Source organism: Sminthopsis crassicaudata, chromosome 2 (assembly GCF_048593235.1).
Source record: "Sminthopsis crassicaudata isolate SCR6 chromosome 2, ASM4859323v1, whole genome shotgun sequence".
Lineage (NCBI taxonomy): Eukaryota > Metazoa > Chordata > Mammalia > Dasyuromorphia > Dasyuridae > Sminthopsis > Sminthopsis crassicaudata.
In genome coordinates, this window is record NC_133618.1 from 347,927,635 (window position 1) to 348,394,552 (window position 466,918).

General features: G+C 34.7%; 3 protein-coding genes, 2 long non-coding RNA genes and 1 other non-coding gene across 6 annotated transcripts; 4 read left to right on the forward strand and 2 right to left on the reverse strand.

Moving 5' to 3' along the window:
- The first annotated feature begins 6,610 nt into the window (after positions 1 to 6,610).
- On the forward strand, positions 6,611 to 9,789 carry LOC141553495 (uncharacterized). Its single transcript, XR_012485478.1, has 2 exons — positions 6,611 to 7,004; positions 8,747 to 9,789. It is a non-coding gene; the product is annotated as an uncharacterized LOC141553495 (long non-coding RNA).
- A 976-nt stretch (positions 9,790 to 10,765) lies between these two features.
- On the forward strand, positions 10,766 to 14,539 carry LOC141556509 (uncharacterized). The gene is made up of 2 exons (XR_012486545.1): positions 10,766 to 10,996; positions 14,449 to 14,539. It is a non-coding gene; the product is annotated as an uncharacterized LOC141556509 (long non-coding RNA).
- FOXA1 (forkhead box A1) lies at positions 13,339 to 18,939 on the reverse strand. The gene is made up of 2 exons (XM_074290705.1): positions 18,432 to 18,939; positions 13,339 to 16,060 (listed from the first exon to the last, which is right to left on the reverse strand). Exons 1-2 carry the CDS (start codon positions 18,504 to 18,506, stop codon positions 14,735 to 14,737), a joined length of 1,401 nt encoding a protein of 466 aa, XP_074146806.1. The 5' UTR covers positions 18,507 to 18,939; the 3' UTR covers positions 13,339 to 14,734.
- On the forward strand, positions 18,910 to 353,392 carry TTC6 (tetratricopeptide repeat domain 6). The gene is made up of 32 exons (XM_074290707.1): positions 18,910 to 19,723; positions 82,138 to 83,145; positions 103,067 to 103,165; positions 104,629 to 104,835; positions 111,512 to 111,636; positions 116,161 to 116,355; positions 131,145 to 131,274; positions 134,436 to 134,540; positions 138,237 to 138,329; positions 141,399 to 141,467; positions 160,349 to 160,734; positions 163,288 to 163,768; positions 164,791 to 164,920; positions 171,368 to 171,540; positions 182,362 to 182,498; positions 189,624 to 189,793; positions 197,428 to 197,548; positions 199,901 to 200,051; positions 234,482 to 234,564; positions 256,308 to 256,384; positions 266,696 to 266,856; positions 268,678 to 268,812; positions 271,012 to 271,161; positions 275,189 to 275,329; positions 317,690 to 317,803; positions 323,315 to 323,434; positions 336,440 to 336,513; positions 342,865 to 343,075; positions 344,432 to 344,584; positions 346,336 to 346,506; positions 350,389 to 350,614; positions 353,175 to 353,392. Exons 2-32 carry the CDS (start codon positions 82,141 to 82,143, stop codon positions 353,306 to 353,308), a joined length of 5,727 nt encoding a protein of 1,908 aa, XP_074146808.1. The 5' UTR covers positions 18,910 to 19,723; positions 82,138 to 82,140; the 3' UTR covers positions 353,309 to 353,392.
- Positions 63,116 to 63,218, forward strand: LOC141559330 (U6 spliceosomal RNA). Its single transcript, XR_012487378.1, has one exon. It is a non-coding gene; the product is annotated as a U6 spliceosomal RNA (small nuclear RNA).
- Positions 70,246 to 72,339, reverse strand: LOC141556505 (nucleophosmin-like). The gene is given in 2 exon segments (XM_074290704.1): positions 70,246 to 71,167; positions 72,044 to 72,339. Coding segments are annotated over 2 exon segments (852 nt in total). The 5' UTR covers positions 72,295 to 72,339; the 3' UTR covers positions 70,246 to 70,566.
- Positions 353,393 to 466,918: the final 113,526 nt, after the last annotated feature.

Below are 466,918 nucleotides of genomic sequence, written 5' to 3' on the forward strand. Positions count from 1 at the left end.
CCACTCTCTGTGACCTCAGAAATAATATACTTTCTACTGCTTCTGCCTCTGAGATTCTGGCTCTTTATGTTGTTCATCTGAAGTGGGAATCATAATAGTATCTACCTCAAGATTGTTGTTAATAAATTCTTGTTCCCTTCTTTGTTCTTTTTCTTCTGGATTCCCTTCCTTCAAGGTCTTCCCAAACCCCAAATGAGTTCTTTCTTAATCCATTCTAATCTTAATCTCTACTCCCTCCCTCAGGAGTGTTCCACCTATTAATGGTTTCTTTCTGAAGTCTCCTTCCTCCCACTCCCTCCCTGTATTCTTAGTTCTAAAAAGAAAAGCAGATTGCTGTAGACTTGAGTGTAGAGATACACTCAAGTAGCTGACAAATAATGGTCTGAATTCTCCAGGTAGAACAGAGATTAAATTTGTTTTTCCAAACTGAGAGGGAAGATTCAGAGACAATGGGAAAAAATTCAGTATGTTTCTTGTCAGAAATATGTATGGAATTAATAAAAGATGATCTTTCCCTTTCCTTTTCCTCCATTCATTTCACTTGAGACAAAATTCTGGTGATAGGTGTGATTATATGTGTGTGTGTGCGTGTGTGTGTGTGCGTGTGCGCGCACATAGAAAAATGAATATACATATGATAAAATTGTGGAGGATTTGGAGGCGAAAATCCTTTCATCTTCCCAAGCAAAATTATGTTATATGTTAAATTATTGGTTAGTCTCTAAAATAATAATAGCACAGCAAATCTTTTCTTACAAAAGGCATACTTATCAAAATATTGGGGCCTTAGTTCTTAAGTTAGGTGTAATATTTTCCAAGGAAAATTCCTGATGTTTCTGAAGTCAAATTTAAAAGTTAATTTTGTGAGCCAGTTATAAGAGATGCTCCTAACAGGATGAGTTCAGGCATGAGTTCTGCCAAAGCCAGGGAAATCTATAAAATCTACTTTCCAATCCTCATCTTAGTTCTAACTCTAGTGTTTATGTATAACTAACTAGTAACTAGATGTATTCCCTCTCCTGGTATAAGGTATGATTGAGAGATAACTCTCACAGCCATAGCAGCAGTTTCTGTACATGCTGTATCCCATGCTCTTCTGAGCATCAAAAGAGATGAAGCCCGATTAACCATTTTGAAACCAATCGGATGAGAAGTCCTTACAAAACAACTTTTTATACGCTTTAATTAAAAACGTGTTCCGGCAGCTCTAAGATGAATGAGCTTCAGGGGAGCAAGGCTGAGTCCGTTGCTATGACGACACCAAATCTTTTCACTCCTTGTCTTTCTTCGTACATTCTGACTAGATCTCTCCAGCCATTAATTTGACTGTGCCCATCTCTCAATCCTTCAATCCCTCTGTCCATGTGTCTACACATTATCCAACACCTGCTGCTGCTGCTGCTGCTGCTGCTGCTGCTGCTGCTGCTGCTGCTGCTGCTGCTGCTGCTGCTGCTGCTCTGCTGTTGTACTTTTCCTCTTTCCATTTCTTTCTTCATTCTCCTATTCAATGATTCTAAGTTATTTTCCCCAGTTTCTCTCTGACAAAACCTTTCTTCTTGTGAATAGGTTTGTTCTTCTGAATTCTGGGGGAGGGGGGAATGTCATTTTGTCTTAATATGGCTTCCATTTTGTCTTGTCCTTCCTTAATCTTAAACATTTTTATCCGTAGATGTTCCTATAGTCCTAAGCACTTCCCTGTATTCTCCTTCTTTTTAGGTTTCCAAACCGAGCATTCTGTCCTCCCTTCTAGTTCCATGTCTGCAAAGGAAGCTCCAAATTGCTGTCAGGAATAAAGAATCCTTATGTTTAATATGTTCCCTCAAAATTTCAGTTCCTTTCATGAGCAGAAATAATTTTGCAGTAAGAAGTTTAAATGAATTAAGCTTAATTAAAATATATCTAGTTAGGGCTACTTGAGAAATAAATATCTTTTTTGGTTAGGGAAATTTTGAGATACTACATTTATAAAGTTTTTTTTTTGTTTTGTTTTGTTTTGTGTGTGTATGTGTTTGTAGATAGAAATATCAATGGGTTTAGTATCAGATCATCTGATACTAAACCCATTGATATTTCTATCTGCAAATACACACATATAGTTCTGTTATTCAAAACTTATGTGGCCTTGTCCAAGTCACTTGGCCAGTGTCATATTGATTTTTCTTCTGTATTATGTAGAAAGTAAACTAAATGACTTCTAAAGTTCCTAAATTTTAAATCCTGTTTTCCTAATATATGTACACAAATAGAATCTACTGTCACCTCACATGTCATCTGATTGATCTTTTCATTTAAAAGGGACTCAGATATGGCACATATGAAAAACAAGTACCCATAAAATGACATTATATGAAATTATATGACATCACATAAAAAATTTAATTAATTTTATTACTTGTGCTACTATTTCAAAGAAACAATAATACCTTTGAGAAACTCATTTTGATAATAATTTCAGTTTTATTGTCCTTCAATTCTTATTTTCTTCATATTTCATAAGATAAAGATACTTTAAATAATAGAAAACTCCCCCATAATTGCATATCATCTGTTCCTGCTATTTCTCATGAAGATATAATCTGGTACCCCTGACATATCAAATCTGTTGATCTTTTCTATGATATACATAGCCAAAGTATGGATTGTTGATTAGATTAAATAAGTATTTGTTTCCCATTTGTTTGCTTCCAGATAGAGATATGTTAATAGATATCAATTGTCTGACTAGCTTAACCTGTAGAATGGCACAATCCTATAGATATAGAATTCACTAAAATTCATGAATCATGATTTAGCAGTTAAGATGAAAACTGAAATCCTGAGGACTCAATTTTAGTTCCAACCTTGATTTTAAACCTTAGTGTAATTTTCTTGCATCAACTTTATAATAAATAAGGTCGTTTGAGGGATTTAAATAAAGATTTGCTTAATAATTATAATGCAAGTCTATAACTAAAATACAATATGGATAACTCCTTAAATATGTTTGTACAATAGTCCATGAACCTGGCATCTTTATCATCTATTATGTGTGTAATAAATACACTGAAATATGCCAAATAGAAGGGCAATGTATCTTCTTTTTTCTAAGTTATGTAAGGAGTTATAAAGATAAATTCTTATGATTAGATAAGATTTCTTTAAAATCACTTTAAGTATCAAACAGGTTCACGCTTCTGGCATAACTCTTGTGTCTGATAATTATGACCTTAGAGAAAATCTATTGTTGATGTTAAAGAAAAATAACAAACTTTACTCAACTTTAAAACCCTCTCACTTTTTCCCTATACTCTGTTTCCCCTTTTCTTTTTTCCTTCCTCTGCTCCCATGTTAGTATTCAATTAATTGAATATCTGTGCCTAAAATTTCTGAAATTGTTCATTTTGTCATACCAAACTTTAATCAAATTAATCAATTAAATAAAAATATATTTTGATGACCATAGATGAAAAGTAAAAGAAACATGAATTTAGGTGTTCAAAATCACAAAATTAAAGAAAATGTTAGGCTTAATATTTAGGAAAATAGTCATTTGACAAATTCTACTTTATTGTAATTAAAACTTCTCCTTAGCATGTAGATAGATGATAGAGAAATAGGTAGGGTTATATAACATAGGTCCATTAGTCTCTCTGAAGTGATAGACATTTAAATCTAGACTGGACAAGGCTAGAAAATATTCTGCAGAGAATAATCCTGCACTAATCCTGCAGGTGGATGGACTAGAAGATATAATAGGTCTTTTACATTTCTATTTTCTATGGTTCTATTATTCAGGGGGCCTTAATGCTATTTAAATTTGCTTTACTTTGGGGTAGCAATTTTAAGACACTGATTCCTCAGTTTGGCTCAGGTTTAACATTTTCTCTTTTTAAAAATATTTTTGGCCATTTTACATATATAAACACCTATAGGAAAACATGATCCTTATTGATTGGGAATTTATCCATTCTGTGTAAAATCCTTATATTAAGTCAAAATTTTATATTTTTACTATCACACAATGCAAATTATTTTATGTGATAAAAGAGAATATTGCCAAAATAGCCTATTCGTCTAGTGGATAAATGTCAATTTAATGCATTTTTAAAACTTACATATTGAAACTAAAACTTATGGTACTGGGTTTTTTTCCCCTAAGTATTCATGACATGGCAAAAAAGAATTGTGTTTATTAGAGAATTAACATCATGTAAAAAACTAAGTCATTAGATAAATGTATTAGGATGACATTTTCATCATAGTTGTGATGCTGAAATTTAATTACACTTGTGTAGATAATCTACGCAGGTAAGTCATATAGAGAACTTTTGTCTTATGTCATTGAATATTATTGTTATCCTTCCAAAGCATTTCTGTATGAAATAACATGCAATGGATGTAATAACATGCAACCTATCAAAGGTAGAAAACTTGTGAACTAGTACCATAATTTGGTCAGGAATTTAAAATCCATTTGGTGCTGTCAATTGATTTAATTAAAGCAGAATTGTCTACAAAAGGGACCTGATCTGGGACATCAGGATCTATCTACTTCTACTACTTAACAAAAAAAAAAAGAAAATGGAGGAGTGAGGAAGAAAAGAAAGAAAAAAAGAGGGAGTAGGAAAGTAATGTGTTTTCCAAATGGATATAGGGTTTGTGACCGAGTCTAAAGAACTTTTTCCACCCTAACAAGATGTTTATAAAAGACTCAGGGCATTTCTAGTAAAATAGTTCTTAAAATATATTTCAAAGGAAAATGTTAAAAATGAGGATCATTCAATACATCTTGATAAGGAATTTCAAGTCATAAATTATATTCACTGTAATTCACTATATATAAAAAGAAAAGGTTTGCTCATTTTCTTTGCTCTTACCTACTACAGTGAAATTTTTTTTTCTTTTCACAAATGCTTAAGCCTAAAAATTGAAGGATATCGTTACATTTCCATGGACAGAATTTGCAAAAGTAATTCCCTTTAATACTGAAGAGAATAAAGCACCCCACAAGGCCTGATGAACATAGTTTAAAACTCCTAAATTTGAAAAGCTCCTCTTGGCTTAAACAATATCAGATCAGTGATTTTTTTATTTGTTTGTTTTTGCTTTGGTGAAATCTATACAATATACCCCTTCACATTTTTGGTAAGCTGTTAAACCTCTTTAAACCTCTTTCTCTAAAGAAAATGAATAGTAAGTCTATTTAAGATTAGAAAGACTATTACCAATCTATAAAAATGGGTAGTTCATTAGGTTATATATCATATAGCAATTCATAAGTATTATAATTTGTATAAGTAATCATCCTTTTTGTTTCTAACTTTATTTCTCCTAACTTTGCTTCTCTGATAATATTTGCTTTTTGACACAAGTATTGGATAAGAAGAAAATGGAGTTGTAGGAGTGAAACATAAAATGCTCTGGAGAAGCATAGTGAAGATTCTTTGATCATAACTGAAAGAGGTAGAATACAAGACCTAAATACAGCCTCTAATTTTTTCATTTCTATTCCGGAGTCCAAAGGTGCTGAGTTCGGGGTAAGGGGAAGAAGTTGAGAACCAAGCAGAGTTTCTGAGATAATATTTGGCGTCAAATTCGACTTAGTCAACTTTTCTTTCACCTTACCCATAATTTGAAAGATCAAAAGTAGAAAGTACAACTTGCGAAGGGGCTAATAGTGCTCAGGAGCTCGATCTTAGGTATTGGATATGATTAGATCAATAGGAGACAATTCCTAGAGAGTGGTGATTAACTGAAGTTGGGGGTGGTTTTTGAGTGAGGGGAGAGAGAAGAAGGCTAGAATAGTTAGAGGGCATATTAATAGGTGTTAATAATGCCAGGTCAAGTGGCGAAGAAGATAATTCAGCTGTAGCACAAGGGGTAGGGCCCCAGGATTCACTTGCAAGCTTCTACAGAGGACAGGATTTGTCACTAGAGCCCTCTTGGAGGCTAGTACAAGAGACGTGGGAACTATTCAGTAGTTGGAGACAAGGAGGTAGAGTAAACACTCTGGTTGCCTTGCTTGGTTACACAGTTTGCAAAAGGAGAGGAACTGGGACTGGGTGTGGGACAAAATATAAAATTAAAATAATGCATTAATTAAACCTTTTTTCCTTAGTCTTCTCTTCTATCTGGCTAATAGCAAAAGCCCAACAAGCTAAACAGCTCTAGGGAAGAGAATAAGAAGGGTCACCTCCTCGTACTGGCCAGAGACACACCCCTGTTCCTGAGTATTTCATCCTCTTCTAGCCTTCCTTAAGAAATCCCCATCATCACTCCTGTATTCAGGCCTCCTGGTCTCTTCCTCTCCCTCTCAGGCCCGGACTAGGGAGCATTACTTTGCTCTTTTCGTTGGCCAAGCACAATTGTGTTGTTGGAGATAATGAATTCAATCCCCATCAAAAGGCATTAGGCTTGCCCGAGCTCTATAGTGGCTGCTACTTTTTTTTTTTCTTTTTCCTTCTCTTCACCCCCCCCCCCAACAGGACAAGGAGTGGGGGGGGGCGGGGGGGAGGAGGAGGAGGGAGTGTAAATCGGGAATGAAAAGCTAAGGAGAAAAAAATTCTAGGGAGTAGCCTATCCCCGATGGATCGCCTCTTTTGAAGTGAGAGGGATAGGGCATTGTTGTTCACATCGCGGCCCATAAGACTGAAGAAAGCACGGCAGCTTTTGATGAGGCGATGCAATTGAGCAACAAGTCGAGCTGGCTGAGCCTCTCCAACCGCCCTGATGCCTGTGGATAACATATGTCCCGCATTAATTGGGAGGGTGGGAGAACAATTGGACAGGAAAGGAGAAGGTGGGGGCTAGGTACGGAAGCCGAAGGGATGGTAGAAGCCGGCAAGAAATTATGTAGAGGAAGGAGGCTTGAGGATACCGGCCCGTGACGAAAAAGCCTTAAAGGGTTCCTTAGTGTCCAGTAGGAGCTTATCTTAGCTTTAAAGATGAGCCTGGGCGTCCTGGAAAGGGTTACCTGAACTCACAAAGACTTCTTCCACAATGCTTACCGGAACATTTATCTCGAGGTGTGTACTGGGGTTTCCGGTTTCTGATTGATGCTTAGAACCTGTTGGGACCTCAGATACAGTTTTGTGAGTTTTTTCTGGTTTTGTTTTTTGGATGGATTTAGGGTAATTTCTTGGAAGTCGATTAGGAATGAAAAATTCATTTTTAATAATTTAACCATTAATGTGTTCCATATATCTTAAATGACTTAGCCTAGTTATAGATGGATAAGGTACCCATAACAGTGTATGTAAAGAAGAGAGTGGTCATTCAAACATAAAAGGAAATATACATTTATTCAAATCTTCAAAATTGTTTATTTCAGAAACAACAAAATTGCTGCAGAAACTGAGAACTATGCATTCCGACATTAATCATAATAACATCATATTTTTACCACTTTAAGGTATATGAAATATGTAATATGAAAATCACTATTGCTTTTGGATTTCCGTGGAATATAAAATAAAAAGTCATAATTATTCATTTGAATTCAAGGATGCAGCAAAGAGAGGTCGGAAATTATGCACCAGGCTGGAGCCTGCTTAAAAAAAAAAAAAAAGTTAGATACTTAACAATGAGGTCATTATCTTCATCAATATCAATTTATTGAGAGCTTCCTAAAATGTATGCCACAGGACTAAATTGGGAATTTCTCCTTAACATCAAGTCCTATTATCTGGAAAATTGTTAAATATGTTCAAATTTACCTTCTGCTCTCCCAACATGAAATTAGTCTATCTCCTTCCATTTCCCAGCCCTTAATTTCTAAGTTCTTTAACAAAAGGCCTAACAGAGATGCTGCTTTTTGAGGGTAAGGTTTCCTCTGAAGGTCACTCACCTACTAACCCACTTTCCCTTTCACATACTTTTAAAGATGCTATTAACTGATTTTTGTAAGTCATGATAAGATGAAGACACTTTTTATTTCCAGGAGAAAAGAAAAAATCAGAAAGAAGTATTTGAAATTCAGCACAATTCACTTCAATTTTTGCTAATAAATCGGAGGCCTCCAAGGGGAATATACCAGCAGGGGGAAGCGGAGAGGACTGGTATTCCGGCCCGAGTCTGAGCCGCTTGGGTTGCTCTGTTGTTACTGGGTTGTACTATTTTTTTTTCCCCTCGGCTTAGGCTGAAGTAATGAAATACGCAGGCTCAAAAGCAAAAAAGAGCAGTGGGAACTTTCTAAAACCATTCCCAGCAACCTGAATCACCTTCAAGAGCAGCAAATCTCCAGTGTCAATAGATTTAAACAGATAGACTCCCATTTGGGCTACATGTTAATATGTACGATGGTTTAAAGCAAAACCAAAAAAAAAAAAAAAAGTCCTGTACACTTTTCTTATTAAAGTTTGCATTTTAAAATAACTAATTATACATTATCTACTTGCTGTGAAATAGCTGATCCAGAACATGATCTTGCAAGCAGATATGTAGCTAAAAACCCAAGGGGGGAAAGCTCAACCAACATTGGTGAGATTTATACTTGAATGTGCAGTCTGTTTCCAAGCAAGGTATTCTAAGAGGTTTTCCATTTAATACTTCCTAATTTCAGAAATTCGAAACTTTCCACAATTATTTTTAAATGGAAAGGAGTGAAAGAAAGGGAAAAAATGAATTAGGCAACAACCCGAGTAACCTTAAATCAACGTAACATGTGCATAATAGTTAAATATGGCTAAAATTCTAGCATTCGAATTCATTAGTTTGCCTTCCGAGTTTATCTTGGTGACATAATTAACATTTCATCTGTATTTTCCAGGTTTGGAATGCCTCTTCCACTCCAGAACAATCCATTTTCCAGATTCCACAGCAGAAAATACATGTCTAGTCATATCTAAGAAACTTACACAAAGAGCCTCAAAACTGTTTTGGAGAAATAGAGGGGATGGGCGGAGGAGATATTCGCTTGATTGAAAAGTTTATGAAAAGTTACTTTTTAGTAAACTCAGAGCTTCTTTCCTCATAGAAAAAAAGTCAGTACCTTAAAACTTGAAATTGAGGCAACAAGAGTTTTAAGAGACCTCCCAGACCCCCTTCTTGCCTGGCTTAAAAGAACGATCTTTTAGTAGAAGAAATAAATACATTTGATGTCTTAAAATGAGGCTACACGGACTTTTGGGGGGTCCAAAACTGTTTGCTCGGGTGGTAGCTGGAAACAAAGGTGAGGGACGCAGTTGAGCTGTCCAAAGTTCAGAGATCTAAAATCCCAGCGAGTCTCTGTTGGAGACTAAGAAGAGAAATACAAACAACTCCTTTAGTCTCGAAGGGCATTTATTTGGAACGAAACGGAGGACGATCTCCACTAATCTATTGTTAAATGTTGGTATAACATTAAATGCTTTCTTCAATCGATTGGAAAAAAAACAAAAACAAAAACATAAAAACACTCAGTGAACTGTTTTTTATCTCATATTCTTAAACCTGTTTTTTAATAGCAAATTTCAATTCTGTGTCATTTTTCTTACATTTACTTGCATGGTTATATAACCTGAATTCTTCTCATTAAGGGAAAACTGAATTTTAAATTATTCCATCATTTCCAGTATTGAGTTAGATAGTATTGGCTTTTTTCCATAATATAAATGTTAATAAAAATCTAGGCAAGCCCTAACCACATAGAGATGTGCACGAACCAATATTTTTGTAATTCAATATATTACGATGCCTTTATACCTTCACTGTTTTAGTCAAAAATAAGTATTATTCAGCATGAATTAATATTTAAATGGTTTTCAATTAAAATTTATGACAGCAAATAAAAATACAATTTTATTAAATGCTAAATACATAATTTCTAAGCAATTTTATGTCTTTTTCTTGGTTTCACATTCTGTGAATCACTAGTGAATCACTAATTCACTATCATAAACAATATCACTGATGAAAATGCTATGTAACTATATGTACATACCATTGCAATATGGTGTTAATCTATATTATTACAAAATCAAAAGAAGACTGATTTTTAGAAAACGTTAGTTATATTTGAGCATAGTTCATTTCAGGCTGCATTTAAAGGTATTTGTTTTGCTCACTTAAGTTATTTTAATTACACAGATATGGGAGCCAATGTACAGAATGTTCAAGTGTGATTTTCTTTTTTATTATTATAGCTTTTATTTACAAAACATATGCATGGATAATTTTTCAACATATGATTTTCTAAAAATATAATCTCTTCAGAAATTGTTCTTGTACTTGGTTCTAATAGAAAATAATATAATAAGGCATATAATATTTTAATCATGTAATTTCTAATTTTCTTCTCAAATAAATTTGTCTTGATTACGAATCAATCAGAAAAAAATTGAAACTGGAAATTAAGTTTTGGAATGGGGGGAGTGGGTTGCTTTATATCTCTTGGTTTCTTTCGATGATTATTACAAGTTCGATCTCTATAAAGTAAAACAAAGAACTCGAGGAATGAATTAAGATTTCTATTTGGTTTACAATCTTATAGTAAATATTATGTTGCAACTAAGCTCGCTTCTGCCTAAGAGTACTTCTGAGTTAGCTCCAAGTTTCTTCTTGTTTCCCCTCCCCCCCTCCCCCTCCATTCCAAGGTGTCCAGTTTTCTTTCAGTTAAATTCAACAAACGTTTTTTTAAGAGGCTCTTATGCGCTAGACACTAGGGATACAGAAGTGAAAAAGAAAATCCCTTACCTCAGGGAGTTAAAAGGTTTCAAGTGCCCAAATCTCCACCACATCATTTACTGATTTACTAGATGAAAATTTGGGAAATTTCCCTAATGCTTCGAATTCCCTGTCTCATAGATTCCTAGCAGCTTTATGGTTAGGTTAATTTTTTTTTTTTTTTAACGTTATTATAACCTGGGAAGTACGCGTTCCTTCCCTTTCCCACAAAAAAAGGGAGGAAGAATTTCCAGAAAGAAAACGTTAAAAACCCAGAAAACTGTGTACAGGAACGAAACTGAGCCTTCACGATCACGATTAAAAGGAACCTGAATCTTATCCCGCAACTTCAAGTTCTATTAAGTCTTGGGTGACAGTAAGTAGATGTTTTCGCACCAGAAAATAGGGTGTCAGGAAAGCGATATTCTTTGAAACTGACCCATCAAATCCACATTCTCCCTGCTTTTCTGAACACAACTGCTTCATCTGGAGCTTGGTGCTTTGCACCAGATTCCTTAAGGCAGAAGACCAGGGTTGCGTTTTACGGTTTTTATGGTTTTGTTTTTTTGCTTTTTCTGTTATTTCAGGCTTCCAAGGGGAGGATTAATCGCCAAAGTCTCCGCAGCAAATAGGCACAATTGACAGGAACAGTAAATAGGACTCTCTCTCTCTCTCTCTCTCTCTCTCTCTCTCTCTCTCTCTCTCTCTCTCTCTCTCTCTCTCTCTCTCTCTCTCTCTCGTTGTTGACTTTTAGGTCTTGGGTCAAACAAAAGCGTTATTCGTTTGGGGTGGGCCAGCGAACAATGAATAACTGCACTTCTTCCTCCGAGGTACAGCCTTACAGCTACTCAACTATCCTGCTATCCCAAAGATCCCCTCCCCCACTGCACAGTAGTTTCTAGAGTCCAAAAAAGTGTAAAACGCTGAAATTTTAAGCTGGGCCTCTAGTGCCCTGCTCTGCGTGAATGCTTCTCAGGTTCCACTTTGTTTTTTGGCTGTTCATAATCTTTTAGTAGAGAATACGGGAAGACAAGGCTCTTCACTCAGCTTCTCATAGACCAACTTTCCATTTCCAAACTCCGGAGTCCTAGAGAAGTTAACACAATACTCTAAAATTATCTGCCTCCACATAGCACACCACGAAGGGAGTTCTCCCCATCTTCAAATTAAATCGCTTACAAAATAGAATGATAAGACTTATGAAAGACAGGTTCAATTGCTTCAGATCAGAAATAAAAATTAATTTAATTAATTTAATGATATGTTGAGAGGAAGGAGACAGACAGCAAAGCAAAAAAAAAAAAAAAAAAAAAAAAAAAAAAAAAAGCAACAAAACCAAAAACCAAAAACAAAAAACAACAACAACAACAACAAAAAAAAAAAAAAAAAAAAAAAAACAAAAAACCCAGAGACCTGCTGCAAAGTGAAATGTCTTGCCTTGTAAGAGCCTGCTGACTTCCTTGCAGCGGTTTATATAGTACTTGGAATTAGGATTTCACAGCTACAGATGTGGAGAATTGTTGGGATTTACAAATTTCTCCCCATTTCCTTTAAGTAGATATTTAAGCATTCCTTCTATACCTCAGTTATCATTATATACGGTGTTTAGTTATTCATGTAACAGTCTTTTTCGTCCCATATGATAGGCAGTAGTTTGAAGAAGGATGATTGGGAGCGCTAGATATTTAAATAGGAAAGTAATTTTCCCTTCTTTCACCTAGAAAATCAATTATACTATAATTAAGAGAATTACACAATTTTTCTTATCTTGTTCTCCTGTGTAGAATGAGAATAAAGTTAAGAGTTCTTCAAGTTCAAACCTTCTAAAAGACTGAGTTCACAAACACAGGCTCCTCTCCGGAGATCAGCTTTTTCTTGGACTGATGTTGTTATTGTTGATGTCAATCTGCACAAGATTGACAAAGAAATAATAGATGGACTGGAAAGTGAGCCTTCTATCAAAGGAGATGAATGAGTTTTTTGATCACTGGTAACTATTGCTGTGAAATTGCATTTGAGCTTCTTAGAGTTCAATAGAAATCATCAGTTTGGAGTCTTGGCTACTATAATTATTTTAGAAATTATGTCATTAAATCACTATAATTATACCATACTATATGCAGAATCACAAAATACCCTAGAAAACCAAGGCATCTGATGCTTAAATTTGTTTCCTCAACTTGGAGTCCACTGTAGCTAGAACTCTTGTCTGTTTAAGGTTTGTTTGTTTTTAAATAACAGTATTAACAACACCTGTTAATTTTGTCATTCTAATTTTAATTTCAACTAAGTCCAATTGAACTTGATTATGATACATGTCAAATAAAGGGGAAAAATCGGAGTTGAGGGCCAGAAGAGGGCATGGTTTAAATATATAGTATTAGTTTTTGCTGTATAAAGTATACCTCATGGTATAACTCTTTCTTAAAATGGAAATCAACACTTCTCAGAATAAAATAATCTTTATAATCTTGCTTCCTAGAATTCCTCCACTAAATTTCTTATTGGCTTTCATATGCCAATTCTGCCTACAGTCATTTTTCTTTGGAAAAATCAAGTTTACTTATGTTAGAGAAATTCTTATTGAATAAATACACCAGTTTTCATTGCTGATAAGTTTTCTTCTTTTCCTTTCATATTTATATTTTATATTTAGCTCCTTGTTTTGAAAATATTTGTCTTATATTTTATAATCATGAAATAGTAAGAAAGCAGAAATCCTTATTTAACATTCCTTTTATTTAAAGTCCTTAACTGCAAGTGATCAAAACATACTCCACAGTTTTAAATCTTAATTATTTTCTTTGCTAAAATTAAATGAAAACATTTCCCATTACAATCACACTTATAAAAATTAACCTTTTAATTTGTTATTTTAACCATCACATAAAGCAATATCATCTGTAAAAGAAAGAAATATAAACCATGCAATAAATTAAGAACACTGAGAAAGCAAACAGGAATAATAATAAAAATTCATCTGGCTATGCTAACACCACATCGGACTGTGGAAGGTGCATTAACACTGGATGAAATAAGTGATCAATGGTAATAAGTGGCACAATAAAAATAATTTTGGGACCTTGGACAGATTTCAAAATGAAGCAACTTACATATTGTCTCTCTCCTAATGTTTTAAGAACTCTTTTTTTTTTTCCCCCTGGAAAAATAACCTTTGTATAATGGCATAATACACAGATTTGTTTTTTAAGTGTCCCTATAGTTAGATGACCACATTTCTTTCATTTTTGTCTTTTTACTGAACTGTTCCAACACATAGTTAATGATCCTTGAATGATTAATAGTCAGTAAATCAAAGAGTAGAGAGCTACATGTGGGCAAAATTTTTTTAAATTAATTTTTATCAGATCTATACAGTAATGAGAAAGAAAGAGTTTGGAATATCAAATGAGCAGTAGTCCCTGTAACATCACTTTCCCAGGCAACTTTTGAAGATGAAATATGTTTATTACATAGGTATATGTAGGATTACATATACCTAGGCAAGTAGAGAGAATATACATATATGTGTACATGTGTTGAAAAATTATACATAATATACATATATCCTTCTAAATCAAGTTATCTGAAAGACGATCTAAAAAACAGTACTTTTCATTCTTGGATTTTGCTTGTGTTTTGCTACATTAAGATCTTTCAATAGTTTTTAAAGGGGCCCCAAATCTACTTGTTTATTTTTTTGGGTTCTTAACATTAAGAACATTGCCACATACCTGTAAACTTTTGGGAAGTTGGACAGTAAAGAGAGTGGAAAAAAATACAAATATTTTACAAGTTTGACCACCTCTTTTTTTTTTTAATATACAGGAAAAGAGAGAGGACTAGAAGGAGGAAAGAAAGAAGAAGAAATATCTTTATATATACAATTTTGGATCACCAAACTTTGCAGATAGGATTTTAGTTCGGTTATTTGAAATGCTTTATAATAACATACACAATGCCTTTTGAAAATAATAATAAAGTAACAGTCCTTTGCACTGAAGGGGGAAATGATTGTGCAAAAACGTAAAATAAAAAGTTTATTAGGGTTTCATGAATGGTAATTTCTTCTGTTATCAGAATAGTCATCCAGAAAAAGAACGAGTCACAGGAGCTAAGAAGTATTTAGGACGGGTCTGGAATACACACCTTGATAGTAAGAAGGCTCCAGAGCTGAAGGCTCAATTGTGCTCCTTCCGGCCATGGAGGCACTGCTCAGGGGTAGGCTCCCTGGCAGCCCTGCACCATAGGGTGAGTACTGCAGAGCCTGCTCATAGGCCTTGAAGTCCAACTTGTGCTGCTGCTCAGAGGAGGACATAAGATTGTTGATAGAAAAGGGATGGTTGAAGGAGTAGTGGGGGTCCCCTTTCAGGTGCAACTGGGACTCGTGGGGTGTCAAGACGTGTGTTGGGTGGGAAGGGGGCACCGAGGCTAAAGCCACGGGCCCAGAGGTGATTGGCGCAGCGGAAGAGGAGGCCGGAGTCTTTAGCTCCTGGGCGCCCCCTGTCGCTCCTGCTCCATTGTGGTCCAGAGGCTGGGGGCTGGCCGCAGGACCCGACGCCTGGGCGCCTTCTAGCTGGGAGGATTTGCTGTGCATCCCGCGATGTAAGGGGGAGTTGGAGCTTGTGCTGGAGCCTCCCGGGGTCTCCTTCCTGCTGTCTGGACCTCCTTTGCCTACGCCGCTACCGCCCCCGCCGCCTCCCGCTCCGGCTTGCTTCTCGCACTTGAAGCGCTTCTGACGACGCAGGTAGCAGCCGTTCTCAAACATGTTGCCGGAGTCTGGGTGCAGGGTCCAATAAGAGCCCTTGCCAGGTTTGTCGGGAGAGCGAGCCACTTTGACAAAGCAGTCATTGAACGACAGTGAATGGCGAATGGAATTCTGCCAGCGTTGTTGATTCTGCCTATAGTAGGGAAATAAGTCCATAATCCATTGGTAGATTTCACTCAGGGTCAGCATCTTGCTGGGAGCTTGCTGGATGGCCATGGTAATGAGCGAGATATAGGAGTAGGGGGGTTTGGCATGAGGATAGCTCCGCTTGAAGGTTTTGGCGTCCCCTCTGCTGCGGCTCAGGTTGGAAGGAGCATATGCCATAGGGCTCATGCAGGGGTTCATTGAACCAGTGTAAGGACCCAAGCCATTCATGGAGGCTGCCTGTTGAGCTCCCATGGCATTCATGCCCCCAGGACTCAGGGCCGCTCCCATGGCAGTCACTCCTGCTGCGGTCATGCTATTCATGGCACTGGATGAACCTCCGGGCATTCCAGCCACAGTCCCGGGACTTAGTCCGGCCCCTAGGCCTGGGTTGGCATAGGACATGTTGAAAGAAGCTGGCGTCATGTTGCCACTAGTGGTCATGGTGTTCATAGTCATGTAGGTATTCATGGTGTTCATTGAGCCTAGACCCGAATTCATGTTGCTAACCGGCGCTGAGGAGTAGGCCTGCAATAGGGAGAGTAAAAGAAGATAAAGAGAAGTGGGTTAATGCAGAAGGAGATGAGAGATGGGTGTGGGTAATGGGTAGACCTAAGGCCAGCTGCATAGAAGAAATACTTACATAAACATGGCCCAGAAAAGATCTTAATACCAGAAGTTAATCAAAGCCCACTTTCTATCTATTCTTGTATCTTCCTTTATTTTGTAACCCTAGATTCTGTTTTCTTTTAATAAATGTACACAACCTCCCCTCCAAAAAAAACCAAAACAAAACAAAACACTTTTGGAAACCAAAGACCTTTCTTATCCTCTGTTGCCTACCAAAAAAACCAAAAACAAAAACAAACAAACAAACAAAAAGCAAACCATTATATTATATTCACTAAATCCAACTTTCAGAAAGATCTGAAAGAAAAAAAGACATAAGAGAACACATTCCTTTTGTTAGTTAAATGGAATTTGTAAGGCCTGAAGCTGGTTGCAATAGACTTTTAACCAACACTTTCTCTTTCAGTGTATTATACTACTCCTTACCAGAAATTATCTACAATCATGAAGGAAAGAGTCATTTTCCTAATGCAGAGCATAACTGACTTTTAGAAATCTTAAGCAAATAGTAGTTTTTTGTGTTCTTTTTTTTTTTTTATTTCCACATAGCTTTGTAAGGTCACCATAAAATGTAAATTAAGGTTGTGCAAGTTATCATTTAAAGTAATTTTGGAGGGGTTTAGAGGAGATCCCCCTCCAAAACATTTAAGTTTACTGTAAGCATACAGAGCACTTTTGAAAATGTTCAGATATTTGTAATAATTTCTCTTTATTCTCTAATAGCCTCACTATATTCCAGACTATGGTAATATAGTACATCTCAACTATAATATTTATTGATACACTAAAATGGAAACTTTGATCTTTGTAAAGCATGACCTCAAAGCAGAGAGCTTTATCAATTAGCTACAACCTTGATGCTATATCAAAGAAGATGGGAAATGAACAATTTCAGCCATTTAAAATTTCTTAAATATTAATTCTATTCATTAAAAGTTCTACTTAATACATGCATTACTTTATTGATTTATATTCACAGCCTAAACCTACATAGGAGCTCTGTGACCAGAAATAAACATTTCAATAAACAAACAACTGAAAAAATTTACATTCTTTTAAAAATTATCCTAAAAATTAAAGCACTTCACGGCAGAATTTTGAAAGTGTGTTCTGAATGAAAATAATATAATTTTTCAAAAGATTAAGCAAGGAATTGATGATTTTTACTTAGGAAAATATTTGATTCTTATAAACAATTGTCACAAAGTTATGTTTTGTCTTTTTCCTACATTAGAAAATAAAAGAACATTAAAGAACATTAAAAGATTACTTGAACTAGTTTACTCATGTTTAAATACTATGCACATGTTAATACTGAATACAAATAAAAATCTATTTGTTAAGTGAATGCAACTATGTTATCTGTGAAAATAATTACTGTTGCTATACTAAGCTGTCTATGGAATTTATATACTACTTTTTACACTAGGACACACAATTCTCAGCAAACACAGATTGAAAGGATGTGATCAGGAAGTGACAATGTGTAATAAATCATCTGAGTAATCACAAGGTAATTTCATGAGAAAATGGATTTTAGTAGGTGGTAGGTCAATCTACTCTGTCTCAATATTCTTTTGTACTTATTGTAAAATAAAAGACACCCAAACACGCAAAGGGAATAAGGGGGAGGTGGATAGGGAGACTACAATGAAGAAAACAGGTTCTCTCCTTTTGCAATGGGCCGATTCATCTCTCACCATCGCCACCCAGTGGTTCTATCTAGGAACGTTCTTCTTTTCCTCAAAGATTTTTCTAAAAAATTAAGTTTTTGTTTTGTTTTTGAATGAACGACTGATTCTTTTAGGTCCATTAAGTTACTCAGCTACTCTGGTCAGAGAGATATTTGGAAATGAGAAAAATGTAAGAAGGGGGCCGGAGAATTTAAGCATCAACCTTTTAATGAAGCTTTTTTTTTTTTTTTTCCTTCAAGAGCTTCATTTCAACTTGCCCATGTCCCTTCCTGCCTACATTATGGCAGAGCTTGTGCTCCAGTTTTCCGCTTCAAGTGCTTCACCAAAGGAGAAAACCTACATAATCTGCTTCTTCAAATGTCTAGGCCCTCCTTGTAAAATTCATCTGACTCCAAATCTCAGTCCTTAGATTATGGTTTATTTTCTTTCGTTTAGTACTAGGTATGGTTGGCAGTTGTTGTAGAATCTAAAACCTCTCCAGTCCCACGAATTAGTTTGTCCTCCCCTGATTTCCTGTACCCCCCCCCCCCCATTCTATTTTCCTCTCTTCGTGAGAATCTCCCAACTTCTCTTACCTCCTGAGATTCCGCGTAGTAGCTGTTCCAGTCGCTAGTTTCGTGCCCTTCCATTTTCACCGTACCTAACATCATGGAGCCAACGTGCCCGGTATAATCATCCAGCCCTTTGCAAAACCGCGGGCAGCAAAGAAGGGAGAAAGGGGAGAAACAACCAGCAACAATAACAACACTACAAAAAAACCCAATCACCAACCAAACTAGCACCCCACGTAGTAGGAAGCCAATTCCCGGTGTACTCTTTATTGCAGCTGGTGGGAGGAGGGTTGGGGAGAGGGAAAGGAGGGCGTAGAGCGGCGTGGGTGAGAGACACTTGAGAAAGTGAGGAAGTGCCGGCTGGGATGCGAGTGGAGTTGAGCTGATGTGGATCTTACGTCGCCCAAGTGCCCACCTCCTTCTCTTCTCCCCATTTGTCCGCTGCACAAAGACGCTTGCACCTACAAAGCCAAAGATGCACCTGCTAACAAACGGGCACCAGCCACTCGCAATACCTCCCACCAGTCTCCCTCTCGGTCACCCCAATTCCCTTCTTTCCTACTCGTACCGCCCCTCCCCCAAACTAAGGCGTCACTTTATTTGCAGAGCAAAGTAATTGGTTTAAGGTTGGAGGGAGAGGCAAGAGGCAAGTGGGAAGAAAACAAAAAGAGAAATATTGTCCTTTGGCAAGAAAAAAAAAAAAGTGGTGCGGGCCTCGCGATCGCAGATCTCTGTAAATGAATGCTGTGGCTGAGGCGCTAGTGGCGGAAAAGGCTCTGTTTGAATTGAAAGTTAAAGGACAGCCGGCGGCAAAGCCTGGAGATTAGAAGACTGTGTTCACTAAACTATAATCGAGGTCCCCCTTATTTGGGCACCCTACTGTTTTCCAGATGGCTGCTTGGGAACCGCTGCCATCACAGAGCCTAGTAATGTCAGCTTAGAGTCTTTTTTTAATGCCCATTATTTTCACTCCCTCCTCCCCGCCCCCCACCCTCGTCCCAATTCCACTTCGTCTTCTTTCAGATCCCTTTTCCTTCCTTTTCCTTGTTCAACTTCTCAAAGTTCAAATCCTGGGATTTTCTAGAGTCAGGAATGTCTAGGCTGCTGACTTGCTCCAAATCCAAGCCTTTTTTTTTTTTTTTTTTTCCCGCCCCAGCTTCCGCCTCATTACAAAAATAATAATAGTTTTTGCTTTGTCACTGGAAATTCAGTCATCTGAGTCACTCCAAAGTGACGTTAAAGCCAACCCCAGAACACCAAGACTAGCAGCAGACCGGGATGCACTGAAATGTAACCCGTACCTGCGGCTACAGCAGGTGAGTCATTGTAATAATTTTATATCTTTATGACTTTTGTCTTGGTTGCATTGTTCACTTCCCTTGTCATTTGAAGCAATGATTATAAAAGGAAAAAAGAAAATAAGGACAGATAACTATGTCTACAGGTAGGCAGTAGGAAGCAACTATTTTTTGCTTCTTCGCCTTCTCCCTCTCTTCCTTCTCCTATGCCCCTTGGAAAGGGGAATGAGGCATGCATATAGTTTCCCTAAGAGAAAAAAGTCAGAGTTAGGAATTTTGGGGGGGAGGGCAAGGGGAGTCGACTGAAGTTTCTAAAACATTTGAAGAAAAAAGATGCTCTCAGAGAATTTCTGAATTGAAAAAAAAGCACTGTTCCCTTAACTTTTCTCCCCACCATAGCCTCATTTTCATCTATGATTTATTTGAACTATAAATGATAAGACTCAATCACAGCCTCCTGCCTTAGCATGATTACTATAGATTAGAAGTGAGAAAACTTACATTTAAAAAAAATCTCTTGGCCTTCATAAAGTATTGGTCCTGATGGGACTTATATAATAAGAAAACTTTTTTTTTCGTTTTGTTTGTTTAAGGTAGTACCAACTCTATAGATGATAATAGAAGAGGGTGTATGTGTTATGTGTATGTGTGTGTTCTAAAAGTGTCTGAAAAATGGTTAGAATCCAAGGCTTTTTGACATGGAATGTAGCTCTTCACTCATAATGGAAATCACTGGTCCTGTAATCAAAAAACCCTAAGTTCAAATGGTAGCTTTGCTACTTTCTAGCTAGTGTGATCTCAGGCAAAGTAACATCTTTCTTTATTCCTCAAGTTTCATCACCTATAAAATAAGAGGATTGGATAAGGTGATCTTTTAGGTCTCTGAGGTTTTTCTTTGTTGTTCTAGTATTCTATGCTTGAGTATCTGGCAAAAATGATTCTTAATAAACAAAATAATCTTGAGTTTTTAATAGGTTTTTTGTCTTGTTAATATTAATTTAAGAAATTTTTAAAAATTTCTAAACAAGTATTATGGATAGCCAATAATAATGATTATTCCTGCTCTTTATTCTTTAAATTCTTTTTTCATTAAAGTATGGCAAAATTCCTACCTTAAGCTTTGAAACAAGCAAATTTATTAAATCAATATTGTTTTGTGTAACTTTCTGTCAGCATTTGATTTTAATTAAATTTGAAAAGTATTTGGGATACTGTTATTAAAGAGCATTTTCCTTATTCTTTTCAAGTACTCTAAGTGACTTTGTTGCTCTCTTTGACTATCAAATTTATTTTTAATGATTTGAGTATTTTTCAAAGATATTTTATTGAAAATTAATAATACCTTTGAGAGTGGAAGATTTGAGATAAGATGTTTGTAAAGAAAACCAATTTCAAGATAAAATGCCAAACAGAATTTTTTTTGTTTGTTTCCAGTTTACTTTCTAAAACTCTAGACTTGAATTGTCCAAGAAAATTATTTTGAGAGAACTGTAGCATTATCTAGTCAAACTCATAAGTTAAAAATAAATATCCTACAAAACACCTAACATGTGATTAATTAACTTAAACACCTCCAGTGAGAGAGAACTCACTACTTCCTGAAGTACTAATTGTTTAAAAAGAAGGAAGGAAAGGGAAAGAGGGAGGGAAGGAAGGAGGGAGGGAAAGAGGGAAGAAGGGAAGGAGGGAGAAAGGAAGGAAGGAGGGAGAGAGGGAGGGGGGAAGGAAGGAGAGAAGGAGGGAAGGAAGGAAGGAAGGAGGGAGGGAGGGAGAGAAAGAAGGAGGGAACAAAGAAAGGAAGGAAGGAGTAAAGGAAGGAGAAAAGGAGGGAAGGAAAAAAGTTAGTAAGGGAGGGAAGGAAGGAAAAAAGATGGAGAAAGGAAGATAGGAAGAAAGAAGGAAGGAAGGAAAGAACAGAGGGATGGCAAGAGGGAGGGGGGGAAAGGAAGGGAGGGAGGAAAGAAAGAAGGGAAGGAAGAGAAGAAAGGAAGGGAGAGTGGGAGGAAGAGAGGGAGAGAAAACAGGGAGAGAGGGAGAAGCAGTCCTTAATTTCCTTCAAACATAAATAGCAATTCAAAGAAATTTCCTTAAAGTATTTTTAGGAACTAAAACAAATTATTTTGGCTGCTAAGTTATATACCCTGTCTTTTGTTTTCAAAACTTCAGATTACAATAAAGTCATAGTGTCTCCTATTGTTTCTCTATTGTGCAACATAGATTTTCATCAGTGTGCCAGTTATATAGTGGTGGTATAGGGATCTTTCATTTAAACAGTAACGTATTTCCTGTTTGGGAGGACTTTCTCATTAATTGAGGTTTCTAAATATAGCTATCTAAGGCCCCAAATTAATCTCATAGTTATGAAATAACTAGAAGTACAATTAGTTTCATATCAAGTTATTCTTGAAGAATTTTCCCGATCATTGAGCATAATATAGCCTAAGGTATATTCTATCCTAATTATCAATCAAATAAAATTTCCAGGGTCATGCAAATGAGGTATCACAATTTATATTCCTTTATTGTCTTTTTTCCTTAAAATTTTCCCCCCAGATTTTAATAGTCAGCAAGCATTACTACACTAAGCACAGTAATACTAAGAAAGTTATTTTCCTATATTATGGAAAGTACCTCCTCTGTATTCATAATCTTCAGTTTGCTTCTGTATATCAGAACATGTTCTGGAAAAGTTTCCTAAATCCTCCTATCAAATCAACCCTTTTGAATACCTTCAATGTTCCCTTTCACATCTTATTCTTCCTATTTCTTTTTATTTTTTAATGAATTAGAATTTCTAGAAATTTTACTGAAAAGAAAAATTATTTCTTAGTCCTAATGCTTAAGCTATATGATTCTGGACACATATATTTAAGTCTCAAAATGTTGTTTCTTAAATGTAAGATCAGGACCTGGAGATCTGGAAAAAAGCTTAAACCTAGGCTAGTTGAGTTAAAATAGTCAACACAATGGTTTAAGTGGGAACAAGTATGAAGTCAAGAACAGTATGAGAGTGTATACTATTTTTCTGGGAATAAGCAGTGTGGTAGGATTGAACAGTAATTAAAAAGGAAAAGGAAACAAGGGTTTTAGTGAATTTAAAGATCAACAGGAGTCATCACAGTGAAGTAGCAGCTAAAAAACAACAACAACAACAACCTTATCTTGGGATACATTGAAGAAGGCATAGTCTCCAGAAATAAAGAGATGATGGTTTCACTAGGATCCACCATTATCAGATCTCAACTAAAGATAAGCTTTAAGGGGTCCAGAGGAAGGGAAGCAGTGAATGGTCTTGAGTCTTTGACATGAGCTTCAGTTGAAAGAACTGGACATAACTTGGAAAAGACTAGAGGAATTTACTCAACCTTCAAATATTTGAAGGGGTATTGTAAAGAGAAGAAAGATTAGACTAGTTGCAAATTTAAGCTGGTTATCTGGAAAACCTTCCTAACAATTAGAACTGTGGAAAAATGGAATAGATTGCTTCCTTAGATAGTGAGTTATTCCTTCCTGGAAGTCTTCATGTAGAGTCTGGGTGATCACAATTATGGTGAGTTTTCCTTTCGTGTGGAGATTAAACTAGATGGTAACTGAGGTTCTTCCAACTATGAAATTCTCTGAGTCTGTGATTCCATCTTTTTGAAATCTGATAAACCAATGAGTGGAAGAACAAAGAAGAAAGGTCTTACTTTACTACTTAATTAGCTACTCAATACCAAAGTTGGAAGGAGAAGATTAATCTTCGTGTACATCAAACTTAGGATAGAAGAGGATAAGAGAAACACCTCCCCTATTTTAGAGAGCTTCCTAAGATGAAATTGCTGCCTCTTTCCTTCAGCCCCAACATTCTTTCATTCTGTAGGCTACTTTACTTTAAGGCAATTTAAGTACTACAAACTTCCTTCAATATTTATTTTCTTTGCTTAATGTTATTCCATTCAGAACTACTCTGAGAACTTTCACAGTCAAGGAAAAGCAAGAGATAGAAAACAATAATTTATGGTTTACTAAGGGTAGGCAGTTACAAATATCATTAACACCCAGCTCTGCTTTACAAATCAAGAAACTGAGACTCAGAGAGGTTAAATATTTCATCCATGGCCATCTAATAAATGTCAACTTCAGGTTTAACATATACACATTATCCTTCTGCTATCTTTTTAGATGAGGATTTTTGTTGTGTTCCTTTGATTATCCTTGCTTCTACTTACCAGAGATTTAGTAAATATTGTCAGTACAGAAACCTAGAAATTTGGGATATCAAGCTGGGACTGTTCACCACAGAAGGTGAGGGAGCTTCTAGATTGACTCCAATGATATGAAACCTGACTGCTCCAGGGAATTCTTTCCTCCCTCTTACTCCATTTATTTGCTAATATGTTCTGTTCATTAGATTTACTTGTTTATCAGATAGGATTTCCCAGCCAACTACATAAAATGTTTACTCGGGGGATCCCCAGAGGGATTTGCCAGATAGTTTTTGTCTTTGGAAACCCAAGTTGTATGGTCTAGTGCCTATCTCCATTCCTTAGATAAGAAGCTTAAGTCTCCCTAGTAGCAAGGTAAGAACTCAGTTTTCTTAATGAAATCTGAGGTTTACCTCTTGATGTGGTAAAATGCTTTCCTCCTAGTGTCTTCAGTGTTAATAGGATCTAGAAACAACTGCAATTCTTACATCTAAAGGGTATGGTGCTTGATCTTCACTATTCTCACATCTCCAACATGTTACTGAAAGTGAAGGCCAGAAACTTTTAAGTACACAGTCGTTTCTTCTACCTCTTTAGGCTAGTCAAAGGCTAGATTTGGTTGGCTTGTGGGATGTGGGACCACTACATCTGGCCCTTTTTATGTCAGTAGAGTTCCCTATCAGCCAGTTGCTGAGAAGACTTGACTAACAAATATATTCACAAAGGCAATTGTATCACAGGCACTGGAGAAAAGTTCTGGGACTGGGCATTAGGCACTCTTCGCAAAATGCCTTTGGGGGATAGGGTTAGAGTCAGTTATTTTTCTGCGGTGTCTCTGGGGCTTTCCTTTCTTCTTCTATTTCACCTACTTTGCTAGAAAAACATTATAATCTCAGCTGTATCCATTTGTACAAAGTTGATAAAAAAAAAAAATACAGGTAGAACCTGCTGGAGATCTCCTCTCTTCTGCTCCCTCCCTCCCCCGTTATTTCCCACCCCCGCATCTAGACCCGATTCCTCCCCCAGTTCTAAGTTCTTCCCGTCCCTCCTCCCTTCCTCTCTATCTTTCTCCCTTTCACTCACCTGGCAAGTTCCTTTCTTCCACCCCGCCTTTTTCGTTCTTTCCTTTCTCACTGGCCCTTCCCCTCTACATTCTTACACCACCCCCAGCCCCTCATTCATCAATCTTGCCAACCTTCCTCCAAATCATTAAAAAAAAAACAAAAAAAAAAAAAAACCCATAAGCATTTTATACCCAGGGAATTTATTCAGTACCAGGAGCAGGAAGTCATACCCGGACCTGCTACTCCTCCTCCCTTTAGCCGTAAGCTACAAAACCCTTTTTGCAGCTAACTGCCGTGGTTCGTTAGTCAGCCCATATTTTGACCTCTTCAAACAAACTAGGATTTAAACGGTGACTTTCTATCTTGGTAACTGCCAAACAAATATTATGAGAAACTTCTCTAAGAGAGTCTGGATCAGAGTGGAAATCTTTGCCATCAAAAGTCGAATTCTGGTGAACTTCTTGAGCTGCGAGCACGTGCTGGAACCTAAAAAAGTTCAGGAGTTAAATTTCCTTAAGTTTACGGCTGTTCGTTTCCCTGCAGCTTTACTTGTGTACCTATCAGCTCTGTTAGGAGGCAGTTATCAAGTATATAGAAATTATAGGAAAACACACACCCTCCTTCAAACAAACACACAAAATACAAAAGAACTCTCCTCATTCTGAACCAAATTTCCTTTCTGACAATTTAAAAGTTCCTTGTAAAGAATCAAGACTGACCCTCACTGTTATGACACTCTCCCCTCTCTCCTTGCAGACACAACTTATTTTTCTTTGTGTTTCTTCCCATTGTCCACAAAGTAGGAAAAAGTAGGATTCTATGGCTATTTTTGGAATTGAGTAAAAATATTAAATTCTTCAATTTTGTAGTTAGTTAGAACTCATGATTTTACAGAGAGGCCAGAGTTGCTTTGTGTCAAGGTCTCCGGAAAGTAAACTGTTTTGCATTTGGGCTTCTTCATATGTGAAATGCTTATGTTCTTGAAGGCAATATTGCTTGTTATTTGGGGAAAGCTGTTTGTAAACTTTTTTTTTTTTTTTTTTTTTTTTTAAGTAGGAGGTATTGTGGTGCAGTGGAAAGATTATTGTATAAAAGTCAATAGTCTTGGGTTCAAGTCTTCAGTTCTGCCCTTATTATGGATAAATCATAAGTTTTCTAGGTTCTTATTTCCTCTTTTGATATAAATTAAACTAGTTAAATTCCAAGATCTAAACCTGGGAATTATGTCCCCTTTCCTGAAAGTATTAACTTAATCTTGAACAGGTAAGTTTTGATGAGAGATCTCCAGCTGAAAATGACCTTAAATAACATCTAGTCCACCCTCCTCACTCCTAATTTACAAGTGAAGAAAAGATAACTATTCAACTTATACTATGATTAAACAAATAATAAGGATCAGAGACAGAATTTTAACCCAGGTTCTTTGAGTACATCTTCATGTCTCTTTCCATACACTATTTTCCTATCAAGTTCTATAAGATGTTCACTTCTTTGATACCCACCTATAATTGGAGAGGTCTTTTATAAAAATACTTGAATAAAATTCAGGAAAAGTCTACCAGAAGTCATTCAACCCTTTTTCAAGTCAGAAGGGATCTTAAATATCCCAGAAAGATAAGGGTATGTGTTTATTGTTTTCTTAAACTGATCCAGACCATAGGAAAGGAATTCAAAAGTTTTCTTTACTAACACTATTATCTTTAATAATCCTACTACCTTTTAGATTATTGGGATAAGAATAGAATATTAGGTAATAAAACAGTTATAGAAAGATGGATATTTTAGCAGCTATGAATTATATACTATTCTTGAAAAAATTTAATTTAGAAACTTTTAAAGTTACAGCACAACCAGAAACAATTCATTAACTTTCTGTCAGTAATCATAATTTTCAAAGAATAATTTTTAAAAGCAATATAGTGGATAGAGAGCAACCTTGGAATCAGGAAGACCTTTCATAAATCCTGGATATGTGACCTTGAATAAGTCACATAATTTCTCAGTGTCTAAGTTGCAGAGAAAGTATTAACCTGCCTTTGCAGAGGAACTTTCCTCATGCTGGAGCTTTCTAAATTAATGAAATTGAGTTTCTACCTTTATGTTAATTTTTTTCCATATAAGAACCATTAATTCATTAATAGATCACTAAAAAGTTGAGGCATTCCTTTTTCAATAACAAAGTTCTTTTTAATCACTTTTTTCTTTTTTGCTAAATTTGTGCAGCCATTTTGAAGGCAATTGGGGAGGAGGGCAAGTTTTACAAATAAAAGTGCAAGTGGTTTGTTACATATTTAGTAGAGTATATATACATACATATATATATATATATATATATATATATATATATATATATATATATATATCAAAACATGGACATATCAAATCTTAGATTGCAACTAAATTTACATCTGAAACAATGATATTAAGCAGCCTATTTGGCCACACAGTGACTTTCATGAATGATGATTGTGATTACAACAAATCCCATCATATTGGTTACTTAAATACACTGGGAACATCTGTGGTTTCATGAGGAATTCACTGCAATCTCAACCAATCAAAGAATTATAGTCGTCTTAGAAACTTGGAGGTTAAGTGGCTTGCTTAGTTCATTCACATAGCTAGTGAGAGAGAAAGGTTGCTAATTTAATTCATTTTGCAAACTCTATTTACTTCTTACTGTCCAGACATAAAACAGGGAATCAAGGGCATTCAATTTCATGTAGTCTAATTTGGGAGAGGATATTTGAAAAGAAAGCAAAAGGGAAGACCAAGATAGTTGTACCTATAAAACTATGTACACACATACAAATATAACATTCTATTTACATCTCTAGATTTTCCTTTTTAATACTTATTGCTTTGATGATTTTCTTGTATGAACTTTAGCTCCAGAAAGTGAGAGTTATATAACTTTATCGCATCAGATATAACTACTGTTGTTGTGACATAAAATTCCAAAAGAAATTGTGAGATTGTTTTTCTTTTCCTTAACTTCCTGGGGGTAATCACATTCTTCACATTGCCCATTTGTTCATTTTATTCCACAAATAAAAAGATGATCCCTTGGCTTTTCAATAGATATTCATTAAAACTTAAATAAGCCCATCAACTTTCCATCAACCAAAGTGCTAAACATTAGTAGTAAAGGAAATCCCTGTGTTTAAATTATGTGTTTAAATTGGCAAACAAATAAAGCAGAGCGTATAAATTTAAAAGGAAAAGAGTTGTAACTACAAAATTATTTCTGTTGGTATAATATTGGCAAGCACAGACATCTTGCAAACAGCCATGCAGAGTTCATACACATGGAGCTTAAGGGAGCCAATGTGTGTATATTTGCTAAGGGTCACAGATATGATGCACTGGTTGCTGAGCAGTTGAGCTCTATGAGAATAACTAGCAGGGCTCTTTAATATTAGATCATTTAAATTAAATATTACTCAAACTTTTAGGATGCAAACACTTATTTTACAGCCTACTTCTGTGTAATTTAATCATTTCAGGGCACTATCAAATCCCTGCCAAAATCTACTGTGTTGTTTCAAGGTATTAATCAGAGTCCCAAAGTGTCAACCTTTCTTCCTGAAGGGTTTATTTGCCATGAAAATAGTTTTAAAAGATTCAATAAATTTGCAAGAATATTGAAAACAATCTATGCATATGTTTTGAAAATAAAAAGCTTTACAAATTAAAAAAATTTTTAAAGAAAAATAATATGAAGAAAAAAAAAGTTTCACTAGAAGACAAAAGCAAATATGTCAAATAGAGCTATTTATTTTCTAGCTTTGGTTGCTTGCATTCTAAATATCATAAACTAAAACCATCTGTGGAAAAAGTATCACAGATAGAAAAGCTGTAAAAACTAAAATATATTATCAATTAGGGACAGGAATAGGGACTATAACCTTGATTTAATTGAGTTAGCAGACTTTCTTGGTGAGATAAACTCCATCTATTAATATCAGTCATCACCTTCTCTGTAATATAGAGTCTTAGAGAGTTGCCTAGAGTACCAAGAGTTTGAGTGACTAAACCAGAATCACAATCCTTCAATTAAGACTTTGTATCTTCCTGCATAGTTATTGTTACCAAGACTGGAGCAAACAGGGTTTCTAGATCACGTTTTCTAACAATTCAACAGGAGATTTGGATCTAGAATCATCACCATTGTAACTTTCCAGCTTTCAGGTCAAAATGCTATATCCAGAATACCCTTAAGCAGGTGCTTACTGTGAGACTGGAAAAATATTTCATATTCCCAAGACATTCCAGACCCTTGTGTCAGAACCAAAGGGAGCAGGAATGGAAGGCATACTCTTGGTCATATAAATATCATGGGTGTAGATTAGTATTTTTAAAAGGCTTTTTGTTTTTGTTTGCTCATTTATTTGTTTTACAAAAGACCTTTTGGACCTATAGAGTAACACTGGCAGAATCCTTACAACAATCAATGTGATTTTGATCTTCAAGAAAGAGGGAGAGATTCACTAGAGAGGGGAAATGAAGTAAGAAAAAGCATTAGAACGTCCGTTTTTAACAAAGAAGTATGTGAAAATAAGAGTGATATATATAATGGGGAAGAAAATAGAAATAACACACTTCTTCAGTGAGAAAGCCTTTCCAGAATCTGTAGAACAAATCACAGGAATGGATTTTTAGTTTTAACTGAACTATTAGTTTTCTTCTTCTAAACTACTTTTAGTATAGTGTTTATCGGAGATTTAAGGATTTAAAATATTTTAGATAAGTTTTCAACTGAGCTTTCACAGTACTCTAGTTAGTGATATAGATAGAATTCCCATTTTACAGATAAGAAAATTTAAATTCAAAGAATTTAAATTCCGGACATGGAAAGGATTGACAGATTGATAGCTCTTTTTCGATTCTGTCTCTATTCTGCCAATGAATGCCAGGCAGTAATGAGAAGTACTATTGAAATCAAGATCTTCCTTACACACCACCTCCAGCTATATGTCAAAATCTGTACTGAGAGAATAATAACATCTTTTCAAATATTTCTCCCTTCTGTACTTCAACTGGGAAAAGGAAGCAAGATCAAAATATTAATACTTTTTCTAGCAAAAAACCTGAAACTTGTACTCTTAGTTTTCTTGAACTTTTTAAAACTCTTTGATAATGAAAGTCAGCACATTCTCTGCAACTTGGAGTCTCAGAGAGTTTTGCCCGCTGTACTGAGAAGTTAATAGACTTTCTTAGTCACATGATCTACCGTTTGATGGTGGCTCTTTCCACTCCCTCTATGATACTGTATCTGTTGTATTGCTTTTAGTAAGGGCATTTTCTCACCGATGACCCTTTCTTCCCCAGCCCCTCAGTCCTTTTGCCTTAAATTGTGTCAGTTGTGACATAATCTTTTATGGAATTCCTTGATCTCATTTTCTGACAAGGCTCCATTTTTGTCAGAGGTAAAAACATTCATCTACTTTTAGTATAAGTAAATTTTATTATTTTTAAAAAGAAAAACTTGCTACAACCATTGTAAATAAATGTTTAGATGTTGCTTTAAGGTCTTTAAAATGTTTTCCTCACAACTTTGTGAGGTGATAGTGAAAGCATTATTATCTTCATTTTTCCTGTGAGGAAACCAGAGAGAGGCCAAAAGAGTTTAAATAACTTTGCTCATAGTGACAGCAGGAGCAAACATGGGAACCCAGATTTGACAATGAGTCTACAACACTTTCCACTAAACTACACTGTCTTAAAAAGTAAGCTGATCTTGTTATCCAATTATAGAATACTGGAGTTTTATCTAACACATTTTTTTCTTGATAGGGGAAAAGGGCACCTTAAGGGCATCTATAAAAGGTATCTATAAAGGGCTCTGATGCACCCACATATTCAACAAATTAGAGCTATTTTGACTTATAAAAGCTGAAGAGAGCCAAAAAGGGAAGTTCATTTCCTGTTAGAGCTCTCTTTCTCTCACGTTGCAGTATTTGTCAATCCGATTGTAACTTTAGCAACAGCTTTTATTTAGCAGCTTGTAGGATTTTGAGCCTTGAGTTTCTAAATGGCAAGATAAAGATCTGGAGTAGTGGGTCTTAACGTTTCTTTGTGTCATAGATCCCCTCTGCCTGTATATTGAAGTCCACGGACTTCTTTTGCAAAAATAGGAATTTTAAATGAATAAAATGTATAAGATTATAAAGAGATTGTAATAAATTTCAAAGTATTCGTAATCCTAGGTTCAGAATTCCCTGATCTAGACTCAGCCAGCCCTCTAAATTGGATCCTAAAACGCGACCATACTGTTTGAACTGCTCTGCGCTGGCCTCTAGTGGTTGCGACTTCTGGAGTGTTCTGAAGGGTACAAGGTAGAGATGAAATCCACTTCATTCCTTTTTTTTTTAATTCTCTGCCGTTCTGAGCTTTGGCTTACTTTGTAGAACAATGTATATAACACTGCTCCATTATAGCTTACCCCAGTGTCTCACAATCACTGCTCGAAAGTTGTGGAAAAAGGGAGAAAGGAAATAGTCAGAAGGCAAGAAAAAAAATGCCCGTGCCATACCAGTACTTGCAGGTCCCTCCAACGTTTCTACTTTAAAATAAAACACCAAAAATGATTCAATGCAAGAAGTAAACAGAATCATATGCTATTAATATCCGGTCTAAGGAATACTAGGGGGAAAAAAAACCGGGGAAGGGAAAATAGGAATGTGAAGATTTGTAAACCAAAGGAATACTGAGAAAAAATTTAGAAGCGATAATTTGTAACTTACTAAGGATCTGTTTCACCTCAGTGGAAGGCAATATGGTGTAGAGGAAAACATCAAATTGATTGTGATGTCGAGTTCCGAGTTTGAATCATAACTCTAGCTACTGTCTTTTCTAGTGAGACAAGGTCTCTTCTTTTCTGTAAAATGAAAGGAATCATCAGATGATTTTCAAAGTCCTCTTTAGCTCAATAAACTATAATTCATTCCCTTCCCCGTTTGTTCAAAAAGCTAAAAGTAAAAATGAGTCCCCTTATCCCCTAGCTCTTTCTGAGAGAACTATGAGCAGCCACTCAAAAATTAAAAAAAAAAAAATATATATATATATATATATAAAAAATATTAAAGCCAAAGGAAAAAGTGAGATGATACCTTTTGAAATGGAAATATTAGATTTTCTAAGAATATTTCTTTTTGGGGGCCCAAGTTTATCTGGACTTAACACAAGCAGGACATTTCTTTAATTCTTGAGGGTTTTTTTACATTTCAAAGTATTAAAAAAAAAAAAAAAAGTTAAATGTTACCATAGGTATACAAGAAAACTCAGCTGATCTTGAAACCTAAAATAATAATAAAGAGTAGTAAGTGATTAAATCATGTAAGGCTTTTTGTTAGATATAGATGTAACTGCTGAAAATGACATTGCATCAATTAATTGAAATTTGTTTACTTAAATAAACATGCTGACATTAGAAGGCAATGCAACTAAGTAGCTTATTAAAAAAAATCCTGATTAATGAAAGCTCCAAAATGATGTGCTAATTTTGGAAATTCTTTTTTAAATAGTAATCAAAATTTAAATAGCTAGAATATAATTATTTTTATTTCCCAGGAGGGAAGGAGTTTGGGGAGCTTATTAATTTTTTTGCATGTGTAAGGATTTATATTAGTGGGGTCAGATCTAAAAAGTCTATATATGCAGGCAGTTATCATCACTTAATGTAAACTCAGACTTTATAGTATACTTAAGGATAACCTTTAGTTTGGGGAAGAGTAAACAGGGCCTTGGTACTCTAAGCCCAAGGTTTGGGCTACAAAGTCCAGGCAACTTTCATACATAATTATCTTTAGAAAAGAAATTGTTCTGCCCTCAGAATAACTAAAACTTTCAGTGCATTACCCATAGTTTAAAAAAAAAAAAAAAAAAACTTAAATAAAATCCTTTTCAATTGCTAAGTGTAATTGGAATGCTAAATACTAGTTACTAACTCCAGGCAAAATTTTAATTCTAGGCCTTATGGCTGATATAATTTGTTTCCTTACTTTTCTTGGGGGTGGAGGGATTTTGCTTCCTTTATCCTTTTCTCATTCCTTTCTGTAAGTCTTATGAATGGATTCAGAGTTCTTTCTTTCTTTCTTTCTTCCTTTCTTTCTTTCTTTCTTTAAAGCTTTTTGTTTTCAAAACATATGTATAGATAATTTTCAACATTCACCCTTGCAAAACCTTGTGTACCAAATTTTTTCCCTCCCTTTACTCCACCTCCTCCCCTAGATAGCAAGTAATCCAATATATGGTAAACATGTGCAATTCTTCTATACATATTTATACAATTATTGTGCTGCACAAGAAAAGTCAGGTCAAAAACGAAAAAAAATGAGAAAGAAAACAAAATATAAACAACAAAGAGTGAAAATACTATGTTGTGATTTACACTCAGTCCCCACAGTCCTTTCTAGGGTGGCAGATGACTCTCTTTATAACAAGACCATTGGAACTGGCCTGAATCATCTTATTGTGGGAAAAAGCTATGTCCATCAGAATTGATCATGGTATAATTCTTGCTATTGCCATGTACAATGATTTCCTGATTCTGCTCATTTCACCTCACATCAGTTCATGTAATTCCCTCCAGGCCTGATCGTTTCTTATAGAACAATAATGTTCTACAACATTAATATACCATAACTTTATTCAACCATTTTCCAACTGATGGTCATCCACTCAGTTTCCAGTTTCTGGCCACTACATATGGGTCCCTTTTCCTCCTTTATGATCTCTTTGGGATATAGGACCCGTAGAGACACTGCTGAATCAAAAAGTACACACAGTTTGATTTTCCTTTGGACAGAGTTCCAAATTGCTCTTCAGAATGGTTTGATCAGTTCATAACTTCACCAACAATGTATTGTTATCCCAGTTTTCCCATTCTCTCCAACATTCCTCATTATCTTTTCCTGTCACCTTAAACAATCTGAGAGGTATATAGTAGTACCTTAGAGTTGTCTCAATTTGTATTTCTCTTATCAATAATGATTTAGAGCACCTTTTCATATGATTAGAAATGGAGACTTTGTTTCTTTATGAAAAGGGGTTAGAGACTTTTCCGGAACTTGGGAAAGATTGGCCGACTTCACCCACCCCCACTCTAGCATTACTAAATGCCTCTTCATGATACCAAAACTTAAAGACAATTTGCCTGGCTTGGGAACGAGATGCCTAGGAATGACAGAAAGGGTAAATAAAAAGCAGGACATGTGTTTAAACATTCTGGACTGGATTGGAGGAGGGGCAGGGACACATAGCTTAGGCTTTGGTATAAGGAAAAAGTAAATGGAATATGCTTATTGTGATCCAGCTAGAAATAAGATTTTGTTTTTTGTTTTTGTTTTTTTTTAGTGAGGAAGAAAATATTTATAGTTTCCTCAGCAGTAATTTTATATATAATACAGATGAAATACAGGAATGAGATTGGATTGGGGTGTTTGGCGTTTAATGTCAAATGTTAAGACTGACATAGGTATCAAATGTTGGGATATAATCATGTGAAGAATTCACAATGACGATTCTCTTTGGCAAAAGGTAAGTTCCTCATTTATTTATTTATTCATTCATTCATTTATTTTACTTACTTAATATTATTTTATTATTTATAAATTTTATTTATTTAATAAACTTACCTTTTATTTAAGAAAAGAGGTTATAGATAAAATGAAGAGATACAATAGACATCAGGAATGATAAGTATAAAATAGAGCTGGGAGAGAATATAGTTAGCAAGGAAAGGGGTTTTAAAGAATTTAGCACCCTAAAAGAGTTAGTTATCTATGAAAAGGAGAATAGAAGTATGGTGGGGATGAGAGGAGAGACACCACATGACATGGGGAAGGGGGAAGGAGAAAGACACCATGAGACAGAGTGCCATGGCAGACTGATCCAAAAGGTGTTCAGCAAAGTTGGAGTGAACCATGGACAGTTTATAGAGGAAATTTAACCTCTAAAATTAGGCGACATAATTTGGATTTCTAATGGGACATAGCTAGGCAGGGCTGTCCACAACCTCCAGAGAGGTGATCCCTTAAAGTGCCCTTCTCTGCTTGCCCCACGGAGCAATTCCATAAATACTGGAGTCCTTCTCTGTCAACCGTTCTCAGTTTATAATTAATATTGGACCTGGAGTTAGGAAGACGTGTAATCCTTCTCATATTAGAATTCTTTGTTTCTTTCAAAAAATTGCTCAAGTTCAACTGTCTTTCTTGTTTTTTCCCAGCTGTTAAATAAATAAATAAATAAATTTTGCCTTGTACTCATCTTGTATGTGCGACATTTATTTGAAAAGCCCCTTTTTTTTTTTAAACAAAAGTTATAGGAACTGTTACTGTATCTTTAAAAGCAAGTGCTAAAAATTACAATTTTAACTGTTTTGATGTGCTTTTCCTTAAGGAGTTAGGAAGACTGTGAATTCAATTTTATTCTTTGAGGATCTATGGAAATCTTGTGAGAAAACTTTTTTCTGGTTCAAACTATCAAATATTATTTTGTGAAGAAAAACATGAGAGCTAAATTTGGAGAGAGGTTATTAAGAATAAGGACTTGAGAAAATCTGATTATTTGTCAAATCTTTCATGCCTAGATAAAGACTGAGAGAGAAGACAGAAAGAATTTCAGGATATTGCCTGTCTTTTTGAATCTATCATAATCTCTATTTGGAAAAGAGGAAGAGAAATATTTAGAAGAAACTGGGTTTAGTATCTTGAGTGAACTGAGTGATCTTTGCTTTCAGAAGTAAGGAGAAGTCACTTGTAATTACAGAGATATTTAGAAGTGTGTTCTGGGCTGTATCTGACTCAGGCCAATCCCCTGGTAATTTAGATTCAATGTTGGAACAAAATTAAGTCCTTGAAAAATTAAGAAAAAAAAAAGATGTTTACTTAGCCATAGCTGAAGAAGGCTATTCAATATAGGATAGACATTAAAAACACTCTTGAGTTTATTCAGCTGAGCATCATCATTATGTATTAGCCAAGCATCAGAAAGCCTTCATCAATAAGTGACCTGAAGAGACAAGGAATATTCTTTTAAAAAAAATTAGCCTCAGGGGAGGGGAGAGAGGAGAAGGATAATGGTTCTACCACAAGGTGATTCTGGCAAGTATTGCTCTTAAAACTAAGATGTTGTAAATGTAAAATCTGGGAACCTTCATCCCAATTCCCATGGTCACTGAAGGATAAAGTCCCAGTTTAGAATGTTCTCTAATGCTATCAGTTTGAGACTCATTCCTGGGTGTTCCTTTCAATATCAAACACTAATTTACAGTTAATATTTGCCTATATTATTGATTAATCCAATAATTAATGCCTGGATATGATTTTTATTGGTATTAACTTTTACAAAGAGATATTTACTAGGAAGATATAGTAAGAAAAGCAGTATATTTCCCCCTAATATTAAGGGTAAACTTCCTCCTTTACTATATGTTCCCTGGGTAAAATGGGATCAAACTTAAAAGTAGTTGTTATAGAACATTTGCCTCACCATATTGTTTTCAAATGCAGCATGGTCACTGGTTATGGGATCTTAACTATTATCAATCCATGACTAGATCAAGTTGGTCATTCTTCATTTTGTGATGATACTTTGTTAGTTTCCTCCAGGAAACTCCTGTGTGGGTTTCTAATATTTTGAGATCTCTAAAAGATCTATAAAAAATGAAAATGGATACTAAACAAGGTGGCTCCGGGCTTGACACAGGCTTGCCTGGGAGGCTATGTATAAACTGGCTTTTTTAGGACTCTGGGTGAAAGAGGGGTCTCAGGTCTTCTCTTACTTTTAGGCCCATAGCAGTTTATTCTCCTCAGTCTTAACATAGCCAAGGAAAGAAGAGCTTGAGATGATCAAGCAGTTCTTGACAATGCTTCCTGTGTAAGTTAAGTGAAATGAATCAAAGACTATAGAACTGTTCCTATCACAGAATTCTAGGCTTGTTTCTCATAATGTCTCTCAAGTAACAAGGCACATAATTTGAAACAATCACCTATGAACTAACTTGTTCCCACAGGACTGGAGAACACCTTTATTGTCTTGCATTTGTGTGCAAATGGGAAACCACTTAAGCCCTGAAAATGATTGTACTGTATAAAACACCTTTCCCCATCCCTTCCCATTTGTGTATAAAATTCCCATCATTTTTGTAACAGAAGGAAAGTTTCCTACCCAGGAGAACTTTCAGTTTACAAACTGTATTCCTTACCCTGAAAGTGAATAATTAAACTGCTACTTGATCTCTAAAACCAGTGTGGCTCCAGATATTCATAATTTAGAGATCAAAGCAGTAAAATTATTTTAAGTTAATGACTAAATGAGATATACAGTGAAATTGAGGAATGATAAGGAATGGATCAAATAGCATATTGAAGGGTAACCTATAAATAAGATACCTACCTATGCCCCCTATGCATATACATATACATATACATATACATATACATATACATATACATATACATATACATATACATATATATGTATATATATGTATATATATATAAAATCTCTCTGATAGAATGTAAATATCTATTTGGGTTCCCAATACCTGGCATATAGTAGCAGCAGCTGTGGTGGAAGCAGCTTCAACAGCAGTTATCATTTATATAGTGAGTGCTTATACTGTACTTCAAGGTTTGTGAATCACTTTACATATGTTATCTCAATATGTAGAGTAAAGTAAATTTTTGTTGGTTAATTAATCATAGGAAAGTCATTTAATTTCCTTTAGCCTCAATTTCCTTATCTGTAAAATGTAAAATGTTATAAGCTTCAAGTGTCATAAAAATGTGAGCTATTTATAGAGATGTGGTATAGGCCTTTAAAACAAGAGATAATATTTTGATTAGCAGCCAACACTTATTGGCCCATGATGGACTGAGCTCTTGGATAGGTCAAGAAAATATAATAAAGATGACAATACTACCTAAATAATCTATTTAGTGCTATACAATCAGACTCCCAAAAAGCTATTTTAATTACCTAGAAAAAATAACAACAAAATTCATCTGGAAGAACAAAAAGTCAAGATTTTCAATGGAATTATTGGGAAAAACATCAAATGAAGGTGGCCTCGCTATACCACATCTAAAACTATATTATAAAACAAAGGTCTCAAAACCATTTGGTATTAGCTAAGAAATAGACTAGTTGATCAATGGAATAGGTTAGGTTCGCAGGACAAAATAGTCAATAATTTTAACAATCTAGTGTTTGACAAATCCAAAGACCCCAGCTTTTAGGATAAGAATTCACTGTTTGATAAAAACTGCTGGGAAAACTGGAAATTAGTATGGCAGAAACTAAGCATTGACCCACACTTAACACCGTACACCAAGATAAGGTCAAAATGGGTTCATGATCTAGGCATAAAAAATGAGATTATAAATAAATTAGAACATAGGATAGTTTACCTCTCAGACTTGTGGAGGAGGAAAGAATTTGTGACCAAAGAAGAACTAGAAATCATTATTATTTTTTTAATTTAATTTAATTTAATTTTTAAAAATTTTATTTATTTATAATTTTTTCATAGTATATATGCATGAATAATTTTTTTTATAATATTATCCCTTGTATTCATTTTTCCAAATTATCCCCTCCCTCCCTCTACTCCCTCCCCTTGATGACAGGCAATCCCATATATTTTACATATGCTACAATATAACTTAGATACAATATATGTGTGTTCCGAAGGTATAAGTAACCTGGGTAGATAGACAGTAGTGCTAACAATTTACATTCACTTCCCAGTGTTCCTTCTCTTGGTGTAGTTATTTCTGTCCATCATTGATCAACTGGAAGTGAGTTGGATCTTCTTTATGTTGAAGATATCCACTTCCATCAGAATACATCTTCATACAGCATTGCTGATGAAGTGTACAGCGATCTTCTGGTTCTGTCATTTCACTCAGCATCAGTTGATGTAAGTCTCTCCAAGCCTCTCTGTATTCCTCCTGCTGGTCATTTCTTACAGAACAATAATCCATAACCTTCATATACCATAATTTACCCAACCATTCTCCAATTGATGGACATCCATTCAACTTCCAGTTTCTAGCTACAACAAAAAGAGCTGCCACAAACATTTTGGCACATACAGGTCCCTTTCCCCTCCTTAGTATTTCTTTGGGATATAAGCCCAATAGCAGCAATGCTGGATCAAAGGGTATGCACAGTTTGATAACTTTTTGGGCATAGTTCCAAATTGCTCTCCAGAATGGCTGGATTCTTTCACAACTCCACCAACAATGTATTAGTGTCCCAACATTCATCCCCTCCAACATTCATCATTATTTGTTCCTGTCATCTTAGCCAATCTGACAGGTAGTAGTATCTCAGAGTTGTCTTAATTTGCATTTCTCTGATCAGTAGTGATTTGGAACACACTTTCAAATGAGTGGATATAATTTCAATTTCATCATCTGAGAATTGTCTGTTCATATCCTTTGACCATTTATCAATTGGAGAATGGTTTGATTTCTTATAAATTAGGATCAATTCTCTATATATTTTGGAAATGAGACCTTTATCAGAACCTTTAACTGTAAAAATATTTTCCCAATTTGTTACTTCCCTTTTAATCTTGTTTGCATTAGTATTGTTTGTACAGAAACTTTTTAGTTTGATGTAATCAAAATCTTGTATTTTGTGATCAATAATGATCTCTAGTTCTCCTCTGGTCATAAATTCCTTCCTCCTCCATAGGTCTGAGAGGTAGACTATTCTCTGTTCCTCTAATCTATTTATGATTTCATTCTTTATGCCTAAATCATGGACCCATTTTGATCTTGGTATATGGTGTTAAGTGTGGATCCATATCTAATTTCTGCCATACTAATTTCCAGTTTTCCCAACAGTTTTTTCCAAATAATGAATTTTTATCCCTAATGTTGGTATCTTTGGGTTTGTCAAAGATTAAATTGCTATAGATGTACCCTTTTTTGTCCTTTGTATCTAATCTGTTCCACTGAACGATTGGTCTATTTCTTAGCCAATACCAAATGGTTTTGGTGACTGCTGCTATATAATATAGCTTTAGATCAGGTACACTTAGACCACCTTCATCTGACTTTTTTTTCATTAGTTCCCTTGCAATTCTCGATCTTTTATTCTTCCATATGAATTTTGTTGTTATTTTTTCCAGGTCATTAAAATAGTTTCTTGGGAGTCTGATTGGTATAGCACTAAGTAAATAGATTAGTTTGGGGAGTATTGTCATCTTTATTATATTCGCTCGGCCTATCCAAGAGCTAGAAATCATTATTGATCACAAAATAGAAAATTTTGATTATATCAAATTGAAAAGCTTGTGTACAAAGAAAACTAATGCAGACAAGATTAGAAGGGAAACAATAAACTAGGAAAACATTTTTACAGTCAAAAGTTCTGATAAAGGCCTCATTTCTAAAATATATAGAGAATTGACTCTAATTTATAAGAAATCAAGCATTCTCCAATTAATAAATGGCCAAAGGATATGAACAATTTTCAGATGAAGAAATTGAAACTATTTCTAGCCATATGAAAAGATGCTCCAAGTCATTATTAATCAGAGAAATGCAAATTAAGACAACTCTGAGATACCACTACATACCTTTCAGATTGGCTAGGATGACAGGAAAAGATAATGCTTAATGTTGGAGGGGATGTGGGAAAACTGGGACACTGATACATTGTTGGTGGAATTGTGAATACATCCAGACATTCTGGACAGCAATTTGGAACTATGCTCAAAAAGTTATCAAACTGTGCATACCCTTTGATTCAGCAGTGTTACTACTGTGCTTATATCCCATAGTGATCTTAAAGAAGGGAAAGTGACTTGTATGTGCAAAAATGTTTATGACAGCCCTTTGGCTAGAAACTGGAAACTGAGTCCATCAATTGGAGAATTGCTGAATAAACTGTGGTATATGAATGTTATGGAATATTATTGTTCTATAAGAAATGACCAGCAGAAGGATTTTAGAAAGGCCTGGAGAGGCTTACATAAATTGATGCTGAGTGAAATAAGCAGGACCAGGAGATCATTATATACTTCAACAACAATGCTATATGATAATCAATTCTGATGGACATGGCTCTCTTTAATAATGAGATGAACCAAATCAGTTCCATTTGTTCAATAATGAATAGAACCAGCTATACCCAGCGAAAGAACTCTGGGAAATGAGCGTGAACCACTACATAGCATTTCCAATCCCTCTGTTTTTGTCTGCTTTCATTTTTTATTTCCTTCTTAGGTTAATTTTATATTATTTCAAAGTCCGATTCTTCTTGTGCAGCAAAATAGCTGCATGGATATGTATACATATATTTTATTTAACATATTTAACATGTATTGGTCTACCTGTCATCTGAGGGAGGTGGTGGGGGAAGGAGGGGAAAAATTGGAACAGAAAGTTTTGCAAGGGTCAATGCTGAAAAATTACCTATGCATATAGTAAATAAAAAGCTATAAAAAAAAATCACAAATTAAAATTAGCTAAAAAAATTTAGGGCAGTATCCAAAATGCAAATTCATATAATCCAGAAGTAAAAAAACAAAAAACAAACAAAAAAACCCTAGTTTTAAAATACCCTGAAATATTACTGTCAAGATCTAGAGCCCTTAAGCCAAAAGAAAATGTTGTAAGGGACTAGAAAGAGAGAGCTAACAACTATAAACTTCTCATAGGAAAACAATTGTCATGTTAAATAAACAAGGAGAGATAACTTAAGAATTATTGGATAATCTGAAAGCTATGATAAAAAAAAAGAGCCTAGATATCATATTTCAAGAAGCTATAAGAAAGTTGTTTAGCTATCTTAGAATTAGTGAGCCTCTATTCAATTCCTAAAAGAGCTTCTAGAATGAAATCTCCAAGGAATATTATAACCAAATTTTAGCACTCCCAGTTCAAGAAGAAAATATTACAAGAAGCCAGAAAGAAACAATTCAGATATCATGAAGTCATAGTTAGCATCACAATAGATTTAGTAGCTACTACTATAAAAGAGTGAAGGACTTGGAATACAATATTCTAGAAATGAAAGGAGCTAGGATTACAATAAAGAATAGCCTATCTAGTAAAACTTAGTATAATTCTTTGGAGGGTAAAAAATTTAATGAAGTAGAAGACTTTCAAATATTCCTGATGAAAAAAACAAAGCTAAGCAGAAAATATGACATTCAAATACAGGATTGCAGAGAAGCACTAAAAAAATAGAAGGAAAGAAGGAAGAAAGGAAGGAAGGAAGGAAGGAAGGAAAGGAAGGAAGGAGGGAAGGAAGGAAGGAAGGAAGGAAGGAAGGAAGGAAGGAAGGAAGGAAGGAAGGAAGGAAGGAAGGAAGGAAGGAAGGAAGGAAGGAAGGGAGGGAGGGAGGGAGGAAGGAAGGAGGGAGGGAGGGAGGAAGGAAGGAAGGAAAGGAACAAAAAGGAATGAAAGAAGAGAAAAAGAAGAAAAGAGAAAGATAGGAAGAATGAAAGATACTAAGAAAGAAAAAAAGCCATCAAAGGCTTAATAAGATTACATTGTTTACATTCCTTTGTGGAAAGATAATAGTGCATTATTTAGAATTTTATCTTTTTTAAATTTAAATTTAAATTTTAAATTTAGAAATTTATCATCATTAGGGCAATTAGAAAGAATCCACTTAGAGGGCATGGGTGTGAATCTATTATTTTTGGGCAGTCTCAAAAGAAAAAGAGAAAAGTGAGAAAGAGATATGCACTAGTAGAAGGGAGAAGAGAGGGGAAGATTGGGTAAAATATTCTCACAAAAAAAGAGGTGTAAAAGTAACTATTTTTACAATGGAGAGGAAAATGAGGATGAGGAATACTTGAACTTCTCATCTGAGTACAAATACACAGAAAAAAACAGTAAAAAGAATTTGAGTCTTGGGGAGTCTCCATGCTTCTGGACTAGAACCTGGCTACTCTAATACCTGCTAAAAACAAAATAAATGAAAAAAAAAAAAATGAGCAAGCAAAGGACAAAGAACTCAACCATTGACAGCTATTATGGGAAATAGGGATGATCTGGGTTCATATTCAGGACAAAATAAAGGAATTTTAATTGGCCACTCCCTAAGAATCATTAAATGGACTCAAGCACAAAAAGAATTCTTAGAAGTATTTTAAAAGAACTTTAAAATTCAAATAAGAAATTAGAGAAAAGAAAAGAGCAATCCAAGAAAAAAATTATGAAAAAAAAAGTCAGCCAACTTAAAATAGAAAATCAAAAATTTAAGAAAATTGGAAACTAGATTTGGGCAAAAGAAATCTAATAATATTCTAAAACATCAAGAAATAATAAAACAAAATCAACAAAATGTAAAATTGGAAAAAAGGACAAAACATCTTATCAGAAAAAGATCTTAAGAACAGACCAAAGAGAAATAATATTAAAAACTCAATCTACCTGAAAAATTTGATTAAAAACAAAAAAGAATCTTGAAAAAATATTGCAAGAAAATATTTTAAAGCTTTTTATTTTCAAAACATATACATGGATAAACTTCATCATTCACCCTTGCAAAACCTTGTGTTCCAAATATTTTCCCTCCCTTCCTCCCACCCCCACTCCTAGACTGCAAGTAATCTAATATATGTTGAGCATGTGCAATTCTTCTGCACATATTTCCACAATTATCATCAAAAAGCAGATCAAAAAGGAAAAAAAAAAAAAAAACAAGAAAGAAAACAAAATGCAAGCAAAAAAAAAAAAAAGAGAGAAAATACTATGTTGTGATCCTCTCTCTGGGTGCAGATGACTCTCTTCATCACAAGACTATTGAAACTGGCCTGAATCATCCTATTATTGAAAAGAGCCACATACATCAGAATTGATCATGGTATAATCTTATTGTTGCTATGTATCTCCTGGTTCTGCTCATTTCACTTTGCATTAGTTCATGTAAGTCTCTCTAGGACTTGCCAAAATCATTGTCTGATCATTTCTTTTAGAACAATAATATTCCATTGCATTCATATACCATAAAAATATTCAGCCATTCTCCAACTGATGAGCATTTACTCAGTTTCCAGTTTCTTGCCACTGTGAAAAGGACTGCTAAAACTATTTTTCTAAAAAAACTTTTTCATTATAACCATAAGGTTTTGTTTTGGTTTGGTTGGGTTTTTATTAAAGCTTCTTATTTACAAAACATATGCATGGGTAATTTTACAACATTGACCTTTGCAAAACCTTCTGCTCCTTTCCTCTACCCTGTCCCCTGGATGGCAGGTAGTCCAATACACATTAAATATGTTACAATATATGATAAATCCAATATATTTATACATATTTATACAGTTATCTTGTTGCACAAGAAAAATCGAATCAAGAAAGAAGAAAAAAAAAACTTTAGAAAAAAAATGCAAGCAAACAACAACAAAAAGAGTGAAAATTCTATGTTGTGGTCCACACAGTTCCCACAGTCCTCTCTCTGAATGTAGATGGTTCTCTTTATCACTGAACAATTGAAACTGGTTTGAATCATTTCATTGTTGAAGGAGAGCCACATCCATCAAAATTCACCATCATATAGTCTTGTTGCCATGTATAATAATCTCCTGGTTCTGCTCATTCCACTTAGCATCAGTTCATGTAAGTCTCTCCAGGCCTCTCTGAAATCATCATGTTGGTCATTTCTTGCAGAACAATAATATATCTATATACCATAATTTATTCTGCCATTCTCGAATTGATGGGGATCCATTCAATTTCCAGTTTCTAGCCACTACAAAAAGGGCTGCCACAAACATTTTTGCATATATAGGTTTTTTTCCCCTTCTTTAAGATCTCTTTGGGATCTAAGCCCGGTAGAAACACTGCTAGGGTATGCACAGTTTGATAACTTTTTAAGCATATTTCCAAATTGCTCTCCAGATTGGTTGGATCCATTCACTGTTCCACCAACAATATATCAATGTCCCAGTTTTCCCACATCCCCTCCAACATTCAGCATTATCTTTTCCTGTCATCTTAGCCAATCTGGCATGTGTGTAGTGCTATCTCAGAGTTGTCTTAATTTGCATTTCTCTGATTAATAATGACTTGGAGCATCTTTTCATGATAGAAATAGTTTCAATTTCTTCATCTGAAAATTGTCTGTTCATATACTTTGGCCATTTATCAATTGGAGAATGGTTTGAATTCTTATAAATTAGAGTCAATTCTCTATACATTTTGGAAATGAGGCCTTCATCAGAATCTTCGATTGGAAAAATGTTTTCCCAGTTTATTGCTTCCCTTCTAATCTTGTCTGCATTAATTTTGTTTGTACAAAAATTTTTTAACTTAATATAAGCAAAGTTATCTATTTTGTGATCAATAATGATCTCTAGTTCTTCTTTGGTCACAAATTCCTTCATCTTCCACAAGTCTGAAAGGTAAACTATTCTATGTTCTTTTAATTTGTTTATAATAACATTCTTTATGTCTACATCATGAACCTATTTTGACCTTATCTTGGTATATGGTGCTATGTGTGGGTCAATGCCTAATTTCTGCCATACTAGTTTCCAATTTTCCCAGCAGTTTTTGTCAATATAGTGAATTATTATGTCAAAAGCTGAGGTCTTTGGGTTTGTCAAACACTAGATTACTATAGTTACTGACTATCATGTCCTGTGAACTTAACCTATTCCATTGATCAACTAGTCTATTTCTTAGCCAATACCAAATGGCTTTATAATATAGTTTTAGATCTGGTACAGCTAGGCCACCTTCACTTGCTTTTTTCCATTAATTCCCTTGAAGTCTTGACCTTTTGTTTTTCCAGATGAATTTTGTTGTTATTTTTTCTAGGTAATTAAAATAGTTTCTTGGGAGTTTGATTGGTATGGCACTGAATAAGCAGATTAATTTAGGTAGTATTGTCATCTTTTATTATATTTGCTCAGCCTATCCAAGAGCACTTGATATTTTTCCAGTTGTTTAGATCTGACTTTATTCATGTAGAAAGTGCTTTTAGTTTTTACTCATATAGTTCCTTACTTTCCCTTGGCAGATAGATTCCCAAATATTTTATACTATTGACAATGATTTTACATGGAATTTTTCTTTTTATTTTTTGTTGTTGGATTTTGTTACTGATGTATAATAATGCTGATGATTTATATAGGTTTATTTTGTATCCTGCAACTTTGCTAAAGTTGTGGATTATTTCTAATAGCTTTTTAGTAAAATCTCTTGAGTTCTCTAAGTATATACCATTGTATCATCTGCAAAGAGTGATAATTTGGTTTCCTTATTACCTACTCTAATTCTTTTAATCTCTTTTTCTTCTTTTATTGCCAACTCTAGCATTTCTAATACAATATTGAATAGTAATGGTAACAGTGGGCAACCTTGCTTCATCCCTGATCTTATTGGGAATGGTAGCAGTTTATCACCATTACATATGGTGCTTATTGATAGTTTTAAATAGATGCTACTATCTATTTTAAGGAAAAGTCCATTTATTCCCTATACTCTCTAGTGTTTTTAATAGGAATGAATGTTAGATTTTATCAAATGCCTTTTCTGCATCTATTGAGATAATATAATTTTTGTTAGTTTTTGTTATTTTCCCTAATATTGAACCAGCCCTGAATTCCTGGTATAAATCTTATTTGGTCATGGTGTGTTATCCTTGGGATGACTTTCTGTAATCTCTTTGCTATTATTTTATTTAAGTTCCCCCCCCCCCCAGGCACTTAGGGTTAAGTGACTTGCCCAGAGTCACGTGCTAGGAAGTGTTAAGTGTCTGAGGCCAGAATTGAACTCAGGTCCTCCTGACTTCAGGACTGGCACTCTTATCTATAATTTTCTTTCTCTGTTTTCATTCTACCTGGTTTAGGTATCAGTACCATGTCCCTATTTTTTCAAATAGTTTATAGAGTATTGGAGTTAATTGTTCTTTAAATGTTTGGTAGAATTCACACATAAATCCATCTGCCCTGCAGATTTTTTTTTTTATTAGGGAGTTAATTAATAGCTTGTTCTACTTCTTTTTCTAAAATGGGACTATTTAAGTAATCTATTTCCTCTTCTGTTAATCTGGATAATCTATATTTTGTAGGTATTCCTCCATTTCACTTAAGTCATCAAATTTATTGGCATAAAGTTGGGCAAAATAACTCCTAATTATTGCTCTAATTTCCTCTTCATTGGTGGAAGGTTCTCCCTTTTCACTTTTGAGACTAACAATTTGATTTTCCTCTTTCCTTTTTCTAATCAAATTTACCAATTGCTCATCTATTTTGTTGTTTTTTTCATAAAACTAACTTAGTTTTATTTATTAATTCAGTAGTTTTCTTTTTACTTTCAATTTTAGTAATCTCTCCTTTTATTTTTAACATTTCAAATTTGGTATTTGTTTTTAATTTTTTTTCTTTTTAGTTGCAAGCCCATTCATTGATCTTCTTTTTCTCTATTTTGTGCAAGTAAGCTTCCAGCGATATAAACTTTCCCCTTATTACCACTTTCACTTCATCCCATAAATTTTGGTATGTTGTCTCATTATTGTCATTCGCTTGGATGAAATTATTAAATGTATCTATGATTTGCTGTTTTACCCATTCATTCTTTAGGATGAGATTATTTAGTTTCCAATTACTTTTTGGTCTATTTCCCTCTGGCCTTTTACTGAATGTAATTTTTATTGTATCATACTCTGAAAAAAGTGCATTTACTATTTCTCCAGCCTTTCTGCATTTGATTTCAAGGTCTTTATGTCCTAATATATGGTCAATTTTTGTATAGGTTCCATGAACTGCCAAGAAGTGTACTCCTTTCTGTCTCCATTCAATTTTCTTCAAAGATCAAACCTAACTTTTCTAGTTGTCTATCAACCTCTCTAACTTTTTTATTTATTTTGTGGTTTGATTTATCTAGTTCTAGAGTGCAAGGTTGAGATCTCCCATTATTATAGTTTTGCTGTCTATTTCTTCTTGCAACTCTTTTAACTTATTTAGGAATTTAGATGCTATACCATTTGGTGTATACATGTTTAGTATTGATATTGCTTCATTATCTTTGGTGCTCTTTAGAAAGATATAGTTTCCTTCCTTATCTCTTTTAATTATTATTTTTTTATTTTTATTTTTATTTTTTTTGCTTTTGCTTGATCTGAAATCAGGATGGCTACTCCTGCTTTTTTTTTTTACTTCACCTAAAGCTTAATAGATTCTGCTCCAGCCTTTTACCTTTACTCTGTATACTATGCTTTAAATGTGTTTCTTGTAAACAACATATAATAGGATTTTGGCTTTTAATCCATTCTGCTATCCTCTTCCACTTTATGGGAGAGTTTACTCCATGTACATTTATGGTTAAAACTACTATTTCTGTATTTCCTGCCATCTTGTGAACCCTAAATTATACTTTTCTCTTTCTTTTTCCCCTTTCCTTTCTCTCAATATTTTACTTATGAGCTTCACTTGCCTCAAGCAGCCCTCCCCCTTTCTTATGCCTTTCCCCTACTATTTCTGTTTTGTCTTCTGTTTAACCTATCCCTTCTCTTTTCTTCTTTCACCTCCCACTTTTCTATAAGGTGAAAGAAGTTTCTCTGTGAAACCAAATAGGTCTAATATTTTCTCTTTGAGCCAAATCTAATGAGAGTAAGAGTTACACAATATTCTTCACCCTTCCTTCTTTCCCTCAATTATGTTTTCTTTGTCTCTTCCTGAGATGTAATTTCCCTCATTTTACTTTCCCCTTTTTCCAGTGCAATCCCATTTACACTTTTATTTTTTTTTTAATATTATAACAGTAAAATCAAATTATACAAGCAGTTTCTATGTTAAGGACCATGCCTAAATTGAGGGACAGGTCAGTTCTCCAAGAGTCTCCACAGCTATGAATCACAACACTTGAAGGAGTTGCAAAGCAGCCTTTACTAATTCAGATGTTCAGGGCAGCTAGATGGCACAGTGGATAGAGCACCAGCCTTGAATTCAGGAGGACCCAAGTTCAAATCTGGTCTCAGACACTTAACACTTCTTAGCTGTGTGACCCTGGGCAAGTCACTTAACCCCAGCCTCAGGGGAAAAAAACCCCAACTAATGCAGATGTTCCTTGTGGATTGGGAATGAAATAAATTGGAGGCAAGAGGAAGTGGAGAGAGGTCTGACAATGCAACTTCCTCTCAGTAGAGAGGCCAGGGAACAGCAACTGCTTCTCAGTCTCCTTGTATCATCATCATCCTCTCACATGAAGAGATCCATTCTACAGTTCTGAGTTAGACCTCCAGCAGCCACTGACAGGAGGCTCCCATATTACAACACTCTATGTATATTCATAACAGAGATACAGTTTTCAAGAGTTCTTTTCTTTTTATCTTTTGATATATGCTTCTCTTGACTTCTATATTTGGAGGTCAATTTTTTTTTGCTTAACTCTGGTCTTTTCATCAGAAATGAATGGAATTCACCTCTTTCATTGAATGTCCATCTCCTTCCCTGAAAGAAAATGCTCATTTTAGCAGGGTAGTTTATACTTGGCTGCATTCCAAGTTCCTCTGTCTTTCAGAATATCAGATTCCAGACTCTTCTGTCCTTTTTGGTAAAAGCTTCTAGGTCCTGGGTAATCCTTATTGTGGCTCCTTGGTATTTGAATTGTTTTTTTCTGGCTGCAATATTTTTCCTTGGTCTTATAGTTCTGAAATTTAGTCACAATATTCCTTGGAATTTTAATTTTGGGGTTTCTTTCAATAGGTGTTTGATGAATTTTTTCAATGGCTATTTTATCCTCTAATTCTATGTCATACGGGTAGTTCTCTTTGATGATTTCCTGGAAAATAGTGTCTAGGCTCTTTTTTTCATCATGGTTTTCTAGAAATCCAATAATCCTTAGATTGTTCTAGATCTATTTTCCAGGTCAGTGTTTTCCCAAATAGATATATTTTACATTTTTTCTATTTTTTTTTTTTGTTTGTTTTGCTTGACTGATTTTTTTTTTGTCCTTGCATTTTTTGACCTTTTCATTTTTTTTAAAAGCTTTTGTATTCACAAAACATATGCATGGGCAATTTTTCCAACATTGACTCCTGCATAACTCCTTGCTGCAAATTTTCCCCTTCTTACTTCATCCCCTCACTCACCTGGCAGGCAGTCCAATACATGCCAAATATGCCTAAATATATGCCAGATCTAATATGTGTATACATATTCACACAGCCATCTGATTGTGCAAGAAAAATCAGATAAAGAAGAAAGAAAAAGAAAAACTGAGAAAAAAGAAAAAAATGCAAGCAAATAATAACAGAGAGAGTGAAGGTGATATCTGCTGTGTTCCACCCTCTGTTCCCATGGTTCTCTCTCTGGGTGTAGATGGTTTTCTTCATCACTGTACAACTGGAACTGATCCAAATCATCTCAATGTTGAAGGGAGCCATGGTTTGACTGATTCTTGATGTCTCATTGAGTCATTCGTTTCTATTTGTTTAGTTCTGATTTTTAGTGAATTATTTTCTTTATTTACTTTTTAAAAATTTCTTTTTGTATTTGTCTATTTGCCCAATTGAAATTTTAAATGAGTTGTTTTGTTCTATGGATTATTTTCCATTTCACAAATTCTGTTTTTTAAGGAGTTTTCTTTTTCCATTTCATAGATTCTGTTTTTCAGGGAGTTGTTTTCTTTTTATATTTCACAAATTCTTTTTTTCAGGGAGTTGTTTTCTTTTTCCATTTTGTCAAATCTATTTTTTTAAGGAGTCATATGCTATTTTGTAGTGAATTTTCTTCAGATAATTTCTGTGTTGCCTTTTCCAAACCCTCTTGTAAAGTTCTCATTTCCTTTCCCCATTTTTCTTCTAGCTCTCTTTTAAGATCTTTAATAATTTCTTCTAATAATTCCCCCTGTATGATGGGGACTGATTTATATCACCCTTTGGGGCTTCATCTGGAGACCATCTGCTTTTAAAGTCTCCTCCATGTTTGAAATCTGTTCTTTCACCATAAATACTGTCTATGGCCAGAGTTCTTTTTGCTTTTTTATTCATTTTTTTTTAAGTTGAGATGTGTTTTTAGGGCAATGGAGGTTGTCCAAGCTTCTTCTACAAGTGATAGTGGCTACACTGAGTCCATGCTGACTCACTCCTGGTGCTAGGTAAGCATGGCAGGTTCCTTGAGTTTCTGGTGTTTTTGGATTCACTCTTTACCTTTTGTGTTTGTGTTGGATGTTTTATAACTTTCTGCTGATCTGCTGGCTAGCAGCTGGGGCAGAGTAATCAATACTATTGTAGATTCCTCCCATAGATTCTCACTGCACAGAACTCTCACCACCCCGAGACTCTGCACTGTGTTGGTGTCTTGCTCAACTTGCTTGAACTTGACCCATCTCCCTCTGTGCCCAATTGAAATAGACCTTTTCTGGTGATCTTTGAAATTCTTTTGCTTTTAATTTGTTACACTCCCAATATTCATGGATTCTTTCAGTCCAGAGCTAATTTAGAGGCTGAATTTCATAATTAGTGTGAGGGTTGTGGGAGAAGGTCAGAAAGAAATATGTCCTCTCATACATCTTGGCTTTGCCCTTTCCAAGAAATTATTAAAGAAAATTGCTCTTTAATTCTAGAACAAGAAAGCAAAGCAAAAATATTTTTTAAAAAGCTACTATCAACCACCAACAAGATATCACAAAAGGAAAATTTAGAGGAATATCATAATCAAGTTTCAAAGCTCCCAGGTTAAGGAGAAAATATTGGAAGCAACAACAAGAAAAAAAATAAAAATTATGAATCTGTTACAATAAGGATTACAAAAGACCTAACAACTACTATATTGAAGGTCTGTAGATCTTAGAAAACTATATCCTGTAGAGCAAAAGAACTGGTGTTATGACCCAAAGTAACTTACCCAGCAAAGGTAAGTATAATCTTGAATGAAATAAAAAAAAAAAAAAAAAAAAAAAAAAAAAAAAGGAATTTAATGAACTGAAAGACTTTCAGATTTTTGTGATAAACCCCTCAAAAATTAAGGGAAAAATTGACATATGACATCTAGGAGAAATATAAAGTAAATGTTAAAGACAAATTATAAGGGATTCAGTAAGATCAAATTGTTTACTATATGTGAAAATATTAGGAGAACTCTTATGATTCTCATCATTATCTGCGTAATTGAAAGAAAAGGCTGGGATGAGCTGGGTATGATGGAGTGATTATTTAAGAAAAAAACCAGAATTGTGGGGAGATAAAAAGGAGTAATTATCTCATACAAAATGAGTCATAAAAGGAAAAAGTGATATAAAAGAAGCTAGTAGGAGGGAGGGCAGGTAGTGCTGAAATCTTACTCTTATCCTGAATGGATTAAAGAGAGAACAACAAATATCTAGAAGAGAATAAAGAGAAAAAAATATTTTCAATTCAGAAAGAAAAAAGAGGGCAAGGGATAGGGTGAGGAGAGAGGATAAGGAAGAGACTATTGGTGGGATGGCTAAGTTAAGGGATAGGAGGGAGAGGTACTGAGTAGAAAAAAATCAGAGAGTGAGAAGAGATAGGATAAATAGGGTGAAAAGGATAGTGAGAAAAATAAGAGGAAAATACACAACCAACAATTGTAGCTTAGAAGGTGAATGCATGAATTTGCTCATAAAATATAAGTAGATAGCAGATTTAAAATTGAATTAGACTTCCCGCCAAGATGGTGGCATGGAGGCAGACAGCTGCTTGAGCTCCGTGTTTTCTCTCAGAACTTACTTCATGACAAGCCTCAGAATTAATGCTTGACCGGAAAAGAAACCCACAAAAAAACCAACAGAAGACATCCTTGAAATTTGCCAGGAAAGGTCTGTGTTTGCTTGGGAAAGGGGATGAATGAACTAGGCGCAGACTGAAGGCAAGCAGCAAGACCAAGGCAGGCAGCTCACACAACTCAGACCAGAGGGGGGAGGGGTGTGATCTCTTCTGTTTCTGTGGAAAGATTTTTAGCCCAGTGTGAATATTCCGTCTTGGCAGCAAGCCAGGAGCAGCAGAGAAGGTGTAAACACCAAAGGTAAAGAATAAAAGCCCAGAAAACTAGGTCTCTCGGGACCCGGGCACCCCCACCCCCACCCAGAGTGACTCAGCGCGTTCTTAGAGCCTCAGAGAGCAGACACAGCCATCACTGTCCTGTTAGTGCCTCGCTGCTATCTCCACAATCTGTAGAGGAAACCCAGTAACACCTTCCAGACCGCCCCCCCCTGAAACAGACCAATTGTTTCTCTTGTCAATTTGTTTTCTTCCATTACTACTCTGAAAAAATGAACAAAATATTTAAACGGGCTCTAACCATTGACAGCTTCTGTATAGAGAGAGAACAGGCTTCAAATACTGAGGAGACTAAAAGCAGACTGTCCCCAGAGGAATCCCCTAAGGGGGATATGATCTGCTCCTCAATACATAAGACTCTCATAGAGGAAATCAAAAAGGCTTTCACAAGAGAGCTAGAAGAGAAATGGAAAAAGGAAAGGGAAGCTTGGCAAGAGAGTCTAAAGAATTCATCCCATGCATTTAAAGAAAGAGTGGATAAAGAAATCAAATTATTGAAAAACAAAATTAACGAATTAGAAAAGGTAAACAACTCCAAGGAAAACAGGATTAGTGAGCTGGAAAAAGAAAACAGCTCTCTAAAAAATAAAATTGATGAAATCGAAAAAAATTCCATAGAAGATAAAAACTCAATTGGACAATTACAAAAAGATATAAAAAAAGTGAGTGAAGAAAATATCATTGAAAATTAGAATGGAACAAGTAGAAATGAATGACTCAAGAAGAAACCAAGAAGTAGTCAAGCAAAACCATAAAAACGAAACAATTGAAAAGAATGTCAAGTACCTTATTGGAAAGACAACAGACCTGGAAAACAGATGCAGGAGAGACAATTTGAGAATAATCAGACTCCCTGAAAAATGTGAGGAAAAAAAGAGCCTGGAAACTATTTTCCAGGAAATTATCAAAGAGAACTGCCCAGATGTTTTGGAAACAGAGGGTAAAATAGACATTGAAAAAATTCATTGATCACCTACTGAAAGAGACCCTAAAATCAAAACGCCAAGAAATATAGTGGCCAAGTTCAAGAAGCATCAGTCGAAAAAAAAAATATTGGAAGCTGCTAGAAAAAAGCAGTTCAGATATTGAGGCACAATAAGGATAACCCAGGATCTAGCAGTGTCCACATTAAAAGAACAAAGAGCCTGGAATATGATACTCTGAAAGGCTAAGGAACTTGGTATGCAGCCAAGTATAACTTGCCCAGCAAAAATGAGCATCGTTTTCCAGGGAAGAAGATAGACATTTAACCCAATAAATGAATTCCATCTATTCTTGATGTAAAAAACCAGATCAACACAAAATGTTTGATCTTCAAATACAGAACTCAAGAGATTTCTAAAAAGGTAAAAAGAAATCTTGAGAACTATATTTCTGCCAAAAAGATATGTAAAGAACACATGTATAATTTGTCCTAGAAATTAGAGGTGGAAAGGAAATTATATCATACTACATCTCATGAAGAAGCAAAGATAATCTATTATATCTGAGAGAAAGAAAGGAGGGGGATGAATATAGTGTGTATCAATAAACATATTCGATTTATGGTGAAACTTTTTCCACTTCATTGAACAATGATAAGGAAGGAGTAAGCTAAGGGGAAGGGAATACAGAAATTGTGAGAAAAAGGGGTAAAATAGGGAGAGGAACTTTAAGGTGGGGGAGGGATCCTAAAAAGGGAGGGCTGTGAAAAGCAAGTGGTGTTCACAAGTTTAATACTGGGTAGGGGGCTAAGAGGAAAGGAAAGGAGGAAAGAATAAGCAGGGGTTAATAGGATGGCAAGCAATACAGAATTAGTCATTCTAACCATAAATGTGAATGGGGTAAACTCCCTCATAAAGAGGAAGCAGTTAGCAGACTGGATTAAAAGCCAGAATCCTACTATATGTTGTTTACAGGAAACACCTGAAACAGGGTGATACATTAAGAATAAAAGTAAAAGGGTGGAGCAGAATATACTATGCTTCAGGTGAAGCCAAAAAAGTAGGGGTAGCCATCCTCATCTCAGATCAAGCAAAAACAAAAATTGATCTAATTAAAAGAGACAAGGAAGGGCATTATATCCTGCTAAAGGGTAGCATAATGAAGCAATATCAGTATTAAACATATATGCACCAACTGGTGCAGCATCTAAATTCTTAAAAGAGAAATTAAGAGAGCTACAAAAAGAAATAGACAGCAAAACTAAAATAGTGGGAGATCTCAACCTTGCATTCTCAGAATTGGATAAATCAAACCACAAAATAAATAAGAAAGAAGTCAAAGAGGTAGAAAAGTTTGATGTGATAGATCTTTGGTGAAAGCTAAATGGAGACAGAAAGGAGTACACTTTCTTCTCAGCAGTTCATGGAACCTATACAAAAATTGATCATATACTAGGACATAAAAACCTCAAAATCAAATGCAGTAAGGCAGAAATAGTAAATGCATCCCTCTCAGACCACATTTACATTTAATAAAAAGCCAGGGGAAAATAGACCAAAAAATAATCGGAAACTAAATAATCTCATATTAAAGAATGATTGGGTAAAACAGCAAATTATATTATTATTATATTATTAATTAATAACTAAATCCAAGAAAATGACAATAATGAGACATCATACCAAAATGTGTGGGATACAGCCAAAGCAGTAATAAGGAGAAGTTTTATATCTCTACAGGCCTACTTGCATAAAATAGTGAAAGAGAGGGCCAATGAATTGGGCTTACAACTAAAATTGCTAGAAAAGGAACAAATTAAAACCCCACAGACAAACACAAAACTTGAAATTCTAAAAAGAAAAGGTGAGATTAATAAAATTGAAAGTAAAAAAACTATTGAATTAATTAATAAAACTGAGTTGATTCTATGAAAAAACCAATAAAATAGACAAACCCTTAGTAAACCTGATTAAAAAAAGGAAAGAGAAAAAGCAAATTGTTAGTCTTGAAAATGAAAAGGGAGAACTCACCACTAATGAAGAGGAAATTAGAACAATAGTTAGGAGTTACTTTGCTCAACTTTATGCCAATAAATTTGATAAGTTAAATGAAATGGAAGAATACCTTCAAAAAAATAGCTTGCCCATATTAACAGAGGAAAAAGTAAGTAGTCTAAATAGTTCCATCTCAGAAAAAGAAATGCTATTAACCAACTCTCTAAGAAAAAATCCCCAGGACCAGATGGATTATATGTGAATTCTACCAAACATTTAAAGAACAACTAACTCCAAAGCTCTATAAACTATTTGAAAAAATAGGGATTGAAGGAGTCCTACCAAATTCCTTTTATGACACAGACATGGTACTGATACCTAAACCAGGTAGATTGAAAACTGAGAAAGAAAACTATAGACCAATCTCCTTAATGAATATTGATGCTAAAATCTTAAATAAGATATTAACAAAAAGACTTCAGAAAATCATCCCCAGGATAATACACTTTGATCAAGTAGGATTTATACCAGGAATGCAGGACTGGTTCAATATTAGGAAAACTATTAGCATAATCGACTATATCAATAACCAAATTAACAAAAACCATATGATCATCTCAATAGATGCAGAAAAAGCATTTGATAAAATCCAACATCCATTCCTACTAAAAATGCTCGAGAATATAGGAATAAATGAACTATTCCTTAGAATAATCAGGAGCATATATTTGCGACCGTCAGTAAGCATCATATGCAATAGAAATAAACTGGAACTTTTCCCAGTAAGATCAGGAGTGAAACAAGGTTACCCACTATCACCATTACTATTCAATAGGAATAAGAGCTGAGAAAGAGATTCAAGGAATTAGAGTAGATAATGAGGAAATCAAACTATCACTCTTTGCAGATGACATGATGGTATACTTAGAGAACCCCAAAGACTCTGCTAAAAAGCTATTAGAAATAATTCATAACTTTAACAAAGTTGCAGGATACAAAATAAATCCACATAAATCCTCAGCATTTTTATACATCAGCAACACAATCCAACAGCAAGAGATACAAAGAGAAATTCCATTGAAAATAACGGTCGATAGTATAAAATGTTTGGGAATATATCTACCAAAGGAAAATCAGGAATTATATGAGCAACATTATAAAACACTTGCCACAAAAATAAAGTCAGATTTAAATAATTGGAAAGACATTCAGTGCTCTTGGATAGGCCAAGCGAATATAATTAAGATGACAATACTCCCTAAACTAATCTATTTATTTACTGCTATACCAATCAGACTCCCAAGAAATTATTTTAATGACCTAGAAAAAATAACAACAGAATTCATATGGAAGAACAAAAGGTGGAGAATTTCAAAGGAAGTAATGAAAAAAATCAAATGAAGGTGGCCTAGCTGTAGCAGTCACCAAAATCATTTGGTATTGGCTAAGAAATAGATTAGTTGATCAGTGGAATAGGTTAGGTTCACAGGGCAAGATAGTGAATAAAAATAGCAATCTAGCAAACCCAAAGATCCCAACTTTTCGGATAAGAATTCATTATTTGACAAAGCTGCTGGGAAAACTGGAAATTAGTATGGCAGAAACTAGGCACGGACCCCCATTTAACACCACAGACTAAGATAAGTTCAAAATGGGTCCAAGATTTAGGCATAAAGAACAAAATCAAATAAAGTGGAGGAACATGGGATGGTTTACCTCTTGGACTTGTGGAGAAGGAAGGAGTTTGTGTCCAAGGGGAAACTAGAGACCATTATTGATCACAAAATAGAAAATTTTGATTACACCAAATTACGTTTCTGCACAAACAAAACTAATGCAAACAAGATTAGAAGGGAAGTAACAAATTGGGAAAACATTTTTCCAGTTAAAGGTTCTGATAAAGGCCTCATCTCCAAAATACAGAGAATTGACTCTAATTTATAAGAAATCAAGCCATTCTCCATGAACAGACAATTTTCAGATGATGAAATTAAAACTATTTCCACTCATATGAAAGAGTGTTCCAAATCACTTTTGATCAGAGAAATGCAAATTAAGACAACTCTGAGGTATCATTACACACCTGTCAGATTGGCTAAGATGACAGGAACAAATAACGATGAATGTTGGAGGGGCTGTGGGAAAACTGGGACACTGATGCATTGTTGGTGGAGTTGTGAAAGAATCCAACCATTCTGGAGAGCAATCTGGAATTATGCCCAAAAAGTTATCAAAATGTGCATACCCTTTGACCCAGCAGTGCTTATATCCCAAAGAAATACTAAAGAAGGGAAAGGGACCTGTATGTGCCAAAATGTTTGTGGCAGCCCTTTTCATAATGGCTAGAAACTGGAAAATGAATGGATGTCCATCAATTAGAGAATAGTTGGGTAAATTATGGTATAGGAATGTTATGGAATATTATTTATCTGTAAGAAATGACCAACAGGAGGAATACAGAGAGGTTTGGAGAGACTTACATCAACTGATGCTGAGTGAAACGAGCAGAACTAGGGGATCATTATACACTTCAACAGCAATGCTGTATGAAGATGTATTCTGATGGAAGTGGATATCTTCAACATAGAGAAGAGCAATTCCAATTGATCAATGATGGACAGAATCAGCTACATCCAGAAAAGGAACACTGGGAAATGAGTGTAAACTGTGAGCATTGTTTTTTGTTTTGTGTTTTGTTTTGTTTTTCTTCCCAGATTATTTTTTACCTTCCGAATACAATCCTTCCTTTGTAACAACAACAACAACAAAATTCATTTCTGCACATATATATTGTACCTAGGATATACTATAAGATATTTAATCTGTATGGGAATGCTTGCCATCTAGGAGAGGAGCTGGAGGGAAGGAGGGGAAAAATTCGGAACAGAAGGGAGTACAAGGGATAATGTTGTTAAAAAAAATTACCTATTCTGTGAAAGAAAATGTTATAATTATAAATTTACCTATGTACTGTGAAAGAAAATGTTATAATTATAAAAATTAATTTTAAAATGGAAAATAAAAGGATGCCCATCAATTGGAGAATGGTTGGGTAAATTATGGTATATGAATGTTATGGAGTATTATTGTTCTGTAAGAAATGACCAACAGGATGAATAAAGAGAGGCTTGGAGAGACTTACATCAACTGATGCTGAGTGAAACGAGAAGAACTAGGAGATCATTATACATTTCTACAATGATACTGTATGAGAATGTATTCTGATGGAAGTGGATATCTTCAACATAGAGAAGAGCTAATCCAATTCCAATTGATCAATGGTGGACAGAATCAGCTACACCCAGAAAAGGAACACTGGGAAATGAGTGTAAACTTAGCATTTTTTGTTTTTCTCCCCAGATTATTTTCACCTTCCGAATCCAATTCTTCCTTTGCAACAACAACAAAATTCGGTTCTGCACATATATATTGTACCTAGGATATACTATATGTATGGGAATGCCTGCCATCTAGGGGAGGGGGTGGAGGGAAGGAGGGGAAAAATTCAGAACAGAAGGGAGTACAAGGGATAATGTAAAGAATTACCTATGAATATGTACTGTCAAAATATGTTATAATTATAAAATTAATAAAAATAAAATAAAACATCTTAACACAAAAAATTGAATTAAAATATGTTGCTTTCAGGAAACTATCAAAATGAGAGATATATAACAAGATAATATAAAGAGCAGGAGTAAAATTTATTATGTAAAAAGAATGGTAATCATGATCTCAAACAAAGTTAAAATAGATTTAATCAAAAGAGAAAAATAGAAAAAGTATACTAATCATTCAGCAATATCATACAGTATTGGTTTAGGCTTTTAAAATACTTACACAGTATAAAATGCTTGGGTGTGTACCTGCAAAAGCACATAGAAACTATATGAATGTAAATATAAAACACTTTTTATACAAATAAAGTCATATCTAAATAATTAATATAATATTTATTGAAATAGGTTTTAACCCACTGAACTAATAAATAAAACTAGGAGGTGGCTTTGTGGAAAAAAAATAAAGTAAAACAGATAAACTCAATAGTTTAATTTATTGGCATTTTTTTTTAAAGAGAGAAATTAAAACAGTTATTAAGTACTATTTTGTCCAAATATAATGCCAATCTAAATTAATTGGATGAATATTTACAAAAATAAAAACAGCCCAGATTAACAAAATTAGAAAGACTGAAAGACTTTCAGATTTTTGTGATAAACCCCTCAAAAATTAAGGGAAAAGTTGACATATAACATATAAGGTAAATGTTAAATTCCAATTATAAGGTTTGATCAGTAAGATCAAATTGTTTAGTACTTGTATAAGAAAATATTAGGAAAACTCTTATGATTCTCATTATTATCTAGGTAATAGAAAGAAAGAGCTGGGATGAGCTGAGTAAGATGGAGTTATTAAAAAAAAACAATTGTAGGGAAGATAAAAAGGAGTAATTATCTCATACAAAAATAAATAAACTGAATAAACCATAAAAGAGCTCTCTAAAAACAACAACAACACACACACACACACACAGGACATAGTGGATTTATAAATGAATCTTACCAAATATTTAAAGAAGAATTAATTTGGGAGTCTTATTAAATTTTTTCTATGACAAATAATGATTTTAATACATAAACCAGGGAAGGAAAAAACAGGAAAAAACCTATAGATCAATTTTCCTACTAAATGTTGATGCAACAACAACAAAAAAAGTTTTAAATAAAATACTAAAAAGGACATTATAGTAATGTGTCACCAACAGTCAGGATAGATTATATGAGAAACACAGGACAAGTTCAATACTAGTAAGCCTAAGCAAAATTGAGCTATATTAACATAAAAACTTTATGATTATTTCAATAGACTAAGAAAAAACTTTTGACAAAATATAATACCTATTCCTAAGGAATAAAAGAAGCTTTTGTTAAAATGAGTGAAATCTCTGTAAAACAGAGAGCAATTTTTATTTGTAATGTGAATATACTACAAGCCTTTCCAATAAGTTCAGAGACAAAGAAAAAATGTATATTATTGCTATTATCATTCCATGTTGTTCTGGAAATGCTGACTATAGCAATAAAATAAGAAAATGAAATTGAAGGAATAATGATAGAAAGTGAGACAATAATATCACTTTGATGATATAAGAACCTTAGAGAGTAAATTTTTTAAAAACTAGTTGAAATAATTAACAACTTTAGTGAAAAAGGAGGATATAAAATAAACCCACACAAATATCAGCATTTCTATATAATACCAACAAAACCTAGCAGGAAAGATAAAAATTTGATGAAAAATCATTGCAGATGATATAAGATACTTGAGATTCCATTTTTCAAGTCACATAAAGGAATTATATGAATAATTTGAAAACTCCGAACAAAGACATCTAAATAATTGGATAAATATTAATTGTTCGTGGAAAGACAGAATCACTATAATAAAAATGGTAATATTACCTACATTAATTTATTTATTCAGTGTTATATCACTACCAAAGGATTATTTTATAAAGCTACATAACATAATAACAAAATGCATCTAGAGGAACAAAAAGTCAAGACTGGCAAAGGAATCAATGAAAAAATGTGAAGTAAGATAGCCAAGTATTAGAGATATCAAAATATATTACTAAGCGATAATCATCAAAACAATTTGGAATTAGATAAGAAAAAAAGTGGCTGGATAATGGAACAGATTAGATGAACAATATGTAGAAACAAATTAGCACAATAGTTTTGATAAAACCCCAAAAACTCAGATGTTGGATAAAGAACTTACTATTTTGAATCATTTAAAGAGAGCATCCTACTCATTCCCTGAAGAATCAACATTTGATGTGTGGTAAATAAATATAGTTCTAGACCAAATATCATTCTTGGAGAATAAGGAAGAACTTGTCCTTAGAGCTTGCTTTGCCTTCCTCCTCTTCCTTCTCTCTGTTACACAAAATTAGTTTCTCTGCAGAGGAAAGTGAGCCAAATTTCAGATCAGATATCTACCTAGATATATACCAATTGAGCTATATTACCACAAATGTACATAATACATATCATAAAATAAAATGGAAAAGAATGAAAGGAGGCAACTTTTAGATTTATGGCTAGTAAGGACAATTTCATTTACATAAAATTAAGTAGCTCTTACAGAAACAAAATTAGTTTTGATAGAATAGAAAGAGATATACATTAGGAAAAAAATTATTTGCATAAAATATATCTGATAAATATTTGCTATCCAAGATATATAGAAATCCATGGGAATATATATGAGAGCTATTTTCTAAATACATAATACATGATTAAAAGCTCTAAATAATCATTTCAAAAAAAGAGTTATGAACTCTCAGTATAACATAATCCCTAATATTAAGAAAAATGCAAATTAAAATAACTGAGGTTTTATTTATGTATTGAATTGCCAAAGATGATAAAGTAAAAAAAAAAAAAAAAAATTGAAGACAAACACAATTGTTTTAGTTGCAAAATGATCTTATCATTCTTGAAAACAATTTGGACTTATGAGAAAACTCATTCAACCATAAATATCTTTGACCTAGTGATCCCACTACTAAAACTAAATAATGACAACAAAAAAAGTATTTTTGTCAAAGTATGTATTATTAGTTTTGTGGTGACAAAATATAGGTAACAAAGTAGGTATCTGTATAGTTGGGAAAGTTCATGAATGTAACACAATATTATTGTCACATCAGAAATACTAAACCTGGAAAATTCAGGGAAATATGGGATATAAAATGCTTTGAAGCAAAACCACAACAGTGTTCACAATGATCATGATAATGTAAATGAAAGGAATAGCAATAAGTGGCTGAAGTTAGTTATTTCCTGTGAATAGAGAAGTAAGGTTACAAAAAGGACAGAAATTTGCAGACACTGTCAAGCATTATCATTTTGTCAATTAACCGTTAAACCAAACTGATTTCTTTATTATCAGGGGTAAGATTGGGAAGATATATATAAGGAAATTGTTGTGAGGTATATACAAAACCTTCCCTCAATCTCAAGAGAAGAAGCCACTAGAGTATATGATAACACACCAGATGGTTATAGCAGTTAAGAGAGTGGTAATGAATGGCAGCCCTGGAAACATAATAATGACATATGGTGGAAACTAAGTGGAATTTTCCCTGTAGAGGCAAAATGGAATAGAAATATCAAGAAGAGTTTTGAGGGATGGAGAGAACTGTGTTGGAATGAAGAAGCAGTTAGAGTACTGATTTAGCAGCAAACATATTAAAATTGGAAAGATATAGAGAAGATTAACATGGCTCCTGTACAAGGATGACAAACAAATTTATGAAGAGTTCGATATTGTTTACTTTTTTTTTTAAGAACCAGAGACACACAGGGGACTGTGTGGGCCTGAGCCCAAGTAGTTGTTCTAGAACCAATGCTATCCTTCTTTAATTAGGAACATGCATTTTTCTGGTACTGCTATCTTCCCCACTAGTGTGGGAATCTAATAGGAGAGGTACTCCTTTGTGCATGGGGCTAAGAATGATTGTTCTATATTTAATTTTCTCTTATTATTTACTTCCCTATTCTGTCCTAATTATAAGTGTGTTGTTATTTTAGTTATGGTTCAATAAATCAATAAAAATGTATTAATGCTTATTTATGCGCCAGGAATTGTGCTACATGCTGAACAGACAAATAGAAAAAAATAAAATGATCCCTTCCCTCAAGGCACTTACATTTTATCAGTTTTTCTGGTCTCACTTTCCTAAAGCAAGTCTACCTTTATGTCCCTACAAGGATTCTAAGGACATTCCAGGAGGGTTAAAGTACTTCTCTAATACGCTCAAGGGCATATTTCAGATGGGTTCCTCCTACTGTTAGTCAGAAACTTTCATTTAGTCATTTAGCATTTATTAGTTTTTACAAAGTGATATTTATGTCAAAGGTATAGCAAAAACTAAAGCATAAAGATTTTTCCTCCAATACCATAAAGGCACATTCCTCTTTATTACACCTCAGTTTCTGGAGAAGAGTGGATTTAGTGGAGATACTACATAGTATTGAGCTCACAAAATTCACATTGAAATAAAGAATGTCTGCTAAATGAGTACTCACCTCACTTACCCATGTCCCTAATCTCAGGTGACTTCTCACTTCTTGATACACCAATCTTGGCACACAAATGTAGAAGCAAAGATCAAAGGACTATTTTCATGGGGCCACTTGTTGACCTCAAATGAGAAAAAGGCCCAACGTATATCTCCTCTTCTACATTACTCTTAATTGATGCCATATAGCAGGAAGAACCTAGTCAAAGAGAGCTCAAACCAAGATTATACATTATAAAATAAAGGTCAAAGCCATCCTAGTTCAGCTCTAAGCCAATCAAAAAGATTGTTGTATACCAAATCGTTAGCTGACCAGAGCCAGTTACAGAATATTTTTACATATGCCAATGTCTCTCCAAAGAACTTTCATTATACATCATGTCAATTTCCTCAGAAGCTGCCTCTAAAGTTTCTTCTGCTAAGGGGAATTGTATCAGTATTACTCTGCATATAAGCCAGTCCCCCTATTACATAGGCATATACAGAATAAATACAAAATTCATACTGAGGATGATCATACTGATCATACTGATGATGCTTCAATTGAGTATTGAAGGAAGTAAGGGAATTCTGAAGTAGAGGTAATAAGGGAATGAATACATTTCAGGCAGGAAGAGACTTTCTGGCCTTTTGTATTGTAGCAGAGCCTAGATCTGCTATTGAGGAAAGAGACAATCCCAAAGTAATGAACTTAGGAAGACCATGAAAAATGGTGAAAGTCATGAGTCCCTGTGATCTCAATCTATAGGTGTCTGGCTAAAGAAAAATTTTAATAAAGTGAATTTCAAATAATAAAATAATAGTAATTAGCAGTTTTGGAAAATGAATGGGTGCCCATCAATTGGAGAATGGTTGGGTAAATTATGGTATATGAATATTATGGAATATTATTGTTCTATAAGAAATGACCAACAGGAGGAATACAGAGAGGCTTGGAGAGACTTATATGAACTGATGCTAAGTGAAATGAGTAGAACCAGGAGATCATTATACACTTCAACAACAATACTGTATGAGGATGTATTCTGATGGAAGTGGATATCTTCAACATAGAGAAGATCTAATTCAGATCCAATTGATCAATGATGAACAGAATCGGCAACACCCAGAGAAGGAACACTGGGAAATGAGTGTATACTATTTGCATTTTTGTTTTTCGTCCCAGGTTATCTTTACCTTCTGAATCAAATTCTTCCTTTGCAACAAAAAAATTGGTTCTGCACACATATATTGTATCTAGGATATACCATAACACATTTAACATGTATGGGACTGCCTGCCATTTAGGGGAGGGGGTAGAGGAAAGGAGGGGAAAATTTGGAACAGAAGTGAGTACAAGGGATAATGTTGTATAAAATCACCCATGCATATGTACTGTCAAAAAAAAAAGTTATAATTATAAAATTAATTTTAAAAATTAATTAAAAACAATTAGCAGTTTTATTTGTTGTTTGTGGTTTGTAATGCAGTTTATAAATATTACCTCATTTTATTGTCACAATAACCCTGGTAGGTGTTATAACTATTATTCCCAGATAAATAGATAAAAGTAAAATTACTTTCTCAAGGTCACATAGCTAGTAAGGTTTTGAAACTCAAGTCTTCCTGACTCCAGGTTCAGAGCATTTATTTATTCTTCCTCTAACCAGTTCACTACCATCACCACATGCTTCAGGAGCAACCACAACAGAGGTTCCTGCCTGGTCTATTGGCAGTCTAGTGTACTGAATGGGGCCTTGAGCTGCATTTGCATAAATATGATTATTCAAAACATTCTACATTGAGCCTGGGTAAACAGAGAATTCTAAAATATGAGTTAGAACCCTTTTTAAAGCTTAAAGGGGGGGATTTGGAACAGTTATTGCATATTGTAATTTTAAAGTTGTAAACTGAATGAAATATGTCCAAATTAAACTCAATATCTAAAACTTTTTGCATCCCATCCTCAAAGAAGCATATGTTAGACTAACATGGGAAAGTATTAGACAAGACAATTCTCTTTTTACTACAATCTGAGTTCTGGATTGCTATTCTTTTGGTCCCTCCCCATATACTTGACTCCAGTAAATCTGGGTCAAGGGGGAAACCTTCAGCATATTATTATTCTTTCATTTCACAACATTTTAGCCACCTTAGACTTTTATGAAGGTAAATTTTTTTCTTACTTGCTTATTTTTTCTGGAAGTCATTGTAAGAAAACCTATTATAGCTAGTATTTAAGTTGTTTTTTCTCTTGATGGATTCAACTGGAAGGAAAGAAAGAGAGAAAAAAAGGAAAAAAGGAGAGAAAGAAAGGAAGGAAGAGAGAAAGAAAGGAAGAGAGAAAGAAAGGAAGGAAGAGAGAAAGAAAGAAAAAAGAAAGGGAGAAAGAAAGGAAGAAGGGAGAAAGAAAGGAAGGAAGGGAGAAAGAAAGGAAGAAAGAAAGAAAAGAAGAAAGGAAGAAAGAAAGAGGAAGAAAAAGAGAAAGAAAGGAAGGAAGAGAGAGAGAAAGAAAGAAAGGAAAGAAAGAAAGGGAGAAAGAAAGAAGAAAGGGAGAAAAGGAAGAAAAAGAAAAGAAAAGAAGGAAGGAAGGAAGAAAGGAAGAAAGAGAGGGAATAAAGAAGGAAGGAAGAAGGCAGGAATAGTAGAGATGCTGGTTCTGGAGTCAGTAAAGTTAGAGATCCTGTGTGACTCTTGAATTTTACATTTTTCTGTTGTTTTCTTCTGGCAACTAATTTCCTAAAGCTGTGCCTTGAACTTAGCATCTCTTAGACATGTATATGTATACTATAAAGCTGTAGTTTCACAGCTGCTGCTATAACTTTAAAATAATCACTAGGTTCAGGGTTAAACCATATATTGGATGATTCAAAAGGGATAGAAGTAGAGTTCCAGTGACATTGGCCTCTTGGCTATTTCTCAAACATGACACTCTATCTCTCAACTCTAGGCATTTCTTTGGTTGTCCCCCATGCTTAGAATGTTCTCCCTATAACTGATGTCTGGTTAGTCTAGGGTTCCCTAGTTTTCTTCAAGTTTCTTTTAAAATCCTACCTTCTGGGGCAGCTAGGTGGCGCAGTGGATAGAGCACCAGCCTTGAATTCAGGAGGACCCAAGTTCAAATCTGGGTCTCACACTTAACACTTCATAGCTGTGTAACCCTGGGCAAGTCACTTAACCCCAGCCTCAGGGGGAAAAAAAAAATCCTATCTTCTACAGGAAGCCTTTTCCAGCCTCTAATTCCAGTGCCTTCTCTCTGATATTTCTTATTTATCTTGTGTATAATTTGTTTTCTCAAGGTCAGAGATTGTTTTTTATTTCTCTGTATCCCCAGTGCTTAGCACAATGATTGGCACTTAGGGAATTAATAAATGCTTATTGACTTATTAACTCAGGTCATGGTTTTTTACTTTTATTTAAAGAGATATTTCAGTATTCTATCTAGTTGCTAATTAAGAAGTATTTATTTACTCTTCCAGCCATTTCACCATCACCTGCCTTAGAAACAATGAATCAATCTTAAAGCTCTTAGTTAACCAACTGAGATGTTTTTAAAAACTTAAAAAAAAAAAAAGAAAGAAAATGAAATACTTAGAAATCAATAGTTTAGGTGTTTAGTTCAGTGCAAAGGATGCTAACCATTCTTTGATAATAATAAGCATTTAATGACTAAGATTCTCCTATTGTTCATTATTTTCTGGTTGTTAGATACAATTGAAGCACTATAGTGAGCACAGCTGGCCAACAATGTTTGTTGATAATGATTTTTTAAAAATACCTAATCAATATTCTTAATGCCATGAAGGAATAAAAATAGGTTCCCAAGAATCCAACCTATTCTCATAAAGTTAATCACTTTCTAATCCAATAAAACTTGTATCTCTGCTGCCCATTAGCATTTGTTAAATTAATTACTAATAATTTTGTCAAATTCTACAAAGCATCTCCTTTGTAATTTGGTTGTCATAGCATTAAAAGCACAAAACAATTTTGGGAGTATGTTGTAATTTTAGCCCAGCCAAGAATATTAAATATTGCTCCAGGTGATTAAGTTGTTCTTTATTTCTTTAAAAGGTACTTTGTCATTGAATATATACCAATCTTTTTTGTATGTATGATTTTATAGGCCTTTGGGCATAGTTTATGTCTTTTGATCATTTATCAATTGGGGAATGGATTATATATATATATTTATATACACACACACACACACACACATATATATAAATTTGATTCAATTCCCTTTAAGAATTTGAGCAATGGGGACTTCATCAGAGAAAATTGCTTCAAAACTCTTATTATAGTTACTATTACTAATTGTATTTCTCCCTGTTAATTCCTATTATTTCTTTCCTTTCACTGTGTCCCTCCTTAAAAGTGTTTTGCTTCTGATTATCCCCACCCCCAATGTGCCCTCCCTTCTTGAGGGTACTCCATTTTTCCTCCTCTCTTCTCAAATCCCCTTCTCCTCCTACTTTTCTGCAGGATAAGATAAAATTCTATACCTATATTGAGTATATATGTTATTTCATCTTTGAGCCATTTCTAATGGGATTAAGGTTTACTCACTCCCCTTCCCTCAACCCATCCACAGTAAAAGCTTTTTTTAATTTCATTTTATATGGCAGATAATTTACATCATTCTGCCTCTAACTTTCCCTTTCTCCCAGTATATTCCTCTCGTTTATTTTTTAGATATTATCCCTTCATATTCAACTCACACCTGTGTTCTCTGTCTATATATATATATATATATTCTTAGGGAGAAAGTTTTTATGATTTACTGTAAATAGATGTAAATAGATAATTTTTATTAAATTCTTTATGATTTCCTTTTCCTGAGTAACTCCTTTTGCTTCTCCTGAAACCTGTATTTGAAAATCAAAGTTTCTATTCAACTCAGATCTTTTCATCATGAATGCTTGAAATCTTCTATTTCATTGAATATCCACTTTTTCCTCTGAAGGATTATACTCAGTTTTGCTAGGTAAGTGATTCTTGGTTGTAAGGTTAACTTCATTAATCTCCAGAATATCATATTTCAAGCTCTCATGTCCTTTAATGTAAAAGCTGCTAAATCTTGTGTTATTCTGAGTATGGCTCTATTATAATTGAATTATTTCTTTCTGGATACAATGTTTTTTCCTTGATCTGGGAATTACAGAATTTGGCTTTAATATTCCTGGAAATTTTCATTTTAAGATCTCGTTCAGGAAGTAATTGGTGGATTTTAGAAAATACTTTTCATGGTATTTTTTAAAAAGGTCTTTCTGTAGGGTTTTTAAGCATAAAAGAATATTTCACTTTGTCAAAGGCTTTTTCTGCATCTACTAAAATAATCAAGTAGTTTTGTATATTTTTATTTTTAAGATGATTAGTCATGTTGATTTCCTGATGTTGAACTATCCTTGCATTCTTGCACTTGGTAATAATGAATTACTTCTTAGATAAATTGATATACTCTGTTTTGTTTTGTTTTTTTAATTTTGGGGATAATAATAGTATTGGCCTAGTTTTCCTTCTATGCTTTATTTTTCCCTGCTCTAAATTTTAGAACCATGGTGTTTTGTTAAGTGATTCAGTTGTGTCTGACTCTGTGCTTGTTCTGATGTTTTTTGGATGAGGTCTGACACCTTCAACAAGGAAGAAAAGAACATCAAGGTCAACTATCATCATATCATGATGTTAAAGTGTTAAATTTGAAAAAAGTACAAGACAAAACTTAAGTGGACAGAATTGGTGCTTGACTTTTTTGTTCACAGATAATCGTGCACTCAGTGCAGCCTCTAAAGCTGAGATTTAACAGAGTAAGGACTAAGCCTCTGTCATTTGTGTAGTTTAGGCCTGACAGAAAGAAAAACCAAGAAAACGAATGGTTCTCCACCAGCCAGTACTACACTATCCCAGTGTAAAAGCATTGGTTACAGCAAATGGAGAAATTTTAAATGTTGTGATTAAGTTAACTTTTACCTTGGCATTTTCCTTTTTAGTGATGTACACATAGATGATGAAGTTAATGCATGTATTGCCAGAGCTAACTCAACCTTTGGGAAGTTTTGAAAGTGTGGGGGAGAAGAGGTATTAGTTTGACTTTATTTGCTATTTCATTGATTTTCTGCCCTCTTCTTTTTAATCAAATTAGATAAGTGTATCAATTTTATTAACCTTTTCAGAGAACCGGCTTTTAGTTTCACTTAGCATTTCTATGTTTTTGTTTCTAACCTATATTTTTCCTCTGATTTTTAACATTTTTTCTTCTCTGCTTTTTAAAGATTTGTCTGTTGGCTTTTCAAAAAAATTTTTTTTTTACTTTATTAAAATACTGAATTTATTTCACATGTATACTTTGTCTCCCCACCCTTTCCATTTGTCTGACCACCACTACTACTATGCCCTATGATAACATTCCATACATACTTAAATGAAGCAAAGGGTGGAGTTCCATCTTTGAAAACTAAACAGGCATTTTGGACAACACATTCTTGGCAAAGTAATCTGGATGACATTTATCAGACACTGTAGGGAAAATTCTCACTCTGCATTATAAAAAGGACAGCCAGATATCAACTGTTACAGAAATAAGACGGAAAATTTTAACAAACTGTTCAAACTTATTTTCTTAAAGAGATTTCCTCCACTGCCAGAGATCTTGAATAGCCTCCTGATCAGACATCCGGAAGCAATTCTTTACATAGTTGATGAATTTGCCTTCCACTTTTGGGAGGGAACCACTCTTTTCAATGCTTGCCTGCATTTTAGCTTTAATATCCTCTAAAGAAGTGGGTCCTTTTGGAGTCTTGGGAGTCTTGTCTTGCTTTTTGAAGGATTCTTGACCTTTGGATTTTGGTGTGGACAGCTTTGAATCTTTTCCATTCTGGATTGACTTTTGTGCATTTTTTGCTGCACTATCACGAATAGATTTCTTCACTGGAGGGGTCTTTTCTTCACTTTCTTCATCTTCAAAGTCATCATCATCATCATCATCATCTTCTTCAGACAATTTGACCTTTTTCTGTGGAACCTTGCTAGCAACTCCAGGAGCAGATCTCTTGCCTGACATATTTAAGAGTTTCATGTCATCTTCCTCTTCATCATCTGATTCTGTGTCTTCCTCCAGTGCTACTAGGTGCTGGCCACTCACATGTACAGGCCCTGAACCACATTTCAACCGTAAAACTACTGGTGGTGTGATCTCAAAGCCGCCTTAGAGAAACTGTAGGCTGCACAGACATTTTCTTTTTTTTTTTTTCTGCCAACACTGTTTTATTAGCCATGAAATGATTTTTTTTTCATGAATTTTTTTTTTTTTATTCATTTTTCCAAATTATCCCCTCCCTCCCTCCACTCCCTCCCCCTGATGGCAGGTAATCCCATACATTTTTCATGTGTTACAATATAACCTAGATACAATATATGTGTGTAAATACCATTTTCTTGTTGCACATTATTAGCTTCCGAAGGTATAAGTAACCTGGGCAGACAGATATTAGTGCTAACAATTTACATTCACTTCCCAGTGTTCCTTCTCTGGGTGTAGCTATTTCTGTCCATCATTGATCAACTGGAAGTGAGTTGGATCTTCTTTATGTTGAAGATTTCCACTTCCATCAGAATACATCCTCATACAGTATTGTTGTTGAAGTGTATAGTGATCTTCTGGTTCTGCTCATTTCACTCAGCATCAGTTGATTTAAGTCTCTCCAAGCTTCTCTGTATTCCTCCTGCTGGTCATTTCTTACAGAGCAATAATATTCCATAACCTTCATATACCACAATTTACCCAACCATTCTCCAACTGATGGACATCCATTCAACTTCCAGTTTCTAGCTACAACAAAAAGGGCTGCCACAAACATTTTGGCACATACAGGTCCCTTTCCGCTCTTTAGTATTTCTTTGGGATATAATCCCAATAACAGCAATGCTGGGTCAAAGGGTATGCACAGTTTGACAACTTTTTGGGCATAATTCCTGATTGCTCTCCAGAATGGCTGGATTCTTTCACAACTCCACCAACAATGTATCAGTGTCCCAGTTTTCCCACATCCCCTCCAACATTCATCATTATTTGTTCCTGTCATTTTAGCCAATCTGACAGGTGCTGCACAGACATTTTCAAAGATGCCAGTGTTACTTTAATTGGATTGCCTTCATAGTTCAGTGCCTCTGCTTCAACAATATGCAATTCATCCTTTGCACCAGCCCCTAAACTCACAGTCCTCAACTGGTGCTCATTTTCATCATTATCTACCTTAAAATGATCATCTTTATCAGCTTTTAGTTCACAACCGAAGAGAAAATTCTGAGGCCGGAGGGGGCTCATATCCATTTCCATTGAGTCCTGCATTTGAGCAGCGATACTGAGGCGAGAAGAGCAGTGCGAAGAGTAAAGCGACGAAGCGGACAGAGAGATCTACTCTGGCTCCCGAGGGGCTCCGCTCTGGATGGAATCACACCCGAGGAAAGGACGCGGGCTCACTGCGCACACATATAGTCCCTCCAGCTTTTCAAATTTTTAAAATGCATATTCAGTTCATTAATCCTGTTTTCTATTTTCCCTCTATGTTTGTAAAGATGTGATTTTTCTTTGAAGACTACTTTAGCTGTATCTTAAAAAGTTTATATATTTTATCATTTTCATTTTTCACATTATTTCTATGATTTGTTCTTTGACTCACTCATTATTTAGGATTTCATTATTAAATCTTCACTTGACTCTGTTTTTTGTTTATGATCTTTAAGCCAAGGGCTGTTTCTTTGAAACATTGGTGCTCTTCCCTTTCTCGTTGAAACTTTCCTCCTTCCTGTTAGATATCACTTTTCCTATCACTTTTCCTTTGGGGTTATGATTATTAGTTCTTGCTTTTCTGTTTTTTTTTCCTGCTTATTTAATTCATCTTTTCATCTTTCACTTTCAGCCAAATAGAGTAAATCCCTTTCTTCATATCCTCTTCAATTATTATTTGTTCATTAATTTTTAAATTTTAATTTTTGCATCTATTTCCAGAATGGGTTTTCTCACTCTCTCCATTATCTATCTTCTCTTTCTAGAGATTCTCATTCTCATTCTCTGGCTTCTAACCCCTATAATTATGTAGTCTCTCTGTATTCTCCATGGAATAAAAGTTCTAACATTCCTTCTGTGCTCCCCCCGCCCTTGACTATTTCTGCCACTACAGAATTTGTCCTCATGGATTTCCCCTTTTCCTCTGTACCTCAGTTTCAGAACAAAGCCCATTCCTTCAGGTGACAGAAGACATTGGCCTATGGTAAGATATCCCATTCCATCCCTGATTTTGTAGCCCACCATTGACCTGTACCCTCTCCTTGGTAATCTTTTTCTCTATTTTTCTCAAAATCTTCCTGGGTCCATGCCCTCTTGCTCTCCTAGATGCCAAGAAATCCAACTCTCTTCTTCCTGAGATTGGACACATGTTCTAGTTACCAACTCTAGTTACCTAATTTAAGATCCCTCTCTCTCTCACAAAACATTTCTCTTCAGCCATAGGAACTTTCATCTGTGACACATCCCTCTCTAACCACCAAAGCAAGACTTTTCTTCCCCCTCCCCCTATTTTTAGTCCTTCTCTCTCACCTCTTTTTCCCCACTCCTCTGAAGGTTCTTCTTTTCTTAAAACCACCAGGGTCATCAACCCCTCATTGCTAATCCTTCTTTGGCTATGCACATCACACATTCCCCTCTGTTCCCTTGTTTCTTTCTTCCCCTTTCATTCACCCTTCCATTTGGCAATGTAGTTCCACAATAAAACACTAATTTACCTGTAGGCAGGGTTTCAACAGGTTCTGTCATAATGCTTCAGGCTCACCTCTTCACTGTTACCTCCACTTGACTTCCATCATTACACCTATTTTTTAAAGTTTATTACTGCTTTCACTCTATTGCTATTGTCCTTGTCTACTATATTTGTTTATTCCTCTTGTATTTCTGTTGCTTGAGTATTCAAGAAGCAAATAATCTCTTTAGTTATAATTTTTATAATATTGTTACTTTTTTGGTATTTTTTGGGGGGTGTATTGCAAGGGTTAAGTGGGGTTAAATGATTTGCCTAGGGTCACACAAGCTAGTAAGTGTTAAGTGTCTGAGTCGGGATTTGAACTCAGATCCTCCTGACTTCATCCATTACACATCTAACTACCTTCTAAGAATATTTCAAATGAGCATAAGGAAACAATCAGGAAAGGGAAATATAAAAGATTTAATAAGGTTAATCTGTTTACATTCCTACATGGGGAAGATGATACTTGTAATTCACAAGAACTTTCTCAATATTTGGGCACTTAGAACAGTTAGGAGTATATATACATAGACAACAAAGGTGTGAGTTGATTATGAAGGGATAATATCTTAAAAAATTAAATTAAATAATGAGAGAGGAATGTACTAGAAGAAAGGGAAAGGGAGAGAGGTAATGGTATAAATTATCTGCCATAAAAGAAGCAAGAAAAACATTACAGAAGTCAGTGAACCTTATTCTCATTAGAATTGGCTCAAAGAGAAATTAATATATACACTCAGTATGGGTTTGGAAATCTATCTTACCCTGCAGAAAGTAAGAGGGAAAGGAGTTCCAAGAAGGGGAGAGGGTGATAGATTAAAGGGAATATTGAGGAAGGGGGTAGCCAGAAGCAAAATACTTTTGAGGAGAGACAGTATGAAAGGAGAGAGAGAGAACAGAATAAATGGGGGGAGGGGAAAGAAGTTAGCAATAGTGATTGTGAAAAGGATTCTCTGATAACAGTCTCATTTCTCAAACATATAAGGAATTGAATCAAATTTATTAAAAAAAAAAAAAGAGCTATTTCCCAATTGATAAATGATCAAAAGATATGAATGGTTTTCAGATGAAATAACCAAGAAAATTACAGCCATAATTTTCAAATATTCTTAATTCACTATTGATTGGAAAAATACAAATTAAAATAATTCTGAGGTTCTATCTCATAATAATTAGGTTGTTTAATAGAACAGAAAAGGAAAATGACAAATGTTGGAGAGAATGTGGGGAAATTTTTTCAAATGCCTCAGCTGGATCCTGAGTTTCATTGTTCTTTAGAACATACTATTCCATTTATTATTTTAATATTGTTGAGCTACTATATTCTTCTTATTCTTTCTTCTCTGGGGTTTTCATGACACACTTTCTCTCCCCTCCTGACTATTCATTCTCATCCATGTCACATGTTTATCTGTGAATTTTCCTCAGTGTTCTAATCTATGTCTTCATCTTAGATGCAGATAGGTGGTTCATTAATTAGTGTCTGGGGTTTAAAATAAAGATAACCTTAGTTCAAATCTGGCCTAATATATTTGCTAGCTGTGTGACTCTAAATAAGTAATTTAACTTCTGTCTACCTCAGTTTCCTTAATTATAAAATGGAAATAATAGTACCTATCTTTTAAGGTTTTTGTGAGGATTAAATAAAATAATATTTATAAAACACATCACAATAGGTGTTTAATAAATGCTTTATCTTTCTTTTACACTCATAAGCTCCCCAAAGTTTAATTATCATCTCTATATAGATAACTCTCCTAGATCTATCTATCCCAGATCTTTTTTTCTGAGCTTCAGTCCCACATCAACAACTGCTTTTTGGATATTTTGTCTTCATAACCCTATATTACCTAAATTTCCAAATGTCTTTATTACATCTTTCCAGCCAACCAGATCTCAAATTTGCTATCAACTTCAATTCTTTACTCACACTCACCCCATATATGGAATCAGTCACCAAAGCTTGTTATTTCTACCTATAAAGTAACTTTCACATTCTTCCCATTCTCTTTACTCAAATGGTCACCACCCTAGTTTAGGTATCCATTCTATCTTATTTCAATAGCTTTCCCATTAATCTTTCAGTCTGGTTATGGCCCCAATGTAGCCATATTATACATACTTCATACCTTCTATGCTCCAGCCATTCAGGCTTAAAAAAAAATTTTTTTTCTTATATGTGTTCTATTTCTGTGCCTTTGGACTGGATTCTCTTCCCTCCATACTCCCCACATACCCTCACCTCAACCTCCTGAAATCTCTGGTTTTCTTAAAAAATCATCTCCATTAAAATGAATAGCTTCCCATCAATGGCTGAATAAGTTGTTTTATATGAAGGTAATGGAATATTATTATTCTATAAAAAATGATGAACAAGTTGATTTTAGAAAGACCTGGAAAGATTTACATGAACTGATACTGAGCAAAACAAGCAGAACCAGGAATACATTGTATAGAGTAACAGCAAGATTGTGTGATGATCAACTATGAAAGACTTGGTTCTTTTCTGTGGTTTAGTGACCCAAGGCAATCCCAATAATAAACTCTGGATAGAAAATGTCATCTGTATTCAGAAACAGAACTATGGAGTTTGAAGGTAAATCAACACATGTAGTGGGTCCTCTAGAAACACATGCTATGTTCACTTCTTTTTTCTGGTTTTTTTTTCTCTCTCATGGTTTTTCCCTTTTTTTTCCTTATTTTTCTCTCCCAACACAATTCATAGAGAAATGTACATTTAAAAAGTGAATATACATGTATAACTAGAAAAAAATAAAACAATACTTTTCTTTTTTAAAAGAATCAGTTCCATTGCCACCTCCTAGCTGCTGGTATCCTGACTAATCTTTCCCTTTTCTCTCGTGCCCCATATCACCTTGCATTTTCTATTAATTTATATTACTTGAAGAAGACTTTTCTTCTCAAATAAAATGTTAAGTTTCTTGTGGGCAGGGGTTGTTTCTCTTTTGTCTCTGTATCTCCAGTGTTTAGCACAGTGCACAATAGTGCAACACTTCCTGGCTCATTCTCATGAACTGGACCAGTAAATTGAAAGAAATGGAAAAGACTAACATGATTTGTCATTTACTGGAGGGAAAGAGAGATGAAGAGTGGCTGTAGTTTATTTTTTTATCACCAGGTGGCACTCCAACTCAATATCTTCTTTCTCCCATGAAATCCATACAAATTAGCCCCTGGACACTGCAATTCTTCAGGTAGGTTGTTAAGTTGGACTTCCAATCTGTTTCTCTTTAAAGTCAAATTCTCATGGCTAAAAGAGCTTGAGTCCATAGTTGACTTTTCTTTACTGTCAGATGTTCTTGCAGCTCCTTAAGGCCTTTGGTACATCTTTTCTTCTTTGTACCAGTATGTCTGAAGTGAGACTCTATGCTTCATTTAGGTCAGAATTCTCTGGAACTGACAGCTCCAGCATTTTCCATAGGAGGGCAAATAGATGTTGCATTGGATAGAGAACTGGGCCTGGAATTAGGCAAGTTCATTTTCTTGAATTCAAATCTGATCTCAGATACTTCCTTGCTCCTTGATGTGCGATCCTGGGCAAGTTACTTGATCTTGTTTGCTTCAGTTTCTTCCTCTGTAAAATGAGCTGGAGAAGGAAATGGAAAACTTTGCCAAGAAAAACTCAATTGAGTTGAAAATAACAACAGTTGGTGTTTATTGACTATTAAAGGAGTATTTCTTTCTGGTTGCAATACACTGTGACCGTTAAGGTCATGGAGGGAGGAAAGGAGAAATCACTTTCTCCATCAAGAAGTAAACAATTGGGTGGTTCTATGTCTTGTGGCTCCTGACTCAACTGCTCTGTCCTTTTGAGCTCTGGAACTGCTGGGGGTAGGCTCATTCAGCCCAACAATTGCTAGAGACTTTTGACTGAGAGAAAAATTCCTATTTTGTAAATGGATCCTTGGGTTTAAATACTTTGTTAGCACATCAATACTTGGTGATGACCAGTGGCCATACATTTCCCCTCCCCTACTCAAATACATATTACATTTAATTTCATTTTGCAATATTCTGCTCAATTTTCTAGTCTTTTAAGATTTTTTATCCTGATTTTATCTCATTTAATAAACATGCTTTCCATGCCTTCCATCTAACAAAAATATGAAATAGCACAAAGACAGATCATTTAAGCATTACAATGATACTTTCTACAAATTGACAAAATTTTAATTAGAACTTTGCTTTAGGTTGGTCTTTTAAAACAAAAGAGATGAGGAAAAAGAAGATCATAAAATCATAGATTACAGATGCTGACATCCTCCTTTAATGAGGAAAGTGAAGCTCACAGAAAGTTAAATAACTATACCCAAAGTCACATAGTTAAAAGGCACCAAAAGTAGGATTTGAACCAAAATCTCCTAATTTTTCATTAAAAGAAAAAAAAAAAAAAACAGAAGAAAACAATAGAAAACAATCAGTCTTTCTTGATTCTTACTGTTTTTTTCTCTGTACTCAGGAGATTGTGTTAGAATAATTTCTTTGATAAGGGTGAAGTGACTTAATTTCTGTGAGCCAGTTTCTGCCGACAAAAGGGAATTCCTAATTCTCAGGGTTTCATGAGGATCAGATGAGGTAATAATATATAGAAGACTGTAATATTATCTAAAAATATCTCAAAGTTTTTATTCTCCCCACATTTTAATAAGAAAAATATTTTATTGATATCTTTAGGTTTGTTTTTGGTTTCCCCTCCCGCCCCTGGCAGTTGGGGTTAAGTGACTTGCCCAGGACAGCTAGGAAGTCTTAAGTGTCTGAGACACATTTAAATTCAGCTCCTCCTGACTTCAGATAACTTTAGTTTTTATATTGTCTTCAATTCAGAATATAACCAGCTCCCATTCTATACAGCAAAGATTAAATCAAAGGATTAAAAAAGAAGGGGAAAATGCCATCCAGCAAATCCAACTAACACATCACTTGTGTTTGAAAGTGTAGGAAGGGGGCAGCTAGGTGGCGCAGTGGATAGAGCACCAGCCCTGAATTCAGGAGGACCCGAGTTCAATGTGAACTCAGACACTTAACACTTCCTAGCTGTGTGACCCTGGGCAAGTCACTTAATGCTAGCCTCAGGAAAAAAAAAGAAGAAAGTGTATGTAGTACTTCACACCTAACTTCACCAGCAGTGTTCTGTGTGTGCCTGAGTATGTGTACACACATATACATACATACACACACACACATATATATATATATGTATAAGTATATGTATATGTACATATACACACATATTCCATTTTTACAGCACATTTTCTTTAACGGGAGATGAGAATTGAGACTCTCCCTACTTCGTCATTGCAGGGAGTGCTTTCTTTGAGTGTGCCCACTTTGCATCTGGAGCACACGAGCTTAACTGCAGAAATCCTTCCCCGGACCCGAGGTGTTTACAGCCCACGAGTCAGAGAAAGAGGAAAAGGGGAAACGTAGTTTTCTAACTGGAGAGAAGAGGAAGAAGAGCAGCATATCTGGTTGCCAGGTGACAGTACCTGGTTGCTAGGTAACGGAGCGTGAGCTTTTCCAAACAAACTCATTTTTTAATTTGAAAGGCCCAGGAGGCCGAGAAGTCCCAATCGAGTTGTTAGTACGAGACTACAAGAAGAAAGAAGGTATCCGAGAGGGGTGAGGGATGAAAAGATTCCGGGAGGGGAACAGAGATATCAGGCAGTCTCTCCCATTCAGGCAGAGTGGAGCAGAAATGCATCTGAGAAAAGGAAGGGAACCAAGGTAGGGCGGGGTGGAGTGAACTGGGAAAAGGTCAGAGAATTTTAGTGGAAGAAATGAGGAAAACGGTATTGTGGGAACGGGCCAAAAATTGTGGGAAGAACGCATTGTGAGATTTTAAATTTTCTTTTCCCTCTACACTAACCCACAAATATATGGGTTTGTACAAACACTAAAACCTATTCTAGTAGCCCAGTATAAAGCACACACTTTAGGAATTGATAGCCAACCAGTGATTGTAGACAGTGGGGATGGGATGGATATCTTTTTTTTTTTTTGAGTCCCCATTTTGGCCTAAAAGGGAAAATAGACAACAGACACAGAAAGCAATTCAACTGAGTTTTTTTTTTTTCTTCACGAAAGAAATATGTAATGTGCAACTCATTTGAAATTAAAGATAGGGAACATATCAATATGTCTGCTAAATATGATGAAAATAGGCAGAACTATGATTTCATTGCTCTAAAGATTTCCCATTATGGAATCTTCACCCATCTAAAATGATGGAGAACTTGTCTTAGATGCATAATAATATAAGTAACTTGCCTCACCCATGATCAAATAACTGGTATGTGTCAGAAAAAAAGTCTTGCACCCAAATTTCCTTTCTCTGCGGCTTTCTTTAAAGGGCTTTTAAATCATGCTGCCACTCTCTTTTCAGTTAAAAAATAAAGATAAGTTGGGGTTGAGAGAAAGAAAAATGGAGAGTGATAGAGGACAGGGAAGATGAGGTCTCTGGCTGCTGCTTTTATTGCATCTTTAGATTTGGATGATGAATTAAGGAATCATTAATAATAATAAATAATTAATCTTTTTGACATGCTTCATAACTCCTCTTAAGAAATAACCTTATGGCTAGAGCCATAGATTTTGGAACAAACAAGAGATATTGGTTGTAGTTAATCATTTAGGTCAACCCTTTAATTTGCAGATGAAGAAACAAACCTAGAGAGGCAAGTTATTTTCCCAAAATTCATTGGTATTAAGTGGCAGAGTTGAGATTTGAATTAATTTCATCTGATTCAAAATCCAAGCTTGTTCTATTGAACCACACTATATCAAAGTTTGGCAGCTAGCCTCTCTGTTTTTATCTTAAGCTTATCGTGTTTTGTTTTTTAAATAAAGATTTATTTTCCCACAAAATACTAAATGTTTTGCTGGGTAATAAAGAAATGGCATAGTTTAAAAAACAAAAATTTGTTTGTAACCTTAGAGGCATGAGGCAATTTGGAAAATATTGTATAAAAACCCTTAAGATTTTAAAATTTGTCCCCCTTTTAAAAGCATAGGATAACATCTTCCATCATTGCTTGAAGGTTACATTTAGGATGACTATTTGCTCCACAGGAGGAGAAAGCGACTCAAGTCAGCCCTAGTGTCAGGAAAATGTTAGTAGTTCTCATTAATATATCTATGCAAACACAAGTTATATATCTACAGGATTGGGTGCAATATCTGTCCTGAGCTTCAGTCACGTCACTAAATACCTAATGAATATTTCAAACTGGGTGTCCCAGAAACATTTTAATCTCAAAATGTCCTAACCATTTTCTTTACTACCAAGCCACTCTTTCCTAAAATTTCATTATTTTATATCTAAAGATAGCATTATTCTTCTAATCTCCCAGGTTCATATATTTGGCATTGTCCCCACCTTGTTATTCTTCCTCACCCCTAGAGCTTGACCCAAGTATTTTTTTTTTAAGTGAAGATCTGATCACGTTGCTCTATTACTTAATAAATTCCAATGCCTCCCAATTGCTTCTATGATCAAATATAAACTACTCTGATTGGCTTTTAAAAGAATTTATAGCTTTGCTCCAAACTATTTTTCTAGCCTCATTATATGTGAATTCACTCATTCTATAGTCTTCCTATGCTACTTAACACTGAGGTACCACAGTGGATAGAGCACTAGGCCTGGAGTCAGAAAGATCTGAATTTAAATCCAGCCTTAGATTCTTGCTAGCTTGTGTGACTTTGGTCAGGTCATTTAATATGCCTCAGTTTCCACATCTGTAAAACAATAATAGCATCTATCTCCCAAGGTTGTTGTGAAGATGTAAAATGTTTAGGATAATGCTTGCCATAAATATATGCTATATTAATATGTTTTTGAAGAAGAAAAGGGAATATATAAAAGTGAAAAGTAACATGAACATGTTTAGAAGATAAATTTATTATTTTCTTTTCATTCTTAAATTGAATCTTATTAGTTTAGTGGAGAGAGATTTTAAGAAAACTTGCAGAAGTGCTTCAGCATTATCCTTCCTGAAAATTAATTCATTTTATTCCTTATTATAGATTTTTTTTATTCTAATAATCTTGGACAAATAAAGAATAGGTGGGGTAGATGCTCGCTGTTGGGAAGTCATTCAACTGCAAATTGAAATTTTGGGACCCTTGAATTTTAGGTGTATATCAAAAGAAACATAAGGGCAAGGAACACCCACTGAATTAATACTGCTTCTAGAGTCTGCCAAAGTCCTTGTGAAAGGTTCAATATTGAGGTACTTACATAATTATATGATGAAAACACTTTACATTTATCAGAATACAAATATGTGCTTCAAAGAAAATTAGAAATTCTACCTTAATATGCTTTACATACATAAAAATGTTTTTAAGAGCTATTTTTGCTTATTTTACAGGCCATGTATAACAAAATGTCTAGGGTGCCAAGGCATTTTGGACTAAGCTATGATGAAGAATTGAAGATGCTGAAGGAACTTGAGAAGGTTCGAAAACAAACTAGGGAAGATTTCCTTAAATTCAAGCTGGTGCAGAAATCTAAAGCAAAGCAGAGTCTGCTACCCTTTTCAGTTCTATCAAGAGGTTTTAATAATTACTCTTCCCAGAGTTCAGAAAGTTCATACCCCGCAATCGCTAAAGATAAGCTTGTTACACCTGAACAAAGTCATGATCTCAAAAAGAAGATTCAAGGAAATAAACTACCCTTCAAAGAGAGCAGAAAGATAACATCACTTGCTAATAGACCTGGACGCCAGACGTTTTGTCTCAAAGAATTTTATTTGAAAAATACTGTTAATATTTATCAGCGTTCGAAGGAAAAACCAGTGATTGCCTCATTAGCAGGCACTTCTAAACAAGCAATTTTATTTAAGCAGCCAGCTCCTCCTCACAAGTCTAGATACCGACGAGTTATTCTTCGGAGAAGGTCGCCAATCCTTGACTTCCCTTGTGCTTCGAGAAAAAGCACCAGAAAAAGTGAACCACCTTCTCTCCCAGAATCATATCGTACTGAAGAAATCATAAGTAAGGAACCTATGACAAGTGAGCAAGAGGCTGAAAAGATATCTCTGAGAAAAAAAAGATGGGTGGGACCTCGTAAAGAAGGTATTTCTTACAGTTTTCTGACTGAGAAGAAAAGGAAACAAAGTCTCATCTCTAGCGTTGTAGTAGACGTCCAAATGCAAGAGGAGCCGGAGATAGAAGTTTTGACAATAGAAAAGGAGGAACCCCAAGAAGAAGAGCCCGAAAAAAAAATACCCTCAACGCCTGTGTCAATGAAAGACGTCCCAAGGTCTATTGAGGAAATAATTGTTTCCCTTCAATCTGAACGCCAGTCGGCAGTGGACAAGATGATCAAAGATCTCATAGAGAGTGTCCTTGGCCAAAACTACGACATTAAAATGGAAGTAAGTGAATCAGAAGAATTATAGTTTCTATTGGATAAATATTACCACAGGGCAAACTGCATTTTTCTTTTCAGAGCCAACAGTGTAATATTACTGAAGTTAGGCTAGACACCAAAAAGTCACATGCAACTCTTACATCTCAGGGTGCATGCATAGTTTTTCCAAAGTGAAATAATTTTTAGAAGTTTGGTATCTGAACCCAAACAATATAATATCATTTATAGCCTTTTCACCCAACCGTTTCACTTTTTGAAAGGGTGTATGGTTTTATTGGGACTTCTGCAATTTAAGGTGAGGCAGCTTAAATTTGTCACTTATATTCCTCATGTGCCTCTTGCAAATCCCTAGAATGTAGCTAAAATTTAGTTTTAATCTTGGTGATTAAAGGGAATCCCACATACCTATACATAGTGGCAATCTTAAAAAGTCTTTGAATTTTAAAGTTCTTCAATTTTAAAGTCAAATTTAAAGTCTTAAATTTAAAGTCAATTTTAAAGTTAGTAATTTTGAGAACGTATTTTGAAATTAGGAGGAAATAAGCTTATTTCGTTGTTGTTCAGTCATTTCAGTCATGTCCTCTGTTACCTCATTTGAGATTTTCTTGATAAATACACAGGAATGCTTTGCCATTTCCTTTTCCAGGCCATTTTACAGATGAGGAAACTGAGGCAAAGAGCATTACCTAATGTCATATGGCTGGGAAGTGTCTGAGATCAGATTTGAATTTAGGAAAATGAGTCTTCTTGACTCCAAACTTGCACATACCTATCCACTGTACTGCCTAGCCCACAAATTAGCTGATTAACATTCTTTTTGATATGTAGAATTTATAAATTCTGTAGTGCACAGTGAGTTGGGATTGATGGATAGGACAACAGCTGGACAGGATTTGGAGGCGAGGCACAGGCTACCAAACTGTCCTCTTTTCAGAATTTCACTTTCTTTATTGCAGATCTCCATTAGAAACTAGCTGCAACAGAAATTCACAACTTCCTAGCCCCCTAAAAAGTACCAAAGGGCAGTTGCCATCATTTAAGAAATTTAAGAACTGAGTTCATTGTCCTATGTCCTTATTAACCATTGTTGATTGGATTTACTTTGAGATGGGGGGGTGGGGAAAGTAGAGTGGAAATTATAATGGTTAGGAGGAAGGATATGTGGATTGGGATCCCTGTTGTAGCTCTTACAAGCTATATGACCTTGGGCAAGGTATTTACTATCTTTGACAATTAATTTTTTCATTTGTAAAATGGAGAAAATACTTAACTTCCTCACAGGGTTGTTGCGAATAGAGGGCTTTGTCAACACAAAAGACCATATAAATTTAGTTAATTGTTATTGATATTATGGTGATTTTTAGAATCTAATTCTTAGGGCATAGCAATCATCAGTTTAGTAATTTGGATGAAGTATTAAATCTGATTAAAAATTTATTTCTTTCATAAGAAATAATTATGATAAAACAATTTTTAATATATTTTTAAATGAAAGGTTTTTTCTTTCAGATTGGAATAAAGTTATGTATTATCTAAAACTATATTCGTCTTTCTCAGTTGGGGAAGGGGGGGAGTTTCTCACGGGGCCCTCCCTATACCTAAGAAATCAGCCAGTAAGGAACTCACTTCATCAGTGGAAATAGATGGGTACTTTATAGTTTTTATCAAGTTTACTGGGGCCCTGATGTCAGAGAACAAGGGCTCATATTCACAACCATGAACTTCCACTACAATGTGTTTTGAAAAAACAATTGTTAAGTCAAAGGTTCTGCTATCCTGTACTAAATGTAATCATGAGTGGTTGGCTTTTAAGGAGAGAATGGCAGGGCAGAATTTCTTGATTTTCTAACATTGACTAGGGAAGTTATCCCCTCTCTATTTCCTCCTTGACATTTCACTGATGAGCTAATATTATTTACTGATTTAAATCTTATATACTTACTCTTTGTATTTTTAACATGAGTTTAATCTCCTGAAAAGAATAAACAGTTTTTCACTGTATTCTGAGCAATTGCTAAATAAAACTTTAATTTTAACAAAGATCTCTCCAAATTGTGTTGGAGAAATTTTGTGTCTTCACATGGATAAAGAGCTTGCCTCTAGGAGAGTTATGATAATATGGAATGGAAATGCTTTAGAAGAGACTATGAAATATGGATGGACATTGTTTCAATTGTCTAACCATATGCTAACTTAAAGAGGAGGCTGAAGCATTCAAAAAGGCCATATAACTCCAGTTCCTCATGGAAGTCATTTAGTGACTTTTTTATTTTTATTCATAACTTTTAACTTATAACTCATTACATAATGACTCCATGGGTTAGCCCTTTTTCCACTAAGCTTACATTGCTTCTCACTTTTTGTCATTATTAAACAGAATTAATGATCTACTTAGCACAAATTGACCAAATTATTGCCAATTAGTGTAGCCCCATATTATGGATAATCTTGGTTATGTCATCTAGCATTTGTTTGTAGGATTTTAGAAGTAAGAATTCATTTATGAATTTTAAAATAAATATTATGTAACTTGAATTTGAGGAGTATGATTATTTCCTTTTTGTGACATTCAATTCATTAGTCAAACATGATAATCAGATTAAATATTGATTTGTCATAAACAGATGTAGAATTAATTTTAATTGTGAAAAGGTTTTTTTTTTTAATTTTGGTTTTGTTTCTATGTATGGCACATAGCCATAAACAGCCTAAAGCTGTATAATGATTAGTCTTGGATGGTAACAATAAATATATCTAAGGATTGGCAAGGATAGCTAGATGGAACAGTAGACAGGGGCCTGGAGTCAAGCAGATTCATCTTCCTGAGTTCGAGTCAAATTCAAATCCAGCCTCAAAAACTTACTAATGATGTAACTCTTGATAAGCCATGTAACACTACTTTCCTCAGTTCCTCATCTATAAAATGACTTGGAGAAGGACATGGCAAAACACTCCAATGTTTTTGCCAAGAGAACCACAAATGTGGCCACAATGGAATCAACTCTGCCGTGACTCAACAACAACAAGGATTGGGGGATAACTGGTAAAGCCAGATTTTGAAAACCAGACAATTAAAATTCTCTCTATTAAGTTTCCTACCAAATAAAAATAACTGAATGAAATGAAATGTACGATATTTAGTTGAGTAAGATATATGACTTTGATTTTTGAATATTTCTTTGTACTTGGCCAAATTTTCTCATCCCAGTACTAAGTGAAATTTCTTATCTTCATTCTATCTTAGGTTTAGATGATTTGCAATGCCCTTGCTTTTCCCAGATTAGTGAATATTTAACATGAATTGTTATACTTGCTAATCTTGTTTTTAGTTAGGTGACCCTGAATTCTTTGTAGTGATGGTAATGATAAGGATGAATAAGTTATATATGGTTTCACATAAAATTTGTAATGTCTTTTATCTCATGAGCCTTAGTAAACTTTGGGTTTTTCCTATAATATTTGAAGAAATAATTATCTTATGAATGAATTCAATATTGTTAAAATGGTCATTTACCCAGTAGATGTTCCGAATATAATCTTTGATAGTTTTCTGACATGGAAAAATTTCTGGCTGGAATAAAATTCTTCTGGCAGTAATGGGATTTATTTTTCTATTATAATCAATGATCAGAAGAGGACTTGTAAGTTTTTTTTCCTATCACCTTGGAGGCCAAAACTCAGGCTATGAGAAGCGTGCAGATTGGACTAAAGTACCTTTATTTGGGGTAGAAAGGAGACCCTCTGATGTTCTGTGCTGTCCAGTGTAACTCAGAATTCCTAAGCATAAGTTGTCAATTAGCCATAATCTCCATAGCACTGGGGCTACAAGCATATGTCACCACTTTTGACTAGTTTACTTAGAAATTGATGGCTGTTTAGTAGACTAAAAGACTATATATACATGTTCAGTTTTGGTAAGGTAGAGTCATATATATATATATATATATATATATATATATATATGACTCTACCTTACCAAAACTGAACATGTCCAGAAGTATTGAGTTAATGCTCTCAAGTTATCCTGATGGTGGCAACATATAATATCCTAGACTTCTGGATTCTGACCAAGGTTGTACTTCTTTAAGTAATTTGTTCTCAAAATTTCTACCCTGGAAAAGAGGGATCTTGGTGGGAAAACTATATATAGATGAATAATTATTACAGAGTACTTTGACAATCATAGAAGCTCTATGGCTTCTGGTGTGGGTATATATGTGAATGCTGTATGAAGTGAGCTGACATCACTGGAATATTATTCATATTTTTCCTATCTGTCCAGATTAAAAAAAAAAAACAGAAAAATTTTATATAGCTGTGTCCAGATTAGTGAAAATATTAAATCCTGTGGTCATTTTATTCAAATTCCAATTACATATTTTCACTGGGCTGGAACCAATGATCATGTTTTACACAATCATAACTATTTGAACAGTACAAATTCAAATGCATAAGACTACTTTAGAGATTTATTTTTCATATCATTTGGGACCAACATAAGTTTGAAAAACTTGCTGTTTATACTTTCTGAGAATGTAATCTCAGTTGATAATATTGATCTTTGAATAAATTTTGGGGCACTAAATCTGTTTTGTGTCCATTCTAACATTTTCTCTGCTTTCAAATAATTCAAGTCTTCATGTTATGCCTTCAGGAAAACTATATGTTCAGAATTATATGTTTGGGCCAGAACCAAATGCTTCTTTGTATCATGCATTGGAACTGTTAAGAGTCTGGCACAACACTGTTTTGTATGACTCCAATTTCTACAATTCTAACAATACTATCTTGGGAATGAAGTTCTTTGAGAGTTAAAATGCTTGAGTTTTGTTATTTTGTATACTTTCATGTTGTTGTTCCTGTCAATAGTCACCTAAGGACAGCTAAAGAGAATTCATTCAATTTAATAAAGTCCATAGTCATTAATGGCCCATTCTCTGGTATAAGTCCTAGACTCTTAGCTGCATTTTTACGTAATAAAAGCCTGGGTTCTCTTAAGTGTCACAAATTATCTGCCCTGCTTCTGTACATGTTACCATAACTTTGAACTTCGGTCTATGTATGGGTCCTTTTCAAGTCTACTTGACCAAATCTAATAAGATGAAACTGAATGGGAATAGGGGTATATATAAAGTTTTATTTTGGGGCTTTAAAAAAAAAGCATGAGGGTGGGGAGGGGAAGGACAGAGCCAAGATGTAAGAGTAGAGATATCTTTATCTGAGCTCCTTCTGGTGTCCCTCAGATCAACACCAGATCATGCCTCTGAACTGCTTTTGGAGTGACAGAAACTGTAAATATTTGGAGTGTAGCAAATTTCCAGCAGAAATTTTGGAAGAACTTAATAAAATGTCTGTTTCAATCAGGTCCTGGGGAGGCGGCCAAGCACAGGCGCAGCACAGAGACCCAGAGCACTAGGGAATCTACCAGGGGGCTCTTAGCCAAAATACAGCAGTGTTAGTTACTCTGTCTTGGTTATGAGCCAGTTACAATTGGCAGATTAGTTGTAAGACATCCAATGCAAATACAAAAAGCAAATATTGAGCCTCTGGACCCCCAAATAATCTGGAATTTGGCCACATTCACCTAGCACAGGCCCAGAGCAGCCTAAAACCACTGTTGCCTATAGAGGAAGCTTAGGACAATCTCCTTTTTGCCCTAAGACTCAATCTCAACCTATTTAAAAAAAAAAAGAGCAAAAAATGACTATAGATAGCTTTTTTATTTTTAAACCTCAAAACATGAGAATCCTAAAGGCAAATCATCTTCAGATGAAGCCCCAAAGGGTGATATATAAGTTGGTCCCCTTCTTACAAGACTCTATTGGAAGAATTCAAAAAGGATTTTAAAAGAGAGTTAGACAAGAAAATTGGATTTACACACACATATTGTATCTAGGTTATACAAAACCAAAAAACTGAAAAAAAATAAATAAATTATTTCATTGGAAAAACTGATCTGGAAAATAGATGTAGGAAGACAATCTAAGAATTATTGTACATCCTGAAAACCATGCTGTAAAAAAGAGCCTAGACATCATCTTTCAGAAAATTATCAAAGAAAATTGATCTGATGTGTTGGAGTTTAGCTCCAGTGAAAACTAAATGTGTGGATACCTGAGGCCAGGTAGAGATTGTGCTTTTGCAGTCCTCATTTATTAATTTGAAATGCCCACCTTAAATATAAAGTTATTAGTTACCTTCAGTTAAAATTATCCCTCCAGGGTTAATGCACATTCCATATTTTGAAATTTCAGTATCCACTCCAACCATCAATATCAGGCTACTTAACACAGAATTGTAAATAGCCTAGTTGTGAGGCCCATCAACATCAACAGAATTGTAAATAACTGCAGTGTTTTATCAGTACCAAGCTACTTGTTGAAAAAGAGTAATAAATAGCAGAAATTATCATATAATGCATTTAATTCATTGTTGAGAGGTAAATAGTGTACTTAAAAAAACCTTGTTTCTTTGCATGCATTCTCCATCAAGATTATCCTGATTTTTACCCTACAATTATTAGGAAGATGGTGAGACAAAAATTTGAATAGTTTTGCTCTCTGGACCCATTCAATCCTGGCCCTCTACGCTGAAGTCCTAGAACCAAAGGATAAAGTAGCCATTGAAAGAATTCATCGATCACCTCCTAAAAGAGACCACAAAATGAAACCTCCAAGGAACATCAAAACTACATTTCAGAATTATCAGATCAAGGAGAAAATATTGCAAGCAGCCACAAACAATTCAAATATTGAGGAACCACAATCAGGATTATCCAGGACCTGGCAGCTTCCATTTTAAAGTACTGAAAGACCTGGAATCTCATATTCTAAAAGGCAAAAGAAATTTGGATTGAAACCAAGAATCAACTATCCAGCAAAATTAAGTGTTATCTTTCAGGGTAAAAATGTTATCTTTCAGGGACATTCAATGAAACAAGTGAATTTCATTCATTTCTTATGAAAAAACTAGAGCTGAACAGAAAATTTTATCTTCAAATATAGGACTCAAGGGAAGCATAAAAAGGTAAAAAGGGAAGAAAAAAACTTTCTTCTAAAACTTAAAAAATTTATATCCCTACAGAGAAAGATGATATTTTTAGTGATCTGTATCTCTGTTATCGGTATACTTATACTTAGGACTCAGGTATAATTTTATTTTATTGTGATGATATAAAGAAACTAAAAGAGGAAAGGGATTATCCTGGAAAAAAAGGAAAGTGGGGTAAATTACATCTCATGGAGAGGTAAAAAAAAAAAAAAAAAAAAAACAAACCTATTACAATTAAGGGAAAAAAGGAAGGGGGATGAGCATTGTTTGAATCTTAGTCTCATCAGATTTGGCTCAGAGAGAATATCAGACATTTTTAGCTTCATATAGAAAGTTTGTATCAAATTGCTATTCTCAAAAATGAAAAGTGAGAACTTAATACCAATGAAGAGGAAATTAGAACAATAATTAGAAGTTATTTTGTCCAAATATATGTCAATAAATCTGATAATCCAAGTGAAATAGAGGAATATTTACAAAAATATATAGATTTCCAGATTAACAGAAGAGGAGATTTACATGAACTGATGTTATATTAAATGAGCATAAGAATCAGATCATTTTGCCTGTCAGCAGCAGCAGCAGCAGCAGCAGCAATATACAATGATCAATTCTGATGGACATAGCTCTCTTCAACAATGAGATGATTCAGGCCAGTTCCAATGATCTTGTGATGAAAAGAACCATTTGTATCCAGACAAAGGAGTGTGGGAACTGTTTGCTTGCATTTTGTTTTCTTTCTCACTTTTTTCCTTTTTGATCTCATTTTTCTTGTGCAGTATTATATTTGTGGAAATATATATATATATATATATATATATATATATATATATATATATATATATATATGTTAAATATGTACAATTCATATACATATACATGAATTGTACATATTTAACATATATTGGATCCTTGCCATCTAGGGGAGGGGATGAGTAGAAGGGAGGAAAAATATTTGGAACACAAGGTTTTGCAAGGGTGAATATTGGGAATTATCCATGTATATATTTTGAAAATAAAAAGCTTTAATTTAAAAAATACTGAAATACTAGTTGTGAAAGACATGATTAAATAACAAATCATCAGAAAAAAAGATTTTTTTTTTAGTGATAAATTCAATCTAAGCTCATAACTTAAAAACATAGTAAGAATACTGATGCAATATTAGACTGCATTGATTCATAGTTTCTGGAACTAGGGAATTTATAGTCTTACTAAACCCTAGCCCTTGTATCTTGAATATTGTTTGCAGTTATGGTTTTGCCAAATTTTCAGAAGGATGTAATTAGATTGAGAGTTTCCCAAGGACAGTAGTAAAATGTTAAGTCTAAACTAGCTCCCTGGAGATCTCAGGATCAGCCAGAGTCAGGATAAGTAAAAGACCTTGGTCTTTAGGGAGGAAGAAGTTAAAGAAGCAAGCAAATTGCCAGGAGTTCTGCCAAAGTTTTCTTCTTGATTCTGGAGTCCAGAATCTCCACCTTTTTCCTCCTCATCCTGCCTCCAAGTGAGTTTCTGGCCTCTGTCATCCCACCTTCTAATCCTTGCCTACAATTATCTTAACCCCAAATGTTGAGCCAGCACCAGTGAGAAGGGCCATTTTCCCAAACATATGCTAATCGTCATTGTCAAATAAGTAATTAGCCTTAAGTGCTCAGTTGTCTGATTCAAGTGCACTTTTTCATAGTTTCAGCCCTTTACAGTAAGAGGTCTCAAGTCAAATGTCATATGAGGATTACTTGAGAGAATTAGGGATGTATAAGCTGGAGAAACTGAGACAAGATAGAGCTCAGAGATTTTTTAATATTTGAGAAGGAGAGATTGTCTGGGGCCAAACAGGATCCATGTTGTTCCCAGCAGACTAAACTGGATTCAAGTATCAAAGCATTCAGTAATAAGTGAAGAATTCCAAGAATTCTTTATAGGGCTCCAGCAATCAGGAGAGAGAAAGGCAGAGGAGGGAGGATAGAGTACTAGTGAGTGAACCATAATTTGGTTCTGACAGATTGGGAATGAGGACCATAAAATCTTGTTAATTTTAGGAGGACCTAGGAGCCAGGATGTCTGAAATAGATCTCCCTCTTATCTGAAATTAAACATTTACAGTTTATGATCTTAGAATAGCCAGCCCTAAGTTATATCAGTCCTAATAGTCAGAGGAGTTACAACCAGGGGGATTGAGGCAGAACAATTCAGGTAAACTGAAGTAGAACAATTTAGGTAAACTGAAGTAGAACAATTTAGGGAAACTGAGGCAGAATAATTTAGGGAAACTGAGGCAGAACAATTAAAGGAAACTGTGGCATAACAATGTTTAGCTTTAAAAGGATGGGAGAGGTGGAGAGGCATAATAGTTGTTTTCAAGTATTTTAAGGGAAGGATTATACTTAATCTGTTTGGACCCAGAAAACAGAACTAGAAATAATGGGTAGCAGTTACTAAAAAAGGTCAATTTAAATTGGTGTTAGGATAAATTTCTTAACAATGAAAACTATCTAAAAGTACCACAGTATGCTTTGAGAGGCAGTAGGTAGCTCTTTTCTATTTGTAGGCTATTTGTAGGATAGCTTGAAGATGCTTATTCACATATGGATTGAATTCGAATGAACTTTGAGATTCCTTAAAACTTTAAGATTCTGTGTAATTTAATAGTAAAAGTCACTGATGACACCTAATTAAGATACCTCTTGTTGAGTTGTGAGAAATCCCCTAACAGTAATGAGATCCCTGGCCAGTCCGCAAGCTTTGTGAAAAAATTCGCAAACCCAATGAATACAGGTGTAAGGTTTGTGGCAAGAATGGGTTTATTACACTAAGAAAACAACTTTCTTAGCAGGCAAACTCCTATTAGAACTTTTGCAAAGGTGTGTTTACACTGAAAAGCAAATTCAGCAGGCATTCCTGATTAGGAATTAGAAGAGATGGGCTGCCAGGCCTTTGGTTATATGGGATTTATTTTGGCCTGGAACTGGAACTGGAACTTTCAAAAGAGAGGTGATCATGTCCCTGGCATTATCTCCAATTGCATAGGAGATTACTATCTGGGAATTTTTCCTATGAATAGGAGGGTGGGACCCCTCCTAGAGGCTGGGAGGGTTTGAGACTCAGGACTACCCTCTCCCAAAGATTAAAGGGGACACACTTTACATCAGGGCCTTTTTGATCCTTTGCCCCCAAAGATCAGGGAGAGAGTTTCCATCACTCTGATTTATTATAGCAATAATACTGCTGCTTATAGTAAAAAAAATACTCCTGGAGCAGCAATTAAGATTTCATCAAAATGATCAATTTTCTTCTTTCCTATGCTTCTTTCCCTCAGTTTATTTTTGTCATTTCAATAGCTAGTATTTGGTTCTGGTCTGTTTGAGAGATGATAAAAATTTTGAAATACATGTTTTTTTAGTTTTGATATTGAAGAAAAAGTAACAGTTAAGACAAGTTTTCATTTTGAAATTGGATAGTAAGAGAATTCAGATTTGGCTATATAATCTGAGGAGTTTTCAGATTTAATGTTTATACATTTCATACATTTGTCTTCAGATGTGCCATTTCCAGATAGAGATTAAGAAAAACTACCTTTATCTAAGGCTTTTTATGTACCCTTAAATAACAGTTCTTTGGCAAATTTGGAGTGTTGTATTGTAATGCTGGAGAAACTGAGCAAGATAGAGATTAGAGAGTATTTAATAATTTATTAAATGGAGAGATATACTCGAATCAAATTGGATCCATGGTTTGGTCCCAGGGCTGAATGAAACTATCCTCTCCAAGAATCCAGCAAGAATCTCAATGACATATATACATGTGGCTCAGACCACATGGCAGAGGGTAGGCTGAGGTAAGGGTGGAGTCAGGTTACGAGAGCAGGACTAGGTGGGTGAACCTCCGGAGAGGGGATGACATAATCAGGGGGAAGCATCCCAGACTTGGGGAGAGGCATCTTGATAAGACAGTATCTGATATCCTAATAGCTTGGGATGGGGAGAGGCATTCCGATGTTCTATCAAGTATTCTGATAAAGAAGGAGGGGAGATTTTGCAGAACTGAGAAGTAGGGAAACCAAGACAGGACTGGATCAGGATAATTAGGGAAACTGAGTCAGGTCAATAAAAGAGAACTGTGGCATAACAGTATTTCTAAATGCATGTCTTCTGTCCCAAGTCTTTCCAGACTGAATCTCTTACTGTATTTATAGTCTATACCATATTATTTATCACTTCCTTACAATAATACATTGTATTGTTTGCTAATTGTTTGGTTGTTAATTTTGTTTTCCATAACTAGACTTGAACAATCTTGGGGGTAGAATCTTGTCTTAGCTTCTCTTAAAAGAACACTATAATAAAAGTCTAAAGAATGAACTAAAATACTTTTAGATTAATAAAGAATATTATATTTGGCACAGTAACTCTTATAACCTATGTATGAGATATCTGAAATGTATATGTCACTGAAAAAAGAAATTTGGGTTTGTATTATATTTTCTTTAGTAAAAATGCTTAACATTCTGAATTGATCACTGTATTATTATACAACCTGTGTGTGATTAGACAATGTTATAATAATAGATTCACTTTTAATTGCCCTTTACTAATGTTTCAGTAGTTTTACCTAAAAGCACAACATAGTGTTGTGAGCTCTCCAGGAGGTGTCTTCTAATGATTACAAAAATGTTAGTATTGACAGAACAACAATTATTATATAAATAGCTTATTAATAGTGAAATTATTTCCTGAAAAAGGACTGAGCAGCAGGACTTTTTTTATTTGTACAGCACTTGGAATTATATATTGTCAAGATGCCATTTACGTTGGATATACAAAGTCACAGTAACTTGTTTTAGTTTGAGTTGGTATGCCAGTCATTCAAAATATATTTCCATTCAAGTTATTTTATTTCATAAGTGACTTTTACCCCATTTTGTGTCCCAGGAAAGGCATAAAAACATTTAATTCTAATCAAGAATAAAAGATGTGTTGCTGCTATTATTTCTATTTTTAAAGAATGGGTCTCTTCATCTGATCTAGGTTAGAGGTATAGTGGCTAATTGCAGGTCAGAGCACTGAGGGCTTACTACATTGATGCTAATTTACTTAGTGGAGGCATCAGATTAGCATAGCCAACTGTGAGTTTAAAAGACCCACTAGCCTCAGTCTCTCAGGCATAAGGATATACCTGAGACTCAGAACCAACACTGTCAGTTCCTGCTTGTAAAGTTTAACTGGTTTCTGAGTAGGTTGTTTAGGCAACAAAGTGTTCTAAGTATAGAAAGTGGTGATAGTTCAAAAAAAAGTTGTATTTCTGTGTGAAGAGAAGGTAACATTTATGAGAGACAGAAAAGTAAAAATGATTTTACAACAAATTAGATATGACAGATGAATGAGAATGAGGAGTCAATGATGATATAGTGAATACATATACATGTGTGACAGTACTATTGTGTATTTTAAAGGGAAACAGAATATACATCTCTAGCCTCTTTTCCTGTAATCCTTCTGTAAGAGAGACTTAAATTGCTGCCAGGAAGAGGAGCATATTAGTCATTTGCCTGATATACATTGCATAGCTCCAACCTTTGCCATTGTCTCAACAAAGTCTCTTCAAGATACCAGAACTTGTCATATAATAAATTTTTTTTGCTTCTGTCATTCATCTGCCATCTGCTCTCACTATCAGTAATCTATAGATAAATAAAAGAATATTGATTCAAATGAAACAACATTCATATACAAAGTATTATAATGCTTCCCTAGTACTTGGCTATATTTCCATTTGATTACAATTTAGCTATCTGAGCATTACATAATAGCTTTCATATCTTCTTTGGTATTGTAATGCCGGAGAAACTGAGCAAGATAGAGATTAGAGAGTATTTAATAATTTATTTAAAAGGGAGAGATTTACTGGACCAAATGGATCCATGGTTTGGTCCCAGGGCTGAATGAGACTATCGTCTCCAAGAATCCATCAAACAATGAGAGTTCTCAAAGACATATATACACATGGCTCAGACTCAGGGTAGACTGAGGTGAGGGGGCAGAGTCAGGGTTCTGAAAGCAGGAATGGGACTCTGACAGTCTGGTTCTGACAGGGTGAGAGGAGGCATGGAGGGAGGAACCCCAGAAATGGGGGTGAGGCATCTTGATAAAGACGGTATCTGACATTCTGGTAGCTTGTGAGGGGGATAAGCATTCTGATATTCTAAAACATAAGATATTTTATCTTTATCAAATATTCTGATAAAGAGGGAGGGGAGGTTTTGCAGGACTGAGCTTTTGGGAAGCAGGGAAACTGAATCGGGACTGGATCAGGATAATTATGGAAAGTGAGAACTGTGGCATAATAGTTTTATTACAGCTTTGTTGTCTAGAGGGCTTTGGGACAAAAACATTTGCATATTCATTGATTTTCCCTATTTTATAGTATACTCTGATTTTGTTCACAGTTGGCTAGTGCTGCTCCCTATCTCTGGATTATAATATCTAATTTAGCCTTATTCAAAATATGTTTAAGTGATTGTTGTTGGTCTGCACCTGGAATTTTGCTTATATATATATAGTCTTTGAACTTTTCAATGGCAGTTTTGCTATTAGTTTGGCAAGTGCTAGAAAATATACTTGGTTTCTAGTGAGTATAACTTTCCTGGTACAAGCAACTTCTTACCCTTCAGGACAGCATCTCCTTGAAGGATGAAAGACTTTCTTAGAGTCAAGAGTTTGGAGGAAGGCCGTTTCTGGCAGCTCTGAAAGATAATAGGCAAATTTTATCTGTTCTCAGCTAAGGGAAAGATTCCTCTGCTTCTAACAACTCTTCCACACCCATATGGAATTCACTTCCATAACAGCATATAGCAGCACAGGTGCTATACAAGTATAGCAAGAAAGTATGTAAAATACATATGCATCTTTTTCTTGCAAACTGACTTCTACAGCTGATTGCCTTTAGCATTTGTCTGCCAGAACTTAAGGAAAAGAGATGCAAATCATGAGGTTTCTCAAGAAAGTCATTTGTAAAAACAATTACTTGTTTAAAACCTATAAAATAACTCATCTTTGCCTCCTTATTCAAGTATTAACTTCATTATCAATTAGACATTAAGGTAATATATACTGACATAAGTATTATTGATATTGAAGAAACACTAAATGTCTGAAGTGCTAAATTTTGCTACTATGACCACATGTGGTAACTAATACTCCCTTAAAACTAGAGGATCCTCCCTAGTTAACAAAATATTAACAAAAGTTCTGTACCCCAACCAGCAATGTTATTATTAAAATAAGACTTTAAAAAATTTTAAGTTTGAAAGCAGGGAATATATAGTACAGTTGACCATTCAAATTCTTGTCCTTAATTATCTCACTGGAAAAAATGAAGAGGTTGACCTAATTGACCTCTAATTTTCTTTCTGTACTAACTATGATATGATTTGGTATAGTGGAAATTTGGAATCAGAGAACCTAGATTTGAGTCCCAGCTATATCAATTGTGTTGCTTATTACCCATATCACCATAGCCAAGTCACTTCTACCTGGGCCTTAGTTTCTTCACCTGAAAATGAGAGAGTTGGCCTAGGTGAGTTTTTTCCTAATTAAATTCTGTGCTAGGTGCTACTATTGTGTACTGCTTTTTGGATGAAGATGAAAAAGAAAGGAAAAAAACAAAAACAAAAAACAAAACATTACCCCTAGATAAACCACTTTATCTGATTCCCTCAGGACAGGGTCCCTCACTGAGGCAGAGTTGAAGGAGGTTTTCTTCTTCAAGAATTTTTAGAGTTTTGGGGTCCCCTCTTCATTCCCCCCTCAAGCAGTCACCTCCAAATGCATTTGGGATAAAGAGGCACAGATCTCTGCTTCATGTAACTGCTTCAAGCTGGCAAGAGTCAGAAATTTTGGGGGGGGTTCATGCCAGGAGGTGAGGTGTGAGGTGTGGGGTCTGAAAATGTCAGCAGGGCATCCTAAGGGGTATTCGTCCCAGTCAGTTGTCTCCAGTCATTCGTCCCATGTTCTCTATGAGCAGTTGAAAATCCAAAGTCTGAAGCCTAGAGAAAACAGATATCAGGAGCAGATTAAAAGTGGGGTATTCTCCAGGGTTGAGATGGTGGCATTCAGGAATGGGGCCTTTTAAAGGAAATGCATCAGGTCCCTTCTGTGGGCTGCCTTTAAGAATGCTGATAGATCATCTAACACTACTGAATCTCTTAACTGTCTGTGCTTCTTTTTAAAAAAATAGAGTTGATTCCTCCACTAAGATGGTTTAAGCAAAGATCCTGAGCCTTCCCCGCTACTATCCTCACTTTTATGGGGAAGGGTGTGTAATGCCGGAGAAACTGAGGCAAGATAGATATTAGAGAGTTTTTTTAATTTTTTATTAATTGGAGAGTTTAATTGACTGGACAGGACTCTCGTCTCAAAGTATCCAGTAATGAATGGGGGATTTATAAACACTTTTATAGCTCTTCAGACAAAGGAAAGGAAAAAGAGCAGGAAAATTAGAAACTTGTCAGAATGGGGTGGGGGGAGTTGTAAATTTTTACCAAAAGCCAGAGTTAGAATGTTTGAATAACAGAAGTAAAGATGTCAGTGAAGTATCCGAGATAGTTTTATCTTTTGGAATATTTTAGAGTGGCAGTGTCATAAATTCTTGGGGGCAGAAGGAGCTAGGAGTCAGGAAGTCTGATCTGCTCCTCATCTCCCATTGACAATTTATAACCTTAGAGCAAATGGTCCTCAGTCTTAATGAACCAGGGGGGTTTTATGACTTAGGGGACTGAGGCAGAACAGTTAAGGAAACTGAGATAGAACAATTCAGGGAAACTCAGGACAGTAAGGGAAACTAGTGCAGGGAAACTGAGGTAGAACAGCTCAAGGAAACTGTGGCATAACAGGTGGAAGAGACCAGAGGGAGAGTGAAGTAGCAGTCCTATCTACCCAACTTACTGGCTAGTGTTCAGGTGTACTTGTGGAGCAAGGCAAGAGGGGGACAGGGCCAAACCCCAAATTCCTACCAGAAAGCGGGATGCTGGGAGGGAGGGCAGTTCAACCCCTGTAGTGTTCGCTGTCATAGTGGAGAGGCAGTTCCTCCAGTGCTTCTCCTACTCAAACTCAGGACAGGGACTGGGGTCTCTTGAACAGTTTCCAAGACACCTACAGCATGAACCTCTGGGAGGAATTTGCATTAAAAAGGCATCTCTGCTCAAAAAAAAAAAAAAAAAAAAAAAAAAAAAAAAAAAAAAAAAAAAGGCTGTGACAGGAGGCACTGCTCTAAGGCAGAATGACCAAATCAGGGAAACCAAGTCCGGTTTTACAGGGTATGGGACAAGCATGCTTCCTGAGAGGGCTGGAAGCTGCTGTGGCTTCTTTAAGAGCCTGGCCAAAGGTTCTGAGATGGGCGTGTCCAGATTGCAGGTAAACTTCTGTTAGTTGAAAAGTTGATGGAAAACTTTTCAGGAGATTTGAGAAGATAAGATTGAGTCCCCAATCTCCCCACTGTACAGTACTCCAATAAGGGGATAGGAGAGGAGCATTTAAATGGCAGGTTATCAAGCCATGTGGGAGAGGTCTGAAACAGGCCTTGAGGTCCTCTTGGATCCCCACTATGGGGGAGGAGGAGGAAAAGACCAGAAGTATGGAGAGGGAGTGGAGGAGAAAGAAATGTAATGTTCTTACCTGGCTGCTTCCTGAAATTCCTCTGTCAATTCCACAATGGAACTTGAGGGAGGGGGAGCCTACCAAACCTCAAAATCTTGCTGGGAGAGCAAGACCTGAAGGAGACGGTCCCATCCCTCCCCTGTCCCGGGAGCAGCAGCCAAAGGTAGATAGATGTCTCCAAGGCTAGCCCCAATTCAATGACCTTTTTCCTGGAGGCTACAGCCTGATAATTAAAGACCCCAGGAATTGTAAGTAACAGTGGAGTGGGAAAAGGACCTCAATCATGGCTTCTCTTAAGTTTCTCTGGTTATCTCCCTAGCACAGAATAAAAGAGAGTGCTGGCCTTGGACCCACAAGAGGGGTCCCCAGAATGGCCATGTTTCTCCTTGGTCTTGGGGGCGGGGAGGGTGTTCAGATTTCTTAAAGAGACACTTCCTCTTGAATCTCGGACTTCCTGCCTGAGGGCAGGGCTTTAAAAGCAGAATATTTAAAAAGCTAACAAGCCTAGGATTCAGGTCTGGTGAGGGAAAAAGGAGTTTAGAAGTGCCTTAAAATGCAAAGGAAGGTCCTTTGTCCCCTGAGGGGCTGGGCCGAATGAGTTTGATTCCCTTCCAGCAAAACTAAGCATCTTAAGCTTTTCAGTTAGGGGATTTTTCTCAAGCCAAATGTTTCCCAGTTCCATTATCTCTAGATATTCTCTCTGGGAGAATACTGCTGAAATAACTCAAAACCCTATGTGGTTTTGAATGTCCAGAGTTTGGGGTTCTGTTCAGTCACCAAATGATGTCTAGTTTTTCGGGGTTCCATTCTGTCAGGGAACCAAATGATAAGGTCTAGATTTAGGGAACCAAAATGAGATTAGGGTTTCTGGTTGTCAGGGAATTAAATGATAAGGTCTAGTGGCAAGTTTGAGGTTTGGCTTCCCTGTACCACTTTGGAATTTGGTGCAAGGATAGGGAGTTTTGGCGGAACTCCCTTCTGGCAGCACAGAGATTCTCTGTAAAGAAATTTACAGACCTGAAAACCTAGATTGATAAAGAAATTTATTATAGGAATTGGAAAGTAAGGTTAGAAATCCTGACAGAGAGGCATGATATCTGGTTAGGGAAATAAGAAAGTGGCACTGGAAAAGAATATTCCACTGGACAGAGGCTCCTTGGCATAGCAAGCATGGGATAGCTGGAATCTTTGGAACCTCTGCAAAGGGAGGTCTTTAGTTTGGCTCTTTTATAGGCCTTGACTGCAAGCTAGAGGTTGCTCTTGATGGGGCTGGGTACAGCTTGGGAGTTGAATTGAAGATCTTCATTTGGATAAGGTTGGAATTTTTTAGCTCAGGACTGAACCAGCCCCACCTAGATAAACCAATTTATCTGATTCCCTGGGGTGGTCTCTAACTGAGGCAGGGTTGAAGGAGATTTTTCTCCTTCAAGGATTTTTAGCGTTTTGGGGAAAGGAAGATGGCCAAGACACAAAAGGTGGAGCTGGAAAACAGTGTGTATAAGAAGAAAAGAGACAAGGTCAGTTTAGCTAAATTGACAAGTGGAAGGGAAATTAAAGCCCCATGAGCCTGGAAAGATAGGTTGGGGTCAAGTTGTATACAACTTTAAAAGAGAAACAGTGGGAAAAAATAATCAAATATATCGACAATCTTACTACTTTTTACATCTTAAAAAAACAACAACCTTTTAACATATAACATGTATATATTATTTTTTCCCAGCTGATTTGTTATGTAAAAGCAGAGAGGGAAATTATATGTCCTGTCTAGCCCCTGTGATGTATAAAAAGTTCAGAATTTGTGAGTTATTAATCATTTATTAATCATGCTAGCATATAAGTAATAAAAAAAAAATCAGTGACACTCATATGACAAAGACTCATCATGTAACCCACTCAAGGCTTATATGCCCTTGGAAGAGTAAGTATCCTGGTGGTAGAAATCCACTTTTGATTGGTTAATAGCTAATAAGAAAGAAAATGAATATTATATTTGTTGTTATTAAATTATTATTATTATTATGAGAAATGAAACTATTCTATTGAGGTCCTATGGGATCTCTTGACTTTGATCTAGTCATTGACTTCTAAATAACCCCAGCCTTGGGCAATCAAATCAAAGAATTTTTCTCCATTCAGACCTGAGTAGAACACAATGAACTTTTCAATCAGGATGGGGTCTGAACAAGATTGAGGAGAAAGTAAAATAGGAAGAGAGGGAAGGAGGGAAGAAAACAGATAAAGGCAGATGAAGGAGGGACAAGATGAAGGAGGGGGAGAGATAAAGATGAAGATTCTGTACTTCCTTTTATTGTCTGAATGGGCAAATCTTCCTAGTTAAGTCTCTTCTTTAGGAGACCTTTTCCTTTTCCTATCATAGCTACCAAGAAAACAACTAGAAGCTAATGGACACAAACACATACATGCACATGCTTTAGCAAGAAGTCAAAGGTTATCCCATGCATGTTCCATTAAATTGTCTTTTATATCCATTATTATTATAAATAATAAAGTTTTCTCCTTAATGACTTAAATAAGAGTACATATAGTGACATTGGGCATTATTAGTAACCTGAAAAACAATAGTGCCTGTTAATGTGAGTCATTGTTTCAAGTTTATTAAAATTCTTACTTGTATATAGCCTAAATTCATGCTGGTTTCTATTTAGTCTTCTTCATGCAATCATTTTATAAATATATGTTATGAATTAATATTTGCTTATTTTAACATACAATTTTCAGTATTTTAATTCAATAATTTAATTCAATTTATTAAGCACTTAATATGTGCCAAGTACTGTGCTAAGTGCTGGGGATACAAATAAGAACAAGTAAGAGTCTCTACTCTTACAGAGTTTATAATCCAATGAGGAAAGATGATACCCCAAAAGAAGGTGAAGAGCTAGCAGGAAATTTGTGAACTCCCTATAAAGAAAGGTTTTGGTAGGAGTTTAGTACTCTCCCCTTCAGCCCTCCAGAGAGCAGAGGCAGCTAAGGGTGAGTTGAGAAGGTGTAGAGTGTCCAAAACAGAGTTTTTCTATATGGTGATGAAATTTCTTTTAGGTAATCAGTTTATCCTTATAATTCATAAACAATCTTAAATACTACAAATTTGAAATCCATAAATAATATTTTACTTTATTTTCCATTATAATAAAAATTGATTGATTCTTTGTTCCACAGAATTCCCCTTAATGTTTTAAATATCTTTCATTTTGTTCCTTGAAGGAGGTATCTTTAATTACGAAGTATCAAGAAAAGAATGAAGAAGCAGCAGAAGCAACAGAAGAGTCAGAAGAGAAAGAAAGTACTGCAGAACTTCTAGTGGTAAAATTTGTGATCTTCATTTTTTTCCCTTTCTTTGCATTCTTGTACTAGATTCAAGCAATTGTAACATTTCATATTTATGAAATCAGCTTTAAATATTTTTGTGCCTTAGACAGTATTACTGAACAACACAATTACAAATCATGTTCAAAATTCATGATGTGAAAGGGATGTAAAAAATGATCAATCAACAAATATCGAGTTCCAACTATGTGTTAGGTTAGCCGGTAGGAATCCAAAAAATCAAATAATTCCTCAACTCAAGAAAATTTTATTCATCATGGGAAACAATTTATACTTATAAAAAATAAGATAGGAAAGAAGGCCACTAAGAGCTGGAGGATCTACCATGGTCATCTTGAAGGAAGTGAGGGATCTTATGAAGCAGAAATGAAGGGGGTGGGCATTTCAGGTACAAGGATGGCGAGTAGAATAGCCTATGTGAGGAGGGGAGAGTAGTTTGGCTGAATCTGGGAATGGAGAAAAAGGAGAACAATGAATAATGAGAAGCAATGTTTAATTGTCCTGTCTAGTATTATCGTCCTCTAATGTCTAAGACATTGAAAGTGCCATATAAACTACCATAATGCTTTTACCCCTATTAATCTCCAAAGACCAGCTTCTGCTCTATTTTCTCTGCCCCAGAGCTTTTGGTTCATCTCCCTATCTTTAGTTGGGAATTAATTGCTCAGGCAACAAATTAGGAATCAAATCAATTAATGTGTATGTTGACAATAGTGGTTATGTAGCCCAAAAGTCAAGCAGCTCAATCTCCTTGTTCTACAGATGAAGAAACTGTGGCTGAGGGATAGTTAGGTAGCACAGTGGATGGATCACCAGCCCTGAAGTCAGGAGGACCTGAGTTCAGATTTGGCCTCAGACATTTTAACACTTCCTAGCTGTGTAACCCCTGGGCAAGTCACTTAACTCCAATTACCTCAGGAAAAAAAAAAAGAAAAAGAAAAAGAAAAAAAGAAACTGTGGTTGAGAGATCAACATTGTGTGTGATTTGTCCAGAATCACATAGATAGCAAATAACAGGGCCTGGATCTGAACCCAAATCCAGCACTCTTTGAGATATAACACTTTTAAGACACCCAAAGATTGTCAAATGCTTGTTACGTGGGGGAAGTTGTATTAAGCTGAATTCATTAGACTCTAGATGTAATAACTTGAGCAAGAACAAATATTACAATTAAGATTGCAAAGTTCACTTGCATGCTCTTATTTTTCTTAAGCCACTTTCTTGACTTTTCCTAACTTTTTAGGAAGTTTAACTTTCTTTGTTCAGTTTCAAGACATGATAATTCAGTGGTGATTTTGTTATGAAGAATTAAGTTGCATGATTTACAATGTTGGGATGGCAAAGAAGCCAAGCGTGTGTGTGTGTGTGTGTGTGTGTGTGTGTGTGTGTGTGTGCCTGTGCCTGTGTCTGTATTTTATGTATATATTTCCCCCTGTAGCCTCCAGAGAAAATTGAAAGAATGGCTGAAGATGAGCTAAGTTCTCTACAAACTGACTATGATCTTGATGTGGAAGAGCCAAAAGCTGAGAGAGAACATGTGGAACTTCTTCAGACTGTTTTAGATACCAAGATTCTGAGTGAACTACCTACACTATTGGATACTACACAAAATAAATTACCAAAATGGATACCTGGTCCTTTCCAGGTAAAAATCAGTATTTTTTTTATTGAAACAAAAGATGGAAGCTAAAGATAAATTTCAAACAGCTAAATTGTTTTCTCTTGGGGGTGAAATTTACCTTGAGAGAGAACTGAAAAAATAAATTCTCCATTTATTCCCAATGTTCTTAATGACAATAAAAACAGGATATTAAAAATTTTTCCTCCTTTGAGACAAAAATGCATGATACACATACATTTAAAATGTATAGTGTAGTTACTCAAACTTAGTTTCCTACAATTACCTTCAAATCTCTTAAAAAAAAAAAAAATGGAACTTTTAAACCCAGATTTGCATATTGCTGACATTTTCTTCCCCTGGGCACATCTGAAAGGCAGATAATCTGAAGTTTTAGTTTCATTCCCTCTTATTTTCCAGTATTTATATTGAGTACACAGTGCTTCATCATCATAGAATTTTGTTTACTATGTCTAAATCACTACATTATAATTTTATTAAACTATGAGTTTTGTTCTTCTATTGCAAAGTAAATGGTACTGTTAAAATAATCTTCATTTCTGTTTGCTGAATTTTTAAGTTCTCATAACTGGACCAAGATCCAATTCCTAATGTCTAACTGCTTATTTTTCTCTTTTTCTAATTCTAACTTCTCCATGTATGCCATTACAATCTCAGATTTATCATACATAAAACTCAAACTTGTCATTTCCTCTTTCTTGCCTGACAATGGCTTCCGTTCTTAATTTCTCCATTCTTGTTAATGCACCACATTCTTTTTTTCCACTTTAGAAATCTTGTGGTTTCCCTCCCTGAAGTTCTTCCTGTCTAGGCTAGTTAGTAATCATTTGTTGGTCATTTTATAGTGAGGATTCTTGGTTAGATCCAAGTTGGACTAGAAGACGCTTCTGAGAATTCTTCCACTGATGGAGTTCTATCAACTTAGACTTATGCTTTTCTTTCTTATCAAAGAAGGTCAAAAACTTCTCTCCCAACAAATACTATTTGTCATCTGATGATTCTGCCTTCAAAAAGCTTCTCAGATTACTCCTTTTCCCACTTTAAAAAATTGATTATTTTTATTTTGACAAACTTAAAACAAAAATACAAATCAAGGGTAGGCCTTGAATAATCTCTGAAAATATTTAGGCAAAGCAGCATAAAGAAATGGCTGCAGATGCAACTTTGTTGTTACTGTTTTATTAGTTATTCTGCATCCATTTCTGTAGAAACACAAGAGGGAAGGTTGTTTCGTATTTTTTTTTTTTTTTTTAGATACTAGGGAGGAAGAATGCATTACTACTGTTGATGAACCTATCTATACTTAGTAAGATTGGTCCTTTAAAGACAGACACAGATAATTAACCCTACTACAGAGTGTGCTAAACACTGAACTAGTCTTTGACAACCTAAACCCAAGAGTGGAAATATCATGAATACTTTTTTCAAGAAGGAAGTCTGGATGTAATCATCCAATTTACAAAAATGAAATTCCCTATATTTTAATAAACAAGAAGTGATAGAATAGGCATTTTTTCAAAATCAGCTATATGAACATGATTAAGTCTTCAGTTGGTTAGAATAAAGATTAAAATCAATAGGATATTAGAGGAAAAAGTAAAAGACTTAAGCAATTAATTACAAATGATAACACAGATCTAATTTTTAAAGAATAGGGTTGGGGAGGAATTGACACATCTGCCAGGTAAAGGACCATTCAATTAATGGTTAAATGATATGAAAAATCAGAAGAAACAATCTATTAAATCCATTTGAAAATAGTTCAAAATCACTAATGATCAGAGAAATGAATACTAAAACAATTCTGAAATATCACTTTTCCTGTGTTGTTTGTTCATTGTGACATCTCTTGAAATAGATAACCCTTCCCATAGCCCTCTTTACTAAACTAAATCCATCCTCAATTCCTTAAATTAGTCCTCATATAGCACAAAGTCACGGATCTCTTGGGGAGGCAGCTAGGTGGCCCCAGGGGATAGAAAGCACTAAGCCTGAATCAGGAAGACTCATCTTGTCAAAATGTTTTATGAGCACTTTTCCAGTGCCTCAGGTCTGACTATATCAGATCTTTGACTCACTGAGCTCCTCTCTGGTATTTGAAAGTCTTCATAATCTGGTCCTTCCTACCTTTGCAGTTTTATGCTTTATTCTCCTCTTCACATACTCTTTTGGGTCCCACTACATTGGCTTACTTGCAGTTCTTCAAAAAAGACACTCAATCTCATAACTTTAGGTAGTTAGCCAGGGAACATTTATTAAGCCCCTAGTTTTTTCTTAGGTTTTTTTTTTTTTTTTTCTCCAGAAAGGAACAGAAATCTAAGTATTATTATTTTTCCCCCCTATGAAAAAACTGTACTCAGTTTTGTAGGAGAAGTGATTTAGTAGTTAAAACTGATTTTCTTATTTCTGTAGCAATTGTTTCATTCATTGTATTTGTATCTCCAGTACTAAGCCCTTAAAAAATGTTTGTGAATCAGTTGATTTCATTATGTCATAATCTTCTTCTATGACTTCACATTGTGATTTGAATTATCATGGGTTTTTGTTTTTCTTTTTTTTTGATAGGTAATTTGATTCTGGTACTGAAACTTTGACTTTTAATAATCCGGAAATTTTCTGCTCCTCTTTGATGGCATTCTGTAGTTTTTCTCTGAACTTTGCCCTTAATTTTTAATATTTCCAGATTGTTTTATTGTTACATTTCCTGTAATGTCATATTCATGAGCTTTGCTCCTTTATATTCTGCTCCTTCATATTTTTCTTTCATCAACAAATATTTATTAAGTACCTAATAAACAGCACTTGGAACACAAAGAAAGGTGGGAAAAATTAGTTCCATAACTGCCTACTAAATTTGTTCTTAAAAATGTTCTGTAAGCATCTCAAATTCAACATATATAAAATAAAACTCAGTATCTTCTCCCTAAATTTAGTCACTCAGATCTGTAACCTTGGAGTAATTATCAACTTTTCCCCTCCCTCATTCTCTCCTCCTACCAAATCTAATTAGTTGTCGTCTTGTCAGTTTTGCATCCATTACCCCTCTCAAATCTGTCCACTCATACAATCACTACCTTAATTCAGGCTTTTATAATGTCACCCCTCTGATTGCAACAGCCTCTTACCTATTATTTCTGCTTCTAGACTTCTCCCCTCTTCAATATGTCCTCTATACAGTTATCAAAAGATTCTTCCTAAAGCATTCTACTAGATTTGATCATAGAACCTTCTAAAGCAGGTTATTGCTACCACTTCAGCTGGGCATATAAAGCCTTTCACAATTTTGCATTAACCTACTTTTTCCTTCCTTGTTTCATATTACTCCTTTCCATGTGTTTTTACCAAATTGGCTTATTTGACATTCCTAGAACTTAGTTTTGCATCTTCCTCCTTCATGCCTATATTGCACAGGCTATATCTTCCATGATGAAATATATTTCCTCCCTCTTCACCTTCATTTCTTAGAATCCTTGGTTTTCCCCAAAACTCAGCTGAAGTTTCACTTATAGCATTTTCTTTTCACTTTCTAGTTTTTCTGGATCTTTTTAGTTGCTAATGCTTATCAAATTATCTCATATTTACCTTTACCTGGGACATATTGAATTCTCCCTTCCTTTTATTCACCAGTCTTTCTGAATTTTAGTGCCTTCTCTAAGATGATTGCCAATTTGCTCTGTATATATTTTGTTGTACAATGTCTTCCCCCTTTATTCCCTCTAAGCCTATGAGCTCTTTCAGAATAGGAACTGACTTTTGCCTTTCCTTGTATCCCCAGTGTTTAGCAGAGTTCTTGGTACATAATAGACATTTAATAAATGTCAACTGATTTGACTAGATGATTGACTCAATATAAACATTTGGCAAGAATCGTTTTCAGGTTATTTTTTTTCTTTTTAATAACCCTGGACTCTCAAATACTTGCTGAATTGAATCACTAATGAAAATGGAATTAGAACCCTAATCTACTAACTATACTCTATTATTCCACATTGTAATCTCTTAATTGTTAAATCTGATGGCCATTTCTCAATACTCTTCCTTGTGACTACTCTGCAGCCTTTGGCACCATTGATTTCCTGTATATTTTTGTCCCTCTAGGTTTTCATATTACCCTTTCCTTTTTTCTCCCTTTCCCTGTAAGACTGTTGTTCCTCTGTCTTCAATATTGGATTTTCATCCAGATCACACTTGTTAACTGGATATATTCCCCAAGACTCTGTCCTCTTCTCCCTCACTGTTATCTCACTTGGAAATCTCATCAGATCCCATGGATTCAGTTAGAATTTTTGTTCTCAGATCTATGTTCAGTCTTATATACCTTTTGGCCATCTTAAATTGGATGCCCCAGTAGCATATCAAATTCAACATGTCCAAAGCAGAACATCCTTTTTCCTCCCCAGTTTTTCTCTCTTCCCACTATTTCTACTAATACAGAGAGTACACCTGTTCTCTGTCTCTCAGATTCACAGCCTCTACATCATGCTTGATTCCTCACTCACTTGCCCTACATAGACAATCTATGATCAAATCTAGTCATATCCCTTTTACAACATTCAGCCAACACATTCCTCCAACCTCTTGTTACCTCTGATTCGTAGCAATAGTCTTCTAATTGTTCTCCCATCTCAAATCTCTCTTTACTCCAATTTAACCTGCAGCTCATCTGCCAGTGACTTGTCTAGTGCTCAGGTCTGACCAAATCAGATCTCTTGACTCACTGAGCTCTTCTGTGGCATTTGAAAGTCTTCATAATCTGACCCTCCCTACCTTTGCAGTTTTATGTTTTATTCTTCCCTTCACATACTTTTTTGGATCCCACTATATTGACTTACTTGCAGTTCTTCAAACAAGACACTCGATCTCACAACTTCATGTAATTAGCCAGGGAACATTGTACAGGTAGTTAGCCAGGGAACACCTTTGTACAACTGTCTTCATGTTAGGAATGTTCTCTTTCCTCAGTCCTAACTAGTAATTTTTCTGTTTCTCTCAAGACTCAGCTAAACTCTTAGCTTCTGTTAAGAGGCCTTTCCTCTCTCTTCCTGCTTTATATATCCATATATATATATGGTGATTTGGATGTTATCTCCCCTATTAGGATGTAAACTTGAGGATAAGGACCAGGTTTTTTTTTGCCTATCTTAGTTAATATACTTGGCACAAGCTAACTGCTTAATAAATGCTTGTTGACTGATTATCTATTTCACACAATTATTGTAAAGGGAAAGTACTTTGTAAATCTAAAAGGTACTATATAAGTGAGTTATTAATTATTTTTGCTACTTCTTCAAGGACACCATTCACTTATCCTTTTGCTGTTCTCTGGTCCCCAAAATGATGAGAAACAGAAAAATCTCTTCAAATTAAACTTCATTTGCATTAATCCATAACATAAACCTATGACTATGAAAAAAGACAATGTCATTACTAATGAAATCCTTGTCAGAGTATTTACTTTATCTCCTTATAAGTGATAATTCCTTAGGTCATATAAATTTGTAAATATTACTTGACTTTACATTAAGGTGCTAAAAATTGTGCTCTAAGATTAAATCAATAATTTTATCAGTTTTCAGAGATTCAGAACATATTTGAAATTTGAAAATTTAAAGCAACCTACTTTGCTATTTTTAAAAATTACATTTTTCCTCCTCAAAATATTTTTATTATACCTATGATTTGTGGATTTAGGTGAGGAAATTTCTCTATGCAAATTAGCAACTATTTGCAACTTACAGTTTTTGAGAGTTGCTAGGAGCATTGTCTTATTCAGGACCTTGGATTATGAAAGGGACAGGATTTTAACACTGGCTCCTGATATAAAGGCCAGTTCTAAACACTATGCTATGCTTCCTTTCCAGAGTAAAGTAAAAATAGTATTAATGCTTTTACTTTGTAAAAGTTGTAGTTATGATAGTCTACTATATTTCATGAGAAAGAAGCCTAGATTTAAAGGAGTCCTGAATTCTGGCACTGACTCCAACACCATATGCTTTGCATATCAACAGTGTGACTCTATATGACCATTGTTATTTTCCGAATTCATGATTTCATAACATTTAAAAGTCTAGGAGTGATAAAATCATGCATGCCCCTTGACCTAACAATACCACCACTAGGCATGTATCCCAAAAGAAATTTTTTTTAAAATAGAAAAAGGATCTATATGTACTTTTCTCAGGGTAAAGAATTGGAAATTGAGGGGATTCCCATTAATTGAGGAATGGCTGAATATTATTGTGATGGAATACTATTGTTCTGTGGGAAATGATGGGCAAGATGTTCTCAGAAAAACCTGGAAAGCCCTCCATGAGCTCATGTAAAGTGAAATGTACTATGTACAATGTAACAGTAACGTTGTAGGATGATCAGCTATGGATTATTTTTGCTATTCTCCGCAATAGAGTAATCCAAGACTACTCTGAAGGCCTTAAGATGAAAAATGCCATCCATATACAGAGAGAAAACTGATTGTTTTCTGAATACATAATTCCCCTACAACAGAAAAGCCCCCCCCCCACAAAAAAGAAAGGCTAAGAGTGGATTTGAAGCTAAATATTCACTAAAAAAAATTGTAGTCCCCTTAAAGGAAATGAAAATAAAATTAAAGGTTGTGCACTATTTTTTCCTTTTTAAAAAACTTAATTTTCATATAAGAACTTTTTTTTTTTTTTTTTTTTAGGTTTCTCATTTAGAATCTTTGAAAATAACAGGAAAGACAGCTATAGCATCTCCAAGAGCCAAACCAAAAAGTCAAATAAGAAGATTCCATGCAGAGGTCTCACAGATTTCCAAAGCAACTTCAAAGTAACTTAAATTTTAAACTTATTTTAGGAAAAGTTTTTTTTTTTTTTTTTAATAGAAGATGGAAGTACATAGGGAGCCATCTTAAAGAAAAATAAAGCAAATGATTTAGAAACTATGTACATATAAATTGGCAAGGATGCAAAGCTCATATCAGAGATTTCATATAGGGCAGCTAGGTGGCACAGTGTGTAGAGTACCAGCCCTGAATTCAGGAGGACCTGAGTTCAAATCTGATCTCCAAAGCTTAACACTTCCTAGCTGTGTGACCCAAGGCAAGCCACTTACCCTCAACTGCCTCAACAACAACAACAACAACAACAAAAAAAAAGATTCTTATAGAAAACGGTTGGTGGTGGTTTTGGTGACAAGTAGACACAGTTCCTCTCTCTAATCTTTGAATACTAAAGATTAATAATGTGAGAAGTATATATTTACAAATATAGGCTTTTTCGTATTCATTTTGTAGAAGCTCTGATTTACTTGGTTTTGCCAGTGTACTTTTCATGACAGTGTTTATTTTCAATTCTTCTTCATTTCATTCTTTATGAGGACTCTAAAAAAGCCTTAATTATTAGCTTTTGTTGTTCCTGAGGGCCCTGAAAGGTGTACTGAACCTGGGAGAGAGCCTTTTTATGGCATACCCTAAAGTTTGTAAACGGATATTGCTCACAATTAATTAGCTAAGAGTTCACTCATGGCAAAAGAATTCCAAAGTTTATGAAACAAATTGGCATCTAAGTGACCCTGTACATACCAATGTTTATCTGCATTGCTTTAAGTTCATTCAGTTAACAAGATTATGTATTAAAACAAATAGTGACAGTAGACAAAAGAGTATTTTGCCTTCAATAAATACTGTCAGATTATCAATGGTGCAGAAACTTAATGATAAAAAAATAAAACCATACACCTGCACTTAGTGAAATAAGTAGTATGACCACACACAGAACTGTTTTGTGTATGTGTGTGTGTGTGTGTGCGTGCGTGCATGTGTGCGTTTGTCTTAGTTTTTCAAGGAATGACAAATAGTCTATTTAAAGAGACTATGCTGTAAAAACATAGATCATTTCTTGGAGCATGCCAAAAATATTTGTAGAGTTTATTGATGTGCAGTTCTAGTTTCATTTTTCAAATGAATTAAATTCTATCTATGCAAGAACAAGAATAAGATCTGTAAAAATAAAGACTTAATTTCTTTCTTGTTTTTTTAGTATTCCAAACAACTATTTCCATTTTTTCTTTAACCAAATTTATGTTCAACTTCTTTTATCAGTGACTTTATTCCAGTAGACAAAATTGTTGTCTATAATTAACACTAATAATAAAATCATTGATTGAGGAAAAATCCTTTGCTGCCATAAAAATTATCATTATGATCAAAAAAGAAAGGAGGTTTTATTATAGAATAATATACAGAAAATACAGGAGATTTATGCCTATAATAGGTCCAGACTTTGGACAGTTTTAGACCACTTTCCCTTAGCCAATTCAACATCTTTATGATGTTGAATTGAAACATCTTTCTGCTTCCTTTTTTTAAAAAATTATATTATCAAAATATTCACAACTACAACTACTTTTCCTCTCAATTTCTAGAAAGTGATAGATTCCTCTGTGATCTCTTAGATTCAGATCCAGCTGAACAGATGAAAGTGATCATCTTTTTGTCTTTATCTGTCATTTTGTTTCTATCTTGACCCAACTCTTTATTCTGGAGCATCACTCCAACTCTTGAATTCACACACTGCAAGTACTTTCCACCCCTGTAGAACTTAAATTTATATGATTCTGCCCAGAACTCAGACTTCAAGGTATATCCTCAGTGTCAAATAATTAAGCATTTATTAAACTCCTACTGTGCTCCAGGTACAATGTTAAGTATTGGGGATATGAAGAAAGGCAAGAAAATGGAGGAGGTAACATGCAAACAACTCAGGGAAAACATGCTATTTTAAAAGTTCATAGAACTTTCTTTGAAGGACGTAGAAGTACTAGAATAATGGTTTAAAACAATAGGTATCTTCCTTTTGTAAGGGTGAAAAGTGAGTTAATCATTCACTTTACTCCATTTATTCCTGATACTTTTTTGGGCATGAACATTATCTTCACTGAATCAATCAGAAGTCTAATAAGTGTAGGCACTAATATTGGATCAATCAATTACATATATTTCAACTAAGTTAGGTAGGAAAATAGAATTTGGTTGAGGGACTTAGTTGGGCCCAAGAAGCTAGTGTGGCTTTTGAGAATCTGGCAGCTTAGTGGTAGAAGTCTTTAGCCACAACTTAGTGGTAGAAATCTTTAGCCAAATCTCAAGTGAAAGAATTTCTTGCATGTTGGGAGAGTGCATTATCCTATTTTCTCCATCCCTTGACAGAAAAAAGACCTAATAAACTTTAGAAAGACTAGATGATATCTATTTTAAAATTATTAACAACAGTGTCTTTGGCTTTGAAGCCAAGGACAAACTAAATGTATCAAGGAAAGACAACTTTCAAACTCTCCAAGGAGCTCATCAGAAAAGCTAAACCATGCCCAAGAAAAACTTCATAAGTATTTCATAAAGAAGAAAAAAAAAGATTTTCTAGAAACCAGGAGGTGTGAGTTACATCTTCACCACCTGTGATCTTTAAGCATAAGTCCACTTTACCCTGGACTCTATATTTCTTCATGGATAAATGTGTCACATAATTTTGAGATGGTTTATATCAACTGACTTATTTTAATATCAACTGAAATTCATGGTGTGAATAAGTTGGAATTTAGTGGGATATATTATTAGAAAGACACCCCCCAACTCCTTAGAACTACTCCTAGACTGTTAGATTCTGTGGGGATCTATAGCAAATATGCTCTGAGGATCCAGCCTGCCAGTATGAATGAGGATTGAAAGAGTTGTTCCAGAGTGTGTGCTTCTCTTCACTTCTAGTAGAGGTAGATTTCTGAATCATGTCATGGATATAAAAGTGCCATAAGTACTGTCTTATCACAGAATAGGTAATCATGGCAGTAGCCATGATTACCTGCAAAGAATTCTTGAGCAACTTTGTGCAAATTTTCAACCATAGCTGTAATCATACTGAAGTTCTTTAAATAAGATCCTGTAGAACTCATTTTCAGTTTCATCCTTTCTTACCTGAGCAGCCATAAATGAGCTCTCTAGGAAATAGAATAGGAATGTGATGAACAACTGGTGAATAAAATATGAAAGTGAAGATGGTGACATTCATGAAATAATGATATAATCTCATGTAATTAATGAGGGAAAGGAAAGGGGGAACCCCATTTCTTGGCGCATAAATAATCCCATGAGGTGCAGTGTCCCCTGTAAAATGAATTTACTGGCCCGAAAACCTAGATTGATAAATAAAAGGTTTATTGTAGAAATTTGGAAGTAAAGTTCAATTAGAAAGACCCCAGGGCCGAAGGTGGCCGCTAGCCGGGAAGGAACCCCTACACGGCTGGAAGGATACCATGTGTTGGCTGGGAGGGCCACTGCAATGACGGTGTTCCGGCTCGTTTTTTTTATACCCAAAGGATGATGGGCAGTACCCCTAAGTTCTGGGCGGGCTTTTCAGTTAGCTCAGATCAGGTGAGGTCTGGGGGAAGCTAAGCTAATGATGGTGGGGGCTAGGCCCAGATATTCAAAGGGTGCCTTTGACCAGGATTTGTGAATCAAGGTCAGCCATAGGTTGGGCAATTAGAAAGGAATCTTAAAGGGACCTCCACCCTCATCATAATGATGAGAAGAATGTTCATGACTTGGAACTCATGAACAGTGTGACTCTTGCTTGCTGCCCATATTTATTCCACAAGTGACTAACCATACTATTACACCAAAGACTAGGCCCAAAAAACAATAATGTGAGCTTTTTCCTCTGATTAACCAATATCACCCAACAACAATAATCACCCAACAGTGATTCTGCATATACCAGTTTGCCTACATCAATTGCTGTGCCAGACACTGTAAACATTATTCATCAGCAATCAAACAAAAGTGGTAATGATAGTGACATTTACATTCTAAATCTAGGTTCTAGAATTCATATCCAACTGAATTTTCCTTTTTCCTTTTTTATACTGGCAATTTAATTTTCTTCTTTAAAAAAAATTCTTTTAAAAACTCAGGTTAACTAATAGTTTTTCTATTTTATTAGCTATTCGGTTTTTTAAAATAGCTCCTAGTTTTATTTATCAATAAAATAACTTTTTAGGGTTTTATTTGATCTCTTCTTTGATTTTCAGAATTTCTATTGTTGTGTATTTTGACTTTCTAACTTTTTAAAATTGCATATCCAGTTCACATTTGTTGGTGAAGGTGTTTAATGATAAGAATTTCCCCTCAAGAACTGCTTTGGCCATATCCCAGAGGCTGTGGTATTTGATCTTATAATTTTCTTTGATTAAAAATATTTAAAATCTGATGATCTACATCAGACTACATTATTAATATAAATTAGTGTTGTGTATTTATAGGTAATAAAATGCCAAAATACAGTGACACATTTTTTTCATTTTTAGGATTCCACATAAGCAGTCTACTCATACTCTTCATAAACTATGTATTGCTGCCCCAGAATTTGTGTTACCTACTGATTTACAACTGGCTTCTAGGATATATCACACTAAAGACAAAGCAGGCCACGATACTTTTCTTAGAAGTGATAAAAGAGACTCTATAGATGATTCTATTAGGAATGAAAAAGAAAAAAACAGGTATGTATTTCTCATATTCTAATGCACTATGTTTAAAAATATTGTCAATATGAATCAAGTCTTCTTTGAAAGTTGGATTGAATGGGACTGGTTTGGTACTAGCTTCTCAGAGATACTCATTTTTGTGCTCCATATTTTGTCTTATCTATAAGATTCATGATGATTGCTTTGCCTATTCCCCACCACTGTGGATAATTGTGTAGAAATCTGGAGGGGAAACTATGGGCTGGTGTAAAGCACATCATCAAAATCTATGATACCATAGAAAAATCAGTATCAATTGATTTTTGAGCATGGGGGGGGGGAGCATTTGTTAATTAACTACTTTGTAGCAAGCAGTGTGCTAAGCACATTTTACTCTCATTTGATCTATGCTACAACCCAGAGAACAAATATTGTAGTCATATCTATTTTTGAATTTGAAGATATTGCAGAGATTAAGTAATTTGGCCATGATCACACAGTTAATAAGTGTCCCAAGGTGGAAATGAGCTCAGGACTTTCTGCCTCAAGGCTTACCTTCTGTCCATTGTGGCACCTAACTTCCTAGGAATCAGTTGGTATTTTGGGGAATATACCTATAGGAACAGGAATAATGGTAAATTACAGCTCTGAGAACAACCACAAAATGAATTCAAAGGAAAAGTAGTTTAATGGATTTTTAAAAGGAGATAAAGATCATCTACATCAAATGGATATTTCAGTTTCCTGATTCACAATTGTTTTAAAATTCAGAATTCACATCATTGATGAACTTTTTGGGGGGAAATATTTGTAATGGTCATTAGCTAATCATCATTTAAAGGAATTTGTCTTAGCTAAATATTGAAAAAATTCTTATGGAAAGGACTTTGAATATTTCAGAATTGCTGTATCATCCAATATATCCAATAACTTTCCTTTATGTTGAACTGTCCTTTCAAAGTGATACAGTGTTTTAGCATAATAGTACTGTATAAGTGACCATTCCTTTGTACCTATACAAGTTCTTTGACTTTGCATATTTCATTTCAGACCATTTAGACTAGATACTCCCAAAATAATTCTGATTTTTATTTTTTCTCAGCTTAATTAATTATGGAAAATTATTTCCAAACATTCTAATGCCCCTTTAAGTTTTTAATTCAAATACTAAAGAGTGGAAAGGGACCTGTATGTGCCAAAATGTTTGTGGCAGCTCTTTTTGTTGTAGCTAGAAACTGGAAGTTGAATGGATGTCCATCAATTGGAGAATGGTTGGGTAAATTGTGGTATGTGAAGGTTATGGAATATTATTGCTCTGTAAGAAATGACCAGCAGGAGGAATACAGAGAGGCTTGGAGAGACTTAAATCAACTGTTGCTGAGTGAAATGAGCAGAACCAGAAGATCACTATACACTTCAACAACAATGCTGTATGAGGATGTATTCTGATAGAAGTGGAAATCTTCAACATAAAGAAGATCCAACTCACTTCCAGTTGATCAATGATGGACAGAAATAACTATACCCAGAGAAGGAACACTGGGAAGCGAATGTAAATTGTTAGCACTACTGTCTATCTACCCAGGTTACTTATACCTTCGGAAGCTAATAATTAATGTGCAACAAGAAAATGGTATTTACACACATATATTGTATCTAGGTTATATTGTAACACATGTAAAATGTATAGGATTACCTGCCATCGGGGGGAGGGTGTGGAGGGAGGGAGGGGATAATTTGGAAAAATGAATAAAATTAAAAAAAAAAAAAGTTTTTAATTCAATAAACATTTTCATATTTATTTTTATTTTAAATATTTCATTGATACTTTTTTTTTTTTTTTCTGCTGAGGCTGGGGTTAAGTGACTTGCCCAAGATCATACCATTAGGAAGTGTTAAGTGTCTGAGACCAGATTTGACCTCGGGTCCTCCTGAATTCAGGGCTGGTGCTTTATCTACTGCGCCACCTAGCTGCCACTCAGCTACCCCCTATTTCATTGATACTTTAAAAAATACTGTTGCCATTTACCAATTCCGATTTCTCAGGAAAACCCATCATTGCAGCAAAAGTACTATTAAGAGAATAAACTGTTACATTGTTTACATCTGACAGCATATATCTTATTTTTTATCTGTAGTCTACCACCTCTCTTCAAAGGGAAGAGAAGTATATTTCATCATGATTGTCCATTAAATTGATCCAAATTCTAATGGTTTTAAAGTTGTTTTCCTTTACATTATTATAATCTCGATTCTGATCATTTCCATTATATTAATTTATACAAATCTAAAAACTTCTCTTAATTCTTCATACTTTTTCATTTCTTTTAGCATAATAATATTCCATTCAATTAATAACAATATGAAAAAAGCACAATAGTGATGAAACAACAGATCAAAATTTCCAAGGTGCTACTAAATAGTAGTTTTCAGAGGAAAAATAAGCCAATAACTTAAAAAAAATTAAAAGAAGCTAACATTGCAGCAAGGCTACACATTTATCAATTTAGTCTTTTCAGAAGACTAACTTTTTTTAAAATCAATTGTATAGTTTCTAGGATTTCCAATTTATCTATTTCTCCTTTCATATTTTAAGAGTTTTCTCCTTTCCCTTCCAAGACCCACCTAGCATTTAAGCAACTGAGCTAATACAGACATAACAAGAAAAGGAAGAAAGAAAGAGTAGGTCTTTACTTAAACATTTCTGTTAACTTTAATTTTTCTGCAATCATAAAGAGCTTGGGTATAGGTAGACATAAAAATAAATTTAAATTAAGGCAGAGAATCAAATTTCTGCCTAAGTGTTAGGAATTATTCTGAGTACATTTAATAAAAACTCTCTAAAGCAATAGAGTAAAGAACTATGAACCAGAGTAGGGGCCTATATTACCCATAAGCTAGAATTTGAGCTAATGTTGTCAGGGAATATGGCTGATTAAATGTCCAGAAACAAAGAACACAGAAAAGCCACTGTCATACCACTATAGTTAATAAATTGCAGTTAATTGTACTTAAATTTTGGCACACAGGTCCCTTTCCCCTCTTCAGTCATTTCTTTGGGATATAAGCCCAATAGCAGCAATGCTGGATCAAAGGGTATGCACAGTTTGATAACTTTTTGGGCATAGTTCCAAATTGCTCTCCAGAATGGTTGGATTCTTTCACCACTCCACCAACAATGTATTAGTGTCCCAGTTTTCCCACATCCCCTCCAACATTCATTATTATTTGTTCCTGTCATCTTAGCCAATCTGACAGATGTGTAGTGGTATCTCAGAGTTGTCTTAATTTGCAATTCTCTGATCAGTAGTGATTTGGAACACTCTTTCATATGAGTGGATATAAATTTCAATTTCATCATCTGAGAATTGTCTGTTCATATCCTTTGACCATTTATCAATTGGAGAATGGTTTGATTTCTTATAAATTAGGGTCAGTTCTCTATATATTTTGGAAATGAGACCTTTATCAGAACCCTTAACTGTAAAAATATTTTCCCAATTTGTTACTTCCCTTCTAATCCTGTTTGCATTAGTTTTGTTTGTACAAAAGCTTTTTAATTTGATGTAATCAAAATCTTCTATCAATAATGATCTCTAGTTCTCCTTAGGTCATAAATTCCTTCCTCCTCCACAAGTATGAGTGGTAAACTATCCTATGTTCCTCTAATCTATTTATGATCTCATTCTTTATGCCTAAATAATAGACCCATTTTGATCTTATCTTGATATATGGTGTTAAGAGTGGGGATCCATATCTACTTTCTGCCATACTAATTTCCAGTTTTCCTAACAGTTTTTTCCAAATGATGAATTCTTATCCCAAAAGTTGGTATCTGTGGGTTTGTCAAACATTAGATTGCTGTAGTTGTACACTATTTGTCCTGTGAACCTCACCTGTTCCACTGATCAACTAGTCTATTTCTTAGCCAATACCAAATGGTTTTGGTGACTGCTGCTTTATAATATAGTTTTAGATCAGGTACAGCTAGGCCACCTTCATTTGATTTTTTTTTTTCATTACTTCCCTTGAAATTCTCCACCTTTTGTTCTTCCACATGAATTTTGTTGTTATTTTTTCTAGGTCATTAAAATAGTTTCTTGGGAGTCTGATTGGTATAGCACTAAATAAATAGATTAGTTTAGGGAGTATTGTCATCTTGATTATATTCACTCACCCTATCCAAGAGCATTTAATGTCTTTCCAATTATTTAAATCTGACTTTATTTTTGTAGCAAGTGTTTTGTAATTTTGCTCATATAATTCCTAACTTTTCTTTGGTAGATAGATTCCCAAATATTTTATACTCCTGACAGTTGTTTTGAATGGAATTTCTCTTTGTACCTCTTACTGTTGGATTCTGTTGGTGATGTATAAAAATGCTGAGGATTTATGTGGATTTATTTTGTATCCAGCAACTTTACTAAAGTTGTGAATTATTTCTAATAACTTTTTATTAGAGTCTCTGGGATTCTCTAAGTATACCATCATATCATCTGTAAGGAGTGATAGTTTGATTTCCTCATTATCTATTCTTATTCCTTTAATCTCTTTCTTGACTCTTATTGCTGAGGCTTGCATTTCTAATACAATATTGAATAGTAATGGTGATAGTGGGCAACCTTGTTTCACTCCTGATCTTACTGGGAAAGGTTCTAGTTTTTCCCCATTACATTTGATGCTTACTGACAGTTTTAAATATATGCTCCTGACTATTTTAAGGAATAGTCCATTTATTCCTATACTCTCAAGTGTTTTTAGTAGGAATGGATGTTGGATTTTATCAAATGTTTTTTCTGCCTCTATTGAGATGATCATATAGTTTTTGTTAATTTGATTATTAATATGTTCAATTATTGTTAGGTTCTTACTAAGTGCTAATGAGATAATGAGATATTAGGTTTTTACTAAGTGCTAAGTCGGTATTTAACAATTTTCTAGTTCTGGCCTTTACTGGGAGTTTGACTTGTGAATTCCTGGGGAGGAGCTTGCATGCTTAGGAGGAGCAAGTTCATTGGTTGAAGTAATTTTTCCCAAAAGGCCTTGCATTATCCTACACCCATTCTCTGGGAGGATAAAAGAGGGCAGCTCTGGAGGAAAGAGAGAGTTTTTTCTGGACGAGACTTGAGGCAGCTCTCTGCAGGAAGGGAAGTTGGCTCTCTACAGGAAGAAGAATCTGTCCAAGAGATTTGAGTTGACACAGCAGATCTCCTCCCAGAGAGCGATCGGCAGCTTCTGGGGACAACAGCACATTATAAATCGGTGTCCACAACGTGGGGCAAGGACTCTTGCTTATCTTGACAAGGACTTATTCTGAGCCCTTCAGAGGAGCTAGACCGGACCATTGCAAATTATACTAATAGTTTTCCTAATATTAAACCCTTCATTCCTGGTATAAATCCCACTTGATCATAGTGTATTATCCTGGGGATGATTTTCTGAAGTCTTTTTGCTAATATCTTATTTAAGATTTTAGTATCAATATTCATTAAGGAGATTGGTCTATAGTTTTCTTTCTCAGTTTTCAACCTACCTGGTTTAGGTATCAGTACCATGTCTGTGTCATAAAAGGAGTTTGGTAGGACTCCTTCATTCCCTATTTTTTCAAATAGTTTATATAACATTGGGGTTAATTGTTCTTTAAAGGTTTGGTAGAATTCACATGTAAATCCATCTGGTCCTGGGGATTTTTTCTGAGGGAGTTGATTAATAGCTTGTTCTATTTCTTTTTCTGAAATGGGACTATTTAAGCAATTTACTTCCTCCTCTGTTAATCTGGGAAGCCTATATTTTGGAGGTAGTCATCCATTTCACTTAAGTTATCAAATTTATTGGCATAAAGTTGGGCAAAGTAACTCCTTATTATTGCTCTAATTTCCTCTTTATTGGTGGAAAGATACCCTTCTTCATTTTTAAGACTAACAATTTCATTTTCCTCTTTCCTTTTTCTGATCAGATTTACCAAAAGTTCATCTATTTTATTGGCTTTTTCATAAAACCAACTCTTAGTTTTATTTGTTAATTCAATAGTTTTTGTTACTTTCAATATTATTGATTTCTCCTTTTAATTTTAGAATTTCAAGTTTAGTTTTTAGTTGGGGATTTTTAATTTGGTCTTTTTCTAGCTTTTTAAGTTGTAGGCCCAATTCATTGATCTTCTCTTTCTCTATTTTATTCTTACTTGAATCTAAAGATATAAAACTTCCCCTTATTACTGCTTTAGCTGCATCCCACAAATTTTGGTATGATGTCTCATCATTGTCATTATCTTGGGTGAAATGATTAATTGTTTCTATAATTTGCTGTTTCACCCAATCATTAATTTAATTTCCAATTACTTTTTGGTCTATTTTCCCCTAACTTCTTGTTGAATGTAGTTTTTATTGCATTGTGATCTGAGAAGAAGGCATTTACTATTTCTGCCTTCCTGAATTTAATTTTGAGATCTTTATGTCCCAATATATGGTCAATTTTTGTATAGGTTCCATGAACTGCTGAGAAAAAAAGTATACTCCTTTCTATCACCATTCAGTTTTCTCCAAAGATCTATCATACCTAGTTTTTCTAATGTTCTATTTATCTCTTTAATTTCTTTCTTATTTTTTTTTTTTTTTTTTTTTGTGGTTTGATTTATTTAATTCTGAGAGTGCAAGGTTGAGATCTCCCACTATTATAGTTTTGCTGTCTATTTCTTCTTGCAACTCTCTTAACTTCTCCTTTAGGGAGTTAGCTGCTATACCACTTGGTGCATATATGTTTAGAATTGATATGGCTTCATTGTCTATGCTACCTTTTAGCAGGATATAGTTTCCTTCCTTATCTCTTTTAATTAGATCAATTTCTGCATTTGCTTGATCTGAGATAAGGATGGCCACCTCTGCTTTTTTGACTTCACTTGAAGCATAATAGATTCTGCTCCAGTCTTTTACCTCTATTCTGTAAGTATCTCCCTGCTTTAAATGTATTTCCTGTAAGCAACATATTGTAGGGTTCTGACTTTTGATTCAGTCTGCTATCCACCTTTGCTTAATGGGAGAGTTCATCCCATTCACATTTACAGTTAAAATTACTAATTCTCTATTTCCTGCCATCATATTAACCCCAGATTATGCTTTTTTTCCCTTGTCCCCCCTGAACCCCTTCCCCAGTATTAAACTTATGGGCCCCACTTGTGTCATGCAGCCCTCTCTTTTTAGTATCCCCCCTCCTTTTAAGTCCCTTCCCTTATTACTCTTTTCCTTTTCCCTTTTCCTCTTCCCCCCTTTTAATGAGGTGAGAGAGAATTCTCTGAAAAACAAATATGTCAATTATTAACTTTTTGAACCTACACTGATGAGAGTAAGATTCACACAATCTTCCTCCCCCTCTCTAAATTCCCTCAGATGTAGTAAATTTTCTATGCCTCTTCCTGGCAAGTAGTTTCCCTCTTTTTATCTCTCCTTTGCCATTTTCTGATACTTTTCCCTTTCCCTTTCTACTTCCCTTTTTTATGTTATATCAGTAAAATCAAATTATACATGTGGACTTTCTGTACATCCACAACAGAATACAGTTCTCAAGATTTCCTTTTACCTTTTTCTGCTTCTCTTGAGTCTTGTGGTTGGAGATCAATTTTTTTTGTTTAGATCTGGGTTTTTTCTTAGAAACAAATGAAATTCCTCTGTTTCATTAAATGTCCATCTTCTTCCATGGAAGAAAATACTAAACTTAGCTGGGTAGTTTATTCTTGGCTGCATTCCAACTTCTTTTGCCTTTCAGAATATCAGATTCCAGGCCCTTTGATTCTTTAATGTGGATGCAGTCAGATCTTGAGTGACCCTTATTGTGGCACCTCGATATTTGAATTGTTTTTTCCTGGCTGCTTGCAATATTTTTTCCTTAGTCTAATAGTTCTGCAGTTTGGCCACTATATTCTGCAGAGTTTTTTTTTTTTTGTTAAGGTCTTTTTCAGGAGGTGTTTGATGAATTCTTTCAATGCCAATTTTCCCTTCTGTTTCTATTATCTCTGGACAGTTCTCTTTGATGATTTCTTTTAAAATAGAATCTAGGCTCTTTTTTTCATCATAATTTTCAGGAAGTCTTCAGATCTTCAGGAAGATCTTCAGATTATCTCTCCTAGATCTATTTTCCAGGTCTGTCAATTTTCCCAGTAAATATTTGACATTATTCTCCAGCTTTTCATTTTTGTTTTGATTTTGCTTGACTGATTCTTGGTATCTTAATGAATCATTCATTTCTATTAAGTCCTGATTTTTAATGAGTTGTTTTCTTCATTCACATTTTTTAGTTCTTTTTGTATATGTCCAATTGAGTTTTAAAATGAATTATTTTGCTCTGTGGAATTTTTTTCTATTTCACTAATTGTTTTTTTTAAAGTGAGTTATTTTCTTTTTCCAATTCACAAATCCTACTTTCTTGGGAATTCTTTATCTTTTTCAATTCAGAAATCCTACTTTCCTGTGATTTTTTAACCTTTTCCAATTCACAAATTTTGTTTCCTTGCACTTCCTGTGAATTCTTTATCTTTTCCAATTCAAATTTCAGGACATTGTTACTCTCTAGCATAGCTTCTCTTTCCTTTGCCCATTTTTCTTCTAACTCCCTTTTCAAGTCTTTAATAGTCTCTTCTAGGAGAGAATTATGTGATGGGGGCCAGGTAACATTCCTCTTCAGGGTATTATCTGGAGACTGTCTACTGTTAGTCTCCTCAGAGTTGGAAACCCACTCTTTTTCTATATAGAAGCTGTCAATCCGTCTCTTCAATTTCTTACTCATTTTTTAAAATCTGTGGGGTCTGCTTTCTGGGTAAGGTGTTACCAGCTTCCTCTACAGAACAGAGATATTATGTAAGGCAGCTGTCTTGTAAACGGGCTGTTCCCCCCCCCCCCCCCCCGCACTGGAAGTGATTCAGAGCCGAGCTGTGGGTGTGCCCAGTGAAGAACCCCACAGCTGTGTAGCCTAGTGACTGCCCTGAGGCTAGAGGCTGGATAGTGAAAGTGTCACAACCCCAGGCTAAAGCCCCCCCATGGGGCAGTGGATATTAGCAGCTGACCAGCAAATAGCCCCAGTGCACAGACTGGAAGTGTCTCTGCCCTGGGAAGCACAGTCGCTGCTGCAGGAGTTTCGCTGCTGCAGGAGTTTCGCTGCTGTGGAATTTCCACTGCCTCAGGCCGAGCCCCGCACTGTGAGATTAGAGGCTGCCCCTGGCTGTGTCCCACTGCCTTGCATGTTCTTAATTGCCCCAAGGAAAAGCTCCAGACAGCAGAAGGGGTGCTGTGATCTGTGCTGACTCACTTCTGGTTTAGGGTAGCTATAGGTAGTTTGTGGCGGGTTTTTTTTTTTAAGTGGCTTGATTTCTCTGCTGGTCTGCTGTTGTAAGCAGAGTAGAGCTATCAGCCTATGCCAGAGTCCTCTGTCTCAGTAGCTTTTGTAAACCTAGAGGGCTACCCAGCTAGATCGGCACAGTAGGCTATCCTTTAGTCTATCAGTGTCTGCTGCTAGTCTTTTCCCCCAGCCCTTCAGTACAGATCTTTTCTGATGAAATTCCAGATTCTCTTCAGCTGGTAAGTTGTTGTGTTTCTAATCTTCATGGTTTTTACCAGTCCAATGCTATTTTTGAGGCTGAATTAAATAGTTGGTATTGAGGGTAAGAGAGAGCTTAGAAATTTGCGTGTATCTTCTCTGCCATCTTGGCTCCACACCCCCCCCCCAATCTAATCCATTTTGACCTCCAAATGCACAAAATGGAAGTCAATTTATCAAATCATTCTCAATAGATAGCTATATTTATTATATATTATATCTAATATATAGTTCTATATCTAACATAACTATAACAGGCACAATTAATAAAATGCTTCTTAACACAAATGCTCTGCTTAACCCAATTTATAGATGGATCATGCTAATATAAGAAAAATGAAAATACTTCTTAATTTACAGATTTGGTGCTACAACTACCAAAGGCCTATTCCTATAGGGCTCTTCATAATACAAATCATTTGAAATGATAGATTGTCTGAGAAGTACTTATGAGTAAGATACAAATGAAAGAGGTATAGCACTCCCAAAAAACAAACTATATTATAAAGCAATAATCATCCATCTACTTTATATTGGTGTAAAAATTTTAAAACATCTCTGGAACAGATTAAGTGAAAATCAGATATAATTGAACATAAAAACCCAATATCCAATAAATACACCACAAAAATCAATTACCTAGGAAAGAACTCCTTAACTGACAAAAAATTACTGCGTAAAAAGGAAAACAGTCTGACAGATAATTAAATTTAGACCAACATCTTATATTCCACAATAAATTCAAAATTGACACGGAGCTTGAATATTAAGGCCACAACATTCAAAGAAATTCAAAGAGAAGCTGATTATATACTTTTTGTAGCTACTGAGGAGAAAGAAGTGAATTCTTAACCAAAAAGCAATAGAGGTGATTATAAAAGATAAAATAGAAAATTCCAAAGATATAAAATTGAAACATGTTGACATTAACAAACCAACTAGAATTAGAAGAGAAATATTTTTTATTTTAAATATTTCTGAGAATCCATGATGACCATTGGCAAAAACTGACTGCTTCAGCCTCCACACATTTGTTATGTGGAGATGCCATGCATTGAGTAGAATTTAAACCTCAGGCAGAGCCATGCCTTTATATTTTTCTTTATATCCCCTGTCTATACTATGCTTTTTTCTAATGTAATAAATTTTATATGATCACAATTTTCATTATTTTTGTCTTATATTTTTTTACCCATTTTGGTTCACAATATATGTATACATGATCAGTTATTTTCCTGTATAAAAAGAATCAGACTTTGAAATAGTGTACAATTAGCCTGTGAAGAAAATAAAAAAATGCAGGCAGACAAAAATAGTGGGATTGGGAATTCTATGTAGTGGTTCAGTCATCTCCCAGAGTTCTTTTGCTGGGTGTAACTGGTTCAGTTCATTACTGCTTTATTGGAACTGATTTGGTTCATCTTATTGTTGAATCCATCAGAATTGATCATCATATAGTGTTGTTGTTGAAGTATATAATTATCTCCTGGTCCTGCTCATTTCACTTAGCATCAGTTCATGTAAGCCTCTCCAGGCCTTTCTGAAATCATTGTGTTGGTCATTTCTTACAGAACAATAATATTCCATAATATTCATATACCACAATTGATTCAGCCATTCTCCAACTGATGGGCATCCATTCACTTTCCAGTTTCTGCCACCACTACAAAGAAGACTGCCACAAACATAATTTTGCACATTTCCCTTCTGTAAAATTTCTTTGGGATATAAGCCCAGTAGTAACACTGTTGGATCAAAGGGTATACACAGTTAGATAACTTTTTATCATCTCTTATTTTTAAAGAAAACTTTAAATTAAATTAAAACACAATTAACATCGAATGTGAGTTAAAGGAAAAACAAATATTTGAGCTCTGCAAGAATTTTTTAAAAGTAAGACAATATAGGGCCACCAGATGTCACTGTGAGCATGTGGTAATGGTGTTAATGTTCTGGGTTTTTTAAAGTCCTTATCATCAATTTTGTTTAAAAATAAATTAAAAAAAAAACCACTCATTTTTACACTCTCATTGAATAGCTCTACCACATATATAGTCAAGTCTCTACTTTGAGAAATTAAAATAATTTCTGATACTGTAATTCCATGCTATATTTCTTTTAAGTTAAACATACAAAATATGTTTGAATAGGTAAGGACAGAAAAGTAGACAGGTTGACTAGAGAATAATGGAAAGGATATTTTCATCATTTGTCACACAGAAGATCTTTGGGGGTAAGCTCTCAGTCCATTCCAGGGAGAAGAAATGCCCTTGCATGCAGAAGGCTAAAGGCTTGTATGTTGAGACTAAAGAACTTGACTAATACTTCTCCCACAACTGATTGGGTCCTTATTTGGGATAAGTGAGTGGGTTTCTTTTTGTCAAAATTAAAATTTACTTACATTGGTGGTTGAGAAATTCCATCAGGTTCATTTGACATTGGCTTTCTTTCTTTTTTAAAATCTCTGGAAGAAGCAATACAGCTGGTTCTGGAAAAATGACATTGTAGATGATTTGTATTTGATGTCCTTAAACCCCCTGAAAACCCTTCCCTGTCCAGGTAGTTAATATTCTTTTGCTGTCTTCTAACTAAAGCCTCTATGGTGTAATAGTCTACCAATGGTTTTTCTTTCTCAGTAATGGCCTATGCTCCAAAGTTGTCACTCTTTTTCCCCTTCCTATCCCTAACTCAAAGTTCCTGACATATAGAAGACAGTACCCTAAATAAATGTTTGTTGTTTGATCAGCTGCTGATCTGCATAAGAAAGGGGAATTTCCATACCAGGAGTACTTTAGTCTAAAAAAGTTGATGTTCAACCGGAACAACAATAATAGCAAAAACAATACTCAATTTTTGATGTGTCCAACTGTTTTCTCTCTAATTCTCAATCACCATATTGGCTTTTCTGGTCATTTGTGTCTTTGTTGATGTTTTTATGTCATTTTTTTGTACATGCTATTTTTGGCAATGTGCTTTAACCTATTTTGAACCACAATACACCTTTTGGCTAAAATCACACAGTTTTGGTTCAATCATTTAATGATAACAGCCTTCTTGAAAATTTGGAGTGGAGATTCTAATAGCAGGAGGGGAGAATGACCTGTACCCATATAGTTTTCTGGACTTTTGAGTTGTTGCTTCTCTCCTAAGTGAAGGAAAATCATAGTTTTGAGGATAGAGATGGAGCGTAAAAGAGCCCATGGAAAATAGTAAGATACCTGAGAGGGAAACACAAGTAGGGGGTTCCCTTCTTCATAAGTTGGAGTAACAGGAATAGAATATACATAGCAAGAGTGAGGAGTAATTCTGTAACAGTATCAGTGGCTGAGAGGCAGTCTCTCCAAATGGAAGCCTAAAGAGGGCAAGTAGTAAAGTATAAGACTTATCTTGGCTACTCACCCTTTTGGCTGGAGTTCTGTTAAAGCATCCATGTTTTAGGGAATGTGGAAGGAATTGATGGTCTTTATTCATTAGGTCTTTGTCCTGATGAATCAGCTGGGAATTACTGGTTCCTGTTTGTTTATTCTATGTTGCCTTTTTTTTTTTTTTAATGCTTTTCATTTTCCTTCCTATAAATTATCTTTGATCTACACAGAAAGGCATTTCCTTGCAACCTCTGGGATTTGCAAAAACAACTGCTATCTACTAGTTGGGATGAAAAAAGAGTAAGAGTCTTCTTTATCTTTTTATTTCCTCCCCAGTCATTATCTTTGGATCCTGACTATGCACACGCATGTGTGTGTGCTCACACACACACACACACACACACACACACACACATGAAAAAAAGACATTCTGATATTTACATAATCAGTCAATAAGTAATTACTAAGTGCTTACTATGTATCAGGCATTATTCTAGACACAAAGAATGCAAAGAAAATGAAAAAATAAATTTTAATAATCCCCTGACTTCAAGGAACTATTGGGCAGACAGGCAAATTGATAAAACACAAATGCAAAATGAAGTAATTTCAAGAGGGCAAATGTACTAAAAACTGGGGTGATTCTTTTGAGATCATAAGTGTTCCATGGAATAACAGCAACTCTTCATTAAAATATGGGTTCCTCTATCTTCAACAGAGAAGAGCTAATCCAATTCCAATTGATCAATGAGGGACAGAATCAGCTATACCCAGGAAAGGAACACTGGGAAATTAATGTAAACTGTTAGCATTTTTTTGTTTTTCTCCCCAGATTATTTTTACCTTCCGAATCCAATTCTTCCTTTGCAACAACAACAACAAAATTTGGTTCTGCACATATATATTGTACCTAGGATATACTATAACATATTTCATATGTATGGGAATGCCTGCCATCTAGGGGAGGGGGTAGAGGGAAGGAGGGGAAAAATTCGGAACAGAAGGGAGTACAAGGGATAATGTTGTAAAAAATTACCTATGCATATGTACTGTCAAAAAATGTTATAATTGTAAAATTAATTAAAAAAAAAAAGAATATGGGTTCCTCTAGGGAAAGAGACTGTTTTCCTTTTTCTTTATATCTGCCAGTGTTTATCATAGTGTTTTTTTCCCAAAAAATAATTTATTTTTTCCAATTACATATAAAAAATTTAATATTCATTTTAAAAACTTTTGAGTTTTAAATTTTTTCCCTTCATGCTCTTTCCCCCCCATTGAGAAGGTAAGCAGTTTGATGTAAACTATATGTATGCAGTCATAAGATAATGTTTTGACAAGTACTTAATATTTTTTTCATTCATTTTATGAGTCACTGCCATAACTGGGAAAATATCTCATGTTAAGATGGGCTTTTTGTGTCTCTTAACACTTTGGAATCACCAAAAACACTTTAATTCTGACAAATACATTCTAATAATTTTTATTTAATTTATTATGAGCTTGGTTCCTTGTTTTATCTGTTTCTTTAAAGTGTGGACTAACTCAGTTGATTGCCTACTATCATAATAATCTGGGAAACATACATTTTCAATGTAATTTTTTTCCTTGAGTGAATAGTATTTTATTGCTTATTTTGCTTAATTGATTTGGCTAAACATTACTTTGCTAGCGGTATTTGATAGTGTTACCTCTAGGTTCTTTAGTTTGACATATTTTATAGTGATACTCAGATATAACTATTAAAATAATCTCTTCACTGCACTTAAAAGTTTGATTGCATCTAATTTTGTATAAATTTCAAGTAGTAATGAATTTGTTCATATTATCATATTAACAATTATTTTTAAAACTAGCTTAATTTTTGAAAATTCATTACAGAATACTCTATGGAATTTCTACTATAGAACCTGAGGACAAAAATGAAAATATTTGTTCAGAAACATCATCAAAGTTAGTTAAATGGAAAGAAACTAATGAAAAACCATCTCTTCATCTCTCAGGAGAAGAGGTGAGAACTGCTTTTGTTAACTTTATGTAATGCTGTATTTAATCTATCCATGCCTTCTTAGTCTACGTAATTTGTGCCTTCTCCCATACTTCTACTACTATGCTGGAGATTGGTTTGTTTTTAATTGTGTGGATCCCATTATTGGGATTAAAGAGCTGTACAAATATTCATTATTATTATTACTACTACAGCCAGCTCACCTCCTTTTTTAGTTATACATTTCCTGTTTAATAGGTCATCATCAGAAATGCATGTCAGCCTACTCACATCCATCATGTGTGTTTCCATTTCCCATTGGGCCACATGCAAATTAGATCCTTTACCTAATGTGATTTTACATGATTTGGAGCTGTACCGAAAATTAGAAGAACATAGATATTTTAAAAGATGGGATTTTATTTTTGAAAGCATCTTAGTATCTTTAAAAATTCTCTGCATTTTCTTAAACGCAAATTCTGAGCTCAACTAGAATCATCCTAATGGACTGACAATAAATTACATGTTGTAGTTTGGATCTTACATGCTTTCCATCCATTTGTTTTTTCTTTGTATGGATAATTAGGCTTCAGAATTATAGATTCACTATTTCAGAGATGGAAAAGACCTCAATTATCTATCTAGTACAACCATACTTGAAAAACAAATTTCTTCTGCATCATATTTAACAAGTATAAAATACTTTATATTAAACCCTGCCAAAGAAAGGGAACTCTTTACTTTCTGAAGCTGATTCCACTTTTGGATGATTTTAATTAGAAAACTTTTTAAACTTGCTCTTCCATCCACTAAAATACATTTGTATTCTGGAGTCAAATAGAATAAATCTAAACCCTTTTCAATGGGATATCTCTTTAATACAAACAGATAGGTAAAATATTTCCTTCAAGTTCTCCAATTTTGATAGTGTATAGGAATAATCTATAGCTGTATCTCATTTCTTTCAGTCAGCACCCAAAGAATAAGAATCCTGCAATCACTCTGCTTGCCCTCTTTTCTAAGCATCCTAGTTAACTGATATCTTTCTGGAAAAGTGATTGCCAGAAGTGAATGCACTATGTAAGGCAGAAGACACACAGCAGTACTCTTGTTCTCAAAAGCCACACCTCTTTTTGTAGCCTGTGAGTGCATTATTTTTCTATGTTGCCAAATTACACAGTGTTGATTGTAAATTCTCTAAAACTCCCAGATAGCGTTTAGACGTTCTAATCACAGAATGGGCATTGCTTGAATCAAATAAAGAGCTGGGAAAGACTTAAGCTTAAAAATAAGATCAAGTTCTCCCATTGCAACCAGAGTCATCTTCACTGGACCCAAATGGCTGTGAAGGAGAAAGTGAGGTTGGTAACTTTGAACTGTGCCCCCTCACTTAAATCCAAACCATTTTGCAAGTCATAGCATCATCTCCCTGTTGTTATGGTACTCTTCAAGACCAAAGGATAAATAACAATAGACTTTCTGTCTGTTTTATATATCTATCATATAATCTTAAATCATCACAGTCTTGAAGGTTTTCATCTATGGAAAAACTATAAATTGATTTAGAACATTTTTTCTTCCAAAAAATAATTCATTGACTAGATTGTATGGCACAAAGTAGGAAAGAAATTTGGTACTTACCTAATGAAATCAAAGTTGCTAATCAAGCAGTGTACCTCAAGTAAAACCTGTGCCTATTTCTTGATGTTATTAAGGTAGTTAGATAGTAGTAGATAGAAGATGTGATTGTCAAACAGATGGAACTGGCCTCTAACTTGTGGATGGCCAGAGCCAAACAAAGCAGGCTAGAGATAGGAGAGTTAAGAATCAAACAGAAGTTTAAATTCAAAATGAGGGAAATAGCTTGCAAACAAGGATACATTTGCCAGAGTCCCACCTGTATAGTAAGGGGAATACTCCTTAATATAGAAAGTCTTAATATTTATACTAATGGCTAGCAGAGAGCCCTCACAATGAGGGGTAACAGCAACAATGTTAACAAATTTGATCAGTGTAACAAATTGAGCTTCATGACCAAAACAATTCTGGGATTTTGCTGTGGTTGAGATCATTGAAAGGTTTGTTGTTATGCCATCCTCGTGTGCAGCTTGCTTGCAGGACCTTAGCTCTGAAAAACAGGGTGTCCCCTAATATCTTTTTTTTCTATTAAAAAAAATTTTTTTTTTGAAAAAACGGAGTAAGGAAAAAAGAAAAACAGAAAAGGAAGGCAAAACAAAATAAAGCAAAACAAAAGAGAACATTGTCATGTGCCCACCAGAACATAAGGAAGTTTCCTACTGTTTTGACATCTACGGTAAAATTGAGAGGGATGAGATAGGTAGTATCTGTATAGGATAATTTAGATATACTTTTACTCAGAAACACAGAGATAGTCTGAATAAAGTTTTTTAGATTATGTCCCAGTTTATAATTTGCATATTTTTTTGCTTTTACCTGGAGTTCTGTATTAGTAGCACACCAGGCAGTGCCACTATTAGTATTCATTTGTTAACGTAACAATAATATATGTAGAACTAAAATGCTGCTCTGCTATGAAAAAATTGCTAAATTTTTTAGCAGAGGAAACATTTCAGGGGAATGGGCTAGATTTGTTTAATATCAGAAATGTCTTTTGTTGTTACTTATAAAAAATAATATAACAGTGTGTGCACTGACAAAAATGATTAATTAATATTATTTTATCATGCTTAGTTCTAGGAAAGTAAGAAGAATTATTCTAGCTAAACTCAATGCTTTTGGGACAGCTTGATGGAAATTCTTGTAACTTTAAATGTTCTTGAGATTCTATTCTTCCTGGTACTTCTGAGTGAATTTTAGCTTCTTGGGATTTTTTCCCATGACATTTGAAGCACATGGCCATTTGGTTTGTTTACTTGTGGAAGCAAACTGGAGAATACTCTAGCTTTACATCAGAGAGGGTTTTGATATAAAACCACCTACATCTTGATACCTGGGTCCTTAGAATTGTTAAATTTAAGGCCTGTGCAGCCTGATCAGCAGAAATAAATGAACTGATACTTGTTCTCACAGAGATCATGAATTTGAGTCCTTATAAAGGCGTTTCACAAGTCATGGGATCAAATGAATCTAGCACCCTCTGTTTTGTGACTTGGAGAAATAGTGACAAAAATTTTTATTTTAACAAATTTTGTTTTATTTCAAAGGTATCCATGTATCCAGGATCTGTGAAAATGTTTTGGGTTCCAGCTCCCCCCAAATTTTCTGCTCCAGTCTCTCTCATAAGGCAAACCTTATACCCACAGTATGAGGTAATATACTAAATAAATTCTTTTACGCTTTGGAAAGCATATCCCATGTGAATGAATATAATGAAAAGCATTTGATCCCCATATATGTTAAAACACCAAAGTTTTGAATACTTTATATTGTTTCTGGGTAGTTTAAATCAACAAATAATAAATAACAATCTTATCACAAGAGATATAAGCTGTAGAACTCTGTGACAAATGATTTTTTAAAAAATTTATCTCTTGATACCACTCACCTGTCAGATTGGCTAAGATGACAGGAACACATAATGATGAATGTTGGAGGGGATGTGGGAAAACTGGAACACTGATGCATTGTTGGTGGAGTTATGAAAGAATCCAACCATTCTGGAGAGCAATCTGGAATTATGCCCAAAAAGTTATCAAACTGTGCATACCCTTGATCCAGCAGTGCTACTACTGGGCTTATATCAAAAGGAAATACTAAAAAAGGGAAAGGGACCTGTATGTGCCAAAATGTTTGTGGCAGCCCTTTTTGTAGTGGCTAGAAACTGGAAAATGAATAGATGCCCATCAATTGGAGAATGGTTGGGTAAATTATAGTATATGAATATTATGGAATATTATTGTTCTGTAAGAAATGACCAACATGATGAATACATAGAGGCTAGGAGAGACTTACATCAACTGATGCTGAGTGAAATGAGCAGAACCAGGAGATCACTATACACTTCAACAACTATACTGTATGAGGATGTATTCTGATGGAAGTGGATATCTTCAACATAGAGAAGATCTAATCCAGTTCCAATTGATCAATGATGGACAGAAATAGCTACACCCAGAGAAAGAACACTGGGAAATGAGTGTAAACTGTTAGCATTTTTTTGTTTTTCTCCCCAGGTTATTTTTACCTTCCAAATCCAATTCTTCCTTTGCAACAACAACAAAATTCGGTTCTGCACATATATATTGTACCTAGGATATACTATAACATATTTAATATGTATGGGAATGCCTGTCATCTAGGGGAGGGGGTGGAGGGAAGGAGGGGAAAAATTTGGAACAAAAGGGAGTACAAGGGATAATGTTGGGAAAAATGTTATAATTATAAAATTAATAAAAAAAAAAAAAAGAAAATGTATCTCTTGAGTGTTGATAATTTATCTATTTCTCCTTATCTAAAAAATAGGATCAAAATGTTAGCTTTTTATGAACAGAATACATTTTGTGGGGGGTGGTTCAAAAATATTCAACTATTTCCTAAGCTATCCTAAGATGGTCCTCATAAAATATTGTGCATTTTTAAACTTTACTTTTATATTTGTATGTACAGTAGAGACAACCCATGAATTGCATTCAAAAGGGTACTTATTAAAAGTTACCTTTTAGCTACCATTTAGTATTGTAATGAATTAAAAATGACTATTATAGAAAATTAAGTAAAATTTTGTTCTATAGCTAGCCAAATTGAAGTCCCTAATCAATTATGAGAAGATTCATTTTGCCTTTAAATGCTATTTAAAGATTATTTCAATTCCTGATAATCTATGTTTTCAAGGTTAAAAATTTAAAAGATTTGGGGAGGTCTCATGAGAAAACTCTATACTCATTCTTCTTATGTAGTAATATTTTGATCCTAAAACATGTCAGTATAAGAAAACAAGGGATACCAATGAAATTGACATGATATCTAATTTATGACTGATATGCAATTTCTTTGTGACCCAAGATAATTTATTTTGAGATATTTTATATTATTATATTGCATATAAATGAGAAGATATCACCTAGCCAGCCCATTCATACTTATATTTTATCGATAGATTACTGCAATATGATCACAGCATACAAATGATAATTATTTTTCAATATGAATTCAACTGACATATATGACATATGTAGCAGAAATTATAAGAATAGTTATTTTTGAATAATTGATTTAGTACTATGCACTTCCGACCTTACCACGATGTTTTCTTGCTTGGGCAATGGAAGAAAAGAGTCATATATTTGTAAAACAAGTTATCTTCAAGATTGATTATTTTCTCTTATTATGGCTGATTAAGGTATGCTGGATTGAGAAGACAATGGATAAGTTTTGAAGGTGGTACAGAATTGAAAGATAAATGGAGAATAGTTCAAAGGCTGGGAAATATAAATGCTGGGAGAATATAAAAGTGTAAACTATAGTTGGGTAAAGTATAAGTTGTAATTAGAACATTAGTGAGGAAAGTACTGAGAGTTGAGAAGGTATTTTTCATTGATCTACCTAGAGATGACATACTTTCCATGGAAACATATTTCCCTATAATTTCTTCAGGTTACTGATAGCTAGCCTGTCTTTGAATTAATGTCACGTTCTCTAAAAGAAAAAAAAAACAAAATAAATTAGGCCTAGATTCCTAATACCCCCACCGTATTGTGGTGTGGTTTGGAAAAGACAGAAATCCAACTCCCAGATACCCTTAATTTTTATCTTCACTGGATTTTTAAAATCAGTTTTAAATTTAGATTTCTTATGTTATATCCAACAATGTTTTAACTAATGGCTTCAAATCCATTAAGCAAGTACTTTATTAAAAATTAAAGATATAATCAACAAATATATCTGAAAATTTTTAAGTAGTGAATTGAAAAAGATGCTATTAAAAGTATCCTTGACTAAATAAATTACAATCTTCACAATTATCTCTGCTTAGTTTACTTTGTGGTAATTATATTATGGTTATCTAATAGATAAAATTATTAAAACAACTTGTAAGAAAGATTATAAAATACAATTTTAAAATTAAAATGTTTAGATTGGTTATACATATCTGGTCTTTATTAACTTACCTTAAAAAGGTATTTGATGTTTTATTTTAAAAAGTCATAAAGAAGATTATTAATATATGTGAGGTATTAATAGTAATATTTGTGAGGTATTAATATTAATATCTGTGAGGTATTAATCCTCACAAATTCATTAATTCAAATATTACTGGTGATTAAAAAGAAATATAGGCCACATCTTCTGGCTTATAGGCTATGACAGGGAGAGACTGGAGGAGTCTCAGATTTGGAGTTCTATTTGGTTCCCACAGGTAAGCTATTAAGAAATTACCAAAATATAAAAAGGGGAGAAAATCTAAAGATTGGAATTATAGCTTTTATCTCCTCTTAGTTAATTTTTTTTCATGTTTATATAGCTTGTCTTCTTTCTAACAGGAGAAGGGAAGCATGTAGAAATTTGAACTTTGAAAACAGGAAATTGAAGACTATGATGAAAATTCAAAGGAAATATTAATATTAAAGCTTATATATAGTTATTAAGGACCATTTAAAAACAAGTTTAGAATTTGAAAGACAACTGAATTCAAAATCATTCTAAATGGGAAGTTATAGGTAGGAAATTAAATATCATGGAAGAATAGGGCAAATAGAATACTAGGCAAATTCAAGACTTCTTTCCACTCAATAGCTGTTCCTATAATGTAAATAAAACTTTTTTCATAGAGAATTTTTCCCCTTTCTATGAAAAAAAATTTATTCTAAGATAGTTTTTCCATTTAGAAAAATTATTTACACAAATAACACATCATTTCTTACCCTATTCCATTTCTTCCTCCCAAGATCATAAAAATTTACCATTTCATCTCATTTATATTCTTTCTGTTTCTTGACTTTTGATCATGATTTCATCTCACTAAACTAGAAATCACATCTTATCAAACTTTTTCTCTTTTTTCACAGAGTAGTTGTACATTTAAATATGTGGTGGAAAAGCAGTTTTCTGAGAGTCAAGAGAGTCTTTTGTCAAAGAAAAGAGATAAAAAACTTGAATTGGTATGTATAATTTGTGGAAGAAAATTATGCAAATAATTTGTAGAAATATAAAATTTAATTTGCTATTCAAAATAGTCTACATTTTCTAGAAACTACTATTTGGTCATGTTAAGTCTTTAGTTGTTTGTGGTGTTAATTGTTATTATTATTGCTATTATTAATTAATATTGCTATTATTAGTATTCTCTCATTCTTTGCATCCTTTTTGCTGGAGTTCAGAAAGAAATGTGAGTTACTATCCTGTTATTATTCTTTTATATTTAATACTTTATGGATTATTATGTAAATGTATTAAAGAATTAGATGATTATTGGCATATAGGCTTATCAGTAAATTTACTCAAGTCATTCTCAGGACAATTTTAACGACAGAGAAGATTACAGGGATTACCTCATTCTGTTTCCACATAGTTTTAATTTCTTCTAGTAATTTTCTATATTTTGAAAGCATTTTATTCCTTGTAGTTTTTATTGTGGCTACATTTATCAAAAGCATGGTTCTTTGTCTTCCAGTTGATATGATAATGTTATGTATATAAAGTAGTGCAGATTCCTCTGCATATTTCCATGAAATATCTGTAAAAGACCTCTGAATTAAAAAACAAAAAAACAAAAAACTGAAAAGAAACAGAAGAAAATTCTTCTGTTCTTTCCAGAATTGTAAAAGAAGGTGGAAGGCACTGGAGGCAGAATACATTAGCGAAACTAGTGAGAATTTGGGTAAATAAAATAATTTGGGTAAATGCTAGGAAAGCCAGCATGATCTAGGGCAGGAGTATCAAATTTAAACAGGCCCACATTAACAAAACAACAAATTAACATGATCTATGTTATATTATTTCCATTATTTTATTAAATATTTCCCAGTTCTATTTTTTAATCTGGTCCAGACCACACTTGGAAGTTTGGGGACTTTTGCAAGCTACAAGATGTTTGTGACCATGGATAAAGTGACCAAAAGCCAGCAAAGATTGGATTCCATATCACACTCAAAGAATTGGCAAAAATGACCCCAAAATGAAGGGAGGATAAGTATAATAATACACTTGTAAAGTCTGTGTTGACTCTTCAGGTTATTCATATATATCCACATATGGTCACAGTTAAATGCATCTCATGGAAAACATTGTCTCTTACTTGAGGTGAATAGGGGAGGTGGGAAAGAACCTTTATGTGGGCCATTCTGTCCTCCAGTCTCTTGAGAGTGCCACCAAACTGGAATTATATTTATTTGCTCCTACTAGATACTTGTGAACCAGCGTAGTCCATAGCCAAAATCTTGATCACTCTAAAGGGGATAGGTGACCTTAATTTTATACTTGTACTTCTATGTTCCTTCCCACCAAATGTAATTATACAAAGAACCATCATAAATCATGAATAGTAAGTAAATTCATTTATCCAAGCAAATATCAAAAATAAGAGAAGTTTAAAAAATTAGAATATAAAAAGAGTGAATTATCTCTTTAACTCAGAAAGACATGAAATATAAGCTCAACCAAGAAAGAGGCCTTGAACTCACCAAATAAATTCCTTGAGTCTCTAGGAAGAGAGAAATCAAAAACATGTTAAAGAGCTATATGTCTATCACTTCCAGTCTGTGTTTTTTCCCCTTCACATGATTGGATGTAATCCCTAAGAGAGGCTGGCATCACAGATATGTTTCTCAAAGAATGAATGAAGAATATTTCTTCTTTCTAAAGTTCTAATACCAACTCAACCACTTACATATAATCTCTATCACTTAACATTCTCTTTACCAATCTGGACATGTAGCCTACAAAATTCTCATAGAATGGCTTGAAACCCAGTTTACACATTATTGGAGCTATGAAGTAGACAGAATCAGGAGGACAGTTTATATATATTGACTACAAAACTGTAAAGGAAAATAACTCTGACTGACTTAAGAACTTAGTGGCTTACTGGATAGCATACTGAACAAGGAATTAGGAAGACCTGAATTCCAATCTTGCCTCAGATAATTACTAGCTTGGGAAAATTACTAAACTTTTCAATCTCGTTTTTCTCATTTGTAAAACTGGGTTAATACCAGCATATATCTGAAACAATTCCTTTTATAATGATGCTCTACTTGTGCTACAATTTGTTGAATTTGTAAGGAAATTTAGTGGTTTGTATTGTTAGTATGGAAATTTACTAGAAATCAACTGATTAAATTAATTAAATTTATTCTGCAAATGAAACATTTTGTTCCTTTTAAGAAATTTTTTTTGAATAGGCTAAAACAATTTTTAAAGTTCAAATATTTTTATAATGCCATTTGAGATCATCCACAAAGGGGCAGCTAGGTGGCGCAGTGGATAAAGCACCAGCCTTGAATTCAGGAGGACCTGAGTTCAAATGTGGTCTCAGACACTTAATACTTCCTAGCTGTGTGACCCTGGGCAAGCCACTTAACCCCAGCCTCAGGGGGGGGAAAAAATCATCCACAAGAAGTATATTCTGGAAAATATTACATGAGATATTTGCCTGTTTCCTGGAACATAGTAGGTCCTATATAAATGGTTTTTTTTTTTCTTTTTTCTTTTCTTTCTTTTTTTTTTTTTCCTGAGGCTGGGGTTAAGTGACTTGCCCAGGGTCACACAGCTAGGAAGTGTTAAGTGTCTGAGAGCAGATTTGAACTCAGGTCCTCCTGAATTCAAGGCTGGTGCTCTATCCACTGTATCACCTAGCTGCCCCCTATATAAATGTTAATTATTATTATTATTAATATTCCATTTGTAATTAGAATTTATATATTAAGTAGATAAGAGGCATCTATGGTATAAAAAATACAGACCTGGCCTTGGATTCAAGAAAAACTGGATTCAAGTTTGTCTCAAACATATTTTGGCTATGTGATCACCCTAGGCAAGTCATTAAATCTCTCAGTATTCTAGTCAACTTTCCAAGACTTTAAGTTACAGAGAAGATATTAAGGGAATTTCCTCACCAGGATTTTCCTCCTATCAATACAATCACAGGTCCAGTTTTTGTTAAGTATCATTATATATGAGATTTTGCTTTTATCAGTCAGTTATATTTTTCATTTTATATTTTGATATAGCCAAAGATGAGAGTCAGAAAAAGTAAATCTTTCTCAAATTTCCAGAAGATTACTGAAAGAGAAGCTAAGGTACTGTACTTTTTAATTACATATTTCATAATTTTTCCATGTGTTTTTAAGTTTAATTTTTGTTTTGTACAATTGACAAAAACTGATTTTGTCTCATCTCTTCTTCTCCCCTCCAATACTCTCATCTCCAGTAAAAGAAAGAATGAAAGAAAAGGAAAAAAGAAAAGCAAAATCCTTGTAACTTTTGTCAAGAATAAAGCAAAACAATTTCTTGTCCTGACCCTATCCAAAAATTATATGCTTCAGTCTTTACCTTGAATTAACCACATCTCTCTTAAGAGAGTTTCTTTATCATCTTTCTTCTGAAATTTTATTTGGTCATTCTATTGATAAGAATTAAGTTTTTCTAAGTTGTTTGTCTTTACAATGATGTTTCTGTATAAATTCTTCTCCTAATTATGCTCACTTATCTCTTTAGCAATTTATTTAAATCCTCTTAGGTTTTTCTCAAATCTTCCCTTTTATCATTTCTTAAAGGACAGTAATATTTTAATACAATCATATACTGTAATTTTAAAAAACAATCCTTCAATTGATCAAAACTTTTAGTTTCCAATTCTTAACCATCTCAGAAACAGCTTTATAAGTATATATATAAATCCTTTTTTCTTTCTTGATCTATTTAGGGTCTAGTAATTGTATCCCAAGGTCAACTAGTCCATTCACAGTTAAAGAAATGATAGTTAAGCTTTTATTTTCTTCCATTTATTTCCTTAGTATTTTTTCCAATCTAAAAAATTCTCTTCCTCTTAAGTCAATGCTTTGGCCCCCTTCAAGAACAAAGTTTTACTTAGACTATTTTACTGTGACTCATCTCTACAGGCTCTCTTTCCGCCTACCCTAACTTCTATTTGTCGACCCTTGCTCTAGTTTTGAGATATACTTAAAATTACTGATTGTCCTTCCTCTTTCCCTCCTTTCCTTCCTTCCTTTCCTGCTATTTCTCAATTATTCTTCCTAAATTTTCTCTCATTCTTGTCCTTGAAATTTCTTACATTTCTTTATCTTTTTTTTTTTTTTTGCTATAGCTCTTTCTTAAAAGTTGTCCCTTGCTTTGATATTTTCTTTTTATTTATATAGTGTATTTTGAAATGTTATTCTCCGATCATTATTTCACAGAATAATATGAGTCTTTGATTCTATTGCAATCAGTCTTCTCAGGGATAAATTCTTTTTTCTCCATTAGAATTACAGGGTTTAAATTTTGGGCTTATCTTCCTGGCTAAAGAAATATTGCATATTTTGGTATTGTTCAAAATTGGCACACTAAATCCAAGAAAGGTGGGCTTGAGAGAGAGAAAGGGAATGAGCAAAAAAGAGAAGGAACCACTGCCATGATTTCCCTCACTAGTAGCAACAGCAGCATTTAGGGTGGATAGAGAGAAGCAATTCAGAAATAATTTCATATTCCCAGTGTGTGGTGAGCAGACAAGAAAACAGAACAAATGAATGAATGGAAAAAGAGATATTGGTCAAATGATCTCTCCCTGCAAATCTGGGAAAGAAATCAGCATTTTCCTTTTCTTTTTTTCTTTGCATCTTTTGAGAAGCTGAAGCTGAAAATACATTTCTAATTCCCCTATTAAGCTATTTCCTCCTATTGTTGATGACATTTTATACATCTAATTTGTTCCTGTCTGTCAATGAATCAACAAGCACTTATTATTTACTATGTGCCAGATACTATGCTAAATGCTAGAGATATGTGTTAGCCTTTCAGATTACATTCTAATGCAAACTATGTACAAACAAAATATATGCTGGATAAATTGGAAGATAATCTAAGAGTTTGACAGGAAAAGAATTAGGTGTGTGTGTGTGTGTGGTGGTATAGATGGGGGTTGTAGTGAAAGAACTTGTAAAGAAGTAAAGATGTGAGCTGAATCTTGAAGAAAACCAAGGAAGCCAAATAGCAGGAGTGAAGAGGGAGAGCATTCCAGGCATGGGATACAAATAGTGAAATGATGCAATTGATTGGAAATGAAAGATCACATGGGAGGAAAAACAAGAATATCATTGTTGCAGGAGTGTCTCAAATGTTTCTCTCTTGTTAAATGTCCTTTTTTTTTTTTTTTTTTTTTTTCATTATTAAGATCAAATTTGTAGTGATTTGGGATAATTAGTTGAACACCTTTGCTATGTCAGACTTTACTATTCCACTCCTTGTGATTTCTTCTTTCTGTGGAACTATTTTGTTTTTGTTTTTGTTTTTATTTTATAGTTAGTTAAATGTCTTTTTCCTAAACATGTTCAGAGTTTGTGATTATTTAAAATGTTAAATTTGACCACTAAGCATCTTAAGAGTTTGAAGAGCAGGTTTGGGTTTTGGTTTTTCATGGAGACAACTTATAAATTCTCTCAATTGATGCTATGTTTTCTACATTATGACATTCTAGTCTGTTTTTTAAAAATTTGCTACGTTATAGTTTTCATATTTTTTACTTGTCATGTACTTCATGTCTACAATTACTACAATTCTTTTTTTAAAATGCTTTATTGACTTTATTATTTTTCACTTTCTTCCTGTGACAACTCTATCCCTAATTTACATTTCTCTTGTACCTTTCTCTCCCTAAATTTTTTGAAGAAAAAAATAAAAATAAATAAATATATGCAACCAAGCAAAACAAATCCTTGAATTACCAATTTCTGAAAATAAGTATATTAAGTGGAAGGTGGGCACATGCTTTATCATCATACTTAAGTCTTTCAAAATTGTTTGTCTTTACAGTGCTATTATTTTTACAAATTGTTCTTATAACTTCATTCTGCATCAGTTTTTTATATGTTGAGTTTTCAAATTACTTAGCACTCAAGTGTTGACTAGCTATGTGACACAGGGCAGAGAGGCTTGACATGAAGACCTGAGTTCAAATGTGACCCTAGCTGTGTGACTCTATACAAATTTCTTAACTTTTATCTACCTTAGGTTCCTCATCTATGAAATGGATTATAATATGAATACTTACCTCTCAAGTTTGTCGTGAGGATCAAAAAAACACATTTCCTGTCATATAGTAAATATTTTGTAATTTTTGACTTATTTAAGTCATTCTTGTTTCTAATTTTTTTTGGACCCTTTTTCTTTGTTCCATGATCTTTTGGGAATTCATCAGAATCTGCATTCCATCAAACATCGTTTCATTTGCATTTGTAATATTTATTAGTTTTATGATCTTTTTGACTAGTTAGTACTTATCCTTGTTACTGATTTTTTTGTTTTACTCTATTGATTTACATGGGCAGTTAGATGGTGCAGTAGATAGAGTCTAAAGTTCATATCTGGCCTCAGATACTTACTAGCTATGTGACCTTGGGAAAGTCACTTAACTCTTTGTCTCAGTTTCCTCATCTGTAAAACTTATTGAAGAAGAAAATGATAAACTAAAATTCATTATCTTTGCCAAGAAAACCTCAAGTAAAAGTCATAAAGAATCATAGATGACTGGCAAAGGAATAAACAACAAATTGATGCTTGTGCACTCTAGATTTTTACTGAAGGTTTAGCCTTTTAGAAATCTTCAGACTTTTTATTTTTCCCTGTTATGTTTTAAGTATTCCCATCTTTTCTGGTTTGTGCAGCTTGGACACTGAACTGCAAAGCTGTCTCAGCCTCTCCAGATTGGGCTATTCTCTACCTACAACTCTAAGTTGTGAGAGGGAAGAATTGGCCCCATCTGGATTTCAGTTTTCCTTTCTTTAAGTCATCATGGCCATGTATCCCGACCCTTTACCCCATTTCTTCCTTTGCCTCTCCCACTTTCTTTCCTGTAGCTAAGTTAAATCAATGCCTGCCTATTTCTGAAAAGTGGCAGGAGATAGAGTAGAGGAGAGAGAAGGTGTTTTCTGACAATCTGGGAAGCTGTGGGTGGTCTATAACTCAGGACTAAGTCTTACTCAACTATCCACATTTTCAGCCCTGTGGTCTCCTATGCCTTATTTGGGGCTATAAGGTGAATATGTGTCATGGGAGTGTGTCATTCAAGTACAAGAATGAGTGTTCCAAAGCAAAATCCTATACACTTTGTGTCTCTCATGAGAGAGATGATGAGGGAACTTTTTAAGAATTAAAGCTTTCCAAAGACTGAACCAAGATGGCATTCACTCTTCCCCCAAACCACTCCAAATTCCTTTAAATAATGCCTCTAAACAAATAGAATGTCAGAACATACAAAAAGGCAGAATAGAACAATTTTCCAGCTTAAGACAACTTAGAAAGTCAACAAGAAAAGTCTGTGGCACTAGGGTGAGAGTCCAGCATGCAATTCCAGTGTAAGCAGCACCAGTGCAATCCTAGACAGATCCTAGCCTCAGCTGGGTTCCTGACCCCCGTGCCAGCCAAACAGGAACAGCTATAGGAACTTTTGAATCAGCAGCAGCACTGGAAGTTTCTAAACTTCTTAGCCCAGACACCAAAGATGATTTGGAAGATCACCAAGAAAAGTTAGTCAGTTGGATGAGAGAGCCTTGGGAAACCAGTTATCAGGAGTGAATGTGGGCAGTTGTGGATGTGGCAACTTCCAAAGGTCTCAGCTCCCAAGAGGTCTCTTTATTACCAGTGGGGAAGGACTCTGTTGCTTTTAGCACATTAGACCTTATAATTACAGAAAAGAGGGCACACACCTAAAATCTCCAGAGCAAAAAAGACTACTTGTGGTCAGATCCCTAGAAGAATCTCTGAAAATAGCTGCACAAAATCCCTGAAGCTTGGGACAGTGCACCCTCCACCCTGGAAACAAGAGCCCTATTTTAATAGGGTTTATTTTAATAAAGAGTTGAAAGCCGAGTAATAAGCTAGGAAAATGAATGAACAAGAAAAAGTTTCTTACCATAGAAAGTTAATATGGTGACAAGAAAGATCAAAATTCACACTTAAAAAAAGATGACAAAGTCAAAGCCTCCAAGAAAATAATAATTGACCTCAGGCCATGGAAAAGCTCAAAAGAGATTCTGAAAATCAAGAGAGAGAAAGGAAAAATTAGGAGAATTGGGAATGGTTCAAAAGGAAATTTAAAAAAACTAATGAAGAGAAGAATGCCTTAAAAAGCAAAATTGACCAAATGGGAAAGAAGGTACAAAAGCTCACTTAAGAAAAAAAAATCCTTAAAAATTAGAATTCAGCAAATGGAAACTAATGATTTTATGAGAAATCAAAATAAAAAAAAAAATCAAAAGAATGAAAAAATAGAAAACAATGTGAAATATCTCTTGGGAAAAATAGGTGAAAAGTAGATCCAGGAGAGATTATTTCAATTATTGATCTACCTGAAAGTCATGATCAAGAAAAGAGCCTAGACATCATCTTTCAAGAAATTATCAAGGTAAACTGTCCTGATATTCTACAACCAGAGGGTAAAATAGTAATTGAAAGAAGCCACTAATCACCTCCAGGAAGAAATCCCACATAAAAACTCCCAAAATCTGGAACGCCTAGATCAAGGAGAAAATATTGCAAGCATATCCAGAAAGAAACAATTCAAGGGTATTGGAGCCACAGTCAGAATGGAACTAGATTGAGCAACTTCTACATTAAAGGACTAAAGAGTTTGAAATATGATGTTCCACTGAGCAATATAGCTAGGATTGCAACCAAGAATCCTTACCCCACAAAAATAGGTAAAATCCTTCAGGGGAAAGATGAAAATTAAGTGAAATAAAGGATTTTCAAGAATTAATGATCAAAATGCCAAAGATGAATAGAAAATCTGATTTTTAAAAACAGAACTCAAGAGAAGCATAAAGAGGTAATCTGTATATTATCTTGATATCATAAGGGATTTAATAAAGTTTATCTGTTTACATTCCTACATGGGAGGATGATATTTCATTATAACTTAATTATAACACTATAACTTAATCATTATTATAGCACAAGGAGTATATATAGACAGAAGGCATAATTGTGAGTTGAATATAAATGATTAATAATTAAAAAATAAAATTAAGGAGTGAGAAAGGAATGTACTGGAAGAAAGGGAAAGGGAGAAGAGAAAAGATATAAATTATCTGTCATAAAAGAGTCGAGGGGCACCTAGGTAAGCACAATGAATAGAGCACCAGTCCTGAAATTAGGAGGACCTGAGTTCAAATCTGGTCTTATACACTTAACACTTCCTATCTGTGTTACCTTGGGCAAGTCACTTTACCCCAATTGCCTCAGCCCAAAAAAAAGAAAAAAAGGCAAGAAAAAGCTTTTACATTGAAAAAGAAGTTGGGGAGAGGAAGGAACCTTAATATCATCAGAATTGTCTTGAGATGTTAGAACAAATAGTAAAAACCTACCAATTGCCATCAGAAAGAGATCCTACAAGGAAAACCTCCAAGAATAATATAGTCAAATTCCAAAACCAAATTTCAAGTAGAAAATTTTATGAACAATAAGAAAAAAATAATTCAAAATATAGCAGAGCTACAATTAGAACCACATAAGACCTACAAGACTGTAGATTGTAGAACACTAATATCAAAAAGCAAAATAACTTGGGGTTGTGCTCAAAAATATTATACTGAGCAAAGTTAAGCTGAACAACAATAATAAAAAGCATATTCAATGAATTGCCAGACTTTTCAGTGTTTTATTGCAAAAAGACCTGAACTTAATAAAAATTTTGATATATAAGATCCAAGAGAAGTATAAAATAAATATAAAATGCCAATTATAAAGGACTCAATAAAGAAACTGTTTACTTTTTATACATGGAAATGTATACTGTATTTCTAAGATTGCCCTTAATAATTAGTTGTTCAGAAGACAGATTGGGGATAGAAATGAGTATGATGTGATTCTAAAAAGCAAAACTGTATAGGAAAATATAAAAATTATCTTATACAAATGAAGTGCAAGAGGAAGAAATGACAAAGAGGAATTTGATGAGAGATGATGAAAGAGGATGTAAAAGGCAGGAGCTTTGGAGAAAAATACTTAAGGCTCAGTATGATTAATTTAATCCTATAACAAGGTGTTAACTCTGTGGAATTGATAATATAATGGTTATCTAGTTTAGCAAATGAGTTCTCTAGTTCAGTATGATTGATTTAATCTTAAAACAAATAATGGTTCCTTGAGTATACTCAGTATATTAATTGTAATAAAGTACATAAGCTGGGAACAAACTTAGCCAGAGACAAGTGGCTCTCCTGCTTCCTCCACTGAAATCAAAACCGATTCCCGAGGACCTCAGGAAAGCTAGCCAAGCCCCGGGTGAAGGAGAAAGACTGTGAAGGAAACAATAAAGATTTTTGGACTTTATCCCTGGCTATTCTCATGGTGATTACTCCACTGAAAGGAAGGCTGGTCCCAAAACCTCCAGGAAGGTAGTCAGAACCTTACAGGAGGAGGCCTGGTAATTTTAAAACTTTGCTCACTGGGACTAGGTGAAAGGGGGAATAATACACATATGTATACATATATAGAGAGAGTATAAAAGTCTACTAAATTCAGAAAGAAATAAAAGGTTGGGGTATAGGGAAGGGGGAGAGAATAAAAAGGATATGTACAGTTTGATAGCCCTTTGGACATAGTTCTAAATAGCTCTCCAGACTGGTTGGATCATTTCATAACTCCAAGGCATTAGTGCCCCAGTTTTCTCACATCCCCTCCCAACATTTATCATGATCTTTTCTTGTCATCTTAACCAACCTGAGAGGAAGTGGTAACTCACCAGTTTTCTTAATTTGAATTTCTCTAATCAAATGATTTAGAGCATTTTTTCATATAACTACAATGACTTTAATTTCTTCATCTGAAAATTGTTCTTTTGACCATTTATCAATTAGGGAACAGCTTGAATTCTTTTTTTTTTTTTTTTTTTAATTTTTATTTTATTTTATAATTATAACATTTTTTTGACAGTACATATGCATGGGTAATTTTTTACAACATTATCCCTTGCACTTACTTCTATTCAGATTTTTTCCCTTCCTCCCCCAACCCCCTCCCCCAGATAGCAAGCAGTCTTATATATGTTAAATATATTACAGTATATTCTAGATACAATATATGTGTGTAGAACCGAATTTTTTGTTGCACAGGAAGAATTGGATTCAGAAGGTAAAAATAACAGTTTACATTCATTTCCCAGTGTTCCTTTTCTGGATGTAGCTGGTTCTGTCCATCATTAATCAATTGGAATTGGATTAGCTCTTCTCTATGTTGAAGAAATCCACTTCCATCAGCATACATCCTCGTACAGTATCATTGTTGAAGTGTATAATGATCTTCTGGTTCTGCTCGTTTCACTCAGCATCAGTTGATGTAAGTCTCTCCAAGCCTCTCTGTATTTCTCCTGTTGGTCATTTCTTATAGAACAATAATATTCCATAACATTCATATACCATAGTTTACCCAACCATTCTCCAATTGATGGACATCCATTCATCTTCCAACAGCTTGAATTCTTATAAATTTGAGTCAATTCTCTATATAATTTTAGAAATGAGACCTTTATCAGAAACATTGGCTGTAAAAGTTTTTTTCCCCCAGTTTTCTGCTTCCTTTCTAATCATGGATGTATTGGTTTTGTTTGTGCAAATCTTTTTAATTTAATATATGAAAATTTTCCATTTTATATTTTATAATGGATTTAAATGGATGGTATTACTGGGCTTTCTCTACATACTGTGGGGGACAGCAATGAGGCACTAGCAGGACAGCAATGGCTGTGCAGTGTGAGTTGCCCGCCAAGCTCTCACTGCCTGCCCTCAGCCTGCGTTCACTCTGGTCATCCCTGCCTCTGAGCAAAAACAGACCTTTTTTTGCGAATTTCAAGGATGTCTTCTGTTGGTAATTATTTTTTTCTGGTCATGCACTAATTCCGAGGCTTGTCATGAAATAAATTCTGAGAGAAAATGCAGAGCTTAAGCAGATGTGTGCCTCCTCTCTGCCATCTTTGCTGGAAGTCCAGATCTAATTTTATTTGTGTAAAAAGTGTGTTGTAATTGTGTTCGTATAATTCCTGTCTTTCTCCTGGTAGGTAGACTTCCAAATAATTTATATTATCTATATAGTAAATGGGATTTCTCTTTATGTCTCTTGCATTGGACTTTGTTGGTAACATGTGTTCATTGTTTCTTACAGTTTTTTGGTTGATTCTCTAGCATTCTCTACAAAGTGTGTTAGTTTTGTTTCCTCATCATCTATCTAATTCTTTCAATTTCATTTCTTATTTCTAAAGCTAAAATCTCTAGTACAATTTTGAATAATAATGGTGATAATGGGCAACTTTATTTCACCCTGATCTTATTTTGAATGTTTCTGGTTTATCTCCAATATAATTCTCGCTGGTGATTTTAGATAGATACTACTTATCATTTTAAGGAAAATTCCATTTATTCCTATGTTCTCTAGTGTTTTTAACAGGAATGGGCATTGTATTTTGTCAAATACTTTTTATGCATCTACTGAGATAATCATATAATTTCTGTTAGTCTGATTATTGATATGATCAATTATGCTGATGGTTTTCCTGATACTGAATGAGCCCTGCATTCCTGGAATAAATGTCACTTGGTCACAGTGCATGATACTGATGATAAGTTGCTGCAATCTCTTTGCTAATATTTTATTTAAGATTTTTGCATCAATATCCATTAAAGAAATTGGACTATAATTTTTTTTTCCTCTTTTTTGGCCATTACAGGTTTAGGTATCAGCAACATATCTAAAAAATCATATAGATTTATTATATCACAAAAAGAATGTGGAAGGACTCTTTCCCTTATTTTTCCAAATAGTTTTAATAGCATTGAAATTAACTGTTCCTTAAATGTTTGGTGGAATTCACTTGTAAATCCATCTGACCCTGGAAATCTTTTCTTAGGGAGATCATTAATGAAAGGCTTGTTCAATTTCTTTTTCTAAGATAGAATCATTCAAGTACTTTTATTTACTCATCTGTTAGTCTGGGCAATGTATATTTTTGTAAGTATTCATCCATTTCACTTAGCTTATCAGATTTATTGGTTTATAGGTGAGCAAAATAGCTCCTAATTATTGCTTCAATTTCCTCTTCATTGGTGGTAAATTCATTTTTTATTCTGGTAATTTTTCTTTTTTCCTCTTTCTAATCAAATTAACCAAAAGTTTTTCAATTTTGCTGTTTTTTCCATAAAATCAACTCTTAGTGTTTTTTAATTAGTTCAACAGTTTTCTTACTTTCAATTTGATTATTCTCTGCTTTTGATTTTTAAGATTTCCAATTTAGTGTTTAATTGGAGAGGAGTTAATTTGTTGTTTTTTCTAGCTTTTTTTTACTTGCATGCCCAATTCATTGATTTTCTCTTTATTTTATTCAAGTAAGCATCTAGAGATACAAAATTTCCCCTAAGAACTGTTTTGGCTGCATCCCATAAGCTTTGATATATTGTCTTATAATACCATCATTCTCTTGGATGAGACTATTGATTGTTCCTATGGTTTGTTGTTTCAACCGCTCTTTCTTTAGAATTAGATTAGTTAGTTTCCTATGAATTTTTGGTCTATTTCTTTTCCATGGGCATTTATTATATGTAATTTTTATTGCATCATGATCTGAAAAGGAAGCATTTACTATTTCTGCCTTTCTGCATTTGACTGTGAAGTTTTTGCCCTAATACATTGTCAGTTTTTGTGTAGGTACCATGTACCATCCAGAAAAAGGTGTATTCTTTTCTATCTACATTCAGTTTTCTCCAAAAGTCTATTATACCTAACTTTTCTAAAATTTTATTCACCTCCTTAACTTCTTTCTAGTTTATTTTGTGGTTTGATTTTTCTAGCTTTGATGGAGGGAGATTGGGATCCCCGAGTAGTATAATTTTCCTGTATTTTTTTTTTTTTTTGCACTTTTTTCTTTTTCATTAAATTTCTTCTCTTAAGAATTTGAATGCTATACTATTTGGTGGAGATATATATATATATATATATATATATATATATATATATATATATATATGTATGTTTAATATTGATATTACTTTATTAATAAATGTGGTTAATTAATAGATTAAAATATTAGATGTGGCAATTAATACATATGGTTTTCTTTGTTATCTCTTTTTTTTTTTTTTTTGAGGCAATTGGGGTTAAGTGACTTGTCTAGGGTCACACAACTAGGAAGTGTTAAGTATCTGAGGCCAGATTTGAACTCAGGTCCTCCTGACATCAGGGCTGATGCTCTAACCATTGTCCCACAGAGTTACCCCCTTTGTTATTTCTTTTAAATACAACTATTTTTGCTTTTATTTTGGAATGAAATCAGGATCATTATTACTGCTTTTTTTTTTTTTTTTTACTTCAGCTAAAGTACAATATTCTACCTAAGATTTTTATCTTATTCTCTGCTTCAACAGAATTTCTTGTAAACAACATATTATAGAATTCTGGCTTTTAATCCAGTTTGCCATCTGCTTCCATTTTATAGGAGATTTCATCCCATTTACACCCACAGTTAAAATTACTAACTGTATTTCCTGCCATCCTATTTTCCCCAGGTTACACTTTTCTTTCTCATTTCCTCCTCCTCATCAAGTTTTTGCTTCTGAGCACCACCTCCTTCAGTCTGCCCTCCATTTTTCCAGCCCTTCTTTCTCATCCCTTTTCCTACTTCTATCCTCCCATCTATTAGCCTCCCCTTTTCTTCTTTCTCTTCCTCCTTCACTATAGACTAAGACAAATTTATAAACTAAACCATGTATATTATTCCCTTCTTTGAGCCAAATTCAATGAGATTAAGGTTCAAACAATGGTCATCTCCATCACTTTTTCCCCCTCAATTGAAATAGGTTTTTGTGCTGCTTCATGTGATGTAATTTACTCCATTTTACCTTCCCTTTTCTTTTCTCTCAGAACAATCCTTTTTCCACTCCTAATTTCTTTTTTACTTCACTACATTAAAGTCAACTTACACCTATACCCTCTAAGTATACCCCTTCTGACTTCCTTGATAAAGATAAGAGTTCTCAAGAGTTACATCTATCATCTTTCCATATAGAGATATAAACATTTTAACCTTAAAAATATAATTTTTTTCCATTTACCTTTTTTATGCTTCTTTTTAGTCTTGTATTTGTAGAACACCTTATCTATCTATCTATCTATCTACCTATCTATTATCTATCTATTTATTTATTTATTTATTTGTTTGTTTGTTTATTTATTTATTTATTTGTTTGTTTGTTTGTTTGTTTATTTATTAGCTCTGGTCTTTTCACCAGAAATGATCAAAAGTCCTCTATTTCATTGAATATCCATCTTTTTCTCTGAAAGATAATGCTTAATTTTGCTGGATAGTTGATTCTCGATTGCAGTCCAAGCTTCTTTTCCTTCCAGAATATCATATTCCAGGACCTCCAATCTTTTAATATAGAAGCTCCTAGGTCCTGCCTAATCCTGATTGTGGTTTTTTTGTTATTTGATTTATTTTTTTCTGGCTACTTGCAGTTTTTTCTCCTTGATTTGATAATTCTGGAATTTTGTTACAATATTCCTTTGAGTTTATTTTTCTGGGTGTCTTTTAGAAGGTGATCAATAGATTTTTTTCAATGACTGTTTTACCCTGAGATTCCAAGATATCAGAGTAGTTTTGCTTAATAATTTCTTGAAAGATATTGATGCTCTTTTTTTTCCATCATGGCTTTATTTTCCAGGTCAGTTGTTTTTCCAATGAAGTATTTTGTATTTTCTTCCTTTTTTAATTTTTAAATTTTTTTGTTTTGTTTGACTGGTTCTTGATATCTCATTGAGACATTCACTTCCATTTGTCCAGTTCTAATTTTTAGTGAATTATTTTGTTCAATTAGCTTTTTTACCTCCTTTTGCATTTAGTCAAATGTACATTTTTTTTTCTTCCAAATGTACTTTTAAAGGAGTTATTTTGTTCAGTGTATTTTTCCCCCCATTTTACCAATTTTATTTTTAAGGAGTTGTTTTCTTTTTCTATTTCAACAAATAAGAAGTTGTTTTCTCCAGCTTTTTTTTTTCATTTTGTCAAATTTGTTTTTTAAGAAGTTGTTTCTTCAGATATTTCTGTGCAGATAGCAGAAAAACCAGATTCCAATAATTATGCTATTTATTAGAAATATACTTGAAACAAAGATATACAGAGACTAAAAATAAGAAGTTAGAACAGAATGTATGATGGTAGAAACTGAGATATAAATATGAATAAATAAATAAATGAAACAGGGGTAACAGCCAGGATCTCAGAGCAAAAGCAAAAATGTATTTAATTTAAAAAGATAAGCAAGGGCACTTTTTGTTTAAAGATACCATAGACAGTGAAAATCTGAGAGTTCACTGAATGTCCTTTTTTGCTTTTGTTATTCAATATTGAGGTATAAAATTAGGGTACCTAAATGAAATTAGGGTTTAATTGAGGTCTAGTGGCAGGTTTGCGGTATAAGGAGTCAAATAGAGCTCCCCTGCAGCCCTTTTGGATTCAGTGCTAGCAGAGAGAGTTAAATGAGGTCTAGTAATGGCACAAAAGTCCCCTGTAAAGGAATTTACAGACCCAAAAAACCTAGATTGGTAAAAAGAGGTTTATTATGGAGTTTGGAAGCAAGGTTAAAGTCTAGTTTGTAAAAGTTGAAGGTAGAGATAAAAGGGCACCAGAAAAAGTGTTCCAGGGGGCAGAGATCCTTGGCATGCCAGGCATAAGGCTGCCTCTCCAAAGAGAGGGCTCCAGCATGGCTCTTTTTATAATGAGAAATTTAGCTAAAGGGGCCTGCGGGTGGAGTCCCAAGTTGGGTGGGGGTTGTGAGAGCCTGGATCTCTTATTGGAATTCAAAAGGTTGCTTTTGACCAGGATTTGTGAACCAAAGGTCCTAGCTTCTTGAATTGATAATGCATCAGCTAGGAGGGGCTGGAAATCAGAAAGGAATAAATCCATTTGAAAGCATTAGTTTCTTAAAGGGAGCACAACCCACATCAAGTATGATACTGAACTTTGCTGGATATAATATTTTCAGGACCTGCAGCCTTTTATTGTAGCTGCTGATAAATCCTAAACAATTCCAATTGTAACACCAGCATATTTGAAATTTATTTTGTTTGTTTTTTGTTTGTTTCTTGTAAATTTTCTCTTTAATTGGGAGGTTTTAAAATTTAGCAATGATGTTCCTATTTGTTTTATTTGTAGGATCTCTTTGAGATGATGATCATTGGATTTTTTCTATTTTACTTTTCCTCTTCAGGACAATTTTCTTTGATCATTTCTTATATTATTATATAAGGTTCTTTTCTGATCACAGCTTTCAGGTGGTTCAATTATTCTTATTTTCTCTTTTTGATCTGTTTTCCAGATCTGGGCTTTTTTTTTTTTTTTTTTAGCCATATAATTACTTTAATAAAAATATTTCTAGCTGTTTCCAGCTTATATGACTTAATATGAACTGATACAAAGTGAAATGAAAAGAACCAGGAGAACATTGTGCATGGTAACAACAATATTGTAAAATGATCACCTGTAAAGGATTCATGATGAAAAATGCTATAAACATTCTCATAGAAAGAACTGATGGAGTCTGAATGTAGACTGTATAGGATATAGCTGTACAGCAGCTACAATAAAAGGCTTCAGGTCCTGAAAATATTATATCCAGCAAAGTTCAGTATCATATTTGATGTGGGTTGTGCTCCCTTTAAGAAACTAATGCTTTCAAATGGATTTATTCCTTTCTGATTCCCAGTCCCTCCTAGCTGATGCATTATCAATTCAAGAACTTTGATTCACAAATCCTGGTCAAATCATACTTTTTTTTGGTCCTTCATTTTTCTTTATTTTTTTTTTTATTGAACCAAATACAAAATGAGAAAAAACAGAAGAGAAAAAGACAGAAAAAGAAAATAAAAAATCAAAACAAAACATTGTCATATATTCAGCAGAACATTAGGGAGAATTCAAAATATATAACAATAAATTTCCATTTCAAGAAAGCATATATAACAACAAGCGATTATATTCTTGAATGTCCATTTTTCTATGCTTCCTAGTCGGGTGTTTTTTTCTCTACTTTGCACTTTTTTTTCCATTTCATCTTCTCCAACTCCTCCAAGCAGGCTACAGTTAAGCACAAAATATTTACATACACATATACATATATACTTATACACATATATCTATATTCACACATATATCTACATGCATACCTATACTCAGATACACATATACTAAATATACATATTTATTTACTTATTTGTCAACATGCATCTAACAGTATTAATATGCTGACATATAATATACATTTCTCTCTTGATTGAATCTTTAAGTTTGACTTAGTCTAAGATCATTGATTACTAACTAGCCTTGCTTTTAAAACTTTTTCTAATTCTACTCCCAATCCTTATTGTGATGTTTGCGTTTATTTCCTATCCCTGCTAATTCTTCTACTTAATTTGCCTTGTTGTTACTTAGCCTCTCCCCATCTTTTGATCCCTCCCTTATGTTCTCCTCCCACCCTTTCCTTCTCTCTTTATCCTATTCCCATTATCCCACTCTTTAATCTAAATATTCTTTTGTACCCCACCTTATCTTATGCCACCCTTTCTCTTCTCATTTATCCCTTTCCCATTAATCTATACAACTCATCCCAGTATACACACCCTTCTATAGCCCATTTTTAATCCCTTATCCCTTGCCCATTAATGTACATACCTTGTCCCACTACTATAAATCTACACATCTTTTTATATCTCACCTTAATCCTGTTTCCTCCTCCCTTATTTCTTTATAATTTATTTCCCCATGTGAGCTAGTTTTCATAATGATGAGCTCTTCTCCCTGTGTAATATTTCTGTGTCAGTTCTTCCTCTGCATCCTTATTTGCTTAACATAATTACCATTTTTGCCTTTTCCTAGACAGTTTTGCTTTTTAGAATCAGGTTATACTCAACTCTGCCCCAATCTTTCTTTTGAATTACCTAATTACATAGCAATCTTTAACATAAACATATGATATATATTTCCACATAAAAAACATAAATGATCTTTCCATGTTGAGTTCCTTGAAATTAATCTTTGATATTGTCTCTAATATGTTTTCTATTAAGTTTAAGGTTTGGTTAGGGAAAAGTCTTAAAAATCTACAAGTTTGTTGAATGTCTTTTTTTTTTTTTTTCATTTAGTATTATGGATAATTTTGCTGGATATGTTTTTGACCATAGGCCTATATTATATTATTCCAGGACCTGTGATCTTTTATTATGGCTACTGGTATACAATTCTATACAATTCTAATTGTAGCTCCAGCATATTTGAATTTTTTTTTTCTTATTTCTTGCAAGATTTTCTCTTTGATTTGAGGGTTTCAAATTTTGGCTATAATATTCCTATGTGTTTTCCACAAAGGATATCTTTGGGGTCGTAGATTTTTTTCTATTTTATCCTTGTGTTTTATCACTCCAAGACAATTTTCTTTGATAATTTCTTATATTAATTGTGTTAAAATTCTTTTTCTGATCACAACTTTCAGGTAGTTCAATTATTCTTATATTTTCTCTTGATCTGTTTTCCAGATCTGATGTTTTTCTTATTATTCTATTTTTTTTTTCATTTTTTTAGATTATTTTGTTATTTCTTGGTCTTTCATAGCTTCACTGGCTTTCCTTTGGCAATTCTAATTTCAAAGAATTATTTTCTTCTTCAAGAATCTGAACCTCCTTTCCTAGTTGGTCAACTTTTTTTTTCATAATCTTTTTTTTTTTTTTTCTTGCATGGTTCTTATTTTTTCTTTTATTTTTTCCTTAATCTTTCTAATTTGATTTTTAAAGTGTTTTTTGAGTTCTTCTATAAATTCTTTCTGGGCAGGTATAATGCGGAGAAACTGAGGCAAGATAGAGATTAGAGAGTTTTAATATTTTATTTGGATTTCTGAGGAGAAATTTTGCTGGGGGCATGTTGCCCCCAGGACTGATGTCTCAAAAGCATCCAGCAGTGAATGTGAATTCTCAATGACATATACATTAGAGTAGCTAAATGAAAGTGGGGAGGGAAGGAAGGAGGGCATGGAGTCCAAACTCTGGTGATCGGGAATCTCTAGCAGCAGGGACCATCAATCTGGTTCTGACAAGTTGGGGGATAGGACCATAAATTCTTACAAACTGGGAGTTAAGGAGATGTCCAGTTAGATATAGGAATTCTGAAATTTAGAGATACCAATTAGGTATCTGAAGTAGGACATCTGGAGTTTTATCTTCTAAAATGTCAGATCTCCACAGCCGTAATTATCTCAGTTGTAATGATCAGAAAAGGAGGGGAGGTTAAACCAGGGGATTGAGGCAGAACAATTCAAGGAAACTGAGGCAAAACAATTAGGGAAATTGAGGCAGGACAATAAAAGATAACTGTGGTACAACACAGGTAACCATTTTAGTGTTACTTTTTTAGAGTAGAAGAAGCATTTTATTTTTTTATTTTACTGTCCAAATCTGAAGATGAACCTCAGTCTTTCTATTCCCATCATAATTTTTCATAATTGGATTCTTTCTTTGCTAGTCCATTATTTTTTAATGAGAACTATTAGTGTAAGGCTCTCTAATTCTAGGTTTGGGGGATGGTGCCTCTATCTTCAATTCAGTTCTCTCTTCTGATCTGGAACCCCAAACCAAAAGTTCCATCCTCCTACAAATGTTCACAGCCAGCAGCATCCCTGCTTCATTGCTTCTGTACTCACTAGGGATACTGGTTCCTTCTCATCCAGGACAAAGTCTCTGCAGCACAACTGAGCTTGCATCCCTTATCAGCCAAGATTCCCTCAATCTTCCCAGACTCAGACCACCCACTCTCCTCAAATATCTGGAAAAGTTTCTGTGATTTGGACTGAGGTTACTTCAAAACCAAAAAGCCTCAGGGCCCCCATTGACTATTTCTATGGAGCTAGCCTAGAGGTGTTAACAATACACACTGACCAAACTTCAGTCCTGGGTTTAATCTTCCAATCTTCTTGGATTGTCCCAGAAGGACCCCTGATCTGCTCCAACTTTTAATTGTTTATTTTTGCTTTTGTTTTTGTTTTTTTTATCAGTCTATGTTCATTCAGAGGAGGATGGAAATTTGACCTTGGGATTTTCTGACCATCTTCTCAGAGTCCTTCCCCCTCCTTTCTGTAACTATTAGCTAGTAGCTAATTTTAATATAGCATTTTAAGGTTAGTTACAAGTTATGTACGTGTTATCTCAATTCATTCTTACAACAATCCTGTGAGGTAGGTTAGGGTTAGAATTGAGGCTGAAGAGGGTAAGTGATTTGTCCAGGATCACATAGCTAGTATCTGAAGTAAGATTAGCCACTTGCTACATAGCTATCTTAATTGGTTCCAGAGAATAGAGTTACAGCACCTCTACTCTCTTTTGCTCTTTCTGGCCTTGAATCCTAGGAGGAACAGACTCTGCATTCTTTTGGCTTTGCATTCCATAATACTAAGCAAGTTCTTGGTTAAAAGCAACTTTCTTCTTTTCCATTTTTCTACTCTTTCTTTATTTGCTTATCTTCTGGCTAATGACAACTTCTTTGCTCATCTGACCTTTATTCTCTGAGAAGTAATTTAAGCTACTGGGGGATTTTCATAACTATAGTAATAGATGATTCTTTCTTGAAATATTGGAAATTTTTAAAAGTATTGTTATGCTTTTGTGGTGATGACTGCAGCACATTTTTTCCAATATTAGTCTTCTCTAATAATAATAATAATAGGTCACAATTGCCTAAAACATATTCTTTCATCAACTAATTTTAGTAATGTAATTGCTGGGTAGTTAATACTGCTCACCATTTAAAAAAAATAATATCCTTATAATATAACTTTGCATATTTTAAATTAAATTAAGTGAATTTCTAGAAACTAATAAAACTCATAGTTCCTTGTATTGGACATGAAAAATTAAATCAAGTTTCTTTTTTATCTTTTAGAAAAGTCCTAAGAGATCAATATCTGCACTTAATTTTACTATGCAAAGAGATTCAATATTACCAATGATACCAGACGATCTGCAAAGTAACCTGAATGAAATAATGATTCTGCAAGAGCATGTTTTAAAGACTATGGCTTATGAAACAAAAGAAGATATAGCTGCTGATGAAAATTTGAATGTGACTGAACCTTCACATTTACAAAATGAGTTAATCCAGCCCAGTGAACAAAAGGATACTATTCATTTAGAACCAGCTCGAAAAATAAGAACTAGTTACATTCTTTTTCCTAAGAGAAAAAGGAGGAAATTGAGGAAAACGCTGAATATTGAAAAAATAAATTCAGTGCTTAAAGAATTATCAAAGCCTCCAAAGACTCTTGAAAGGTTTGTTTGTTTGTTTTTAATGATCATTATTTTTTTTAAAAGAATACACTTAAACTTATGTCTTTAAATCTTTGAATTTCACATTTTAAAAATGTCAGTGCTATATACTTATGTGTGTGTGTATACATGATCATAAAATAGTATATGACACTTTGCAAGCATCCTTTCTGACAAGTGTAGTGATAATTACGCATTATCCTTGTTTGAAAATATATATTTTGTTCTGTGAATCTCTAGTTCATTATTTCCTTTCCAAGAGATGGGAAACTGATTCATTATCAATCATCCAGTGATGTGATTCCATGATTCATAGTTCTTAAATCTTTCATAATAATATTCCTTTACAACATTATTGTATAAATTGTTCTTCTAGTTCTACTTGCTTCACTTTGCATCCATTCATACAATTTTTTTTTAGCTTTCTCTGAATCTGTCTATTTTTTAAGGTACAATAATATTTCATTAGATTCACATATATAATTTATTTAGCTGTTCTTTAGATGATAGACAACCACTTTGTTTCTAATTTTTTTGCTATAGCAAATAGTGCTTCTATATGAATCTTTTCCCTCTTTCTTTGATTTAGTTAGGGTATAATCTAAGTAGTGGTATCTATGGCTTGATGAGTTTGCTAAACTTAGTGACATTTTGAAGTATTTTGAACTCCAGATTGATTTCCAGAATGGTTCTGCACTTCTGGATTAGATGAAGAAAGTTTTTTTCTCCTTTATCATTTGTATTTATAATATTCTTTCCAGATTGTTTTTTAGGAGTTTGTGTGGAAGAGATGAGTGTCCTTATGACTTTTGGTCACTATATTAAATGGATGTCCCTATCATATTTTGTGTCCAAGTCTCTCCAAGATACTTTTAGTTTTCACTCATAGTCCTCTTCTTCTACCCCAGATCCATAGAACTATACATTTACCTCATGACAAATCCTGCAATTATTATGAACAAATGTTTGGCATATGTTCAAATAAAAGGTTGAGGTATGTACAATAACTTTGGACTTCTTTCTATATCCATTAACATACCTACTCCATTATACATTTTACTTAAGTTATTGTCATAAGAATCATTGTCAGGAATGAGTTGTCTATACTTATACCCTGAATGGTACTACGTTTTTACCATCATCTCTCAACAAATCTAGAAGGGACCCTGTCAACAAAGCTCTCACAAAGAAGATAACATTAAGACCATAGAGACTAGTAGGTGTAATAGGAAGAACAATATTGGTGGATATGCCCAGTAATTTGCTAAAATTATTAAATATAGGGAAAAATATAAAAATTATATTTTCAAGTCTCTATGTTCTAAAGTGTTTGAGTCCCTCTGCAAGTTCTCTATGTAATTTTTCATATGAAAAATTTTCTTTATATTTGATTTGTGACCTTGATTCATCATAAACTATTATTGCAGTAAAAAGACCACAGCTGAACCAAACCAGTAGAAACTTAATTTTGCAAGTTACAAACACATTCGAGAAAGCAGTCTCCTTCCAAATAGCTTTGTAAGATGGGCTATTTTGCATTGCAGCCAAAAGTAGGATTATCAACTGATATTATTATTACTTAGAAACAACCTCAGAAATGGGAAGATATTAAGAGAATTGATACAAAGATAAACATGTCTTGATACAAAGATAAACATGTCTTCTTACTTTGCATGGAATGGAGTTTCCACAGTTCTAAGATAGAATCACTCATTTGATAATGGTAATATAGAGGGCCTACAAAAAACTACATATTGCTTTCTTTAAAAAAAAAAACAAAAAAACTTTTAAAAACCCTTTCTAATTACAACTATAACCTTACCAAAATACTAATGAAAATATATTTAAATATACATAATATTTCACTGAAAAATATTTCTAACATAGGGTCTTATTTGGGGTGAAGATCAGATTGCTTAGAAAGTAACCAAAAATTCTTCCCACTGTTCCCAGGAAATGTTTGTTGTATGGAGAAGGATGAAAATTGGAGAAAAATAGTAAGATCTAAAATCTAAATCAATCTTACTGGCAATCTAATTTGATATAAGATATGAAAGTTGCTCTTCTCCTTTCTGTGAATAGAACCTCAAATTTTCGTTCTCATCCTTTTGCTTATTTTACTCTTTATTACTTTTTCTTCCCAATTCTTCAGAAGGCATGCACTTTTTCATAATTTTAACTGTGGCCTACAGTTAGTAGTCTTCTCAGGTCCAATTTTATTGCCAAAATGAAATGTCTTTTGGGAATACTGGAAATCAGACTTGAAAGAAATACTGATTTAACTACTTCAGTATTTAATATCCTTAATATACATTATATATATATATATATATATATATATTCATAGAATTTGTATCACATGTTTACATATATGTATAAATTTCCTTTTATTTAATATAAATGGTGAATTGTTATGAATTACATAAATTATAGTCATATAATTTGGCTTTGAAAACTAGTAACTAAGAAAAATTGGCATATAGTTTAATTAAATTAATTTACCACCTATGTAAAAATGAATTTTTTGAGTAAAATTATTATTTTTTTAAAATTTAGATCAAAATCTCTTGTCATTCTTCGGGAACAGAAGAAATTTTTTCTCCATGTGCCTATATATGCTCGTCGAAGTCGCTGCCCTAGTCTGCCTGCTGTGTTAAATTTTAATGAATTTGCCCAGAAGCATGGTGGAATTCCAAAAAATACAGACCCTCAGCAATGGGTTTTGGACTTCTGGGTTCAAGAATTACAAGACACACTTCCAACTAAAGTATTAGAACACGTTGAGAAGGAAATCATTCAAATTCCCATTGAGCCAGTCAAACCTCCAGAAGAAAAAAAAATTCTAAAAATAGAATTAGATGATTTCTCAAATCCAGAACTCTCTGAGGATGATAGAAATCATTTAGAGTCTGAAATAGAGAGCCTGACTAAAGAAATAAAAGAGAAAAAGAAAATAGCTGCTTTGCTATATTGCCGACGTGGAGCTATTTATAAGAAGTTAGGCAAATTAAAGAAGGCCATGAATGATCTACAAGAGGTAAATTTCATCCAAATGAAACACATCATGTATGCTTGATTTTTTATCATGTTGGCAGTTTGTCACTTTGGGAAATTAATATATTTGTAGCATAGAATATGTCGTTTATTGTTTAAAATTAAGATATATTTGAATGTCCTATTCTGCTGCAGGTTCTAACTTGTTCAAGGACTAACCTATTTAAATAGAGTAGACTGGTTATGAATTCAGTAATGAGTTCTATGGCTGTAGTAGCCTAAAAATTTTAGGACATGACCATTAGACAGACCATTTCACATCTACTGCTAAACAGTGATGGACAGACTAAAAAACAAAGGGAAGGAAAGTACATAAATACCCAAAGCACTATTAGTGTTACAACTATATGATTCTTATCCAACAACTGAATTGACATTCTACTGAAATGAATGAAGGGAATATAATTTTTCATATTTTCAAATGAAGACCAATATTTAAAAGACTCTATTTGAGAGACAGTTTACTATAGAAAGTATACCAGATTTTTAGTCAAAGATGGTAGCTTGAAATCCATAAATTGCTATAATTCTGAACTCGAGCCTAACTTTATTCATTAAAAAACAAAACAAAACAAAACAAAACAAAAAAACTCTCAATTCTTTACTAGGGTAAAGTGGTGTTCACAGCAGGATTCTTCCCATAATATGGAAAGTGATTATTTTATTCTAGTATGGGCAGATCACATCTAGAATATTGTGTTCCATTTGGGGCATAATGTTTTCACCCTCAAGGTCTGGGGAAGTAGTTTTTCCCTCACTGGAACATTTTGAATGGAAACTGGATGATCACTTGTCAGTGTTATTGTAGAGGGAATTCTTGGTCAGATATGTTCCTTCTCACTATATGTGGTTGATTCCCCTTCTAATTCTGGATCCTATAATTTTATCCTCAAAATTTATTAATATTACATTTAGAAGTTATTTCACAAGACAGTGCTTTGCAAGTTTTATTTGAACACTTACCAAGTAAACTTGAATTTAATATACTTTTTTTTTTTCTCTTAGGCTATATTCTTAGAACCTCTGTTACTTAATGCTTACTGGCACCGACACTTCATATATCTTTTCCAAGACAGAACTGCTGATGCTTTGGATGATTTAAATTATATAACTAAATATAATAAAAATAATGCAGGTAGGTTTTCTATAAAGATAGTAAATGTGTGTTTTTTCTTTGAAGTCTGCCTTTTCCCTTCTCTTATAGTCACTGTAAAAACCATGTTTTGGGAGGAAGCTAGGTGGGCACACAATTGCTAAGCCTGAAATCAGAAAGACATGGATCTAGATTCTGCTTCCCATACTACTTGTTTAATATTGGGCAAGTCACTTAACTTGTGTCTGCTTCAGTTTCCTCAACTATCAAATAAGGATAATAATAGCAGCTACCTTCTAATGTAATTGTGAGGATCAAATAAGATAACATTTGTAAAGTGCTTAGTGTGGGATCTCATACATAGTGGGTGCTATTTGTTATTATTTTTACTACTATTTTTAAATGTTAAAGTAAATGGCTATGAGTTATATATTTTTCTATCTAGCTACATTTTCAAGTTCAAAGTTGTTGTCTGCAAGTATAGACCTCAAAATGTGAAAGATTTTTCTCTTTAAATTTATTTAATTACTTATTTGCTAGCCATTTTTTCTTTTTTTTTTTTAATTTTGAATTCCATATTCTCTCTTTCCCAACAACTCTCTCCCCAATCCACTGAGATTCAAACAAATATATCAATTATACATATGAAATCATACAAAACATATTTATATTATCCTTTTTGAGAGAGACTTTTATATCTAACTAAATGTATATATGTCATTCCCTCTTTAATCTAGTTCTGATGAGAAATAAAATTCCTGTGTTACTGGCCCCCTACCCTATCCACCTGCAAGTTCTTCCATTCATATGTCCTTTGTATGAGAAAATTTGCTTCATTATACTTTTTCCTACCCAATTTTAATTTTGGGGGAATAATCCCATCATAATCAACTCAGCTCCAAGTCTCTTTTGTATAATATTTTTGGTCCCTCATAATGATAACATTCTTAAGAGTTACACATATCATTTTCCCATATAAGATATAAACAATTTAGCCTTATTAAATCCCTTATGATTAGTCTTTCATGATTACCTTTTTTTTTTTCCCCTGAGGCAATTGGGGTTAAGTGACTTGCTTAAGGTCACACAGCTAGGAAGTGTTAAGTGTCTGAGGCCATATTTGATCCTGACTTTAGGCCTGATGCTCTATGCACCACCTATATACTCCTCATGCTTGCTTTCTTATGGTTATACTTGATTGTAAACCCAACTTCTTTGCTCTTCAGAATATCATATTCCATACCCTTTGTTCTTTTAATGTAGAAGCTGCTAAATCTTGTGTTATCCTGACTATAGCTCCTTATCATTTGAATTGTTTCTTTCTAGTTGTTAGTAATATTTTTCTCTTTAACTTAGCTTTGAAATTTAGCTATAATGTTCCTGTGAGTTTTCATTTTGGGATCTCTTTCAGGTAGTGATTAGTAAATTTTTTTTCAATTTCTATTTTACCCTCTAATTCTAAAACTTCAGGATAACATTCCTTAATAATTTCATTATTACTATACTTTTTTATAAGTCATAACTTATAGATAGTTCAACAATGCTTAAATTATCTGTCTTTTTTACAAGTCATTTGTTTTTCTAATGAGATGTTTTATATTTTTCTCTTTTTTAATTTTTTGATTTTGTTTATTATTTCTTGATGTCTTATAAAGTCATCAACTTCCTTTTGTCTACTTCTCGCTTTTTCCACTTGGTTGCCTTTCTTTTCACAATTTTCTTGATTTTCTTGCATTGCTCTTATTTTCCCAATTTTTAATCTGCATCTCTTGTTTGATTTTTTAACTCCTTTTAAAGTTTTTCTAATAATTCTCTTTGGGCTTGTGATCATTTTATATTTTTCTTTTAAGTTTTACAAATAGCTGTTTTGACTTCATTGTCTTTTTCTAACCTTGAATCTTGATCTTTTCTATCACCATAGTGATTATCTTTAGTTAATTTTTTTTTTGTTGTTTAGTCATTTTAAAAAAATAATAAAACTGCCTATTTCTTTGCTCTTACATTTATTTTAGGGTCAGACTCTTTTTCCAAAGTTTGTCATTGTCTTGGTTTCAGGGGTTTTTGTATTGTTTTCAGAGATCTTTTGAGGATTGTGGGGGAGGTTTGACTTCTTGGTTTTTCCAGGTTTTTTGGGTTTTTTTTTTTTCAAGGCCCAGTTGTCGTCACTGCTCCTCTGGCTCACATTTTGGTATCTGAGTGACCTCAGGTACTTCTCTCCACCTCTGAGCTGCTCCTCTCCACCACTGTCAGTACAAATACTCTCACTCCTTGCGATCCAGAGTACACCACAGGCCTTCTCAGTCATAAGTATCAGTTTGCCCCTTTGCCATGGATCTAAAACTAGAGACCCTGCTTTTTTGTGAGTGACCACAATCATCAGAGTCCCCACCCCTTTGAAACTTAATCACCCCAAAGCAACAGCCTAGAACTATGTCTTTGTCCAGTGCTAGCAGAAGGTCTCACTGTCTTACCCTAAATAGCTACCTAATCCCAACACTATAAGCAGAACAAAAATTTCTGAAGCCGAGGCTGCTGCCTCAACATAGCTATCCCCAGAGCTTAGTGTTTGTTAATGCTATAATATCCGACCTTTACTCTGGCCAGGCTACCACTCTGTTGGTCAGATTTTTCCTAATATACTCCCAAACTTCCTTAGGCTGAACAGCTGTTTTACCTCAATTTTTAATTATTTCTGCTACTTTAAAATTTATTTTGAGGCATTATTAAGTTACTTGGAGAGGGGAATTTGGAAGAATCAGGTAATTTCCTGCCTTACTCTGCCATCTTCCCACAATTCCCAGTAGGAGTTCTTTTATTTAATGAATTTTCATTTTCCATTTGGTTTCTTCTGCTTTTTAAAAAGTTCTTTTCTTTAGTGAGTTTTTGTTTCTCTTTTACTATTAGGACAATTCTGTTCTCCTCTTTTACCAAGCTGTTAATTTTCTTTTCAAAATTTCCTTGTATCACTCTCATTTCTTTTTTCCAATTTTTTTCTCAATAGCTCATTTTTATTTAATTTCTTTTACTTAATAGTATTGAATTTTTCCAATTACATGCAAATGTAGTTTTCAACATTCATTTTTGAAAGATTTTCAGTTCCAAATTTTTCTCCCTCTCTCCCTTTACCCTTCTACAAGACATCAAGCAATTTGATGTACATGTACAATCATGTTAAAATATTTCCATATTAGTTATATTATGAGTGAAAAATCAGAACACAAAGGAAAAACTATAAAAAAGAAAAAGTCAAAATATTATGCTTCAACCCACATTCAGTCTTGATAGTTCTTTCTCTGGATGTGGATTTCTTTCTCTGGATATGGATAGCATTTTCTATCACAATTCTGTTAGAATTGTCTTGGATCACTGCATTGTTGAAGTGAGCTAAGTCTATCATACTTGATCATTACATAATATTTCTGTTACTGTGTACAGTGTTCTCCTGGTTCTGCTCACTTTACCCAACATCAGATCATGTAAGTATTTCCAGGTTTTTCTGAAATTTTCCTGCTCATCATTTCTTTTAAAACAATATTATTTCATCACATTAATATATCACAACTTGTTTAGTCTTTCTCTAATTCTTCCAGGAATTCTTGCTTGCCTTGGTTTCATTCAACTAACATTTTACTGTGAAAATTTGCTTATAACTGAAAAATATTGTCAAGACAATCTAAGATTGCTTTAGTCTTTCCTACTATCATAGTAGCTTTTTATGGTCAAATTCTCTTATGGTTGTGATATGTTCATTTTTTAGCTTACTTTTTGACTCTGAAATTTTATGTTAAATTCGTGCTCTGCTCACTAGAGGATGGGGAGACACTTTCCTAAGCTTTATGCATTTTTGTGCTACTGTTTTCAGGACTAGACTGGGGGTCTGCTTCCAAGATGGTGTTATCCTGAAGATGATATGGTCATTGCTCTCCTATTCTATGATCTGGGTCTTTACCCAGAAAGGACTTCTGTTCCTCTGCAACTGAATATACTAGTACTCCTCTTAGCCTTGGAACTGTGACCCTAAGTTCTAGCTGTCCTCTTGGCCCTGGAACCAATGTGAACAATCACAAGCATTCTTTTTTTTTTTTTTAATTAATAATTTTTATTATATATATATTTTTATAATATTATCCCTTGTATTCATTTTTCCAAATTATCCCCCCTCCCTCTATTCCCTCCCCCCAATGACAGGCAATCCCATACATTTTACATGTGTTACAATATAGTCTAGATACAATACATGTGTGTGAATATCATTTTCTTGTTGCACAATAAACATTAGATTCCGAAGGTACATGCAACCTGGGCAGACAGATATTAGTGCTAACAATTTACATTCACTTCCCAGTGTTTCTTCTCTGGGTGTAGCTACCTCTGTCCATCATTGATCAACTGGAAGTGAGTTGGCTTTTCTTTATGTTGAAGATTTCCACTTCCATCAGAATACATCCTCATACAGTATTGTTGTTGAAGTGTATAGTGATCTTCTGATTCTGCTCATTTCACTCAGCATCAGTTGATTTAAGTCTCTCCAGGCCTCTCTGTATTCCTCCTGCTGGTCATTTCTTACAGAGCAATACTATTCCATAACCTTCATATACCATAATTTACCCAACCATTCTCCAACTGATGGACATCCATTCATCTTCCAGTTTCTAGCTACAACAAAAAGAGCTGCCACAAACATTTTGGCACATACAGGTCCCTTTCCACTCTTTAGTATTTCTTTGGGATATAAGCCCAGTAGTAGCGCTGCTGGGTCAAAGGGTATGCACAGTTTGATAACTTTTTGGGCATAATTCCAGATTGCTCTCCAGAATGGTTGGATTCTTTCGCAACTCCACCAGCAATGTATTAGTGTCCCAGTTTCCCCACATCCCCTCCAACATTCATCATTATTTGTTCCTGTCATCTTAGCCAATCTGACAGGTGTGTAGTGGTATCTCAGAGTTGTCTTAATTTGCATTTCTCTGATCAGTAGAATCACAAGCATTCTTCCCCAATTAATTTGTTGATTACTACTACCCAATGACAGCAAAGGGTCCACTGTATTTTCTTTCTGACCAGTTATCCAATCATCTTGCTATCTCTGGGCTGAGAGCTCCAGAAGCTGTTGCTGCTGCTATTACTGCCACCTCCAAGATCTAGTATTCCTGCTACACTCTAGGCCTGCATGTACCTTAGATATCTCCTATATAGACTTACTTACTCTTTTTCTATTTTTTTTTTCCTGAGGCAATTGGGGTTAAGTGACTTGCCCAGGGTCATACAGCCAGAAAGTATTAAAGTGGTCTGAGGCCAGATTTGAACTAAGGTCCTCTATCCACTACTCTATCCACTATGCCACTTAGCTGCCCCTCTCCTGTATACTTTCTAAGTTGTCCTTGGATGGAAATATGTCTCCTTCTGAGATTTTGTTGGCTCTATAGCTCTAAAAGTTGATTTGAGGCATTATCTTAAAATTAAAATTATTTGGAATAGAATCCTAGAAGAGTTCAGCTGGGTTCCATTGGATTTTACCATTTTAGGTCCTGAAAATAGTTTTACAAAGAAGTTTATTAGGTCACTTGGTAAAGGAGAATGAAATGGAAAGGAAGTGTATTTCCCTCCAGGCGCTTGAAAGGTTCACATTATAAGGAAAATTTTCTGCAGAGGAGTCACACTTGAATCATGAGATAGATTTATTGATCATCTACCTGAAGGGAGCTCAAAACACAAGCTTGGAGAGACCTTAAACAAGTCCTGGGTATGAAAACCCTTAAATAAGACTTCTTTGGGTGAAACCCGGACCTGAGGGAACCCAAAATACTTTGTTGCCATCTTTAGCATTCCCAGAGAGTTACTGGGGTCAGGACACATTCTGATTGCAGATAACTTTTTATCCCATAAGGTTATGTTTAACAGTATAATAATTTTTTTTCAACTAATATAAATAATTTTTCCTGTAGGACTCTGAGACAATCTGAGCTTTTGCTTACATATTAGTTTTATTTTGAATTATACTCTGTCCTTCATATAAAATTAATTATTCCATTCCTCTACCTAACTCTTAGTATAAATGTTTTCTTGAGTAATTTTTCTAATGACGATGTCACATTTTTACTTGAAATTAATGGACCATCCCATCTTGTGATTAAGAAACTATAGATTAGAGATTGGTTTGAATACAATTTCTAAAACACACCATCTTAGGAATCAAACCTAATGGGGTTTATTTATTAACATCATGTCAAACCAACATGATAATTACATGTTGTCATAAGGCTAAATTCATGACTTCAAAATTGGATTCTTTGAAATATATAACAAACAAACTTTTAAATAGTATTAGTAGTTTATTAAAACACAGGGAAAATTGGGCATTTTTCAATGCTTTGAAAAAATTTATAAATTTAAGATCTTTTAAGGAAAAATAAAGATATTTGAGGAAATTTTTTCTTGATGAATAAAATATTGAAACACTAAATTTTAATCTTATTTTATTATCTTTAGATGTCTATTTATCAAAGGCTGAAATTTTCAAGAAAAGAGGTAATTTTACATTGACACTGCTAAATTATACCCAAGCAATTAAGTGCAGGCCTACCGATGATGACATCTATTTCAAGAGAGCTGAGATACTTAATATAGAAAACAAATTACTGGCCATGGGTGATTATTCCAAAGTGAGTTTTCCTTCATATCATGTTAGTATTTTTTAAATTTTATATCTTTACATAGATATAGCATTGTCATGATAAGAGCTTTCTGAAAGTCTTTGATTAAATAGATGTTTTGTAGGTTGGAAAGTCTGGGGTTTGGTCCTTTTTCTCATTAAACCAATTTCATGACTTGATAATCATTTTTTTTTGTTGTTGTTAGTTGCTTATCTTTTAGCATACTGATGTTGAATTATTATGTAGAGGTTGGTGCCTGAATAACTAAATGCTATTTTGAAGAATTTTAGCTCCTTTTTTCATTTCCCTTAGAATTATAGGACAATTGTAAAAGAAACTTAATTCTCATACTCTAATCCTCATTCTTTCCCATGTAGTCAGTAGTTTCACATGCTTGTGGGATCTAGTTGAGATCCATACATGGAGTTTGGTTTAACATATATTGTAGCTATATCATCTTCATCTCCCTACTTCTTCTGTGCACCCTCTCCAAGCCCACATCCTTTTGCCTTCTGCCACTATTGGGATGATGAAAAGAAAAAAAAATTCCACTCAAAAACTAGCAGGCACTATTCTTAGTCTTTGACAGATAAAGAGGTGGGAGAGGAGAACATGCTCATCAATTTCTTTCTAATTCTGAATTCTAAACTTCAGTGAAAAATGCTTGGTTCTTCCCTAGCATATAAATATTGCTATTCACAAACATTTAAGTATTTTAAGTTTACTTTGTTCAACAGCACATCAGTGTACCAAAAGTGACTAGATTCTCATTCAGAATAAGGCTTTCCTATATATATGTCCTTTGAGTTTTCTAACAAGACATACATTCTCCAAGTTTATGGAACTACATGGTATTACAAAGCATAAACATCTATAGGTAAAAATGTTACACAAATTGGCTTCACCATTGTGTTTTTATAGAGGGCCTAGTTTTTTAAAGTATCGTTTTTTTTACCTTTTATTTTAAGATCTATGTTTTGTATACCACAGTTATTGAAGGAGTCCATTTTCTTTTTTCCCCATAATTTTTATTTTTCTAAATATATGTAAATACAATTTTCAAATTCATTTCAGTAAAATTTTGTGTTCCAATTTTTTTCATCCTTTTAGCCTCTCCCCCCAAAACAGCAAAGCAATCCGATATAGGTTAAACATGTACAATCCTTCTAAACATATTTCCATTTTTGTCATGTTATTAAAAAAAAAATCAGACCAAAAGGGGGAAAAAAAACATAAAAAAGAAAAAGCAAACAAACAAACAAAAGGTGAAAATAGTATAGTTCGATCTGCATCAGTCTCTAAAATTTTCCATTTGGATGCAGATGGAATTTTCCATCCAAGTCTATTGGAATCATCTTGGATCACTGCATTGCTAAGAGCTAAGTCTATCATAACTGATCATCACATAATATTTCTGTTACTATGCACAATAGTTCTATTCATTTCACTCATCATCAGTTCATGTAAATCTTTTCAAGCTTTTCTGAAATCAATCTGTTCATCATTTCTTACAGAACAATATTACATTTCATTCATATACCATAACTTATTCAGCCATTCCTCAATTGATGAGCATCCACTCAATTTCCAATTCCTTCCTACTACAAAAAAGTGCTGCTGCAAGCTTTTTTGCACATGTGGGACATTTCCTCTCTTTTTATGATCTCTTTGGGATGCAGACCCAGTAGTGACATTGCCTTATCAAAGGGTATGCACAATTTTATAATTCTTTGGGCATAGAGGTCCTTTCTCTTAACAAATTATTTTCATCATCTTGCTCTAAAATCTATATATACTTTTGGTTCTTGGTGCATTATAATTAATGGAAAGGGTGTTTTAGCTTAATGGTGCCTTCATAAACTTCTCATATATAGCACAGAAAGGGAGGCTTGTTTAATGGCATTTCAGGTAGTTATCCATTAGGATGAGAGGCCTCTTGCAAGACTTGGGAGCAAATCATATATTTTGAATCAGATTCATGATTCTATTTCTATAGGAAACTCTTAGTAAGAAAACTATCTCTACTGTTGGGATAAACTTGCTTGAGCAATTTAGAGTTGTAAAGAGATGCCTGAAAACACTCAGAGGTTAACCAACTTGCCCATGGTTATTCAGACTGTATGTACCCAAATTGGGACTTGAATCCTAGTCTTCTTGTCTCAGAAGCCAGCTTTATATTTATTATGCTACTATACTTTATAAACTTATATGTATGCTTGCATAAGTAAGTGGTATGTGTGTGTGTGTATGTGTATGTATGTGTCAGAGAGAGACAGAGAGTCTGTGAGTGTATCTAAGAGCATTTTAGGTGTATTATTAATACATTATTAAATGTATTAGAGACATAGATAAGTTGACTTCTAGTTGAAAAACTCCAATGATAGGAAACTTGCTACATTCCTAGGCAATCAATATTATATATGAATAGCTTTGTTTTTTAGGAAGTTTTTCTTGTCATCAGAGTTAAATCAGATTATCCTCTGCTTTAGGTTTTATCCTCTAGGCCTAAAATGAAGTCCTCTTTAACAAATCTTGAATCCTTTTTCACATGACAGCTCTTAAATATTCCTTCTTCTGAGTTTTTACAGGCTAAATATACTAAATTCCTTTAATTTTCATATGGGTATGAGTAGAATGCTACCCGTAAAGGCATGAAGATCTAAGTTCAGATCTGGCATCAGACACATTAACTGTAGGGTCTAGAGCAAATCCTTTTAATCTCAATTTGTCTCAGTTTCCTTATCTGTAAAATGGGGTTAATAATAGTACTTACTTTCCAGGGTTGTTATTAGGGTTAAATGAGATATTAACTTTAAAATACTTAGAACAATGCTTGGCATATATTGTTATATAAATGCTGGGAAGCTGTATAGAGTATCAAGGCAAGAAAGTATCAAGTCAGAAAGATTTATATCCCTGAATTCAAATCTGGCCTCAGACACTTACTAGTTGTGTGAACCTGAGCATGTCACTTCACCTTGTTTGTCTCAGTGTCTTCATCTGTAAAATGAGCAGATAAAGGAAATATCAAGCCAAATATTTGCCAAAAAAAATTCCAAATGGGGTCACAAAGAGTTGGACATGTATGAAACAACTGAACAAATAAATATTTGATGATGATGCTGATTTTATGACAGGAATTCAAGATCCTTCATGATCCTTGCTTACCTTCCTTGGGATGCTCTCTAACTTATCAAAGTTCTTCCTAAACTATGATGCTCAGCACTGAGCATCACTGAGCAATGTGGTCTGACTAGGCCAGACTATGGAGTATATCACTTCCTTATTAATATGTTAAACATGTGCAGTTCTACTATACCTATTTCCACATTTATCATGCTGCACAAAAAAGTCAAATTAAAAAGGAAAAAATTAGAGAGAAAAAAAGCAAACAACAAAAAAGGAGAAAATACTATGCTGTGATGCGCATTTTGTCTGGATGTAGATGGCTCTCTCCATTAAGTCTATTGGAATTGGCCTGAATTATCTCATTGTTGAAAAGAGCCATCATCAGAGTTGATCAATTGACGCATGTTTTTAAGAGCACATTAGCTTTGATTAACTGTTACATCACAATGTAGATTCATAAACTTTTGATATTTTTTTCATACAAATGACTAACTGTACTGCTCCCATTTTGTACTTTTAAGGTTGATATTTTTGAATTCTCAGTAAAAGAAGTTAGGTTAGGTTCACTAACCTATAATTTGCAGAATATTCTTTCCCCTTTTTAGAAAACCATATCATTTGCCCTTCTTTATACAGTGTCTTTCACAAACTTTATTCTTTTTCAAATATGACAGTGACTCAATAATCTTGTCTGTTGGTTCTTCCATTAATATAGAAAATAGTTCATCTGAATCAGGTGACACGAATTCATGAAAGACCATTAGCCACTCATTTAATACCTCATTATTTCCATACCAATTTATTAGCCACATGTGTTCCTTCATCCATTACAAAAGACAGACAAAAAAACAGATGGTATAATGACTAGATCTGAGTTCATTAGTATAGGAAACTCCTGGATAAGTAAGGTCTTTCTACCAATATAGGGTGGCACTTTCATAATTTTAGAGAACTGCTTATATTGAAAGTTGAAATAACTTGCTCAAAATTATAATGGTCATTATGTGTCAGAGGTAGGACTTCAATGTAGATCTCCCTCCCTAGTTTTGAGATTAGACATTATTTCTACTCTAGCACCATCCCTCCTTAAGAAATGTGGAAATTGTTCTCTCTGTTGTCTTATATTCCCTACATGTAATCCTATCCTTTTTTTTTACTTCTTTTTGCCCCAATAAAACTTGCTTGTTTTTTGTTTTCATTTTTGTTGTTTTTGTTAATCTTTGCATTCTTTAACAGGCCCAGCTCATTCTCAGTTTCATAAAGCCCATCTGGCACAATTCTCATTGGGATATTACATTTTCATGTTCATCTCTGTTGCTTCCTTGCTTCCATCATCTTTATATATGCCTTTTGAAAATTTAAAGTGCTTAAACTTATTCCATCTGCACTCACATTGATATCTTTACACAGCTCTTGATTTTTGTTTCATTCATGATTGTTTCTCTTTGTGACTTAAAAATTTCATTCTTGAGAGCTTTCTAATTCTCTTGACTTCTTCTTGAGTAAGGATTAAAATTACCATGAAGCAAATCAAGAAGTTATTCTGCTTTTTTAGAGAGTGCAACCCAATCAGCTTGTTCATCTTTTTTTTTTTTTTTTTTTTTTGCTGAGGTAATTGGGGTTAAGTGACTTGCCCAGGGTCACACAGCTAGGAAGTGTTGGGTGTCTGAGACCAGATTTTGAACTCAGGTCCTCCTGACTTCAAGTCTGGTGCTCTATCCACTGCATCACCTAGCTGCCCTAGCTTGTTCATTTAATGTGACTCGGTAATATTCTCTCAAGTTTTTCACAAGGTTCCTTTGAGATGCCAGGGGTCTTCTTCAGTTTTTTGTTTTGTTTTCTCTGAAACTGTGAGAATAGCAGTGGATCCTCAAGGTATTGTCTATCTGTTGTTCTTCATTCTCACCAGATGACCAGTATATCTATTTTAATATAAAGTCATTCAAAACATACTTACTGTTAAGTATGTGCTAGGCACTATGGATATTAATACAAAAGTAAATTAGTCCCTAATCTTAAGAAATTTGAATTTTCTTGGGGGGGGAGTTTTTTTAATAAATCCATGAAAAAAAAATTTTTGGCTGAACTTGTACATCTCAGTATACCAAAAATATGAACAAAATATACATAATTAAAAGGTAGGGCATTCACAGCAGGGGGGAATCAGAAAAGGTTTCATATAAAAAGTGGCATTAATTTGAGTTTTTAAGGAATCATTGGATTCTAAGAACTGGGGGTGAGGAGGGAATGCATGCTATTTGTGGAAAATCAACTATACAATGTAATTGTGATGAGAGATAGAATTTTTTATATGAGAAACAGAAAAAAAGTCTGTATGACTAGAACACAAAATATGGGACAGAGAATAAATATGTAGGAAAGATGGTTTGGGTCAAGTTTTAAAGACTTGTAAAAGCCAAATAGAGGAGTTTATATTTGATCCTAAAGGAAAAAGGAGCCATTGGGATTTAATTTACTAAAAAGGGGACAGACATTTTTAGACTTGCACTTTAGGAAAATTATTTACCAAAATTATGGAAGATAGATTGGAACAGGGAGATGCTTAAGGAAGACCAATTTTATAGTAGTTTAGGAAAGAAATGATGTTGGCTTAAGCTCTCACTATGTGAGAAAGAGAAAGATGCTATAGATATTAGCTTCTGCTACTCCCATCCAAATAGGCAGGACCTATTGTGTTATAAACAAGAACTGGGGCTTGAATGGAACCTTCATATTACTGGATATTATGGGTAGGTGGGGACCACAGAATCTCTATATTACTATTCCACTTGTTTAAGGAAATCAGGTTATTGAAATTCTGGGCTAGAAAGAATTATTCATTGAAATAAAGTTCTTTCATTTATTGTTGTCAACCATTTTCTGAAATATTAGGCATATTGAAGTAATCATGCTGGAATGCTGATTTGGGTCTTATTGCCTTATTCTGTGTTCTTCCCCTTTAACACAAATATAAGTAAAAATGGGATTCTAATTCTTCATCCCCTTTTTCTTTAGGAAATCATGCTGTCTAGTTAGTCTTTAACACTTTTGATGGTTGCTCAGATACCAAATTTCTTTTCAGTCACAGAGTTATACAGAAAAGTTTTAATAAATTTCTAAGCTTCAATAATTTCAGAAATATAAATGATACAGATTTCCAAAAATATTGGAAAGGTTAATTATTTACACTTTTAAAATATTTATATGCTTTAACTAAATATCAACATAATCCCCTTTTCATGCTATATGTCACTCTAGTCAGTTTTTAAGCCTTGTACTTTCATCAGCTGCTACCAAATGACTGAAATTTGTAATACTCCTCTCATGATTATCAAAAGAATTAAGTTTTGATGCATACATGACAGTTTTAATATGCCCCCACAAGAAAAAAAAAATTAATGAAGTTAAACCAAATAACTGAAGTGAAAGAGCAAAAGGACCTCCTCTTCTGATCCACCAGTCTGCAAGTGTCATTCAGAAACTGTCCCACACAAAATGCATGATAAAGGAAGCTTTGTTTTAACAAAATTAGAATTTTTAATGTATTGTCCAAAATTCACAAAATTAAGTTAGTATAAAATAAATTTAAATATTTGGAGGGCTTAATGCCCATAAATCCTCTTCCCTCTCTCCTAAATGGTCCATTCCTCCACAGGATATTTGGAAGCAATGCCATTCCATGCTTTAGATTCTTCTTAGAAGGAAACTGAATTCAGGATTGTTAGATAGACAACTAGTGAGTCTCTCTCAACCAGCACAGATTTTCATTGATACAGACTTTGTACTTTATGCTATTCCTCTTAAGACCTTGGATTCCCCTGAAGGAAAATATACCTGTGGCTCATTACTATTGACTTGTGCCATCTCAATAATTCTTGTAAAAGTGGCATATAAAACCTCAATCTTTTTTCACTTTTAAACTATCTCAAAACCATACTCCATGAACCCTGGCCATCTTTTTCATTTTCTTAAAATCAGAACCTGGCCTCTGACCCTGAACTCTGAAAGGTAAGATAATGGTGTTTTTTTTTTTTTTTTTTTTTTTTTTTTTTAACTCATCTTATCCCAAAACAGGCCGTTAGCTTACTTCATGGCCATTTACAAAATTCCCAGTCATGAATACCCTTGATTCCTATCCTCTACTATCTGATAATTCCTCTTTATATGTTGTTATCCTCCACTAGAATGTAAGCTTTTGGAAGTTAGGGAAGTTAAGTTCAGACTTCTTTGTATTTTTCATTCCCAACACTTTTCACAGTGCCTAGTGATAGTGAACGCTGATTAAATGTTTTTTCATTAATTCACGCATCTCTTCATTTGTTCTTCCATCACTTACATTGGCTCCTCATTATAGATCTTTTCAGCATAAGGGGCCACGTATATGAGCTCTTACTGTGCCAAGAGTCATTCTGCATAGGAAATTCTCTTTCTCTTGATACAAGGTCACATCCCATAATTCTAGGGACTTAACATGAAGTAATTCCTGAAGCTGAGGGTTTCCAGAGAAATCCCTACTGTTTTGGGAGTCATTCCACCTGTCATTAAATGACATTAATCTTGGATTGTCTAAAAACTCCCCAGTTAGACCAAATGCCTATTTCTGCTACAAGATAGGCATTCGTGATCTTTCTTTTACCACCATCTCTGCTGTATTCTCAGTATTCCTCTGGATAAAAGAATAAAAAGGCAAAGGTGTAATGTTCGGGCTAGCTTTCTTGGAGGTCCTTCCGGAAAGGCCTTGGTCACAGCAAGATAGTCACCATGAGGATAGACAGGAATAAAGTTTAAAGCCTTTTTTCTTGAGTCTTGAGTCTGGAGACTGAGCTAGAGCACACTCACTCTCACACTTAGTCTCTCCTTCACAATCTGTCTGACTAACTGACTGACTCTTGATCTTAGTGGAGGAGTACAGGAGGTAAGAGAGCCATCAGCAGGATGGTCAAAGATAAAATGTCTCATTTCCAGTCCTCTCAGCCCTTATATACTTTAGTACAATTATACCATTACAGATACTGAGTATGTGTGAACTGGAGAACCATTACATCATCATACTAAGTACTAAGTATATATGTGAACTAGAAAACCATCAATTCCACTGAGTTAACACCTTATTGTAAGTGTAAGTTTCAACTATATGTATAACACTCTACAGTTCTGGCCCTCTAAACAAAGGCCCAAAAGTAGTCTGCTGACTTAATTCTATGGGCCAGATCAAAGGGGATAATTCACCTATGATTCATTTGTTCTAAACCAACTAATTTATCCTGGGCTCAACCCCATTCACTTAGAACTAACTAGGAGATGTCTTTTGGGAGTTCAACAATTGCCAATATGTATATCCACATTCTTTGTGAAAGCTCAAAAAGTTCAACCTTGATCAGCCTCACCCTCTGAACTAGAGTTTAACTAGGAAGTTAGTAATAGATCAGAGTAATTAGTATAAACATGTATATAATTCCCCTCACCCCACCCTGAGACTTCTCAGTGAAGTGAATCAATCAATCAGAAGTGTAAACTAGGACTGAGCAATTCTTGAATCAGTATGAAGGGAGCAAAGTACTTAGAGGAAATATTTTCTAATTGGTTAATGAAACCCCTGAGGGCCTATGTATAGTTAAAGCTATTTCAGAAGTTTACTTTCCAGCAAGTTTCCAGGCTCAGGAGCATCTTGAAAAACAAACCACTTCTTCCTGGGCCTATACAACAGAGGAAAAGGGGGTTATTCAGTGAGCCCAGCGGAGGATTAAATTCCACTATCACCACCCTCACTCCATTTACTAGGTCAGTACTTTGTGAACTTAGAAAGATTGGAAGATCTGGAGTTCCCATCAATTTTAGTGTTAATCACAGCAATGTCTGTAGAGCCTCAGTCAGTGACCAATGGAAATCTTGGCCTTAGGAAATGAGATGTATTGACAAACTAGGTTGAACTAAGGAAAAGGCAACTTCAGAATTCTACAAGATTCTTGAAACACAGTAGAGAACTATACCTAATGGGAACTTTAAATTATAAAAAAGAAGAAGAGGATTTGCTTTAACTTGGCTGGAGCAGAGTTTCCTCTTTGCTACATGTGTACACACATGTACCACTTCCAGACCTCTTTTAGTTTATGTTTACTCTTTTCTGAACAGATAATGATGAGGAGTATACTGAGGTCTAAACCGAGATGGGTCAGTTCCTTTTCTCTCTCTCCTTCCTTCCCCAAAGTAACCAAGGACCGTGTCAGCAGCAAATGAATTTGCTACTTAATGCTGTATGGAAACATAGTCTTTATTGATTAGAATGGAAACACCGGAGAGCCAGTGGGCAAAATGGCTGCAAGATACAAGGCCAATTTTGCAAAGCATAGATTTTTGAGGACTCTGTTTTATACAAGAGCACAATCATTCAGATGCAGTGATGTAAGGAGGTTCCAGAGAGTGATGTAAATAAGATAAGGATTCTCTTGTTATCTTTTGGGAAGAGACAGAAGTCTCTTCTGAAAAAGGAATTTCCTGCTGGCATTTGGTCTATCTGAGCAGATTAGAATAGGGGCTGTAAAATCCCAGCCATCTCAGATAGCCCAAACTAGTTTGACCAGATCTTGTATCAAAGGTCCAAGTCCCAAAGGAAGTTGGAGATCAAACAAGGAATATCAAGGGGCTACCACCCTCAACAGATAGTGCATGATGGGAGAAAAGGGAAGTAAGGGGAAAAGAAATGTGTGTTCAGGAGTTAGAGGAAATATTTTGTACCCACTACTTTAGACTTGAACCCATTATTCTTTCCTGTGTTCAGTCATTCTTGATGTTTGGATCAACTGACTTGCCTACAGTCACTCACATAGCTTCTAAATAAATATCTGAGCCCAGATATCTACTAAACTTAGGTCTTCCTGACTTCAGGCCTAGCTCTATCTACTGCACCACCTCGTTGAGACATTAAAGATCATGATGCTATGTGATTGATATGTCATTAAATACTTAAGGTTGTTTACTCAGATTTTTAGGTCAGCAGGTAAGAGAGTTATTCTAGAGAGATCAGTTTTAGTAGAGTGAAAGGGAGGAGAGAAATGGGATAATAGTTTGATGGGATGGTCAAGTGAAGAAACTAGGAAGATTTGAGCAAGTTTTGAGGCAGCAGAAAAGAATGTATATAAAGAAACATTAAATATTAGAGAAGGGAATAATTTGCCCCTTGAGACAGGGGCAAACTACTAGAGAAGATAGGATGAGATGAGATTAAAGGCACCCATTGAGAGGATGGCCAAAGGCGATGCCTTTTCCGAGACTGGAACAAAAGAAGACAGAATTGGGCAATGAGGTAAGAGGATGAGAAAGCCAAAAATTAATGGCTTCTGTTTTATAACTCAATAAGAGGTGAAGGGCTCTGCTATTATAATTACAAATCAATTTTCCCCTCTAAAAGTCCTTTCTTTTCTAGAATTCCTCCCCCCAAAGAATAGTGTTTTTACAGATTTGATCTTGAAATTTAAGCAGTTTGTTTGAGATTTCATAGCCTATATGCTTTAAATGCTGCCAAAATATTTATTTATTTAGATATAACTTAATAAGTCTGAGGAAAAATATTTTAAATGACTTTTGCTTAAAAAAATTTCTCAAAAAATTCTCAAAAAGAGAATTATTTTTAAATACCTTTTATTTAAAAAGGGGGATCATTCATGTGTATTTTATGTCCTTTTTTCTTCCTTTTCCATATAGTGTATTTATTTTAACCCTGAAAGAACAGATGCTTTATTAAAACGTGGCCTATATAATTTTGAAAGTTCCAATTGGGCTGCAGCTATTCAAGATTTTTCCACTTTGTTGAAATTTGACTACAAAAATGTTCATGCAAGGTAAAAGCTAATGTAATAGTTTTCTAGACTAAAAAACTAAACATAACACTCATAATTATATATATATGTATATATATATATATATATATAGATGTATATATATATATATATATATATATATATATATATATATATTTTTTTTTTTTAGTGATTGCCATAACAACACCAAAATGAATAGTTTTTAAAACAAGGGACATAACAAATATTCCATATAAATATGACTTCTTTCTTCCTCTTTGAAGAATTATAGTGAAAATTTGATGAATTTTTAAAAAGCATAAAAATAAAAAGTTGATTGTGACCAAATTGTTCAGATGGTTAAATCAGACAGCTAATGAAATTAAGATTACACTGTCAGTTGTCCCTAGATAGATCACTTGTCTCACTCAGTTAACCTTAGAATATTTTATTAATACTAAATCTAGCGCTCTTGAAAATTTGTTATGAGTGACAATGAGAATTAAGTCAAATGAAAAGCAGATAGAGCAATAAAATTCTGTCACCATTACTAAAAAAGCAAAACAAAAGATAAGATGAAAAATTATCATCCTAGTAATACCATCTTCCTGTACAAAGGACATTTATTTATGAATCAGTACAAACTTGCTTGTAACTTATTACAGGAGTTCATATGGGTTCATGACTGGCAAAATGGAAGTTTTTTCAAATCTCTCTCGACCCCAAACCTTTTTTTTTTTTAAAAAAGAGTATGTATATAGAATATTTAAACCTGAATAATCTATAAGATAAGACAGAAATATCACACAACATAATAATCTCTTGAAATAATTTAAATACATGACAATTCTCACTCAACATCCCAACACCCCCATCTATTCAAAGAACACTTGGTGGAGTAGGTTTAAGCAATATCTACAGTTTGTATTTCAACTTCTGATTATTGGACTCCTCACCCACCATGGCACAGACTTAATCTGACTACCACTCTACTCTGTCCCATAAGATACAGAAGATAATGGTGTTACCCAGACACAGAAAGAAAAGAGAGAAGAATTGAAATAAGGATAGAAAATCAAAGCAGTGAAGAGTGTAGCTCATAATCACAGACTAAAAAAGAAAGAACTTCTCATAGGAAAGAAGATTTAGAAACCCTTCTGGTGTCAGAAGGAGACAGAGAGACAAAGAGACAAACAGAAAAGAGACTGAGATAGAAATAACAAAGATAGGATAAAGAGAGAGAGTTCAGGAGATTTAGAACTGTGGGAACATTCCCAAGACAGGGACTCAGAATCAGACAAAAAGGAAATTCATATATTTAGCATTTCACAAAAGTAAAAAAAAATCAAGTGAATAAGAATTGAAGAAAACATAGACATAGCTGAGCCTGTATGTTGTGAAGTAAGGGATTGAAGTTAACTTTTCTGAGATCAGTCAAAACAGATTTCCATGATGGGTAAATGGCTAAAGAAATTATTTATGGTTATTGAGGAATATTACTGTGCTGTAAAAATACATGTGATAATTGCAGAAAAATATGGAAAGATCTATTTGAACTGATGGAAAATCACATAGGAAGAGCCAAGAAAATAAAACTACATATATGTTATGTATATAATTATATAACTATAATATATGTAACAATATAACTGGAAAGAATGTCCATACATACACATATATACACATATATAAAAATTTAGAAATCTGAATAGAATTTTAGGAATGTTTGAAGTGATAGCTCTCTAGTGAATAATGAATAAGAATAGAAAATTATTTGAATAGAGAGCATTGAAAATGAATTTCTTAGTTAAATAGATAAGCAATTTAATTCTAAAGAATTGTGCATCAGAGAAGAAATCATAGACATAATAATTTCATTTTAAAAAATGGCAATGAGATAACATAAAGCCTTCTGTTGCAGTGTAAGCAATTCTTAGAGAAAAGTAATATCTCTAAATACATTACTAAAAGAGCACAAATCAATTAAGCAAGCAACTAAACAATAGAAATGCCACAAAGTCTTATACCCCATAAAACAAAAAAAAATTGGCAATTTAAAAAATCAAATAAAATATAACCAAAATTACCGACTTACCACCTAGTAAGGAACCGAACAAAAAATAACAGAAAAAACTGAACTGAAAAAGGTAATCAAATAAACTGCTAGCTAATTGATAGAAAGGTTTGTCAGATTCTAAATATCAAAAATAAAAATAATTCACACTAAACTAAATTAAAAGTACTTTCTTATATCTATGAGACTGGCAAAGATACTAAAAAAGAAAAATGCAAATTGTTGGAGGAGCTGTCAGAGGATTAGCATACTAATATACTGTTGGTAGTCCTGGAAATTTGTCCAACCAGTTAGGACAATAATTTGGAACTACATTCAAAAAGTAAATAAACTGTTCATATCTTTTGACTCAGCAATGCTTCTACTAGGCTTTCTCCCAAGATTATTAGAGAAAGAGGAGAAAAAAGCATATTTATAAAGACATTTATAGCAGGACTTTTTGTTATGTCAAAGAACTGAAAACAAATTAGACATTCATTCACTGAGTAATGACTGAACAAGTTATGGTATATAAAGGTAATAAAATAAGTTTGTTCTATAAGAAATATTGAAAGTGATAAGTACAGAAAAACATGAAAAGATTTGCATGAATGGATACAAGGTAAAGTAAACATACACAGTAAAACAATTTCTATAACTTACAATGTAAAGAAAAAAAACTTTAAATGGCTTAAGAATTATGACCCACATAATGACCAATTATGATTCCAGAAGATTGATAGTGAATGATGCTTCCTTAATTTTATTATAGTCTAGATGTGCATAATGAGATTCATTTTCAGATATAGTTGATTTCTCTTTCAATTTATTTCACATGATTATCCTTATTTGTGAAAAGGATTTTTTTCTTTTTCTTTTTGAAGGATAAAGTCAGAGGTAATGATGGTATTAGTGATACTTTAAAAAGATGGAGAAAAGAAGAAAAAGGCACTAATGAATCATGAAAATATGTATGAGAGCAGAAAGAAATTTAGAAAAGGACATAGACAAGCAGAGTACTGTTGAAAACACTATAATAAATCTGAAATATTTTTTAAAAAACCTGTACATAGTGAAAAATATATAAAGCAAATAACAGAATATTCAGTTTCATATATATTTTAAGGTCAGGCATTAGTTCTACTCCTCATATTAATTCATGTAAGCACAAAAGATCCAAACAGCTCAAAAGATGTCATCACGGAGTAAATGAATGGATCAATTGGCATAATTAGATTTTAACACATAAATATAATTTCTTTATGCCCTGATTCTTTTATCCAATGAGAATTCTAATTACAAAGTAGTACATTTTTTAAAAAAAATTTCCCCACAACTTTATAATTTATAAATAAGCATTTAATTAGTCTAGAGGATTATAGGGCTATGGACATTTGAGGATAGATAGATTACACTATAGGATGTCAAGTGGGACAGTGGATAAAGTGTTAGGCCTGTCGATAGGAAGATTCATTGTCCTTAATTCAAATCTGGCCTTATACACTAGCTATTTAACCTGGGGCAAATCACTTCCCTCTATGTACATCAATTTCCTCATCTATAAAATGACGTGGAGAAAGAAATGACAAACCATTCCAGTATCTAAATCCCAAATAGGGTCCTGAGGAGTTGGCTATATCTGAAAGCAAAAAAAACCCAGCAAAAGTTGAGACTATAATTAAATAACATTTGGTTGTCTTAATAAAATCAGACATATCCCTGAACCTATATATAAAAATAGTACATCACTTAGGGAGTTGAGCTCATTTCTTAAATTGTGAAAGCAGATTCTTTTGCCTATACCAGAGGGTAGCAATGGAGAAGGAAATACAAGAAAGGAATGGAAGAAGGGAAGAGTGAATTTGAGAGGGTTACACTCCTCCATTGCCACTGATCATGACATTGAAGACACTACATCCAGTCATCAACAGTGTATCTAGTCATTAACAAGGAGATATAAATAGATGATTGCCCAAAGGAGGAAGAAGCTATTTAAAAGAGCACCACTGAGTGGTTCATTCAGAAGAGGGTAGAATGATTATAAAAGAAGGAAGTTCTAGTACTAAGCACAGTGAATTATCCCTTTGCCACAATGTTACCTACATATGTACCTCATTACATTGTACTTTTAAGTTTGATTCCACTTTTCCTATGCTGCATTTGGGGAGGATATATCCCAGGATTTTGGAGCAAATATTTTGTACCAGCATGATATAGCAGAGACAGAGCTAGCTTCAAATTCATGAAAACCTGGATTCACATTTCACCTCTGAAACATATTGGCTGTCTTAACCTAGACAACTCATTTAAGCTTTCAGTACTCTAGGTCCTTAATGTAGATTTTAAAAGTGTTTAACTAAAGAAATAAAAATACCATACAATATAAAGAATGTTAATTTGTCACTGACCAAACAAAACATTCCATTTTTTTGGTTCTAGTATTTTCTCCAGTTGTCTCCCATTTCTGAAATGCTTTTTGTCCTCTTCTCTATCTACTAGTTTAATAGCTTCCTTTGAATTTTAATTAAAATTCAATATTTTACAAGAACATTTTACGATAATTTACAAAAATTCAATATTTCCTTTTATGCTTATTAATTCTAATGCCATTCCCTCTTATTTACTTCCTACTTATCCTGTAAACAGCTTGTCTATACATATGTGTTTGGTTTTTTGTTTTCCCCTTTAAATTGTGAGCTCTTGAAGAGCAAGAGTCTTTTGACTCTTTTTTTTTTTAATCCCCATAACTTAGGCACAGTGCCTGACCTATAAAAAGTGCTTAATCAATATTTATTGACTGATTAGAATAAATAATATTAATCTGTGGTTTTATATTAAATTAATATGTGACCCATAAGGATCATTTTCTAATTGAGTATGACACCATTACTCTTGGCATCTCTTTAAGATTAGAGATTTCAGAGACCAGCCTGAATTGGTAGAGGGAGTTTTACCAATGAAATCACAAATCTATTCCTTATCTTATTCTTACTATGCCATTTTAGTTAAATTCTCAAAGAGAATGGTTAATGATTATTGGGAAGCACACTGGCAGGGATTCAGGAGCAAGAATATAAAGATTTAACTTTGAGGTTATCTTTAGAAGCTAAAGTAGCAGCAGCCCTCTGGAGATCCAATTCCAGTAGTATGAGTATAGATTGGGGAAAGTAATCTCAGAAAACTTATATTGATTTATAGAGCAACAGATCTATTGATCTAGCTATTAATCTGTAGAGGGCTGCAGACAGTGGGGAACTCTGGATAAGGTACAAGACCCTTCAGCTTAGAGAAAACCTTCTGACAATGTCTGTTTGACTCCCCCTACCTCCCTTTGGTGTTTTCACTGTGCTTTTTGAGAAGTCAAGGTAGACATGACCACCTGTGTTCTACTTGAAGCAAGGGATACTTACAGTAAAGAGATGCATTTACATATCAATAGCAGGGTGCTTATACTTGCACAGTGTGTTGTGGTGTAGTAATGCTATCATAGTTAGCAGTTGCTCAGTGTGATGTGATGATATAATGGTTCTCTAGTTGGCACATGCTTAGTGTGCTGTAATGATGTAATAATTTAAGGGCTGAGAAGACTTAAAATAAAGACACTCTATTTTTGACCATCTTAGTGAGTCTCCTGCCTCCTTCACTCCTTCACTAAGATCAAGGCTGGTCCTGAGATCCTCCAGAGAGCTAGTCCAGACAGTATATTTTGGCATCCCAATTTGGGGGCTCTAGAAAGCACACTACATTATAGTGCCCAAACACGGGACATAAGAAACACAAGAAAGAAAGAAGCAGCAGCACTCGAGAGCTGTTCGTAAGTAGGATCCTCCCAGAGTTCCTTCAGTAGCCCACGTAGAAGGAAAGGAAGAAGAGATCCAGTAAGACTTTTTTAGTCAGGGTAATTAAATAGGCCAACACATCAAAGGGCCAAGCCAGGAAACTGATAAGAGACTTATGAAAAATGCTTGTTCTGACTATAGTCCTCTTCTCCATTTGAAAGTTTGCCTCCATGATTTCTCACAAGTTTCAACACCTTCTGTAGTGCTGTTTGCACTCCCTAGCATGTGGACTCAGATACCTTAGCATGTGAACTTAGATAACAGCTAATGCATAAACTTACTGACCATGCTGTGGGGAAAAAATAAATGTTTCCATAAAACAAAAAACAAGGAATTTTTAAGGACCATGCCTAGGTGAAGGAGCAGGTCAATTCTCTAAGAGCCTCCACAGCTGTGAATCATAACACTTGAAGGAGTTGCAAAGCAGCCTTTACTAGTGCAGCTGTTCCTTGTGGATTGGGAATGAAATAAATTGGAGGCAAGAGGGAAGAGGAGAGAGGTCAGAGAATGCAACTGCCTCTCAGTCTCCTTATATCATCATCCTCTCACATGGAAGAGATCCATTCCACAGGTCTGAGTTAGACCTCCAGCAGCCACTGGCAGGTGGCTCCTATATCACATTATTACTATATAACATAGATAAATGCACATATACATGTATGTTATACCTAACACATATATGTTATGATTTGGAACATTATTTAGATTTTTTTCTTTTGAATATCAAATTTCTTTTGAACTCTCCTATTGAACTCTCTTAAATGTGCATATACACATATACATACAAAATGTAAATATATATATATATATATATATATATATATATATATATGTATATATATATATATATATATATATATATATGCATTTATATTCTAGGAAAAGACCTTCCTTTTACCCTTCCATTTCAATCCTCCATTCCCCACCCCCCTTCATAAATAGAGACAGATGTGTATATGTGTCTGTCTTTGTATAGGAAAAAGTGAGCAGTGTGGATTATCAGTGCAGAATATTGTTTACCTAATCACAAATAATCACTGTTTTTGGTTTTGCTTAACTGGTTTTATGGCTGGGAGGATGAGTTTGGGGAATAGTAAAACCAGAAATAATTGCAATGTGAAAACAAAAGATATTAAAATTTTTTAAAAGTCATGAGAAAAATTCAGGAACAACAACAAAATTCTACATACAAAAGTAATCATAATATTGTGAAAAGGAGCTTATGTTATAAATACATGTGTTTATTAAAATATAACTTTTATTTCACAACTCTAGGACATTTCGTGGCAGAGCTTTTTTTAAAAAAGGCCACTATAGAGAAGCAACTGAAGATCTTTCGGCTGCAATTCATTTAGATCCTAATAATTGGTTAGCATTCTATTGTAGAGCCTGCCTATTGAGAAAGAGTAACCAAAATCGATCTCTTCAGGATTTCAGCGTGTCAGGTACTATTTCATCACTTTTATTTGCATAGTAAATATGAAACATATCTGAGAAAAATAGAATACATTTTTCTTCTTGTTGTTTCACTATTTTCATTTAGGGAGACACTAACTTAAACTGGTCCAGATGATTCCATTGCAGGATAATTCCATTTAAAAAAAATTGCTGTTGTTCTAAAAGTTTAAGGCACAAACTTTAAGCTATGTGGTTTTATTGTGGTTTTTGTGAATTATTTTGCAATTTTCTATCTTAACTAAATCAGTTAGATGGTTATTCACAAAATAATTTTTTGTATTGCACAGCTATAATTTGCAGTTGCTATCTACAGCAACTACAACAAACAATAAAGAGAGCTTGGCTCAAGTGTATCAGAAATGTTTTATTTAATTTGGGATCTAGTCCACCACTTTCAAGGGGGTTTGTGATTTCTACTTTTATTGGAAGAAAGAGGATTCTTGTGGATAAGCCCTTGCTTCTACCTGAAGGTAAGTGAGCCTGGCTCAGAGAGAGATATTAGGCTAAAATGATCTATCCTACACACTTCAAATATTAGAGTTTAGGGGTATAATATTTTAGGTTAGGATCAATATCACTTTTCATAATCACTCTCAAAGAGCAGCTTAGTTCCCTTCTACCACATACTAATGATGGAGAGGGAGAACCATCTCATTGTAAGGTTCGGGCTAGCTCTCTGGAGGATCTTGGGACCAGCCTTAATTTTAGTGGAGCACTGCAGAAGGCAGGAGAACCACCAGGAGGATAGTCAAAGATGCAATGTCTCTATTTCCAGTCTTCTTAGCCCTTAAATACCTCAGTATGATTACATCATTACAGCACACTAAGTAGTGTAAACAAGAGAACCATAACATCACACTGAATTAACACCCTCTTGTAAAGTATCCTTGTTTCAAGTATACTTTTCCAGAGTTCTGGCCCTCTACAATCTTTATCAAAGTAATAATTTAAACAACAAACAAAGAAATATTGGGGAAGTTATACATATTAAAATACATAAGAATACGTAAGACCTCAGTTCAAACAAAGAGAAAATAGCCACATTGAATGAAATTTCATCTGTTCTTGTGTAGTCTTTAAAATTATAAGCTCTGAAATTCAAGGAAAGTGTTGGGGCTGGTTTCCCACATATCTGTCCTGGAAGCTCCCATTAGCCATCTTAAAATGTATTCCATTCTCCCTCATGTAGGTATATAGTGTCCTGAATGAATTTGCTCAGTCAATCAGAAGTCTAATCCCCTTACATCAGGGTAGGGAATCTTTTTTTCTGTTAGGGGCCATTTGGGAGCCAAACAAGATGATCAATTTATAGAACTCAAGCAGGTAGGAATTTGTATATAGCTAGAGTTAAAACTCATCACCATCTGCAGTTGATTATGCAAATGATTTAACAGGGCTTTTACAGCCAGCTACCTTGCACAAATCATGATTATACTTCATGGCCCTGCCCAGACTAAATTCAAATACATATTTACATTAGTAAGTTAAAAAACAATAACTTCTATTCCATGTAAACCAAAGAATGATTATGAAATGGGTCTTCCTTAATGGCACTTGGTACAGCTATGCAAATTTACTTCAATGCAACCCTTGTTCTAAAGCCTGGTGACATGGGACTTTCTGAAAGTATTAATGGAGATCTCAGATTTCATCCATAGGATCATTTTAGAACTGCATTTAGATCTAGAAAATACTTATAAGATTATCTTAGTCTAACTCCCTCACTTTTTACAGATAAGGATATTGAGGCTTGAAGTTGAAAGGACTGGCTGTAAGTCACACAATAAGCAAGTCAAAGCTAGAATTTGAATCCAGAGGCTTTGACTCTAAGTAGAACATTTTTCCCTTAAAAAAAAAAAAAAAAGTTTATTTGAAAAACAATTTTTCAAATTTTAGTGTAGTTTTAAAGATTTTTATTTTTGTCTTAAGTAACTTTAAGCACCTATTATGTTTATGTTTAGTCATTTTCCAGTAGCATCTGACTCTTTGTGACTCTATTTAGGGTTTTCTTGGCAAAGGTACTGGAATAGTTTGCCATTTTCTTCTCTAACTTCATAGATGAGTAAACTGGGGCAAACAGGAGTAAGTAACCTGTTAGTAAGTGTCTGAGGCCAGATTTGAACTCAGGATTTTCTGATTCCAGACAGAGTATTCAATTCACTATGCTATCTAGTTGCCTTATTAAGTATTTACCATGTACAAGTTACTATGCTTGGTCTGGGGATAGAAAGGTGAGACAATTCTTGTGATAGCATAAATCTAATCAAGAGATGCCCAAGGATAAATAAATATAACATATAAAGCTCATTTCACAAATGAGGAAGAATTCAACCAAAGTGGTTGCTAAGTCTTCGGAATAACAACACCACTAATAATCAGATTTATATAGCACTTCAAGATTTGGAAAGTGTACATTCCTTATTTTACTGTAGTGGACTTTTTATGCTGCCCACTTTTCTGCCACTGAGAGCTATGCTGAAATATTTTCTTCTGTGAGCTACTACTGGAACATACCCCACAATCCATTCCTGTGCCACTTGGGTTGCCCACTTTGCCAGAACCTACTAATGCCTTCTGTGTGTAGTTGGTTGTTTGTATCTCTCCTTTGTGACCTTCTTGAGAGTATTGGCTGTTTCCTTAAAAGATGTTTGCTGATTTGTCTATGTAGAGCTTACGTACAATAATCCTATCTCTTGAGGCCTATACACTGCCACAGGCACTGTTTTTGTCCCATCCATCCTCATCCCTTGATAAGTCCAGAAAGAATACAAACTTTGGCACTGCTGGAGTCTGAACACAGTCCCCAGTATGTGTGCTCTAGTCACCATGTACCTAACAAGCAGTCACAATTTTTTCCAAGGCTGAGCTAGGGCTTTTTGTCATATTGTTGTGTAGCAATAATTCTTTTGTTGTTATTACATTACTATTGTAATTTTTGCTCTGTTCATTTCTTATTTGAGTAAGTTTATTTTCTTCTCTGTATTTTGATCATGTGAGCTAAATGTCAATTTTATTTTACTAGTTTAAAGAACCAATTTTGGAGGGTTTTGTTTTCTTTATTAATTTAGTCTTTTGCTTATTGTCATATTCAGTTCTCTAATTCTTTTTTTATACTTATTTTGAGTTTATTGATTTTCTGATTTTTTGACCTTTTATATTATTAAGTAATCATCATTTTTCCTATTTTTATCTGACTTTAGAGACATGTTTTTTTCTCTTAAGAATTATTCTGTATCACAGAAATTTTGGTTTTCTCATTCTCTTTCATAGTTATATTTTTCCATATACATTATTCAAGATGCCAGTATGTCTCCATTTAGATCTATATATTTTGCTTGCATTTGTGGTAATTATTTTTGTTAAGTTAACATTTGTAAATTATATATTTAGCATTTCTCCTTTTTCAAAATTTGTTTCCATTTGGAAGTCCATCCCCCACGCACACACTTCTAAAATATACACACACACATATACATATTCTTTAAAGTTCCCATTCAGAACATATTTCTAAAAATTATTACATTATTATCTATGTCTTTTTTGCAATTCACTTAAATTTTCCTTTGTTAATTGGGATGTTATGCCATTTCATGTATATACTAAATAACTTTATTTGGTTCATTGTCTTCTGTTTGCTTCAAGCATAAATTATGTTGTATTAATGAGGCAATCTATGTCTCATGTTGTGAAGTCTGTTCCTATCATCTTCTTTGACTATGTTAATATCTATTCCTAAGGCCATGCTATTCTCTCTTGTTCTATGTCCCTTTGTCAAGATAAGTGCTGGAAGTCCTTAGGAATTCATACCTCCTCTTTTCTAAAATGATATATTGTTTATAGAGCTACAATAAAAGTGATCTCCTAATATTCAAAAATCTTTTACTTTTCTCCTATAAAACCCATTATATAATGTTGCTATCTCATAATGTAGATATATACCTCCTCTCCTATAAGAATGTTTTTTTTGTGTCTCCTTTTCCTTTATACTTCTTGAGTTACCATCTTATTCTTCCTAGATCATAGACCCTAGTTCTTCCTTTCCATTACTACTATCCTATCCTTTGTATTTTTGTATTATCCCATTATGTTGAAAAGTTAAAGGAATTAATGTCCCTTTATGGTTTGTATGTGGATTTAGTAGAAGTAGAATTTCTTTGTCCATTTTGTGAAACTTGCCACTCCTTTACTACTTCCCCCAAAAGATATGGATTCACTTCAGGAGAGAGGAATTCAGGAGGGAAATTTGCTTCATAGAATATGATTTCAAGTATTCTATGCACTTCGAATTCTCTTAATTCTTTCTGCTTCCCTTATTTTTTTTAACTCTTGGACTCTTTTAGTCATTTGATGCTCCTCATATACTTTCTTTTAATCTATAGAACAAGCTTTCTCACTTATTTGTATTTTTTTAAAAAGCTTTTTATTTTCAAAACATGTACACAGATAATTTTTTCAATATTGATCCCACTTGTTTTTAAAAGCAATCTATTAACAAGGGAAATTTTATTTTATTATTTAATATTTCCTTGATAATTATAATGGTGATTTGTGGCTTCTCTCAGTCAGTGCTTTATTGTTTCTGTTTCAGAATTCTGGATTGTTTTGTATCATTTTCTGCATTATATCATTCAGAGTTTGTTTTTTTTATTTTTTTTAATTTTTGCTGCTGAGGTAATTGGGGTTAAGTGATTTGCCCAGGGTCACACAGCTAGGAGGTGTTAAGTGTCTGAGGCCAGATTTGAACTCAGGTACTCCTGTTCACTGTGCCACCAAGCTGCCCCCATATATATATTTTTTAAATAGATTTTTACTGATATCTTGTGATTTTATATTTTCTAAATTTCTCTGTGTATTTGACCCCATGGTCTCTTTAGAGAGACATACTTTATAACCAAAAAGAAAAAAACCCTTAAGAAAAAAGTAACAGAAAATTAGCAAAACTTATACCTTGAAAAAATCTGATAATTATATGCAATGCTTCTCACTTCTGGATACCCCCTTTTTTGCAAAGGAATGGAGGGAATTATCTATATCTTTCTGATCAAGCTGTTTTTTTGTTTTTGTTTTTGTTTTTTTGTAGTTTTGCAGCATTCATTTCAATTGACTTGTGCTAGTTGTTCTTTCCATTGAAAATATAGTCTTTGTGTTTATTAGATTTCATGAAAATATTTTTTATGCCTGAACATTATATGTCAACAAATAACAAATGAAAACTGCTCAGATCTGTGTGGCTCAGGAGGGTCATCATTTAATAAAAAGCTTGGAGAGCATCCCTCCTGTGGAGCAAGCAATCGAAAGGAGGAGGCATCTTTTTAGGATGCAAATACCCCTCCCATAATTGACGGACCATCATCCTCATTGGCTGAGGGTTTTAGATTCTAAACACAGGAACTACCCAAGAAATTGAATTTGACCAATAAGTACATAATTGTTCATATTTGATCAAAATAGGGAGAAAATGATGTTATGGGAGTATAGCAGGAAGGGCACTTAAGTATGCCTTTGAATCAATGCTCAAAGACCTTCAGGCCTACTCAAACTACTTACTCGATTTCTAACCTCATCTCATTCAGATTTGTTAGAATCAGAGGGCAAAGTAAGGAAAGAATCCACAAATTATTTCCTAAAAAGAGAAGCAAAAGGAAGAGACCTAGGAATGTACTAGCTAAAATCCTGAAATCCCCATTAAAGAAAAAATGTTACAAATCATCTAGAAACAAGCAGTCAAGTGTCAAGGATCAACCACTGCAAGTCAATTGAAATAAATATGCTAGCACTGTTGCTGATTTGCATCAGTAGAAGGTATTTCAATGCTGGGAAATTCCTTATAATTGTGAAATCATAAGCTCAGATCTTTCTCACTATTTCTAATTGTTATTGTAATTGGCAGAGGCAAGATAGAGATTAGAGAGTTATAATATTTTACTTAAAAGGGAGAGACTTTCTGGGACCAAATGAATCCAGCCACGAATGTCAGATACAAAGATTCTTTTATAGGGTAACAGGAGAGATGACATAATGGGAGAAGCACTTGGGATGGGGATGACATAATGAAGGGAGGTACTGGAGATGGGGCAAGGCTCCTGATATTCTAATGATGTCTAAGATATAAGACCTTTATCCTATCAAACATTCTAATGAATAAGAGGGTAGGGTAGTAGCCTGAGGCAGAGTAACTGAGTTAGAACAGTTAGGGAAACTGGATCAGGACATTAAAAGGGAACTGTGGCACCACAGTTATCTTTATTTTCTTTCTTGCTAAAAAACATATTCTTTAAAGTTATTTTGGATAATATATAGAGAATTGACTCTATAAGAAATCAAGCCATTCTCCAATTGATAGATGGTCAGAGGATATGAACAGACAATTCTCAGATGAAGAAATTGAAACTATTTCTAGTCATATGAAAAGATGCTCCAAGTCACTATTAATTAGAGAAATGCAAATTAAGACAACTCTGAGATACCACTACACATTTGTCAGATTGGCTAGAATGACAGGGAAAGATAATGCAGAATGTTGGAGGGGATGTGGGAAAACTGGGACACTGATACATTGATGGTGGAATTGTGAATACATCCAGTCATTCTGGGGAATGATTTGGAACTATACTCAAAAAGTTATCAAACTGTGCATACCCTTTGATCCAGCAGTATTACTACTGGGCTTATATCCCAAAGAAATACTAAAGAAGGGAAAGGGACCTGTATGTGCCAAAATGTTTGTGGCAGCCCTTTTTGTAGTGGCTAGAAACTGGAAACTGAGTGGATGCCCATCAATTGGAGAATAACTGAATAAATTGTGGTATATGAATGTTATGGAATATTATTGTTCTGTAAGAAATGACCAGCAGGATGATTTCAGAAAGGCCTGGAGAGACTTACATAAACTGATGCTGAGTGAAATAAGCAGGACCAGGAGATCATTATATACTTCAATAACAATATTATATGATGATCAATTCTTATGGACTTGGCCATCTTCAACAATGAGATGAACCAAATCAGTTCCAATAGAGCAGTAATGAACTGAACCAGTTACACCCAGCGAAAGAACTCTGGGAGATGACTATGAACTATTACATAGAATTCCCAATACCCCTATTTTTGTCTGCCTGCATTTTTGATTTCCTTCACAGGCTAGTGGTACACTATTTCAAAAGCCAATTCTTTTTGTACAGGAAAATAACTGTTTGGACATGTGTACATATATTGCATGTATTGGTCAACCTGCCATCTGGGGGAGGAGAATAGAGGGAAGGAGGGGAAAAATTGGAACAAAAGGCTTGACAATTTTCAGTGCTATAAAATTACCCCTGCATATATCTTGTAAAAAAAAAAAAAAAAGGTATAATAATAATAAAAAAAAGTTATTTTGGATATTATAAATTGGGATGCATTAAAATATTATAAAAATGCTTAAAGCAAAATGTCATTCATATTCGATTATTTAGAATTTTTTTTTTTTTTGAGAGGCAATAGAGTGATTTGCCCAAGATGTCATAGCTAATACTAATGAACTCAGGCCCTTCTGACTTCAGGACTCTATAGTAACTGCACCATCTGGCTGACCCGATTACTTAGAATTTAAATAAGCAAAATACATGTTTTTCTTTTTCAGTACTCATCAATGATACTGTTGACAATCTTCCTGCTTTTCTACATCGTGGCATCTTATATGCAGAAATGAGTCGGTGGGGATTGGCAGTTGCTGATTTTGAAAGTGTACTTGATCTAGACAGGTCTTTCCCCCTTTTTTGTAAAATTAAGTGAAAATGGAATAAATATGACTGTTTTGTTTTATATTTATCAAAGATAATTAAACACTAGGAAAAGAAAAGAGGCAGTTATAAAATTACTAGATTGTGGTAATGTCTGTAAAAATAAGATATCCTTAATGTTCACATTTTAAATTTAATATATTTTGAAGGTTGCATTGGTTGTAAATGCTATTAAGAAAGATTTTCAGGTTATAATCTTTTTGAGTTTGACTACAGTTAAAAATAATTACCATGTCTTATCACAAAATACCCCTTGGTGTTAGTGTCAAAGAAAAAAATACTAGTTTGGATGAACCCCAATAGTTTGAATTATGTGAAGAAACTACTTTGTCATTGTGTTTTAAAGTATCTCTTCTGTTACAGTGAAAAAAAGATTCAGAAAAGAAAATGGGGGAAAGAGGAGGAGGAAGTCTCTATAAAAATTAAGGGATTAGAAGTTATAAAGTTGAGTTAAAATGAAATAGGGAATCAGATTGCAGAAATGCCTAATTTAGTAAAATAAATAATTTCAATTCTTATAAAATATTCATTAGAAAGAAGGATTGTAGAATATGCTTGTGCTATTAGTAATGGTATCAGAAGAGTGATTGTGAAGGATAATTAAGATAAATGTTAATTCTGATGAGTAGAATTTCATGGTTCATTGTCAAGTGTCATCACAATTTTTGTTAAGAGTGATTCTATAGAGGACAAAAGAAAAAAAAGCTACAATAATAATTTTGGGATTCTAGAGTTTTTATTAACAGAGCTAAAGAGTTCCTTTATTTTTAAAATACAAATTTTGAACTAGGTAATATGTAATACCTGAAATCTTGAGCCTGAAATGAAAGTAATAACTCATATTGATAAGAGTGAAAAAGCAAGTTAAAGTCTATTTTAAAAGTTATTTTTAATGCACAGTCTCCAATCCCATAAGTTCTTCTATTGCCATATGAAAGGAAAGACATTATGTTTGCATAGCAAGACTAAATTGAGTAGTGATGGATAATAATTGAAGCAGTCTTTTTTTTTTTTTAACTCTTAGTGTATGTTATATATCCATGTTCTTATATGGTATTTAATTTTTACTATTTTATATGGTACTTAATTTACTATTAGTTACAGTTAAAAGAAAATACATATTGATTTCCAAGAAAGCTTTGGAAGTTCATTGTAGGAATAAGATATCTCTACAGAAGCAAAGATTTCCTAATAATAAGACTGATTGGGAATCAATAACAGCAAAAGTCCAGAGCTGACTGTGAGAATTTAGAATACCCCCAATTCTTTGTCACTATTTTGATACATTTCTTTCCTCCTCCTCCACCACCAATTTTTAAATATTTTAATTTAAAATTTTTAGTTCAAAATTCTATTCCTCCTTTTTTCTCTCCCTCACTCAGACAATTAAAAAAAATATGCAATTATACAAAACATTTCCATATTAGTCATTTTGTACAAGACTCAAATAAAAAAAAAAAGAAAGTAAGAAATAGCATGATTGGGGACAGCTAGGTGGCGAAGTGGATAGAGCACTAGCTTTAAATTCAGGAGGACCCGAGTTCAAATCTGGTCTCAGACACTTAACACTTCCTAGCTGTGTGACCCTGGGCAAGTCACTTAACCCCAGCCTCAGGGGGGAAAAAAAATTATAAAAAGAAATAGCATGATTTAGTCTGTATTCAAACAATATCAGTTCGTTCTCTGGATAGTATGCTTCATCATTAATTCACTCTATCTATCTATATCTATATACATATATATTTGAAAAATGAGACACCATTATCAGGAATATTTGTTGCAAAAATTTCCTCCCACTTTTCTGTTTTCTTTATTTTAGTTGCATTGGTTTTGTTTGTGTGTATCTTTTTATTTTTATATAATCAAAATGATCTATTTCACATTTTATAATTTTCCCTATATCTTTTATGGTCCTAAATTTTTCCTTTATGTAGAAACCTTGACACATTAATTGTTTTTTCTGTTTCTGATTTCCCGTTGGTTTTCTCATAGGACAATAATTAAGGGAGGGAGGATTTTGAGCTCCTTCTAGAGTACATGAACTGATCTTGTGACTGTTTCTTAACCTTCACATTAAGAAAGCAATTATTAGAATAGAGTCTTAGTGATATAAGAAATGACTCTTTCATTCCTTTGCCTGAAATAGAATTTTGTCATGTTAATGTACTTTTCAAAACTTTAAAACATTTAAAACAATATTTTGTTATTAAATATGAAAAAAAATTGATTGCATATAGGATTATGTAGACAAGTTGGTATAACAGATACCATTAATAACCAAATTGATAAATTTTTGTATTCCTTTTTTTTTAGAAGCATAATTTTTGCTTATATAAATATTGGCATCATATACCTGTTGCATATGGACAAGTACTTTGAAGCGATTCAGAAGTTTACAGAGGCTATTCAAGTTGATCCTTTGTGTATTCAAAGCTATCTTTGTCGGGCAGAAACTTATCATAAGGTATTAGTTTTGGTACTTAAAACAGTTAAAATTTTGTTGAACCACTATGAATTTATTTTTAATATATCAAACTTTCCCCCCTGATATTATTAAAAAAAAACATCATATATTGATCACATTCCCTTTAACTAATCATTACAAATGTTAAAAACTTTTTAGACTATAATTTCTCTTTATGCAGTTATATCTTAATCTCTTCCTAAATCACTTGCTCCTCAAATCTCACCTTTTTGAAATGTTACTTCTTACTCCACTGACTGATTATTCTTTCCCATGTCATCTGTGATTTTATTGCTAAATCCAGTGACTTTTTTCTCTTTCTAATCTTTCTAGCTCTTTCTATAACACATGACATTACTAACTATTCCTTCTTAATACTATCTTCTTTGTCTAATGTGACATTGTTTTCTCTAGGCTTTCCTAGCAATCAGATAATTTCTCCTTGGTCTCTCTCACAAGTTCATGAAGAGAAAACAGCATAAGGAAAGGCCCATACCTTTGTAAAAGATTACAGGGAGTGTTAAGGGACTATAGAGCAGTCCAGTTTGGCTAAACTATAGTGTATATGAGAGGGAATAATAAATAATAAGGATAGAAAGGTAAGATGTTGCTACTATGATGGATAGTATGAGTAGAATATAGGGGAGGTATTGCCAATGCTTTATCCATTCACACCTGAATCATTCTCCATTTTTCTACTGGAAAAAAAAACACCCCCAAACAGCTGGCTACTTCTAGGAATAACTGAGGGTTTGGGGAGATAGTTTTGTAGTACTTTAGCTCATAAGTGTGACTGCTCCACTAGGATTATATCAGTTGACATCAATTAATGAGTCAGATTTTTTAAATTTTTGGTTTTCATTTTTAATTTAGCAAAGAAAACAAGCATTTCTATAATATAGTAAAATAAAAAAATATGATTGAACATCAAACTGCAAAAACTGCAAATCTAGTATGTACAACTTATTTAAATATATGATAGTTATCATGTATTTTTTCCTAATCTCCCTCTTCCCTCACCATTAAACACAAATATGTATATATGTGTAAAATCATTCTGTAGATACTTCTTTTATCAGTTCTTTCTGTGGATGTAAATAACTTCTTTCTTCATAGTTCTTTTATAGCTAATTTGGGTATTTCTAATAGTCAAAATGACTTAGTCACTCATTAAAACAATATTGCTGTTACTGTATATATCATTCTCTTGGTTCTACTTATTTTGCTCTTTATTATTTAATTCAAACCCATGTTTTTCTAAAATCAATCTGCTCATCATTTCTTATAGCCCCATTATTGAGGTATGAGAATTGAGGGTTGAGAGAGATCCCCTAACAGCAATGGGATCCCCCTTGGCCCATGGAAGGCTTTGTGAAAGAATTTTAAAACGTCAATGAATACAGGCACAGATTTGTTTCTTTACGCTAAGAAAATAACTTTCTTAGCAGGCAAATTCCTGTTAGGAATTAGCAAAAGTGGATTAACAGGACTTCGGTTTTATTTGGTTTGTCCTGATCTAGAGCTGGGGAGCAGTTTGGTGGAGATTTCCAATTGAATGAATTACTTATCATTTTACCCTCATGAGTGGATGTGGCCCTTCCCACAAGTCTGGAGAGTTTGAGAACCTGAATCATCCTTCTCCCAAAGGTTCCTCTCCCACCCTTCCCCCAGGGATTAAAGGGGACACAATTACATCACCATAGTATTCTAGTACAATCATATACCACAATTGTTCAGTCATTTGCTAATTGACAGATATTCCTGTAATTTCCAGTTCTTTTTCGCCATAAAGAAAGCTGTTCTAAATAGAATATAGAGACTCTTTCCTTTTTTTCTCAATTCATCTGCCAGATCTCTCTCCTATATTGTCACATTGCAGAAATGGAAATTTACTAAGTTAGTATTATGTAAATAGTTTGTACACACGTTTTCCCCATTCACTCACAAATATATTGAAAGGAAATTTTAAGTTTAGAGCATTGCTCAGGGAGAAGGAGTAACTTGGTTTCTGAAAATCTTTTTTTCCCCTTTATAAGGTATTTATGAAGATCCCCTGAATAGGGAGCAACTTTATGCTGAATTTCTAGTGTAATACCAGAGAAATTGAGGCAATATAGAGATTAGAGAGTTTTTAATATTTTATTTATTGGAGAGCTTAATTGATTTCCTGGATCAGACTCTCATCTGAGCAGTGAATATGAGACTCCAAGATTTTAAAAATAGAACTCTAGTGAAAAGAGAAACAACAAAGGCAGAAGGCAAAGAGCAGGAATTTTCAAGGATGGACCATGAATTCAGTTCTGACAGGTTGGGGGTAAGAATTATAAATTCTTACTAATTGGGAGGTAAGGAAGTATCTGGCTAACAGGATGACAGAATGTCTGAAAAAGTAGAAGTAAAGATGTCAGTTAGGAATCTGAAATAGTCCTTTGGAATGTTTAGAGAAGCTAGTACAGCCCTAATGGACAAAGAAAAAAGGGGGGGTTGCATACTAACTCAGGGAAATTGAGATACTATAATTCAGGGAAACTAATGTAGGGAAACTGAGGTAGAACAATTTAAGTGTTGTGCCACAGTTCCCTTTTTAATGTCCTGACCTAGTTTCCCTAATTGTCCTACCTCAGTTACTCTGCCTCAGCCTATAACTCTTCTCTCTTAATCATTAGAATGTTAGATAGGATAAAGGTCTTATATCTTAGACATCATTAGAATATTTGGTGCCTCTCCCCATCCCAATTAATTAGAATATCAGGTGCCTCTCTCCATCTCCAGTACCTCCCCTCCATTAAGTCATCGCCATCCCAGGTGCCTCCCCCATTATGTCTTGTTACCATATAAAAGAATATTTGTATCTGAAAATTCTGGATTCTTGGAGATGTTAGTCTCATTCAGCCTTGGGACCAAACCATGAATCCATTTGGTCCCAGTAAATCTCTCTCTTTCAAATAAAACATTAAAAACTCTCTAATCTCTATCTTGCCTCAGTTTCTCCATCATTACTCAAGGAGACTGTGGCATAACACTAGTAGTTAATTTGTTTTTGCTAACTAATGTAAATGCTATGGTTTTTGTTTTGTTTTGTTTTTCTGGGAACACTGCTAGGATATGAGAAGTCTAAAATTTTCTAATTTTTGGAGATTCTTAAGGTCAAGAAGGAGGAAGATTGTTTATAATCTTCCTTTTCAAAGGGAATTTGAACTTCATATTAAACTGTTTCCACTACTGGATTGAATTCAAATTAGAATTAATCAGACAACCAGAGATTTTATCCAAGTCCATTAGTACAAATGAATGTCATCAATTAATCCCAAACCACTTCTTTTGCCTGGCCATTTCATTTCAACCAACGGCTTTCATTCCTTTAAAATGAACTAGTTCAAATTAAGGACTAGTTCTTAATAAATTTTTTTTTTTTTTTTGGCTGGGGCAATTGGGGTTAATAAGAAATTTGCCCAAGATCACACAGCTAGGAAGCTGAGACCAAATTTGAACTCAGGTTCTCCTGACTTCAGGGCTGGTGGTCTATCCACTGTACCACCTAGCTGCCCCTTAGTCAACGTTCTTAATTGACGGATAATAGTAACCATTTTCAGGATTCCCCACCTTTATTTACAGAAAACAATGAGCTATTACGAATTTTATTAACCAAAGGAATGTTTTATATTATTTGGCCATAGAGTGGCACTCCAATCACACACTCAATCTATTACCTCCTTCATCTACCTGATCTTTTTCCTATTTCAGACCACAGCTAGCCTAGGCTCTTTATGATCTAGAATCTGCTATAAAAATTTCTCAAAATCATCTCTCTTATTTACTAACTGTAATCCATAGATTTAAATAGTTTATTGTTTTCTTAATGGCTTCATGCTTTATTTAAATAATCATCCAGTATTTAAAGAGAAAAAAAATCAAAGAGCTTACTGCAGAATTCTTTGTAGCTTGGATTGACTCCTCTCTCTCTCTCTCTCCCCCCCACCCCCCATCCTCCTCCTACATCTCCTTCCTGTAAGTAGAAGAGAAAAGGATTTGACAAGTTTTAGAATTCATCAAGGTTTCCTCAGCAATGGCTTGGGAGGGAAAGTGGAAGATCATGAGGGAAGGAAGGAAGGGAAAGAGAAAGGAAGTGCCCTTTAATTGCAGTAGTACTCAAAAGGAAGTCTCCTTAAGGATAAAAGAAACAGAAACCTAAGGATTCCGGGAAATGTATGTCTATCTGCATTTACCAGCTTCCCCTAAACCTCACCAATCCCTGTTACTTACTGCCTGGAGGTCTTAGAAAAGCCCCATTAGGCCAGATAGTGCAAGGCCTTAAATGCCAGGCACAGACATTGAAGGTTTTTGAAAAGAGGAGGATTTCAATCATATTTATGAGTAAAAAAGATTATTCTAGCAATGGCATAAAGACTGAATTACAAAATATCAGGAATGGAAGTGGAAAGATTTATTATTATTATTATTTTTAATAATACTTTGGGTTTATGGTAATAAAGGATGGAGGGAACAGACAAAATATGTTAGATTTTTCAGGGGTAGAATTAATAAAAATTGTCAGCTGTATATGAGAAGCTAAAAACAACTGACAAACAACTGAATAACAACAACAACAAAAAAGAGTTATGTAACACAGTGGTTATATAAAATGCTGATCTGAAGTTAGGAAGTATCATTTATTTCTTAAGTTCAAATCTAGCTTTAGCCATTTACTTACTAGTTGTATGATCCTGAGCAAGTTTCTTTTTTTTTTTTAATTAATAATTTTTATTATATATATATTTTTTATAATATTATCCCTTGTATTCATTTTTCCAAATTATCCCCCCCTCCCTCAATTCCCTCCCCCCGATGACAGGCAATCCCATACATTTTACATGTGTTACAATATAGTCTAGATACAATACATGTGTGTGTGAATATCATTTTCTTGTTGCACAATAAACTTTAGATTCCGAAGGTACATGTAACCTGGGCAGACAGATATTAGTGCTAACAATTTACATTCACTTCCCAGTGTTTCTTCTCTGGGTGTAGCTACCTCTGTCCATCATTGATCAACTGGAAGTGAGTTGGATCTTCTTTATGTTGAAGATTTCCACTTCCATCAGAATACATCCTCATACAGTATTGTTGTTGAAGTGTACAGTGATCTTCTGGTTCTGCTCATTTCACTCAGCATCAGTTGATGTAAGTCTCTCCAGGCCTCTCTGTATTCCTCCTGCTGGTCATTTCTTACAGAGCAATAATATTCCATAACCTTCATATACCATAATTTACCCAACCATTCTCCAACTGATGGACATCCATTCATCTTCCAGTTTCTAGCTACAACAAAAAGAGCTGCCACAAACATTTTGGCACATATATGTCTCTTTCCGCTCTTTAGTATTTCTTTGGGATATAATCCCAGTAATAGTGCTGCTGGGTCAAAGGGTATGCACAGTTTGATAACTTTTTGGGCATAATTCCAGATTGGTGAGCAAGTTTCTTAACCCTGTTTCTCAATTTCTTCATCTACAAAATGCGCTAGAGAAGGAAATGGCAAACTCTTCCTGTGTCTTTGCCAAGAAAAACTCCAAAATATGGTCATAAAAACTTAGATACTACTGAACAACAGTATGAAAGGTGAAGAATAGAGAATTCTCTTTTTTGTAACAAAAGAGACTAAATATAGGGGAAAAAAATAAAGAGCAGGAAGTTTGGGAGGGAAAGAGCTTAATTATGTACATGTTGACTTTGGGGAGTTCCTGGAATTATGTTCCATTAGAAAATAGAGAAGTCATAGGAATGACAAAAGTAATTGAAATGGTAAGAGACAAAGAAAGAAGACCAAGGAAAAATCAAATATTTGATTTGTCAGAGAATTGAGATTATGTCTTTTAAGATACCTAGTGATACCTAGTGATCACCTAGGAGCTTTCTTTTTGAGGATATTTTTCCTGAGCTTCAGATACATAATTCTGAATAATACTTTATTCTTCAATTTCCCTCATAATTTACCTCTATATCCAATCAGATTTCAAGTCTTTTGATTTTCATTTCCAAAACATCAGATGATATTTCTTAGGATCACATTTCTTTGATCCTACTCATACAGCTTTTATCATCTCTTCACTGGATTATTACCATAGCCCCCTAGCAATTTCCTTCTAGTTTCTCTTCTTTCCCTAAACCCCAACACAACAATCTATCTAAAACATAAGTCTGACCATGTGATCTTCTACCAAAAAAAAATTAAGGAGTTTCCTATTAGCTCTTTAATAATTTGCAAATTTCTCAATATGCCATCTAAAGCCCTTCACAGGCTATTTTCTTCAGACTTATTTCATCATCTCTCTCCTCTCTCTTTGATTCAAACTGGCCTTTTTATTGTTCCCAGAATTCAGCATTCCATTTCACACCTCCACCTATTTATAGCAGTTGCCTATACCTGGAAGGCATCCTCCCATAGAATTTTTAGCTTCTTTTCAAAGTACTATTTGGGTGCTGTCTCATAAAGGAATCCTTTCCTTATCTCCTTGGCTATTCATTCTGTGAGCCTCCTCAATTTATATGATGCTTATTTAAATATTGTACCTTTTATCCAGTAGAATATAAGCTGCTTGAGGGCAGGGCCTGTTTTTTGTGTGGGTTTTTTTTTTGTTGTTGTTGTTGTTGTTTTTATTCCCTAGTACCTAGCACAGTGCCTTGAATGTAGTAAGAGCCTAATCAATCCTTATTGAATTTTACTCAGATGATAAGTAGGTTTTCAGTTTCTGAAGAGGAGAGGTTAGTGTGCTTCCAGCAGACTCTTTTATAGGATTTTATAGTGTGAGCCTGTATAAGCATATGGAAGAAATTAGAGGTAACAGGAAAACAGGATTAGTGCGAAAAAGAGAAGAATCTGAATCTTCATGAGAGACACAAAGACTTGGAAGAGAAGAAGCCAAATAGATGAGGCCAGAAAGGACTTGCTTGCTTCCCAGATAAGCTTTGATAAAGTCAGAGCTCCTCACCAAAAGGTAACTTTGGCAAGGGAAGAATAATTATTTGTTCACTGCCTAGTGAACTTCTAGGTGCCCTTAGAAGTCATCCCCTTCTAGCATTCTGGATGGAAAAGAAATGAGCTGTTGTTGTGATAGTCACTGACAAATAGGAGCCAATAATGGCATTGGCTTGAGAATCAGGAGACATAGGTTCTACTTCTGGCTTCAGTTTCTTTTTTGATTGACCAAATTACTTAAACTCTCTGGGCTTCATTTTCCTAATAAAAAAAAAAAATTAAGGGATTAGCTGGCCTAGATGGGAGCCTCCTTTGCTTCTAACATTCTGTAACAATCTCTCCCTGGAGCTCAAATTCTGCATTTCCCCTTCTTAATGGACATTTCCACAAGGATACCCCAAAAGTACCTGAAACAACATGTCCAACCGAAACTAAGTCTATCATTTTTACTTTCAAACTTTCCTTTTTCCCCAGCTGCCCTATTTCTATTAATGACATCTCTGTCATCAATCCAGGTTCAAAACCTCACATATTCCATCTATAATATTTCTCACATCCACCCAGCCTCTCTGCTCACATTGTCATCACTCATTCCTCATTATCTTTTACCTAGACTATGGCATTGGTTTATTTATTAAGCTCTTTTCAAACAGTTGCCAAAGTAATCTTCTTAATTCATATCTCACACTTTTACTTCTTTATTAAAAACCATCAGTGTCTCCACATTGTTTACAGAATAAAAATAAAATCTCTTATCCTAGCCTTTAAAATCCTTTGTTGTCTGATTCCAACTTATCCTTTCAGCCAGATCTTTTCTTGATATTTCCAACTTCATCCATTCAAGCAAGTTCTATCTCTCCACTTCTCCCTTACCTCCAAACCCCATGTATGGGGTTTACAACATACTTCTACCTGTGAAAATCTTTCTCTTCCTCTTTAAGGTTCAGCTCAGTTATTACTTACTGAAGAATTCCTTGATTCAACTCTGCTAAAATTGATTTCCCCTTTCTCAAATTTTTATAGTATTTTTGTCCTTGAAGGTAGACATTGTCCTTTTCATTTTTGTATCGACAGTCCCTAGCACAGTGCTTAATATTTGTTGAATTAAATAGCTTAGCAAACAATTATGTGGTGGTGGTTCTCCTTTTTCTCATGTAAGAATGTTTAAATTTACAATTTTGTTCATTCTCCTTTATCCAGCGTGAACTTTGAGTTTATAGAAAGAAAACAAATCAGAAAGTCAGCAAAAAAAAAAAAAAAAGTGAAATATTAAAGCTTTTATAATTAAAGGTGGTGGGGGAGGAAACGGAGCCAAGATGGCAGAGAGGACATACACTTCATTCTAAGCTCTCTTCAACTCTCAATAATTACCTAATTCAGCCTCAGAAATAGTGCTTGACTGGTAAAATCCACAAATATTGGGAATATAACAAATTACCAGCTGAATATAACTATATAATATATATAATATAATAAGATCTCCAGAAAAGGTCTGTGTTGATTAGGCAGGAGGAGGCCAGCATAGGCAGGGAGACAGAACACAGAGGGGTACCACAATGTGGTACACATTGTGGTACAATGTGGGCTACCACATTGAGCAGACCAGAGGGGGTAGGGGGAGCAATTTCCACAAGTGGAGAATTTGCAGGGAGAACTCTACCATGTGTTGGCTGCTCTGTTTTGGTTGCAAGGCAATAGATCAGAAGAGAAGTTACACAAAAGCTAAAGGTAGTGTGTACTCCAAAATGCCAAAATTTAACAGGACTTGGCCACACTCACCCAACACCCAAAGTGAGTCAGCACAGATCCACAGCTCTGCTCAGGGCAGTTACACTTCCACATAGCAGGGGGCCTCTGCTGGGGCAATGACACTTCCTCTGCTCATCCACTGGTCTGCTATTCTGCACAGTGGAATTCTGCCCAGGGCAGTAAAACTTCCACAGCATCCAGCTGCTCTTTACAGCCAGTTGGCAGGACAGCTACCGTCCATCTATCTATCCCTGTTCGGTAGAAGAAGTTGAGAACCTCCTTGCTCTGAAGGTAGACCCTAAAGGCTTTTTAAAAAAATGAGTAAAAAAGCCAAGCGAATTCTAACTATAGATAGCTTCTATATAGAAAGAGAGCATATTTCCAACCCTGAGGAGACTAATAACAATCTCCAGACAAAACCCCAAAGGGGAATATAACCTGGTTCCTATCACACAAAGCTTTCCTAGAAGAAATTAGCAAAGATCTTAAAAGAGAGCTAGAAGAAAAATGGGTAAAGGAAAGAGAAGCTCTGCAAGAGAGTATGGAAAAGGCAAATAACTCATTAAAAGAAAGATTTGATAAAGTGGAAAAAGAAAACAACTTCCTGAAATATAAAATGGAAAAGGTAAAGGAAACAGGAATTTTTAGGGAAACAGAATTAGTGAATTGGAAAAGATAAAGAACTCCCAAGAAAGTAGGATTTGTGAATTGGAAAAGATAAACAACTCCCAGGAAAGTAGGATTTGTGAATGGGAAAAAGAAAATAACTCATTAATGAAATGGAAAAAATTCCATAGAGCAAAACAATTCATTTAAAAACTCAATTGGATATATACAAAAAGAAGTAAAACATGTTGAAGAAAATAACTCAATAAAAATCAGAATTGAGCAAACAGAAATGAACAATTCGTTGAGATATCAAGCATCAGTCAAGCAAAAACAAAAAAATGAAAAATAGAAAAAATGTTAAATATCTACTTGGAAAAACAACAGACTTGGAAAATAGATCTAGGAGAAATAATGTTATGGGCCAGAACTCTGAACTTGAAACAAGGATGCTTACAAGGTACTAAGTGGAATTGATGAGACAATGGTTATCTAGTTTAGCATGGTTCAGTATGATTGATTTAATCTTACAACAAATAATGGTTTCCTAGTGATATAATGATTGTTTATACTCAGTGTAGAGCATATAAACTGGGACTCAGAAAGCCCTCAGAGGCACAGGCAGAGAAGACAAAGGACTAGGGGTGGGAGCTCAAGCTCTCAAAACCAAGGAGAGAGACACAGAGCCAGAGAAGACAAGGAGACAGAAGGCTGGAGGCTGGAGCACAAGCCCTTGGACTCATCTCACACCATCCTGGTGGCAGGCTCTTCTCCTGCATTTCTCCACTGAGACCAAGGTAGGTCTGATAGGCTCTCCAGAAAGCTGCCCAGCCCCAGAAAGGAGATAATAAAGAATCTGGACCATAAGAAAGTTAACTGGGCTCCAGGAAAGGAGACAACACTTTGAAAGAGATAATAAAGGATTTGGACTTTAACCCTTGGCTAGCTACTATAATCACAAGATTATTGAACTAAAATGAAAGCTGCTCCCAAGACCCCCAGAGATCCCAAGAAAAGTGAACCAAAGTGAACATTGCAAGATAATATGAGGATTATTGGACTTCCTGAAAATTATGATGAAAAAAAAAAAGCCTAAACACTATTTTACAGGAAATCATCAAAGAGAAGTGCCCAGGTATAATAGAATTAAAAGGTACAATAGGCATTTAAAGAATTCATTGAACACCTTCTGAAAGAGACCCCAAAATAAAAACTCCTAGGAATATTGTGGCTAAATTTCAGACTATGGAAAAAATATTACAAGCATCCATAAAAAAAGAATTCAAATACTGAGGAGCCACAATAAGGATTACTCAGGATCTAGCAGCTTCCACATTAAAGGATCTGAGGGCCTGGAATATGATATTCCGAAAGGCAAAGGAACTTGGAATGCAGCCAAAAATAAACTGTCCAGCTAAAGTGAGGGTTTTTCTTCTAGGGAAGAAGATGGATATTCAATGAAATAGGTGAATTCCACTTATTTCTGATGGAAAATAAACAGCTAAACAAAAAATGTGACCTCCAAATATAGGACTCAAGAGAAGCATAAAAGATAAAAAGAACTCTTGAGAATTGTATTTCTGTTATGGCCATACATAGTGTGTGTATAATTTGATTTTACTGTTATAATATTAAAAAAAAAAAAGGGAAGTAGAAATTGAAAGGGGATTCTATCAGAAAAAGGGAAAAGGGGAGATAAGAATGAAACTACATTTCATGAAGAGGCAAAGGAAACCTATCATATCTGAGGGAATTAAGGGAGGAAAAGGAACATTACTCTCATCAGATTTAGTTCAAAGAAAAAATATTAGACATATTTGGTTTACAGAGAAACTTTTCTCACCTGATTAAAAAGTGAGAGAGGAAAAGGGAAAAGGAAAAGAGTAGGCTAAATAGAAGAGAACACACAAAAACAAGGGAAAGTATAAGAAAGAGGAAGGGACTTAAAGGGGATGGGAGGGATTGTAAAGAGGGAGAGCTCATGAGGCAAGTGGTGCCCCTAAGTCTAATACTAGGGATGGGGGGATAAGGAGAGAAAGGAAAAGAAATGTATAATCTGAGGATAAGATGGCAGAAAATACGGAATTAGTAGTTTTAACTGTAAATTTGAATGGGATGAATTCTCCCATAAAGCGGAGGTAGATAGCAGACTGGATCAAAAGTCAAAATCCTACAATATGTTGTTTGCAAGAAACACACTTAAAGCAAGGTGATACATACTGAGTAAAGGTAAAAGGCTGGAGTATAATCTATTATGCTTCAGGTGAAGTAAAAAAAGCATGGAGCAGCCATCCTTATCTCAGATCAAGCAAAAGCAAAAGTTGATCTAATTTAAAAAGATAAGGAAGGAAACTATATCTTGCTAACGGGTAGCATAGACAATGAAGCCATATCAATACTAAACATATATGTACCAAGTGGTATAGCATCTAACTTCCTAAAGGAGAAGTTAAGAGAGTTGCAAGAAGAAATAGACAGCAAAACTATAATAGTGGGAGATCTCAACCTTACACTCTCAGAATTAAATAAATCAAACCATAAAACAAATAAGAAGTTAAAGAGGTAAATAAAATATTAGAAAAATTAGGTATGATCTTTGGAGAAAACTGAATGGAGATAGAAAGTATACTTCTCAGCAGTTCATGGAACCTATACAAAAATTGATCATAAGGACAAAAGGACCTCAAAATTAAATGCAGAAAGGCAGAAATAATATATGCATTCTTTTCAGATCATAATGCAATAAAAATTACATTCAACAAAAAGCTAGGAGTAAATAGATCAAAAAAGTAATTGGAAATTAAATAATTTCATCCTAAAGAATGAATGGATGAAACAGCAAATCATAGACACAATAATTTCACCCAAGAGAGTGACAACAATGAGACAATATACCAAAATTTGTGGGATGCAGCCAAAGCAGTAATAAGGGGAAATTTTATATTTTTAGAGGCTTACTTGAAGAAAATATAGAAAGAAAAGAATAATGAATTGGGCTTACAACTTAAATAGCTAGAAAAAGAGCAAATTAAAACCCCCCAATCAAATACTAAACTTGAAATTCTAAAATTAAAAGGAGAAATTAATAAAATTGAAAGTAAAAAACTATTGAATTAATAAACATAAGAACAGGTTCTATGAAAAAACAACAAAATAGATAAACCTTTGGTAAATTTATTTAGACGAAAGAGGAAAATCAAATTGTTAGTCTTAAAAATGAAAAGGGAGAACTTTCCACCAATGAAGAGGAAATTAGAGTAATAATTAGAGTTACTTTGCCCAACTTTATGCCAATAAATTTGATAACCTAAGTGAAATGGATGATTCCCTTCAAAAATATAGGCTGCCCAGATTAACAGAGGAGGAAGTAAATTGCTTAAATAGTGCCATTTCAGAAAAAAGAAATAGAATAAGCTATTAATCATTTCCCTAAGAAAAATTCCCCAAGATCAGATTACATGTGAATTCTACCAAACATTTAAGGAGCAATTAAATCAAATATTATATAAACTATTTGAAAAAATAGGGAATGAAGGACTCCTACCAAATTCTTTTTATGACACAGACATGGTACTGATACCTAAACCAGGTAGGTTGAAAACAGAGAAAGGAAATTATAGACCAGTTTCCCTAATGAATATTGATGCAAAAATCTTATATAAAATATTAGCAAAAAGATTATAGAGAATCATCCACAGAATAATACATTATGACCAAGTAGGATTTATAGGGAATGAAGGGCTGGTTCAATATTAGGAAAACTATTAACATAATTGATTATATCAATAACCAATAGGTTATATAGGTTTTGTTAATACAAAATACCATATGTTAATACAAAAACCATATGAACATCTCACTAAATGCAGAAAAAGCATTTGATCCAACATCCATTCCTATTAAAAACACTTGAGAGTATAGGAATAAATGGACTTTTCCTTAAAATAATCAGTAGTATCTATTTAAAACCATCAGTAAGCATCATATGTAATGGGGATAATCTGGAACCATTCCCAATAAGATTAGGAGTGAAACTAGGTCACCCACTATCACCATTACTATTTAATATTGTATTAGAAATGCTAGCTTCAGGAATAAGAGTTGAGAAACAGATTAAAGGAATTAGAGTAGGTAATGAGGAAACCAAATTATCCCTCTTTGTAGAGAACCCCAGAGAATCAACTAAAAAGATAATAGAAATAATCCACAACTTTAGCAAAGTTGCAGGATACAAAATAAACCCACATAAATCATCAGCATTTTAATATAATCACTAAGAAAATCCAACAGCAAGAGATACAAAGAGAAATTACATTTAAAGTAATTACTGATAGTTTAAAATATTTGGGAATCTATCTGCCAATGGAAAGTCAGGAACTATATAAGCAAAACTACAAAACACTTTACACAAAAATAAAATCTGATCTAACCAATTGGAAAAATATTAAGTACTCTTGGATAGACTGAGTGAATATAATAAAGATGACAATGTTACCTAATCTATTTATTTAGTACTATACTAATCAGACTCCCCAAAAAACTATTTTAATGACCTAAGAAAATATAACATTCATCTGAAAGAACAAAAGGTCAAGAATTTCAAGGGAACTAATAAAAAATCAAATGGAGCTATACCAGCTGTACTAGCTGTACCAGATCTAATACTAATAAAGCAGCGGTCACCAAAACCAATTGATATTGGCTAAGAAATAGACTAGTTGATTAGATTAGGTTCACAGGACAAAATAGTCAATAACTATAGCAATCTAGTGTTTGACAAACCCAAAAACCCCAGCTTTTGGGATAAGAATTCACTGTTTGACAAAAACTGCTGGGAAAATTGGAAATTAATACGCAGAAACTAGGCATTGACCCACACTTAACACCATACACAAGATCAAAATGGGTTCATGATCTAGGTATAAAGAATGAGATTATAAATAAATTAGAACATAGGATTGTTTTCTTCTTAGACCTGTAGAGGAGGAAGGAATTTGTGATCAAAGAACTAGAGATCATTATTGATCGCAAAATAGAAAACTTTGATTATACCAAATTTAAAAGCTTTTGTACGAAAAAAAAAAAAAAAAAAAACTAATGCAGACAAGATTACAGTCAAAGATTCTGATAAAGGCCTCATTTCCAAAATATATAGAGAATTGACTCTATGAGAAATCAAGCCATTCTCCAATTGATATCAAAGGATATTAACAGAGAAATGCAAATTAAGACAACTCTGAGATACTACTACATACCTGTCAGATTGGCTAGCTAGATGACAGGAAAAGATAATACTGAATGTTGGAGGGGATGTGGGAAAATTGGGACACTGATGTATTGTTGGTGGAATTGTGAACAAATCCAAACATTCTGGAGGGCAATTTGGAACTATGCTCAAAAAGTTACCAAACTGTAAATACCCTTTGATCCAGCAGTGTTACCACTGGGCGTATATCCCAAAGAGAGATTAAAGAAGGGAAAGGGAGTTGTATGTGCAAAAATGTTTGTGGCAGCCCTTTTTGCTAGAAACTGGAATTTGAATGGATGCCCATCAATTGGAGAATGTCTGAATAAATTGTGGTATATGAATGTTATGGAATATTATTATTCTGTAAGAAATAACCAGAAGGATGATTTCAGAAAGGCTCAGACAGAATGACATGAACTGATACTGAGTGAAATGAGCAGGATCAAGAGGTCATTACATAGTTAAACAACAATATTATATGATAATCAATTCTGATGGATATAGCTCTCTTCAACAATGAGATGAACCAAATCAGTTCCATTTGTTCAATAATGAAGAGAACCATCTACACCCAGTGAACTATGGGAAATGAGTATGAGCCACAACATAGCATTTCCACTCCCTCTGCTTTTGTCCTGTTGCATTTTTTATTTCCTTCTCAGGTTATTTTTACCTTATGTCTAAGTCCAATTTTTCTTGTGCAGCAAAATAATTGTATGGATATGTATACATATATTTAACATATACTTTAATATAGTTAACATGTATGAGTCTACCTGTCATCTAGGGGAGGCGGATGGGAGGAAGGAGGGGAAAAGTTGGAACAGAATATTTTGCAAGGGTCTATATTGAAATATTACCCATGCATATATCTTGTAAATAAAAAGCTATAATAATAAAAAATAAAATATTGAGGAAGCTGAAAAAAAATATATAATTGAAACAATAAGTTCAATTCCCCTTTTGTTTGTATATGACCTAATTATTAATACTATCAGTGAACTCTGTTGCTTTTTAGGAGATTGTTTTCATTCCAAGAAAAGTCATGTTATCATATCAGGGAAAGCAATACTAAACACCTTGGATATAAATTCATAGGATCTTAAATTTGACACTTTATTATTGACAAATTTTACCATTATGAGTGCTATTAGAAAGCTATTAAGAAATCATTTTGCCAGATGGTAGGTGAAGTGATAAATAGAAACCTAATTTTAAAAAGAAATTATGAAATGGCATGCTATATGAAAAGTACTTTGCTATGTATTGGGGAATATGACAAAAAAATAATAATAATAATTCTTACCCTAAAGGAATTTACATTGGGTATACAACTCATACACAGATAAATAATTAGAAGGCAATTTGAGGCTGAAGAGAGCACAATTTGGAAAGTACTTGTTAGAATATAATGACTTTAATGTTGTTGTTCAGTCATTTCAATCATATCCAATTTTTTTTTGACACTATTTGGGGTTTTGGAGTAGTTTGCCATTTCCTTTTCCAGCTTGTTTTCCAGATAAGGAAATTGAGGTAAATGGGATTAAGTGATTTGCTTAGGCTCATGCATCCATCTAGTTAGTGTCTGAAGCCAAATTTGAACTTAAGAAGCTGAGTCTTCCTGACTCTGGCACTCTATCCCCTTCACCATTAAAGCCCAAACTTTAATAGTAGCTTTAATAGTAGGAATTAAAACATACTCTGTGGCTACACTCCCAACCCTAACTCCCATTGATAAATCAGGCTTTCAGAGTACAGAGAACTACACTCTCAAGACTTTAGGAATAGCTCTGAGAGGTTGTCTTTTTAGTGATAAATAGCTCATGAATCTTAACTGATGTATTTCCTTACCATTAATATTGACTGAGGATCATTTAGACAAAAAACCTTAATTTTTTAAAAGTAGTATTTACAAGAATAGCGCAAGGAGCAGCTAGGTAGTACAATGGATAGAGCACTGACCCTGGAGTCAGGAGGATCATAGAGGCAATAGGAATCCATTTTTGGATATCAAAGGATTACAGTTTTAAAACTAGAGATTTTAAAGAACATATAACACCCTAATTTTTATAAGTGAGGAATATTAGGCTTTGAAATAACTAATAAGTCCAATTGTCTGATTTAAAACAAGATAGTTTTTATGAAAAGGTACTTTTTGAACTCAGAACTGATCCTTAGAAAAATTATTTGGAGATAATTTGGAGATGAGGGAAGGGAGAAGTCACTGGCTTATTTATTTATCATAGCTTTTTATTTACAAGATATATGCATGGGTAATTTTACACTGACAATTGCCAAGCTTTTTGTTCCAATTTTTCCACTCCTTCCCCCCATCCCACTCCCCCAGATGGCAGGTTGACCAATACATGTTACATATGTTAAAAGTATAAATTAAATACAATATATGTATACATGTCCAAACAATTATTTTGCTGTACAAAAAGAATCAGACTTTGAAATAGTATACAATTAGCCTGTGAAGGAAATAAAAAATGCAGACAGACAAAAATAGGGGTATTGGGAATTCTATGTAGTGGTTCAGAATTCTTTCACTGGGCGTAACTGGTTCAGTTCATTACTGCTCTATTGGAATTGATTTGGTTCATCTCATTGTTGAAGATGGCCAAGTTCATCAGAATTAATCATCATATAGTGTTGTTGTTGAAGTATACAATGATCTCCTGGTCCTGCTCATTTCACTCAGCATCAGTTCATGTAAGTCTCTCCAGGCCTTTCTGAAATCATCATGTTGGTCATTTCTTACAGAACAATAATATTCCATAATATTCATATACCACAATTTATTCAGCCATTCTCCAATTGATGGTCATCCACTCAGTTTCAGTTCTGGCCATCAGTGGCTTTTTTAGAGAGAAGGGAATGGATGTGAGAAATGTGGAGGGAAGATTAGCAAGAATTGACAATCAATTGGATATGTATAGTAAGGGAGAGGAAAGGATCAAGGATGACTGAGAAACTAAAAGGGTTAATATTACCTTCATCAGACTCTGGGAAGTTTTTTTTTTTTATTTTTTTTTATTTTTATTTTTTTCATTTTTTTTATTATATATATATATATATATATATATATATATATATATATATATATATATATATTTTATAATATTATCCCTTGTATTCATTTTTCCAAATTACCCCCCCTCCCTCTATTCCCTCCCCCCGACGACAGGCAATACCATACATTTTACATGTGTTACAATATAGTCTAGGTACAATACATGTGTGCGAATATCATTTTCTTGTTGCACAATAAACATTAGAATCCGAAGGTACATGCAACCTGGGCAGACAGATATTAGTGCTAACAATTTTCATTCCCCTTCCAGTGTTTCTTCTCTGGGTGTAGCTACCTCTGTCCATCATTGATCAACTGGAAGTGAGTTGGATCTTCTTTATGTTGAAGATTTCCACTTCCATCAGAATGCATCCTCATACAGTATTGTTGTTGAAGTGTACAGTGATCTTCTGGTTCTGCTCATTTCACTCAGCATCAGTTGATTTAAGTCTCTCCAGGCCTCTCTATATTCCTCCTGCTGGTCATTTCTTACCGAGCAATAATATTCCATAACCTTCATATACCACAATTTACCCAACCATTCTCCAACTGATGGACATCCATTCATCTTCCAGTTTCTAGCTACAACAAAAAGAGCTGCCACAAACATTTTGGCACATATATGTCTCTTTCCGCTCTTTAGTATTTCTTTGGGATATAATCCCAGTAATAGCGCTGCTGGGTCAAAGGGTATGCACAGTTTGATAACTTTTTGGGCATAATTCCAGATTGCTCTCCAGAATGGCTGGATTCTTTCACAACTCCACCAGCAATGTATTAGTGTCCCAATTTCCCCACATCCCCTCCAACATTTGTCATTATTTGTTCCTGTCATCTTAGCCAATCTGACAGGTGTGTAGTGGTATCTCAGAGTGGTCTTAATTTGCATTTCTCTGATCAGTAGTGATTTGGAACACTCTTTCATGTGAGTGGATATAGTTTCAATTTCTTCCTCTGAGAATTGTCTGTTCATATCCCTTGACCATTTATCAATTGGAGAATGGTTCGGTTTCTTATAAATTAGGGTCAGTTCTCTATATATTTTGGAAATGAGACCTTTGTCAGAACCTTTGTTTTTAAAAATATTTTCCCAATTTGTTACTTCCCTTCTAATCTTGTTTGCATTAGTATTATTTGTACAGAAACTTTTTAGTTTGATGTAATCAAAATCTTCTATTTTGTGATCAATAATGATCTCTAGTTCTCCTCTGGTCATAAATTCCTTCCTCCTCCACAAGTCTGAGAGGTAGATTATCCTCTGTTCCTCTAATCTATTTATTATCTCCCTCTTTATGCCTAAATCATGGACCCATTTTGATCTTATCTTGGTATATGGTGTTAAGTGTGGATCCATATCTAATTTCTGCCATACTAATTTCCAGTTTTCCCAACAGTTTTTTCCGAATAATGAATTTTTATCCCTAATGTTGGAATCTTTGGGTTTGTCAAAGATTAGATTGCTATAGATGTACCCTTTTTTGTCCTTTGTATCTAATCTGTTCCACTGATCTACCGGTCTATTTCTTAGCCAATACCAAATGGTTTTGGTGACTGCTGCTATATAATATAGCTTTAGATCAGGTACACTTAGACCACCTTCCTCTGAGTTTTTTTTCATTAGTTCCCTTGCAATTCTTGACCTTTTATTCTTCCATATGAATTTTGTTGTTATTTTTTCTAGGTCATTAAAATAGTTTCTTGGGAGTCTGATTGGTATAGCACTAAATAAATAGATTAGTTTGGGGAGTATTGTCATCTTTATTATATTCGCTCGGCCTATCCAAGAGCACTGAATGTCTTTCCAATTATTTAAATCTGATTTTATTTTTGTGGCAAGTGTTTTGTAATTTTTCTCATATAATTCCTGACTTTTCTTTGGTAGATGGATTCCCAAATATTTTATACTCTCAACATTTGTTTGGAATGGAATTTCTCTTTGTATCTCTTGCTGTTGCATTTTGTTAGTGATATATAAAAATGCCGAGGATTTATGTGGATTTATTTTGTATCCTGCCACTTTGCTGAAATTTTGAATTATTTCTAGTAGCTTTTTAGCAGAGACTCTGGGAAGTTTAAAGTAAGCATGGATTTCAAGAGAAAGCCGCTACTTTTTTGTTCATGTTGAGTTTGAAATATCAATGGTGGATCCATGTTGAAATATTCAAAAGACAGTTTTAGATATTAAGGAAGAGAAAAGAAAGAAACAAGTTCCTACTATGTACCAGGTACTGTGCTAAGTGCTTAGATATGTGATTTGGAAATAAATTATTTGCAAAGAGATGATAATCAAATCCAATCTGGTGACATCACCAAAAAATAGTGTGAAGAGAGGACAAGAGGGCCTAAGAGCTTTTAGAAGCACACATACTAAGAAGTTAGAAAAAGGAATAATGCTTCAAGAAATGATAAACAATAGATAGCATGCATCATTAAAAAAAAAAAAAAAAGGCAGATAGTGATGTCATAGAAACCAGATGAAGAAAACTTTCCAGGAAGAAAGGATGGTTGAAAATGTTAGAAATTTCTGAGAGGTTAAGCAATATGAAAACTGAGAAAAGACAAGTAGATTTAACAGTTACAAAGTAATTTGTAACCTTGAAGAGAGAATGAAAAAATAGTAGAATGAGAAAACAGAGACAATAAGTATAATATCATATTTCTAATTTCCCTGTGAACAAGTGAAGAAATTTGGACAGTAGCTTGAGAGGCTGGCAGAATCAAGTGAATGCTTCTAAGGATACAAATGTTTTGGGCATATTTCAGCCTTCTTGGGGAGAAAAGCAGAAGGTAGAGATTGAAGGTAAAAGAAAGTCATGATTGAAAGGGACAAATTCCTAGAAGAAATGGGAGAGGATTTAGATCAATGGTGCAAATAGAGGGCTTGACCTTTGGCATCTCTGTGAGCCTGAAACAAAAAAGAACAGAATTAGGAGCAGAAGTTACAAAGGGATTTTATCGTATAAGTTAGGGGAGAGCATAGAGTCATAATGGATTGCTTTGATTTTTTCAGTTAAAGTAGAAAGTCTGGTGCTCTGAGAGATGGGGTCAGCTTGAACAGAGGAAGAGAAGGTTTAGAACAAGTTAAGGAAAACAATAGACTAGCATCACACTGGGATCATCACACAAGGAATTAGTTATATAACATATTCTAATAGCATCATAAGACTTCTGTTTCATTCAGTAGTATATGAGTATAAACAGATGAATGGTGGAGTTAAAAAAGGAAGTACAAGGTGATAGAATAGGAGAACATGAAGGAAAAGAGAAACTAGATATCAAAACAAAGACGAAAAAGTTTCAGGACAAATGAAGCAGAAAGATAAAGATAAAAGACAGGTAATATTAGTTACAGATATGGTTATGGATGGTGGTGAGATCTAAAGCACAGCAATCTTTGTTGGCGGATAACATGGAATGAAAATATAGATTATGGAAAGTTTCAGGATATTGATGAATTGGGAGGAAAGGTTCTTTGAACAGAATTCAATGTGGAATTGTAGAGCTACAAGGTATCAGGTTTGGAGTCAGGAAGACATCCTCTTGGGTTCAAATCTAGCTTCAGATATTTGCTAGTTATGTGATCCTGGGAAAGTCACTAAATCCTTTTTTGCCTCAGTTTCCTCATGTGGCAAATGAACTGGAAAAGATTCTATAATCTTTGCCAGGAGCTGGAGAAGGAAAAGACAAATCATTCCACTGTCTTTGCCAAGAAAACTTCAAATGGGGTCTCAAAAAGTGAGCAACAATGGGGATGTCTGTCCAGAAATTCTAAGGCAAAAATGATTTTCAGATGACTGTGGTGATGGTAAGAGAGCAAAGAAAAATCCAAAGGAGATGGTGGCTATAACATCATCTTATACATAGGACAGTATAGCTGAAGATGCCAAACATGGAAAGAGGGTATCTCATTCTCTGACCCCACCTCAACCCCAGTTTATTTTATGAGTCCAGGAATCTACTCCATTGCCTTCTGCCACGAGTGCCTTACTTTGCAACCTCTATTGTAATAGCATGGACTAGAAGTCCATAATCCTTAATAGGGGTTGCAATCTAACCTCTTCAAAGAAGTAACACCACCCTCTCCTCCAACCCCATTCAAATAGAATTCTGCATTGAAATAGATCACGAAATCCCTGAGAATAGGGGTAAGAACTCTGTGAGAAAGGAGGGAGAGTAACAGAGAAATTGATTAATCAAATAACAAAGTGTTTATTAAGTGTCTAAAATGTGCCCATAACTACTAGGTACTGAGGATAAAAGAAAAAACAAAACCAGTTCTTTCCATGAATAATTTTTTCAACGTTGACCCTTGCAAAGTCTTCTGTTCCAAATTTTCCCCTTCTTCCATCCTCTCCCCTATATAACAGGTAGTCCAATACATGTTAAATATGTTAAAAATATATGTTAAATTCATTATATGTATACATATTTATACAGTTATCTTGCTACACAAGAAAAATCTGATCAAGAAGTAAAAAAAACTGAGAAAACAAAATGCAACCAAATAACAATAGAAAGAGTGAGAATTCTGTTATGGACCACACTCAGTTTCCACAGTTCTCTTTCTGGGTGTAGATGGCTCTCTTTATCACTGAACAACTGGAATTGGTTTGAATCATCTCATTGTTGAAGAGAGCTACATCCATCAGAATTGATCATCAGATAATCTTATTGTTACTGTGTATAATGATCTCCTGGTTCTACTAATTTCACTTGGCATCAGTTCATGTAAGTCTCTCCCAGCCTCTCTGTATTCATCCTGCTGGTCTTTTCTTACAGAACAATAATATTCCATAACATTCATATACTACAATTTATTCAGCCATTCTCTAACTGATGGTTATCCACTCAGTTTCCAGTTTCTTGCCACTACAAAGAGGGCTGCCACAAACATTTTTGCATATGTGGGTCCCTTTCCCTCCTTTAAGATCTCTTTGGGATATAGGCCCAGTAGAAACATTGCTGCGTTAAAGGGTATGCACAGTTTGATAACTTTTTTAGTATAGTTCCAAATTACTCTCCAGAATGGTTGGATTCAATTACAGTTCCACCAACAATGTATTAGTCTCCCAATTTTCCTACATCCCCTTCAATATTCTTCAATATTCAATATTCAATATTCATCTTAGCCAATCTAACAGGTATATAGTGATATCTCAGAATTGTCTTGATTTACATTTCTTTAATCAATAGTGATTTGGAGCACTTTGTATTTGTGGCTTTGTATTGTGATTTGCATTGTAGTTTCAATTTCTTCATCTAAAAATTGTCTGTTCATATACTTTGACCATTTATCAATTGGAGAATGGCTTGAATTCTTTAAAATTTGAGTCAATTCTCTATATATTTTAGAACTGAGGCTTTTGTCAGAACCTTTGAATGTAAAAATGTTTTCCCAATTTATTGCTTCCCTTCTAATCTTATTTTGTTTGTACAAAAAAATTTTAACTTAATATAATCAAAATTATTTTGTGATCAATAATGATTTATAGTTTTTCTTTGGTCACAAATTCTTTCCTCCTCCACAGATCTGAGAAGGTAAACTATCCTATGTTTTTCTAATTTGTTTATAATATCATTCTTTTTGTCTAGATCATGAACCCATTTCGACCTTATCTCGGTATATGGAGCGAATTGTGGGTCAAGGCCTAGTTTCTGCCATACTGGTTTCCAATTTTCCCAGCAGTTTTTTGTCAAATAGTGAATTCTTATTCCAAAAAAGTCTTTGGGTTTATCAAATGCTATATTGCTATAGTCATTGACTATTTTGTTCTCTGAACCTATTTCACTGATCAACTACTCTATTTCTTAGCCAGTACCAAATGGTTTTGATGACCACTGCTTTTTAATATAGTTTAAAATCTGGTACAGCTAGAGCACCTTCATTTGCTTTTTTTTTTTTTTTTTTCATTACTTCTCTTGAAATTCTTGACCTTTTGTTCTTCTAGATGAATTTTGTTATTTTTTTCTAGGCAATAAAATAGTTTTTTGGGAGTTTGATTGGCATAGTGTTGTTTCCTGCTTTTTAGAGCCTCCAAGATGGGGTGACAAAACATACCATTGCTTTCTAGAGCCCCCACACAGGAGTGATTAAAATATCCTCTTTCTAGAGCTCCAAGAGGGGGTGATTAAAATATACCTTCCTAGTGGAGAAGTGATGAGGTGGGACTCCTAAGTTTGGTGGAAAAATAAGTGTCTGTTTATTTCAAGGGCTATCTCCTTTTTATAATGTAACAAAAACAATATTATGCACGTAGAACCACATAAACAACTTGCTATTGTACATAGTTTGCTACCTGGTATCATTCTTCCATCTGGTATCACTGGTTGTCACTGTCCCCTGCCTTCTCAGGAAGTCTGGGAGCCCTTAGGAGAGATGGGGAGCCGAAACAGACACTGTTAGCAGTTCCCTCTGGGCTGAAGGGTCTTATATCTTACCCAGAGTTTCCCCACTGACTGTGACCCTCTACAGTATGGCACTAAACAAATAAATTAGTTTACGTAATATTGTCATCTTCATTATATTTGCTTAACCTATCCAAGAGCATTTGATATTTTTCCAATTGTTTAGATCTGACTTTATTTGTGTGGAAAGTATTTTGTAGTTTTACTTATAGTTCCTGACTTTCCTTTGGCAGATAGATTCCCAAATATTTTATACTATTGAAGCTATTTTAGATGGAATTTCTCTTTGTATCTCTTGCTGTTGAATTTTGTTAATGTTATATAAAAATGCTGATGATTTATGTGGATTTATTTTGTATCCTACAACTTTGCTATAAACTATTATTTCTAATAGTTGATTTAGTATACCATCATATAATCTGCAAAGAGTGATAATTTGGTTTCCTCATTACCTACTCTAATTCCTTTAATCTCTTTTTCTTCTCTTATTGCCAAAGCTCAAATTTCTAATACAATATTGTTCTTCTATCTTTCTTACTTGATTTTTAAAATTGTTTTTTAGAGCTTTTTGAACTTGAGAATATTTAATATCTTCCTTTGACATGACACGCAAGTGAATTGGATTTAAAGTGAGGGAGAGCTGTGCAAGGTCACTTGCATTACTTTTCCCTCCAAATACAGATCAAGATGATTGGAGATGGCTCTGGATGAAATGGGAGACTTTGGCCTTTTTAACCAAAGTTGTCAACAGGTCTCAGTTTGACTGAGGCCACACCCATTCAGTGATTAAGGTTAGATAGCAATTGAGATAAAGAATCTCCTTTTTCACCTAGTCCAAAATAAAATTAAATAAATGAATCTGGGAGGGAAAGACCTTCAATATTTCTGGCCAAAGCAGAAATGATTGCTATTTACAGTCAATCTGAGTCAATCTAGACCCAAACAATGATCAAATGGGGCTTTTCATAGGACCTGTTGGTGTCCAATTAGAGCTAGATTGGTTTTGGTTTAAGGCCTGGTCCTTGAAAAAGAAGTCTAGCCAGCAAACGCCAAGATATCTTGGGAAGGTTCTGTAATGCTGGAGAAACTGAGGCAGGATAGAGATTAGAGAGTTTTTAATGGAAAGGGAGAAATTTACAGGGACCAAATGGATCCATGGTTTGGTCCCAGGACTGAATGAGACTATCATCTCCATGAATCCAGCAATAAATGTTGGATACAAAGATTCTTTTATAGGGTAGCAAGAATGATGACATAATGGGAGGAGACACCTGGGATGGGGATGACATAATGGAGGGTGGTAGTGGAGATGGGGAGAGGCACCTGATATTCTAATTAATTGGGATGGGGAGAGGCACCTGTTATTCTAATGATGTCTAAAATCTAAGATCTTTATCCTATCAAACATTCGGATGATTAAGAGGGAAGGGTGATGGTATAGGATTGAGCATTACAATTAGGAACTGAGGCAGAACAATTTAGGGAAACCAAGGCAGGACAATTAGGGAAACTGGGTCAGGACAATAAAAGAGAACTGTGGCACAATAGTTCAGAGGTACAAAAAAGGGAAAAAATGCTTTTACAAGCATCTACAAGTAAGGGTATGATACCCTCTGTGTATAGAAGGAAGAAAGGAGGGAAGGAGGTAATCATGGCATCACCTCCTTGATATTCTCCTGACTCCAGAACCACTGCTCTATCCCCTGTCCCAACAACAAAATAATCATATGCAATTATCCTCTATTCAGAAACATTAGATAAAGCTTAAAACAGTGAGATAAAGGTACACCAAAAGTGCTGCTATAGTACTAGAGGCTATCCTTGATCAGAATCAGTTAAAATTGGATTCCCTTTGCATGGTATACTCCAAAATGTTTTTGTTTTCAAATAACAATATACGTGGTTGTATGAAGCCCTGGATCATGGGAATGTCCTGGACAAAATACATAAGTATTCAAAAGATTTTGGCATAAACTTTTGCATAGGAAAAGCCAAGTGAATAAATAACATTTGTTACCTAGGTTTTGACATGGCATTAACCTTGTCCAACAGTACATATAATTGGGAAAGACAATACAAATGAACAGCAAGTTGGCTCAGAATTAAACTGGATAAAGAGAATAGGCTGGATTCCCTTCAGGAAGCTATAGAGTTCTTTTAATAACCCCAAGTTTCTTTTGGAAACAAAAGGCTCATATTTTTCAAAACTATTAATCTGCTAGCCTTGCTATTAAAAATGAATCTTACACAGAAATCAATGGAAGCGCAGGCTGTAGGTAAGCCAGGCTAGGAGGATCATGAAGATGTTAATAATAGTGTAACAGAAAAACTAGTGGAACTTAGTCATTGCATTTGAGTGGATTAAAGGGAAAAGAAGAATCAAAAATGTGTCTATGGTTTTGAAGCTTTATAATAATCATTAGGCATTAATTAAAGTGCCCATTATCTATGTTAAGCATTTTCCAAGGGACTGAAGCATTACAAAAGCAAAAATGAAAGTCATGGCCCTGAAGAAGTTTACATTGTATGGAGAAAAATAATGGGTTCATATATAAGTAAATCAAAATATATTGAAGTAAATACAAGATAATTTTTGAGGTGGTAGGTAGCAGAGAGGGGAGCAGAGAATGTCTTAATATAGGAGGGGAAATCTGAGCTGAAATTGAAGGAAACCTGAGAATCTAAAAGGCAGAAGGGAGGAGGGAGTACATTCCAGCTTAAGGCACAGATATGGTATAAGGACAAAGAGATGTAATGGTTTGTGTGTGTGAATGTGTGTGTGTGTGTGTGTAACGTGCTCTCCTGGCAGTTACAATTACTAGTCTGTCCTAGACCCACCAGAGTACCTTTGACCACTGTCCTTTGCAGTGTGAGCTCTACCCGGCTCGCCTCCTCTGAGGCCTTCTAAGGTCTCTGGCCACAATCTCTTGAATCTATAGCTTAGTAACCGGTAGCGCACTCAAGAACAACCACATGTAATCTTAAAAGCCTTTATTATACCTACTCACATAATGCCCTAACTGATGCCCTGACTTGTTGGTTCCCAAGTGAACACCTGGTCAGAAGACCCACGTGTTCACTACCAAAATCCTTACCTCTTTCGGCTACCCATCTTGGCTTGGCCACCCAGGCTAGGAGCCAGGGTGAACAGCACGAGGTTAAAGAGGGCGGTTGCTGCCTGCAGTGGGCTTATATAAGGCCTGTGAGGTCACACACACAGCCAATCAGCGAGAGAGTCACCCATTACGAAACTATCTCAATATGGCCAGGATCCCGCCCAAGGGCAGTCCTAATATCCACAGAAATTACTTCTGGGCCTCAATCTCCCGATGCACTGTGTCCGCCCATTTAAAGGGCCCTTACATGTGTGTGTGTGTGTGTGTGTGTGTGTGTGTGTGTATGTGTGTGTGTGTGTGTAAAACAATCTGAATCATAGAGTGTGTGAAGAGAAATAATATGTAATAAAGCTTAAAAAGGGTGGCTGGAAATCAACTGTGAAGGACTTTAAATGCTAAACACAGAAGTTCATATTTTTCTTAGACATAATAGGAAGTCATTGGAGCTTTTGAGGTGTGATAGGCTTCTGCTTTAGGATTTCTAGGCATGAGAGGCATTACCATTAAATATAATGTAGAAGTTAGCAGAAGGAATACACTTTGGGAGAAATATGTTAAATTTAATGCATTTTGGACAGGTGATAGGCCAGTTTAGTATTCAAGTGGAGGTATTTATCAAGTAATTAGAAATGCAAGGTGTTGAGCTATTGGAAGACATTTTTTGGGCTAGAGATATAGTTTGGGGAATCATCTCCAGGAAGTAATAAATTGAAGCCACAGAAGTAGATGAGATAGCCAACTAAGTTTGTGTAGGATAAAGCTAAGAGTCCAAAGACAAAGCCTTGAGGAATACGACATTTAAAGGATTGGAAGAGGAAGAGGACAGGGAAAGTAGAATGAATTAGGAGGAAGACTACACAGAAGCAGGAGTGGGGAAATGCCAAGGAAAAGGAGTGGTTAAAAGTATCAAATGTTTCACAGAAGTAATTGAGGAGGAGGATTATGAAAACTCTTGCAGTTTTGGTGATGAAAAGATTATTGATGAAGAAAACAGTTTTCCAAGAATCATTTCATTAGAAACAAGAGTGCAAGAGCAAAAAAGGAGTAAATAATGAGGCAATAGAACGAATGAATGTAAACTACCCTAAAATTATGACGAAGAAGAAAATGAGAATGAAAGGGTGATAAGAGTAGAGGAAATTCTCAGAGAAGAGTATTCATAAAGGAAAGATTAATGATACTCCAGAAAGAAAGAAAAAAATTGATGAAGTTAGGCAAAGGAAACAGATAAATGGGATGATTTTGACAAGGAAAAGGTCTACTTCTTAAAGCTGGGCAATGTAACTCCTAATTATTGTTCTAATTTCCTCTTTATTAGTGGAAAATTCTCCCTTTTCATTTTTAAGACTAACAATTTGATTTTCCTCTTTCCTTTTTCTAATCAGATTTACCAAAGGTTTATCTATTTCATTGTTTTTTTCATAGAACCAACTCTTAGTTTTATTTATTAATTCAATAGTTTTTTTTACATTCAATTTTATTAATCTCTCCATTTATTTTTAGAATTTCAAGTTTAGTAATTGATTATGGGGTTTAAATTTGCTCTTTTTCTAGCTTTTTAAGTTGCAAGCCCAATTCATTGATCTCTTTCTCTATTTTATACAAGTAAGCCTCTAGAGATATAAAATGTCCTCTTATTACTACTTTGGCTGCATCCCACAAATTTTGGTATGTTGTCTCATTCTCTTGGATGAAATTATTAATTGTGTCTATGATTTGCTCTTTTGCCCATTCATTCTTTAGGATAAGATTATTTAGTTTCCAATTACTTTTTGGTCTATTTTCCCCTGACTTTTTATTGAATGTAATTTTTATTGCCTTTCTGCATTTCATTTTGAGGTCCTTATGTCCTAATATATAGTCAAATTTTGTATAAGTTCCATGAACTGCTGAGAAGAAAGTGTACTCCTTTCTGTCTCCATTCAGTTTTCTTCCAAGATCTATTATATCTAATTTTTCTAGTATTCTACTTACCTCTTTAATTTCTTTCTTATTTATTTTGTGGTTTGATATATCTAAGATATATCTGAGAGTGCAAGGTTGAGATTTCCCACCATTGCAGTTTTGCTGTCTGTTTCTCCTTGCAGCTCTCTTAACATCTCCTTTAGGAATTTAGATGTTATATCACTTGGTACATATATGTTTAGTATTGATATTGCTTCATTATCTATGTCACCCTTTAGCAAGAGTTAGTTTCCTTCCTTATCTCTTTTAATTAAATCAGTTTTTGCTTTTGCTTGATCTGAAATCCGGATGGCTACCCCTGCTTTTTCTTTTTGTTTTTGTTTTTGATGAGGCAATTCAAGTGACTTGCCCAGGGTCACACAGCCAGGAAGTATTAAGTGTCTGAGCCCAATTTAAACTCAGGTCCTCCTGACTTCAGGGCCAGGGCTCTATCCACTTTGCCACCTAACTGCCCCCTACCCCTGTTTTTTTAAGTTCACCTGAAGCATAGTAGATTCTGCTCCAACCTTTTATCTTTACTCTGTATGTATCACCCTGCTTCAAATGTGCTTCAACATATTCTAGGATTCTGACTTTCGATCCAGTCTGCTATGTGCCTCTGACCCATTCACATTTACAGTTAAAACTACTAATTCTGTATTTCCTGCCATCTTGTTATCCCCAGATTATGCTTTTCTCTTTCCTTCCCTCCTTTCCCCCCTCCCCAGTATTAAATTTATGAGCACCACTTGCCTTACACAGTCCTCCTTCTTTAAAATCCCTTCCTCCCCCTTAGAGTCCCTCCCCCTTTCTTAAACCTTTCCCTTGCTATTTCTGTATCCCCTTCTATTTAGCGTACCCTTCCCTTTTCCCTTTTCTCCTCCCACTTTTCCCCTCCCACTTTTCAATGAGGTGGGAGAAGTTTCTTTGTAAACCAAATGTGTCTAATATTTTCTCTTTGAGCCAGTTCTGATGAGAATAAAAGTCACACTACATTCATCCCCCTCCTTTCTTTCCCTCAGATATGATAGGTTTCCTTTGTCTCTTTGTGAGATGTAATTTTCCTCTTTTTACCTCCACTTTTCCCTTTTTCTGGTACAATCCTCTTTCCACTTCTAATTCCTTTTTAAAAATTATAACAGTAAAATCAAATTATACATGCACTCTCCATGTATTCCCATAACAGAAATACAGTTCTCAAGAGTTCTTTTTATGCTTCTCTTTAGTCCTATATTTGCAGGTCAAATATTTTGTTTAGCTCTACATTTTTCATCAGAAATAAGTGGAATTCACCTATTTCATTGAATGTCCATATTCTTTCCTGAAAGAAAATGCTCACTTTAGCTGGGCAGTTTATTTTTGGCTGCATTCCAAGTTCCTTTGCCTTTTGGAATATCAGATTCCAGGCCCTTTGATCCTTTAATGTAGATCCTGAGTAATCCTTATTGTGGCTCCTCAGTATTTGAATTGTTTTTTTCTGGCTGCTTGTAGTATTTTTTACCTTGGTCTGATAGTTCTGGAATTTAGCTATAATATTTCTTGGAGTTTTAATTTTGGGATTTTTTTCAGTAGGTGATTGACGAATTCTTTCAATGGCTATTTTACCTTCTGATTCTATGACATCTGGGCAGGTCTCTTTGATGATTTCCTGAATCTAGGAAATCTAGGCTCTGTTTTTCATCATGATTTTCAGGGAATCTAATAATCCTTAGATTATCTCTCCTAGATCTGTTTTCCAGGTCTGTTGTTTTCCCAAGTAGGTATTTAACATTTTTCCATTTTTTTTGGTTTTGCTTGATGGATTCTTGATGTCAATTTATTGAGTCATTCATTTCCATTTGTTCAGTTCTTATTTTTAAAGATTTATTTTCTTCATTTACTTACTTCTTTTTGTATTTGTCCAATTGAGTTTTTAAATGAGTTGTTTTGTTCTATGGAATTTTCTTCCATTTCACAATTTTTTTAAGGAGTTACTTTCTTTTTCCAATTCACAAATTCTATTTTCCTGAGAGTTCTTTACCTTTTCCAATTCATAAATTCTGTTTCCCTGAGAGTTCTTTACCTTTTCCATTGAACATTTCAAGGAGTTGTTTTATTTTTCCACTTTATCAAATCTTTCTTTTAATTAGTTATATACTTTTCCCAAACTCTCTTTCAGAGTTTTCCTTTCCCCATTCTTCTTGTAGCTCTCTTTTAAGATCCTTTGTAATTTCTTCTAGGAGAGTCTTATGTGGTGGGGACCAGGTTATATCACCCTTTGGGGCTTCATCTGTAGACAATTTGCTATTAGGCTCTTCAGGTTTGGAAATCTTTTTTCTTTCAATATAGAAGCTGTCTATAGTTAGAACCCGTTTTGCTTTTCCACTGAGTTTTTTTTTTTTAATATTAAGATCTGCCTTTATGGCAAGGAGGTTCCAAGCTTCCTCTACAGACCAGGAAGGGACAGCACCTGAACTTGGGACAGTGGCTGCATTGGGGACAGCAGCTGCACTAGGATTGTTCTGACTCACTCCTGGTGTTGGGTGGAGTTGACCAGGTCCCATGAGACTCCAGCACTTTGGGGTCTTAACAATTAATTCTCTGTGTTTGTGTTGGAAGTTTTATAACTTCTCTGCTGTTCTATTGGCTTGCTGTGGTAGAGTTCTCTGTCTGTGGAGATCATGCCCCACCTGTGTTTGCTCTGTGTGCTGGCCTCTGTGCTCTGCCTCCCTGCCTGTGCTGGCTTCCTCCCATACCCGATCAAGACAGACTTTTTCTGGCAATATTTGAAATTATCTTCTGCTGTTAATTTGCTGTACTCCCAAGATTCATGGATTCTGCCAGTCAAGCACTATTTCAGATGCTGAATTTCATAATTAGAGCGATGGTAGTAGGAGACCTCAGAAAGAAGAGCCATCTTGGCTCCTCCCCCAAAGGTCTACTTCTTCATCTAAATCAGAAGACAAAAAGAAGCAAAGAAATATCTTTGACTTGATTTCTTTCTCTAGTCTAGAGTGATTTTAATAGATAGAAGAAGAGAAGAGAATGAAGAGGACTGATGCTGGATGATCTCAATCTCAAAAGATAAACATTTATTAAATACTTACTTGTTCAGATAATAAGCTAAGAGTGATCAGAATAGGAAAACTTTGGAACAGATTGTGTATGGAGTGCCATAATGGATTAGTTAGAGAGAAATAGGAAGATTGCTAAGCCACAGTGAGATGTCAGATAATATAAATTTGTATCAAGTTAGTACCACTTTGTGACTTGTCTTGTTAAAAAGGTAAGTGGTATAGGTTATCTAAGACTACAAATTAATATGATATTGTGATAAAAATGTTAAGAGAAAAAGATATTCAAAGAATATGGAAGCAAATATTTCTTGGAAATTGACAACTATTGTATGAAAATTGAATATAATGGCAGAACTAAGTATGATTGAATGGGAGAATAGATAAAGATTGAGAAACCAAAGGACATCATGATGTAAAGAATAGAATTAATAGATGAGAATATGATATAATTGAAGGGGAAAAATTATGATCATTAAGAGGCTATTTTAAGGTTTGGAAGTTAAGAAATAATGATAAGAACTAAAATATTTCTGCCTTGGTGAAGGTGGGGGTTATACAGGGAATTGAGTCAAGGTCTTAGTCATCAATCTGGATACTGAATTTAAGAAGATATAGAAGTAGGAAAGAATAATATAATTCAAGTGCCAAAATTGTTGAGGAAGTTGATATGACTGTAATTTGGAGATCCATAAATGACAGTAACAAGGATGGGAAGATGATAAGTGATGGTCCAGAACAAGCAATATAAGAAGCACTTAATATAACTTCTTTTTCTATTCTTGTGATTTTGGGAAAACAGGTATCCCTAGGTAATGCTGATAATGTTCATAATTAGATTTACCAGATGTGCGTCATCAAGAGAAAAGACAGATTTCAAATAAATAGAATATATGAAGAAAATTCAAGAGAAAAAATATCAAGAATCTATGAAGTTGAGAACTTATGTAATGGAAATGACTAGTAAAAGGATAAGCAGAGTCTGGAGAGAGGAATAATAGGGTGTATTTCTAGATAATTGAAATTATGGAAGCAAAATGTGGGCTAGAGAGGGACATATTTAGCTTGAGAGAAGAAAAGATACTGCAGTGACTAAACAAAATTAACAGAGGAAAAACTTTTAGAAATTACCTATCAAGTGAGCATATTTGAGGAAGAAGTAAGATTTTAGATGTAAAAGATGTGAAATGTGGAGAAAATGAGGGCACAAGAAAAGGCATTCTAGAAATCTGTGAAGAAATTGTATAAGCACATATAGGGAAAAGAATGTGCGAACAATTTTTGTGGGAAAATGAGTAGAATATTAGATAAAACAGAAGGATCATCTTGTGTACTAGTGAGACATTTATGTGATATTTATGTTAATTATATTCATTTGTGTTTGAGATATTTTTTTCCTAGCAAGCCAGTTAATTTGTGGTCAATAAGAACACAAACATTTTGACTATTTGTTATTTTTTCATAGAAATAAACTCTTATCCTCTTATCCCTTTTTGCTCCCCTAATTTATCATTTATTATCTTTGACAATGAATTTCTTCATTCTTCATGCTACCTAAAAGTCTAATGTCCTCTTTTTTCTCCATTTGACTAATGAATTTTCTATGTCTTCCATGGTCCCTTCTGCATGGTAACACAAAGAATTACATTTGATTTAGAAAAGATATGTCTTCCTTGCTCAACTCAATTGGCAGGAAGCTTGTGTTCCACACAAATCACCCCTTTAAGATTATTATTTTATATATATATATATAATTTCACTTTTCTCTCACCAACAAGGTATAATCAAGTTGAAACAGAAAAATGGTGAAGGTCCTTGACACTTTCAAAAGGAAACACAAATCTGTATGTCTTGGAACAGACTGGACTTCGAGTCAAATAATAGACCATTACAATCTTTTTTTTTTTTTTTAATTTAATTTAATTTTTTTTAGGCTATTACAATCTTGGAGAGATTGACTGAACTACTTTAGGGAATAGATGGACTTGGAAGAGCTGAACATTGTTTCAGGATATTAATGACAATATCTCTGAGATCCATCTGAATTTCAATCTTTTGACTGAAGAGAAAAGAAAAGTTTAAATTTTTAGAATTTATCTATTTTCTTATGTTTCTATATCTTAATATCTTATATAACCCATGAAGCAAAATTTCCTAAGATAGTCCCAAAATATTTATTTTTAAGAACTGCAAAAAAATGATATGAATGAAGTTATTAATATTGAACACTAAGCTCTCATTCATAATTCAACAGATACATAAATTACCACAAGCAGTGAAGGATATGTCTCGAGCTATCCACCTCCAGCCAGATGGAATCCAGTTGTATATAATGAGGTAAGCACAGAAAAATAACTTTGTTCTACCCTCATTGCATCAAGATAAGAACCAAAGCGGCACATATATATTGACATGCATATATGATTATATAATGGCAAATTCATATATATAATACACACATATGTTTATATGTATATATATGCATATATAGCATGTACATTATTATACATAATATGTATATATATGTAATACATATATATACATATTATTATGTGTATATGTATATATTATATATATACACACAAAGATAAGCACTTTAAATTATTTTAGGAAAATCACAAATTACATTACCTAACATGATGGTAAGATTTTCAGATTCATCCTGACCATTACTTCCATCAATCAGTAATCATTTATTAAGAAGTCATATGTGCCAAGTACTTTCCTAAATGTGAAAAATACAGAGGGGAGTTCCTGCTTTGAAGGAGCTCACAAAATCTAATGGGGAAACACACAAACTATATAAAAATAAGGTATATATGGGATAAATAAGAAATAATCACCAGAGAGAGAGCACTAGAATTAAAAAGGATTAGGAAAAGTTTCCTGTAGAGAGTAGAATTTTATTTGAGACCTAAAAGAAACCACAGAATTCAGAACTGGAGATGAGCAATGAAAGTATTTGAGGCATGGGAGCCAATTAGAGAAATTGACTAGAGCTGAAGGATGTAGTAACTTGTTTTAGAAACAAGGCCAATATCACTGGACTTAAGTGATATCTTAAGTGATCTTATGCACATGGGGTGCATAAGATGTAAGAAAACTCCAGAGGAAGGAATGAGTTAGCCTAAGAAGGACTTAAAGTGCTGAGTAGAGCATTTTGTATTTGAAACTAGAGGAAGCCAGTGGAGTTTACTGAGTAGGGAGATGACACAATTGGACCTGTGCTTTAGAAAAATCACTTTGCAGCTGAATAGAGACTAAACTGCAGTGAGAAAAGACTTGTAGCAGGCAGAGTCACCAGCAAGCTATTGTAATAGAGGAATGAAAAGCTGAGGGCCTGTATGAGGTTGGTGGCATTGTCACAGGAAAGAAGGGGACATACATGAGAGATGCTGCAAAGATGAAGTTGACAGCCCCTGGTAATAAATTGAGTATGGGTGGGGGGAAAGGTACGAGATTGTAATGAGTTAAAAATGATACTTAGATTGTGAGGCTAGTGGCACCTTAATAATAATAGAGAAGTTTTGAAGGTGCAAGGGTTTAGGATAGTGATGTATTTTGGATATGTTGAGTTTAAGATGTCTTAAGATGTCTTAGAAGTAGTGTCAAACATATAGAAACATCCCAGGAGGCCATATATTGATGTGGAAAGCCACAAATTAATGTTATCTTCGTTGCATTCTATTCTTACTTGTTTTGTTAATTATTATCCAATTATATTTTAATCTAGTACAACCAAGTACAACCAGAACTTGGGAGTTTTATTGGCCACTTGTGGCTCTAGCCATGAGACTGACATCTTAAATCTACATAACATCCAGTTCAAGATATTGGAAATATGAGACCAGAAGTCAATAGAAAGATTGGGGCTGGACAAGTAGAGTTGAGAATCATCAGAATAGAGAAAATTAAATCCATGGGAGTTAATGAAATCACCAAGTGAAACAATATAGGAGGAAGAAAAGAACACTGTGAGATAACCACAATTAGTGAGTCTGATCTGGATGAAGATTCAGAAAAGAAGAATGAGGAATGATCATATAAGTAGGAGAAAATTAAAAGAGTCTCAAAAACCTGGAGAGGAGATTAACAAGAGGGTTATCAACAATGTCAAAGGCCACAAAGAGGCTAAGATAGACTAGGATGATTGGGAAAAGGCTATTGGATTTGGAAATTATGAAATTTTTAGTATCTGGAAAGAGCGGTGTCAGTTGTATGATGAGGCTAGAAAGCAGACTACAAAGAATTAAAAAGAAAGTGAGAGGAAAGAAAATAGAGGCACTTCTTACAGATGGCCTTCTCAAGGTATTTAGCCACAAAAAGCAGATGAGATATGGATCAGTAGCTATTGGGGTGAATGGATCACAAGTGAGGGCTTTTTTGAGGAATTTGTGAACATATTTGTTGGTAATAGGGAAGCAACCACTAGAGAGAGAGAGATTGAAGATAAATGAGAAGCAATGAGTTTGATAGAGACAATCTGCTAAATATGAAATGAAAATAATATCACTTGGGCAGGAAGAGGAGTTTGCTTTGGCAAAGAGAAGAACCACTTCTTCTTGTGAAATGGGTGAAGGAGCAGATAGTGGCCGAAGGCAAGTGAATAATATGAGATGAGTAAGAGAGGAGACAGGAAGCTTTTGGTGAATGACCTCAATTTTTTCAGTAAAATTTGATGCAGGAATCTTAGTTGTGAGGGGGGAGGGAGGAGAGCCTTGAGTGGTTTAAAAAGGAATGTTTGAAAGAGCCTTTATAATAAGTGGAATAGTGAGTTTAATTAGGGAAGTTTTAAAAGAATTGCCTAGCAGCAGTAAGAATTCATTTGCAGTTATGTACCCTAAATTTGTGGTGGTTCTTTTTAGAATGGTTTCTACACCTTCATTCAGTAGCACATGTATAGAAATGGAAGCAATATATGATGGAAATGATCCTAGGCTGAGGATTGGCAGAACATAATAAACAATATGATAAAGGGGAAAGGAAAAGGGTAAAAAGTCAAATGACTCAGTAAGGGAATTTAAGTGTTCATGAATATGCAAGTAAAGCTTTGGTATGTGATACTCAGATGAAGGCTATGGCCATAGTTTTATGTGGCTGAGTAGAAGAATATTATGGAAAATGAGTAAATTGAGGGATTGAGAGGTTATTTGATTTATGACTAGAATAGTCGTATGATTAGCAGAGGTTGAGAAGGAGAGAAATATTGTAAGCTGGATACTGAATTCATTGAAAAACGAATGGGAAGATCTTTGAACTCTGTTGACAATAGTTACCAGAATTTTGATTAAGAGGTAGATATGCAGTATGTGAACTTCAAAGGAGGAATGATGGTGGTATAGAGGAAAAGCAAGAAGTAGTAATGAGGGAGCAAAGACTATTTCAATTCCCTTTCCTCAGTTTGTCACAGGAAATGAGTGAAAATGCAACCAGCACTAGAAAAATTGACCAGGAAGCTGTCTCAGGACAGAAGACAAAAGGAATTTCAGTGCAGTAATTAATTACCGTGTGGATGAATACTGTTTTATTGTTGTTAATAATGACACAAAAACTCAGTCCTAAGAAGCTCTCTTCTGTTTCTATAGTGGCAGAGTCCTAGAAAAGAAAACAAGAAGGTATTTAGAATCACACAGTTTAAAGTAGAAATATATTTACTAATTCACAGTATTTGTTACTGTCATGGAAGATATCCCTTGCACAGTCCAAAAGAAAGAGTAAGGCTTTGCGGGACAGTGAAGTCTTAGAGCAAGATGTCCCTATTTGTGGATAAGATAATATGTATTATATCAAGCCCAGAATACCTCTTCACTGAAATCACAATCACTCAAAAGAAATTGAGCCAATTAACAGCACATAGAGGAAAAATCAAATTGATGAAGAAAATCCTTTGTCTGGATTTCATTTGCCATATGGGCTGCCTCAACATGTACATATTTTAGATCTGTGGATGCAGAAGAACAATTATCTGGACTCAGATTTGAGTAGGATAAAGAGAGTAGATTTTATTGCATTTGGAGAATTACAAAGTATTTTTAATGATTTCCAAAATACTACTTTATAAACACACACACACATGTTCACATCACTCCTACCTTTTTAACCTGAATAGTTTTCTGGTAATGCATTAACTGAACCATGGAAAATCAGAATTGTTGATGGCCCAAAGGACAATGGAGAGAGATACATGATGATGATAAGCACTCCATTTTGTATCTGCTGCTCTTCTTGGTTTTAGCTTTACTAAACAAGATGCCCCTCCCAGGATATAAACTCCTCACTTCTAAATCATCTAATTCAAGCCTTAATACCAACTCCCTCAGTCTTCTCTCTTTTCTGATTGAAGGGCTAGAGGGAGAGTAACAAACTCCTCCCAATGCTTTCCTTTAGAGAGGCAGAAACTGGATTCTCATCATTCTACTCTGCATCTGCTATCCTGACTAGGTTCAATTCTCTGGAACATGATGCTCCCATACCAGCTCCCACACTTTGTGTCCCATCCCTCCACCCCACTTTCTTATCTCCTTTTGTGTATTGTCTGTCTCCTTAAATTGTAAGCTCATTAAAAGAAGAGAGTTTCTTTTTACTAATTACATTCCCAGTTATCATAGATGCTTAATATATGCTTATTGGACTAGATTTTTTTTTTTTTTTTTTTTTTTTGCTGAGGCAATTGGGGTTAAGTGACTTGCCACAGTCACACAGTTAGGAAGTGTTAAGTGTCTGAAACCAGACTTGAACTCAGGTCCTCCTGACTTCAGGGCTGCTGCTCTGCATTATCTAGCTGCCCCTTGGACTAGATTTTTTGGATTGAATGAATGATGAGCATAAGTAGACTGCCCAACAATGACCTAGGCAACAAGAAGTGACTTAAAAGGAAATGTATTATACAAAGGAAATGTATGATTGAAGAAGGTAAATCATGGAGCAGAGTGAAAGATAAGAGATAGGTAACAATGTTTAAAAGTTAAGAGGAAAGCCTCCAATATGATGGACAAATCTGCTAGGAAGAACTTATGGAGGACATGGATGACAATGAAATAGCATAATATGTGACAATTTGGATTTTCACCATTGGAGAAAATTCTACATATCAATGAGATCACAGATTACCTGAAGCAATGAGTTATATTACAATCACTCATTACATTTGTAATAAGACTTAGTAGCTTTCAAAATATTTTCATATCTCTGAATCCTCAGAATGACCTTGTGAGGTCATTACCAAGCTTTCTGTGAAGCATTCCTGCAAAAATTAATTCATTTCAAGTATTCTATACTTTTTCTCTTTATTAAACAATGAAGGCATTAGTCTAGTAACTGGATAAATTCAAAGACAGTTTAAAACCTTTGAGATTATGTTCTAGCAGGGAGACAGTACATGTCTGTGTATGTGTATATGTGTGTGTGTGCAAAATCAATAAAAGTTATTGGAAATAGCATTAAATCTGAGTTTTGAAGGAAACAAGGGTTTCCAAGTGGGGGGGATAATAGTGAATTTAATAAGACAGAAATGAAGACAGAAAATGGCATGTCAAATCTGAGGAACAGCAAGGTCAGTCTCGCTAGATCAAATGTATAAGTAAATTGGAACATAGGTTGGGGCATAAATAAGTTGGAATCTAAGTTGGGGCCAGGTCGTGAAAGTTTTAAATGCCAAATAGAGAAGTTTATATTTAATCATAGAGGTAACAGGGAGCCCTTAGAGTTCACTGAGTGGGAAAATGAAACAATTAAACTGGTACATTAGGGAAATCACTTTAGCAACAGGATGGAAGATAGATTGAAAAAGAAAAGATACTTGAAATAAGGAGACCAATTTAGAGGAGTTTAGAATTGTCCACTACAGCGGTAACTATGTATAAAGAGAAAGAAATAGATATGAGCAACATCATAAAGGTAAAAATGGACAAAATTTGCAATTGGTTTGATGTGTACAGTGAGGAAGAGTGATAATGCAAATTTGGATTGCTGGAAGAATGGTGGTGCTCTTAGCAGAAATAGGAAAGTTTATAAAATAGATGAATTTTGGGGTAAAGGTAAGTTCTACTTTGGATGTGTTAAAGTTTAAGATATCTATAAAACAAACCATTTATACTACCCAGGGAAAATATCTACTTTCCCTATAAGTAAAAACCATTATTTCAATCATTTATATTTTGACTCTTTAATCCTTCAGTGGTCCAACAAAACATTTATCTTCTCAGGTAGCATTCCTATGTTTTAGGTTTTTCTTAGAGTATTCAGGGAAAACTCATACCTCAACCATGAGGGCTAAAAAGCCCTTTCAGGGCTGTTTTCTACCTTTGATGTCCAACTAATCATCCAGTACTCAACTGTGTCTCTAAGAAGCTGTGGAACGCAGAGCAACCACACTCTGGTAAACCATTGTGAGAGACAAGCTAAATCAGATTAAGGGTAATTGATGAGCCTCAATCCCATCAGTGAATTAGCAGAATGTCTTCCCAAACAAAAGAATTCCTCTGGGAAAATGGGTGAATAAGAACAATTTATTTCAATGTCCATGGAGGCAGGTAAAGCAGACGTTGTGGAATGCTTAGAGTTTTATTTGACATTGAAGATGCCAAAGTTAAAAACTACATCCCAAGTCATCTTGACTTTTGTTTTGCCATTTGGACTCTGGGAGAGAGGAGACCAACAATTTCACAAAACTCTGCCTCACTTAAATCCAATTTATGCACAAGTCAAAAGACATTACATCATATCTTGAAGTCCTGTGGCAATGTACAAAGCAGAAGGTACAGAAACACTGGGAGCTGTAGTCACAAGCCTACACACTGGCAGCCCAGGCCATAGGGTCATCTTTTCACTAGACTGAAGCAGTAGGATTCAGCAGGCCTCTGGTTGAAATCAATTACCCTCTAGCCAAACTTTGAAATAAAGAATAGATTTTAAATGACATTAGGTTCCTCTTACATGGCAGTATTCCAGTTGAGATTTACAAGGCAGGGGATCCATTGCTTATATAAAAGCTGACAAATTTTCCAGGTCATATGGCAAGAGGAGATTACTCCCCAGGAGTTTAAAGATGCTTCCATTGTCCATCTCTATAAAGAGGAAAAGGTTCACTTGTAACAATCATAGGGGTAATCTTTCCTCTGTCATTGCTAGCAAGATTCTTTTCTCCCCAAAATTTATTTAATTTGAATAAACAGAGTAAGAAAAAAGAAAAACAGAAAAGCAATATAAACAAAATGAAACAAACAAAAATTTATCATGTGCCCAACAGAACATCAGGTAGAATTCAATATATATATAAAATACCAATTTAAGAAAGTAATATATATTAGAAGAAATTATATTCACGAGTGTTTGCTTTTTCCTTACTTCCTTGTAAATTATTCTTTTATTCTCTGTTGTGTTGCCTCCATCTTAAGAGCTCAAAAATCTGTGAGCCCTTTCATCTCAGAGGCAAGATAAATGAGGGGGGAGGCTCATAGAGTATGAAAAGAGCTCCAGTTTATTATGCCATACAACCTTGTTGATATACATTTTTACAAGCATGATCAGTGCATGAACAGTAGGAAATCCCCAGTCACTGTTCAGAGAAGCAGCTCATGGACTTTGTGTATGCATGGTATCTGCCAATGGGAGAAGAGCCAACAAGTTAGCAACCTGCTCACAGGCGAGAGGCCCTGTCAAGGAATCCCTTCTTAGGAGCAACTACACTGTAACTCTCAGGCTGAACCTGTTCTCATGCCATGTATCACTGTTCATCACTCAACAAGGGCGTTTCTGCACCATGGCAGAAAACTTATTGTGCATCAAAGGTTGAGGTAGCCTCTGTATTCCTTCTCAGCAGAGTCCCATACCCTAGCACTACTGCACACCTTTTTCACTTTATTTTTCCCCCTTTCATCCCTTTACTACCTCCAAACAAGCTACAATTAAGGGAAAATATATTTATGTATACATATGTAGATATATATATACACACACACTCACACACATACATACACCACATTCATACATCTTTCCTATCTCTGCTGACTCATTAAATTCTGCTTGGCTTACTATTACTTAGTCTTCTCCCACCCAAGAAATCCCTCCCTTGTCTTTTTCCTTTACCCCTTTGTTTCTCCATACACCTATCCCTCCCTTCTTATTTCTTTATAGATTTTGGAGGGTGCTATACCCTTCATGGTACATGTGTAGTGTTGTCTATTGAACCCATTCCTGATGTAAGTTTTCAGAACTACAAGCCTTCCTCTCCCCTTTAATGTCTCTGTGTCAATTCTGTATTTCATTTTTATAACATGATTACTATTTTTACCTTTACTCTGCTAATCTTTCTCTTGAGCTTATCCTATTATTGATGTAAATCGTAAACACAAAGTATACATTTTTTATGTAAAAAAAATAAACAATTTGTCCATGTTTAAACAGTTTGTTCATGTTCCTTTTATTAAGTTCGGGTTTGCTTGATAGAAAGTCATGAAAATCTCCAAGTTCATTGAATGTCCATTTTTTTTCTCATTCAAAATTATAGATAATTTCTTTTATTATAGCTGCTGTTAAGTCTTGTACAATTCTAACTGTAAATCCAGTGTATTTGAATTGATTTTTTTTCTTGTTTTTTGCAAAATTTTCTCTTTGTTCTAGGGGTTTTGAAATTTGGCAGTAATATTCCTATGTGTTTTCCACAAAGGGTCTCTTTGAGGTGATGATCAGTAAATTTTTTCTATTTCTACTTTCCCCTCATGTTTTTTCACTCCAGGACAGATTTCTAGGATTTTTTCCTGCATTATTGTATCAAGGTTCTCTTTTTTTTTCACAACTTTCTGGCAGGCTGTAAAGTCCTGTCATCTCTCAGTTATAATCCTTCTCTGGGAGGAGGTTTCTTTTCTCTGTGAATCCTTTTCTCTGTGTGCAGGTTTCTTGGGAAGCTTCTGGAGCCTCCAGCCAGAGCAAAGATAGAATCTTGAATCCTTTTCTTCCTGAATCCTGGCTCTGAATCTCCTCGAGATTCCCTAAAGTTCTCCCAGAAAGTCTTGTTCTTCTCCTAGTCTAGTACGTCCTCCCAGACTGCCCTTTCAACTCAATCTCCCAGTCTAGACTGACTCTTCAGACTCAATGTTGCCTTTTATCCTCGAAGAGAATGGAATTGTGAGAACTCCCAGGCACTTGTGGGAACTCCTTCAACCAATGAACTTGCTCTTTTTAAAGGTTGTGTAAACTCCTTTTCAGAACTCCTTTTAAAGGTGTAAACTCTTTTTCAGAAGTCTAAAGGTGTAAACTCCTAAATGTGTGAACTCTGAGCTAGAGAATTGTTTAGACAACCTGAGTTATCACCTTGTAATCCTAACAGCAGTCCAATTATTATATTTTCTCTTCTTCATCTGTTCTCCAGATCTTTTGTCTTTCTTATGAGATTTCACATTTTGTTCTATTTTCTCATTCTTTATAATCTGTTTTGCTATTTCTTAGTCTCTCATAGCTTCACTGGCTTCCCCTTGCCCAATTTCTAATTTTCAAAGAATTATTTTCATCATTGAGACTCTGTACCTTTTTTTCTAATTGATTTAACTTTTTTTTTTTTTTTTTTTTTTTTACAATCATCTTGTTTTCCTTGGGTAGTTTTAATTTTTTTCTTTAAGTTTTCCTCAATGTTTTATTTGATTTTTGAATTATTTTTTTTTGCATTCTTCTGTAAATTCTCTCTGGGCAGGGAGCCATTTCATGTTACTCTTTGGGGTAAAAGTTAAAGTGTCCTCCTCTGAAGATGAATCCCGGTCTTTATAATATGTTTCAATGATGGGTTTTTTTTTTCTTTGCTGGTTCATTTTTTTTTAAAAATAAGAGGTATTTGTGTAAGGATCTCTAATCATGGGGTGGGTGGAATGGTACCTCAAGCTTCCCTTCAGTTCTCCACTTTGATTAGGAACCCTAAACTAAGAGCTCTACCCTCCTACTAGTGTCCACAATCAGAAGTACCCTTCTATCCTGCTGCTTTCCAATGCCATATCTCAACAGCACAGCTGGTCCTGGTGTTTCCAATCCGCTGAGGTTCACTCTAATTTCCAGGACTCAAATCCCCACTGGACAAACAGTCTGGGAGGTGAAAGTTTCTGTGATTCCTGCTGAGGCTCCAGACACAACCAATTTGATCCTCACTTGATGTTTCCGGGGAGCTAGCCCAGAAGAGTTTGCACTTCAGACAAGTTAATCTCAGCCTGCCCCTAGGGAATTTCTTCAGATCTTGTTAGGTTGTATGAGAAGGAAGACCCCTTTTCTGCTCCAAGTCATCTTGGTTTTTCACCAATCTATGTTTGCCCTGAGGTGCAAAATTTGTTCTATTAGTGGGGGAAATCAGGAGAGCCTGAAATTTACCAACCTACTTGGCCATCTCCCCAGAATCCTCCCTCACAGGCAAGATTCTTGCCAGAATTCTCTGTAATAAGTTGATCTTTCACCTGGGAAGATGTCATCTACTCAAGAGCTAGTATGGCTTCAGAAAGGGCCAAAGAATGGTTTACATACTGCCTGACAAGTCTGAGAAAAATGCCAGGAGCAAAACAGAAATCTATACAAAACATCCATCAATCTGATCATACTGTCAGTCATGAGTATTTGTGGGAGATCATGACAAAATCTGTATTGTATTACATTGTATGTTAGTTCCAAATGGCATACTTGCACAGGTTCTGGTTAATGGACAATGCTCTTATACTTTCTAAATTATCAGTGGAATGAAATAAGGATATTTGCTTGCTGCCATACTTTTTGCATGATGTTTTTAGTGATGTTGTTCAATGTTTGATGTCTTCAACAAGGATAAAAATGGCATGAGAATTAACAATTGCACTGACAATAAATTATTAAACTTGGAGGGGCTATAAGCCAAGATTAAAATGGAGGGAGAGCTGATATATGATTTTTCTTACTCAGATGATTATTTACTCAATGCTAACCCTGAGTCTGCAATGTAAAAAGATAGAGATTGATACTCTGTCACTTATACTAAGTATGACAACACCAAGAAAAGAAGTTCTCCATCAGTTAGCACTATACTATAAGTGGAAACATCAGTTACAACACATGGAGAAATCCTGAATGCTGTGATTAAGTTTGCTTGACCTTGGTAGTATACTTTCCAGGGATATACATATTGATAATAAGGTTAGTGCACACATTACCAGGATTAGTTCAGTGTTTGAGAAGCTCCAAAGGAAAGTGTGAGAGAGAAGAGGTATTAGGCAACCTACTAAACTCAAAGTCTATAGAGCTGTTGTGCTGTCCTCATTGTTGTATGCCTGTGAAGTCTGGATAGTATGCAAGTCCAGTACCAGGAAACTGAATTACTTGTATTTGAATTGTCTTAGAAAGATTCTGAAAATCACCTCACAAAATAAGGTACCAGATGCTGAGGTACTTTTTTGAGCTGAACTTTGAAGCATTCAAATTCTGCTGCAGAGAACACAACTTCAATAGCATGGCCATATTACTCAAATGTCAAATTTTTATTTGCTTAAAATACTATTTGACAGAGATCTCACACAACTCAAGCACTCACACAAAGGTCAGAAGTAGCAATACAAGGACGGTCTCAAGACTGACCCAAATCAAGTTCTTTTTTCTGAAGAACTCTGGAAGAATACTGAAAAATGGACAGCATTGGCAAAGAACTTCCTAGCATGACATGCCCACATCAAAAAAGTGATTTTGTTATTTGCTCTCTGAGCAAAACAGAATTGCAATAGCTCAAAAGAAACATGAGATCCACAAATTAAAAAAAAAACAACACTCCATTCCAGATATTCATAAAGACATCTTTATGCCTTACTCACTGGAAATAGAAAACCCCAAACTCCTATTTGTTTGATCAGCCACAATCAGGCACAGTGAACATTGACCACAATATAGTGATATCTTTTTGGTCCTCTTCAAGTATGAAGGACAATAACCAAGTTTTTCTCATTTTATTGATAAAGAAACTGAAACTCAGAGAAATTAAATGGCAAATTAACTGGGCCAAGAATCATGCGAGTACAAATGTCGTTTCTGATACTATACTGATAGTAATTTAATCATTTTTACAATGGCATAAGCCTATGTAACCTTTTGTAAGCTCTGGAGGGGCTTTATCTGAGCTTTTATTACACTGGCAAGTTGCAAATCCACAATTAATGGTTACATTTTTCCCTCAAGCTATCCTTTATAGGGATATTTGAGAATTTATGTGTTTCTTCTAATGCCTCTATTCTGTTGGTATCCTTTCAATATCAATTACCAGTTACAGGGAATGTCACTGATGTTATTGAGATCTTAAGTGATTAGAGTGTTTGTAATCATTAGTGTCAATTAGTTTATATGTAAAAGGATAATTCCCTACAAGATATAGCAATAATCAAAACACAAAAAAATTTGCTTTCTTTTTTTATTATGAATATAGATTTTTTTTTATTGACAAAACATAAGCATGAGTAATTTTTCAACATTAACCCTTGCAAAAAATTCTGTTGCAACTTTTCCCCTCCTTCCCTCCACCCTCTCCCTTAGATGACAGGTAGTCCCATAAATGTTAAATATGTTAAAGTATATGTTAAATACTACATGTGTATATATATATATACATACATATATATATATATATATATATATATATATATATGTACACACACAAACACACACACACACACACACACACATTTTTATACACTTATCTTGCTGCACAAGAAAAATCAGATTTAGAAAGAAGGTAAAAATAACCTGAGAAGAAAAACAAAAATGCAAGCAAATGATAACAAAAAGAGTGGAAATGCTATGTTGTGATCCACACTAATTTACCAGTGTTTCTTTGCTGGGTGTAGTTGGTTCTGTTCATTACTGATCAATTATAACTTATTTGGATCCGCTCATTGTTGAAGAGAGCCATGTCCATCAGAATTGATCCTCATATAGTATTGTTGTTGAACTGTATAATGATCTCCTGGTTCTGTTTATTTCACTCAGCATCAGTTCCTGTAAGTCCCTCCAAGCCTCTCTGTATTCATCCTGCTGTCATTTCTTATGCAACAATAATATTCTATAACATTCATATACCATAACTTATTTAACCATTTTCCAATTGATGGGCATCCACTCAATTTCCAGTTTCTTGCCACTACAAAAAGGACTGCCACAAACATTTTTGCACATGTGTGGGCCCTTTCCCTTCTTTAATATCTCTTTGGGATACAAGCCCAGTAGTAACACTGCTGAATCAAAGGATATGCACAGTTTGATAACTTTTTGAGTATAGTTCCAAATTGCTCTTCAGAATGTTTGGATCCAATCACAACTACACCAAGAATAAATCAGTGTCCCACTTTTCCCACATCCCCTCCAACATTCTTCATTATCGTTTCCTGTCATCTTAGCCAATCTGATAGGTGTGTAGTGATATCTCAAAGTTGTCTTAATTTGCATTTCTCTGATCAATAATGATTTGAAACACCTTTTCATATGACTAGAAATATTTTCAATTTCTTCGTCCGAAAATTGTCTGTTCATATCTTTTGACCACTTATCAATTGGAGAATGGCTTGATTTCTTATAAATTAGAGTCAATTCCCTATACATTTTTGAAATGAGACCTTTATCAGAACCTTTAACTGTAAAAATGTTTTCCCAGTTTATTGCTTCTTGTCTGCATTAGTTTTCTTTGTACAAAAGTTTTCAAATTGATATAATCAAAATTTTCTATTTTATGATCAATAATGATCTCTAGTTCTTCTTTGGACACAAATTCTTTCCTCCTCCACAAGTCTGAGAGGTAAACTATTCTATGTTCTTCTAATTTATTTATAATCTCATTCTTTATGCCTAGATCATGAAACCATTTTGATCTTATCTTGGTGTATGGTGTTAAGTGTGGGTCAATGCCGAGTTTCTGCCATACTAATTTCCAATTTTCCCAGCAGTTTTTGTCAAATAGTGAATTCGTATTCCAAAAGTTGGGGTCTTTGGCTTTGTCAAACACTAGATTGTTATAGATAGTTATTGACTATTTTGTCCTGTGCACCTAACCTATTCCACTGATCAACTAGTCTATTTCTTAGCCAATACCAAATGGTTTTGGTGACCGCTACTTTATAACACAATTTTAGATCAAGTACAACTAGGCCACAATCATTTGATTTTTTTTTCCATTAGTTCCCTTGAAATTCTTGACCAAATGAATTTTGTTGTTATTTTTTCTAGGTCATTAAAATAGTTTCTTGGAACTATTTTAATGACCTAGAAAAAAATAACAACAAAATTCATATGGAAGAATAAAAGGTTGAAAATTGCAAGGGAACTAATGAAAAAAAAGTCAGAGGAAGGTGGTCTAAGTGTACCTGATCTAAAGCTATATTATATAGCAGCAGTCACCAAAACCATTTGGTACTGGCTAATAAATAGACCGGTAGATCAGTGGAACAGATTAGATACAAAGGACAAAAAAGGGTACATCTATAGCAATCTAATCTTTGACAAACCCAAAGATACCAACATTAGGGACAAAAATTCATTATTTGGAAAAAACTGTTGGGAAAACTGGAAATTACTATGGCAGAAATTAGATATGGATCCACACTTAACACCATATACCAAGATAAGATCAAAATGGGTCCATGATTTAGGCATAAAGAGTGAGATAATAAATAGATTAGAGAAACAGAAAATAGTCTACCTCTCAGACCTGTGGAGGAGGAAGGAATTTATGACCAGAGGAGAACTAGAGATCATTATTGATCACAAAAGAGAAGATTTTGATTACATCAAACTAAAAAGTTTCTGTATAAACAATACTAAGGCAAACAAGATTAGAAGGGAAGTAACAAATTGGGAAAATATTTTTAAAAGTAAAGGTTCTGACAAAGGTCTCATTTCCAAAATATATAGAGAACTGACACTAATTTATAAGAAATCAAACCATTCTCCAATTGATAAATGGTCAAAGGATATGAACAGACAATTCTCAGATGATGAAATTGAAACTATTTCCACTCATATGAAAGTATTCCAAATCACCACTGATCAGAGAAATGCAAATTAAGACAACTCTGAGATACCACTACACACCTGTCAGATTGGCTAAGATGACAGGAACAAATAATGATGAATGTTGGAGGGGATGTGGGAAAACTGGGACACTGATACATTGTTGGTGGAGTTGTGAAAGAATCCAGCCATTCTGGAGAGCAATTTGGAACTATGCCCAAAAAGTTATCAAACTGTGTATACCCTTTGACCCAGCATTGCTGTTATTGGGATTATATCCCAAAGAAATACTAAAGAAGGGAAAGGGACCTGTATGTGCCAAAATGTTTGTGGCAGCTTTTTTTGTTGTAGCTAGAAACTGGAAGTTGAATGGATGCCCATCAATTGGAGAATGGGTGGGTAAATTATGGTATATGAAGGTTATGGAATATTATTGCTCTATAAGAAAGGACCAGCAGGAGGAATACAGAGAGGCTTGGAGAGACTTACATCAACTGATGCTGAGTGAAATGAACAGAACCAGAAGATCGCTGTACACTTCAATGCTGCATGAAGAGGTATTCTGATGGAAGTGGATATCTTCAACATAAAGAAGATCCAACTCACTTCCAGTTGATCAATGATGGACAGAAATAACTACACCCAGAGAAGGAACACTGGGGAGTGAATGTAAATTGTTAGCACTACTGTCTATCTACCTAGGTTACTTATACCTTCGGAAGCTAATACTTAATGTGCAACAAGAAAGTGGTATTTACACACATATATTGTATCTAGGTTATACTGTAACACATGTAAAATGTATGGGATTACCTGTCACAGGGGGAGGGAGAGGATAATTTGGAAAAATGAATACAAGGGATAATATTATAAAAAAAATAAATATTAAAAAAATAGTTTCTTGGGTGTCTGATTGGTATATCACTAAATAGATAGATTAGTTTAGATAATATTGTCATCTTTAATTATATTTGCTTGACCTATCCAAGAGCACTTAATATTTTTCTAATTGCTTAGAGAAGACTTTATTTGTGTGGAAAGTGTTTTATACTTTTGTTTACATAGTTCTGACTTTCCCTTGGCAGATAGATTCCCAAATATTTTATACTATCAACAATTATTTTATTTTATTTTTTATTATAGCTTTTTATTTACAAGATATATGCATGGGTAATTTTACAGCACTGACAATTGCCAAGCCATTTGTTCCAATTTTTCCCCTCCTTCCTCCCACCCCCTCCCCCAGATGGCAGGTTGACCAATACATGTTACATATGTTAAAAGTATAAATTAAATACAATATATGTATACATGTCCAAACAGTTATTTTGCTGTTACAAAAAAGAATCAGACTTTGAAATAGTGTACAATTAGTCTGTGAAGGAAATAAAAAATGTAGGTGGACAAAAACAGGGGGATTGGGAATTCTATGTAGTGTTTCATAGTCATCTCCCAGAGTTCTTTCACTGGGTGTAACTGGTTCAATTCATTACTGCTCTATTGGAACTAATTTGGTTCATCTCATTGTTGAAGATGGCCACATCCATCAGAATTGATCATCATATAGTATTGTTGTTGAAGTATATAATGATCTCCTGGTCCTGCTCATTTCACTCAGCATCAGTTCATGTAAGCCTCTCCAGGCCTTTCTGAACTCATCTTGTATCAACAATTATTTTAAATGGGATTTCTCTTTGTATCTCTTGCTGTTGGATTTTGTATAAAAATGCTGATGATTTATGTGGATTATTTTGTATCCTGAAACTTTGCTAAAGTTGTGGATTATTTCTAATAGCTTTTTAGTAGAATCTCTGGGGTTCTCTAAGTAATATCATCACATCATCTGTAAAGAGTGATAATTTGGTTTCCTCATTACCTACTCTAACTCCTTTAATTTCTTTTTCATCTCCTATTGCTGAAGCTAGCATTTCTAATACAATATTGAATAGTAATGGTGGTAGTGGACAACCTTGTTTCACTCCTGATTTTATTGGGAATGGTTCCAGTCGATCACCATTACATATGATGCTCTACTGACTATTTTAAGGAAAAGCCCATTTATTCCTATACTCTCTAGTATTTTTTAATAGAAATGAATGTTGGATTTTACCAAATGCTTTTTCTGTATCTATTGATAGGAGATGATCATATGGTTTTTGTTAATTTGGTTATTGATATAGTCAATTATACTAATAGTTTTCCTAATATTAAAACAGCCCTGCATTTCTGGTATAAATCCTACTTGATCATGGTGTATTTATCCTAGGGATGATTTTTTTTTGTAATCTTTTTGCTAATATTTTAGTGAAGATTTTTTGCATCAATGTTCATTAGGGAAATTGGTCTATAATTTTCTTTCTCTGTTTTTAACCTACCTGGTTTAGGTATCAGTACCATGTCTGTGTCATAAAAGGAATTTGGTAGGACTCCTTCATTCCCTATTTTTTCAAATAGTTTATATAGCATTGGAGTTATTGTTCTTTAAGTGTTTGATATAATTCACATGTAAATCCATCTGGTCCTGGGGATTTTTTCTTAGGGAATTCTTTTTCTATTCTATTTAACCAATTTACATCTTCCTCTGTTAATCTGAGGCAACCTATGTTTTTGAAGGCATTCATCTATTTCATTTAAGTTATCAAATTTATTGGTATAAAATTGGGCAAAGTAACTCCTAATTATTGCTCTAATTTCCTCTTAATTAATTAGTGGAAAGTTCCCCCTTTTCATTTTTAAGACTAACAATTTGATTTTTCTCTTTACTTTTTCTAATCAAATTTGCCAAAGGTTTATCTATTTTGTTGGGTTTTTTTCATAGAACCAATTCAATAGATTTTTTAATTTTCAATTTTATTAATCTCTCCTTTTATTTTTAAATTTTCAAGTTTAGTGTTTGGGTTTTTTTAAATTTGTTCTTTTTTCTAGCTTTTTTAGTTGTTAGCCTAATTCACTGATTTTCTCTATTTTATGTAAGTAAGCCTCTAGAGATATAAAATTTCTCCTTACTGCCATTTTGGCTGCATCACATATTTTGGTATGTTGTCTCATTATTGTCATTTTCCTGGGTGAAAATGTTAATTGTGTCTATGATTTGCTGTTTCACTCATTTATTCTTTAATTTCCAATTACTTTTTGGTCTATTTTCCCCTGGCTTTTTATTGAATATAATTTTTATTGTATTGTGATCTGAAAAGAATGCATTTACTATTTCTGCCTTTCTTCATTTGATTTTGAGATCTTTATGTCCTAATATATGGTCAGTTTTTGTAAAGATTCCATGAACTGCCAAGAAGAAAGTATATTCCTTTCTGTCTCCAGTTAGTTTTCTCCAAAGATCTGTCATACCTAACTTTTCTAGTATTCTATTTACCTCTTTAAATTCTTTCTTATTTATTTTGTGGTTTGATTTATCTAATTCTGAGAGTGCAAGATTGAGATCTTCCACTATAGTTTTGTTGTCTATTTCTTCTTGCTGCTCTTTTAACTTCTCCTTTAGGAATTTAGAAGCTATACTATTTGGTGCATATGTATTTAGTGTTGATATTGCTTCATTGTCTATACTACCCTTTAGTGCCCTTCCTCATCACTTTTAATTAGATCAATTTTTGCTTTTGCTTGATCAGGATAACTACCCCTGCTTTTTTGACTTCATCTGAAGCATAGTAGATTCTGCTCCAACCTTTTACCTTTACTTTGTATGTATCACCCTGCTTCAAATGTGTTTCCTGTAAACAATATATTCTCGGATTCTGGCTTTTGATCCAGTCTTCGATGTGCCTCTGCTTTATGGGGAGTTTACCCCATTCACATTTCAGTTAAAACTACTAATTCTGTATTTCCTGCCATTTTGTTATCCCCAGATTATGCTTTTCTCTTTCCTTTCCCCCTTTCCTCCTTTCCCAGTATTAAACTTATGAGCACCACTTGCCTTACACAGTCCTCTTTCTTTAAAATCCTTCCCTCCCCCTTAGAGTCCCTCCCCCTTTCTTAAACCTTTCCCTTACTATTTCTGTATTCCCTTCTATTTAGCCTACCCCTTCTCTTTTCCCTTTTCCCCTCCCACTTTTCAATGAGGTGGGAGAAGTTTCTTTGTAAACCAAATGTGTCTAATATTTTCTCTTTGAGCCAGTTCTGATGAGAATAAAAGTCACACTACATTCATCCCCCTCCTTTCTTTCCCTCAGATATGATAGGTTTCCTTTGTCTCTTTGTGAGATGTAATTTTCCTCTTTTTACCTCCACTTTTCCCTTTTTCTGGTACAATCCTCTTTCCACTTCTAATTCCTTTTTAAAAATTATAACAGTAAAATCAAATTATACATGCACTCTCTATGTATTCCCATAACAGAAATACAGTTCTCAAGAGTTCTTTTTATGCTTCTCTTTAGTCCTATATTTGCAGGTCAAATATTTTGTTTAGCTCTACATTTTTCATCAGAAATAAGTGGAATTCACCTATTTCATTGAATGTCCATATTCTTTCCTGAAAGAAAATGCTCACTTTAGCTGGGCAGTTTATTTTTGGCTGCATTCCAAGTTCCTTTGCCTTTTGGAATATCAGATTCCAGGCCCTTTGATCCTTTAATGTGGATCCTGAGTAATCCTTATTGTGGCTCCTCAGTATTTGAATTGTTTTTTTCTGGCTGCTTGTAGTATTTTTTACCTTAGTCTGATAGTTCTGGAATTTAGCTATAATATTTCTTGGAGTTTTAATTTTGGGATTTTTTTCAGTAGGTGATTGACGAATTCTTTCAATGGCTATTTTACCTTCTGATTCTATGACATCTGGGCAGGTCTCTTTGATGATTTCCTGAATCTAGGAAATCTAGGCTCTGTTTTTCATCATGATTTTCAGGGAATCTAATAATCCTTAGATTATCTCTCCTAGATCTGTTTTCCAGGTCTGTTGTTTTCCCAAGTAGGTATTTAACTTTTTTTTTTCTATTTTTTTCATTTTTGTTTTTGTTTTGCTTGACTGATTCTTAGTGTCTTCTCCAATCATTCATTTCCATTTACTCAATTCTGATTTTTAATGAATTATTTTCTTCATTTACTTTTAAATTTTCTTTTTGTATTTGTCCAATTGAGTTATTAAATGAGTTCTTTGTTCCATGTAATTTTTTTCCTTTTTGCCAATTTTATTTTTTCAGGAGTTATTTTCTTTTTCCAGTTCACAAATTCTGTTTTCTTTTTCCACACTATCTTTTAATGAGTTATATGCCTTATCCAGACCCTCTTGTAAAGCTTTCCTTTCCTTTCCCCATTTTTTCTTCTATCCCTCTTTCAAGATCCTTTTAAATTTTCTGTATGAGAGCCTTATGTGGTAGGCACCAGATTATATCCAAGATTGGGTTTTCATTTAGAGACAAACTTTTTAATCTCCTCAGGGTTTGAAATCTACTCTTTTTCAGTATAGAAGCTATCTATAGTTAGAGCTCACTTTGCCTTTTTACTCATTAAAAAACAAAAACAAAACCAACCCCCCCCCCCCAAAAAAAATGCTGCAGTCTGCTTATGTGGTAGTGGGGTATTTCCAAGCTACCTCAATAGACAATAGTAAGTGGCAGTAAAGCGGCAGTGGAGCAGCAGTGATTACTTTGGGATTAGCAGTTGTATGTCTGTGCTGAGTCCCTCCCAGTGCTGGGTAGGTGTGGCCAGGTCCCAAGACCTAGCTTTTGGGGGTCATAGTCTTTCCCTTCTGTGTTTATAGCTTCTCTGCTGATCTACTAGCTTTCTGCCAGGGCAGAGTAGCCAACATGGTGGTAGAGTTCTCCCCACAGATTTTCTGCCAGCAGAGACCACACCCTACCTCCGTCTGGTCTGCTCAGCATGAGCTGTTCTCTGTGCTCTCACTGCCTATCTGCCTGAGTTTGCACCTGGCCTAGCCCGTTCTGTCCCCATATGAGTAAAAACAGATCTTTTCTGGTTAATTTTGAGCTTATATTCTGTTGGTAATGTGTTGTACTCCCAATATTTGTGGGTTCTGACAGTCATGCACTAAATTCAGAGGCTGAGTTTCATAAAATAGTTTGAAAGTAGCGCAAAGCTCAGAAAGACATATATGTCCTCTCCACCATCTTGGTTCCACCCCTCAAAAATTTCCTTTCTTCTGAATCTGAAGCACATTTCCCTCTACCACTTGAGTTCTTGTGAAAGGAAATGTTTGGGTTGTTTGGCTAAACCATTGACTGTGAAGAAAAATAATGGATAATAAGACCAGAAACTACATTGTAGCCAGATTTGCAAGGGCATTTAATATCAAACAGAAGAGTATTTTGTTGTAGAGTCAACAAAGAGATCGTGGAGCTTCTGAGCCAGGGAAGTGATGGAATGATATCATTTTTGCATGTGTACAGAATATTGATTGAAGTGAAAGAGATAAGACAGGGAGGCCAATTTATAATGGACCTGAAGAAAGACTATGAGTGCCTAAACTAGGAAAGTGCCCTTGAGAGTGGACAAAAAGGGGTCGATGCAAGAGTAGAACTAGTTGTTTTTCTTAAATAGTTCTATTTTATTCAGTTCTCATTACTTTGTGGAACATTTAACAAAGCATGTTATTTTTTGTGTTATAACTGAAGAAAGACTATGAGTGCCTAAACTAGGAAAGTGCCCTTGAGAGTGGACAAAAAGGGTTGATGCAAGAGTAGAACTAGTTGTTTTTCTTAAATAGTTCTATTTTATTCAGTTCCCATTACTTTGTGGAACATTTAACAAAGCATGTTATTTTCTGTGTTATAACTGAAGCAATTCTATCAACATATCAAAGCTGCTTCTCTTTTATGATCCCCTTCTTCATGAGTAGGAAAATTGTATTTTTTGCTTTTTTAAATTATAAATGAAATAGAATGTGGAAAATTATGTTTAATACTTACTTGGATTTAAAACTTTGACCTCATCTCTTCAAAACTATTCTTCATAAATATTTCATCTTGGTAAATTGCACTGACTAATCAAATCATGTACAAATACATAGTCCTCTTATGAACTTATATACATATTTATGCATTTATTCATTACAATGGTTATCCCTTATGTTATTCCTTAAAGTTGCCTTTTTTCTCATTTAGTCTGAAAAACTACTTTTATTCCTACAGAGGACGCTATCTACTTGAGATGAAGCGGTATGATCTTGCAAAGTCCACTATTTTCCAAGTAGCACGAATGAACAAAGGTAGATTTTATTTATAACTATAGCTATGTAACTACAATATATTTTTAAACAAATAATATATGAGAAAATATTTTAAGGTAAATCTTTGAAAAAAATGGAAATTTGCAGCTGTTAGAATAAAGAACAGCAAATATTTTGAGAATAATTCTAGCTATAGGATTATGGTTTTCAAGGTAGCTGACATGTGCTAAAAATTTACATCCTGCAATGCTGTTTGATTTCTACACCATTTTGATGTATATGATTCAGCCAATAAGTCTGTACTTCCTAAGGTTAACCTTTCTATAATTTCTAGTGTCAATAACCTGACCTTAGATCATTATCATAAACCCTTCCATATCTGTAAACAAATCCATTTGATTCAATCTCTTTGATATATCTTTGTCAACATATTATTTTGCATGAATTTATATGGATGTCATGCATAAAGCTCCTTTGATTCTGCTTTTGAATTTTAGTCATTTCAGAGACTTTTTCCAGAGGAAGATCTTTTGTTGACATTTTGTTGACATTTTAACATATAACTGTTATCAATCATTATCATTGTTTAGTGAAGTAAAATCTGTTTATTCCACATATATTTCTATAAATTTTTTAACCTGCTTAGTGTGTTCTGAAAACATCTAGCAATCTTTTCGCTTCTTTTTTAACCAGAAAATGTTGGTCTTTTGTAGCCACTATATGCTACGTGATTTATTAATATAGCAAGGAGAGTTTGGGTTTTTTTTTGGACATCCAAATCTACTGTTCATTTTACCATACCAAAAGTATACCATTAATTTATGTAAATGTATTCTTCCCATTAAGCTTCAGGTTATCTGTCAGACTCTTTAACATATACATTCTCTACTTTCTTTTTGATAACTTTATGTTCAACTTGTCTTTTCTAGAAATAAACAGGAAAATTTTTTATTTAAAATTTTTTTAGTATTTTATTTTTCCTAAAATCATCTTGTAACATTCATTTTTAAAATCTTTTGCATTCTAGATTCTTTCTCTTCCTCCTTCCTGTGCCCTCTCATTGAAAGATTTATAAATACTGGTTTTATCTATTTGTTCAATTTGATCTCTAGATTCAAGCTCACAAATTTTGGTCTCTTTTTATTAGGAATACATTAACAATTATAAAATTATCTAGTCCATATGACATTTTGATGTCACTGGGAAAAATTTCCATATCATAAAATAATAATTTAAGTTCTTTTTCTTTTTTTTTTCTTTTTTAAAAATTCATTTTATAATTATAACATTTTTTTGACAGTACATATGCATAGGTAATTTTTTACAACATTATCCCTTGTACTCCCTTCTGTTCTGATGTTCTGAATTTTTCCCCTCCTTCCCTCCATCCCCTCTCCTAGATGGCAGGCATTCCCATACATATTAAATATGTTATAGTATATCCTAGGTACAATATATACGTGCAGAACCGAATTTTGTTGTTGTTGTTGTTGTTGCAAAAGAAGAATTGGATTCGGAAGGTAAAAATAACCTGGGGAGAAAAACAAAAAATGCTAACAGTTTACATTCATTTCCCAGTGTACCTTTTCTGGGTGTAGCTGATTCTGTCCATCATTGATCAATTGGAATTGCATTAGCTCTTCTCTATATTAAAGATATCCACTTCCATCAGAATTCATCCTCATACAGTTTCATTGTTGAAGTGTATAATGATCTCCTAGTTCTGCTCGTTTCACTCAGCATCAGTTGACGTAAGCCTCTCCAAGCCTCTCTGTATTCATCCTGTTGGTCATTTCTTACAGAACAATAATATTCTATAACATTCATATACCATAATTTACCAACCATTCTCCAATTGATGGGCATCCATTCATTTTCCAGTTTCTAGCCACTACAAAAAGGGCTGCCACAAACATTTTGGCACATACAGGTCCCTTTCCCTTCTTCAGCATTTCCTTGGGATATAAGCCCAGTATATATAAGTATATATATAAGTATATATAGTATATATAAGCCCAGATCCACTGCTGGATCAAAGGGTATGCACAGTTTAATAACTTTTTGGGCATAATTCCAGATTGCTCTCCAGAATGGTTGGATTCTTTCACAACTCCACCAACAATGCATCAGTGTTCCAGTTTTCCCACATCCCCTCCAACATTCATCATTATTTTTTCCTGTCATCTTAACCAATCTGACAGGCGTGTAGTGGTATCTCACAGTTGTCTTAATTTACATTTCTCTGATCAGTAGTGATTTGGAACACTCTTTCATATGAGTTTCATATAGTTCATATACTCTTTCATATAGTTTCAATTTCATCATCTGAAAATTGTTCATATCCTTTGACCATTTATCAATTGGAGAATGGCTTGATTTCTTATAGTCAATTCTCTGTATATGTTGAAGATGAGGCCTTTATCAGAACCTTTAACTGTAAAAATGTTTTCCCAATTTGTTATTTCCCTTCTAATCTTGTTTGCATTAGTTTTGTTTGTACAAAAGCTTTTTAATTTGATATAATCAAAATTTTCTATTTTGCAATCAATAATGATCTCTAGTTCTCCTTTGGTCACAAATTCCTTCCTCCTCCACAAGTCTGAGAGGTAAACTATCCTATGTTTCTCTAATTTATTTATGATCTCGTTCTTTATGCCTAAATCATGGACCTATTTTGATCTTATCTTAGTATGTGGTGTTAAATGTGTGTCCATGCCTAGTTTCTGCCATACTAATTTCCAGTTTTCCCAGCAGTTTTTGTCAAATAATGAATTCTTATCCCAAAAGTTGGGATCTTTGGGTTTGTCAAACACTAGATTGCTATTTTTATTCACTATCTTGCCCTGTGAACCTAACCTATTCCACTGATCAACTAGTCTATTTCTTAGCCAATACCAAGTGGTTTTGGTAACTGCTGCTTTATAATATAGTTCTAGATCAGGTACAGCTAGGACACCTTCATTTGATTTTTTTTTTCATTACTTCCCTTGAAATTCTCCACCTTTTGTTCTTCCATATGAATTTTGTTATTTTTTCTAGGTCATTAAAATACTTTCTTGGGAGTCTGATTGGTATAGTACTAAATAAATAGATTAGTTTAGGGAGTATTGTCATCTTGATTATATTCGCTCGGCCTATCCAAGAGCACTTAATATTTTTCCAATTATTTAAATCTGATTTTATTTTTGTGGTAGGTGTTTTGTAATTTTGCTCATATAATTCCTGACTTTCCTTTGGTAGATATATTCCCAAATATTTTATACTATCGACAGTTATTTTGAATAGAATTTCTCTTTGTATCTCTTGCTGTTGGATTGTGTTGGTAATGTATAAAAATGCTGAGGATTTATGTGAATTTATTTTGTATCCTGCAACTTTGCTAAAGTTCTAAATGATTTCTAATATCTTTTTAGCAGAGTCTTTGGGGTTCTCTAAGTATACCATCATGTCATCTGCAAAGAGTGATAGTTTGATTTCCTCATTACCTACTCTTATTCCTTTAATCTCTTTCTCGACTCTTATTGCCAAGGCTAGCATTTCTAATACAATATTGAATAGTAATGGTGATAGTGGGAAATCTTGTTTCACTCCTGATCTTACTGGAAAGGTTTCAGTTTATCGCCATTACATATGATGTTTACTGACAGTTTTAAATATATGCTCCTTATTATTTTAAGGAATAGTCCATTTATTCCTATACTCTCAAGTGTTTTTAGTAGGAATGGATGTTGGATTTTATCAAATGCTTTTTCTGCATCTATTGAGATGATCATATGGTTTTTGTTAATTTAGTTATTGATATAGTCTATTATGCTAATAGTTTTCTTAATATTGAACCAGCCCTGCATTCCTGGTATAAATCCCACTTAGTCATAGTGTGTTATCCTGGGGATGATTTTTTATAGTCTTTTTGCTAATATTTTATTTAAGATTTTAGCATCAATATTCATTAGGGAGATTGGACTATAATTTTCTTTCTCTGTTTTCAGCCTACCTGGTTTAGGTATTAGTACCATGTCTGTGTCATAAAAGGAATTTGGTAGGACTCCTTTAATCCCTATTTTTTCAAATAGTTTATGTAGCATTGGAGTTAGTTGTTCTTTAAATGTTTGGTAGAATTCACATGTAATCCATCTGGTCCTGGGGATTTTTTCTTAGGGAGTTGTTTAATAGCTTGTTCTATTTCTTTTTCTGAAATGGGACTATTTAGACTATTTACTTCTTCCTCTGTTAACCTGGGCAAGCTATATTTTTTGAAGGTAAATTTAAGTTCTTTTTCAATAAAGTCTTCTAATTTAATGCTATGCATTAATCAAAAACTAGTGTGATGCTTTGGTATGACTCTCACTTAAAAGTCACACTCAGTTCTATTTAAGACTGATGATAATGGATTTAAGGTAACTCATATACCACCAAGAATTATTTTATCCAATAACTAATTAATCTTCTCTGACCTATGTTCCAGTTTTGGAAGAAAAAAAATGGTTTCAGTCAAATCCTTTAAGTTAATCATTCTATTGTTTGTATTAATGAAACATGAGCTTTCTATTTGGTATTTGATCCATTTGCATCTTCATTGTGATAGAATTTGCATCTTCATTGTGATAGAATTTCATCATTTTATTCTTCTCTAGAAACAATCCTGTAACGAGCCACTAATCTACTACTGATGTTCTAAAATGATTGCACAAATAGATAAAACAACTTCTTATAGTTGAATAAAAATATTATTTCATTTAATCCTTTAAAAGCATCATCAGCACAAATCCATAACTAGATAAGAAAATATGAGATACACTTCATCTTGTTCCTACAAGATTTTTATCTCCTCTGCTTTCTCTATCTTTATGTTGAAAGGTTTTCATTAAATGTAATTTGTTGATTAAGAGCATTTGGAATGGCAACACCTATTAAAACACTCTTTAATATAACATTCAAGTAATTTGAGGCAGCAGCTTGGCTAATAGTCTAGTTCCAGTTCTAGTTATTGATTGAATTCTCCAAGATATTTTGAGGTCTAAATTTATAATATGGAGATTTATTGTCTGTTAGTTCATGAAAGACTATGAGCTTCTGATGTTTAAGTTTAGCCATTCAGTAATAAATTGATAGGCATTTAGTGTTCTACAAATGATGTACTGCATTGTTTCTATCATTTCTTTGAATAATCTACATTGATCACTTAAGTCTAGGCTTTTTATGGGCAACCTGTCTACAGTTTCTAATGACAGTAATGTAGTCCTGAATCAGCATCATAAACCCATTTCCACAAATAAGTCTAAGTGACTCAGGCATTGGTTCTATCCTTCTGGTAATTATATTATTGGTCAAGTTTATATGGGTATACACCATAAGGGGCTATTTAATTCTATTCTTGAATCTTAGCAATTTCATAAACTCTATCCAGAAGCAGACAATTTTCATTTAATATTCTACAAATCTAATGATTTGAATTTTTATTGACCCTAACTATTGCTAATTGAATTGATATTGACATTACTATTCCTCTATGAAGAAAGTTCTCCCCAAAGTTCTTACGTTTTTGACCTGTTGATCATATTCCCTAAGAATGTCTTATCGGTTCTCTTCCTCCATTTTAGCAAGGAAATGTTAAGCTGCCTGGAAAGTGATAGTCCCTCTGTTTCATTAACATTGTACAGGTATTTGTTGGAATAATCTGTTTGTCCATTTTATAGATCTAAATTAATTATAAATTAATTATATAAATTAATTATAGATCTATTAAGATTGGTATTACATAGGTATTAATTGATTTGCTTTGATAACTAAATACCAATAAGTATCTTGACATACTTTGTCACAGGCTTTCCTTGATACTCTTAAACCAAACTACTTCTTAATTGTACTTAATGTTTTCTACCACTTCATAGTAAGTAGGCAGTAAACCTATATGACCCTGGAAAAATCACTTAACCTTCCTTTGCCTCAATTCTTTATCTGTAAAATGGGAATACACTAGAGAAGGTAATGGCAAACCACTCCAATATCTTTGCCAAAAAATACTTGATTGGACTAGTCCATGGGATCATGAAGAAACTTGAGTGGCACAGTGGATTCTTATCCTCAGGAATTTGCTAGCTGTGTGACCTTTGGCAAGGCATTTCCTCATTTATAAAACGAATTAGAGAAGGAAATGGCAAACCTTTTCAGTGTCTTTGCCAAAAAAAAAAAAAAAAAAAAAAAAATAGGGTCATGAAGACTCAGGTATAGTTAAAATGACTAAACAACAACTGTTTATTCATATTTTGAGCCTCATTTCTTGGATGAGGATTTTATATTGGGTCACTCTCCTCAATATTCTAGAATGATTAGATAGGATTTGTTTAGCTCTATCCTCCATATTCTTGACATGACTACTGTTGCTTTCTACATGGAGTGACTGGTATTAAGCCTCATGCTTTTCTTCAATCCTTACTTTTTGTCTGCCTTGTGGGCTCTGATTTTGAATGGTATCTGCCTTCTTTTTCTTCTTTTTTAATACTATTTTTTCCTAAATACAGGCAAAGATAGTTTTCAGCAGTCACCTTTGCAAAACCTTATATTCCAAATTTTTATCCTTCTTTCCCTCCCTTCCCCGTCCACAAGACAGCAAGCAATCCAATATAGATTAAACATGAACAATTCTAAACATATTATCATATTCATCATTTTGAACAAGAAAAATCAAATCAAAAGGGAAAAAATACGAGAGAAGTTAAAACCAAACAAACAACAAAAAGGTGAAAAATAGTATGCTTTGATCCACATTCAGTCTTAGTTCTCTCTCTGGATGCAGATGGCACCTTCCTTCACAAGTCCATTGGAATTGTTTTGAGTCACCTATTGTTGAAAAGGTCAAATTCATTATAGTTGATTATGACATAATCTTGTTACTGTGTACTATGTTTTTTCTTGGTTCTGATCACTTCACTTAGAATCAATTCATGTCTTTTCAGCTTTTCTAAAATTAGCCTGCTCATCATTTTTTATAGAACAATATATTCCATTACATTCATATACCATAACTTATTCAACCATTCCCCAACTGATAGGTATTCATTCAATTTCTAGTTCCTTGCCACTACAAAAAGGACTGGTACAAACATTTTTGCACATGTGAGTTCTTTCCTCTCTTTTATTATTTCCTTGGAATATAGACTCAGGAGAGACACTGCTAGATTAAAATGTATTCACAATTGTATAGTATTGGTTGGATCATTTCACAATCATACCAACAATGCATTAGTGTCCCAGTTTTCCCACATGCCCTTCAATATTTACCATTATCTTTTCTTGTCATTTTAGTCAGTCTGAGAGATGTGAAGTAATACCTCAGAGTTGTCTTAATTTGCATTTCTTTAATCAGTAGTGATTTAGAGCATTTTTTCATATGACTAGAAATTAATTTCTTTATTTGAAAATTGTCTGCTCATATCCTTTGACTATTTATCAAGTGGGGAATGATTTGTATTCTTATACATTTGAGCCAATTTGGGTTTATCAGAAGCACTAACTATAATTTTTTTTTCAGCTTTCAGCTCTTTCTAATCTTAACTGCATTGGTTTTGTTTGTGCAAAACCTTTTTAATTTAATGTAATTAAAATTATCCATTTTGTATTTCATAATGTTCTCTAGTTCTTCTTTGGCCATAAATTCCTACCTTCTCCACAGATCTAAGAGGAAGATTATCCCCTACTCTCCTATTTTGCTTATAGTAGCATCTTTTATATCTAAATCATGAACCTATTTTTTTACCTTATTTTGGTATAGGGTGTTAGACATTGGTCATTGCCTAGTTTCTCTTGTACTATTTTCAAGTTTTCCCAGTAATTTGTCAGATAATGAGTTTTATCCCAGATCTGCCTTTTTTTTTTTTTTTTTTTTTTTTTTAAAGATCATTACATTCCTACTATGGTTCTGATTAGGATGTTACAATTTATGGTGTTCTCAGACCTTCTGGACAACCCCTGGCACAGATACCCAGACACTTATCTCCTGTTATAACTACCAGTACCAGGAAATGATTCTCTGAGTAGCCTCTGTGACCCAAGTAATCTCTATTTCTGTTCTGATAGTGTAGGGCTAAAATATTACAGGTTCTCCATTACTAGAGAATGTATTGATTTGTGTCTAGTTGTGAAGGTTCACAGCTTCATTATCACTAAAGAGGCATCATTGTCCTTTCTACTCCCAGTAGCCTTCTATTTGGGAACCAAAGTGGCCAGCAGGTGCCCTGAAGAGGTCAAACTCAAAACTCTTTCTATAAAGAGAAACTCAGCAGAGAAAAACTAAGAGATAAGTGATAAAATTCAGCCTCAAGATCAAATTACTGACCCTAACTAGCTGTAGGAGAGCATTAGGCTTTTGCAGTATGAGAAGTATGAACTTTTCTGCATGCATATGTGTCCTGATCATGCAAATAACCTTTTCCTGTGATCTTTAACAAGTATTGGTCACAAAGAGGCCACAGTTGCCACCTCCTACATGAGATATTTCCTAATTTTTTCCCCCAAACTGAGTATCTCCCAAATCACTTTGTATTTATTTTTTATAAAATTTGTACTTACTTATTTGTCTATGTGGTGTTTTCACCAATAAAATGTTATGTGTGACTTCCAAATGTGTGTCCTGCCCTTCCTGCTAAAGAATTCTCTCTGTTATTCCCATTAATAATGGGTGTATTTAATGGAGGAAACGTTCATGATGAATTTTCATACTATTCTTTTGCTTTGAACTAAATGCATCTTAAATTAAGCATCATGAGAGAAAACTCATATCTTCTCTCCCCAAGCTTACCTCTCTCTCTCCTATTTCTATTGAGATTATCACTCTTCTGCCACTCTTTTCCCAGTTATGCAAATTAGGCATTATCCTTTATGCTTCACTGCCACTCCTCTTTCTCTAACCATTTGATAAGATTCTCAGTCCTATCTCCACATCATTCCGTTCTTTCCACAATACCACTATAAGCAACATGATTCAACTTTTATTACTTCTTGCCTGGTCCATCTCAAGAGCATACTAATTGGATTCCTGACTACAAATTGCTTCCCTTTCCAAACTATCCCCTCCACCACTGCAAAGGTGATATTCTGAAAACACAGTTCAGATGACATCATTCTCCTGTTCAACAAATCCCAGGATCCCTAGTTGTTTCTTGAATAAAAATCTGAATTCGTTAATTGGAGATTTAAAGTTTTTATACTTTGGCTCCAGGCCATTACTTCCTTTCATGCACTTGTATATTCTAGTCAAATTGACCTGTTTATTGTTAACTTATATATTGACATTCTTTATCCCATCAGTATGATTTTTCATAAGCTCATAGCTGGAATGTACTTGCTCCAGACCTTTGATCAGAACTTCTGATTTCTTTCAAAGCTTTGTAGAAGTGTCATCTCCTACATGAGACTTTTCCTGATATCCTATTAATAATGTCCTCTCAAATTACTATATTTTATATTTGCTCATCTTTCTACTTACTGTTTCCCCCAAAATTTGTATACAATCTTCCTGAGAACAGGGACTACTTGGGGATTTTTTTGTCTTTGTGTCTCTCACATGTAGTTAATAACTCATTGCTAGTATCTATATAGTATTTTGAGATTTGCAGAGTACTTATGATTTCTCTTTGATCCTCACCACAATCCTTAAACAAAGTAATAATTACTACCCATATTTTATGATGAAGAAACTGTTTGAGAATACATGTCACGTAGTGAGTAACTATTTGAGGCAAGATTCAAGTTCAATTCTTATTGACTCTAAATCCAATATTTTATTCACTGTGCCCCCTGTTTTTTGTTTTTTGTTTTTGTTTTTTTTTTTTTTTGATTGAGGGTTTAGTTGGTTGATTTTCTTCTTTGCCTAAATAGTGAAAGTATTGGGGGGGAGCTCTCTAAATTAGAGTGGATTTATACCCACAGAGTACCTTAAACCTGGTTCTGTTCTTGTGCTGGTACTCACTATGAGATTTATTCTCCCTCAAAGGATTGATCAATCAGTACTGTTCTTGAGTGAAAAAAGGATGCTCAAATCTCTCAGTACATGGAATTAGAAATCAGGAAAATTGATAGCTGGTGCTTATAAGTAGCCCCAATCTGCATCAAGTATAGAGAATAGAAATTCTTTTGATTTTGTTAGTATAACTGACAATGTTTACTAGTTGCTTAAAGATATTATTATATCTTTATATATATACATATGATATTTATGGATTATTTGATATGATTGTAATATACATTTTTTGAATTACAAGATTTTCTCAAAACAATTTCTAAACACTAAATAAATTTTGATATTACATGAATTAGATGAAGGTATTTACAAAAATTTTCCTTCACTTTTAGGTTCCCTTGAGTTGTCTCCTATTCAACAATCATTGGTTTTTTCCTTTTGTAATCAACACAAAGAAGCTCTAAAAATCTTATTTTCAGTCACATTGTGTAGGCCAGAGCCTGCCATATTTATGCTATTAGGAAAAGCCCAAATGAAGGCTAAAAAAATACAGGTGAGAAAATTTAATTTAGTAATTTTTACTAAATGTGTTGATAGAATTAACATACTGTATATAACATTGCTGTTTAAATTTATAGTGTAGGGGCAGCTAGGTGGCATAGTGAGGCCCTGAAGTCAGGAACAACTGAGTTCAAATATGGCCTCAAACACTTTAACACATCCTAGCTGTGTGAGCCTGGGCAAGTCACTTAACCCCAATTGCCTTAGCAAAAACAAAAACAAATTGTAGTAGAATTTATTCTTTTCCTATAATGCTTTACTTTGTGGAACTTAGAAAATTGTCATAGGAAATTTTGCTAGAGATGATTCATGATGGCATGAAGTAACTTTGAAGGTAGAGCACAAGATCTTTTAGCTCTTACCAAATAGAAGGATTTTGAATACAAGCCCAAGGACAGAACAATGAACCATCTGAACACCACTCCAACTAAATTCGCAGAGATTCGTCATTAATATAATGATTTTAGGAGAATTTATTTTTCTTCCCAGAATTTGTAATGATTATTTACCTTAAAATGTGGAGAGAATTTGATCTGATCTTGTGAAGGAAATGCTGCCCAAAATCAGCAATCCTTGAAGTATTGAGGCATGAATAATTTTGATAGCTCTTGTAAACTTGGTTTATCACAATGAGAAGTAATGATAACTTGTCTAGTTCAGGGATAAGCACACTATGACCCACAAGGCAAAGCTGGTCTGCTGGATAATGATTTTTACATTAATTTTTAACTTGCAAATTCCATAAAAACAGGCAGGATTTAGCCCTTGGGTCATGATTTTCTGGCATGTGGTCTAATTGATAGCAGTTTCACAGATTCCTTAGTTTGGAGAGAAGACAAGACTTAGAAGTATGAAGGTTGATTTGGAGGCTCCTATAGATAGATGGTGAGGACCTGAACTAGAGTAGTAACTTTGTTGGAGAAGAGAAGGAAATAGATACAAAAGATGTTGTATTGGTGGACTTAACAAGATTTTGCTACTGATTGAATTGAAGACTGGGGATGGGAGTAAAAAAGAATCAAGAATGACACCAGTGGTGGTGTGGGTTTGGGGGAGAAGATAATTTCTACTTGGTTGTATTTGAATGTTCAAAATCAAATACAGTGGATATAGACCAACCAGATATTCAGTTTATCTGGGCTAATTTGAGAAGTAAGTATAGTACAAATTGAAGCTTAATGAAAAAACATAGCAGTGGATTTTAGGTTTTAATTGGTTTTAGGAATTTAAGAAATGATCTTTTTTCATCACTCTGTTCAAGCTGGTAATGTATTCAATAGCTAAAAAGCATGATTTGTTAGCTTAATTTCAAGCAGTAGAGTCTACTTAAAAAAATTAAAAGCAAAATAAACATTGATTAAAAATTATATTAGATTTTTTTGTGAGCACTTCTTTGCTATTAAGTAGATATTAAAATATTAAGCATAATATTTTGCCTCCCAAAATTACTAGGGAATGTTTTGAAATAGAATGAATATCTTACTTGAACTTCAAGGAAATAATTATTTAATATCTTCAAGAACTCTTTAAGCTAATACTTCTTCTACATTTTAATTTTCTAAGAAAATTGACTCAACGTATTTACTATAAGCATTCTATATACAATAGTTACATGTTGTTATGGAAAGAATATTAGATGGAGGGTCAGAAACTTAGTTTTTCGTTCTTGGTCTGACATATACATGTTATTTAACTTCTATGAATCTTTTTAAAAATAAAGTTAGGCTGAATAATCTTTAAAATTCTTTTCAATTCTAAAATTCTGTGATTCTAAACAAGTAATGGAAATTTTTCACTTTTTTTGTTATTCTAGAATGCTGTGATAACTTTTAAAAGAGCTTTGGATGCAATATCTCCTACAGATAAGACACCAAAAGGATCATTTCTGCAAGCAGAATGTCACTATCACTTAGGTCTTTGTTACATGGAAGAAGGTTTTTTCCAAATGGTATTTACTGAGATTTTTGAAATATATGTATTTGTTATTTTTAAAAACTGTTAAGGAACATGGCATCTTTTGATTGTCCACTAAAAACCCCATTTATGAAGGTTATATCTCCCCCAAGGGACTAAGACTACTTCTGTGATCTGCCAATATATAATATCAACATTGTTACAACTATTATAATAAGTCACACTCAACAAAATTACATAAACATTAATGAGTCCCACTCTTAATCCTGATTTTTTACCATATCTAGATATTATTATTCAGTAATGAGTCTTGATGTTATTCATTGTAATGATTTATTATCATAGTGATGCTATTCAATGATGATTTTTAATATCTATTTCATGACTGGTATCTTGGATAAAATATTTTAAATACATTCAGTAAGTCTAATTCTAGAAAATATTTCATAAAATAATCCAACTGTATTTTATGAAGCAATTTTTTTTTCTGAAGCACAAATCTCAGCGTAATGAAAAACATCAAACTAGAAAGTAACCAATTAGCTGGTCTGTAATGGCAATTATGGGGGCTAATCAAATTGTGCAGAATAAAGTCATTAATATTAACAGTTTGAAAGCAACCATATGATTTTATAGCTAATACTTGGTATTCTTTTATTAATAATAAAAACTATTAATAGCTTAAAACTATAACAAGACTTCTGGGACACTATATAGATAACCTTGAGCTGTATACATTAAAATTCACATTTCAATATTGTCATCATTGTCTTACATATTAAAAATAAAAATACTGTGCAGCCCTACAGTTAGGAAGACCTGAGTTCAAATCTGGTCTCAGACACTTATTCTTCCTAGCTCTGTGACCCTACGCAAGTCACTTAACCCCAATTGCCTCAGCAAAAAAAAATAAACAAATAAATAAATAAAGTAAAAATACTGTGCAATAGTATATGGTTAATGCAATGGATAACTCCTTCATCCCTAAATAGATACTTAGGCACATTGGAATTTCATGACCCACTGCCTATGGAGGTGATCAATGTGAAGGATAGAAAATCCTATCCAAAAATGACTACTAAGAGATCACTCATAGAAAAGCAGAATTATTTATTAGAATCTCAAGAAGCGGACCCCATCCTGTTCTGTGAGACAAATTCACAGCAGGAGAGAGCCACTCCCTTGAAAATGTTCACAACTTTTATACATTTCAGACAAAAAACCTCCAAAATTCTACCCTCCACGTGTTGTGATTGGTCATACAATTCTGCACTCCCCTATTTTGGTCAGTGGAAGACAATCTTTCCATATTTGGACAATGGAATGCAGCCTAGGCCTTCACGTGACCTGGGGCCTATAGGTCTGGTTTACATTAGCTAGCAGTCTGATCAATATGTGCTTAATCTCTAAGTTCTTCACCATATCTTACTCCACACATCAGTATTAACAAAAGGATCTGTGGGTGTTCTTTAGGTTATGTATCACATTTTGCTATACTCTTGCTCTGACTTTGTATATTTGGCTTAAAGGTTAGTTGTGTCAGCAAGAAATTCCAAAGAAGGTTTATTCCTTGCTCTCCTACCTTTTGTTTGTTTGTTTGTTTCTTCTATATGGTCAGAGTTCAATTTTAATTTAAATACAGACATACAGGCACTGTGTGAGGCACTGGGGATACAAAGATGAAATATAACTCTTACTCTCCTTGAGCTCTCCTTGAAAAAATTCTTAATTGATAACAATTCTTTTATTTACTGTGGGCAAAAATTGAAGTTAGTTCATATGATTGATATGTGTGTGTGTGTGTGTGTGTGTGTGTGTGTATATATTTATAAAATAAACTATGATATGATAAAGCTGGTAAAGTTGTGAATACAAGTTATAGCTTTGCCAGTTAGTAAATTATGTCAATATGAGCAAGCTATATAATTTAGTTGATTGGCTTTCAAAAATCTGTAAAAAATAGTTACTAATACCTGTTCTGTTTCCTTCACTGGATTATTTAAAGTATGATATAAAATAAATAAAGAAACATAGTAAATAGATGTGTCAATAATTATAAAATGTACTTGTTTTTAATTTTTATTTGCATTATGCTTTTAAAAGAGCAACAAAAATATCCATAGGACAAGAGTTACTGTTTTAAAATTCACATACTATTTCACTGGCCTTTCAAAATTGATGGCACGTGGTTTATTGATTTAAGTTGCTTATTTTTATTATGTGAACTTTCTAGGCCTTTGACTCTTTTAACAAAGCAGTAAAAGCATATCCTGAATATGCAGAGGCCTTTTATCAACGAGGCCTTTGTAAAGTGAAACTTCAGAAGGATAAGAGTGTGCTGGATTTCAATCGAGCAATTACCATTGATCCAAAACATTATCAGGTATTTGAAATTTCACTGCTTGTGATTTAAATGTTTATAATATTGCTAAATAGATAAAAGGTCATTGAAATCTTAAAGACTTTCTAGCTCTAAATCCTTTGATCCTTGATTTGCCATATTTGCCAATATGATCAACAACCACAATTTACATACTTCCTTACAAACTTCCTTGTTTTTTGAAAGAAGACAGATTTTGCCTTTCCCACTTTATTGCTGCATATAGATTATTTTTTGCTCACTAAATCAAAATACTAGAGGTGATATTCTCAGAAACCATCTAGTCAGGGATTCTTAACCTGGATTCTGTAATTTTTTAAAATTTGGATAATTATATTTCAAAATATATCCTCTGTAATACCATATATTTTATTTTATGCACTTAAAATATTATTCTGAGAGTTGGTCCATAGGTTTCTAAACCATCTCACACCTGAATAATAATCTCATTATCTTGGACTGCAAATGGTTATTCATCCAGCTTTACTTGATGTAGGAAGAAAGCTACTAGCTCCTAAAATTGCATATACTAGTCTTTAGACAGTACAAATTTTATGGAAGGTTTTTTTTTCCCCATTTTACACCAAGGCTAAATCTAGTTCTTTGTAGTTTCCTTCTACCCATTACTCCAATGTTGCTCTTGTAAGGCTAAGTTTACCCTTTTTACCCTTTTTAGCTGAAAATCCTTCAGTTATTTAAATATTTATCATATCACACCAACATCATCTCTTCTCTAGGCTAACCATGCTTCAATTGATTCTCATATGGCCACCTTTAATTAATTGTCATATGAAGATAATGCCTTCTATAATGCTGGTGATCTTCCTTTGGACATGTTCCAAATTGCTATCATCCTTCCTCAAATGTGGTGCCCTGAAGTCAGTCTATCAATTTTTAGAAAGCATTTATGAAGTACTTATTAAGGCCCTAACATTGTGCTAAAGCATTGAAGATTACCCCACTCTCCCTCAAAAAAAGGACATGGTACTGGCTCTCAAGAATTTCAAACATGAAGATATCTAGGTACATCAAAGATATATATAAAATAGATTAGGTGTAATCAAAAGGTAAGTCAATAGCAGCTGGGCAAGGTAAGGACAACGTCCTGGGAAAGATCTCTTGAAGAGAGTGAAATTTAAGCTGTGACTTGAAAGAAGTCAGAGAAACTAAAGGGAAGAAGTAAGAGATATGGAGAGAGGATATGGAGAGTTCAAAAGTATAGAATGGGAGATGAAGTATTGTGTGAAAGAAAGGCCAGAGTAGCTGAATTGTAGAGTATTTGGAGGAAAGAAAAACAGATCTTTAAATATCAATTATAGGGTTTTATGTTCAGTTCTAAAGATATACAAATTGATATGATCAGCTCTCCCTGTACTTTAGGAAAATCACTTTGTCAACTCACTGAAGGATGGAGAGTGGGAAGAGAAAGTAAGGAGACCAAATGAAAAATTATTATATGAAGTTAAAGAAACAATTAGGGACTGAACCAAAAGGATGTATAAGTAGAGAGAGAAATGACAAGATTTGACAGTGGGTTGGATGTGTGGACTGATTAAGAGTAGTGGAGATTGGAAGTTTAAGTGACTGAGAAAATGAGAAAGTTACTTTCAACAGTAAAATCCTGTTAGGATTTTTTTGTGAAATGTCTGGGCATACAGCACAAGAAATATTGGGGCTTCTTTGATCTTTGGCCCCAAATTGGGGCCAATCTCAAGATAAATCTGAGAGACTAATTTTCAATTCAATTCAAAATTGAATGAGATTACTTATCTTGGGAGTTTCCCTTGTGGACAGGAGAGTGTGCCCCTTCCAGAGATCAGGAGGATTTGAGACCCTGAATCATTCTTCCCCCACAAATTAAAAGGGACGCAATTTGCATCAGATTTAGAAGAGAAAGAGAAGAGAGGAAAAGATGATACTCATTCTAAAAAAAGTAGGAGACATATGGGGCAATAGCTAGCATGAATAATAAAATCAATTGAAAATTAAGCACATATTTTAGTCACTATGCTAAGAACTAAGGGTTCAAAGAAAAACCAAAGCATTGTATACATGAGTAAAGTTTTGGAAAAGATTTGGAAAAAAAAGTAGGAAGGGACCAGATTGTGAACAATAATAAATGCCAAAGACTTTTATATTTTATCCTTAAAGAAACCACTAGAGTTTATTGAGTGAAGGAGAGGGGTGATGACATAGACCATGCTAAATTTAGAAAAATTTCTTTGGCAACTGAGTGGAGCATTGGATGGAATGAAGAGATTTGTAAGACAAAGAGATCAACCAGAAATTGTCAAATGAGGGATGATGCGGACCTACACCAGAATGATGGCTATATGAGTATAGAAGAGATGGCTTACATGAGAGATGTAAAAAAGCAAAGAAAGGTAGAACAGATTTGAATGTATGGGTAATATGAGTCTGAGGAGTTGAAGACAATGTCAAAGTTGCAAGCCTGAATTAACTGCAAAGATGGTGGTGGTCTGTCTTTACAATAATAAAGAAGATAAGAAAAGGAGATGGAGTTTGGAGGAGAAAGATGATGGCTTCTTTCTTGGAAAAGTTAAAGCTTGAAATACCTATAGAGACATCCAGTTCAACTGGTGAAAGGACTAAGAAGGAGGTTGGGGGAGGAGGAATCATCTACATAGAAATTTCATTGAATTTATGAGATCAATGTGTAAGATAATATAGAAAAAGAAAAGAAGCAGGCCCTAGACAATTTGGGAGAAAAATTATGGTTGGTAGATGTAAGCAGGAGCTTCCAGCAAAGGATATTAAGAGAGCTCTGCACATGATAAAAAAAAAAAAAAAAAAAAAAAAAAAAAAAAAAAAAAGAACCTGAGTCATGAAAATCTAAAGAGGAGATAGTATATAGAGACTTTGATTATGTCAGAGATTACAAAAAAGTCAAAAGAATGAGAATTGAGAAAAGGGCATTAGGTTTCAATGTTAATTCTGGAGAAGGCATTTTCAAATTTTGAGGGCTAAAGTCAGATCGAAGAGGGTTTAGAAAAGAAAGGGAAGAGGAGAAGCAGAGTCATTGATTGTAGGTACCTTTCTCAAGGAATTCAGCTAAAAAGAAAATCGCTATTGAGTATAGGCCCTAATCCAATAGAATACCAAATTTAGTGGTTGTCCCACCCTAGAAATTCCCCATTGTCCTCTGACATGTCAACACATTAAATGTTAGCAACAGTATGAATTTGGGAGGTCTGACCTGCCTTGTCCAATTGAATTATGGTCAAAACAAGTTTCCTGAAACTAGTATAATTTTAAATTCCTCTTTTCTGTTATAAAAATGAGCTCTGTTAATCACTCCGTTGTCTCTGAGGAATCAGATAATCTGGTTTCATCTGCAAATGCTAGCTTTGCAAATTAAATCAATATTTGGAAGTCTTATGCCTCAAATTCTTTTTTCTAAGATAATTTAACACCACACTGTCCAGTTAGTTCTCTTTTCTTTAGATGGTGCTTCATATCCAAAGCTTAGCTCTAGGAGTTCCAAACTCATTTTGTTGCTTTATTATTATATTGATGCTTGCTTTTTAAAAGTGCTATATATTTTCAAACTAAGATATTTTTGACTCTTAGATCTTAATCTAACAATGGATTCAAACTCAAACAAAAGTAGATCACAGTAAAATGCATGAGAAAGTAAAAAAATGAGTAAGTAAACACTGCTGATGGTATTGCATTTTTATTTATTTTGTAAACATTTCTCAATTACTTTTTAATCTGTTTTGGGCCACACTAGGGAATTTTGTGGGAGTTTGCTGCCTGCAAATAATGAATTTGACATCTCTGGGATCCAAAATACAGAATCACGATTTTTTTTTTTTTTTTTTTTTTTTTTTTTTTAAAGAATCAGTGTTAGGGCAGCTAGGTGGTCCAGTGGATAGGGCACCAGCTCAGTAACCCTGGGCAAGTCATTTAACCCCAATTGCCTCAGCAAAACAAAACAAAACAAAACAAAACAAACAAAAAAAGAAACCAGCTTTATTATAACATGTATCTTTCCTTTTCTGAAAAGGCATATATAAGTCGTGCAGCTTTCTATGGAATGAAAGGGAGATATTCCAAGGCAATTTTGAACTGTAATGAAGCAATCAGAATTTTTCCTAACAGCGTGAGAGCCTTTCTATATAGAGGAGTTTTGAAATTCTACAACAAGGTGAGATTATTTTTTGACTAAGAGAGATTCAAGAAACAGAAGGATACTCGAGATGCTGATTTATTTTATTTTGTTTTCTCTTTAAATTAAGCATAAATCTATCTTGAGGAAATAATGAGTGGTGTAAAAGAGAAGACACCTTTACTTTTAGTCTTTGGAGTACCTTCTTGGGTATAGGGTAAATAATTTAATAATATTTAAATGGAAACAACAATAACAACAACCCCAAAACCTTTCATTGGTAGTATTCTATAAAAATTTGATATAATTCTAGAAATGTCCCCCAAAATGGCATGAAGAAATGTAGGTAACTTTTACAAATTGACAAAGATAAAATAGGAGATTCCAAATAATTTTTTCTTTCTATTATTAGTTTAAGTCACTGAGCAATTAAGTAAAGCACTTGAGAGCACTTAGTGTTGATTAATATATATATGAGACTTGAGCATATAAATTATTATATAATACAATTATATGCTAGGATAAAAATATAATATCATAATAATATAAAGTATAACAAAATTATTTCACCTATTGCTTATCACCATAAAGGAATAACAACATTTTAGATTTTTTTAATGACATAAGAAGTAATTATTTTTTTATTTAGCATATAAGATTATATGAATAGGAATGAATCTTAAAATATATTTGTCACATGTACTGGATTTATCATAGAGCCTTCTAATCACTGGCGCAAGTTCAGAAAATGTATTTGGTAAATTAAAATTCTAAAAGATATTTTTATTATTGATAAATTGAAGACTATCTGAGACATTTTGAAATTCTGTCAATTTGTGGCAATTGATATTATTTTTATATGTTATGAATTTTACTAAATTTCCATGACCAAAGGAATCATCAATATGTAGCTGATGTATATAAGTGATAAACCCTTCCATCATCCTCAAAAAGCAGCTACAATTTGCTGCTAAGAATTCTTTTCAGCATTTTACTGGCATGTCATTCAAAAACTCAGAATCCCCTTCATGCCATACTTAGGCTTTGGAATAGGACAAAATAGACATGTATTGATTTTGATATGTGACAGTGGAAGGAACATATTAACATTGTCACAGATTTATTGGGGTATAAAATATAATATGCATTAGATTAATAGCTGGTGGATACATCAGGGCTTCAAGAAGGTCTGTACTTTAATAATTAAAATTACCATTTCAATAACAAATAAAAAATTTTTCATTATATTATTTGTTATTTGCACTTTTAAAATGTTTTCATGGGTTCTTAATATTTTTATATTTAAAGCTGATGAGGCTTTAAATGATACTACCAAGTCCAACCCCCAAATCCATTTGGGGTAAAGGGGCAAAGGTCTCATCTTCAGTAGCTACTTCAAGCTGACAAGGGGAGTAGAGATGTCCCTAAGTTCACTGGGGATTTAGGGCAGGAGGGGAAGTATAAGAACTGAAGATTGTAGCAGCGGTATCTAAGGGGTGTTGAATGTCCCAGTCAGTCACCCCATGATCTCCAGGCTGAAGGAGCAGTTAAAAGTTTGTAGCTTGAAGCCTAGAGGAAACAAATCTCCCAAGCAGTTTAAAAGTGGAGTATCATCCAGGGTGGAGATGGGTGACATTTGGAAATGGGGCTTTTTGCAAAAAAATGCATCAGGTCCCATCTGTGGGCTGCCTTAAGGATGCTGCCTATGGAGTCCTTAACTGAAAGGCTGAAAAGGAGTTAACTACTGGCAGGGGCCATAGAATGCTAAGGAGTTATTTGCTGGCAGGGGTCATATACAAGAAAAGTAGGAGAGAAAATTCTAGGAGCAAAAGTTCTCATTCTTGGAGTGAGAAAAAGTTAGGTAGAAGAGTGGGACAAAGAGGAACCAGACAGTTTCATCCTTCTTTCTTCAGAGGGCTTACAGGAGTTCTTTGAGATACATGAGAAGTAAAAGCTGGATCATTTGTCTCTCTGCAAGGAGATAGGTAGGTTTAGCAAGTGCCTTGATATCTTCTGAGTCTTCTCAGTCCTGTGGGGAAAACAATTAGTAAAAATGTTAACAAAACCAAAAGCAGTTTGAAACCCCCTGCAAAGGGGCATTTGCTCTGTGAGAAGTAAGCAACCAGTCTGGGCTGGTTGTGCCTTTTAAGACTGTAGATCAAGATAAAACTGCAATTAAGTGGTTCCAAATATCTTAATTCTTTAACTAGAAGTTTGTGCTTAAGACATTTCTCAATCCTGGCTAAAGCTGGAGTAGAGAATCTATCTTCTCCCAGATTTCAAAGGAAATATGGGAGAGCTTTGGGAGCAGTACAAAAAGACCACCTGGAAGTCTGAGAAGAGAAAATTGTGTCCCCAGTTTCACCATTAAATCATGCCCCAATAAGGGAATAGGTTAGGAGGGAATAATAACAAATAAGCATTTAAATGACAGATCACCAAGCTGGCGAGGCAGAGGAAAAGTCTCAAAACAGTTTTTAAGTTTCCCTGCAATCCCCACTCTGTGACGGGAAGGGCAGGTGAAACCAGAGTGCCAGAGTGAGAATAAAGTAAAAAGAAATTTAATGGTCTTACCGACCATGATAGCCAGGGTTCCAATGTTGATGCTTTGGTAGAGCAAGATTTAGCTTGACCAAGCCCCAAACTCCTGCCAGAGGGCAGGGTATGAGGGGGGGCAGATCATCTCCAATAGGCAGTCCTTCCTCCAGTGCTCCTCCTGCTCCAACTCAGGACAAGGACTGGGGAGTATTTGCAGACAGTTTCTATGACACCTATAGCACAAACCTCTGTGTTTCCCAGAAATATCAGCAGCCAAGAGTAGAGATTTTTCTCTAAATCTTGCTTTAATTCTGCTGCCTCTTTCCTCAGCTGCAGTTTGATCCCTATCATTTAAAGACTCCCAACAGCTGTTTTAATATCAGTGTAGGAGAAACTTGAGGGCCCAGAATTGGCTTCTGCAGCTTCCTCCATATATCTGGGGCAGATTGTTTAATATTAACATCTCCCCAGGAAAGATCAAGGAGGGCATTGGCCTTGAACACCTCAAAAGGCTAGGTAGGGTCTTCAGAGTAATGGCCAGGTTTTTCCCTAGTGTGGAAGAGATTTGACATTGAAAAGGTACCTCTGCTCTGAGTATCTCTCCCTGAGAGTCTTCTGCTTCTCCCAGAGGGCAGAGGTTAAAATCAGTATCCTGAGGAGAAGAAAAAAAGCTGGGAATCTCAGGATCTAGTTCAGGTGAGGGAGATAGAGTTAAACAGATTAGCAGACATTATAATGCCAGAGAAACTGAGGCAAGATAGATATTGGAGAGTATTTAATATTTTATTTGAAAGGGAGAGATTTACTGAGACCAAACGGATCCATGGTTTGGTCCCAGGGCTGAATGAGACTATCTCTCCAAGAATCCAGCAAACAATGTGAGTTCTCAATGATATATATACATGTGTCTCAGACACAGGGGATAGACTGAGGCAGGGTCAGAGCTGAGAGCAGGAGCAGGACTCTGACAGGGTGGAGTGAGCCACCAGAGAGGGGGATGACATTAGGCACCCTGGAGATGGGGAGAGGCATTTTGATAAGATGGTATCTAATAGGATGGGGAGAGGCATTCTGATATTCTAAAATATAAGATCTTTTATCCTTATCAAGTATTCTGATTAAGAGGGAGGGGTGGTTTTGTAGGATTAAGCAGAACAATTATAAATTGAGGCAGAACAATTAGAGAAATTGAGTCAGGACAATAAAAGAGAACTGTGGCATAACAACATAAAGTCCTGTTCTGGAAGGGATCCAGAAGCCTCCTGATAGGGACTGCATAGGGGTCTCTTGTCTCTAGAGGAGCTGGAAAGAGGGAGTTTGATTTCCTTCCAGCAAATTTAAGCAGCATACTGCAATGCTATAAGCTTTCCAATTTTGAGATCTTTCAAGCTGAATTTGTCTCTGTTTTTTTTAAAGAGACTTCCTTGAAATGGACTGACATGAGATAGACAGCTCTGACCAAATTATTCAATTTAAAGCATCATTTATTAGCTGGTGCAACTGACCCCACTAGACAGGCTAGTAGAGATCAGCCCTGAACCTTTAAGCCCATTTGCCACATCCTGGTACAGCCTTGGGGTTACAAATTTTGGGAATCACTGACACAGTTTCTCGTTTACAATGGGGAAGTGTCTGAATGAGAGTGAGCACACAATGGAACCCGTTGGCACGTTTTGCAATGATGTCCTGACTTTGTTAGACACATACTTCTCAGAAAGTCTAGGGTCTCATGAACCAGAGGATAGGGCCCAGTCTGAACATAACACTTTCCTTAATTTAGTTTAAGCAATATTTTCCTATAAGCCTGAGGCCCCTTGACCCAGAGATGAGGGGGCCAGTTTTTTGTCCATTTCATTCTCCCCTTTTTTATATTCATAGTTGTGACTCATCTGAGGCCAACAGGGAAAAAGTCATCTTGAGAGTTAAAAGTTTCAGGGTCTGTAGTGACTGATACAAGAACATTGAAGCCTTACGACTGGCCTCCCAGTCATCCAACATAAGGAGGCGAGCAATTCCCCAATCACACCTGACCAATTTGTATAGAAGCAACAAGAGTCTCCCAGTGCCATACACAATCCCTCTTGCTTCATGAACAGCAAGTCTAACGACCATGGTGGTTCTGTAATACAACTTCCACTAGGGAGTCCACTGATTTTTCTAAATGAGTGATGAGACTCTCTAGAGTCCTAATGTCTGCATCCACTTGGGAGCTAAGAAGGCAAATGTAGGGCCAGAGAAACTGAGGCAAGATAGAGTCAGAGAGCTCCCAACATTCTATTAGAGAGTTTGACTGACTGGATAGGACTCTATTCTAGTAGCATCCAGTGGTGAATGTGAGTTCTCAATGACATATATACACACATGGCTCAGCTACAGGGGTAGACCAATGCAGGGGCAGGATCAGAACATTGAGAATGGGAACAGACTATCAATCTGGTTCTGACAGTGTGGTGGGAGACACTGGACATTCTGATAGGAGCCAGGAAGTCTGAACTCCCCCTTATCTCGAGTCTCACATTAACAAGTTATAACCTTAGAGCAGGTGGCTCTCAGTCTTCAATGAACCAGAGAGGAGGTTTGCAACTAAGGGGATTGAGACAGAACAGCCAAGGAAACTGAGGCAGATCAATTTAAGGAAACTGAGTCAGGACAATTAAAGAGGACTGTGGCACAACATTCCACACACCCTTTCTTTCCTAAATAAACCAAAATAAAAATAGAAAAGAAAAAATGCAAGGACAAGTCTCCCTGATAACCCCAGAGTTAACAGCTGTACAAAGGCTCCCTTGTTGCAAGCATGCCAGGTCCTCTGCAGTTGGAGCACCATCTCAGCCAAAGAATCCAGTTTCAGATGGACAGTTCACTGTGACTTAGTCTGCAGTCATTTGTGCACTTAACTCAGTCTCTGCTTACAGAGTAGCAGAGCTCAAGGCAACCCTCGCCATGGGAGAAGGGTGAGGCTTGGAGTAGCTTCATCTGCCCCTGCCCAGAGGAATAGACAGGGCTGCAGAAAGAATCAAATTGCAGAGCAGATTATGCACAGTAAGACCATCAAGGCAGGCAAACCCCAAACTTTTAGATGCCTGATATCAAACTACAAAATCCTTTGAGATTGCTGAAATACTAAGGAACTGGGGTTACAGGACTGGAAAAACAAATCAGAAAGACTGCCAGTCCTAAGACAGGTATCTGATTTCTGGTTGTTTCTTTAATAAAAATAATCCCAAGAATTGAGTCCACCAGGGCAATTCTAACAGAATAAGGGGTTCCAAAGCTAAAGCATCTGAACTAGTGAGATAGGGGGTGGGGTAGAAGTGCCTAAGGCAAAAATATACTAGTTTCCCCAATGTTCTATCTCATCCTCCTTTTTTTTTTTTTTTTTCTCATGGAAAGGAATTATCAAATGACTATTCCACAAAAAAAATCCCAAGAGTGAATCAAAATCTCTATACATAACAGACTAGTACAGTAGCATTTCCTAAAAATCCCTCAAACATAACATCAGTAGTTACACAAGTTTAACAAATCCCATCCCAAATCTTAAACACACAGTAACAGATGACCCAGTCAAGGTCTAACAGTCAGTCATCAACCATTCCCAAAGTCCCCCATTTCAGTCCATCAGGTATGAGGGGACAAAGTTTCTCAGTCAAAACTGCATCCTGGTGAGGATGGTTGGTGGCTCTCAGTCCATGCAGAGGGTGGGTGTGTCATGCTGACAATCAAAATTGATCAAAGCTGATCAGGGGCCCAGAAGCAAGTCAATATCTGTGATTTGACACAAATCTCACAAATAAAGGTTAGAACAGTCTGAGATAAAAAGACTGGTCCACCAGACTGCTGCATAGGAAGCCAACAGCTTCCTATGTGAAGAGATGAGTTTGCTTCACAGGATAGGCAAACAGTTGTAGTCACAAGTCTTAATAGCAGTTACATCTCACAGACCACTGTTAATTGTCCTCTTATCATTTAGAAACCTTGAAAAAAACCCACAAATACCCAATAACAGACAGATGGCCAGGCTAAATACTCATTTGCCTAAGTATTTAGGATACAATGATTACATATAATCAGACTGAAAACAGCAAGGTATAACATAATTGGGTTGCATTAACAATTCTATTGACCATTGCTCTGACCATAAAGATCAGTTACTGGAAGAAAAATTGCAAGAATATAACTATAGCGTAACATAAGCAGTTAAAACTCAACCTTCAGCACATACAGGATAAAATAGCTTTAACCCAGTTTTATTCTAATCAATTGTCCCACTAACTGTCAGAGGGTGGAGCTTTAAATTTCCCCAAATAGTATTAACTAAGTAACTATAAGCCCAAGAAATTTTACCTCCAATAACAGATTCCATTAACCTTATAGTGATAACAGTAAGAAATCTGTCCAATAAATTCACAACTTCCAGGTAGATATTTCATACAAATCAGTTTGCTTTTAAAGTACCCAATATATAGAAAAATATCCCAAATTGCATATTTGCCATAACAGAAACATTTTCAAAAGGACAAAGAAAAAAACTATTATTTTTAGAGGTTCTTTAAATAACCTCAGGATGGCCCAATACAATACAATCAATTTAAAACTTATACAGAATGTCCAAATACTACATAAGAGAATTTGAAAGATTCTCAAAAATAGAAATTAAACTTTTAAAAATAATCCTTCCAAAGTATGGATCACATTTATGACCATATTCCTCAAACAAGAAAACCATTATGTATCAAGAAACAAATATTTAGTCAATTAACCTAAAAGTAGGCCTGTCTCTTTAAATCACAGTTTCTGCACTGGCAGTAACTTGATTAAAAAAAAAACAAAACAGCAGGAACATACTTGGGAGGGGGTGAGGGGAGGAGAGGATTTCATGTGGTCACTCTTCCCCGACTCCTGCACTCCTGAACAAAAATTTCTTCAGGTTTCCCACTCAATTTCTTACATGGAATCCTTCTCAAGATTTAGCCCATCAGTTTCTCTATTTTCTCCCAATATCAAATTTCCTCTCAAGTACTTTCCCAACTTTCTCCTCTCATGCTACATACTTAAAAATGTCTAATAACTTTCTTAACTAGACGCTTCACTGCTAAAGTAGCAGGAAGCAGTGGAGGGTGGGTGAGTTGCTCTCTTTCTCTCCCCCACTTCTTTTATTTTTTTTTAATAGTTTTTATTTACCAGATATATGCATAGATAATTTTACAACATTGACAATTGCCAAACCTTTTGTTCTAATTTTTCCTCTCCTCCACCTCAAAATGACAGGTTTACCAATACATGTTAAATATGCTATAGTATAAATTAAATACAATATATGTATACATGTCCAAACAGTTGTTTTGCTATACAAAAAGAATTGGACTTTGAAATAGTGTACAATTAGCTTGTGAAGGAAATAAAAAATGCAGGCAGACAAAAATAGGGGTATTGGGAATTCTATGTAGTGGTTCATAGTCATCTCCTGTAGCGAGCTGTCGTCTCCAGAAGCTGCCAGATCGCTCTCTGGGAAGAGATCTGCTGTGTCTACTCAAATCTCTCAGACAGATTCTTCTTCCTGTAGTGAACCGTTGTCTCCAGGCAGTTGCTGTTAACTCTTGTCCTTAGAAGTGACTTCCCTTCCTGCAGAGAGCCCCGTCAAGCCAGATGTAGTGCAGAGTCCCCTTCTTGAATCCTGGCTCTGAATCTCCTCCAGCTCTTATCCTTCTCCAGGCCGATCTGCTCTCTGGGCCCAGTGTTCTCTCTTTTATTCTCCCAGAGAATGGGCGTGGGATAATGCAAGGGCTTCTGGGAAGAACCACCTCAGCCAATGAGTCTGCTCCTTCCATCAAGTCAACCTGAGTTCTCACCTTGTAATTGTCCAACCTGAATTCTCACCTTGTCACTATCCAGACAACCTCAGTTCTCACTTAGTAATCCTAACAATCTCCCAGAGTTCTTTTGCTGGGCCTACCTGGTTCAGTTCATTACTGCTCTATTGGAGTAGTTTCATCTCATTGTTGAAAATGGCCACATCCATCAGAATTGATAGTATTGTTGTTGAAGTATACAATGATCTCCTGGTCCTGCTCATTTCACTCAGCATCAGTTCATGTAAGTCTCTCCAGGCCTTTCTGAAATCATCCTGTTAGTCATTTCTTACAAAACAATAATATTCATATACCACAATTTATTCAGCCAATCTCCAATTGATGGGTATCTGTTAGGCTCTTACTAAGTGGTAAGTCGGTACTTGGCTCAGAGTTCACACCTTTAGTTCAAACCTTTACACTTTTAAACTTCTGAAAAGGAGTTTGTGCAGCTTTAAAAAGGAGCAAATTCATTGGTTGTAAGTAGTTCCCACAAGACCCTAGAGTACCCAAAAGTCCATTCTCTGAGAGGATAAAAGGAGAAGTTAGAGTTTGGAAAGTTCTGGATTGGGTCAAGGAGAAGACGTCCCGTGGATTTGCAAGTCCAGCAATCCCGCACTTTTGGAGAGAAAGAAGAGGATTCGAGATTTTACCTTCCCTCTGGCTAGAGGCTCCAGAAGCCTCCCAAGAAACCTGCTCACAGAGGAAAAGATTATACAGAAAAGAAACCTCCTCCCAGGGAAGGATTACAATTGAGAGACCACAAGACACTACAAGTATCTACATAGTTTCCAGTTTCTGGCCACTACAAAGAGGGCTGCCACAAACATTCTTGTACATACATGACCCTTTCCCTTCTTCAAGATCTCTTTGGGATATAAGCCCAGTAATAACACTGCTGGGTCAAAGGGTATGCACAGTTTGATAACTTTTTGAGCATAATTCCAAATTGCTCTCCACAATGGCTGGATGGGGGGCGGAGCCAAGATGGTGGAGAAGATACACGCACATTTGTAAGCTCCCTTCCTTCTTCCCTCAATACCAACTAGTTAAATCAGCCTCAAAAATAACGCTGGACTGATAAAAACCACAAGGATTAGAAGCACAACTTACCACCCGAAGAGATTCTGGAATTTCGACAGAAAAGGTTGGTTCCAAGGGGAGGAAAAAAAAAGATTAGCACAGGGGCTAGCACATTGTGCCAAATGGGTTGGGGAGAACTCTGAGATCAGAGAAGTCATTAAGATAGAAGAATCTGATCTAGGCTAATAGCTCTACTCTGCTTATAAAACAGAAGATCAGAAGAGAAATCAAAGCCACTTTTAAAGCAAAAGCCAGAAAATATAATCACCCCAAACCGGAAGTGACCTAACACTGATCTCCGCATGGCCATGCAGCTGCCTGCTGCTGTCCGGGGCTTTTCCTTGGGGCAGTTAAGAACCTGAACAGCGGGGCAGCCTCTAATCCACATAGTGTGGGGCTCAGCCTGAGGCAGTGGAATTCTCCCAGTAGTGAAACTCCAGCATCAGCAGAATGCCCAGAGCATCAGAACCTCTGCAGCAGGGACTGTGCTTTCCAGGCAGACACTTCCAGTTTGAGTGCAGGGGCTTTTTGCATCAGCTGCTAATATCCATGGCCCCACAGGAGGCTTTGGCTGGGGTTTGTGACACTTTTACTGTTCAGCCTCTAGTCTCAGGGCAGTCTCTAGGGCACACAGCGGGGGTCCTTCACTGCGCACTCCTCGCAAGGCAGCTGTGCTAACCACCTCTAAGTCATTTCTGAGGGGGAAGGGAACTCTCTCCCACAGCTCTCTTTTAGCCCAGTGAAAGGACTGCTGCATCCTAATATCGTCTGGGAGGAAGCTGATAAATTTCCTACCCAAGGGCAGACCCCCCACAGAGTGTTAACAATGAGTAAGAAACTGAAGAGAATAATTGACACCTTCTATACAGAGAAAGTACGGGTATCCAACCCCAAGGAGGCTAACAGCAGAGAGTCAATATATAACACCCTAAAGGGGAATGATACCTACCCCCCCATCATATAACTCTCTCCTAGAAGAGACTATTAAAAAGTTAAGAGAGTTTGAAGAAAAATGGGGAAAGGAAAGAGAAGCTATGATAGAGAATAACAACATCCTGAAATTTGAGTTGGAAAAAATAAAGAATTCACAAGAGGTGCAGGGAAACAAAATTTGTGAATTAGAAAAGGTTAAAAAAATCACAGGAAAGTAGGATTTCTGAATTGGAAAAAATAAAAAATTCCCAAGAAAATAGGATTTGTGATTTGGAAAAAGAAAATAACTCACTAAAAAAAAAAAATATTGAAATGGAAAAAAATTCCACAGAGCAAAATAATTCATTTAAAAACTGAATTGGACATATACAAAAAGAACTAAAAAATGTGAATGAAGAAAATAACTCATTAAAAATCAGGACTGAACAAATAGAAATGAATGATTCATTGAGAAACCAACAATCAGTCAAACAAAGCAAAAAATATAAAAAGCTGGAAAATAACATCAAATATTTACTGGGAAAATCTATAGACCTAAAAAATAGATCTAGGAGAGATAATTTGAGGATCATTGGACTTCCCAAAAATTATGATGAAAAAAAGAGCCTAGATTCTATTTTACAGGAAATCATCAAAGAGAACTGTCCAGAGATAATAGAAACAGAAGGGAAAATAAGCTTGAAAGAATTCGTCGAAAACTTTTTTTTTTTTAAATTCATTTTTCCAAATTATCCCCTCCCTCCCTCCACTCCCTCCCCCCGATGGCAGGAAATCCCATACATTTTACATGTGTTACAATATAACCTAGATACAATATATGTGTGTAAATACCATTTTCTTGTTGCACATTAATTATTAGCTTCCGAAGGTATAAGTAACCTGGGTAGATAGACAGTAGTGCTAACAATTTACATTCGCTTCCCAGTGTTCCTTCTCTGGGTATAGTTATTTCTGTCCATCATTGATCAATTGGAAGTGAGTTGGATCTTCTTTATGTTGAAGATTTCCACTTCCATCAGAATACATCCTCATACAGTATTGTTGTTGAAGTGTATAGTGATCTTCTGGTTCTGCTCATTTCACTCAGCAACAGTTGATTTAAGTCTCTCCAAGCCTCTCTGTATTCCTCCTGCTGGTCATTTCTTACAGAGCAATAATATTCCATAACCTTCATATACCACAATTTACCCAACCATTCTCCAATTGATGGACATCCATTCAACTTCCAGTTTCTAGCTATAACAAAAAGAGCTGCCACAAACATTTTGGCACATACAGGTCCCTTTCCACTCTTTAGTATTTCTTTGGGATATAATCCCAATAACAGCAATGCTGGGTCAAAGGGTATGCACAGTTTGACAACTTTTTGGGCATAGTTCCAAATTGCTCTCCAGAATGGCTGGATTCTTTCACAACTCTACCAACAATGTATCAGTGTCCCAGTTTTCCCACATCCCCTCCAACATTCATCATTATTTGTTCGTCGAAAACTTTTTGAAAAAGACTCTGAAAAAACATCTCCATGGAACATTGTGGCTAAGCTGCAGAACTATCAAACAAAGGAAAAAATATTGCAAGCATCTAGGAAAAAACAATTCAAATATCAAGGTGCCACAATAAGGGTCACTCAAGATCTGGCTGCCTCCACATTAAAGGATCGAAGGGCCTGGAACCTGATATTCCAAAAGGCAAAAGAACTAGGACTGCAACCAAGAATAAACTACCTAGCTAAAATTAGCATTTTCTTCCATGGAAGAAGATGGTCATTTAATGAAACAGAGGAATTCTATTTGTTTCTAAGGAAAAAATTTGATCCACATCCACAAGACTCAAGAGAAGCAGAAAAAGGTAAAAAGAAATCTTGAGAACTGTATCTCTGTTGTGGATATACAGAAAGTCCACATGGATAATTTGATTTTACTGATATAACATTAAAAAAAGGGGGAAGTAGTAAAGGGAAGGGGATAGTATCAGAAAAAGGGAAAGGAGAAATAAAAACAGGGAAACTACTTCCCAAGAAGAGGCATAGAAAATTTACCACATCTGAGGGAATTTAGAGAGGGGGAGAAATATTATGTGAATCTTACTCTCACCAGAGTAGGCTCAAAGAGTAAATAATTGACATATTTGTTTTTCAGAGAATTCTCTCTCACCTCATATATAACACCCTAAAGGGGGAGAGGAAAAAGGAAAAGGAAAAGAGTAATAAGGGAAGGGTACAAGAAAAGTGAAGGGACTTAAAAGGAGGGGGGAGGGATTCTAAAAAGGGAGGGCAGTGTGTCACAAGTGGGGTCCATAAATCCAATACTGGGGAAGGGGTACAAGGAGGAAAAAAACATAATAAGGGGATAATATGATGGCAGAAAATACAGAATTAGTAATTTTAACTGTAAATATGAATAGGATGAACTCTCCCATTAAACGGAGATGGATAGCAGACTGGATCAAAAGTCAGAACCCACAATATGTTGTTTATAGGAAACACATTAAAGCAGGGAGATACATACAGAGTAAAGGTAAAAGGTTGGAGCAGAATCTATTATGCGTCAGGTGAAGCCAAAAAATCAGGGGTAGCCATCCTTATCTCAGATCAAGCTAAAGCAGAAATTGATCTAATTAAAAGAGATAAGGAAGGAAACTATATCCTGCTAAAAAGTAGCATAGACAATGAAGCTATATCAATACTAAGCATATCTGCACCAAGTGGTATAGCGGCTAACTTCCTAAAGGAGAATTTAAGAGAGTTGCAAGGAGAAATAGACAGCAAAACTATAATAGTGGGAGATCTCAACCTTGCACTCTCAGAATTAGATAAATCAAACCACAAAACAAATAAGAAAGAAATTAGAGAGATAAATAGAACATTAGAAAAACTAGGTATGATAGGTCTTTGCAGAAAACTGATGGAAAGGAGTATACTTTTTTTCTCAGCAGTTCATGGAACCTATATATATATATAAATTGACCATATATTGGGACATAAAGATCTCAAAATTAAATGCAGGAAGGCAGAAATAGTAAATGCCTTCTTCTCAGTTCACAATGCAATAAAAAACTACATTCAACAAGAAGTTAGGGGTAAATAGACCAAAAAGCAATTGGAAACTAAATAATCTCAAAGAATGACTGGGTGAAACAGCAAATTATAGAAACAATAATTTCACCCAAGATAATGACAATGATGAGACATCATACCAAAATTTGTGGGATGCAGCTAAAGCGGTAATTGGGGGAAATTTTATATCTTTATTCAAGTAAGAATAAAATAGAGAAAGAGAAGATCAATGAATTGGGCCTGCAACTTAAAAAGCTAGAAAAAGACCAAATTAAAAATTCCTATCCAAAAACTAAACTTGAAATTCTAAAATTAAAAGGAGAAATCAATAATATTGAAAGTAACAAAAACTATTGAATTAATAAATAAAACTAAAGTTGGTTTTATGTAAAAACCAATAAAATAGATAAGCCTTTGGTAAATCTGATCAGAAAAAGGAAAGAAGAAAATCAAATTGTTAGTCTTAAAAATGAAAAGGGGGATCTTTCCACCAATGAAGAGGAAATTAGAGAAATAATGAGTTACTTTGCCCAACTTTATGCCAATAAATTTGATAACTTAAGTGAAATGGATGACTACCTTCAAAAATATAGGCTTCCTAGATTAACAGAGGAGGAGGTAAACTGCTTAAATAGTCCCATTTCAGAAAAAGAAATAGAACAAGCTATTAATCAACGCCCCAGGAAAAAATCCCCAGGACCAGATGGATTTACATGTGAATTCTACCAAACATTTAAAGAACAATTAGCCCAATGTTATATAAACTACTTGAAAAAATAGGGAATGAAGGAGTCCTACCAAATTCCTTTTATGACACAGACATGGTACTAATACCTAAACCAGGTAGGCTGAAAACAGAGAAAGAAAATTATAGACCAATCTCCCTAATGAATATTGATGCTAAAATCTTAAATAAAATATTAGCAAAAAGACTACAAAAAATCATCCCCAAGATAACACACTATGACTAAGTGGGATTTATACCAGGAATGCAGGGCTGGTTCAATATTAAGAAAACTATTAGCATAATAGACTATATCAATAACTAAATTAACAAAAACCATATGATCATCTCAATAGATGCAGAAAAAGCTTTTGATAAAATACAACATCCATTCCTACTAAAAACACTTGAGAGTATAGGAATAAATGGACTATTCCTTAAAATAATGAGCATATATTTAAGACTGTCAGTAAGCATAATATGTAATGGATATAAACTGGAACCTTTCCCAGTAAGATCAGGAATGAAACAAGGTTGCCCACTATCACCATTACTATTCAATATTGTATTAGAAATGCTAGCCTTGGCAATAAGAGTCGAGAAAGAGATTAAAGGAATAAGAGTAGGTAATGAGGAAATCAAACTATCACTCTTTACAGATGATATGATGGTATACTTAGAGAACCCCAGAGATTCTAATAAAAAGTTATTAGAAATAATTCACAACTTTAGCAAAGTTGCTGGATACAAAATAAATCCACAGAATGTCTGGATGTATTCACAATTCCACCAACAATGTATCAGTGTCCCAGTTTTCCCATATCCCCTCCAACATTCTGCTTTACCTTTCCCTGTCATTCTAGCCCATCTGACAGGTGTGTAGTGGTATCTCAGAGTTGTCTTAATTTGCATTTCTCCAATTAATAATGACTTGGAGCATCTTTTCATATGACTAGAAATAGTTTCAATTTCTTTATCCAAGAATTGTCTGTTCATATCCTTTGACCATTTATCAATTGGAGATTGCCCCACTTCTTTCTGCTACCAAATATTTTCTCTTACTTCCTAAAATCATGCAAACCTTTAATTGTCCCTACAAATCAATCTTTCATAAATCACTTGCATTCTTTCCAGTTCTCTTCAAAACTTTTAAGATTCACAATATAGTGAATAGCTAGATAACTCCCTAAAGCGTAACTTACAACGTTAACAAATAAACTGAATCAAACCAAACTTCCTCTGCCTGAGTGTTTGTCTGAGCATCTTAGCATCTGTCTTATCTGTCCAGGCAGAGCTTGAATTGTATTGCTCTTTCCCTTCCTCTTTAGTAATAGATGTATCAGTATTTAAACACATTCCAAGATCTGATACTCAGAATAAACAAATCTAGCATGCAAAGGCAGTAGCAAAATTATATTTCCCATAATTTCAGAATCATCCCCAATATTCCTAATCAAATGTTTGTTTGCTTGTTTGTTTGTTTTCTTCCTGAAACAGATTAGATACAAAGGACAAAAAAGGGTACAACTATAGCAATCTAGTGTTTGATAAACCCAAAGATAACAACATTAGGGATAAAAATTCATTATTTGAAAAAAACTGTTGGGAAAACTGGAAATTAATATGCCAGAAATTAGATATGGATCCACACTTAACACCATATACCAAGATAAGATCAAAATGGGGTCCAAGATTTAGGCATAAAGAATGCTTTCTTCCTGAATTTCAATCAGATAAGGTTTTATTGCCCTCTACTCTAGCAGGTTGTGAAAACTGCTTTAAGGGAAAAACTTTCCTGTCAGTTTAAAATGGCCAAGTTCCACTTACTTACAAATTAGTACAACAGGTTAAAAAGTTTAAAATAACAAGCAAATTTTCAAATAACCAATTCCCAAATTTCTTAATTATTGTTCTTAAAACTTAACAAAGCTTTTAAATCAGCAAAACAGACTAGGGGCTTTTCCAGGACCCCTGCCCTCAGAGAGAAGTTTGTTTCACCTTGAACATTTTTCCTTCCCAGAATCCAAACAGAGGTTCTCTAAACTTCCAAGCTCGTTTAGTGCATTTCTCTGCCTTCACAGAGAATGCCTAGATATTCTTCTCAAATTCCTTTTCTTTAAATATTAGCGCACTTCTATAGTTTTTTTTAACTTTCTAAACTTTCAAATCCTTTTCAATCTGTGTTTTTATTTCTTACTTTCTCTCCCTTTTCTCCCTTTTTCCCACAAGACTGCTACAGTTAGCGAGAGAGAAAGAGAGAAAGATTTTTTTCAAACTTCTTTCCTTGCCTGAGCCACTCTTGAAAGAATTACTTCTCTGAATGAATTCCACTTCAAACAATTCAGCCTGATATTTTTCTAAACCTGCAACACAGAATTCTTATCTCTTACAAGGTTGCTAATTTTTAACACAGAAGAAAATGCAAACAAACATATACACACAGATACATGCAGAGCTCTATTTTCACCTTTTACATTTAAAAAATCAGTTCTGTTTTTTTCCTTACAAATTAGTGCAACAGATTAAAAGTTAGAAATCACAATTTTATACCAAGCGCTTACAATGTTATTCTTAAAAATTTTAACAGAGCTTTTCAACCAACAAAACAGACAGACAAATCACACAGAACACAGAACACATACCAGATGTGTCCAGATTTATCATCTAGGACACCCAGAGTTGTGCCAACTGGCACCCAGAACCAGATGTGTTTTAAGACACCCAGGACCATCACACAGCGTCCTGTGGAGGTCAGCAAGGGGGCTTTAGCACTGTGTCCAGCTTACCCCACTTGTTACAGATACAGGAGTACACTAGACCAGACAGGCTGCAGGATACTCAGGCAGCTGCAGGGGCCCCTCAAAATCTTATTAACCAGAACTGGCTTTTAGGATGCTTTATGCCAATTTTGAACTGAATTATAAAATTTGGGTCTTACTCACCTGGTAGTGATTCCAGATTTCTGGAAACTGGGGCTTAGGAACATTTCTTGGTGGCTATCCCCTAGGATCCATGACCTCTTTCTCCCTCCAGGGAGAGGGACTGGCTGTCAGACTGAGCCAAAGGTTTATCTCAGTAGGAACCTCCGAATGAAAGGGACTGACACGAGATAGACAGCTCTGACCAAATTATTCAATTTAAAGCATCATTTATTAGCTGGCCAATGACTGACCCCACTAGACAGAGATCAGCCCCGAACTTTTAGTTCCATTTGCTTTACCCTGATACAGCCTTGCGGTTACAAATTTTGGGAATCACTGACACAGTTTCTCTTTTACAATGGGGAAGTGTCTGGATGAGAGTGAGCACACAACGGAACCTGTCGGAACCTGTCCAATGCAAAAGAATTTGCAAAACCAAAATCTGAATGGCAAAAGGGATTTATTGTTCACTAGGGGATTTATTGTTCACTAAGAAGGAAGCTTTCTTAGCAGGTAAAAGTTCTGATTAGGAATTTGGCAGAGATGGATTGACAAATAATGATTATGCGGGATATATCTTGGCCTGGGGCTGGGAGCCTATTGTCTGGGCTATTCAATGGAGATCCATAAGGCAGAGATCTCCACTTGAATAAAAGCACTTAACTGGGAATTTGAAGGCTTTTCTCAGAGTCTGGGAACTCCCTGAAGGGGATCCAGGCCATCCCCAAAAGATCTCAGTTTATGTCACTCCCTTTAGGCCTCTTTCAGAGAAGAGTTTGGACAGTTTCAGGGTTCACCCCCATCAAAGCCATGTTTAATTTTTTTTTTTTAATATGAGTGTTTGCAACATTATTGTTTATTGTTTTTATTATATCTTTATTGTTTATCATAGATAGTAAAGCATTATCTATACTCTATCTTTAACTTCTCTGCCCTCTTACATACCGTATATGATATTGAAAGGGTGTGAGAAAGTGGTAAGGCTTGAGAAACCCTAAGACTAGTTGACCTTAGGAGTAGCACAAATAATGCTGGCCAATAGGAGTAATCCAGTATGATTCTGTTGGTCCCTAAGCTGTAGAACTCAATGATGGGAACTACTCCACCTCTATTATTCCTCAATTGCACCTCTAAATAATAATATTAGCATATCAACTTAATTTTTGTTTCTCTTTTGACTAAAGTTATTTTCTTGATTCTGACTCTTTGGTAGATTATTCTCTTGGAACTTTAGCTCACTGTCAAGCAGCATAATAAATCTTCATTCCTTAATTTGGAGACAAACTGAGTGTTCAAATTCTTTCACCAAAAACCCAAGACACAGACCAGGGGGGACTCAAATACCTCAATAATACTACCCTCAAAACCCTTAACTGCTCTGGAAAAAAACTGGAGCTATAAAACTTTAAATCAAAATTATATTAGAGAAAAAACAAAGTTACAAGAATTTAACAAGTAGCTGGCTGGACACCTCTTGAATGCTACTTAACTATCACTGAATAGTTCCACTACTAGAAAATGCTTTCTTAATTCAAGGGAAAAAATTGAGGGAAAACTGAGAGATTGACTCAAGTTGAAGGAGAAAACTCATCTTAAAGATGAAAAGACTTAAGGGGGAAAAACCCAGTGCTGAAGTAAAGAACTCAAGGAGAAAGAGAAGGTTTTTGATAAGGCAAGGAAAATAAAACAAATAAATAAGATAAGAAGGTTGAGTAAAGGTTAGGGTAGGGTTTAAGGTTGAGAGTCAGAATCTAATAAGAGAAGGAAAAGATGTTGGCTGTGGCTAACCAATTAAGACATTAAAGGGAATAGAGTAAATAAAAAAGTAAAGAGTAAAAAGGAATAAATTAAAGTAAACCTAGAAAGGGAATAAAAGAAAATAGAGCTATAAATGAATCAAACAAAGTAACAAAAGAATTAAATGTGCAAAAAAATGATAAAGTATAATGCCAGAGAAACTGAGGCAAGATAGAGATTAGAGAGTTTAATATTTTATTTATTGAAGAGCTTAATTGATTGACTGGACAGGACTCTTGTCTCAAAGTATCCAGTGGTTTGTTTTTTTGTTTGTTTGTTTGTTTGTTTTTTAATAGGACTCTAGTAAGAAGAGAAACAGAGGCACAGAAAGCAAAGAACGTGAAGTTTCAGGACCATAAATTTGGTTCTAGCAGAATGGGGGGAAAACTATAGATTCTTACTAGGAAGCCAGTCAGGATGTCTGAACAAACCGAAGTAAAGATGTCAATTATGTATCCAAGATATTCTTATCTTTTGGAATGTTTAGAGAGGTTAGAGTACAGCCCTAATGGACCGGAAAAAGATGGGGATTGCATACTAACTCAGGACAATGGAGATATAAGTCAGGGAAATTAAAGCAGGGAAACTGAGGTAGAACAGTTCAAGAAAATTGTAGCATAACAAAAGGACAAAAATGATTATAAGGAATGGGAAAATTTTAATTGAATATTTAATGTTTGTTTCTCCTATGTCATCCTACTTTTGCACAAAATGCAAGCTCATCTCCCTCTTAGAAAAGAAGGTGAAAAGACTCAAGAAATGTCTCTCAGCACTTCAGGTTTTCAATTTTAACATTAAGAAATGACTGCTGGATCTAGAGGAGCTGGGACATATAAGGCAACCCTCTTCTGAGGACTCAGAAACATAGACCATAATGGGTTCATTCTTTGGAATATCTAGCCTCTAATGAGAAGGAGTAAGGGAATTCACTTTTTAGTTTGTTGGGCCTAAATTGTGGCAACCTGGAGAAAAAAAATGTTTTAAGGCTCATATCTTAAAACCCTCCAAAATGGGATGGGGGAAGAAAGAGGAAGAAAGATAAAAAAGTACTTATTGTACAATGCTAATTAAATATGGGAGAGATTTTTATTTACTATACATAAAAAAAATGCTTAACACAAAACCATAAGTACCCACTGGCAAATAACATAACTACTATTACCATCTTTCTAAAAGTTATTACTTAAATCTCATCAGAATATAAAGCAGTATGTGGAACTAGACATGTGAAACAGACATTCCACATTTCCACACTGTTCTACAAGCAATTCCTGATCATTTTCTTCTGCAAGTGGTCATTTTTTCCAATGAACATCTCTTGCTGAAAATAAGTTTCACATGCTGAACTCAATTCTTCCCAGACTCCATGCCTGGATGCATCCATCCCCAGACATATCTATAAATATTCATTCATATAAGAAAGAAAGCCCAAAATCCATGCTCAGGTTTACTTGGCCAGATTAAATACATTAGATACTAAGAGCACATGAATGACTTGTAGATAGGGTGGAGGCCCCTCAAAGAAAAGCAACACAAAACCATCCAAACCGGATCTGAAGTCAGAAGGGAAGAAGATAGTATCTCCTTTTTAATATTCATTCCTCCCACTTAGTGGCCAATAAATAGAGGATCTTGATATTTCAAACCATAAACCCTTTAATGCTGATTCATACATGATAGAAAGTCCATAAAGATATGAGTGATGTCAATGATAATTGAAGTCAAAGTACAAGTGCACAAAAATTTGACATGAGAGGTGAATTTTAAAAGTGCTGTCTAAAAATGGGATGAGATTCTAGACCACAGCTTAAAATATAGAAATGGCAGGCTTCTGGACAGAAATGGAATGCAACTGAGGTTTGTTGTAAGTTTTGCTTTTATTTCCCATATTATCTTACAAATCTTTTTTTTTTTTAAACTTAAGATGAAGAAGGGAGAAAATTGCCTTAGATTATTTCCATCAAATTAGAGACTCTAGAAGGAATTTCCATGTAGGAAAAATTGCTATTGGGATAGTCAGATACTCAAAGAGACACAATTCAAGAAAGTATCTAAAAAAGTGTTATTTCGTAATATATTTAAAAGCTCTATAATCACAAATGTCCTCCATATACATTAAAAACTCCAGTTTTAAGAGGTGCCCAGGCCAATTATTTCTTCATTTCCCATTCAGCTGAACTTCTTTGACTCCTCCACCATGAGCCTATACTAGTGTTACCTTCTTCCTCCAACTCCATACCTTTTCTCTCCACCACTATTTTTGTGTGTCTTCTTCCATTGGATTGTAAAATTCTTGAGCTCATAGACTAGCGAAATTTTTTTTTTTTTTTTGTGCTCTCAGCCCTTTACATAGTCCCTGGCATATAGTAGGCACTTATTAAATATTTGTTAAATGACAAGTGACAAATGCTTAGATAACAAGCAAAGGGAATTGAAGATCTTAACTCTAAGAGAAAAATTTGATCTCATTAGCATCACTTGTGGGGTATAGTGTAGTTTGGATTTTTAAGGGAGTAAATGGCTTGCATTAAATGGCAGCTGAGGTTCATTCCAATTGCAAAACTCAATGATTCTGTGAAGCCTGAATTTGCTTCTTGTAACCTCCACTCATTGTTCCTATTTTTGCCCTGAGACCAAGCAAAAAAAGCCTAATCTCTTTTCTTTAAGGTAGGCCTTCATATATTTGAAGAGTCTTTATGTTCTTCTGTTCTCCAGACTAAACATCCCTAGTTCCTTCAACTGAACCTCATATGACATGAACTCTGTTTAGCCTTACCTAGTTGCCCAACTCCAATCATTCCATAGCTCATCAATGTCTTTTTCAAATATGTTGCCCAGAATTCCAGATGTGTCTACTCAGAGTAGAGTACAATGGGACTATTATCTTCTCATTCCTGAAATCTATACCCATATACCCCAAAATCACAATTTTTTGGATGGCATATCACAATGTTGAGCTAAACATGAGCTTGCAAGCCATGCAATATATGAACACACACACCCCAACACACCCCAGATTAAACACCCCCAGTTTCTTCAAGTGATCCATTTTTGTTATGGCTTTCTATTCCCTCTCTACTCTGGTCCTCTTGTCTTTCTTCAAATGTCATACCCAAAACTGAAAACTATATTCTATGTATAGTCTGATTAGAGAGTGTCACAAACTTTGAGAAGAATTATTTTGTAACAATGGCGCCCAATTTATGCCACTTATAGTAAATTACCCCTTTCTAAATGCCAATTAATCTGACTAATTTATGACAACTATTGATATTGGGAAGAAAACAACAGGATTGGGGCTTAAATTGACAGCATTAGGAAGATATCTCCTATTCCTTAGGGTTTTTACCCCTAATATCTTCAGGGGAAATGGAGCAACTAACACTGTGTACTTGACTCATCAATTAAAGCAGAAGTTGAGATTATCCCTTCATGGTCTATATACACTACCTGTGAAGCATTTTCAGTATAAATACTGGTCCCTTCATATTTGTAGGGATTCCTGGAGTAATTCACCAACTAGAAATTAAATTACTGAGTTCTCCAATTTCAGTATACACCAGAGAAAAATTAGCAGTTTTTTTTCTCTTTTAAACTGTAATTGACCAGTTTATGTTCAGTTTGGAAAATAGATCAGTTCTTTTGAGACAATCATTGTTTATTTGAATATCTGTGATGTGATTTGTGATGTGGGATTTGGCACCAAAAGTTGGGATTCAGTAATATGAAGAATTCACAATAGCCATTATCTTTGGCAAAAGATAGATTTATTTAGGGAAGAGGTTACAGACAAAATAAAGGGATACAATAGACACCAGGAATGGTAAATATGAAATTGAGTGGGAAAGCATATGAAAGACAAGCTCCTTAGTGTAACTCAAAATTACCCAGTAGAAAGGGAGCACCCCGTGAGGTTGAGCCATGCCCTTAGCTGGTAGGCTAAATCCTGAAAGGGACTCAGCACCCTAAAAGAGTTGAGTTAGCTGCAAGGAAGACAATTGGATTTGGGAAACACAGTGGAGTTAGGAAAGAGACCACGTGGTATAGAGCCAGTATTGAATAAGTCCATGTACAGGAAGAGTCCAGTCCAGGTATTACTTGAGACATGCTCTCTCTAAGGGGTTGGACTTCAAAGCATTGGCTCATTGTCTCCCATAACAATGAATGAAAGACTTGTTCGACATAGATTTAGGATTATCTTGGTGAAGAATTCATGTAACAGGAACAAGCCATCACAAAATAAACTATTTACAAATTTGTTATGGTAAGTACCTTGTTATTGCTAGTTACTTCTACTTAACAACTTTGTTATTCTGACTACTAGGTACTGCTTAAAGTTAAAAGTCAGACTGAAATGTCAAAGTATGGTATATACATTAACCCTGGAATGTACACAATACCATCTGGAGACATCTGGTGTTAATGCAATACAAATTTAATTCTGGTTTTAATACAACACTAGCTTAATCCTGATATTAATTTAAATTTTAAATTAATTTTAAAAGTATATAAACTCTGGCTCTCAGATTAATAAATGGACTGTTTGACAAACTCCCACCTGGCTCATACATTATCATATCCACATTCATCCAATTCACTGGAGCTGAACTCCTACAACATGGCATGGGAAAAGGGGATTACCACAAAATACCACAAAATACCACAAGGCAGAGTGTTGTGGCAGGCTGACCCAAAGGAAGGCAGCAGCCATGGGATGGCCCATAAGTATATTTTGTAAGGAAAATTTAACCTCAGGGACATGACTGGGATTTCTGACAGGACATGTCAAATGCTTAAGACCTCTACAGAAGGTGGGTTTCAGGAGTTTGACATAACTCTTATTTCAGATTAGAAAGTCACCACACAGGGTGAGACCATATAGCTAAACTGATCTCTCTCAATGCTTTCTCCCTGCTTGACTCAGGGATCTATTCTTTCAATTCTTTAGTTTCTATCAAAAACACCATTCAGGATTTTATCATATATACTATCACAATTATATTATTATAGTCTATTTGAGTATTACAGCTAATATGTAATATATTTTGCATCCCTAACAAGTGGTACCTAGTTATAAATGTTCGTGTCTTTTCTTTTTGTACAATCCTAGACTTATTGTCTTAATATCCTTAACTATTAGAGATCCACAAAGTCAAATTTGCCTGTTGGTCTAGAAACCCAGAGTAATCAACTCCAAATGTTTAAACTCTTTTCTTGGTAATCTCTCACTTGTTCAGAGATTAACAGATCCTATTCTCTGTTCTCTAACTAAAGCTAATTGTCCTATTTTGGAGTATTGGATTGTATATATTGTCTTTGAAGTGGCAAAAATCCATTGAGAAATTTCTATTTCTCAGACCACCTCTAGAGAACTTTTGGTGTGTCCACGTAAAAAGAGACCCCAGGAGATTTTTGTCCAGACTTCCTTCCCTATGTTTCATGAACTCCTAGAAAAAAATTGGGCTACCCTTTGTTGTAGGGGCATAGAATAATTTTACAATATTAAGGTCACTCCTTGAATGTGGGTCCAGGAGCAGGGGGGAAAGAAAGGGTGAAAGAGATTAGTGGAAGAGTACTTAGTCTCCCTGTAGTCTGCAGACAATTTGTAAGCACCAAAGGGAATTGGCTTCATTTCTCATCCCAAAGTGTCTTCCAGTCAACTCCAAATCCTAATACCAATGGGATGAGTCCCACGTACTCTGGGATTTCTATAGTTAGGCTTACTTTCTAAAATAAGATGCTTTATTTTCTTTTTCTTTTTAAGTTGCTTAGTGATTAAACTTTGGCAGTGCCTATAAAGCCTCCAATTTTTTTTATATGCCATGCTTAAGATTACTTAGATTGTTATTGTCTTTCATTCTCAAAGAGGACCATGACACCAGGAAGTTGATTTCATGACTTGCAAATGAACAGGAGATAAGTGAGAGAGGATTGAGCAAAGTCACCAGCCTCACTTTCTCCTCCAGAGATACTGAATCCAGTGGCAAGATGTAGATCAAGATGACTGGAGATGGACCTAGATGAAATGGGAGACTGTGGCCTTTTTAAGCTAAGGTCTTCAACAAGTCTCACTTTGACTCAGGCAATGTTCAAAAGGTGATTAAGGTCAAGCAAGAAATGAGGCAAAGAATGACCTCTTTCACCCAGTCCAAAAAAAAAAAAAAAAAAAAAATCAAATTGAGATGGGAAGACCCTCAGGGTTTCTGGCCAAAACAGGTTTCTCAGAGTTATTTGTTCTCTTCCAAATATTATAATAACATTTTTATCTCTTATTTCAGCTTTCCATTAATTTCTTTTAGCGTTCTTCTTGCCAATATTTTTCTGAAGTTTTACTTATATTATTACTGAATTATTTTTCTCATTCTTGGATTTTGTCTTGATAAGTTTCTCAAACCCAAATTTTTCTTCATTGTACAAGAAGTGTTCTTCTGTTTACTTAAGTCTCCAGTTTCAGTTCCTTGCATCAGGACTTTGTACCAGGTCCAGGCTCTGTTCCTTCTAACAATCTGGAATGAGATGGCTATTCTTAAGCCCTATTTCCAACTTTTGGGACAGATTAGAACAGATTTTGGAGACAGATGCTATAGAACTGGAGCTAAGTCATGTCCCTGTTTGCAGTCTAGATGCCTTGCTACAGTTCTAGGTGGGGTAGCTGAATATTCCTATTATAGATGCTAAAAGACAAGGCACTCAATTCTGTTTCTGGTAAAAGTCTCCAATTGCAGAATTCAGTATTAAACTTTGAACTTTGTCTCCTGGTATAGACTTCAATTGGGTTAAAGGAACTTATTTATTTTTCTTTTTTGTTTGTCATGTTTTTATTTTGCTTGACTCAATCAATCAAGGATTTGTTCAACTCTATGTTCTAAGCATATAGAAGGAAACACAAAGAAGCAAATGAAACCTACTTCAACACAAATAGGTAGAATAAGATAGAGCCTCTGACACTTACCATCTGTGACCCCTTGGCAAGTCACCTCTGTCTGCCTTAGTTTCCTCAACCATAAGTAAAGATAATAATAACACCTAACTTCTAGGATGGTTGTGAATAGCAAATAAAATAATATTTGCCATTGCTTAGCACAGTTCCCGGTACAAATTTGGTGCTTAATAAATAATTGTTTTTTTCTCTTTTGTTATAATTTCTGACATGGTTTTACAAAGAGATAGGCCTTTCACATCATTATCTTTGTCAAAAATGTGGAATTCTATTTATTTGGTATCTAAGTCCTGCAAAATCAATTCTTCCCAATTATAATATGTTTTGTTTTCTTTTCCTTCTCTATCACAAAGTCTGAGGGAGTAATTACTTCCCCCTAACTCCCAATGTTTACAACTCACCAACCAATTAAGAGAGAATCAGAATAAAATTTACCATTATCAATTTCTATATTTTTTAAAAAATGAAAATAGCAAGGCAGATCAAGAAGTTGGTCTACTTTTGGCTGAGAGAGAATTTTAACAGTTGTGGGGATAATTGAAGTATCCCATTCTGTACCAGGTCTATCATGCATTAAATAAATTTGTCATATATATTCTCTTTCAGTACAAGTAGTCTGCAATATATTAGGTACAAAAAATTGCTTCTCTTTCTTCCTCTATTGTGCTTCCACTGGATGCTTTCTTCTTCATATTAATATAACTTCTTACTATATTGTTTTACTTCACCAAATAGTTTCTTTTAGTTTTATATTACTTTCATTTCCTATTACTCTCCCAAAAAGGCATTTTGTATCACAAAGAATAAGAAGGATGGAAAAAGGGAATTTTTTCGAACATATCAGAATGTCTGGCATTATATGCAATATTCCACCTGTCTTGGTCATTATTTGCAATATTTGGTTTTGTTTTGTTCTCTTGCTCCTTTTATTTATATTATTTTAGTTGTGTGTATATTATTTTTGTGGTTCTCCTTATTTCACTTAACATTAGTTCATATGCTTCCTGTGATTTTTTGTATTCATCATATTCATTGTTTCTTATAGTAATATTTTGTTCATGAAGATTATGTTCATGTTGTACAATTTGTTTAGTTATTTGCCAATGAATGGAATCCACTTTGTTTCCCATTCTTTGCTACTTAAAAAAAAAGTGCTGGCATAAATATTTGGAGTACAATCAATTCTTCCTTTATGTAAATTCACATTATGGAAATTCAATTTTACATAAAGAATTTTAAAAGGAATCTTCATTCCAAAAATTATGAAAATTCCTTACATAAAGCAGACATTATATGATAAGATTGTATACAATTTGGGCAGCATAAACAGCGAGATATCTGAAAAGCATTTCTAAATTAGTTCCCATGTGTTTTCAAGCAATGAGTGATAATGTGCCCTCTCTATATTTATTAGTAGTCATTATATTTTCACCATGGCTAACAACAAATAAGCTTTGAAGGGGAAAAGTGAATCCTCTCATAAATATAAGCCATAAACTTGGAAATGAAAATGAAAATAATTAGAAAACATGGAGGACAAAGACTGTCAACAGCACATATACTTAGTCTTCTGGTGTATTTACTATGAACACTATACTGAAGGATGCTGCCCTGACAAAGGAGCATGTAAAAGTAAGTGGATTTTCTGTCCAAAGTGGGGAGTGGAGAAAGAGAAAGAAAGAGAGGGAAGCAGGGAGAGAGAGGAGGGGAGAAAGTTTATTCTAGAGATAGAGAACCTGTTAATTATGTGGATAGAAGACCAGACTCAGAAAAAAACTCCTTGATGACAATTCAAGCCAAGATCCAAAGCCTTATTGAAAATTTAAAGGTAAAATATCCTGAAGATACATAAATGGTTACAGCAAATAGGGTTTGGTTTGCATAATTTTAAAAACTGTGCAGTATTTCATAATGTACAAGTGTTAGGAAAGGCTATTACTGCAAATTTTGAAACATTAAAAAAATTTCCATAATTTCTTTTAAAAAGTTGATGAAGGGCCCTATTGATAAAGTACATGTTTAATGAAGTAAACTTTGTAAAAAATACAAAGAATGCCATCTTTAACATATAGCACAGTGGAGGAAAAAACTATGGTACGACATGAAGTTTTTAAAAAGTTATTCTCTACATCTGGGACTTGCACATTAAAACCTGTTATTACACTTCACATTGCTTAGCAATTGCAGATTTGAAGGTAAATATGGTCTTGACGTTGTGAGGTTTCTGAAAGTCCTATAACATTCAATCTGGAATATTACTAAAACAAAGTAAGATATAACAGGAAAATGTATGAAGAAAGTTTGGGACAAAAAAATTGTGCCTAAAGTTTCCAATTTTCATGGATTTGGCAAAGATGAAACAGTCAAAGAAGTGAGTAACAAGATTTTTAAATAAACACAAGAATTGGAGCTAGACGAGGATGAGATCTTTCTGAAAGAGTTGATTGAGTCTTATGGAGAAGAACCACAGAATGAAGATCTGATTGAGTTGCTAGCTGCAAAGATTGAAGAAGAAAATAGTTCATTGTTAATAGAAAGAAGGGAAGTGTCTTTCAATTTTGATAATATGGTACTAGCATCGAACAGTGTAACTGACTAAAATGTGGTTTTTTTTTTTTGTTTTTTTTTTGCCTATATCAACTTTATGACTATAATTTATACACCCATTTCTTAATTTTCATGCATATGGTTTAATAGCTTTTTTCTCAACACAAATAATGCTTTAATATACAGATTTTTTTTCTTCCTGTCAATGACTTCCTTGACCAATCTCAGTATTAGAAGATTTGGATTAAAAGGAGTCAACAATTTAATAAATCATCTTTCACAGTTAGGAATTGTTTTCCTGAAAGTTTGAACCAATTTATAGCTCACAGTCCCTACAAAAGGGACTTTTACCATTTATTAGCATCTTTGCTAGTTTAGTAGGTAAAAAGTCTATTTAATGTTTTTTTAGTTTATAAATAGCTCATATTTTTCATAAAAATTATTCTTATCTTTTGACTATTTGAAATCAACTTTTAATCTTATATTTGTGTCAATTTTCTAAAAACCAGACTATAGGATTCAGACTATTTTCAGTTATTTGAAGATTTCCTCAATCAGTATATTTTCTTCTAATTTTAGCTACATTGATTTTGTTTTTACAAATACATTTAATTTCATATAATCAATATTGTTTTTTCATCTCTTCTATACATCTGTTTATACATCTTTCATAATTGGGAATTATCTCCTAAACATTCTCTTAATTTTTTAAGTTTTGATTTTAAAAATTATTCAACTGATTTTTCTTTTTGGAATTTATTGTGGTATAAGGTGTGATATGTTAAACTAAGTTATTTTTTCAGTAGACTGCCTAATTTTAGTTTTTTCAGGCAATTCTTACTGAGTAAGAAATCCCTTCCCCAATAGTTGTTCTCAGATTGACAAAACATAAACTAATGCATATTTAGGTTTCGAGTCTTTCCTATTTATCCTATTCCATTGAATAACTTTTTAAAAAACGTTTATCCCATACCAGATAGTATTAATAGTTTGCACAATAGCTTGATATCTAATATCACCAGATTTCTCCCCTTTTTCCCATAATCACAATATCCTTGATCTTTTTTTTCCAAATGGCTTTAATTATTTTATCTAATTCTATAAAGGATCCTTTTGGCAATTTGACTGGTATAGCATTAACTTTATAAAATGGTATGAGTATTATTTTAACTTTTTATTACAGTTAATCCTCAACTTTTGTATTTAATGAAAATACACTTTCCTGCAAAAAAGCCTTTATTAAAAAAAAAACATTAATTTTATAACTTGAACATTTCCTAATATAGTAACCATAGCCCATAAACTATAGTATACAAAATAAAATTTATAGCATGCAAAACATGTTTTTCCTTGGTATTAATTCCTTAGAATTCTTTTGACTTTTTGAGCTGTGTCAATTTAAATTAGGTTGCTGGAACTTTAGTCACTGCTTCTTAGGTAGACACTGAGACTGGTAAAGTGTCAACATTACCTTCAACATTCTGTTCTTTACAACTGGTGGATAGCATTGTAGATCATAAAGGATGCACTAGCTTGAAATAATCAGCAATATCTATTTACTGCATTATTTGAGATCCTTAACAGTCTCAGAGTATGGGAGCATGACAAAGGCAAGTTAACATTTAACCTTGAGGCTGCAATTAATGATGAGTCAACAGCCTGGATGTGTCTAGGCAGCTGGTAAATTATGAAAAAGTCACCTTTCAAGCTTGGAAATTGTGAGTGACACAATCTTGGGAGCCTGTTCATCATATATATTGTTAGGATTACAAGGTGAGAACTCAGGTTGTCTGGACAGTGACAAGGTGAGAACTCAGGTTGTCTGGATAATTACAAGGTGAGAACTCAGGTTGACTTGACAGTTCTCTGGCTCAGGCCTTTGGTTCGAGCCTTTAAAGGGAATTTACACCTTAGAAATTCTAAGAGGAGCAAATTCATTGGTGGAAGTATTTCCCCACGCCCCATTGAGTTCTCACATGCCTATTCTCTGGGAGGATAAAAGAAGGGTAGCATTGGGTCTGAGAGAATCTACTCTGGGATAGAGTTGTGACGCCAGGCAGGCTGAAAGGAGACCAGTCTGATTTGGAGAAGGACAAGAGCTGGAGGAGATTCAGAGCTCCCAAGAAACCTGCGCACAGAGGAAAAGATTTTACAGATCTCCTCCCAGAGAAGGATTATAATTGAGCAGACGACTGGACCCTCACAATTCAAGAACTTTACATATTGGCACCCAACATGGGGCAAATAAATAAAAAAATCTAAATCAAAAGAAAGGAGGAGATGTTAGGATTACAAGGTGAGAACTCAGGTTGTCTATCACTGTCCAGACAACCTGAGTTCTCATCTTGTAATCCTAACAATATATTTTCACTGAACTGAAGATCCTCCTAAGCCATCTCATATCACCATCTCCTGAGGTTGCTCTTGCAGAATGTTGAAAAGAATTCCTCCCATATCCTTTAATCTTTTACTTCCAGTATTGCCTCAATATTCAGCCTTCAGTGGTTTCATCAATAACATTAAAGCCTTCAAAACTCCAGATACAAGCAGACCACATTTTTTTCAAACAGTTGTTCAAGGTAGCCTGTGAAACATTTCTCCAGGCTATGACTTGAGGCATGGTGACTGATCTCCAGAAATCCACCATGGTGGTTTTCAGGTTTACTTCCAAGTAGTCACAGGCATGGCAATAGATTTCCCTGATAAAATAGGACTTGGAGGCTTTTACGATTCCCTGATTCATAGGCTAGGTCAATGATGTACTGCTGGGTGACATAAAAACTACTTCTACATTTTGATGAGCATTTTCCATCTGCTTTTGAATATCAACCTTCACATTGTCAAGTATTAGCTTAAAAAAAAAGAATTAAAATGCTAGGGTCTTTCCTTGAAGATGCCATTCTACTTCTGGAATGAAAAAGTTGTTGAACCAGTCCCTGATCTAAGCAATCATCCATGCTTTTCTATCCTAGCACCAATGCACTGGGATTCTGGCTTTTTTTCCTTTCAAAAACCTTAATTTGGGGCATGGTAGATTATGAATGGCTTATCCTTGAAGTCTCCATTGGCACTGGCACACAATTGTAAGGTCAAACAATCCTTAAAGGCATTGAATCCAGAGGCTTTGGTGATGACTTTTGTTATGTATGTGTACTTTTCTATATGTTTCATAAACAGACCAATCTCCTCAGTATAAACACTTATTCTGATTTGTAACTTTTTGTCAATCAGCATGTTCAATATATTCTGAAATTTAGTGACAACTTCAACAGCAGCAGCAGAACCAGGTTTACCAGGAAGTTCCACACTTTTTAAACCCACCTTTTGCTAGCTATAAAAGGCTTCAGATTTTCTTAGCCCTTCATTACATGCTTAGAAATTTGTTAGCCATCAAGAGTGGTTGCTGTATCAACCATACTTTTTCATTCTTCCATCATCTCATATACCCACAAACTTAGCTGTGAAGACCAAGTTAGTACCCTGGATACCTTAGAATCAGCCAGAGTCAGGATAAGCAAAAGTCCTTGGTCTTTATTCTTGGTCTTAAGGATAGAAGTGAATTGGATCAATGCAGGCTCTGGACAACTTCTCCTCTCCTTTTTCTCCTGCCCAAGGTGCCTCTGTCTTGTCTTACTCCACCCCCTAATCCTCCCCACAATTATCTGTATACACCAAAAGATTGAACCAATACAAAATAGTAGGAAGGGACATTTTCCAAGCATATGCTAATAAAGTATTGTCCAATTGGTAATTAGCCTTAAGTGCATCAACTCAGAGTTTCAGCCCTTTACATGTCTGACTTTTTTTGTTTGTTTGTTTGTTTTAGAACACAGTTAGTTGGTTGCGCCATCCCTGACTTGTCAGGGAGTGAGGTGAAAGCACTAAAAAGGAGATGATCATGCCCTCACTGACTTCTCAGGAAGCACCAAAGGGAAGTGGGGATTGCTAGTGGGTTTCTGGGCTGAAGGTCTTATTAGAAACAAGTATGCAGAAACCCATCACCATGGGAGGTATTACACAAGCGAATAGCAGTAACACACAGGCTATTAGTGATAACTCTCCCCACAGCCAGTGCAGGCTCAATGTGGTGTAACAAACATGAATTGTACATGCAAGTAGTGATACAACAAACAAAATGAAACAATATAGTGTTGTAAAAGATTTTCAGAAGTCCTAGAAGGAGGGTATGTAAATAACAATCACACACACACACACACACACACACACACACACACACACACACACACACACATACACACACACACACACACACATATATACCTCCTTCAGCAGCCAAGAGATAGTCCAAAACCAATCTCTTGTTCATTGCTTTATGTGTCAGAGAATCCAATGATTCCTGTAGATTTTGAAGTCCTGCAACAGTTTTATCATTTCTCAGAAAATCCAATGATTCCTGAGGGTTTTCAGATCCTACAACAATCTTATCATGTCTCAGAAAATACAATGATTCCTGAGGGTTTATGAGTCCCACAACAGTCTTATCATGTCTCAGAGAATCCAATGATTCCTGAGGGTTTTTGAGTCCCACAACAGTCTTATCACATCTCAGAGGATTCAATGATTCCTAAGGGTTTTGGAGTCGTACAGCAATCTTACTTATCATGTCTCAGAGAATCCAATGATTCCTGAAGGTTTTGAAGTCCAACAATTTTTTATATCCATGAGTCAAACACCAGGCTCTTTCAATGGTAGGCCTATCAGCAATGGAACCACCTGATGTTTCTTGGGTCCTCTCCTTCGTTTCAAGGGTCTGCTTTGTCTCTCTCTGATGGATAAGGCAAATACAGCTCATTGGCACCCATCTGATTCCTTCTCCATCTGCAGAGGTATAAGCAAACCCTCTCCCCCGAAGCAGTTAACCTATCTGGTCCCTTCCATTCACCACTTTCTGGGTCTCTCCACATTACCTGGTGATTACCTAAAGATAGAGGAGCTGCTTTCACTGGACACTACCCTTCTGGTGGCTAATAAAACCTGTCCACCAGAGCCAGTGCATCTTTGTCAAAAATCAAGAAGTTAATAGTGTAAAGGGCTAGATTTAGAAGTGTTTTAGGGTTACCTGTGGCTCCCCCTTTCTTTTGTTTTTGGAGGAGCATCTTAATGTCTCTGTTTCTCCTCTCTACTATTGCCTGTCCTTGAGAATTAAAGGGTATGCCAGTGGTGTATAAAATCTTATACTGTGCACAAAAGTGTGCAAAATGTTTAGAAATATATGCAGGTCCATTATCTGTTTTTATTGCTTGTGGCACACCCATAATTGTAAATGCTTATATAAGGAATTCAGTGACCACTTGGGCTGTCTCTTTTGCTGCTGGTATTGCAAAAGTGAATCCTGGAAAGGTGTCTACCACAACAAGAATAAAAGACAGACGACCAAAGATTTATAATGGGTCACAACCATTTGCCAAATTTCATTAGATCTCAAACCATGAGGGTTCTTCCCTGGAGGGAATGTAGAAGCAGGGAAAGGAAGGCCAGCTGAACAGGCTTTTACTATTCTCCTAGCTTCCTCTCTTGTTATTCCAAATTTTAAATGTAAAGCTCAAGCCGCCTGATGATATTTAGAATGAGATTCTTGGGCTTCTTGAAATAAAGAAGTATTGGCCAATATAGTTAGAAGGTTATCAGGCTTTGAATTACCATCAAAAATAGGACCTAGAAGTCTACTATGAGAGTGGACATGCAAGATATAAATCTTATCTGGATGCTTTCTCACTTATTCTTGAAGTTACTTAAAGAGCTGATATATATTAGAAGCTACAAATTTTATTTGTACCACACCTACTGAATAGGCTGAATCAGATATTATATTTATATCTCCTGGATAATAAGAGCAAGCTAGAATGATTGCATACAATTCATTCTGCTGAGTAGACTGGAAAGGGATTCTGACTACTGTTTTATAGTTAAATCACAAGAGTATATAGCACAAATATTATGTTTGGATGCATCTGTAAAGATGGTTGGTCCTTTAAGAGGAACGTTAGAAACCTTTTCTTCAAGAATCCATTGCCAATTATGTAATAGTCTTGTTATCTTTAATGGAGACCAGTGTGTAAAATCTGGAGCCATGGCTAATAAAATTGCCACTCTGGGATGGTTTCACAACATAAATTAATTTGTGCATTAGTATAAAAGGTGTATATTTTGTCAGGTCTTATCTCAGATAATTGTACTGCTCACTTAATGGCCTTTAATAAAATTCTAGCCACAAGCACTGGGTAAGGAGTAAGGCTTTGTTCTGGTTGTGCTGGGAGGTTCACCCACTCTATCACACTGTCTCCTAGATGAAGGACTGCTGTGGGTGCCTCTTGTGTAGCAAAAACTGATATTTCCAAGGGTTTTTGAGTGACTCTTTCAAGGATAAAGCCAGTTCAACTTCTCTCAAAGCCTCTTGAGCTTCTTTTGTAAGCTGACATGGTGAGTTTAAAGTACTGTCTCCTCTTAAAATGTCATATAATGATTGCAATTGATAGGTAGTCAAGCCTAACACTGGACACATCCATTAGATATCTCCTATAAATTCTGAAAGTCATTTAAGGTGTTTAGCTTCTCTGTTCTTAAAGAAAGTTTTAATACTACAAGCACCTTAGGATATACTTCATATCCTAAATATTGAAAAGGAGCATGTCTTTGAATTTTTTCTAGACCTATGTGCAATTTGTAATTCCGTAGTGTTTCTGTGGTCTTTTGTAGACATGCCTCTAACATTTATTCTCAGGTGCACATCCCAATATATCATTCATGTAATGTAATAACATTACTTTTGAAAATGCTTTTCTTACAGGAATAAGAGCAGTAGTAACATACATTTGACACATAGTAGGGCTGTTTTTCATTCCCTGTGGGAAAACTTATATCTTTTATAAGGCTCACCTAAGTTAACGCTGGGCACTGAAAAGGCAAATCTTTTCATATCTTCCTTATCTAGAGGGATAGAATAGAAACAATCCTTAATGTCTATAACCCAAAGAGGCCATTCTCTAGGCAACCGAGTAAGAGACAGAAGTCCAGGCTGAAGAGTTCCCATAGTTTCCATCTGTTCATTTACTTTTCTTAAATCAGTCAACATTTTCCAGATTTCTTTCTTACAACAAATACTGGGGAATTCCAAGGACTTAGAAAAGGTTGTAAATGTTCTTAGTCAAGTTGCTCCTGTACTAGATCAAATAAGGCCTGAATTTTATTGCTACCTAAGGGCCACTGTTGTATCCACACTGGTATATCAGGTTTCTATTGGATAGGAACAGGTGAAAGTGTTGGCAGGCCTTCAACAGCAGCCCTGCCTAAAAAACAGAAGTACTATTTTTAACCCTAGTTGTTATAAAATGTCTTTTCCCCATCAATTGATGGGGATTTTTTCAATTATAAAAGGAATAAAAACTCCTGTTTCGCCTTCAAAAGTGCATCTCAAAGGGGTAGCACTAACTTCAGCTGCTATTGATCCTCCTACACCAGACATGGAGGTGTCTGCCTTAATCTTTGGCCAGTGACTGGGCCAGTTGGCACCTCTAATGACTGTGCCATCTGCACCTGTGTCTACCTGTCCTTCTAATGTTATGCCATTTATATAGATGGTGAGCATAGGTAGGTCAGCTGTCACAGCTGCTGTCCAGTATATTCCTGGATTTTGTTGCTTGGAGTCAGAATCTGGGCAACTATCACTTGCTTATTAGGAGTCTGTATCAATAAACCTGAAGCTACTACTTCTCCTGGTTGATAAGTTACACATTGTGTACCTATATTAGTGACTGGGATGTTATCTACACATTCCCCAGTTTCCCACATCAGTATATGGATGGGCCCCTCATCCCATTTCCCTGAATCAGTCTACATTCTGATGCCTAATGAAAAATCTCTGTTGCATTTTGGACATGGAGTATTGGGTCTTGTTTTCCCACTCTGTTTTCTCACTCTGTCTCTATGCCAACATTGAGCTTTCAGATGCCCTACTTTACTGTAAAGTTCTGTTATCTCCAGAGACTGCCAGTCGCTCTCTGGTCTAGAGGAGAGACTTCTTCTTCCTCCGGAGAGCCACCTCAAGTCTGGCCCAGACAAGAGTCTCTATCTCTCGAGTGCCGCCCTCTTTTATCCTCCCAGAGAATGGGCATGGGATAACGCAAGGGCTTCTGGGAAAAATTACTTCAACCAATGAACTTGCTCCTCCTAAGCATTCAAGCTCCTCCCCAGGAGTTCAACGGGCTTAAACTCCTAGTAAAGACCAGAATTAGAGAATTGTTAAGTACCGACTTAGCACTTAGTAAGAACCTAATATCTCATTATCTCATTAGCACTTAGTAAGAACCTAACACTTTACCACATTGAAAGCATTGATGAGTCTCTCTGGAAGTCCCTTGCCAAAAGAAACTCTTTCTTCCCATGTTGGGATCTTGGGAAGTCTGCATCATAACCTGGCTATAAAAGGTATTTGTGCCCACTGTGGCACAGCGTCTTATAATCTCCTCTAAAGGAGCATCCTTGCGTAGTCCTAGTATAATTCTTCTACAAACTCACTAGCATTTTCTTTAGCAAGTTGCCTTATCATAATGTCTTTTACTGCATTTTCACCATTAATTCGTATGACAGCTGGTCTGCAAATGTCCCACAAAATCAGCAAAGGGTTCAATTGGCCCCTGTGCTATTTTTATGAAGGCCTCTGCCTTTTCATTTTTATTGGGGAGAAAAGCCCATGCTTTGATAGCAGCAGCAGCAATTTTCTCATATGCTGCTATGGGGTAATTAATCTGTACTGAAATGTCTGCATAAGAACCTACACTGTTAGTTGGTCATAGGTAATTGGAGCATTAACTCCACTTTGACTATTTTGTTGGGCTTGTATCCTATAGAGCTCACCAATATTCAGAAAGCCACAAGTTTTGTCCAGATTCTAAGCATGTCCTTGCTATAGATTTCCAGTCATTAGGGATTAAGATTTCATAAGCCAAATTCTGTAATAACATCTTAACATAAGCTGATGTAGTGCCATAAAGAGTGCAATCCTTTTTCAAGTCTTTAAGGATTTCTATATCAAAAGGAGTGTATCTTCTATTTTCTTGACCTAAAGAGTTAAACTGTTGAATCATATTGATTTTCAAATCAATCCTGACCTTCTTCTATGGCTTTAAGTAGTGCCTTATGCAATCTAGTCATAAGAGGGGGTGATTGCTGGGGGGGGAGGTGCAGGTGGTATCACGGTCCCTCCCACTATTCCTCCTCCCTCTATCCCGGAAGGTAGAGTTGATGGGGGCATGTCAATAATCTGCTCCATAAGCAGGGGGATTGAAGTTGCCTTGTGAGATCACTACACCCTGAACCTCATTCAAGTCCCCAGTCCCTCTGGCGATATGGTCTTTATCTTCCTCTTTTTCCTCACACTTCCTCATCTGGCGATTCTGAAAACTTTTCTTTTTTTCTTTAACTTGCAGGATTCTTTAAGGCCAATTATATTACATTCTATATATAGAATGTTTCTTTGGAAATTCAATCAGAACCATTATCATTGTAATATTCACATAGTTGATCTCCTACTAGTTTTCAATTATCTGTCCCTATATCTTCTTCCTTGAAGAACCAAGGGGACGTACATTCTAATGTATCCACAAGTCCATCAATCTGCTCCCAAATAATATTTAAACCCTGTCTAAGTATGCTTCCTGTAGATCTCCTTTGGGGTAGGGTTAGGGATGGGGGTGGGAAAGAATCTTTTCCTAATATCTGCCTCATTTCAGCTAGAAAAGGTTACTAGTTTAGCCCTTAACAAAGTAAGTTCCCTATTTGTCTGTTAAAATACTCACCCAATTTCCTGGGACTTCTTCAGTGAAAGTAGAGTCCTTGGTCCACACATTGGGCACCAAATGTGAAAACCGAGTTAGCACCCTAGATACCTCAGAATCAGCCAGAGTCAGGATAAGCAAAAGTCCTTGGTCTTTATTCTTGGTCTTAGGGGTAGAAGTAAATTGGATTGACACAGGCTCTGCACAACTTCTCCTCTCCTTTTTCTTCTGACCAAGGTGCCTCTGTCTTGTCTTACTCCTTAGCTGCTTCTCTATTTTTTCAATTCCCTCATTGCACACTTGAGGATTACTTTAGCATTTCTGGAGCAGATTCACAAACACTCTTATAAATACTTTAATCCTTTTTGCAGATTTAATGAATTGTCACACCAAACTTATGGCCAATGCTGGCTTCAGACATTCTGTCACAAAATTTTTCTAGCACCTTTTTTTTTTTTTTTTTACCAAGCTGCATCACTGACTTTGCACACTTGGGTCTGTAGTCCAAAGAACTCTTAAGTACTCTAAGCAGTGTACTTAAATGCAATAAAAAAAAATTTTTTTTTAAACTTTAAAAAAAGTTTTTAAAAGCAAACCCTTTAATGATAGGGTGAAACAAGATCAGTGAAGTACAAAATAGGATGCCAGTCCATAAACTTGTTAGCATTACACTCTTCATTTTTTACTTTGTGGCACATAGTAGTGAAAGTTTGCATTTGCCAATGTGAAAGTGAAAATAAAGTTAATAAAATCATTGAATGAAGTCTTAAAGGGGCAAAAGTTGATTGTATATTGGTGTACCATAAGTAGTGGTCAGTTCATCCATGAATATTGAATAATATCCCTCCAATTATTAACATAGGAATTGTTTTGCAATTTATTTCTATCACGCTTCCATGTGTGTTTTGGTATATTCCTAAGTATGTAATTGATTGTCTGTTTTTAAATTGAACCCTTTTAATATCTTCGTTTAGACAATATAAATCTCTTCAACATCTACTATGCTCTGTGGGAGTGCTAGAGTTACAAGGGGGGAAAATAACCCATTTCTGTCATTTTGGGAAGGGACAATAACATGTACACAGAAAAATGTACTTTTTCTCTTTCTATATACACACTTACATATACAAAATTAAATACAGAGTAATTTATTGGAGCAGGTAGGAAAAAAAATGGCAAACAGGAAATCAGGAAAGGTGCCATGTGAGTGATAGGATTTGAGCTGAGGCTTGATGGAAACAAGGAGTTCTAAGAGGTAGAGGAAGTGAGTCAGTATATGGTGAGCATAGGGACAGCCTTATAGCTCTAGAGCCGAGAAAGAAATGTCAAATATAGTTAATAGCAAGTAGGATGATTTGTCAGAAACCTAAAGATGAAGGTGATTAACATACAATGAGCCCAGAAAGATAAGCTAGTACAAACCCCACAACAGAAACTTATGGAAACAGGGAAGACAGGGGTTCATCTTCAAAGGAGGAACTGATGTAAAAAAAAAATCTGCTACCCAAAGAATAATGTGAAATGACTCCCTGCCCAGAGAGAATTTATAGAACTCTGTAAAAAAGAATTTAAAAATCAAATGAGAGACACTGAGGAAAAAATAAGAAATAAAAAATAAAAACATCCAAAAACTATTATGAAAAAAATTAACTAGAAAAGGAGATAGATTCTCAAAGATGAAAATAATTCTTTGAAAATTAGAATCTAGCAAGCAGAAGCCAATGATAACAAAACAGATTATAAAGAATGAGAAAATAGAACAGTGTGAAACATAAGAACAATTACAGAGCTGGAGAACAGAACAAGAGAAAATATAAGAGTAGTTGAACTGTCTGAAAGTTGTGACCAAAAAGATAATCTTGACACAAGGCAGGAAATAATCCTAGAAAATTGTCCTGGAGTGACAGAACATGAGGGGAAAGTAGAAATAGAAAAAATCCACTAATCACCACCTCAAAAGAGATCTTGTGTGGAAAACACATAGGAATATTATTGCCAAATTTCAAAACTCCCAGATCAAAGAGTAAATTTTGCAAGAAACAAGAAAAAAGCAATTTAAATATGCTGAGGCTATAACTAGAATTATATACAACTTATCAGCAGGTACAATAAAAGACTATACACATTCTGGAATCTTATCTACCAACAATCAAAAGAACTAGACCTGCAGCAAAAATACCATATCCAGCAAAATTATCTAAATTGAATGAGAAAAAAGATGGATATTCAATGAACTTGAAGATTTTCAGGACTTTTCTGTCAAGCAAACCTGGATTTGACAGAAAATTTAACATATAAGAGCCAGTATCAAAGAGCAATATCGAAGAACTAAATGTGGACAAATTGTTTAAACATGGACAAATTGTTGTGTTTTTTTAACATGGGAAATGTAATATATGTTTATAATATACTAAATAACAAAATATACCATGTTTTATATAGTATATAAATATACTATATGTTTAAAATTCACATCAACAATAGGGTAGTTCAAAAGAAAGATGGACAGAGGGACATAAAAGAATGTATACTTGTTAAAACTTTACATGAGGTATTTCCTCACATTTCTTATGAGGAAAAGCTGAAAGGTTCTTTGCAGCAATTAAAAATAGAAAGATCACACTGTTGTAAAATTAATGCTGAGATCACACATTAAAAATGGCACATTAGCACAAAATGGGATTGATTACATCAAATCTTAATTGCCCTTTCTTTAACTCTTAATAATCCAAGCAAATCAAATCTATATATTGCCATGTCTGAAAATGTATTAGTGATATTTCTCTGCTTCCTCAATTCTTTTAGGATTTCTATGAGTGTTTTAGGTACTTGCCTGCTTATATAGATTCTCCCCCCCCCCCCCCCCCCCCCGCTGAGGTTAAGTGACTTGCCCAGGGTCACACAGCTAGGAAGTGTTAAGTGTCTGAGACCAGATTTGAACTTGGGTCCTCCTGAATTCAGGGCTGGTGCTCTATCCACTGTGCCACCCAGCTGCCCCTTATATAGATTTCTTACAGTTTTCTAATTTGGGGATGAAGAAATTAAAAAAAAAAAGCAACTAGTTCATGGACAAATTTTAATTTCAGCTGTCTTGCTAAAAGTTCTTTAAAGTCCTCTTTTATTCAATGAAAGATAGAATTCATTCTTCCAATTTCCCATTATTGTGAAGTATTTTTGAAAAATGCAATCACTTTCTTGTATTTTAATTTTCCAACTTCAGTGCTTCAATATAAAGGAAAGCATGTTAAACTTGGAATCAGATAAGGTTCCACAACCACCACTGAACTCTTTGAACCTTTTCTTTCTCTTAAAAAAAGAGTGAATGATGCCTATAGTTCCTAAAACAACCCCATAATTTGTACCGAATGAGATAATATATGTGAAGCATTTTGTTAACCTTAAAGCATAATATAAATGTTAGCTATTATAATAACTTACTCTTCATTTATTATTTTTTTGTTGTGAAGTTGAGCCTGGGTTCTTTATGATTATTTCTTCAGAATTTGGGTTGTGAAATTTCCTGATAATTTCTTGCAGTATCTTGCATTTTTTATTTGTTTGTTTTTGCTTTTTGTTGGACATGTGATTTCCTGGGAGATAGAACTTCCACTGAGGAAATTCCCTTTGCCAATGAAAATCCACTGAGGAAATTACCTTTGCCAATGAAAATAGTAACTGCTTCCCAGTAATAGAATTGCTTGGGGACATTGAGAGGTTTTATAATTTGTCTTAAGTCAAAGAATCATTTTTTATTAGAGACAAACTTGAGTCTTAAGTCTTTGTCTCTGAAACTAGCTCTCTTTCTACTGTCTCATAGATACTTTCAATAGAATAAAAAGTTACAATAATTTCTACTGGGAATTCCTTTCAACAATCCTGTAAGTATTGTGATAGTTTTCATTTTATACATGGTAAAATTGAAATACACAATAGTCAACTAAATGGCACAGTGAAAGAAGTTTGCAGAAAGACCAGAGTTCAAATGCTTACTAGATGTGTGTCCTTCAGAAAAATCACTTACCTTCTGTCTGCCTCAGTTTACTGATCTGTAAAATGGAAATTATAATAGCACCCGCTTTCTAGGATTATTATGAAGTGCTTCACAATTTTGAAGTGCTATATAAATGCTGTTTTTGTTGTTGTCCAACATCTTTCAGAGATCCAAAATTCAATGACTAGTTTTTAATACTTGCCATGATTGTTTCTTTTTTGCAGACTTACAAGCTTGCAATTAAAGATTTAAATATAGCTATCGCCATGAACAAAGCCTGTTTTCTGGCATTTTATAACAGAGCAATATGCTACAACAAAATAAAGGAATTTCATTTGGTAAGACAAAAAAACAACTTATAGAATAATAAAATATTAATGAATCCCTTTTTATCGAACTACTGAAGCTCAAGCTCACTTTTACTTTAAACACTACTTCAATAAAGGTTTAAAAGAAAAGTCAATGCCATGAACTTTACACTCTCATTTAAAAGCATACATAAGTGAAAATTCATTATGCAATTTCCAGTTTCGTTAGGAGTTTTGATTGAATCTGTGAGACTTGAATATTTAAACAAACAAATTGGCTCTGCCATTACTTTAAGAATTTAAGAAAACCACAGGCTCAAAAGAAATCTATAAAATATATCTTTATAGACAGACTGGGAAAAGTAAGCACCACAAAGAGAGAAAGGGGCAAGCGTTCTGAAGTCAAAGAATCAGAGCTAGAACTCTGCCTGGGAATCTTTTTGTATTCACATATAATGGGATGGGACAGACCAGTTCAGTACAAATATCTAAATGTTATTAAAACTAATTTCTCTTAAGTTTTTTGTTCTTATTTCTATTTTGTGGAGATTGAATTCCCTGCAATCCCCCATAATAAAATAAAATGAACTTTGGATTTTATAAACAGAAGCCCCAAGTTCAAGATCCAGTTCTAGCAATGTAAATTGGATCCATCACCTACCCTCTCTGGGTCTTGGTTTGGTGAAGCACTGTTGGAGAGAACCCTAGACTTTGGTTCAAATCCTGCATCTGATATTTAAAAATTAATCAAGTAGAGCAATAAACATGGATAGCTTCAGGAGGACCTAATTCAAATCCATCCTTGGCCATTCTTTATTTAGCTGGGTGACCCTAGGGAATTTACTCAATTTCTCTGCGTATTTCCTATTCTGTAAAATGGGGATAATTATAACACCTACTTCCTAGATGAGTTGTGAGGGTCAAATGAGATATTTGTAAAGCACCTTGTAAATCTTAATATGAATAAATAATAGCTCCTATTCTTATTAATTTTATTGATATGACCAGAGACTTTCAGTGCTTCTGGCATCTCATCTATAAAACACTTTAGAACTTTTAAAGCACTCTCTAAGTATCAAGTAGTAGTAGTAACAGTAATTCATCTATAAAATAAGAGTTAATCGAATAGATCTCTAAGAACCCTTCCAGCTCTAAAGCTGTGATGCCTTTTTTTCACCTGTTTTCTCATGTTAGAAGCTCCCTGATGATAACAAGGACTGAGACACCCAATGAAATAAAAGACTTTTTTGTTTTTGAGACCATTGGAATTAAAAAGTTTTACTTTCCCAGGGTCACTGAGAGTTTGAGACTAGATTTGAACTTCCTGACTCCAAGTCCAACACCAACCACTGTGCCACCTAACCTACCCCTGTGACTTCCCATTTCTCTGGGTTGTTTTTACCCAGATGATTTGATTCCCTGCTAAACTTTGAATTTCCCCTTTTAGAACAGACCTTTCAGAATCAGAATTCCTTGTCAGAGATGTAAAACAGTCTTCAGTTTCTGGATTCTCTCCACAAAAAAAAAAAAAAAAAAAAAAAAAAGCTATTTTTCCCTTTACTTTATTCTCCACTACTCTGCCTCTCTCCTCCCCTCCTACAGTCTTATTTTCCATCTTTTTCCATGTCCTTTCCTTTACACTTATTACATTAAACTTATTTGTTTAAAAGGATAACTTTCTTAATCTTTTTCATCAATGTTAAAAAATATTACTCATTTTAATTGGGATTCATGATAGTCGCCCCTTGTTAATAAATATTATTGACCTAATGAAAAATTGGAAGTCCTTCCTTTTAGTATCTAAATATTGATTAAAATATTTGATGTTTGTAACTGTTCAACAGGGTTTTTTTGTTTTTTAAAGACAGTTTTGCTTTTCTAGGCTGACTAGAAATTGTAAACAAGAGCACTGAGAGGAGAGCTTCATAGAGCTCTGAACTTTTAGTTAAAAATATTTGGGTTTGAATACCATTTCTAAAACTTTCTATCTGTGTGACAATGGGCAAGCCTCCAAAGCTCAGTCCTCAAATGTAAAGTTAGATTATCTCCATTTTTCATCACGGATAGTTGTTAGAATCAAAGAATGCACCTAAAATGTTTTTTAGAACATTGAAGTGTGATATAAATATGAATATTATCATTATCATTAGTGATATGATATTTAAGATAATTGCCTTATTTGTGTGAGCAAATGACCTTCAATGGAAAAACAGTTAAAATGAGATTCCCTTCTAGTCCTACTAGATAGACTTGTAGAATTGAAAAAAACTTTAAAGATCACTTAGTGCAACTTAGTATACTTATAGTGGAGGTTTGAGTTGCTCCCTTGCCCTCTCCCCATCCCCAAAATTAATATACCCTGGCTTAATTGCTTTAAAAATATTTTATCTCTAAAAATTAGATTGCTTGATGTTTTCTTGTGAAACCGTGTTTCTATTCTTATCCTATATCTGTCCCATACTATTAGGATATCAAAACCCATTTCTTGCCCAAAATATACGTGGACTTTTCCCACAAAGAAAGAAATATATAAAAACCACAGGAAGGGGAAACCCGGGTATATTACTATCACTAATTGCTTTAACAAGTCATAAAACCACCCAGGGTTTCAGTTTCCTAATAATCTGTAATATAAGGATTAGACCAGGAGTTTTCAAAATGTGTTCCAGGAACCTTTGGGGTTCCTGAGACTCTTTCTAGGGGATTTCAAGGTTAAAACTATTTTCATAATAATGCTAAAATGTTTAATTTCTGATATAGTAAATTACTGATAACATAACTCAAGAGCAAAAACTTGGAGAACAGAGGAGGCCACAATAATTTTCAAAAGAATAAGCAGGCCCTTGAGACAAAAATGTTTGGGAACTGCTAGATTAGATAATCTGAAACATCTTTCCAACCCTAATGTTCTTTTAAAAAATTCTATTGATGAGGTTTAGGTTTTGGGGTTCCTTTCTGTCAGGGAACCAAATGATGAGGTCTAGATTTAGGGAACCGAAATAAGATTAGGGCACCTGGTGGTCAGAGAGTTAAATGATAAGGTCTAGCGGCAGGTTCGAGGTTCAGGGAACCAAAAGGAGAGGTTTGGTTCCCCTATACCTCCTTAGGATTTGGCGCAAGGGTAGGGAGTTTTGGGTAACCCCCTTCTGGTGGTTCAGAGATTCTCTCTAAAGGAATTTGCAAGCCCAAAAAGGCTAGAGTGATAAAAAAAAGGTTTATTATTGGCATTGGGAATTAAAGTTTCCAGTAGAGAAATCCTGACAGAGGCAAAAAGTTTCATTAGGGAAAGAGGTGAGGATAAAGAGAGGGTAATGATGGAAGAGAATATTGTTCCAGTGGGCAGAGGCTTGATATGCCAGAAAGAGAGATTCTTTGGCATCTTAGGTCTTCTGCAAGGATTAAGCCCCCTAAGTTGTCTCTTTTTATAATAGAAGTCTTTGGCTACAAGCAAGCTTGCTCCATGGGGGCTGGGCTAGTGGGTGGAGTTCCAAGTTGGCTCTTTTTATCTACAAGCTGGATTTCAGCTTGGGCTGGAGTTTGAATAGAACTGAATGAGTCTCTTTAATTCAATAGGGTTGGAATTCTTTAGTTCAGGACTCAACCAGCCCCACATAAGTTACAGAATGAAGCTGTTTGTCCTCAGTCGAGGTTCCCACAGACACAGGATTCAAGGAGAATCTCTCCTTCAAGGAGTTTTAGAGTTTCAGGGTCTTTTCTTCACTATGAAAGATGAAGCTAAATGTATTTCCAACCCTACCACTTGATTTTTCAATGTCTATTATCCTATTACCTGATTTTAATCAGCTCTTCCAATTTTTGTATACCCTGATAATTTTCGTTGGCATCCTAGCTATAGCTGCAAGGATTTTCTTTGCATGTTTTTTGTAAATAGCTTTTAAAGATTATAATATCTTGTACTTAAATGATGTTATCACAGCTTCTATATCATTTTTATATTTTAACATTATAAAAGCATTTGGAGCTGTATTCTTTTCTTTGCAGAACTCCATGAGGAAGAGAGATTACTTCATCTTAACTAAACACATGAATCCAATCTGTGCTATGGTAGTGTGAAATATAGGATAAGAAAATGAAGAATTATGCTAGGTCGCAGACCTGACTTAGAGTCACAGAACTTAAGGGTTAGAGAAGACCTTAATGGCCATCTATCTAGTCATCAAAGGATTTTCTTAACATACTTGACAAGTGGTAATCCTAACACTATTTAATACTTTCAAGGAGGGGAACTCATAACCTCTTGGGAAATCATTACAGTTCTAATTTATTAGGAAGATTTTCTTGATACCAACTAAATCTGCAATTTTTTTTTGCCATTGATTCAGCATTTTGTTCATTCTGTCTGAAACAACTTTGGTTAATGTCTTTATACAGGAAACAAGTGTTAGCATTTATTAAGATCCTGTTTTTAAGTTCGTTCTTGAAAGGCTTTTATTTAAAGCTTAAATAATATCATTTTAGAACAGCTGTCATTACTTATACTAATTACCTAACTCACTTATTTTAATAAATAAGTCAGGCTCTTGTTAAGAAAGACTCATACAAAAGAGCATAAGATTTAGAGTTTAAAAGACCCAAAGGGATCAACTAGTCTGACCTACCTCATTTTATAGATGAGGAAACTAAAGCATAAAGGTCATTGGTCACACAACTAGTAGGTGGAAGAATCAAAGAGTTGCTTTGGTGTGGCTTTTGCTAAAATGGAAGCTGTTTGAAGAGAATAGATTATTTTTTTCAGGAGAATGAAGCAGGTTTGAGATTGACTAGGGCCAAAAACTTATTTTCCCAATGTTGTAAGGAACAGGCTATACTATTTGACATGATTGTTGCCTTCAGAGAACTTATATTCTGGTACAGTAAATACACAAAAAGTTGACTGACCACAAGATAGTATATGATAAATATCACACAAATCACTTGGTAAAGAGTTAATTTACTAAGGAAATTCAAAAAAGGAAGTGATTATTATAGTGTGAGATGGTTGATGGTTGAGATTTGACTAATAGTAAACAATTTGAGTAAGTTTGGGGAAGTATATGAGACAATGGGAGCAGTGAAGAGATGGCAAAATGATTTCCCAGGAAATTAAGTAGACCACTATCTAAAATAGAGGATCAATGAAGGAAAATAATAGGAAATAAAATTGAGGTCAATTGAGGGCATTGAATACCAGACTATTTTTTTTCCATTAACCTTTCAAAAGGCATTTAGTTCCCTATATATACAAAAGTGACTTATTGACTCATGAAATATGATCAAAAGTTTCAGGAGCTAAAGAATATGAAGTATTTAATCACTTGCAATTCAATTATCCTATCCTTTATGGACAAGTAGCAATAATTGAAAATAAACTTCCCAAGACCTCCATCGAAATAAATGATTAATTTGAACAATAAATTCTAAACACAATAAATGAAATTGATTTAGATATAATCTTGAACAATACATTTAATAGCATGCAACTGAAGTTTAAGTTATTTTAAAATTAAATCGGGACTTAAAATAATTGTTTACATTTTACAGGCTTTAAAGGATTATGGAATTGTTCTTCTTCTCAATGTGGGAGATGACATAAAGGCAAAAACTTTAATTAATCGTGGCTTAATCTACACAGAACTAAAAATGATTGCCAATGCATTAGAGGTAAATGGATCTTGTGAAATTTGTCTGTTTGATAAAGTATATTTATTTCTGACAACCAATGCACAATCTTAAATAAAAAGACTAATATAATATTTGATATTCTAATGACTATAATAAAAATTAAAATGTTTCTATTCATTTAGAAAAATATCCATTGAAATTTCAAAATTGGTTGGTATATACCTCTTAGTTTGAAGGGATCTTTTCTCTTAGAATTTATTCAGATATATTGGAGAGCAATGTTAGGGTACAAGTTAAATGACATTAGACCGTCTTCAAGATCTCAATTTCACACTACATTTAAAGTAAGAGCTTTTGTTTATCTATTTGCTAAAATATTTATTTTCAAATGAAGTATATTTTAAGACAGGCATATAATACCCAAATATGTGACTTCTTTTAGATAGTGAAACTAACTAGTGACATCAAATTAATTCTTTATTGTTTTATTTATAACAATATGCTCTAGGTACTTAATATCCCAATACATCAATGGACTTTCGATGAAAGTGAGTGTTCTTTCAATGATAGACATGATGGCATAAAAGACTCATCCTTGTCTACCCATCTTATGTGACACTTATCTTTGTACTCTCATAAATTTACCACAGGAGATCTGCTCTATGTGTTGAGAACCTACTCAATATCTGATAAATAGCAATGGAGCATGCATACTATCTATTAGTTTTTGTTTTCTTTATTCATTTGCTTTTTCTCTTTATAAAATTCTCATGTAACATTCTTTATTCCACTCTTGCATAGTTATTTATTTGTAGAGGGTTGAAGCATGATTTTTAAATAAAGAAAAATACTTTGTTTAGTTTGCTTGAAATATATTTATTTTCAAACTATCATTTTACCAAGACAACTTATAAGTTATATAAATTATACCATACATCCAGTTCCTTGGCAAATAATAAAGCATTTTTATATGATTTATTCCACTGCTCTTAGTTGTCCCATCTTTCTACAGAGAATTCTAGTTTAGAAAGTAAACTTATTTGTAAAACACTACAGGGCAAGGTAATAGAAGACTTTGAATATCTTCACCTTTTAAAAAGTGAAAATAGTAGAGCAAAAACAACTGTATAGAAAGCTTCAGAGCAAAAACAATTGTACAGAAAGACCCACCCACATGAGCTACATCATCCCAAAAGGATTCATAGATTTTTAGATAGCAGGTCAACAAAAAAAGTACAAAATGGAACGTTCTTCAGTGTTTCTGTAATACTCCATGTTCATCATTGGTAATAGAAAAATGAAAAAGTTAAAATGCCCTCAAGAAGATGGAGTTCAGAAGATTGTATGAACCAGATAGATATATACTGCTTATATATTATATACTGAAGGAATATTTACTAGAAATTATTGGAAATTTGGAAACATTTAGGGGTTGCTTTTACAAGATATCACAGGGAAAGAAACAAAAGAAAATAGAAAACCTAAAAATAATTTTGACACACAAAATAATCAAGAGATCTCAGCAGTTATAGATCCATAAGCCTTTCATTCTCATCTTTATAAAACCTTATAAAATTGTCCAAATGTATCCTGATATTCTTGATGAAAATACAAGCAGGAAACAAACAGGAATGTGTGGACAATATTCTAGATGTCCAAGTCTAGATGGGTGGCAAAATAACATTTCATTGTCTCCAAAATCTACAAAAAAGAGAAAATATCAACAAAATAAAAAAAGAGAAAAATTCCTGACAAAATAAAATCTTCATAAATTAACACCAGAGAACAAAAATCTGTAAAGCACTGATTTTATATATATTCTTATTGGGGTATTTCTTTGTACTCCTTTGGTAGAGATACAGGAAATAATTCAAATTTTACCCATGAATTTATTATTCCTTCAATTGCCTCCTGATATAAGACCATTGGTCACTTCATTCCATATGTGTCCCCCACCAGGACCAGAGAAAAGAAAAAAATGCCAGAATTTATCATTATCAAAATAGATTTGTGTTTTTTAAAATTGAATTAGATTTTTAAAAATTATATCCATAGTGGAAAGCTTTGAAGGTAAAAAGTAGAGAATAGCTTATCTGAAAAAAATTTATATAAATTTTGGCAGAAAAGAACCAAGTTAATGTTAAAAATATGTGATTTTCAATCTGGAATTATGCCCAAAAAGTTATCAAAATGTGCATACCCTTTGATTCAGCAGTGCTACTACTGGGCTTATATCCCAAGGAAATACTAAAGAAGGGAAAGGGACCTGTATGTGCCAAAATGTTTGTGGCAGCCCTTTTCATAGTGGCTAGAAGCTGGAATATGAATGGATGTCCATCAATTGGAGAATGGTTGGGTAAATTATGGTATATGAATGTTATGGAATATTATTGTTCTGTAAGAAATGACCAACAGGAGGAATACAGAGAGGCTTAGAGAGACTTACATCAATTGATGCTAAGTGAAACGAGCAGAACCAGAAGATCATTATACACTTCAACAATGATACTGTATGAGGATGTATTCTGATGGAAGTGGATTATCTTCAACATAGAGAAGAGCTAATCCAATTCCAATTGATCAATGATGGACAGAATCAGCTACATCCAGAAAAGGAACACTGGAAAATGAGTGTAAACTGTTAATTTTACCTTCTGAATCCAATTTTTCTTGTGCAACAAGAGAACTGTACGGATCTGCACACATATATTGTATCTAGGAAATACTTTAACATGTTTAACATGTATATGACTACCTGCCATCTAGGGGAGGGAGTGGAGGGAGGGATGGGAAAAGTTGTAACAGAAGTGAGTGCAAGGAACAATGGGTGTAAAAATTACCCATGATTTTGTTCTGTCAATAAAAAGCTATAATTTTTTTTTTTAAAATGTGATTTTTATTTTATTAAATTTTTCTTTGGATTTTGTCATTTTATTTTTTTTTATTTTTTTTGTTATAGCTTTTTATTAACAAGACATATGCATGGGTAATTTTTCAGCATTGACAATTGCAAAATCTTTTGTTACAATTTTCCCCCTCCTTTCTCCACCTCCTCCCAAAGATGGCAGGCGACCAATACATGTTATATATGTTAAAGTATATGTTAAATACAATATATGTATACATATCCATACATTTTGCTGCAAAAGAAAAATTGGACTTCGAAATAAGGACACCAAATTGGATGGGTACCACAAAAGAAGAGGTAACTCCAGTGGGAGACAGTGACATTAATGGATTTAATCTGAGAGTTGAAAGACCATCATCTGAGATAATATTGTGCCTCCATATACAATAGCACTGGCTTAGAAAAAAAGGAAATGTGAAATTGTAGAGAAAGTTGTGACCCAGAAAATAGAGGAAGAAGTATGGATCCAGAGATCAGATGACAAAGCTAATGGAAAAGGGAACAGCTATGGGGACAATAGATAATAGAAATGGCCTACATGATATGGAACATAAACTAATTTCTGCCATGGCTCACTGCTTCTATTCATATTTTTTCTTCATTTATAATTATTTCAAAGAGGGAGGACAATAGGAAAGAAGACATATAAAGGAAATAACATAGAAATTGGTTAGAAGAGAGTGCTCAAACCTAATATTTCAGAAAGTTTAATTTCATGAAGAATAAAGAAGGAATAAATTTGTTTTTAAAAATTACAAATGAGAAAATGAATTCCAGAATATGCAAAAAGGGAAGAAATTTATTAGAGATAAAGCAAAAATTATCTCAAGAAAAGGGAAAGAAAAATTTATCTGAAGAAATGAAAAATATAGAATATCGAGAGAAATGATGAAAAAAGAAGGAATGAAGATAGAATAGCACTTTCAGACTTAAAACTACATAGCATTTTTAGACCTCAAATAATTAAGCTGACCCAAAAGAAATATAAAAAGCATATCTTCTTTGCATAATTGTAGTAATATGGGAATAGAACATTGCAAATAGTGTCAATCATTTTAATTATGGGTTTTGTGGAATCTGTTTTCCCCCTCTTGTTTTTTAAGTTATGGCTCTCTAAGGGGAATAGGATAGGGATATAATAAAAAAAAATGTAAAAATGTAATAGCAAGTCAGCTAAAATTTACACTAAAATATTCTATAGAAAGTTTCATCTTTAACCTGGTAGGTGCAAAAATGCAAGATCTTTTATATTTATTGTCTGTCTATTACACATTTGATAGAACAAAGTATATCCTTATGTTCTTCTTTTAAGGAATCCTATGTATATATTACAAAGATATAAGACTCCTAATAAATATAACCCCAGAAATTACTATTTAATGACTTCCTTCCTTCCTTCCTTCCTTCCTTCCTTCCTTCCTTCCTTCCTTCCTTCCTTCCTTCCTTCCTTCCTTCCTTCCTTCCTTCCTTCCTTCCTTCCTTCCTTCCTTCCTTCCTTCCTTCCTTCCTTCCTTCCTTCCTTCCTTCCTTCCTTCCTTCCTTCCTTCCTTCCTTTCTTTCTTTCTTTCTTTCTTTTGTAATAGTTTTTATTTACCAGATATTTGCATGGGTAATTTTACAACATTGACAATTGCCAAACCTTTTGTTCCAGTTTTTCCCCTCCTTCCACCCCCGCCATGGCAGGTTGACCAATACATGTTAAATATGTTAGAGTATAAATTAAATACAATATATGTATACATGACCAAAAAGTTGTTTTGCTGAACAAAAAGAATTGGACTTTGAAATAGTGTACATTTAGCCTGTGAAGGAAATTCAAAATGCAGGTGGACAAAATTAGAGGGATTGGAAATTCTATGTAGTGTTTCATAGTCATGTCCCAAAGTTCTTTCCTGGGTGTAGCTGGTTCAGTTCATTACTGCTCAATTGGAACTGATTTGGTTCATCTCATTGTTGGAGAGGGCCACGCCCATTAGAATTGATCATCATACAGTATTGTTGTTGAAGTATATAATGATCTCCTGGTCCTGCTCATTTCACTCAGCATCAGTTCATGTAAGTCTCTCCAGGCCTTTCTGAAATCATCCTGTTGGTCATTTCTTATAGAACAATAATATTCCATAATATTCATGTACCACAATTTATTCAGCCAATCTCCAATTGATGGGCATCCACATAGTTTCCAGTTTCTGGCCACCACAAAGAGGGCCGCCACAAACATTCTTGCACATACAGGTCTCTTTCCCTTCTTTTTGGATCTTTTTGGGACACAAACCCAGTAGCAACGCTGCTGGGTCAAAGGGTAGGCACAGTTTGATAACTTTTTGAGCATAGTTCCAAATTGCTCTCCAGAGTGGCTGGGTGTATTCACAGTTCAGTGTTCCAGTTTTCCCACATCCCCTCCAACATTCTGCATTACCTTTCCCTGTCATTCTAGCCAATCTGACAGATGTGTAGTGGTATCTCAGAGTTGTCTTAATTTGCATTTCTCTGATTAATGATTTGGAGCATCTTTTCATATGACTAGAAATAGTTTCAATTTCTTTATCTGAGAATTGTCTGTTCATATCCTTTGACCATTTATCAATTGGAGATTGGCTTCATTTCTTATATATTAGAGTTAATTCTCTATATTTTTTGGAAAAGAGGTCTTTATCTGAACCTTTGACTGTAAAAATGTTTTCCCAGTTTATTGTTTCCCTTCTAATCTTATCTGCATTAATTTTGTTTGTACAAAATCTTTTCAATTTGATATAATCAAAGTTTTCTACTTTGTGATCAATAATGATCTCTAGTTCTTCTTTGTACATGAATTCATTCCTCTTCCATAGGTCTGAGAGGTAAACTATCCTATGTACCTCTAATTTATTTATAATCTCATTCTTTATTCCTAGATCATGAACCCATTTTGACCTGATCTTTGTGCACAATGTTAAGTGTGGATCAATGCCTAGTTTATGCCATATTCATTTCCAATTTTCCCAGCAATTTTTGTCAAACATTGAGTTCTTATCACAAAGGCTGGGGTGCTTGGGTTTGTCAAACACTAGGTTATTAGAGTTATTGATTATTTTGTCCTTTGGACCTAACCTATTCCACTGATCAATTAGTCTATTTCTTAGCCAATACCAAATGATTTTGGTAACCGCTGCTTTATAATATAATTTTAGATCTGGTACAGTTAGGCCACCTTCATTTGATTTTTTTTTTTCATTAATTCCCTTGAAATTCTTGATCTTTTTGTTTTTCCATATGAACTTTGCTGTTACTTTTTCTAGGTCATTAAAATAGTTTTATGGGAGTCTGATTGGTATAGCGCTAAATAAATAGATTAGATAGTATTGTCATCTTTGTTATATTTGCTAGCCCTATTCAAGAGCATTTAATAGATTCCCAATTGCTTAGATTGGACTTAATTTGTGTGGAAAGTGTTTTTTACTTTTGCTCATATAGTTTCTGATTTTCCCTTGGCAGATAGATTCCTAAATATTTTATACTATAAGTAGTTACTTTAAATGAAATTTCTCTCTGTAACTCTAACTGTTGGACTTTGTTAGTGACATATAAGAATGCTGATCATTTATGTGGATTTATTTTGTATCCTGCAACTTTGCTAAAGGTGTGGATTATTTCTAATAGCTTTTTAGTTGAATCTTTGGGGTTCTCTATGTATACCATCATATCATCAGCAAAGAGTGATAATTTGGTTTCCTCATTACCTACTCTAATTCCTTTAATATCTTTCTCCACCTTTATCGCTAAAGCTAGTGTTTCTAATATAATATTGAATAGTAATGGTGATAATGGACAGCCTTGTTTCACCCCTGATCTTAATGGGAATGGTTACAATCTTTCCCCATTACATATGATGCTTACTGATGATTTTAAATAGATGCTACTGATTATTTTAAGGAAAAGTCCATTTATTCCTATACTCACAAGTGTTTTTAATAGGATATGAGATGATCATATGATTTTTGTTAATTTGATTATGAATATGGCCAATTATACTGAGTTTTCCTAATATTGAACCAGCCCTGCATTCCTGGTATATAAATCCTACTTGATCATGATGTATTATCCTGGGGATGATTTTCTGGAGTCTTTTTGCTAATATCTTATTTAAGATTTTAGCATCAATATTCATTAGGGAGATTGGTTTTCTTTCTCTGTTTTCAATCTACTTGGTTTGGGTATCAGTACCATGTCTGTGTCATAAAAGGAATTTGGTAGGACTCCTTCATTCCCTATTTTTTCAAATAGTTTATATAACATTGGAGCTAATTGTTCTTTGAATGTTTGGTAGAATTCACCTGTGAATCCATCTGGTCCTGGAGATTTTTTCTTAGGGAGTTGATTAATAGCTTGCTCTATTTCTTTTTCTGAAATGGGACTATTTAAGCAATTTACTTCCTCCTCTGTTAAATTAGAAAGCCTATATTTTTGGAGGTAGTCCTCCATTTCACTTAGGTTATCAAATTTATTGGCATAAAGTTGGGCAAAGTAACTCCTTATTATTTCTCTAATTTCCTCCTCATTGGTGGACAGGTCCCTGTTTTCATTTTTAAGACTAACAATTTGCTTTTCCTCTCCCTTTTTCTAAATAGATTTATTAAAGATTTATCTATTTTATTGGGTTTTTTTCATAAAACCAACTCTTAGTTTTATTTATTAGTTCAATTGTATTTTTATTTTCAATATTATTAATTTCTCCTTTTAATTTTAGAATTTCAAGTTTAGTATTTGATTGGGAGTTTTTAATTTGGTCTTTTTCTAGCTTTTTGAGTTGCAAACCCAATTCATTGATCTTCTCTTCCTCTATTTCCTTCAAGTAAGCCTCCAAAGATAGAAAATTTCCCCTTATTACCCCTTTAGCTGCATCCCACAAATTTTGGTATGATGTCATTTTCTTGTCACTGTCATTTTCTTGAGTGAAATTATTGTGTCTATAATTTTTTGTTTCACTCAATCATTCTTTAAGATGAGATTATTTAGTTTCCAATTACTTTTTGATCTCTTTACCCCTAACTTTTTGTTGAATGTAGTTTTTATTGCATCGTGATCTGAAAAGAAAGCCTTTACTATTTCTGCCTTCCTGCATTTAATTTTGAGATCTTTATGTCCTAATATATGGTCAATATTTGTATAGGCTCCATGAACTGCTGAGAAGAAAGTATACTCCTTTCGGTCACCATTCAGTTCTCTCCAAAGATTTGTCATACCTAATTTTCCTAATATTTGATTTACCTCTTTAATTTCTTTCTTATTTGTTTTGTGGTTTGATTTATCTAATTCTGAGAGTGCAAAGTTGAGATCTCCCACTATTATAGTTTTGCTGTCTATTTATTCTTACAATTCTCTTAACTTCTCTTAACTTCTCCTTTAGGAAGTTAGATGCTATACCATTTGGTGCATATATGTTTAGTATTGATATGGCTTCATTGTCTATGCTACCCTTTAGCAAGATATAGTTTCCTTCCTTATCTCTTTTGATTAGATCAATTTTTGCTTTTGCTTGATCTAAGGATGGCTACCCCTGCCTTTTTTACTTCACTTGAAGCATAATAGATTCTGCTCCAGCCTTTTACCTTTACTCTGCATGTATCTCCCTCCTTTGTTTCCTGTAAACAACATATTGTAGGGTTCTGACTTTTGATCCAGTCTGCTATCCGTCTCCGCTTAATAGGAGAGTTCATCCCATTCACATTTACAGTTAAAATTACTAATTCTGTATTTCCTACCATCATATTATCCCCTGATTATGATTTTTTCCCTTACCCCCCGAACTCCTTCCCCAGTATGAAACTTATGAGCCCCACTTGCATCACACAGCCCTCCCTCTTTAATATCCCTCCCTTCTCCCTTTAAATCCCTTTACCTTTCTTATTCCCTTTCCTTATTGCTCTCTTCCTTTTCCCTTTTCCTTTCCCTCTTTTTAATGAGGTGAGAAAGAGTTTTCTGTAAAACTGATATGTTAATTATTTTCTCTTTGATCCAATTCTGATGGGAGTAAGGTTCACACAATGTTCTTCCCCCTCTCTAACTTCCCTCAGAATATGATAGGGTTTTTTGCCTCTTTGTGGGATGTAGTTTCCCTCTTTTTATCTCTCCTTTCCCCTTTTTCTTACACTATCCCCTTTCCATTTCTACTCTCCCCCCCTTTTTTTGTTATATCCTTAAACTCAAATTATACAACAGAAATACAATTCTCAAGAGTTCCTTTTACCTTTTTCTGCTTCTCTTGAGTCCTACAATTGGAGATCAAATTTTTTCTTTAGATCTGGTTTTTTCCTTAGAAATATATGGAATTCATCTGTTTCATTAAATGTCCATCTTCTTCCATGGAAGAAAATGCTCAGCTTAGCTGGGTAATTTATTCTTGCCTGAATTCCAAGTTCTTTTGCCTTTTGGAAGCTCAGATTCCAGGCCCTTTGATGTGGATGCAGCCAGATCTTGAGTGACCCTAATTGTGGCACCTTGGTATTTGAATTGTTTTTTCCTGGCTGCTTGTAATATTTTTTCCTTAGTCTGATAGTTCTGAAATTTGGCCACAATGTTCCATGGAGTTGTGTTTTTGTTTTTTTTGTTTTTTGTTTTTGTTTTTTTTAGAGTCCTTTTTAGAAGGTGTTTGATGAATTCTTTCAATGTCTATTTTACTTTCTGGTTCTATTATCTCTGGGCAGTTCTCTTTGATGATTTCTTGTAAAATAGAATCTAGGCTCTTTTTTTCATCATAATTTTTGGGAAGTCCAATAATCCTCAGATTGTCTCTCCTAGATCTATTTTCCAGGTCTGTCGTTCTGGCAAGTAGATAGCTGGCATTTTCCTCCAGATTTTCATTTTTTTTGGCTTTGCTTGACTGATTCTTGGTGTCTCAGTGAATCATTCATTTCTATTCAGTTCTGATTTTTAATAAGTTATTTTCTTCATTAGCTTTTTAAAACTTCTTTTTATATGTGTCCAATTGAGTTTTTAAATGAGTTGTTTTGATCTATGGAATTTTTTTTCCATTTCACTAAATTTGTTTTTTAGTGAATTATTTTTTTTCCAATTCACAAATCCTACTTTCTTGGGAATTCTTTATCTTTTCCATTTCACAGATCCTACTTTCCTGTGATTTCTTTACCTTTTCCAACTCCTTAATTCTGTTTCCCTGCACTTCCTGTGAATTCTTTACCTTTTCCAATTCATATTTCAGGAAGTTGTTTACCTTTTTTAATTCACATTTCAGAACATTGTTATTCTCTAGCATAGCTTCTCTTTCCTTTCTCCATTTTTCTTCTAATTCTCTCTTCAGATTTTTAATAGTTTCTTCTAGGAGAGTGTGATTTGGGGTATTGTCTGGAGGCTGTCTGCTATTAGACTCCTCAGGTTTGGAAGCCAGCTCTTTTTCTGCATAGAAACTTTCAATCGTTTTCTTCATTTTTTTGCTCTTTTTTTTTTTTTTTAAAGCCAACAGGGTCTTCCCTCAGGACAAGGAGATTACCAGCTTCCTCTGCAGAGCAAGGGTGGGTTTATGGACAGTATTTTCCCTCTCAGTAGGCTGCAAGGAACTGCTGAGCTGCAGGAGGGCTCTGGGAAGAGCTCTATGGGGAAGTGATTATGCCTGGGTATCACAGCTGGGCTGTGTAAGTGGCCTGTGAGGAGCCCCACTGTAGGATTAGTGACTGCCTTGGGGCTAGAAGTTAAGGAGCAAAGGTATCACTGCCCTCCCACAAATGCCAGCTTTGAGTATTTGCGATCATCCTGAACCTCACTGCACCAGAAGTGTTTCTGCCTGGGGAGCGCAGTCGGGCTGGGGAAATTCCACTACCCTCGAGGAGCCCCTTACTATACAGATGAGAGGCTGCCCTGGGTTGTGCCCCTGCTGTGTGTGACTACCCCCCACCATGAGCCAAAGGCCGCCAAGAGCTGTGTTATGGTCTGTGCTAGGTCACTTCTGGTCCTGGGTGGGCTTTGGCATCCCTCAGTGTACCCACTACCCCAGGCTCCAACTTCTCTGCTGGTCTCCTACTCTGCCACCAAAGTAAAGCAGTCAGGCTACAGCAGAGAGCTCTATGTAAACCTTCCAACCGCAGAGGCTGCCCCGCTCCGGTTTCTATCCCTGCTCTGTGCTGGTCTGCTCCCACCACCTCAGGTCAAACCTTTTCTGGCGATATTCCAGATTCTTTTCCACTGGTAAGTTTTTGTATTTCCAATCTTCGTGGGTTTTACCAGTCAAGCGCTGTTTTTGAGGCTGAATTAAATACTTGGTAGAAAGGGAATTAGAGAGCTTAGAAAGTTCCGTCTAGCTTCTCCACCATCTTGGCTACCACTCTAATGATCCTCTTTCTAATGCTGTGTTGCATAAAAAAGATGTTTGATCACATCTCTAGAGATTCTCTAGAGATAGGGAGACCCTCCATATGTTCCTATTTTTATAATATTCTTTTTTTTTTTTCTTTTTTTTTTTATTATATATATATATATATATATATATTTTATAATATTATCCCTTGTATTCATTTTTCCAATTTACTCCCCCTCCCTCTATTCCCTCCCCCCGACGACAGGCAATACCATACATTTTACATGTGTTACAATATAGTCTAGATACAATACATGTGTGCGAATATCATTTTCTTGTTGCACAATAAACATTAGAATCCGAAGGTACATGCAACCTGGGCAGACAGATATTAGTGCTAACAATTTACATTCCCCTCCCAGTGTTTCTTCTCTGGGTGCAGCTACCTCTGTCCATCATTGATCAACTGGAAGTGAGTTGGATCTTCTTTATGTTGAAGATTTCCACTTCCATCAGAATACATCCTCATACAGTATTGTTGTTGAAGTGTACAGTGATCTTCTGGTTCTGCTCATTTCACTCAGCATCAGTTGATTTAAGTCTCTCCAGGCCTCTCTATATTCCTCCTGCTGGTCATTTCTTACCGAGCAATAATATTCCATAACCTTCATATACCACAATTTACCCAACCATTCTCCAACTGATGGACATCCATTCATCCTCCAGTTTCTAGCTACAACAAAAAGAGCTGCCACAAACATTTTGGCACATATATGTCTCTTTCCGCTCTTTAGTATTTCTTTGGGATATAATCCCAGTAATAGCGCTGCTGGGTCAAAGGGTAATTTTTATAATATTCTAACAACCTCCAGAAAATTACAAGATCTCCTCAATGAGAGGACTATAACTATTCAAAATATATTGGCCTAAAAATCCATGCATGCAAAATAAAATAAATGAAAAATGCCTAATAGCTCAACTATGATAAACAGTTAAATGGCCAGTCCAGTGAACAGGTAAAATGATATATATAGTTGGGAAAGGCTCTGCATATAGACAATGAGTTAATTCCAGAATTGGATAAGAGGAAAAGAGTAGACATTATTGTATTAAGGAAGTTTTTCAATGTTATTAGTGATTTCAAGCTAACCTCAAGTTAAAAGACCCTCCCTCTTTTCAATACTGTAGTCCCTATGTCAAAGCTATATGGTTATAAAACTTGGATGGGGAAAAGTACAGCTAACTAACTAGCCAACCTCTCACTAAATCTACCATTTATTTCAATTACTGATTTAAAAAAAACAATTCTCAGGAGTCAAATGTCAGAATGCCAAAGAAGTCCTCACACAATAAATTGATCTATGGAGTGAAAAAATGGAAAGCTAGCTCATGATGGGCTCTTATAGGCTGTAACAAATTTCCAATGATGGTCTATGCTTAAAAGTGTTCTAAAGGACGACATTAAAGAAATGCATGATCAGAAAAAAGATGCATTGTTAATATGATTCATTAGATGTAATCAGCACAAGGGTTTCCTTGGTACTCATAAAAGGTCAAAAGATTAAGAAGAAAATCATTAGCATGAGAGATCTTCTGTAGAACATAGACAATAATTGCGCAGAATGATAAGACATAGATAGGTTTCAATAAAGAAAATTTAGAACTGCTAAAATCTTTAAATTTATTCAATTTTTATTTTTTTAACTTAAATTCAAATATATTAAATATTTTAGAAGGTGAATCAGGAATTTAAAAATTGTGATTCCATAAAAAAAGTACATATGAATTGTATATGAAGTTAATCAAAGTAATGTTGCAAAAATAATGAAAACATGTAAAATCTTTTCAGGATTTTAGGGAAGCAATGCAGATAAATAAAGATGATGCTAACCTATTTCAAGCTGCTGGAATTTGTCATCACAGGTAATCAAAGTGATTTGTGTTGAAACAGAAAGTGAAGTTAGCCATTATACCTAATGATATTGCAGTTCTATTTGTATATAAGTTGGGAAATATGAAAAAGGATAAAATAGATTGAAAGTGGCAGAGTGCTTTACAAAGCAATATCCAGAAATTCCAAGAAAGAAATATCTCTAATGCACATGGTTCAAAGCCTTAATGAAACAAATTCTGGATTCTGTTGCTTTATCTGTCTTAGTAATTAACATGTAATTATTGACTGTTATTGAGTTAATAGTGGAGATGCTTTAACTGATTCAAAATAATAGTTAATGTACTTGAGCTAGTACACACACATACATATACATAAATATCTATAAATATACACACATATACACATAGATACTAATACTCATATATGTAAGATCATACTGTGTTTATTTCTCTATCTGTTGTCCATCTTTCTGAAGGTTAATGGTATCTTCCTTTATGGATCCAAGTCCTCCCATGTTTTTCTAAGTCAATGAGGTCATAATTTCCTACACCATAACAGTATTCCAGCCCAATCACTGCTTATCTGAAAGTTTGTCTACAAAGTTTTTACTCAGTTTTCTGTATTCCTTCTATTTTTGGCTACATAGGTTTTATTTATAATAATCAAAAAAATTTTTTTATGCTTCAACAATGTTCTCCCCTATAATGTAGGTTAAATTCTCATAATGCTTAATCTACTTCCTTTACTTCTATTCTGGTTTCTCTGAAGTTCCAGACCTTTTGCTCCTCCACATAAACTTTATTACTTTTTCTAACTTAGAACTTTTTAGTAACTTAATTAAGATGACATTGAATAAGTAGATTACTTAGGCAAAATTGCTATTTTAAAAATTATATTGGTTTTACTGATCCATGAGCAATAAATATTCCTACAATTATTTAAATCTGAGGGGGGGTTTTGTATATAAAGTGGCTTATGTTTATATTCATGTAGTTCCTGTGTTTATTTTGGCAGGTATACATCCAGATATTTTCTACTATCTAGGCATTTTAAATGATTTAACCTGGTTGTTAGGTTTCTAATTTTCCCTTAGTTCTGTGATTTTTACAGAAAAACTTGAAAATCCGTTCATTAAATAGCCTTTTTTTTTTCCTTTCAGGATTATGCTTAATTTTGCTGAGTGAACCTTGGTTATAACTCAGCTCTTTTGTTTTACAGAATATAATATTCTAAGACTTACAGTCCTTTAATGTAGTTGTTGCTAGATCTTATATAATCCTTATTATACCTCCAAGATACTTAAATTTTTCTTCCTCTGAATATGAAGCCAGATCTTTTCTATCCCCATAGTAACTATCTGGTTGAGTTTCTTCTCTTTTGCTTACTCATTTTTAATTATTTTCTGTTTTGTTTTTAGCTAATATTAATGTAAATTGTAATTCTAAATTACGGAGAACGATGCCCTAAATCTCAGGTGCTTCTTAATGTTATTTTCTGAGGTCTGTCTCAGGACCCAATCTGGGGCTTACCTCTCCACTCAGACCATGACTAGGGACTCCAGCCACTCTGGCCGGCAAATGATCTTGCTCCCTGTGATTCATTAGGTGATCATAAACTACAGTTGTCTTCTCTACCCTGGAAGTGAAACCAGCAACTCTGTTCTCCTGCAAATGCCTATAACTAATAGCGTCCCTGCAAGGTACTGCACTCACCATGTATGTGCCAGCTCTTTCTCCCCACAGTCATAGCCTGGGACTCCTCTGCTCAACACAGGTGTGCTTGGCATCCCTTGTCACTGGAAGGTCCTTCATTCTTTTTCTCAGCAGTGAAAAATGAAAGTTTCTATGGCTGGCAGCCTCTCACCTCAGCTGCTCCTAAGGCTAGTTGTTTGGTTGATTCTGCAGACTCCTTAGAGGTGCTTGCAGTTCACTCAGGCAGAATCTATGTTTAGAGATCAGATCTTTCCTGGCGTCTTCTCAAATTATCTTAGGAGGAAAACTGTTTTAACCTGTATTTATTTCTGTTCTTTTTATTGTTGTTGGCGGTGGGGCAGGGAGGAAATTTGAAGAGCTGAAAATTTTCTAATTTTACCATCTTTTCAAATTTGTGGTGTCTTAATATTTTTTTAATTTCAAAGTAAAACAAATGTTTAATTTACAAAGTTTAGAGTTCCTCTGCTATCATATTTTTGTCTTATTTAAAGAATGAACACATTCAGGTTTATATCTCCAAATTTCAGTTAGACTAATGATTACAATGCTTTAAAATGTTTCTGTTGTTATTATTTGTCCTTCATTCTTGAAGACAACCATGACATCAGGGAGGGGATGCTATCACATATAGGTGAATTGTATAAGAGACAAACTAGGATTGTTTCCACAGAAAATTCAATTAAAAGCTAAATTACACAGTTAAAATTCAGTTCCTCAGAAACCTTGAGAAGGCAATGAGAAATAAAAGTTAAGTTTCTACAGAATATTGCAGGCTTTAAGGTAATGTAAGGTAATAAGTATCACTGACCAATCAATTTTCAGAAGGAGAAACTGACTTGACTGCATAATTTTGATAAAGGGGTCTAGGCTAGAAACTAGCTTTTTAGCCAGGGTCAAATGACTAGAAAAAGGTTTTTCTTTGTTGCTAATAAGTCTCATACATAGTATCTTCTGGGGAAGGCAGGGAAAGGAGGGAACAATGACACAAATTTAGACACAATAAGATGGAAAAGAGGACATTCCTAGGGCTTCCCAGCTAAGGCCTTTAACAGGTCTCAGTTTCTGTTAAACATTTCAAGTGGAGGAAGAAGATAAGGAAATGGAAAAAAACAAATAAAGTGTACAATCAGGTCTTTGTTCTAATAGGTCACTGGTTTCCTTATGTGAGGTCTTCTGTAATGTTCTAGTCTGGTTTTCAGAGCAGCCTTTGTTTCAGTTGAGTGAGTAATCACCACCACAAGAGTAGCCAGGTGTTAAAGTCCAAAGTCCAAATTCTTTATTGTCTCCTTGCCAAGCCTTTGTTTCAGTTGAGTGAGTAATCACCACCACAAGAGTAGCCAGGTGTTAAAGTCCAAAGTCCAAATTCTTTATTGTCTCCTTGCCAATCTAGTTTCCTTGCCTGGGGTCCTGGGCCAGCTTTCTGGAGAGCCTTTCAGACAGGCCTTGGTCTCAGTGGGGGAAGTGCAGGAGGCCAGCCCCACGATGGTATGACATGAAGTAAATGAATCTTGTCTCTCTCCTTGGTTCTGAGAATTTGAGCTCCTGTCTTCAGTCCTTCTCTGGCTCTGTCTCCGAGCTTCTCGGTCCCTCAGGAGAGCCACCAAAAAAAGCCTGACTGAAGATGGAATTAATGTGTGTCTAGGTCCCTTCCGAGTCTGTGTCTGGCTCTTCTGAGTCTCTCTCCAAGCCCTTCTGAGTCCATCTCTGGCTCTGACAGGCCTTGGTCTCAGAGTGGGAAGCAGGAGGACAGGCCAGCCACCACAAGGTTGATGAAGATGGAAATAAATCTCTCTGAGTCTGAGGGCTGGAGCTCCAGCCTCAAAAGACTTGTCTTCTCTGGCTCTGACTCTGGCTGAGTCTGTTCGAGCTTATATGCTCTCTTGTAGAATTATATTAAGTACTAAGTACATGTACTGAACTAGAGAACGATTAAGCACCATGCTAAACTAGATAACCATTGTCTTTATCAATTCCACTGACTTAACACCTTGCAAGAATCCTTGTCTCAAGTTCAGAATTCTGGCCCGTAACAGTCTTCTACCTTGATTATACATATTATTAGAATCTGCAAACATGTAGTTCTGAAAGGCATCGCAGAAAACATTTAATTCCCTTAACTATGAAAAAAAAGAAATGAGCATTTAATTTATGCATATTATGTGCTAGGCACTACGCTAAGTGTTTTATAAACATTTGATTCTCATCACAATTTTGTGAGGAAGGCACAATTATTATATATATATATATATATATATATATATATATACATATATATATATATATATTTTTTTTTTTTTTCCCATGGAGGATATTAAAATAGACAGAAATTAAATCACTAGCCCAAAGGTCACATAGCTACTAAATGTCTTGTGGTAGAATTTTTACTCAGATCTTCCTAATTCCAGGAAGCAGATCAAAAGCCTTTAAAAAACAGTTCCTTACTCATTTTGGTCATATGCTAATGTGTAACATTTAGGTTGTGTTGCTTTATGTAAATATGTAGTTTTATAACATTTGAACATGAAGTGTTGGGGGGAAGCATACGTTTAAATATGTCAAAATAAATGCTTCAAAAATTATAGGGATAGTAGATTTAGAACTGGAAGGGAATTTAAAAGACATCTCAACCAATTCCTTGATAAAGAAGACTGTGAAGCCAAGAGAAGTTTCATTTGCCTAAAGTCACACCATCACTGTTTGCATGTTAATCCATCCAGAAATAATTTGGGACTGAGGGATAAATTCAACTTGGTGATCAATGATTGTCACTGCTGGGTTCTTCTATCCCATGTGAAATGAGTTCATTCCACCTCCCTTCTGTCTGAAGTCAGCTATATTGCTTTTTAATCATTTTTGTATAATCCTTATCATTCTAAAAGCTCAACATTGAGCATTGTTAAATACAGCTGCAATAATGAATATAGAATTCAGTATGGGTTCTATATACAGAAGAAGGCTAGAGTAACTAAAGTGATTCACAGTTCTCAAAGGGAAAAGACCTTATAATTCCTCTTAATAACTCATTTTCATATTTAGCAGCTGTTTTGATCTGGAGATTTTTGTAGATCTGGCGAGATTCTCTTTTATTGAAATGTAGTTGCTTTGTAATTATTAGTCTAGATTCTCTATAATTAAAAATAAGGTATTCCAAGTTCCTAAATTTAGTAGAGTGTACATAATGGATGTTTTGTAAATGCTAATTGAATGATGGACTGAAATTCAGCTGAAATTCCATTTTTGCCAGTTATATATATTTTAAGACAAGAACATTTTACAAGAAGAAATATTTGATAATTGCTGGTATCAAGATCTGCACCCCCGTCCCTCTTCACACACATTCCAAGTTTACTTCAATTTTTTATTACAAAAAAAATATTGTGCTACAAAAGAAGGAATGCTTGACTGGTGACCATGAAATCTTACTTTTAGTTCTGACTATGCCACTAATTAGCATAGCTGTCTTCTCTAGGTTCAATTTATTTCATCTATAAAATAAAGATATCATGATAAATGCTCTCAAGATTTCATCTAGTACCAAATTTCCTTAAGTGAAGATTTATTCAATTTATTCTTCAGGTAATAGGTGCTTAATAAATACTAGTACATCTAGAAAATATTTTAATAGTAACAGTGCTTCAAATTCACATTTTTCTCTGTCAGACAGAAAACAAGATTGTAGTTAGCAATTCTTTTAGTTATTGATAGAACTAGTAACAGTAAATAAAAAGTAAAAATTGCACATAAGCTTATTTCCAAATGGGAAATATAACAAGTATGTTTTATTGAAATTCTTCAAGTTGATTCAAATTGAGATTTTTTTCTGCAATAATAATAAAAAAGCTTTAGATGTATAAGACTACTTTTTCTCAAATAATGCCAAATTTGGTGAGGAAGGTAAGCAGGATTTTAAACACCTTGAGAACACTGGTTATATGTGTTCTTTGTTGCCCACAACCAAAATTCAAAAGCTGTCCACTGTCTAATATGTATGTTACATGCTGCTAATCTGAAATCTCAAGGCACATATGTTATATTACTTGTGACTTACAATTGACTTCCCATATGACCAATCTTTTTTACAATGCATTTAACCCTCTAATTGGAATTGGTCAAGAGTTTTCTCATCAAGGACTGTCATACTTATCATTTAGACATTTTTCAAAATTGTCTTTCATTTAACATGATCAATGGGGGAAAATGGAGAATGTAGTGATAGTCATAGGAATTTGTAGTTCATGTATTATGTCATGAGATGAAAAGAAAATGCCTTAATGTGAAATACCAATATCCACTGGCTCCTCTGCCACAAACTTTATAAGATAACAATTTAAGGGGTGTGGCAGAGATAATGGTAATTTCAGGATTAGTTACACTGAAATTTATTATCAAACTACCTAGGAAACTGAAAGGGAATTGTGAGACCTTGTTTGTCAAAAAAAAATTGGTATGGAATAGTAATTATATTGCTATTAATATAACAATATTAATATTAATATCACTCATAATATTATTCCTATCATATTACCCCTAAGATTTATATCTAGTTTTTTTTAATGAGTATTTTAAAAGGCCAACAAAAATCAGTATCAAAATGTTATCTGAAAGAAGAGAGGAAGAGAGAGAGGAAAATTGAAAAATAAAATATCCATGCTATAAATTTATTTTCAGAATGGGAGAGTTTGAAGAAGCTGTATGTTCATTCACTCGTGTCATTGAACTCAATCCTTTTTTTGTGGACGCATATGTTGGTCGGGGAAATTCTTACATGGAATATGGTCATGAAGTAGCTGATAAACAAGCACAAAAGGACTTTATAAAAGCCTTACATTTCAATCCAGCATATTCAAAAACAAGAATTAGCCTTGGATATAATTTACAGGTAATTGCACAAAGAGATACTTAATTATTAAACTTTTTCACTAGATATGACTATAAATGAAGTATAATAAATGCTGTTTCTTTGCTTAGGAAAGATTTGCCATTTCCTTAACTTCTTTATATATAGTATAGGATCACAAATCAGTGGCTTAGTATTTTTATGGCAATTAAGAACCAGTCACCCTAAATTCTAATCTGGTTCTCATGAATCTGAGTTTTCTTTACTCAGTTTTTTCTGGTTTTGTTGTCGTTGTTGTGGGGTTTTTCTTTTGGTTTTTTTTTGTCAGTCCTTCCATCCCTACAATGTTTATTCATGTCATATAAAAGAAGCTTGTTCTTTGCATCTATCAATCTAGAATTTTAATAGTTTAATATCAACTGGAAGGTCTCTAATAAAATGTCCCAGGAATTTGTGTTTAACTTAGAATTTTTTTTTGTTTTTTTTGTTTTAAATTTTAAACATCAGTGATAGGATAAAGAGATGGTTGGCATACTTATCAAATTTGCAAATTTTTAAAAGCTTGGATATATATTTAATATTTTACATCATAGAATAAGGATAAAAAAAACAACTTGAAAGGCTAGGACTATGTAGTAAGAATAAAGTTAATAGGGATTGTTTCATTGGAGAAAAAAATCAGCTCTCTCAACAGAAGAGTCAGGGCTAGAGAGGTTATCTAAAAAATCTCTCAAAGCTTATATGGAGTTTCCTCATTAATATTCTGACATGGCAACCAAAAAAATTATTCAAGCAATCAAAAACCGGTTAGTAAGTTCTTATTATATGTAAGATACTTTGTTAAGAGCTGACAATTACAATTACAAAAAATGAAACTGTTTTTGCCCTCAAGAAGCTTACAGTATAATGGATAACATACATAAAATTATAAGCAGAATACATATAAAATTAATCAAGATAGTTTGGGGAAGGAAAGCTAAATTTAAATGCATGATTTTATCAAAATATTTATTCTCTTATTTGGATATTTTTTTCTTTCAAAGTGTACATTTGAAACAGTATATATTGTCCCAGTAATAATATTGGAGGTTTTCCCCCACTTAATGTCTGGGATTTTAAAATATTATCCAAAGGCTATGTATAAATGAAATTCATATAAAATTTCTTTTAATTGATTTAAATTTCAATATATTTTCAGATGCAAGTCAATTTAATTCATTTATTCTTCAAATTGTTGAGTTTCTTGTTTAAATAAGTTGAGTAAGATTATGCCAAATATCTTTGTATATCTTTTTATTAAATTTTTTTGAGATAGACTTATAAGAAATTACACCAAAATATTTGGTTTATATTCTTATTAAGAACTATTTCTCAGCACATGTGTATGACATATTCCAGGCTCAAGGAAAATTTCAAAAAGCTTGGAATCACTTTACCATTTGTATGGATATTGATCCAGGAAACTGCCTGGCATATGAAGGAAGAGGAATAATCTGTCTTCAGATGGGTGATAATTTTGCTGCTATTCAAGATATAAATTCTGCTCTAAAGGTAAAATAAGAATATAAAATGCCTTAGTATAAAATTGGAGGGACAAGAATGGGTGACAGAAACAGTGGAGTGGGGTATCAATTAAGCAGAAGAATCTTCACATTTCTATTCTCATAGTAACCACCCTAATTCAGATTCTAATCACCTTTTCCTCTGGATTACTATAATAGCTTTCCAATTATTCTCATTTCCAGTTTCTTCCCTTTGTAATCCATCCTCCTCAAAGCTGAAAATAATGTTCCTAAAGCAGACCTATATTACCATGTCATTTCCATGCTCAAGAATAGGATCTATATCTAGTACCTCTAAGATAAAAGATAATTGCTTCAATGGAGTACCTAAAATCCTTCACAATCAAGCTACTTTTCAGACTTTCATTTCATTCATACTATATTCTAGTCAAACTAACCTGTTTGCTATTTCCATATCACATTTCCTCCTATTTGTGTATAAGCTATTCCTTCAGAATTTTGTGCCAAGACCAACAAATACATAATGCATATGTACATACATACATATATATGTATATATGTGTGTGTGTATATATATATATATATAAAATAACTTCTCATTAGTAGATGTTGTGGGTTGGAAATTTATTCACTTACCCCTACAGAATCTGGTTTAGCATTTCACATGAAAATATCAAGTTTAAAAAACATAAGGACCTTCACAAGGTGTTGGATTATTCGCTTGGTACTTGTTGATAATTGGCATATATCATAAACACAATACTATCTTCCCAGTCCCTTGAGCTCACAACAATGTTGCCTTGTTTCAGCACCAGAAAACAAGATGCTTCTCCAGAATAAGCTTACCCCTCCTAAACTCACCAGTATGCTACTAATTGAAGCCTAGATAGACACCAGATACTACTAGACACACTAGATAGACTTCAGCCTCCTCTTCTGTCTGATTAGAGGGCTGGAGGACAAAATAATAACTTCTCCCAATACCTTCCTTTTCAGAGGGCAGAAACTGAATTTTCAGTTCACTCTATTCTATATCTGCTGTCCTGTAAATGGAACAGGATACCCCTGTGTTGATTACCCATTGGTGTCTCATTCCGCTCCCCACTTCTTTTTCTGTGTTGTCTCCCCTTTTAAGATTGTAAGCTCATTGAAGACAGATTTCCTTTTTTATTAATTGTATCAGTTTATTAATTGTAATTAGCACAATACCTGGCACATAGCAATATTTAATAAATATTTATTAGATTGGATATAAAGTTATATTTCAATAAAAGAGACAGCTTTCAGAAATAGGAGATAATAATCCCATTGTGTTCTGCCCTAGTGAGATCAAATCTGAAGATTCTGTTCTAAAGTGTTACATTTTCAAGATAAACTAGAACAATATGAAGGTATTGTTAGCCCAGAAAAGAGAAGATTTGGGGGGGGGGAATGATAGCTGTCTTCAACGATAAGTAAAAGAAACATTTGACTTGCCCCAAAGAGTAAAACCAAGAGGACTGAGTAGAAATTGTGAATTTAAGCTTTATGTAAGGGGAAAAAAATGTCAACAGAACTCTTCAAAAGTGGAATTAACTAGCTGAAGTGGTCATCACTTTCCTTCTTACTAGAGTTCTTAGATTGAACTGAAACACTTGTTTTAAAAATTTTACTGCCTTGTCTTTTTTATTTTTTTTATTTTTTTAATCTCTTCCAGGACTTGTTTTTACAAGAAAGGAAAGAGGGACCGGAGGAAAATGTTATCTTTAAATGCGAAATATTCCTGTTATTGTCTTTCAGATCACTATTTCTGCAGAATTTTTAACAAATCGTGGTGTGATTCATGAATTTATGGGTGAACGGAATATTGCTATGAAGGACTATCAGGCTGCACTTTCTATAAGCCCTGAATATTCTCTGGCTTATTTTAATGCAGGAAATATCTATTTGCACCATAGGCAATTTTCCCAGGTAAGATAATCATTAATCTACCAAACCCTTTCCTGCCCCCAAGAAAACACTCCAACAACTATTTCCTTATCAAAGGTATATTCATTCCTTAACCATATATATCACTTTCACAATCTGGCTACAACTTAATTTTTTTTCAACTTTTTTTCCCTGAAATAAAGCCAGGAAATTATTATAAGCAGACAAAGATGAGAACCTAATTGATCAGAATGGATTTTCTATTTTGTCCAAATACTGACTTCTGTATTTGTTAATGACAACATTTCTGTATTAATCATTCTGTTAACCCAGTCCTCTCTAGACTATATTATCTATATTATCTTAAATATTTAAATGTAAGACAGTTGATTGATTTACTCAACCCACCTCATTTAAAATATGTGATAAAATGTTCAGTCTCATAAATATTAGCATATGCAATACACATGTGCAAAATCTTTGTAAGTTGATGAATGAAATGAAATGATGCCAGAGAGGAACTCTGAGGGATTATCATGTTCTCTGGGTGCAGTGTGAAAGCATCAAATTAGCTGGAAACAGGGAGTTCAAACAAGTGGCAAACCAGAAGAAAGCATCCTGTAAACCCATAAGAAAGAATTTCCCGGGGTTGGGGTAGAGGTTGGGAAATACTTTGTCTTTAGTCTTGTCTTCTTCATCCCATCTTCTTCTGGTCAGAGGAAGAGATGTAACCTTGGTCTAGGACCTGAAATTAATTGGGATGAAGCTCCTCAGAGAGCTTCATAAAAAGAGAGAAGGAAATGTTGTTGACATAATCTTCCAATTGCAAAAAAATAATTTGCAAGGAAAAAGGGCAAGAAGGAACTAGGTAGGAACAAAAAAGAAACATGAATTAGGTTTCCTGGATATTATCCTGTGATAGATATGTCCTGTTAATTATATGCATTATATATCTATCTTCACTGCATCTTGTTAATACTGACCTCTATCCTAAAGCTAGACATATTCCTTCTAAGAGAAAGCAAATAGCTCCAGAGCTGATTGTTCAGTCTAAAATCATTCCATCTTTCCTAAAAAAGCATTCCTGAGGCGTTTAAACAATGTCATACACACAGAAAAACATGGAGTCTACTCTAAATTTATTTGGGTACTACCATCATTGTTTTTTATATTGACACAGCCCAACACTAACAAAGAAACACTTTTCCAATTGTTTAAATTTCAGTTTTATTCTGGATCTTAGCAATATGGATGTTTTTTATCTGGAGTTTATTTAGATATTGTAATGCCAGAGAAACTGAGCAAAATAGAACAAAGAGTATTTAATAGTTTATTAAATGGAGAGGTATACTGGGACCAATGTGATCCATGGTTTGGTCCCAGGGCTGAATGAGACTATTGTCTCCAAGAATCCAGCAAACAATGTGAGTTCTCAATGACATATATACACATGGCTCAGACTCAAGTGGTAGGCTGAAGCAGGGGCGGAGTCAGGGTGCTGAGAGCAGGAACGGGACTCTCATAGGATGGGGTGAGCCACAGGAGATGAGATGACATAATCAGGGGGAAGATAGATGGATAGAGGCATCTTGATAAGAGGATATCTGACATTCCCATAGCTTGGGATGGGAAAAGGAATTCTGATGTTCTAAAATATAAGATCTTTTTTCCTTATCAAGTATTCTGATAATTCAGACCCATTTTCTTTTTTTAAAAAAATTACATGTAAAATTAATTTTTAAACATTTTTTTAAATGTTGAAGTTCAAATTCTCTCCCTTTCTCTTCTCCCACCTCATCAAGAAGGCAAACAATTTTATATAGATTATACATGTATATAAAATAAACAAGAAAGATGTTAAGAAGATGAACAAAATTTTAGAAAAGTTAGATAAGGTTGACCGGATAGATAGATAGATGGAGAATATTGACGAAAAATAAAGAAGCATATTATTTTTCAGCACTTTTACAAAAATTGAACATGTGTTAAAATATAAAAACTGCAAAAAAACAGAAAAACAGAAATAGTAAATGCATCTTTTTCTGACCATAACATATTAAAAAATAAAGGGGCATGCAAAAAAAATTGGAAACTGAAGAATGGGTTGGTAAAAGTACAAATCATAGAAATAAGTTAATCATTTCATTAAAGATGGAGACAACAATGAGACAACATACCAAAATTTCTGGGATGCTGACCTAGAAGCATTGAGAGAGAAATGTATATCTCTAAATACATACATCAATAAAAGAGAAAAAGAACATATCAATGAATTGGACATGTAATTTAAAAAATACTAGAAAGTCAACAAATAACACCATAATAATTAACAACAATTAAATACTATAATAGAAATGAATGAAGAAAAAATTATTAGGAGCAATTTTACTCAACTACATACCAATAAAACTGACAATATACATGAAATCAATGAATATTTATAAAAATATAAATTATCCAGATTAATGGAACAGAAAATATTATACTGAAATAACTCTATCTGTGAAAAATAAATTAAAAAAAATAAATGAACTCCCAGAGGGGGATAGGGATAACAGGATTACCTGGAGTTACAAATCAACTCTTATCAAACATTTAAAGAATAATTAATAAATACTAGCAAAGAGATTACAGCAATATATAATAAAGATCATATGCTATTAACAGATTGGATTCATGCCAAGACTACAGATTTGATTTAATATAAGAAAAACTATAAGGGTATTAATCATAGCAAAAACAAAAAGCACATTTCAATAGATGCATAAAACAGTATTTGACAAAACACAACAAATATTCCAATTTTAAAAATAGCAAGCAGAAAATAAAGTTTACCTTAAAATGATAATACTATTTAACTAAAATCAAGTGCTAGCATTATCTATAATGGATTCAAGTCATAGGGCTTATCAATAAAATTAGGAGTCCTTTATCACCATTAATGTTCAGTATCATGTTAGAAATTCTGGCTAGAGAAATAAAACAAAACAAAACAAAACAAAATAAAACAAAAAAAGAAAGAAAGAAATTGAAGGAGTAAGCATAGGCAATAAAGTTATGTATTTGTTAACAAGAGTTTTTCTTTTTTCTTTTTCCAAAGCAGGGAGGAGATGGGATAAAGAAAAAAAGATTGTTTTGTTAACTGAAGAAAAAGTTCAATTTATTAAGAAGCATTAGATTCCTCCAGATAAGTGACCCAGTGGAATAAACTGTGGGTCTGAAGTTAGAATGATTTGAGTTCAAATCCAGCCTGAGACATTATTATTAGCCGTATGTCTCTGGGCAAAACATTTCAATCACCCTCATCATTCTCAATTATAAAATGGGGATCAGAATACCACTTATATTCAAAGATTAATATCTCATTTGATAACATTTGCAAAGCATTTAATAAAAAATGTTTGTTCTCTTTATAAATTTGCAATTCTAGTAAATTCAATGCAATGCAATAACAGGTTTCACACAGTAAGCTGTGAATGCAACCATTTAACACCTGAAATGGACAAAAATTTTAACAGTTAATTGTTTCTATTTCCTGTTCCCTTTTCATGCTATTAAAAAAAAAAAAAAAAAAAAGGAACTCAATTGATCAAGGGTCCCCTAATTGTCTACCTATTATATTTATATGGAAAAACTTTCCTCCAAGATTCATTGCAATTCTATTTGCAATTCTGAATGTTCTAGAGATGTGAAATTCCTCAGCATTTTTATTCTTTTTTTTTTCCACATGCATTTGTCATTGCAAAGCACAGCTAAGTCATATCTAGTCATGTGACTTAGAAACTGATTTGGAATTTTTTTTCTCTTACTTAGAAATTGTATTCTTATGCAAAAGAGTTTCCCCTCTTACTTTCTAGAGATTTTCCCTCCTTTAGAGGAAATGCTAAAGTGCTACATAGACTTTATTATTTATATATTTTGTAGGCCAGTGATTTCTACTCCAAGGCATTGCAATTTGACCCACTAAATGATTCTGCAGTCTTGAACCGAGCTATCACAAACATAATACTACAGAAATTTGAAGAAGCAAAACAAGATTTTATAAGGGCAATATATCTCTGTCCTTTTTGGGCTGCAGTGTATTATAATAAAGCACACTTATACTACTGTTTACAACAATATGAGACAGCTGAAGAGGATCTTAGTAAAGGTATATGTAGATTTTTTTTTTTATTTCCTAGTAAAAATGAGATGATTGATATGATTAAAATTATATTAAAAACAAGAAGAATCAATTAATTACCTAAAGAAATAAAAATAAAATAAAGTATAAATTGTATTAGTTCCATAATTACATCAATATGATGAGGTTCTAGTGGCAGTCAGAGAGTTGTGGAAATCTCCTTTTGGTCAGTGCAGGTCCTTCGTGAAAGAATTCAAGAACCCAAAGAGTTTTTAACTGGCAAAAATGGAAGTTTATTGTTGGATGAGAAGTCAGCTTTGCTAGAAAAACTGTCTTCTTCAATGACAAAGTCCTATTAGGGAAATTAAGGTACTGAGAAGAGAATGTGTTCTCAGTGGACAGGAGAGCTGGCAGGCATCTATGCCCTACTCTAGATTTCTGAAAAGATCAGGAGTTTAGAAATATCTTTTAATAGGAAAATCTAAGGCTCAGATTTCAGGTTGAAAAGAAAGCCAAAGTCCCCAGGCCTATATCTCCAATCCTTTTTGAAGACTTCTAGAATTCAGAATTTCCTGAAAAGGGTCTGCATCAATGGGGTGATTTGCCTTAGAAAAGACCCAACCAGGAGGATATGCTCTCATAGACTCTCTGGAGTCTGGAGTGGTCGGGAATCAAAGGGGACATAATTTCAAACTGTTAATTTTACAGATCAAAAGGGAGCACAGTTTCACACTCCCATCACCCCCCCCAAGCAGTTACCACCCAAATTCATTTGGGGAAAAGGGAGCAAAGATCTCAGACTTCTATAACTACTTCAAGCTGACAAAGGGTCTTAGAGATGCTTGGGGGGGAGGGGGCTTCAAGCCAGGAAGGGAAGTGTGAGACCTGAAGACAGCAGCAGCTGAGGTGTTGAGGTAAACTCTGGGTTCTCAAAGTATATGTCAACAAAGCCCAAACTCTGGTTTGTCCTGCCACATAATAAAATTTTTAATACAGCCCTAAATATGTTTCCCAAAGACTAGCATCACTAAATGTGCAAACATTCATCTCTAATATAAAATTTTATGGTAATGACAATCCAGTGAAAAGAAAAAAGTGCCCTTAGACTTTTTGTGTTCTTTTTTTCTTTCTGCATTAGTTATGTCAAAGTGGCAGAAAGAAGGACAAATTGTGAGAAGAATCTCTTTCTTAAAACTAAATGAATATTATATTCTTGTCCATTAATCAAAGACCAGACATAGCATTAGAAGAATAACTTATAAATTTTGAGATTACCCTATTGAGTGAAACCAGAAAATAAACAAAATAGTAGCTAAATAAAAAGAGGTATCAGAGATTCTTTCTAACAAGCAAGTAATGGAATTGATGTAACCACATTACAAAACATCAAGAAACCTTATTTCATATAATCCATAGTATTATATTGTTCATTATAAACAGTTTGTAAGAAATTGCCATGTAAGTGATAGTTATGCACCAACATAATGGTAGCTTATGCATCAGCATTTATATTGCAGAGAATGAGGAGGTAGAGAAATGACATGAAGAATTTCTTTTTTTCCCTAAGAATTTATTGATGTCATTACCTCTGGACTATTTAATGCTTTCTGTTGACATTATGACTGTCACTTATTTCCACATACAGCTTTTCTAGACCTTAGAAAGAAACACATTTTAAGTAATAATAATAATTATCTATAAGAAAACCTAACTCAGCAAACTCAAAGAATGAGTCTACTTAGGTTGATACTTTTTATGGATTTAGAAAAAAGGAAATTTTGAAGAAGGTTATGATGAAGAGACTTGTGGAATTAAAAAAAAAAAAAAAAAAAGTCTGGTGTTTCCCCGAGGTAGCTTTTTATACTAACTTAGCAATCACAGAAAACATACATGGGGAGGGACCTTCACAGTAGTTTTTATTATTTATTTTGAACTATTACAAATTTCTAAAATATTAGACATACTATTATTCAAATTAAGTTGATCAAAATTCAAAAGCAAATATAAATGATTTTTAGGTCACTAGTAGATTTCATAGGATGGGTCAATTTTAAACTTAGTAATAGGCCATTTCCCTAAAAAATAATATCTTTTTGAAAGCAAAATTATGTGTAGGTATTCACTGAAAAATAACACAAGTATACAGAATGCTTAGTTTTATATAAGTTTAATTTGTTTTTTTGAAAATATATCTTTCATTTACATAAATATAAGACTTGAAGTCAGAGATAAGAGTGTTTTATCCTTTAAACTTTTTTTAACATTTTTTAAACCTCTCCATATTTTTGATCCCTCAAAAAACATCTTCTTAAAGTTTATACATTTGCTCAAGAATCAAATATCTGCATTTTAAGTAAAATGTTAGGTTTTAAAAGATTGTAAATTCTAATTTTGCCAATTAAATGTTAGAATAAAATGCAGATATATACCATAACAAAATAAATTCAACATCCATAGAAAATTTGTTGAAATGTTATTTCATTATTAGTGATATTTAAGTTTTAAAGTAATTTATAAATTCCAAAAAATGATAATTTTAAGTTAATGGAATAAAATAAAAATTGAAATATATTATTGTCTTTTGCAGCTTTATCATTACAACCTAATGATCATCTGGCATATAAACTTAGAGCAGACGTTCATGGAAAAATGGGTATGATGGAAGAAGCTTTGAAGGACTATAACCAATCACTCGACCTTCAAGAATTTGCTAAAGTTTAGATTAGGCAATTTGATTTGACAATGCAAATTACCACAGAGAAACAACAGCCTTTCTTCTCTAATCTAAAATCTGTTTTTGAAAAGTATGAATTTGTGTCACTATTGAGTGATTTTTAAACTTTCATATAATTAGAAAAAATTTGCAGCTTAATATTTATTCCATCCTGTGATTTTTAAATGACTAGATTATCAGTTACAAGCCCAAATAACTGAATTTCTTGATGGCATTTAATTACTGCTCTGTCTTAAGAACACTAAATGATGAAAAATTAGGAATTTCTTTTTAAAGCAGAAATTTAACCTATTACACTTAATCTGTCATATGTCTGTAAGGAAAAAAAAGTGTCATATCTTAAAAGAGCCAAATAGTAATATTTTCACTAGAGTTCATTTTCTCTTTAAATAAAAATAAACTTCTTGACAAAAAAAAAAAAAAAAAAAAGAACTGTGAGTTTGGGGGAATTAACTTTTTTTTTTCTTATTGTGCATAATAATATACATTATATACATCTTTTCAATGGCATATATATTCTCCAAATGTACTGTTGTAAACAAAATTTTCCTTGAACATACTAATTTATGGAAACATTCTTCTGATGAACATATGTTTCTTAAGGGTTCACATACCTTATTTCTTTCAAACATCCTAGTGCCATATGAATGTAGTCAACATCAATACTCTTATCTTCCTGCTTTAAATATTCATCCATACACCCATATTTGTGTGTGTGTGTGCACATATATATGTATATATATATATATACATATATATATATATTTGTATCAAAATAAACACTTCCTAAGAGTTATCTGTTTCTTTCATTTAGAATCTCTTTTCTGAAATGAATGCCTAAGAGGTTCCCCAAAGTCTTCTAGGAACTTCTTTTCACCTAATTGGTGATGACAAATTTGCTACTATTGCAGTGAGTTTACTTCAACCTTCACTGAATGAGTGGATGAGACAAATGTTAAAATTCCTTTTCTATTTCCTATTTTCTTTTCGATGGGCTTATATTCTCCCTACCTTAAGTGCCTGATCAATATTCTTAAAGTAAATAATGTTCATCCACTTCCCATACTAGTTAGTCAATCACACATGCAAACATGAGAAAATAAATTTTTATTTTTCTTCTTTGTGGAGATACTTGTTTAAGTTTCTTTTCTTAGTATTCTTATCAAACCAATAATATATCTATTCAAAACTTTCTTGCAAGTATATCAAAATTTCTTGCAAGTAGGAATGAATCAATTCCATTACATAACTACTAATTTCCAAGAGTATGGTTTTATAGTTGAGCTGGCAAGGCATTACAATAAAGATAAGCAATTGTTATTTAAAAATTGTACAACTTTTGCTTTAACTGCTGAAAGATAATGATTATGATTCAATCTATGTTATAAAAGAAGAGTATTAAAGGCATAAGAAAATATCAAATCATGGCTTCCTTAGGAAATAGATATCTAATGTCACAGGTGTAGCCAGCTGATCATATCCATTCCCTGTGACCTTCAACATTCACTTTAATAACTCTCTAAAGTGGTTTCAGATTTTTCATCTATTTGTTTACAAGCTAGCTAAGTTTGTCTGGGTTTTTTAGGTTCTTGGCAGAAGGGAAGTGAGACCTTGATTCTGAATCTCTTGTAATATCAAATATTCAGCTTCTCATTGATACACACACACACACACACACACACACACACACACACACACACACACACACACATATATATATATATGTATTTAGTAGCTAGCTAGGATACTCATAACACTCATAATACAGCTACACAAGTAGACCAAGGCAGGGGCAGAACATTGAGAATGGGAACAGACTATTAATCTGGTTCTGACAGCATGGTGGGAGACAATGGACATTCTGATATGAGCCAGGAAGTTGAACTCCCCCCCCCCATCTTGAGTCCCACATTAACAATTAATTAACAATTAAGCAGAACAGTTAAGGAAACTGAGACAGAACAATTCAGGGAAACTGAGGCAGAACCAATTAGGGAAACTGAGTCAGGACAATTAAAGAGGACTGTGGCACAACATTCCACACACTCTCTCTCTCCTGAATAAACCAAAATAAAACTAGAAAAGAAAAAATGCAAGGACAAGTCTCTTCCTGATAACCCCAGAATTAACAGTTGTACAAAGGCTCCCTGTTGCAAGCATGTCAGGTCCTCTGCAGTTAGGGCACCATCTCAGCCAAAGAATCCAGTTTGAGATGGACAGTTCACTGTGAGTTAGGTGGTCTGCAGTCATTTGTACACTTAACTCAGTCTCTGCTTACAGAGTAGCAGGGCTCAAGGGCTCAAGGCCCATTCAGAGGGGCAACCCTCGCCATGGGAGAAGGGTGAGGCTTGGAGTAGCTTCACCTATCCCCGCCCAGAGGAACAAACAGGGCTGCAGAAAGGATCAGATTGCAGAGCAGATTATGCACAGTTAGACCATCAAGGCAGGTAAACCCCAAACTTTTAGATGCCTGATATCAAAGTACAAGGTCCTTTGAGATTGCTGATACTAAGGAATTGGGGTTACAGGATTGGAAAAACAGATCAGAAAGACTGCCAGTCCTAAGACAGGTATCTGATTTCTGGTTGTTTCTTTAATAAAAATAATCCCAAGAACTGAGTCCACCAGGGCAATTCTAACAAAATAAGGGGTTCCAAAGCTAAAGCATCTGAACTAGTGAGATAGGGGGTGGGGTAGAAGTGCCTAAGGCAAAAATATACCAGTTTCCCCAATGTTCTATCTCATCCTCCCCTTTTATTTTTTTTCTAATGAAAGGAATCATCAAATTACCATTCCACATATAAATCCCAAGAGTGAATCAAAATTCCTATACATAACAGACTAGTACAATAGCATTTCCTAAAAATCCCTCAAATATGACATCAATAGTTACACAGATTTAACAACTTCCATCCCAAATCTCAAACGCATAGTAACAGATGACCCAGTCAAGGTTCAACAGTCAGTCATCAACTATTCCCAAAGTCCCCCATATCAGTCCATCAGGTGTGAGGGGACAAAGCTTCTAAGTCAAAACTGCATCCTGGTGAAGATGGTTGCTCTCAGTCCATGCAAAGCTGATCAAGGTCCCAGAAGCAAGTTAATATTCGTGATTTGACACAAATCTAGAACAGTCTGAGATAAAAAGACTGGTCCACAAGACTGCTGCAAAATGTGAATAGCCAGCAGCTTCCTATGTGAAGAGATGACTGCTTTACAGGACAGGCACCAGCTGTAGTCTCAAGTCTTAACAGCAGTTAGGTCTCACAGACCACTGTTAACTGTCCTCTTATCAGAAACCTCAAAAAATAAAAAATAAAAAATAAAAAACCAAAACACAAATATCCAATAACAGACAGATTGACCAGGCTAAATACTTAATTTGCCTAAGCATTTCGGATACAATGATTACATATAATTAGACTGAAAACAGGAAGGTATGACATAATTGAATTGCATTAACAATTCTATTGACCATAGAGATCAGTTACAGAAGGGAAAAAATTGCAAGAATTTAACTATAACATAATATAAGCAGTCAAAACTCAATCTTCAGCACATACAGGATAAAATAGGTTTAACCAAGTTTTATTCCAATCAATTGTCCCACTAACTGTCAGAGGGTGGAGCTTTAAATTTCCCCAAAAGCATTAACTAACTATAAGCCCAAGAAATTTTACCTCCAATAACAGATTCCCATTAACCTTATAGTGATAACAGTAAGAAATCTGTCCCAATAACTTCACAACTTAAACAATTATATCTAAATGTCTCATAAGTGAACATTATGCATACAAATCAGTTTGCTTTTAAAATACCCAACATTTAGAGAAAAAAAAATCCCAAATTGCATATTGTCCATAACAGAAACATTTTCAGAAGGACAAAGAAAAAATTTATTTTTAGAGGCCCTTTAAATTACCTCAGGATGACCCAATACAATCAATTTAAAACTTATACAGAATGCCCAAATACCACATAAGAGAATCTGATCCTTAAAAATAGCAATTAAACTTTTAGAAATAATCCTACCAAAGTATGGATCACATTTATGACCAAATTCCTCAAACAAGAAAACCATTAAGTATCAAGAAACAAATTGAATATTTAGGTCAATTGACTTTCCCTTTAAATCACAGTTTGCTGCACTGGCAGTAACTTGATAAAAAAAAAAAAAACCTTTTTTTCAGGTTCTCCACTCAATTTCTTACACAGGAATCCTTCTCAAGATCAGTTATTTACTTTCTTCCAATATCAAGTTTCTTCCCAAATCTACCAGATTCCCAACTTTCTCCTTTTTTCATGCTACATACTTAAACAATCTCCAACAACTGTTAAAGTAGCAGGAAGCAGTGGGGGAGTGGGGTAGTTGCTCTCCCCCACCTCTTCTTTTTGCTGCCAAAAACTTTTCTCTTACTTCCTAAAATCAGGCAAACCTTTAATTGTTCCTACAAATCAATCCTTCATAAATTGCCTGTATTCTTCTTTCCAGTTCTCTTCAAAACTTTTAAGATTCACTATATAGTGAATATCTAGATAACTCCATAAAGCATAACTTAAACAATGTTAACAAATAAACTGAATCAAACCAAACTTCCTTTTTTTTTTTTTTCTGCCTGAGTGTTTGTCTGTCCAGGCAGAACTTGAATTATATTGCTCTTTCCCTTCCTTTTTAGAAATAAAGATATCAATATCCAAACAAATTTCAAGATCTTATACTCAGAATAAACAAATCTAGCATGAAAAGGCAGTAACAAAATTATATTTCCCATAATTTCAGAATCATCCCAATATTCCTAATCAAATGTTTTCTGCCTGAATTTTTATCAGATAAAGTTTTATTGCCCTGTACTCTAGCAGGCTCTGAAAACTACTTTAAGGGAAAAACTTTCCTGTCTGTTTAAAATAGACAACTTCCATTTACTTACAAAGTAGTACAACAGGTTAAAAAGTTTAAAATCACAAGCAAATTTTCATATAACCAATTCCCAAATTTCTTAATCATTGTTCTTAAAACTTAACAGAGCTTTTAAATCAGCAAAATAGACTAGGGGCTTTTTCCAGGACCCTCCACCATTGGAGAGAAGTTTGTTTCACCTTCACCTTCACCTTCACATTTTTCCTTTCCAGAATCCAAACGGAGCTTCTCTAAACTTCCAAGCCCATTTAGTGCATTTTTCTGCCTTCACAGAGAATGCCTAGATATTCCTTTCAAACTACTTTTCTTTAAATGTTAGCACACTGCTCTTCTATAGTTTTTTTTTAATTTTCCAAACTTTCAAATCCCTTTCAATTCATGTTTTTATTTCTTCCCTTCTCTCCCTTTTCTCCCTTTTTCCCCCAAGACTGTTGCAGTTAGCCAGAGACAGAGAGAGAGAAAGAGAGAAAGATTTTTTTCAAACTTCTTTCCTTGCCTGAGCCACTCTTGAAAGAATTACTACTCTGAATGAATTCCACTTCAAACAATTCAGCCTGATATTTTTCTAAACCTGCAACACAGAGCCTGAATTCTTATCTCTTAACAAGCTTGCTAATTTTTAACACAGAACAAAATACAAAGCAAGCAAACATACATCAAGACATATGCAAAGCTCTATTTTCACCTTTTACATTTTTTTAAAAATTCTGTTGCTTTTGCTTATAAATTAGTGCAACAGATTAAAAATGGGCAATTTTATCTTAAATCTTTAACAGGGCTCTTCAATTAATAGACAAACAAGCATATAGGGCAAGAACCACAACCAACAGAACAGACAGACAAATCACACAGAACAGACAATTAGAAGAGTGCCCCAAAAAGGCACTCGGAATCAGATCAGGCCAGATGTGTCCAGATTTAGACACCCAGGACCCTCACACTGCGTCCTGTGGGGGTCAGCAAGGGGGTTTTTAGCACTGTGTCCACCTTACCCCACTTACTACAGATATAGGAGTACTCACCAGACTAGACAGGTGGCTGCAAAAATGATCAGACAGCTGCAGGAGCCCCTCAGAATCTTATTAACCAGAACTGGCTTTTAGGATGCTCTATGACTGAATTCAAAATTTGGAGCTCACTTTCCTGGTCCACAAAAAATAGATTTCTGGAAACTGGGGCCAAGGAAGATCTCTTGATGGCCACCCCCTGGGATCCATAACCTCTTTTGCCCTCCACAGACAGGGACTGGCCATCAGACTGAGCCAAAGGCTTGTCTCAACAGGAACCTCCAAATGAAATAGCCCAGGCAATAAAATACAGGAGAGCCAAGGTGATTGCAATTTAGAGAGCAGTTTATTCACTGGCTGGGACAGATCTCTGGATCAAGTTCTGTCCCTGAACCCAAGTAAAGACAGGCTTATAAGCAATTCTTGTTCTGCCTTGCAGTTACAACAGTGACTAGACTTCTCACTCAAAATGGGGGATGTTGGGGAGCTTATAGGATATAGGGGCGAATGTTGATATAGATCAGGGTTATCAGACATTGTTAGGCAACCATTCTGTCTGAACATAAAAACCACTTCCCTTAATTTAGTTTACGCAACATTTTCCTATAAGCCTGAGGTCCCTTGATCCAGGGATGAGGGGGCCAGTCTTTTGTCCATTTCATTATAAGCCACTAATAACAGCATCACACGTTGCTTTGGCCAAAAAAAATATTAATTGGCTGAGTGCCAATCTTCTGATGATGAACCTCTTTGAATTTAGTTGGGTTTATCTCCTCATGATAATCTGTTACTTGACAAATACTTTCTAGCTTCCTGGAGTCTACCAGATTTGGGGATTTACTACCAAAGCTTTTGAGAATCCAGGTTTGAATCTGTCTCATAATGAAGAATCAGAATAAGATATTGATAAAGTTTATGGTATTCACTTTGAATTGGTTTAATTTTAATTGCTAGTGAAACAATGCAGTTTTTCAAGGAATAAGTTCTCTTTATTTTCCTTTCTATATATTTTATTATTTGGTAGTGTTTGATTCTTTGTGACAACATTTGGACTTTTCCTGCCAAAGATAAGGGAATGGTTTGCCATCTCCTTTTCTAGGTCATTTTACTGAAAAAAAAAAAATGGCATTAAGTGATTTGCCCAGGTAGAGAATCTTTCTGATTCCAAGGCCAGCACTTTAACCACTGTGCCCCCTATCTTCCCTTTCTATGCCTGTTTTCTTTCTCTTGGTCATCTATCTGATTAGATTTGAGATTGTTTTTAATATACATGGTCTTTACAAAAGTAGAAAATCTGGAAAATAATCAAGAATATCTTTAAAGGTTTTTTTTGTTATTGTTGTTCTTTTGGAAAGATAAAAAATGTTAGTGAGAAAAGACAAAAAATGGCCCAATTGGGCATATTTGTAGAAATGTTTAAAAGATGGCTATAATGGCTCTTTTCAACAATGAGATGATTCAGGCCAGTTCCAATAGATCTGTGTTGGAGAGAGCCATTTACATCCAGAGAGAGGATTGTGGGAACTGAGGGTGGATCAAAACATAGTATTTTTACCCTTTTTGTTATGGTTTGCTTGCATTTTCTTTTTTCTTTTTTTTTAACTTTTTGATCTGATTTTTCTTGTGCAGCAAGATTATTGTATAATCTTGTATGTCTGTCTATATTGGATTTAACATGTATTTTTTACCATGTTCAACATATATTGGATTACATGCTATCTAAGGGAAGAGGAGAAGGAGGGATAAATGGGAACACAAGATTTTTCAAGGGTCAATATTAACAAAATTATCCTTGCATATGTTTTTGATGCATTTTGAATGGTCTAGATTCCTGGCGGTCTAGACTAGAGGTTAGTGGCTATAAGAGAATTGCTAAGAATCCCCTTTAAATCGGCCGCAGATTCTAGGAGTGAAAGAATTCATTCATTCCTGAATGCAAAATGAAAGTTTCTTGTTAGATAGAAATCAGTTTACAAAGAGACTGACTTCTCTAGTGGCAGATCTATGGGAAAACGGAGTTTTTCATTGAGAATGCAGTTCTCAGTAAACAGAAAGTCCTGGCAGCTGAGTGAGCTACTGAGGTCCATCTGCAAAAAATTTTTATTGAAGGAAACTGTTATATTGGGTCTTGGTGGGGGCTGGGACAACCCAAATAGGTCAGACCCAGTGGGGGCTGGGACAGCTCAGATCTCCTATTGGAACTAACAACACTTCAAAGGGTGCTTTTTGACCAGGATTTTTTTTTTTAATTTAATTTTAATTTATTTTATAATTATAACTTTTTTTTTTGACAGTACATATGCATGGGTAATTTTTTACAACATTATCCCTTGCACTTACTTCTGTTCAGATTTTTTTCCCTTCCTCCCCCAACCCCCTCCCCAGATGGCAGGCAGTCTTATACATGTTAAATATATTACAATATATTCTAGATACAATATATGTGTGTAGAACCGAATTTCTTGTTGCACAGGAAGAATTGGATTCAGAAGGTAAAAATAACAGTTTACACTCATTTCCCAGTGTTCCTTTTCTGGATGTAGCTGATTTTGTCCATCATTAATCAATTGGAATTGGATTAGCTTTTCTCTATGTTGAAGATATCCACTTCCATCAGAATACATCCTCATACAGTATCATTGTTGAAGTGTATAATGATCTTCTGGTTCTGCTAGTTTCACTTAACATCAGTTGATGTAAGTCTCTCCAAGCCTCTCTGTATTCCTCCTGTTGGTCATTTCTGACAGAACAATAATATTCCATAACATTCATATACCATAATTTACCCAACCATTCTCCAATTGATGGACATCCATTTATCTTCCAGCTTCTAGCCACTATGAAAAGGGCTGCCACAAACATTTTGGCACATACAGGTCCCTTTCCCTTCTTTAGTATTTCCTTGGGATATAAGCCCAGTAGTAGTATGGCTGGGTCAAAGGGTATGCACATTTTGATAACTTTTTGGGCATAATTCCAGATTGCTCTCCAGAATGGTTGGATTCTTTCACAACTCCACCAACAATGCATCAGTGTCCCAGTTTTCCCACAGCCCCTCCAACATTCATCATTATTTGTTCCTGTCATCTTAGCCAATCTGACAGGTGTGTAATGATATCTCAGAGTTGTCTTAATTTGCATTTCTCTGATCAATAGTGATTTGGAACACTCTTTCATATGAGCGGAAATAGTTTTAATTTCATCATCTGAAAATTGTCTGTTCATATCCTTTGACCATTTATCAATTGGAGAATGGCTTGATTTCTTATAAATTAAAGTCAATTCTCTGTATATTTTGGAGATGAGGCCTTTATCAGAACCTTTAACTGTAAAAATGTTTTCCCAATTTGTTACTTCCATTCTAATCTTGTTTGCATTAGTTTTGTTTGTGCAGAAACTTTTTAATTTGTTGACCAGGATTTCTAATTGAATCAAAGGCTCTGGCATCCTGGAAAGATAACTTATCTAGGGAGATATGCCTTCCCCAAGAGGAGCTGAGAATCTGAAAGTGATCACAGATTAATAGGAAATACAGTTTCTTAAAGGGACAACAACTTGCTTCATTTTGAAAATTAAAAACTATTAGAAAACAAATTTTAAAAAGATGTCTGTGAAGCAGCTGAGTGGCAAAGTGAGTAGAGATAAAGTTAAAATCCAACCTCAAAAGCTTCCTACTATATGACCTTGGGCAAGACATTTAACCTGTTTGCCTATGAACTGGTGAAGGTAATGGCAGAACACTCCAATATCTTTGCCAAGAAAACCCCAAATCAGAATTTCATGCAATCATGAAGTTATTATACAGGGACGGAATATATTAGAAGATGCTGCCAGCTTTGTTTTTTTCACTAATGACTCTTCTAGAGTATTCAAAAATGAACCATCTGAGCTCAGAAGGAAATTTATAATAGGATAAAGAACTTTGCAATATGATGCAAAGGATTTAGGATAGAGAGTTATCTGCACATTCAGAACCATCTTTTTAGACACCTCCAGTTTTCTTCTTTAATGGAACGATTTGTGTTTCTCCTTCAAAGCTTTCCATTTTTCTTGTATAAGATAATGGCCACAGGATCCTATCTAATTTTGAATTTTTGTTTGTTTGTTTTGTTAAGCAATTGGGATTAAATGATTTGACCAGCATCACACAATTACTAAGTCGATTTTGAGTAATTTTTTCATAGCACTGTTTATAGCTTGCATTTCTTTATTCAAGAATTTCCTGTTTCTACCTGTTGAGGTGTTAGAAATGCGGGTGAGAAAGGAATTAGCAAAGATTTGGGGTACAGCTTTTGATTATATTGGGTTTTTATGGCTTGGGGCTAGCGAGCAATCACCAGATGAATTTGAGGGACTGATTTTCAATTCAATAAAGGGGGATGATTGTTTTCTAGACCAAAGTGATTATCAGATCAATTGGGAGTGGGAGATTCCTGTGGGAACCAGATAGCTTTTCCAAGGGAGATTCAAGTGAGTGGGGATCATTTCCAGGAATTTCCCCAGGTCAAGTGGCCCACCCCTCATAAACATCAGGGAGATACAGAGTCATATCCTTTGAATTTTCAATCTTCCTAATTTTTCCTATTTTTATTGGAGTCTTAGATTTGTTAGGGGATTTTTTGGATATGGTTTGTCCATATTGTTTTGGTACATTCATTTCTTTGTTCATTGCCTTTGTTCTTTTTGGTAAGGTGACTTGGTTAGGGTTTTCATTTTTCATTTGGTTTTTACCTCGACACATGTCCCTACTTTTGAGGTATTATGAAGGAGCTAGGCTTTAATGTAGTCACTCATGTTGTAATCTTGTCTCTCTCCCCTACCTAACCTTCTACTGAGTCTAAATTTTCTCTCCCAAACTCCACTTCAACTATTAGACTGGCTCCCCAAAGCTCTCATATATTTTTTATTCTATTCCTTGAGGGAACATTTAAGGGCTAAAGATGTTTTTTCTAGTATCATGCAACTCATGCATTATCCATTGATGGTAATTAGCTGGATTTAATTAGCTTTAAGAAATGAGCATTTAGTAGTATAACTGGTACAAAACAATTCTGGTTGGAAAATATGGATTCAAATTTAGGATATGTATGACCAATTCCTTTCCATGGAACAATCCTGAAGTACTCTAATTAGGCTTGGGGCTCTTAATCCTGGTTCATTAATGGATAGATTTTTGGAAATCTGTGAAATTCAATGAGGAAAAAAATATATCTTTATTTCAATATTATGTTTCCTTTGTAATCTTATATATTTTTATGTGTTTTAAAAATATTTGTCTAGGGAAGGGAATCCATAAGTTTCTTTTTTTTTTTTTTTTTTTGAATCCATAAGTTACAATAAATTTCCAAAGGGTTCATAACAAAAAAGATAATGAACTTTAGCTTTTGTATTCAACTCTAAATTTAGAGTCTCAAAGCTGCCATTGCTCAGTATGTTTTATCTATTAGCTTACAAGGACATCTGAATTGATGAGGGACTCTTTTTCACTTTGTCTGAAGCCCCATAATTCATTGATTCAATTAAGAAATGTTCTCAACTCAATCATAGTAGCTTACCATTTAATGTTAAATGAGGTGGAATGACTAGGTAGATTATTTCATTCAACACATGTTTACATTTCAAAATCAGAAGTGTTTGATAATTTCCATATTATTTGTCATAAGTAGTTTTATAATTTAAAATTTGATTCACACTGGAGACTATCAGAAATAACTAATAATTTTTATTAAGCTTCTCAGTGTTTCTTTGTGTAGATTTGTTTTTCTTTCCACTTTCCAATCTTTATACTTTACTACTGATGAGGTGTGAGAATTGAGGGTAAAAGATCCCCTCTGGTCAATGTCACAGATTCTTTGGGAAAGAACTGGAAAGAAGTTGAAAATCTGAAGTCTGTGGCAAAAAGGGATTTATTCGCACTAAGAAAAAGAGTCTACTTAGTAGGCAAAAAATCCTGTTAGGATAATTTTGCAAAGATAGGTTTACACTAAGAAGAAAATATCTTCATCAGTGGGATAAATCCAGAAGGGCAATTAACAAAGCTTCAGGGTTCAGAGTTTTTAAGTAGCCTTCTGAAGTCTGGAGCTTCTTTGACACGGTTTACATTAGGGCCACCCCAAAGATTAAAAGGGACACAATTTACATCACTACTAAATTAGATTGTTTTCTAGGTTTAGTCTAAGAAGATTTTCAATATCTTAGGTCAAAAGCAAAACTGTGAGGCACAGAATTTTGAGTACACTAGAGTCTGAGAAGTGGCCTAATTTAATACCATTAATACTATTACTTAATTTTAATCTAGCTTAGTGTAATTGCTCCCATTTAGTGCATACACTACATGAAGGATTTTTATGTACTGTACCTGATAGGCCTTATAATATTTTCCCCCAGTCTCTTAAAATTTCCTTTCAGATATTTTGTGTCCATTGTAACCAGAGTTAGAGTGATTAAGTGAAAAATAAATTTAAACTGCGTTTTAAAATATTTTAATAATGTAATCCCAATACCATATGAGATTTTCAAATTATTTATTATTACTGTTTGAACTGGGCACTAGAGATGACTTAGGATGACACTGGAAGAGGCAGATGACAAATATCCTATCCCAGGCTACTAAAATTAACCCTGTTACAAGACTTGAAAGGAGTCAGGAGAATCACACCTAGCTTCTTTCACAACTAGAGCTAAGAAAATAATTCTGAACTAAGTAAAGGATAAGGGTGGTTACAAAAGATAAAACATCATTTCAATCACTCGAGATTGATAGACTTTTACATGAACAAAATGTCTAGAATAAGAAGGGCAGCTAATAGTTGGGGGGGGGGAATCTTTGCATCTTATATCTAATATATAGATATATACAGTATGATGTCCAAGATATATAGAAAAATAACGAAAATATACATTTCCAAATGAATGTGTCCAAATTTTATAAGCAAATATAAGAGTTATGTTCCATTCATTCTGGAAAAGAATTTGAAACCATGCTAAAAAGTGATTAAAATAGTCATTTCACAAAGATTTTGCTACTAGGCATATACCACAAAAATGTGAAAGTAAAAAAGAAATTCCCACATATATATGTTTACACTTTTGTAGAAGCAATGTTAGAACCAATTAGTATCATAGCTTTTGAATTGAAAGGGACTTCAAAAGTTATCTAATCCAATTCCTTCATTTTATACATTAGGAAACAGCCCCAAATAGTGTTTTGCCAGGGTCATATAACTAGTAGATTTAAACATGTGTTTCTTGAAATCAAGTCTACTAATTGGCAAAGTTCATAAAGTGCTGAATTTGGAGTCAGGAAGACTGGAATTCAAATACGACCTTAGATAATTACTAGTTATATGGACCTACACAATTCACTTAATCTTATTAAGCCCCATTTATCTAGCACTTAATTTTTTTAAGCTCCATTTAGTTGGGATTTGAAGAAAGTCAACAAAGTTAGGAGGAAGATCATTTTAGGAATGGAAGGTGGCCAGAGACCAAGAGATGGAGTATTTTGTTTGAGAAAGAGAAAACAATAAAGAACAAGTGTCACTAGATCAAACAGTACATAGTGGAGAGTAAGTTATAAGAAGACTGGAGACTTCCAGGAGCAGAGTAAGATGGGAGAGACAACCCACATTTCTCTCTGATCCTCTCTACAACCCTCAGACTAATTAGCAAATCCCACCTCTGAATTAGCTCTGGACCAGCAAAACCCACAAATATTGGGAGTGCAACAAATTATCAGCAGAATAGAATTTCGAAGATTACCAGAAAAGGTCTGTTTCAATTAGAAACTGGAGGGAGGCAGCCAAGCAAAAGACTGAGCACAAACACCAGCACAGACAGCACAGAGTCCCAGGTCAGTGCAGTTTCCATGTGGCAGAGAATTTACAGGGAGGAAACAAACCAAAAATGGCTGTTTTATTTGGAAATGGAAGGGAGGCAGTGAAACACAAGCTGCTGAAAACAAATGAGCAGAGTCTCAGGGTGGTGCAATATTCCCATGGCAGTGTGGACTCTGCATAGTAGAGAATCTATGGGGAGGAATCTATAGCAGTGTTGGCCATTCTGCTCTAGTTGCAAGCCAGTAGATCAGCAGAGAAGTTATAAAACATCCAACACAAACACAAAAGATCAATAGTGAACCCCAAAATGCCAGAATCTCATGGGACCTGGCCACACTTATCCAGCACCAGGAGTGAATCAACACTAACGCAGCACAGCTGTGGCCACTTGAAAAACCTTTCCCACCCTAAAAGCAGACTTTAACTTTTTTTTTTTTAAATGAATAAAAAAGTAAAGAGGACTCTGACGATAGCTTCTACGATGAAAGAGAAGAACAGATTTCAAACCCTGAGGAGACTAAAGGCAGATTGTCTTCAGATGAAACCCCAAAAGGTGATATAACCTGCTCCACATCATACAAGGCTCTTCTAGGAGAAATTAAAAAGGCTCTTAAAAGAGAGCTAGAAGAAAAATGGGGAAAGGAAATGAAAACTTTGTAAGGGAGTTTGGAAAAGGCATATAACTCATTAAAAGATTTGATAAAATGGAAAAAGAAAACAACTCCCAGAAAAACAGAATTTGTGATACAGAAAAAGAAAACTCCTTAAAATTCAGAATTTGTGAAACAGAAAAAGAAAATAACTCCTTAAAAAACAGAATTTGTGAAATGGAAAAAAAAATTCCATAGAACAAAACAACTCATTTAAAAATTCAATTGGACAAATACAAAAAGAAGTTAAAAAAAAAAGTAAATGAAGAAAATAATTCACTAAAATTCAGAACTGAGCAAATGGAAATGAATGACTCAATGATACAACAAGAATCAATCAAACAAAACCAAATAAATGAAAAAATAGAAAAAAATGTAAAATATGTAATTGGAAAAACAACCAACCTGGAAAATAGATCTAGGAGAGACAATCTAAGAATTATTGTGTTAGGTTCTTACTAAGTGCTAAGTTGGTACTTACCAATTCTCTAGTTCACACCTTTGGTTCTGGCCTTTAAGGGGAGTTTGCCCCTTTGAACTTCTGAGGAGTTTACATATGAAAAGGAGTTTACACAACCTTTAAAAGGAGCAAGTTCATTGGTTGAAGTAATTTTCCCACAAGCCCTTGAGTTCTCACACGCCCATTCTCTGGGAGGATAAAAGAAGACAATATTGAGCAAGGAGTTAGTCTACTTTGGGACAGAGTTGGGATGGCACTCTGGAGGAAGAAGGGTCTAGTCTGGGATTGAGTTGAGACAGCAGATCTCCTCCCAGAGAGTGATCGGCAGTTTCTGGAGACAACAGAACATTACATTATTGCACTCTCTAAAACACATGATGAAAAAAAGAGCCTAAACACTATCTTTCAGGAAATCATCAAAGAGAACTGCCCAGATACCATAGAATCAGAAGGTAAAATGACCATTGAAAGAATTCACTGAACACCTTCTGAAAGAGACCTCAAAATTAAAATCCAAGGAATATTGTGGCTAAATTTCAGAACCAAGGAAAAAATATTACAAGCACCTAAAAAGAAACAATTCAAATACCGAAGAGCCATAATAAGAATTACTTGATTAAAAGATCAAAGGGCTTGGAATCTGATATTCTGAAAGGTGAAGAAACTTGGAATGCAGCCAAGAATAAATTACCCTGATAAACTGAGCATTTTCTTTTCAGGGGAGAAGATGGACATTCAATGAAACTGGTGAATTCCATTTATTTTTGATGAAAAGACTAGAGCTAAACAAAAAGCTTTGACCTCCAAATATAGAATTCAAGAGAAGCATAAAAAGGAAAAAAAAAACTCTTGAACTGTATTTCTGTTATGAGTAAAGCAAGTACATGTATAATCTGATTTTACTGTTATAATATAAAAAAGAAACTAGATGTGGACAAGGAATTGTAACAGAAAAAAAAGGGAAAGTAGAGGTAAAATGAGAGAAATTACATCTCAGGAAGAGGCCAAGAAAACATAATTGAGGGAAAGAAGGGAGGGTGAAGAATATTGTGTGAATTTTACTCTCATCAGATTTGGCCCAAAGAAAGAATATTAGATATATTTGGTTTCACTGAGAAATATCTCTCATCTTATAGAAAAATGGGAGGGGAAAGGGGAAAAAGGAAGGGGTAGGCTAAATAGAAGGGAAAAGAGAAATAGTAGTGGAAAGATATAAGAAAGGGGAAGGGTCTCATAAGGGGGAGTCCTGCTTGAAACAATGCTCATAAGTAAAATACTGGGAAGGAGGGAAAGGGGAAAGGGAAAGAGAAAATTATAATTTGGTGTTTCTAAGATGGCAGGAATTACAGAATCAGTAGTTTTAACTGTAAATGTGAATGGGGCGAACTCTCCCATATATCATAAGCAGATAGCAGACTGGATTAAAAGCCAGAATCCTACAATATGCTGTTTACAAGAAACACATTTAAAGCAGAGTGATACATACAGAGTAAAGGTAAAAGGCTAGAACAGAATCTATTATGCTTCAGGTGAAGTAAAAAAAGCAGGGGTACCCATCCTGATCTCAGATCAAGCAAAAGCAAAAATTGATTTAATTAAAAGAGATAAGAAAGAAAAGCATATCTTGCTAAAAAGGTGCCATTGATAATGAAGCAATATCAATATTCAACACATATGTACCAACTGGTATAGCATCTAACTTCCTAAAGGAGAAATTAATAGAGTTACAAGAAGAAATAGACAGCAAAACTATAATAGTGGGAGATCTCAACCTTGTTCTCTCAGAACTAGATAAATCAAACCCCAAAACAAATAAGAAAGAAGTTAAAGAGGTAAATATAATACTAGAAAAACTAGATATGATAGATCTTTGGAGAAAATTGAAGAATGGAAACAAAAAGGAGTGAAACCTATACAAAAATTGACCATATATTAGGACATAAAGACCTCAAAATCAAATGCAGAAAGGCAGAAATAGTAAATGCATTTTTTTCAGATCATGATACAATAAAAATTACATTCAATAAAGGGCCAGGGGAAAATAGACCAAAAAGTAATTGGAAACTAAATAATTTCATCCTAACGAATGAATGGGTGAAACAGCAAATCATAAACACAAGAGAAGGACAATAATGAGACAACATACCAAAATTTGTGGGATGCAGCAAAAGAGGTAACAAGGGGAAATTTTATATCTCTAGATGTTTACTTGCATAAAATAGAGAAGAAGATCAATGTAATTCATTGCAACTGAAAAAACTAGAAAAAGAGTAAATTTAAAGCCCCCAAATACCAAACTTGAAATTCTAAAAATAAAAGGAGAGATCAATAAAATTGAAACTAAAAAAACTATTGAATTATAAATAAAATTAAGGCTTGATTTTATGAAAAAATTAACAAAATAGATAAACCTTTGATAAATTTGATTAGAAAAAGGAAAGGAGAAAATCAAACTGTTAGTCAAACTAGTGTGGCAGAAAGTAGGCACAGACTCACACCCAATAAGGTCGAAATGGGTTCATGATCTAGACATAAAGAATGACACTATAAACAAATTAGAATAACATAGGATAGTTTACCTCTCAGATTTGTGGAGGAAAAAGGAATGTAAAAATAATTTTACATTATTTATAAAGGGCTGAAACTCTTGAGTTAATTCACTGAGGTTGGACAATAGAGCATTTGAGGCCAATTGCCCACTGGACAATATTATGCTTGGAATATGAATATGCTTGGAAAATGGCCCTTCCCACTAACCTGTACTGGCCCAATTGTTTGGTGTATATAGAGAATTGTGGAAGGGATTAGGGAGTGGAGTAAGACTAGCCAGAGTCACTTCTGGAGGGGAGATGAAGAGGTGGTTGCTGAGATACTGTGTCCATCCCCTTGACATTGAAGTATCCAGGCGAGAGAAAAACAGGGCAGCCAAAATAATGAAAATTTAAGGGTGTTTATTGCTAGCCAGTGACTGAACCTCACCAGAACAGGGGAGTCATCAAATGAGTAGTCTCAGGGCCACATATTTATAGAAAGAAGAGAGAGACATCAAATAATAAGGGAATTTCTAGTCTAAACAGTAGGCAAAAAAAGTTAGCACTCTAAGGGGGTCATTCTCAGGCAGCAGCAAACAGTATTTCTTTGTTTATCAGGTTGTCAAGGTCTCAGGTAGTACATCTCGGTTGTTAAAAATACCATCTGCAGTAGGGAGTGAAGAACTAGTAATAAACTTCTAACTACAAAAATTCAAGATTATGTTTCTCACAGTCCCATTTGGGGTGCTTTTCCACTTCACTCCCCCCTTTTCTTGAGACCATCAGAGACTGAACTCATCAGAGGCCAGGGGAAAGTAAGTAACCCTGGCAACAGCCTGAATCCTCTTCCTGATATATGTGGTTAAACAATCAAACAAGGGGCAATCAGTAGATCCAGCAGAAATTAGGGTAAGGGGGCTTATCAGGGAGGTCACAAGAGAGATTACCCAGGAAGAGCAATTGAAAAGTAACTGGACCAAGATATTGATTGGAGTTGAGACGTCTCCCAGTCCTAGATCTGCTGTCTGACTGCAGAGAGGGACTTTCTTATCACCCCAGAGTTGTTAGCATAGAAACAGCAAGCTTCCCCAAGGGCTATATGTATACCTCTTTTCTTAAGATAGAGAAAATCTAGGCCCCACGCAATTCTGTAGGACCATTTCTGCCAAGGAGTTTAGGGAGTTTTCCAAGAAGGATATTTGATTTTCCAATTGGATTTTCCAAATCCTGGTCCACCTGGGAACCCAGGGCTAACAGTTGTCACCATGGATCAGGGCAGCAGTCTCCACAGGCTATCACCAACTCTACTAGGAGGGGAAGTAAAATAGGAGCAGCCCTCCTTGCCCTATCTAATAGACCAAAAATGTTCTTCAGCTCCTTCCTCAGAATACAGACAGACCTGAAGGAACACATACACAAGCAGGCAAAGCTCAGGGGATTCTTTGAAGGTCAAAGCGAATTCTCTGATACAAGAGGTTAATCCCATGGTGCATGCAAAAATAGGACCCTGTCAGGGTCCGTATTATGGAGTTTACAGTATTCTTGTATGGGAGAACCTTGGTAACCACTACACAGAGCTTTTTGTATGGGGAACACTCCAGATTATAACTTTCTGATTTGGTGTACCTCCTTTACCTTTCCCCCCTCCCAAAGTTTATCAGGGAATGGGGGCAATGCACTTTGGGGGCAGGTTCTGGGACAAGAGTGAAAGATTCAGGATGGAGTGGACCTCTCTCCCCCAGGTGGCACCTATTCCCACAAAGTAGAGCAGAGCCAACAGCTTGTGGCAAGGGTGGGGCTGGTCAGGTTTATCAGCAGGTGTATCCCATCAAAGACTGACATAAATGTCTCAAAGGGAGATGGTGGTCCTCCGGGAGTGGAGGCTGAGGAGGTGTATTAGGGTCTATGGGGATGTTTTCCCTCAGAAGGGTCCTTCTTTGGATTGTGAGCAGGGCTCCCAAATCTCTTCCTGCCACATAAAACCTGATACTCCGGGTCCTTTCCAAGAGCTGGCATAGGTCCAGGTAGAACCATGGTTATCCATAAGTCTCATTTCGGACCTCCAAAGGATCTGATCAAGGCCTCATTTTAAAAATATAGAGAAAATTGACTCAAATTTATAATGGTTCAAGCTATTCTCCAACTGATAAATGGTCAAAGAATATGATCAGACAATTTTCATATTAAGAAATTGAAATTATTTGTAGCCACATGAAAAGGTGCTCAAAATCACTATTGATCAGAGAAATGTAAATTAAGACAACTCTGAGATAACACTGCACACCTGTCAGATTGGCTGAGATGACAGGAAAAGATACTGAATGTTAGAGAGGATGAGGGAAAACCAGAACACTGATACATTATTGTTGTACCTGTGAACAAATCCAACCATTCTGGAGAGCAATTTGGAACTATGTTCAAAAAGTTATCAAACTGTGCATACCCTTTGATCCAGCAGTATTTCTACTGGGATTATATCCCAAAGAGATCTTAAAGGAGGGAAATGGACCCACATGTGCAAAAATGTTTGTGACAGCCCTCTTTCTAGTGGCAAGAAACTGGCTGAATAAATTATGGTATATGAATGCTATGGAATACTATCGTTCTGTAACAAATGACCAGCAGGATGATTTTAGAGAGGCTTGACAAGACCTACATGAATTGATGGTAATTGAAATGAGCAGAACCAGGCAACAATAAGACTATATACAACAATAAATTCTGATGGATGTGGCTCTCTTCAACAACAAGATAATTCAAACCGGTTTCATTAGCTCAGTGATGAAGAGAGAGGACTGTGGGAACTGAGTGTGGAATATAAAATAGCATTCTCACTCTTTCTGTTGTTATTTGCTTGCATCATGTTTTCTTTCTCAGTTTTTCTTTTTCTTCTTTCTTGATCTGATTTTTGTTGTGAAACAAGATAACTATATAAATATGTATACATATATTGGATCTAACATGTATTTCAACATATTTAACATGTATTGGACTACCTTCCAGCTAAGAGAGGGAGTAGGGGGAAGGATGGGAAAATTTGGAACAAAAGGTTTTGCAAGGGTCAATGTTGGAAAAATTACCCATGCATATGCTTTGTAAATAAAAAGCTTTAATAAAATAAAATAAAAAGTTTTAAGAAGAATGGAAAAGTATAGAAGATTTAGTAGGTTATGAAGGTCTTTCAGTGCCAAACCAAGGATTTTGATTCTGAAGATGGCAGAGAGCCAGAGGAGTTTATGGAATATGCGAGAGAGAGAGGGATGTGACATAGTGACCTTTTCATTTTAAGAAAATTGTAAAGTCTTCTTGTCTCTAGATTGTAATAATTCTCTGGGAAGAGATCTCTTGGGGAGCTTCTTGGAAGGCAGCCTTAGTTTTAGTTCCAGTACCAGTAATCCCCAAAATGCAGCCAAGAGTTAAAATACAGATCCTGTATTCTTCAAAGTCTTGAATCTTTTCCTGTCAAAATGTCTCCCAGCCAGCTTCAGTCTCTAGCTCCCTCTGAATCCAAAGCCTCCAGCCAGCACGAAGGTAGCCATGGAATGAATCAGACTCTGCCTCCAAGAGTGTGGGATTGTGGGTTTCCCAGAATTCAATCCTAGATGTGACTCTCCTGGAAGTCCATGAGCAGGCTTTTTCCTTTAGACTTGTGAATCTGCTGGACTTGTGAATCCACTGAATCCTCACTCTGAATCTCCTCAAGCTTCCCTGAAGTTCTCCCCTTGACTTACTCCCAGACTCCTTCCAGATTCAATGTCGGCTCTTTATATCCTCCCAGAGAATGGGCTTGTGGGTACTCCATGGGCTTGTGGAAACTCCTTACATAACCAATGAGCAAGCTCTTTTAAAGGTGTTAACTCCTTTAAAGGTGTAAACTCCTTTTAAAGGTGTGAACTAAGCACATTACCTAGTCTCAAGTTCTGGCCCATAGCATTTGCAAGAATCCTAACATCTCCCCCTTTCTTTTGATTTAGAACATAAGGTGGTCATGACCTTGAAAGAGGTATACATAAATCCATCAATATGGGAGGTATTACACATAATTACATAAATTACATAAGCACATAGTAACATAACACAGGCTAGAAGTGATGCAACAAATAACATGATCAAATAATCATAAATTGAGAATTTATACATGTCCATAAGTCCTAGAAATAGTCCAAAAGGAATCCATTGTCCATTAGTTCATGTGCCAGGAATTTTAAAGTTCTTTAACAGTCTCCTTATCAGTCATGCTCTTTCAGTGTCAGATGTTTCTTAGATCTTCTCTTTTGTTTTGAGGTTTTTCTTCTTTTCTGTCTCTCTGCAGGTGCTTGTTGCTACCCATCTGTTTCCTTCTCTGTCTGTTAAAATACAAGTAAACCCTCTCTCCCAGGCAGTTAACCTATCTAATTTCCTTCTATTTACCACTTTCTAAATCTCTTCTCATCATCTGGCAATTACATGTTGCTGTTTGCACTAGACATAGCCCTGTTGGTTTAAAAGGCCTGTATTCTCCCCAAGTATAATCCATTTCTGCTATCTGATTGCTTTTTGCCTAACTGATCAGGTAATCCCTTTCTGCCATGTGATTGCTTTTCTGCTGGTTGATTAAATCAGAGTCCTGACCTTCTAAAGGCTCTTTGGGTGTAACCTCAGCTGCCATCATGTCCCACCTGTCTTTTGATTGAGGTCTTGGAGCTGGGCTCCGCCTCTCATTTCCCTGGCCCAGTGGAATTATTTCAGAGGCCCAGTGGAAGCCCTTGTGACATTTTGGACATGGAGTTTTAGGTCTTCTCTCACCTTGTCTTCTCACTCTATCTCCATATCTACACTGAGCTCTTAGATGCCCAACTTTTTCACATTGAAAACATCTACGAGTTTCTCTAGAAGTCCTTTGCCAGGAGGAACCCTGTCTTCATGTTTATCATAGTCTGAGTATAATAAGTATTTGTGCCCACTGTAGCACAGTGTCTTATGATCTCCTCTAAAGAAGCATCTTTGTTTAGTCCCCATATAATTCTTTTGCAAACCCCATTGGCATTTTCCTTAGCTAAATGTCTGGTCATTATTTCTGTAGCTGCATTTTCTCCAATGGTTCTTGTGACAGCTGTCTGCAAATGTCCCACAAAATCTGCAAAAGGTCCATTGGGACCTTGCTCTATTTTTGTGAAAGCCTCTCCTCTATCTTTCTGTCCAGGGAGGGAACCCCAAGCTTTTACTGTAGCCTTAGAAATTTGCTCATACACTGTTATGGGATAATCAATCTGTTCTGAATTCTCTCCATACTGACCTTCACCTGCTAGTTGGTCAAAAGTGAATTGTGTGTTAACTCCTGTTTCCTTATCACATCTGACTTGAATCCTACATAATTCATGATACTCCAAAAGCCACAACAAGTTTTGTCCAGGTTCTAAACATGTCCTTGCTATGGATTTCCAATCATTCGAGGTTAGGATTTCATAAGATAAATTATATATCTTAACATAAGATGATGTGGCTCCATCAAGAGTGCAACCTTTTTTTTCAAATCCTTAATTTTATCCAAATTAAAAGGAGTGTAACTTCTCCTTTTTTAACCTGAAGAGTCAATCTCTTCAATTACAGGGTATGCATCTATAAAATCACTTACATCTTGTCCTTCTCTCTTAGCCTTAATCAATGCTTTTTTCTAATCTTGTCATAGGCTGCTTCACAGGTGATTCTGTTTGTGTTTCTGCCTCTTTCCCTCCTCCTTTTTCCTCCACCCCTAAAGAGTTCATTTAGGGAGGAGATGGAAAATGCTCCTGTTGCTCAGAATTGTACTTAACTCCATTTTTATCTGATTCATCCTTTTCACCTAGCTTAGTTGACACCTACCCCTCCTGTTCTTTCTTCCTTTTCTTTATTTTTAGAGTTACTTGAATTAAATTGTATGTATGAAGTGTATCTTTGGAAATTAAGTTTGGTTTGGAATTGTAGTGTTCTCCTAGTTGCTCTCCTACTAATTTCCACTCGTCTATATCCAATTCTTTTTCCTTGGAGAACGAAGGAGATGTGTGCTCTACAGTTTTTATAAGTTCAGTGATCTCTTCCAAATTATAATCAATCCTTGGCTTTTCATAACCTTGACAATGCATTTTCCTTGAACAGAAACAGAAGGCTGTTTTCTAAAAATTTGCCCCATTTTGCTAAAATTCTACTTTGGCTCTTTAACAAAGTTTCCTTATTGCTTATACTTATTTCTGGGTCAGAGAGACTTTTCCACTGAGATCAGGATTAGAGGCTTTTCCACTGGAATCAGAATTGTGTCTGTCCCTGTTTGGGCGCCAAAATGTAAAGGCTGGGCTAGCTCCCTGAAGGGCTCAGAATCAGCCAGAGTCAGGATAAGCAAAAGTCCTTGCCCCACGTCGGGCACCAAAATGTGAAGTTCTGTTGTCTCTAAATTGTGATCGTTCTCTGGGAGGAGATCTCTTGGGGAGCTTCTTGGGGCAGCCTTAGTTTTAGTTCCAGCACCAGTAATCCCCAAAATGCAGCCAAGAGTTAAAATACAGATCCTATATTGTGTGCTTCAAAGTCTTGAATCTTTTCCTGTCAAAATGTCTCCAGCCAGCTTCAGTCTCTAGTTCCCTCTGAACCCAAGCCTCCAGCCAGCACAAAGGTAGCCATGGAATGAATCAGACTCTGCCTCCAAGAGTGGGGATTGTGGGTTTCCCAGAATTTAATCCTAGATGTGACTCTCCTGGAAGCCCATGAACAGGCTTTTTCCTTTAGACTTGTGAATCTGCTGGACTTGTGAATCCACTGAATCCTCACTCTGAATCTCCTCAAGCTTCCCTGAAATTCTCCCCTTGACTCACTCCCAAACTCACTTCCAGGCTCCTTATTCCCAGAGAATGGGCTTATGGGTACTCCGTGGGCTTGTGGGAAAGATGTAAACTCCTTTCAGAAGTCTAAAGGTGTAATCTCCTTTTAAAGGTTGGAACTAAGCACATTACCTTGTCTCAAGTTCAGGCCCATAACATCTGCAAGAATCCTAACAGAAAACCACTTTTGATTTTGTTGAATGGAGGATAAGCTAGTGTAAGAAGGGACTTGAAGCAGACAAATTCACCTAGAGACATTTGCAATAGTCCAAGTATTAGGTGATGAAGGTAGCAAAATCAGAAGAGAAAATGGGGAATATTTGAAAAATGTCACAAAAATGAAATTTTGGCAACAGATTAAAATTGGAAGTTGATGATGAGATAAAGGGGAGTTGAAGATGATGTATAGATTGTAAGCCTGAGGGACTAAGAGTACAATAATATTGTTGGCAATATAAGCAAAGTATAGAAGGGGAAATTTAAAATAATTTTTTTTTGTTTTATAATTAAAACTTTTTTTGACAGTACATATGTATGGATAATTTTTTAGAACATTATTCCTTGCATTCACTGATGTTCCAATTTTTCCCTTCCTTCCCCTAGATGGCAGGCAGTCTTATACATGTTAGATATGTTATAGTATATCCTAGATATAATATATGTGTGCAGAACCAAATTTCTTATTGTACAGGAAGAATTGGATGCAGAAGGTAAACATAACCTGGGGGAAAAAATTAAAAATGCAAACAGTTTACACTCATTTCCCAGTATTCCTTCTCTGGGTGTAGCTGATTCTGTCCATCATTGATCAATTGGAACTGAATTAGATCTTCTCTTTGTTGAAGATATCCACTTCCATAAGAATACATCCTCATACTGTATTGTTGTTGAAGTGTATAATGATTTCCTGGTTCTGTTCATTTAACTCAGCATCAGTTCATGTAAGTCTTTCCCAGCCTCTCTGTATTCATCCTGTTGGTCATTTCTTACAAGAACAATAATCTTCCATAACATTCATATACCACAATTTACCCAACCATTCTCCAATTGTTGGACATCCATTCATTTTCCAGTTTCTAACCACTACAAAAAGGGCTGCCACAAACATTTGGCACATACAGGTTGAAGGGGAAATTTTTTTAGAGGAAAAGATAATGAGCTTAGTTTAGGACATATTAAGTTTAAAATGTCTACTGAGCATCAATTTTAATATATCTGAAAGGCATTTGGAGGTACAAAAATGGAAGTCAGCATAGAAGTTAGGGAAAATAATCAACATACAGCTAATAATTAAATCCATTGGAGATGATGAGATGACCAAGTGAAATAATATAAAGAGAGAAAAGAAGGGGATTTATACTTTATATACTTTATGCTGAAGTATAAAGTCTATAGGGACACCTATGATTAAAGGTCATGACTTGGTTGACAATCCAGCAAAGGAGATTAAGAAGCAACATTCTGAGAGGAGTAAATTAGGAGAGACAGTAGTCTGTCTGACCCAAAAATCCAGAGAGAAGAGGTGATCAATAGTGTCAAAGAAAATGAAAATTGAGAAAAAGTCCCGGGGATTTGGCAATCAAAGAGATCATTGGTAATTTTGGAGAAGGCAGTATCTATGGAATAATGAAGTCAGAAGTTGGATTATGGAAGGTCAAGAAGAAAGTAAAAGGGAAAAAAGTGGAGGCACCTCCTATATATGGCCTTTTCAAGGAGTTTAGACACAAAGGGCAAAGGAGATATTAGATAATAGGTAGCAGAGATGGAAGGATCAAGTTAAGATGGAGAAACATGGACATAGGCAGTAGGGAAGAAACTGTAGCCAGAATAAAACTAAAGATAAGTGAGAGATTACAAAGAGGGCAATCTAAAGAAGAGACAGGATGAAATGGGATCTCTATTTAAGGTTTATCTTGAGTAAGGAGTAGAGCAGCCTCTTCATGGGGGCATAAGGAGAGGAAATAGTGGCTGAAGGCATCTGAGTAATAAGAGAAATAAGGGAGGAAAAGAGGGAGCTTATTTTTTTTTCTGTAAAATATGAGTCAAGATTCTAAGATGAGATGGGGGAAACACATGGAAGTTTTGAGGAGAGATGAAATATTTGGAAGAACAACCATGAATTATGGGATAATGAGTTGATAAGAAAGGTATAGAAGCATGCCTAGCAGCAGTGAGGAGCCAGTTGGGACTATTTGTAGTGGAGCCAGTCAGAAAAATTGTGTGATTGGCTCTACCTTTGTTTAGCTGATGGTAGGAACAATCTGAGACTCAGGCTTGGCAAGGTACAATCAATAATATGATAAAGGGTCTAGAGACTCAAAAAAAGGGAATAATGTTGAGTTGAATTATTTCACCAGTTGACCAAGATGAGGGAGAAAAGAGTGTCAGGATCCCCATTTTAAGACCACGCATCTCTTTTTACTCTTCTCTTTATTATTAGGAAATGCCATGTTTTCCAGAGCTAAAGCACAGCAAGCAAGTTGTGCCCTAAGCTTGACATAACAGCAGTCTTTTGTACTCACTTTCTGGATGAACTTTGCTGCAGCAAAATCTCAGAATTGTTTCATACAAGTCCTAGGTAGTCTCTAGATAAACACTTGCAGTAACCATGAAGCCCTGCTATAAATCAAATTTTTCTCATTGGTGCTGCTACCCTTCATTGTCAGGGCTACAGATCACTGCATAATCATAGCTGCATATGTTAAGATTTGGTTTTACTAAAAGGGGTTTCTTTAGAAGAAGCCCCAGGACATATGTCTAGTTTCCCTCCTCCAACAGAATAAAGAAAACTCTTTGCTTATAACTACCATTAGCCTTTGGTTTTATTTTATTTTATTCCTTAATATTTAACTGTGGTTGTGATAAACTATGTGAGCTGTTTGGTATTTTCAGAGTTAACAGCAGTTGCATAATTTCTGTGACTACTTCGGTCATTTCAGATTTGACAAAAGAGAGATGAGTATAGGGAAAATAGCCTAAGAAAGTACTAGAAATTAAAAGGATATGGAGGAAAAGCTGTTAATGATGATTATAACAATTTTGCTGAAATGAAGTATACCACTACAAAAAGTACCTTAATGAATAAACAATTAACTTTCCATGTAAAAAATATTCAAGTCAAGGGTAATACAGATATCAATCTTAACTTAATGTATTGTAGAAGTGGAAAAGCACCCCAAATGGGACCATGAGAAACATAATCTTGAATCTTTGTAGTTAGAATTTTATTACTAGCTCTTCACTACCTACTGCAGATGGTATTTTTAACAACCCAGATGTGCTGTCCTAACAAACCTGAGACCTTGACAGCCTGATAAGCTTAAAGAAATACTGCTTATTGCTGTCTGGGAATGACCCCCTTAGAGTGATAACTTTTTGTCTCTTGTTTAGAATAGAAATTCCTTTATTATGACAAATGTATCAAGAAATATTTCTCTCTCTCTCTCTCTCTCTCTCTCTCTCTCTCTCTCTCTCTCTCTCTCTCTCTCTCTCTCCTTTCTATAACTATATGGCCCTGAGGCCACTCATCACTGACCCCTCCAGTCTTGGTGTTGGGGATCAGTCCTGGCCAGTAATAATGCTCTTAAAACTTCATTATTTTGGCTGCCCTGTTTTTCTCTCGCCTGGGTACTTCATTTGGAGGCTCTCCAGTGAGATAGCCTTTGGCTCTGTTTCCACAGCCAGTCCCTTTCCCTGGAGGGCAAAGGGTGTTACCATCTCTAGAGGGTAGCCAATGAGAGAGACGTTCCTCGGCCTCAGACTTAGGTCATCTACCCTTGTGGACCAGGAAAGGAGACATAAATTTGACTCATTTGGCTTTGAGCGTTCTGGGAACTCAAGGATTGCTGGATGCAGCAATAGTAACGCCTACTGGCCTCCACAGGAGGCTGTCAGAGTGCCCTGCTGGTTTGGTTGTCTGTTGTGTTCCGGAATTGTTTGTCTACTTTCTCTTTGTGTTTAAGTGTACTTGTGTCTGTCTGGTTCTTTGTGCCAGTGGCACAACTTTGGTTCTGAGTGCCTTTTGGCACTATCTGGTTCTCTGAGCATTCTCTGTGAAGGCAGAGAAATGCACCAAACTAAGGCTCAGAAGCCTAAAAAGCTCCATTTGGATTCTGGGAGGGAAGACTCTTGAGCTGCAACAACTTCCCTCAGGGCTATTCTATGGTTTCTGAATAACCTCTAGTCTGTATATGTTAAATGTTTTGTTTAATGTTGTAATTGTGCCCCTATGTCTCTGAGATTTTTGTTTTGTGTTTGTGACTTGTCTATATGTTGTGTTGATTTAAAGAGCTCTGCTAAGTTTTAAGAACAATGGTTAAGAAATTTGGCAATTGGTTATTTTCATGTTGCACCTATGCTTGGCATAAATTTTTTTTGTGTGATTTTAAACTTTTTAACCTGTTGTACTAATTTGTAAGTAAAAGAACAAAAAAAAAAAACTTGACTATTTTAAACTGATGGGGAAGTTGTCCCTGAAAAGCAGGTTTTCAAAGTCTGCTAGAGACGCCTAATGGCAATAAAACCTTATCTGCTTAATGCCTCCTGGGAAAAAGAAGTTTCTGTTAGTGGCCTTGAAACACTCAGGCAGAAGGAAGAAAAACTTGGGGGAAAAAAAAACCATGATGCAACTGCTTCACCCTCCCTCTCTCCCAAAGTTAACCTGGGAACATGGGCTATGTGCTCTGAGGGCAGATCCTTAGTGAGAGTGAAAGATTCAGGATGGAGTGGGCCTCTCTCCCCTAGGTGACGCCTATGCCCACAAAGTAGGGGGGAGCCGGGTTCAGGCAGAGCCAGCAGCTTGTAGTGAGGGTGGGGCTGGTCAGGTTTATCAGCAGGTGTAACCCATCAAGGGCTGACATAAAGGTCTCATAGGGAGATAATGGTTCTCCGGGGAGTGGAGGCTGAGGAGGTATATTAGGGTCTATGGGGATGTTTTCCCTTTGGAAGGTCCTTCTTTGGAGTGTGAGCAGGGCTCCCAAATCTCTTCTCTACCACATAAAATCTAATACCTCAAGTTCTTCCCAAGAGCTGGCATAGGACCAGATGGAACCATTGCTGCCCATAAGTCTCATTTTGGGCCTCCCCCCCCCTCCAGTAGTTCTTATTAAGGTCCATACATATCTATGAGGAGAATAGTAGCTGGGTTTCCCCAATAGGATGGGGGAAGCAAGAGAGAGGATCAGGCCATAAAAGGGGATAAGATATGAAAACACCATCTTCTTGAGTCAGGTCATGCAGGGGTGTCGGGAACAGGGCAAGGCCTCATATGTGAATGATGGATCCATGCCTTACAGTGGGCCACCTTCACTGCTGAGGGATTGGAGAGGATGACCTGTGGGCTGGTCCAGCGGGGTTCCAATGCAGAGCCATGAGGAAATTCTCTGGTCAGGATCCAATCCCACAGGTGGAGGTCCGATCCAGCAGGCTAGGAGGGGGAGGCTGGGCAGAGTTGTGATAGAGAGCTCTGACTACTGCCTGGATGTCCTGGAGATCCTGTAAGGATTTGAAAAGGGAATCATTAGCAACATCATAAGAACTGTCCTGCCCCATGCAGGGAAGGATAGGGGTAGAGCACTGAATAGGCTCCTACCCAGGTCTTGCCAGTTCCCAACCCGGGCTTAGAAATGTGTCCTGTTTATGCCTTTTACCTGACCTGAACTTTGTGGCCCATAGGCCCAATGCAGGTGCCCTTGAACCCGAGGGCCTGTGCCAGGGACTGAACAGCATTAGAAACAACATTGTCAGACCCAAGGGAGAAAGGGAGTCCAAACCAGGGAATAACTTTAGTCACAAGTTTCTTGGCCACAACCAAAGCAGATTCAGACTTCATAGGAAAGGCTTCAGGCCATCCTGGAAGGTAGAAAATGATGTCCTTGAACCCAAACTTCCATGTCCATGAAATCAACTTCCCAGTGTTGCCTGGGTGTGAGCCCTCGGGGCATAGAGCAAGTATGGTGGGGGGATGGGCAGGGTTCACCTTGTCACAGGTCATACCTCGGTGGGCAGCAGTCTCTGGGAGGGATTCCATTCCAGGCAAGAAAAAGAAACAGCAAAGCAGAATGCAGTTTTAAAACAAAAGGATAGCACAAGGCTTTTGGAAGAATCACACGTCCTTCTGAAGGGCATGTTCAGCCCTGGCCATCAACCAGGCCAGGAGGATCTTGAGGTCCATAGGAGGGTCAGTTGCTAGGTTTTGTTGAACTCCCCCTTATCTGGAGTTGGCACATATACAAGTAACTAGCCTTAGATTATATCAGTCCTAATGAACAGGAGCAGGGTTTGTAAACAGGGGAACTGAGGCAGAACAATTCAGGGAAACTGAGGTAGGGCCATTTAGGGAAACTGAAGCAGGGCCATTTAGGGAACTGTGGCACAACAGTTGAAATCATTGAACTACCTTACCTTAGATACCTGGAACGTCCCAGAACCATAATGTTGGCCAATTTGAGGCAAGTAAACCAAAATAGAAGTAGAAAAATGCAAGGACTTATATGGCAAGGACAAGTCTCTCTCCCTGACAACCCCAGAGTTAACAGCAGTATAAAGGCTCCCTGTTGCAGCATGATAGATGGAGCACCATCTCAGCAAGAGAATCCAGTTTGAAATGGACAGTTCACTGTGTTAGGTGGTCTGCAGTCATTTATGCATTTAACTCAGCCCCTGCTTACATAGCAGCAGGGCTCAAGACAGTCTTGCTGCCTATTTAGAGGGACAATCCACTCCAGGGGGAAAGGGTGAAAAAAACTATTATTTTCAGAAGTCCTTTAAATGATGGGCATGCAATCAATAAAATCAATTAAAACTTAAACAGAATATATCCTATACAGAATATCCTAATACCATATAAAAGAATCTGAAAGATTCTTTAAAATATTAATTAAACTTTTAAAAATAACTTTACCAAATTATAGATCACATTTATGACTATATTCCTTAATCAAGCAAATCATTATGTATTTAAAAAAAACAAAAACAAATGTAAGCTGTCCCTTTAAAATCACAGTTGCTCCAGTCAGCCGACTGTGACTTGATAAAAAAGGCTAGAACACACTTAGTAGGGGGGAAAGAGGAGAAGGAGGGGGAAAGGAAGGTGAGCTAAATCTGCACAAAAGATTCCCTCCTGTTCCCACTCAAGCTTTCCCACACAGAAATCCTTCCATTAAAACCCTTCCTTTTTATCTTCCTACGTAACTCTTCTCTTTCCCTCAGCTATATACTATAAACACATTTTAACAATCCTTCTACTAGATGCTCCATTGCTAAAGTAGCAGAAGTAGTGGGGAAGTGGGGAGTTGAATCTCCCATTTCTCTTACCTCCACCTCTTCTCTTTCCTTACTCCTAAAACCCTTCAAACCTATAATTGCTCCTACATATCAATCTTTCATAAATCACCATCATTCGCCTTTCCTTTTCCCTTCAGAAGTTTTAAGATTCACAATATAGTAAATAACTCTATAAAACCCACATATCCAGCAAACATAACCCATAATGTTAACAAATTACCCAATATTTCAGAAGTAAACCAAATAGGTGGTGTTTTTTTTTTAAGTTTTTCTTCCTTCTGCCTGAGTGTTTCAAGACCACTAGCAGAAACTTCTTTTTCCCAGGAGGCATTAAGCAGATGAGGTTTTATTGCCATTACTCCTCTCTAGCAGACTTTTAAAACCTGCTTTTCAGGGAAAACTTCCCCATCAGTTTAAAATAGTCAAGTTTTTTTGTTTTTTATTTACAAATTAGTACAACAGGTTAAAAAGTTTAAAATCACAAAAAAATAAAAATAAAAAATTTATGCCAAGCATAGTTGCAACATGAAAATAACCAATTGCCAAATTTCTTAACCATTGTTCTTAAAACTTAACAGAGCTCTTTAATCAATACAACAGACAGACAAGTCACAAACACAGAATAAAAATCTCAGAGACATAGGGGCACAATTACAACATTAAACAAAACATTTAACATATACAGACTAGAGGTTATTCAGAAACCATAGAATAGCAAAAGCAAAAGAAGCAACAATACAAAAATGGCTACATAGAGCCCATGTAATGCAATAAAAGGGCATGGGAAAAGAAGTATGTTGGATCCAATCACTAAGCCAGTCTGGTAAGGATAGTCATCTCTCTGTTATGGAGCTATTTTGGGCATTTCTTGGGTCATCTCCTTCTCTTCTTCTTCAGCCCCTGTTTTAATAGGGGAAACTTTCCCTGTTCTTTCTGGAATCTAGTGACCTTCCTCATCAGGACCTGGAAGACATAAATATCCCGGCCCTTTCCAAAGCACTAAGAATGGACTTTGCCAACATCCTTCCTCATCCTTCCAAAGGACCTTTTGAATGTTCTCTGGTGCTTGAAACACTGTTTTTATGGAGCTTAGTTTTCTGTCTTGTCTATAAGATTGTGCCAAATGTATCATTCCTGGAGAGAATCTGATACCCCTATCCAGGCACAAAAAATTTTAAGTATATAGGGTCTCATCCACATCCACCTGTGTGGGCCATTGGGGATTCTGTCTACTTCTTCCCCCTTTCTGTTTAACAAGGGTGTCCTACAGCTTATGATGGGCCTGTTCTGGTAGGGCCTGACCCTGTGGGTTATAGGGAATCCCTGTAACATGTTTAATGATGAATGTGGCAAAGTAGGTGGCCCATTGTTGGTCTTTATGGCATTAGGAACTCCATGAGAGGAAAAGCAACTATACAAATTTTTAATGACCAAAGGAATATTTTCACGGGAAGCCACTGAGGCCCAAAGGAATCTAGAAAAAGTGTCAGTACAAACCTGGATGGCCACATGACCCACATATGTCATATCCATTTGCCACAAATCATTGGGGAATAATCCCTGGGGATTAACTTCTTTACTAGGTGAAGGAGGGAGAAACTGAACACACTGAACACATTGCTTCCCTATCTGTTGGGCTTATTCCCAGGTCAGGCCATAAAGGTGATGTAGAGAATTACTGGGTAAGTGGAGAAAATCGTGGGCACATTCAGGGGGTGTGGTGACCTTGAGAAGGAGCATTGTAAAGCACAGTACTCCACCTCTTTGCCAGCAAATATGCTTCCCACACAGCACTGATGAGACTGTCCATGCAGGATGTAAATGGGATGTTTCCTAATATGTAAAATCAGCTGCAATTCAGCAAGAAGGTTACCAATTGAAGAATTCTGAGGTTGTAAGACAGAATCCTCAATGTCTCTGAGCACTTGGACAGCACATAAGCTGTCCGATATGATGTTAATGGGATTTAGGCATCTCTTACATCCTTTTAAGATGTCATATAAAGTCTGCATCACAGAAATAGAAATAGGGGTACGAGTCCTTAACCACTGAAATTGTCCAACTGGCTTCTGAAATAGGTTCAGAGTATTCACCTTGTCTAATTGTAAGGTAGATATCTGATTAGTAACTGCAAAAATCCCCATGTGGAGTCCCAGGTAAATGATGGGATAGTTATGTTGGATCTTTTCTGGGGTCCATATTGAGTGAGAATGCTTATGGTCTCCTTTAGCAGGGCAGAGAGATCTTTCCCACTGCTCATTGATAACAGTATATCATCCATATTGGCTCTAGCACTTGCCCTAAGTACACCTGACACAAAGTGTGGCTACAACACATCTCTTGAGGGAGAACTTTGCATTGGTAGTGCAGATCAGTTCCTGCATTGTTCATAGAGGAAATGGTAAAAGCAAATCTTTTCTTATCCTCTGGGGCCAGAGGGATGGAGAAGAAACAATCTTGTATATATATTGCTGTAACTGGCCAGTTGGTGGGTACCAGATTAGGAGATGGCATGTCAGGCTGTAGGGCTCCCATAGGTTCAATAATAGCATTAACAGCCCTAAGGTCCATTAGCATTCCAAATTTTCCAGATTTTTTCTTTATGATAAATACAGGGCTATTCCATGGACTGGATGTTGATTCTATATATGTCTGGCCTACAATTGTTGTTGCATATTCATATAAGGTTTGGGCTTTATAAACTGAGAAAGGCCATTGGGGTATCCAATCTGGGGTGTTAGATTTCCATGTTAATGGTATGGCCATGATATGAAAGGGTGGTGCCCAAACACCCAACCGCAATTAAAAATCCTATGTAGGTGGTATATAAATTGAGGCCCCATAACCCTTCAATATGTCCCTGCACCATAGATTATACCTGAGACCTGTGACCCCCAGGGATCAGTATACCCCCATTTGTCTGAAAACTGCCAGGGCAGGTCTTCTTTTGCAATCTCTTTAGCTATAGCAGCTGCAAGGGCATTCATTTGAAAGGCACTGGAGCCAACATTCTCACATCTCTTTATCATCTCTTTCAGGCCAGCCTCCCCATCTAAAGTAAACATGGCCTTCTGGCAGTTAGTATTAGCATTCTTCATTGCCAATTTCTTTATAAGAAGGCTGGAGATTTCTTTGCCCATTAACCTCTCAACAGCCACCTGTAGGCAGGCCACAAAATCGAGGGAAGGTTCATCTGGGCATTATTTAATTTTCATCATGGAGGGCCTCTGCTTTCCAGAAGCTTGAATTTTGCTAAGTTCTCATTGGGCACATTGGGATACAACTGCATGTACTGCTGCATCATATTGCATTTGATCCTCATTTCTGTTATACTTTCCAGCTTTCTGTATCATTTGTCCTAAATTTGCCTGGGAATCCGCAAAACCTTCACAAGAGGGCACAGAGGGAGCAGAAGGGAGATATATATCCTCAGGGAGAGTGAGGGATGAGAGAGAAGGCCATGCCTTAGAGATGGAGGCAATCTTCCCTCTGTTCACTTTCTCCTCCCTCGTCTTATCACCATCCTTTTCCTCCACATCATATGTTTACTTTCTCATTACGCATCTTATCTCTGCCCCTTCCTGTTCTGTCATATTCACTTCCTGCTTCTTCCTCACTACTTCTTCTTTTTTTCATCACATCCACCTCCTTCATCTTCTTGTTTACTTCCTGATTCTTTCCCACAGCTAACTTCTGCTGGCTCCATTTTATGGGAGTGGCTGGTCCCCATGAATGCTGGTTTACGACTCTTATTTGGTTTTGACCCTCATTTGTTTTTATTTGTTTTATGACTCTCCATTTGCACATCATCATCTACCTTTAATGGATTGCATCTTGCACCTGTTAAAGTGCCCCCAATCACTTGATAAATGAGGTGATGCAGTTCCAGGATGGGTCCCAGAGTTTTCTTATTATAGGAAGCCATCTGACTACTTACTGCCTCCCACTTTTAAAAATCAATTTACTATTTTATAAGCTTCTTTCCCTAGTACCTCTTGATGTGGGACCCTCACAATGATTTGTCCCATTTCCTAACTTTCTACTCACTAGAGCAAAATTCTATCTCTCTTCCCCCGTGTAGGTCCTAGCCAAAATTGTCCCTGTTCTGGCGTCACTTGTACTATCTCTATTTCTACCCTAACTTTATAGCTCCCCTTGGATCTACTCTTAACGCCTGTCCATCAATGACACAGCTAGGCCACACTTACCAGCCTTTGAACACTAAATCAGATCCCACAAAGACAGAACACCAGGAGGTAGGGGTAAAACAAAAGAGAACTTTATTTTTAGATAGTATATATTTATACTTCCCTGAGGATCCAGGGGAAGGGAAGGTCCTCTAGGAACCTGGCATAATGGGATTGGGCCCAAGAAGAGGGAGGGAGGCATGCTATGAAAGCACTAAGAAAGGAGAAGGGGTATCTGGGGTCAGACACTGCCTCTTGGGGCTCTGCCCTACCTCCATATAGAACTTGAGTGTGCCTCAATACCTCTCATCTCTCAGGTCCTCCCACATGCCTTGAACTTCATTCCTTGCTGCTAGAGGCTTTTTAACTCAGTGTCTTTTTTTCCTTTATAGAGATCTGGGCATGGCGAGTCTCTTTATTGGGTTTGATTCACCAGCAACTCTGTTAGACTGTTTAATCTGCTAGATTCAATGGGCTTTATCCTCAAAGGTTGACTCTAGACTCCACCACCTTCAGTTTCAGTTGCAGCTGTTGACTTTATGCAGGGATTGCTATGTTTCAGAAAGAACAGAGACTCTGGACCTAAGAATGGAAGAAGATTTTCAAGTAACTCTTTCTATTATAGGGTTGAATTGTCTCAGTGAGATATCTTATCCTAACTCCTGTTAATTATCTACTACATTTCCCAAATCTCTGCAGATTAGGCTATAACTAGGCAATGGTGATTTGTCCAAAGATCCCAAACAGCTCTGATGTTCAGGGTTTTCACTTTTCTCAAAGATTTATATTTTTATGGTAAAGAATGATTCACTCATACCTGAAAGGATCTCATTAAATGCAAATGCTATTGTACTGGGTATAGAATGATTCATCTGTACATTTTGCTGTCTCTTGTTACATGCATTTTATTCCCATAAATTTGCTATAGTCTAAAAGGGACACACTCATAAAGTAGAAAGATTGTTATTTTCTTAAACTGCATTAAATATTAGTTAATATTTTATTTATTATAGAAAAGAAAAAATGTAGGGGTTTTTCAGTCTTATTTCAATACTTCAATGTGTCAAATAAATATGAGTATTCCCTCCAAAAATACAAATCATCTATCTATGCCTTCTCATCCTGCATATTTCTTTCCCATATCTTCTCATGGACCTTTCATAGATACCCAGAGAGTTCTGATGTTACAGGGCCTTCCTTTAGCTTTCTTAAATTTCATACATGTCAATGAAATATGTGGATAGTTCATCAGTGATTCCCAGTAATAATATCTTTTATGCTATTTCTACTGCACATTTCTTCATTGTTAATATGTTACAGCCAATCAAGAAGCATATGTTGTTCCAGGCACTGTGCTAAATGTTGAAAATACAAAGGCAAAAATGAAACAGTCTTCTTCCAAGAAGCTCACAGATGAATGGGGAAGATGGCACATATCTATGGAAGTATATACAAGATATCATCTAACAGGGCAACCTTAGAGGGGAAGATATTAACATATAGGAGGTGAGACTTAAACTGTACATTGAAAGAACTTGAAGATTCTTGGAGGTCAAACTATGACAGGAAGATGTTCTAGGAAACTAGGTGGTATTAGCCCTGGAGTTAGAAATATTTGAATTCAAACCCATTCTCAGACATTTAATAGCTTTTTGGTCATTTTAATCTGGCTGCCTCAGTTTCTTCATCTGTAAAATAGGGATAATAATAGTAGCTATTCCCCAAGGTTGTTGTGAGGATTAAATGAAATAATATTTATAAAAAACCTTGCAAACCTCAAAGCACTATGTAAATGCTAGTTACTATTATTATTAATATATAGACAGAGTCAATAGTTACTGCAAATGTTGTCTTTCAGACAGATGCTGAAGTGTCATATATGAAGAATAGCAAGACCATAGGGAAAGTAGAGAGGGTGAATATATTAGCAGACTGAAAAGTTAAAAGGGGGAAATTATGAGGAAGAATTTTAAATGCCCTTGAAAGAAGTCTATATTTGATAATAGAGCTAATAGGAAACCTCTGGATTTCATTGAATTAAAGAATCAGACTTTAGTGAGTATGTGGAGAACAGACAAGAATGAAATTGTAGTTCACTTATGCTTATCAGACACAACATTATTTCCCTTTGAGTGATCTGCAATTTTAATTCTTTAGAGACTATGGTTATCAGTCCTTCAGTATCACACAGATAATATAAAAAGATGGAATCTGTTTTCTAGGAAATTTTGGAGTTGGTAAAAGTACCGGACAATTTCCATAAGCCATTCAATTCTCTCTCTTCTTTATATTCAATTCAAAATCAATATATTCAATAAAAGTCTACCTATAGCCTTTTACAATCCAATTGCCTACTGTCATCTTAATAATAAATATTCTTCATCCACTTTAATTTGGGGGGTTGGCTAGGTAAAGGTAATATGTTGAATGATCATGAGTTTCATTTAGGAGGTTATGCAATGTTCTAAGTCTTGATGCAATCAACCCAATGTTATCTACAAGCATCTGGAAGATCTCATCCTTTACAAGAAATTTCAACTTCCAGCCAAGATGGCGGCAAGAAGGCACACAGCTGCTTGAGCACCATGTTTTTTCTCAGAATTTACATCATGACAAGCCTTGGAATTAATGCTTTACCGAAAAAAAAACAACCCATAAACAATTACCAACAGAAGACATCCTTGAAATTCATCAGAAAAGGTCTGTGTTTGCTCGGGGGAGGGGACGAACAGACTGGGCGCAGGCTGAGGGCAAGCAGCGAAAGTGAGGCAGGCAGCTCACACTGCTCAGACCAGAGGGGGGAGGGGGAGGGGTTTGATCTCTGCCATTTCTGCGAAATGACATTACCCCAGTGTGCATATACCGTCTTGGCAGCAAGCCAGGATCAGGAGAGAAGGTGTAAACACAGGAGGTAAAGAATAAAACCCCAGAAAGCTAGTGTCTCTCTGGACCTGGCTACCCCCACCTCCACCCAGAGTGACTCAGTGCATTCTTAGAGCCTCAGAGTGCACACGCAGCACGCAGCCATGACTGTCCTGCTAGTGCCTCACTGCTGTCTCCCGCAGTCTGTAGAGGAAGCCTGGTAACACTATCCAGCCCCATCCCCCCCAGAAACAGACCACTTGTTTCTCTTGTCAATTTGTTTTCTTGGATTCCGCTCTGACAAAATGAACAAAAAATTTAAAAGGGCTCTAACCATTGACAGCTTCTATATGGATAGAGAGCACACTTCAAACCCTGAGGAGACTAAAAGCAGACTGTCTCCAGAAGAATGCCCTAAGAGGGATATGATCTACTCCTCAATACACAAGACTCTCATAGAGGAAATCAAAAAGGCTCTCACAAGAGAGCTAGAAGCAAAATGGGAAAAGGAAAGGAAAACTTGGCAAGAGAGCCTGGAGAAGTCATCCAGAATGGATAAAGAGATAAAATCATTGAGAAATAAAATTAGTGAGTTGGAAAAAGAAAACAGCTCTCTAAAAAATAAGATTGATGAAATGGAAAAAAAAAATCCATAGACAAAAAAAACTCACTTAAAAACTCAATTGGACAATTACAAAAAGATATAAAAAAGTGAGTGAAGAAAATAAATAATTAAAAATTAGAATCAAACCAGTAGAAATGAATGATTCAAGGAGAAACCAAGAAGTAGTCAAGCAAAACCAGAAAAACAAAACAATTGAAAAGAATGTCAAGTACCTTATTGGGAAGACAACAGACCTGGAAAACAGATCCAGGAGAGACAATTTGAGAATAATTGGACTCCCTGAAAAATGTGACGGAAAAAAGAGCCTGAACACTATTTTCCAGGAAGTTGTCAAAGAGAACTGCTCAGACATTGTAGAAACAGAGGGTAAAAGAGATATTGAAAAATTTCATCAATCACCTACTGAAAGGGACCCTAAGATCAAAACACCAAGAAATATAGTGGCCAAGTTCAAGAACCATCAGAGGAAGGAAAAAATATTGGAAGCTGCTAGAAAAAAGCAATTCAGATATGGAGGAGCCACAATAAGGATAACGCAGGATCTAGCAGTGTCCATATTAAAGGAAAAAAGGGCCTGGAATATGATATTCTGAAAGGCTAAGGAACTTGGTATGCAGCCAAGAATAACTTAGCCAGCAAAAATGAGCATCGTTTTCCAGGGAAGAAGATGGACATTTAAAGAAATAAATGAATTCCATCTAATCTTGATGAAAAAACCATATATAAACAAAAAGTTTGATCTTCAAATACAGAACTCAAGAGATTTTTAAAAAGGTAAAAAGAAATCTTGAGAACTATATTTCTGCCATAAAGATATGTAAAGAACACATGTATAATTTGTCCTAGAAACTAGAGGTGGAAAGGAAATTATATCATAAAAAAGGGTAAAGTGGTGGTATTATATCTCAGGAAGAGGCAAAAGTAACCTATTATATCTGAGAGAAACAAAGGAGGGGGATGGACATAGAGTGTATCAATAGATATTTTCGATTTATGGTGAAACTTCTTCCACTTCATTGAAAAGTGAGAGGGAAGAAGTAAGCTAAGGGGAAGGGAATACAGAAATTGTGAGGAAAAGGGGTAAAATAGGGGAGGAACTTTACAGTGGAGGAGCGATACAAAAAAGGGAGGGCTGTGAAAAGCAAGTGGTGCTCACAAGTTTAATACTGGGGAGGGGGGTAAGAGGGAAGGAAAGGAGAAAAGCATAAGCAGGGGTTAACAGGATGGCAAGCAAAATAGAATTAGTCATTCTAACCATAAATGTGAATGGGATAAACTCCCCCATAAAGAGGAAGCAGTTAGCAGATTGGATTAAAAGCCAGAATCCTACTATATGTTGTTTACAGGAAAAACACATGAAACAGAGTGATAAATTCAGAATAAAGGTAAAAGGGTGGAGCAGAATCTACTATGCTTCAGATAAAGCCAAAAAAGCAGAGGTAGCCATCCTCATCTCAGATCAAGCAAAAACAAAAATTGATTTAATTAAAAGAGATAAGGAAGGGCATTATATCCTGCTAAAGGGTAGCATCAATAATGAAGCAGTATCAATATTAAACATATACACACCAAGTGGTGCAGCATTTAAATTCTTAAAAGAGAAATTAAGAGAGCTACAAGAAGAAATAGACAGCAAAACTATAATAGTGGGAGATCTCAACCTTGCACTCTCAGAATTAGATAAATCAAACCACAAAATAAATAAGAAAGAAGTCAAAGAGGTAAATAGAATACTAGAAAAGTTTGATATGATAAATCTTTGGCTAAAGCTAAATGGAGAGAGAAAGGAGTACACTTTCTTCTCAGCAGTTCATGGAACCTATACAAAAAATGATCATATACTAGGGCATAAAAACCTCAAAATCAAATGCAATAAGGCAGAAATAGTAAATGCATCCTTTTCAAACCACAATACAATGAAAATTACATTCAATAAAAAGCCAGGGAAATAATTGGAAACTAAATAATCTCATACTAAAGAATGACTGGGTGAAACAGCAAATCATAGACATAATTAATAACTTCACCCAAGAAAATGACAATAATGAGACATCATACCAAAAATGTGTAGGATACAGCCAAAGCAGTAATAAGGAGAACTTTTATATCTCTAGAAGCCTATTTGCATAAAATAGAGAAAGAGAAGGGCAACAAATTGGACTTACAACTAAAAATGCTAGAAATGGAACAAATTAAAACCCCACACACAAACACAATACTTGAAACTCTAAAAATAAAAGGTGAGATTAATAAAATTGAAAGTAAGAAAACTATTGAATTAATTAATAAAACTAAGAGTTGGTTCTATGAAAAAACCAACAAAATAGACAAACCCTTAGTAAATAGGAAAAGCAAATTGATAGTCTTAAAAATGAAAAGGGAGAACTCGCCACTAATGAAGAGGAAATTAGAACAATAGTTAGGAGCTACTTTGCCTAACTTTATGCCAATAAATTCGATAACTTAAATGAAATGGAAGAATACCTTCAAAAATATAGCTTGCCCAGATTAACAGAGGAAGAAGTAAATAGTCTAAATAGTCCCATTTCAGAAAAAGAAATAGAACAAGCCATTAACCAACTCCCTAAGATAAAATCCCCAGGACCAGATGGATTTATATGTGAATTCTACTAAATATTTAAAGAACACCTAACTCCAATGCTACATAAACTATTTGAAAAAATAGGGATTGAAGGAGTCCTACCAAATTCCTTTTATGACACAGACATGGTACCTAAACCAGGTAGGCTGAAAACAGAGAAAGAAAATTATAGACCAATTTCCCTAATGAATATTGATGCTAAAATCTTAAATAAAATATTACAAAAAAGACTACAGAAAATCATCCCCAGGATAATGCACTATGACCAAGTGGGATTTATACCAGGTATGCAGGGTTGGTTCAATATTAGGAAACCTATTAGCATAATCAACTATATCAATAACCAAATTAACAAAAACCATATGATCATCTCAATAGATGCAGAAAAAGCATTTGATAAAATCCAACATCCATTCCTACTAAAAACACTTAAGAGTATAGGAATAAATTGATTGTTCCTTAAAATAATAAGGAGCATATATTTAAAACCGTCAGTAAACATCATATGTAATGGCGATAAACTGGAACCTTTCCCAGTAAGATCAGGAGTGAAGCAAAGTTGCCCACTATCACCATTATTATTCATTACTATATTATCATTACTATATTACTAGAAACACTAGCCTTGGCAAATAAGAGCCAAAAAAGAGATTAAAGGAATTAGAGTAGGTAATGAGGAAATCAAACTATCACTCTTTGCAGATGACATGATCGTATACTTAGAGAACCCCAAAGACTCTGCTAAAAAGATATTAGAAATAATTCAGAACTTTAGCAAAGTTGCAGGATACAAAATAAATCCACATAAATCCTCAGCATTTTTATACATTACCCACACAATCCAACAGCAAGAGATACAAAGAGAAATTCCATTCAAAATAACTGTCAATAGTATAAAATATTTGGGAATATATCTACCAAAGGAAAGTCAGGAATTATATGAACAAAATTACAAAACACTTGCCACAAAAATAAAGTCAGATTTAAATAATTGGAAAAATATTAAGTGTTCTTGGATAGGCCGAGCGAATATAATCAATATGACAATACTCCCTAAACTAATCTATTTATTTAGTACTATACCAATCAAGCTCCCAAGAAACTATTTTAATGACCTAGAAAAAATAACAACAAAATTCATATGGAAGAACAAAAGATCGAGAATTTCAAGGGAATTAATTAAAAAAAAAAAAAAATCAAATGAAGGTGGCCTATCTGTACCTGATCTAGAGCAGTCACCAAAACCATTTGGTATTGGCTAAGAAATAGACTAATTGATTGGTGGAATAAGTTAGGTTCACAGGACAAGATAGTGAATAAAAATAGCAATCTAGTGTTTGACAAACCCAAAGATCCCAACTTCTGGGATAAGAATTCATTATTTGACAAAAACTGCTGGAAAAACTGGAAATAAGTATGGCAGAAACTAGGCATGGACCCACACTTAACACCACATACTAAGATAAGATCAAAATGGGTCCATGATTTAGGCATAAAGAACGAAATTATAAATAAATTAGAGGAACATAGGATAGTTTACCTCTCAGACTTGTGGAGGAGGAAGGAATTTGTGACCAAAGGAGAACTAGAGATCATTACTGATCACAAAATAGAAATTTTTGATTACATCAAATTAAAAAGCTCTTGTACAAACAAAATTAATGCAAACAAGATTAGAAGGGAAGTAACAAATTGGGAAAACATTTTTATAGTTAAAGGTTCTAATAAATGCCTCATCTCCAAAATATACAGAGAATTGACTTTAATTTATAAGAAATCAAGCCATTCTCCAATTGATAAATGGTCAAAGGATATGAACAGACAATTTTCAGATGATGAAGTTGAAACTATTTCCACTCATATGAAAGAGTGTTCCAAATCACTATTGACCACAGAAATGCAAATTAAGACTACTCTGAGATAGCACTACACACCTGTCAGATTGGCTAAAATGACAGGAAAAAATAATGATGAATGTTGGAGGGGATGTGGGATGTGGGAAAACTGGGACACTGAACCATTCTGGAGAGCAATCTGGATTATGCCCACAAAGTTATCAAACTGTGCATAGCCTTTGATCCAGCAGTGCTACTACTGGGCTTATATCCCAAGGAAATACTAAAGAAGGGAAAGGGACCTGTATGTGCCAAAATGTTTGTGGCAGCTTTTTTTGTAGTGGCTAGAAACTGGAAAATGAATGGATGCCCATCAATTGGAGAATGGTTGGGTAAATTATGGTATATGAATGTTATACAATATTATTATTCTGTAAGAAATGACCAGCAGGATGAATACAGAGAGGCTTGGAGAGACTTACATCAACTGATGCTGAGTGAAATGAGCAGAACTAGGAGATCATTATACACTTCAACAATACTATATGAGGATATATTCTGATGGAAGTGGATATCTTCAACATAGAGAAGAGCTAATCCAAATCCAATTGATCAATGATGGACAGAATCAACTACACCCATAGAAAAAACACTGGGAAATGAGTGTAAACTGTTAGCATTTTTTTGTTTTTCTCCGCAGGTTATTTTTACCTTCCGAATCCAATTCTTCCTTTGCAACAACAAGAACAACAACAAAATTCGGTTCTGCACATATATATTGTACTTAGGATATACTATAAGATATTTAATATGTATGGGAATGCCTGCCATCTAGGGGAGGGGGTGGAGGGAAGGAGGGGAAAATTCGGAACAGAAGGGAGTACAAGGGATAATGTTGTAAAAAATTACCTATGCATATGTACTGTCAAAAATGTTATAATTATAAAATTAATAAAAAAAGAAAAGAATATACCAAGAAGAAATGGAATAATAACTTAAAAAAAAGAAATTTCTTCTATCTTGACTACATCATGATCATTTATTATTATTTGCATAATAATGAAAGAAAAATGTCTAAGATTAAAGGACTAATAATAATACTATCAAAGAAACTGCAAAGCTACAAACTTCAACAAGCAATCTAATTTATAAATGTAGAAACCAAAGTAAGATGAAAGTTATATCAACTATTATGCAGTTGATGTTCAACTAAAATAAAACCATAATAAACTATAATAATATAATTCAAAACAAATCCTTTGATTCTGATTTCTGCAAAATGTTCATGTTATTTCAGTGGATTTCCTTGGGAAAATGAGAAGACAGAGGGATGAACTATTTAAATGTAAATCAATTTCACATATCAGGGTACATGATTAAGATGCTACTGTCCTTAGAGGAAATATATATATATCTATATATATATATATATATATCTAGGTGATTCTTTGAGATGCTATAGTTATTTTCCAAATAGAAAGTTCATTTTCCTTCAATTTTCTTAAAAGAAAAATTATATTACATAAATACTTAGAGGCAAACATTCAGACTTCCAATGTATTGCTTTCAAATATTAAAAAAGTTACACAGAATTTGAAATATGACAATACAGTAATATACATTACAATTTATATTTTATTTTATGCTTATACACATGCATTTTAAAATGTGAAAACCAAACACAACTGAAAATTATTTCAACACGGAACTGGAGCATTAGGTGGTCCAGAATCCTTCAAACAACTTCAGATATATTTTGGAGATCCAGGAAGATATAGATGCTGCCCCTACTCATACATTTTACAAATGAATTCCCTCTAATGCTATTTCAGAATCAATATGTATTGTGTTTGGGGATAAGGAGCAGTCAATATTCACTCAAAACCATTTATCATAATGCCCCTCTGATATTTCTTTTAAAGTTAAAGCAAAATACATGAAACATTTAATTAAATTAAATTCAGTTATCAAGAAAGATTTTGTACCCAGGAATATACTCTCCCACTCAGTTAGGGTAGGGACAAAGATAGGAAATACTTGTGCCCAGAGCAACATATATTGTCAGAGCATACATAAGGAATACATGTGGCCAAAGCCCACCTGGGGAGGAAATGTATGTGTGACAGAGGCTTATGTGTGGCTTGGGCAACTCATACCTCCTTCTGAAAATCCATGGTTGACCTCTGGTGATATCATTAGGAGAGTTGCTTTCTCCAGTATTAAGCTTTTTTCTGCTGGTCTTCACTGAGATATTATAGAGTAGATTGAAGTAGCTAGGATCATATCCCTGAATGTATCCCATTCCCAGATTCCACAAAAGTCTGGGGCAATTTGAGATGATACATATTGTGAAAAACTTCTCATTGCCTAAAAGAATGATGATGCAATGCCTTACAGGACTTACTTCAATTGTTTCCAGATTTATGAAGGACAGGATTTTAAATGGTGAACCACAGCCCTTCAGAGTATGGGCAGGTATGTAAGCTGTCCTTTCATGTTCCTGATATCTATAACCTTCTATTCTAGAAACTACTTAGTGAAAGAGGTATGAAATCATTGGATGAAATAAAGTATTCTCTCTACTGGTTTGAACTAAGATCTTATCTTGCTTCCAGATGATGAGCAGATTTACTCCTGTGTATTTTTTGCTATATTCTTGGGTGCAGAACTTCTTTTATTTGCTCTTTGTTTAAATAAATGGGTTTACTTGCTTTTTGCTATTTGTGGTGGTCTTTTGTGGAACTAGTATTTGGTAGGAAGACACATGTTGATAAGTATAAGCTAAGAGCAACCCTTCCCTTAAAAGTCATAAGGGAAAGGGTTTTCCTTCTGAACTCAGACTCAAAGGCCTATACTAGAGATATCTGAGAGATAGCAGATGGTTATAATTCTGGTCCTATTACCTCTCTAGGAGACTGAAGGAGTGATTACCCAACCTCAGCTATTCTTGACCGCCTACCCCACCCCTAGCAATTATACTGACTATAGAGGCACGGCATGTCCATTCTACTCTTTTAAAAGTCAGGCTAGACCCTAAATCATAGCCACCAATACCACCCACTAATCACTTCTATCTATACACTCCGAAAACCCACATGCATAGCTTACGCTAATTTTTTTTTCAGTTTGAAGTTCCATATAGCTATACTATAAGCTATATCTAAGCACCTAACCAGAAAATCATGTAGTATATTTTAAATGGGTTGTTCTTTTTTGTTGCCTTCTCTGACTCTCTGCATTGTTATCCTTTATCTGCATGGTTTTCATAAAATTATAGTTGATTTTAATTGAGCCCATAATCTGGAAAAATTATTTTTATGAGTTCCACTTTAAAAAAAAAATAAGAAGGTGAAATTGTGATGATGAATATGTTCCAACACTTCCCAGCAATCACACACACACATACATACACACACAAGCATACAAACATCCGACCCTTTCATGTCCTAGGGACTTGGCCTTTTGTGAAGTCAATTAACAAATAATATGAGTGATTTGGGTTGGAAAAGTAGCACAAAAATATAGGCATAATTCATTTGGGGTAGCTTCTCTAATTTTGTGTACTTTGCTACTTTGTTCATAGAGAATAATCCAACAAATAAATAATCTGTCCTTGAGAATTTGAAATGAGATTGCTTTGATCTTTGCTTTCATAGACTCACAAAATTTTCATGGTAGAAGGAACTAACCTCCTTCTCAGCAAGAAAAAGAAGTGAGGCTCAGAATGGTTACCATATCACTTAAGATTGTACTTGCAGATAGAGATCTCCCAGTTTAGTACTCCTCATGTAACTGACATATCATAACCTTTTAGTTCCATTTCCTCTTTGTTCCCCCAAAAGAATAAAAAAATTACTCAAATATTATTTAAATTGAGCTGCAATTTTGTTGATCTAAATGTTTCCTCCAGTGATTAAAATTACAGTCCATCCATATCTACCCATCCTGTTACAATTCTTATCCATGCCTTCTCATATGTCTCACAAGACATCCTCCCTACGTTAAAGTAACCCTATGTTACTTTCCCGTGACATATCTCCAGTAGGGCACTTAAATTGCCCTTTTCTTATCATTCATTCTTGCCAAATGACCAACCAGTTTTTCCCCATACATTTTACTCTTATTCTTCTAAGCTTCATCTGTGTATATATGTATATGCATGTATATATGTTACAGTCAGCTCACATTAATATTCTCTTCTCACTGCCATCTATGTGATATTCATTATCAGTTTTTCAGAAACTATTGTGTTCCATGACTCATAGCTAGACAATAACATTGAAATAATTATATTTTAAAAGTAAGCCTTTATTTCAGGAGAAACTTGAGGTCACTAAAGGAACTTTGCAACTTCTTAAAGGCAATTTCATGTTATCTCTATTTAATTCTGGGTCCAACTTGTTTTTTGTGGTGTCTCTCCTAAACAGTCATACACAAACTTTATAGGTTGACTGTTGAGTCACATATCATAGTTTAAGCAATGTACATTCTTCACTCATGATCTTCTCTTCGTAGATGGCCAAACCAAAATCTTTTGAATGGGTTATAGATCTCTTCCATGAGATTGCATTATCTTGGAGCTTGATGAAACCGAAATATTGTGAAACAAAAACATTAGAAAGACCACATCAATGACAATTAATCCTTTTTAAACTTGAACTCTCTACTAGATATCCTCCACCGCAGTGGCAAATACTTTTGGTGAGCATATATCTTCTCTGTTTTATGCCTTATCTGATGTTTATGTGTGGAGGTCCATTAAACAAAGTTAATTCAGTTGTTTATCTTTCAAGGACTTCAAATGACTCTAATATACACTTAGGAAATTCTTTGCTGGAAGAGAAGTTTTGCTCCACTGAATTAAATTTTCTTTTCTTAATTAATACCCAATAAGAACCTTAGTGTCTTATGTTGCTTGTATCTCTCAGTCAGTTCCACAATGGTCACTGTGTAATTGATTACCACTTGTGAAAGTTTGACTATTTCTACTAACTCTTATTTTGGATATACTTGATATATGTTTGGATGAGTACTGATGGGAAAGTAGGCATATAAGTTTGTAATTATTTGGCATTATTTAGGTTGCTTTTTCAATATCTATGTGTTGTGAGATCTTTTTTCACACCTTTGGTTCATTGTGAATGGACCTCAAGGTGTGACAGGAAACACCAATTTAGAAAACTTTTAAGTATGGATTTTAAGTCTCTTTTCTGAGGACTAGTCCAGCTAAATTCAAAGAAAATTATCAGTGAATATGTCACAGGATAATACATTTTTTGACTGTAGCAATTATCAAAGATCAATTGCTAAAATATAAAGGGATTGTAATTATCACCTTAATGAAATTATTGATCCTGGGAATTATGATAGACATTTAAAACCTCATTTGTCCTTTGTGCTTTCTAATAAACAAAACTAAATGTTAATGTCAATGGTTATAATCTCAATGAATAGAAAACTTCATTCTCTTTAAATTACTTTTAACAAAATATTTATTTTCAAGTCATGGAGAATATAGCTAAAAATGACTTAGGTTTCTTCCTAGCTTCATTGAACTCCAGTATGTTATACAAAAAGTATTCTACTGAAATCCTCAGTACTTGACAATTACATAAGTGAAAGCTAAATGTTAATAATATTTGGAGAAAATCATTATTTCAGTGATATGAACCAATAATCCATTTCATACTTTTTTTCTTCTTCTCATGTTTTATTGTCTATTTAAATACTTTTTGGAGATCTGGGAACTATGTTTCATTTTACTGCTTTTTTTTTTTTTTTTTTACTCAGCAAAACTCTGGTTAGGTTAGATTTTGTACTAAAGAAAATAAAGCATGTCTAGTGAATTTTATTTACATACAAATATTTTCAACTAAATAATCATAAAGTCATTCCATGAACTTCAAAATTTATAAATGACTTATGTTTTCACATGAAGACTGTTTTGCTTTCAAAATGAAAAACTTATCAACTAGTATTAAAAATCAATCGTCTTCGGGGCAGCTAGGTGGCGCAGTAGATAGAGCACCAGCCTTGAATTCAGGAGGACCGGAGTTCAAATGTGGTCTCAGACACTTAACACTTCCTAGCTGTGTGACCCTGGGCAAGTCACTTAACCCCAGCCTCAGGAGGGGAAAAAAAAAATCAATCATCTTCAAGAATGTTATATATAAAGGTCAAACCCTCTAAGAGGCATAATATATGAAATTGTTTCCATATTTTTCCTTTAGAGCCTGAATAAATAGATCTTGTAAGGAGTTAGTAAAAACTGAATTTTAATGACTTGAATGGCTTTCCATCAGAGCTGTAATTAAACCATATTGACCATGGAACTCCCTGATCTGCCTTGCCCTATTCTTCTTTTGGTAGCGGTTTCCATAGAAACTGTCTGTCTTCTCCAGTAGAGCCACTGTCAGTTTCACACACACACACAGGAAATTTAAGAATCAATTTTGGGCTGTTTGCCATAAGACACCATTTTGTATTTCTTTTCCTGAATCACAAAATGTCTGATGAATACTCTACTTATGAGGGAGGAAAAATGCACTTTTTTCACTGTTAAAATTTTTAAATCCTTTGAATGTTTCCATGCCCAAATTACAGAGATAAAGGAAATGAAAAGATTGTTTTCAGGAAACATAGCTAGTATTAGATATTTAATTGTGCCATGCTAGAACCTAAAAATAATTAGGAAATAAACAAAATCATAGATGAGAGCAACAGTAGAAAAGGGTCAAAGATATATTTTAGTTGTTTGTTAAAAAAAAAAAAAAAACAACTAAATTTACCTAGCAATGATTTTTATAATAATTTCAATGCATTCAATTTCACACTAATTCTCATTTATTTTCTTATACTGTATAATTATAGTATATATATCATTCTTTTGATTCTGCTTCTTTACTTCACAAAGCCTTTCCTTAGATGTCTTAGCACTCTTCCTATTTATTCACTTTTAAATACATTGTTAGATGGGGCAATGAATAGAACACTAGCTTATAGTCAGTAGGACTCAAATTAAGAATCAGACATTTAACACTAGCTATGTGTCCCTAGGAAAGTCACATAATTCCAATTGCCTTGCCAAAAGAAAAAAAAAAAGAATCTTGATCCATCAGCCTTATATATGCTACATTCACTTCTTTTTTCCTTTTTCTTCTGTTTTTTTTTTCTCTTGTAGTTTTTCCCTTTTGTTCTGATTTTTCTTTCCAACATTATTCATAAAGAAATGTGTAATTTAAAAAATTAATGTACATATGTAACCAGAAAAAAAAGAAAACAATAAAAAAGGGAAAAAAAGAAATATTTCATTTCAGGATGAGGCTTTATGGCAAGGTAAATAGAGAGATGGCCTAGGAATCAGGACAACCTGGATTAAAATCCCATTATCATATTGGCTATATGACCCTTGGGAAAAAAATCCCTTAACCTCTAAGTGTTCTAGGCAAGTCTCTAAGATATTAAGGTGCTGCTCTGCATTGGTGAAGGGAGTGTCCTCACCAACGAACTCCCTATGTCAGCAAAATTACAAGTCCAGTTCCTATCCCTATTTCATTATATTAATATACCTATCATCTACTGGCTATTATTTAAGATTATTATTTCTTCTTAATATAGCAAGGTAGTAGGAAATTGCCTGAAATATCATTGTTAACTGCTTCAAACTTGATTTGTTTTGAAAAAGGAAAGGACTCTGACCTTGAGATCTGGCTGTGCTTGAAATGTTGAAGATATGTAATGTTGATTCTAATCTTCAAGAGGGCAGAACTGAAAATGTCTAGATCATAATAAGAAGGAAAATGAATTTAAAGTGTATAAACTTATTAAAACAGTTGTATGAAATGTAGGACACAAACTTGTGGAAATTATTTTTTTCTTTTGACTCTGTTCTTCCTTCCTACTAATCTATGAAGATGTGTTTGGCACTAGCTCTCAGAGAAAAATTTATCAATTTTCTGATCAAGTAAAAGAGTAAAGGTCTCTCTTTCTTTCCCTTCTTTCAAATAAGACATAATATGCCTTTTTACTATTTTCTCCCCTTCCTCCTGATGAACCATGGAGCAGTCAAAAGTCCTATATATATTTTCCATATGGCAAATATGAAAATTAGAAGTGTTTGGTCTCTTTTCTCTATCATGTTTCCTTCTGTTCTGGGGAACAGAGTTAGACAGAGCATCTTGACTCCCCACCTTTGTGGTTAATGATGATGCAAGACCCTCTCTCTCAAGAGCTGTGAAATTCATATAAAGGTATGGTTAACTGGGCCAAAGAAAAATAATATAAGTCCTTCCTCTTTGAGAAATAATTGTGTGTCTGAGGTTCAGAAAACTGGATGTTTAGGATTTCTCTGGCATCTCAAGACAAAATATTAGTGACCTCAGAGTCACTGGATCTAGACTATCTGGATCCTATCCTGATTTCATTACATTAATGTACCTATCATCAATTGGGTGTGATTCCACTTTATTTCCTTTGTCTTACAAACAGTGAACTTGACTGCTAGCAGAAGCACTGTGACACCATCTTATTAGCTACCTATGATCATTTCCCAAGGTTTCCAAAGTCCCTACCCTGGGGTTTCTGACCATACTGGGTCTTGTTATTAGAGGAAAAAAGGAGGAGAAAGATGAGGAGGAACCAGAGGAAGATAGTTCTTGGAACACTTTTTAAACATTCAGAGGAACACACAAGAAATAGAAAAAACAAGAAGAGCAGAAGAGAAGCAGAAGAGTTTTGGAATTACCATGGTAAATTTATTATCTGCTTTTTAAAATACATTTTACGTAATAAAGATTCATGATTCCATGTTAAATTCTCTTTTTCTGTTCTTTGTAGATTTGAAAGAATTTTTAATCAATAAAGTTAAATCACAACAGAAGAAATGAGAATTATAGCCTTCTATATACAATTACATGCTAGAAAACCTGATATTTTTAAATAAATATAAAATTACATACATAAATTTTAAAATGCCTGAAATATCAGAACACCAAAAAACACCTTAAAACATTTGAATTTCAGAAAATGAAAGTAGGTGTAGAGAAATTAGGAAAGCTAAAAATTCCTAGCCCAGATGGCTTTAAAGGAGAATTTTATTCAACTTATTTTTAAAATTAATGCATATACTAGATAATTTTTTAGTGGAGGAAAAAATCCACCAAAATCATCTTATGAAATCAAGTCTTACTTATTTTGCAGTAATGGATAAAACAAAACAAAAGAAATAGAAACGAATATATTTAACAGCTACTGAGTTAAAGATTTTTAAATAAAAGATTGTCAAAAAAGACTACAGTAATATGTCCAAACTATGATTCTCTATTATCAATGCATAGGATACAAGGATGATTCAACTTAGAAAAAATAAGAATATCAATCATATTAACAAACAAAAACTTCCCAAACCACATGCTGAAAGGTGGTAGGTATAGAAAAGGTCTTTGAAGACATGCATTACTTACTTGTGCTTGATAATGATGATGATGAAAATGATAAAATAGACATAAAAGTAGACTTTTATGATAGTAAAGTAAAAGTTATCTACTTTTATGAGTAGATAAAATAGACAAAAGTATGTAGCTAAAATTGAAAGTAGCTTTATAGCCAATAGTGAAACATTAGAATATTTTCTAGTAAATAAACATAAAAACAATGCTCTCTTTTCCCACTATTTGATATAGAGAAATGTTAACATTAACAATAAAAACAAAAAAAGAAAAGATCAGATAGCTTACTTAGGAAATTTTTAAAAAGCAGGAAAAAAACCTAATTAACAAAATGGCTCCTTCAGTAAAGTAAAAGGATACAAATTCACTCACAAAAAATCAATAGCATTTCTATATAACAGTAATAAAAGTCAGAAGAAAATATTTAAAATGGAAATCTCATTCAAATTAAGAAGAGAATGCCTAAAATAGCTGGAAGTCAAACTACCAAGTTATATTCAAAGTTTCTAAAGATTAAATTGCAAGTTTTTCATTAAAGAAATGAAAAAAAAAATAAATAAATGGAATAATGTTTCTGGCTGAATTTACTAGAGTAGTTTCTTAATTGTTAGACTTCTTTCTGACTTTTTGTACTACTCTGAAGTGAAAAAAGTCATCTACTTACATCTAGTTTCTTACTAAAGTAGTACTTACATTATTCAATCTAATATAAACATCATAGTTTCTCTAGAGTAGATATGTGGAAGCATATCTTGGCAGGAAGTATTTCAATATGTCTTAAGAAGAAACCAACCTGACTTGCCTAGAATAGACCTTAGAACATTCTTCTTACCACATTCCTTGCCATATTGGCAAAGTCACAAAAGTTTTCTAGAGGAAATTCTGCCCCATATTAGAAGTATTACTCAGCAAGCCTGATATATATATATATATATATATATAGATATATATATATATATATTCATCATTTATTTTTAAAATTACACAAAATTTCTCTTTCTTTAAGGGATTTTAGAACTTTTTCTTAATTATGATATTTATGATCGTTTCAGTAAATTGGTTATAATTTCTAGGGCAGGAAATGTTCTACATAATCAGCTCTCCAGGGGACATTCTGATATTTAGTGGATATAGTGTTGGAGTCTACAGGCTCTAAATTACCATCCTGCTGGTAATATCATCTGTGTAACTATAGCTAGCCACCTAACCTCCTCTCAGTTTCTTCATTTATTCAAAGGGGACAATAATATGTATAGTACATACTTTATAAGATTGATGATCAAATCAAATGATATGCTGCTTCTGCCCACTTTATTTTATCAATTCACATAGATTTTTCCATGTTTTTCTAAAACCATCACTCTTGCCATTTCTTTTAGCACAATAGTACTCCATCACAATCACATGGTACAACTTCTTCAAGCATTACCCAATTAATGAGCATCCCCTCAATTTCCAATTCTTTGCCAACACCAAAAGAAGAGCTACTATAAATATTTGTATGTAAATATTTTTCCTTTTTCTTTGATCTCTGTGGGATACAGAGCTAGTATGCATAATTTTATAGCCTTTTTGATATAGTTTGAGCATCTCCAGAATTTTTAGACTAGTTCATAGATCCATTTATTTTTCCTCATCCCCTCTAGCATATGTCATTTCTGATATTTGTGAGGTGGTATGTCAGAGTTATTTTTTAATTTGCATTTCTCTAATCCATGGTGACTTAGAGTATTTTTTCATATGATTATAGGTAACTTTCTGACCTGTTCTTCTATAAACCACTTATTAATATTCTTTGATCATTTGTCAATTAGAGGATAACTCTCATTTTTATAAATTTGACTTAGTTCTATACCCAGTATTTGAGAAATGAGGGCCTTATCAAAGAAACTTATAAAAATTTACCTCATTGTCTATAGTATCTTTTATCAAAATGTAGTTTCCCTTATTATCTCTTTTAATTAGATCTATTTTTGCTTTTGCTTTGTCTGGGATCATAATTGATATCTCTGCCTCTTTACTTCAGCTAAAGAATAATAAATTCTGTTTAGTTGTTATTTTAATTCTGTGTGTCTTTCTATTTCAAGTTTTCAGCCAAGAGGGTGGATTAAACAGTGAATTGCTGTAACTCTCACATGTTCATCTCCTGGAAACCCATAATAGCATCCCAAAACAGGTCCTGGAGTATTGATAGAACCAGCAAGAAGACAAAGTGAAACAATCCTTCACCCCAGAAAATTTGAAGGATCCATAAGAGGAGTCCCCTTCACTCAGAAAAAGGGGTAGGCCACAGTTCAAGATAAGAAGATTCCCAGCAAATCAGAAGCAAGCCCCACCGCTACAAATTAGCAGGGGATACTAAGCCCCAAGTTGGTAGAGTTGGTGAAGGTCAAGTATGTCTCTTATAAACAATACATTATTCTAGTTTTAATCCATTCTACTATCCATTTTCATTTACCATACCTTTTACATTCACAATAATTACCAACTGTGCATTCACCTCTATCCCATTTTCTTTTGTTTATCATTTTCTCTTTTTCTATCCTGTTCCTCCTCAGAAGTCCATTTTGCTTTTCACCACTGCCTGTCCTAATCCTTCTTATCACTCATCCCCTTTTCTTATCCTCTTTCCTTCCATTTTCCCTTTTAGGTAGATTTCTATACCTGATTGAGTGTGTGTGTGTGTGTGTGTGTGTGTGTGTGTAATGTGTTTAGATATATATTCTTATCTCTTTGAATCAATTTAAATTAGAATGAGGTTCAATCTTTGCCCATCCATCCCCATTTTCCCCTCTAATATAAAAGCTTTTCTTTGCATGCTGTTTTTAATGTAAGAATTTTTTTGCGTCCTACCTTTCCCTTATCCCCCCATTTTTTGAGATAATCCCAACATAATTGACTTACACCCATGTCCTCCATCAACAAGAATTCCTTCTAATTACCCTAAAAATGATAAAATTCTGAGGAGTTACATGTATGTCCCATATAGAAATACAAACAGTACAACTGTTTGGATATGTATACATATATTGTATTTAATTTATATTCTAACATATTTAACATGTATTGGTCAACCTGCCATCTGGGTGAGGGGGGGAAGGAGGAGAAAAATTAGAACAAAAGATTTGGCAATTGTCAATGTCGTAAAATTACCCATGCATATATTTGGTAAATAAAAACTATTAAAAATATTTTTAAAAAGAAATACAAAAAGTTTAATTTTATTGAGTCTCTTATGATTTCTCTTTCATATTTACCTTTTTATGATTTTTGAATGTTTTTTAAATGTCAGATTTTCTATTAAGTGTAAGTCTTTTTATCAGGAATTCTTTAAAGTCCTCTATTTCATTAAATATCCATGTTTTCCCCTGAAAGGTTATACTGTTTTGCTGTGCAAATTATTCTCAGTTGTAATCCCAATTCTTTGGCCTTCCAGAATATCATTTTCTAAGCCCTCTGCTTCTTTAACATGGAAGATGCAAAATCTGGTGTAATCTAGCACAGAGATAAAAACCAGTTACCTAAAATAACTTGAATTATCTATTAATAATGTCTAGGGAAACAGACTTCTTCACAACATGTTTTTATAAATGAGCAGAACCAGAAGATCACTATACACTTTAACAGCAATACTGTATGAAGATATATTCTGATGGAAGTGGATACCTTCAACATAAAGAAGATCCAACTCACTTCCAGTTAATCAATGATGGACAGAAACAACTACACCCAGAGAAGGAACACTGGGAATTGAATGTAAACTGTTAGCACTATTGTCTTTCTACCCAGTTTACTTACACCTTCGGAATCTAATACTTAACATGCAACAAGAAAATTGGATTTACACACATATATTGTATCTAGGTTATACTGTAACACATGTAAAATGTATGGGATTGCCTGTCATCTAAGGGAGGGAGTGGAGGGAGGGAGGGGAAAATTTGGAAAAATGAATACAAGGGATAATGTTATAAAAAAAAATTACTCATGCATATGTACTGTCAAAAAAAATTTATAATTATAAAACTAATAAAAAATTATAATTATAAAATTAATAAAAAAACATGTTTTAATAAATAAAACTCATTTGAAATTAGCAGATCCATTTTCGTAGGAAGAATAGTTTGGATATTTTATGGGTTAGACATTTCTACTATAATTTTCTTTGCCATCTCAAGCATGGATATTAAATCCTTCCTCTTCAAAATAAGCTTCAGTCAGGCTCTGCTCACATTATGGCAAGCTTTATATTAGCATAGTTTGAAGTGAGGACTCTTTATATACCTTTTTCATGTTCTCATTTAGTTTTATTGTTATCAAACACACAATAAAGACACAATGATTCATCAAATAATTATATTTTATATATACATATTACATATAATTTGTATCTGAAAAAAAGTGTCATTTTTACTCATGGGAATTAATTTGTTCTTTTTCTTCTTTTTTTAATCTTTAACTATCAAAACAATAGAAAAGAAGTATACCTACATGTTTGTAACATGTAATACTGCACAGAAACTCAGAATATATTCAATCTTTTAGTGTTGGGCTTATGTTGTTGATCTTATTCAAAGCCTATTGTATTGCTAATGATTACTCTGTATAAGTAAGGCTCTCCTTGTTTTTGTCTCTTTCTATGTAAAGTTTTTCAAGCCCTTTGCAATGATTCTTAAATAAATTGCTGAATTTTGGAGAAAGAATTTGTCTACATTATTTGGGCCTCTTCTTGCTAAATATTCTATTTTTATGAACATTTCTGCTTCTGTCATTTTTCAGTCATGTCCAACTCTTCACAATCCCATTTGGGTTTTTTGGGGGCAGAGATATTGGAGTGCTTTGCCATTTCTTTCTCCAGATCATTTTATGATGAAGAAACTGAGGTAAACAGGATTAAGTACTAGCCTAGGATCATACCACTAGTAAATGTCTGAGGCCAGATATGAATTCAGAAAAATGAGCATTCCTGATTTCAGACCTAGTACCCTATCCAGTGCACCATCTAGCTGTCTTTAGAGGTAACATGCAGCTTATAATTGACCAACAATTTCTTTTAATAGTTGTATGCTGTTTTCACAGTCAAAGGTTCTGATAAAGGTCTCATTTCCAAAATATATAGAGAATTGACTCTAATTTATAAGAAATCAAGCCATTCTTTAATTGATAAATGGTCAAAGGATATGAACAGACAACTCTCAGATGAAGAAATTGAAACTATTTCTAGCCATATGAAAAGATGCTCCAAGTCAATATTAATCAGAGAAATGCAAATTATGACAACTCTGAGAAACCACTACATACCTGTCAGATTGACTAGAATGACAGGGAAAGATAATGCAGAATGTTGGAGGGGATGTGGGAAAACTGGGACACTGATACATTGTTGGTGGAATTGTGAATACATCCAGCCATTCTGGAGAGCAATTTGGAACTATGCTCAAAAAGTTATCAAACTGTGCATACCCTTTGATCCAGCAGTGTTACTACATGGCTTATATCCCAAAGAGATCTTAAAGAAGGGCAAGGGGACCTGTATGTGCAAGAATGTTTGTGGGAGCCCTCTTTGTAGTGGCCAGAAACTAGAAACTGAGTATATGCCCATCAATTGGAGAATGGCTGAATAAATTGTGGTATATGAATATTATGCAATATTTATTGTTTTGTAAGAAATGTGCAACAGGATGATTTGAGAAAGGCCTGGAGAGACTTACATGAACTGATGCTGAGTGAAATGAGCAGGACCAGGAAATCATTATATACTTCAACAACAATACTATATGATGATGAATTCTGATGGACATGGCCATCTTCAACAATGAGATGAACCAAATCAGTTCCAATAGAGCAGTAATGACCTGAACCAGTTACACCCAGTGAAAGAACTCTGAGAGATGACTATGAACCACTACATAGAATTCCCAATACCTATTTTTATCTGCCTGCATTTTTTATTTCATTCATAGGCTAATTGTACACTATTTCAAAGTTCAATTCTTTTTGTACAGCAAAATAACTGTTTGGACATGTATACATATATTGTATTTAATTTATACTTCAACATGTGTAAGATGTATTGGTCAACCTGCCATCTGGGGGAGGGAGTGGGGAGAAGGAGGGGAAAAATTGGAACAAAAGGCTTGACAATTGTCAATGCTGTAAAATTACCCATGAATATATCTTGTAAATAAAAGGCTATAATAATTTTTTTTTAAAAGAAACAATGGAAAAAAATAGTTGTGTGCTGGTAATGTTTAACTGGATTTCCAGGGCAGAGAGGGGGAAATGTGCCCATGACACACTTTTAAAGTTTTTTTCTCCTTTATTAGTATTTTCTTTAATCAATCAACAACAAAAAATCAAGTTCTAATTTTTAGTATTTGCTTATTTCTGAGGTATAAATATTCACTCCAAAGCAAATTTAATCATCAGTTCAAGATATCCTGCTTGCTATTCTTGTTATTTGTGGCTTTGTAATTCGGATCTGTGAACCAAGTTCCTTATCCAAGTAGCTACTTATTGAATATACTTTTTAAACAATGAGCTCAGCAGCAACATGTGGGTCAAGATCTATTAAATTAGTCTTCAAGTCAGTGATTAAACCTCAGTTTTCTCTTAAAAAAAAATAGGATAGACCTTTAATGGTTAAAAATTATGAAACAAATGATTCGTATCATTTGAAATTAGGTCAGCTGAAGAACTAGGAAATGCCATGGTAGAGCAGAGTCCTATGTTAAAAAGCAGAAAATTAGATGATTTGATTTCCATGGATCATTTGGAATTAAGAATTATTTTTTTTAAATTAGTTCTACTTGCTTACTTTTATATCTGCTTACCAAATTAAGAGCCTTGGGGGAAGAAGATCAGTGTAAAGGAAAAGAGATACGAAAATATTTCTTATTACCCTTGGATGTGATGATTGTATTAACCTAATATAGCAGCCTCTATGAAAACCATAAGGTCTTCAGAGATTGGGATAAATTCACAAATGATATGACCAGTCAAAGCAAATAAGCAGTTTTGCCTAAAGAATGCAATTTCTATGACAGTCAGTTTAGCTCTGATGAGCAGGTCCAAGGCTGCAATTTTGAAGGAAAAGAGCTTTGATTTGAATATTTAATACTCATATCTCCATCTCAGCTTCCTCAATGGTCCATGAGTTCACCACATTTATGCCCACCACTGTACCATGTTTATGCTATTTTCCCAATCTTGCATTTGCTGCTCCCTCCCTATTGTTTTAGGTCTATATTGCTTTTCTTTGAGCAGTTTCTATCTTTTCTAGGGATGAGAAAATGCTCAAAATTTACCATGTTATAATGAAATCTGTTTAAGGAGTCAAAGTCATAACTAAGAATTTTTATGCCTGAAGGAAAAAACCACAAATTGTACTCAATAGGACAAATGCCCATTTCTCTGTTCTGATACTGCCTCTACTCTGGTCTAGGCCTTCATCTCTTCATTCCTAGATTATTCTAATAGTCTACTGCTTGGTTTCCTTGTCCCAAATCTCTCCCTATTCCAATCTTCCATTCCAATTTACTTAGCTGTCAAATTTATCTTACTTTTGGGAAGATTTTTAATCAGGGCTAAGAATATCACTCCCCTCATCACAGTCAATAAGTCACAAAAAAGTGGCTATTTTTTCCCTCCAGGATCAAATAGAAAATTCTCTGTTTGGTTCTTAAAACCTTTAATAACCTAGTCTCTTTCTATTTTTCCCATCTTCTTATATTTTACTGCCCTCCACAAACTGATAAAGTGCTGTTTCTTCCTCAAGAAATTTTATCCCCTGAATGAAACTTCCTTTTTCTTAGAACTGCCTTAGTTGTTTAATTGTTTGGAAACTAAGATTTTGATCTTTCAAGTAAAGCTATGGTAAATAGAGTCATAAATCGGGAATCTTGAGCCATGAGGACCTTGGAAGCTAGGGTTCTAAACCTGATGTCACAATTAGTCTATCAAAAAAGAACTGAGAAGCCCAGGTCCTAGAATGCAAGCCCAAGGAACAACTTTAGAATTTTGAACTTGTTTGAACTAATGCTACATGGAAACTAATAGTAGGGACCAAAAAAACTCCCTGAACTCCTTAGAATGTCAGTGAATCATGGTGGGAAAAGGATGAAATATAACACAACTAGTTCTCAGGAAGTATGAGAACCATGATTCTCAAGTTCTAAAATCACTGGATATTATATAGCAATAATAAATCAACTTAAAAATTACTTCAAAGGGAATTTTAAGGTCATTAAATTAAATTCTCTTGTCTTTCCAAAGGCTTCCTCTTGGTCATCTCTATAGTTAATTCATTACTCAATTATACTATTTATTTCAGATACTGACAAACAAAATACCTCAGGGATCTGTTCAAATATATATTTAAATCTGGACAGTAGGCATTATAATTTACTTGGTCTTTCTAGCATGAATGATAGACCAAAGACAAAAAACTGTTCCTGATCTTAAAGAGCCTTCAGTCTAATGAAGTAGTCAACATGTAAACAACTGTTCATTAATAATATATATGCAGGATGAATTGGAGATAACCACCAAAGGAAGACACTAGTCTTAAAAAAGTAGTAGGAAAGGTGGGATTTTAGCTGGAATTTAAAGGAAGTCAAGAAGAGGAAACGAGAAGAAAGAGAATTTTTGGCAAGGAAGAGGAAAGGAAGAGGTATTGGGGAAAATTTTAGATGACATAAAAACAAAAGACACAAATGAAATTTTTATTTTAAGAAGTTTTTAATAAACACCAAATCTTTCTAATGAAAATGTATGGAAGTAAGTGATGGAATGTTTTGGTCAAAGAACAGTAAGGAAGCTTTGGTCATTGGATCTTGGAGAGGGATATGATATAAGAAGACTGGAAAAATAGAATGGAACCAGACTTCAAAAGCCAGATTTTCTTTTTTATCCTAGAGATAATAGAGAAGCAATAGAGTTTATTGAATGGGATGGGGGAAGAATTGATGAAGAAAAGGGTAACATGGTCAGACCTGCACTTAAGAAAGATCAATTTGATAACTGAGAATCAATGTCTTCTCCTAAGAAGTCCTCCCCTTTCAGAAGAGTTTGGAATCTGAGTTATTTAGGTTGAATCCCTTTTTAATGAAATTCTTTTGTATTCAGGAGTCGTAGTAGTATGGTAAAAAGAAAATTGAATTAAGAGCTGGACATCTGCTACTAAAGTACCTATGTGAAGTTTCTCACATTTAGTTTCTCAACCTCAGTTTCTTCATCCATAAAATGAGAAGACTAAAACTTGCCCTTCAAGAAGAGATTTTTGGTATCACCTTCCCCTCTTTGCAGAGATGGAGGCAATAAGAGGTGGAAATATTGCTTATACTTTCAGATGATTGCTGCATTAGTTGATTTTGCTAAGCTGCTTTTGCTTTTATTGTTTTCTTTTAATATTGTCACCATGGATGATTTGCTGGAAAGAGTTGAGGAGGGGGAGAGATATATTAGGAAATTAAGGTGACAAAAACAAAAAATATAAATGAAGTTTCAAAATAATAAAGTTGAGGTAACTAAATGATCTGTAACTTCTCTTCAATCTTAATCATGATGCCTGATTTTGTCCATAGAGATATAACAAGGTTTTTTAGCCTGAATTATTTAGACAACAGCTTGCAACTCTCCGATTTGCTAATACAGATGTGACTTTTCTGGTGTGTAGGTAGCCTCAATCCCTGACTAGCTCTGAGAGGAAACAACTGGCTAGTATGTGCATAGGCTTTATGAGTGATACATGTTTATATGTGTAATACCAATGGATATAACTTTGGAAGGAAGTATTTACTGACTGCTATTCAATCCTTTTTGTTCCTTCCTCCTGATGAATAGAGAAAGACTTTATTTTTATTGTTTGTAAAATTTTTATTTGTATCTTTTGTTTCTCTTGCTTCCCTCTCCCAAAAAAAGACCCCATATAACAATATTTTTAAAGAAAAAAAATTAGTAAAACTAATCAAAACATGAAAAAATTGAAAAACTTTTGCAGTGGACCTTCTACTTCTGCAAAGAAGTGGTGGAAGGTATCTACTCATATCTCTTCTTTGGGGGCATGCTTGTTCCTTGTAATTCTGCAACATTCACTTTTCATTATTTTGTGATTGTTGTCCTTCCCATTTACATTTTTATAAACATTGTATATGAGTCAGCTAGGTAACACATTCAATAGATCGCAGGACCTAGAGTCAGAAAGACCTGAGTTCAAATGTGGTCTCAACACTTACTAGTTGTGTGACCCTGGGAAAGTCACTTAACCTTGTTTGCCTCAGTTCCTCATCTATAAAATGAGCTGGAGAAGGAAATGGCAAATCACTCCAGAGTCTTTGCTAAGAAAATTCCAAATGAGATCACAAAGAGTCAGACAGGACTGAGATGATTTAACAACATATCATTGTACATATTGTTTTCTTGGCTCTGCTTACTTCATTCTATATCAGTTCCCTTAAGTCTTTCTATGCTTCTCTATATTCATTATCTTTGGGGGGAGGGGTTTCTAACAGCACAATAATAACCCATTACTACAATTAAATCAGTCATTTCCCAATTGATGGGGATATAATTTTTCTCCAGCTATTTGCTACCATAAAAGGAACTGCTAGAAATATTTTCATGTATATAGAGACTTTCTTCCTATCAATGACCTCTCTCTCTCTCTCTCTCTCTCTCTCTCTCTCTACATATATATATATATATATATATATATATATATATATATATATATATATATATATATGTAGTCCAATAGTGGAATCTCTGAGTCAAATATATATTTTAGTTACTTTATTTGAAAAATTGTTAATTGCGCTCATAAATTATTGTGCTGATTCAAAATTCCACCAAAAAATGCGCTGGTTTGGCTCTCATCTCACAGTCTTTCCAAGACTAAATAAATTGTGAATAACATTTTCTTATATGTATAGATTTGTAGGTTATAAGGTTTTGATTTGCATCAAAAGAAGGCAAGATTAGGTATACTTCTATTCTCTCCTTCCCCAATCTTCACCAAGGGAGATTTTAATTCCTACCTAGAAAACTAGAAAGTTGGAGCTCTAAGTTGACTACTCAGAGACAGAAGGTACAGAGTTAAAATTATATTTATCTTATTCCTCAAATGTTATAAGGCTCATGGTATATTCTGATTGCTGTTCCACATATAAAGCTTCAAGTTTTATATCTAAAGCTCATTTTCCTTCCTATCTAATGCCAGTTCTACAATGAATACACAATGTATATATCAACCCATTATACAAGTTGACCATCCCAAGAGTATAAGAAAAAGTATACAAAGAATAATATATACTGGACAATTACAAATTGAAGGAGCTCTCCTAAGGGAAATATAACATCTCAGCTCTATTGAGAGTCCTAAATTTTACCCAAAGTACTTCCCCAATCTATAGTGTAGCCAACTGAAAACAAGAACACAATTAAATTTCTATATGTTGGCTTCTTTCCAGAGCATTTTTCTCCCTTGAGTGACCTAATCAGTTGCTCCTCTTCTCTTTCAACAATGGAAGCAAGAAAAGCCCAAAGGAAGTGAAAGGTGTAGTTCTCCCTTCTAACAATTCCTCTTCACATCTGGAACAGGTTCTGGGCATTGAATAGAGAGTCCCATATTAAGGGATTTGGGGTTTACATTAGTGATTTAGAGCATTCTTTCATAAGATCTCCTTCAACTTCTTATTTTACTTGGATAAGAAAACCTCTCCTCTTCATAGCTGAGAATCTTTTGAGCTTCTCCTCTCATTTTTTTTTATAGAAAGATTTTTTAAAAATTTTTTAACATTCAGGACCCATAACATATTGATTTGTCTAAGCTCTGCCAGACTGGTTTTCAGTTTCCCAATTTTTTTTAATCAAATAAGGCATTTTTTCTTAGGTAATTTATATTTCTGGGTTTACCAAACATTTTTTAGTTTCCTTGTTTCTTATTCTCAATAAATACAAACTTCAATTTTTTCCTATCTCCTCCATGAATAGTATATGATCTTTGGCTACCACCCTCTTGGTATTTATTTCCCAAAAGTCTTTCCTGGGCCCTCTTTTCTTCTCCTTATGCACTATCTCAATGGGCTATCTCATCACCTCTCATGGATCTAGTTATCATCTTTATACAGATACCTCAGATCTATTTATCTAGCCCTATTATTAGCCTCACAGACATCTTAAAATCAATAGTCAAAACTAAATTCATTATCTTTCCCCAATACCTTTTATCTTCCAAGTAACTTCCATGTTACTATAAAAAGTACCACCATACTTCCAGTTACCCAGACTGGAATTCCTCACTCTCTCTTATGACCACCTCCCCATTTAAATAAGTCTTATCATTTCTGCCTTCACATCTTTCACATATGATTCCTTTTTCCCTCCGACACTGCTACCGACTCTGATATAGGCTCCCATCACTTACAATGGACTGCTAATTGGTCCTCTTTCCCAACTCCAGTCCTTCCTTCACTTGGCATCAAATTTGTCTTCCTAAAACTATCTTTCTCTGTCTCTGTTTCTTTCTCTCTGTCTCTGTTTATCTGTCTATCTCTCTCTCTTTCATACACATATTTCTATTCAACAAATTTCAGGGGCTTCTTATTACCTTCAAAATAAAAAAGAAAATCTTCTGTTTTGCATTTAAAGCTATTTATAATCTGTATCCTTTCTACCTTTCCAATTTTACAATTTACTGCCTTCCATGTTTACTCTGGGATTTAGTGACACTTTCTTTGTCTCCCCTGCAGGAAACACAACATCTCTTCACGATGAATTTCCACTGTCTATCTTCTGCAAGAAGCCTTTCCCAGTCCTCCTTAATCTTTGTGCTTTCTCTCTGAGAATATTTTCCTGAATATATCTTATTTGTGCATAATTGTTTACGTGTTTTGTTTTGTTTTTGTTTTTTTACTTAGAAGTAGGTTTTGTTTTTATTTGTTTGGGGAAATTCTTTCTTTCCTTTCTTTATATTCCCAATGTTTAGCACCATACTTGGCATATAATAAGTACAATAGATAGAGCAGGAATTCCTGCTGCCAAGACTGGGCATGGATCAGGAAGACTTGTGTTCAAATGTAGCTACAAATACTTTCTAGATGTCACTCTAAACAAGTCACTTAACTTCTGTCTGCCTCAGTTTTCTCAAATACATATGAGGCAATAATAGCCTCTACCTCCAAAGATTATTTTGAGGATCAAATTGAATGGGAAGCCTGAAGAAACTTTCTCAAGGAGAAATTTACCTGTATCCCACCTGAGGCAAACAGGATAACCAGCTTCATTCTATTATCCTGAGAGACCACCCTATTGATAACACTCACTACTGATTAAGTTCTCTATAGAGATAAACAGATACTTATATTAAATTCCAAAATTCTCCATTGTTTCAATTGTCCCAAGCCCTAGGATCTGCCTATAAAACTAAGTACCCTCAACAAACCTCTTTACAAAAACTCCTGATTGTACTAGAGGCTTTTGTCCATTAAGAGAGTCTCTTTCTTAGTGATATTCAGAAATAAACTTTCCTATTCTATGCCACAGATAACTCCAGTTAGTGAATTCTTGTCACACGACTCTCTCACTCTGCCTCTCTTGTTTTCCTCCTTCTCAAAGTCCAAGCACAGATCTCAACAAAATGAGATATTATTTGTAAAGTACTAAGTACAGAGCCTAGTACATAGTAGATGTTTAATAAATGCTTGTTCTCTTCTCCCACCATAAATATTTGTCAACTTTATTTAACTTCACTGTCTTCCCTATCACATTTATCACTCAAGATTTAATCATCCAATGTTGTTTCAAATTTTTAGTCAAAAATCAATATAATCATCCACAAATCCATACTATTCCTTTCTATTTTTATGAAATTTGTTTCAGAAGAAAAATTGTTAATTCAGTCGCATTCAGAATCATTGCTGACATTAAAGTCATTCAGCAAGTATTATGTGCCAGACACTGTGCTAAGCCCTGGGAGTACTAATATAAGCAAAAAAGAAAGACAGTCCTTGCCCTTGAGGAGTGAAGAAAGAAGTGATGAAGAAAGAGCTTCAGGGAATGGAGCTCAGAAAGAAATGAAGGGACTGAGTTCAAATATGGTCTCAGACATTTAACACTTTCTAGCTGTGTGACCCTGGGCAAGTCATTTAGCTCCAATTGCCTCAGCAAAAAAGAGAGAGAGAAATGACCAATCAAAAGACACCATGGTGGCAGAATGATCTTGCAGGGTGAGAAAGTTCCTTGCTGTGGATGCTGCAATGGAGATGAAGAAAGAAGTCCAAAGAGTCAAGAAAAGAAACTGAAGTGGAAATGAAAGAGTGATATTCAGACAGAAGTTTGTTCTCTATCTTAATTGGAACTTTTATTTTATCTCTAGATAATCCTTAGCCTCTTTATATTTTAAGCAAAAATCAGGATAAAGTAATATTTAAATAAAAAAGTAAGGAATATATAATAAACATGTGTGTGTGTTTGTGTAAAACAATATACTAAACAGATTATATTAATAAATAGGCATACTTTGGAAAAAGAATAGACCTATTTGAGGGTCCTTAAAAAAGTGGGGCATACAACCAGTAGCTTCATCCTGAAGCTGTTGCTCTGAAATTCTTAAGAGGTCCAATAGTCATCCTTGATTTCTCTTTTGTTTGTTGTAGCTCTTTTACATTTTGCTTCTAATTGAATATACCTGGAGATATTTGTCTTCTTGTTGCTGCTACTCTTCAAAATCTCCCTCCTTCCTTGCATTCTCAAGAAAGATTCAAGTCTTAATTCCAGACTTTGATATTCCCAAATCACTCTCAGGGCTGAAAAGCAATGCTTTGTCCCTTGAACTACTAATCCTAGCATACTAGTCAGTTCTCAAAACTCTACATACGAAACCCAAAGAAGGCAGACAAGCATAGCTATTTATCTTACATTTGGTTTGGGGGTGGTTTAAGAACAACCTAAAGATATCCTGATTTCTTTGATGGAAGCATTAACATTATGCTAAGAGCAAAAACAGAGCTACAAGGAATAAATTCATTTAAATTACCTTTCTTTCTCTCCCTTTCACATTGCCATTTCTTGATTGAGTTTGTTTTTTTATTCCCAACTTAACATATGAGAAAAATATAATTCAGCATCTTTTTTAAAGTATAGGTACAAAAGAGGTACCAAGCAATATTTCATAAGGTTTATATAATAGAGTTGGATATTTAGACCTTAGAAATCATCTATCTGATGCCAGCATTTTAAAGATAGCAAAACTGAGGCCTATAACATGGAAGAAGGGAAAAAGGGAAGAAAGGAAGGAAGGAGGGAGGGAAGGAGGGAGGGAAGGAAGGAAGGAAGGAAGGAAGGAAGGAAGGAAGGAAGGAAGGAAGGAAGGAAGGAAGGAAGGAAGGAAGGAAGGAAGGAAGGAAGGAAGGAAGGAAGGAAGGAAGGAAGGAAGTGTAAAGGGCTAGAACTGAGCAATGCACTTTGGATAATGAAGCACGTGAGACTAATTGCCAATTGGACGGTTCCCTATTAACTTGTTTGAAGGTTGACCCTCCCCAGCTGTTCTGTGCTGACTTGATTGGTGGGACAAAGAGAGGGAAGTGACTTGTATGGGAGGAGTAAGAGAAACTTGGGTGGTGGAACTCACGCTCACTTGCACTCGTGACCTGGCTTTGGAGGTGACGGTAAAGATCTAGAATAAAGACATTTAGTGGTCCTGACTCCTGCTGATTTCTGAAAAGATAGAGTTCCAGCAAGGAAGGAGGGAAGGAAAGAAGGAAGGAGGGAAAGAGGGAAGGAAGGAGGGAAGGAGGGAGGGAAGGAAGGAAGGAGGGAGGGAAGGAAGGAAGGAGGGAAGGAAGGAAGGAGGGAAGGAAGGAAGGAGGGAAGGAAGGAAGGAGGGAAGGAAAGAAGGAAGGAGGGAAGGAACGAAGAAAGGAGGGAAGGAACAAAGAAAGGAGGAAAGAAATAGAGAAGAAAAATAGAGGGAAGGGAAGGAGAGAGGGGGAAAAGGAGGGAAAGAGAGAAAGAAGGAAGGAAAGAAGAAAGGAAGGAGGGGAAAGGAAGGAGAGAGGGATGGAAACAAAAAAGATGGAGGAATGGAAGGAAGAAATGAAATAAGCAAAGGAAGAAAAAAGAAAGAAGAAGAAGCAAGGAAAAGGGAGGGAAGAAAGGAGGTAAGAAAAGAAGGGAAGAAAGAAAAAAGGATGGAGAGAAAGAAGGGGAAGGAAGGAAAAAGGTAGGGAGAGCAAGAAAAAAGAAAGGAAGGAAAGAAAGAAGGAAGGAAGGAGGGGAAAAGGAGGGATAGAGGGAAGAAAACAAAAAAGAATGGAGGAAAGGAAGGAAGAAATAAAGAAGAGAAGGAAGAAAAAAGAAAGGAGGGAAGGAAAGAAAGGGAAAAAGAGAGGGAAGGAAGGGAAAAAAGAAAGAAGGAAGGAGACAAGGAAGGGGAGGGAAGGAAAGAGTGAGGGAGAGCAGAAAAAAAGGAGGAAGGAAGGAAAAAGAGGGGAGAAGGGAAGGAAAGAGTGGGAAAAGGAAGGAAATGAAGGAAGAAGCAAAATAGGAAGGAAGGAAGGAGGCAATAATGGAAGGAAAAGAAGAAAGGAAAAAAGAAAGAAGAAAGGATGGAAAGAAAAAGGGGGAAATGAGGAAGGCAAAGAAGGAAAGAGGGAAAAAAGGGGGAAAGGAAGAAAGGATGGAGGGGAGGGCGGGTAGAAATTAATTCGGGAATGAGGAATGGAGGGAAAAAAGAAAGAAGGAACAAAGAAGGGAGGGTAGAAATGAAGAACGAGGGAAGGAGGAATGGAGGGGAAAAGGGAAAGGAGGAAGAGAGGAAAAAAGGAAGGATGGAAGGAATGAAGGAAAGAGGGAAGAAAAGAAGGAAGGAGAGAATAAAGGGAGAAAAAAGGAAAGATGGAAAAAGGAGGGAGAAAAGGAAAAGAAATAAAGTAAGGAGAGAAGGAAGGAGGGAAGGAGAGAGGGAAGAAGGGAAGCATGAAAGGAAAGAAGAAAAGGAAGGAGGGAAGGAAGGAAGGAATAAAAAGAGAAAATGAAAGAAGCAAGGAAGGAAGGAAAGAAAGATGGCAAAAATGAAGGAGTAAGGGTAGGACTGGAGAAGGGACAGAGAGAAGGAAGGATGGAGGGAAAAGGGAAAGAAGGAAGGAAGGAAAAAAGGAAGCAAGGAAAAAGGGAAGGAAGGAAGAAAGTAAAGAGGGAGGGAGGGAAAGAAAGAAAAGTGGAAGGTAGGAATGAAGGAGGGATGGGGAAAGGAAATAGGGAGGAAAAAGGAAGGAAGGAGGAAAGGAGAGAGAAGGAACAAAGAAAGGAGGAAAGAAATAGAGAAGAAAAATAGGAGGGGAAGGGAAGGAGAGAGGGGGAAAGGAAGGAAAGAGAGAAAGAAGGAAAAAAGGAAGGAAGGAAAGAAGAAAGGAAGGAGAGAGGGATAGAAACAAAAAAAGATGGAGGAAAGGAAGGAAGAAATGAAATAAGGGAAGGAAGAAAAAAGAAAGGAGAAGAAGGAAGGAAAAAAAGGAGGAAAAGGGAGGGAAGAAAGGAGGTAAGAAAAGAAGGGAAGAAAGAAAAGAGGATGGAGAAAAAGAAAGGGAGGGAAGGAAAAAGGTAGGGAGAGCAAGAAAAAAGGGAGGAAGGAAAGAAGGAAAGAAGGAAGGAAGGAATGAAGGAGGGAAAAGAGGGGTAGAGGGAATAAAACAAAAAAGGATGGAGGAAAGAAGGAAGAAATGAAAGAAGGGAAGAAAGAAAAAAGAAAGAAAGGAGGGAAGGAAAGAAGAAAGGGGAAAGGGAGGGAAGGAAGAGAAAAAAGAAAAAAGGAGGGAGACAAGGAAGGGGAGGGAAGGAAAGAGTGAGGGCAAGCAGGAAAAAAGGAAGATGGAAGGAAGGAAGGAAAAAGGGGGAGGAGAGAAGGAAAGAGTGGGAAAAGGAAGAAAATGAAGGAAGAAGCAACGTAAGAAGGGAAGGAAGGGACAAAAGAAAGAAAAAAGGAAGGAAGGAGGGAAGGATGGAAGAAAAAAAGAAGAAAGGAAGGAAAGATGGAAAGGGAAAAAGGAGAAAGGCAAAGAAGGAAAGAGGGAAAAAGAAAGGAGGGAAGGAAGGAAGGAAGGAAGGAAGGAAGAAAGGAGGGAAGGAAGGAAGAAAGGAGGGAAGGAAGGAGGGAAGGAAGGAAGGAAGGAAGGAAGGAAGGAAGGAAGGAAGGAAGGAAGGAAGGAAGGAAGGAAGGAAGGAAGGAAGGAGGGAAGGAAGGAGGGAGGGAAGGAGGGAAGGAAGGAAGGAAGGCGGGAGGGAAGGAGGGAAGGAAGGAGGGAAGGAAGGAAGGAAGAAAGGAGGGAAGGAGGGAAGGAAGAAAGGAGGGAAGCAGGGAAGGAAGGAAGGAGGGAAGGAAGGAAGGAAGGAAGGAGGGAAGGAAGGAAGGAAGGAGGGAAGGAAGGAAGGAAGGAGGGAAGGAAGGAAGGAAGGAGGGAAGGAAGGAAGGAAGGAGGGAAGGAAGGAAGGAGGGAAGGAGGGAAGGAAGGAGGGAGGGAAGGAGGGAAGGAAGGAAGGAGGGAGGGAAGGAAGGAAGGAAGGAAGGAGGGAAGGAAGGAAGGAAGAAAGGAGGGAAGGAGGGAAGGAAGAAAGGAGGGAAGGAAGGAAGGAAGAAAGGAGGGAAGGAAGGAAGGAAGGAAGGAAGGAAGGAAGGAAGGAGGGAAGGAAGGAAGGAAGGAAGGAGGGAAGGAAGGAAGCAGAGAAGGAAGGAAGGAGGGAAGCAGGAAAGGAAAGAAGGAAGGAGGGAAGGAAGGAAGGAAGGAAGGAAGGAAGGAAGGAAGGAGGGAAGGAAGGAAGGAGGGAAGGAGAAGGAGGGAGGGAAGGAGGGAAGGAGGAAGAGGGAAAGAAAATCAGAGCAATAGAGAAATAGTTCTTTTAAACATTTCAATATTGTATATCCTTCTTAAATCATAAAAGTTAAAGAAAAGATCGGCCTATAATACCACACTTCCTTCAATGCTATAAAACTTGAAGAAACATAGTAAAGAGTCATAATCATATATCCCTGAGGAAATAAATCTCTTCAAACTCTTTAGGTAAACTAAGTCAAGTTACAAATTAAACTACATTTAGTGAATCCACAAATATGTTAATAGAGGAGAAATATTTAAGAATAAAGGAGGGAGCTAAAGAGTCAGGGACAGTTGAGATTCTTCCTCTGACTTAACTAAAGAATATCTAAGGCTTTAAATAAGTTTTCACATCCCACAAGACAGGTTTTAGGCAGGTGAGGTTGATTTGAAGTGAATTTTGGTTTCATTTAACCAAAAGTTGTAGAAGGAATAAAAGGAAATCAAAATATTAAAAATCATCAGCCTAAAGACATTTGAATTATGGTGTCTCTTTATGTACACTCTTGTTTATGGGAAACTCATGTTTGCTTAGGGGCATGATTACAATGACTGATTCTCTTGTTTATGCAAAATCCAAAAGAGATCAGTGTCAACCTCTCCTCTCATATCTTTAGATTCATAATCTTTAGATCAAAAATAATATCTCTCATCTTATTAAAAATATCAAAATTGGGGGGAGGGACAAATTGTTTATTCTTTTTTTACATGGGAAAGGTACACTTTAAGATTTACATCAACAATAAGGTGAGTTCAAAAGAAAGATAGGCAGAATAAAGGTAAAAATAATAATCATGTAATACAAATTAGGTACAAAGGAAAAATAGCCACAGAGGCATTAGGGCAAGGAGGAGGACTTGTAGTTCTGAAAATCTAGTCACAATGCGGATGTGTTCCATAGGCAACACTACCTATATACCATGAAGGGTATAGCACCCTCCAAAATCTATAAAGAAATAAGGGGGTGGGGGTAGGGATAGGTGGATAGGGAGGCAAAGAAGATAAGGGAGGGATCCCTAGGCAGGGAAAAGTTAAGTAAAATGAGTCAAGTTATGGAGCAAAATGTAAAGGAAGAATCAGCAGGGATAGGAAAGACATGTGTGTATGTGGAGTATGTGTGTGTATGCATATATCTACATATGTATACATAAATATATCTTTTCTTAACTGTAGCTTGCTTGGGGTGAGGAGAATGAAAGGGAGGTATGTGGGTATATATGTGTATGTATATATCTATATACGTATATATAAATATATCCTTTCTTAACTATAGCCTACTTGGGAGGAGGGGAATAAAAGGAGAAAAAAGGAATAAAGTAAAAAAAAAAAAAAAAAGATATACAGCAGAAAACAAAAGAACAATTTACAAGGAAGTAAAGATGGACACTCATGATGGACACTCTTCTACTAACTATACATACTTTCTTAAATTAGTATTTGTTGTTGCTGTTATTTTGAATCCTCCCTCATGTTCTGCTGGGCACATGACAAATGTTCTTTTTTTTTTTAATTTTGTTTTGTATTGCTTTTTTAACAACCCCATTTTTGCATACAGCATTCCTTTTTATTCCCTTGCATTTTCCTTAGAGAAAATCTCTCATTTTCTTGAAGAGATCTCTTGACTTTACCACTCTATTAGTTTCTTATATTTCTTTGTATCGCTCATTTAAGAAAACCTTAACTCCCTTGGTTTTCTCTGAAATTCTGAGTATATCTTTCTTTCCCTTTCTCTTTTATCTTTTGCTTTCCTTCTTTCCTCAGACAGCTATATTGCTTTCTTGATTTTCTTTTTCTTTGGATTCTTTTTTTTTGTTTTGGTTTTGTTGTTGATGTCATTTCTGCCTCTTGCACAATATTGCAAACCTCTATTCAAAATTCTACAGGCACTCTATTTACCAGATTTAATCCTTTCAATCTATTCTTCATTTCTGCTTCATATTCATAAAAAATGCTATTTATTGCACACCTATACATGTAATGGTTTCCCCTACTTTCTTAAATTTCAGTCTGAATTTTGGAATAAGAAGTTCATGATCAGCTCTATGTTTTGTTTTAAGTAATTATATATAGAAATTTTTCACCTTTGGCTGCAAAGTATATAATCAGTCTGATTTTTATATTGAACATCTGGTGATGTCCATGTGTAGAGTCACCTACTGGTCATAAGGAACATACATGATAATACAAAAGGGAGACCCAGTTGGGAGGTAAACCAACATAAAAGCATTGGCTGGGGTGGAGCCCAGATGGTGGAGAGGACACCCACATCTTCCTAAACTCTCCTTTTCCCTCAATCTATTTAAACGAAATTCAATCTCAGATTTAGTGCTTGGCTGTCAGAATCCACAAATACTGGGAGTACAACACGTTACCAACCGAAGATAATCTCAAAATTCACCAAACAAAAGGTCTGTTTTTGCTTGTGGGCAGGGATGGCTAGGCCAGGCACAGCATCAGACAAGTTAGCAGTGAGAGCACGAAAACAGCTCATGCTGAGGAGGGGATGGGGGTGTGGTCTCTGCTGGTGGAAAATCTGCAGGGAGAATTTTACCACAGTGTAAGCTATTTTGCCCTGGCAGCAAGTCAGTAGATTAGCAGAGAAGCCATAAACAAACAAACAAACAAACAAACAACAATATATATATATACGTATATATATGTATGTATGTGTGTGTGTGTGTGTATATATATATATATATACGTATATATATGTATGTATGTGTGTGTGTGTGTATATATATATATATATATATATATATATATATATATATATGCTATAAAGACTATAACCCCAAAATTCTAGACTCTCCCAAAACCTGGCCACACCCACCCAACATCTGGAGTAACTCAGCATGATCCAAGCACAGCAGCATTTGCTGATCCCCGAGCAGCCCTAGTAGCTGCCTTTCCGCTGCTGCTGATTTCAGCACAACTGCTTATCCCAGCACAGCCAGTGGGCACTGTCCCACTGCCCCTTCACTGCCATTTCCTGTTGTCTGTAGAGGCAGCTTGGAAATACTCCACTGCCCCCAATAAGCAGACCTTAGTTTTTTTTTGTGTGTGTTTTTTTTTTTTCCTTCAAAATGAGCAAAAAAGCAAAGCAGGCTCTAACAATTGATAGCTTCTATATGGAAAGAGAGCAGGCTTCAAACCCTAAGGAGATTAAAAACAGTTTGTCTAGATCCAAAGTTGGATATGATCTGGTTTCCATCACACAAGGCTCTCATAGGAGAAATTAAACAGGATCTTAAAAGAGAGCTAGAAGAAAAATGGGGAAAGGAAAGGAAAGCTTTGCAAGAGGGTCAGGATAAGTCATTAAAAGAGAATGGATAAAGAAATCAACTCCCTGAAAAACAGAATTTGTGAATTGGAAAAGAGAAACAACTCCCAGGAAAACAGAAGTTGTGAATTGGAAAAGGTAAACAATTCCAAGGAAAATGAAAATGACTCTTTAAAAAACTGGCAAAATGGAAAAAATTCCATAGAACAAAACAACTTATTTAAAAATTCAATTGGACAAATACAAAAGAAATTTAAAAAGTAAATTAAGAAAATAATTCATTAAAATCAGACTTGAACAAATGGAAAGAATGACTTGAGGAGACACCAAGCAAAACCAAAAAAAAAAAAAAAAAAAAAAAAGAAAGAAAAGAAAGAAAAGAAAAGAAAAAATAGGGAAAAAAATGTTAAATTCCTACTTGGGAAAACAACAAACCTGGAAAGTAGATCTAGGAGAGATAATCTAAGGATTATTGGACTCCCTGAAAATCATGATGAAAAAAAAAAGTCTAGACATTATTTTCAGGAAATCATCAAAGAGAACTGCCCAGATGTTATAGGAACAGAAGGCAAAATATACATTAAAAGAATTCATCAATCACCTACTGAAAGAGATGCCAAATTGACCCACACTTAACACTGTACACCAAGATAAGGTCAAAATGGGTTCATGATCTAGGGATAAAGAATGAGATTATAAATAAATTAGAGGAACATGGGATAGTTTACCTCTCAGACCTATGGAAGAGGAAGGAATTTATGATCAAAGAAGAACTAGAGGAGATCATTATTGATCACAAAATGGAAAATTTTGATTATATTAAATTAACAAGCTTTTGTACAAACAAAACTAATGCAAGCAAGATTAGAATGGAAACAATAAACTGGGAAAACATTTTTTACAGCTAAAGGTCATAATAAAGGTATCATCTCAAAAATATAGAGAATTGACTCTAATTTATAAGAAATCACGCCATTCTCCAATTCATAAATGGTCAAAATATCAAGATGGGTCCATGATTTAGGCATAAAGAATGAGATCATAAATAAATTAGAGGAACATAGGATAGTTTACCTCTCAGACTTCTGGAGGAGGAAGGAATTTATGATCAAAGGAGAACTAGAGATCATTATTGATCACAAAATAGAAAATTGTGATTACACCAAAGTAAAAAGCTTTTGTACAAACAAAACTAATACAAACAAGATTAGAAGGGAAGCAACAAATTGTGAAAATGTTTTTACAGTTAAAGATCCTGATAAAGGCCTCATTTCCAAAATATATAGAGAACTGACTCTAATTTATAAGAAATCAAGCCATTCTCCAATTGATAAATGGTCAAAGGATATGAACAGACAATTTTCAGATGATGAAATTGAAAATATATGCAATCATATGAAAGAGTGTTCCAAATCACTACTTATCAGAGAAATGCAAATTAAGACAACTTTGAGATACCACTACACACCTGTCAGATTGGCTAAGATGACAGGAAATAATAATGATGAATGTTGGAGGGGATGTGGGAAAACTGGGACACTGATACATTGTTGGTGGAGTTGTGAAAGGATCCAGCCATTCTGGAGAGCAATCTGGAATTATGCCCAAAAAGTTATCAAACTGTGCATGCCCTTTGACCCAGCAGTGCTACTACTGGTCTTATATCCCAAAGAAATACTAAAGAAGGGAAAGGGACCTGTATGTGCCAAAATGTTTGTGGCAGCTCTTTTTGTAGTGGCTAGAATTTGGAAAATTAATGGATGCCCGTCAATTAGAGAATGGTTAGGTAAATTGTGGTATATGAATGTTATGGAATATTATTGCTCTTGAAGAAATGACCAGCAGGATGAATACAGAGAGGATTGGAGAGACTTACATGAACTGATGCTGAGTGAAATGAGCAGAACCAGGAAATCACTATACACTTCAACAATGATACTATATGAAGACATGTTCTGATTGAAGTGGATATCTTCAACATAAAGAAGATCCAATTCAGTTATATTTGATCAATGATGGACAGAAACAGTAACACCCAGAGAAGGAACACTGGGAATTGAGTGTAAAATGTTTGCACTATTGTATTTCTACATAGGTTACTTATACCTTCGGAATCCAATTCTTACCAGGCAACAAGAAATTTGGTTTTACACACATATATTGTATTTAAGGATATACTGTAACACGTTTAATATGTATGGGATAGCCTGTCATCTAGGGGAGGGAGTGGAGGGAGGCAGGGGAAAATTTGGAAAAGTGAATACAAGGGATAATCTTGTAAAAAAAATTACCCATACATATGTACTGTCAAAAAAATTATAATTATAAAATTAATAAAAAAGAAAAGAAAAGAAAAAACAGGAAACAGAAAGAAAAAAAAAGATAAATGGTCAAAGGATATGGACAGATAATTCTCAGATGAAGAAATTGAAACTATTTCTAGCCATATGAAAAGATGCTCCAAGAATGCAAATTAAGACACACCTGTCAGATTGGCTAGAACAACAGGGAAAGATAATACAGAATGTGGGAGATGTGGGAAAACATGGACACTGATACATTGTTGGTGGAATTGTGAATACATCCAGCCATTCTGGAGAGCAATTTGGAAATATGCTCAAAAAGTTATCAAACTGGGGCAGCTAGGTGGCACAGTGGATAGAGCACCAGCCCTGAATTCAGGAGGACCCGAGTTCAAATCTGGTCTCAGACACTTAACACTTCCTAGCTGTGTGACCCTGGGCAAGTCACTTAACCCCAGCCTCAGGGGAAAAGTTATCAAACTGTGCATACCCTTTGATCCAGCAGTGTTATTACTGGGCTTATATCCTAAAGATGTCTTAAAGAAGAGCAAGGGACCTGTATGTGCAAGAATGTTTGTGGGAGCCCTCTTTGTAGTGGCCAGAAACTGGAAACTGAGTGAACGTCCATCAATTGGAGAATGGCTGAATAAATTGTGGAATGTGAATATTATGGAATATTATTGTTCTGTAAGAAATGACCAACAGGATGATTTCAGAAAGGCCTGGAGAGACTTATATGAACTGATGCTGAATGAAATGAGCAGGACCAGGAGATCATTATATACTTCAACAATAATACTATGTGATGATCAATTCTGATGGACATGGCCATCTTCAACAATGAGATGAACCAAATCGGTTCCAAAAGAGCAGTAATGAACTGAACTAGTTATGCCCAGTGAAAGAACTCTGGGAGATGACTATGAACCACTACATAGAATTCCCAATACCCCTATTTTTGTCCACTTGCATTTTTTATTTCCTTCACAGGGTAATTGTACACTATTTCAAAGTTCAATTCTTTTTGTACAGCAAAATAACTTTTTGGACATGTATACATATATTGTATTTAATTGTAACATGTATTGGTCAACCTGCCATCTAGGGGAGGGGGTTAGGAGGAAGAAGGAGAAAAATTGGAACAAAAGGCTTGGCAATTGTCAGTGTTGTAAAATTACCCATGCATATATCTTGTAAATAAAAAGCTATCAAAAAAAAAAAAACCCAATAATGCAGAATTTTTATTTCTTGCATTTTGGGACTTCATAACTAGGGGTATAAATGTCTTTTTATTTTTGCACAATTAACTATTGTCACATTGTTGTTAAGGATATTAAGGGCAAATTAAAGTTGTGAAAATAAGGCCTTAGGTCTGATGAGTATTTTAGCTTTTTAGATTGCTAATGTGAATGTAGTCTCTACATATAAAAGGCTAATGGGTTAATAAATTTAGTTATAAACTTAAAAAAAAGAGAGATGCCAAAATCAAAACTCCAAGAAATATTGTGGTTAAATTCCAGAACGATCAGACCAAGGAAAAAATACTACAAGCAGCCAGAAAAAAAAAAAAAAAAAAAACAATTCAAATTACCGAGGAGCCACAATAAGGATCACTCAAAATCTAGCAGCATCCACATTAAAGGAATCTGATATTCCAAAAGGCAAAAGAGCTTGGTATGCAGCCAAGAAGAACTTACCCAGCCAAACTGAGTATTTTCTTCTAGGGAAGAAGATGGACACTCAATGAAATAGATGAATTCCATTTATTCCTGATGAAAAAGCCAGAGCTAAATAAAAAGTTTGGCCTCCAAATATAGGACTCAAGAGAAGCATAAAAAGAAATCTTGAGAACTGTATTTCTGTTATGAGTATACACAATGATTACATGTAAAATTTTGTTTTACTGTTAAAAAATACTAGAGGTGGAAAGGAAATTGTACCAAGAAAAAGGGAAAAGTGGAGGTAAAAAGAGGGAAATTACATCTCACAAAGAGGCAAAGAAAACCTATCATATCTGAGGGAATGAAGAAAGGGGGAAGAACATAGTGTGAATGTTAATCTCATCAGATTTGGGTCAAAGAGAAAATATTAGAAATATTTGGTTTACACAGAAACTTCTCCCAGCTCATTGAAAAGTGGGAGGGGAAAAGTGAAAAGGGAAGGGTTAGGATAAATAGAAGGGAATACAGAAATAGTAAGGAAAAGGTTTAAGAAAAGGGAAGGGACTTCAATGGGGAAGGAGGAATTCTAAAGAGAGAGGGCTGCATGAGGCAAGTGGTGCTCATATGTCTAATACTGGGGAGGAAGGTAAGTGGAAAAGGAAAGAGAAAAGCATAATTTGGGGATAATAAGATGGCAGTAAATATAGAATTAGTAGTTTTAACCATAAATGTAAATGGGGTAAACTCCCCTATAAAGCAGAGGCAAAAAGACTGGATTAAAAGCCAGAATCCTACAATATGTTATTTACAGGAAACCCACTTGAAGCAGGGTGATACATACAGAATAAAAATAAAAGGGGGAGCAGAATCTATTATCCTTCAGATGAAGTCATCCTGATCTCAGATCAAGCAAAAGCAAAAACTGATCTAATTAAAAGAGACAAAGAAGGGCTATATCTTGCTAAAGGGTAGCAAAGATAATGAAGCAATATCAATATTAAACATATATGCACCAAATGGTGTAGCATCTAAATTCTTAAAAGAGAAATTAAGAGAGCTGCAAGAAGAAATAGATAGCAAATCTATTTAATAGTGGGCAATCTCAACCTTGCACTCTCAGAACTAGAAAAATCAAACCACAAAAAAAAAAATAAATAAATAAGAAAGAAGTTAAAGAAATAAATAGAACACTAGAAAAGTTAGGTATGATAGATCTTTGGAGAAAACTGAATGGACACAGAAAGAAGTATACTTTCTTCTTGGAAGTTCATGGAACCTATACAAAAATTGACCATATATTAGGACTTAAAGACCCCAAATTCAAACACAGAAAGGCAGAAATAGTCAATGCATCCTTCTCAGATCCTGATGCAATAAAAATACATTCAATAAAAAGCCAGGGGGAAATAGACCAAAAAGTAATTGGAAACTAAATAAATTCATGCTAAAGAATGATTGGGTAAAATAACAAATCATAGATACAATAATTTCATCCAAAAGAATGACAATAATGAGACGTCACACCAAAATGTGTGGGATGCAGCCAAGGCAATAATAAGGGGAAATTTCATATCTCTAGAGGTTTATTTTCATAAAATAAAGAAAGAGAAAATCAATGAATTAGGCTTACAAATAAAAAAAAAAAAAAAACTAGAAAAAGCAAATTTAAAAGCCCCAATCAAATACTAAACTTGAAATTCTAAAAATAAAAGGAGAGATCAATAAAACTGAAAGTAAAAAAAAAGTTATTGATTTAAATAAAACTAAGAGTTGGTTTTATGAAAAAACCAACAAAATAGATAAACCCTTGGTAAATTTGATTAGAAAATGGAAAGAGGAAAATAAAATTGTTACTCTTAAGAATGAAAAGGGAGAACTTTCCACCAATGAAGAGGAAATTAGGGCAATAATTAGAAGTTACTTTCCCCAACTTTATGCCAATAAATTTGATAACTTAAATGAAATGGATGAATACCTTCAAAAATATAGGTTGTCATATTGGCTAAGATGACAGGAAAAATTAACAGAGGAAGAAGCAAATTGGTTAAATAGTCCCATTTTAGAAAAAGAAATAGAACAAGCTATTAATCAACTCCCTAAAAAAATATCCCCGGAACCAGATGGATTTACATGTGAATTCTACCAAACATTTAAAGAACAATTAGCTCCAATGTTATATAAACTATTTGAAAAAATAGGGAATGAAGGAGTCCTACCAAATTCCTTTTATGACACAGACATGATACTGATACCTAAACCAGATAGGACAAAAACAGAAAGAAAATTATAGACCAATCTCCCTAATGAACATCAGTGCAAAAATCTTAAATAAAATCTTAGCCAAAAGATTACAGAAAATCATCTCCAGGATAATACACCATGACCAACTAGGATTTATACCAGAAATGCAGGGCTGGTTCAATATTAGAAAAACTATTAGCATAATTGACTATATCAATAACCAAATTAACAAAAAACATATGATTATCTCAATAGATGCAGAAAAAGCATTTGACAAAATCCAACACCCGTTCCTAATTAAAACACTAGAGAGAACAGGAATAAATGGACTTTTCCTTAAAATAGTCAGTAGCATCTATTGAAAACCATCAGTAAGCATTATATGTAATGGGGATAAACTGGGACCATTCTCAACAAGGTCAGGAGTGAAACAAGGTTGCCCACTATTAACACTACTATTCAATATTGTATTAGAATTGCTAGCTTTGGTAATAAGAGATGAAAAGGAGATTAAAGGAATTAGAGTAGGTAATGAGGAAACCAAATTTTCACTCTTTGCAGATGGTATGATGGTATACTTAGAAAACTCCAGACATTCTACTAAAAAGCTATTAGAAATACAAATTAAGAAAACTCTGAGATACATTACACACCTGTCAGATTGGCTAAGATGACAGGAAAAGATAATGACAAATGTTAGAGGGGATGTGGGAAAACTGGGACACTAATTGCATTATTGGTGGAGTTGTGAATGGATCCAACTACTCTGGAGAGTAATTTGGAACTATACTCAAAAAGTTATCAAACTGTGCATCCCCTTTGATTAAGCAGTACTACCACTGAGCTTATATCCCAAAGAGATATTAAAGAAGGGAAATGGACCTGTATGCGCAAAAAATGTTTGTGGCAGCGCTTTTTGTAGTGGCTAGAAACTGGAAATTGAAGGGATGCTCACCAATTGGAGAATGGCTGAATAAATTGTGGTATATACCACAACTTTTTATTGACAGAACATATGCTTTGGGTAATCCCTTGCACTCACTTCTGTTCCAACTTTTCCCTTCCCTCCCTCCTAGACACAGTATATGTGTGCAGAACCAAACAGTTCTCTTGTTGCACAGGGAGAATTGGATTCAGAAGATAAAAATAACCTGGGAAGAAAAACAAAAATGCAAACAGTTTACACTCATTTTCCAGTGTTCCTTTTCTGGATGTAGCTGATTCTGAACATCATTGATCGATTGGAACTGGATTAGATCTTCTCTGTTGAAGATATCCACTTCCTTTTGTACAAACAAAACTAATGTAAACAAGATTAGAAGGGAAGTAACCAATTGGGAAAACATTTTTACAGTTAAAGATTCTGATAAAGGCCTCATCTCCAAAATATACAGAGAATTGACTCTAATTTATAAGAAATCAAGCCATTCTCCAATTGATAAATGATCAAAGGATATGAATAGACAATTTTCAGATGATGAAATTGAAACTATTTCCACTCATATGAAAGAGTGTTCCAAATCACTATTGATCAGAGAAATGCAAAGTAAGACAACTCTGAGATACCACTACACACCTGTCAGATTGGCTAAGATGACAGGAACAAATAATGATGAATGTTGGAGGGGATGTGGAAAAACTGGGACACTGATACATTGTTGGTGGAGTTGTGAAAGAATCCAACCATTCTGAAGAGCAATCTGGAATTATGCCCAAAAAGTTATCAAACTGTGCATGTCCTTTGATCCAGCAGTGCTACTACTGGTCTTATATCCCAAGGAAATATTAAAAAAGGGAAAGGGACCTGTATGTGACAAAATGTTTGTGGCAGCCCTTTTTGTAGTGGCTAGAAACTGGAAAATGAATGGATGTCCATCAATTGGAGAATGGTTGGGTAAATTATGGTATATGAATGTTATGGAATATTATTGTTCTGTCAGAAATGGCCAACAGGAGGAATACAGAGAGGCTGGGAGAGACTTAGATCAACTGGTGCTTCGTGGATTGAGCAGAACTAGGAGATCATTAAACACTTCAACAATGATACTGTGTGAGGATGTATTCTGATGGAAGTGGATATGTTCAACATAGAGAAGAGCTAATCCAATTCCAATTGATTAATGATGGACAGAATCAGCTATACCCAGAAAAGGATCACTGGGAAATGAGTGTTTAAACTGTTAGCATTTTTTGTTTTTCTCCCCAGATTATTTTTACCTTCCGAATCCAATTCTTCCTTTGCAACAACAACAACAACAAAATTCAGTTCTGCACATATATATTGTACTTAGGATATACCATAACATATTTAATATGTATGGGAATGCCTGCCATCTAGGGGAGGGGGTGGAGGGAAGGAGGGGAAAAATTTGGAACAGAAGGGAGTACAAAAAATTACCTATGCATATGTACTGTCAAAAAATGTTATAATTATAAAATTAATTTAAAAAAAAGAAGATATCCACTTCCATCAGAATACATCCTCATACATTATAGTTGTTGAAGTGTATAATGATGATCAATTCTGATGGACATGGCTCTCTTCAAAAATGAAAGTATCCAAATTAGTTCCAATTGATTTGTAATGAACAGAACCAGTTACACCCAGAGAAACCACACTGGGAAATGAGTATGGACCACAACATAACATTTCCAGTCTTTCTGTTATTGTTTGTTTGCATTTTTGTTTTTTCTTCTCAGGTTATTTTTACCTTCTTTCTAAATCCGATCTTTCTTGTACAACAAGATAACTGTATAAATATGTATACATATATTGCATTTAACATATACTTTAACATATTTAATATGTATGGGACTACCTGCCATCTAGGGGAGGGGGTGGAGGGAAGGAGGAGAAAAGTTGGAACAGAAGGTTTTGCAAGGGTAAATGTTGAAAAATTACCCAAGCATAAAAAGCTATAATTAAAAAAAAAAAAAAAAAAACACTGGCTATTTTGACTAGCAGCTAAGAGGATCAAATCTCTATCTTTCCTTCTGTCTCTTCTTTCTCTGAGAAAGAACTATGGTAGAAGAGATGAAGTGGAAAAGCACCCCAAATAGGACCGTGAGAAACATAATCTTGAATATTCTTAGTTAGAAGTTTATTACTAGTTCTTCACTCCCTAATGAACATGGTATTTTTACACCCCCAAATATGCTGTCCTGAACAACCTAAGACCTTGACAACTTGATAAACTTAAATAAATACTGTCTTATGGCCTGTCTGGAAATGACCCCCTTAGAGTGATAACTTTTTGCTTCCTGAAATTCCTTTATTATGACAAATGTATCAAGAAACATTTTGATGTCTCTTTCTTCTTTCTATAAATATGTGGCCCTGAGACCACTCATTCACTGACTCCCCTGTTCTGGTGGGGTTCAGTTGCTAGCTAGCAATAAACACTCTTAAATTTTCATTATTTTGACTGCCCTGTGTTTTCTTTCACGTTGGCACTTCAGAGGTAGTAAGTATTCTTTAAATTTTGAATATACCATCCTAAAACAGTAGTCCAGAATGCAGGATAAAGGTGGGAGAAGAAAATAAGTGTTCAAAACTCAGATGAAACACACACACACAAAGATAGACTCTTTTCTGGCTTACCCCTCTCACAAATCTCTAAGTTAGGTTCAAAAAGATGTTACCAAATTGGTGAACTCCAGATTCTGGCATCTCTATAGTAACAGTCTCTAGGCAGCAGCCTGGGAGCCAACAAATGCATACATAACTGAACTAAGTAAAGCATAATTCAGTAATCTTTTCTTTTTTTCATGTTATTCTGTGTATTTTTTTCATATACTCTGATTTTGTCCATAGGATTTACCATCAACATTTTCCTCAAGCTGACCCAGATTGAACTCTCTTTGTATATTGGTTGCCTTATGCTAACCTCATTCTTTAGCTAGTTCTCTTTTATATCCACTGGGCTGTAGGTTTTTTCTCTCTTTCCCGACCCAGTCCTTTCTTTACTAGCCAAAATGACTATCATCATCCACTACTCTTTCCCTTGAGTCTTCCTTAGCTTTGAAGACATAAACATATATGGATTTACTCTACATAAGTCAACAGGGCTCATACAAGTATTTCTCTTCAATTTTTCATCCTTAAGATCTTTTCACTCTTTCATTTCTTTCCATTTACCTCTCACTTGAAATACCTTAAATCATATCAAACATACGTTTCCTCTCCCCACCAGCAACCCACAGTGACAAAAAAGTTAAAAGAACAATAGTTAATTCATTGACTACTTGGATGATATTGCAGACCCAGGATGAGGTCCACAAGTCAGGGAACCCAGATAATAGGGTCCAGCTCATATCTATTGTTGTTGCACTATGTAAGAAAGATAGAAGGTCCTGGATAATGTGAAAATTGGTTTCTATTATTCTGAATTGTTCAATGTAGGTCCAGTAAAAAAAAAAAAAAAAAAGTGTTGAGCAGTGTGCAGACTCTTCATTATGTATGATGATACTGAAGACTCTACTATAATAAGACTTAACATTATTCAGTTTCTCCCCCAGCTTCTAAGCCCTTGAGACTCCAAATCTTGGCACTGAATTTGTGGCACTTCTGGAGTTGGAAAATTCTGAGTAAAATTTATTATAGTTTCATGGAAGGCAATGTGGAAATTTTAGGGTTTTTTTGTTTTTGTTTTTGTTTTTGTCTTTGACATGTGGATCCATCTTAGAAACTGACTTTTGTTCATTCAAAATGAGAAGGCATGTACCCAAGAATACTATTAACTAGAGAACTACTTTATGTGGCTTATAAGGATGTCTCTAGAATTCTCAGAATTAAAAGCAATAGTCAGATTACCAAAAAATAATTTTATTGAATTAGAAAAAATAATAACAAAAATCAATTGGAAGAACAAAAAGTCAAGAATATCAAAGGAAATGATGAAAAAATATAAAGGAAGAAGGTTTGGCAGTAACCAGATCTTAAATTATATTATAAGGTAATAATTATCAAAAATATCTGGTATTACTAAGAAATAAAAATGTAAATCAATAGAATAGAATAGACATAGAATTTATGGCAATAAATAAACATAATAACCTTGTATTTGACAAGTGAAGAATTGATATTTGGGTATAAAAAATTCATTTGGTAAAAATGGTTGGGAAAACTGGAAAGCAGTATAGGAGAAACTGGGCATAGACCAGTATCTTACACCATTTGCCAGGATCAAGTCAAAATGGATATATGATCCAGATATATAGAGATATATTGTAAGAAAATTAGAAGTATATAGAACATATTATCAGATTTATGGATAAGCAAACAGTTTATGTATAAACAAGAGATAGAGAGCAAAGTTAGCTGTAAAATGGATAATTTTGATTACATTAAAGAGATTTTGTACAAATAAAATGAAATGTAGCCAAGATCAGAAGGAAAGCAGAAAATTGGCAAGAGAGGAAATTTTATAGTTTCTCAGATAATTTCATATCTGAAATAGATAAATATATAAATATATATAAATATGAAAAGAACTTTGCCAAATATGTAAGAATATTAGTCATTACTTAATTGATAAATGATCAAAGGTAGGAAGAGGTAGTTTTCAGATGAAGAAATCAAAACAATCTATGGCCATATGAAAATGCTTTAAATCAGTGGTCCTCAAACTTTTTTAATGGGGGGGCCAGTTCACTGTCCCTCAGACTGTTGGAGGGCTGGACTATAGTAAAAACAAAAACTCACACTCTGCCTCCGCCCCTCAACCCATTTGCCATGACATGGCCGGCCGCATAAATGTCCTCAGAGGGCCACATATGGCCCGCAGACCATAGTTTGAGAACCCCTGCATTAAATCATTATTGATTAGAGAAATGCAAATTGAAACAACCTTGATATATTATACCTATCAGATTAGCTAAAATGATTGAGGGGAAAGTGACAAATGTTGGAGGGATATAACTGGGACACTAATTCATTGTTGGTAGAATTGTGAAATGAAGAAGAACAATGAAATGAAGAAGAATTGTGAAATTTTGAAGAACAATCTGGAAAGAGTTATTAAACCACCTATACCATTTGACCCAGAAATACCAATACTAGGTGTATTTCCAAAGATAATTAGGGGAAAAGGAAAGGAAACTTTATGTTCTAAGATATTTGTAACAACTTTATTTGTGGTACTAAAAAACTGGAAATTGCAGGGAAGCCCATCAAATGAAAAATGGTTAAACAAGTTGTAGTACATGATTATGATGGAACACTACTATGCTGTAAGAACTGACAAGCTCAATGATCTCATAAAAATTTGGAAAGACTTTCATGAAATAATTAAGGGTGAAATGAGCAAAATCAAGAAAAGATAACAGCAATATTGTTTTTAAAAAGATTTTGAATGAATATTATTTTGATTATTATAAATACCCAAATTAGTTATAAAGAACATATGAAGAAAGGCATTATTGATATCCAGAGATAACTGATAAATAAAAATATGTATAGAATATGTGTGTGTGTGTGTGTGTGTGTGTGTACACGCATATGTCTATTTGTGTCTGATAGTAATCATCTCTAGGGCAGGATGGGGAGGGGAAAAAAGAAAAAAATTTACATGATAACTATATTTGATTTATTTTAAAAGGAATAGCTAATTATACATAGTAAATTTACAGTTTCATATGCAATCATCTTTTTTATTATGTTATGTTAGGAAAATGATTTTACCTTTACTCTGTGTGTATCTCTCTACTTCAAATGTGTTTCTTATAAACAACATATTGTAGAATTCTGTTTTTAATCTATTCTGCTATCTGTTTTTATTTTATGGGAGAGTTCATCCTATTCACATTCACAGTTATGAATGCTAACTGTATATTTCCTTCCATCCTACTTTTCTCCCTGTTTATACTTTTCTCCTTCCTTTCACCCTATCCTTTCTCACCAATATTTTATTTTTAACTACCACCCTCCCTCAATCTATCCTTCCTACTATCATCCCTCTTTTCCTTTTTTTGTTTTCCCTTTCCCCTCTTACTTTCCTGTAGGGCAGAATAAATTTCTATTACCAACTGAATGCATATATTATTTCCTCTTTAAGCCAAATCAAATAAGAGTAAGGCTCAAACAATACTCTCCCCATTATAATAGATATTTTTGTACCTCTTCATATGATGTAATTTAGCCTGTTCTGCCTCACTTTTTCCTTTTCTCCTAGCAAAATGTTTTTTCACCCCATTTTTTTTAATATCATCACATCTAAGTCATCTTATCCCCACACCTTCTGTCTATGTATACTCCTTCTAACTGCCCTTTTGAGTTAGAAGGATCATCTTCCCATGTAGGGATGTAAATAGTTTAATATTATTGAATACCATTTTTTCCTGTTATCTTTTTATGCTTCTTTTGAGTCTTGTATTTGAAGATTCATTTTTTATTTATTTATTTTGTTCAGTTCTGGTCTTTTCATCAGGAAAATTTGAAAATCTCTTATTTGCTTGAATAGCTACCCCTGGAAAGATTATGCTGATTTTCCTAGGTACTTCATTCTTGGTTGTTAATCCAAGCTCCTTTGTATTGCATATTCCAAGCCTTCTGATCTACATAAATGCTGAGTCCTGTGTAATCCCGACTGTGGGTCCTTGATATTTGAATTGTTTCTTTTTTGTCTGCTTACAGTATTTTCTCCTTGACATGATAATTCTGGAATTTGGTTACAATATTCCTTGAAGTTTTTATTTTGGAATCTCTTTCAGATGATCGGTGAATTCTTTCAATGGTTATTTTACTTTTCTTTGATGATTTCTTAAAAGGTGAGACAGATTCTTTTTTGGCTTTCAGGTAGTCCAATCATTTTAAAATTATCTTTCCTGGATCTAATTTCCAAGTAAGCTGTTTTTCCAATGAGATAGTTTACCCTTTCTCCTGTTTGTTTGTTTTTTTTAATTCTTTTGATTTTGCTTGACTGATTCTTGATGTCTCATATAGTTATTAGCTTTTCCTTGTCCAATTCTAATTTTTAAGGAATTATTTTCTTCAGTGAGTTTTTGTACTTCCTTTTCTATTTCGATTCTACTTTTAGAAGAATTGTTTTCTTCAGTGTATTTTTTTTCTCCATTTAGCTAATTCTATGTTTTCTTCAGTCAGTTTTTGTGCTCCCTTTTCCAAGCTTTTGATCTTTTTTCATAATTCTCCTACATAGCTCTCATTTCTTTTCCCAATTTTTCTTCTACTTCTTTTGTTTTTTAAAATCCTTTTTGAGGTCTTACAAGAAAACTTTTTAGACTTAACACCAATTCATATTCCTCTTTCAGGCTTTGCATGTAGGCATTTTTCCATTGCTGTTTTCTTCTGAATTTATGTTGCTATTCCCCATCATCATAGTAGCTTTCCACGGTCCTTTTCTTTTTTTTACTTTTTTAGCCTATTTCATGACTTTTAAGTTAAGCTCTGTTACTATGACACAAGGGGTACTTTCCCAAACTTCTCATACTAGGGACTAGCAGCTTGGTAACTGGCTTTCCATGCCACACATGCTTGTGACATGCCTACTGAGCTGGAGTGAACTGGAAATCCACCTTCTTCACTGGGGCTGAGCTGACTCACTCTGACACTGGCACAATAAGCCAGAACTGCTTTTCAGTGTTGTGACTAGTAGCCTCCCACTGACCTGCCCAGACACAGTCAGTGCTAGACTCCACTCCCCTTTTACCCAAGTGAGCAAGATATTTACTTAAGTCCTTCTAAATTATCTTAATTAGGAAAATTGTTTCATTTTGTCTTTTAATGGTTTCTGTGACTCCAGAATTCATGTAGATGCTTAATTTAATGTTATATCTGAGAGAAAAGGGGGAGCATTCAGGCAACTTCCTCTTGCCATCTTGGTTCTACCAATAAACTCTTTTTTGAATACATAAACTATGTGTTGGACTGTGCTTTCACTCTTAGCAGTGCAAAAATAATATTTATTTCATAATTATCCATGTGGAGAGTATTGGGGCTAAATGTTGGAGAACGTGCTATCTTTATCATCTCTCTGGTTTCTGAATTTATCCCTTCAAAATCCAAGACTAAACACTGCTCCTGATTCTTCACAATGATTTTCCAGACTCCTTTCTCCATCATAACTCACCCTGGAAGAGCATTCTACCCTGAAGCTTCTTCTTATTGGTCAATTCCTTCAAAAATCTACATTTTGAGGAAAGTACCCAGGTCGACCATCTTCATTTCATTCCTTTCTAGACTCTCTATACTCCTAAGTTTCCAGACTTCTTTTTCTATTATGTCCCCATACAGATACCTTCTTTTCTCCACTTTCCCATTAGGGAAACTTTTTAGGTTTGGTCTTCACCCATTAGAATGTAAACTTCTTCACTGTTTACAGCAGTAACAATATTATGTGATGCTCAACTGAGATGGACTTGTTTCTTTTCAAAAATAAGGTGATTCAAGACAATTCTAATAGTTTTGTGATGGAAACAGCCATCCACATCCAGAGAGAAAAACTACAATATTTTTCACCTTTGTTCTTGTTGTTTGTTTGTTTGCTTGTGTGGTTTTTTTTCTTTCTCATGTTTTTCAAACCGTTTTCACCTTATTTTTCTTGCACAGCATGACAAATATGAAAATGTGTTTAAAGTATTGCTCGTTTGACCTATATTTGATTGCTTGCTGTCTCTGGGAGAAGATGGTGAGGAGGAAGGAAGAAAAATTTGGAATACAAGGTGTAAAGGGCTGAAACTGAGTTGATGCACTAAGATCAGACAACCAAGCACTTAAGGCTAATTACTGACTGGACAATACTCTATTAGAATATGCTTGGAAAATGGCCCTTCCCACTCTTCTGTGCTGCCCCAATCATTTGGTGTATACAGAGAATTGTAGGAGGAACTAGGGAGTGGAGAGACTAGCCAGAGTCACTTTTGGGCGGGAGACAAAGAGGAGAGGTCGTGGAGATCCTGTGTCCATTTCCTTCACTTCTACCCTAAAGACCAAGAATAAAGACAAAGGACATTTGCTTATCCTGACTCCAGCTGATTCTAAGGTATCCAAGGTGCTAACACGGTCATCACAACAAAGTTTTACAAAAATGAATGTTGAAAACTATATATTTGCTTGTATTTGGAAAAAACTAAAAGTTATTTTTAAAAGAATGTAAACTTCTTGAGAGCAAGGACTGTCTTTCTTTTTGCTTATATTTCTAATCTCAGCCCTTAGTCCATTATTTGCTTGAACAGCTGGTAAACTGCTCCTCTGCAGGAACTGTTTCATAAACCATTCCAAGGGCTGCTAATCCCTGACATATTAAGTGCCCAATAAATTCTCATTAACTGATAAGGGAATGTGTGTGGATAGAATTAGGATCAAAAGTCCGGATTCAAATGATTCTACCTCTTAATAGAGAAGCAGTATGATTTTGCCCAAATCACTTACAACTCAATTTTTTCATCTGAAATATATTTTAAAAATAGCTCCCCTATTCCTGCCATATTTCTAGTCTATTTTGAAAAGCAAAAATCTATAAAAGTGGCATATAAACCTATGAAAGAATTATCATTATCATAGAAAAAAATCATTTTTTTCTCACTCAATGGAATTCAGAAAGAAATGCTCCTGGGACAAACCAATTATTCTTTTAATTCAGTGCTGCACAGGTCAATAAAACAATGGCTTTTTTTAGTTGAATAAAAGTATTTAAGTATTTAAGTTGTAAGTTCATCTTCAGTGGGCTTACTGAAAGTAACCTCAGAATAAATCCAGTACTAAGCAAAGCAATGGGAAAATGGGGATGACTAATATCTCATCTTTGTCCAATATGATTTTGATTTTTTCTGGTAGAACTCAGTATATCTTGAAAGCTTTTATATCCATACAGCTTAGTAATGGTGAGTATTTGGGTATGAGAAAATATATTTTAAAAGTTATTATGCATTGTTACGAATTTTATTATGTCAGGTTGATTGTAGACAATAGCATTGTCTAGAATAATACTCTGGTTCTGGTAAAACTTGGTCATTGATTTCTCAAGGAAATTCTGAGTCTGTATTTGTACTATGGAAATTTGTCATCTGTCACTCCACAATCATAATCTGATGTATATAGTATTCAAAAAAAGGCCATTGCTTGCTATATATTTGGCAGGTGCTGAATTTTGATATTCCGTTGTGATGTACTGCCAAATCACTATTTCTTTGAATGATTTATATTGATCATTACATCTAGGTTCCTTCTTGGTCAAGTTCCCACAAAGATAATCCTTCTATGATTCTTGGTGGCAAGGATGTGATAGGAGGGATACCAGAAGAGAGCAATCCCCAGAAAGCCAAGAAAGAAGAGAATATCAAAAAAGACTAAAGAAACTCTAAAAAAAATGAGAATAAAAATTTCAATTAAGAAACTGTTAGTAACTTTGTGGAGAATAGTTTGGTTAAATAATGAGACTGGAAAGCAGAGTGAGAAGAGATTGAAAGCAACTATTGTAGACCGTCTTTGATAGGTTGGTTCCCAAATATTTAATGCATTTTGCATTATTTCAAATAAGACTATTCCTTCCTATGTATTTTGCTATTATAACACAGAAATGATGTTGATTTTGTTGCTTTATTTTGTAGCCTACAATTTTGCTGAGGCTATTAATTTTCTCAGTTTTTTTTTTTTAAATATTCCCAAGGTTTTCTAAGTAAACCATCATGTGATCAGCAAATAGAGATAATTTTATTCCTTTTTACTTATATTTATTCCTTCAATTTGTTTTTCTTGCCTTACTGTTATTGCTAACATTTCTTGGATTATATCAACATAGTGAGGACTGCTCCCACCCCATATGTAGCATATGGTGTGTTGTTTTAAGGCAGGCAGAAGAAACATCTGTAGGCTCCTTTCCTACCCTTCTCTTAGACTTTACTTTTCTGCCAGGAAGGGAAGACAGAGGTTAAGGAAACTTGGCCACTCTGTTCTTCTTAGGGAGGGAAGTCAGGCTAGAATGACAACTATCTACTCTAAAATATTATTAATCCAGGGAAAGTGATTTTTCAGGTTCAAGTAAACTTCTGATTCTTGGTCATCTTGGCTCCCTTCCCACCTAATATCAGTTCTACAATGAACACACATAGGAAATAGCCAAGAAATCCATTTATCTAAGTTTATAGTAAAACAGAAATTAGAAAAACATACCCCCTTGAGGTATTTAATCACTTCATCTATATTTGTTTATTCACTGTTTACTTGGCAGAGTCAACATGGCAAAATCGAGAAAACATCAAGCTAAGCTCTTCCAACATTCCCCTCCCAGCAAAGTCAACAAAAGAAGAACAAAAATAGAGAATGAAAATTATAGACCATTTTCCTTAATTAAATATTAATGCAAAAATGTTAAATAAAATATTAACAAGGAAACATAACAACATATCACAAAAATTATACACTCTGATCAGATGGGATTTATACCAGAAATGCAGATCTGGTTCAACAGTAGGAAAACTGTCAGCACAATTGATCATATCAATAACAAAAACAACAATCATATCAATAGATGCAGAACACAGTTTATCAAAATACAACAAAATACTAGAAAGCATAGGAACAAATAAAGCTTTTCTTAAAATGATAATACATAAAACCAAGAGCAAGCATTATCTGTTAATGAGAATAAATTTGAAGCTTTCCCACTAAGACCAGAAGTGAAACAAGAATGTCCAATATCATCATTATTATTCAGTATTGCACAAGAAATGCTAATTGTAGCAATAAGATGAAAAATAAAACAATTAAAATAAAAAGACAATAAAGAAGCAAAACTATCACTCTTTGCTGATGACATAATAAGCTTATTTGTAGAAACTTAGAGAATCAACTAAAATAACTGGTTGAAACAATTAAGAATTTCAATAGAATTTCAGGATATAAAATAAACCCACATAAATTATCAGCATTTCTGTGTAACTACCAAGAAAACCCAGCAGGAAGATAAAGAGAAATTTCATTTAAAGTAACAGCAGACAATATAAAATGCTTGGGCATTTACCAGCCTAGAGAAACCCAGGAATGACATGAACACAATCACAAAATCCTTTTTGCACAAATAAATGTAGACAACTAGAAAAATATTAATTGCTTATGGATAGGCTGAATCAATATAATAAAAATAATAGTTACGACTAAGTTAATTTACTTTCTGAGTGTCATAAAAAAAAAACTACCAAACTATGAAAAAATTATTTTATAGAACTAGAAAAATATAGTAACAAAATTCATCTGGAATTTTGAAAATTTGAAAATTCAACAAGGGAACCAATGGGAAAAAATGGGAAGGAAGACAGTCATGCAGTTAAAGATTTCAAACTATATTACCAAGTGAAAATCATCAAAACGATTTGGTACCGATTAAAAAATAGAGTGGTGGATCAGTGGAATCTGGTATAGTGATAAATCTGGTAATAATAATAATCTAGTATCAAACATAGCAATCTAGTATTTGATAAACCCAAAGATCTAATGTTTTGGGAGTAAGAACTCAATATTTGACAATAACTTCTGAGAAAACTGAAAAGCAGTTGCCAAAAACTGGGCATATGCCAATATCTCACACTATATACCAAGAAAAAGGTCAAAATGGATAAATGACTTAGAAATAAAAATTGATTATTCTAAATAATTTAGGGGAACATGGAAAAATCTATGCATAAGGTAAAAGGTTATGATCAGCAAGACAGAAAGAGAATTATAAGAAATAAAATAGAGATAATTTTGATTACATGAAATTAAAAAGCTTTTGCACAAATAAAACTAATGTAGCCAAAATTAAAAGGCAAGCAGAAAACTGGGAGAGGGATATTTCTAGCAAATTTCTTTGATAAAGGCTTCATTTTTCAAATTCATATATATATAAATGCACATATACACATATTTGAATATGTATATATATATACACATGTATGTATGCAAAATATATATATATAGTTTAAAACAACTCTGAGATACTACCTCACACTATGAGATCGAACTGACATGACAGAAAAGGAAAACGACAAATGCTGGAAGAGATATGGAAAAATTGAGAGATATGTCTTATTGGTGAAGTTGTGAACTACTCCAATCACTGTGGAGAATAATTTAAACTTACTAGAAAGAAAGTAGATTTGAAATTAGTGTAAGGTTCCATCCACTCTGATTCTATATATGGAATGGATCCCAGCAGGACCTCTATTTATAAATAAGGGCAAGGAAAAAAAAAAAAAAAAACAAGTTGTTGTTGCCTACCAAGACAGGTGCAGGGAGCTTGGTGTGGTAAACAAGACATAGTTGACCACATACCCAGGTGCAAGGAGATTGGGTCCTAATAGACAGGATGCCAAGAAGTTTGGGTTTCTACTCTGTTTTTTCTTAAAATTTTAAAAATTAACATCTGAATGTTGGAGGGGATGTGGAAAAACTATGCATTGTTGGTGGAGTTGGGAACAAAATTCAACCATTTTGGAGAGCAATCTGGAATTATGCCCCAAAAGTTATCAAACTGTGTATACCCTTTGATCCAGCAGTGCTACTATTGAGCTTATATCCCAAGGAAATATTAAAAAAGGGAAAGGCACCTGTATGTGCCAAAATGTTTGTGGCAGCCCTTTTTGTAGTGGCCAGAAACTGGAAAATGAATGGATGTCCATCAATTGGAGAATGGTTGGGTAAATTGTGGTATGTGTATGTTATGGAATATTATTGTTCTGTAAGAAATGACCAGCAGGATGAATACAGACAGGCTTGGAGAGACTTACATGAACTGATGCTGAGTGAAATGAGCAGAACCAGGAGATCATTGTACACTTCAACAACATTACTGTATGAGGATATATTCTGATGGAAGTGGTTTGCATTTTTGTTTTTCTTCCCAGGTTATTTTTACCTTCTGAATCCAATTCTTCCTGTGCAACAAGAAATTCGGTTCTACACACATATATTGTATCTAGGATATACTATAACATATTTAACATGTATAAGACTGCCTGACATCTGGGGGAGGGGATGGGGGAAGGAGAGGAAAAATCGGAACAGAAATAAGTGCAAGGGATAATGCTGTAAAAAATTACCCATGCATATGTACTGTCAAAAAAAAAAAGGTTATAATTATAAAATAAAATTTAAAAATATATTCAAAATGAAATAAAATACACATCTTCCTGGAGAGGGTCTAACCAATCAGCAAACTCTGTATAGTCTTTGACCCTGCAATACTACTATTAGGCCTGTATCCAAAAAAATTTAAAGAAAAGGGAAAAAGATTTATTTATGCAAATATAATCATAGCAGCTCTGCTTGTGGTGGCAAAGAATTGAAAACTGAAGGGGAACTGGGAAATGGCTGAATAAGCTATATGATTATGATGAAATACTATATTGTGCCATAAGAAATGATGAGTTAAATGGCTTCAGAAAAATTTAGAAAGATTTGTATGAACTGATACAAAGTGAGTGAACAGATTTATATGAACTGATACAAAGTGAAGTGAACCAGAAGGATACTGTACCCAATAATAGCAATATTGTTAAGATAATCAACAGTGAAAAACAGCTATTTTTTTCAATACAATGATCTAAGACAATTGCAAAGAGCCCATGACAAAAAATATTACCCACCTCCAGAGAGATAACTGATGAACTCTAAATGGAGATTAAAGAAAACTTTTTTAAACTTTATTTTTATTTTGTTTTTGCTTTCTTTTGCAACATGGCTAATATAGAAATGTGTTTTGTATGACTTCACAGGTATAATTGATATCAAATTTGTTTGTCTTGCAAGGAGAGGGGAAGAGAAGGAGGGACAGAGAAAACTTGGAACTCAAAATTCTAAAACAATTGTTTTTTTTTTAATTACTTGTAGGGGGCAGCTAGGTGGCACAGTGGATAGAGCACCAGCCTTGAATTCAGGAGGACATGAGTTCAAATCTGGTCTCAGACACTTTACACTTCCTAGCTGTGTGACCCTGGGCAAGTCACTTAACCCCAGCCTCAGAAAAAGGGGGAAAAAAATTACTTATAATTGGGAAATACTTAGAAAAACAAATAAAAATTATTTCTTAAAATTAGTTCAGGGACTTGGATTCTGGGCTGCATCAATTTTCTCTTCTAAGACTTTTGTATTGGATATGAATTTGAAATAAATTTGTATTTGAATTTGAATATTTTGAATTTGAATTTGAATTGAATTTGAATTACAGAGGACTCTGCACTGCCACTAGACCTCATTTAACTCTGTATCTTTGTGCCGAATCCAAAGGGTTTGCAGGGGAGCTCCATTTGACTCCCTATACCCTGAACTTGCCACTAGACCTCAATTAAACCCTAATTTCATTTAGGTACCCCAATTCTAAACCTCATCAGAAACTTGATTTTTGAATTTGAAATAAATATCCCTTTGTAAAACACTAATTGGATATAAAACAAAACAGAAGAAATATATAAGAATAAAAATTAAACATCCACCCTGTCCCTCCCACACCAAGCACCTCAGGGACACATACCTATACCACCTCAAAAGCCAAGAAGAAAGGCTTAGACTAGTTTCTACATAGCATTGGTGCCACAAAGATCACTAGCTTCTGTAGAAAATCTTATTTTGCTTATCTATATTATACAAGGTTGGGCTTTTTCTTTTTTTGGGGAAAGAGGGAAAGGAGAGAAAGAATAAGGGAAAAAAGGGAAAAAAGAAAAATGAAAATTAATAATCATTTTGAAAAAAAGAATGTAATGTATATTTTTGTAATACATATTTTTGTGCCAAAAGAAATAATGAACTATACAATTTCAAGGGAAGATGGAAAGATGTCTAATAATTAATACAGAATGAAATGACCAGAACTAAGAAAAAATTTCTATAATAACAAGATTATTATCAAGAAAACCAATTTTTAAACTCTTTAGTATTCTGATCAATGCAATGACAAATCACAGTGTTGGAGGAGTAAAGATGCTACTCATCTCCTGCCAGATAGCTGATGGACTTAAATTCTGAATCAGAACTTCTAATTCATTTTTACATGGTCAGTATACAAATTTGTGTTGCTAAGTAAGCTATGCATAGTTGTTCAAAAGTGCTTATTTATGTTATTCAATGGTGGGCAATAGGAGGGAGAGATAACAAATGTGTGTAAATTAAATCAGTTAAAATAAATAAATAAACTGAAGAGAGCAAAACAGAGAGCAGAAAGTGAAGATAAGCGAGAGGCAGTATTGTAACTAACAAGTTAAATTTGAATTATATGAATGTATCCTGCCTGACTGGCTAATCAGTTATATAGATACTACAACATATCTATTAATCAGTGATATTGGAATGAGACTGCTGGGAAGTTTTATTTAAGAAAAAATATGAAAGATACCAGAAAGTAAGTAGATTTGAAATTTGCATAAGGTTCCCTCCACCTTGATTCTGTGTAAGGACCTATGGAATGGGCCTCAGTAAGGTCTCTGTTTGTAGTTAAGGCAGGAGAAGAAAAATTGTTGTTGCCCACCAGGACAGGTGCAGGAAGCTTGGGTTGTGGTGAACAGTACATGGTTAACCACACATCCAGGTTCAAGGAGCTTGGGTCTTAACAGGATGCCAGGAAACATGGGTTCTGCTACATGTTTCTGATGAGGTTTGGAATTGGGGTACCTTAATGAAATTAGGGATTAATTGAGGTCTAGTGGCAGGTTTGGAGTACAGGGAGTCAAATGGAGCTCCCCTGCAACCCCTTTGGATTCGGCACAAGGATACAGAGTTAAATGAGGTCTAGTGGTGGTGCAGTCCTCTGTAAAGGACTTTATAGACCCGAAAACCTAGATTGCTAAAAGAGGTTTATTATGGGGTTTAGAAGTAAAGTCTAGTTAATAAAGTTGAAGGTAGAGATAAAAGGGTACCAGAAATAGAATTCCAATGAGCAGAGAGTCTTTGGTGCCAGGCATGGTGATGGCATGTTTAGAGCCTCTACAAAGAGAGGACTCCAGCTTGGCTCTTTTATAATGAGAGATTTAGTTAAAGGGGCCTGTGGGTGGAGTTCCATGTTGGCTCCTGGCTGGGTTTCAGCCAGGTTTAGAATTTGAATTGAATTCTGTGGGTTTCAGGACTGAGCCGTCCCCACCCAGATAACAAAGATGAAACTGAAACTGTTTGTGCTTGGGGTAGAGTCCCCTCCCGGAGGCAGAGTAGAAGGAGGTTTTTTCCTTTAAAGATTTTTCAGAGTTTTGGAGTTTCCTCTTCATTTCTACCCTTTATTTTTCTTAAAATTTAAAAAATAAATATCTCTCTGAAGAACATTTAACCAATTCACAAAAAGATTAACTTGAGAAAGCAATAAAACTTTTTGGAAGATGGCTTCGACTTGTAATGTAAATACCAGTGATGGGTGTGAGTCCAGAAGGAGGCCCATAAATATCCTTATCCACCCATAAACTGAGGAAAGGGGGAAAAAAGAGAAGCACCAGCAAAGAATCCAAAAAAGAACCCCTAATCTCCATTCTAGCCCTACCTTTCCCTATAAAATATCAATCCTGGAGTATGCCCTTAGACCAATCAGTTCCATGATGCTGCTTGATCCAGTCCAGTGTTCAGTTCTTACCTATTGAACCTGCTCTCCCACAGCACCTAGACACCAAAGAGTTCTGCCTCCTCAACTCTCTTTTCTGAGATTATTTACACTAAGCTGATGTACTCCTAAAGCTCATGAGTGTTTTGCTGCACAGATGGGAACAAAGATTAATGAGCAAACCCCAGCAACCTTCTCCCTGCCTGAGTCAGGGAAAGATGTTCTTTTGTGGTTTGTCTCTCCATTCTCCTCATGAAAAGAGAAGAATCTTAAGAGAAAAAAAAAAAAATCCACTTCTTGTTCTGCTGTCCTAAATGCCTGCCACTAACTACTGCCACTCACTTTTGAACAAGAAGAGGTCAAGACAGTTGTGATTTAAGTAAGGCTTCATCTACTTCAGAGTTTGAGTAGGCCTGTAGGACTTTGAGGATTGAGTCAAGGGCATACTTGAGTCCCTTTCTAGCTATCCTCCCATGACATCATTTCCTCTCTATTTCAGTCAAATATGGGCAACTATGTATTTATTGGTCAAGTTGAATTTCATGGGTAGATCTCACATTTAGAATGTAAGATTCTGAGCCAATGAGGATGAGGGTCAGTGGTGGGAGGGGGTATTTGGGTTAGGGATTAAAGGTGCTAATCCTGCCCACAGGAGGCGCTTCCTCCCTTGGATTGTCTGCTCCAGAGGTGGGATGCCCTTCTCGAGAGAATGTACAATAAACTTTGCTTCGCTCTAGAGATCTCTCCAGCTTTTTTATTCAATGGTGACACCTCACCATTTCTGTACCACACACTTTCTTGTACTCTCTCCTATTATGTTGTCTTTATATAAGAGAAATTGGCAACGAATCTTGTTTCTTAAGCAATGTTAGTGCATGGACAGAAGTTGGGAAAACTGGTCTGGGAAAAGAAGACAATGCCTAGCCAAAAGCACATAGGGAATTGATAGGGTAATCATTTCTCTCAGGAAGATCACAAAACTTTAGTCATTCTGAAATTATATTCAATAGTGAACTCAAAGTTGATTTACTGGAGAGATTGTAAATAGAGAATAAGTTAAAGTAAAACTTAAAATCCCCTAGCTAGACACAGATGAGCAAACTTGAGAAAAGGGGAGGAAGGAAAATACCTTCTTTTTTTGGATTCTTTGCTGGTGTTTCCTGTTTTTCCCCCTTCCCTCAGCTTAAGGTTAAGGGTAAGGATATTTTATGGGCCTCCTTCTGGACTCACACCCATCGCAGATATTTACATTACAAAAGGAGGCCATCTTTCAAAAAGGTTTATTACTTTCTCAATTTAAGGGCAACCCTTAATCTTATTTATATATAAGGGGGTAAGCAAAATGACATTACCAATAAACAAAAAAAACACCAAGCTGAAGAGAATAAAGAAACAATAACACAAACAGAAGCACTCCATTTCATATGCAATACCCTTTTTTGTTTTCCTTTGTACACAGAAATGTTCATGCTTATTGATATTTAGTAAATTCATAAGTTTAAAAACTTTAAGAAAGTTATAAAACAAGGTATGGCACACTACAATATGGCTAGTAAACAAGGTTTGCATGTATACTTTTTTAATACTGACCTTTCCTCCTTCCTCAGTGGTCAGGAGAAATAATAATAATAATAATAATAATAATAAAAACCCATGGTCTAGCAGGTAAGAAAAAGAGAGTTTCCCAGGGTAGTGCTCCAAGGAAGAAAAGGGGATTGATTGGAGTGACTATTCTAAATAAAATCCCATCTTCTACAAGAAGCCTTTCCCTTTATTGCTATTGCTAGTGTCTTTCTTTGCTGATTATTTCCAATTTATCCTGCATATTATTCTATTGCAAATAATTATTTGCATAATATCTCCCCTTTGGACTGGGAACTCCTTTAAAGCAAGGACTATTTAGTTTGGGAAATTTGCTTTTTGGGTTTTTTTATTATTTTGGGGGGAGGAGGGGAGCCTTTCTTTGTATCTCCAATGCTTAGCACAATGATTGGAACATTTGTAGACATTTAAATACTTGTTGGCCTCCTCAACCACACATCTGTTGTTCTGGTCCTAATTGCTATCTGCTTCTGGATGCCACTGATCCCACTCAGCCACAAAGCATTTGTTCTAAGCTCTCACCGTGGTCTGCTTAAGCAGTTTACTTTCTGCTCCCAGATTAATCATCTCTTTGGATTCTTTGCCTGCAGTAGCAGAGTGAACCCATCCCAAATTTGCTGCTAGGTGTGGCAAGAAAAGCACAGAATGAAATATATTCATATATCCTCCTTCTCCATCTCTCCACCTGACTTTTCCCCAAAAAGAAGTTTTTTCAAGATCAAAAACCGCAAGAGTACATGAGAAAGTCTGCATATGTGCCTGCTACCAGATACTCCTCCCAGCCCATCAAGTCACCATGGTAACCATTCTCAGGGAAGGGCAGTCCAAACTCCAGCTACAGAGATAATGATTACAAAGTGCTTTTGTCAAACATACACAGGCACTTTCTGAATAGTGCAAAGATTTCTTTTATCCTATTTCTTCTCAGGATAAGCACAAAGGCATTACATTTATTAGGCAGACAAAAACAAAGAAAATGTTTCTGCCAGAGGTTAAATCTGGAAATATTTTCTACTTACTAGTAAAATGAGTGACTGATGCAGAGGTCAAAGGAATGAAATAAGATAAAATTATGGTCTGCGTAGAGAAAGGAGCATTACTCTAAGTTCATTATCAGGTTCTGTTTCATTGATTTAATGGTCATGTCATATCTTGCATCACTGAGTTCACTGTCATCTACCCAGAATTTCAATCTCTTCAAGGAAATGGGAAATTAGGTTTTTGAATATACCTTTGGAAGCCAATTTGGAAATGTAAAATTAAAAAATGATTCGTTAAAGACTGCTTTTATTTCTGCCCTTAGCCAATAGCAATTAGGTCTATTCTTACATTTTATTTTATTTCTTTTTTTTTTCTTTTTTTTTTTTATTATTTTATAATTATAACATTTTTTTGACAGTATATATGCATAGGTAATTTTTTTTTTTTTTGCAACATTATCCCTTGTACTCCCTTCTGTTCCAAATTTTTCCCCTCCCCTAGATGGCAGGCATTCCCATACATATTAAATATCTTATAGTATATCCTAGGTACAATATATATGTGCAGAACCGAATTTTATTGTTGTTGCAAAGGAAGAATTGTATTCGGAAGGTAAAAATAATCTGGGAAGAAAAACAAAACAAAACAAAAAAAATACTCACAGTTTACACTCATTTCCCAGTATTCCTTTTCTGGATGTAGCTGATTCTGTCCATCATTGATCAATTGGAATTGGATTAGCTCTTCTCTATGTTGAAGATATCCACTTCCATCAGAATACATCCTCATACAGTATCATTGCTGAAGTGTATAATGATCTCCTAGTTCTTCTCACTAAGCATCAATTGATGTAAGTCTCTCCAAGCCTCTCTGTATTCCTTCTGTTGGTCATTTCTTATAGAACAATAATATTCCATAACATTCATGTACCATAATTTACCCAACCATTCTCCAATTGATGGGCATCCATTCATTTTCCAGTTTCTAGCCACTACAAAAAGGGCTGCCACAAACATTTTGGCACATACAGGTCCCTTTCCCTTCTTTAGGATTTCCTTGGGATATAAGCCCAGTAGTAGTATGGCTGGGTCAAAGGGTATGCACATTTTGATAACTTTTTGGGCATAATCCCAGATTGCTCTCCAGAATGGTTGGATTCTTTCACAACTCCACCAACAATGCATCAATGTCCCAGTTTTCCCACAGCCCCTCCAACATTCATCATTATTTGTTCCTGTCATCTTAGCCAATCTGACAGGTGTGTAATGATATCTCAGAGTTGTCTTAATTTTAATTTCTTATTCTTACATTTTAAACCTTCTAAAACTAACCACTTATAAGGATCCAATAAGATAACTATAAAGCACTTTATAGTTTATAAAGCAGTAAAGGACTATCAGCTGTTATGATTCTTAGATTACCTCTAAGTTTCTATTCAGTTTTAAGATTATATGATTCTTTCCTATTTGTCTCTTAGTCAATTAGATCTCCATCATGAATTAATTGTTTCTGAGGATCGAGATACTATCTCTTTGTAGTTAGTAGGTGCATTAGTAGGTAATGTAGGTACATTAATTTTTTTCAGGCCACTCAAATTAATTAGAATATTTTGTTATATGATATCCTTCAGTTTCAGGCCGTAACTCTTTCCTATAAGCTTCTTAACAAAGTTATTTTTTTTTTTTCCTAAAGGAAAGATTTTTCTAAGGAACCAGCAGGAATTTGATCTCAGGTTTCTTGTTCTAGTTTACTAATGCACACCTTGGTCAAATGAATCACATGCAACTGAGTTTTGATGGCCCCTGTGGAAATCTCAGTCTGTTTCCTAGAAGACGGGTGTCTAAACCAATAAAATATTGTTTTCATTACTCTTGACATTTATTAGTGTTATCACTAATATACGCACTGAAAAATTGCTTCTTAAGAAAGACAACTATGAAAAGAAACCTATAAAGTGATAGCAAGCTGAAATGCCTCAGGTTGGAAACCTACTAAAAGTCAAGTGTTAAAACCTACTCTTAATGAGAGAAAGGAAAGGGGAACCCCATTTCTCTGCACATAAATAATAAGATAATCCCATGAGGCACAGTGTCCCCTATAAATGAATTTACAGGCCCGAAAACCTAGATTGATAAATAAAAGGTTTATTGTAGAAATTTGGAAGTAAAGCTCAATTAGAAAGATGCCAGGGACAGAAGTGGCCACTGGGTGGGCAGGAACCCTTATGTGGCTGGAAGGATACCATGTGTTGGTGGGGAGGGCTCCTGCAAAGGGGGAGTTCCAGCTCGCCTCTTTTATACCTAGAAGAAGATGGGTGGTACCCAAGTTCTTGGTGGGCTTTTCAGTTAGCTCAGATCATGTGAGGGCTGGGGGAAGCTGAGCAGATAGTGGGGCTGGGCCCGGATATTCAAAAGGGTACTTTTGACCAGGATTTGGGAATTAAGGTCAGCCATGGGCAGTCAGAGAGGAATCTTAAAGGGACCTCAAACCCCCATCATACTCATACACACATCTCAGGGTACCTTTTATCGCTAATGTGCTACATAGTTCTGGGCAATTAATCACACTGAAAATTGAAAAAGTGAAACCCTTGACATTTTTCATCAGTATGATCTCTGTAATTTCCTTAATGATGGTAATGGCTAACTTGAAACTGAGTTAAACTTGAAACTTGAGCTAAACTTGAAACTAAGTAAATGCTTTAATTTAATAGTATAATATTATAAATTGAGTTTAATATAGAAAATAAGGGAGGACCTCATAATGAAAGCAAATACATTTATAAGAATTGTAAAGTCTTCTGTTCCCTTTTCCTTTTTGACTAATGTTCTCACTACCCTGCAAATTTGAAACCTAGGAGCATATTTGGATGAAATATTTTTGTTCCTAAATGCCTTTTAATAAGCAGGGTACATTTCACATTCTCCCAATATGTTTATTATTTTGAATTGCCAAGTTTCAAAGTTGTAAAGGGCTAGAACTGAGCAGATGTACTTGGATAACTGAGCATGTCAGGCTAATGACCAAATGGACAATTCTCTATTAACAAGTTTGGAGGATGAATCTATTCAACTCTTTGCTGGCTTGATAGGTGGGTGTGAAGAAAGAAGGGGAAGTGATATCAGTGGGTGGAATAGGAGGAGGAAGAGGAGGAGGAGGAGGGTCTTTTCTCTTGGCGGTGGGGAGAAAGGAAGGAGGTGTGGAGATTGATAGATCTAATCCCCTATTGGGACCCCAAAGGCCAAGAATAAAGATTTTTAATTATTCGGACTCCGGCTGATTCTAAGATATCCAGGGTCCCAACATTTTGGCGCCCAACATGGGCACTAAAGTCCTCCGGTGACCTGGAGATTAGGTGAGTATTTGAATACACAAACAAGGAACTTACTTTGTTAAGGGCTAAACTAGCAAACTCTTACAGCTGAAATGGGGCAGGAAAAGATTATGCCCCAGCCCCAGTTCCACCCCCACGCAACAGTGGTCCTATAGAGAGTATTGTTAAGATAATTGAGGAGCAAAGTTTACTTATAACCTGGATACAGATTGCTAGACTCTTGGCTACATTAAAACGAATATCCCCTTGGTTCTTAGAGGAAGAAAAAATAAGTGTAGATAATTGGAGACTAACTTAAAGAATTCCACACAAAAAAATTTCACAGAGGTATTTTATATATACAACATATCCTTAAACTATCCTGCAAGTTGTAGAAAAATAAAAAGTTTTAGAAACGGCCAGATGAGTAAGTGTGAGGAAAAAAGAAAGACAATAAATCTCAAGACCTTGCCCGAGAGCAACAGGGTTTAAATGAAGCTCAAGGGCGTGGTGATTCTGGCTCTCTTGAGGCAGCTTCAACCCCGCCTAGAGAGCAGATTATTGACAGGCCCACATCAACTCTACCTTCAAGGATGGAGGGAGGAGGAGGAGTGAGAAGGGAAGTGATATCATTAGCACCTGCCCCCCCAGCAATCACCGCCTCCTATAACTAGATTGCAGAATGTGGGTGACTATCATCAGTTGATTATTAGAGGTCTGTATCAATAAACCCGATGCTATTACTTCTCCTGGTTGATAAGTCACACATTGTTTACCTGTGTTAGTGACTGGGATATTATCTGCACATTCCCTGGTTTCTCCATCAGTGTATGGATGGACATTGTTTTGTAAGTACTTTTAGGAGGTGAAATGGTCAAGCCTACTATGCCTGGAGGCAAGGGATCCATAGGCTGGAGAGGAACAGATTTCACCTCTCCAGGGGGTATCTCAGTTGTCCCAGTTGCATACAACTCTATCCTCCCTAATAGTAATCCCTTTCTCCCATCTGGTTGCTTCCTGGCAGATTAATTGTATAATCCCTTTTTGACCTGAAGAGTTAAACTGTTGAATCACTGGATAAATCTGGAGCCTCAGATAACCACCTATTTCCTGGCTAGGTTATCTATGTTAAGTGCAAGATTATCTCAGTTAAGTGGACCTGCTCAGTTCTAGCCCTTTACAAGCTCTAGTTCTTCTTTAGTCACAAATTCCTTCCTCTTCCACAGGTCTGAGAGGTAAACTATGCTATGTTTTTCTAATTTATTTATAATCTCATTCTTTGTGCCTAGATCATGAACCCATTTTGATCTTATCTTGGTGTATAGTGTTAAGTATGGGTCAATGCTTTGTTTCTGCCATAATTTCCAATTTTCCCAGCAATTTTTGTCAAATAGTGAATCTTTATCCCAAATGTTAGGGTGTTTAGGTTTGTCCAACACTAAATTGCTATAGTTATTGACTATTTTGTCCTGTGAACCTAACCTATTCAACTGAATAACTTCTCTATTACTTAGCAATACCAAATGGTTTTGGTGACTGTTGCTTTATAATATAGTTTTAAATCTAGAACAGCTAGGCCACCTTCATTTGATTTTCTTTTTCATTAGTTCCCTTGAAATTCTTCACCTTTTGTTCTTCCAGATGAATTTTGCTATTTTTTCTAGGTCATTAAAATAGTCTCTTGGAAGTCTGATTGGTATAGTACTAAAGAAATTGTCATCTTTATGATATTTGCTCGACCTGTCCCAGGAGCACTTAATATTTTTCCAATTGTTTAGATCTGACTTTATTTGTGTGGAAGGTGTTTTGTAGTTTTGCTCATATACTTTCTCTTGGCAGATACATTCCCAAATATTTTATACTATTAGCCGTTACTTTAAATGGAATTCCTGTTTGTATCTCTTGCAGTTGGATTTTGCTAGTGATGTATAAAAATGCTGATGATTTATGTGGATTTATTTTGTATCCTGCAACTTTGATAACATTTTGGATTACTTCTAATAGCTTTGTAGTAGAATCTCTCAGGTTCTCTAAGTATACCATCATATCATCTGCAAAGAATGATAATTTGGTTTCCTCATTGCCTACTCTAATTTCTTTAATTTCCTTTTCCTCTGGACCCACATTTAACACCACATACTAAGATAAGATCAAAATGGGTCCAAGATTTTGGCATAAAGAACGAAATCATAAATAAATTGGAGGAACATGGGATGGTTTACCTCTCAGACTTGTGGAGGAGGAAGGAGTTTGTGTCCAAGGGAGAACTAGAGACCATTATTGATCACAAAATAGAACATTTTGATTACATCAAATTAAAAAGTTTCTGCACAAACAAAACTAATGCAAACAAGATTAGAAGGGAAGAAACAAATTGGGAAAACATTTTTACAGTTAAAGGTTCTGATAAAGGCCTCATCTCCAAAATATATAGAGAATTGACTTTAATTTATAAGAAATCAAGCCATTCTCCAATTGATAAATGGTCAAAGGATATGAACAGACAATTTTCAGATGATGAAATTAAAACTATTTCCACTCATATGAAAGAGTGTTCCAAATCACTATTGATCAGAGAAATGCAAAATAAGACAATTCTACGATATCATTACACACCTATCAGATTGGCTAAGATGACAGGAACAAATAACAATGAATGTTGGAGGGGATGTGGGAAAACTGGGACACTGATGCATTGTTGGTGAAGTTGTGAAAGAATCCAACCATTCTGGAGAGCAATCTGGAATTATGCCCAAAAAGTTATCAAAATGTGCATACCCTTTGACCCAGCAGTGCTATTACTGGGCTTATATCCCAAGAAAATACTAAAGAAGGGAAAGGGATCTGTATGTGCCAAAATGTTTGTGGCAGCCCTTTTCTTTTTTTTTTTTTTTTTTCTTTCATGTGATAGCCATGTAGATTTTAATAACATAATATTACATTTGATTTTATAAGATGTATCATACATAACCACATATAAAAGATGATTATCTATAATATACAATTATATATGGCATATTTACATATGACAAACATGTAGTATATTATGTATTATAATATCTAATTATTACATATTATATAAAATTGCATATATAATTTTAATGAATTTGAATAATGCATAAAACTTTGAATACTAATAGATTAACAATAATTATCATATGTATGACACTTTAAGAAGAATAGCTAATGTTTATATAGCATTTTAAGCTTTATAGAAGTGTTTTACTTATGGTAACTTATTTCATCCTCTCAACAACTCAACAATAATTGAATTACGTGATATTATTCTCCCAATTCTACAGAAGAGGAAATCGAAGCAAACAGAGGTTAAGCAAATTGCCCAAAGTCACATAGGTATTAAAGATCTGAGACAAAATTTGAACTTAGTTGCTTCCTCACTCCAACTCCAGGCTCTATGTTAGATACCACCTAGCTGTCTCTAAGAAGGTTGAAGAGTAAGTCATCTGCCTTTGAGGATCTACTGAGTGAAACAGCTGTCTAAGCCAGTTTTCTCCTGAGGAAGAGAGTCTGTGGACATTTGTGGCTCTGTTGAGCTTAATCACATCCCCAACTCAGACATTTGTGGCAGCCCTTTTTGTAGTGGCTAAACTGGAAAATGAATGGATGTCCATCAATTGGAGATGGTTGGGTAAATTATGGTATATGAATGTTACGGAATATTATTGTTCTGTAAGAAATGACCAACTGGAGGAATACAGAGAGGCTTGGAGAGACTTACATCAACTGATGCTGAGTGAAACGAGCAGAACTAGGGGATCATTATATATTTCAACAATGATACTGTATGAGGATGTATTATGATGGAAGTGGATATCTTCAACATAAAGAAGAGTTAATCCAATTCCAATTGATCAATGTTGGACAGAATCAGCTGCATCCAGAAAAAGGATCACTGGGAAATGAGTGTAAACTGTGAGCATTGTTTTTTTTTGTTTTGTTTTGTTTTGTTTTTGTTTTGTTTTGTTTCTCTTCCCAGATTATTTTTACCTTGCAAATACAATCCTTCCTTTGCAACAACAACAACAACAAAATTCAGTTCTGCACATATATATATATATATATATATATATATATATATAGTACCAAGCATATACTATAAGATATTTAATATGTATGGGAATGCCTGCCATCTAGGGGTGGGTGTAGAGGGAAGGAGGGGAAAAACTCAGAACAGAAGAGAGTACAAAAGATAATGTTGTAAAAAAAAAAAAAATTTTTTTTACCTATGCATATGTACTGTCAAAGAAAATGTTATAATTATAAAAATAAAAAACAAAAACAAACAAACAAAAATTTCCTTTTCCTCTCTTATTCCTGAAGCTAGTGTTTCTATACAATATTGAATAGTAATGGTGAAAGTGGGCAACCTTGTTTCATTCCTGATTTTACTGGGAATGGTTCCAGTTTATCATCATGACATATGGTCTTAAATAGATGTCATTGACTATTTTAAGGAAAAATTCATTTATTCCTATACTCTCTAGTGTTTTTAATAAGGATGAGTGTTAGATTTTATCAAATGTTTTTTCTGTATCTACTGAGGTGATCATATGGCTTTTGTTAATTTGGTTATTGATATAGTCAATTATGCTGATAGTTTTCCTAATATTGAACCAGCCCTGCATTTCTGGTATAAATCCTAATTGGTCATAGTGTATCATTCTGGAAATGACTTTCTGTAATCTTTTTGCTAAGATTTTAAGATTTTTGCATTGATGTTCATTAGAGAGATTGGTCTATAATTTTCTTTCTGTTTTCATCCTACTTGGTTTAGCTATCAGTACCATGTCTGTGTCATAAAAGGAATTTGGTAGGACTCCTTCATTCCCTTTTTTTTCAAATAGTTTATATAGCATTAGAGTTAATTTTTCTTTAAATGTTTGTGAAATTTACATATAAATCTATCTTGTCCTGAGGATTCCTTTTTAGGGAATTGATTAATAGCTTGTTCTATTTTTTTTTTTCTAAAATGGGACTATTTAACTAATTTACTTCTTCCTCTGTTAATTTTTCCTGTCATCTTAGCTAATATGACAACCTATATTTTTGAAGGTATTCATCCATTTATCAAATTTATTGGCATAAAGTTGGGTAAAGTAACTCTTAATTATTGCTCTGATTTCCTCTTCATTGGTGGAAAGTTCTCCCTTTTCATTCTTAAGAGTAACAATTTGATTTTCCTCTTTCCTTTTTCTTATCAAATTTACCAATGGTTTATCTATTTTGTTGGTTTTTTCATAAAACCAACTCTTAGTTTTATTTAAATCAATAACTTTTTTTTTACTTTCAGTTTTATTGATCTCTCCTTTTATTTTTAGAATTTCAAGTTTAGTATTTGATTGGGGCTTTTAAATTTGCTTTTTCTAGCTTTTTTATTTGTAAGCCTAATTCATTGATTTTCTCTTTATTTTATGTAAATAAGCCTCTAGAGATATAAAATTTCCCCTTATTACTGCCTTGGCTGCATCCCACACATTTTAATATGACATCTCATTATTGTCATTCTCTTGGGTGAAATTATTGTGCCTATGATTTGCTGTTTCACCCAATCATTCTTTAGGATGAGATTATTTGGTTTCCAGTTAGTTTGTGGTCTATTTTTCCTGGCTTTTTATTGAATGTAATTTTTATTGCATCGTGATCTGAGAAGGATGCATTTACTATTTCTGCCTTTCTGCATTTGAATTTGAGGTTTTTATGTCCTAATATATGGTCAACTTTTTGTGTAGGTTCCATAAACTGCCAAGAAAGTATACTCCTGACTCCATTCACTTTTCTCCAAAGATTTATCATACCCAATTTATCTAGTTTTGAAAGGACAAGATCTCCTACTATTATAGTCTTGCTGTCTATTCTTGCAGCTCTCAACTTCTCTTTTAGGAATTTAGATTTAATACACTTGGTGTATTAGTTTAGTATTGATATTGCTTCATTATCTATGCTACCCTTTAGTAAGATATAGTGCCCTTCCTCATCACTTTTAATTAGATCAGTTTTTGCTTTTGCTTGATCTGTGATTAGGAAGGCTAGCCCTGCTTTTTTAGCTTCACCTGAAGCATAGTAGATTCTGCTCCAGCCTTTTACCTTTATTCTGTATATATTATCCTGCTTCAAGTGTTTCCTGTAAACAATATATTCTAGGATTCTGGCTCTTAATTCAGTCTGCTATCCACCTCCGCTTTATGGGGGAGTTTACCCCACTCATATTTATGGTTAAAAGTATTAATTCTGTATTTCATGACATTTTCCCCAAATTATGCTTTTCTCTTTCCTTTCCCCCTTGTCTTCCTCCCCATTATTAGACTTATGAGCACCACTTGCCTCATGCAGCCCTCCCTCTTTAGAATACTTCTCCCCCTTGAAGTCCCTCCCCTTTTCTTAAATCTTTTATTTACTATTTCTGTATTCCCTTCTGTGTACCCTAACTCTTCCCTTTTTGCTTTTCCCCTCCCACTTTTCAATGAGGTAGGAAAAGTTTCTGTGTAAACCAAATATGTTTAATATTTTCTCTTTGAGCAAATCTGATGAGTTAAGATTCACACTATGTTCATCCTCAGATATAATGGGGGTTTTTTGCCTCTTCGTGAGATGTACTTTCCCTCTTTTTACCTACACTTTTCCCTTTTTCTGGTTTAATTTCCTTTCCACCTCTAGTTCCTTTTTTCTATTATAACAATAAAACCAAATTATACATGTACTCCTTATGTATACCCATAACAGAAATACAGTTCTCAAGACTTTTTTCCTTTTTATGCTTCTCCTGAGTTCTATATTTAAAGGTCAAAGTTTTTATTTAGCTGTTTTTTTTTTCATCAGCAATAAATGGAATTTACCTATTTCATTGAATGTCCATCTTCTTCCCTGGGGGGGAAAAATGCTCAGTTTGGCTGGGTTAAGTTCTTCTTGCCTGCATACCAAGTTCTTTTGTCTTTTGGAATATCAGATTCCAGGCCCTTTGATCCTTTAATGTGAATGCTGCTAGATCCTGATTGATCGTTATTGTGGCTCTTCAGTATTTGGGGTTTTTTTTGGCTGCTTGTGGTATTTTTTTCCTTGGTCTGATGTTTTGGAATTTAGCCACAATATTTCTGATATTTTGATTTGGGGATCTCTTTCAGTAGGGATTGATGCATTCTTTCAATGTTTATTTTACCCCCTGTTTCTATAACATCTGGGCAGTTCTCTTTGATGATTTCCTGAAAAATAGTGTCTAGGCATTTTTTTCAAATCATGATTTTCAGGGAGTCCAATAATCCTTAGATTATCTCTCCTAGATCCATTTTCCAGCTCTGTTGTTTTCCCAAATAGGTATTTAACACTTTTTCCCCTATTTTTTCACTTTTTTGGTTTTGCTTGACTGATTCTTGGTGTCTCCTTGTCATTCATTTCCATTTATTCAAATCTGGTTTTTAATGAATTATTTTCTTTATTTTTTTTTTAAATTTCTTTTTTGTATTTGCCAATTGAGTTTTTAAATGAGTGTTGTTCTATGGAATTTTTTTTTCCATTTCACCAATTTTTCTTTTTTTAAAAGAATGATTTTCTTTTTCCAATTTACAAATTCTGTTTTCCTGGGAGTTATCTTTTCCAATTTGCAAATTCTGTTTTTCAGGGAATTTTCTTTATCCACTCTTTTAAATGACTTTTATCCTGACCCTCTTGCAAAGCTTTCCTTTCCTTTACCCATTTTTCATCTAGCTCTCTTTTAAGATCCTTTTAAATTTCTTCTATGAGAACCTTGTTTGACAGGG

Coding starts and splice junctions, on each gene's coding strand:
- FOXA1 (XM_074290705.1), bottom strand. CDS start 18,506: ATGATGTTAGGTACGGTGAAAATGGAAGGGCACGAAACTAGCGACTGG. Junction 16,061..18,431: donor ACTACGCGGAATCTCAGGAG/GTAAGAGAAGTT, acceptor TCCCTATTGCAG/GCCTACTCCTCAGCGCCGGT.
- TTC6 (XM_074290707.1), top strand. CDS start 82,141: ATGTATAACAAAATGTCTAGGGTGCCAAGGCATTTTGGACTAAGCTAT. Junction 164,921..171,367: donor ATATAATAAAAATAATGCAG/GTAGGTTTTCTA, acceptor TATTATCTTTAG/ATGTCTATTTATCAAAGGCT. Junction 200,052..234,481: donor GGGCAGAAACTTATCATAAG/GTATTAGTTTTG, acceptor ATAATTCAACAG/ATACATAAATTACCACAAGC.